At 38.0% G+C, this 527554-nt stretch overlaps 13 protein-coding genes across 24 annotated transcripts; 9 read left to right on the top strand and 4 right to left on the bottom strand.

The window, feature by feature from the left end:
* The first annotated feature begins 9568 nt into the window (after window positions 1–9568).
* LOC131681642 (uncharacterized) lies at window positions 9569–10821 on the top strand. Its single transcript, XM_058962561.1, has 2 exons — window positions 9569–10363; window positions 10424–10821. Exons 1-2 carry the CDS (start codon window positions 9655–9657, stop codon window positions 10774–10776), a joined length of 1062 nt encoding a protein of 353 aa, XP_058818544.1. The 5' UTR covers window positions 9569–9654; the 3' UTR covers window positions 10777–10821.
* Window positions 10822–34831: 24010 nt separating this feature from the next.
* LOC131684674 (Kv channel-interacting protein 1) lies at window positions 34832–127999 on the top strand. Its single transcript, XM_058967750.1, has 6 exons — window positions 34832–35917; window positions 101934–102416; window positions 108658–108727; window positions 108788–108858; window positions 116474–116668; window positions 117251–127999. Exons 2-6 carry the CDS (start codon window positions 102261–102263, stop codon window positions 117377–117379), a joined length of 621 nt encoding a protein of 206 aa, XP_058823733.1. The 5' UTR covers window positions 34832–35917; window positions 101934–102260; the 3' UTR covers window positions 117380–127999.
* Window positions 128000–144500: 16501 nt separating this feature from the next.
* LOC131684675 (protein neuralized) lies at window positions 144501–234832 on the bottom strand. Of its 2 annotated transcripts, none has more exons than XM_058967751.1 (3): window positions 150076–150732; window positions 146007–147628; window positions 144501–145916 (listed from the first exon to the last, which is right to left on the bottom strand). In XM_058967751.1, the coding sequence occupies exons 1-3, from the start codon at window positions 150215–150217 to the stop codon at window positions 145611–145613; spliced, it is 2070 nt and encodes a 689-aa protein (XP_058823734.1). In that variant the 5' UTR covers window positions 150218–150732; the 3' UTR covers window positions 144501–145610. The 2 variants fall into 2 exon arrangements, with proteins under 2 accessions (XP_058823734.1, XP_058823735.1); XM_058967752.1 differs by lacking the exon at window positions 150076–150732 and adding an exon at window positions 234446–234832 and having other exon boundaries at window positions 144502–145916.
* Window positions 234833–236196: 1364 nt separating this feature from the next.
* Window positions 236197–237037, top strand: LOC131681643 (small ribosomal subunit protein uS10m). The gene is made up of 3 exons (XM_058962562.1): window positions 236197–236332; window positions 236390–236631; window positions 236695–237037. The coding sequence occupies exons 1-3, from the start codon at window positions 236324–236326 to the stop codon at window positions 236942–236944; spliced, it is 501 nt and encodes a 166-aa protein (XP_058818545.1). The 5' UTR covers window positions 236197–236323; the 3' UTR covers window positions 236945–237037.
* Window positions 237038–242022: 4985 nt separating this feature from the next.
* LOC131684676 (interleukin enhancer-binding factor 2 homolog) lies at window positions 242023–243619 on the top strand. 2 transcript variants are annotated; one of them, XM_058967754.1, is made up of 2 exons: window positions 242023–242162; window positions 242261–243619. In XM_058967754.1, the coding sequence occupies exon 2, from the start codon at window positions 242279–242281 to the stop codon at window positions 243467–243469; it is 1191 nt and encodes a 396-aa protein (XP_058823737.1). In that variant the 5' UTR covers window positions 242023–242162; window positions 242261–242278; the 3' UTR covers window positions 243470–243619. The 2 variants fall into 2 exon arrangements, with proteins under 2 accessions (XP_058823737.1, XP_058823738.1); XM_058967755.1 differs by having other exon boundaries at window positions 242029–242162; window positions 242229–243619.
* A 302-nt stretch (window positions 243620–243921) lies between these two features.
* On the top strand, window positions 243922–245485 carry LOC131684677 (uncharacterized). The gene is made up of 3 exons (XM_058967756.1): window positions 243922–243962; window positions 244032–244323; window positions 244385–245485. The coding sequence occupies exons 1-3, from the start codon at window positions 243957–243959 to the stop codon at window positions 244954–244956; spliced, it is 870 nt and encodes a 289-aa protein (XP_058823739.1). The 5' UTR covers window positions 243922–243956; the 3' UTR covers window positions 244957–245485.
* An 86-nt stretch (window positions 245486–245571) lies between these two features.
* On the bottom strand, window positions 245572–246598 carry LOC131684678 (proteasome subunit alpha type-2). Its single transcript, XM_058967757.1, has 3 exons — window positions 246444–246598; window positions 246061–246393; window positions 245572–246002 (listed from the first exon to the last, which is right to left on the bottom strand). The coding sequence occupies exons 1-3, from the start codon at window positions 246482–246484 to the stop codon at window positions 245672–245674; spliced, it is 705 nt and encodes a 234-aa protein (XP_058823740.1). The 5' UTR covers window positions 246485–246598; the 3' UTR covers window positions 245572–245671.
* A 6135-nt stretch (window positions 246599–252733) lies between these two features.
* On the top strand, window positions 252734–379287 carry LOC131684679 (RNA-binding protein Musashi homolog Rbp6). Of its 4 annotated transcripts, none has more exons than XM_058967758.1 (8): window positions 252734–253217; window positions 264851–265165; window positions 311634–311654; window positions 346801–346920; window positions 347001–347280; window positions 355780–356432; window positions 356495–356809; window positions 359278–379287. In XM_058967758.1, the coding sequence occupies exons 2-8, from the start codon at window positions 265068–265070 to the stop codon at window positions 359300–359302; spliced, it is 1512 nt and encodes a 503-aa protein (XP_058823741.1). In that variant the 5' UTR covers window positions 252734–253217; window positions 264851–265067; the 3' UTR covers window positions 359303–379287. The 4 variants fall into 4 exon arrangements, with proteins under 4 accessions (XP_058823741.1, XP_058823744.1, XP_058823743.1 ...); XM_058967760.1 differs by lacking the exon at window positions 252734–253217 and adding an exon at window positions 264213–264346; XM_058967759.1 differs by lacking the exon at window positions 252734–253217 and adding an exon at window positions 264217–264350.
* LOC131684682 (uncharacterized) lies at window positions 321119–401749 on the bottom strand. The gene is made up of 6 exons (XM_058967763.1): window positions 401295–401749; window positions 386117–386232; window positions 385953–386036; window positions 346579–346667; window positions 346437–346497; window positions 321119–321614 (listed from the first exon to the last, which is right to left on the bottom strand). The coding sequence occupies exons 2-6, from the start codon at window positions 386177–386179 to the stop codon at window positions 321516–321518; spliced, it is 396 nt and encodes a 131-aa protein (XP_058823746.1). The 5' UTR covers window positions 386180–386232; window positions 401295–401749; the 3' UTR covers window positions 321119–321515.
* Window positions 377756–386081, top strand: LOC131684681 (glycine receptor subunit alpha-2-like). The gene is made up of 2 exons (XM_058967762.1): window positions 377756–381202; window positions 385412–386081. Exons 1-2 carry the CDS (start codon window positions 380929–380931, stop codon window positions 385777–385779), a joined length of 642 nt encoding a protein of 213 aa, XP_058823745.1. The 5' UTR covers window positions 377756–380928; the 3' UTR covers window positions 385780–386081.
* A 21559-nt stretch (window positions 401750–423308) lies between the features above and the next one.
* LOC131681644 (probable cytochrome P450 313a4) lies at window positions 423309–425311 on the top strand. Its single transcript, XM_058962563.1, has 5 exons — window positions 423309–423648; window positions 423716–423968; window positions 424138–424264; window positions 424321–424909; window positions 424969–425311. The coding sequence occupies exons 1-5, from the start codon at window positions 423471–423473 to the stop codon at window positions 425124–425126; spliced, it is 1305 nt and encodes a 434-aa protein (XP_058818546.1). The 5' UTR covers window positions 423309–423470; the 3' UTR covers window positions 425127–425311.
* Window positions 425312–433262: 7951 nt separating this feature from the next.
* Window positions 433263–520336, bottom strand: LOC131684685 (nuclear protein localization protein 4 homolog). Of its 2 annotated transcripts, XM_058967772.1 has the most exons (10): window positions 520076–520335; window positions 519439–519582; window positions 519274–519375; window positions 519019–519215; window positions 518237–518964; window positions 518013–518173; window positions 434273–434506; window positions 434026–434210; window positions 433830–433955; window positions 433263–433769 (listed from the first exon to the last, which is right to left on the bottom strand). In XM_058967772.1, exons 1-10 carry the CDS (start codon window positions 520094–520096, stop codon window positions 433763–433765), a joined length of 1905 nt encoding a protein of 634 aa, XP_058823755.1. In that variant the 5' UTR covers window positions 520097–520335; the 3' UTR covers window positions 433263–433762. The 2 variants fall into 2 exon arrangements, with proteins under 2 accessions (XP_058823755.1, XP_058823756.1); XM_058967773.1 differs by lacking the exon at window positions 433263–433769 and having other exon boundaries at window positions 433826–433955; window positions 520076–520336.
* On the top strand, window positions 457021–490351 carry LOC131684684 (uncharacterized). 6 transcript variants are annotated; one of them, XM_058967770.1, is made up of 2 exons: window positions 457021–458858; window positions 485506–490351. In XM_058967770.1, the coding sequence occupies exon 2, from the start codon at window positions 485509–485511 to the stop codon at window positions 487741–487743; it is 2235 nt and encodes a 744-aa protein (XP_058823753.1). In that variant the 5' UTR covers window positions 457021–458858; window positions 485506–485508; the 3' UTR covers window positions 487744–490351. The 6 variants fall into 6 exon arrangements, with proteins under 6 accessions (XP_058823753.1, XP_058823752.1, XP_058823749.1 ...); XM_058967769.1 differs by having other exon boundaries at window positions 457022–458851; XM_058967766.1 differs by lacking the exon at window positions 457021–458858 and adding an exon at window positions 470671–471459.
* Window positions 520337–527554: the final 7218 nt, after the last annotated feature.

A 527554-nucleotide genomic window follows, 5' to 3' on the forward strand; every position in this document is an offset into this window, starting at 1 on the left:
AAACACGAATCCGCAGGTCCCGTCCCAGGTTCCAGCGTCTGGGTCGTGAGATTGTGCAGGACTGCAAAGTCGAGCTACGCTTACAAAGCTCAGTCGTAATGATGCCCCGAGAAGCCAACGATGCCTACTTGGTCGGTTTGTTCGAGAATGCAAAATAGTGCTTTCTAGCTCACCGTGTCCGCGGGGAGTGCGTCTGAATTATGCTCCCGCAATAAAACAATAAACGGTTCTTTACAGGACCAATTAATTGTGTTCTAATAAGAGTTAAACTGAAATTTACATTTTATGGTGTATAACAAATAATTTTCAGAAAGCAATATAAGAAATACGATGTGTGGAAAGAAAGAAAGAGAATTTAAATTATCTTCTCTCGCTCGTTTTCGTGCACTGCTTTTCCATTCCTTTCTGCTGCTACTACCATCATAACTAAAACGAATGTGCGTGTTCCCCCACCATCTCATGGCCAGTGTTGCCACAATTGCATGTCGCTATAACAATTTGAATTATTTTATTGATCCTCTCTAGTATTGATAAAATATAGAACATGCAAAGTACACTAGTCGCATGCTTTTCTTCGAACTTTTTGGCAGCCTCCGTTGATTAACTGCATAAATCGATTTGTTTGTGCAGCTCCTTGCTAGTAGCAAACTAAATAGCCTTTATCAGCGCTAACAAATAAAACAAAAGAATTTAAATTTGTGAAAATCTTCTCTTTCCTTCTTTTCAAATCTGCAACATTCTTTGAAAATATTGTTGGAATGTTGTTATTGAAAAACTGAACATGCAAGTTTGCTAGCACTGGCCACTAGATTGAAGGCGATGCAAAGACAGAATATTCGTTTTGGTTATGCTAGTATTGGTAGCCGAACGGAAAGGAAAGGCACAGGAATGGCACGAAAACGAGCGGGAGAGCGATAGTAGTGCTTTCTTGTGTTTTCATATATGAATATTGGTCGGTCGGTTTTTCTCATCATTCGTGTTCGTTCAAGCACTGGCAAGCAGCCAGTCCACCGGAGGAAAGCAGTTGGCGATGATGACGGTCCGCAAAAGTGCCCCAGCTACTGGTGGCCCATCGCAACCAACTACCGATCAGGAACTGTCGCCATGCTAGTATTTCGCCCCAACTAAAGGGCAACGGAGCAACTAATCCGCTGGCTAACATTCCAGCGTCTGGTTCGTAAGGTTGTGTATTACTTCAAAGTCGAGCTACGCTTACAAAACTCAGCCGTAATGAAGCCACTGATGCCTACTTGGTCGGTTTGTGGGAGTGGGCGTAAATTACAATAAAAGCAACGGTTCTTTTCAGGACCAATCAATTGTGTTCTAGTGAGAGTTAAACTGAAACTTTTATTTTAAGGTGTGTAGCAAATTTTCAACAAGCAACATAATACGTTGGGTGGAAAGAAGTAGCTTGCACACGGAACAAAAATTTAAATTATCCTCTCGCTCGTTTCGTGCACTGCTTTTCCATTCCTTTCTACTGTTATTATCAGTATTACCAAAACGAATGTGTTGTTGCATGTGTTTAAGAGAAACGTTGAAGTCGCATGCTTCTATTCAAGCTTTTTGGCAGCCCCCGTGAACTAACTGCATTAAATGATTTTTTGTGCAGCTCCGTGCTAGTAGCAAACAAAATGGCCCTACCAGTGTCTGATTCGTGAGATTGTGCAGGATTTCAAAGTCGAGCTAAGCTTATAAAGTTCAGCCGTAATGGTACCCGAAGAAGCCAGTCTTGTCGTTTTGTTCGAGGCTACAAAACAGTTCGCCAGGCACGTAACTATCATGCCAAAAATATCCAACGATCCAGCGCATCACCATCAACACCAACGCCGATACCAAAGGTTCTTTTCAGAACCACCATTATTACCATAGAGAATTATTTGAAAATTTCCCATTCAAACGTGATTCTGTTGAATATTATTAGATTTAAATTAACGTCTCGAATTGAAATCACGACGCTCCGGTTATGTGACAGACATTACCCACCCATCTTTTTTTATTGTGACCACGACACCCCATTTCAATATTTCTGAATGAACAGAAGGTCGAGTTTGGAAAGTTTGTAACTTTCATTGTACTTAACCAAATTACACAATGTTCGCACTAATGATTCAGAAATATGATCAGGAATCTTCTGTTAGATTTGTAAGTATGTATAATTTACATGAATAAAGAAAAATTGATTTTCAGGAATCAATTATTATCTGTTCTTCCATTGGCCAGTACTACGCGACTTCCTCATGCTAACAATTAATTTCATCGTTAGCCATCTCCCTCACCAAGGCCAACAACGCCAACAAAACCGGTCCTTTTCAGGACCACCATCATTTTTGTAAAGAATAATTTGAAATATTCCTCGCCCAAATCACCTTTTGTCCGAAAATTCCAATGAGTATCAACATATTTGAAGAACGTGTTCCTTATGTATTCTACATCTCTCCGGTTATGTCGCAGACATTACCCACCCATCTTTTTTATTCTCCTTTAATAGTCTGTTTTTGTGTACAATGTTTCTTTGTTTAGTTATTTTGTTTTCTATTTCACAATTTGTATCTAGTATTTTTATAATGTTGTAGGGACCTATATAGAATGGGTCTAATTTTTTTCTATTTTCGTTTTTTAAATATACTATATCTCCTATGTTGATTATTAATGGGTTTGTTGGTATGTGTATAAATTCTTGTCTTGATTGTTTATCCTTTTCTAATCTTTGTTTCGCTATTGCGTTTGATTTTTCTAACTTGTATTTTAGTTCTGTGCTATATAAGTCTAAATTGTACATTGGTGTTATTGTTGTTGGGTAATTTTCTTGTGGTAATTTTGCTTTGTTGCCAAAAATTAGTTCATATGGAGTGAATTTATGTTCTGAGTGTGGGGTAGTGTTATATGTAAATGCGTAATATGGTATCCATTCGTCCCAATCGGAATGGTGTTCATTTACGTTTAAACATCTATGATTTCTCTCCAATGATCCGATTGTTTGGGGGTGGTATGCTGTAGCGAATGTTTGTTTTATTTGTAGGTATTTACAAATCTGTTCAAGTACTTCGTTTTTATATTCGGTTCCTTGATCTGATTTGAGTTCCAGAAATTTTCCGTATATTAATATGAATTTCTCTACTAGATTTTTTGCTATTATGTTTGCTTCTTTGGTTGGTGTGGGTATTACTACGATGTATTTAGTTAATTCACATTGTATCGTTATTGCGTAACGATTATTGTTGATTGTTTTTGGTAATGGACCTATCGTATCTATGGATACTATTTCGAATGGTTTTGATGGTGTATTGGTTATTATTTGTTTTTCTTTGGTATGTTTTATTATTTTGTTCTTTTTGCACGATTCACAGGCCTTTATGAATCGAGAAATAGATCCTTTCATGTCCTTCCAATTGTAATATTCTCTTATTTTCAGGTACAGTCGATGCTGTCCTATGTGTCCTCCTGTAGGGGTTTTATGGTGTTTTTTTAATATGTACTGTATCTTGCCAGGATCACTAATGAACTTGGGTGGTTGATACATTATTATCTGTATATTTTTAATTGTTTGTTTCGCTAGCGCTTTAAATGTTTCTATGGGTACCTCTTTAAATATTGTTTCGTTGTTTGCTATAGCGATTTTCTTTATTTGCATCTTATTCATTTCTTTTTCCAATGCTGAAAGTGTGAACTCTAGAGTTCTTCTTCCACTTATATATGTTGTGATTCTGTTTATCATTTTTTTTCATTTGCGCGTCTTTGTATATATTGAATATTAAATAGTTATTTTCTACCGTTATTCTTAGTTTAGGTAAGTTTCTTGTTTCGGTCGGGTTTTCAGTCGTATAGATAGTGAGGTGATCAGTCTCTCTACCTTTCGTCTTTTGTCCATTGTCGTTAAGTAATTTATAGTTGTTGTTCATATTATTATTGTTGTTAATATTATTCTTTACATTATCGTTAATATTATTATTATTATAGGTATTACTATTATTGTTGATGTTAATATTATCATTAATATTACTATTAATATTGGAATTATTATTATTGCTATTGCTATTATTTTTTTTTCATGGACCTAGTGTTGACAGTAAGTACGTTTAAGGCTTTCAATTCGTCTGAGGTTGCAACAATTCTGGATAAGGCATCCGCTGTAGCGTTGCTTTTACCAGGAATGTATTCTATATTAAAGTCGAATTCTTCTAAATCTAGTCTCATTCTAGTGAGTTTGGAAGTTGGGTTTTTCATATTAAATAAAAATACTAATGCTCTATGGTCTGTTCTGACCGTAAATTTTCTTCCGTATAGGTAAGTTTTGAAATAATTTATTCTATTATATTATGTTTGGATTTTAACTTGTATGTATTATTTATTTTTTTGTGTGAGTTTTTTTTTATAATATTATTATTATTGATATTATCAGTCGCGATTTTTTTTGTATTTGTGATTCCTCATTATATTTTTCTTTTTCGTACTGTCGTTAAATAAATTACTAAATAAATGTGCAATAAACATACACTTGGAATGCAATTTTTGATTCATTTTTAGACTGCGGTCGAACTTCGAACACTTTGTGTCCAAAGTGCATGTTAATTTTAACGTGTGTAGAGAAAATGATTCTCGGATATTGTATTTACCAGGATTACAAGTCCGAAGCTCATTGCAAATTTTGAGTTCAAAGCGTTACCATTCGATTATTTTAATCGTGCTCAATCAATTTGCAGATTGACAAACTGTGTGAACCAACTTCTGGTACATTGTTCCTACAAATTTTGAGAAATACTTAATAGCATTTAAAGTCAATGTTTCATGATTTTCACTGTGGTAATCATTTAATAAATTCAACGTTTATCAGAAACTTTGTGCGTTTTTTTTTTATTCATAATACATGGGGATATTCTGTAAGATGCAAAGCATCGAGAAAAAAAACAGACCACGAATCTTGCTACGATGCGCTGGCTCATTAGAGTATCGATCTACAATCGAAATATTTTCAGTTCAGGGTATCGATATTCTTAGTATAGATGTAGTATTCGGAAAAAGACCACGCTTGTCTTATCATAAATGGAAATTTACGCGCAATGATAAACCAAGTTATAACAGCTTATAAACCAAGTCACTTCCATGGTTATAAAAGCAAATCCAATATTACTTATAATCATACATTATTAACAAACCTACCCATGTCTTTTGGAAAAGGCTGCGTAACCTGGATTTCAATCAACATCAAACATCACAGGAACTAATTTCAGCGTTGATGAAATCAACTTATCATTTTAAACCAATTTTTTTTTAAACAACGCATAACTCTGACCCAATAAATTTTATATAGAACACTGACAGATTTCAATTTAAACCACTGTAGATTTTGAAATAGTCACTTCTATCTATAAAGTCACCTCAGTCGGGCTACCGCACTATTCACATCACGAGAACAGCGTCGTTCAAAGTTTGCGATAATATTAGTGCAATTATTGGTAGAGATGTTAAAATAGTGACGAACACATTTAGCTTCATTGAATCGTATTTAAGGTCCCAAAGCAAGCAGTTCGTTTTTTTTCAGCGCCTTTTTGTCGCTTTTGTTAAATTCAACTCCACATTGTATATTTTATTTTTATAGACAATTTTAGCCTAGATTTTAGCTAAAACCTGTTTACTGTTTGATTGTGTAGTGCATAAATTAGGTTTTGGTTAAGTAGATCATACTGTATGATACTGAGGCATAAATCTAGACAATCGATACTATATAGTAATCAAATAACAACAAAAAGTTTTGTTCTATTTTAATTTAAAGACAATTGGAACGGTACAAGACACTATTTGTGTCGATTCTTTTCACTATTGTACAAACTCTTCACTTTTTACTGCATGCGCATTCATCGAACTCTTACCTCCGGACTCTGCTGCTGTTGCTAGTATCACCGTCATTCTCCGTCAGTCATGCAAGCCGTCCGAGTAGGTTGAGATACTGCTACGACGTGTCGACTTAATTTGTAACAACTCGTGGGCCTGTGGCTAGTGTGGCGGCATCGGTACCAAACTGTTGCCGTACAACTGCTTAATTTGCAACAACTCGTGGGCCTGTGATGGGTGTGTTGGCATCGGTACCAAACTGTTGCCGTACAACTGCTTAATTTGCAACAACTTGTGGGCCTGTGGTGGGTGCGGTGGCATCGGTACCAAACTGTTGCCGTACAGCTGCTTTACTTCCTCATGGTGTTATTCGGGTGGATAGATAACTGTTATTTGAGTGAATTCTTCTGGATTTCTTTTCACTAATTTAATTTCGTTTTAACGATTACTAGTGGGTGTTAGATGTCCATTTTCACTTCATATTTCGAGTTCTTCAGTGGGGTGTTTTTTTTTTTTGACACCACCAGTGGATGTGGCACTTTTATAGGTAGCTTTGGTTGCACGCTGCTTACGCGGAGCCTTACCTCCAGTAGATTTACGAGCTGTCCGTTTAGTACGGGCTATTGTCTAAGAAATGTACCGGTGAATTGAAGAACATTTTGCAGGTTAGTAATCCAATAAATCGAGAGCGACGAAAATTCACTATCACTTGTGCTGCCTTCACTTTACTTTTCACGGTCGCCATTTTGGATATTTGATGATTTCAAAAAAAGGGTTTTTCCCTTGTTGATGGGTTTTTATAATCTGGTTTATTCCGTTTCAAAATCTTACGAGCTAACCTAGCTAACCTGACTTAAACTATTCTATGTACATCGAAATGGGAGGAGTCAGTTACAATTTCAAAGTACATAATTATGTACGGGTAGCGTAAAAAAAGGGAAAACAAATCAATGAATAAGTATGGGTGCTTTGGTAGCTATCGGTGCTTTTATTTGAATACACTGTTTATTTGTCGCCTCTGCATAATAATGACCTAGTGAGAATGTTGCTATAACAAGTGGTGCGACCCAGAATGGTTTAACTGGAATGCGCCCATATGGTTATGCAAGTTGGATTTGAAAACGATCGTTCAAGTAAATTACGATCTGTGGGAATAATTTGTGATGCTAGAAAGTAAGTCCGTTACATTAGGATTTTCAAGAAATGAACGAACGTTTAAAATTGTTTAATTTTCAATAAATTACTTTGAAAGGGCTACTTAAACTCATTAGCTGAAACATGTGAGGGCATCACTCAATGCAAAATTTTCTCACCTTTCGAATGGAACTAAAACATTTAAAATACAAAGTATACTTTTAAAGGTAGAGGTATTTTAAGACAAATAAGGTTTTTACACAAAAAGTTCAATAACTCTGTAACGGTTGAGATTTGATGGTATGTGTAGAACAATTTTTTTCTCCAAATATGGCAGTCTATCACCCCCCGAGAGATTCTTAACCATGAACCAAACACCCTGTATAATTCACGGGTAATGTGATGAGCACGGCTCATGCTAATCAATAAAACGTTGCAGTCTTCAGTTAAAATTCTTAAATTTGTGGATATATCGTTGATGTTTATATCAGCATGGAGTATCAATGACAGAATCGTCTAATGCAAGGCTTCGCTAGTGGCACGGCCCTGGTATTACCATGGCAAAAAGTGCACATTTTTATTATGTGTGAAACTATATAATAATTTCCAATAGGGTTTTACACAATTCTTATAGATGCTAGTAAGTAACATCCATGCCTTCATGGCAGTGGCGGATCCAGCGGGAGAGTTCTGCGGGTCCGGACGCCTCCCGAAAATTTTCAACTCGTTGAGAAATTTTATATTAGTTTGAATTTTATACAGTTATGATTCGCTAGTTGGGCCACAGCCTCTGTCCAACTAACGAATTTGATCCGCTAGTTGGACCGACTGACAAATGTCAAAAACTCTCCAAAGAAGACATTAGCCGAGGGGCAAGCACTAAATCTTTAATACCACGCAGTGCCAAAAGTCTTACGTAATTAGTTACTTTAAGTACCAATAAGCACCATAAAGTACATTAAGTACCGCAAAGATTAAAAAAAGTTCGCATCAAATTCATTGTACTTTAATTACTGAAACGATTTAAAGTACAGCGCCTTCGCACTTTAAGTACCCAAAATATTTTTATTACCATCAAGATGTTCTTTAAATACTTTAATTACGTACACATCGACATTAATTGCATTAAGCAGCTAATTAAGTACAAACGAGAGTATTTTTAAATAGTTTCATTACTTACTTTAATTATATTCAAAATACGTTGGTATTTTCAATACGACGCACTCAAACCTGCTAGTGCTTGCCCCTCGACATTAGCAGTGTAAAAGATTGTTAGGTAGATTGTCAAAGTAAATTTGACATGAGATTTTGGCGTTCAGATGCTTTTTAGTTGGACAATGGTCCAACTAACGGAGGTCCAACTAAAAAGCAGTCCAGTTAAAAAGTGCCCAACCAGCGAATCACGACTGTATTAGTTTTAAACTAAAAATATATTCAAACCAAATTTGACCACCAATAATGAATTTTCAACAAATGAGGTTTTTACGTATTACGTATTGTGCAATGTTTATTTTAGAATCAAAATTTCGAACACATCCCGATTTTTTTTTCTGTATCCGCTCCTGCATCATGGTATATAATATTTATGTAACCATCAATAATTGTTACCCACATGATATATGTGTTGTGGGTTATGAGCATTACGAATTTATACATGCAATTTATATTTCGGAAATATGATATTTATTTGTGACAAAATGACATTTATTTCGCATTCAAGTGGTGTTGTTTTCATTACTAATAATCGTTAATTATATACATTTTAATTTTATTCATTTACTGCCGATTTCTTTCTTAGGTTCACCAGTCCGTTTAAACCTGGCTTACGCGCTAAGCGAGAGTGAAGAAATCGGCCCTCAATTACTTGTATAGTATGTAGATAGGCAGATCACGAGGAATTTGTAGGAACAACATTATACCAGCAGTTTACCTGTGTCGATGAGAATCAGCTGCGAAGTCTTTTAAAACAGAAAGCTACCATTCCAAGCATACTTCAATTGTAACGATTCTGAAACCTACAGGGTCGGTACTATATTGGACAAATTCAGAAACAGGTGGACTTACCTTATTCTGTTTTATCCACTTACTGAGTAAACTTTTTTTCCCGTAGAGAAACTCACCAAATAATATTATAAAACTCATCGTTTATCTACTACTCTAACCATATTGATTTTTTGACACATTTACGAATAGCACATATAAACTATGTGTGAAACATTATGTATTTTTCCAATGTCCCGACTACATATGATAAATATATTGACAACTCTTAAAGTTTATGTATCACCCATCTTTTCAATTTCTTAAACACATCTTAAATGTGTGTAAACATCATAATTATCACCGAAGCACGTTATAATTATGTGTCACACATGATAATTATGTGTTTGCAAGCATATAGAATTCATGTATTGCCACCTACTCGTAGTAACAAGGATGAAACATATTTGTATTTGGTAGAGGCTATTTACACACATTTCGAATTAAGCTCAAACGTCTGTTATCTGTGGTAAACTGAATTTACTGTTTTTCTCTCCGCGTGTCTTTATATTTAAATATCGTCTTCGAATTAAATTTTATGAACGTGTTCCAGTGTGTTTACGATGCCTTGCGAGTATTTTATTCTAAAATTATAAACGAACTTTTCAAGTTTAATTATTGTATAGTAAAATAATTATAGTATAGAAGATGATACTATTGAAACCGGTGTTATTACCAACCGTTAAGTATCTACTCCAAGTGAGGCAGTTATCAGTAAGAAATAGTCTATTCAAACGAGCTGAAGAGATTATCAAGCAAGTGGACCCTTATTGCAAAATCCGAATCCGATGCAACTACAACTTGACCATTGCTCCATATGATTTACTAGACTGTCCTGATTCAAATATTTTAAAGATGACTCTCGGTAGTAAGGCGGACGATATTAACGTAGAATCCAACGACAATGAAGTAAATATAGTAGACAGCCGCTCAGGGTCTCCGATCAGCTGTTTATTAGAAATACCCATCAAAGCTGATTTGGAAATTGATAATTTAGGAGATACCAAGATTTCCGAACTATACAGTGATCAGATTCAAGTTCGGTCTGCCGGTAATATCGTGACGAAAAATTTGCGAAGTTCATTAATTGATTTGCGAAGTAGTCGCGGCAATATTTCCTGTGGAGGAATTACGTTGGCCCAAACCATCAAAGTTGTAACTGATGGCGAGGGCAACATATTGCTCAATAAGCTACAAGGCGGTGATGTCGACGCAGAAACCAAACTAGGCAACATTTCCGTCAGTTCGAGTTACTGCAATAGCTCCAGGTTTAAGACAGAAAACGGTAACCTATTTCTTAAAAATATTCACAAGCTCTGCCGGGTATCAACCAAAGGGAGTGGCCGGTTAGTTATGAGTAAAATGCCTATAAATTATTAGTATATGCAATAAAGTTAAAAATTCATTTTATTTATAGACGGATTCTATGGTACTCTGCTGGCAAACGTCGCCAGTCCGGAAGTAGATCTTCAACTATCGGAAATAATCGGACGATGCAGTGTAACTGCCGAATCGGCTGAAAAGCTAGTATTAGCTATTAACGATACAATTTGTGAAAATGCTGAAATCGCTATTACATCTAGGCAACTTGAGATTGATCCCAGCTTCGACAGCGATCAGCATGCTGAACAGAAGAAATCTGGTGAATTTATTTTCGGTAATACAACTACTCAAAATAAACTGCAAGTTGAAGGCGGAAAACTTGTGCAGCTGAGAAAGATGTCTTGGGCTGATACGTTAGGGCTTGATTTGAAAATGGACAAAACATAAAATGGAATGGCTCGAAAAAATGCTAGTGCTCAATAAATTGGTAGGTGTATGTCACAATCAAAATCTACATGATGCGTATTTATAACATACTGTCCGAATACACCATGATCTGATGATAGACGCTGGCCTCATAAGTCAATCGTATTCTTGACCCCTGATTAAAAGAGTGTAAATGACATACACATACTACACATAGACATTTTTCGATCTCAATGAAATGAATCGAATGGTACATATAATTAATATATAATGAATATATATTAATATAATATATGAATCTCGGCCCTCTGAACCTCGGATAAAAAGTTGATTTTTAGAATGATTGCATTGCCTTTCTTTATGCGAGAAAGGTAAAAGTGTCTATGTTAAGGAATTTATCTTATTCCATCCCCTCCCCTATTCTCTCTAAAACCATTGGTTTAGTCAAAAATATTTTTATCTTTCTTACTACTGTATTCGGATAACTGTGGTGTGCGTGTCGTGAAATGCTTCGTGCATGTAAATTTCTGAATAGCATATCTTCTATCCGACCTCACAACTCGTGATGTTTGTGCTGCCACAGTCAATATAACTGTTGCTAACATAAATAGGAAATACGTTTATTGTTCGCCTTATTTGCCGCATCACCTTCTGATGATTTTAACCCTCGAACGATTTTGTGGGGTACATTTGTACCCCAGAGCTATTGGCAATACCTGTTATTCCGTTAGGGTTTATTTTAATTGCAAGCAAACTTTCTCATAAATCAATTTCATTATTAAACTTCCATAAAAACGGGTGACCATTCGTCCTGGTTTCCCAGGACATGTCCTGGTTTTTAGCTGACTGTCATGGGATATCGAAAAAAATGCTTGATTTGTCCTATTTTTTTCCTCCGAGCGTAATTTGTTCAAGTCAGCCTGCGCTATATTCCAGGTCGCAGTGACAGACCCGTAGCCAGGATTTTGTTCCTGGAGGGGCTTAAAAATTATTGGATAAATGTACTAATTTTGATGATTTGAAATAGTCACTGAAGACTGAATGTTATTATGAAAAGTTCTTAGTGAAAACAGACACTAAAAATATGTTATTTGTTACAAGAATCGCAAGCTAGTCCCACGTAGATAGGGAATCCCATAGAACATGAGACTGACTTGCGATTATGGGCAGTATAGTGCATCGATGAATTGAATTTGATCATTTTTATTATTGTGCCTTGCAGGATAATCGCTCGATATGCGATTATATGAAAGCTCAATTGAGATAGGCGCGTGACAGCCGCCTATATAAATGTGTAGGCAGCTTTTTCCTTGAAGCTTTCGAAAAGCACACAGCTGGCAGAAAAATAAAGCTCCACTGGAATCTGCTTGCGGAGCAACTGCGGCTATATTTGATGCGCCTTTCAGACGCCCGCAATGTGAGATTTTATTATAAGCGCGACAATAATTTACAAGTTACAATTTTCTCTAGTTACAAAAATGAATATTAAAGAGTTCAAAGTATTTAGGGGTGCTTGAACATGCAACGTATTCTAGACTACACTACAGACGCTAAATTGGAATGAATAGAAAAATATTTAAAAATCCCGTATCGCGAAACTTCACACGCATTCGCTAATCAAATTAGATGTGTTCCAGTACCAGGAAAAACTGGAAGTACTCCGGAGCAAACAGGGAGCAAATCGTTCCAGTATTATCTTCTTTTCTTTTTCATCTTCTGGTAGCAAATCGGAGTGAAAAGGAGCAAAAATTGTTTGCTCCGGAGCAGCAGGGAGTGACTTCCGTGTACTGGAACAAACCTATTGTGTTCCGCTGATTGAGTTCTTGTCGGCCAGTCTCACGAACACCAATGCAGCTTACTGGTTGAAAACAATCCCATTTGCTTTTGCCGTCTTTGTTTATTATTTTCCACCAGTTAGTGAAGTAGTATTTGTGTCATGTGACGTGTACGTACATGAGCCGTAGAAAAGTCTATGGAAGACCAAACCAACGTCATGGTTATCTTCATGGATAGGAACATATCGACACAGATCTTTCATTAGGGTCTAAGTCGCAATGTACTCAAATGGAGAAAAATCAGTTTCAATATTCGGCGATGCTTTTCTAAATGTAGTTTTTATTGTAGGTATAAATTACTTTATGACCATATGTTTTTCCTGAAGCATCTTTGGTTAAACCTTATGACAACATAACAAAGAATTTAATTCCTATCTCGACAAACATATGATTACGGCCTAAAAGCCAACTGTCAAAATCCACTTTGAATGGAAATTTTAGACAAACCGTTACTAGTCGAACACAGTTCACAACAGTTTATGAAAGAGAAAACTTTTCTCTTTCGTTTATTACCAATATCTGTGATTGGCGTGTAACGGTTTGTCCGGAATTTCCATTCAAAGTGGATTTTGACAGTTGGCTTTTAGGCCGTAATCATATGTTTGTCGAGCTATGTGCTTTTAGTGGGTAGAAACTAAATGCTTAAACCCAACTTGCATTCCAGTCGTGATTTCGCCCGTCAGCAACCACCATTTGCGAAAGGGCTAAACCATGAACATAATTTTCAAAAGGGCGCGGAAAATCGGCTAAACTAAAGAGACTAGACAAACAACAAAGAGACGCCATGTTCCGTTTGGAATTCCAATTTTACTGTCAATGTCATTCCAAACGAACAAGAGAGTTGTCAATCGTAAATGTTTAGCATTATGTGGCATCGTTTTTAAGGAAGTATTGTTATGCAATTCATTAAAATTACTAAAGATTTTAAAGATAAAAATTATATCCTCAAACCAAATTTGTTACAATACCATCGTGTTTAGAAACGCTAAAGAGAAAAGGGCTTGGTTTTATGGGAGCACGAAATTCAGCATGAGGGTAACGAATACCAAATGATGCAAATAATAAATTTTGGCCTAATATTGTTTTGCTGCTGCACAATATGATTCCTGCGGATATAACTATGTTTTAGCTGGTCGAGGAACTCAGCAGACCAGAAGCCGCGTCGGATTTTTATATTGGTTAGAAGAAACAAACGGAATAACAACAAACAAGTTTGGTGAGGCTTGCACATTTGCAGTGTTGCCTGTGACCTGTAGCCTGGTTGCTAGTTGAATTATTTTCACTGAATTAAGATGACGTCTCTTTGTTATTCTAGTCTCTTTAGGCTAAGCGACTCTGTCTTGCTGGGTAGAACTGGGTAAATATGCGAGTTTGACAGTATACTTTTTAAAATGGGGCTCAGCAAATGGGCGTATAGAAACCCAATGTAAATGAAAAGTCGCGTGCATCTCTTCTTCAAATTTCATGAAAATATCTAAATATTCGAATGTTTATGTGCAACAACTATCGAGTAGACATGATCATAGTAGATATTGCTTATCATTTATATAATAGAACAGCCGTTTCAAGAATCATATTGTGAATAATAACCGTACGCTCCGGTTCTGTCTAAACATGTAAGTTTAGCCTTTATATTCCATATGAGAAGAAGGGCCTAATTCGAAATCTCGAAGAAAATGCATGTTTCGCCGTTTTGTTTTCTTTAATTATAAATCGAACTAAAAACCATTTTAAACTAATTTTCACATCAATCTTGTAGTATTTTTGTCGCGTAATGTCATAATAGCGAAAACGCAGTTTGTTTACATTTGCGATTTAAGCCCTAATGAAAGATTTATGTCGATATCAGTGTGAAATCCAAGTTTACCGTTGCAAAGAATGTCCGAATAAAGTGAATGTCAAAATTTGCTTTAAATTTTCTAATCAAGCAGGCGATTTGTAGATGCGTAAAATAGGTTCAACATCTATTTCCATGATCAGGCGTCTCGTTGCTATTACTAGTTCTGTGACTTCACCCGAAGTTTGCGTTAAGGGGGGAGTAAATGTTTCAGCGTAAAAAAATCAGTTTTTTGCCATTTTTTTTAGAAAGATGGGTGAAGCGAGTTGATGAAAACTTTTGTACATTGTACTACATCATTTCAATAACATCCTGTAATTTTTTCATGCAAATTTTTTTACAAGCGACTCGGTGACGAAGCTTTTTGTGGAACGTCCCTAGAAAAACACGATTTGCGGTGTTAACTACCATTCAAAAACTACTTGACCGATTCATTTCAAACTTTGCATACAAATTCTATGTTAAAATACCTAACCCCTACGTTGAGTTGTTGAAATAATTTGTCAATTAGGGATCATCCATAAATGACATATGGGGGAGGGGGGAGTTTTGTATTTTGTGATGATGTGTGTCGACAGGGGGGGTAGGGGGTCATGTCATGCTACTTAGCTTTTTTAAAGGGGAATAGAATAGAATTTTTAAAAAAGTTACGGGGAAAAGGGGGGGGGCAGAGTTACCGTCAAGCTACGTAATTACCAGGGGGGTATTTAGAGGTTTGTAACGAAATGCTACGATGGGAGAAGGGGTTGTTAAATCACTCAAAAAATGCTACGTCATTTATGGATCATCCCTTAATGGGTTTTTTTGCTAATAAAATGGCGAAATTGCTATTTTCAAGGGAAATTCCGCCGATTTATGAGTAGATAGCCCCCTTACTTGAAATATTATCTCGAAAACTCAACGTAGGGGTTAGGTATTTTTAACATAGAATGTGTATTTCACTACAAAGCAAGAACCTTAGCTTTATTGACTTTCAGCAATCTTAGAAAACCGTTGTGACTTGATAAGATTACCTAGAATAAGTATATATTATATGTGAATATTTGAAGGTTTTTTCCGAATTTATGGGTTTTTGGACAATGAAGTTATTACAAGCATTGTGGGTATCTTTTTGTCCTAATGTCCATCGATTTGTTGCAAAAGAGAATGAGGCTACTAATGAGGGAAGAATGGAACTTTGTTAACATCAAAATGACCTTCTTGGCACTACTGTGGCCTCCGAAGATAGTCAGTATGGCCTCGGAATAGATGACTCTGTGTAGGTCGAATATTACTCACACTAACATTGCACAATATTGACATGCAATTATCTCAAAATCGTATTTTTTCGAAAAAGTCTTCGCGGTGACAACGATTACTTGGCATATACTAAACTGATCGATTTGAAACCTTCTCCGTTTCATTTCTTATTAGAATGGCTTCTTCGTGAAAGAAGGAATTTTATTCTGAGTATGCATCTATTTTTAGGTAAAAAAAACTAACATTGTAAGTCATCTAAATTCAAATATTTCAAAAAAAGTGGTACCATTTTGCAAAAAATGAGAATCTTATAAAATCTTTCGTTCTTGAAGGGCGTCCAGGCATGTACCAAACAAAACGTATCAGTTTTTTCATTAGAGATAAACTATTCTTGATTTATTATTGTCACCGCGCATGCAGCTCAAAATAAGGTGATCCGTTGCAAACGCCATATTACTGTCAATTTGCAAGCTTTAGCTACATAAAAATTACTACGAATACCTTTAAACATGTACTACAACATATGTAAAACAGTATTACGAAAATCTATAACAATGATGAAATAAAAAATCGCGAATTTATCAAATATTTTTGAAAGCTGAGTAGATTAACCCCTTAACTAGTCCATCGATTCGGTGCCTTTCAAATTGATATCTGAGCTGTTCCAAATTTTGTGGTAGCCGATTATGAGTGGAAACCCATTTCTGCCACAGCATGAAAAACTTTTCTAACCCTGCAACGGTTTCGTAACTTTTTACGTAAACGGTTTTGTGGGGTACATTCGTACCCCAGAACTAAAACCGCTCAAATATGCCTAGTTTTTATTGAATTTATAAATAAATTGAATAGTTGTATCCAAAAATAAGCCAAGCGAAGCAACCTTTTCAAAAACATTCGTGTTTTGTAAATTTCATTTTGCAATATTTCATTTTTTATAGAACAAGTCTTTAAAATACGGCAAAATCCCCCTTTTTCCTTAATATTGCTATAACTTCGGAAGTTTCTAACAGATTTTGACCATCCATACGGTGTTGTAAAGATTTTTAAATTGCCTTTTGAACAAATAGAAAATAATTCAAAAACCTACCAGAATGTGTATTTATACCGATGCTTGTTTGAACACAAAACGCCAATACAAACAGGAAATATACAGCAATATGCAGTGACCAAGTTAAAACAAAAAGGCGTCGAAGGGACAGGCCAGTGCATTGTACGTCCCAGAGGCTGCTCTACAGAAGATGAGCAATTGAGTGGTGCATAGTATATATTATATACAAATTATGTTTGGTAGATCTTGCAGAATAGAACACGTTGCATGAAAGGGTTGTCTTCATTTCTAGAGACAAAAATATATGACGCGGAAAAACCGCCAACTTACTCCAGTAGACCGGCCACAATTTTGATTTTTTTTCGGAACACTGTTAATTCAAATGGTAATTGGATGCACAAATCATATGCAAAATATGAGCTTTGTCCGATAGCTCTAGTTTACCCACAAGAGGTTTCAAGTTTCTATAGTAATATGTATGAAAACTCGAAAAGTAAAACTTCAAATCCAATAAAAAAAAATCCATAATAACTCTGCATACCTCAAAACTTATGGTCGTGTAGCTTATTTTATAACGAACAGCTTTGTTGAAGATTGCGTAGTGATTGGAGGTTCCCCCACAAACTTATTTAACTTTGAAGACCAACCGATTTTTTTGAAATTTCCTATTCTAAGCATGTACGAGAAAGAGAGGCAACGCATAACTTTATATGAGAATATCTTTTTACCGCACAACCGGATCAATTGGCAATGTTTCGCAATGTTGATCCTTCTACCTTAATCTATATATCTGCAGATTTTGGGATGCACAAGATGATTCTCGCATTTTGTACTGAATTTATTGTTTCTATTGCCTATTTTTCATATATTTTCACATACAAATTTGAAAACTCTTGTGAGTGAGCTAGAGTTTTCGGAAAAAGCTCATATTTGACAAGTGGTATGTGAGGCTAATTACCTTTTGATCTAACAGTGTTCCGAAAAAGCCAAAATTGTTGCCGGTCTATTACCCCAGCCTCGGGGTAAGTTGGCGGTATGTATGGAGTAAATTGGCGGACTGCCAGAAAATAAGCAATCCAATGGAAATACAATTACATAAGTGGTCCATATGAAATGTACCGATTGTCTTTTCAATAAAACTGTATAGTATTCATTATATTTCAGTCTCAATACCCCGTCATTTTAAGTTCGACACGTCCTCCATATTCAAAAGCAAATTTTCGAAATTCTTCAGGCGATTGGTTGAAATAATTGCCCCCCGCATTGACGAGAGACACAAGAAAAAGTTTGTATTACTTTGGAGTGAATTCCAAAAATAAAAATATATGATGACTATTTTTGCACTATAAATAGTACCGCCAACTTGCCCCGTGTGCGTTACCGCCAACTTACCCTAACCGCATATTTTATAAAAAGGATTTAAAAAATTACTTTTGGGTTTGAATAGGTATTATATCTATACGGATGCTGAAAGCTCTTTTCACGCACTATCGCAAAATATAATCGTTCGGGGAATAGATTGAAAACAACCTTAAATAACACAAAATGTTTAAAATTAAGAAAATTTACAAAGTTCGCTCAAAAACACAACATCGCCCACAGCTTCTACAAAACATAATATTTTGTAACAAAAACACATTGGATAATGGGTTTCACATTACTTGAGGTACACAATGATAGACAGCGCTATATGTCTATTAGAAACGTAGAAATGGGGGTTCCGCCAACTTACCCCAACCGCCAACTAGCACCGGGCTCCCCTATATACTAAAATATATCAACAAAAAAAATTGTCTTGTAAACAGGATCATGCTCATAAGAAATGTTATATAGTACTGTATCTATTAAATTTTATATGACTTTGAATATTGAAAATCACCTCAGCACCCCTGGATTAGCTTAACATTTGATTTTCAACCAGAATAAGCAATAGTTTAGGTTCTGTTCGCCTTTTGTTCTATAAGACACGCCACTGTGCACCGTAAAATTTATTGCATTTGTTTGTCCGAGCGTAACCAGTTAGAACTACGGGTACAAAATTTGGTACATAACCAAAACAGCTTGAATTCACCAAAATTTCGGTAGACCTTTGGCATCGTAAAAATCTTCCACACACAGATCTGCACTACAGGCAAGCATTCCGCTTGCCTTGCACTCACAAACGTTGCAGCGATTGCGAAAAATTTGCCCTTCGAAACAATTTGGCCGCCACCGGTCATTGGCTGAAGTGCCGGCTGCTCTAACCGCTTGTTCGACAGCGGCCAGTAAAGCTTGGTCGTACGAGCAAAAGCGTTGCTTCGATTCTCCTATCACCAGGCAGCTTATGAAATCCGTGCTAGATCCAATCGTTCGCTTGGGTCGGTCGATATTTGCCCATTCCAATTGTGCTGGGACTATTTGAGGTGAGGAAGCGCTGCATAGATATGAATGTACTGAATGGATATAAATTTAAATTTAATTCAATCTACCCGATTCTGCAATTTTATTTTACCTGTAGCACCTGCTGCACATGAAATAAATACCGAAAGGCAGACGGATATCGCAAGTAATGCCATGTGACCCATTTTGTACAGAGGACTATTAATTTTTTGAAGTGGCAGATGAAGTTTCCCGTTCTGGTTCCTATCGGTTGCTATTCGAACTGTGAATTAATCAAAGAGTGAAATGCATCTGGCAGTTATACATCTCGGTTAGCCTTCGCGCTGCCGTTATAAATAAATGAATCAGAAGATAAGAATAGTTGATTGTCACTTAAACAGGTCAATTTCAACATAATGGTCAACATTACGTATAAATGCAGTATACTTTAGTTACGCTTTTAGTGAATCTGTATTTACAAACAAATTACGCATTTTACGGGAATCATTCATACTACTACTATACATAGCGTGACCTAACATGAACTACCGAGATAAAAACTAAAAAAAGAATTTGAAACGTACTAGTGGACTGGGGATAATAAAACCAACGACAATTTGCAATATGCTTGCATGGTAGGTATGTTGTAGATTATTTATTTTCTGCGCAATATTGTCTATTAATGGCCCCAAACAAACAATATCTCAAAACGAATATCATGTAACATCGATGACAGAGTAGTGGGACTAAGGTCAAGTTACTTCCGGGTCTTGTAAAACTGGTCAGGTCAATTTAGGCACAGACGTCCATCTTAAGCGTAAAAGTTGAGTAAAAAGCTGTTTGGAGTTGGAATTGTTATAGTTTAGGGAAAAAGTAAATCACTCTCGATGGCCGGCCATCCAGAGATTAAACACAAGAAAATCATAACTAAACATCTTTTTGCTCTGAGTATTTGTATACTTGGAGACTAACCGTCCCACCGCATCCTACACCTATAGCTGTGCTTCAATCCAACCCCGTGATACCTATGGAAGTGTCGCTGAGTCGGTGGCCTTCCCTAAGTAAGTATTACATCAACATTTCCTACCCTATCCTAGGTATCGGTGAAAAAGTAATGGCCGGCAATGAAGTTTCTCATGCCAGATTGGTTTACTGAATTCAAAAAAAAAAGTTCATTCCCGATCATTTATCTCACAAGAAAGATGAATTAAACTTTCTATAGGTAACAAACGCTATTTTTCGGATTTGAACGGCATTTAAATATTTTTTGAACGATATTCAATTAGCAAGAGATTGGAAAGTGAAGTATATTTTTCAATATTATGAGCCATAGTACTCAAGGGAGAGCAAGGAGTTGAAGGAAGAAAGTTTAGAAAAGCGTGGAAAAGGGTCATTAGCAAGCTTAGAGTTTACCGGCGACTTGACCCTTTGTTTGCTACCGCAGGAGTCAGGATCTTTTGGCATTAGAAATGCGAATCAGCTGAGTCTGCGGCATGTCGGGACGAGCGTAAAGTAACTTTGTACTTAATGCCGTCGAAACCGACAAAAAATTAAGTCAAGGTAAGCTTCCACACTAAGCTAAGAACGTTGATACTCATCGAATGAGCTAGTTTTTGTCCTCACTAATTGCCTGCCGAGGTGTTTTATTTGATCGTCATTTGTGTTTGCATCAACAGTTATGTCGTATGGTCACTGTATGCTGATTGAACTATGGCTCTTAATATTGAAAAATATACTTCACTTTCCAGTCCCTTGCTAATTGAATGTCGTTAAAAACATAAAAAAGGAAAATTGACTCAATCGTAGTCGTTAATAAGTCGTTTCTTGTTTTTGCAAGGCCCTTCTTTTCGTTTAAATAGAAGTTAGGGCGGTTCTAATTTTAGCAAGATCTCAATTCAACTTTTGGACGGTTCGAAATAAAATTTGACTGCTTCAATGAAACTATAGAACAAAATACTTTAGACATTCGCACAGTGACTCTCGAAGCTGGTAATCGTTTTTTCCACTTTTTTGAAGTTTAACCTTATTAAACAAAGCTTGCTAATCTGCTTTTAAGGTTATCTTGAGCGGTCCCCGCCTTGTGTGTGCACTAACACTGTTATTCGACCAGCAGAGCAGTGGTAGTCATTCGTTTCTTGTGAGCTGCCTGGATACCAGAAGATAAGTGCCACTATTATAATACTTACCGCAAGAGGCCCATGCACTTCCTCCTGATAATGATTCGCCTCAAACTATGATGAAGGTCGAAATAAACTCGACTCCCTGACGCAAGCTATATCCATGATCCTCAACCGGGTATTTAAATTTATTGAAGATTTCTCGAGATCTGACGGAGCGATATTTGGCCATGACAAAACTTCGAAAAATGACCCTGATAAGTTTCTGGTGGTGGCAAATACCTTACACAGGAAAATTATATTGCTGGCTGCGGGCCTTTCATGAAGGAACACCAACTAGAAGGGTTCAAATTGACGGGGTCGACTCCAATTCACTGTTGGCTGTTTTAAAGACCCCATGTTTCAGTTAGTGAAGGTCCAGAATCTTCACTATCGTTCAATCGTTTGCATTCAGTATCAGTCACTACTGATGGGACATATGTCTGCTGTACGTGACTACGTCCTCTTTAACAAGGTTCGTCTACCTGTTCTGGCTTTATGCTGCGGGTCATGAACTGTACTAATTGCAAACCACTGGAACACACAGCCTTCCATTGTTGCAGTAAGGTTTGTTATGGGAAATAAGGTTGGGATAAAATGGATGTTTTTTATGGGATCTTGAAACGTTCCTCTAGTGAGGAGAATCCACATGATCTTGCGAAATGTCCCGTGTGCGAATTGCACAAGGAGAAACTAAGCTACGCCACTGCGAATATCTATACTAACTTGTCTACTGACGACTGCGACTTTGATCAACCCTGAGAGGGAACATCTTCTACTGCGCCTGGAAGCAATAGAGAAAGGAGACAAAAATCACCTAAGCTTGGTTGTAAAGGCCAGAAGATATCCCTTCAACGTCCTCTAAAAACAACAGTTGTTGAGGTGGGCGCAGCGTAGTTGGTAAATCGATTGCCTTGTACGCAGCGCACCTGGGTTCGAGTCCCGACCCCGCACATAGGGTTAGAAATTTTTCATAAGAGATTTGTCTAACCCGAAGAGGCGAATGACCTTAAGGTTAAAATTTCTATAATCAAAATTAAAAAAACAACAACAACAGCTTGAGGAGGTACTGGTGTTAAACCGAAGATTTTGATTTCAGAAACCTGAGCTTAGAAAAGAAGCACTACCTAGGTCTTCAAAAACCCGAAGTTTTCCCATATCTCAGCCAGAGAAAGAAACCAGCGTTAATTTAATAAAGTTCTCGGATATTGTTGATCGTATTTTCACCTCCTTAAATATAGGGGAGACTGAGGAGACTTGATCTCCGGGGAGACTTGATCCCATCATTGTAACTCAAAGGCGGATCAGAATACATTAATCGAATATACTATAAAGTTACGTAGTTTTATCTAAACATAAATTTCATTTCCACAGGAAAAAAGAAATTGGACTTTTGGTTAACCGATTTTTTACCGATTTAAAAAAAAGTCTCAGAAGAACTGAAGAAGATTTATTTTTCAAATTTTTAAACTTTTATAAAATTGATAAAATCATCCACTACATACTCTACTTTTGCATACAGAATTACAGGAGAATGTCAATTATATGAATACGTTATGATTGAGCTGATTCTTTTGTTTAACTATATTTTTACTAAAGTTTGCTGAAATAGATGCTATGGGTTCACTTGATCCCTTCAAATTCGTGGAGATTTGATCCCCTTTGCCATACTTCATACACACCACTGAAAATAACCAAATTCACACCAGAACAATTGAAGTCATTGTTGTCATAAAAAAATGTCAAAAATGAACGCTTCATCGTAAAGAAACATAACTAATTGTTTACTACAGTATACGTAGCAACCATTCATCACACATTTGACGTTCCTCAACCATAATAAAGACAGCTTTCAAATAATTGCACGGAGATTTGGGGAATTCTTAAAAAAATCAGGTGAGAGATGCGTAATATGTAATAACAAAAATAACAATATCTAATCATAACGATTTGATCAATACTACAATCCATTTATAAAATTGAATGGGGTAATGTACCCGTTTTTGCCCTATTAAGAAGGGTACCACATTATTACTACAATAATTTTATTATTTCAGCTTCTTTGATTTGTTATTAAGGTCCATTTTATATTTCGATTATAGAGGTTTTAACGTTAAGGTCATTCGCCTCTTATTAAGAGCCAATATAATAACAAAATTGTCTTGAGAATGGTGAAAATCTTCTGTTTGAGCGCAGCAAAATCTCTAATCGAGTACCCCCATTATCGCAATACCATTTGAGTCAATGCGTTGAGCAAAAATGGCAGACGCTGCTCTAACCAAAGGCTTCAGATGGGTAGGATGATAGTAGAAACAGGGCAAAAATAGGCTTATTACCCTACATGCTCTTTTAAACACGTTTTTATAAAGGAATCAAGTGTCCCCAAATTAGGGATCGAGTCTCCACTAATCTAAGAATTTTCCATTTCTTTGTTGTTTTCCAGAAATGCTCATAGCTCATGTCCAGTATAATATTTCCATGTAATTTTTTTATGATTATTAATCATCCCTAGAAACAATATAAAACTACAAAAAATACATAGTTTTTTATCATTCCACGGAGTTGGACTGAAAAATAAAAAAGGGGATCAAGTCTCCTCAGTCTCCCCTATCTGACCCTTTATTGATGCAGTTGACGTCAAAATGTCCCCTCCTTTCAGCCATTGTACCTTTTACCTTTTGATAGCTAATTCATCGAACGAGGTCAGGAATTTGATCACGTGCTGCATTTTTCTAGTCCAACATCTCTTGGCACTCACCATCGAACCAATCGTTCCGTCGACTCCTCTGTACATATTCCAGGACGCTCTCCGCAGTGCTGCTTATGACTGCTTTAGTCCTGGTCCAGCAGTTCTTGGAGGTGTCGAAATCGATCAGTCTTAGGCCGCTCTCGTTCGTCTGCTGGTGGGCGCTGAACCTTCCGATTACCGGTCTGTATTCCACCTCCTGGCCAACCTGAGCATTAAGGTCGCCGATGACGATCTTGACATCATGTCTTGGGCAGCGATCGTATTCACGCTCCAGCTGCGCGTAGAATTCGTCCTTGTCGTCATCGCTACTTCCGAGGTGGGGACTATGCACTTTAATTATGCTGATGTTGAATAGCTGGCCCTTGATCCTCAACCTGCACATTCTGTCGCTGACCAGCCACCATCCGATCACACGCTTTTGCATCTCCCCCACCACCATAAACACTATTCCCAGCTCGTGTGTATTGCCGCAGCTCTAGTAGATGGTGTGGTTCCCGCGAAAGACCCGCACCGTAGACCCCTTCCAACACACCTTCTGCAGCGCCACAATGGTCTTTCACTATATCGGCAAGTATGCGAGGGCTCCCGATAAAGTTAGGCGACCTACAGTTCCATGTCCCAAGTTTCCTGTCTCTTGTCCGTTTCCGTTGCGTACGTCTGTGCCAATTTTGTCCATCCGAAATTCTGTTGTTGAACTTCCTGAGCGTGCTATTTTTATGGGCGACTAGCTAGGCCTGCGCCAACCTTGCAGTAACGCTGAAGGATCACGGGAGGAGAGAGATTTGGGCTAAGCGCTTATTTTAAGGCGGCGCTGGCTCGCCTTGTCAGGGCTGCTTTATGGCATGTGGTATTTAGGCCTAGAACGTGTAGGGCCCACTACCTCGTCCTACCACATCCGCTGTCAGCCCCCGCTACTGGTTCGGTTCGCGAATCACAACTAGTTGCTATCGCGACTAAGCAGTATCCACCACCTATGACCCGCCCGGTTGCTTGCAGCTCAGCTTCCCACATAGCGTTCCTCCACCACCACGGGCCCGGGAGGAGAATAATAGGAAATACTTTCCTTGATTTATAACATCTCGCGCTATCAGAATTCAATGTCTGTATAACATATTATCACTCGGTAGTTTTCAACCCAATAAATATGTTTAAATACTCTTGCAATAAATAGTGATCCGACCCATTACGCAGATAAGATTACCTTTTCCAGACAATACTCCCATAGTCGGCTGTGTGGAGTTCAAATTGCTTTTGTTTACGAAACAGGATACTCTCGGTAGCCGGCTACACAGAGTTTGAAAAGAACAAAAAACTAAACAAGATCTTTTCTTTTTCGAGTGATCGTGTACTCAAAGACTAATTAAACAATTACCCAATAAAACATACTTTACAGATCGCATCGCTTGCTTGGAGCGAATCCTACTTTTCTAAACATCCAACCACGCGACACCTATGGAAACGTTTGATGAATCATTGTCCTTCCGTTAAATAGGTGAAGCATCAATACACCCCGTCTATCTTATCCTTTATGCTTCCTCGTGAACGATGGAGATGGGGGCGGTCAGCTGTAATGGCTATCATGCTGCTGAGGTTTAAATATTGGTCGGGTTGGTATGAATTCCTACTTACCATTTCTTAAGGAATTCTTATTAGATAATCAGCAGTCAAACATGATGAAGTCAGTATGAGATCCGCCAAAATTATCGTCACAGCGCAACGCAAAGAATCTGGGAAGACAGGTTTAGTGAAAATAGTTTCCAAGCATGAGCGCATTTGACGAACAAAAACATTAAATATAAGTCTAAAAGTTCATTACTTTCCATCCCAATTAACTTATAGCTGTCATAACTGTAGGAAGTGATATTTTTTCTTCCGTGCTCGAACAGTTTTTAACGTCTACCTGTGCGGTCAAGTTGGTTAGCAGATGCTAATGCGACGAATCTATGATCTATGATTTCCTCAAGGTTATAATTATTGAAATTTCTCAACACCGACTTCTTTCATTTTGAAATTGAAATAAGGATAGTTCCTTCAATATGCCCAAATTTGAACCACCCTACTATACATGTTCCCATACATTGTTTTGCACGAGCTCTCACCTACCAAACGACTAGCGAGTGGTTGTGTGACAAAAATTACCATTTCAACTTTTCATACTACCTGTGGCTATACATTTTCGACTCGACACCCTTCGCTGACAAAAGTAAAACAAAGGAAGGAAGCGTACCTCATGCATTTTACAGCAAGGCAACTCTGCACAGATGGTGGAATTTCGACCAAGTATAGACACATGTATAAAACAATGTTAGAGAACTGCTTGGTACCACTTGTAGCAGTTAGTATGCAGTTCGTGTACACTATAACACTATACATATTACGTGTATAGAATGCTATTACAGTAAAACACGTTTCTCATACATAATACGATCTATATATCCTACGACCCTACGCTGGTATCGCGTGAATAGCGCAATATGTCAGTATGTTTTATTACAGAAACGATTAGACTGATTGGTCCCCCACCATCGCTAGACATCGCTTGCAATCTATCATTTCAGCACTCGTGCAGTGCTTTGAAGAGGCAAACACTTTCTAGCATTGTTCTCATACCATAGACTATTAACTACCATGTAACTTTGAGCAGTGGTATTAACTAGAATCGACGGATAAATGCTTTAGAAAGCTTAATCCCTCCCATTCTATAGCTCAAAATTCCAGCCTGATAAGGCGCTCATTTTAAATAATTTTAATTTTTTTTCAATGATTTTTTTTTTTTGGAATAACAATCAATATACCGATCTACATCATTTTTTAAACTATAATGGAGACGCACTGTTGTTTGTCTGATACTACCATATCGGTGACTGGGATCAAACGTGGGATTTTAATTGTGTATTCCAAATTTTAAAAAAAATGTATCTAAACTATATACTTATTGAAGTTCTTGTGCGTTATATTTGTTCTCGTCAGATCAATGTTTACGTAACAGTATTCAATACGTATGCTTATGCAGAAAATGGATTAAAGTTCAACACTTCGTTCTTAAAAATAGCAACAGCTTGCGGCCTCAACAATGTGACATTCCTATCACAGGTCAAATACTACGAAAGTACAAAGTAGAAAGAAAAACCAACGCAAGCAAGTGCAAACAACTGAAACTAGTATACCCAATGCTAGACATATGTACAGGAAACCATCAAACGGCGCAATTGACCGAGGCAACCGCAATGAATAGATTATTGAACACCACACGTACAGGTTCCGATTGAAGCAAAATTCAAATCGGGTAATAATATTATATAACTCAGTCGGCTTTTTGCATACCAACCCGATAAAACCAACTACTCAAACAAACCTTCCCCACAGCCAACGTTGGCTTGGAGCTGAAGTTGCTCCCGAATGGCCATTCTCAAATCTCTTACCCATTCAAGGAATTATTTGCAGTACGTATTGTTTGTTTTACGAATTGTGTACAGGTGCTGCTTGTCAGATTCTCTGCGCTCAAATTATCGCTGGTAAACAGAGCTCCAAAGCTTTTTTCTCAGAGAACATACGAAATCCTCTCAGAGAGTTAGCAGAGCGAAAACCGTTACTCTAAACCTCCTCCACGAATACAATTTAATCTAGCAAGGATACGTTTGTACACATAGTAGATGTCCAGTCCATACGGAAACTAGACATAGGAGGAGTTGAGGGTCCTCAGAGGAAGGCCAAAAATAACTGGAGCTTTTAGTAGCATCTCTTGCGAAAAAGATGAAATCAGGGAAAAATGTGCTTATTGCACGTTATGTTGTTGAAATATGGGTAAACTTAATTGAATGGAGTATTTGTGATCTGTATAACACGATAGTGCTTGCTACCTATAGTAGCATTTTAGAGAGGGTTTCAAATTAAGAGGGGCGTCTGGTGTATAATGCTCAAACCGAAGATTATTTTGTTTTACGATTTTGAAGGCAAGGTAACAATGGATCTTTTGTGGAATGTTAGGAGTTATTTGTACATTCATGATACACGAAAAACATTAATAATGGACTACCCGGTTGGGATGACACATTGGATTCAGGCAATTTGTAACATGTAGAGCAAATAGGAGCAGCCACAAAAGATAACCTGAATGGTGGTCGCAGTGGCAAAGTTTCCCCTAACAAAAAATGCACGAAGAAAGAAATATTTTCGGTCACCCAGAGCCACATACGAGCGTTCCAAGAGTAGACGTCCAACCAGTTCCACGTCGAGGAGCGCCGTGGCCAACACGATAACTCTTGATAAAATTGTCTCACAGGAAATCCAATACGATTTGTAAAGCTTAGACTTGTAGTTACTCGATGAACTAAAAAAATAGAACAGAGTTTGAGTTTCGGAAAATGGCTTCATGAAAACCAAAAAATCTCATATTGTACTGTAAAATTCGCTCACTTTTCTACAAAATAATGGGGAGAAAAAATTATTATTCAGTTTTATGTGGTTCATCGACAGATTACATATATTGCGCATTCTCTTAAAAAAATAAAGTCAATTCGTTGATTGGTGTTATCGTGTTCGCCAATTCTAAAAATGTGCTTTCGAGAAAAACGCTATTAAAAGGTATCCCACATCAAATTGAATCACAACCAAAACGCTGTAAAAAAAATCCCATCAGGTATTTTCTGTTGAAAATTTGAGTAGAAGTAATATCGTTTACAGTGTAATCGCTGTCAGTTTTTTTTTTCGAAAATTGTTGCCGATAGATTTAAATCTGCGTGTGTTACAGCAAATACGCGCGAGAATACATGGCTGTTTAAAACAAAAGAGGTTCATCGTGGCCACCGAGATTGCGGAAGACTGTTCTAGAGATTCAGTACTAACAATTAAGCGGATAAAAAAAAGTCGATTTTTTCCCACTACGCCAGACACTCCCCTTAACTTATTTATTATGGAAACAAATACGCTGTTACACCACTCTATAAACTGATATGTACTTTTACGTGGCCACATACTAATATTTAGTCATTTTTTGCTCTATTTGTTTCTAATAGTTTATTTGGCATCTTAAAGTTTTTAAAACAGTTAAAAATAAAAAAATACTAAGAATGTCTGTCTGTTAGATCTTGTTGACGCAGTTTGCTGCTGCGTGTTAAGATCCTTTTCCTTTGCGGTGAAGCATTAGTTGCGTTATACGTCGCAGCTTGCGGTTCATTCAGTCTGCCTTCTCTCGCGTTATCGTTCACGTCCATGTCATTATTGGTACTACTTTCTTGTTGCTCAACGTCAGAAGTTCTTATTTGTTTCTTGTTCTTACGGGTCGCTGTTGTAAATCCGTCTTCATTGGTATTAGCCTCTTTATTGGGAACGGTTGTCGTGATCGTTGTTCCGTCATTAGTGGTTAATTGGGTCATTGTTTTTGGTTTATTTGGAAGTGTCGGTGGCTGCTTGATAGAGTTATCTATAGTAGATAAGTTTTGGCTAGTTGCTTCGTCGCATGGTTTTCCGTAGTGGGCTGTCTGGTTACAGAATTGGCATGTTGGGGTTTGCCCGGGATATGTGATCAGCGCTGTTTGCCTACAGGTTACGCAATCCTTCGGTGATTTGCATTCGATAGTCATGTAAGAAGGTATTGGTTTTGTCACTCGCATCCTCACAATACGAACGTCTCTGGGAATATCGGTGTCATTCGTAATAGATTCCACTTCTTCGTATCGCGACATAATTCGTTTGATGTAAACTTAACGCGGTGTCAAATCATGGATACGAACATCCACCATCTATTTTTCCATATACCCGGGGATCTTGATTCTAGTGTTATTCAATTCGACCTCATGTTGCGTGTTGTTTTTTGCAATGAAGTTTTTCGTCTGTGCTAAGCTTCTAAACGCAATCAAAATACAGTTTTCGACGTTGTGTAGCTGAATGTACGTAGCTTCCGCGAGGTTACGCTCTATTTTAACTTTAACTAGTGTTCCATCTTCTGAACTATGGGTCAAACGCGAGTTTTATTAAAATCGATAGATGTTATCCCGCAGCACGGGTACTTTTATTTTTTGGCAGACTCATTTCACTGCGTAGCCGGAGGCAACGATACATTACTGTTTGTGTACTGAATATAGAACAAAGCGCTGGCATGCTTCTCTGGTACCTATAGTGTAGCGATTTTTTTGCTTTTGCATTGTGCGAGCTCAGAAGATAGAATGATTTTTTTATTGTTTTAGTGCAGCAAGTTTACGAAGTTTTGCAATGGTAAAACAAAAATAATATTACCATAATAATTTGGAACTTTTTTTGCGTAATACAGTGAAAACCAGGGCCGGCGGAAAGCGTGGGTAGTATGGGTAGTACTACCCATACCGAAAATAACCGAGTGGGTAATTACCCACTCGAAATTTTGAACTATTTCAAAAAATTTAGATGCGCAACGCATGTATCTCGCACTTCACACATTTGAAAACATCGATGTACCACAATTCCATTTGCATAAACGAACGTGATTTAATGTGAACGTAATGTAAGCGTGTGCATTGCGAAAAGTGAAAAATCGTTACTAATGGACCCCTCACCCTATGCTTTCTACCCACTCGAGCGAAAAGTTTTTCGCCGCCCCTGGTGAAGACCCGTTTTTATCAGCCCCTTGGTGACTTTTAGGCCGATAAAACGGGAACATTGATAAAATCGGGACATATATTTTCATGCTTTTTAAGAAACCGAAGCTCAGTTGCTTTGTTTTCATCACCGCTAGCAAGTTTGGTATGGACGGTCATCGATTTTTTTCGGTGAAAATTATTATTAGATGTGAAGCTGAAGAGCACCGTGCGTCCGAAGAAAGTACCCACGGAAATGAATGTACAAGACAAGACAGCAGTTGATATTGTGATTGTTCATTGTGTAGACGTTGTTAGCATGTAAGTGATGTTGTTTAAATTTGTGTTTAGTGTTAGATTTTAACAAATATTATATTTTAGTAAGCCGCTGAGGATGACTGAACATGTTGGTAGGTCGAAACGTCCGGTAAAATGCAGTTTGTTTTAATTTGCACCGAAAAAAATCGATGACCGTCCATACGAAACCGAAGCTCTTAAAGTATTCTTCTTTGTCCCTATATATAGCGTCATTTAGCTTAAACTTCCTTTAAAATAAATTTTTTTTTTTGCATATTTCGAATCTCTAAGATAAGAAACATATGCTCAGGAAAGGATTTACTCGAATTCAACTTGGTTCGTCTGCTATCGCCCATCAAACTACCAACTATCAATTTTCATATGAAGCTGATAAAATTGGGTCAAAAAGCTGATAAAATCGGAGCAGATAAAATCGGAGGCTGATAAAAACGGGTGCTGATAAAACCGGGTCATCTCTGTAATGGTTGGGTTTAGCTGAATAGTATGTGTGAAACAATTTTAATAAATTAAGAGTTCACTTTTGCAAGAAAAAATAGTTCAAGATTTCACCGCATAGAAGGCACGACCGTGGTCATTTTCTCAATGACTACTGGAGTCTCTCATCAATTGCCTGCGGTTTGTCTGTGTGAACGAAAGACCTAACGTAACAGCATAGAAACCGTCTTCAATAAACTGACGATTGCAATGGTTGCAGGAACTTCTCCGATTACTCATCACACTGAATAGGCAGTTTTGTTTGTTTACGTATCAATTTAAGTCAAAATTAGCTTCGCCTGCAAAATTTTTTTGATAGCACCGTTCGAAAAGTTTGCTTGGCCGAACAGTCATTTTTGATTCAAAATTCCAAAATATGAAGACGTTGTTCAAGTATATGTTTTTGGCACATTATTCCGAAGTTGAATTCCCAAATAGTTATCTTCTATTTCTTGAACAATTACGTCTCTCACACATTCTTCAACTTACCACTTATTTTACCAATTGCAAGTCACATAGTAATGGTAATGGTATAGAAAATTGAAAAAAGTAAAAAAAATGAATCATATGTCAAACCAGTCATGAAAAGAATCGCAATTGAATGCTTGAAAGTGTGATACCAAGAACTAATATGCAAAAGAACGGCACTATCATTAAAGATCTCGCGTGCTTCTTGGCTTCCGGGTGATTTAGACACCATTGGAGTCGATCGCAGAGCAGTGAAAGAGGCTTTTGTCCCTTTTAAGCTGTTCGCTTACGAGGCGACAGGACATACGCAACAAAAAATATTCACTATGGATTTTGTTCTACCTATACCAAAGCGGCCACAGCAACAGCGTTGGAATAGGTAGAACAAAATCTATAGTGAATATTTTTTGTGGCGTGTGTCCTGTTGCCGGGTGAGCGACCAGTTTTAAAAGAGAGGCTGACAATATCGGACTGAGTATCAACTCTGGGGAAATAAATTAAATTGTAGTTGATAGACAACCAGGTCACCAGCACGCTATTGATTCCGAGATAGAAATCTCGCCAAACATATGATTACGGCTTGAAAGCCAACTGTCAAAATTCTCTTGGAAACGAAATTCTGGACAAACCGTTACTGGCTAAACACAGTTCATAGCAGTTAATGAAAGAGAAAACTTTTTTCTTTTGTTTACTACCAATATCTGTGATTGGCGATTAACGGTTTGTCCGGAATTTCCTTTCAAAGAGAATTTTGACAGTTGGCTTTTAAGCCGTAATCATATGTTTGGCGAGAAATGGACACGGTAAGAGGTTGTCGGCGAATTCATAAATCTTAGAAGACTAGTGACATGTGATAAGGAAGACGTAAGTGAGATAAAGAGTTGTTTGCGGATTTAATGGCATCTTCTACGATTTGCGTTTTCAGCTGAAGTCCCGTAGCCTATGGACACGCACAAAACTTTCTCCATACATATCGCTACATATACTCCCTGTTGCTCTGTATGGGTATTAAGCGGTATATAAAAACATGCTGATATCGCAAGGCTTATGAAGCACAATATACTACTGTTGACCGGCCATGTAGCTAGTTTGCCGGAGAAGAAAACAGCTAAAGTTTGACTCAGTTGTGAACCTGGACGACGTTGGTGCTGATCCCGCACTCGAGAAATAGATGCGGGTGATTCTTGTTCGCTCCTCAAAATTGAAACAAAACCACAGGAAGAAATTGTCATGCCAACGAAACGATGATCGGATTTTTACGAACTAGTTCTTTTCGAACAAGCGAGGAAATTCGACGCGATAAACTTTAGACTTTGCAAGAAAGGTATGCCTGTGCTCCGTTTCTATGCAGAAAACTGTGCGTGACGTGTGGCCGGAGAACTACACAATTCACTAACATTTAACGATGAATTCCCAGGTGCACTAGTATCATGCAGAATGATTACTCTTGGGTGATAGAATCAAACTCAATTTTTTGAAGAATTAACCGGAAGCAGTGACGAGTCGATAATTAAATTTATACAAGCGGTTTTTGCACATTGAGCGTTTGTCCAGGGGGCTGAAGACAAGTAACATAGATTGTTATTCATAAACTAGGATGACCAGGACCACAATTCGTATCGGCCGATTGCATTTTGGTACGACTAGACAATTTGATGAAGGTGAACGGCTTGTTATCAAAATTCAATTTGCCTTTCGCAAAGGGAAGGATACGCATGATTTTCTTGCGTTGCTTTCAACGAAAATTCAACTAGGACACGCTCTAAAGAGGTAATGGCCTCTATAGTCTTGGCACAGACTAACAGATATAACACTTAAAAACAAAGCTTTAACGGTCATTTTAAATATATTTGTAGTTGGGACTGTGGCGACATTTGAAATTATGGCGCCACTGACATATAAACAAGCATATGGGGGATAGACCACTAGTGAAAAATTGTTCCCAAACCTGAGGGGTAACCCACCAGTAAATGAGTGTTTGGGACCGTGAATAAAAGGTGGAGATAGTGTTCTGGGTAAATTGTCGGATCGATGTTTTTGAGGGGATTCCCTCATAGTGTTATGTCTGTTAGTCTGTGGTCTTGGTCAATAAGAGAGCTTACAATCCTGCAGCAATTGTTATTTCGAATATGCTTCACCGTTCATTCTAAATAACTATTCGTATAATTTGTTTTTTTTTCACAAGGTTCTTATTTAAACCATTTTACAATTTCTAACTGAATGGCATTGATAAATATCTTGCCAACTCATGAACACCAAGATTTGCAAAAAACAATGCAAGGTATCTTTGAATATCACATTCTTTAAAAAGAAAATTAAGCTGGCTTTCAATAACGGGTGGTGCAGCTCAACTTCAGCTTGTAATAGTGGATAGATTGATCGCTGAAGTTTCACGTTTAACTTCCTGGAGGGTGACTTGACTCTACATGCATTTGTATAGGATACATCAGGTATCGATTCACTAAATACCAAAAAGGAGTTAATTTTAACACACGAATCGAGTGCCCCTATTGTCGCGCTACCATTTGACCCAATGCGTTGAATAAAGATGGCAGACACTGCTCTAACCAACGGCTTCAAATGGGTAACGTGATAATGGAAACATAGCGATAATGGGCTCAACTATCATTTATAGTGAACTATGCGTATGTGGCAAAGATTCCTCAAAAGTTCGAGCTAGACCACCTAATTTCCATATTCGTGATACCTGGCCAGCTAGGATTTCCATATTCGAAATTCTGATCTCAATATTAAATTAAATTAATTATATAATATTGCACAATATTAAATCAATGCAACCATACATAAACTCCATTTTAAATCATTTCATGTTGACAAAACTAAGATTCCACCGGAAAAGTTAGCAACTCTGCCGTCAGGTTCGGTGTGATAAAACTATGATAAGAAAAAAGAGCCAGACTGTAGCTCCAACCATGCACAAGCCTCGTGGGAGAGAAATAAAATTTCTCTTTCTCAAAATCTCTCCCCGATAGCACCACCTCACCATACAGTTGGTCAGCCAGCATTGGAGCTCATCAAGTGGCAGCAGGTCCTTGCTATTCGAGGTGGAAGAAAGGTTCAGTCCCACGGTCGCCTCCGAGAGACAATCCAGCACGAGTGGCAGCAAGACGCGAAATACACGGCAGTGGTCAAGGATAATGTCAACTTAAGTTTGGAGAAAAAGTTCAAAAGATTCCATCCTGGCTCTGTTGGCCAGGTTAGCTACTGGTTCGGGTGATCAAGGTGTCAGGAATATTTTTGAGGGATGTTGGTTTAACGTGTCAGCAGTCACTGAAGTGGTTTATCTAACTTTTCATGCTTGACGTTACTCGTGTGCAATGAAACGTAAAAGCTTGATGTTGAATGATAATCTACGCGTTTGGAAATCCTTAGAAGTGTGTTAGAAAAGCTATGCAAGAAGAAATGTTAATTGATATCACGTCTGGAAATCTGGAAAAATAGCACACGAGTGATGGGTGGGAATTTTCAGATGCTTTCCCAGCAGCATTTTAATACTCGAGAAGCCGTGTCCGTCTGTATTTGTGTGCGTGTGTCTGTCGGAGGACAGAAGGTATATGGCGGATAGAGCAGTTAGCCCATCCTGAATTAAGGTGTCGAAGGAAAATTGACTGAAAAGTGTACACCTAGTCCAAGTGATAAGATGAAACAGTTAGCTTAATTCGTCAAAATGATCGGGGCAACATGATGGAACAAGCTTACGGGATAATCTAGACACTAGTCGGGCTGACAGACAGCAGCACACACCATCGTAAATTCAAACTTGGGTGGAGGTGCTTCAATCGAGTGTGTGAGTTTGTGTGGGTGGAAAGCTCATTTTCCATTTCGTACACAGTCCTTCCGCAGACTCCTCTTTCTTTGTCTTGTTTCCCCCATGCAACAGTGGTGGCCTATGATTCCACGTGTTTGAATGGTATCTGTGCTGGCTCTGGCAGGCTGGCTGGTACGCCCATCTGATGGTTCAAACAATCATTGGAAGCCTTGATTTCATTCTCACGCACTCCGAATTGGTGTGCCCGTTTCGACGAACAGGAATAACGATGTCAACTTAGCCGAAAAGTGGATATTTACAGTGCTCTTGAGCTTCGGAACCACCAGACAGATAATCAATGTAAGTTATCATTCATCAATTCTGGTATCGTTTTCATCCTCATATGGCTGTTGGTATAGAGGGATCTGTGATTAGCGATGGTGGTGTTATAGGCAATGTGTTCGAGATTTCTTCTATGACGATATCCGATATTTGAGTAGTAAATATTAGTGATACAGAAGTGATGATACTATCGTCGAAATGGAATTTCAAATTTTACCAATGGTTTACCTGTAAAGGTTGACTAAATAGTAACTTCATTCAATACAGATGACAGTTTTCAACCCCCGCAAACGGGTTCTTAGGTATGATGACTAGCGGGTTTTGTGAGTTCTTGTACATGGAATTTCTTCAAAAATTGTATCTTATACAAAACAAGGATATCATGAAAATTACATGCATGGAGGGCTCCTAAAAAAATATTTTTTCCATGCACCAAGAGACAAGACAGATCAAACAAAATTACAAACATTGTAAGACGGAATAGCACTTCTTACATAATGCTTCATTCAGAAAGTTGAAATATATATCCGTTGAACAGACTTACTTACACGTGGGTAGTACCCACTCGAAATTTGCCGAGGGGGGAACTACCCACTCGAAAGTTTGGAACAAACCAAAACCTGAGATTAACCACGTATGCGTCGCGCGTACGAAATGCATGCGTCTTAAAATCTCAATGTACAACAATTTCATATCTTTATTCAGATAGAAATTTCTTTCCTTTACAATTTAAATTTCTTAAAAAATATGAGATAAAAATTAGGAAATTAATTTGAAATTATATTTTTTTATACTAATTATAATACATTTTGACACATCTACATCTTAAAACAGGGAGTTCAGATACAAAAAATACATACGTACATACATAAAATACATACAAAAGAGGGATCGATTCCAGCATCAATAGGAAGGACTGCATCAGGTTAGGAGAAAGCGGACGACAAAGGCAGGAAAGAAAGGAAATGAAACTTACAGCATTTTGGCAAACAGAAGATCGCTGTCAGTACATCATGAACGGGATCATCGGCTGGCATCCTTGGATACGCTGGGAACTCTTGGTATCAGATTTCCAGGTATCTGATAGCATGTCAACTAAAAGAAAAGAGACTGCTAGTTTGGATATCTATAGTGTGTAAAAATATGTATATGAGAGACAGGAGAGATCACTGATGACCAGCACCAGGTTGTTTGATAGGTAACCATAAGTTTTGTGGGGTGAATGTTTGCAGCACAACCTCTTTTATGATCACTCTAACTGCTATGCCATAATAATTAGCATAGAAGTTATGCATAGCTCTCATCATCTGACGAACGTTATGGTGATATGCGCACAACAATGCTTAGTGCGAGCATCTTTGCTGTCAGATGAACTTGTGTGTTTAAAACGTTTATCATTTGAATGTGGATCTGTTGTCGCCGAAAAAAAATTCTTGGTTCCGTGTATTCCGATCAAAGATTAAATCGAATAAATAACGTAGGGCCTAGCGACAAGCGAAATATTTCAGCTTTCATAATTTTTTTCATTTGCGTTTCTAACGTTGCGTATATTCGAAAAAATTCGGGCGATCCAAACCTATTCGCATACAATTCTGATCACTCTCTATCGTCCATGGTTGTTCGTGCCGGGTACTCGTTTCGTCTGACCTGTATTCGCAGCGTAGAGATTCAAGCCACTCGAAATGTTCGATTGTTTCGGATATAGCGGACGGATAGCTCTTTCAATGAATGGGCACACTAATTGGAGCGAGGTCGAGCACAACGATAACGCTAACGCGCTTGGCCGTGCTGGTGGAGTAGAGTCAACCCCATGGCATACCGTGGGAGTTGAAGTCTTTTAGAACCGACTGATGTGCGATACATATGGATGTCAATAAATATTTGCCTTCAATAAATATTTGCCTTCGATTCGACCTTCACAACCGACAACTTGAATACCTGGATCTGAGCAAAAGCTAATCCGATTGAAATAATAGCACATTTCGATCCCCAAAAACGCTCCTCCATCATGTTGAAAATTGGGGCGTTGGATGTCCCATGTGGACTTCTAACTTACTTCGGTTTTGTAACAGCACCCATCAAGGGACAATCTCCAGCCGAGGAAGCTTAGGAAAGAAAATGATTCTCTTTCCAAAAATTAATAGACGTTGCTTCAATGAGATTGTCAGAATCAAGCTCTTAATTGAACAAGGGAGCGTAGAAATTAGTCATAGCTGCTTTAGCATTTCTTCTCGAAGCGCTTCTCAAAGGAATGCTTCAGTTTTTCCCCGTATTATTTATATGCGGGATATGTCGACAGTTCATGCGGAGTCTCTCCACAGAAGAAAAACTTTTCATTATTCTCCCCTCATTTTACACACCGTGCCTTTTTTCTACAATGGACCTCATTATTTGCAACGACGGTAGTTCATGCCCCGCAGTACAAAAAGGCGAACAGGTAGACGAGTTCCGTTCAAAAGAACAAAGTTTGGAAGAACAGATCCGGCGAAAGGCTCGAAATGAGGCTAATGAAAATTAGGTCGTTTTCTCACTCCTCGATTTTTGCTGAACGCAACTACTTAGATAGCAGAATTTCTACTGGCTTAAGTGAAGGGTTCTGAATGTAGCCAACCCCGTGTTTTGCAAGTAAGGTCCCTCTCGAAGACTACACCATCAATCTCTACTTCCCGGGTGGGTATGTAGACAAAATACTTCTTCGTACACGCCCGAGTGTTGTTTAGTTTGATCACGTTTTAGATCGATGATGTTAAATGGCTTATCTTTGGTCCGGAAGTAGACACTCCAGAGGCTGGTTGTATTAGATGGATATGGTATTCAAAAGGAGACTTATCGACATTATTTTGCCTTTGGTATTCAAATCGTCTTCCATTAATCCTGATAGGATGTCGGTCGTCGGTGATACCTTCCTATTAGTCAACACTGTTATACCGGCTTCAGTACTCACCAAATCACCGTTCTATCGCAAGGAATGGAAAATTAATGCAACGAAATTTAAAAGAATGGGGTAAATTCGGTACTTAGCTGTATAAATGCTCCATGTAGTATTAGTAATCAACAAACACAATTTCGCCGTTGGTCATATACCCCATTATGATGATGAAATGATATAATTATTTTTTTACAATGGAATTATTTTTATACATGAAATCTTTATTGGAGAAACTCCTTAAGAAGCAAAAAATAGCACTCAAAAATTAATCTGGGTAGAAAGTCTGTCTATTGGCGCATCATGTATTTTATTTGCTGTAGTGTGTGCAATCGTGTACGTAAGCCGCTGAGCAGTGGTTGATGGAATAGGGGGTCCGAATAACCCCGTATGCCCATTTCGCACAAAAGTGGTAAGCGTCTTGAAAATATCTGTATTTTCATCCAAAACAAAAATCATTTCATAAAATAGAGGCCTCAAGCATTCACAAACATTTACCTTTTATTTTTTTCATTTTCATTTGTGACTTAAATCACGGTTTTACTATTATAATGATTTTTATTTTGAGGTTGGCGAAAAAATGAAACACGTTGTATCTCCTTTCTAAAAAAACTGTCAAAATTAATGTTTCAAAATTGCATTTCCACGAATGAATACGACAGTCAGAAAGTCTTATGAATCGAGGGGGTCTGAATTACCCCCACGATCTCAATAGCCCCGGGTCCCCCTAAATATTATCCTACATGGAAAAATATTTGTTCTCGAAAAAATCACTTGTCACACTGTACTCTGTAACCCGTCAGAGTAACAATTTAGCACTGGGTGGAAATATACCTGTTTTTGCGTACTCCCTCCGTAGAGTGTATTTGTTTACATAATTTTATGCTCACCTCTGTTCGATACCATTCACATTTAGTCGTAAATTTTCGGTCATTTTCGCTTTTGTGAACGGTTTTGTTTGTGCAGATAGGTGTAGTAATTTTTGTTTGACATTTATGTATAATCAGCACAGGGTTTAGCTTTAGCGCTCTCCACTTGCGAAAAGACATGTGCGCTGGTTATGCTGCTCATCGATGACAGCCATACGACGAGGCGGTTGGTGTTTTGTTTTGGTCGAGTGCAGAGGGCGGCCATCGTGAAAAGGACAGAAAGTGACGGACCACGGTTAAGAACAGACGTCTGGGCAATAGACTTTTTTCGGGAAAACTTCCCGCCACCATAACCGATCGTTAAGTGCGAGCGTGCGACAGTGAAATGTTCTGTTCGCTTCCCGGCCAATCGTTAAAGATCATGAGCATCCGCCCCTCTCGCGGTAGAGGATAAGCCGAACGAGCCTTGCACAACGGCTCCGCCTAGGAAGAACACTGTGGTGTCTTCCGGGATTCCTTGCGGGAGCAAGCGAATCCGACGATATTTCGTCACCGTCACTAGAGAGGTTCCAATAAAGGAGCAAAGCTCACCTCTCTAGCTAATTATTAAGGACTGCTGCCGGAGCAGACAACGAAAATCGGGAGAATTCGGCCGTTGCTGTCGCGGCCGGTCGGAAGAGACCACCCGACTTCCGCCATCATCAGCAGCAGTTTGGACTACAAAAGAAATTTATTTATTTATTTACAGTTAATATCAACAGACAAGGTAACAGTAGTTTCTTAATATATTTAAAAAACTAGGGGTGGGAAATATCCGGGACATAATCGTGATGTTGACGTAGGACTATTCGTTGGCGAATCATATTATTAAAATTCTGCTTGTATTTTTCCCAACAGCTAATTTTACTCATTATGTTTGATTCAACGGGTTCATTAAAATTTTCCTGGAAATTTGAATAGTATTCCGTCCATAATCAATTCAGTAGAGCAATTTTATTACCGAGTTCTCCTCTTAAAATATATAGTATAAACATCTGTCAATAGGAGTAAATAGTTTTCGGTCAATTTCTGCTGATAAAAGTTGAGGAATGCTGACCAGTTCAGTAATTCGAAAATTAAATTTGGCGAATGATTAGCAAAAATAGCATGCTTGGTCTGGATTTTTCGTTGTGCAGAAAACTTGTACACTAAATAATTATCCTACATCAATACCCCGGAAATGTCCTGGACTTCAGCTACCCGTAGTTTTTTGGAAAAAGTAAACAACAAATTTACGTTTACGAATGGATTGGATATTCATGAGTAAAGGTTAACTATGACCAATTCATCAGAAGTAAGAAAATGCCTAGGGTGAAGTGCCTATTTTCACCATACTAAGCAAGGTGCCTCACTAATTCATTAATTTCTCGCCCTACAATCAATGGAATACGTAAAAATGGACATCAACAGCTTTGTTAAGAACCAATATAATAACACAAATGCACTGAAAACAGTGAAATTCTCGTGTTTGAGCGCAACGAAAACTCGAATCGAGTGCCCCTATTGTTTCGCTACCTTTTGACTCAATGCCTTGAACAAAGATGGCAGACACTGCTCCAACCAACGGCTTCAAATGGGTAGGGTGGTAATAGAAACATGGCGCAAATGGGCTCATCACCCTATAATAATTTGGATCAGAAAAGGTACATTGCGAAGAAATGCTATCGTTTCTAAATGTTTACGAGCTAAAGTTTTCGAGTAGTTTTTCAACGACAATAATTTTCGCTGTACTGAACAGGATTAAAAGACTTTTGCGCGATCTGTTGAGAAATATTCTAAACAATTGTGCAGTAGATTCCATAGAGAAAAGCATTACCATAAATTAAGATATAAATGATTTTGTAAAAGCAGCAGGGCCGCCGAGAGGGGGGGGACCGGGGTGTTTCCCCCCGGGCCCGGAGTTTTGAAGGGGGCCCGGATTTTTAACAGAAACTAAAATTTTGACAAATACTTTTTCGACAAAAATTTATTTGAGAATACGATTAAAAATTCAACATATTGTGTATGAGGTAACTAGAATAACGAAAATTCTAAACTATTGCATATTTGCTATCAACTACATTTATACCAACCTAATTCTCGCATCGAAACAAGATCAGACTCGAGCGGGCATAGCGGAATTTGTACATTGAATGTCATGTACGCAGCTCATCTGGGTTCGAATCCCAATCCCGCACGCAGGAATAGAGATTTGTAATAGCAAAAACTCCTAACCTGAATGAAGAAGCGAATGACCTTAAGGTTAAAACGTCTATAATCGAAACAAAAATATCAGACTTGTAAGGGTTAAACAATTAAATGGTTTGATTAGAAGTCATGAGGTTGTCTTTAAATTTCGCCAATTTGAAATCGATTTTTTTTGATTTATTGAATTTCCAATCTTCGAAAGCGCTGGATTAGTATTGAAAGTAATTATTGAAAGAAAAACTACAAGGGGCAGCCCTATGGGGTTGCACGAACTGTAGACGTAGGACAATACTACTTAATGTAAAATATTTATTTTCTTAGTACTTAGTGTGTGGGAAAAACACCCGGACCGGTGAAGAAAAATCAAATTTTAGACAATATAATCACATCTCATGTATAGAACAAGCTTTCTAGTTGCTCTCAAACAGATCCTAAAAGTTCAAACACACATGGATAACCCCAAGTTTGTAGATGTATTTTGATGCCACAGGATTGGTTAATATTACGTCATGAAAATTCAATTCTCCCGCGACATTTTTTTTGCCTGCAAAATGCTCTGTGTGTATGCAAAGCTCATGATTTGTTGGGATATTAGCATTGATCGGAAAATGCTTTCCAACGCTGCGCATTGCATACATACAGAACATTTTGCAGGTCACCAGAAGTGGTTCATTTTACCACCGCCACATGTTCATTTTACCCACTCGCTATAAACATGTCTCATTTTTGGACATGTTTAGAAATCAAGAATCATGTTTGAAAAAAATGTGTTCATGACGAAGTATTTTTACCAGATATGTACAAAACATGTCTAACAAGAAACATAAGGTGATTGTAATATATGTAATATATCTCATTCACTTATTAGTTAGAAATTAATGACTTTGCTTAACGTGTTCATTTTACCGCCAGTTCCCCTACCTACCAACACATTCGCCCCAATCATTGAACCCAAAATTACAATGCAAAATGAGTCAACGCTGATTACGATGGGTAGAGCGAAAGAGACAACTAGTACCACCACGACACTATTAGCGCATTTTACCAAAATTCCACGCGGCCTTTCCCGATTGAAAGGAACGGCCGCGCTTAGCCCATCTGTCATAATATCGTGATTTTGCATAGCGAAGGGCTGAATGATTTTTTTCCAAAAAACAGCCCTGCGTTATGCAACACTTTGTGCAGGTTGATTATACCAGTTGCAAGTGGGGCCAAATTCACCAAGTTCTGTAAAATTCCTTTTAAATTACAGAATTGATAAAATTGCTTAGATGAGCTAAACTAATTAATCAAATCCTGTTTTAAAAACTGTCCTTGCGTTTAAACCAAAATGGGAAGCTTATTACTACCACTACATTACTTAATTTCAAGCGCAAATAGCAAATACATGCGCTAGTTAAACCAAAAATTTACTGGCAACATTACAGCGGCATTTAGGAAGCAGTTGGAGCGGTCGCCTGTTGGACGACACAGGGTAGCGTCCCTCCACAGCCAGTGTAACGGACTTCTAGCTCAGCTACACTGGCTGTAAAAAAAACACAGCGCAGCGATCTGCTTCGCCAGCCTTTCAACAGGGAACTGAGCGTGTCTGGCCAAGTCCGTTCTTTAAATAGTCGATGATGACGTCATTCACAGAAGCGTTGCGCGCTAGGTACACCAATTCGTCGTACAGGGCTTGGGAAGCGCTATCTTCTGTGTGTTAATAAGCGATATTTTGACAAGGTTGTATATTATTTAATTTTTTAATGCTATGATATCAAAAATCTTTGGGTTTATTTATTGGAATCTATTCTTAGAAGTATTTCGGGGCGATTTGTGCAAAAAATTTGAAAATTTATCGTGAGATGGCTGAATTATATGCGTTTAAAATTGGACCACTTTTCGTTACATACCATTTTTGTAGAATATGCAGAGTGCACCCCCATATCGAAAACAAAGACGTAGTCCTACGTCAAAAACCCTGCTTAGGGTTGCCACACCGGTTTTTGGAGGCGAGTTCCGGTAAATCCGAAGTTGCCCGGAAGAATCCATTGGATTATTTTGCAATATTGCGTTGTCCTTTTCTTTACCAGGAATCGCCCAGCACCCAGTCCTCATAAACATCACCCTCTGGTTGCTGGCCCCAATTGCTAAGGAGGGCCCCTCTTGGCGTTGAAAAATATTATTTTATGCCATTTGGGTTTACTTTAACCCATTGAACCTTCGCTTCAATGGTTTAATGTTCCTCACAAAGATTCTCGAAAGAAACTGAAGTGTGATTTTACACCCCGTATGTGTTTATTGAAGAGCAGAACAAAGCTCGCTCGGGTTATCCTTCACTGCGAGAGTGGTTGGTGCTTTTAAATTCTTTGTGAATATTCGAGAAAGCAAATCACTACATCCAACTAAATCAACAAATCTGTTAAAAAGTGCATAAACATACAGCTAAATGTGAACGGCACATTTAGAGTCCCGATCAGAAACACATAACAAGAATATTTCAAAACTATATCTCCCGTTGTTACTTGTTATAATTTTCAGTTATTTTAACTACTAACGAGACCAAATTAATAACACAATATGTTACGAAAATTGCATTCTGTTATAATCTTGTTATTTCATTCAGATCGGGCGTGCTTTACCAAAACATTACACTCTACGGTGAATGTGAAGAAAATAAGATATTTTTCCTCCTAGTGCTTAGCACTGAGCACTGAGCACTGAGCTCTTAGAGCTATATAAGAAATAAAACAGTGCATATTGATTTCAACCAGGGGGGTGTCACTCCTGTCATCAGCTATGGAGATATACAGACTTTGACAGTAGTCAACATATGATGGGCCTAGCCGCTTCTAGGCCTACGTCGCCAGTGCAATAGCATTAAGTTGTTTTGATTTTAACAAATGGGGATGTTGGCTAGGACAAAATGGCTGCCTAGCTGGAGGTTGTGTCTCTTGAAGTCTATCCCCTGCTCAGTAAAATTCTGCTGGTCAAAGTACCACTAGAGGTAGTAGCCCTACCTCTATTTGAGAGCTCAAATGGTCAAATGAGTCATCAATAACTCTTGATATACCACAAGAATTTGAAATTAATCCAAAAATTTAAATTTAAAATTTAATATATTTGGTTTGCCGTTCATTGATACAAAATCTATAAAAAATCATATTCAGATACGAGATAATACCGAAACATTTTTGTAAAGGGGTCAAACTCAAATGACGTAGCTTTTTTCGGCGATTTTAGACTACCAATTCGCCCTAGCAAAGAGGCCAGGCGACGCAAAAAATAAATAAATACGTTTTACAATTCCTTCAAATACGGCCTTTTATCAACATTTTCATTATAACAGCAAATTGCGTACACAACAAGCCGAGTATAGTGTTAATAATTTTGTTTAAAATTTTAGATGTCATGAAGCATGAAGAATCTCTCAGTTCACAATCCCTAGCTGCAGGGTTGCCACTTCTCCGGATTTGACCCGGAGACTCCGGTTTTCAGGAGCGATCTCCGGGTCTCCGGGTTTTACATCAATTTCTCCAGGTTTGGTGGGAAGAAGCATAGGCTCAATTTTTTTGGAATTAATTGATTCTTTACAAAATATTTAAAAAGTCTAAATTAACTATTACACTCTTTCAGATTTATTTTTCCCGACTAACCCTTCGTTTCAAGGTGGCGAAAGGTTCACCAAATATTGCTAATTTCTTTCATAAAGCAATGAAAATGAAAAACAAATAAAATTTACTACAAATTAACCTTCCGGAAGTCGCGCTAGTGAACTGAGTGCACGCTGCTCTGAAAATCTAGCGAAATCGTCTTAGGGGACCAGCGGCTGCTCGTTCGGTAAGCCATATGCGCGAATTCCGGAGGGTTAAGAAAGTAATATTTCGCTATGTGCTACAATTGAAACTAAGTTGCTCAAAATGGTGTAAAAAAGTTATTTTACTGCAATTTTACCAAATCATTTCACTCTTAGTGGTGCTTATCACCAGCTGCACTAAGGTCTGGCAGATTTGTTTTAATCCAACTGACTAGGTCAACATCAAACGAGTTCGTGCGGTGTTGTTGCTACTCCAGCAGCGATCCTTAACTGGGCTTGGGAGGTGAGTTTTGCCCCTTTGTTGCGAAATTAAAATTTGTTGGTGATGAATAACCGACACCACATAGTGTGATGTCACAACTCTGCCTCGTTTGCTCTCCTTCTGCTGTTAGTTGTGGAGGAGAGCAATGCTCGTTCGACCTCCACAGCGAGAGTAGCTGGTGCTTTTGTATTCTTGTCACTTAGTCGGGGAAGTGTAATACTACACCACATTAAACCGATAAAACCGTACTCAATCGTGAAAAATTTACAGTTTTACTTTAACGTGGTAATAAAAAGCGATTAAAGTGCTCTAAAATGCCTAGCAATCGCTTTGATTCCAATTTCTGTCTCGTTCCACTCAAAATCCACCACCCCCCAGATCAGTGAAAATCTCCGGGTCAAAGCCTCTCCAGAGGTGGCAACCTTGCCTGCAGCTGCCAATGATTCTAAGAAGCATTCGTTCAACCAAATTGCTAAATTGTGTTTGGTTGATTTCGAACAGAACATTTAACTCTGCTACCAAACAAAATCATCTAGTTAGCAAGATTAGATAACTAATGTAGCAAGTTAAATCCGCATACAAAATCTTTTCGTATTAGAGAAGTGAGCGTGAGATTTTGAACGTCGCTTCCTGAACGTAACGATTTTATTTCTATTTTTGAACTATTTTCTAGAAATCAGTTACAACATTCTTGTAAATTATTTTAAGGTGTGCTAACACACCAACACAAATAAAAGAGAATTCATATTTTTATAGGATTATGAATGTTTTCGAAACCAGCATAGCGTAAAATCCAACCAAAACCCTTATTTGAAATTTGATCCATGTTTCTCATTTTTACCATTTTTTTATTCTTACATGGATTTTTTTATTTTGTTAAAATTTCATTGATCTATTTTTTGAAGTTGTGGATTGTATTTGTATTTCTACAATTGTAAGATTCTGCCTTTTTTATTTGCATACCTTTATTTTATCCATCTTTTTACGATGCTTAATTGTGCTTTTTTTTCTATTGCTATCACTATCACTTACTTTAATTTATAGTTTTTTTTCTGTTATTTAATTTTATTCGCAATTTTTTGAGAACATTCTCCTTTTTTCTTATTGTTTCATATTTTAATACCCTGCTTTTTAATTTGTTTCTTTTGTCATTCCATCTAATTTTTAGAATTTGTCTATTTACTACATTTATTCTTGTCATAGACTTTTTCTATTTCCTTCCTTTTCTTTTTTTGCATTTCCAAAAGCAATTTTACTTATTCAAATTTATTCCAATTTGTCTTATTGTTTAATTTTTTACCTTTCTCCTATTTTCTTCCTTATTTTCTAGTTTTTAGCTTTTCGTTTATCGTAGTTTTATTTTTTCCCATTGTTTATTTAATTTAATTTTTTTTTAATTTTTTATACCTTTTTCTTAAGATTTAATTCGTTATTGTTATTTCTTCATGTTTTCGATTTATTTTCCTATACATTGATTTTTTTATTTTCCTAAAAAACATTTGATTTATCTTTTCTTGACACTAGGCCCACTTTTTCTTAATTTTACATTTAGTTCGTTGTTTGAATTTATTTTTGCTTTTTTAATTCTTTAAATAATATCCATTTTATTCATTTTTTCGTGTTAATATCTTCATTTTTGTGATTCTATAGTATACCATGTTGGCTTTTTTCTATTATTTTTTGTTTTCCATTTTGTCTGTTTGCTCCGTTTTTGTTCAATACTTCCAATTTTCTTCTTTTTCGTCTTTTCATCTTTTCAATTTTCCAGTTTTTCAAAATTTTCTGGATCGTCCTTTTTTAAATTTCTCTATGACTATTTTATTCTCGTCTTTTATATATACTCCTCTTGTTTAATGCTTTCTTAACGTTTTATTTATTTTTTTTTATTGCTTTAAATATGTCTTGTTTTTGATGTTTAATAAATTTTATTATTCTTGATTTATCGAGTTTTTCAGTTTTATGCATTTTTTATGGTAATGTTTGTATTCTTTTAAGTAGTATTTTTTTTACATTTTCATTGATTCTAAAAAAATTTCCTACTTTCCTATCGATTTTTCATTATTTTCACCATTTGTTCAATAATATTCGACTTTTTTAATCTTCGCAATATGTTTTTCTAGTTTCCTGTTTTCTTTTATCAATTTTTTATAGTTTTGTTTTGGTTTTTCTCGATTAAACATTTTTGACTATTGACATTAATTTGTTTATTTGGTTGATTTTGTAGTTTTTAGCTCTTTTGTACATTCTTTTAATATTTAGTTCTCCTATTGTTTTTTATCTTTTGACGTTGATCGCCGTTTAGATATTTTAGATTTTGTAATTACTACATTTATAATCTTGCCATTTCCTTACTTTTATAAATACTATTAACAAAAATGGCGCTTTTCAAAGTCACCAAAACTTCGAAAGAGGTATTAAATACTCCCAAAGTATAAAAAACTCTACATTTTTTTCCTTCATAGGCACTACAAACTACTAGAGCAAAAAATGGAACATAAACATAAAATTTCAGTGTACTATACATTATATCAGTGAACTCCAATGGATTTCAAACATTGATTTTTTTGTACTCAGGCAATACACAGTAGTGGGGGCCCGTACGTTGGACCCCCCCCCCCCCCCCCGGGCCCGTATTTTCTCTCTGCGGCCCTGAAAAGCAGCCATAGGTTATGTACTTGCTAGCACCGCCCATTTTACGATGAACCACATCTGAGACAGGTGAAACCAATTGTCTCTAGGAATAATTTCCCAGTTTGCGTTTCATCGTCGTAGAAGCCACAAACACGAGATAAGTTAAGAAACCGCCCTGTTACTGACAAGGAAACAACGAACTGTAAAAATATCTTGAATAAAAAATCGTTATTAGGACCACAAATCTATTCTCGAAAGATTTTGAATTAATCCTTTCATTTCGTATTATGGATAATAACCTTCCCTTTCATCGGGTATATCGTTTTCTATGACAATTTCCGAAAAAAGTGCGATAAAATGAACATACATTTTGGAAAAGAACTGCATGCATGAGTAAAGGTGACTGTCCTATTAAACAGAAATAAGAAAATATCTATAAACCTGGAAAAAGCTGATATAAACGGAATAACAAGTCTATCAACTTAACCTTCAGAATAGGTAAATTTGTTAACTAACACGGATCAAGGAAATGATTCGGCAACAGTATTCGCTACTAACTCGAATGAAATAAAAAACAAATTATTACGAGCAGCTTCTCAATGGGCGGCACTACTACCATGCTCGTGTGTTCTGCTCTTTGTCTCATACAGTCTGGCGTTGAGAAAAGCGGTGGCACATATATTTGTAACTTCTAGCTTTTTTGTCGATTCACATTAAAAGTAGATTTTGAAGTATTTAAATACTATTTAGCATGCAAGGTATCGGTAGCATGCATTGAACGATTTCCTTTTGATTTGTGCAACAAGATGAGCAATTCGTCTAGTATGAAGAATGTGATTACGGTTCAAAGTGTAAGTTACGCTTCAGTTTTGAAAATATTGGAATGACACCCGGTATAGTAGAGAAAATCGTCAATATCCCTAATAATTCTATGCCATTGAAATACGGGAGAAAAATCAAAGCACCGAGATGGCTGCCTTGTGGAATACCAGAAGAAGCGAAGAACTCTTCGGATTCATAAGCACCTATCTTGACAGCTAGACGACGATTACTGAGATACTATTGCATCCACATGAGAATACTAGTACCAAAACTAAGTCTATCCAATTTTACCACTGCAATACCGTGAACAATCTTGTCGACAGCAGCTGAAAGGTCCATATGGATTACGTCAGTTTGAATACCATCAGACATGACATCTGTCACATAGGTTATGAACGACAGAAGACTTGTAGATGTTGAGCACTTCAGCACAAATTCATGTTGATTCTCGAAAAAATTACTTTTTGCAGTGATTGAAAATGGGTTCCAACACAACTATTTCAAACAGCTTACGAACAGGGCTTAACGTTGCAATACCGCGGTAGTTGATAATTTCCTTTTTATCGACTTTTTTGTGAACTGGAAACATGAATGCAGATTTCCAGAGGTCGAAATGCACTGGTTGTTAGCGACAAATGAAACAGATGACAAAAAGGCTCTATTACATCGATTGAGCATTTGTTTTAAATAATATATAATCTGGGCCTGCCGAGCTTCAAGTCTTCATTTTACTAATCGTCAGTTGTACCATATTATCTTCAACATTGATATAATCCATATGATTGAGATGATTAAGATACGTTAAGTGGCGCACAGGAAACCTGGCTCGGTACCAGTTTCTTGTTGGTGAAAACTCTCCGAATTTTTCAGAAAGTAGTTGGCAAATCTCCTGTGAACTAGAGCTCATACGCCCTTCACAACCCATCGTTGTAAGCAGCCCGTACTCCTTTCTTTGTTCATTTACATGCTTCAGGATGTTTTGGGTTTGAACTTCGTTGCACGTTCCGCAAGTAATTGGCTTGGCACTGCTTAGCTGTCTTTTTATATACATGGCATGCACATAAAGTTGTCGCAGCACGTATCCCCCAAACTTAGACTAGAAAAGCTGAGCAGAAGACGCAACTTTTTTTTATCTAGACATCTTTGTGCTTTGATCGAAGGATATGTCTCTACGGTCAATTTATGGAGAACGTGATTGTTTGGCTGTTTCAAAAAAGGGGATAGATTGTGTACCATCTGGCAAATCCTGATAAAATTTGGAGAAAACGAAGTCAAACTTTCATAATTTTATGTATGCCAAAAAGGCTCTTCAAGGTCAATACTTTATTGACTGGCCAGCCAACGTGGAATTTAAGCGCATTCATTAATTCTAGCCTAGGTAATCAACAAAATGTTGTGACGTATCTACTAATTAAATGAATAAAGGCTTGTCTACTCTATGTCATTCATGCACGAATTTGGTTTAATCTAATTTGTTGCCATAGGGAGAAAAACCGAATATTTGATGATGTTTGACAGTTACGGTACAAAGCCAAAGGATATTAATCCCCCGAATGCACTGAAATTGAGAGAAATTGAAAAATACTGGACCAAGATCTTACGAGCAGTGCTGAGAGAAAGGTACGTGCATTGGGGTATAGCTATGAATCTGAATAAAACGAACATCGAAAAAGTTTTATAATATGTTTTATTTTATTCATCGAAAGTGTAAAAACGATCCGTTGAATGGGTGAATTTTGACGACTCTTTTCTTGCGATGTAATTTGATTCCGTACCAACTTTACATGCGAATCGTGAAGGAAATTTCCGGGCGTGGACATTCGTTGGTTGGTTCCCATTTTCATTGATGCATTTGCAAATTGATTAAATTTCATTTCTTTGGGCACCCATTGGATTATTCTTAACACATAAAAACCATTTGTATGTACACGATAAAAATGTCAAATATAGTGTGCTAACCAGACTATGTGCACTGGAAATAATTGAGCACGAGCATCTTGGAACATCCCTTTAGTAAAATAATGTTCCAGCAAGTTGCAAACAAAAACCATACCAATCCTAAATCCGATAACAAACACGTAGGGAAAAAAAACATTGTAAAGAGTGAAGAAGTCATTTTTCATTCCCACTACCCCTATGTTGCCGAGAAGAGTTGAAAAAACGATTAGCACTGTTAGCCTTATTCTAATCGAGCTAACAATGCTTGAGTACTTCCCTTCGCGATTTTTCAATAACAGTATGCTTCGACACTCAACATTGTGGCAAGCGACCATTCATAAATTACGTATCACTTTTAGGGGGAGGGGTTATGATATAATGTTTTATTTTGTGACATATGAGGGAGAAGCGGTAATCCAAATTGTGACGTAACATGAAGAAAATAAAATTTTTAAGTTTGTTTTGTTACGTACTAGGATAAAGAAATTTGACAATTTTCAACATACAGTCAGTTTTGGGAACTTTTGTGTTACATAGTTTATGAATGGTCCCCCAAGTGAAACAAGGCACAAGCATCATTTTTCATATTCTATATCACATAACTAACAACGCACCCACCGAAACCCGACGCGACTTGTGTTGCCTGTCCACAAATCCTATGTAAACTGAAGGAGTATAGGGTTCCTATACACAGCGAATCAATGTACACTCCCGATGAGGCAAAAGAGAAATGGTTCGTCAGCATATCTTCAAAGCCAAGATGGGGATGATACGAATCGCCTTCTTGTGAAAAAAATCGGATTAAGATCTCTCAAGCCAATACAAAGACATCGTCTCCAGGACAAAAACACTTATCTGTGTACGCTCTCTTCCTGTTTCGTCGCTTGGCTTGGCAGCTGCTGCATCACTGCCCTTTTGCCACCCACTTGACGTATTTCCTCCTCACTGAACTCTCAAGAGGGAAACAGACTACTAAAAATAACCAGACGTTATGACTACATACAGTGAAAAGACACTCGGTACGATTATTTCTATTGCATTTTTTGCATTCCGGAGTAGGACGTTGCAACAACTAGTGAGAATTTTGATAGTGTAACATATCTAGGTATCGTAAAATGATCATTCGACTCACCCTACGAGATGTTTAATGGGGCATTAAACGCAACAGTACACAGCTGATTGAGCAGTAAACGCAGTAACAAGTATTCCTACTCTGCAAACGATTCTCGAGGCAGCAAGTTATCTGCAGTCGATATCCTGTCCCTCTACAACCAACCAGCTGGTTCATCACGATGAGAAAAAATGCCACCTCGCAAACAGTTACCAGCGGATCAAGTATCACATTGTACCGTGCTTAGGCGGGGAGATTCGTATTGACGCACGTTTTGACTACATTCAAATCACGCAGGAATCTTCCGGACGTGAGCGGAGATTGCATACGGCCAATTTAATTTTCATTTCTGTTATTTTAGTTGGAACGGAATCAACTAACTAAGGAACGATTTCGGGTAATTGAAAACGAATTACGCTCTCATTCGAATGATACAGTTTATTCTAGCTACATATGCTTCTGAATTGATAGGTTTTAAATCGGATTAAGGAGAAGGCAAACAAACAAACTTCCTGAAATTCTAGGTATACTTGCATACATATTTGGAAAGCTCAAATAATTTATGAAGTGGAATTCATCCAACATTTCAATACAGAAGCTCCGTTTTAATGTTTTCAGCTGGAATAATTTTCCCACTTATGAGCGCTAATAACTGCCGTTGTGAAAATAACTTGATTTTTATGCTATCTGATCGTAAATACGCGCAACAGAATTGTATCCAATTCCGCAAAATAATCGACTACTATTAATAAGCAAATTCTTACCGAATCAATTTAACAGTTTGAGGCTCGATTTCTTCTCCCACGGAACGTTGAACTTAGTTTAATAGTTAAGCGAGGGTGAAGAAATCAATCTTAAGCTTGAAAAAATCTATACCAAGAGACCATTAATTACGTAATGCAAAAATCGATTTCCCTCTCCACTCATATAACAAATTATCAAAAATTTCAATAATCACATTTATTTTTCTGGCCATTCAAATCTTGTTGCGTGTGGACATCCTTTTATGCTGCGGGGAAACATTTGCTGCAGCTTGGTGATCTGCCGGTCTGTCAACTGTCTGTGACGGTTGCTGTCGCCCCTATTGTTATCCTGGTCACATCCTGCTACAATGATAGCAATTTTCATGTAAAATAATCCGGGGAATCGATTGAAGATAGTTAGAATGACCGCACGAAATGTGTATACCCTTTTTACCCTAATTCTTCATATAATGTATATGTGAAGGTAAACCTTACTCACCATTTCAGTAAGAGACTGAAAGCTGCTCACTAAAGTAGTTTTTCTTATGTAAAATTCAGGGAATCGATTGAACATACTTGGAATAACCGATACCTATTTACCCAATTTACTCCAATTCTTTCCCTTATACAAGTAGGAAATTATACTTACCCTACATTTCAGAAAGATGCTGAAAGCGGCTGATAAAAAATATGTTTTTCAATATTACTACAGGGAGTCAATTGAAGGTAGCTAGAATATCCACACGGAACATATGTAGCCATTTTACCCTAAGTTTCTCTCATAACTTAAGCGTGAAGTTATATCTGGCTGTACTTCTCGGAGAGAGGCTGAATGCAGCTGATGAAAAGTAGAAACTCTGATATACTAAAATACGCGTTCAGCCGCTTTCCGAAATGTAGTCAGGTTTAACTGAAAACACAAAATACGCGAAGAAGTAGGGTAAAACGAGTTCACACGTTTCGTACGGTCATTCTATCTGTAATAAATTTCTCATGTGTTCATAAATATGAAATATTACCATATGGAGTACTGGGAACTGGGGTAAAACGGGTACACGAGTATAACCGATTCCCCGGACTGTTTTATATAAGAATTATTACATTTCATCTGTCACATTCAGCCTCTTTCTGAAATGAAGGGCTAGATTTCACTTCACAATTGAGTTTCGTGCGGTCCTTCTAACTATTTTCAATTGATTCCCCGGACTTTTCTACATAATAATAACTACTTTGGATGAGCCGCATTCGACCTCTTCCCTAAATGTAAGACCTGTTTAACTTTAATCTTTAATTATAGGAAGAATGCGGGGTAGAACGGTTCCACATATTACATTAGGCCAATCTGACTATCTGCAATCGATTCCCAGGACATTTTCACACATAACAATATAGCTATTGATCAACTGAATGTAGACTCTTTCCGAAATATATTGCCATGTTAAATTTCCCTCTTGAATTTTGGAAAAAGGGAGGTTAAAGGGATTCACACCTTCCGTGCGGTCATTCTATCTATTTTTATTCGTTTTCTTGGTTTTTTTTTGCATATAAGAAACACTACTTTTGAACAACGGCAATAGGCCTGCTTCCGAAATGTTGAGTAAAGTAAAGCTAAAAATCCAATATTTGGTGAGAATTGGGGGAAAACGGACTAAAACGTCTCATACGGACAATCCTACTCTCTTCTATAGAATCTTTTGATTTTTTTTGCATAAGAAATACTAATTGTGGTTGCCCGCGCTCAAAATGTACAATGTTCATTTTAAAATTGAAATTTCAGACCACGCCCGAAATTTTTTTCTGTATTGTTCCTGATGACAACGGCCAACGATACGTGTACTCGCGCTAAGTATCTTATTTACCAGCAGTTCACGTGAAGATCACCTGACCAACGAACTGTAAAGCAAATGTTAATCGTTTAAACCAACGAAAGCTTAAAACGACATCAGAAACGTGAATACATACCGCAGAGCGAACAAAAGTTCGGATCGCTAACTGGTAGTGTCCTCCGTGCACTCAAAGCGGCTGATGGTGTTAACAGAGCAAGAATCTATCTGGATATGTGCGAAGACCATGACAGATACCCAGCACCGTATCAAGCCGAAGGTCAGGAGGAGATCGAACGTCGGAGGAACAATAAAGCCGATAGCGGCAATTAACCAGTATAAAACTGTGTTAAATCACAAAGAAAAGCCATTGGGTGATTTTGAAAATTTGTGAGAAGAAGATTCCATATGTTACCCCAGGTAACCAATAAGCATGCAAAATGCTATCGGTTTTAAATGCTTTTTTAATGTCGCTTCTGGAAAAACATACGGCTGCATAACTGCTGAGCCATAAAAATGCTTTTATGCTGCGGTTATGCATTCAGAATGCTGCTAACTCGCAAGAAGCTTTTAAGCAGTTTTACGAATGCTGATTCATGACAGTTATGCTTAAAGAATGCTAATATTCTGCAAGAAGCATCACAAATGCAAATTATATGCTATTTTACTGCGTACAATAATGCTTGTTGGTTAACATATCTTCTGTGAATCCAGATCATTGCTCCGCATAACACTAGGCTCCAGTTTGCATAGCTGTTTCCGCGAAACGGCGAAGGTCTGTACAGGAAGCCATCAATTGAAAACTAGTAGAAGAAAAAACAAATCCACTTTAGTAAAGTGCCGTTTTATTGCACTCCGTACAGTCGGTAAAATGCAACTCGGCAATCACATTGGGCGTAGTATTTGATTGAGATAAATGGAACATATAATACCGGCAAAGTCTAGATTTCTAATCCTTTATTTTCCAATTGTTTTACCCTTTGGTTCCATTCGCAATGCGGTGTAGGGTCAGATTCTCTCGAGGACGTTCAATCATGGCTGCAAGCGCTACGTGAGCTTTCTGCTTCCGCAGGGTTTTTCCGCAATCACAAAGTTGTATCTCAAACTGATGAATCCTTCTCTACTTCCATGTTCAGGCAAGGTTTTCGCTATATCTGTTTATGTGGTAGCGGTTAGATGATTTATCATTTGCCGACTATTTCGATATTGCACCCTGTACATTACGTTTTTCGAGTGGATTTCTAGACTCTATAGTTCATTTGCTACATCGTAGCTTTCCAACGGTCTCAGCGTTCGTGCTGTGGCGTGAATTGAGAAGCGCAGAGTATGTCGCACACTATTTCCACTTCAGCTATCGAGTGTGCTTGGTATGCTGATGCTGCAGTTCCATTAGGGACCGCTCGTTATTTACGGTACACAGATTGTAGGTCAAACGAGCAAACCACAAGGGTCTTCCTATATTGTTGTTTATCTCGTCATTGATTATTTCGACATACGCTTTAGTGTTCGAATGACGATGATTGTTGCAGCTTAGGTACTACATTTGTTATTTGTTGATTAACTTAGAAGGAGTTGATTTAGAATTTAGAATTAGTGATTCCTGCTCAAATGATAGCCTCAACATCATGGCAGACACCATTGCACTATGGGGCAGATCAGCAAATAATATATTTCGTTTCCTCTAAATTTACAACCTCAGCTGTCCATCACGCTCTATCGTATAATTCCTGCTGTATTTTGTATTGTTCCATACTCTCCGTCGCTGCTATAAATAACTTATCACCTGAAACTTCTTGAAAAAAATCCGGATATCAAATTTCTTGCCTAGAGCCGACAAACATGCATTTGCTAAAAACACCCCTTAACAACACATGCTATAACAACACACACATTCGTTATATCATAAAATGGCATATATGTAAGCTTAACACGAATGATTAGTATAGGGTGTCCCGAAATGACATTATGCCGAAAAGTCATCTGGCTCACCTCTCAAAGGACCACTTTCTTCTTCGGTGTGAGTTTACTAAAATAGATTTTTTGAAAAAAAAAGACCGATTTTGGATAAAATTTTAAATTCATGCCTGTTGAAGTGCTATTAAACTTATTTAGAATTTTTTAGCATTTTTTTTTATTTTCGTGGTTTCCAAATAAAGAAATTTGATCAGTTAATTCGTGCAATTTTATGATTACACGGTGCTATAGTGATTTTGTACTTTTTAAGTGACCTAATATATGTTATAGATCTCGCTAAATGCAACATAAGACAATGTTTGAAAAATTTGTAGAAATCTTGATTTATGGCAAAAAAAACTATTTTTTGGGACTTTCGGTATTAAAAAAATTTTCTACCCGGTCATTTTTCAACCGATTTTAAATTTTTTAGTGTTCTGGAAAGAAGAAGAAATTACCTTTACAATAGTATGCTATGTTGTTATTTTGTCAAAAATACTTTGCGGTTTTGGGTCAATAATATGAAAACAACCATATTTTGCGATTTTTCCATGAATGTTATAAAATTGCTCAACATTCTTCTAAAGAAGCGTCTTTGTTTTAATAAAACATTAGAGAGAGCATTCAATTTCGCATCCAACGACCTATTTATCATCAAAATCGGTTGAAGCGAGCAAGTTTCTAATTTGGGAAAAAATAATAACTCTATCATTTTTCATCTGATTTTGATCATAAATAGGTTGTTGGATGCGGAATTTCATGTTCTCCCTAAATTTATATTTTAACAAAGACGCTTTCTAATTAAAATTTAGAATTTTAATGATAAATCACAAAATAATGGTTACGTAAAATGGGGGAACATTGATCGCTTTTTCAAAAGTTTTTCGAATAATTATATTCAATTCAAGGAGTTACTGTTACTGTTACTGTTTGCATTTTTACAACAAGTACCTGTGCCCAAAGATCGAAATGAGAGATAACGCTCGAAATATCGTGTAAATTGCATATTTTATGGTCCGGCATTGTGTCGTCTCGTAGTAAGAAAACAAATTTACCTAGAAGGATACAGCCAACTTTTATCGATTTTTTTCAGAAATATAATCGAAGTTAAATAGTTACCAAAGAAAATCTCAGATTTTTTAAAATGAATTATTGTATAAAAATATTTACGGTTTCCAAAAAAATGATCAGTACGATACGGTTGAAATGTTGAAAAAATCGTTGCCGATAGATGCTGAACATATTTAGAATACGGATTGTTTTTTGTTTAGATGATTTTGTTAGAGGGCATCATCTTATCGTACGTTTCTGCGGTTTTTTCTCTTCAAAACCGTGTATCTCAGGATCCGCTCAAATTATATTGAGATTTTAAGTGTTTTTTGTGTAAAAATGTCTGAGGAACACGATGGCATTAGTATTTTCAAAATAAAAATATATGTATTGAGAGACAAATTAACTTTTAATATTTAACTGCAAAAATCGCATAGTTGGTAGCATTGCTGCCAAAAATTAATGTTTTTTCTAGACTCCTTGAACAATTTTCTTCAAAAGCCATCTTGCGATTTGATTCTAAAGTAAATAGAACCGGAGATATGATCAAAAGAAAATTACGGGTTTTGGCAAATTCGCCAAACCGGGGGGTGCTCCCATGACCCGAAGGGTGGTTCAATTGACACAAAAAATTGGGTATTTATATATTGGCCCCAGATGAACAAATTTGGTTCAAATCCGTGAAGGTCGATTACACGTGCCTTGATCACTTCGCGTGTTTTAGAAAAAGAAAAAAACAGTTTTTCCCTCGTGATTTTTTTAACCATCATAAATATATGTTCAGGTATGTTCCTCATTTAAGTAATATTCAAAATATTCCTGGGTACTCCTTCGTTGTACGAAATGGTTTCTAAAATAAACTGGTCAATTAGCCATTATAGCGCTTATAACAAAAGATCAGATATCAAATGGGATACAATTAAGATATGTGATTAGAAAAGTTATTCTTTTTAGTAAGATTTTTGAAGATATTTTTCGTATTTCATTAAATGAAATGCAACATTTAAAACCAAAAAACAGATACGAATATTCCGTATCGTACGCATCATCAGTTTCATTTAGCATTTCTCTGTTGGGTTCGTCCCACCGTGCCTCCATCGGATAGAACTGTTCGTTCGATTGTTTTTTTTTTGGTTGCTCGTGAGATTAATTTTTGGTTTTAATCGGAACAAAGAGATTTTTGCTCAGGGAGTTTTTTTGGTGATGGTAGGAAATTGAAATATTCAGGATAAATTTTCACAGTACAATCTGCACAGTGCTGTTTGTCCAATTGAACTTTTCCAATATAATCTGCTCCACATTTCCGCACACGTCCAGTAAACTGCACGACGGTCTGTATCAGCGGGTATACTTCATGTTGGCACTTATTTCCGGAAAGCTCAGTTTATATGCAATTTCATCAACAACTGCTGAGCTATCAGCTTTGGGTCAATTTTATCCACGACCGTATGAAATTAAAACGGCACATATATATGTACCGTCGTTGGAGTAAAAGAAACCCGATTTCGCCCAACCTACACGTGCAAGTGTTAATATATACAACTATGTGCAAATGTATAATAACAATGATCACACATAAATAAGTTGGACCAAGTCAATAAATGAATGACGAGTATACACAATTGAAACCGTTCTTGAAAAAGGATCAAATAAAAAAATCGAAGTGGATATTTGTAAACGGTGGTTGTATACACTATGCATATTTAATATTGCTGTCGTTGGCATATTATTGGTTGGATACAATACATATCGATATGGTTTCATCGATAATTTAATATTCATTTAATGCGATACAAACAATTTCATAGGAAATTACATTTTAATATCATGTTTAACATCAATTTCAATTGATGCTCCATTAAATGATTCACCTGGGATGCAATAAATCAGTAACAATGGACATCTTGCATGACATGTCTGGTGGAAAATTTACCCATCCGTTAAATTATTTCGAGTTTCATTTTTATTCATCATAAAGAAACATCCATCGTTACCGGTTTCTGCTTTCGCATCACTAAAGCAATTGCTCTTCAATCGACGATTTGGGATTTCCTACCGCAGTCTCCATGGTAATAAATTCTACGGGAAACGATGATTTGTTATCAACCCGACAAGAAAACATTTCACGTGTCTCGTATGGAGTACTAGCCCAGTATTTAAACCGTACACACTCAGCTCAGCCTTTTCTTGCTGTATTGAAGATGTTACCGATTATGTTTGGTCTGCGGTGTCAGCAGAAAAATACCGGATCTTGTAGGCAGTTAAACAGGAGACAGATTGTCTCGCAAAACGACCCCATTTATTATCACCAGTTTGGATTGTTCTTTCACGGTGAACGAATTTCATCAAATTATACTTATGTCAGATTATGAATGATTTATAGGATTGTTTTGACCTGTAGTACTTGTAGTTTGTGCGCACTATCAACCTCTCTCGAGATCATAGACATTATAAGCTGACCAACTCTGGTGAATTTTTGTGTCTCCTCGAGGACTGATTATTTGAGAGTGGTTTAGGTGGTTTATGATTGAACTTATCTGCCATACATGGTAGAGTTAGAGGATGGTTAGTGATAGTGGTAAGTTTACGGCACGCTTTTCCCTTCTCTTGTATTAGACATAGGGTGATTATAGTTACTATATTAATAGCACGGCGAAGACACAAGCCGGATAAAGACAGCTCTTATATCAGAAATGAAACACTGGCATCCTATGCAATTGATCGAGCTCAAGCTAAATGTTTTCATTGTCAACGTCGTGAGCAAGTTCTTAAATGCACGAATCCGAAGATATGCACTAAAGTGGCCAAAAAAAGTTTTTCATGTTATAATGTCCAAATTGGGTTTTGAAAATCTAGGCGAAAACTATACAAGCTATTAAAATATTTAACATTTACCTACTTATATTAAAGTACCTACCGGAACTCGCACAAGGCACATGAAAAAATATTTCCTTAACCTTCCGGAAGTCGCGCAAATGGCTCACTGAAGGAGCACCCGCTGGTGCCCTAAGACTGTCGCTAGATTTTCAGAGCAGCATGCACTCAGTGCACTAGCGCGACTGCCGGAAGGTTAAACACATTCAGAATAGTCATCTTCAGCAATTTTTGTTCAATTTATATTCTCACTGAATTCTAACATGAAATTACTCAATTAAAGTCCAATAAAAAGAAAATAGAAAATAGAAAAAACGGATTTTGTTAGTTAATAGGGAAAGGGGGATAATTTTTTTTTGACAATTTGTTGCAGGATCGCAGGGGCAGTTAATTTTGGGCAATTTTCGCGTTACGTAATTTATGAATAGTCCCTAACCATCCGATACCCTAAATGCATGGAATATTTATGTCTTCAACAATGTTGTTTGTAATAATATTCTCGAACAAATTTCTGAAAACATTAAATAATTATCCTTGAAGAAAAAAAATCTCACCAAAAATATTGATGTGAAAATTCCAAACCTTTAAATTTGACGGTCGCCATGTTTCATCATAATCGTTTGGAAAGTGTTATTCTCGTTATTAATCATATTGAGTTTTCCTCTCAACTCAGCAAATCTTGAAATTTATCCCATTTGTCGGTGAGTGCAATTCCACATCTATTTCAATTATAGCTAAGTTGTTTGCTTTTCATACATGAAGACTGGCTTAAACTGGTTTGCTTAATAGGGTGTACTATAGCATATAGCTTAGACAAGCTACCGGGATAGTCTCCACCGAGATCCTTATGTGTTGTCACCGAATCACGTCTCACTGTCGAGGATTTATTGACGTTAATGGTTAATGTAAAAAATTTTGGGGAAAAGTGAGCTAGGGTCATGACTTTATTAATAATTTATTTATTTGTTTATATATTTATTTATGTATTTTCGTCAAGCATATGTAGACTACATGGAATGATATTACAATATTTACTTGTACACTAAACATTATTTCTACGGTTAAGTTTAGATTTAATTTGTTTTCTAGGAATGGAAAGGTCAACTATTGCACAATTTTTATTATAATGACGCATCATTCTATTGACAGGGCTATTTTTAGCATAGTTTATCCTAAAAGATTTTTCTTGGAATAAATTACGAATTCTTAGTTGACGGCTAGGTACTTAAAATTTTATTTGCGAAAGTAATGATGTGGATTGTACACGTTGAGAAATAATGTTGTTGATAAAGCAAAGCATGGCAAATTTGCGGCTTTCTTTGAGTGTTACTATATTAATGAGTATGCACCGTGCTTTATACGATGGAAGAGGAAATGTCGTCCAGTTTAGTTAACGAAGTGCGTACAAAAGAAATTGTTTTTGGACTGATTCGATGCGTTCTTCGTACAGGACAGTGTATGGGTTCCATACTACGCTGCAATATTCCAAAATTGGCCTGACATATGTATTGTATAATGATTTTATTGCGTTATGGTTCTTCAAAATTGTAGCTGAAGCGTCTAATAAAGCCCAGCATACTATTTGCTTTATTGTATTGTATTACACCTAAATCTCGTACAATTTTGCATTTTCCTACATGTTGGATGCCTAAGTGTATGTCTATGGGAACATTTGAAGTTTTTCTGCTGAAGGTTATTGAGTTGCATTTCTTTACGTTAAATTGGATAGATTTCGTTTTGGAATATATCAGTGTCTTTGACATTTCTTATTTCCATGAAAAGTTTCATGTCGTCTGCATATATAAGCACTTTAAGATGTTTGAGTATAAAGGTACTGTCATTTACGTACAAAATAAAAAGAAGAGGACGTAAGTGAGAACCCTGGGGTACGTCAGAGGTGACAGGAATTGGTTCCGAGAGTATATTCTGAAAGCGAACTGTTTGTTCACGTTTCGGTAAATATGATTCGAGCCATTTCAAAAGTTTATTTTCAATGCCATATTTTTCCAGGTTGAAGAGTAATAAAGGTATGGCAATACGGTCGAATGCTTTACTAAAATCTGTGTAGAGAGTTTCCACATGGTTGCTATTGTTCATTGCATTTACAGTAAATGTTACAAATTCTAAAAGGTTTGAAGTTGTTGAGTAGCATTTATAAAAGCCATGCTGCTTGCTTGTTATTTTAATGTTATTTAATTTTGGAATACATGAGATAATGGAAGTCCCACGATGGTTTCGGATATCCGAATTGGAGCCTGTTTTAAAAATTGGCACTAAAAAGAATGAATTCCATATTTCTGGGAAGGTTCCATTTTTCAGTGACATATTGTTGAAAATATGTAGTTATGGTAGAGTAAATTCTTCTGCTAGATTTTTTAAAAATACTGGAGCTTTTCCATCAAATCCAGGTCCTTTTAATGCATCTAGGTTTTTTTAGTTTAGTGGTAATTTCGTCTTCAGATAGTTCATGGACGCAAATGTCATTTGAAAATTCAGGTATAAATGAAAAGTAGTCACGGTTTGTTTCGGAATGTATAAGCTTCTTGAAAGAATTTTCCAAATAAATTGCAAATTTCAGTACTGTTATTTCCTATATGTCCGTCAAAATGCATTTGTGATGGAAAGTTGCTACTTTTCAATTTCGTTTTCACGTAATTGAAGAAATTCTTTGGACAGATCTTTATTTAATTCTCGATTTTATGATTATATTCTTCATGTGCAGTGGGCCAGGAAAGTTTCAGTATGATTTTGCCGTTATGTTTATGTTTATGTGTGTTAATCTGACTGTCAAAATTCTGGCATTGGCGGCTTCAAATTATAAGATCTAGCATAAAAGCAACCGGACTTTGAAACTAAATAGCATTATTAAATCTAATACAAAGATGCATATACAAGCTGTTTTTCGTGCTTATTGGCTACCTCTCATTCTAAAAGAGCGTACGGAGGTACACAAGAAAGAACCTGTAGCATCGAAGAAAAGTAAAAATAAATCTTTTCCGTAAGAGACTCAAAATAACCAAACTACGTCAAAAGCTAAAAAATACTCGTACAAAGATGAAATCAGTGCCATCTGATTTTGAATATTTACAAACCAAACAGGGTGCCATATCTGAAAACAATAGCACGACTCACTCGGCAAATTTAAGACTAAGATAGGTGGTAAAACATGATCATGAGTTATTCTCTATCACTGACCATGCAATAGACTTTAGTGGAACGCTTAACTCCTACCAGCAGAAGGCAAAAGATACTTCATGTTACCTTACGATCATGTCCACGTGAGCCTGCCTAGTCCCAGTTTTCCGTTCATAGTTTATAACTGATTTTCTGTAGAATACCTATCTGTCTCCCAATTTCATAGCTTTCATTTCTCTTAATCTTAAATTTGCCGAACTTACTCACTTCTAGCATCTGACCGGACACTGAAAATTAAGTATCGTATCCCCGGTCCGCGCGATCATTCAAGAACACCTGCGAATATGCAAATGGCCACACGGTTACAAACACGTTAACATACAAACACTCGAGCCCTTCGCGATCGTGAAGTCCCTACGCCCGCACATCTGAACCGTACACTCAATATCACATTCAGAATCACGTCCGGCAATTGGCCTTAAGCAGCGTTTTAGTGGTTGTGACTTTCTGTCTGTTAGAGAACCCAGCTCTACAGCTCCAATTGCCTATCTTTTAAAAAATGAAAAAAAGTGACAGATCATTAAGAAAACCCCAAAAAAATTAAAAAAATATATAGCACTACATGTTCCAGTCTCATTCTACTGTTCCAAGCTATACTTTAAAGATGTTTTCGCGCAATATTGGCGATTAATGGAACAGATGTTTTTAAATCCAAAATATCGGGAAACGCGCCACAACAAGTGTCAACAACTATATTTTTAAATTAAAATCCTACGAAGATAAATCGTTTTACGATCCTTCTGCTAATTTCCAAGTATTTGTACCATTACGCTGGAAAACTGGCTTCATACAATGATGAGAGCCCTACACGTACCAAATGCCTGCAGACGATTCATACAATATGGCGTGAAAAGATGTAGCACGTTTGTCACAATTTTCCGACCATCCCCAATGGCAACATTCCTCGGAATCATAAATAGCCCATCCTTTGTGTAGACGGAAGAACAATTGAAGTCTTTCATGACAATGGATAAACCCGGAAAACTGTGGCAAACGGAACGTGACTTGAAGGGAGGGGATTCTATCAGGGTCATAGGAGGAGAAGACACTGTGTATGTGAGCCGACGAATGCTGCGAGCCCACTTACAAATAAAACACATTTAGTTTACATAACAAGCCCTTCCTAATCGCAGAAAAACAACGCTCCCGGTCTTTTACTCGGAAACAGGCTCCTTAGCAGTCACTAAAGGGGCTACGCAGTATGTAAGTGGAAAACTTACTTGCTAGCACACATATGTAGCAACGGCGCTACAATTTATTATTATAGAGTAACGATAATTTATGAGCCACGAGTTGCATTTGGAAGGAGCAACGTTACGATGTGATTCCAAATAAACGGCCAATTGTTGAATCTGCAGATTGGGTGCATGTATGTTGCTTATTGCATCGTATGCTTGTGCTCCGACCAGCAAAGATTCTTAGTGTAAATAGAATCGTACCACTATCTCTGCAATCGTCCTGTGAGCTGGAGATCGTCTGCAAAAGGTGTCGGACTTATCTTCAAAATTCAACAAAGAAAGTGCAGCATCAATACAACTTCAATTCCTAAGCATTATCTCGTTAAGATTTCAGCACAGCAAATATCACGAACAGATTCTTAATCTATACCAAATTCAGTTTTATAGAATGAAAGCAAAACAGGCCACGACAAGTACTATCAGAACGGCAATAAAATTTTAAATTTTATGTTTTACGGTCTCGGTTATGAACCGACAGCAACATGCCATTCACTGCTGGAATTAAATGGATCAAAACGCTCAGGGAAATCGTGATACTCAAAAGGGGGGTTCTTGATTGTTCTTTTACGACTTTTCGGCATTTCTTTCTGTGCCTTCCCAAACATTTCCGAAGTATCTGCGCTCACACCAGGAACACTAGCGAACTTTTGCGCCGCTACTAATTGAGAGTCCTGGCGAAGGGAATCTCTGTCGGTTCGTTCGGATCAGTAAAGCACATGATGCTATGGTAACAGAAAGTGCACCTCGTAAAAACAAACGCTTTCAATGGTGATTGTGTTGGGATTCTTTTACTGGATAGCACTCAGGGAATCAGCACAATTTCGCAAACGGTGTATTCTTTGTTGTGCATATAGAAATTTATAGTAAATTATGTTTAATCTAGCTGTGATGCACTATATCCCAGCAATGAATTATCAATCAATTCTGCCAATTGAAAGTTATTCAGATTTTTTCAGCATTGTGTTATTTATTATTATTTTTAGGTAAACCCTTTTTACCCCGAGGTACCCAAACGTGATTTCTTTAAAATCCGAAGTAGACGCACGGTAGTTTGTAATTCTACAGTATTTTCCATTGTGTTTGCATGTTATATAGTTTTACGTATGGAAGAGCAGGGCCGTCTTAAGTCCTCTCGGGCGCCTGGGCACTATTTGAACTAAGAGGCCCCTCCCGATCAGAATGGAAAAGCAAGATTATAACAGAATGCAATTTTCATAGTAAGCTATGTTATAGATCATGTATCGTCAGGGCCGTCGAGAGCCGCGCCGGGCCCCGGGGTTCGAAATACTGACGGGCCGCACCATATATGACTTCTTATTTCAACATCGATTAGAGGAACTATACAAATGCAACCGTTTCAATTAAATTATTTTTTATGAAAATTGTTTATTTGATACGATTCAATGCGTTAGCTTACCAGAGTCGTCAGTATTTTAAATAAGTAATAGATGAAAAAATAAAAATAATAAAGGAATATTTGTTTGTGGCTGGCCATTAGAATGACTTGCGTCCGATTTGCCATTGCAATTGGAAACCTTTTTTGCGACATTGCCATACAGTCCATATCGCCATCGTTCATGCTCCCTTGACGCACGTTAATGCTACCATCGTTAATGCTGCTCAGAATCCGAGCTTAGAAAAATTGACATCCCTTCGTGAGCTTGAAAGAGAAATAAAATTCTATTTATGCCCGCCGCGATGAATCGAAGGTTTGTTTGTTTTCCTCGTCCGTCCGCTCTGAGATCATCAAGCAAAAGTGCACCAGATATAGATTATGCAATTCAGTTATGCTCGAAAATGTAAAAGAACTTCTGCCTTCAAACTGTCCACATAATAACAAATGAATGCTTTGGTTTGTGAATGAATTTATATTTCCTCTGCACTCAACCATTCGATTCTGCATAAAATTTCAGTCAGTTTGGAAGTGAATGAATGAGGGAAGCATTGAAACTGAATATTGAATTCAGCAAATTCATCAGAAATAGGCAACTGAATGTAAAATTTCGCACCACCGATGCTGCCTTGTTTCTTATTGTTGGTACATGTTGATGATTTTGAGGCACTGGATGCAGCTATTGCAGTTGTCACTATGACCTGAACGAATTTTCTTTATTGGTTTCTGAACATGGTAAAATCGGTTTTGGAATCAGTTGTTACATTTGCGCCAACATTCAGAGAGAAAACATTCCGAATGCGATGAATGGGATCCAACAGCGAAGTCTGCTGTTAGAAAGACTGAGACAGAGAGTTGTGAGAGAAAGAGTTTCAACTTTTGGTGAATACTAATAGGTAGAATAAGTATCTAGTTCAATTCCCACTTTTTTCTGCATCAAATGTGTACACTGGAACCTTTATTTACGGACCAAGCCAAGGGTTCGTAAATTGAATTAGTTCGTTTTTTGGGATTTAGATCGTAAAAAATTCGCTTCACATTCTTATCAAAATTCGTTGGTTGAGCAACATTATCGATAACCCTAACAATATGGGTATTTCCGGAACGGGCTTGACAAGTACATGATGAACATGGATATTTGGCACCTTTTTGAAATCCAGAATGGAGACTTCTGATTGAACAATAATCTCGATAACCCTAACAATTTGGGAATTTTTGAAACGGGCTTAATGAGTAGATGATAGAAATGGTACCTTGGAGCTATTTCCAACAATATCTGTATAAACTATGAGGGTATTTTTAAGCGGGTTTGCCGAGTAGATGAGCGATGCCCTTTTGAAGGCCAATATAGCGTCTTCTGGTTCAGAGAAGGTTTCTATAATCATATCATCCGCATCACAAATCAATATACCTATATCTATTCTATGATTATCTTTTTTCGAAAATGTCAATATTTTAGGTTATAGAGATGTCTTAACTGGAATTCGCCATCTTGGTTTTCAAAGTGGCTTCATTCATTGATTTTCGTCATCTACTCGTCAATCCCATTCCGAAAATATCCAACTTTTATTAGTAACATTAGCTAAGTATATGATAAATTGTAAACAACTTCATACTGTACACTTTGACAAACACTTGCGATAAATGAAACCAGAATGGTTCTATTGCACTGTTAAATGAATCTAATTGGGTTACGTTCACGTACTTCAGAAAACCATTGGAACGATTGGAACGTAGTTATTTTTATTGAGAGGGAAAAACCCGCGGGAGTGGATTTTCAAAAGCTCCTTCTCCCGTAGGCACAAAACCTCTATCTTTTGGGTATCAACATTTAACAAACAAACCAAATGATACAATGACTAACACTAAACACTGCTTAAAATAAACACTTCTTAAACTCTATCTTACATAGGTAAAGTATTAACATTAACATAAAAAATTGGCTAACACTATCAGGTTTGGGAAAGGGTGCGCGAAAACAATTTTTTTTAAAGAAGTGCGAGACAAATTGAAGTCAAAGACATTGTAACATTGATTGAACACTCTACACATGCTACTGACGGGTTCATTTTTGCCATAATTAGTACGAGACACTGGAAGACGGACAAAAGAGTAGGAACGAAGGTTTCGGAGGCGAATATCAATGTTGAGAAGACGGAGTAAATCAGGGCAGTCAATGCGAGACAATAACAGATCAGAGACAAAAGACGCTTTGGTCACATTGCGGCGCAAAGACAGTGTTTCAAGACCAATGAGGTTGCAACGATCTTCGTATCTGGGCAGATTGTAGGGATCGCTCCAAGGCAGGTGGCGCAGCGCAAAACGCACAAATTTACGCTCAATACTCTCGATGCGTTGAATGCTGTTCTTCTAGAAAGGAGCCCAAACAACGGCGGCGTATTCCAGTGTGGAACGAACGAGCGAGCAGTACAACGTTTTTAAGCACTGTACGTTAGTGAAATGCTTAGTAACCCTAAAAATAACTCCTAGATTACGCGAAGCCTTAGACGAGATAAAAGCAATGTGATCCTTAAATGTAAGCTTTGAATCCACAAGAACCACTAAATCTTTCACTGTAGTTTCTCTTTTTAATTTGTTTTGCAAGATAGTGTAGTCGAATGTTACGATGGAGCGTTTTCGTGCAAACGTAATCACAGAACACTTCGAGGCATTCAAAACCATCCTGTTAGTCATGCACCAATTAGCGAAAATGTCTAACTGAGATTGCAAAAACAAAGCATCAGAGTAACTTTTAACTATATGGAATAACTTATAATCATCGGCATAAGACACCTTGAAGCACTTAATCAATGAATCCAGATCGTTTATGTATAGAAGGAAAATATAAGGACCGATATGGCTGCCTTGAGGTACGCCGGACGTTACGTCGAAGGATGAGGATAAATGATTCCCGATTTTAACAGACATTTTACGGCCTGACAAGTAAGATCGAAGCCATTGGTTGATTTTATTGAAGGCGGCCGACAGATCGGTGTATATTGCATCAGTCTGCAATCGATCCTGTAGCGAGCGAGCGATAAATGAGGTGTAGGCTACTAAATTAGTGCAAGTAGATCGCCTGGGAATGAAACCGTGTTGAGTTTCTGATATGTATCTAGAACAACAATGTGTCAAAAACTCGAGAACGATGAGCTCCAATAATTTCGATAGTGCACATAAAGATGCGATTCCTCGGTGATTGGGAACTTCGCTTTTGGATCCTTTTTTATAAACCGGAAAAACGTAAGATGATTTCCAGATGGTAGGAAACACTCCGGAACTTAACGATATATTGAAAACGACGGACAGAGGTAGGCAAAGCGACGACGAGCATTTTTTAATGATAGATGATGGGATTCCGTCAGGTCCAGGAGTGTTAGAACACTTGAGTTTTGTGCAAGCTTTTTGTACAATATCGGAAGATATCGTGAAATGAGGTCCAATACTAGTCCTACGGGGAATGTTGTCGGCTGCTGCGGAGACTTGTTGATTATTAAGAGTATCATTGGTAAAAACACAGCTGAATTGTTGGCGAAATAACTCACAGATGTCCGGCAATGAAGTCGCTTCTAAATCACCCAGCGACATAGAAGTGGGTAAACCTGACTCACGCCTCTGTTCATTAACGTAATTCCAAAGCTTTTTTGGATTGTTACGAAGGTGGCTCTGAATACGATGAAGGTAGGAATTGAAGAGAGACTTATTAAGTTTCTTGTAACAATGATTTAAGAAGATTCTGATTCTTTAGCATATCGGTTCGGTATTTCGAAAACTTTTTTAGAGCTGACCTTTTGGCCAACTTAAACTTTTTTAGTGTACGATTCGACCATGGAGGATATTCACAGCCATGATTGAGTTTTTTAGGAGTAAACTGGTCGATAGCATAAATCAGTACGTTCGAAACAATTTCAGCCGCTGCGTTTGAATCAGATTGTGGCAAGATTTCATTCCAATTGATACGAGACAAGAAAAGGTGCATTCCTCGAAAATCTGTCTTGCGATAGGCATATGTCAGTTTCTCAGTGGTATCTTCGAATGTACAAGGTACACATTTTCGGAGAAAACAATGAAGAGCTGGGTGGTGTTGGCATAGTTTAACGAGATGAGCTGGAGCACGACAAACGGCAAAGTGATCGGAGAGCTCCTGGCTTCCAAAGTAAAGATCCAAAATACAGTTGTTGTCATTAGTGACGTCACATAGTTGAACTAGCCCCGCGGTGCTGTAACCGTCGAGTAGCTGAGTGATACACGTGTTAGTTGATGAGTGTGATGAGTCTGGGTACAGAAATGATGTATTATTGCGAACCCAATTAATGCCGCTAAAGTTGAAGTAGTTGATTGTAATATATTTGCAGTGTCGACAGAAACAATAAACTTCATCAATTAAATTAAAATAAATTTAATTCAGTTAAAAATGCGGGCCCCAAAATAGACCCGGGCCCCAGGGTAGTTGCCCCCCCTGACCCCCCCTCTCGTCGGGCCTGTGTATCGTTACTCATTAGTAGTTAAAATAACAGAAAATTATAACAAGTAACAGCGCGAGATATAGTTTTGAAATGTTTTCTTGATGTGTTTCTGATCGAGCTATCATTGAACAGGTGTAAATAGATGTATAGTAGCATGGTTCTCACTCTAAGATTCTTTAGTTTTTATTACAAAATAAATGTGAATATATTCAAAGCTAAGTGAAAGAACCGTGTTTCTATTAATATAATATTCATGAATAGCCCCAAACTCTGGGCCTTATAAAGGGTTATAGAGTCCACTACCAGTGTCATTATGCACGCAAGATGATCTGAGTTTATCTGAAAATTTATTGGTGAGTGACTCTATCATACGCTGAATCCCCAAAAAAGTAGAACGTAGTTTCGAAAATCCTCTGGTCTCATCACATAATTTTGGGCACATTCCAACCGCTTTATGATATTTTTAGCAGAAATGCACGGCTTTTTACGCACGACACATCCTCGGTGTCCTTTGACACGGAGGGCATTACGTATTGTTTGGGGGTTTAATTTGAAGTTGCCGTACCGGAACAGACTATCCGCAAGCTTAGCAGCACTCTGTTTATGTGACGATCTGTAAGCTTCGGCTTGCGACCTCTTCCGGGAGCAGTCCCAATAGATTTTGTTTTTTTAAGCTCTGAAGAACGTACTGCTTCGAAAATTGTTGGCGATTCACATTTCCTGCTATTTCCGACAGGCTTTTATCATCCTTCTTCTCTCTTTTATTCATTCTTTCTTCTCTCTTACAACCAGCGAAATTTTACTGTGAGAATCGGCCATTATGCCAATAAAATGCTTACCTTATGCTCACTAGAGTGACAGGAAAAAAATGACCCCTATCGGCCCACCCCTGAGTCGATTCCTAGTCCCACAAGGAGTACTTGTTCCAAATTTGAAGCGAATCGGACTATTATTTACTACAACATACTATTGAGCTAAATCTAACGGTTATTTCACAAAAATGTTTAGCTCGTGGAAATCGAATACTGATACACAACCATGCACTGCTGGGCCCAATAGAAAACTGACTCAGACATCACTTCGTTAAAAGTTTAATAACTTCTTTTAACAAAGCCGGATTGACTAGCAGTTTTCGACAAAGTTGTAGACAATTAAATTATCTTTCTTATTTTCACTTACAGTGGTAATACGATGCATACAGTGCCATCTAGCGGCAAAAAAGGCGAGTTAGTGGGTTTCTCCATGTAAAAACGTCGAAAAATCCCATACAAACTTCAGGCACGTTGGTCCGGTAGCTAGACTTGTCCGATTTGCTTCAAATTTGGTGCAAGTACTCCTGGTGGGACTGGTAATCGAATCAGGGGTGGGCCGATTGAGTTTTCAAAAATTCATTATTTTTCTGGGTAGTCTAATGCTCACCAGTAAAATCACCAGAATGTTATTCTACAGGACACGACGCGGGTACTAGTTTGACACATACTTGTTTACGTCACAATGTTTTGAAACTATCGTAAGTGTACGGACAATATTTTGTTACGTTTTGTTACGTCAGTTTTGTTACTTTTTTGAAGCTCGCAAATATTTTAGCAAATGTATTGGTTTTCAGCATAATTTGACATTTGAACTATAACACGGACTTTATTCTGCATAGAATGGCCAAAACTAGAAATTGAGGAGATTTCCCTTAATAGATTTCTCTAATAATATATTATTGGACTAAATAATTTGCGGGCGATTTTTTGGTACAGTGTATGTGTTGACGGGACGATAGTTAGGAGCAAGATGGTGGAGTCACCAGGGCTTCGGAACACTTTTTTCCAGTGTTGGTAGTAAGATTCGGAATGATTTCTACCCATACTGACGAAAGTTCAGGCATGGTGTGTGTAAGGGAAAATGAAAATTTCCTAATAATCAGCAATTTGAAAACACCCTTTGTTAACGGTCTGTATGACCGACGGCTCAGCGAAAACGTGTTTGTTGATTACTGATACTGCATGGAACATTTGTACAGCTAGGTCCCTATTACTCCTTTCTTTTAAATTTCCATTCCCTGCGATAGAACCTTCTTTGGTGGGTACTGAAGCCCGCATGATAGTGTGGACCAGGCATTGTAATTCTCACTCACTCACGCGAGAAGAAGCTTATCCGATGCCCAACTATCCCGAGATAAGATGAGTCGCAAAATTCTCCCTCTCCACAAATAGCGTGAGAATAAGAATTCCCGATAAAATTTATCTAATTTTTTCCTTCTCGCCGGAGAAGTTGATATTATTTTATTTTCTTGGAAATCAATAAAAGTGTCAAAATATACACTTTATTTCTGAGAAAAGCGATAAAGAATTACGATAGACTTGTTTTTTAGTGGTAGCAAGGCTGAGAGCGCAAAAAGTATACCGCGATGAACTCATTTGCTCATTCTCCGGCGGATTTATTTCTCCGGAGAAATAATGCGTCGTATTTATCCGGAGAAGTTATGTGAGTGACAAGAACTTTTCGTATGAAAAGGTGAGTTTTTATTGTCGCAGTGGCAAATTATTCGGACTCATTTACTCATATGAGTGTTAAATGTGTCTGGTGTGGACTAATGGGAAGGCAGCTGAGTCGACCACCATCTTTCTAGACTTGATGGCAAAAAAATCCTTTTCAATACAAACCATACCCATTTAACACAGTCGGATGGATGGTCTACTTCCGGACCAAAAATAATCCATTTATCATTATCGATATATCGCGTGATTTACCAAAAAAAACACTCGGGCGTGTTCGAAGGAGTATTTGGTCTACGTGCCTGCCCGGGAAGTAGAGATTGATGGTGTAGTATCCGAGAGGAGCTTTAATTACGAAATATGGGGTTGGCTCTTTCCAGTCACTTTAGTCAGTCAGTATGCAAGGAATTGCGTTCAGCCTTTCGCCAGATCTGTTCTTCCGAACTTTGTTTTTTTTTTCAACGGAGCTGGTCTGTTCGCCTTTTTGCGCGTCGCGTCGTTGCTAACAATGGGGCCATAGAGTTACCCATTGTAGAAACAAGGCACGGTGTGGAACCTGCGGAGAGAATTATGAAAAGTTTTACTTCTGTGAAAAGACTCCTCATTAACTGTCGACATATCCCGAGAAGAAATGCTAAAAAGAGTTACGCCACCGGCCACGGCAAGATTCTGACAATACCATTGTAGGAACATCTTCTAATGTACCTATAAATATTCGAAAGAGGACAATCATTTCCTCTCCTAAGCTTCCTCATAAAGGCCTGAGAATGTCCCTTGATGGGTGTTCGCGCCTCTGTTCAGCGCTAATAACTGCCAAGTAAAATTATTCACACGATTCCATCACCATCGAGCAGAATCTCCAACCGGTAAGAACATTCCAGAATAAACTGTCAGATATTTGACTCGCATACAACAGTAGCAACAATAGCGACAGCAGCAGCCGCGGTAATGCATCATCGTCAGTGAGCGTGCGTTCTGCGCATCGCAGGAACCAGTTTTAATTCAACAAGTGAAGTGTAAAGTACTAATCAAAAGTTATAATACAAATAGAGTAAAGTGCAAAAAGTGTTTTTCCTTCCAATAAATCACATCCAGTTGCAAGTGGTTTTCCTAAATACAGTCCACATAAGTTGTTTGCGGTTTGTTTTGAGTGGTCCATCCAAGAGTTTTATTTGTCTGCGGACAAGTGTAAACATAGCCAGCCACCAACAGCAAGCTGCAAATTTTCTACACCAAGGGCCACCCCTAGGCCCAAACATTGGTCCTTCGAGCCGGATTGGAAATCCATTGTCCCTGTTGCCACCGTGACTTCTGGTGTGATTACTGAGTTATAAACAGCCAAAATGCCGCCCAAGAGAACCCCAGTGAAAAACGCTGATGTTAATAGTGATGAAGATGTCAGTGCGCTCATTCACTTCCGCGAAATGGCGCAAGCAAAAATGCTTCGGATTGAATCCATCTTGCAGAATGCCAGAGTGGAGCAAACCGAGCTCACTCTTCCACAAATAAAAACATTTGTGAAGAAGTTAGAAGTAGCCTACGCCGAGTTCACTAGCAATCATCAGCGAATCATTGAAAGTATTCCTGCAGTCAAAAGAAAGGAACACAGTCAGTGCTATCTGCAATTTGAGGATCTTCACGACAGTGTATCCATTTTGCTCGAAACATGGCTTGAGCAAATTTCCAAGACACCAGTAGTTCCGCCACCCTCACAGTCCATCGTCAATCAGCAGCCGGTGATTCTCCAACAGCCACTCCCACGTGCTATACCTACATTCGATGGAAAATATGAGCACTGGGAGAGATTCAAGATGATGTTCCGGGATGTCCACCACACCAATCCAACGAATCCAACCGCATCAAACTGTATCATCTTGAAAAAGCACTCCTCGGAGATGCTGCAGGTATAATAGACGCAAAAACTATCAGCGGTGGAAACTATGAACGGGCATGGCAGCTGCTCGAGGAACGCTTCGAAGATAAAAGACGCATAATTCATCTACACATTGGAGGTCTCATTAACACGAAGAAGTTGTCCAAGGGGAGCTACGATGAATTACGAACGCTCGTCGAGTCTTTTGTCAGCCATGTGGAGAACCTCAAATTTCTTGGCCAGGATTTCTTTGGAGTTTCAGAGCAGATTCTGATATACATACTGGCTAGAGCGCTGGATGGCGAAACTAAGATGCTTTGGGAGTCCACAATCAAGCGAGGAGATATGCCCAGCTACGACGGAACCATTGCTTTCCTGAAACACCGTGTCTACGTACTGGAGCGATGCCAAAACCAACCACAACGCAACGAATTTTCCATCAAGCCACAGCTTGTCAATCCCGTACTACAAACCACCAAGACATCATTCCATAGAGCCTACACAGCTACAACATAGCCAAAACAAGGACCTCGGTGTGACTTGTGTGAGTGCAATCATTTTAACTTCAAGTGTCCGTCATTCAGAAAGTTATCGATCATCCAGCGTTTCGCAATGGTGAGGAGGAAAAATATTTGTTTTAACTGCCTCCGAGTTGAACACCGATCGATACAATGCCACTCCACTAAGTCATGTTTCAAATGCCAAAAGAAACACCATATCATGTTGCAATATGAAACTCCGTTGCAGAATGTTGCGTCACAGGGAAGTTTTGTGAGTCAACCAACAAGCTCGTCGATAGCACTCGAATCAACCCGCAGTGAACGATTTGGTAATGAGCCATCTTCGCACAACCACTCCCAGTTACAGAAAACTCCTATGCTTCTTACGGCCGTCGTCAATATGCGAGATCGCAAAGGAGGCGTTATTTCTTGCCGCGCCTTGCTGGACAACGGTTCCACGGTAAATTTAATTTCTGAATCAATGGCGAACCGTTTAGGTCTGGAAAGAAAACCAGTATGCATCCCTATTACTGGCATAGGAGAATCAAAAACGTACGCTAAAGACATCATCCTCGCAGAAGTTCGATCCAGAATCAGCAATTTTAGCATGGAGATAGAATGCTTGGTCGTTCCCAAAGTAACTGGAGAGATTCCCTTAACGAAGATCGATATATCCAATTGGCCGATACCAGTAGGTTTTCAAATGGCGGATCCGGATCAACAAATCACATCCAGTTGCAAGTTGTTTTCCAAAATACAGTCCACATAAGTTGTTTGCAGATTGTCTTAGGTTGTCCATCCGAGGAGTTGTATTTGTCTGCGGACATTTATAAACATTGCCAGCCACCAACGGCAAACTGCAAATTTCCCACACCAAGGGCCACCCCTAGGCCCAAACAATGGGTGCTGTTACAAACCCGACGTCAGTGCGTCAGTCTTATTATTTTCCTAGGTTTTACATAATGCCGAAGTAGATCTTCTACAATTTTAACATAATTCGCCAGGGCCGAGAATACACTATGTAGGAGTGATCTGGATATCAAAGCGTGCTGTTATTTCAATCGGATTAGCCATTGTTCGGTACCAGACACTAAAGTTGTCGCTTTTCAAGTCCGAATCAAGGGCAAAACTTATTGATTTTGTTTCAATATACATCGCACCTCAGCTGGTTCTAAAAGACTTCAATTCCCACGATATACTACGCGTCCACTAAATCCGAAACAATCGAATCAAAACAAGAAATTCCTCCAGTGGAACTGTACTACGTTTTGACAGGCTTTATACTCCACATTAGACTGACAGGAACAAAATGACCCCTATCGGCCCACCCCTGATTCGATTCCTAGTCCCACCAGGAGTACTTGCACCAAATTTGAAGCAAATCGGACAAGTCTAGCTACCGGACCAACGTGCCTGAAGTTTGTATGGGCTTTTTCGACAATTTACATGGAGAAAACCCACTAACTCGCATTTTGCCGCTAGGTGGCACTCTATGTATCTCTTTATCACTGTAAGTGAAAATAAGAAAGATAATTTAACTGTCTACAACTTTGCCGAAGACTGCTAGTGAATTCGGCTTTGTTAAAAGAAGTTATTAAGCTTTTAGTGAAGTGATGTCTGAGTCAGTTTTGCATGGGGCCTAGCAGTGCATGGTTGTGTATCAGTACTCGATTTGCGCGAACGATATATTTTTGTGAAATAACCGTAAGATTTAGCTCTATGATATATTCAGAAGAATTGTAGTAAATAATACGAGCCATGTTTTGGTTACAACGTTTTAATTCCACATTTCACCACGTAGACGGCGCCAACATTAACATTTCAACGGAAAGAGATAGAAATTAGGTGTCTTCCACAAAGTTGTAGAACAGGAATTTTCCAATAATTCTTTCGAACATCTTGATAGTCTATCTCTCTTCTATGAAAAGTTAATGTTGGCGCCCTCTGTGCGGTCATAGTTGGAACTAAAATTTTCCAACCAAAATATAACTCGTATTATGTCTTATAATTCTTCTGAACATACTATTGAGCTAAACCTATCGATTATTTCACAAAAATGCATAGTTTGTGGGAATCGATTACAGATAAACAACCATGCACTGCTAGGCCCCATGCAAAACTGACTCAGACATCACTTCGTTAAAAGTTTAATAACTTCTTTTAACAAAGCCGGATTCACTAGCAGTCTTTGGCAAAGTTGTAGACAATTAAATTATCTTTATTATTTTCACTAACAGTGATAATACTATACATGCACTGCCACCTAGCGGCAAAAATGCGAGTCAGTGGGTTTTCTCCATGTAAATTGTCTAAAAATCCCATACAAACTTCAGGCACGTTGGTCCGATAGCTAGACTTGTCCGATTTGCTTCAAATTTGGTGCAAGTACTCCTGGTGGGACTAGGAATCGAATCAGGGGTGGGCCGATTGCGTTTTAAAAAATTCATTATTTTCCTGGGCAGTCTACTCCACATGCGATTAAAGGTCAAATGAAACGAGTATATTCGGCGCGAACAATCGTGGACGGTCTCCTACTCCGTGGTGGGCAGAGAGTGCACAGAATTGTAAGCGCAAAAGTCTTACAGGGACTTGCTGGACGTCGGATCGCCCGAATTAAGAAACGTAAGATACGCAAATAAAAAACTTTATGAAGCTGAAATACGCGATTATCGGCACCGATTCGTCGAAGGATTAACGAGAAAAACAATATTTCGTCTGGTGGCTAGGCCCTACGTTGTGTACACGATTTGACCTTTGATCGGTATACACGGAACCAAGAATCAGGATTTCTTGTCAGAGAACTTGGCAAATTTCGTAGGGAAATTTAGGAATCCCAAAGGTATTAACAAACCTTGGTTGAAAGGGGATGGATAAAGGTCGTAACTTCATTCGGGTAATATCTCGGGTCATGTCCAATCATTGTACGTTGAATTCACATCTCCGGCGTATTGGGGGTCGTGAAGTGTGAGTTCCGTGCATGTAGTGATGGTTATCGCAACATTAAACATGTTTTCTGGTCGTGCTCCTAGTGTTCAAGCTCCAGATCTCCGTTAAACGAATCTCTTCGGCCTCGTTCCAGTCAAGTGACTATTCTCGTTCGCTCCTATGGTTCTCTCATTTACATACATGTCAACACGTTAGATATCCAAATTTAATTATCTCTTCTCCTTTTATGAACATGCTAACAGACCCCTTGAAATATGATCCCAGCTGTTCCTAGTGGATCCAAGGACGCCAGTCGATGATCCTGTTCTTTATGTCCTGATAGTGATGTTCCGTTTGTCAAAAAGCTGCAAGTTTTATTTCTGTTTTCCCTGTCCACCATCTCTTCTCTTTCCCTGAAACGGTCTTTGCTGCTGATGTTGGAATCCCCCTTGTGTATGTCTTGTGTCTTTCTTATAAATAGCCTACAAGTGTTTCTCTTTGTTTCAATTTTTAATCAAATAAAAAATTTTAAAATGACAAATTCCATGTCTAGCCTTTAAAAATATTTCTTACAGCATGCTTTAGTCTGAATAAAATTGCATTAACCGCTATGTGCCCGACGCGGTACCCGTGTACCTTTCTAGGTTTCAAATTATGAAATTCCCGTGTTTTATCCATAGCTGGAAATTGAAACGTTGTGACATCTTAGAACATCACTAAGTCAAGCTTTTGGGATAATAATATTGTTGCTATAGTAAGGGAGCGGAGTGAGGAGGGGCTCCTGAATTTTTTTACTACGTAACAGGCCAACGTGGGTACCAGTAGGCCTGGCCGCTTTAATATTTGCGACATATGTAAATATGCTTCAAGTATTAATATTGACAAGAAAAATAATACAGAATTACTGTAGTGTTTTCCAGGATGCTTTTCAATACTGGCTGTGTAAGGGTTAGAATAGAATTAGAATAGAATAGAACGTAACAAGCCAACGTGCGTACCCCGAGTGCCCACAAAACTGAAATACCAATAACTAAGCTAATATTCAACCGATTTTGATACTTTTGGGTGTTTTGGATTCAGGAACTCATCCACTTTTAGACTTGGTAAAAATGAATCGGGTTACTTCATTCGGTTCCCGGGAATCCGGATTTCCGGAAGCAGGTTCCAGTGCTGGGATACTATTTGTGAATTTCAATGGAATACTAGCAATATGAGTATCAAAATTCTTGGAATTGCATCAGTAGGCTGTATCTCGTGGTTTTGGAACCATTTGGTGATTTGACCCCGGAACGGACATTCCGAAGCAGGTTCCTGTGGGGCAGTGATTGGCCATTCCATTCAAAATCTATTTTTCAAATTGCCATAACGTCCCGTAACAATAAATAAAAGACCTTCGAGACAATTTGAAGAGTTTTGATACTCATATTGCTAGGACATTATTAAAGTTTACAAATCATACCCTAGTACTGGAACATTACTCCGGAAAATCCGGATTACTAAGAACCAGATCCATTCATCTGGTTCAATTTAACGGAATTAAAAAGTGGACGAGTTCCTGAATCCAAAATATCAAAAAGTGTCTAAATCGGTTAAAGGAAGCCATAGTTATGAGCATTTCAATTTAAGGGTACCCTCGTTGGCCTGCTAAAGGGGTTTTTTGTTGGACACAATGGTTAATATTTTTGTATGTCGATCTGAACTACCTGTTTTAAGATGTTGATGTGTCAAAATGTATTCCCCTTAACATAAATATGACAAATAAATTCAAATTTCAAACAAATCCTTATTATTATCCCATATTTTTAAGAAATTAAAATTGTTAATAAAAGAAATTTGTATCTGAATAAAACAGGTGAAATTGTTTTACATCCAGAATTTCAGACGAATGCATTTTGTGTGCGAAACACATTCATGATTAATCTCAGGTTTTGGTTTGTTCCAAACTTTCGAGTGGGTAATTCCCCCCTTGGTAATTTTCGAGTGGGAGTACTACCCATACTACCCACGTGTTACGCCGACAGAGGCCGACGGAAAATACATGAATGAAAAAAATGACTGTAGGAAAAAAGGACTGTAAAACGAAAGTAATTAGTAACAAAATACTCCATTTTTAAGCACTTCTGTCAGAAAATAGAGCATTGACACTCTTTAAGCTCAGTTCAGAACTTATTTATATGGATTTCAAACCATCATAGTACGAGACCCTGGGGTCGAATCGCTTTTAAATTCTATCAATATGAGAGCAAGCCAGCTATACAATTTTTTATCTGATTCTGCGATAAAGTTAACTTTTTTTACTGACAGGGGTAGTGAGTAGCTCTGTAAGCTCCCTTGTGCCATTATGACTATCATGATAAATAAAAATATTATTGTATGGATCAATATATCAACAAAACCCGTGGCGAGCAGCCTGATTGACCATTATGAGCAAACTGACGGACGCGTGAACCAACAAAGGAAACAGTAAGAGGCAAGTGATTACACTCACCACACGATATCTGTACGAACGCCACGGCGATCACTAGCGAAAATAAACATGGTCTGTGTGAACCTATTCAACCCACTAATTAATTTATGATTGTGGTTGGATGGACCGAAACAGGCCACAGCGGAAAAGGCATTGAGCGGGCAATCGTCCGAAAAGAATTTGATCGTCAAATCTGCGATTCTGTTCGCTGCAAGAGCAGCACTCACTGAGTGATAGCAGATATAAGCGAGGGTCGGTCAACAATGTAATGGAGTGAGGTGTGGTCATTAGCCATTATGTCCATTCTACTCGCAATGTGGCGGAAATTGGTGATTGCGATAGTGACATGTGTACCGACTTCCGCTTCATCGGTAGTCAATTTACTAAATGACACATATTTCGTAAAACTTCCCTTTTGTGTTTGTTTGGTGTGTAGAGCCTAGGATTTATTAGAATGTGCATGGTTCCTTTTCAAATATACTTTTGTGCGTATTGCATGTGCCAAAATTTATGCCAATTTGCAACGCAATAAAACGGATAGAATTGCTTGCCGAATACCCCGCTAGAGTGCCGACATACCAAACAGCCTACAAATGGGTATGATGGCAAGCGAACCTAACCTAATTCAATAAGCCTTCTGATGTTTGCCTCTACACGTGGTCAAATCAAATACTGTCTGACGTTATTTGCCGTTCTGTAGTTTTCGGGGGAAAACCGGAAAAGGATATCGCTGTATATGTATTCAGCTATTATTCTATTGATTGCATGTGGTGTAGCTTAATGGATCTTCTTGGCTTTCTCATAAAAGCAAGCCAATGCAATCAGTCCAAAAGTTTTATACGATGGCCGAAGGGCATATAAGAACTATACGAAATTGAACGTGTGTGCTTGTGAGTTCACGTATCGTCACTGTAGTGCTATCTTATGACAAGTTCCATTTAGCACTTTCGGAAGGAAAATTTATTTCAAAGGCCCTAAAAATTGTAAAGGTTAGAAACGTTTCGGAGAAAAAAGTCCATTGTGTTTTCAGAAGTGATCCTGAAATTTACGCAAAGATCTGTTAAGTATGTCGAAAGATTTATTTTACTTAAACATTTAAAATAGACGGACAATGAATTACACTGTTCGAAAAAAGGCAATACCGCATCTTGTTTTTCAGAAAGTAGAAGACAAATGATTAAAAATTGTGTTTTCTGTTTGTTTCTAATGGATTGATTTTTTATTTTAAGATTTTATGTATATTCACTTATGAAAATAGCCCAGTAAGGTTGAAAATTTCTAAAATAGAAATAAAGTTAAGTGAAAGGTTGTTTATGGTGTGAATTTGAGTGCTGGGTTGAATGACATTATTATCATTATTAGATATTGTATTCACTCATTGTTAGATATCACAAAATGAATTTTTTACACGTGTTTGCTGATCAATACATCAAGAATTAATTATTTGAATCCTCAGGTGAGCTTCAGTTAAAGTTGTAATTGTAATTGTTATTTGGGTTTTAACCTGACGGTCATTCACCCTTTAGTAAAAGTTGTGGGAATCTATTGTCTTTTTTTAATTTAGATTAAATATACATTTTTCGAATGGGAAGTGAAATTTCAATAGGTTCATTGTCTAAACATTAAAAAAAGCTACTCAATAAACTTGCATGGATTTCAATATTGGCTATACAAACGAAAATAATATCTTCTAAGGGACGATCCATAAATGACGTAGCATTTTTTGAGTGATTTTTAACACCCCATCGTAGCATTTTGTCATAAATTCTCAACATTCCCCCCTGGTAATTACGTAGCTTGACGGTTATTCTCCCCCCCCCTTGACCCCGTAAAATAAAAAAAATAAAAACGATGTTAGTTATTCTCCTTTAATACAGCTACGTAGCATGACATGACCCCCTACCCCCCTGTCGTCACACATCATCACAAAATACAAAACTCCCCCCTCCCCCATATAATGCTACGTCATTTATGGATGATCCCTAAAATGATTCATTATTAGATTCATTTGATTCAACATTCGGAATAATCACGTGACGGCCTCCGAAAATTTAGTTCCAATCTACCTATCATTTCTGCCCGAGTCAGAGTTACAAGCGAGCAAAGTGTACCACACCTAGTAGTCTTGCGATCTAGTGTGTATTGTCTCTAAAACAATGAAACCATAGTCTTGCCATTATGAGTGGAGTAAGCGAAAAAGCACTGCTCCTTCACAATACCATGGTTGTCGGCTTCAATTATTGTAATATACGAGAGAGTCTTCGTGAAGTGAAGATTAAAAATTAATTGAAAAAGCTTAGGCTTACCGAAGCTGTCTTTATCCACTTCCATCATCCACGCCACTCCGTACTGATGTCATATCACACTTTAACCCAATCAGAATGTTTCGTGTTCCGGAACAACCGAAAACAAGTGGTTGAAAGTGATAGCGTTGAACTTAAAACCCCCGTGTATATAGAAGACTGCAAAATACAGGTACGACTACACGATCTGGCACCGCTTACTTGGCCAAGTTCATTGAAAAATGCGCATCGCAATACCAACAAATGGATCCGTTACAACTGATACTTATAACATCTCTTGAGTTCTCTCACGGAGTTTCTGTGATAAAGATGCGGATCGAAAGACATAATTCTTCCTACCTGATACAAGAATGCTTGCTCCAAAGGAATAATACATTACCAGCCTTGACTGTTGTAGATGAATGCATTTTTAATAAATTTTAAAGTATTACACAATATATTTGGTATCCCTGCTGACAGTACCATTCAAAATACAAGGATCCAAAAATACACAAAACACGATATGATCAAACCGAGAATAAATTCGCATGTACTAATACTGAAATCAGTTGAAAAAACCTTGCGCAGAAGATACTCAGGAGAATGCTTCACAATCGGTTGTTTATCATTTACGGCTATCAAACCGAAAATACAGTGTGCAATGTCATCATCTGATCCTCAAGCGGTTGCCAAACTTGTGGATGTTGTTCAGACCATAGTGACCATTGTCAACGTTGCGACCAGCATACCCATATCGACAATCAGCTCTATCACCGAGAAAGCTAATCCTGCTGATGGTTTGTTTACAATCGTGCTCAAATGATCACATTGGCATGAACGACAACAAGAGAGATGCTAAGTACCTCCAAGATGCAGTAGGCTAGCAAATAAATGTTTCCCCACCGTAAAAGAAAGTCTCCAAACGTAAACTGTAGTAATATTGGTTTTCGTTTTTCACAATTGAATTATTTGCCATTTTTTATATTATTGACAAAATACTACCGGATACTTTTAAATGACATAGGTTGATTGATTCATACATGACATATGTGAAATTCTGGATTCATGTCGGGAATACAACTTACTGTTTCTGGGCTCCAGGGCAGCGTACAATTCCTAAAAAGTTATCAAATAATAAAATGAACGAAATATTCAATATCATATTCATCGCATTCAATACTAATAAGAAAAATTGAATAAAAATAAAAATACCATTTATCGAGTGGTCACATACCAAAACAATTGATTTACCATACATTTTCAACAACTCAAACTCCCTACAATACACAAGTTATAGAGAAATGCTAATTTTGCCTATTCCGCAGTCAAGCAGCCAGCTCAAAAAAACCAATAATAACACCCCTTTTATAAATGGATTGCTATCCAAATCACTTTACCAGTAAGGATCCGCATTTCTTCCAAAATTAACCAAAGATACAGTTTCTCCACCGACTGTTTATGTACATAATGCAGCAAACATGGGGAATCGTACGTGAATAAACATAGGAAAAATAAGAAGGGTTTAGCGAAACCGTTTACACGCCCACGTGGGATGGGTCCATCCTTTTCAGTTCCTGATTGCTCCGCAATTTACGGTATGTAAAGGATATCCATTCTGGTAGGCAAACTGTGAATATGTTGGGATTGCTCTTATGAGATTTTAGTTTGTGGTTGGTAATTGACACAATTATTTACGAGGGGATTTTTCCACAATTTCAGATATCATCGCTTGTGATTTAAAAGGTTCAAGGTATGTAATTAAAATGGACTGAACGATTAACACATTTTCTGGCAATAATACACAATGTTATTAATGGGTTTAGTTTGGCTTGACTACGGAACACAACTTGTGTCTCAGTTTTGGAGCTAGCGCTAGCTTAGTACTGCTCTAAGTAAGGGTCGAATTCTGATGAGACGCAGTCTAAACGAACATTCCGTAACTAATTTAGTTGTAGATTTTTTGCTCTTCACATGCAAAAGAGGTTTAACAAAATTTCTATTTAGTGGAGAAAATTGGTATTCACCCAAAATTTTCTCCTCAAGGAGAAATATAGCATAGTATATACTGTTCTGTTGGTTTCCGATGGTATATCTATATTTATTGAGCTTTCAAATATTAATTTTCCATAAAATTCACCACAAATTCACACTGTACATGAGAGATATCTCCATCGCTGTTCGTTTAATGGACACAAATCGTTATTCATCGCCTGCTGTGCGGAGGGATCGTTTATTATCAAACAATGATAACTATCTATCATAGATAAGTAAATTCGAGACATTACCATCGGTCCCATAGTTGACACCTTTTTTTAAAACAGACACATAATTAACAATACACTTGTCTACAGTATATTCTGGAATACAATGCTGCAATAAACTTTTTTTATAGCCAGATCTACAGCTCCAGGTGCTCTCCATAAGAACATGCTTTCTGAAGTTAATTGCTGTCGCAAGTATATAGCATAATTCGGATCTCTCAAGTGAAAGCTATAAATCTCAAACCATCAGCTCCGTTTTTTTTTTAATTTGCCAGTCAAGTATTTTTGCTTCCTGGCAAAGGAGATTGCACTTATCTTTAAACACTCATCATCTTCATTCACCAGCCGACCAGTAGTGTTTGTGGCTGAAATGCTGTATAGACTTCGGAAGTATGATATGTATATCGTATTGCGACGTAATTCACAGGACTTATGGATCTGACGATGCAAATCGGCTTGGAACAAGTATGAAAGTCACACCAGATATTTTTAAACAACTTTCAACGTTTGGTGAATCATTGTGTTCAAATGTATATAAAACTAACAGTGCATAGTGGTATTCTGTAAATTTGACAGGATTTTTCTTTTGACATTAAAAATGTCTTACTCCCCTATCTGGGGCTAATGTCCTTCTACGATCAAAAATATTTCCTATGTAATAAAACTACTTAAGGTTGGCACGCTTATAACTTCGCTATTAGTCGATGGATTTTAATCATTTATACACCAATGGATTCAGAAACACCTGACTTCAATATTGGTAATAATTCTATATCTGTGACATAAAAGTAGTCTATTGCAAATTGGGAAATAAAAAGTTCACGAGAAAAGCAAAACGTTCCATCCATGAGGCTGCTATTTCGGACAGAGCCGTTAATAGGGAGCACCTAAGCGACTCAAACAGATACTGGAAGATTGGGTACCACGTGTTCATTTTGGATTATTCGTTGCTTGCATACTGAACGAGCAACATCTTGACTATAACGTCCGCACGGTAAGCGATTTTCGGCAGTGTTGGCGTTAACTCGCACACAGTTAAACCAAATATGACTTTTTGGGGTACAACTACCAGATGTACCCGTTTCCTTGCATGAAATTATAATACCATTCGACTCACTTCGTCTAGTTCGGCAAATGTCTGTGTGTACATATGTGTATGTGTATGTGTGAATGTATGTTACCAACAATCACACAACGGTTTGTCGGAGATGACCGAACCGATTTTCTCAAACTAAGTCTCAAATGAAAGGCACAGGTGCCTTTTGAATTTAATTTTGACCCAACATCCGGTTCCGAAGTAACTGCTGTCATACAGTGAATCCCCACATAAACTGGACCACCATGACATCTAGAAGATGCTAAACTTATTAAAATGGGTGTTGAAGTTTTCCATGCAAAAATTACGACAAGCGTCTCGGTGACGAAACTTTTTTTAGAACGTCTTTGGAAAATCACGATTTGCGGTGTTAACTCCATTCAAAAACTACTTAACTGATTTATTTCAAACTTTGCATACACATTTTATGTAAAAAATACCTAACCCCTACGTTGAGTTTTCGAGATAGTTTTTCAATTAAGGGTTTTTTACTCATTTCACGAAAAAATCTGCCAGTTTATAAGGGAGGAGATGGGCATAGCGTAGTTGGTAAATCGATTGCCTTGTATGCAGCTTACCTGGGTAACCCGCACATAGGGTTGGAGATTTTTCCAAAAGTGATTTCCGAAAAGAGGCGAATGTTCCTATAGTTAAAACATCTATACTAAAAATATAAAAAAAATAAAATAAAGAATATAGCGGGGCTATATTTGAACATTTACTGTTTTTAGGAAATGTTATTTATGTATGTAAGATCGCATGAAGTGAGGATACCGCGAAGAAGAACATAGAGTGGTTTTCCTCGGACTCGTAAGGAATCTACTAATTGGGACCTGGCTTCACGATATTCAGTGCAAGACCAAACCACATGGTCAATGTCTTGATACTATGATTATCCTGGGCGAGCCCAATACGACGAAGATGCACATCCAACATATTGGACATGAGGACATCACACGATTGAAGTCCCGACTTACATATAACACCTTTAAACCATGCCTTCGTTGATACTTTTGGGATAATTAATTGAAGCCACCATCCTATATCTCCATTGTTCCATGATGTTTGCCAACTAGTTGGCGTCCTTTACCGAGAAGCGCTATAAAATTTATTAAAATCAATGGGTCTTTCATACATGTCACCGCCTAGTGTCCCTGTTTTGGATAAATTATCCGCTCTCTCTTTACCCGTTATAGAGCAATGAGTGGGAATCAACTCTACGGTTAATAATGCTAATGATTGAGCGGACTTATTTTTCTCACTTCAAGAGCTAATGTATTTTAAAGAAGCGCGACTAGCATTTTCTCGAAGACTACATATTAAGAAGACTGATGTCTCTTTCCTTCCCCCATACAAACGAGAATCGACAGAGGTTACAGCGCCTCTATTGGAGGAAGGTAGGAAGCTTAATGTAAAAGTGTATATGTGTGCGTGCATCACTATGGGAAGTACCACCTTCACCCGAAAGTGGCGTGGCTGTTACTGTCTCCAGATTCTGGACAGAGTTGCCAGTCTTCTTGATACGCAGTCTTCGATTTTCTGCTGCCTGACGTCATTCACATAGCCCCTGATATTCCCAAGTAACCAATAAACATTATAACGTAGCCTAATATTAGCTTTAGATACCGTAAACCGGGGTAAAATTGATAATTTTGTGGTGTAATCATTACATATTTTTAGACGCAACACATTTTTTCCAAGTTTAATATTTTTAAACTATGCACTGATGTATGGAGAACAAGATTGGATGGTTTTACCTAAAATTCTCCACTTCCAGTTATTTTTCCAAAAATGATTTCAAATTGCAGTCCGTTTTCGTATTCCGGGGTGACTTTGATAACCTGCATGTTCACCCACATTAAGTTATTGATGTCAATGTTTTTCATTCAAATGTTTTTTTACACTAATTCTAGAAAGACACTCATTGTTAAATAGATGTTAATTGTTATTATACAGAGTATTTCAATATACTGTAAAATTCGAGTAAGCAAAATTCGTATAATTTGTGTCCAACTAGAATAAAAGATTCTGAAAACCTTTAAAAGTACTAAAATTGTTTAATTCTGTGCTTTATCAATGTACAAAAAGTTTCATCCATTTTAACACGTTGGACTATTGAACAATAAAAAAATATTGCGAATTTTAGCTTGAAATAATTTGAAATAATTGTCAACTAGTTTCACAAAAAATTGTATTTAAAATAAGCAAACTCTTAAAAATAAATTTGGCACATCCCACATTAAAGGAAAATAAAAACTCGCTTGTAATTTATTACTCTTGCTCAAATCTGAGATTTATTTGTTTTATAAAAAATAGACACTTTACGAAGCTTCATAAAAATAACGTAAAGTCAAATTTCGATTTTTTGTAGCTTTTGTACCCAAAAATCGAACAATTTACTCAAAAAGTATAAAAAATCAGTATTTTATAAGTTTAGAGTAAAAATCATTTCAAATTCAAATGATTCTGTAGACTATTCTGGTTTAATAAGCGATCTACGAAAAAAGTTTCAAGTGATCAAAGTCACCCCGATGATCAAAGTCACCCCGGTTTACGGTACACACAGGGCCGTGGAGCCCTAAATACTGATATAATGCTGGTATTAGGCCAGAAAAGGGGAAATATAGTGCTATGACTGAGATTGACAGAGATTGACAGCTCGCATTACTAATGCGTACAAATGTTAAATTTGAAAGCCTAATATTGGCACTACTAATGCTATTAGAAAGCTTCAGTTGGTTGTCATTGTCCGCCATAGTTTTAAAACCATTTCTTATGTTTCCTTTCGGCATGATGAGCAAAAAGGAAAAATTTTAAAATAAAATGTGCTGGTAAAAACCGTAATCTCTTCTAAAGCATTGTAATGTAATATCCTTAATGGGTTTTCGTTCTCACATGATATGAATATTTTACGAAAATTACCCTTAGTAAGTCTCGAACCGAGGTACCTTACCTCGTCCTTCACGGTAAGTGCGCTGCGTTTACTGTCTGCACTATATTTTATATGGTCGATTGAAATGTAATATGCCGAATATAATCTTCAAGGAGAGTTGCATAACGAATAAACCCACAGCATTACAATAGCATTATATAGGCTTTCTACTTGCTTTATAATGGCACTAAATGCACATATAAAGCTTTTATGCTTTAAAGATCCTTGAAGCATGTATGCGTTATATCAGCTTTATATACGCATATAGAGCAAGCGATAATGCTATATTTCAGCTGTGCATTTATGCATTATTGATGCTAATATAGAGCTTTATTGCATTGTGAATGCTGTAATGGAGTTTCAATGCAACACTAGTGCAAATTTATAGCCAATATATTGCAATGGCTTAATGCTTATAGTTATTTGGGTTACTTGATTGATAAAAATCGAAAAGTTCAAAATGCTTTATTTCACATTTACACTAACGCCACGTAGTACCAGCGTACCGAACTAAAATTATTGGCGTCCATGCCACCGTTTCCTTTGGAATAACTTTGCTGAATAAAACGACCTATGCAGGTCGTTAGGGAAATGAGATCAAACAAGTTCAAATGCACAGTAGCGCCATGTAGTGGCAAAATTCCCATCCAAACTGTTCACCTACCGAACCCCCTTGGCTTTTAGAACCACTTTACTGAAGAGTGTCGCTGTGCAGCTAAGCAGGATCTCGTTATACATATAACATCCTGAATTTACCCATTCAAGGTGAGCTAAACTTTGTGAGGTGTTGTAATATTCAGTACGGGTGTTGCAATACTTTTGATGGATAATGTAGATTCAACCATTTAAGAAGAGAAATATTTACGAACGAGGTTGAACAAATTAAGCCGCACTCTAAACACTTCTAGAAACACAAAGTGTGTTTTAGTTTTAAATGATTTGCGTCAAGTCGGCGCTAATCTATTCCGACAAAAAGTTAGTGTCGGTTTCTGATGAGGGGAAGCCGAAACGCAACCGTGTAACATTTTAAAGTTCTCAAAAAGTTTCAGAAATCGATTCTGGCTTGGAAAGAAGGCATGCGATCCTTCCAACAAATGGCAAAAACCTCAGATTGACGATAACCGCTGACACGGTATTTTACAGTGATTTATTTACTATGCTCCTCCTAAGGAAGATAACAATCTAGTTTTGAATTTTAAGACGATTCAGTGAAACGTAACAAACTGTGGCAGATTGAGGGGTTACATACCTTTTTGTGCGAAAAATGCAAAGAAAGTTTGAATTAACGTGAAACCATAAAGCAATGATTTTATTACATCAAACTTATAGTATTTTTGTAGTACATTTTCCAGTGAAATAAACAAGCATAAATTTAGAAAAATATTTTGATAATTGGCGGAGTTATGGCTTTTTCCCCGAAACCCTTTTTAATTAAGAAGTTTGTGGTGATCACAATTGAAGACCAATAGATCAACTAAAATCCCAAAACTCAAAAAATTCTATTAGTTTCTGAGTATTACTCGTACTTTAACGTTTAGTTGAATAAATAATAATTTTTTCCTGCATCCAAGAACGTTTTTCCTAAAATATCGCTGTTTTAAGCTCTAAAAATTTTATTAAAAAATCTCAGCTACGAACATTATGAACAAAAAAAGAATCGTTAAGGTACAGAAAAATTAATAATGATCAATTGAAAAAAAATGAAAAAAAATCGGTTGGGTGGTTTTTCGGCAATCGTGATCGCGAAAAAACCATTTTTGGAAAAATGACATTTCGAGAAAATCGAGTATAAAATTGCAAGTTTCTACTGCTCTTAGTGGACGAAGCGCGCTTGGAATCGCTGTTACTTTCGATCTAGTCATCGGATCTCTATATTCTCAAGGAGTACTTTCAGATAAAGTAATCAAAATAATTTCGATTTTTTGAAAAATAGAAAGGTACCGGTTGCCGTAAAATGGCCGGAGAGGTTCGATATAATGCTCGGCGGTGCGAGACGAAAATCAGGTGTGCACAGCAACGGAACTATATCATTACGCTATCCTGTTGTGACCGTTTGACCATCCATGGCACCATATTGTTCCTAAATAAAGTTTCTGAAATAATAACCTGTACAACAGTTTTATATTTACACCTTTATTTATTTTTTGTTGTCAAAAGTGTTGTCCACATTTTGTTCACAAATCTGATAACTAGCATATTCGCTGCTCCAACGAAGTCCAATCAGACTATTGGCAACTTCAGTTTCAAGGGTAGTTAATACTAATAACTTTAGTGTTCAAATGAAAGATAGTAATGAGTCACATCGGTTCTTCGGTGATGACTGAACCGATGTTTTCAAACCAAGTCTCAAATGAAAGGCAACATTTGCGGTTGAGTATTGTGTCGCCACTCAGCGCGAGGCCGGGGTAAATTGGCGGGTTTCCGCGTTACACATTTTTGTCTATAAAAACAAAGACAATGCAACAAACACTGTGATAAAATTCAGGGGTGTTGGCTACAGCCGCATGTTCTATTTTGCAAGATCTATCTACATCAAAGCGGTAAAAATGGAAACTGAAAACACCGCATACTAACCCCGGTCTCCCCCATACTTTTTTGTTTGAAGTGAGTCTGCGTCTACTTTCGTGGTAGTCGTGGGACACGTGCTAAGTGAAATGAGAATGTAATAGACATTTCCACAATTCTATTGAACAAAACCAGCTAATGATTCATAGTTTGGATAAATGAAAAAGGCGCAATTGCACCACTAGGTGGATTAAAACAGGTTTTTTATATACAACTTTGGAGTACTATTCATCTTCCTTCGGAGCCATTTGTTCATTTCATGCTAACATTATAACGAATGAAACGTGGCACCCTTTGGTTGCATGGTTACTCCAATCAACATTTCCGGCAATTGAAAAGCTCATTCAATGACACCGACCTTTTGCAGCACTGATTAAAATCATATAGAGCTTTCTGGTTTTATGTTGTGGGATTCGAAAAAAACAGTAATTACACTTAATCTTCATTCGTTGAACCGATTATCAGGTCATATCTCTCCCACCCTTCAATAGAGCACTAGCTCAATCAATATAAGATAAAAGGAATAAGCACCCGTATAGCTGCTTCACCGAGAGATAACGCCCCAGTGCAATTGATCATACACTGTTTGCTCGCGAGTTGATATAGAAACCAATAATGCAACAGTTTTATCGAAGACTGCATATCAAGAAGATTGCCATCTTTTTTATTTCCCCATAGATGTGTTTCAGCGCCTCTATCGTCTGAAGGTATAGAGCTCTGTCTACAGATTTATGACAGAGTTGTCAGTCGTCTTGATATGATGTCGTCGCATGCCGGTTCTATTTAGTAAACGTCGCTTGCTTGGAGGTTGGTCGTATAAATTCTTTAATAGTCAACATCGTACCAGGAAAAAAATCATTCTAATCTATTTCTTTGGTTCATATTTTTAAATATTGCCGATTATTAAAAATCATACAACATACTACAAACACCCTAAGATATAATATTAAAAAAAAAATCATTGTCTGTTAACCTGTTGGAGTAAGATCCATCTTCTGTGCGCCGCAACATCAACCCTGACAACACCACCCTGGTTGGGGCTACGAGTGATTCACTTTAGAAAGTCATTAGAGCTGTGCTTTTTCATTCATTTGACAGGGATGTTGATTGGGTAGATTGCGCCTTCGCCGGTGATGTTGAATGTAACGAGACCGGGAAAGTGCCTGAAATGGAGATCGACTGTTTTATGCTGCCACTACAGGCTTGGCAGCATAAAAGACGTCGTTTATTCAGAATGTAGATAACGCTGCTATCGGAGGCGTGAAGTAGAACATGCAAAAAAGGTGAAAAAATTGCAATGATAAAATGTGACAGCAACGATAGAAAATGTATAAAAGTAGCTTGTGAATCGTGCAACTTGGGCAATGTCCCAAAACGAGTAGGATGACTAAAAAATAAAAACGAAAGAATCCAGAAATGGCACGGTGGGAAAGGTTTAAGCGAAGAAGAACTTTTCAACTGATTCGCCGACTAAGACCAGCCAGTGTCAGTGATAGGATGTAAAGAATACATTAGCAGTGTAAAAATTCGCCATTGATGGTTGGTGGTAAATAGCTAGTCCGCGTCAAGAGAGCTTCGTCATAATATTATCTGAGCCGGGATTTTTCTTTTATTTCCGCTTCCGATGCAAATGCTCGATTCAAACATTAGTCGGGCAAGTTTCAAGATGGAGTTCTGTTCAAAAATAAAGTGTTAGATAACTTTTAATCTGGTATTCAATCTGTTTTGCTGATGATATGTTATGATGCCAGAGCGAGCACTCTAATTCACTTGGAATAGACAGAAAAAGATGTCACGGAACAACATGCTTACTAAATTAATAGGTTAGGATTATACGTGTACCGTTCTTTGCACCCTTAAATACCAAATTACTTACGTACACTTTGTAATTTTCCCCAAAAATCTAACGATAAAGATAATAATGTAAGAACCGCGTATGAAACCGATAATTTTTTGTTTTGTTTGTTTTAAAGTCATTATTATAACAGTATAAAAAATTAATTCACTCAGACTCAGATGTAAAAATCAAAAATGAAAACCAGAAAAGTAATAAACTGAAATCCCCATGTACGAAACTTTTTGTTATGTAATATTCAATTTAGGTAACTTTTTTAAATTATTTAAATAAAACTTAAAACTTCGTAAGTACGGTACAGTGTATAAAATTTACCATATTCTCAGCTAATGATTGCTTGTTGCTCTTAGCCCCAAAACGAACAAGTATTTTTCTCTAAAGTATAGGTTCAATCTTTAATATCTACAAGTGATATTTTGCCAACCAAATACTTAATTACACTGTTTATTTTGCTTTTTTTACAAGAACTTTATTTGTTTGAGCTGAATTTGTCAAGTAAATAATGTGTAAATTGCGGAAAAGTTTTTTTAATGGTATAAATTGTTGGGTGTTGTTACGACTGTGGTTGTTTCAGAGGAATGTATTCGGCTGTTCAGTCCTGTAAATTTTAGCGAACACTAATTTTGGTAATGTCCAAACGTTTCGACCGTTGGTTCCGGTCTTCTTCAGTGGAGATCTAAAATATATGGTTTATTTTCCAGATGTTTTACATATAATGTAATTGCAGTGTCAACTCACTCTCTGTAATGTTCTTGTTACTCGCTTTTTCAAGGCGATCTATTGTCATTATAACTGCCTTCCAATTATTTGGCTATGGGAAAAAATATTTAGGTTTTAATTTTAAATATTAATAACTTATTGTTCATTTTTCTGCTCTACCGCTAAAAATTGGTCGCGCTGTTTCATTTGATACTCGGAAATTTTTTTTTTTTGGGAAAAATCTTTTCTTGTCACCAGAGGAAACACCATTTTCGGGCACGGAGGTAAAACTGTCTATTGGGTTTGTTTCAGTGGCTGATGGTAGCGGGGAGATACGGTACGATGCGAGAATGATATAAAATAAGCGTTTTTCATAGAGAAGTCTTTCGATTGTGCTGAACCCCACATTTTACGATAAAATATATGACTATAAAACAATAAATTGCGGTAGAATTTTCTGAGCAATCTGAAAATAAGATAACTTACACATAAACTTGTTTTAATCTACCTAATGGTACACTTGTGCCTTGCTCATTTGTCGAAACTACGATTCCATGGCTGGTTATGTTCAATATAGTGGCGGAAATGTATATTACATATTCAGTACGATTTGCTCATGCATACAATGGATCGACAGCCACGAACTTGAGATGCTATCTGTCGACGCTGAAACACTTGAAACCAGTGGCGGATCCAGGAGTAGAATTCGAGGGGTCCGAACCCCGCCAAAAATACTCATCTTGTTAAGAAATTTTAAACTAGTTTCAATTTAGAAATAGTTTCAAACTCAAAATCATTTCAAACTAAAGTTCACGCTAGTTTTTATTAAATTCGGTTATTGCGTACCGTAAAACCTGGTATCTTTGATCACCGGGATAAGTTTGATCAAATGAGATTTTTTTCAGTAACGTGCGATAAGATGATTTCCTCTAACAAAATCATCGAAACAAAATTTAAATCATATTCTAAACATGTTCAGCATCTACCGGCAACGATTATTTTATCATTTAATGTACCTTTTATGACCATAACTTCAAATTGAAAATGATATAACTTTCACGCATCGTTTCAATCTGTTCAAACAATTCCTTGTATATTAATGAAATCAATCAATTTCAACTGAACTAATCATTTTTTTAGAAACCGTAAATATTTTTATCCAATAATTCCAAGAATTTAGCGTTTAATTTGTTCATGATGAATCAACAGTAGCGGTGTGTGTAGTGGATATTAATCGTGAGTCAAAAGATGTGTCAACTTTTGAGTCTAGATTTGTGGTTCTGTTTCTGCGAGTGTTGGTCGTTTTGAGAGTTCGTAAATCATGTTGAGTCCGTTTACGTCGATGCGATGGTTCACAGTATTAACTGTATTTGTGATGTGGCACATTCGTAGAATAGGAAGATCCATCGGTCGATAGGTTTTTTCGACGATTTTTACTCTCATGAGATCGAAAGCGTGATTGTGTTTGACAATGAGAGCAGTTTTCTCTATAGGACTGATCGTCCGCTCATCACTGTTTGTCGCACCATCTGATATTGGCTTTGTGACCATACAGCCGAGTTTTGAGTTGATTACGGGTTGTCATACCAATATAGCACATCAGGCAGCAGTCACACGGCAGACTGTAAATAATGTTCGAGTGCAGTAGAGTATCTATAGGATCTTTCATGTTTTATAGTAGCCCCGATATTGCATTGATTGGCTTAGGTGTTATTTTTACGTTCGGATAATCCATTTTTAGCATACGTTGGCTATTGAAGGCCTGAGAGATGGAATGTGTGGCAGTGATCGATAACTCTGAGTGATCTGTGCTGCAACTAGAAGTAGGGTCACTGTGTTCTAATTCATCTTAGCACCTCTATTCATCCTACCCATTTGAACACATTAGTTAGAGCAGTATCTGCTTTCTCTATTCAACGCATTGGCTCAAATGGTCGGACGAATTAGGGTGCGTTGTACTCGACTTTTCGCTTCGCTCAAACGGGAGTATTTTACATTTTCCAGGTGAGATTTTTTATTGTACTGCTTATTAGGAACGAAGCAAAGATGTTGATACCGATTTAAGAGCATTCCAATCACTGAAAGCCGAGTTATCCACGAAAGAGTGTGACATCTCGACTAATGAGATGAATAAGGGCTCGTCTACCCTATGTATTTTCGGAAAGTGATTGACGAGTACATGTCTTTCATGTACACTCAGGTTTTTTACGCGGTTTTTTTACGCGGATTTTGAAATTTACGCGGTTTTCATTTACGCGGATTTTGAAATTTACGCGGTTTTCATTTACGCGGCCTGTATCCCCCGCGTAAAAAAACCTGAGTGTACATGTACAACTTTCAGTTGAGCAAACTTAACTGCAAACACCAACAATATGGATATTTTCTGAAAGGGTTTAAACTACGTAGTAAATGGTGGTAATTGATATGTGACACCATTTTAAATTCGGGATGGTAGCAGCCGGTTGGGCACATTTCTCTACAACACAATAATATTACAGATGGGAAGTTTCGGAATGGAACTGTTGTATAGATAACGGTAGTCGATGATTGGCGCAAAGTTAAAATCCAGGGTTGTGACTTTCGGTTTAGCAATATTCTGTATATCCCCAAAAATACAGGTAAATACCTATATTGTTAGAGTAATATTTGGTATTTATGAGCAATTTTAAATTTTAAAGCAGCGTCATCCGTTATCTATTCACAATCCCATTGCAAAAATAGCGATATAGTTATGACGCCATGTTATCAGACTCATTTTTTCGTTCGTTCTTCTAAAAAACCAAAGTCTTAAAACATTCTTGCTTAGACCCTAGACATAATGTAATACCCATTTTTACACTTCTTACATTATTATTTTGCAACAGTTTTCCTTAGGGCCTTTAATAAGATTTTTCTTTATTTTTGCATAATTCGCATCTATGAGAAGAGAAAAATGTGTTCAAGAAAAGATTTAAACGAAATTAGCTTGGTTCGTATGCTAGAGATTATAGAACGTGCCGCGTATGCGAAGTATGAAACATATTTTCATGTGATTTGACGAACTTCCTCGCATTTTATAATTTTTTTCTATTTGAAGCTTAACACAAATTGCAACAAAATTCTTAATAACACTTATATTTTAATTTGTTGTAGTTATGGAATTTTCGTATCAACTTAGTCTCATCAAAATCCGCTAAGCTAGTGCCGGTTTGAAACCAGCTCCAAAGATGGACACATTTGTATTTTTGAGCAAACACCTAGCGTAATGTACCGCAAGATGTTTTATTTAAGCTACCGTTTGCACTTTTTGAATGAGGATGAAGTAGATCGGAAAATGTTTGGAAATTACAACTTATTTGTCATTATACGAAACACTCCTGTCAAAGATAAACAATTCTTATATATACCGCCATGACCTTTGAACAAACTTCGCAGTTGATACTCATAGCACACGGAAAATAAAAAGTTTTACTCAATTACCCCGAATGCCATTCCCTTAAAGTCACTTAGAATCGTTGAAACATTCAGATTTCTTCAAAAGACGGTTCACTGATCATTTTGACGAAAGTTTCAATCAATGTAACAAAAGTTTAAAAAAACTCAACATCGAACTCACTTGATCAAATGACGTGAAAAAAATTCCGTGTGTCGCTGCCATAATTCCTGTGACAAGAAGCGAAAAGACTCAGAACTGCTACGATACACAGAGAAGTAACTTGAACAAATTCCTGGTGACAGCCAAAAATACTTTTTCATCGATTTAGTTATATTTTATTTACATACCCAAAACCATACTGCATAATATGTCAAAATTTATTACGGATGGAAGCAAAAATGTGGTATTTTAAGGCGTTTTAATCATTTTTCACTCGATATTCAGCAATATTGTTTCCTAGTGATGAAGACTGAAATAAATAAGACACTATTATTACAAAACCAGGTGAACACAATAATTCGAATAACTTTAGCTTAAAACTAACTGAAAATAGGGGTGTTGATATGTATTACACCAACTTTCAAAATAATTTTTTTGACATTTTATTCCAAATTTTAATGATAAAAATGTTACGTTATACGGAAAGATCCGGCAAAGTTGCTGAAGCAGTGTTACAAACCAAGATGTCAGCTATCCAAATAATATTCAAACTCATCCGATCTTGCCCGATGCACAAATTCCAAGCGATTTTAAATTATGCAGTTTTGGCCAATTTCAGGCACACCGATATGCGGTAGGATCAAATGAGTGATCCCTTACTCTGCAAATATGACGGAATATATTTAAATAAATAAATAAATAAATAAATAAGTAAATAAATAAGTAAATAAATAAAAAAATAAAAAAATAAATTAATAAATAATTAAATAAATAACTAAATAAATATAATTATGTATGAACAAATGTATCACTATGAATAGGGGCACACACGTATCGTCCCTTCTCCCCTTTCCACTAATCACATGTCTGTGCCACTGGATAAACACAGATTACTTTTTTTTTTCTTTTTTTTCTGTTTGATTATATGGTTTTGTTTGCAATACATTTCTAATTTAGTATATTGAGTGTTCAGCCACAAGTGGTGACTTTTCATCCCTATTGTTTACATGATTCAGTTATTTATTATTAAGATATAATATGCTTTCGCAGTTAAGTATTTTTTCAGTAGGATGTTTTAAACCTACTTGTCCTGTGAATAAGGAGCTAAACAAATCTTATAAACTAACTTATAATCTATAAAGAGAGTTAATCCATTGAAGATTGCAACGATTTTTGTCGGAAGTTGCTTGTAATACTGTTCGTCATAATTTCAAATGTTTCTATGTTTGCGAGTCTGTACAACTCATTTGTGCTAAACCGGGGAGAACGCTTCAAAATCATTTTCAGAATTTTATTCTGGATCCTTTGAAGCGTTTTCTTCCTAGTAGCACAACAACTTGCCCAGATTGGCACTGCATATAGCATTGTCGGTCTAAATATTTGTTTATAAATTAATAGTTTGTTCTTTAGGCAGAGCCTAGAATTCCTATTTATAAGAGGGTATAAAATTTTTATATATTTGTTGCATTTTGTTTGGATTCCTTCAATGTGATCCTTAAAGGTGAGTTTTTTATCGTAAATCAAACCCAAGTATTTAACTTGATCTGACCACGTTAAATTAACACAGATTACCTCGAAATTACTAGCAATCGAAGGGATATAGAAAATCGACTTTTGCACTGGTAGGTGGATAGATGCCAAATTGTTCCAAAAACTAGTTGTCACGTTTGAAAGCGGTACTGTTTCATAATGTTCAGGAAATTATTACGCACACTGACGATATGATACAGAGTTATTGCGTCATAAAGTTCGGGATTATATGACGCATATAAACTGCGCCATAAGGTCATGTTTGTCATGAGGTCCCGCTCGTTTTGACGCTCCTATTGGAACCATACAACGCACGCATTGTTTTGGATTTTTTATATACATGTGCATAATAATTTCCCGAACCTCAGACGTTATGATACGGTGCTTATTTTGGCTTGTCTGGATTTGTAATCTGTCCGATGATGAGTCTGCAAATAGTATTCCTGAAGTATATCGACTATTTATAACTGTGAGTTTCGTTGTTTATCGTCCTTCTTCAAACCTGCTTTGGTATTCACCAGCATTCAGTCGACAAGCGCAGAGTGCTAAACAGAACATGGAAGAGAAGGAAGAATCTTCTTATAGAACGGACATATTAGGTAATCCATCTAATCCGAAAGCATTTCTTGAAAAACCAGTCGCACTTCGTCTAGCGCTTGTCCATCATTCTATGTGTGCTTATCTACTTGTTCGTCCATTTAATAATAACTCAATGTGATCCTTCCACATGGCAGCTACTCTACAGTACGATCTGCCAACAGATTCCCATACGTTGCTGTGATGCTTCTATTTTATCAAATTTGCGGAATCACGCAATCATACGGAAGTGGTCTTATAAATTTCTGAAAAGCAATAAAAGTGCCAATGCAATTAAACGAAAAAATATACATTCATAATGCATAGCCATGTGCAAAAATACCGAACATTTCCATCGTAAAGTCGCCCATCGTTTCTAACGCTGAAAGGGGACAGAATGAACTGAAGTTCTCGTTTTTAAATTCGCCAAGGCTTAAAACACAGCTTCCACTATTGTAGAATTCATTGCTTGTATAATAAGCAATCAGAACCGACTGGCAGAAGCACAAGCGAAAAATGCTTCATTTTTATTTTCCAAATCGTTATTGACATGAATGCTGATTGTGATGCTCGAAACGGAATGAGTACGTACACTAGAGCAAATCTAGAACACGGTATGAATTAGCAAACCGTTCCGGGCAGAGTCGGAAAATCATAGCTGACCTTACTCATTGTGCTGGGGAAAGGATACGCTCGCACTCCTGTATATAGCTTGCTAGACTTGTGCCGGTCCGTTTGGAGCCACAATTATGTCAGCTGACCCGAATAATGCTGCGGTCAGCGGTAGCATAATGTGATGGATGGACGGCGTAAAAACACGATGATTTGCCGGAAGAGTGAGGATATTTAGAGGCATTTGTTTTGAATTTGATGCTTTAATAGAAATACATATGTATTTTGTATGGCTTCAAATTGTTTTATGTTTTGAACTAGTGTTTCGAAAACATTACCTTTCACTTCTATTTCATATCGCGATTTAATTAAAATTAAGGTATATTACTAATTTATACATTGACGTACATACATTTCGCTCCATTGTTACTTTTCAAATAAATAAAAATAAAAATTTAAACATTACAATTATACTCTTTTTCCAGATTTTATGCAACAACAGCAATAAAGGCAACTATTTAACCACCGTTTAACCTGGTACAAAATAACCATCCTACAACGCATTAATTCACCATCGCCACCCACCAGCAGCGGTCCGATCGATGAATAACAACCAACGGTAATGGTATTAGAAGGAAACTTTTGAAACCCATTAGCCGAGCATCCTCAATTCGAAAGTTAACACACCAACGAGCCCATCATTGAGCCGGAAGCATAGCTGCAAAACGTTCGATCCATCCCGGAAAGTTATCTGAACTTGCTCGTTTTCGCAAGGCGCAAGGAAACGGAGAAAAAAGTGAATCAATGCGAGTATGGCAACCCCACCGGACAGTCCAATCGAGGAGGTTATATACGAGTTGGAGCCCACCCGAGCACCGAAACCTATTCCTGTGGCACTCGAGGACCTTTGCCAGCTCACAAAGTTCACCCGCCAAGAAATCCGAGTCATGTATCGGGGATTCAAAACGGTGAGTTTCGTATGGAATATTGGTATTCATAACTTTTAATGTGTTCCGTGAGGATATGCGTTACAGGGCTGTGACAGAGATAAATGTTATAGGAATTTTCAATAGTACTTGCACTTGTTAAAGTTTTACCCATTAGAGGTCTGTGCAATGGGTTTCGTAGACCAGAATCAGCGTATCAAAATAAGCTTTGAAACTTTTCGCAATTTCAAATCCAAGACTAATACCCAAGCGTCACTGAATAAAATTGTGCAGTGGAAATATAAGGTTGTGCTCTGTAGTAGCTACTACATCTATTCAAGATGGTTCAGATACAGATAACAGACGTTTGGGCTAGAACAAAATTTCTTCAAAAACCTGTGTAAACTTTCAAAGTGATAAACGTTGAAAATCCTTGTTTCACTATTGCCATCTGCGCAACTGTTTGCTACACGTGTTTGACAGCTGCACTCTAACTGCATTGTATTGATCACTGCGCCATCTGCAAACGTTTGCCAAACGTGTTTCAGACGTCTGATTTATTCTGAATTTCAGCAGCGGGTATTTACACACGATTCAAATCGAGCCTAAACGTATGTTATCTGTGGTTCAGTTTAAATAATTGATAGATAAGGCACGTCTGCATTAACTTAAAGACTTAGGTGCCATTTAAGTCTATATTAGCATCGAAAACACGATGTAAGGATATGATCCACAGAAATACACAATCATTTCACTTGTTATGACATGTGCGGCACATTGAGGCACACTTCGCTAAACCAGAAAACAGTCAACAAAGTGTAACTAAATGATCACAGCAACCCGTGTTTTTGTTTTGCTGCACACCATGGTACATCGTGGCACAGGCTATCAAAGAGGCGGATCCAGAAAAAAAATTCGGGAGGGGTCCGAAATTTTAATTTGAAAATGAGTATTGTGCAATTCGTAATACGAAATAATCTTATTTAATAAATATCAACTTTGTTGGTTCACTTTGGTTTGGAATGATTTTGAGTTTGAAGCTAATGTAAAATTTTTCAACAAGTAAAAAAAATAGGAGGGGGTCCGGACCCCCAGGACCCTCCCCCTGGATCCGCCACTGGGCTATCACATTGTTTATTTGCACGCACAACTCGATCTGTGCTAAGCGGCTAATCTCTTGAGTAAATTTGTTCCGAAACGCCATGTGGCAGACAGATAATCCACAATCAATAGCACACAAACACGCTCCATAGGGGCCGTTCATAAACCACGTAGACTCATAGGGGGGACGGGGGGGTCTGGCAAAAGTCTACGTTTGTCTACGAGGGGGGAGGGGGGTCTTTTAAAAAGTCTACGTAGACTTTTATTTTTTGTTATTTTCGTATTACTAATTATAAATGAGATTTAAAGAGAGTTGTATTCAATGTATCGGTCTATTCAGTTAGGATTAAGTGGATTATTTTTTTATTTATTGATATCGGTGGTTAAAGCAGTAATGTAATTAAAATTCTACAACAAAGAGTTTACTCGAGTTAATCAGTTTCTCTTGCAATCATTTACACTGATTTCAAAATAATTAAACACCCGTTACATTTTACGTCTTGACCCTACGCAACTCCGTGCAGACCGGCTCTACTATATTTATCTTCGAAAATATGCGGAGTTAAACTTTGATACTTTACGATAATATTCTCAGGTGATATGGCCATTTATTACATAAGAAATATAAATATATTTTTGGGAAGATTTAAATAGCTTCGTTCCCTTAATCACATAAGGCAATTTATATTGTCTTATTATCTTAGAAATATTGAAATTTGTTCACGAAAATTGAAATTTGTGTGCATGTTTAGTTTATTATTTTAGTCTAGATGATAGTACACACCTACAGTATTATTTTGTAATTGTTTCTCATAATTTAACAATTTTGAATGCACTAATAAGGCTCAAGAAGTGTTTATCAATTCTGCATTGTTGGTGTAGGTAGCAATTCGGTCAAAATTTGAACTAGTTATAGCAATATATCTTTTTACATATACTTGAGTTACTAATCTTGAAAAGAAGTATTCCGCTACACAAACGTTGGAAAGCACCTTGAATTGGGTATTAATTGATTTGATCAATCATAGACAAAAACCAATGTAAAAACCTTTCTTTAATATTTTAAAAGCTTGAAATAAATTTGAACACTAATTTTTAATCGAACATTATAATGTGCTTCTTGCTAATTTCACATTTCCCGCGAATAAAAAAAATAAAAGTCTACGTAGACTTTTGGCGTGGGGGGGGGGGGGGGGGGTTGCTAAAAGTCTACTAAGGTCTACTAGGGGGGAGGGGGGGTTAAAAATTCTCAAATTTCGGTCTACGTGGTTTATGAACGGTCCCATAGCATATGTCTACTACGTATAAATTTTTACCACAATCGATTAAGCTCCCAAACGGCTTACTACTATAGCCAAAACGGTTTAGGTAAGTTTGGGTCAATAGAATCTTAGGAGAATTTATTGGATTTAATATGTTCTTTCTTGTCGTGTTTTTACAGATTAATCCCCCTATAAGTGAGATACTGTCATTAATTTTCTTTTATATTCTTATATTGAGATGATGTCTTCAGCAAATTTATAGCTCTTTCTTTTGCTAACAATTTTGCTGAAGACTCCAAGTTTCTATCTGCACGTTTTAAAAGTTATAGAATTTTATTTATTGTTCAATATAGTAATGATCCGTTTTAATATAGCAGCCGAATTGTCTTTCGATAAAATGGAAAAGGATGATATCATGCCATATTTTGTATTTTTCTACCTACCACCGCTAAAAATAATCACCGAACAATTTCAAGTTGTCTGTATGTACCTTGATCACCTATCAGTGTGCAAACTTTTGTTTGTCTGAACCTTCTGACAGCTAGTTTTCTAACTTATGATTCCCAGATTAATCTGGATCATATCTCGGAAAACGAGTATTTAAATGGATGACTCCAAGTAAGTGGCAACAATGTCATTATAAACTCGTTCACAAGAAACTTCTTCGAATATTGTCTATTTGAGGATTATTTTTAAGGATATATTTTTTCTATTGCATCGAACTACACCAAATTTTTAGTAGTTTGTTAAAAGGTTAACTTAACGGTTTCTACGAATATATGAAGAACCTTCTCTGATTCGTTCGATTGTTTGAGTAGTTTATGTTAAAAAAGTGGCCTAAATTAATAGGTACAATCAAGGGAATGGACTGTCTTAGGAGAAAAAAAGAAACTAGTTTTAATGACTTTTTGGAAAGGGAAGGAAAAGTTCTAGCTTTGTATATATTGGTAGGTATATTTGTAAACACATTTGAAAAGCTAACAGAAAAATTTTCGTTGAAGGTCTTTGCAATCTGGCGAAATCAAGAACTATTTCGTTACTGGAATACCTAATTGGCTAGACAAGTGCAGTTCGTATTTCTGAAACAACAAAGATTTGATTTACCGAAACTTTCTTTTCGCGGTTTTACTAAAAGAATTACACCGAGAGTTCAGGAACATTGTTTTCAAATTCCTGAGCTAAATACCCAGTATTGTGGCAATGATCGCGGTTATTCAATTACAAAAATAAGATTTGAAATAAATTTTTTCATTGATGTTACCGTCTTTGTTGTGTGCAACGTAATTTAAGACTTTTATTTTCTATTATTTATTATTTGCTTCAAGAACCTTAAAACCTTTCGTTGGATTTTTATATTTTCAGTAATAATTTGGTTTTCAGTTCCCCCGAAGCAGAAGGCTGACTTGAGGTCTGGTACAAACCATGGCAATACCTGCGTGACCGAATTATTGTAGAAATCGAGCAAAAAAAATCACAAAAGATTATCAGAAATCGAGCACAGCCCCTTGTGGCACACTCCTGGCAGTATAATAGCTAAAAGCAAGCCGTACCGGTTAGAGTTCAGTGTATCTGAGGGTTTTTTTTGTCAAATTTATGGTAAAATGCGCGAAGAATGCCAACTAAAGTCTTTCAGAGCTAATTTAGCTTTGCTCAACGTTTTTCCAAGTGTCATGGCGTGGCAAATGCCAGATTATTCTAATACACCGATATATACCAAAACCTGGAGTTTGTCTTCATATCTCGCCCTGAGCAGAAGCAAAAAATTGTCCCGCGCAAGTGAAACAGTCAATTCTACCTAAAAATCAATCGGTGCCTATCGCACAAGCAGTCATATAACAATAGCCTATACCTACTGTGCGATTTAGTGATGAGTGACGGTGCCCAGCAAAAAGCAACACAGATGCGGCCGAACTGTGTTGCTGTTGATTTTTCGAAATGCCCCGTAAGACCAGCCATTCGGGAAGTGGAACAGTTATTAAAAGTGCAGATGAAACTCAATCTGGCGGAAGTGAAAACCCTACAAATGCATCATATCAAACATTGCGTGCTGATTTTGTTCAACAACATTAACCAAGCTGAGTCATTCGCCTCGCGAAACAACATGCAGCACACCGCCGAATGCGGCAATGTTAAATATAGCATTCCCGTATACATCGAGAACGGCGCCGTAAAAGTTCGGGTCCATGATTTGGCTACGCGTACCCCTGACGGCGCGATTAAAAAATGCTTGCAAAAATATGGAGAAGTACACCCAAAACGTACCCGGTAAGATTCGCTTACATTAATGCAATAAATACGAGCGAAAATTGCAAGCGTTCTGGTAATGTGCGAAAATTGCAAGAAGCTTCCTTGCATGCAATGCAAGAAACAGAAAAACCGAATTTTAGCTATGTATTAGCGATATATGTGTATTGGTGACCAATATGCGTTAGAAAAAAAGACTGTTGGCATTGAAAAATGAACCCCGCACCAACACATCGTTAAGCAATGCTTTATCCACCCAACCATACTACCAAACAGTAATAAGTGGATAAAAGTCATATATAAACACTTAGATGATTTCACGATTAATGAAAAAAGTAAAACACGCACAACCAGATTTGAACTCACGCCCTTGCGCATCATAGCGCTAACTATAAGCACTGATCTGTCCTTATACATAAGGACAGGACGTTAAAACTCGTACAATTGTCACATCCGCAATTTGATGCCGTCTCGTGTGTAATGAATAAACCACAAAACTGCGTTTGATGATGTTGGTGAGGAATGAATAAAAAGTAGACGGAAAATAAAAACTCGCCGTGCGTTGCTATACCAACCAGCATAGGCATGTGAATGTGGTGGTAATCCTTTGACAGTGTGTTGAAGAAACGTATGTACGTATAGCGAGAGATGAAGTGATTTTATATGCTTGCAACAATTGCAAGCGGCTTTAACTGCAAAATTGCAAGCGATGCTAACATTATTTGCAAGTGATTGTCGCTTGCAATCATTGCAAGAGATTTTTGTTTTGGGTGTAGACTCCGTAACACATGATACATTGAGGAATTTTTTCCCGGGCATCCCTAACGGTGTTCGTGTGGTGAGAATGCGTGTGACCAAGCCAATTCCCTCTTACTTAAGCTTCACAGTGTTAGGAAGGGACGATGCTCTCATTCAACAGACATCACTAGTCACGTACCCAGGGCAAATTCCTACGTGCCAGTTCTGCACGAAGAAGCTGCACCTCGGAAAACCTTGCGTAGAAACTGTTAAGGAAAACTCAAATCCAACTGAAATCAGCACACAACCATCTTACGCTAAACCACTAACAGCTGCAAAACCAGCTTCTCTGGATCAAGAAGCAACAAACATGAATTCTACAACGATCGCGTTTAATGTCTCTAAGCCAACAACCAGCAACAACAACAATGAAGCGAAATCAGAAGAGAACGGACACACAATAGCGACCCATACGATTACTAGAACAACCGATCGTGAACAGCATGCGAGTAGCACAGATGAGGATATGGACGAGTACGACAACGAAAAAGAAGGCAGACCAAATGACCCTCAAGATTCGGCGAACAACTTTTCACCGCCAAGGAAACGAATCTCAACACGCAGCAGCAAGCTGCGTCAACAAGATGGCACGATTAAAAAATAAATACTGTTTAATTCTTTATTTTTACATATTGTAAAATATTAAAAGATGTCCGGCTCAGTTATGCTAACGCGTTGAGCCGTGTCAAATAAACAGAGAAAAAAATATATACCAAAACCTGATTGTAATTATAATTTATTATTCGTATGGCAACCTGTTGGTTCTACCTTCCAGTACGTCAGGGATAGTAATGAACTGTTTTTTAGCTTAATTATTACGATTTGTATGCATATTTATTTAATTATAATTTAATATGTTAAACTTATTCTCCCACCAGGAATGCCCCGATGGAGTAGTACACGAAGATAGTTTTAAGGATATCTACGCGAAGTTTTTCCCCCACGGAAGTAAGTGTAATTAAATCTGCCTCTTAGCATAAATGTGATTCCATAATCTTTCTATTCCAGATTCCAGCCTTTATGCACACTATGTGTTCAAAGCATTCGATGTTAATTGTAACGGATCCATTAGCTTTCGGGTAAGCTTCATGGGTACACCCTCATTCATGTAGCTCATTTATGTTAACTCCCAAACCTCCTACTCCTGCGATGAACCGCACTAGTCTACCGCCAACCAGAATTTAATTAGTTTATTATAAGCGAGTGAAACAGCAGCCCAATTAGTCAGGTCACGCAATTTGATCGGGTGCTTCGTTCCGCAGACTAGACGCCGACTTCAGCTTCATTCACGACACGGCGACTGCGGTCGGTTACGCTGGCCGGATTTGGTGGAATACGGTTACCGGGGGGTAAAAGCATGAGTATGAAATTAGGTGTGCCGTTTTGTTAACTCTTCATTTCATTAGTACCTTCACTCTTGCTGGCTGGATAGATTTAGCGCTATCTGCATTAGTTCCCGTTTTGTCACGCGAATTTACATTCGGATTAATTTGAGCTACATACTATGTGTGGCTTTCTTCGGACTCGAGTGCCAACAATAATTATCAGATATTGTTGCTGAACGTCATCTGTGTACCTATTTACTACTTATAGCGTAACGAGTTTGTGAGCTCATTCCATGTTTATGCAATAGTAGTAGGTCACACTATTTTTACTCTGCCTAGAATGCATGAAATTGCATCTAAGCATAAGCAATCTTATTCAAAAAATCGATGTAAGTGGCTTTGCAATCTATTTTTAATCATTCGATGATGAAATGAAACTTTCTTTTGAGAATTTGTGCTAATCTGGCGAAGCTAATGCTTCTTGGCGCAGTGAGCAGAAGTCGACGATAAATTCAAAACCGCGTAAAAAATTAATCTTAAATATTATTCGTGGCTGTAGTCTACTAGAGGATTGGCGATTTACGGCAAAACTAAAATTAGTCTTCAGCTCATGAATTGGCAAAGTGATACAGTTTGTATTATTTCACTCGCAAGTGAGTCTTAGCTTCCAACAAAAACTTCATTTTCTTCTCGGAAAAAGCTTATCCGTGCCAAAATATGAATGAAACGGGTAAGAAGAATTTTGTTTTATTTGCAAATATTCTGAAATTACAGCCATTTGAAACTATTTGGCTCATACATTTATTCGAAATGTAATCGGGGTATTATGGTGGTTGTGTTAATGTTAAACTCCTTCATATTTTGGACTATGTAGGAGATTCTGTTAAGCCTATCAGAGAGAAGGATCAAGTTAGGCTGTGTATGATTCAAAGCCGACACTTTCCAATTAGCCGGATATATTCTTTCCTCGCGTGATCCAGAGAGTTTCATGAATTTACACCATCTCATGAAGCTTTAGCTTGACTTAGGAGAAACGGGAAATGATGTTGAGGCGACTACGGTGTCCGAAAAATTACATTTTGGAGCCGCACACATGTAACTCTGCGAATGATATTAGAAACCACTACGTTTTACACCCTTTTCGCAAGATGTTTACTCATCATCTTATAAAATGATAGTTTTCCTCCTTCGTAAGCAATTTGACATGCTTAAAAGATTTTTTTTACCAAAGTTTACAGAAAATATATGCACTATGACAGAACAAAATGAAATCAGCAAGTCTAAGTTAAGTCTTTCTCCAAACAAAACCAGCAAAGAGGCTGAGGAATTCAAGAACCGTGTTTCCAAAAAGAAAACTTCTATGTCGGAAAGTTATTATCACATTTGCCTGAGCAGAGTGTGCTCTAGTAAACCAGGATGGAGCTGCATAATATTGCATTCAACTAGTTTTTCTGGAGGAGTAAACTGGTTCAATAAAAAAAACTATGTCAACGTAGTAATCTTCGGCTAAACGCATTGTACTATTCACACGAAAGCCACAAGAAGCAAGTGCGAATAAAATAAAGTAATCAAAACTGCAGTTGGCGGCTTTAGATGGTAAATGGAGAAGCAATAATTTGCAATAAAAGCGTTCGATTTTATCATGAAAATTCCACCAACTTGAAAGTGGATGATTGATTAAGGCTTCGAAGTTGAATCTTGGTTGCGGTAGATTCTACTGAAAGATGGTATTAATCGTTTGTTGAATAATTTTTATCTATCTTATATCATTGATTTGTGATAAATAATTTCTGAAACCATTCCTAGGATAAAAACCTGTTTTAATCCCCCTAGTGGTGCAATTGTACCTTTCTCATTTATCCAATCTACACGGAAAAACATTGTTCCCAAAATCGTGAATAAAGTGCCATGAATCCTGGAATCCTGGAAACAGGACCATGAACAAAAATCATATGTTTTATAATTATGTTCAATTTCCGTTCAGTGACGCCCACAAGCGCATATTTTAGTGGAACGATTTGTTTTTGTTTTGTGTACTTCAGACGTGGTTTCCACCAAGTCATTCTAATGCGTTGATGATTTTCATGATGTAAGAGCTTTTGATCACAAAATTAAAATATTCTGGATATGTTCTCGTGAACTATTTCACGAAATTCAAAATTTTATTCATGAATCCATTCAATTATTGTGAACTAATTCATTGTCTCTAATGTATTAGGTACGATCCAATATCCGAGCTCGTGAAATAGTTTACAAAATCATCAAAAATTATTCATGTATTCATGAACTGGTTCATGATTCCTAATATATGTCAGGATCCAATGTCCGTGCTCGGGAAATAGTTCACGAAATCATGAAATACAATTCATGTATTCGTAAACTCATGATACCTAGTATGAGTCACAACTCACGTTCATTTTTGTGAAATAGTTCATGTAATCTTAAAATATTAGTCATGTATTCGTGTATTGGTTCATGATGCCTAGTACATGATTTACAATCTATTATGCGTGCTGGTGATATTTAGAAGATATCGCCAATCATTTACAATTTCATGCTACATGATAATGATATGTTCCCGGGAACTCTTTCACAAAATTTGGAGAATTATTCGTGGAATCATTTTTATTCTATGCACTGTTTTATGAAATGCCCAACTGCTAGCAACAATAGTAATAGACGCGATGAGAATCCAAATAGTGTGCGCGATATAATTCACAGAACAAGATATCGCGAACCAGTCACATTTTTATGATCCAGATCATACTGTCACGTTATTCCGAATAAAAATACCGATAGTAACCAAAAGGTAATCGATCACAATTAGGCAAAGAGAATTTACGAATACCATGGTAAAACTTTTAATATGATATCATATTAGTCATATTACTCTTCGTGTCAAATTTGGAAGTAAGTTCTAAAATAAAATATTACGATAACATGAACAGAAATTTCCGAAATCATGACGAAGATCCAGAAATTATGAACATGAATTACTCTATTTATGACTCAAATATTTCGATAACATGAACAGCAGTTACAAAAATTGTGAGTTAGATCCCGAATTATGGACACAAATCATACAACTCGCGACAAAAATACGAAAATCATGACTAAGGTCCTAAAATCATGAACATACTCATAACACGATAACGTGAATAGAAATTAGAAAATTCGCGACTAAGATCCTGAAATCATGAATTTTAATCCCGCTAGTCTGACAGAAAATGCGATAGTAAACTCATGAATATGATAGCACAATAACGTGACGAGAAATCATAAGAATAAACCTTTGACTGTCGGCTGTGTATTCCCAAATCATGAACTAGAATCACAACAAAAACTAAATATGGCCAGGGAACTACAACAGTAGCCAAACCAAGCATTCTAATGTAACACCATGTATATATTCGGGGCGAACTAGTTTTTAAAACACAAAATTTTTTCATGAATTCGAGGTTTATTATTCATAATTTCAGGAATTTGGTCATGGCTCTCGTAAACCGTTCAGTTCACGCAATCGTGACCTTTTGTCCCTTTTGTTCTCCATGTATGTTTCCATGGCTGGTTATGTGCAATATAATGGTGGAAATGTCCATTACATATTCTGTACGATTTGCACATACATACAATGGATTGACAGCCACGAACTTGAGAAACTGTGTATCGAAGCTGAAACACTTGAACACAGCAGTGAATCCTGGAGGAGGGTTCGGGGGTTCCGGACTCCGCCAAAAAATTTAATAGCATTCAATAGGGATGTTCTAGCTTTCATTCGAGACTAATTTTGTGAAAATCGAATCAGACATTTCTGAGAAGCAGATGTGAATTCAACTCAGGAACATAACTACTTTCTCGAGCTTCCGGTTCTGCCGAAGTTGTCCCATGTGGTCAACGTGGATTTGATTGGGCATCAGTGAGCTGAAACTATAAATCCAAACATTTTTGAACACATTTTATGAAGTTTGCATCTTTTAGATACCATGCTGATTCCGATTTATATGGGAATTTCATGTGTGACCCCACTCTTCAATCTGTAACTCTGGAACCGGAAGTCGGAATTAAATTAAACTCAATAGCAGCCTATGGGAACGTTGTACCTTTCATTTGAGACTAAGTTTGAAAAAATCAGTTCAGCCATCTCTGAGTAACCGATGTGCATATTTTGGTCACATACATACATACACACGCACACACACACAGAGACATCTGCCTAACTCGACGAACTGAGTCGAATGGTATATGAGACTCAGCCCTCCGCGCCTCGGTTTTCAAAATGATTGCATAACCTTTCTATAGGAGAAAGGCAAAAAGGAATATTTTTCCTCTCAGGGCAAAAGTGATATATCTTTTTAACCCATTTTTGCGCCAAAGTTTTTTATCCCACTTCTCCTCCGACTGGTACTTAAACCGATTTTGCTCTTAATAAAATGTATACCGTTTTTGGTCATAGTGAATTTTTAACCCACTCTTGCTCTCTCATATAGGCAGAGCCGTAGCGTGTGCTTGGTCGGGTGGGCCCCCGCCAAGGGCGCCAACCTTAGAGGGGCGCTGAAATCTGAATATGCTTTTTAAAAAAAGTGAGAGTCATGAAATTAGTAAGGATAGGAGCATCATTCCCAGGTGTACACAAAATTATTGTTTGAAAGTCGAACTGAAAAAGAAAGCCAAAGCAGACAGCAAAAAGGCACATAACTGAGACTCTACCAAAGGAGTCAGAAAACTACGCAACGGTCCTGTTAGTCCAGAATAAAAAATAAACACGACAAAGACTTCAAATTTCAACAAAAATAGCGAAAAATATTGCAAACTATTTCCACTCGTTCTCTCAGTTTCATTAGAACAAGGGGAACGGAAATGTGGTCATGGCCAGTAAAGCAGACCGCCTTTTTACAGCTGTAGTAAAGATCGTAGAGTAAGCTAGATCAATTATCATCGAGAAGATCACCCTATGCCGTACCATGAAAATTGAACTCTCATCGATGCCGGGGGGAGTTCCATAATATTACAAAGTTGTCGGTTCCCAACCTAGGTCTAACCAATCCTGCACTAACTTGAATCTGGTGGTGTTGGAAACTCTTTGTTTCTTCTGAATTGACCAGGTGATGTTTGCTGCGGATTTGTGGCGGAACTTTTTCGAAAACCGTGAAACAAAAGATATGTGCTTTCGCAATGCTACATGAAACACGAAGATATGTGCTATAAGCTGCTTAATTTTTACATTCCATTGCTCAATAAAATTCTCCTAGAAAGTTTACAATACTTCAATTGCTTGGAAAAGATAGTCGAAGACAGTCGAAATTGATAGTCTATATCAGTTTTCAATAATATTGCAAGACAACGAATTTATATCAAGACTTCCTTTCTCACTTTTAACTGAAACTATCCTTGGCAGCACTCCTTGAACGGAACCCAATGAATTCAATTGCAATAAATTCAGTTCTACTGGCAATTAGATCATCCAAGAGACGTTTCCGACCAGCTGATCATTTCTTGTTTATTTCTTCTGACATTACCACGGTCCGCGCGACGTCCCACAATCCGTTGATTCGATCCAACATCAGTATCAACATCAACATCAGAGTATAGCAAAAGAAACTTGTTGCCAAAACCCACCGCTGAATTGTCAAATAAATGTCTCATACATTGCCCAATACTAACAATAGGGATCTTTAATTTGGAAAAATTGTGCCAGTTTTTCATATATATTGATAGTGGGTGTTCTTACGAGTACACTCATATCATTCTTAAATCTTAATTATTCTTTTGAGATTTTTAAATTTAAAAAAAAAACAAATTAAATTCAACCAGCAAACTGACAGTTTTCCTACTAAATGACGTATATGCAAATATCTCGTTCGCCTCATTGTTAACCGGGACAGCACCCCACACAGCATGATCTGGTATTTTTTCAATCCGCTAGCAGCCTGCCATCCCAAGTTTCATCTGCAAACTATGGTAGATCTGATAAGGCAACCTATAGAGTCGTGCAAGTCGCATGGGTTTGGATGTGTTATTGTCCTAAAAGGAAACAAACTAAAAAATGTTTTTTTCAATAGTTTCGGGCCAAAAAATTGAAAAAGGACTAAGATATTAACTCACGGTACTAATCTTCATCAGAATATGCCTTAACCCGCACACTCCTAAAGATCCCTATTGTGAGTGCTCAAATGAAAGGTGTTACTTGACCCTAATGAGCTAAACTTTGCCGAATTTCCCTTTAGAGTGTATTGTTCACATCCGCATATACTCAAAAAATAACAAAATACAGTACACAAATCGAAAATGAATATAAATATATTTTTGAAAAGTTGAAAAAGAAAAATACTTTTACTTTATTATTACCACTCAAAATTAACCCTAGAACGTTGCACTGGGGTACAAATGTACCCCACGCCTTCTTTGGAGCCGTGCGAAAACGAGAATTCGGCAATTATCGACTTGGGACCATAACCATAATTAAATTTAGAGTAAGAGTAGGAAAAAATGGTATAGCCAGTTTGCTTATAGCCTTCGTGGTAGCAGGTGTCAAAGTTGGCGTGGGATACATTTGTACCCCAGTGTACGGTTGCCGTTAGCGTTTCGTCAGGTTTCGTGGTGTCAGCGGAAATATGACACGTGTCAATACCACTTTAAATACTGGTTGAAAGTAGAAAAAAATGTTCTCATTTTTGCTAATTTTTATGGTTTTATTGTTTATTTTTTATAGTTTTTCAGAACAATGGCTTGCGAGTATAATTTGCGCACAGAAACTGCTGTAACAGCATTGTTGCGTGTTACCAATGTTTTACTGGTCTGAACTATTTTTTTCATTTCAATTTTCACCTTATTTCGTATTATTTTCCAAAACCCGATTTTTAAACGTTCACTCTTCCAAATAATTAAACTTCTTCAAAAATATCGGAAATCCATTTTGTACCGTTTCTAGACCATTCGTTCAACTTTTAGAAATATTTAATTTTTTTAAAATCGGTTGACAATTCGCAAAGTATTACAAATTACTATATAATTTTGTGAAAAAAGTCAAAACCGCGACATTTCCATTTTTGTTCAAACCAATTTATGTATCATTGATTCATTAAATTCCGCATCTTCACTAACAGAGCTGTTTGCGCAATACAAAAACGAAAAAAATGCATTATACATTTCTTTTATTTGCATTTTTACCTGCGAAAATTGCGATCCAACGCGTGGGATACGTTTGTACCCCAGTGCAACGTTCTAGGGTAGAAAACGCAAGTGCAACGTTCTAGGGTTAATTGTGATTGTTATTATATTTTTGAACTGTTGTTTCCACCTCCTTCGTATAATAACTATCAAACCATAAGTACAATAATTCCTATATCGATTCAATCTACCAAATTTGCAGGACTTACTAGTGACTCTATCAACGCTGCTGCGAGGTTCCGTTTACGAGCGATTACGATGGACATTCCGATTATATGACATCAATGGAGACGGCTGTATCAGCCGAGGCGAACTAGGTGAAATAGTGACTGCAGTGCATGAGCTTATGGGTAGGAGGCCAAACCAACCGGATGACGACCAGAAAGCTAGAGAACAGGTATTGTCGCGCTTATAATGAAATCTCACATTGCGGGCGTCTGAAAGGCGCATCAAATATAGCCGCAGTTGCTCCGCAAGCAGATTTCAGTGGAGCTTTATTTTTCTGCCAGCTGTGTGCTTTTCGAAAGCTTCGAGGAAAAAGCTGCCTATAAATTTATATGGGCGGCTGTCACGCGCCTATCTCAATTGAGCTTTCATATAATCGCATATCGAGCGATTATCCTGCAAGGCACAATAGTGAATAACATGCGCCTAGACGAACCTATGAATGATTGGGGAATACTGATTTTATATCTAATCGAACATTTTCTGGCTATATTAATAATCTCAAACCGGTTTTAATTTCAACTGAGTAGAGTTAAATAAATTAAAACGAATTGTTCCGATTTCTCTGAGGTTTCGATGCAAAATTTGCATCATCCTCAGGAGATGATAATGCAAACCCAGCTCGAAATGTCAATGTTATGGGAATTCGAAAGATAATTAACATGTTTTAATTCATGTAGTCCTATTTGAGAACGTTACAGTACAGAACTCTTCAACCAGGTATTACTGACAGCACATTCCTTCATTCCCACAGGTGGATCGAGTATTCCGAAAGCTGGACCTCAATCAGGATGGCATCATCACGATCGAAGAGTTCCTGGAAGCCTGTCTCAAGGATGACGTCGTTACCAAGTCATTGCAAATGTTCGACACTTGCCTTTGATGACCGTCGTCCGAATGTGTTGCTGATGGTCAATTGAAGACAGCGGATCTGGAACGTTTTGCGCTGATACATTTGTAGAATAAATCTGGTGGCGGGAAGGACTGTTATTATGATTTAACCGGTATTAGTTAGGCTAAATTTCGCTAGAATTATTACTGTACTTTGAAATGAACTGTTTTGCTAGTATCAAATCAGTATAGTGCATTGGTGTACTAGTTTACATTCCAGAAGGCTGGAGACTCCTATGGGACTTCTTTTCTGCTGAGTATAGGAATAGTCTGTAAACTCGGTGTCCCAACCAGTTGCTCACGGTATGGTTTTGTGGGAATAATGCTGAATGACAATTTATTTCTTGAAAATAATTGGAACAAATTGTTCATCGATATATCGACGAAAATTATTTTCTGTTGATACCGCTCGTCATCCGGCGCACACCTTCTTCAACCACGGTCTAACTGATTCACCCAGTGGCGTAGCCAGGGCCCCAAACCAAAATTAATTGGATTGAAAAAAAAATTGATACTGACGAATTTAATTTAATATTCCACAAAATATTTTTGGAAAAATATTCTCTGATCACTACATTGAGAACTGTGTTTAAAGCGTCACTTTTAAACTTTTGGAAAATTGTGGGAAGCGGATCTTGTAACTTATTTCTTAGCCAAAATCCCATAGTTGTCAAATTACTTCAATGTAAAATAAAATAACTGTCTGAATTATTATGAGCTCATTTTTGGAAAGATGCTTCAAAATATAGATTAGAGACAATTTTTCGAATGGGAATCTAAATTTGAATAGGTTGATTGCATATAAAACATAAGCTTATTTACCGAAAACTTGCATACATTTCAACATTTGCTGAAAATGTATTTTTTTTAGATTGTGTAGAGTTTAGACAACAATTCAATATGGTTAACAACAAGAATAACATTTCAGAAACTAGTTGAAAGCTGATGTAATTTTGTCTCTAGCAGGTCAGGATCGGTTTTATGAGCATTGGATTTTTGTTGTATTATCAACTATATGAATAGCCTCTTAGCAGGATACAATGAATGGCGTACTAAAATTTTGTGTGCTACGTACTGCAAGTTGTGAGGTTGACTAATGAAGAAAAGTAAAATTATTGCTCTATAAATTTTTAACGGTCACGATCACATTCATTCGAAACTGCCAAATTTCGATGTTAAGTAACATTGAAGAATTTCAAAACGTAAAACTGTTCATCTGCTGATAGAATAATTTTGACGGTTAATCCTCCTAGAAGTAATTATAGAGAAGAATTACTCTTCAAGCAAATTTGGGTCTAGACTTAATGTCTCCAGCAAAGTTTTCGAAAGTGCTATTTCAAACAACTTTGTCAAAGACATTAATATCCCACATATTCAGAGTATCGAATTATAGTAGTAGAAAACCTTTACAACAAGCTATTCTGAAATTACTGTATTTGATAAATCTCTTCTGCGGTAATTAAATAATAAATTCACATTGCGTTCAAGGTGCCTTTGAACTTACAAAAAAAAATAAGGGAACTGGATTTAAAACAAATAATTCCCAGATATTAAAAGGACTCAAAAACACAAAGAGTGATTCCATTTTCAGGAGCTAGCATCAATTCGGCGCTAGCTTAGTCCGCCCACCAAGTTAGTGTCGGATTCTGATGAGATGAAGTCGAAACGCAAGTTTCAGTTCCATCCATCCATAATTTAGTTATAGGTTTTGTGTTCTCAACTCGCAATGATTGTTTCAAACAATTTTATCCGTAGCGCAGAAAAAAAAGTTTTCACCTAAATTTTTCTTCACTAAGGAGAAATATAGCATGCACAGTCCATTTAAATCCCTATATGTTGAATTCATGTAGCCTTCATATTTTCAACAAAATTGTTTGAAATGACATTATCAAAAACTTTGCTGAAGGCACCATCTCTCTTAATATTTTTGAAAAATTAATTCACCATAATTACCTCTATGAGAATTAATCACTAAAATTTCTATATCAAAGCAGGCGCTGTTTTATGTTGATAACTTCCCGAAGTTGCCAAACCTTCAAAGTCTAGGATTATTATATTAGGTAATCTTGAACGTTGAAAAATTATCCCACTTTAAAAGATCGCAATTTTTGACTTCATTGACATATTATACAAGAAAATAATCTATAGAGGTTTGAAAACTGTTCCATGTTGATCCTTCTTGTTTGTAGACTGGAATGACGTCTGTTAGACTACTTATGTTTTTGAGTTTTCAATAATTTATCAAACTCATATTAAATTTTAAGATTTTTTCAAAAAATTTGCGATTTTCATCAAAACCCCCTCCAAACCAAATTTCTGGCTACGCCACTGGATTCACCCAAATCTTCATCCGACCCATTTCTCTGATGTCTGCTTTCTCTATCTTCAATATTCGCTTACAGCACACCATTGCTGTAATGACTGCTGGCTAAATTTGGCCAAAATGTAAATGGACTTCCGAATACTTCCGAATTCAAAGTCTCGTCACAAAAACATTGGTTTTCTTGTCACTATTTTTTTGCTAATTAAAGGATATCGCATCATGTGACAAAGACGAGTTTGAGAAACAAAAGTTTACTACGTTGAAAAAGCGTTGAAAAGTAACTCCGTTTCAGAATTAGACATTATAATTCGACAGACTTTTCAGCTGGTTGGGACTTGAATACGTGATGGCTAATTCTTTGCATATATAGTCTTATTTATTACTGTCCGGGAAAAAAAACTAATTCTTTTAAAATTATCGATAGTTCGGAAATGGCTGCTTGTCAAATTACGAATTCATAAAGTATATGTTTGAGAATTTCATATCATAGTCCACAAAATTAAAGCAATATTATGTTATGATAAAGTAATATAATATTGTAACAGACTAGGATAAAATTATGTTATCATATACTTAATTCTTGTTTTGATAATTAATTTTAACATTTAGAAATGAACAATTTTCAAGAAGCCATAATAGTACATATATAGAGAGTTCAAAGGGATAATAAAAACATAGTAAACCGTGAATAAATTAGAAACTGTGAAATCATCTCTGAGATGAGTGTATATGAGTTACACTAGTTTAGGCCACAACAGAATTGAGAAAACGCGTGTAGTTTAGAAGTAACGATATCGACTGGAACAGTATTTTAAATTGCGACATAACCTTAGTGATAGTCAAGAGTAAAGCAAAAACTTTAGCAAAAAGCGAAAATTTATTTCTAAAAAAAGATTCAAAGAGGTAGATTAACTTAAAGACACAGGCGTTCGTTGACAATAGACAATCGTTTTGACACAGAAGAGTAGCTTCAAAAGAGCTGCTAAAAATTATTCATGCTGTGTAGATAAAATTAGAAAAAAAACATCAACAAAGTTAAATTACATGCAAATGACTTGAGGAAAAATAAATAACTAGGCAGGAACATAATGCTAAAACCTCACAAGAGAAATCATAAACAACTATAATTAGAAGAAGTACCTTGAATTGTTTTTTTTTTTTCGTTATCTGTAACATAGTAACGCAATTTTTTACAATAATTCTTGATTTTGCATGGTCAGAAATGGTTGTAAACAATATCAAAATAGTTTCTAAGCATTCAAGGCGGAAACATTAAAACACCAATAATGTAAGTATTAGTGGCAACATAACCAAATCCAGCTATATAATTTAACTCTGAAAGACTGTTCAGCTACTATCGAACACATGTGAAAACACAGTATTAAATAGGAATATGTGTTTGTGCTTTCTCCTCTGTGCGTTTCATCACTACAAGAATTCAAAAAGTTATCGATGTGTATAAACTAGTTTAATCACGAATATTAGCACAAAACTACCATTCAAACAATTTTGATCTTCATGTTTAGAGCAACATTTGAAGCAAACTGTGCACGCATGTCTGCCAAGCAATTATACCATACATAGTTCAGAGTTTACCAATGGGGAAGTCATCGAGATTTTGGAACATTGTACAGTTAGTGGCTTTGCATATAAAGCCATATTTTTACAAACAGTTTGCAAAAAGGTTAAACAAGTAAAGCTGAAACCGCAATACAGGAAATATTTTAAAAGAACAGAATGAGCAGATACTTTTGATCATTTTTATAGTGCAATTATGTACACTTTAACGAGTTGATGACGAGCAACAGAAACGAAGGTGTAAAGATAAGCGAAATGATAAGTTGAAACAAAGTGTAACTATGATGACTTCGGACTTGAGCCTCACGGCATTTATTTACAGACATCATCCTAACACGAAATCATTTGTTTTTTCTGTGCGTTTCCGCGCAAATTGTAAACATGTAAAATGCTGAAACGACTTCCAGCGAGAACCATAACGGAATATACACAAGCTTTCAAAATAATTACCGTAGATTGAACGAAAAACCATGTTCAATGATTCAATAAACCACCAAAAAAACGGGTATGCTGTTAGGTTAAAATGAGTACCTGATCATTAGTTTTCTTCAGTCTCCTATTTGACTTCGCCAATCACCATATTAACTTGTCAGTCAGTCGTGACAGTAACGCAATCCGGAAACCATATTTTTACTTAAACTTATTTTGGCGTTGAAGCGTTATTTTAAAGGGTGTTTTAATTGTTTTTTTTTTCAAGAGAGATTTTCTGACGATTGATATTATTTTAATTTTTTTCAGTTTTCTTTAAAATTTTATCACGAAACATGAACAACGTTTCATAATTTCGGAATTTTGAATCAAAATAACCGTTCGATCAAGTGAACTTTTCACCGGTTACTGCGAAAGAATTATCTTTTCAAGCGTGACTCATGTTTGATAAAATGGGTATATAAACAAACAAAACTGCCTAGTCGGTGTGACGAGCATCCAGAGCAGATCCTAGATATTCCATTACCCATTCGAATGGTAATGGTATCTGGTGGTCAGTTTTCTTCACAAATTATGCTAGAGCCAACGTCAACATCACTTGCGAACAACCCTAGTAACAATTGTGGTTTTATGATAGTTTTATAGCTATAAAACTCATAAAACTTAGATGGCACTTGTAGCGTGCTATAAAACTTCAATTGTTACTTGGGAATGGTTGGACATCGTCAATAGCTGTTTGCTATCAGAGACGGATCCAGGTGGAGGGTCCTGGGGGTCCGGACCCCTTCCAAAATTTTCAACTGTGTGTAGTCTGAATTTCATATTAGTTTCAAACTTAAAATATTTTCAAACCTAATCAATACTGATTTTCAGTCTTCCCAAATGAACATCGAACACCATGTTCGCTCTAGCCCTGTGCTCATCCTACACCATCATTTCGTGTGCAAACTCGAACGCGCTAATGCGTACCAAAACACAAGCACATGTTCGTCTGCACAACCGAACCCCATGTACGTACGCGGTGTTTGTACACACAGATTCTTGATACTAGCTTTCTCTTTCTCTCACCCATCATCACTAGCATTGACTCATTCTGTTTTGGGTGTGCCTTTCTTATGTACGCACACGGCGCACGTACATGATGTTTAAACTTGAATTTGCACATCGTTCGCTTGGGTTCGGTGTTCGATGCGAACCAGTACACAAAGGCAAAGCATGTTTGAGGTTGAACGCGTGCACGAAATTTTGTACACGGGTGCAAACTTGTCGATGTTCGTGGGACGACTGCTGATCATTAAGTGAGGTTTTTACGCAAAACATATTGTACAATGTTTATTTTAAAATCGAAATTTCGAGCCCTTCCGATTTTTTTCTGGATCAACCGCTGGTTGCTATCAAATATTGTTACACAAGATTTGGAAGACCTTCTGTTAAAACAAGGTGGGTTGTAAGTTATACGGGTGTTACAGTCATCGATTTATTGAATACGATTTTCGATAGACAAATCCTACGAAAAACGATAACGTCGGTTGGCTGCTTCGTTCTTGCGGTTTGGCGTTTATAGAATTTTTGTGCTATGTCAAGCTTCTTGTCTACACTGACAAACAGTAAATAACTGATGAGCTAGGGGTCAGCATCGAATGCGTTACTCGTGAAATTTCATCAGTCGTTCTCGAAAAAATGACCAAAATTCAACCGACAGATTTGGATATGCAAGACGTAGTTGTGGTTGATATTGGTCAAAAGTTGTCTCAAAACATTAACCCTTTGCGACGCAGTGGTACGTATACGTCCCACCTACTTCTCCTAAATTTTTATTGGATTTCTAGCACTAGTTTACAAATTTTGGGTTAATTGCATGAAGTTAAGAAAAAATATGTTTTCTAAGTCAATTTTGGGTCGCTGAACACGAAAATCATATCCATTTTCTTTTTCAAAGAACCGTTTTTGTGATTTTTTAAAAAAAAGGTGCTTTTGAGCACTTTTTGCAGTTTTTGACCAATATCTCGGGAACAAATCTTCTCATTAACAAAAAACGACTCACCATTCGAAAGATATTGATGTGCTCATTCCAAAAATGTATAACATGTTGGATAAAATATCAACAATTTGGGTTATGAGCAACCAAAGTCAAAAAAGTAGTGTTTGATAAAATTACTAATTTTTGGTTGATTTTTCATAAAAAAATAAATCAGTAAAAAATCTTTTAAAATTTCATGTGACAGGCAAACTTCTCACGTGAATTTTAAGCCTAATACCACGAAAATCCGACAAAAACTGGTGATGTTATTAGGCACCGAGTGAAAATTGCTCTGTTTTTCACATATCTCTTAAATACGATTGCACTAGTTTACAAGAAAAATGAAGTTACGAGAAAAAGTGATTTCTAGATTAACCCTTTCATGCCCAACTTTTTTCTAGTGCATGTAGGGTTTCAAAACTATTTTTCCTTGAAAACGGTGGGGTCAAGAAACTCGAAAAACCTTTTTTCAGAAAGGTAGGTGCTTTCCTTGCAGTGCTAGAAGCTGCTCAATTTTTACCTTCCAATGCTCAGTACAATTCTCCTAGAGTATTTACAATAGTCCAACTGCGTGAAAAACGTAGCCAAAAATAGTCTAAATTGATAAGTTTTATCAGTTTTCACTAATATTGCAACATAACGAAGTTATATGAAAAATTCATTTTTCGTCGTAAACGTAAACGGTCCCTGGCGGCACTGCTCCATTGGAGTTCAATCAGACTAATTGCAATAACTTAAGTTCTAGAGCTGATCCTTATAACTGTTAATACTCAAATGAAAGCTAATAGTCACATTTGTTAGCCTTACTTGTTTTTGTGAGCAAATCTTGCCTCAATCAAAAGTTATAGGTGTTTAAAAACGTTGTTGTCCACAAACAACATGGGCCTGAATGGGTTAATTTCGGGTCGCTGAATACGAAAATAATACTCTATTTCTCTTTCAAAGAAGTGCGAGTTTAAAAAAAACGTTTTTCTTTTGCTTCCGCTTTTTTCAAAGGTTTTCTTTTTTTATGTCTTCAACTTGACTTTATGACAAGTTGGGGTCAATTGAAATTTTTTACACTTTCTAAGAAAAGCAACATCTTTATGTAATCCCGCCAACTCAGGAATTTCCTTTCAAAGAGAATTTTGACAGTTGGCTTTTAAGCCGTAATCGTATGTTTGTCGAGAAATGTACATTTATTATGATTACAATCGACCAAAGTAAAAATAATTCTAATGTTCGGCCTTTTTTAAAAAAAATGCATATTTCTAGTAATTTTTTTTATAATAAATCAAGGACAGAAGAAAATTCTTTTAGAATCTAATGAGACAAACAATCTTTTTGCATAAATTTTAATCCAATAGTCACAAAAGTCGGATGAAAAATGTAGATGGTATGAAGCACTGAGTGAAAATTGTAACTTTTTATTTTTCGCGCAATCATAATTTCGGCTTAAATAATCTTCTATACTTGATAGTTATTGTTTGTGTTGGGTACTGTCTTCTCGAGCTTGCATCCATCCATCCTGCGGCATTTGAATGGTTTTGGATATTTCATTGTACAACTAAGTCCTCTTTTTAAAATGTGGAAATTTCGTTGGAAAAGTTTTGTTTTGTCTGTGGTGAGTAAATATTTTACGAATTAAAGGAATTTTAGCCTTCTGCTTCAACAGGCTTCACAGCAGATTCTCAGTTCACAGAATATTACATGGCTAGTGCTACGATCCCACTGAGACTCCTTCCCGATAGGGACTCGAATATTTGACGACTGGCTTATGAGACCAGTGCTACACCCTCTAAACCGCCGCACCAGGGCAGGGTCCACTAACATCATAAAATTTCCATTTCGCTCAATGTGCCATAGCATCAACATTTTCCATCCGATGTTAGTGATATTAGGCTTAAAATTAACGTAAACATATTATTCGTCATCTTAGATTCTAAAAGGTCCGAAAAAAAATTGTTTTTCGGTAAAAAAAATCATTTAAAAATTAGTTACTTTTAAAAACGGTCAAAAATGCACTTTTTTAAACTTTGGTCGCTTGCAGCACTAAAAATTCTACATATGGATGACACATATTATATGTTTTTGGAAAGGGCATCTCGGTATCTTTCAACCTGCATATTGACTAAATTAATTGAATGATTTTGACAAGAAATATTGATTAAAAACTACAAAAAGTGCTCAAAAACGAGTTTGTTGAGAAAATCACAAAATCGCTTCTTTGAACAAAAAAATGAATATTGATTTCGTATTCAGCGACCCAAAATTAGTCTAAAAAATACTTTTTCTTGAAGCTTCATTTTTCTTGTAAACTAGTGTAGTTAGCGTTGACATATAAATACGATTTTTTTCTTTTAATCAACTCTTAAGGATGTAAGGAGTACAACTAGCACAAAAAATTATGTGAATTTGTTAATTCCTTAAACAATTAAAACTCGAAAATCTCGTTCTTTTACAATAACTTCGGCTGTGTCTGAACTAAAAGTCCTAGAGATCTAAAAATATTTTTGCAAGTATCTTAAACATTGAACTAAATAATAGATTTTTTGTAGAAATTTTCATAGGTTTTTTCGAAAAAAAATGATCAAAACATGCATGGAGTTTATTATTATGTTGGTCTATAAAAGTAAGAATTTATTATTATGTTGGTCTGGTCTATAAAAAATTCTGAGCGACAGGGATGACTTCTCAGTTAGCATAAATATAGAATATGTAGTTTTTGAGGTCGCTGATTACGGGTCTGATAACAGAATTTGTAAATTCAAAATGTCGGCTACACAATGGCAGCCATTTTTATGAAATTTGCGAATTTTGTTACAATGAGCATAAAACAGTCGCAATATTGTATCCGCCATTATGAATTTTAAGTTTTCGACATTAGAATCAAAATCAGCGTCCCCGAAAACCTATATAAAGCTAAAAATAACAATATTAACTATGAAAAAAAAATCGTGTCGCAAAGAGTTAAGTAACTTTTCACGTTTATGAGTTTCAGAGAATCATTTTAAATCATTCTTTCGAGGATATCAATTATCTGCGATGAATATGTTCTGTAACATATAGATTCGAATTGTTGATATTGGTGATACATTTGCGGTGTTGGCAGAAAAAAAATTTCATTCAAAATTGCATTCAATTTGATCATTTTATCGCAAAATCGTAATAACATGTTCAAAAAAATCCTAGTAAGTTACTGTTTTCGGAAAATTTGTAAACCATTTTGAACTATCACACTTCTATCTTGTTGGGGTGGGATGGTGTCTTTTTTTGTATTTGAGTGAAATAGTGTCTTTTCCCCTATAAACTTCAAACGTGATGCGCAAAGCCTCCAAAATTTACAGTCATTTGAGCCCCAAAAAGGGATTGAAAAGTACCGTGCTCGCTCATTCAATGTATGTTTTTGTTTAAAGTATATTTTTCATACGGACAGAACAAAACTCACAATTTATTTCATTCCCAAATTAAATTATCACATTCTGTCAATTATTATTAATTGAATTCTTGACATTTGTTCAAGAAAGATTTCAACATGTCCGTACATACTTGTTCATTCATTTCACTACTATACATTACACACCGAATTAGCCAAAACTACCACATAGAGAAGATCAAAACTTATTGCTAACAGCATGAATATGAATATATAAAGCACGTTAAATAGGGAAAAAGCCAGCTAGCCGTAAATAGAACTATCTAACAAACAAACAAAAACGAACACGAGTTAAACATTTTAGCAAAACAAATTATAAAACCACTATTGTAATAGATTCAAAATAAGCTGTTTTTAATGTACCTGTGTATGAAAAGCTTGTAAATTAACAAGAAACCAACTTTAGTCGTAAGCAAGAAACCGCAACAGAACCGAAAACTCTCTCCCACCAATGTTTGACTCTAGTGTAGCGAACAGACAAGAAAAATGCCATAGTTTTAGAAATCGAAGTTATCGCAGAAAATAAATCCACCAGCAACATGTTTGGCCGAGCGCTAGACAAAAAAAGAAAAAAAAAACATGAAGAATTCCAGAATTTATTTTGAGCGTGAAAAAAAGAATGGACTCTTTCGGAAAATGATTTTAGAAGGAATATCTACTATTATTGTATTATAGTACTAAATTGATTTCAGTCTAATGTTCAGTTCTAGAAAACGAAGCGAGATAATGGAGAAAGTAAAAAACAGACAAATGTTATTTAATATTCAGAGATAATATTAGAGCGGATAAGGAGATGCAATTGTTCCAATAAAATGCAAAGCAGAAAATATATGTTTATGAAAAAATATTTTTTCTTTCTACAATAATCTTATTCAAAAACATCAGTAAATTACTTTTTCAAATATTTACCAAATTTCCTTCCCGGACAAAACTAGGAGGTTTATATGTGCCGTGGATATTGAAAATAACATATTTTCTAGCATACTAATCCTGCACTGTTATTTCCACCAACAATTCATACTTTGTGGGGCTAAAACACGGAACATTGTATGATGACATTAGAGACAAAAACTGAACTGTCAGTGAGCTTGTTTACTGTTAGAAATTAAAAGCGAACCGAACCCAGCTTCACGTACAGTGGGGGAATCAAAAAGCGCGATGTCCATGTAAATAAGCTCTCGATTTGTCTAAAAAGCGAGATTGTTCATTTTCATGCAGTGCTCCATATTTTTGGTTCACTGCATTGCACGGAGAACTTTATTTAGCCATTGACAGCATATTTTTCTTTCTAAAGATGGGTTATGAAACCGTAACAGTTCCAGCGAATATCAGGAATTAGAAATCAGACTATGTATATTAACTCAAATGGCATGTTCCCTGTATGTAGGGTAAACCGGTCTAATACGCCCCCCATAAGCAAAAATAGCTATATTTCAACGTTGGACACTTTGTTCTGCGCACCAACTATTCTAATTTATTGCTATATTAGTTAGTAATTTGGTCCTGCTTCATTTTTTATTAAAAACATCTTACTACAAGTATTATAGCATTTTTTTTTTCAAATATGCTAAAATTCTAGTTTCATCTTTCACCCAAGGCAAAACGCCCCTGTTTACAGTGTAATATGCCCCACAACATAAGGATGGTATGCCTCACAGTAATCAGTGAGTATGGCCCACAAAAATGTTATATACCCCAATCGAATTATTGAAATTTGTATCATGCTGAAAATAGGTAACACAATTTACTTTTAAATAAATCAGTTTTAATGTTATTTAAAACACAAAATTCCCTGAATAGTTACTTTGCTGTTGTGTTAATAATGCCATCCGGAACTTAGTGGAGCGTTTTGTCCGGTAATGGGGTGTTGTGAAGACATGAATAATTCTACATGCACAAATAGTTTCACGCCTTTCTAAAAAATAAGAAAGGAATAAAAATATTCTAATAAGCTACTCAAAATAGTTTTATCAAATTCTTGGATGAAATGTTTATAGAAAAATAGTGGGAAAAACATCGAAACAACTCTTTTGATTTTTTTGTATATAATGTTGGTTTGCAGCATATTAAACATAACAAACTTTAGGGGAACAAGGGGAGACTTGACCAGGTTTTCAGCTAAAACTGCATAAATCTCTAAAAAGGCCTTCAATCCCTCAAAAGTCATTGAGAAATAATGTGCAAAGTTATTGTGCATCTTCATGATTTTTTGCAGAATTTTTAATTTAATTTTCGAAAAGTTACAAAAGTTTTTCTGAGATCATTTTTTTTGGTCAAGTCTCCCCACTGCGGGGAGACTTGACCAAGACGTGGCGAGACTTGACCAAGAGAGTTTTGAAAAATCATAACAAAAAATAATGACATAAAACATACTGTGATTATTTTTTTCATATTGTCAAGATCTTTGGGCAACAGTAAAAAATATAAAAGGGTTTCATTCGATAAATTTCGATTTTTTAATGCATTTGTTTTTAAGGATTAACTGTACTGCTTGCATTGCATGTTCACACATCACGAAATCAGTCCTACTATAGCTAACTTTGTTTACTAATACTAAAATATAAAGACTTAAGTTTGAGGTGGGATGTTTTTATGGCGTGATTAACATTAACAGTAGATACCAAAGCATAATAAATATAAGGAATGTTGTATCTTTCTTCAGCTAACTGCCACTTGGTCAAGTCTCCCCATAGAATTTTGGTCAAGTCTCCCCAACATTAGTTATTACGTTCAATGTCATTCAAATTCTAGTAATAACTATTCCAATGTTCCAATTTATGTAAATTCATTTCACTGCTTCACAAAGATTATGATGGTATATTAGTACATTAATAGTAATTAGTAGTCGAGTAGATATGTCCATACAAAGTTTGATAAAAAATTACATCATTTAATGCAAATTTATTAATCAGGCAATATTTTCTGTAAGGAAAGGATTTTTCATTCCAAACTTTTAAAATTACCTTAAGGGATCGAAACAAGTATAAAAATATTTTTGAAAAAAATTTAAGAATCGAATAGAAGACACCATAGCCAAAAATAGAATTTGGCGCTTGGTCGAGTCTCCCCATGTTCCCCTACTTAGTACGTTGACTTCATGAAATGATACTGTTAGCAATCATTTTTACTTTTCAGATAATTCAGGTGTCCTGGGAATAGAAGTGGGGCATTTTGCCCCGGTGGGGCGTATTACACCCTCTTACCCTAATGAAGGATTTGTGCAGGGACGCCATTCTGGTCATCTGACATAGCGAAGACTTCATATCAAGAAGACTGGCAACTCTGTCCAGAATCTGGAGACAGTAACAGCAACGCCACTTGCGGGTAAAGGTGGTACTACCCCTAGTGATGCACACACACATATACACTTTTACATTAAGCTTCCTACCTTCATGCGATAGAGGTGCTGCAACCTCTGTCGCCTCTTGTTTGTATGGGGGAGGGAAAGAGATATCAGTCTTCTTAATATGTAGTCTTCGGACATAGTCAGAGTTTTTTGCAGCACTCAGACAAAAATACATTTTCCCAAATTTACTAAACACCGATTGATGCACGTTCTATGAAGACTAAAATTTATGTATACACTAGACATGGGCAAACCGATTCAGTTTGGAAAGCGAATCGTGCCCGATTCACTCACTAAACTGAATCGGCTCTTTCACAGAAAAAAATATTTAGTAATTTTAAGTTTATTTTCATGCACATATTTGGAGCATTAATATAAATGTAAAATTAAGTTCCATCACAAATACACACGACTTGTCGTGCTTTCTTCAACGAATTTTGTTATAATTTTACACGTGGGTTGAAAATTACAGTTTCTTTAAACGGAAAACAAATGCACTTTAATGTATTTTTACTCGTATATTGCTGTAAAATGCGTGACATGTAATATTACACGAATGAAAGTGTAAAATTGTATGCTTTTTGATGCTCCAATTGAGTGCATTGATTTTAACGTAATTTTCAATCAAATTTTTGATCCAATCTTTGTATGTTTACATTCTTATTGATTTACATGTCGTTTAAATTTCAGTATTTTTCGGTGTGTTTGATCGATTCAGTGATTCATTTCAGTACTTTGAAAAATTTTTGAGAAAAAAAGGGAAAAAATATATTTATTTGGCGTTAAGACGAGATCAGTACGGGGCTGCGTTTTTCAGCGTGAAAAAAAACACTTTTCGCGATTTTTTTAGAAATTTGGGTGAAGCGAATGGATCCAAACTTTGGTACATTATATTACATCATTTCAATAACATAAATATCGACAAGCGGCTCAGCGACGAAACTTTTTGTAGAATGTCTCAGGAAAAACACGATTTGCTGTATTACTGTCATTCAAAAAGTACTTAACCGATTTATTTCAAACTTTGCATACACATTCTTTGTATAAGATACCTTATTCCTACGTTGAATTTTTGAGATAATTTTTCAATTTAGACAGTTTTGTACTGATTTGAAAAAAAATGTTGGTTTCTCCCTTGAAATTACAACTATTATTAAATTTAAATTAGTTATGAGTTTATATTTTATTCCGTGTACGACAAACAAAGCTCATGTGTTCATCGTGTTCGTTTATTTTAGAGTGATTCATAATCATGGCAAACTCAATCGGTTCTTTTTGGTTCTCGTTGAGTTTATAATAAATTGTCACTCCTTCAGTGAATCGCAGTTCTTTAAAAAAGAATCGCGGTTCATTAATTTTTTTTTTGTTTTGAAGAGTGGATTCTTTTGATCGATTCGCGATTCACTCGCCCATCTCTACACTGAAAAAAATCCAAACGTTTATTCTATTTGCTTCAAACCACTTAAAATCCATATGAAGAAGAAATGCTAGTGTTATCACGCGCACACATACTTTCTATGTGTCAACTGTATAAACTATGTATGCACACACATAAGTTATATGTGCATATTGTTATAGAATGGGATTTTCAACAATCTTTTATTTTTCGTCAAGCATATGTAGACTACATAGGACGGTTTTACAATATTTACTTATATACTATACATTATTTCTACGGTTTAGTTCAGATTTAATTTGTTTTCTAGACATGGAAAGGTCAATTACTACACAGTTTTCATTATAATGACGCATCATTCTATTGATGGGCTATTTTTAGCATAGTTTGTCCTAAAAAAATGTTCTTGGAATACATTACGAGTTCTTAGTTGTCGGCTAGGTACATAAAATTTTATTTGCGAAAGTAATGATACGGATTGTACACGTTGAGAAATAATGTCGTTGATAAAGCAAAGCATGGCAAATTCGCAGCGTTCTTTAAGTGTTTGTATATTAATGAGCATGCAACGTGATTTATACGATGGAAGAGGAAATGACGTCCAGTTTAGTTTACGAAGTGCGTACAAAATAAATTGTTTTTGGACTGATTCGATGCGTTCTTCGTACAGGACAGTGTATGGGTTCCATACTATGCTGCAATATTCCAAAATTGGCCTGACATATGTATTGTATAATGATTTTATTGTGTAAGGGTCTTCAAAATTGTAGGTGAAACGTTTAAAACGTTTAATAATATTTTCTTTATTTATTATTGTATTATAATATTCCACAAATGTGAGCTTGGAGTCTAAGATTACGCCTAAATCTCGTACAATTTTGCATTTTTCTACAAGTTGGTTGCCTAAGTGTATGTCTATGGGCACATTTGAATTTTTTCTGCTGAAGGCTATTGAGTTGCATTTCTTTACGTTAAGTTGGAGTAGACTTTTGCTACACCACGTGTAGAATAGATTGATTTCGCTTTGGAATATTTCAGTGCCTTTGACATTTCTTATTTCCATGAAAAGTTTCATGTCATCTGCATATATAAGCACTTTTAGATATTTGAGTATAAAGGTAATGTCATCTACGTACAAAATAAAAAGAAGAGGGCCTAAGTGGGAACCCTGGGGTATGCTAGAGGTCACAGATATTAGTTCCGAGAGTATATTTTGAAAGCGAACTGTTTGTTCACGTTTCGTTAAATATGATTCGAACCATTTCAATAGTTTATTTTCCATGCCACATTTTTGCAGTTTGAAGAGTAATAAAGGTATGTCAATACGGTCGAATGCTTTACTAAAGTCTGTGTAGAGTGTTTCCACATGGTTGCCATTTATGTGCCTTATAGTTATGAAATGTGAATTTAAGATAAATATTTCTAATAAATACGCACATTAGCTTTATGTGCTAGCAAATAGTGTCTATCTGCATACGCTAATTGCAAAAATCTATGTGTAAAATCAATGGGCATAACGTTTACATTTTTTTGAGTGTAGTATACACTACTAGTCAAAAGTTTAACCCTTAAATGCGCAATGTTGTTTTAAAACAACATTGCGAAAACCATCTTAAAATTATCAGAGTAACGTATTAATGCTGAGAGACAATTTTCAGAAAATTTGAAAAAAATTGCTTTGCGCCTTTAAGGGTTAAGTTCATTTGCTTTTTTTTTGAATTTTTCATAATTGAGTGGGTTTTTCAATATACTTTGTCAAGCATGTGCGTCTTCACCAAATTCGAAGATTATCATCTCATTATTGAAAGTGAAAAAGAACTACATATTTTATGTGTCTCAATGAGAACTGGGTCAAAAAATAATTAGAAATAATAATATATAATAACAATAAATGAAGAAAACTATAGCTTTTTTAATATTACCCTAACATTGTAAAGTGAGCTTAAACTTTTGATTTGTAGTGTAATTTGTGACTTTGAGTTCGCAGTCAGGAGACAGATTTTGTCAAATGTTTAGTTGATCTTGCAAATTTTCTTTAAAAAATAGTGGCAACCCTGTTTGTGCCTTGCCATGTCTTCATTTGGTAATTTTAAATATATCTTCTGAAGATACCAACTTTGAAGGTCCTTCAGGTTTTGAAATATGACGCATTTTTGAAAACATAATCTGTAAGTAAATGTTTTAACTAACATCTTCTCTATCTCGAAACATACAGGTTACATACAAAGTTTGCATCATCAGAAGATATTGTTTGTGGCACTAAAAACTGGATTCTAACCGCACTGCGCACTTACCACTCTTTCATTAAATTCTTCTCATAGACTGGTTAGTTCGACTGGTCTGTCTATGAAAGTACCATCTGTATCACTGGAAATACATGTGTTGTGACAGCTCGCAGTTTTCAGATCACTCGCACTTTGAAAGTGCGGAGTCCAGGTTGGTGGGAAGTGCGCAATATATTTAAAATTATAGGACCTACAACTTTCTCGAAGACCATCATTTCTATCTAGCTTTATTAAAAAGTTGGTAAAACGCTAAGTGCCATTCAACAACTCGTCCGAAGACACCATAACTCTATAACGAAAGATAATAATTGATTTCACTTTTTTTTAAATTTCCTACCACAATGTACGGTTTTTCTCTTAATTTCTTATTGCTCGGTGAACTTTCAATGTAGAGACATGATACCTAGGGCACAGAGAACATACATCCATGATCGAATAAAAATATTTAAAAAACGTTTGTAAACATTTGAATTAATATACGATAAACACTAGCGCCGCCAAACCAACCTATCCCAGCTATCCGTCAAATCCTTTCTGGAACAGATTCGAAATCCTGAAAGGATTCAGTATGGAATCTTGCTCAAAGAAAACAACCGATTCCGACTCTATCGGTTCATGCATTTGAGCTAGAATTCATGCTGGAAGTCCGAACCGGCTCCGGACTAGTTTGACTGGGGAGAGGAATAACCGCTGTCAATTCTGTCGAACTCAGCCACAAAAAACATGACGACAGTAGCGCACCTGGTTTGAATATCCCAACTACCTTCGAAACCGTTAGAGATTTTACACAAGTTGAATGCTGAAGAGGGACGTCTGTTCTCTGTGCCTAGTGGAAGATCACTCTAGGAATGTATAACAAATTTGCATCAACTTAGAAAAAATGCATTTAATTTCCATTTTTGCATCAACTTTGCACTCCCTCGCAGAAAAGATTACTTAACAATCGTCCTACGCTGATCCACTTTGTTCTATATATATATATATATATATATATATATATATATATATATATATATATATATATATATATATATATATATATATATATATATATATATATATATATATATATATATATATATATATATATATATATATATATATATATATATATATATATATATATATATATATATATATATATATATATATATATATATATATATATATATATATATATATATATATATATATATATATATATATATATATATATATATATATATATATATATATATATATATATATATATATATTAGGGTGGGGCATTTTTATATGGAAAAACGCTTTTAATCCACCTAACAGTGTGATGAGACATTTCTTATAACTTTCATCACTCTCTTCGGATATTATATCGTTTGAGAACATTTAGAACTTGATGCTTTGCGATGTTTTTGAATACACATACTACATGGGATAGTGGCAGGACTCAGAGAATCGCTCAAATCAGCATAGGACAACATCAGTGCTAGAAATCTCAAACCAAATCAATGGGAAAGAGAAAAAATGACCCATAAAATAGACATACAAACGAATTATTGTTACTGCTCTGTTAATAAAATATCTAAATTGTGGTGGGAAAACTGAATTTTCCTAAAGGGGTTATATATTGTACTGAGCCAAAAAAATCGAAATTTTTTTTGAATCGATTTGAAGCTTATACTTTACTCAAATTTCCAACGCGACTGAGAACTAAGAAATCAACGCTTTTTCTTGAAAAGGGCGATACTAGCAGTAATACCATTCAAAGAAAATCAACAGTGAATATTTCCAGACTTGGTTTTATTTCCTATTTAAGAACTATTGTGTTTTTTGCATCCTAGATTGCATGATTCAGTGATCGAAACCCAAAACTTCATAAAGTATTTGAAATTATTAAATTAAAATTTATTTTTGCTATATAAATCGACAAAATGATAGTATCGCCCCTTTGGCCCACCTATCAACATTGAAGTATCGCCCTTACGTTTTTTACAATAGCTACCGTCTTACACCACCGATTTCGTCCGGGTTTTTTCAATAGCGATCATTGTTACTATTTACAGCTGGTATCAGCTTGATAATCTTAAAACAATACGAAGAAAAAAAAACAGTTTCGTCCTGTTTGTTTGCATGGAGCGTGGAGGGTAAAACTTTAAATAAACAAACAAAAATACAGTTTCGCCCGTTGTATTTTTTGCTGTAGTTTAAGAAAGCAATATCGTAGAATCCAAATTTTTAAGTTAATTTGTTGCGTTTCAAAACCCTCATTCGCATGTATGAAAAAGCCTTATGTTTACATTTGTACGTATCGCCCTTTTCACATAAAAGCGTTGAAATGAAATTGCAGCTCCTGATATCACGCCAACTCTGAAGTGCATGCGTGCATAGTTCCAAATTTTACTTCGACATCGACTTTTTCTAAAGGTGACTTCCCAGTAGTATCCTTGATTTGAATTATTATCACTAATCCTAATGCCAAAGAACAAATGAAAACCTCTCGAAAACGAATTGTTTGGGAAAATCATTACTGAATTTTTCATTTTCACGAATCTTTTCGATAACCTTTCGTCACTTGCGTTAATGCACTGGGTGCACAGTGCTCTGAAAATCTAGCGAAATCGTCTTAGGGCACCAGCGGGTCTAATTCAAAGCTATCTGCGCGGCGAGTTAAATCTGTAAAGAATACTAAAAATTAATTTCTATTCCATAATTTTCAGTTCAGCAATTTGAGAGATCGTGCTCACCGCAAGCCATGAAAAATAGACTACGTTGTGAAGCGATGGTCACTATTTATTAAAAAAATCACGGTTAAATAAAAAATTAAACTATTAAAAAAAATTCAAATAGTTTATAATTTTCACAAACTTATTAGGAAAAATTGTTTAATAAGCTTTCGTAATATTGTGTAGGAAAAAGCTGAAAATTTCAGTATTTTCTCTATCTGCAACATATAAACCCTTAAGTATACCAATTAATTTGTATACGAATTGGAATAGGTTCGCCAAATTTTGGAAGAAGTTTAAAAAATAACCCCTTGAAAACTACCTAAAAATTGTTGTAGTTCGATGCAATAAAAAAATCTCCAAAAATGAAATGTACCTATTAATGTGAAACACAGTGAATTATACATACAATAAAGATCCATTTTTATCAGTCTCATGGCGGATTTTAGGCTGACAAAATGGGGACATTGACTAAATCGGGCAATTTTTTTTTCTTTTTAATAAACTGAAGCTGTTAAAATATTCTTCCTGTCCCTTGATGTAGTCTGATAACTATTTCTGATTATGATGAACTTTTTATTTTTGCATATTTCCATCTTCATGATAAGGAAAACAAGAAAGGATTTACTCGAATTCAGTCTTGTTTGTCTGCCCATCAAACATATGTTCATATTTGGCTGATAAAATCGGGGTTTCAATGTATTATAATAGATATTCAGCATTGGAAAAAGTTTCTTGTGAACGAGTGTAGAACGACTTTGTTTCTACTTACTTGAAATCAGCGGCGTAGCCAGAAATTCGGTTTGGTGGGGGTTTGGTGAAAATCGATCTTACTGTCCAAACGGCATAATTCCGAAATCGTAATTTTTGAAGTTTTAAAATTATGCAGAATTATTTTTTCAGAAAATAGTAACAGATTTCGTGTCTTTAGCGAATTTGTTGAGACTTTATTGTAGTCATGAATATTAACCTGAGAAAATTCACCATAAATACTTCTTGGACGATATACCGTCAAAATTATTTTATCAAACGATGCGTGCAATGTTCAATACAATGGTGGAAATGAATATTACATGTTCAGTACGATTTGCACATACATACAATGGATCGACAGCCACGATCTTGAAATACTATGTGATACTGAAACATCACTTGAAACCAGCGGCGGATCATGGAAAAAGATCCGGGAGGTCCAGGTCCTGCTGAAAATTTTGAACTTGTTAAGAAATTTTAAACTAGTTTTAATTTTAAAGTAGCAACCCCTCACTGCATACTCCCTCCGGGCCGGTATGATTGACGATTTTTGGAGTGATTGCATAACCTTTCTATATGAGAAAGGCAGAAATGTACCAAAGTCCAAAGAAGTCAATTTTTGTCAAACATCTTAATGTTTCATGCATTTTAAAGTCATTTGGCATCAAAAATACAAATTTGACTTTGAAAATTTTTCATTTCAGTTTATATGGGAATTTGCTGTGTGATTGCACTCTTCAACTCGTAACTCCGGAACCGGAAGTCCAATCAATAAAAAATTCAATAGCAGCCGATGGGAAGGTTGTACCTTTCATTTGAGACTAGCTTTGTGCAAATCGGTCTAGCTATCTCTGAGAAACAGAGGTCACATTTTTTTCCACATACACACATACATACACACACAGATATTTCCCGATCTCGACGAACTCAGTCGATCATATGACACTCGGCTCTCCGGGTCAGGATTAGATTGACGAATTTTAGAGTGGATGAGAAAGGCAAAAACATTTTTAGCAAATGTTGAAAGTTATGCATTTTTTTGGTGAGCAGTTCTATGTTTCATAGACATTAAATCAATTTTAACTTCGCTTCCTATTAAATAAAGACCCTTATTACAGTACATTTCTACAAAAACGAGCTCAATTTGAAAATAAATCTGAGGATTATGATTGATTACAGAACTCTGGAATTTTCTATTGGAATGTTTTCAGGCAGGAATCTGATATTGATGCTATTAGACAACTGTGAAATCACGACCAATAGATCAGTTACATTTCATGACCCTATTCCGACAATTTATCAAAAGTCCTCATGACGTTTACAACAACAGGTTATTAATCTACGGATCAGATAGTTGTTATTGTAGTATTGAATTAAATCAGTCTGCATCAATAAATTTTCAACTTCAATCCAATAATTTTTTTTTTGTGTGGTGGGGGGGGGGGGGGTTGTATGGTGTTAAACCCCAAAACCTTCTCTTGGCTACGCCGTTGCTTGGAGTTATTTATATCGCTTTTCATTTTCCTATATGTTTCAGATCGATCCGATGGTTATAAGTTAGAAAAATTGCAGTCAGAAGGTTCGCACAAATGAACATTTTTGTACTGATAAGTTATCAAGTTCCTTCCAGACAACTTGGAAGTGTTCGGTGATTATTTCTAGCGGTTGTAGATAGTAAAATGAAATACAAAATTCGTTTTATCGAAATAATGTTTAGCTTATTTCAATGGATTATTACTATATTGAACAACATATAGGCGACAAAGAGTAATCAACAAACAACAAGCCATAACTTTTAAAGTATTCAAAATAGATATTTGAAATCTTCAGTAAAGTTATTCGCAAAAGTAAGAGCTACAAATTTGCTGAAGGCATCATTTCGATATAATCACTTCCAAGAAAATTTGTGAAAATATCTCACTCATAGGGGGATTAATCAGCAAAAGCATAATACCAAAAGAAAGGGCATATTACCTCCAGTAAATTCTCCGAAGATACTATTGACCTAAAATAAGCCGTTTTGGCGTTAATAATAGATTACATGTTTTTGGTCATATTTCTGGCAATGGGAAATGATAAAAATCTTTCGTCCGCATTTAATGTTAAATATCTCTTTTGATAATAGTCCAATTTCAACAATCTATAGCTTGTTCGAAAGGTATTCGTTAAAGCTGTCTAAAAACATATAAATTGTTAATCTGTATAGTCAATTTCGGCAGATAATTTAAAAAAAACTGCAAAAAACGCCATTTTTACGCATTCAAATATTCATATCTTGAAAACTAAACATCAGAATTAAAAACAAATTAATAGCATTCATACTGTTTTTTAGTTCTTTCATTTAAAATAGGTTTGGATAAGATCGGTTCAGCCATTACTGAGAAACACGAATGAGAATTTGAGACACACAGACACACACACACACACACAGACATTGTCCCAAATCGTCGAGCTGAGTCGATTGGTATATAAGACTCGGCCCTCCGGGCCTCGGGAAAAATCTTGAAAGTTTGAGCGAATTCTATACATTTCTTTTATAAGAAATGTAAAACGTAATCATAACCTAATCAACCGGGCACAGAACTTTTTTGGTTCCATTTGGGGTCCCAAACAACTGTGCAAAATTTGGGGTCGACATATAGAAATTCTTATTGAAATAACTGAAATCTTGTCGTGTTGAAATATTCAGATGAATTATTTTAAAACATTTGCACAATGTCCTATGCATAATAGTAATGATGAAACGAAACATACTGTATCCCTCTGCATTGACTTCATATCAATGAAAGTAAAGTTGCAGACTGAATCAACTGATGTCGAGTTGATATGTCAGAGGAATGCATTGATTCTATTTTAGTTTAATACGCACTATGATTTGATTGGATGCTCTTTTCGATGTTGTTCGATCACCTGAAGTAAAAATTGCTGTTGAACTGGGGCTCTTGAGGATTGTGTAAATGTTGTAAAATAATTTATCTGAACATTCCAACTCAATAAGATTTCAGTTATTTCAGTTCAAATTTCCATATTTAAAAGTCTCCCCCTCCCTCTCCCCTCACTACACCCTATTGCGAAACTACCTATGCTCATGAAATTGAGCTAAGGCTTTTGAATAATTCATCCAAGCATACCAATGTGGTAAATCTAAAGTATATGATGTTATTTTGGTATGCTATATGAAATATCATTGGTACACCCGCAGTGTTGGCAAAAAAAATGATTTTTGGCAATTAATTCGATCTATCAAACTTTGAACGGCTATAACTAGTTGTAGAGACATTCTAGCACCATGCATCCTTCGGCAAAGTTGTTCAGCATATCCTGGGCTACACTTTTATGTAATTATTGGTATACTGCAGGAAGAATTGTAGTCTGTAAAATCGAAAATGCAAAAAAGAAGGTTTTCACATACTAATTTCCATACAAATTTCAAACGCAATGCGCTACGCCGGGTCAAATCCAATCGACCTCAAATTTCGCACAGTTGTTTGGGACCCCAAATGGAACCAAAAAAGTGCTATGCTGAAAAAACGATCATTTTGCCCCACCCTAATATATATATATATATATATATATATATATATATATATATATATATATATATATATATATATATATATATATATATATATATATATATATATATATATATATATATATATATATATATATATATATATATATATATATATATATATATATATATATATATATATATATATATATATATATATATATATATATATGTATATATATATATATATATATATATATATATATATATATATATATATATATATATATATATATATATATATATATATATATATATATATATATATATATATATATATATATATACGCACGAAAGTTTTATAAACAACATGAGCTAGAAAACAAGAAATAGAGAAAGCACAAAAAGAGGAGAAGGAGTTGAAGATTATGGACAAGCTCCATCCAAGCTGAACGCAGCTATTCGACAGCTGAAAACGGTAAGGAAAACGTTACGAGGGACGCAATCCTGGCCAAACTTCTGAACGTAAAAAGTGAACGACTGCACAAAGCAAAGCCGGAAATATCCTTAGACAGGTTAGAGGCCTCATATACCCTATGTAACTCTCAAATAGTTCGGGTGTGTTTTTATTCCTGTACGGTGTGCGATTCGACGCTTTGTGTCGGTGTTGCTTTGTGTAGGGTGGTCAAAAATGAATAAAATTTATTGTACAATGCGGGATACCACGCTGTAAACAATCAACTTTATATTTTACACAGTTCTTTGGGACCGTTGCAGAGATCACGTGATCACCTTCCATACAAAAGTCAGACAAAACCCTAAAAGTCGCCCGAATTTGATGAAAACTTCACATTGGGTTAATTTTGTGACGCCGAATTCATATTTGATTTTTTTTTTATTTTTTGTTCACCTCAAAATTTTGGCACTTAGGGTGGTTCGAAAATTCAACATTTACGAATATAAAGTGCGCTACATCTAAAAATTAATTAAAAAAATTTGATGTAGAAAATTTTTAGCAGACTACACATTTTTTCAATTGTTGATAATGCTGAGAGACATTTATAAATTTTATTACGAATCCTGGGTAATCAAACATTACCATGCGTCTCCTTCAGACATATCATGAAAAATCACCATTTTTCATGCCTCGGGGCAGAAAGGGGCAAAACAAGACATTAATTTTAGAAAAGTACACTAATTTTAAAGTGTCATTAACTACAAGCAATCTTTCCGAACTGTTTCAAAAAAAGTACAGCCACTTTGAACATAAAAATTTTAATTTAATGCATGATTTATTGTCCTACATGTCTGAGCGAGAAGAAAGGGCTTGTATCGACTAAATCGAATGGCAAGTATAGTATCCAGCGAATAACCTTTTAAATGAAACCAGTTCGACCCTAATCGGAATCTTAACTAAAAAGATATATGTATGATGATGTATGTATTGATTTGAATAACACTGGTTTGAATGCAGTTTTTTATAGAATTGATCGAATCAAAACTCGTCGAATGTATACAAAGTTCATTCTATAGTATTCAACTGGCGCCCAGGTGGCGAAAACGTTGGAGTTCAACGGGGAAATGGAGCGTTGCCAGAAAATTATTTCCCAGATAATGTTTTAACGAAACGGTTCAAACCGAATGAGGATCTACCGAGGTGACCGTTGACCCGCTTTAGGAAGCGGTGGTATTTTGCAAGCAAATCTGTAATCCACGTCCAAAAAGCGATGTGGCGAAGCCATAGTAGGTTATGGATTTAAAATAAAATTGGCAACGTTGGCAAAATGGAAACAAGCATGAGCACCCCAGATGAACATTTTGTCTACTGTCATTTGGATGAGTTTTGATTCGAGCCAATAATAGGGAGCTGATTCAAGATGTCCTTAATTCGCTCTCAGCCCATTTGGTAACCCTAGCTTTTGTATTCTTCTCAAGGCGTCATTAAACAATACCGCTCTAAGGTTGCCAGAAAGTTTTTGGTGTAATTAGTACTCGTATTTGCTATTTGCGGTAGTAATAAGCCTACCATTTTGGTTTAAACTTTTTGCTAACCTTAAAGCGGCCTTCAGTAAGCAGTTAGTGCGGCGTGTATGTTTCGGTGCATGTCTCAATATATAGCATTTTTATTCAATTGCATACCCGTATGTATTGAAAATTGATCCCCCATGTACGTTGAACTGTATTCCTAGTTTAAAGTAGTCTAAAATTCTCACTCATCTTAGGATAGTCTAAAAATTGCTCTTTAGTTTTTAAATGTAGTTTTAAAAATCCCTTATTGTATACCCCTAATTTTAAGAAATTGCCTTGTACGCAGCTCGCCTGGGTTCGATTCCCAACCTCGCACATAAAGAAATTTTTCTAACCCGAAAACAGGCGAATGACCATAAGGTTAAAACCTCTATAATCAAAATAAAAAAAAATTAAAATGTAGAATGCAAAAATTTGGCATCTTCAAGCTGTAATGGTACCCCGTGCCTTCCCAAATACACAAACTGAATAAATAACTGATATTTTCGATTGATTAACACCGGTGTAGGGGAGTCCACTGGAACTGCACCATTTTTGCACTTTCTAGCGGATGTGCAGAATATTGGGTATGTTGCATTGACACTTCTGCTAGAAAGTGAAAAACCAGTGGACTCCACTACACCGGTGCACATCAATCGAAAACCCCTAGTCGAGTTTAATAACTGTACCCATTACCTGAATTCATCTTGATAAATACCAAATCGGATTTCGAGATGAAGGGTCAACGACGAACGTTGCGACAAATCCTGGACGAATCTCTGGAATACAACTTGCGAGCGCATATCCTGTTTGTAGACTTGGTAACTAGTAATGATTTTAGCAGTCCGAACGATGTTTATTCCGATGTAGATCCAATACCAACCAAGGTAGTTAAAATGTTGGGGGTGGAGATAGCGTGGTTGGTAAATCGATTGCCTTGTACGCAGCTTACCTGGGTTCAAGTCCCAACCCCGCGCATAGGGTTAGAAATTTTTCTAAAGAGATTTCTGAAACCCGACAAAGAGTTTGATGACCCTAAGGTTAAAACCTCTATAATCAAAATTAAAAAAACAGTTAAGATGTTCTGAGACAAAAAAATCTGTGGTCAAATCTTTCTGCGGAAGGGAAGTAAAGCAGTTGGTTCCAGTTTCATGCGTTGATGGGCCGATATTTTAGGACCCTGGCGTTGGTGAAAGGCTGCAACTCAGTTAGTTGCTGGGCCCTATTCTCACAGTCACGTCACTTAGTGACTGTGAGAATAGGGCTCATTGTTTTATTTTTGAAGGATATGTAATATGTTACACTTTGAAATCATGAATCAAAATTCAATTTTAGCACAATAAGTTTATATTTTTGTTTTCTTCTTTTAATTCAGCTAACTTTAAAAATACGATGTTTGATGTTTTTTTTTCTAATTTTAAAAGCTTAGATAACAATAAATTAATAAAGTGTCAACTATCTTCTCTTTCATATAATAAGTAGTAATCTTCGGATCTTTTACTCTTTTATAATGCTTTAATCATGTCTCTTCGTTCGAGACGGATAGTAGTCTATTCGCTACAAATGCCATTCGTTCCAGCTACTGACCGGCTAAGTGCAGGGATGTAATGTATGTTATTGTGAAGGTGTCTAAGTAATAATACTCTACGTCATAGGAAATAATTATTAGGAAAAATAGGACGCAATAGAATAAATAAGTAGCCCTGGTGGGACGTTATGTCACCTGAGCAAAAGGATCGTGCTTAATCTAAGTTTTACTTTGGGGCTCTCGCTCGTTTCAATACATTTTTCTTTTTGACTAGATTTTTATTTTTAAATCAAGTAGTTCCATCGATGAACACCTCTTTAGAATTATTTGAAAAAAAGCGATGCCAAGAACCGAAGATGAAAATAAATATTGTTGGTGCTTTATCTGTCCCGCTTTTTCGCCACATGTTAATTATTTGGAAGTGATGTGTTTTATTTGGCAATTTCCTCACTGTCATACTAGACTATGCAAATTTGAGTTTTTTTGGTTTCATCATCAGCAAATTTGTCCTACAAACTTACGTACTAGATAATGTATTCATCAACGACTTCGAGAAAAAACGAAACTAAAAATAACCATATAAACTGGCCACATGACTGTCTGCTATCGCATGGCGAAAATTCAAACAACTTTGTGAACTGCTCCAAACTTCCAACATGATCTCCCCTATCACCCTCCGCATTTTTGAAATTTTGACTACTTTATAGTTTACTCGCATAAAATATAAGTGTATAATTTTGACCAGAATGTTTCCGAAACTTTACCTCCCTTTCTTAACGAATTCAAGTCTCGCTTTTTCTTGTTTTTTGCTCTTTTTGGAATAAAAATCACATTTCTATTTGCTTCCATTTGGTATCGCGACCAGACGATGCTAGGCCCTGCCGTCGCTACTGCCGAATGGCAGCGGCACACCCGAGGGATCGTTTAGGATTTGTACGTGCGAATCACGTCCCTTATAACGGCCCGACACAGTGGACAGTGACCGCCGCCAATACCGCGCCACTGCTTGATAGCACAATCGTAGCACATGCACATATGGCCGCACATGTACAGAACCGAGTCGATTGGTTTTTCGAAACAGATTGTGCAATCGACGCCGGTGGAGCTGTAGATCGGGGCACCGTTTCCGCTGGTTAGGCTGTTGATTGCGTTACTGCTGCAGCTACTGCTTCCGCCGGCGGCTGCAGCCAGCGTGTTGTAGTTGGATGCGTTGTTGTATGCGGGAAGGGGCTGCAATAGTGGGAAAAAATTGTTAATAGATCATGTTTACAGGGAGTGTGTAATAGTTTGAGAGAAAGATTTAAATTGTGTGATGCTTACCTCATTGTAGTTATAAGCGGGAACGATTTCGCTAGTTCCGGTTGAACCGGTATGCGAGGATAGTGAGAGCGTCGACAGTGGAACAGAAAGGGTTGAAGCTGAATTCGGTAGACCACCACGGGATAGTATTGTAGCCTGAGCTTGCTGTACTGATGGTTGCGAGGATGCAGGTGAGATGACATCCGTTGGAGGTAGGTTCACTACCAGAACTGTACCGCCAGGGTTAATCTGGATCATATCCGATCGAACTGCTGCGTTTGGTTGGGGTTGGGGTTGCGCGACTGGTTGCATCTGCAGACTGCGTTGGCTTGCAGAAGCTGGGATAGGTCGTGGTTCATACAGAGCCGAGCACGATGCTGCAGTCATCGGGGCAGGAATTGCATGACTGAACAGGCGAACACTTTGAGTTGATCCGTAGACATCTAGGAAAGCCCACAGCTGCAGACTCTGATCGATGTGCATAATCACAGATTGTGGTCCACCATTTTTGCTGATGGAAACTTCACCGTTGATGGAAATCGAGAAGCAAAGCTCATCGCCACGGACTAGTGTAGACGCAACGTCTTTACTGACCACCCAATACTCAGGACGATCGAGAAGTAGGTCGGAATCGTCCGGCAGGTCCGCCAGTTGCAGAGTGGTTGGATCACAGGATGTCAGTCCAAGGGCTAGGGATCCAACAAACATGGTGTCGGTTTTAAGAATTTGAATGATTAGCCGTTCGCCAATCTTGATTGGACGGGGAGTGAAAACATATCCTTGACAGAACTCTGATTCGACACGGGTAGCGACGGATCGATCAGCCGAGAATTTGACATTACGACCGCGCACTGGATGGAATGGTAGAGGTAGCAGTCCTGGTGCAGGACTGTTGTACCGCACGCTCGCAGCTGGACTGATCGCCGTGGTCGGGTTCGGACGCTCATCCAGCAACTGCTGATTGTGCTGGTTGATAGTGAGTGATTCCATGTGAGGTACGATTTCCTGATCAGCAGAGCGACGTCCGCAAGTTTGGCTTTGCGCGGGTGGGTGATGATGGTGGTGATGGTGATGATGTTGTTGTGTTTGCTGGTGCTGCTGTTGTTGTTGCTGCTGCTGGAACATATAGATCCGCGAATCTAGGAACTCAATTGCTGTCGAATTTCCATACACGTCAATCACAGCCCATAGCGGACCGCGAGCATCAACGTCCGTGATGAAAACTCCCTTTTCTTCGCCGTTGATGCCGAAGTGGACATCCCCGGAGGGTGTGACGTAGTAAAACAGAACATTATTACGATAACAGTACCGTTCGTTTAGAGCCTTTGCCCAGAAACCGGGCTTATTTGTAAGGTCTGGGCAGGCATATTTTGGCAGGTTACCACGTAATGTGGCTGGGTCATTGCAGGTAAAACCGAACCGGATCACGCCGCTCCAATTGTTGGAGATATCGAGGAACTTGACGCAAACACGCTCATTGACACGAACTGGCCGTGCGCTAAAAGCTATTCCCTTGCAGAATGATTCGTACCGTCTAGCAACGGTTCCATCGCGCGAGATTCGTATATTGTCCCCGTGCACACTGTGGAACAATAGCGGGGGTAAATTGTTTGGCCCGGGACAGGACGACGTAGTGCGTGGAGCTGTTGAAAAAATAAGAGGAGAAAAGAAGGAATCATTAGTCTCGTAAGTAGAGCAGGTGATCATTTTCTTAACATTAAAAAGAATCTGGGGGTGTTCTGAGCGACGGAGGATAACCGTACAAAAGAAAAAACGATGAAAGATCGGAAATGCTATTTCCGACTTCCTTTCGATACAGGCACCACAGCACACACATGACGTTCGGGTTCGCTTCCCTTCATACTCAATTTTTTTTTTTTTGGCATCCGGTCGATCCCCGACTGTCGCCGCCGAACACGACCGACCATTAAACACGTACGTTTCTCGAGTGCACTATGCTTAAAAATTCCCCTCCCCTTTCTTTCATTATATTGTTCAATTCTTGTTGCGGTATGTACGGACATTACACACGTGCTTAACGCGAGAAACCGTTGCCTTCCGTTCGCTTTCGGCTTTCGGCGCACAATCAATTAGCCTTAAACGACATCCGTTTGAAGATCTGTTTCTCCAGCACGGTTGATAAAATGCTTCAACTTGGAAGGTACGTGGAGGCAAAATGACGCACATCGCGTGTCTTAATTGAATTTTGTCGTTCAAAATATGAAACCATCGCCCCTACCGTCATGTCATAATTCAGCAGAAATCCGAAAGCCATCAGAAAGGATTTCAAATCCGAACCGCTCCCCAGGGGCATTTTCCGATGCGACTCTTAATTACACACATCTGTATTGCTAAGGCAACGACAGAGGAGGGCGTCCTACGGTATGAATATCCTTCCAAGACACAACAATTCTACATGCACCACCCTCGCAATTACGTTGCGCAAAAAATATCCCTCCAGAGAGCGGTTTTTCTCTGCCGTCCGAGAACAGAGACAGATGTTGATTGAAAATGTAAATAACCGAAACGGAGTAGCTAATGCTTCCTTCGAATAGGGACGACAGAAGTAAGTGCGATGAAAGACGATTCCAGTGGATTTTCGTTTTGCTATTTCTCTTTGCCTATAGGACGGATCCGATGCAGGGAACATCGATGGACAGCTGGCTTTTACTTACTCTAGGGGTTGAAGATTTCGGAAGAAGCTTGAAAATAAACTAGGTATACACACGCGCAAAAGAAAAACGAAACATCTGCTTTAGCAATTGGACCTCCAAAACCAATTTCCTACGGCGTTGATGGAGAAAGTTGATCGAAATGAAAATCGTGATTAGGGAAAACTGCACTTCCAATTTCCTTTCAAACGATCGGTGGCACACAGGAAGGAAAGTTAATAAGTTGAAAAAAAAAAATGAATTCCGTTTTTTAGGTTACATATGCGCGTTACGCTTATGCTCGCGACATCCTCGACGCCAGTCGAAGATGTCGCCGTCACTCACCAGCGGCGGCGTTGCGTATAATAAATACATGTGGGACATTTTGCCGACGACGACGGTCAGGGATGCACTTTGTACATTCCCATGGAAACCAGTACCGCTGCGGCGGAGTCGGAATAGCAATCAGATGTGACAAGAAACGATTCCCATCGTTAGCGCACACACCAGGTCGATAGTGTCTTGTGAAGGAAAGAGGGGGGCTTTGGGGATCTCCAGTTTGAAGAAATGCAATAAAAATTTGATGTGAAACGGAGACGCGCAGATACCGGGAAAAGCTTGAGGAGACTCTCACTCAGCACGAGTTGAAAGAGGTAAAAAAAATAAATTGAAGACAGTTTTATATCATCGCATGAAAGAATTAATTATTTGTTATTATTATTATTCAACAGTCAGTGGCGGCGGCATTGAATGACGGCGGCGGCTGGACGTCGGGACTTGAATGAACGGCCGGAATTACGCTTGAGAAACTGCGCATGTAAGTCGTCTGCGTCGACCAGTGGCACCACATTGCTGTTTGTTATCTTTGCGCGTGGAAGCATGACACATTTCAATGTCCGAATGGCCCGGGCAGGATAGCTCCAATGGGGTAGCCTAACACCTACGGCAAACGATGGTTCAAAAATCTGGAGCGCACGTTCATTGAATATAAAATAGGCAGACAGAGTTGGTATTAGCTTCGAGTGCTCATTTACTGTTTCACTTTAACGTTCAAAATCATCCGCACACCCATAACCCTCTGGTGAATGTAACCGATTCCAACGGGAAAAAAGTGCTCATGCAATAGTGTTACAAACGAGCGAGCACCCATCAGAGGGGAACTACTCGCTTCGGTAAGTATGAATGAAAGGTACATGAAAAGCATTTTCCTCGTTTAAATTCTTACCCCTCTCGTCCACAAACTTTCCGCAGCCAGCCAGACAGCTAACGAACTAGAACGCACATTTTCAGGGGCGAAAAAAGTTCGTTACATTGCCAGAAGCCATCGAAAAAAGGGGGAAAATTGCAGCTGCCACTAGAGGATTACTGCGTCGAAATCCCTGGTATTATCCATCTTACCCGAGTAGCGCTACTAATCCATAATAAATAATGATACTAACCTAGTCCCATTCGCTTTTTGATCTTCTTTAAGACCTTCATCTTATTCTTGATGGGTGAGAAGATATTATCGTTCTTCTTGCAACTCGGCTGGCACTCGACTGCTGCACCGGCACCGGAACCTATCACGTTCAGTACACCCATATAGATATCGGACGAGCTTAACCGAAAATTCCAAAAAGTCAGCTCAAGTGGACATACGTTCGAAAACTTGCGACTGAATTAATCACACATAACAGTTTCTTTTCCTCCTTTCCCACTGTACGATTGTCCGGATTGTGTTTTGTTTTTCAACGACTTTCTTTTAACTCTTCCTTTACACTTTTACACCGCGCTGGTCGCTGGTGTACTTATGACGAGAAATCGTTTCTCAGCTATTGATTCCACACTTGGTTCCCACACCTTGAAAACCGGTCATTACTTCCACACCGGACGACACAACTGCAAACACTGATAACAGCAACTTCCGGACTAGTGTATGCCAAATTTAATCACCAAATCACTTCCTCTTTCTTGATCAATCCGATCTCCGTATAGATCAACACCCAAAGCAATGTATTAAAGTCCCTTCGAGGATAAAAATTCCCTTAAACCTAACAATGAGACGAGAAGAGAACACGTCTGTACCGCTGAACGGCTTGTTCAGAACTGATGATCGAAACGAACCTCTCCTGCGTATTTCGCCTCACGACGACCCACCGAGAAACAGCATTATGTTGCCGATCGGTTCCTCTCGCTCACACCACACGCTATGCTGTTATGTACACATCGCACAGGCCGCCGGCTGCGTGCATATGCTCTCAATGCTTCCATCTGCTCTTCTTCCCTCCGGTCACCCTCCTATCATCCTATCCGCTATACCTTGTCATTCCGCCGTCACCTTTGCTCACCGGGGACAAGAGGAACGCAAAAAAAACTGAAGCGCATCCCACAAAGTATTAGAGGAAAAAAAAACCACGAGCTGTGAGAGCTTGAGGATCGTACTACCATGCTGGCGGGGAGAGACCCCCATAAAAAACCCCCAAACAGTGATATAACGATGAGAAAAGTGTGCCTACGGTCTTCCAGAATGGGAGAAAAGAAATGCACAAGTTCAAAAAGTCGTGTGAACATTCGGAGGATCATGTAAGTTCGAGCTCCCCTTGTTAGCCCTTCTCTGTTCGTTCAGGTAGACATCCCGAAATGGGGACCATGGGAGCAACCCGACAGAAACAACTTTTTCTTCCGCGGTAGGATGCCCACCAGCAACACACACAACACCAGATCCGTACGGATCATAGATCGTGTTCAATTTCTTATTCATAGAAATGGTTTTAGTTTTACCAGATACTCCGGTGCAGATAGCGAAATGATATTTAGCGTTTGCTGAATAATGCACTGCGCGCAAAGGCCGAAGGTCATGGGATCTTCTTCGGTGCTGTGGCGATTGTTGTGCGATGTTTTGAATTCCTCTGATCACAACGACGCGAGAGAAATTGAATGGTGATAGAAGCCACGGAAATGGGTTGTGGAAAAAAACAATTTACCTCAACTACAGTTAGGCAGAGGCATTCTCACGATTTTCCTAGCAATGAATTAAACTAATCACCCGTTGCCTTTGGGCTTGCAATGTTTCCACGTTTTTAATGCAACGAAGGGTGCCGGCGCGGGCGGTGGGATGGATGAAAGATACATTCAATGCACCGTTGTATGCCAAATTTGTTTTGAAGAGAGGCCGACAATAAGAGGTGATTTCGAGCGGTCGGTAGGTTCGACTTAACCTAATCGACGAATCCGTTTTTGGAACAACTTTGTTCGAACTGAAGCGTGTTATATAAATCCACCTCGGTTGTTGGTGGATAGTACACAACGCCAAAATAATCGTGATACCGAAAATTATAGAAACACATTTATGATCACTAACAAAAAGTGTCAGACTTCCAACCGATTCAGGAAAACAGCCCTAACACTAACAATCTTTACTAGTCGACATCGTCTTTTTATGAATGGGTACACTAAGGTAGAGTCAAGACTGTTGAGGGCACTTAAAAGCGATGTGGGTTTAATGATCATAAAATTGGTTAGAATGTAAAACTAGTTGTCTAAATCGGTGGCAGCAGGCCTTTTGGTGATAAAAAACTACTTATTAGCTTATGAAGAATTCCATGAGAAACCGGTCGACCGCAAAATATGACCATCGTCGATTCGAACGAAACTTTGAAGTTGTGTTCGGTTTATCTCCATGATTTTCTCTACCAATTGCAATATTTTGACAGCAAGCAATTTTTCAAAAGGGCGTAGAATTTTGGTCGATTACTCTATTTTATATATAGCAAAACTATTTGAGAACGAGTTACAGGGAATTAATACTTCTATGCGAAAAAATATATCGCCTTGATATCAAAGGGAAAGTTGCAGAAAATGTTATTGGCATTTTGAAAAACCTATTGCTGTTGAGATGGAGAAAGACGAATTACTTATGAAAAGGTCAACACAAAACAAAATAATAGTGTTGTTAAAACAAAATTTAAAATATTTCGAGAGCTACCACATTTTAGAAAAATTTTGTTATGAGTATTATGATTTGAAATGGCGTTAAGAATCATTAAGGATAAGGTAGACGGGAAGTGTTGATGCTCCACCTACTTAACGGAAGGTAGACGACTCATCAGACTCTTCCATAGGAGTCGCGGAGCTGGTGGTTTGCAAGGGTATAAAGTCTAGGATTCGCTCCAAGCAAGCGATGCGACCTGTAAAGCATGGTTTATTAGGTAATAGTTTAGTTGGTTTTCAAGTACACGATCATTTGAAAAAGGAATGATCTTGTTTCGTTTTTGGTTCTTTTTAAACTCTGGGTAGTCGGCTAACGAGAGTATCCTATTTTCTAAACAAATGCAATTTGAACTCCACACAGCCGACCGTGAGAGTATTGCCTAGAAAAGCTAATAAATTTCGCTATTCCTTCTCTACGATATATTTATTGGGTTGAAAACTACCGAGTGATAACACGTTGCACAGACAAAGAGTTATGATAGCTCGAGATGTTATAAATCAAAGAAAATATTTCGTATCTTCCACATTGGATTGTTTGTAAAATACACGTACAAGAACGATTATATCGAACATTGAAATGGAATACAAAGGATCGTTAATCTGATGCACGGGCTTGTTAGCAGTAACGGAACTTGAAATTAGTATCACAAAAACAGACGTGGCGACTTTTCAGTACGTAGTGACCCGTGATCATCGATGGTAGTCAGATTAAAGTCTTATTGGGACTGATTTCCCAACAACTATTAAATGAGAAAAAAAATATTAACCGAGTGTTGTATACAAACAAATTTTGAGCTGCCCAAAGTAACCATTAACTGTACCGAAAGATTCACTCTGCAAGACGGATACACTAGCAGTTTTACGCGCGCGTCTTTTGTCCCCTTGTGTTGTCAGCATACGACCACAGATCCTAGCCGATCTTCACTAATGCCACTCCCACTTGAAACGAAACTGAGACAGGCTCCAATCCGTCAACCTGTCACAGAGAACGAACTGACAGTGGTTGGCGATAGAACCCGACCCAGTATTGAGTTTAAGCAAAAGCGGCAAAAGGTGGCCTATACCCTGGTTGGCACCGCGTGGAGGTAAGGGATGGGAGTTCTGTATCAGAGGTGAATGGCAACGTAGATTGGCCTCATGTTGCACGATAACAGAGCTCTGACAACCGATTCATGGTAAAACATACTTCAGACATAAACTAAATTAACAAGAATCCATTTTCGTTAATGAAAGTAGCAATACTATTCGGAAGATTTCGGCAGGGGTAAAATGCACGGAGAACGTTGAAGGAAAAATAAGAAGCCGATTGTCACGTCTAGGGCATACGAAAAACTAAACAACATCGAGTTCTTTTGACTCAATCTCGGAGTATCGTGGAATAAGGTAAATTGTCAGCAATCAAAAATAAATTAGGTAAACCGTGTTGAAGGTAGTTTTCCCACCGACGAACCGACGCACAGAGGAGTAACTGGGGTCGAATCCTGGCCAAAACTATTTATTGCGGCTATTGCTGTTATTATGCCTTAATATGAACTAAAAATAGTAAATAACTAGTTTTTGGGACAATTTGGCATATATCCACCTACCAGTGCAGAGGTCATTTTTCCAGATCCTCCCGAATACTAGTATTTTCGAGGTCATCTTTGTGAATACATTTGTTTTTCCCGATGCATGAACAGTTGGTCAGTGGAAAAAGGAGAAAAAAGGGATACCTGTGCACATCTTCATAGATATATATTTTGCTAAACATAGTATTTGGCCCTACAGCATTTTGGTGTACCTCAAATTAGTGGAAATATCAATATTTTCAAATCGCTTGGAATTTGTGGATCGGAAAAGATCGGAAGTGATTGACTGTTTTTCGGATAGCCGAAATCTTGTTTTGTAATGCTGTTTCAGCAACTTTGCCGTATAATGTAACTTTTTTATCATTCAAATTTGGAATAAAAAGTTTAAAAATGGTGTTTCTAAAGCTGGTCCAATTCACAGAAACACTACTATTTTCGGTTATTTTTAAGCTGAGATTACACAAATAGTTGTGTTCAATTACGTTTGTTATAATATTGTCTTATTTAATACAGTCATCATCATTAGAAAGCGATTTTGCTGAATATATAATAAAAATGATTAAAAACCCCTTAAAATATCACCATTTTGCATCCATGCAAAAAATCTTTAGCAATTTTTGGCAAACTCTTTATTTTGCCACAATATGCAGTATGCTTTTAGGTATCTAAAAAAATATAACTAAATAAAAAATCGAAAAAAAATTTTTTTTTGGTTATTGGCCAAGAATTTGTTCTAGTTACTCCTCTGTGCGACGTTCCACATGGAAGAAAGACCTGGTGTCCTAATTGTTGAAACTTAAAACACTTTGTTACACTAGCGGCATCTGTATTATAGTTCGCGTGGTAGTGTACGTTGGTAAAACAACAGTACGCTAAATCTAAAGTATAGAGACGTTTTATCAGGTATGCTAGAACAAACACACTTTCTTTTATTCATGTTAAAAATCGTTTTTCTAGCTTTTGTATTAACTTAGGTATGCTGGTATGCACTATTTCACAAAACTGTCCGATAAAAGAAAAAAGTAACAGAATACATGCATTTTCAATGAATTCAAAAAGGTTCTTCATGATCTTAATACTCCGAAAAAGTTTCTTTTACGTCTTTAAAACGATAAACATTAGTTTGTTTACATTTTATTATGGGTAAATGCGAATAACTTTGAAAAAGGGCATAATAACACGAATTAATTCTTTTGTTAGAGCAAAATTCCAAATACATATCTCGAAAACTATCACATTATGGAGGATTTTTCAAAATGACTTTTGATTCATATGATACCTAGAATTATATTCTGTGATAAAATTAGAGTTTAGTGTGTCAATTAGTATGAATTTTAAAAACGTGTATAAAATTATTGTTAGAAAAACTTAAAACTTTTTTACCGATAAGTTCTCCATCTCCATCCATTCCAAATATTTCTTTTCTCTTTAGGTTTTTGTTGACAAAATATAAAAAAATGGTTCTTGCAATTTAAATTATTAAGATAAAGTTTGTTTTTGTGAAAAATAACACAACATTTTTTCAGTGTATATTTTTTCATGAAGAAGTGTACATTCCCTGTAACTCGTTCTCAGATAGTTTTGCAATATAAAATAGAGTAATCGAACAAAAAAATTAAATTTAATGCACGTAAAAACGTCTACGCCATTTTAAAAAATTGCTGTTGAGTCAAAACAATCTTATTGACTGTAAAGATTCATCGAAATCGAAGATGGTCGGTCACGATTTTAGAGATGTTCGGATGGATCTTCGCGGAATTCCTCTTATAATACCAGAATACACTTAAGTTTTTTAATGTTTTTATGTAACCAACCAACCAACAGATTTTCCAAGCTATGCGGTTTTTATTCGGATTTTCACACTTATGTGTTTTTTTATGTGAATTTTCCAATTTGTGCGTTTTTTATGCGGATTTCACAAAGTATGCGGGTTTTGAATTTTTGCATACAAAAATAATGCAATCGCTTGAAGTTGAGTCGAGCTTTTAACCAAGGGCCGGACGGCCGAGTCTCATGTACCTTCTGAGTATTCGTATGCTTGGAGACTAACCATCCTACCGCATAAAACATTAATTTCGTGGTCGCATTGCATGCTTGTGGTGAATCCTAGACCTATACCTGACCCTCAATCCAACTCCGTAATACCTATGGAAGCGTCGCTGAGTCGGTGGTTTTTCTTAAGTAGGTATTACATCAACATTCTCTACCCTATCCGGTGAAGATGGCCGTGGCTGGCAATGACGATTCTCATGCTATTGTTGTAAAGCTCATTCCCGATAATTTATCTCACAAGCAAGATGAATTGAACTACCAATAGGCAACATGATAATCGTTAGTATGCAATCTACGAAGCACCGTACTGCGCAACGCAACGCACGGGCCGGACGACCGAGTCTCACGTACCGCTCGACTAAGTTCGTCATCGTGCTATATGTGTTTGTGACTGTATGCAAGTGTGTAACTGACAATCTCATATCGATTACTCTGAGATGACTGAGCTGATTTTCTCAAACTTACGAGTTGATAAGCACGGTCACATAAAAATCTCAATACAAACCGTATCACTAAAAATCTTATACAAAATATGGATGACAGATTTCTTTGATTTGCGGGTTTCGATCATTCAAAACCAATCATATCTCCTTCTGGTTCATTGATCACCTTTGATAATTCACAACACCCAGGTGAAAATGCCAAAATTCTAAATCAAGGTTTTTTTTTAATTGTCGCATTTAAATCTAGTAAGCATGATTTTAGGATACAAGGGTTCAACATTTAATTTACATGGAATTTGCGAAGAAGAAAGTTATCGAAGTATTCGCTTTCAGCAACCAACAACTAACACGCTGCTACAAAAAAAATTAAACGTTGAATGAACTTTTTAAAAGACGTAGTATAGGGTGCAGGTGTAATCAAATGCATCATAAAACCACGTTTGGACAGTTTTATATGCCCACAAAATCTTGGTTCATGGCAAAAAACATTTTTTGCACAAAAATATTGGCTGCTCTGTTATTTTCCAGCAGATTTACGATTGTTTAACAGTTCTGGAAAGAAGAAAAATAGACTTTGTAGTTTGTTAATAGTTTCGTCAAAAATAATATGTGATTTTGGATAATAATATGAAAATTGCCGGATTTTATGTGGATTTTCAAAATTATGCGGTTTTAATGTCGTGCGTAGCTTCCGCATGAAAGAGTCCAGTGTAATTAAAATTTTCTCCAATACGCAATGAAAAAATCACGAAAAGAATTTGATTGAACCAATTTATGTATCAACGCACAGCACCTAACTTAAATAAAAGTTGTGTTTCGAATTCATGTCGTCAGTAACTACAGTGAACAGACTGTTAAGCTTCTGATGAGATGAAGTCGAAATACAACATTCGAGTTTTTTCTAATAACGCGGTCTTTCGTTATACCGATACAATTCATCAGAACACTACAATTCCCTTCTGTGTAACAGTACATTTCAAATAATACTGGAATAAGAAAAATAACTTTGGGCGGCGTAGCGTAGTTGGTACGTCGATTGCCTTCTATGCAGCTTACTTGGGTTCGATTCCCAACCCTCCCACATAGGGTTAGAAAATGTTCTAATCCGAAAAAGAGGCAAATGACCCCAAACTTAAAACCACTATAAAAATCTGTTTTAATCCGCCTAACAGTGCAATTGTGACTTTCTCTTTTCTTCAAACCATGATTCCATGGTTAATTATGATCAATCTAATTGTGAAAATGTCTATTACATTCATAGTATACCTATATACAATAGCTCGCCATCTACGAACTTGATGACCTGTCTACGCTGAAACACACGCGGCGACGTACATTCAAAAAGAGTGCTTTGAAAAAGCTAGGACTGTCACTTTTAGATTACTTCAATAGGGCGCAGGTAAAAACGTGATACTATGCTGAACACATTGACTAACACATGTTTCCTAAAGCACAAGAAGTATTGTTTTACTAGTTTCGATCTAGTACGGTAATATAGATGTAGGTGCAAGAATATATTCCATTGAGATAGATGTTTAACCTTCCGACAGTCGTGCAGAAACTCTAGCGAAGCTGTTATTTAGCATCAACGGTTGCTCGTTTAGGGATCCATTAACCCTTTCATTCTCAACTTTTTTCTTGTGCATATAGGAGTCTAAAACTAAAAATGGGGTTAAGAAACACGAAAAACCTTTTTTCATAAAGATAAGTGCTTCAACTAACAGCCCAGTGCTAGAAGCTGGTCAAGTTCTACCTTCCAATGCTTAATACAAATTTTATAGAATTTTTATAATAGTCCAATTACGTGGAAAATGTAGTCGAAAACAGTCTAAATTGTTAAGTTTATCAGTTTTAAATATAGTATTGCAAAATAACGAAGATATATCAATATTTCAGTTTTAGTCGTTAACGCAAACTGTCCCTGGCAGCACTGCTCCATCAGAGTTCCAGAGCTAATACTTGTAGCTGTTAGTGCTCAAATGAAAGGTAATAGTAACAATTAGTAGCCTTACTTGTTTTGGGGAGCCATTATTGCTTAAACCAAAAGTTGTTTAAAAACGTTGGTGTTTACATGGGCATGAAGGGGTTAACACGGCTTCCGGGCGGTTAACCATCAAAATTTCAAAACAAGACATCACACATATATCAAAATATGTATCGGACGTATTTTCACATTTGGTAGGACAAATATGGCAGTCTAAGAAACGTTGATTATGGTTGGCTAAAACTTTTTGAGAAAACTGAATTTTAAAATCATAAATTTTTTCAAAATTTTTGCTGAAGATTTACTTAAAACCGTGAAACTCTAAACTAATTCACATCATAAAAATAAGGCGCTGATAAAACCAAGATACTTATCTGAACACAGCAACTAAAAACAAGGCACTCCCAGAGGTTTTGTCTTGCTAATTTTTGTTCCTGCCCCACTATGCATTGATAAAGCACCGCTTCTAAAGCGACAACGCTGTAAAACGTCAAAATATGTGTATAATCACAGACCTACTTATAGCCCATTATTCCGCCAAGTATCACTTGAAAAGGCCTACTTTAAGACGACATGCTGTAACTAGACAAACTCGCGATCCCGCAACATATTCTCTGCCATTAAGCAGCACCAATTCTTCATTAGCGCTACTTCGGAAGACATAAGTCAGAATTACCAAACAATTGCGATACGATCATAATAATATAGTTAATGGATTTGAAGCAACACAGCCCTTACCCAGCAACATCGGAACAAAAAGAACTTGTTTCGCCAATGCTGACACACCATTCCCACGAAGACAGAAAAGCATACCTGTGCTGACTACCTAATTTCCAAGAAATTATACACATCGCTGCTAGGTTCCCCAAATCTCCACATTCCGTTCCTAATTCACACCGCCGCCGACAAGCAGCTGGAATGCTCGAACCAGTAAGGTATGTCGTCTCGAAAGCAATTATTTCCAATAGCACCATCCACGGCAGAAGCCATTGCCATATGCATATTAGGTACGTTTATTTTGTAAGTATGTAGAAGGTGTAGAAATAATTTCTCTTTCCAAAACCATCTCAACCATCGCCGAAGCATACAGCCGTAACCCATAACCGTACCTATCGGCAAAGCACATGCTAATTTCACAACACGTCTTACACCCCACAATTCGTCGGACACATGTGTAGAAACCAAAGCAGAAGCACGAAGAGAAGCAAGCCCCAACGTCCCAAAAAACCACGAGCAACCATGAATGAGGAAGATGATTCATTTTTAAACGATTGCTAATGATCTATCACTAAAATTACTTCTCCAATGGATAAAGGGTGATGTGGTACGGTACTTTTTCTCTCAAGAGATTCCTCCTCCCCCCGATCGGAACACTCTTCAGATCTAACCAGAATCGGTATTAGGTGCCTCAACGAACGATTACAAACAAGCAAACAAAGAGATGCATTTATGTTTCACCAATAAAAAAATAAATAAAGAAAAGACATAATATTACCCAGATGGAGGCCAAGAGAAGGCTCCCCGGACACCTTCATAAATATCCACAAAAACTCTCTGCAATAACTTCAGCTGAGATTTTATACTCTTTCTCCGTTTGATCTCTCTACAATCACGAAAAAGAGGTTCGTCGTCTGCGCTGGACGAAGAGCATCTCTCGAAATTGCGACTGACTGGGGATATTCCCAGCAACAGCGACTGGCTCCTTTCAACCACAACCCCCAACCTTGCGCATCCATGTTGCACGGTTCGCTGATGATGCGATCGTGATTTGCGCCATCACCTTTCCACCAACATCGCTGCCGTCGCCGCCGCAGGCACCTTCTTTTCTGCCAGGGTGATCGCTGAACCGTACAACCGACCCGCTCGCTGCAATCGGTGTGCGGCGATCGCGTGGAACGATTTCACAGAGAGAAAGAGCGCTGCTGTAGGAAGCCCTGAAGACAATTTTGCGACCGGGAAGGAAAGGTTCGGGGGGGGGGGGTGCACTGTGACAGGATGGGTTGTGGGAAACAGTGATTTGGTGAGTGGGGGTGCTACGAATTTTGTAAATCTGGCAGCGATTATTGTAATCTGATTTTGTTCTAATTACAACACGCGATGTTTCATTATTAGAAAAGAGTGGGTAGGGAGTTATCTGCTGCGCGAGATTGTTTATAAATCTGCCCATTTTTATTTATTTTAACCTTCCCAAAATTATTGAGTAAATGTTCATAAATACTCAAAGGATATTTTGTTCCTCTTGATTTTTCATCTTCAAAAGTCCGACTCAATTCACCTAGCAACGAGGTGAGACATTTCTTACAGATATCACTGTTTAATTATTCATTAGTTTGAAGAACTCATGCGCACTAATCGCCCAACTAGAGGTGTGATGAATACCAATTTTAGTCATACAAGAACAAAACCACAAATAAAACAAATAAATTATAGAAAATCAACAAAACGAATAAAACTTGAAACAATAATAAAGCAACAAAAATGGAAAAAAGTTATCAAATTTATAAAATGAGTACAATGATTAATTTTAATAATGTTGATAAAATAAATAAATCAAATTAGTCGAGCTCATTAAATGAAAAATAAAAAAAGTTCAAAAAAGTTACAATTAATATAATAGATTAAATTGAGTCAAGTTCACATATTGGACGAAATAAATAAAAGAAATGACTGAACAGAATTGTTAATGCTAATAAAATGGAGAAACAGAACTAAATAGATTAATTGCAATAATAATAAATTGAATATAGTGAATGAAATGAATAAAATAAATAAATTGAATAAAATGAATAAAATTCATTAAATTAACTCATTAATTACACGATTTAAATTAATTAATATTAATTAATTAAATTAATGAATTAATGAAATAAAATAAAATGAATGAATTTAACTATTTATATTAATTAAATAATTTAAGTGAATTATATGAATGAAATGAATATATGGAACTGGGCCAATTCGGACCTAGTAAGGGTTTATGACCAATAGAAATGGAACGTGTCAACCTATCCACAAATAAATATTTTTTCCTAAAAGCCTGATCAATTGCGCACGTTTTTTTCCAAGGCGACTGTTTTCCGATCTTTTACCGTATTGTGTATAAACGGTTCTGCGCAAAAGTACATGAACACACACCGATTGAACGAAAAAAGTTAATAGTTTCGCCCAAAACAAGATATTAAATGAAAGATATTATCCGAAAGATCCAACATCACGATAGTGCACTTAATTCAATTAACTGGTGTTGCCAACAAAAATCTTGTTTTTCGGCTTACGCATTTTTCAAAAAGAGCACTCCGAAACAATATTCGCCCCTAGCGCACGCATACGAAAACTGAGATCCGCAAAATTTTGTGAGATAGAACCAAGGATACAAAATGTTTACATTTTCTACGGCTGTAATTTTTTTGCCTACATTCTCCTTTCGCATACGACGCTGATGTCGTTCGCTAGTGCAGGACGCCCAACGATGTACGGCAGCCTGTAAGCAAAGCAGTAATATTACAAAAAAATACTGCCCCCAGTACAGTCACCAGATGCGAGCGGAACAGCTTCTCTTTTTTTATTTTACACTTTTTAATATTTTAAATCTACTTAATATTTTTAATCACAGACTACGACAATGAATGCGGTTCATTTACGCCACGACCGGCATCAACGCTTTCGTATGCTCCCTATGACTATGCAGAGCAAAGTGTACAATGCGAGAGAACAAACTTTACTACGCCACACTCTCACCGAGTAGTCGGAGTACAGCAGTAAAAAAATGTATTTTACTACTGTACGGATAAGTGTACTCGGTTTGGCTATCGTTCTGGAAAGAGCAGTAGTGATGCGTTGCTGTAGCGGACTGTACGGCTTGTGCAAATGTAAATGTACCGGAAAAAATGTAGTTTACCAGTACCGTTCGCATCCCTGGATATCACAGAGCTACATGACAGCCATGAAAATAATATATACGCTTAATAGAATATTACCATAGCTGAGAAACCGCTGGGGTTCGGTTAAAATTCATCAAATGAATATAATAAATTAAATAAATAAAACTAAGAAAAAAAATTCATGAAAATAATATAATAAATTAAATGGATTACATGGATGAACTGAATAAAATAAAGAAAACAAGTAATTAAACGAAATGAATGAAATGAATAATATGAATTAAACAAAGTAAATGATCAAAATGAATGGCATAAATAAGATTAATAAAATGAATAATATTAAACAAATGGATAATACAATAAATATAAATAATACGAATAAATAAAGTACGTAAAACGAATAAGATCAATGAAATGGAAGAAATTAATAAATTAAACAAATTTAAAAAAAAAATAGCCGAAATGAATAATATCAATAAAATGAATAGAATGCATTTAATAAAAAATGAATAGAATTGATAAAAGGAATAAAAAGAAGAAAAAATAAAAAAGAAAAAAGTATAAAATGAAAAAAACAACAAGCTATAAGATTGATAAAATAAATAAAACTGGATTTGGATGAAATGAATAAAATGGATGAATGAAAACATAGCAAGAATATTACTATGAAGAAACTAAATAAAATGCATGAACTAATATGTATGAATTGCATAAAATGAAAACGTTGAGTAAGTTAAAATAAGTTGAATGCACGAAATTAATAAATTGATCAGCATGCACCCAAAGATTGAAGCGAATAAAATAGATAAAATGAATAAAATTAACTCAAATTAAAAAGAATACTGAAAGAAATAAATGATTAAAATGAATGATAATTTCATTTCAAACATTTATTTATTTATTCTTTATTTATTTATTTATGATTTAATGAATAAAATTCCAAGTTTCGTGAAATAGTTCACGAGAAAGTATGCAGAATGTTTTGATTTTGTGAACTAATTCCTAAATGTATGAATAACATCATGAATAATGTTCACAAATTTGTGAACTATCTCACGCAGAGAAAATTGATCTGGCGAAGACTTGGCGGGAACTGTGACTGAAGATCACCAAACAAAAACAAATATTTCCACTAACAAAAGCATTATGAGAGCGTTACTGAAGCAAAATTTAGCAGAATTATAAAACACATGATTTTTGTTCATGGTCCTGTTTTCGTAACGTAAAAACAATGCTCAGAGTTTGGTAGTAACGTTTAATCACATGACTCACCATTGACTGCACGATTTCGAGATGTTTGCCGATGTCCTGACGAGAGAGTTAAGGATCTTTCAGGTGCTTGCAAAAAAAAAAATTAATTCATGACGTTGCTTTTCGGGTGACGCTATTTTTCCAATTTTCGAAAAACTGACATCGATAAAAAAATGCAGTGTAAACATTACACTCTAAACTATTTCTAGCTAAATTTTCAAGAGAAAATATCCAATGGGTTATTTTCCACAGCGTTTTTCCGTGATGCAATTTAATGTGGGACATTCTTTATGGCAAATATGGTCTTCTATTTAAAAAAAAACACGCTGCAACTCTTAGATAACTCAGGGCTCTTTAATATACATGCAAAACATTGCTAAACTAAATAAGAAAATAATTTTAAAGAAAAACAAAGTTTAAGTGATTTCAAATGCCACATAAAGTAGAAGTGGTCGGAGTTACGTGGTTTAAGATACACACCAAAAAAATCTGAATTTTATCGTTGACGTAATTGCAAACATGACACAATTCAACAAACCGTAATTTACGAAATGACTTAACATTACCGTGTTCCGTTTAATTTTACATGCTACATATACATTACATGCGCAATGACATAAAATTACACTTCCTACCATTCAGAACAAACGCTGTATGTGGAGTAATTTTACATGATTTACGAAATTAAACCTCATGTAAAATTAAAATCAAACGTAAAACTGAGTCATTTTTGATGCTCGTATATGTCATGGTCAGGAGACGTAAATTTACACTATTAGGTGTGTATGACATTTTCTACAATGTTGACGATGACACAATGATAAATTTTGAGTAAATTTTTTGTCACGCTTTTTGCTGACTTTTTTATGCGATTATCAATTATTGCGATCTACTCGAATACTGAATTGTATTGAAGAGTGGGTCGATAATAATCGCGACAACAGTAGTGTAACTTTTTTCTTACGTGACCCAAATCTTCTCTTGTTAACATCCGTTTAATTTTGAAACTGTCAGTGAGATTCCGGTCGACATTTCAGAAAATCAGCGAACCGTTCGAAAAAGAATTTGGATCATCCACATGCAAGATCAGCTTGAGTTTCCACATTCCGCCTTGAGAAAACTGATGAATATACATCGTTCGTCCGTCTCAAGGGTTCTCCAAAGGTTCCAGTAACGGATGGCAGTTGACCATGAGCCAGGAGCTAGACGAAAACTGCGAACAACCGGGAGAGAGAGAGAGAGAGAGAGAGAGAGAGAGAGAGAGAGAGAGTTGATTGCCCATTTTAAGAAGAATTCAAGCATTTCGACACGAGAGTTAGCCGCATGATGTTCTATAATAATTTGCCAAGAGGGCCAAAAAACTGATCCTGATTGAAAACTTTCCAAATCGGAACGAACACGAGCAGGGTAAAACGCCTCCGACAACTCTACACGAGGCTGTCAACAAAATACCGACCTTAATCAAATCAAAGTTTGCTGTGGATGATCGTTTCAAAAGGAAGAAGCAGTTGAAATTTCCTCCGAATTACCTGGTTTGGCAGGCCATATGCACTTGTGGCAAACGTAGTGAACCATTCGTGGCCAAAGGCACTATGAACGGTGAGATTTCCAAAGCTGTTCGACTTTTATCGTTTTTTGAGAGAGCACGATCAAAAACCGTCGTTATAGCCCGATATGTGCGCCATGCTACTATTCCAAAACCGTACAGGAGTGATATGTGGCTAATTCGGTAGTTTTTGTGCCGAAAGATATGAACCCATCAAACTGTTCTGAACTCGGTTCGATTAAAACGTATTGGGTCATGATGAAGCTAGAACTTCGGAAGACCAAAGGAGTGGCGAAGGACGAAAAGAAAATGACGAGAGTGTGCAAAAAAGCTGAGAAAAACGTAGCGAAACGAATGCATCGACTCTGATGAAGGGCATGAATCGTAAATGTGCAGCATTTTATTCACTCATTCTAAAGTTGAACCGACGAATGTAAGCTCAAATATAATGAACAACTGTAAAACCTTGATTTTAAATCGAGCATTACAATAATTAATGATTCACCCTTTATATTCAGGTTAAAATTTAAAAACCAGTTTCGAAAAACCAAATTTCCACTGTTTCTTTCCTAACCCATAAAATTCTTATTTATAATACTACATATAGTAAAACTTGCCAACAAAAACCATGAGCATCCCCAGAGGAAACCCGACCGAAATTGGTACACGAAAGAAGAGATCAACCAGACCGTGGAGTATGAAGAGATACCTACTACACCATGAGAGAAAGAAACGTAGTCACAAAATTGACTGTGTGCCGTCACCCGATTGGAACGGGACAAACGAGCGGGGACCGTTCGTCCAGCAGAATATATGCATGGGAAAATATTTTAATGAGCGACTTAGAGGTGCAATTCGTGGTGATTGATTTTTTTTTTTCTTGCTTTACTCTAGCACACCACTACTATGGTGCCTGCGAGTAGCCTAGAGGCATTTTCATAATCTTGTGCAACGGTGTCATCCAGTTCCTTGGCTATGATGCCATGAGAAATTGTACAATTTCACTTATTAAGTCGTTTAGTTCGATCTGTTCCCATGGCTGAGTTTATTTAGCAGCCCTCGGGAAGTATACTATTTGCCAATCATGTCAGCTAGGAACGATCAATTCGCGGTATCTTGAAAATCTACCCTTCAGCTTGATGACTCAAGATGATGCTATTTCCAGTGGCTGCCGTTTGAACTCGTAGTTTAAATTGTTGCTCGCTGAGTTTCTATCAAACTGAACCTATAATGCAGGCGCAAGATGATGATATACAGGGACTTAGTGCACAGGTCCCACGAGCGACTACCTCGCTCTCCGACCAATGATTATGTAAGATGATTAGTTTGTGTACATGCGCGAAGAGCTTGGTTCCCACGCGCTCGAATCGAACCCGGAGTGAGTCAATCTTGACGGTGCGGCATCATCGGTTAGCTGCCGCGGTGGTATTTAGGTACCTACTGCGAAGTTGTTTTTATTTATTCCACACCGTACCCGCTCCCCAGCTCTCGCCTGTATGTATGTACGTGCTACTATGTAGTGGTTACCTCTGCTACTTTATCTAGCTGGTGTTATTTTCGCCCTCTCACCCGTTTTTATTGGTAAAATTGATTTTCATTACCTGTCAATTAAGCGAAAGTCGTGCTGAAGGTCTTTGTTTAAGTTTAACGCGCACACGATGGATTGACGTGCCAAGTTACCCCAGCTGACCATGAAACGAAGCGAGATTTACAAATTTATGCTGATTGATTTTAATTCGAAAATTTATAGGAGAATGGATAGAAAATCGAAATCGAAAAAAAGCAGTTTTTCCACACTATTTCCTAGATCTTAATGAAGATCAATCAGCAGTACTGTGACAATATTCTATATAAGCTGATTGATTGTTGGAAAGATCTAGCACACGGTTTGGAAACAAGCTACTGTTTCAAATTTGCGTAGCATTCTCCAATCAACTGGTACACTAACAAAAGCAAGATTTTTATGTGAGTGATTTGATTGCTTTCCCCTTTTCCGCTTATAATGGTACGTCTTGTGATGGATCAAGTTTTATTGCTTAATTACTTGTCTTTCCATACAATCTGAATTCACTTTGCTGTATCAAGATATCGACTTCATTGTGTTGGTTAGTATTCTGATGACATGCACTACCCCCCGAAACTGCCCAGTTTTTGTTGTGCGACTGATAGGTAGATCTCTAAGAATATGTTGCAATTCAAGACTCATACGTTATAACCACGTTTGGACTTCCGTTCGCAGCACCTTCCGTTAAAAATATGCATATGGAAGGAGTGAAAAAAAATTGTTCTCTGTCGGGATAGTACAGAGTTTGTCGTCTTAGAAGATCTAATCTAATGAATTAACTGCTTATGCCCAAGTACTCGAACTCATCACCATCGCACCTATTAATTTTGTTTTTTGGATTATGACCACAGTAAGCTGAATTAGTTATGAATTTTACGGTTCGACTGCGTCTCATCAGAATCCGCCGCTAACTTAGTGACAGGACTAAGCTAGCACCAGATCGACGCTAGCTCCAAAAACGAAAACATGATTTGTGCTTCTGAGCAAGTCCCTTGTTCTACGTGATGTCCCTCAAGAAAAGGAGTCTGATTAAGCCGATGAAAATTATTGAATCCGAAACTTGATTTGGTCTAGCAAGCCAATATGCTATATTTCGCCTTAGTGGTGAAAAATTTAGGTACCTCCACTATGATGAGACGAAACTGAAACGCAAATTCCATAACTAATTTAGTTATTGGTTTTGTAACCAACGATGTAAAAAATCGATCAAATGAAAATCAATCGACTCTCACAACCGATATGTTTTCCGAGTTAATTTTTTTCTCCAAATCATAGAATGTGATAGAAAATCTATTACTAGGATCCGTTTCGTTGCCTAGAAAATTTGATTATATTCAATCCCTTTGATATTGGTTGCTTTTAAAACTGCACAGAAATCAAACGCTATTTAGATTTACCTGCTAGGGTTATTAACCTAGTTTCGCCGTTGATTCGAGCCACGTCTGCCATTTTTGTTCAACGTAAACATTAATGCTAAACACGAGTATTAATTTGGTTTTTCGATAAATTTGTTATTGAAAAAATACAGACATCAACATCAAACACACGCTTGGAGGCACGATAGGTCGGCCGTTTTGGGGAACTATACTGCCCATGATCGCATATCAGTCCTATAAAGATAGGAAATCCTATAGAAAACGGGACAACTATGCGATCATGGGTAGTATAGGTCATAGTTATAATGTGGATTTGAATTATTTTGACAGTTAAATTGTGCGTAATTTCGTGCAAAAAACGCAATTGCATCTGTTCAGTTTGGTGCCAGTTCGATTAGCCCCTAAACAGTTCAAGGTTCCATTCGAAACATTACGTGCTCGTGTGAAAGGAAAGTGCTTGTCACCAATGAAAGCGCGTCGGATATCCCGCGTGAGTTAACAGTATAATAATTTAAGGTGTTGTTGAAGTAGATAATCGAAAAAATGAGTTCGAAAAAGAGAAGGAAAAGAAATCCATCAAAAAATGCTCCAAAGCGCAAACATGATCATAATGCACAACTTCAATTTCACACTCTGGCGACGACGAGGACACCGAAGAAGTCATCCATATGTGTAAATCCAGACGGAATTAATGAAAAAAAATGTTTTTTTTTCAACATTTCCTTTCACGGTTTCATGATTTTTCACATCATTTGCCCCTTCCTCATGTTCTTACCTGCATGACATCAATGGATTGCATGTATTATTTGTGTTATTTTTAAATAATTTGCAGTATTCATACTCTTCAAATAAAAGGTGAACCGCTGATTTATTATGCGTGTACATTGTTTATTTAACCTCGAATATAGTGACCTGTCGTACCCTCAGATTTTAAAACTCCGAAAAAAGTACCTTCGTCCTATTGGATTTAGTTTAAAATTTTTTTAGCTTGGCATAGAATCGTTATTGTCAAAGCGTTGCTAGATGTATAAACTTTCCAACGAGTGCTTGTCACAATAAGTTCAAAAATACCATCGCACGAGCTCGCAAAAGAAATCTGACCTATTTTACCCCACTCTACTCTACTCAAAATGTGCTTGTGGACATTCATACACCCAAAACGTACCCGGTAAGATTCGCTTACATTATTGCAATAAATGCGTGCGAAAATTGCAAGCGTTCTGGTAATGTGCAAAAATTGCAAGAAGCTTCCTTGCATGTAATGCAAGAAACAGAAAAAACGAGTTTTGCCTATGTATTAGCGATGTATGTGTATTGGTGACCAATATGCGTTAGATAAAAAAGACAGCTGGTATTGAAAAACAAACCCTGCACGAACAGACCACTAATCAATACTTTATCCATCCAACCATGCTATCAGATAATTATAAGTGGATAAAGGTCATATATAAACATTTGGATGAATTCACGATTAATGAAAAAAGTAAAGCACGCAGCCAGATTGGAACTCATGCCATTGAGTATCGTAGCACGGACTATAGGCACTGATCTATTCTTACACATAAAAGTCAAGCGTTAAAACTCGTATAATCAGCACATCCGGAATTCGATGCTGCCTCGTGTGTAATGAACAAGCCACAATATTGCGTTTAAAGATGTTGGTGAGAAATGAATAAAAAGCAGACGGTAAATAAGAACTCGGCGTGCGTTGCCATACAAACCGGCATAGGCACGTGAATGTGGTGGCAATCCTGTGACATTGTGTTGAAGAAACGTATGTAGATATAGCAAGAGATGAAGTGTTTTATATGCTTGCAAACATTGCAAGCGGCTTTAACTGCAAAGTTGCAAGCGATGCGAACATTATTTGCAAGTGATTGTCGCTTACAATTATTGCAAGAGGTTTTTGTTTTGGGTGTATGTATATGTGGCAGACGTAGACGTAGACCAAGCATCAGGAATCAGTAGCGACTGGCTCAACTGGCACGTTCCCTACGTTGACCGGAGATTTGTGCCTTACCGTGATTTGTCTTTTCATAATTTTCTGATGGGAAGGATTGGGAAAGTGGTAAGGTTCGGCATAAGGGAAATAATGATACAGAGAACATAGACAATACGGAAGTATTTTTCATTCCCAAGGGAATAAAAGACACTTATCGATGAATATCAACATCCCCGAGGAGTTATTGAGATAACACGACGACTATACCCTCGTCATTCAAATACGTCTTAAGCCATAGCTCTTTACCACACTGGGTTAGGAACAACAGCATATCCTTGAGTTTGAGCTCTCTGTACATAGGTTCATCTAGAGAACAAAAAATCCGGATACGCAATTGCATTACTGCAGGGAAGTTACATATTAAATGATATGAAGTTCCGTAATCGGATTCACACGAATTATACTCGGCACGCTGAATAGTAGCCATGTGATAATTAAGTTTGCAATGTGCCCTGACTAGAAATCTGCAGTTGTGCTTGGAAAAATACAACAAATTCTATGAAATTTTCGGACTCACATCCGGCGGAACAGTTTTTATTTGAACGCAGGTTTGTAAGCTACGCCAATGGTTGTCATGTTCGGATGCAGCCCAAGAGCGAATCATGTGCTTTGCCCACCTTATCGACAGTGGTAGAACTGGTTCTGGACCAACGATGTCAGTCGCAGCGCCAGGTACCGGAATTACCAGGTACCCATATTAGATAGGAAGTAGTTCTTCGACTTGAGTTCGACCTTGGATTCATTTTTCGAGTTACTAAAAACTTCAGCGATATACATTGCTTGAAAGCACTTTATTGTGCTCTGGTTCGCTCTACTCTCGAATATGCAGCAGTGGTTTGGTCACCTCATTACCAAATCGATGTCCAGCGCATTGAAGCTATTCAGCGAAAGTTTGTTCACTTTGCTCTTCGTAAGCTACCATGGAGGGACCCGCTAAACCTACCGTGTTACCAAGACCGTTGTCAACTTATCGACCTCGATTTGCTGTCTGTTCGTCGAGACGTTGCTAAGGCAGTTTTGATTGCTGATCTGCTTCAATCAAGAATCGATTGTTCTGATCTTCTGCAACTTGTGGATTTTGACATTCATCGTCGTATTCTTAGATTTTATTCATTTTTAAGAATCCCTCGAGCTAGAACTAATTGCGGCTATAATCAGCCATTCATTAGCATGTGCCGTCTATTCAATCGTTGCTCCAATGTTTTCGATTTTCACCTGTCACGTAGTGCTGTAAAACAATTATTTCTAAACTCCCTGTCTCGATAGTCATAGCTCTAGTACTAGTCCTTAGATATAAATGAGGTTCTGTTAATGTTAATTGTATAGTATTAGTCAATGAAATGTATCATTTGGAAATGTGTAATCTGTTGATACAAAAGATGAGGAGGTTTTATGCCGCCTGGAGAGCGAGATTGGAAGGTTGCAAGAATTTCAGCTCCAGGAGGCTTTTCCCTACTCCAAATAAATAAACAAAATAAAATAAACAAAATAAAATAGACATGCGATTACTAATTTCGATTATATATCTGTCGAAAGTACTTTCAGGGCAGCCTGACTGTCAGAGCAGAAATAGATTCTTTTACCGCAAATTCCCTGTTAAGCTATTCGCTCACGAGGCGACAAGACACACGCCACAAAAAATATGCACTATGGATTTTGTTCTGCCCATTCCAACGCTGTTGCTGTTGCAGCGTTGGTGTAGGTAGAACATAATCCATAGTGAATAATGTTTGTGGTATGTGTCCTGTCGCCTCGTAAGCGAACAGCTTTAAAGTGCCGATTATATTCCACACAGAATCGCAAAGATTTCTGCTTGGAATACGATTCAGTATCTATCAACAACAATTTCAAAGAACCGTCAGTATAACAAACTACGCATTCTTCTAGTTGTCGCTCCATCCAGCCAGACAGCCATTCCTCGCGAGGAGGAATTCTCACATTGAAAGTTTTAAAAGGAAAACTACATGTAAGTGTAAGATTACTGGGAGGTCACTCATCCCAAGTAACCATTTGGGGGCACAGTCTTGAGTGGCTAATTGCACGATCTATTGGGTTACTGTTTCAGATCCTAGTAACCTTAAGATGGTATGCACAAGAAAATGCTTCTTGTTTCAGAAACATATATAGTGGTTTTATGCCTCTGTCATCACTAACAAGACCATCCATTGAAGATGGTTGAACTTTGATTGGATTGTCATGACATCTCCCTTCTGCCACCGAAAAAGGGACGCGTATGCCAGTATTAGTCTAACAAATGATGTGTAGATCCACTGAATGTACTTGGGCTTGAGTCCCCAAAGTTTGCCGAAAGCCCGCTTAAAATCGATGAGAGCTGTCCTATTTATTTTGTAGTCAAGAATTACCCCAACGTACTTAACTTGATCTGCGACAATAATTCCAGAGTCAAAGAACTACAATGGACAAGCTCCGATTGTAATCCTTCGTTGTGCGAAAAGCACCATTGATCTTTTATTCGGATTAACTGATAGTCCAACATGAATACACCATTGCTCAACAACACATACGGCTAGTTGCATCACATCAAAAAGTGCGTTAGTGCTAATACCGGTGATCACCATATGATAGTCATCGGCGAAATCATATGTTGGAAACCAAAGCTCATTAAGTTTCCTCAACAAGCCATCGATGACAAGGTTCCATAGCAGTGGTGACAGCACACCACCTTGAGGACATTCGCAGACACTCAGTTTCCTAATCTCTACTTGTCTTAACGATGAGCACAGATGTCGGTTGCTAAGCATAGCGAGTATCCAGTCCGTGATATATGAAGATATTCCATGACCTTGTACTGCTTCCAAAATGGATTCGAAAGACACGATGTCAAAAGCACCATCAGTATCAAGAAAAACTCCTAAAGTTGGTTGCTTTCGCGAAAAAGGTTTTTCAAAGTTGTAGACAACATTGTGTAACATGACTTCCCTCGCTGATATGCATGTTGCATTGCATATAGTGGGTGCTCACCCAAGCTAACATCCCGAATGTAGTGATCGTTCCACTGTTTTGAGAAGGAAGGAGGTCAGACTGATCGGTCTAAAGCTCTTTGCCTCCTCACAGGTGACGTAGCCACCTTTGGAAATGAATTTTACAGTTATTTCCCGCCACGCTAATGGAATGTATCCTGTTGCGAGAAGTAAGAACATTTTTCAAAATATGCTTGGTGTTCATAAACTCTTTGTAATATAACTGGAATGATTTCATCCTTTCTCGGATATTTATACGAAGCAAAACTTTCAATCGGTTGTCACAATTCTACGAGCAGATGCCCAAGAATCAGAACTACCTGAAAAAAGCTCAAGGAAAGCCTGGAAAGTGTGTGCCAAAAAACAGTTGAGTACTACATCTTCATCAGACGAGTATTCACTATTACCAGTTCTAATTTAACTGACATGAAAGTCTTTCGATTTCGAAAGTAACTTATTTAATGTTGCGACTTGAGACATTTGTGTAGAGGCTTTTCGAGCCACTTCGCTCAGTGAATCGAAGAGCATTTCTGTATGCTTAGCAAGCCTACTTAAATGCCTCCGACCCGTCCCTGCGTCTGCTATTTCAAGTTCTTCTACATAACTTTTTGAGTCTAACAAGTTCGGTATCGAGGTGTTGCTCTGGCAGCACACATAACTCGAAGCGAACAAGTCTGTTGGGATGCTGCTACTGTGAGTGACTTTGTTTATCCACGACCTCATCCAAGTCACTTGGAGATTCAATGCTCGGAAAATATCCATGAAATCTAGTCGACAAGCCCAAGAGGTCCCAGTTCGTAGATTTTGAATTACGATATCTAGCGAGACGTTTAAATGATCAAAGACAATGTACTTATGATCAGATAACGACGGTTCGGGCTCTTTTGGTACGAGGCAGTTTGACAACTCATGCGTAATACCGTCAGAGCAAAGAGTTACATCTAACATGTACATATTTATGCTTCTTAAGTATTCTATCAATTCGGTGCCTCTCAAATTGATATCTGAGCAGCCCCTGTAATGGACATTTTCATCACTGCCGAGTATGAGGGGAAACCCATATCTGCCACAGTATGATACAACCCTTTGGAAATCATTATAATATTCAAGATGCGGCAACTATACCGAACAATAGACGTATTTCTTGTTTATATTCTGTTATGTGGTACCCGCTCCTACCCAATCAAAAAGGGCAAGTTGCTGGCTAACGGGCGGCTATTTTCCAACTCAGATGCGCTAATTGCCCTTCAATTTGCAAATTGATGGCAATTAGGGGGTTATTTCAAATGCAACATTTGGGCGATTTGCCGCCGTCATTTTTAGCCGCTCTATCCGCCCTTAAATCGCCCCAAATCGCCCAGGGAACGCGCCATTTAATCGCCCTTAATTGCCTAAATTAAAATTAAAAATATTACCTATTTTCGGATTCATTATCTACTCACATAAACTTATCACTACACTAGGTAATCACCACCAAACTATAGGAAGAATCAATGGTGAAATTGGCATTGCACACCAAAACTTACCACAATCTGACTTTTATTAAGAGTTTAGGTCAGATATCTTGTTCCACTATATTTACACACGACTCCACAATTTCCCACATTCGTTGGCTAAATGAAGCACTAGACAAACAAAATACAAGCGAGAACACGCCAATCGTTTAAAAAAACTATTTTAAGCTTAAGCCAAACATGAACCGCCATGTTTCAAAAACGCAAAAACAACCAAATCCTTTTCAGCCGCCAGAAAATTTGTCTAAGTGTTGAAATTGCCTTTAAATCGCATTCGCAAATTGCATTTGTTCCTAGGGGCAATTAGCACAGGCGAGTTGAGTTAAACGTCATACTGTTTAAATCGCCTGGCCATGTTCGTCCGCATTTTTTTTTTTGACCGGGTAGACGCAAATTAAAAGTAAAGTTTACAAATCGCATAATTCGTCAGTCAGAATATCACGAACAGTTTCTTCGGAAACTGAGCAGCCACTTTTCAAAATATGGATTTAAGACACACTTGAATCCACCTGATGGCATTGATCGTTTTAACTTCGAAAAAGTTCAAATTTTGAGAATACTGGATTGATTAAATATTCTACAGACTATAAAATTTCAGGAAACGCAGTTTTACATTACCTGGAATTGAGCAAACAATTCATAAAATCTTATTTCTACATTCACGCATACAGAATTTCAGGTTATAGAATGTCTTTAACAGACTGAACGTGAATAATGCATTTGTGTTCCTTTACAAATAAAAATTCACTCTTATTTGAAATTTCTGTCACGAACTCTGTTTGTGCATTTTTCTTTTCTTACATAACTTTCTATAGAGTGCATGGTAAAAAAAATGTGCTATTCCTATTCGCCCCACTTTGCACCGATGTCAGAGGGTATTTAAATCTTAAAAAATCAATCCATTTTATCTCTTCTTCGCACTGAGCTTTAAAAATGCAATTGTTTACATTGAATGCTGTTCGAAGCACGGTAGTGAAGTTTGTTTTGCGCACCTTCGCTCGGTTGAGATTTTTAGTCTCCTTCGCCTTCCATCACCGTCTCCCATAAAAAGTAGTTTGCTTTCAATTTCATCTATACATATTATTTTTAGATTTCTTCCATCATCGTACGCACAGCATCCATTACCGGTGACAAAAGCCAAAACCTGGACGTTTCTAGATTGCTGCGAGAATGGCGGGAGGAAAACTCCCTTCGGTCGAGATAATTTATAGATATGTAGTTACCTGAGTTTAAAAAAAATGTTTCTCTTTTCTCTTTTCATCTTCATCCACAGTTTTATGATAAAATTTTCCCACAGTTCAGTAGATAGCGAATGATGTTCCAGCTGGCGCTTTTACTTCCAAGAATTTTTTTTTCCTAACTCCACGGAACAGTTCGATGTTTTACGAAGGTTATTTAGAATGGAACTACCCAACGGAGTCATCACCTTCCTGTAATTGCTTAACTGACTTAAGGAAGTATCGATTGGATAATGAGAGGAAATGCAAATTCCCCTGCCGCTCGGTAACTCATGCAGCTGTAGGTTAACCTTCAAACAGCATGTTTTGCTACATCAAGGACTAACATCCGAAGTCTTACCGGGTTATGCTAATTTTCGCCGGGGTGTGCAATAAAAAGCCATACTTTCTGCCAAGCGCCTATCGGTGTACATTCTCGGGGTTTCACCGGAGCTATTCTGTTTCTAATTACCTTTCCGGCAAAAGTCTTAACGCCAGATGTGTTTGCATCTCATTACCACGCCACTCCCATAGGCATCCAACTGCAGCAGAATAGTTGTTTGCTGTCGGAGAAATGCTCACCTTTGATATATGTATAGCATTAGCATCTTCTATCTTCTCGGTATCTTCCCTTCTGTAAGCCAACTATGTGTTAAATTCCCCAGGATCATCATCTCTGCAGGCTTAGAACAAGGAAATTCCCCCATGCACATTCTGCAGGAAATGCAAGCGACAGCGTCCAGATGTTTTCATTTCAGCGCTATAATTTCCGCAGTAAATAGTTTCGGATGGGTGAAACACATTTTACTTCGCAGAAGCTGTAAAGTGAGGAAAAATGTGCACACGGTACAGCAATAGTAGGTATTTAGTGCGCAAACATCGCAGTTCAATGGCAGAAGGTCAATAAACGCGAGGGTCTAAATTTGGTTTGTTCGCTACCATACAGACGATGTATGTATTATGTTGGTACTGGCAGGCAGGACCTTAAAGAAAATTACAATCGGAAGACGACGGAAGGAAGAAGGATGTTAATTTTGTGGAAGTAGCGACGGTGGCGAGGGCGGAACGAAAGGAAATACTTCCGATTTTTTAGTTTCCCTACAGGATGCAGTTTTAACGAAGGAAGGAGGAGGATCGAAAGTCGAACAGGGAAAGATGATAAATGCGATAGAAAAGGTTTTTTTTTGATCTTTATTTAGAATTAGGACTTTCAGTTCAGAAGATTTCTTTGAGTTTTTGGATATGAGTTAGGGGAGATGTGAGAGCATCTGGCAGTACCACATAGTAATTAGGCTGGGTTTTACGTGGGAATAAGTCTTAAAAATTCTCGCTCTGTCGAGAGCTAGGATTTGTTGACTTTTATCGCTGCTATATATTATACAGGACAGCTTGTGACACAGTTCCATTTTTATATTTTTCTTAATCGACTCACAAGTAGTCATTGCGCGGGCTTTCGAGTGGAATTGCATAGTTATAGAAAGGGTAGCAGACATAACACTCTGAAGCTGGAAGTGCTCAGTGCGGAATTCAGTGCATGATTGGCAAAACGAGTGGCTAAAGAGGCCTCAATGATATTTTCAGCCGTTCTGTTCTTGAAGGACAAATCGATTACTCTAAATTAGTTCAAAAGTTATTTTTTATTATCTCTCCGATGCTCTTTACTCTATAATCAATCAGCGATGCTTTTCCAAGAAAATTGTTCAAGAAATTCAGTAAAATACTAGTTTCCAGCGGCTGTTCTATTAAATATGCCATTTTCCAGTTAAAAATTAAACGTGGTTTTTTTGGGATGCAAATATGAAACTAATGAAATACCAAATGACTAAAATAATGAAATGGATTAAACGAACAAAATGAATAAAATGATTGCAATGCATAAAATCAAAATCAAATAAAGCGAGAACAGTTAATGAAATGATTTGAATGAATGAAATGAATAGTCATTGATAAAATGAATAATACCATTAAAAAATAATTACATTTGCAAAATTATTTAAATAAAATAAAGCAATTAATTAAAATAATTAAAAAAGCGACATAAACAAAAGGAATAATTAAGAATAAATTTAATGAACATAATTTAAGAATTAAAAATGAAGTACGTTAATCAATAAAACGAATCAGATTATTTTGAAAGCCATTGTTTCTGAAAGTCCTGAAACGTTTGTGCAAAACCTTATTATTTTAAGATTTGAAAAACTGAACTAATGAAATTAAAATTAACTTTCCAGTATTTCTATTCTATTACTTTTCACCCTTTTTAATTTCATTTTCCTTTTTTTAACGCGTCGACAAAGTTTTTCTGACGTCCTAACTGCATTGAAGGACCTCAATAAAATATCAGTTAACAGGAACATGCACACATGTTTCTTAGAAAGGGTCCACAGCTGGAAATCCCTTTCCCGTAGTTTTTGACCTAAACCCAAAAACCTCCTTCAATTCCTATAATAATTGCCATCGACGCACGTAAATTTTTTTCGAGCGCTGAAAATTTTATCTAAATCGACATTGTTCACAAAAAAAGTGTACGGCGCAGGAGAAATATGTTTTAAATGTACTATGAAACTTCAAAACGATCAAAAATTATGTGTTCAAATTACGTTTTCGGGGAGCTCAACAAAAAAAGTTTGAAGAAAAACGCAGACTAAATTTTTAGTGCGCTCGTGGTATACATAAGATGCTTAGTAGCAGAATGGAAAATTTGAATATTTTACCAATATTTTGCTTCTATACATTTAAATCATAAATACTGCAACTGGTAATCTTTGTGCTAGAAATTTTCCAAGAGAAATCAACTGTTATAACCTAAAAGATTTGGACGAAAAAACCAAATTAACATCAGAAGTTTGGAATTCATTATGCCATGAGTATAATATTACGAATTTAATAGGAAAGCTATTCCATCACTGCTAGATGGATTGCATGGTGATCTGTATATTCATATACAATCAAAAATCCAACTTACGGTTTAACATAACGCCCAAGACAAGGGACAAATACCTTAATAGTCCAGTTTGTACCTCCATTCAATCCAGTTATAACACTTTATAGCTAAATTAGTGATGGAATTTGCGTTTTGACTTCGTCTCATCAGAATCAGACACTAACTTAATGAGATGACCAAACTAGCGCCGAATTGACTCTAGCTCCAAAAAACGAAAACACTATTTGTGTTTCTAAGCAAACCCCTAGTCCTGCATGATGTCCCACAAGAAAAGTAGTGTATGTATGTATGAATGTGTAATCTCACTTATTTTCCTCAGAGAAGGCTAGACCGAATTGAACAAACTTAGTTTCAAATGAAAGGTACAACCTATCGGCCACCATTGATTTACTTATTGATCGGACTTCCTGATCCGGAGTTACGGGTTGAAGAGTACGATAACACAGTAAATTCCCATATAAACTAGTACCACCATGATGTCCAAATGATGCAATACATATGGCCAAGGCTCCAAAAATGGCAACCACAAGCGAAATTTTTTTTATCAATTTTTGCGTCAAACTGTTTGTTTTCCGTATGTATATAACCCCTAATATTAAAATATATGAATGGTGAGCCCAGAAAAAAATTCCATGCCTGTTATTTATAAGTTTGCTGATGCTACTTGCATGACCTGAAAATGACTAAAAGACCGTAAGGAGTTAAAAATGTACACAAAATGCATATTTTCAACTTTTTGCCTGGAACCACATTTTTCCATCGTAATCTAATTTAAATTTGATGATATTGTTTGAAAAATTGAGATGAATATGGATAAATGCTTATTTTCAATTGTGAAGTAATGGAAACCATATAATTCGAAAAAGTTTTGTGGACCACGCTAAAAGCATGCATACAATGTCTAACCTATATTTTTTCTTACTACTTTGAGTCTACTTTTTGAAATTGTATTGTGAAAACCTTAAAGTTTTATTCATTTTTGAGAAAACACAGTTGATCTTATGTAACCTGACAGATGATTTCTGCTGTGAAGCAATTCCATCAAGTTTGATTCAATTACGTCAAAAATGGTGACCATCTTCGATTCTAATGAAACCTTTTACGTTTCATCTTTATGGGAGACTAAGTATTTTGCATTATTAAACAAACAATTTTTATTCAAGAGTAATATTTAAAAAGGGCGTATCAGACCTTGAATGCACTACTTTCAAACAGTATTCCCATGAACATCGAGAAGTTTGCACCCGTGTACAAAATTTCGTGCACGCGTTCAACCTCAAACATGCTTTGTGTAAAGGTTCGCATCGAACACCGAACCCAAGCGAACGATGTGCAAACTTAGGTTTGTAGGATGAGCACAGAACTAGAGCGAGCATGGTGTTCGATGTTCATTTGGGAAGACTGCTTTCAAAATATATTGTTCGAAAATCGCCATCGGTGTAGCAAAACTATATGATAGCGAGTTCTAGGGAATCAATTCTTCTGTGTGAATATTTTTTGGTCAAATTTTTCAATAAGAGAACAAAAAAACGTTAAAAAATACAATTACAAAAAAACAATGATTTTTTTGTTAGCGAAAACCTTAAATTAAAGAAACTGTAATTACATTATTAGGAAGTTGTTAGTAAGGAAGCATTTTTAACTTCAAGTATGCTTCTAAATTTCTTAGTATTTGCCAGTCATAAATATAATTTTCTTATACAACACTAATACTAAATATAATTTCGAAGCAAAATGCTCTTAAGAAAAATTTTCCGAAATATTTCGATTTTTTTCTTCATCAGAAATATCTAGTAGTAAAAATATACCCTTTAATTAAATAACTCACAGATACCAAACGCAAAAATATAACGCGTTTAAAATTTAATTGCGAATAAAAAATGTTTAAAATATAATTGAATTGTGGAGAAAATAACAATAAAGGGATTTAACATATTTCAAATATTCTTTTAATTTTTAATTTAAATTTTAATTTTTTTATTTTAATTTAATTTTTTTCTTTAAATAATTTAGTTATAGAATGTATTTCAAAATGGTTTATCAATTCAAAATTCTCATGAAACATTGTGCTTCAAAATGCAGATGTTATTTTAGATTTTTTTCGACATAATATATTACTTCGTGAAATTACGACCTTTTCATTAGTTATTCACGTTTGTTCATCAAAACCAATATGTTTTTCAAAATAAACATAAAATTTCCCGTCAATACTCAGTTCCCAGGCCAAGGATGATTTGTGCACGACTGTCTCGATATGCTTGCTTCAATAAAAATATAGAACTGTAACGTGACAGATTCTGGTTGTAACGTGACAGATCAAATCGAAAACAAAGTTTTTCTCCAAGAAAACTATATTTCAAACTCTTCCTTTTTTTCCAAGCTTCAACTTAAAACTGTGTTCATGCAAATTTGGGGGCCAACGGAACAGACATTTTTAAATTTAGTCGGGCAACCTCCAAACTCACTGCGAAAATTGTGTAACGTGACAGACGTATTAAAGTGACAATAACACGAAAACCATTCATGATAGAAAAGAACTTTCTGTAGAAAAAATATGCGGTTTAATGACCTTAATAATGTGCAGTTGGGATAGAAAATTTTATCGTTTTTGCTGACATGTATTATGAAATATGCGTAAAATTGTAACGTGACAGACAGAAGCCTCGACCATATCAACATTACTTGTATTTGCGATTCTAGATCAAGATTCTAGATAATGACCCATTGAAGTCGATTTGACCACATCGGTCACCTATTACGGTTCTTGATGCCCCGGGTAACCTTGCCAAGTCCCTAAGTTAATGTCATATCTATTTCTAGGCGAACTATTTACCTTTTTTCCAAAGTTGGTCGCGAATGAAAAGTACAACCTTTCCATCGGCTTTTGAATTTCTAATTGATCCGACTTCCGTTTCCGGAATTACAGGGTGATGATTATGAACACGTAGCAAATCCCGATTTCAACGTACACTGCGGTGAATGTAACACCTGTTTTAATACATCTAGTGGTGCAATTGTGCCTTTCTCATTTCTCCAAACTATGATTCCAAGGCTGGTTATGTTCGTTTCAATTGTAGAAATATCTAGAACATTTTTAGTACACTTTGCACCTACACACAATGGCTCGCCAGCCACGAACTTGAGATGCTATGTATCGAAGCTGAAACAAAAGAATATCATACTTCATTAGCCTAATCAGCATTAGTTCAATGTTGTCTTCCTGCTTCCTGTATTCCTGTGAGTCGAACCACTGCGACCAGTATTTAGAGGATATTTGTTAGTAAGTATAGGGGTGAAATTCTTCACCAGATAGGTCCACTAGGTCCACTATCTGGACTAGATATCGACCCATCAACTCATGGACCAGGGACCAACAGATTTAGATTTACCACTGCGACCAGTATTTAGAGGATATTTGTTAGTAAGTATAGGGGTGCAATTCTTCACCAGATAGGTCCACTAGGTCCACTATCTGGACTAGATATCGACTCATCAACTCATGGACCGGGGACCAACAGATTTACTTCCCTTCCGAAGGAAGACTTGACCACAGATTTTTTTATCTCAGAAAAATCTGAACGAACGGCTGCGATTGAACCCAGACCAATTGAGATGGATGGCGGTCACGTTTACCACCCAACCACCGATGCCGTCGGATGCAATACACATTCAAATAAATTCAACATTGCTTGGATTTGCGGGTCTAGATCACTAATGACCAATCAAAGTAAGTTTTACCACATTGGCCACCTATTACGGTTCTTATTGCGCCTGGGGAACTCGCTAAGATCCTAATGTCACATCTATGTTCTAACAAACTCTTAACCGATTACAACTTGATTTCAAATAAATGGTATAGTACCACTCTACTTTTGCTTTCCGTCCCCATTTATTACGTCACCACTCAACTCCTGTTTCAGTGGGTGATTCAGCTCCCAGCCTTATCGCAGCGGTTAACTCACCCTACTTCGAATGGCGGCGAAATTTCTCCTATTGTTGTAACGATATAGTCGGATAATCCACAGCGGTGAATCTACCCTACTGCACATTCCGCGGCGGTAGATTTGTTCTTATACCGATGTTCGTTTCCGTGGGCCTTTTAGCTCCCCGCTTCGTCCCAAACTACTCGATCTAGTCCCCGGCGGTGGACCTTGCCTATTAAACGGGGTAGCCAGTATGTGCCGAGTCTGCCCAGCGGTTCCGAGTGGAGCGTAGCTTCCGGTTCCCTGGTGCACCAACGACCCGCTACTGGTTGTTTAACGCAACTAGTTACCGGTTGTGAATCTAGCCTACTGTCGAGCTACTACTCTGGTCCACAGGGGCGCATTTTTTCCCGAACCCGATTTTTTGTTTCATGGTGACTTTCTAATCGGCGGCGCTGCTTTGTTGGTCCCCTCGCCCCTTCCTCTGCAGCTTGTAGAGTATACTCGTCACTACTCGTGCCACATCTCTACGACGATATTGTCGACTGTCACACCGGGCATACCCCTTCCAACTTCCGCGAATCTAGGACATTCGAGGACCACGTGCTCCGGCGTTTCTTGCATGTTCACACACTCCGAGAAAAGGGGCGACGAAACATATCCAACCCGATGTAGGTACTTCCGGAAGCATCCGTGTCCAGACAAAAACTGCGTCGAATGGAAGTTCACCTCTCCATACTTCCTAGACACGCACGCCGACACATTTGGAATGAGGCGTCCACCTGTTTTTTTATAGTAAGGTTTAAAAAGCTTCAAAAGCCTGGCCTGTAGTGTATTGGCATTATGTGGGACTCACGACTCACGTGTCAACCAGTAAAAACACGCCTTACTTTTTTCACCCTTCTTCTACACTAAACTACATCAAGGTGTCCACCTGTGTGTATGTATGTGTGTATGTAACAAAAAATGTCACCTCAGTTTCACAGAGATGGCTGAACGACGATTTTCATAAACTTAGTCTCAAACAGATAGCACAACCTTCCCATCAGCTGCTATTGATTTTTTGTAGATCGGAGTGCCGGTTTCGGAATTACGAGTTGAATAGTGCGGCCACACAGCTATTTCCCAAATTAACTGGTACTACCATGATATCAAAATGTTAAAATTTAAATTAATTTTGATGCTGAATCTTTAAAATGCATGAAACGTGGAGAATTGATGTAATCTCGAGAAAAAAAAATTCGAATAGTGTTATTTTGACTTAGTCAATTGGCACAGTTTTGCTATTTTCATGTAGAATGGTTATACCATCACTCTGAAAATCGTCAACCTAATCGAGGCCAAAATTGTTGACTATAATAGGTTTTCTGGACTTTAACAGGGGGTAGAGTTACCCCCTCCCCTCCACACAAACTTTTCAATCTCCTCCCCACCAACAAACTCCCGTCAGACTATCGCCCTATCCCACCTCCCACAGACTCACCTCTCTCATTCCCATCGCCTACCAGGCATACCACCTTCTAGCTTGGTGGTTTGATAATGGTTTTTCACCCCCATTGAACTAATGCTGATTAAGCTTATTAAGTGTGATATTTCTGTGTTTCAGATGTTGTTGCATCAACATCATCCATTGAATTGTTTAAGGAGTCTATAAAAAATAAAATTGTTCAAGGAGTCTATAAAAAATATTATTTTTTGCCGACAGTGTTGCCAACTATGCAATTTTTTCAGTTAAATATTAAAAGTTAATTTTTCTCTCAATACGTATATTTTAATTTTGAAAATTTTAATGCCATCGCGTTCCTCAGACATTTTTACATAAAAAACACTTATCGTCCCAATATAATATGAGCGCATCCTGAGATATACCGTTTTGAAGGGAAAAACTCCGATTTTCTCATATAAAAATCCATTTTTTATTGGCCAAAATTGAGAAAATCTTCAAGCTGTCATAAAAATCGACCCTGATCTGCTAGAAGCAAACCAAATACGTAGTTTTTCATCATTTCTCGTCTACTTCACGAAAAATTATGTTTGAACTCAGAATACCGTAAACCGGGGTGACTTTGGTCATCGGGGTGACTTTGATCACTCGAAACTTTTTTCGTAGATCGCTCATTAAACCAGAATAGTCGACCGAATCATTTTAATTTAGAATGATTTTTACTCTAAACTTATAAAATACTGATTTGTTATACTTTTTGAGTATATTGTTCGGTTTTTGGGTACAAAAACTACAAAAAACCGAAATTTGACTTTACCTTATTTTTACGAAGCTTCGTGAAGTGTCTATTTTCACAATCGTCTGAACTCTCGATCGAAGCAGATCGTTTTCTTGTGCTGTGCATAGAGTAGATCAATATAAATATATACATTGTGAAGGCCAGTCATTGTTTGCGGCAGGCTTTGTTCGCCGGTGCCTAGGTTGGTGAAGTGAATAGTTCAATAACCGGACAAGCCGCTATATAAGCTAAGTATCTTTTTTTTTTCTAATTTCCCTTTCCCCCGATCTGTCGCTACTTCTTAGATCCCTTTCCCCTGAATATAAGTTTCATCTCTCGTTTACACCACGTGCTATCCTCGTGCCTAAATGGCCGAGGGCGAAGTAACATTGGATGGGAATGATATTCCCATGGATATACCGGATAAACCCGAAATTACTCCCTCCCCTGATTCCCCCAGTCCTCCTCGTATTAAAACATACCCACCCAGTTCAACTGGGCCCTGGGTGGTCTATTTCCGGCCCATTACGAAATCGCTTAATATTTTAGAGATCTCACGGGAGCTGACTGCTAACTACCCGGCCGTAGCTCAGATAACACGTGTTAGAGCTAATAAGATACGCATATTAGTGAATGACCTCGACCAGGCAAACCAGATTGCTCGCAGCGAGCGCTTTACAAAGCAATTTAAGGTGTATATACCTTGTTTGGCAGTGGAGATCGACGGGGTCGTTGCCGAACCGGGTTTGAAGTGCGAAGACGTGTTGAAGTATGGAGTTGGTTGCTTTAAGGACCCCTCACTTGAACATGTGAAGATTCTGGAATGCAAGCAATTGTATTCAGCAAAAACTGAGAATAATAAGACAACTTATTCATTGTCAGACTCGATTCGGGTGACTTTCTCCGGGTCTTCCCTCCCCAACTATGTCCTCCTGGATAGGGTTCGTCTACCGGTTCGCCTGTTTGTACCGCGGGTAATGAACTGCAGCAATTGCAAGCAGCTGGGCCACACAGCCACCTATTGTGGCAATAAGAAAAGGTGCGGCAAATGCGAGGGAGAACATGAGGATGACTCTTGCAGTGGAGAAACTGAGAAGTGTATTTACTGCGGGGGCCTTCCGCATGATCTTAAATCATGCCCCGCGTACAAACAGCGCGGGGATAAAATTAAGCGCTCCCTTAAGGAACGCTCAAAGCGCTCTTATGCAGAAATTCTTAAGAATGCTTCGCCATCTGTCCCTTCCGAAAATTCCTTTGCTCTTTTGGCTGGCGTTGAGCAAGAATCTGACGACCCACAAGAGGGAACATCTTTGGTTAACCCAGGGGAGTCCAGGAAGAGGAAAAATCAAGCTTCCCCTAGATTGCCTCGTAAGGGTGCCAAGGTGTCGTCCACTCAGAGTGCGCCAACTACAATCAATAAATCCAACGGAAGTGATGCACTAAAGCCGAAGCAATTTGCTCCAGGACTTGGAAATTTTAATTCTAACAAGGAGTATCCACCACTTCCAGGGACACCAAAAACCCCAAGTGTTCCCTTTTTTCAAACAAATACTCAGTCCAGTAGCGGACTAATGAAATTTTCTGACATAGTGGACTTAATTTTCACAGCTTTCAATGTTACTGATCCTCTTAAAAGCATTCTGATACATTTTCTCCCTATGGTGCAAACATTTTTGAAACAGTTGACTGCTAAATGGCCCCTCCTTGCAGCGATCGTATCTTTCGATGGCTAAGTCATCAAACGAGGTCACTGATTCGATCACTGTCCTACAGTGGAATTGCAGAAGTATCCTCCCGAAAATCGATTCCTTCAAATTCTTACTAAACAGTTTAAAATGTGATGTTTTCGCATTATGTGAAACTTGGTTAACTTCCGATATAAATCTCAACTTCCACGACTTTAATATAATCCGTCTGGATCGAGAAAACCCCTATGGAGGAGTACTTTTGGGGATCAAAAAGTGCTATTCTTTCAACCGAATTAACCTCCCTTCGACACCAGGCATTGAAATTGTCGCTTGTCAAGTTCTAATCAAAGGTAAAGACCTTTGCATTGCTTCCATCTACATTCCTCCTAGAGCCTCGGTAGGGCACCGAACGCTTTGTAATATCACGGAATCCTTACCGGCACCGCGGCTAGTTCTGGGAGACTTTAACTCGCACGGTATGGTATGGGGCTGTCTTCATGATGATAATAGATCAACATTAATCCAAGATCTTTGCGATAATTTCAACATGACCATCTTAAACACGGGAGAAATGACGCGGATTCCTACACCACCAGCACGCGCAAGCGCGTTGGATTTGTCGCTTTGCTCGACATCGCTACAGTTAGATTGCATGTGGAAGGTGATCCCTGATCCCCACGGTAGCGATCATTTGCCTATCGTGATTTCAATTGCTAACGGTTCAAGACCATCGGAAACAATCAATGTCTCGTATGACCTCACACGGAACATTGATTGGAAGAGTTACGCGACCGCGATATCCGTTAAAATCGAATCCACTCAAGAACTTCCTCCGGAGGAAGAGTACAGGTTTTTGGCTGGCTTGATTCTCGACAGTGCGAATCAAGCTCAGACTAAACCAGTACCCAGCGCGAATACCCATGGACGGTCTCCCACCCTGTGGTGGGATAAAGAGTGCTCAGAGCTGTACGCGGAAAAGTCCACTGCATATAAGGCCTTCCGGGAAGACGGGTTACCCGCTAGCTATCTACAGTACGCGTCGTTAGAAAGGCGAATGAAGAGTCTAATGAAAGCCAAAAAACGCAGTTATTGGCGCCGGTTCGTCGACGGGTTAACGAGAGAAACAGCGATGAGCACTCTTTGGGGTACGGCTCGACGTATGCGTAACCGTAATAGTACCAACGAGAACGTGGAATATTCAAACCGTTGGATATTCGCTTTCGCCAAGAAGATCTGTCCGGACTCTGTCCCGGTACAGAAAACGTGCCGCGCCGCGTCTTCTCCCGATACCGCAAACGAAACACCGTTTTCGATGGTGGAGTTCTCACTTGCTCTCTTATCGTGCAACAATAACGCCCCAGGGTTAGACAGAATTAAATTCAACTTGCTGAAGAATCTGCCTGACACTGCAAAAAGGCGCTTGTTGAATTTATTTAACAAGTTTCTTGAGGGTAACATTGTCCCTTATGAATGGAGGCAAGTGAAGGTCATCGCCATCCAAAAACCAGGAAAACCAGCCTCCGACCACAACTCGTATCGGCCGATTGCAATGCTGTCCTGTATTCGGAAGTTATTCGAGAAAATGATCTTGTTTCGCCTCGACAATTGGGTTGAAGCAAATGGCTTACTGTCAGATACACAATTTGGCTTCCGCAAAGGCAAAGGGACGAACGATTGCCTTGCGTTACTTTCTACAGAAATCCAAATGGCCTATGCTAACAAAGAGCAGATGGCATCAGTCTTCTTGGATATTAAGGGGGCTTTTGACTCAGTTTCTATCAACATTCTGTCAGAGAAGCTGCACCAGCATGGTCTTTCGCCAATTTTAAATAACTTTTTGCTAAACCTGTTGTCTGAAAAGCACATGCACTTTTCGCATGGCGATTTAACAACATTGCGATTTAGCTACATGGGTCTTCCCCAGGGCTCATGTCTAAGTCCCCTGCTCTACAATTTCTACGTGAATGACATTGACGATTGTCTTGCCAATTCATGCACGCTAAGGCAACTTGCAGACGACGGCGTGGTCTCTGTCACAGGGCCCAAAGCTGCCGACTTGCAAGGACCATTACAAACTACCTTGGACAATTTGTCTGCTTGGGCTCTTCAGCTGGGTATTGAGTTCTCCACGGAGAAAACTGAGTTGGTTGTTTTTTCTAGGAAGCGTGAGCCGGCGCAACTCCAGCTTCTATTAATGGGTGTAACGATCAATCAGGTTTTCACATTTAAATATCTCGGGGTATGGTTCGACTCTAAAGGTACCTGGGGATGTCACATTAGGTATCTGAAACAGAAATGCCAACAAAGGATCAATTTTCTCCGAACTATAACTGGAACATGGTGGGGTGCTCACCCAGGAGACCTCATCAGGTTGTACCAAACAACGATATTGTCGGTGATGGAGTACGGGTGTTTCTGTTTCCGCTCCGCTGCGAACATACACTTCATCAAACTGGAGAGAATCCAGTATCGTTGCTTGCGCATTGCCTTGGGTTGCATGCACTCGACCCATACGATGAGTCTCGAAGTGCTGGCGGGCGTTCTTCCGCTAAAAAATCGATTTTGGGAACTCTCATATCGATTGCTCATCCGATGCGACATTCTGAACCCGTTGGTGATTGAAAACTTCGAGAGGCTCGTCGAGCTTAATTCTCAAACCCGATTTATGGCCTTGTACTTCGACTACATGGCACAGAGCATTAACCCTTCTTCATATACTCCCAACCGTGTTCGTTTCCTAGATACTTCTGATTCTACTGTATTCTTCGACACATCCATGAAGGAAGAGATTCGTGGAATCCCGGACCATATACGCCCTCAAGTGATCCCCAATATATTTTATAATAAATTTCGAGAAGTCGACTGTGACAAAATGTTCTACACTGACGGATCAAATCTCGATGGGTCCACTGGCTTCGGTATCTTCAACAATACTATCACCGCTTCATTCAAGCTCAATGATCCCGCTTCAGTTTACGTCGCAGAGTTAGCTGCAATTCAGTACACCCTTGGGATCATCGACACTCTGCCCACAGATCACTACTTCATCATTTCGGACAGCCTCAGCTCCATCGAGGCTCTTCGTGCGATGAAGCCCAAAAAGCAATTCCCATATTTCCTGGGGAAGATACGGGAGTCCTTGTGTACGTTATCTGAAAAATCTTATCAAATTACCTTTGTTTGGGTCCCCTCTCATTGCTCTATTCCGGGCAATGAAAAGGCCGACTCATTAGCAAAGGTGGGCGCATTAAATGGTGACATATATGAAAGACCAATCTGCTTCAACGAATTTTTTAGTATTTGTCGTCAGAGGACACTCAGCAGTTGGCAAGCCTCGTGGAGCAATGGTGAACTTGGACGATGGCTACATTCCATTATCCCAAAGGTATCAACGAAGCCTTGGTTCAGGGGGATGGATGTGGGTCGGGATTTTATTCGTGTAATGTCCCGACTTATGTCCAACCACTGCACCTTGGATGCGCATTTGCGGCGTATTGGGCTTGCGGAGAGTAGTCTGTGCGCTTGTGACGAGGGCTATCACGACATCGAGCACGTTGTCTGGGTATGCGCCGGGTATTTGGATGCCAGGTCTCAGTTAAAGGATTCCCTTCGGGCCCGAGGTAGACCACCCAATGTCCCAGTCCGAGATATGCTGGCAAATCGTGATTTTCCCTATATGTTCCTTATTTATACTTTCATAAAAACGGTAAATATCCCAATTTAGCCCCTCTCTTTTTATTTCTCGTTTTAGAAGTTTTCTCCTGCCTTTTGGGACCGATCAGCTCCAGACTGCAACTATGTAACCGCCGTCGCACTTACCACTACGGAAACTGAAGCGAGAGCGACTCGAGGTCCGATGACTTTTGAAGGATTCCCCGCGGGTCCGAAGAATACCATCCGCCAATCCGACCTACCAGACTGAGGCGCTAATTTGTTTCGCTGATCTCCCGTTTGCCCGAAAGTTGCAAGTTTTGCTCTTCTCTCCCGGTCACCATCTACGCTTTCTCTCCCCTGTCCTTGATACAACTGCTTCTACAGCCCCCTCTGAATATCTTGACCAAGCATAAGTCTCCGCTAAAAAAGTTCAAATTTGTATTCTGTATTCCTAGTTTTAAGATAGTTGTAATTTTACCTCTTTGTTAAAACTATTGTCCCCCATCTTGTAAATAGAATTGTATCCCTAGTTTTAAAACACCGGTGAATTTTCTCATAAATATTTGTTCCCCCTTTTGTGTACCAAACTATATTGTTAGTTTTAAGATAACTGTAAATATTTCCTAAAAAACTATTACTATTGAATTCCTTGTTTTAAAATTTTTCATAAAAAAAAATCTTTTGCTCCTTCTCTTGTATATAGAATCTTATTTCTAGTCTTAATATAGCTGTAAAATTTTTCTTTTTAAAAAAATAATATTTCGCCATTGTAACCTCCTAGTTTTAAAATATCCAAAATGTAAAAACAAAAGAATTTGGCACCGCCAAGCTAACGCATTTGTGCCTATCAAATAAACGAAATGAATAAAAAAAAAAAAAAAGTGTCTATTTTTTATAAAACAAATAAATCTCAGATTTGAGCAAAAGTAATAAATTACAAGCAAGTTTTTATTTTCTTTTAGATTGAGATATGCCAAATTTAGTTTTAATAGTTTGTTTATTTTAAATACATTTTTTGTAAAACTAGTTGGCAATTATTTCAAATTATTTTAAGCTAAAATTCTTAATATTTTTTTATTGTTCAATATTCTAATGTGTTAAAATGAATGAAACTTTTTGTACATTGATAAAGCACTGAAATAAAACAATTTTAGCAGTTTTAAAGGTTTTCAGAATCTTTTATTCTATTTGAACACAAATTATACGAATATTGGCTACGCGAATTTTAAGTACATTTAAATACTTTGCATAATACCAATTAACATCTATTTAACAATGAGTATCTTTCCAGAATTAGTTTAAACAAACATTTGAATGAAAAACATTGACATCAATAACTTAATGTGGGTGAACGTGTAGGTTATCAAAGTCACCCCGGAACACGAAAACGGACTTCAACTTGAAATCATTTTTTAAAAAATAGCTGTGAGCGGACAATTTTAGGTAAAACCATCCAATCTTGTTCTCCATACATCAGTACATGGTTTAAAAATATTAAACTTGAAAAAAATGTGTTGTGTCTAAAAATATGTAATGATTACTTCGAAAAGTGATCAATGTCACCCCGGTTTACGGTACTCAAGTTGGTTTTTAAGTGTTGTGCGCTTGCGATTTTATATGGGAAATTGCGGTTTTTTCTCTTCAAAACGGTGTATCTCAGGATGCGCTCATATTATATTGGGATGATAAGTGTTTTTTATGTAAAAATGTCTGAGGAACGCGATGGCATTAAAATTTTCAAAATTAAAATATACGTATTGAGAGAAAAATTAACTTTTAATATTTAACTGAAAAAAATGCATAGTTGGCAACACTGTCGGCAAAAATAATATTTTTATAGACTCCTTGAACAATTTTCTTCAAAAGCCATCTTGATTTGATTCTAGAGTAAATAGAACCGGAGATATGATCAAAAGAAAATCAAGGGTTTTGGCAATTTGCCAAAACGGGGGGTGCTCCCATGACCCGAGGGGTGGTTCAATTGTCACAAAAATTTGGGTTTTTATATATTGGCCCTAGATGAACAATTCCTCTAAATTTTGTTCAAATCCGTGGAGGTTGATTACACGTGCCTTGATCACTTCGCATGGAATGACCCACATATTTTGAAACTTGAATAAGTGCTAGAAATAAGTCAATCTACTCTGAAATTGTAACAAAAAGTTTATGATTTTAAAAAGAATGTAGGATCGAAATTTGTTTGTGTCGAGACGAAATATGGGGTGTAAAGCTCCTTATTTCAAAATCGATTTGACCGATTATTTTTATACTCAGCAAAGAAGTTGAAAATAAATAACAATGGTCATATCATAGACACAACAATTAGAGCTCAACTAGAACTTACTTGACATCATGGTCTCTCTTGATTACATACACACACTAATTTTACTCCATATTTATTGTCTACTGCGGCACGCACGGCACATCGCTCGCTGATTTTTTTACAACTAGACGATTGCAACGAAATGGGTAGGTTCCTTACACAGTAGCGAATTTGGGCTTTCATGAAAACGGTGGAGAAAAAAATAATGTTATGTCTGTTTGTCTGAGGCCGTACCACGGAATGGGCTTGGTGCGCACGAAATGTTTTCGGTTTACCTTCACTTGCAAATCTGAAAAATATTTATCAGCTAATGTACTGTTCGGGTGAATAAACTAGACAGCTGAACGTGAAAAAGCCACAGTCGTTGAAATACAGCAGGCTCGAAGCTTCATTGATCATTAATATCTATAGCTCTGCGATATAGGTGTAGCAACATTAGCTTCCTGTAAAAGGGTTGAATAGATCAAATAACAATATAGAATCAATTCGATTTGGCGAAAAACCGTATAGAATTTCATTGCAGACTTCGAGTCGTCATTGTAAATTTTACGAATAAACATATGTATGAATCTGAACAAATGTTTACTCTAACATTCGTACAGAACCCCAGTTTAAGCTTCAAAAACTCACCAAAACTAACAACCAACAACTCTGGCAAATCCATTTAGTTTTTATCAATTTTTCCAGCCCTTTCTATTTCAGGCAATTCTCTTTCCACGAGCAACCCCCATGTCAAGCGATTTCGTTTCTCTCACCAAAACAGCTGTTCGAAGGATCAAATAAAAGATAAACAACATATGTATCTGCGCCTCTTCTTTTCGTCGATCATTCCAACCCAAGAAAACATGGATGGGCCACGGTTCGTTGTATATAGCAACTCTCGCCTAGCGATCGATTCCTCACAAAAGGAATGAACCGTGCATCTGGCGTGCGACCTGGCGTGCGAACCTTGAATTCCCTTATGACTACATATACCAAAACCTCCCTGTGTATGTACGTAGGGGTTCAGCGAGCATTCTGCTACGCGAAGGGAAAACTACACAACTACTCAACCTGAAAAGGTTGAAGATTTCAGATTACTACAGACGGTGGAAAACACATCGCAGGACGCTTAGCGACAAAAAAGAAGATGCGTTTTTGCTTTCCTTTCACGGAGGGATGCACACTGCCATTAGCCTGGGCGAATTTGGTAAATATGGTAAAAAATCGCACTCCAGAATTGCACGTGATAATTCGATCATGCTACTAACTGTTTCGGAAAAGTTATCCGTAATAAACTAAAAAAATAAAAATTTATTTCTAGGTTGTCAGATGTTGATATATTCGTCTGTATGCGAGGAACTTCTTACTAGGTACTAACCATGGTTGTTACGAAGAAATTCAATCTGAAAACGGGACAAATCAGTCATATCTGTATCTAACAATCCGGACGGTGGTTGGAACCACATACATTATTACATATGACAATACTTGTTTTATTGATCGTGCACCGAGTAAAAAACTGTGTTTAAAAAAATAGGGGATCGTGATCTAAAGGTTTACAACTAAAGACGGTAGGTGTGCCGAGTTGAGATACTGAAACCTTCAGCAATTTATGAACTTTTTCCGAACTGTTCTCAAAACCTGTAATTTTTTTTAAGACTTGCACAAAAAATAATCAGAAAGCAAACTAAAGTTTTTGCTTTCTGGTTATTTTTTGAGCGATCTGAAAAATTCCAGCATGAAGTATAGTGTCATTCTAAAAAATAACTTATTCTGAAAATACTTGGCAGCAAAGAAATCGATCTAAGGGAAACATAATCTAGATATCCTAGGACCTGTTTGATGTCCATACACAGAAAAAAATATTTTGCGATCTTAAATTTATTTTCATGTACATATTTGGAGCATAAATATAAATGTAAAATTAAGTTCCACCTCAAATACACTTGTCGTGCTTTCTTCAACGATTTTCATTATAATTTTACACGTTGACTGAAGATTACAGTTTCATAAAACGGGATACTAATGCAATTTAATGTATTTTTAATCCAATAATGCAGTAAAATAAATAACATGTAATATTACACGAGCGAAAATGTAAAATCACATGCTTTTTGATGCTCCTATTGAGTGCATCGAATTCAACTCAATTTTCAATCAAATTTTTGATTCAAGCTATGATGACACTCCGATTGATTTACATGTCGTTTAAATTTCTTTATTTTTTGGTGTGTAGATCATCGAAGAGCTTTGTGGATGAATCAAACTTTAAGACGAAATGTGCCGTAACAGAAACTCAAAGAGGATACTTTTAACTGCTACAAATATTAGACCAAATAACTGCTTATGGTAACCTTAGTTTAGTATAACCAAAATTATATTATAATTTGTCAATTATACTAATAACTATATTTAAATTTTACAAAATTTCATCTCAAACGTATCTCATTTAAAACTTTGAAGCAGTTTTGAAATTCTACATTCGACCAAAGCTTACTTTGTAATCAACAATATTATTCTTATAGATTTTCTTTTAACGTTCCACACGATCGTGTTATTTCTACTGGCCTAGAGTGCATTGTAGACACGCATCAATCCCACATGAATGAAGCAGCAAGAGAAACAAGGATAGGCATGGAAACGAGCGAAAGGAAGAAGAGCGAGCCGGGCGAGTGAGGATCACCGAGAGGATCGCCGAGACGTAGCAGCCGGCTGCAGGTCACAATTCGAAACAATTATGCTGGCATCGTCCGCAGCCACGCGACTTGGACCAATCAGAGAGCCGGATTTTACGAGCAGTCGCGCGCCTGCTGCTACGTTCCTCGGAACCAATGATTGAAGCAAGAAGAAGAAGAATCCGAAATCATCAAAACCCGAAGCGAACACGGACAAGAATAAAACCGTACAGATGTTTTACATGAAAAAACAACGCTTGGCGTCGGACTGCAGAGTGATACGGCGACTTTAGAAGAGCGCGCTATCAGCTTCGTTCATTTTATCCGTGCAAAATAAAGGAAAACTGACACCAGTGCGTAGTGGCCAGGTAATCAAAAAGCACCTTGCGCTTCTCGATCGCCAGCGTAATTACCAGCGCGGCAGGCAGTTGAAACCCGAATTGATAATTTATTTATTAACGGTCCCAAGCCAGTACCTAGTAGTGGTGGACTAGTTTCCGCAAACTCGTTGTTTACTTCGTGTATTTCGCTGAATTGATGCCTGGCTGGCACATGCCGGTGCAAAAAAATGAAATTTTTGACGCGTGGGTCAACAAATGATGGGGGAACAGCTGCCTCGTATGGTTGTAAATATTTGAGCGCGATAAAAATAAGCAAGTTGCTCATCGGTCGTATATTTTTGTGAATGTGTTTCATTGTGTACTATGTTTCATTGAGACGAGCAAATTGCAATTGTGATACGCTATCAGACGTGGGTCGCGCATGCCAGCAAGTAAACAGGGGAACTCAAATAAGAGTACGGTTAGACAAATATGTAGAAATTTGGGTATTGTCTAAATATTGTAGGGGAGAACGAGGAGGGTTGAAACAGTTTTTTGTTTTTATTGAATAAATCAATACAAACTGCCATTCGATGAGTTCTTATAGATATAGCCTCATAACCCTTTCTGGTTATTTAGCTTAAATTTCCCTTAACCCTCCGGAAGTCGCGCAAATGGCCCACTGAACGAGCAGCCGCTGGTGCGCTAAGACGATTTCGCTAAATTTTCAGAGCAGCGTACACTCAGTGCACTAGCGTAGTGTTTTTCAACCGGAGGTGAATTCACCCTCAGGGGTACGTCAGATTATGAATTATTCCGGGTAAATTTCAACTTATTATCCGAATATTTCCATCGAATTAATGTCAATGTATTATAGAGTCAATAATTCGATGGAAATATTAGGATAACAGGTTTAAATTTACACGAAATAATTCATAATCTGACTCCCGGTTGAAAAACATTGCACTAGCGCGACTTCCGAAAGGTTAAGGGGGTCTGACAGTGCAAAATTAAAAAAAAGATATTTTTGCACATTTGGGATCTCTAAGATAAGAAAAAAGTGCTCAAAAAATGATTTACTCGAAATCAACTTGGTTAGTCTGCTAGAAGCCCATCAAACTACCAACAATCAATTTTCATATAAGGCTGCCAAAATGGGGTCAAAAAGCTGATAAAATCGGGGGTTGACAAAATCGCGGGCTGATTAAATTCTGATAAACTCTGATAAAATCGGGTCTTCTGTATTACTACTATTATCAAATACCCAATCCATCATTAAATTGAGCAAAACATTTTTTTTTCGAAAGCATAATAATGCATATAATATTTCGACAGCAGAAAACAAGGTTCAGTTTCAGGATGTCCCGTCAGCAAACAGAACTTCTTTAGTTACGGGACATCGTAAGATTGAAGTCGTTTATTGTATTCACAAGCAGTGTTTTCAATTTTGGACTAGAGCCAGTTAAGTGCCTTAGTCATGGCACATTCTGAAGAGACGAAGTTGAAACGCAAAATTCCTGACTTGCAATAACCTAACTTGATTAAAACCTGAAAAATATTTCTAGTTTAATATGTTGTGTGGGTTATTTAGCACATGCATAGTGAATTAAAAAACAAAACACTGTAGTTAATCGCTCAGAATTTAGAAACTTTTAGTTTAATTTTGGTTTCATGTTGTATCGAACGGACACATTACAGTAGAGAATAATATTATATTTTATACGAATACAAAGCAGAATGCCATCGAATCGCGTAACCATGGACTTTTTCTTATTATCACAACACTGTGATATACAGTAATAAAACTATATTGATTGGTCAATATGCGTCTCTTTCTCTACTGTCCATCTTAAACAACGCCACATGTCCATCCTTTCCTCCGGAAAGTTAGGGGGTTGTTGTCAGGCCCTGCGAGCCAGCCGTAAAAAAACCAATTGCAGCGAAAAGTCAAAAAGATAAGAATGCGAACCGATACCAATGGCGACGACCACTGCGACGAAAAGGGACTAGCGATTGGAAGCTCGAAACGTGGAACTGCAGATCACTCCACTCCATCGGGAGCAACCGCGTACTCGCCGCGACCGCGGGTTCGGAATCGTAGCGCTGCAGAAGGTGTGTTGGACAGGATCCATGGTGCGAACGTTTAGAGGTAATCATACCATCTACCAGAGCTGTGGCAACACACATGAGCTAGGGACAGCTTTTATTGTGATGGGCGATATGCAAAGGCGCGTGATCGGTTGGTGGCCGATCGGCGAAAGAATGTGCAGGCTGAGGATCAAGGGCCGTTTCTTCAACATCAGCATAATAAACGTGCGACCGCAGCCCAAGCCACGACGTCAAGATCATCATTGGGGACTTAAACGCTCAGGTAGGCCAGGAGGAGGAATTCAGACTGACGATTGGAAAGTTCAGCGCTCACCAGCTGACAAATGAGAACGGCCTTCGACTCATTGATTTCGCCGCCTCCAAGAACATGGCCATTCGTAGCACCTTCTTCCAGCACAGCCTTCCTTATCGTTACACCTGGAGATCACCGCTACAGACGGAATCGCAAATCGACCACGTCCTGATCGATGGACGGCACTTCTCCGACATTATCGACGTCAGGACCTATCGTGGCGCTAACATCGACTCTGACCACTACCTGGTGATGGTTAAATTGCGCCCAAAACAATCCGTCATTAAGCATGCATGGTACCGACGGCCGCCTCGGTACGATCTGGAGCGACTGAAGCAACCAGATGTCGCCACTGCATACGCGCAGCACCTCGAGGCAGCGTTGCCGGACGAGGGAGAGCTCGACGTGCTCCTTCTAGAGGACTGCTGGAGAACAGTAAAAGCAGCCATCAACAACGTAGCTGAGGACATTATCGGATACGAGGAACGGAGACGACGGAACGATTGGTTCGACGAGGAGTGCAGAGCGGTTTTGGAGGAGAAGAATGCAGCGCGAGCGGCCATGCTGCAGAATGGAACCCGACAGAATGTGGAACGATACAAACACAAGCGGAGGCAGCAGACACGCCTCTTCCGGAAAAAAAAACGCCGCCTGGAAGAAGCGGAGTGCGAGGAAATGGAACTGCTGTGCTGTTCTCAAGATACACGGAAGTTCTACCAGAAGCTCAACGCATCCCGCAAAGGCTTCGTGCCGCAAGCCGAAATATGTAGGGATACGGACGGGAGCCTGCTGACGGACAACCGTGAGGTGATCGAAAGGTGGAAGCAGCACTTCGACGAGCACCTGAACGGCGAGGAGGATGTAGGTACAGATGACCAAGGCAACGGAGGATTTGACTACGTCAGTGCAGTTGAGGACGGGAATGAACCAACTCCCACGTTGAGGGAAGTTAAGGACGCCATCCAACAGCTCAAGAACAACAAAGCAGCTGGCAAAGATGGTATCGCGGCAGAACTCATCAAGTCGGGCCAGGAAAAGTTGGCAACTTGTCTGCACCGGTTAGTAGTCAGGATCTGGGAAACCGAACAGCTACCGGAGGAGTGGAAAGAAGGGGTGATCTGCCCCATTCACAATAAAGGCGACCATTTGGAGTATGAGAACTTCCGAGCGATGACCATTTTGAATGCCGCCTACAAAGTGCTATCCCAGATCATCTTCCGTCGTCTATCACCTAAAGTAAATAAGTTCGTGGGAAGTTATCAAGCCGGCTTCATCGATGACCGGTCGACAACGGACCAGATCTTCGCCATACGGCAAATCCTCCAGAAGTGCTGTGAATACCAGGTCCTAACGCATCACCTGTTCATCGACTTCAAGCCGGCATACGACAGTATCGACCGCGTAGAGCTATGTAAAATCATGAACGAAAACAGCTTTCCCGGGAAGCTGACTCGACTGATAAAAGCAACGATGCACGGTGTACAAAACAGCGTAAGGATTTCGGGTGAACTTTCCAGTCCGTTCAAATCTCGACGGGGACTGAGACAAGGTGATGGACTCTCGTGCCTATTATTCAACATCGCTCTGGAAGGTGTGATGCGACGAGCCGGGCTCAACAGCCGGGCACGCTCTTCACGAAATCCGGCCAATTTGTATGCTTCGCGGACGACATGGACATTATCGCCCTAACCTTTGGAACGGTGGCAGACCTGTACACCCGCCTGAAACGCGAAGCAGTGAACTGGTGGTAAATGCGTCCAAAACATGCTCGAGGAGGACCTGCAAGCGCTAGGAGTTTTCGAGCGACGGGTGCTAAGGACGATCTTCGGTGGTGTGCAGGAGAAACGACGACATCCAATTCGTCTACCAGCTTTTACTCTATTCTATTAATACACAGCCAACTTTTTCGATGAGTAATTATATTTTCGAAACAGGCTCAAAGTTCACTCAGTTTTCGTCATCCTAACCCACGTTTGGATAAACTTTCCCAAAATCCACTGAATACTGTAGATAATAATATGTGCTTCTAAAAACGAAAAGTACGAGATATGAAATTGAATATCAAGAAGATAATAACAACAGTCTACCTTTCAGATGTAATTGTTCTGAAAAAAAATCCATCGAAAAACGACCCCGAAAAATGTAAACAACATACAAAAGAACACATTCTGCTTTAGCGATCAAGTTTTAGAAATAAAATACGAAATGCAAAAAAAACTACATCATCGACTTCAATGGATTGCAGAAAAGAATCAATCACCTTGGTCACACGAAAGGCAGCACGCATCATGCTGCCGCCGCCCGTCCCACCGTCCGATGGAAATATATGTATTTATTTCCTTTACCTTGCAATAGGATCAATCAATAATGTGTTGCGGTTTTAGGCTTTGACCTGCTTCTTTATGCCTCTTTCGTTCGTATTCGTTCTAGTCTGGACCAAGGTACACCGATAGAAATGCACATTGCAGCTATCGTAGAATGGCGTGCCATTGAACGGTCAAATGATTTTGATTTGATCGAGAATGAATACTATTATACAAAAAATCCATTATGCAATTATTAAATCAAATTAATAACTATAACTGACATCAACTTGCTGCCAGTTAGACGATATAGTTAAGACCCGTTTTTATCAACCTCTTGGCGAATTTTAGGCTGATAAAACAGGGACATTGATAAAATCGGACATATATTTTTGTCTTTTTAATAAAACGAAGTTCTTAAAATATTCTTCTTTGGTCCTTAGATATAGCCTCACAACCCTTTTCTGATTATTTGCTTTAAGTTCCCCTTAAGGGGGTCTGACAGTGCAAAATTTAAAACAAAAATATTTTTATTTTTGCATTTTTCGGATCTCTAAGATAATAAATATGGTGATGAGCCTATTTGCGCCATGTTTCTATTATCACCCTACCCATTTGAAGCCGTTGGTTAGAGCAGTATCTGCCATCTTTGTTCAACGCATTGAGTCAAATGGTAGCGCAACAATAGGGGCACTCGATTCGAGTTTTCATTGTGCTCAAATACGAGAATTTTACTGTCTTCAACGCATTTGTGTTATTATATTGGTTCTTAACAAAGAAGCAAAGCGGTTGATGTCAATTTTTACGCATTCCATTGATTGTAAAGCAAGAAATTAGCGAATTAGTGAGGCACCTTGCTTAGTATAGTGAAAATAGGCTCATCACCCTATATGCCCAAGAAAGGATTTACTCGAATTCAACTTGGTTCGCCTGCTAGAGCCCATCAAACTACCAACTATCAATTTTCATATGAAGCTGATAAAATCGGGTCAAAAAGCTGATAAAATCGGGGGCAGGTAAAATCGGGGGCTAATAAAAACGGGTGCTGATAAAATCGGGTCTCCACTGTATATGCAAACTAACAACAGATTAGCGCCAGTTAGACTCTAAATCCAAACAGTTCACACAACATGTGCGAATGCCAAAAGGAACTAGCTGATGCCGAGTGATGTCCCGGTTAGCCAGTAGCGAGTATTTACATTAATTCAAATTTGTATTAGATCAAGCTTTGTCACTATTTATTACGTTACTTCACATATTACATTGCAATTATTTTTAATTTTTACAGCGTTAAATATAAATTTATTAGGGTTTCCAAAATTAAACAAATATAATTTTCGGCCAATTTTTAATATTTCGACTTTGCTAAAAAATGTTAAAGCTTACTTTTACTTTTTTAACGTAGCATAAAATTACACTTTGCTGAAAATTATAGTATACTATCACAGTGTAAATTATGGTTTTGTTATTGTACATTTATACTCGGGAAGACACGTTTGCGTAAACTTGGCGGTAAATTATGTTTTACATTTTAAAAATCTTAAAACTAGAAGATTCCAATTTGGACTTTTTATAATAAAAATCGAGTTACGTTAGGGTGACTAAATAAACCCCGTCTTACGGTTTTATGTTTCCCATGAGCGAAAATGGTTTAAACGGAAGAGTGTAAAAACGTTCCCATGAAGATCAGAGGATGTAAAGATGACGTTCACCCTTCGGAATCGATTCGATGTTGGCACAAATCTTGGTTTCTCGGACGTGTGTATACTTCTCTGTTTAAATTTAGCTAAATGAAATGTTCCAATAATGCGCGCATGATTCTCGAATCATTTGCAGCATATTGTAAGGTTCTTTTCAGGTTCGCGGCCACTTATCAACGTTATGTCAGTTATGTGGTTAATTTGTATCAGACAACGCTAAATCTCATTCTTAAAACAACAACATATATGTTTGTTCGATCGAGCGCTTTTTTGTGTTTCTATTATAAAATTTTTAAGCTTAGGGTCATTCGGCTCGGATTAGGAGAATCTTTAACTCTATGTGCGGGGTTGGGAATCGAACTCAGGTAAACTACGTGCAAGGCAATCGATTTACCAACTGGGCTATGGCTACTCCCTGATCGTGCGTTGAACTCGTGCTACAACATCACTTCATTATAACGTTTCCACGTACCATAGAAGGGAACTTGACTTTCTTAACTTAATCTTTAACTCTATGTGCGGGGCTGGGAATCGAACTCAGGTGAACTACGTGCAAGGCAATCGATTTACCAACTGGGCTATGGCTACTCCCTGATCGTGCGTTGAACATCGTGCTACATCACTTCATTATAACGTTTCCACGTACCATAGAAGGGAACTTAACTTTCGACAGCTAACCAATATCCGAAATGTGAGTTGAATTTATTTAGTTACAGTTATTTTCAAATCATACATATACGCAAACATGTGCCATGACCATTGCAATCCGGTGTATCCATATCAACATCATCTGCTGTTGCTACCGCTGCTGCACCCAGGTATCAAGTTTTCACCAAGTGTTCGTCCTTTTCGCCTTCCTTCTTGTTCTCTGTTGTTGTCCTACTTGTACTCACGAGAGTGATATCCTCCGCATCCCTGTGTCATGCGATATCATCAGCTACAGGCAGATATGCATATGCCAAAAAGACACCATACGTGGATCTGCACCCGATCCTGCGATATAATGATGAAAACCGTTTCCAATTCCTCTGCCGCTCATCTCATCTCATTGAATGGCTGGGGCGAGGTAACAGCATGAAAAACGAGTTCGACGAGCATACGGCAAAGACGAACGGGAATGAAGAGAAACGCCGACTTCCGTTTCGTACGCGTGCCATCCGTTTACTTACGATCGCGTTTTGGGCTATATTCTTGTTGTCATATACATTATACGTTATACATACACAGTTGCACACGGCTACCGCTTTCCTACCGATGGCTACGCCGAACCATATGCGGCTCCTTTCAGACCCCGCAGAGAAATAATGGAGGCAGACAAAAACAACCAGCAACATATTGGGCCGCCACAACAGAAGCGTGCCTGATGTCAGTTTCGTAACTTGGGATGATCGCTTTGGTACCGTACCGCCAATTTCAGCCCCTCCTGGTTAGAGTAGACAACAGTTTCTTCCTCTTGCCACAGCGCCCCACAGAACCACCAGAAGCATGTCACAACGCAATCAAGATTTTATGCGGTAAAGCATAGAACGTCACGGTGGTGACCGAATACGCGATCCACCGGAAATACAGAGCTGATTGCATCGATATGCATCACTGGCAGTGCGTGACAAAGAGACGCATCATGATGTACACACGTAGGGGATGTTTTGGGGTCCGACAAACTGCGGTAGGCAAGAAGATTGGCAATGAACACGTTTTGCTTGGTAATTAATCATTTCAGTTGGGTACTTCACAGAATTATCGTTCTATTATTTTCCAAAGAAACACATTTAATATATTTGTACATATTGTGAATTCTACACATAAATAGACGCACCATCAAATCATTTTATCGAACGAAAATATACTCACACCGCATTTGTCATAGGAGCATCCACACTCTCGGATTGTGCAACAAACTTTTAACATTTTACACCCGATATCATATGTATAATTGTGTGAGTAGCAACTCAAAACTGTTTCATTGATATATACACTTAGATACTTTCATGTTCTTATTATTTTCATGCATTACATTAAATTTAATAATCTAATAATCGTGTAATCAGCGCTACTGCAATAACCCTGAAATTAAGCAACAATTGAACTTGAGCATACAATGTTGTTGTAACATTCTCATGAATAAAACTTGCATAATTGTTTGTAATTGTAGTAATAAGAAAATCCATATAAAAGGGTGCAATGGTCATTATCGTGATAATCTAAATCAACCGATATAATCTTGCGCCGTTCTTTGTTCAATCTTAGTTAAACAACATCCCCGTTAACTTTTGATGCAAGTATCACACAGCTGCAGTCATGTACTCCCCTCTTTATTTATAACAAAAGTTAATCGACCAACGTGAATCTGCTGCAGCTGCTGACACTTATTTGAACTTTTTTTGCATACTCAGGATCGGGTTCGTCAGTTTAACTAATTCCGACACAAAGAAAGTGTCACAGAAAAACGTTTCGCTTCGAAGATGAAACAGTGAACCCCGCAGAGTTTCGCGCGTATTTGTCCAAAGTAGCAAAAAATAACCAGCAGACAAATACCATGCCACGCGTGTGATCCGTCTCAAGAATCGATTTTTTTTATTCTGGCTATTATACCACACGTTGCATGGCGGCGATCTTGATGCGAAGAATTTCAGTAAAGGAATGTTTCAAGTTGTTTCATTTAATGAAACGCGCCAGGCGTCAACGAACCATTTCAAAAAAGTCATGAATAGTTAATTATTTAACGCGAAGTGCGTTTGTTCGCCGGATGTTCCTCCACACGGTTATATCGTTTAAAAAGAGGGTTTGGGTAGAACGCCGAATCCGTAAACTATGGGCCAAGCATTGAAATTGAAATAACGAATGCCGCTTGGTTGCCTTAGCGGATCAGCTCTTTCTATACTCCTATACTCGAATTAAAATGAGCAGTAATTGAAATAAGTGTTCAAAAAATTTCACTGTTATTCATTTTTATTATAGGTCGATCCAATATTATCAGCTGTAGTATAGTAATGCTTATAAAAAAGTATTTTATTGTTAGTTATGCACAGAATTTTTTACAATGATTTCAGAAATCTAGCCCCCTTTTTTGTAGTAATAATTAATCCATTTACGTCCAGCGTCTTGGAAAAATTGGCGCAATTTTGCTTGCCAAACAATTACATTTTTAACGAATTTTCCAGTAAAAGCATCTTTCTGTTTTGTCAACAAATCCTCCCTATGGTTGTCTTCATGGCGCAAGCTAAGCTATACAGAAGTCATTTTTACACTGACATTCGATTCTTTTCAGACTTTGCTATTACCAACTTTTTGAATACTTAACCCTTTATAAGGCGGTGGCAACTACATTGCCACCTTTTAGTTTCGTTCATAACGCAGGAATATAAAGTGAGAAGTGTTCCAATCTTATGAAATTAGGAGTTAGGAGTCTGGTAACTCTTCTTATTACTTGTTATAGAGATACAGTGAAAAGTGTCAGATTGGTGAAGAGTTTTTTTGAAAAAAAAATATGACGATTACCATTTGGGCAATAAAGTTGGCTCGATTTTGAAAAAAACTTTAGACCCTATAAGTTGGTGACGCAAATTTTTAAAAACAACTATTTTTAATCCCAAAATTTGGTTTATGAGTGGTGAATATTGCAAAGAAAAAAAAATGAATAAATGAACGTCTGTGATCTGTGGTCTACTTTTTCAACTTATCTCAGAATCCATTTACTGTTAATCAGGTAATCTGGTGATAACCAGTAACCCACCTTAATTTCCTTATGAATTTCTGATCTAGCTCTGTTTGTTTTTATATTTCCACCAATCTCGTTGGAAATACATCAAATATTACGAAGACTGAAGTTTTCTAACGGGCGGTAGCAAGTATATTTTCAAAACAGTTTTTATTACGAAATAAATGTAAATATATTCTAAACTAAATGAAAGAACCGTGTTTCTATTAATATAACATTCATATATATTATATTTCCAAGTTCGTGGTTCATCCTTCACCTTCACACGCCATCCTTCTGCACACCACCGAAGATCGTTCTCAGCACCCTTCTTTCGAAGATTTCGAGTGCTTGCAGATCTTCCTCGAGCATTGTCCACGTTTCGTGCCCGTAGAGAACCACCGGTCTAATCAGTGTGTTGTATATGGCGCATTTCGTGCGGTGGTGAAGCTTCCTGGATCTCAAAGTTTTGAGGAGCCCATAGTAAGCACGACTTCCAGAGATAATACGCCATCTGATCTCCCGGCTGGTGTTATTGTCCGCAGTCACCAATGAGCCTAGATAGATGAACTCGTCAACCACCTCGAAATCGTCGCCGTCGATCGTAGTACTACTGCCCAAGCGTTCCCCCGCCAGCATGTACTTCGTCTTAGACACATTTATCTTCAGTCCTACTCGTGCTGCTTCGCACTGCAGTCGGGTATACAGATCTGCTACCGTCTCCTTGTATAACATTCATTAGTAGCCCCAAACTCTGGGCCTTATAAAGGGGTAACGGATTGAGATTATTTTTCGTTCTTTACCTCCAATTTGAAGAAGATTCTCAAAAATAAAGCTTCTACCCATATTGCGAAATCGCATTTTTTTAATTTGTTAAAATCTTCAAAGACGCTCTTGGAAAAGATAACCATTTGCTCATAATGACATGAAGATTTTCAGCTGAAATCGAATTTCTCAAAACATCAGCGCTTTTGATAATTCAGTTATATTTTTACTCTCTGCGTCATCCCATAGTAATATCAAATATTCGTCACGGTGCTCCGAACATTAAAATTATTAATCATCTCCATGTGTGGCAATGAACTTCAAATTGTTGTCACTCATTTGTTTTGATATTTAGGATGGCATTTCACCATCTGACCCACAGCGCTTTGTGGTGGACGGATCCGGACACGTGCTGTGCGTCGTTACGCAGCGGCGCGGTTCTTGCCCCACGGTTTCATTTCAATGAATTCTGTAATGCTTTACGGCACGAGCTGATGCTTGATGGTTCCGGTGATTGTTCATTCTGATGTTAGCTATTAGTTTCTTTTATTGACTTCTATTGTCTACTGATGGATACCTTTTTAAACGAAATTTTATCGAATCGTTTTTAAAATTTATTTCATATTAATGTGGGCATTACGGAAGTAATGTAGAAGCTAATGTCGTAAGCTATATTTGTATGGATTTTTTTTGGATCGGGATTGGAATAAAGGGTGCTAAGATCAAACATTGATCGAACAAGAATTGTGAAAAAAAAGTCAAATGAACGCCAGTTTGCGTTATACTGCATCTCGCCAACAGCTGTCGTTCGTGTCTTCTTGAGGTTCCGTTTGACGACTGCCCAATATTTTTCTATTTGGCGGAGTTCTAGTGTGGTGAAAGGACTCATGTCTTTGGAAACCAGCTTAACGTTGTTTGCGACATACCACTCCATGGTCTATTTTCCGTAATGATGAAATTCCGAATCCGAGCAAAAAAAGTACGAAACAATTGTGTGACTTGAGGAAAAGCAACAAAGGTTTTCCAGGGACTTCTGCACATAAATTCCATGGTTAAGTCTCGGTTGCCATTGAAAAATTGATCTTCAAACCACACCACTCGATGATTTTGAAAATCTCTGCCACCTTTCCTCTTCTAGTCGATGTTCAGTATTTCTGTCCAGGAAGTCTGCTTTGACGTAGGTTTAGTCATTGTGTACCACGCAATCAAACTTCTGCATTTCCATGTACAGATTCCTCGATCATTCTCTGGCCAACTTGTTTTGCTTATCGATTTGAAGTCACCACCATCTTGTAAGTCGACAGTCCGGTTCGTTTTCATGGTTCGATGCACAGTTGTAGACGACACTCCCAACTTACTTACGAAATCTCAAACGGATGGAAGGAAGTATGGGAAGATTGCGCACGTCACGGCCTAACGTAGTTGTCGGCCGTTTGGCTACGGATTGTCCAGAGGAGGTGACCCGAAGATGCGATATGGTACCCGGATCAGCGTACAGGTAATATATGGTGGGATGCATCCTGTTTGTTTTGTTTTTCTGTCTGAATAGCTATGTTTATGCATTTCGTCACATCCATCTCAAAAAAATCCATAGTAATATCAATAATAACCAATCTGGTAAGATCTACCCAAGATAACATTGGAGCTAATGTTATTGTTTTTTTAACGAAGTATTAGTAGTAGTAAAATTAATTCATATATCTTCCAATTATCACATCATATATATTTTTTGTTATCTCCGTCATCTATGGAAACTGTTTCGGTTCCGAGCGTTTTCATTAAATAGATGATAGGACTATTATAAAATAAAAACGCTTGTAAGGATGTAGCCAGGTGTGTGGAGGTGAGCGGGTCTACGTCATTGCGGATCGAGGCTAAATCTGATATGACAATGGATGTTCTCATTTCTGCTACTCCACCTACGATTTGTGCAGGTGTTCGTGCTATGCTATGCTATCTTGAGAAAACCCCAAGAACCATCTTAGATCTTGACCAAGAGGATTCGCATTTTTCGGTTCACTCCGATGTGTCGTTTTGTTATATTACAAGTTTATTGCCGGCATTGTGCTCGGATTAGTACATACCCGTAGTGACAAATTTACAGACTATGCCTGTATGCAAATTACCGAAAAGTAGCTGATTGATGCGTCCTTTGTTAACGGACTTTTCAATCCTTTCGCACAGGTTCTAGAACCAGCGACAGTGTATTTGCTGACTGCTGTTGCCACAAGCACCTCACAAACTATTACCCCTTTCTCTTCTTTTATGTTGTTTCATTTACATCCTGGTGGCTCTGATTAACTCTCCTTTCAAGGGTTTCCGCACGATTTTGTAGGTCGGTAGGAGACATATTCCACGCCCAACAATTCGTTAGATTCAATGGAAATCGAGTCAATCCCTTCCCCAAGTGATCAGCGTGATGACAAATCTAAGGCTGACTAACCCAATGTCATTCAGTACAAAACATGCCAACTTAGTTTGACCGGTCTTTTCGTGGTCTTTTTCCGGATCAAACCAATTGATGTAGGACTGGTGGTATGGGACGGAGTCTCAAAGGTTGCGGGTTCGAGTCTCGCCTCTGGGTGGTGAATTTTTTTCACATGATTGCTTAGCTTCACTCACCATTTCCGATCGTTTTTCCCCGTTGGATACCACCAGTCCTAAATAAGGTATTGGCACTTAAGCCAAAAGACCAAAAAAATTGAATTATTAGTTTAATTCGAACGGGCGGGTTCGCTCCTGTCATACCTCTGTTCACTGGGCAAGGGACCAGAAATCGACAGTCTTCATTAGCTCTGTCACCCACCGAAGTACGATGGGTAATGAACTAAAAATTAGACATCAGACGATTATAAAAACCCGGGCCTTGGTATCTAGCGGGGAAATTAAATAGATCAAAGGTGTTGGGGTGTTCAGCTGCCGTTGTGTGTGATTCCTCGCTTTGCAGGCAGGGTACGATCACCGTCGCCAGTGGGATAATCATATGTTCTTTCTGGGATGTCACCATACCCAGGGATAGCATAAGGGTTAGTGCATTGGGCCGGAGTCTCAAAGGTTGCGGGTTCGAGTCTCACCTCTGGGGTGGTGAATTTTTTTTTCACATGATTGCTTAGCTTCACTCACCATTTCCGATCGTTTTTCCCCGTTGGATACCACCAGTCCTAAATAAGGTATTGGCACTTAAGCCAAAAGACCAAAAAAATTGAATTATTAGTTCAATTGATGTAATAAAGCTATCACGAGATTTAACAAAGTAATACTTCGCAGGAGTATCGTGTCTACCAGCCCGCACGGGTAGTTGAAATCTATGGCGTGGTCTTGTTCTCCATTAGCCTCATTTCAGGTGGGTTTCGCCGAATCAGATCTGCCAAACCATGTCCTTTCAGACCGGCTTCGTCTACCATTTCGCCTTTTTGGGCAGCAGGTTATGGACGGCCTTCGTTGGAGCAAACCGGCCATACAGCTGTAGCATTAAGACACGGTGTGGCAAATGTAGAGAGAATCAAAAGGACGATTTTTGCAGTAGGAATGCTAAAAAGTATTTCGACATGCCCCGCGCACAAATTGCATGAACGAAACCAGTATTGTTCAATGAAGTTTTTTACAAAAAAGGTTATAATTCCTTGTTCACTAGTAAGTGCGAATTTGACAACCTTATTAAGGGAACATATTCCACTGTGTCGAGCTGATTTCTAAAGAGGAACGCAATTTCTTCTCCTAAGCTTCTTCGTAAAGACCCGAGAGGTGCCTTTGATTGGTACCACCAAGTCTCCTGGTCTCGAAAAGCTTAGAAACGAACAGGTCCATCGAACACCTCCAGCATCCCGGACTGAGGAAATTTACTGATATAGTGGATTTGGCTTCCAAGATTTATGAATTTCTTTAAAAAAAATCTGTTAGGATTTTCTCGTAGTGTGAAAACATTTTCGAATCAGTTGACTGCTGCTTGGCTCCTCCTTGCTGAGATTGTATCTATCGATGTCACGGTGTGCCTAAAACCGTTATTAACAGATAAAAATGACCATCAATTAGCATACGGCATTCGAAAGAAACAGTATCCAAGCATCTTCTCAGCGAATTTCGAAACGATCCATCGAGAGATTTCTAGAGATATGACGATTTGAAGTTTTATGACACGTTTCATAATGCTACCAACATACACTTAAAGGTTCGGTCTTATCTTTTTGAACAAAAACTACAAGGGGCAGCCTATGGGGTTGCACGAGCTGTAGACGTAGGACTATACTACTTAATGTAAAATATTTATTTTCTTAGTACATTTATAGTAATAATAAATCAAACATATTTCTTACATTTCATTTGTAGTAGGTGATCGAATCCGATTAAACTTATTTAAGAAGATCTGAAGAAAGAAGACAGAAAACTGTGATTGAACTAATATCTGGAACTAAATCTTTATAGAATAAGATTAGCTTGTAAAACCTTTTCGATTGTGTGTGGTAAAAACCCCGGACCAGTGAAGAAAAATCAAATTTTAGACAATATAATCACATTTCATGTATAGACCAAGCATTCTAGTTATATTTTGCCATTATTATAACTTTCCTAAATGACGCATACAAATATAGCGAATGCAGTGGCCTTAACCATACATCGAAACTATAAATATATAAGAATCGAAAACAATTTTATATATACACAAGATGCGTTTTTGCAACGGTTTTTCAAGTGGCAGTGTATTCATTCATAAATAGGCTTTGTAGTATGTACCTATTATTAGAATCAAAGTACTATAGGCTGAGTGGAAATGAATCAAGTGATGGGGAAATGAATTGATCGAACGTAAATAATAAACTTTCGTTGTGCAATTTAGTAAAAAATTAGATCTATCTACCTACACATTCGCCTCAAACATTAAACCCAAGCGCACAAAGCAAAATGAATCAACGCTGATGATGATGGGTAGAGCGAAAGAGACAACTAATACCACGACACTATGTTAACCGTGTTTGCAAATGGAGCTCGCATGTACAAACTATTTTGTGTACGAATAATTATACATAAAAGTGTGCTGGAAACGAGCACAACACAAAAGATAGCATACGGACAAGCTCATTCGCATTCATTGGGTAGCGTACCTCCATAGGCAGTGTAACGGACTTCTAACTCAGCTACACTGGCTGTAAAAACAAACAGCGCAGTGATCTGCTTCGCCTGCCGCTCAACAGGCGACTGAGTTGCTTCGGCGAAATCTGTCCGTTTAAATAGTCGATGATGACGTCATTCATAGAAGCGTAGCGCGCTAGGTACAAAAATCTGTCGTGCTGGACTAGGGAAACGCTATCTTCTGTGTGTAAATGCGCGATATTTTGACTAGGTTGTTCATTATTTCAATTTTTAATGCCATGATATCAAAAATCTTTGGGTTTATCTATTGGAATCTATTCTTAGAAGTATTTCGGGGCGACTTGCGCAATAAATTTGAAAATTTATCGTGAGATGGTTGAATTATATGCGTTTAAAATTGCCCCACTTTTCGTTACATACCATTTTTGTAGAATTTGCAACGTGCACCCCTATATCGAAAACAAAGACGGAGCTACGTCAAAAAATATTTGTCTTCTTACTTAGAACTTGGCATTCGAAAGATATAGTATTCAAGTATATTCCCTGCGAAAAATATTTCATTGACGGAATCGGAAGTTATAGCGATTTAAATTTGTATGCGGTCATCGATGGGTTTTCTACCAGACATCAAGCGTAAATCCAGGTTTATCCATTGAATGTTTGGACCGTTTATACGTGTCGCGGTTTTAAGCAAAAACCTTTCCATTCAATTACATACATATAATGAGCAAAGGATGTTATTTATATTCTGCACTGTCTGGATTCAGGAGTCCTACGGTGGAGTACTGTTAGGGATCAAACAGTCAACCATCGAATCTACCATCCCTCGACGTCAGGAATTAAACCTGTCGCTTGCCAATTCAATATAGAAGGTCCTTTGCTTTGCTTCCATTTACATTCCCGCAAACCTCGGTTGGGTGCCGATCGATGGTTTTGTTATTTTACAAGATGTAATATTACAAAATACCGCCCCCGAACTTCAACTCCTACGATAGGGTACGATGAACATCTTGAATACGGATGAAATCACAACGATTCTTGAACCACCAGCGCTTAAGTGCGTTAGATTTATCTCTGAGATCGTCATCGCTACAATCAGATTGCACGTGGAAGGTAATCTCTGATCCCAAATATCTGAAGCGAATATCTGCAGTTCGTAATTTTGAACGTCAATGGTTCCATGTCGTCGGAAATAATCAACATTTCGTATGGTGTTACATGAAAGATTGATTGGAAGAGCTAGGCGTCCCTTATATTCGAAATCATCGAACCAACCAGGAGATTCCTGAGGAAAAAGAGTATAAGTTTCTGGCTGACGCAATTCTTGATCTCGCGGTTGAAACTCATACCAAACGAGAACGCAATGGCAATATCCACGGACGGTCTGGCAAAGAAGTGTACGCGAAAAAGATCTCCGAGTACAACGACTTTATGAATGTCGAATTGCCCAAAAATTTTGGAAATGCGCGACGTTAAAAATGCAAATGAAAATTTTGATGAAGGCTAAAAGAACGCGGTTGCTCCCGCCGGTTAATAAGAGAAACGTCGGTGAACACTATTTGGGGAACGACTCGACGTATGCGCAACCGAAGCAGTACTATAATGAAAGCGTAGAATATTCAAACACATAGGAACCCTATCGAATCGCATCTTCTCACTATGTCAGGAATAAATCACAGTTTTCGATGATGAAGATCTCACTGGCTCTCGTGCCATGCAATAATAAAAGCCGGGGCCAGACATAATCAAATTCAACTTGTTGAAGAATTTTTCCGCCCCCGCAAAAGGTGTTGACCATCGCAATTGGAGGCAAGTGAAATTACAGAATTACAAAACTTGATCCTGATTCGTCTTGACAATTGGATCGAAGAAATTGACTTACAATTTGACTTCCACAAAGGCAAAAGGATGCTTTTAACAGAAATTCAAATAGCCTTTACTAACTATGTCATCAGTTTTCGGGGATATAAAGGGACTCAGTTTCTATCAATGTTTTTTCAGAGAAGCTGCGGCAACTTAGTTTTTCACAGACTTTAAAAGGTTATATATCTTTTAGACGGCAAAATTGTAGAAATTTTTGTTTTAATACTATGTAGTTATGACTTCATTATATCAAAAAAATATTATTTCATGATAGTACAATTTTCTCTAAAACAGTATTATTTTTAAACATATATTTATAATTGGTGGAGTTATAACCCTCTCCCAGAAACTTTTTATTTTTGATGAAGCTGCGATGATCACGATAGAAATCCAACATGTCAACGAAAATGCCAAGTCCACCGAGATTTCATTAGTATATTCAAGATTATATTGTGTATACATGAAAGTTATATGAATATTTTTTGCTGGAACGTCCCATAAATCAGTTTTGAGCTTTGAAAATTCCATTGAAAGCATCTTATTTGTTTCATTTTGAACACGACTCCCGATATACAGGGCGCTGTACCTTTCGATCTATGGTTCAGATCTCCATGAAAATTTAGAAAAACGTTTTTTACTTCGAGATACATTTTTTTTCAAATTTTTGAAAACAAAAAGGCACCTTTAACAACTTGTTGCCTGAAAAGCACATGTATTTTCCGAATGGAACTCGACAATTGCGATTCATCTGAAAGGGTCTTCTCATAACTGCAAATTTAGGATCTTGTGAAGTTTTCCTTTTTGTGTCCTAACAATGGTGATACCAAATATATTAGAATATAATAAATGATTGGACAGTGAAAATATCAAAGTCGAGTAAACCCGAGTCTTTCGCTGTACCAAGTCCAAAACATAAAACAAAAGCAGTAAATAAAGCAAGGACTCAAATGTACACTGCTTGTGCCCAACACTCCGATGACATCTGTTCCCGATGGACTCGCTGCTGCTGCTGGAAACGTTAATTATTTTTGTTTTCCACTAACTTTCTACTGAGCAAAGCTACCTGTGCCTGCATAGGAAAGTGCATACACCAGAGAACGCAAAGCAGTGAAGCAGCTTGCGCTTGCTGGGTCCTTTGTAGCAAAGTGTAAAATGTTTCAGCTGTTGTCTGCCGATAATGGCCCTGACTCGGCGCAGAGGGACCCAAACCCAAGCAGGGTGATGCAGCAGCATGGTGCACGATCTCGACTGATCGTCTTTCGGGGACAGGCTTTACATATGCTCATTCGAGTTTGATGGTCAACTGGGCTATTGATGTGGTCAAGATGCACATGGCCTGCCTTCCTGCTGGTTGAATGGCGATAAAGTTAGCTGATAAACTTTATCAGCTACAGCGTAATGAAAAGCAAAAACTGCACAATTGCTGGGTGTTGGATGGTGCACATGTTCTCATGTGACAAAAACGGAAAACGGAAGAAGGAAAAATATGTTTTGAATAATTTTAATCACAAGAGAGTGTTGTTCATATTTACAGGCAAGTCGCTTATGTTCGCTTATATTTCCAACGATTTTTACTTTGCTTGTTGTTCAGCTGCTGAGCGAATTGTGATACGACACCCATCTTAAAAACAATTCCAAGAAAAAAACACCAAAGCAAAAAAAAACGCTAAGTCCATGTTTTTACAACCACAGCTTAAATATAGAAAGGCATTTTAGTTGATATAAGATCCTTTAAAAATTCATTTTTTACTTCAAACTCTTGAAATGGGAGTGATTTTTCCCGACTTTTACAGAAAAGGCAAAATTGTACAAAATTTGTTCGAAGTTTATACTAGATTAAGGGACGTTCATAAACCACGTAAACTCGTGAGACGACAGGCAATGTCTACGAAAAAATCTGCGTTTACCTAAGAAGAGAGGGGGAAATCCAAAACTTTGTCTTTCTTTCTCATACTAATAACTTGAAATGACAAGATCTGACATAGGTCCAATACCTATATATGTTAATCGATTTCGCTTGATGAACTAAGCAAATATTAATTGTGTTGACCATCGCGTTTACACTGACGGTCCACAATGAAGCGTCTGCTACGTGGAATCGAAGTGGAAAAATCTCGCCGCTTTGTATTTAGAACAACATCTTTACGAACTTTAGTAAAATCTTCTTTGAGCATCATCGAATGCTCATTTGGGGAACCATTCGTGCGACTACCGGTGGGTTAAACAAACAATCGTTGTTGTAATGAACGCACAACCAATTATGCCAGACTAAACAATGTGGTAAAAGTATCTCAACTACCTTTTTTCCAACTTCTTTGACGTGAAACAAATTTTCGTAAGCTAGGTAGTAAACGTTATTTGGAAACAAAACACTTGCATAGTTTTTATTTTGCATAGTTTTTTCTAGTTCGCTATAAAAGTCTCATTTCACCGCACACGTCAGATATATGTATGGATAAACAATTTTGTGTGAATCAAGTTCACGTTCACCGAGGGTGCCTTAAGCTTGTGTACAAATTTGCTCACTCATGCGTACATGCCTTCATTCAGGCTGCTTGCTACATGCATGCAAATTTTAAAGATTAAACTATTTTTTTTAGTTTAGTTATGGCTAAATAAAACTGTGAAATGAAACGGTTTGTTCGTTCTGCGAATCGCAATTCGATGTGTGAAGAACAGTGTTATAGTACAACCTTATGTTTGACTGGGAAAATCCAAGAAAGCAGCTTTATTAGTAAATTAGTTGTCGAGGTACAAGCGTCCAGCATAGAATCCAAAATCTATCCACAAAGTCCGGGCACCCGACGAGGTGGAGAATGCTTGAGTACGACATGTGGCCGCTAGTGTGAGATCTGTTTGGTACAAGCTACGGTCCTAGATTGGAACATGGCTATCGGAGGGGATGTTTAAAATTTTTGCGTAGATCGATTTTTTTATATTATGTCTAAAAAGACCCAAAAATAATCCAAATAACCCTTGGATACGGTGTTTTTTTTCTGCTAAAGAAATGTATTAGGTGAACTATTTTTCAGATACAATACCAAAGTAGGAATCGTAGGAATAAGCCTTTAAGACTTATGCAAATATTTCAAAATCGAGTGCCAAAGTACAATATATACATTTTCCAAAGATTTTCTATAATTAACTTAAGTTTATTTGCGAGAAATACTATTATTTCTTGCATCCGAATTGATTTGCTTACTCTTCGAGTTAATTAATCAACTTCTGACGTTTATGTAAAGCAAAAAGACGGACGAGTAATGTAGAATTACTAAATTGGCTGAGAGCAAATTAGGAGGTATTTTTGGTTCAAGAATATCGTTCACAAAAAAAATGACGATACAGAAAGTGATCAGTAATTTCCATGCAATAAATCAACATTTGAACATTTTCTAAAATTTTCATTGCAAAATCTTGAAAATTGGGTGAGTGATAGTGAATCTTCAGGAGGCATCTCGAAAAACTATGGTATACTAAAGCATAACTAAAAATCTCCTGGACAGTTTGCACAGTTCATCTTCATATCATTGCCCCGGTAACTACGAGAGCTTTTCACAAAATTACTATGTATTATTATTTTTACAGTAACATGTTGACGGATTTTTTTTTAGCGAAAATCGGGTTTTTGGCCCCAAAGTGCTAAGAAAAATTCAAAAATCGAAAAGAAAATAAAAAGCTTCCGTCATGACCTGAGCAATTTTGTGAAGAAGATCTGTGTAAAATTTCAAAACAATTGGTCTAGTAGATTTTGAGTTATGATGTACACCGCAAAACAAGTTTTCGAAGAGGTGCCTCCGGAGATTCACTGACACTCATTCAACTTTCAGAATTTAGAAATGAAATATTTTGAAAATATTGCTCAATCGTGGCATTATTATATATTGATTGGATATTGGATGAGTATATCATCACGATTTTTTTTTAAATATATTTTTTTACCGATAATAGTTTGTGGTTATTGTGTAAATATGTTATGATCGAGATGGCTGTCGTTGAATATTAGCATTTACGTAAAATATACATTTAGATCGTGTGAAACAGGATTTTTCTGTACCGAAAAGTGGCAGTTTTGTCTAATATACCACTAAAAAATATTTCACGGTAATATTAGATGAGACTACTACGTTTGAACTGTGCTCCTATCTGGTTATTTTTGAGAATTTTGGATTGGAGTGGTAGTTTCATCGGTTGGGGGAGAGCTTTTTCCCTCAACTCTCCCGTTTAATTCCACTAAAATAATAACAATAACGAAAAAACAGTTACTTTTCAACATTAACCAGACTAACCTATTACTTATAATCTTCTTCAGTGTTCATATCAATCAGTCAGTCTTGGCATCTTTTTATCATTGTTTGGAATGTTATTTCTCCTTTTATTACTATATATAAAACTAGATTGATACTATCGTTCACTAACACAATCAATTGCATATTCTCGTACAAACACTCAAAATCTCGCTCAAAAAGTACAAGCGCTCGTGGGTTTCGCTATAACACAAACCTGGTCACAAATGAGAACATTCAATTGCAATCATCCACACATACTTGCGCTCGCGATCTCATCAACATTAAAACATCCCGGTAATTAAGTGATCGTTGTAGTACCTATAAATTCACAAACGAGGTTTTAAGAATTAACCCACCGCTCGCGCGAATCTGAATCGGTCACGTCCGGAAGTCCCTACACTCGGCCCCAGTAGCATAGGTCCATGGCTTCAGTTGAGCCAATCAAAAAATAACGTTCTATCTACTAAGCAACACGTCCCATGGCGACATGGCCGGGACCGCTAGTGATATGGAGAATCTCACTCTCTTCTAGCATTCGGCATGATTACATACAAACGCTTAAGACTTTCGCAATCATCCACGCCAGGCATGCACAAGAACGGTGCTGCTCCGTGTCCTATTACTGTGCACTGACTCATAATGTGTCAGAGCTAAATTCATTGAGCTAGTGCTTGCGCTGGTTTCCAAAGAGCTAGAGTTAGCAAGTAGCACGAGCGCCGATGAGCGAGAGCTCTCGCTAGCACGGTGATAGCTAGCACGCTGCACGGAGCTATAGCTCAGCTACAGCAAAGCAGAATAAAAAAAAACAACGCCTTAGTGTGAGTAATGATGCCTGCATCGTTTTTTCAGCAACCTGTCGAACATTCACCAACGCATATTTCTTGCTTTGTCCTATTCTTTCGTTCCATAGCTTACACTACTGCACCGTTCTAGCTCCTCGGACAATCTTACCATGCCAGCTCATTGAGTTAACTCGTGCTAGCTCATCGAGCTTGCTCGTGCCAGCTTACCGAGCTAGCTCATGGTGCTAGCTTATCGTGCTAACTCGTTGTGCTAGCTCTTCGGATCCTACAGCTCGAGCACGAAGGTTACCTAGCACGAGCGGTGTCAGTGCTTATTTATTGCTTTTGGTTCGTTCAAAGCGGCCGCTCAGCTCGTGTTAGGCGCTCGTGCTGTGCTTCATGCATCCCTGATCCACGCACACCAAAGTTCGCGGTCTCGCAAACATGAAAACACCCGGATGATTACGTGAATGTTATAGACCTAATAAATTTATAAACGCGGTCTCAAACGAGAACCTACAAACGCCCATGTTCGCGCGATAATGCATCGGTCACATGCCTTCAGTTGAACCAAAAAAATGACACTCTTATTCACTAGACGACACGGCAATATTGGGAAATTTACTCTCTTCTAACATCTGAAACATACACTAAAAATTAAGTATCAAATTCACGGCTAGCGCGCGACCATTCAAGAACACACGCGAATATGCGAATGGCCACACGGTTATAAAATATAATTAATGCACGCAAAGTTATATACACGCTAGCATACGCGACATACAAACGCCCCCACGCGATCGAACACGTTCGAGCTCTTCGCGATGATACAAGCGATCGTGAAGTCCCACGCCCGTACATATCTGAACCGTACAATGAATATTCAGAATCACAGCTCGCTTGAATTGGCCTTAAGCAGCGTTTTGGTGAGTGACATTTCCCGTCTCGTCTGCAATTGTAGTAAGTGATTCTGACGAGGAGCCCTTCTGAGACTGTAGTTCTTCTGCTCCAGTACAATAACTCTCGAAAAACCATCAATTTTATTAACAATAGCTTGCGCATCAGAACGAAACCAAAAATTAAATGAACTTAGGGGTTTCAGTTAAACCGTCATGAAGAACTTTTTGAAAAAATATTGAAACCCCAAATTTCGAGTAACTTTTGGGTTTGTTCTGATGCGCAAGTTATTAGAAAAATTTGATGGGTACAAAAAAGGTTTAAAGTTGCAAGGAAGAACTTTTTTTCCAAAATTTCACCCAAACTTAGGTTTTAAACTGTGAAGCTACATGCCACTTTTTTAAAAAATATCTTCACGGCGGATAAGTTGGAACCCCAAATTTCGGGTAATTTTGGTTTTTTTTCTGATGCGCAAGTTGCTAGGGAAATTTGATGAGTACAAAAATGTTAAAAAGTTCCAAGAAAGAACTTGTTTGTCAAAACTTTCAAGCAAACTTTGGTTGTAAACTGTTGCCTTTTTTATGAAAATGCATAGCTTGCATGGATCGGTTTTTAGAAGAAATACACATTTTGCATTAAGTTGTTTATAAAATTCGATGGTTGCGTCTTAAAGTCTCCTTGAGGCATGCATTTAAAAAAATCAATTACTCGGGACGATTTTTTTGGTTTGACAGTAGAGATTTCGGCAGAAAATTTTCCCTGATCAAAATCCGACGCAAATCCCGGGTGAAATCCCGTGCCTCATTTTCTGAACTGTAAACTAGCCTTAACCAACGACTTACCACCTGGTACTGATTGCTGTCATATGTTTGATATTCGTACATATTGCATACCCCATATGCAACGCGAATTAAAAAAAAATAATTTGTTTTGATTGGTGTTGATCTTTTACTTTGTGTTGATTTACTTCAATTATCAAAATTATGTAAATATAGGCCGCTAGAAATTCATTCACTCCTCAGGATTTTTTCCCAAATGACTACCATGAATTTACGAACTAATGAGAACCATACATGCTATCAAGACCCTTGAAACATCATTCACACAGGACATATGTCTGCGCTCGTTTATGTTATTCCCTTTCCCTCATCTCATCTGACCATTCGTGATGTTCAAGACATTTGTAAAATCGATTTATCTACGCAATCTGTTAAACGTATTCCCGCACACAAAACTACTCTTATTTTCCTCCTCTTCAATTTCGTCATTATAGCCGCTCCGGAGTACGACTGTCAGGACAGCTGGCACATACAAAGCCAACAACTCCAACTATGTAGTTTGTTTCTCCCTTCAGCACTAACCGTAGGATGGTAGAAAAGGATCGAGCCGGGCTGAAGCGTGCCAAATAATGCGCAAAATCGATTCCACTCTGCTTCGTTTGGACCCGTACGGCACATTAAAAACTGCCGTAGGCACAAGGAACCGCCAAAGGATCCTTGCTGAGATTATCGAGTCTGTCTAATGATGTCACCATACAGAAATCGTCACGGTGCATAGTGCTGCGGGCTTGCGAATGAGCAGTCCATGGGAAAAAAATCCCAAAAATCTTGCCATATAGCGAACAAGGTGAGGTGGTAGCATGTGTTTAACTAAACAATAAACCCCCTATCTAGCGGTGTCTATTGTTGCGTTAGCTTGAGATCCTGCTAGGTGGAAAAACTTTTTTACATTCCTATAAGGCGGGTTGACCACGTGAGGCCACAGGTGAGTGGGCCCGGTTCTAATGAGTTGGAAATGGAAGAAAAACACGTTCCAGATGGACATTTGGTAGAAGCTTGGAAATGGTAATATTTTGTAAGTCTAAGGGAGTTTTTATTCATAGCATTCACAAAAACGATTTCGTCACATATTGAATAGATTGGAGGTGTACATTTGTCATCTATGTTTCAGAAGTATTGTTCACCAAATTCAAATGCAAATTTTATTATCTAGAAACATTTCACACCTACAAAAGCAAAGATTTACATGTTATTTAATATTGCTCGTACAAATACACTTCGAAACATTTGCTTTATTTGAGGATGAAGTACTTTAAAAGTTCATATATGTGACATCATACTGAAAATGAAATCGCACTTTTCGATCCATCATTCGAAATACATTACTGCTTGAGTTTTTCTCTTTTCATATTTTATTTAGACTTGCCAATTAATAATGCAAGAAAACTTTCTGCGTGATTTGCAAAGCATGAAAACTGATTGTACTCCATTCCTTGCCGTTTGCAATATAAAAGTTTTCTCTCTAGCCTCTACATTCACAGCAACCAAGTCATTTGCTGTTTTTGACGATTTCAGGAGAAAATTAGTTTAGTTGCCCCCACAGGCTCAAACCAATACTATTTACTTTCTGTTTTTTTCTCATGATGAGTCATTTTGTATGTCTCTAAATCATCTAAAGCTTGTCGTTCACTGTACAATAGATTAGGCACTGGTTTTCGATGATGCTTCGTAACTATCCATTGGTATGTGTTTATCCATGCACTTTTGTTGCCTTTATTTTCGACGAAGGTAGTGAAAATAATCACATGACGATGCTCGCGGTTCAATTCCATTTTTCCGAAATTATTTTTTTAAGTCAATGTCTATTAAACTAATAGCATTGGTATATTAAACGTTCGGAGTACGTTTATGGCAAAAATGTCCAGCTTCATGATAAAAATGTCAAACTTGACGTTACGGTATCAGGGATCTTTATTCCGGAAATATGTATGCCCCGATGCGAAATTTGATCTTCTGTTTCAACGGCCGATTCTTTGTGTACAGGATAATTTAAGGCCTAGTGATTGATGCTTGATTGATTTGGACCCATCCAGCGTTATACGAATCAGCTTAATCAAGTTTGTCGGAAAGCCTCAAACTCAAACAATATCTCCCACATTTCAGCCACCGGGCGCGGTGTGCCAAACGAAACACGCGAGGGTTTATAGATGGCATTGAGGATCGTTGCAAATCGAAGACATCCAACCAACTGACTGGTCAAAACAGGGTATACGGATTTTTCCGTCGATATACGGATTTCTGTACGGATTGACTTGTGTAATCTACGGATTTTTCAAAAGTCCTTCGATTCTACAGTAATTTAGTAAATATAGCACGCATTCGATTTTTAATCGTTGCACTCCAAGTTGGTTGTTCTTAAACTCTGACATCAAATAGACAATCATGCATACTTTGCTCGGTAGGTTTTCGAAACCAAACGAACCGGAATCGGTTGATGCATATATGAACAGGAATAAGCAAGAATTCCGAATGATATTCCAACCCGATTTGACTGGTATTCGTTCTATAACATTTAAATTAAGTAGTTCCAAAAGATACTTTTTCATTTGGAGTATAGATCAACACGAACTTATACTATGCTCACACTAAGAGTTAAAACATGTTTCAGCGCTATCTTGATGACATTTTTGTAAATGGGATCTTCTACAGATTGTGAATTCAGCTACAGTCCCGTAGCCTACGAACGCGCACAAAAGTTTCTCCTCGCATATCGCAAATACGCTATGTTGCTCTGTACGGACACGAGGCGTGGTCGTTGAAGAAGATAGACAATTGACTGGTTGGTGTTTACAAACATGCTGATATCTTATAAAGCATGTAGACTACGGTTAGCTGGACATGTAGCTAGTATGCCGAAAGAGAGAACAACTAATGTTATGCTCAGCTATAAACCTGGATGAGGTTGTTGGCGTTGCTTAAAACGCCAACAACAAAACCTTGACCAGAAATCGTCAAACGAAACGATAATTGCAATTTTTCGAACAAACGAGGAATATGCGATGCGATAAATTTTGGACATTGCAAGAAAGGTATGTGCGTGGTCCGTTTCTATGCAAAAAATTTGACGCCGCGTGTTGCCGGTAAACTACACAATTTACTCACATATATCTATGAATTCCCAGGTACACTAGTGTGCAAAAAATTGCTCCCTTCTCAACTCGCACAGAGCAGAAGCACAAAAAATCGTTCCGCTAAAGGCATCAGTGAAGCCAACAAATAATTTTCCTATTGCTTGTTCTTTATTCAGTGCAAAAACACGTTGCCTCTATCTACCGTGTAAAATAATGATGAGTATCGACACACAGCAAAACCAAGCCCACCTGCGAACTGTGTTGCTATTAACTTTTCAAAATGTCCCGTAAGACCAGCTATTCGGAAAGTAGAACAACTATTAAAAATGCAGAAGCAGCTCAATCTAGCAAAAGTTAACGCCATTCAACTGAATCATATTTCACATCATGAACTAATTATGTTCAAGGACATTACCAAAGCAATCGTCCATTTCGCGAAACAATATGCAGCACACCACTGAGCTGGGCAACTTTAGAATCAGCATCCCCATATATATTGACAATGACTCTATAGAAGTTCGCTTACATAACCTATCCCGCGCGCCCCTGACATCGTGATTAAAAAATACATGTCAAGATACGGAGAAATGGTTTCCGTCACAACTGATTCTCAGAGGAACGTTTTTCGGGGTGTTTCAAATTGTGTTCGTCTGGTGAGAATGCGTTCGATCAAAGCAATCCCTTCATACGCGACCTTTACATGCAGATCAACCGAAAACGGGACCTTTTATCAGAGAACGCAGGTCGCGCATCCAGGGCATATTCCCACGTATCAATTCTGTAATGAAACGCTACACAATGGAAAACCTTGCACAGAAGAAGCTAAGGAAAGTTCGTCTATTGCAATCACAAACAGCACGCAACTATCTTAAGCTAAACAACAAACTACTACGAAGCTAATATCTACGGATCAGACAAGAACAATTATTCACTCAACAACTATGCCCAATGTCTCCAAGCCAACAACCAGTACCACCAACAAAGAAGCGAGCGCCGTAGAGGACAGGTTCACAATAGCTATCAATAAGAACAAGAAACAAACAAGAACAATCGACTGTGAACATCAAGAGCGCAGTACCGATGACGAAATGGATGTGAACAATAACGCGAGAGAAGGCAGACTAACTGATCCACACCGAACAACGCATCTTCACCACCAAGAAAGAAGGTATCCACACGCAGCAGTAAACTGCGTCAATAAAACCCAACGACAGTAGTAAGATGTAAATTTTCTTCCTTCAGTTTATTTTCATTTTGTAAAAACATAAGATCCACGGCTCAGTTATGCTAACGCATTGAGCCGTTTCAAATAGAAATTAAAAAAAAATAATGCTCTTGGGTTAGACAGAATCAATCTCAATTTCTTGAAAAATCTGTCCAATCCAGCAAAGGGTCGATATGTGAATGTATTTATACAAGAAGTTTCTGCAGCAGCGAATTGGTCCACGGGACTGGACTGAAGTAACAGTGATTATTTTTCATAAACCGGGATAATCAGCTTCCGATCATAATTCGTGTCGGCCAATTGCAATGCTATTAAACTACACCTAGACAATCTGGTTAAGGCAAACGACATGTTATCAAAACTGAGTTTGCCTTTTGCAAAGGGCAGAGAACGAACGATTATCATCACAAATTCAACTAGCATACGCTCTACAGAGCAAATAGCTTCTGTATTCATGGCTAATAAGAGAGCTAACAATTCTGTAAAAGCTGTTATCTCTGATAAACTTCACTGTTAACTATAAACAGCTATTCGTACACTTTGTTGTCAAAACAGGCCAAGACATTTTCTCATAGTGATACGGCAACTTCTTGAAGCAGCTACATTGGTTTGCACAGAAGGCTCTTGTTTAAGCCCCCTTCTTTACATTTTCTACTTGAATGGCATCGATAAATATTTTGCCAACTCATGAACGCCAATACAAATGGCAAATGATCACGTGCTTTCTGTGACAGAGCCAAAACCATTGCAATCTTTAAATATTTTGGTTGTGTGGTCAAGTTCACCTTTAGCTTCTAGTAATGCATAGAATTATCACTAGACTGCTCAGAAAGATAATAAATTTGTGAAAACTCGATCAGCCACTAGGGTTGTGGTACCGGTAATACCGGTACCGAAAATTCCGGGAATACCGACCCATTTTTGGTGCCGTAATACCGGTACTGAACAAAAGCCAGTACCGGTATTTTCGGTACTATACAATTTTTATGACAAATATGTTAACTCTGCAGGGGGATCTGTTTCAAAATATCGGTCTGCAAGATAGCGTTTAATTATATTAATTTTCCTTCTAGATAAATCGTTGAGATAACAACTTTGTGTGGGAATGAGGTGGGGCCATCATCATAATAATTCTAGAAATTAAAGTTTTATTAGCGACATTCTGATTGGTTTCCATTATTCACTGGATGGCGCGTAATAAGACTATAATCTAAGTCGTGTCTGTATTTGGTTTGCTCTTAAACCTTTATAAAAGAACAAACAGCGATTTAGTAGCTAACACTTTTAGACTTGGTGAACTGCTTCAAATGGGGCGATTTGTAATTATTGGTGATCGGAAAATTCAGCAAAACTCCATAGTTTACAGGAAAGTAAGAAGCCTAGATATGCATTAGAGAATAGTAGGCAAACGACCTTAAGTGTCGGAACCAATTTTCAGAAATGCAAGAGTGGAAATGCGATTAACCTGCTCGGATTTACTGCCATTCTCGTTTTGATTTACTGTTATTAATAGGGTTTCATACATGTACCATCTGTTCAAATCGACCGAAAGTCGCACCACTTAGCAGTTATTGATTTCAAAGTGGCCTAGATTTCGAAACAAAAGAAGGTGCCCTAAACGAAAAATATCTTCTGTGAAATAAGTCTTGCCATTTCGAAGCAATTAAAAACAATAAACATGTTTTTGATCAGCACAAATCAATCATCTGAGAATAAGACCATTAGTTTGAGCATTCAATTTCAGTTTGAAGCTTTTTTCGATCTTTTTAAAAAAATATTCGAGTACCGGTACTTTACCGGTACTACCGGTACTGAGGGCTTCAGTACCGTAGTACCGGTTCTCGCCAAAAAGGGTCGGTACTGCGAACCCTATCAGCCACCCCTGTATCGATTCCTAGTTCCACAAGGAATGCTTGCTTCAAACTTAAATGAAACAGAGGGTTTGTTTACCAATAGTATATTTATAATTAAACTTGTCGCAAACCAAAACGAATTTGTGTTATTGACGTAACCGAATACTTAAAAAATATTGACCTATTCCAGGCAAACGAGTGGATCGCAGGTTTACTTGCAAGAGGCCGCCGCATCTGACGGCGGGTAAGCGTAACCTCGCCCGACAGATCCTCAGCGTCTTTGCACCGGTCTTGGTTATGCAGCAAAATCTCATTACACTTGCTTCACTTCAATAATTAGAGTAGTGTTGAAAATGATCAGTCACTAGGTATAATTTCGTCAAGTTTTTTGCCAAATTCGACGGAACCCAGTAATATTAAGACTGTATTATTACCGTTTGGGTCAAAGGGTACCGCAATTGTACCGATACCGATACAAATAATTATGCCAAATGATCCGCAGTGTAGTCACTTCTCAAAATTATGCCAAATATCCGTTATGCTAAACATTCAGTATGCCAAATGAGCTTATGTCAAATGACTTTATGATGAATTGCCCACTCCCCTGCCCGGGTTATCATCTTATCCTGTCGTTCTACGCCACCTCACATTTTTCGTTTGCTATCTGTTGTTAACCCTTTATAAGGCCCAGTGCTTGGGGCTTTTAATGAATATCATATTATTATAAACACGGTTCTTTCACTTAGTTTAGAATATATTTACATCTATTTCGCAATAAAAACTGTTTTGAAAATATACTTGCTAACGCCCTTGATAAAACGTCAGGCTTCGTCATGTTCGATGTATTTCCAACGAAGTTGGTGCAAACATAAAGACAAATCGAGCTGGATCAGAAATACAGAAAGAAATTATAGTGGGTCACTGGTTATTACCTGATTAACAGCAAATAACCCTTGGATTCTGTTGATAAGTTGAAAATGAGACCACAGATTACAGACGTTCATTTATTCATTTTATTTTGTCTTTGTAATTTTTACCACTCAGAAACCAAATTTTCGGATTAAAAATAGTTGTTTTTACAAAGCTGCATCACCAACTTTTACGGTCTAGAGCATTTTTTTCAAAATCGAGCTAATTTTATTGTCAAAATGGAAATCGACGCATTTTTTTCAAAAAACTCTTCTGACACTTTTCACTGTATCTCAATAACAAGTAATTAGAAGAGTTACCAGACTCCTAACAAGTAGATCTCAAAAGATTGGAACACTTCCCGCTTCATATTCCTGCGTTATGAACGAAACGAAAAGGTAGCATAGTTGCCACCGCCTTATAAAGGGTTAAACTATGTAATTGCTCCTATGTCTGAGTAAACTAGACAACTGAACTAATTACAGGTTTGTTTGGATTCCGAAATGTGTATTTTAAAACTTATGATACAAAAATATATAAGACCCAAAAAAGTAAACAAATGCAGTTCAAATATCTTTTTCAGTAGAGGCTATCTCAGAATAATTCGTAATTCAATTAAAAACCACAAGATTTCAAATAAAATCCCGATCAGTACCAGAGTACAGTAAGAGTCCGTTTTTGGCATGATTCCATTTTTGGCAACAAAAATGTTCCGTTTTTAGCAACAAATGGGTTCCGGTTTTGGCAACATTAATTTTGTTCATAGTATATCTTTTGAAAAATGCTCAATAATCATTTTGTTGTAATAATGGATATCGCTTTCGACTTTATTTCCAAGCATAGGAGTCATATTCACTATATTTTATGGAGGCGGGCATAGCGAATAAAGTTAAATTTGTTGATTTTTTCTATTATTTCATTCCATTTCACATATTTTTATATAATAAATGTTCTTGTGACATTTGTGATGTCACAAATTGAAAATAAAAGCTTTTAAGGTAAGGTTCCATTTTTGGCACGGTTCCAGTTTTGGGAACTGAAAAAAAAATTGTTGCCAAAAACGGAATCCTACTGTACCACTATGCGACCACCATCGCCCTTACCACTACGCCTGTATAGAAGAAAATTGAAACGTGAGCGACCCGATGGTCTGATGACTTGAAGGATTCCCCGCAGATCCAAAGATTACCATCCTTCCACCCGGTACTCCACGACCTACTAGACTGAGCCGCTAATTTGTGTTGCAGATCTCCCGGTTGTCCGGAAGTTGCAAATTTTGCTCTTCTTTGCCTGTCATCATTGCTACACCGATGTTGGAAATAAGCCCCCCTCTGAATATTTCACGCCAAGCATACGCCTTCGTAAAAAATCAAATTTGTTATGTATTCCTAGTTTTAATAGCAGATAGCAGTAATTTTTATTTTTCATTAAAACTATTGTTTCCCACCTTGTAATTCGATTTATATCCCTTGTTTTAAGATAACTGTGAAATTTCTCATCAAAACAGACGGCGCCGGTGGTTGAATGATATGAATGAGTGACCGCCATTCATTCCAATTGGTCTGGGTCAATTTCCAGCCGAGCTCGTGTTGAGATTTCTGAAGTGAAAAAATCTTGTAGTGTCATGTCTTCCTTCGTTAGCCCGTTAGTCCCCGGTCCCCCTATGAGTAGATGATGGATCGATATCTAATCCAGAGTCACCTCTCTGTCGTCGGTAAAGAAGAAGAAGTTGAATCCAACTTCCTATATAAACAAATATATATCCTCCTTCCGTGATACATGTGGAGTGCGCAGTAGTTATACGGCCAAGTATCGGACTAACCATTCCTTCCCTTTCCTTCCGCGATCTACGTTCTCGGGTCTGGCCGGCACCGGTATTGATCAATAAACACTTTAGGATTACCAGCAGTAGTTAGTTGCACATTGAAAAATTTTTCGCTACTCCCAAGCATAATTATCTACTGATTCCCTATGCAACTTTCAGCTAGTCCAGATCGATAACGGAGTAGCAGCCCAGGAGTGGGTCGCATAAGCTCAATTGTGAAATTTCTAATCAAAACTTGTTCTTGCTGTATATTAAACTGAATTTTTAGATTGTTGGCAAATATTTCGTGAAAAACTATTGCTCCCTCATTGTATTTCAAGCTAGACTTCTTGTTTAAAAATTGTTCATGAAAAAATCTATATATAAAAAAATATCATTCTAACCTCCTAGTTTCATGTTATGTAAAATGTAAAAACCAAAGAATCTGGGACTGCCAAGCTAACACATTTGTGTCTACCAAATGAACGATTTCAAATATGTACTACCCCAGGTTTAAAAAACAAACAATGTATCTCTTTAATTTGAATTTATCAAAATTCCAACAAAATTTCCAATCAACTGGTTATTGTCAAAAGAAGGCAAAATCTAGAAAATAGTGGTTATAATATTTAATATCTATGTAGTTGCAATTATATTAAATATTTTTGATTCCATTTTAATACATTAAAAATCCAAAAATAATTAAAAGTAACTGTTCATTATCAAAAAAGGCAACACTTCGAAAAACACGAAATTTTATTTTATATTTTTGGAGAACATGCTACGTAAGTCGCAACAAAAGCGATATCTCTTCTATTCATTGAATTCATGGAATCACAATGATCAGCAAAATCAGAACTTCATAAGTTCAGTTATTTACAAAATATTTCAAAAAATAATAACTCTTTTCTATATTTCTCCCTAGTGGAGAAAAATGTAGGTAAAAACTATTGTCCTCCACTAAGGAGAAAATTGTTTTAAACCACATAAGTGCGTTAAGGGCACAAGTTTCTAGCGTTTTGGAGTAATTTTGATGAGTACCATTTTTGAACCGAAAAGAGAAATATTGCGATTTCGCAATTTATCTTTACGTGGTTCAGAAGGAAAAACAAGTGCAGTGGGAAGATATAAATGACTTTTATCGATCCTTCTGAGGAAAATAGTCGAAATTACCCATCAAACAACAAACACTATTGATTTTTTGCGACTTCATTGACACAAATAATTGATGTTACGACAAAATTTATTGATCAGTTTGATTAAAGAGGAATATTTACATCTATATATGTACACGGGGATTATTTCAATTAATCCAAAATATGCAGATAAATTCCACCATGTTCAATTGCAAAATATCTTTGAAAATTTCTATTTATAACATCAAACGGTCAATGCATGGTCTACCAATCGAGCAAAAATCAGTATTCTATTCTTGCTCTTATATGAAGCAAACCAAACTCTCTCCTATTTTCTTCGGTTTGCAACATTTGGTAATTTTTAACCACTCAAGAAATAACTACCGAATGATTTTGCTTTGTAATTGACACTCATTACCGAACGTTCAGCTTTCGAAAGTTCGACAAAAAATACTCAGAACAGAATGTATCAAACTCTTGTATCATTGAATAAAAATTTGCGTCCTAATCTAATTTTACGAAACAAAATTACCTAGACAAGCTCGGTCATCTCGAAGTTGTAAGCAACAATATATGTTTCAAGATGCATTAACCAAATCAGCTGAGCAACATAAAACGCAAGGTGTAAAGCAATCTGCTGCCGTTACTCCGTTTCTCTTATCCCAACGGACAAGACAGAATGAAAGATGCACTTGTTTCAACGATGATTTTGTTTTTCATCATCCTTTCCAGTTTCGCTTTTCACATTGATCTTTTCGACTTTCGTGCCCATTGCGACAGGTGGAAAGCAGATTGTGTAGGAAAAAAAGTTGGGGGCAGCAGGCGCATCCTGACTGTCGGAGCATCGACGGGATCCATAAAAATCGATTAGAGGCAGAGCTGATATTCGACTAGCATTCGACAGGCAACTTCCGGTTCGTTAGTAATATGCTCGGAAAACTCGTGTCGTGATAAAAAACACGATGTAATATTAATTTTGAACTTTTCAAGTAGCCTAGCATAGAATGTACGTCTCGTAAAATGCAACACAATGCAGTGTTTGAAAAATGTTGTACATTCCCAAAATTGATTGAAACCATTTTCAGGGTGATTCGGAACAAAAAATGTCATTTTTCAGCCGATTTTCGATTTTTCAACAGTTTTATACAAAGAAAAAAATAGATATGATAAGTATATTATAATATTTTGTACGAAACATTGGGCGAACGAAAATGTAAACGCATCTTTCTTTGACACTACTTTTGTCGACAATTATTTTGTAAAAATTATTTATTTGGATCACACTTTCTATACAACCTTGACCCCTATCCTTTTGCTTGATTGACTGTCCAGATGCTAACTGATCTGGCTGAACCCCTATTGTAATAAGACCGATAGTGTCGAACAAGGGAATTTTAAGCTATTTTACATTTTTGTAAACCATTGAAAAAATCTTTTTAAAATGTTTAAGGTTATAACACATTTCGAATGTTCAGTTCTATCGATGTATTTAATTAAAGGGGAATTTTATTCTTCATTCAATGATCCGAATACGAATCTAAAATTGATTTTGTGTTTTAAGGAACGTTTTATCACATTGATAGGTGCTATAAACGCCGAACTCTGCAGAAAAAGCAGGTCAAAATCGTCCAATGCAGTTCCTTTGTAGGCCAAACATCGGGCGACGTCCAATAGATCGTTGTACAGTAGGGTGGGGCAAAATGATCGTTTTTTCAGCACAGCACTTTTTTGGTTCCTTTTGGGGTCCCAAACAACTGTGCAAAATTTGGGGTCGATTGGTGTTGACCCGGCGTGGCGCATTGCGTTTGAAATTTGTATGGAGATTAGTATGGGAAAACCTACATTTTTGCATTTTTAATTCTACAGACTAAAATTCTAAACAAATAGATAAAAGTATAGTCCAGAATATGCTGAACAACTTTGCCGAAGGATGTATGGTATTAGAATGTTTCTAAGCCAAGTTATAGCTGTTCAAAGTTCGATACATCGAATTAAATGCCAAAAATCATTTTTATTGCCAACACTGCGGGTGTACCAATGGTATTTCATATAGCATTCCGAAATAAAATTATTTATTTTAGATTTACCACATTGGTATGTTTGAATGAATTATTCAAAAGCCTTAGCTCAATTTCATGAGGTAGTTGAGCAATAGGGCGTAATGAGGGGTGATGGGGGGGGACTTTAATATGTAGAAATTCGAACTGAAGTGTTGTCTAGTTGGATTGTTCAGATGAATTATTTCAAAACATTTACACATTGTCCTACGCATAATAGTAACGATGAAATAAAACATACTATATCCATTTGCCTTGACTTTTATCAATAGAAGTTATGTTACAGACTGAATCAAAATTGAAATTTTAATGTCGAGTTGATATGTCAGAGGATTATATTTCGGTATAATACGCATGATTTGATAGCATGCTCATTTCTATGCTGTTCGATCACGAGGAGTGAAGCTAATTTCTGGATTTCAACATAAAATCTACCAGATCCCTACATCAATTTTTGCTTCAGGTGATCGAGCAGCATCGAAATGAGCATCCCATCAAATCATAGTGCGTATTAAACTGAAATATAATCAATGCAATCCTCTGACATATCAACTCGACATCAATTGATTCAGTCTGTAACGTAACTTCTATTGATATAAGTCAAGGCAAAAGGATGCAGTATGTTTTATTTCAACGTTACTATTATGCGTAGGACAATGTGTAAATGTTTTGAAATAATTCGTCTGAACATTTCAACTCGACAACATTTCAGTTCGAATTTCTACATATTAAAGTCCCCCCCCCACTCACCCCTCACTACGCCCTATTGCTCAACTACCTACGCTCATGAAATTGAGCTAAGGCTTTTGAATAATTCATCCAAACATACCAATGTGGTAAATCTAAAATATATAATGTTATTTTGGAATGCTATATGAAATACCATTGGTACACCCGCAGTGTTGGCAATAAAAATGATTTTTGGCATTTAATTTGATGTATCGAACTTTGAACAGCTATAACTTGGCTTAGAGACATTCTAACACCATACATCCTTCGGCAAAGTTGTTCAGCATATCCTGGACTATACTTTTATCTATTTGTTGGCATACTACAAGAAGAATTGTAGTCTGTAAAATTAAAAATGCAAAATTATAGGTTTTCCCATACTAATCTCCATACAAATTTCAAACGCAATGCGCCACGCCGGGTCAACACAAATCGACCCCAAATTTTGCAGTTGTTTGGGACCCCAAAAAGTACCAAAAAAGTGTTGTGCTCGGTTGATGCGGCTATGATTACGTTTTTCCATATAACAATGCCCCACCCTATTGTACAGGTGTCCATTACAGGACCTGTGTTAGGGGTGTTGGGCGATTTTGAAGTATTTGGTGGGCTTTTCCGTGGGATCATTTTGGGACGAACTCGTCTTGTCCTGCTAATAAGTTTTCAGATCAGAGTAGTTCACTCGATACTGCTACAAATGATCTTAGAAACGTTGCCGTGTTCATTGATTTCAGGTTCCAGACGATTAAAAGTCCCGAAAAGTATCCCACATGTTTCATTAGGGTCTTTAAGGGTATGTTTAAGGGATAAGGGTTACTGAATTTTATCATTGAGTGAATAGTTTAACTTCCTTGACCTGATTCAAAGTATGTACTAAGAAGTTATCGTGTTCAATAAAACGACAAAATTACAAATTATAAACATTATTTAAGTTTTCATTTTTTTATTCTTCTTCTAATAATATAACTTTAAAATAAAATTTCTGTAAGTTTTGCAGCCTTACAAAACATATATTAGAAAATGCACATTTTTACTAAATATTTGAGATCGTGTCTCGCATTTGTTCAGAAAATATCTACACGAATCAATGCTGACCTGAATCAATGTTAATATAACAACAGGTTACCGTGTACAATAGTTGACAATAAATTAAATAAATCTAAATCATTTCGCATTACGCCCTAATCTTCAGAAGATCGAATCAGAATACGGAAATAAATCTTACACCACGGGATGCTGCATTATGTAAGGTCCAAATATAGCAATCAGCTGTTCCAGAAGCTTTCCAGTTATGTATATTCAAAAGAACTAAACAATTCCGCACTTACCAGAGTTACTGATAGTTTGTCCCATGGTGATCTCATCAGAATCTCTCTTAGTCCTGGGAGCGGGCAGGTGTAGACACCTTATAAGAAAATTCCTTTACTCCTTCCTCAGGCAAAACTGCATTCCATACGGCACATTCCAGTTAGAACAATTCGCAATGATTGCACAAGCACTGCAGCGTTCGTTAAAAATCCCGCTCAGCACTTCATCATAATGCATAACATGAAATAAAATGCGAAACTTCCGACAATTATTTACTAATACGTATTTTCTATAATAAATTGAGGATATTAGCGTCACAGAAGTTTAACTAAAAATTCACTTGGTTCTAAATTCTAGCGGTTGTCAAAGAATCAGCAAGCACAAAAAGTAAAAAAAGCGTGCATGCTGTCATCGCAGCTGGAATAAAACACAAGAGATAGCAAGACAGGGTAACACAAAACAGAAACATAATTTTCGATGTTTTATGTAGGATTCTTATTTTTTGCCACTGTCGAATTGGATAAACGCACGGTTAAATAAAACAACCTGCAGAATAAGTTGTTTTAACTTACTTTTGTGTTGTGCATCGCTTTCGCACTTATTAGTGTTGTCAAAAACAAAAAGAGAGATTCGACTCAGTCGAGGTCTTCCGTGGAGGAAGGTACTTTTGAGTTGTTTGGGTTGAACTCAAAATTAGGTAAATTCAACTTAAATTTGAGTATAAAAAACCTATCAATGAGTTGTAATTTTTGCCGTGGTTTATTGGAAACTACCTTCAACACGGTTTACCTAATTTTAAGTTCCCCCACGATACCACGAGATTGAGTCAAAGGAACTCAATTTTAGGTAGTTTTTCGTTTCCGTGCGGTCCTCATATCCAGATCCAATATATTGGCGAATTAATGGAAAACCCATAAATATCTCAATCCTATTTGAATGCTCATCCTCGATCCAACTTTTTTTCATTGCTCCATCAATACATTGTGTTCAATAAAATTACAATTACATTATTGTCCATACTATCTAGGGCCGTAACAGAACAGCTCAGTAATTTTATAAAACAACCTACAATAAGTCCAGATGATTGGCTACAATACTATATTTTATTTTTTGTGTATTCAATACACAAAAATAAAGTGCATGTTTTGCAGCAAATTTCAATATAAAGTCGACTTTTACAGTAAAAAAGAGAGGGAACACAAAAATATGTCAATGTTGTCAATACATTAGTTTCTCAGAAACAGTAATATCCTATGTGAATTTACCGTATCATTTTTGTGGTACAGGGGTAGTGCACTTGTGATGCATTTTTAAAAATCATCTAAATTAGTTACATTTTCTTTACAGCAAAATAGAAATTGCGTTGCGTGTAAGATGTCAAAATTCTGCAAGAAAATAACTCTACATCCAACAAAATATCGGGGAGGGAGTCCAAAAGGGATACGAAAATAGAAACGAAATTGTTTTTTGTAAATAAATGCAATGCAATTTTAAATACAACAAAGCTAAGTCTAACAACAGCAACCAAGCACAATAACCATGATAACTTTTTTTCTATATAAATGTTTGTTCAATAAATTTCAGTCCGGGTTAGAAGTACCTCGTTGTACTGGGAAAGTATTGTAATGTTCTAATATTGCCCGAAAAGAGAATTCATACAGATCTGAAAAGAATTTAACAACAATATGCTAAAGCTGAGGTGACATTATCACAAAAAAATCTATTAGTTATTCCTATCGCTATATCTGGCAACGCTGGTGGGAAATGGAAATATTTAAAAACATCGCACGAAACGTCAAAGTTCTCCTTTCATGTTTTGCTCGATCGTTCTGCAGTTTCCATATTGTTTACATCACTCATAATTTATAAAAATTTCCCGTTTATTAACGCATATCGGCATGTTGCAGGTAAAATATAAATCTTAAGTTCTAGAAAATGTTTTAAAATATACTATCACCATATAGGCATTTAATTTACACCGTTTAAGAACGGTGACGTCCACCTGGTTCACCGCTGCAAAGTTTTGTTCGACAGAAACTACCGCAGTTGAAACCGGCGCAAGCCATGTGGCATCAAAACCCGTGCCCGATAAGCTGTACAGTCGGGTTGAACTGGAGATGAAAGGTATCGACCCGGAAGTGATGAAAAGTTATGCATATTTTGCCCAAACTGCTGCCGGACATTTGGATATTGAAGTTGGGAAACAGTATGTTGAACTCAGCGTTGTATGTAGGTATCTAGTCATCCAACTTATTTGAACTATTTTTAGGTGGGCTCTGCGGAAAGCAGTCAAGGATCGTTTGACGCTGCTGAAGTCGGTTCACATCTACAAGAAGCACCGGGTGCAATATGAGATTCGAAACTATTATCGGTTTATGCATTTCCACAAGCTGACTGGATCTACATTGGATACCTTTTTGGAGTATATAGAACGAAATCTACCCGAAGGTGTAGCTCTTAAGGTTACCAAAGTGGAACTACAAGAAATGCCAGAACACTTGAGATCGGAGAAGTTATGAACGATTGGTTGTCAATTTAAGCAATTCAAATTCAGATATCCGCTAAGAAGTAGTACGTAAACCTAAAATAAATCGTATGGTAGAAAACAAAAACGTGTGCTTATGCAGATAGTAATAGCCGATTATGTCGGTAAGTTCGGTGATTATTCTAGAATATCAATAGGGGAACACGGGTTATTAAGATCGTGAGGGTAATTCGGACCCCTCGATTTCTCTGAAAATCGTAAGACTTTCTGACTGTCGTACATATTCGTGGAACTGCTATTCCAAAACAAATTTTGAAAGCTGAATCTAATTCTTTGTTTTTTTAGAAAGGAGATACCTACGTGTTTCATTTTTTTCCATCCTCAAAACAAAAATCATGGGCCCTATTCTCACAGTCACGTCACCTAGTGACTAGAGGAAAATTTCCTTCTAGTCACCAAGTGACGTGACTGTGAGAATAGGGCCCCATTATTATAGTAAAACCGTGATTAAATCAATAAATGAAAGTGAAAAAAATAATAGGTAAGTGTTTTGGAAAGCTTGAGGCTCTTATTTTGTGGAATGATTTTTGTTTGGATGAAAACTCATATATTCAAAACGCTCACTACTTGGATGAAATGAACGTACGGGGCTATTCGGACCCCCTATTGCATCAAGATCAACCCAAATTCAGCGGCTTGCGGCTACGCGCACGCTACAGCAAAGAAAATGCACGATGCGCCAAACGACAGATTAAATCTTATAACGCAATAATTTTTTTTGCTTGAGGGGGAGGTAAGGATTTAAGCCTAAAAAAAAAAATTTTTGCGATTTGTTTTTACAAATTTGGGTGAAGCAAATTCACCAAAACTTTTGTGCATTATAATGTATCATTTCAACAACATTCTGTAATTTTTAAATGCAAAAATATTGGTAAACGACTCGGTGATTAAGCTTTTTGTAGAACGTCTCTGAAAAATACATGATTTTCGGTGTTATCCATTCAAAAACTACTTAACCGATTTATTTCAAATTTGCACTTTCATGGCACCAAAATGTAGAGGTTTCAGACTACTCTACCCACCTAAAAAGACGATTAGCTTAGGTAGGTCCGAATAGCCCGGGTTCCCCTATTAATTTGGTATGATGGTTGACATTAGTCCGTATTTTCACCAATAATCCACATATTATATATTAATGGATGAGTGATTAACATTGAGTTTATTATGTACGCCAAACAAACAAGGTTGGATAATGAATCCAAGATAATCTTAGATAATATATAGGGGAAAGTAAGGCAATATCGCCATGTGGGTCGAGTTGAGCACTTTCATTTTCTAAGAACAATTTATTTTTTTTTGTTTACACGAATGGTCTGCAAATCATCTGTGGGTGAATGGAGAACAGTGATTCTAGTTATGTAAGGTATGAAAACTAGGCTGGATGGAACTATCCGTGTCAGTCTTGGATATCACATACATTTGGAGCAGCATCAGATGTTGCTTCAAGCTGTTCTCAACTCCTATTCGGCAGTTTTCACGCCGTTACCCGCGTTACGGTTTGGTAAGGCCAAACTGGTGCTGAAGGGGGTCAATTGAGGTTGTCTGACGTATTTTTGATGGTCACATCATTAGCCTTTCTGCGCTATAATCGACAGACAGCCTTAGTTGATTATAAGATGAGGGATTTATATTTAATGTGGTAAAAAATTTCTCTTTTTCTTAGAGATCCTTTCTATGAGACGGTCGACCGACGGCGTCGATATGCCGGAAAAGATGTGCAGCGGTAAGAAATTTTAAACATGAGAGAATGAAACTACCATTGAAATGAAATCTGTAAGTAGATTTAACAAAATTCTTAATTTCAGGAACTGTACGAGATGGCGCTGGGCCTTTGGCCTTCGACTGGCATGGTCCATTTTCATTGATTCGGAAGTCTTCTTGGCTGGTTGGTAGATATATGCTCCTACTTGCAAGTTGATCAATTCGCTTGGGTGGGAGACATGTGGATCCTACTAGTTTTCGACTCTTTTGATCATGGATATGAGGCTAGTTCAGGAAAGGAGTGCAGGAATGGCACCTAAGAGATAGTTAATTGTTCTTATGATTATTAAACTCGACCAAGCACACCGGTTCTCAGAAATGATAAGCAACCCTTTCGGGTCGGTGTGGTCTATTCGAGTCAAACCTGGTGGACATTCGGTTCGAGCAAACTTTATGGGGAATAGTGGATAAATATTTCTTATGGCTTTATGGGCAGAGATTCTTTGCGAAATCCTAAAATATCTTCACTGGTATAGCTACTTAGGATAATAATAATAGAAAAATTGAGGGTTTGCCTGGTCCATAATGTAATGAATACGTATATTGACTAGAACAGAGATAAGTGCAACGGTGAGACGGTAGGTGTACAGTTAATGCACATAGGTTGCAGAAATAGGTTGTTGAGACAGCCCGATTGCACACTGATAAATAACAATAACGAATGGTCTGCAAATCGTCATTAGATAATGCATTATTTCAACTACTAAATAAAACAAATCTTAATCCCCACAAAATACAAAAATCTGACGGGATGTCAAAAACTTGAAAATGTTGTAAGAATCCAGCTATATAAAATAAGCATTCGCTTGACGTATGCATACGGTAGCTAAAAAAATTATGACGCAAAATGAGCACCACGCAAATATCTATAAATTTATGCATTAAATTTCATAAAGTTATCTTTATGTGAACGTTTTGTACATGAGACTACTACGAACGAAGAAAAGTAATATTTTCTCGCGAAAAGTACTCAATGAATTTCATAAGAACAAAATAAGAATTAATGTAAAAAAATAAATGATAAATAAGATTTTTAGTGTTAATAAGCGACATAAGTTTTAAATTTTTTTTATAAAATGTGACTTTGGCTCTTAAGATTGCTCATATTGCCACACAAGGTAAAATAGCAAACCAAAAGTCGGTATTACACACAATGATTATTTTCAAATATTTTGAAAAATTTTCAGCGCGTTTGATATTTGAATGGGAAGAATATATTTCATTCTACCAATAGGGAGAGCTTTGGGATTATTCGCTTATACTGCTACAAATATATTAGCCTTCAACCTCATATTGCCTCACTTTCCCCTATCTAGCGCGTCATCCGATGTTGTTTCATCAAGCTGTTGTTAACCCTTAGGTACCCAACAGCGTAGCGACGAGAAGTTGAGCTAGGGTGGTACCAACGTTAGTCGTTGGTGGTACTAAGGAACATGATTGTTTTAGGTACAGTTCTAGGTCTACTTTTAAATTCGTATATGAAATATAACGCTGGGGAATAAACTCTTAGGTTAAGGTGATCAGTTATATTATTCATTGTAGAACTCATTTTTACAAAATTGCATATAGCCTAGGGGCAGATCACTCTAGGAATGTATAACAAATTTGCATCAACTTTGAAAAAATGCATTTAATTTCCATTTTTGCATCACTCCCTCGCAGAAAAGATTACTTATGGCGATTTCGCTTGAACCTGAAACTGAGTCAGGTTCTAACCCCAACCGCTGTCACTTCATACATTTTGACAGCAGTTGGGGTTAGGAACTGACTCAGTTTCGCCTCAAACGAAAACCACATTAACAATCGTCCTACGCAATCCACTTTGTTCGATGTTTTGTTGAATGTAGGGCTGTTTTTTGTAGGGTTTTGACGTCTTACACGCAACGCAACATATATTGCACGCAACGCAAAATGCATTACGAATTTCTATTTTGATGGAAAAAATGCATTTAATTTCACTGATTTTTAAAAATGCATCACAAGTGGTCTGCCCCTAGCATATAGCAGTATTATGCTGTAATGGGCAGTGCATTCCTCGGCCATTCCAAACCTGCGACGGGACGAGCGGGTACGAGAACATCTAACCTCAAATGCAGCCAGGCGGAAATGTCAAATGCAGCCAGTCCATTTATTTTTTTTTAATTTTTGATTATAGAGGTTTTATCCTTAGGGTCCATTCACTTCCTTTTGGGTTAGAGAAATCTCTTTTAGAAACATCTTTAACGCTATGTGCGGGGTTGGGAATCGAACCCAGGTTAGCTGCGTACAAGACAATCGATTTACCAACTACGCTATGCCCGTCCCCCTCCAAATAAAATGTATTATGCAGAAAAAGAGGCTAAGCGAGACGAACGATAAAATGTACAGAAAAAAGAAAAGATCCATTCGATATCTGTCCAAACCATTCTCAATGCTTGTTGGAAATGGAGAGGAGCGCCAATTCCCTCGGCTTTTTTCAAATGTTTACACTAGAAAAACTAGAGTTCTAGAGTTTTTCTAGTTTACACGAGTATTATAAACTTATTTGTTCGAACATGGATTCACTATTTTGAAATGGATTTTTTCATATCTGTAAATCGTACCATCGATTCACTATTTTGGAATGGATTTGTCCATATCTGTAAATCATACCATCGTTGAGATACAATGCATCAGATTGACAATCGATTATTTGTGCACAATAAATTGTATGCGTTTTGAACATAACTTCCAATGAATATACAGAATATGAATGTGATTGTCATCAGAGTTGAGTTATATGTTTCCAATATTTTTATGAGATTTCTCATTTCGTTTGGCATATTTGGCAAATATGTGACACCGTGTAGATCGAGGGGCAAGCACTAAATCTTCAATACGACGCAGTGCCAAAAGTCTTACATAATTAGTTACTTTAAATACCATTAAGTACCATAAAGTACATTGAGTACCGCAAAGATTCCAAAAAGTACGTGTAAAATTCATTGTACTTGAATTACTGAAACGATTTTAAGTACAGCACCTTCGTACTTTAAATAGGCAAAATATTTTAATTACCATCAATATGTACTTTAAATACTTTAAGTATGTACACATCGATATTAATTACATTAAGTACCTTATTAAGTACAACAGCAGAATACTTTCATTATTTACTTTAATTATATTCAAAATACGCTGGTATTTTCAATACGACGCGCTCAAACCAGCTAGTGCTTGCCCCTCGGTGTAGATATCATTCTAGTGCTTCTCGCCAGAAGGCGCACAGTACTCACTTTGCGATGTCGATGCCTGAGTTCAACTCTGTATTCACCGGCATTCGTTCATTCGGCCATATTTATGTCAAATTTTTCTTATCCATTCTGTTGCAGTCTGTGCTGAGATCTACAAAAATTGTAGTTTAATTGCTGCAATAAAAGAATATTAGTATAAAAATAGTTGTATCGGATTCGGTAAGTTATATTTGCCATAATAAAACTACATTTTCTAAGAAATTTTAAATGTTTGAGTCTTAACAGTGTCCCAACATTATTGATTATTTTGCCGACAGATTAGCAGCCATATCGTCATGGTTCGCACAGGAATGATTCGTGGCCGCGGCATGGGAATGGGTATGCGCGGTATGAGAGGTGCCCCGTATCTGAATAAGAAGAGCTTTTTACCACGACATCCGTTTGATTTAACTCTAGCCGAAATGGCTTTCGAAAGGGTTACGCCTGCCCCCGAAGATACTGTTTTGACGAATGCGTTGCTCAAGCGCAGCCAGGATCTGACCCCAACTCCACAGGAGCAGACGGCAATTTCCAACCTGGTCACAAAGGTGCAGGCTGTACTGGACAACTTGGTGGTTGCGCCGGGCGATTTCAATAAATGCCAGTTGGATGAGGTTCGTCAGGTGGGCTCCTTCAAAAAGGGAACAATGATGGCCGGTCACAATGTGGCGGATATTGTTATTATTCTTAAGACTCTTCCCACCAAGGACGTTGCCGAAGTGCTCGGTAAGAAGGTTGACGAAGACATACAGAAGTCGATGAAAACAGAGGTGGTTCCAAAGGCAGAAGCGATATCGTTGGAATATAACGAGAAAAGTTTTGAAATATCTAATGCATTGGCTAAGGTGCGTTGTTTGATTGCTACCTTGCCGCAGAACATTCGTAAATTGGACGCGGAAAAGCATCTTGACTTTAAGGTGGTTCAGAGTCACCTGGCTTCCATCAGACATGCTCGTTGGTTCGAGGAGAATGCTCATCATTCCAGTATTAAAGTTTTGATCCGCATACTGAAAGATCTTGCAACCCGTTTCGATGGTTTTGCTCCACTGAATCCTTGGATCTGTGATCTGCTGGCCCATTCCGCCATCATGAACAATCCCAGTCGCCAAGCACTGTCCGTTAACTTGGCCTTCCGGCGGATATTCCAGCTACTCGCGTCTGGTCTGTTTGTTCCGGGATCAGCGGGTATCACCGACCCGTGTGAAGTTGGTCACATCCGTGTGCATACTTCCATGAGCTTGGTTCAGCAGGACGAGTGCTGCATGACTGCGCAAACACTGGTGCGGGTTTTGGCACATGGCGGATACAAGCATATTCTCGGGTTTGTTGAAAACACTACGGTGGCGAAAGAAATGTCAGTGTGGGATGGGGTTGTGGTGTCTCCAATGGAACCTGCTTACGAGAAGCCAACGGAGAAGAAGGAAGGCGAAGAGGAGGACATGGAGTGCGTCGAAGAGTCCACAATGGAGGACGATAATGGTGAGTAGAGATGTTGGGTAGGATTCGGAGATTCTGATAATTATTTGAAATGTGAACCGAATTGTGGAACGCACCTGGTCCATCGCACACAAAACGGCAATTTGAACTCTCATTAAGATACTCCAGCATTTTAAATAATAAACTATGTGTGAACTATATAGTCATTGTAGTTCTGACTGGAAAGAAATTCTATCGTACATATAAGTACTCTGTCTTCTATTTTTTTTATCGGACTGCATATCTTACTGATGCAACAATAATTGTATTATAAATGTCAATTTCTCGTAGAAATTATAGCGCTTGCAATCTTATAAAATGTAATAATTTTGCTTGGATCTTCAATAATAACGGTCCTTCGCACTTCTCACAGTTTTGCGCTACAGTGAGAAAAATTAACCTTTCCGCGAAAAAGTGAGAAAATTGCAGCTCACCGATGACATTTCTGTCTCGTAATCGTTGATGACAGTAGAAAATCAATATCACCAGACTCGGAAAATGGGGGTAAGTCGCCTGGGAAATTATGTCTTAATTTTGCGATACCTATATTAAGGATGTTCGTTCCTGTTGCAGAAAACGCACCTTGTGGACAGCAAATATGACCTGGCCAAGTGTCAGATGTACAACGAAAAGAATTCGTTTGCATTTTGGATCGTGATTATCCTACTGTTTTCACTGGCTTTGGGAAATCTATGTCTTACCTTGACTATTACGGGAATACTAAAAATTTACAAGGGTATGGAGAACATTGAGGTGGTTCAGAGCGATGAAGCAGTTAAATTTTTCGGAAATGTCGATTTTGACCGCATATACAAGCGTGATGGAAAGCTCGAAGGTTTCCATGAGGAACCGATGGAGATAACAGGTAGGACAATATTAAATGAGGTGTGGATGAACTGGTTTAAAAACAAATTTCTTCAATGCAGGCGAGGATGGGTCCGTATCCATCAATCTGGTTAATCGGAATGGCCATTCACACAACAAGATTCATCTGTCCAAAAATGGAAGCACCTTGAAGGGAATCAACCACTTTGAGGTAAAGGACGCTGCATCAGGGCGACCGGTCTTTTCGACGTCGCGACCGACTTATAACATGCCGCTGGGGGCCATTATGTTGCACACGAATCAGGTGAACGCAGGCAGAATTGCCTCGCCAATCAATGATACGCTCAAGTTCCAGACGCGAAATAAATTCACTCTAAAAGGAACCGAAGGAACGCGAATTGAGGCTAAGGAAATGATCTGGACGGCCGATCAAAATATCTACCTCAAGTCGGATAACGGAAGTGTGGTCATTGTAGGAGGAAATGGGATATTTATCAACGTCAACAGTTTACCGATCGTTCAAAGTGAGCATGGACTGCGAACCGGATACAATCAGTTTAAACTGTGCGTGTGCTATCCAACGGGGAAACTATTTCGTGTTCCGATACCAAAGACGCACAGCATGAGAGTTAGCTGCGCTCATTTCAACAGTTGGAATGATCCGTGTGCTTAAAGTGGCCAGGCGAATGGAGAAAGTGGTCGAATTTCTTTTTGAATTCTAAATGTGTAACAAGTAAAAAAATTACATTATAGAAAACTTGCATTCAGTTACTACCAATTAGGATATCAGTAGAATTGTTATACACTAGCCAAGTAATGTTTGTGTATTTTTATTTAACAGCATTGAAGGGACCAATGCTGTACGATTCAACTACGAGTGATTTCTAAACAAAAAGTAGGAAGTCCGTATTGAGATTGTAATATTTAAGCTTTGTTTTGTAGTTTACTTATATTTTGTTTCCTTAAAGCTCAAGTCTAATGTGTGCTAGTCAATTGCCGAGAATAGCTCTCACAATAAGAAACTTTATTAGCGAATAATTTACCTAATTCACAATATCCATTCATCTACACCGACTGCTGATTAAATTGCAGCGAGATTTAAAGCAACATAAATTTCTTTTTGAAAATGATACCTGCAACTTTCTAAGTAAATTAGTAAGTGTACGATCTAGTTTTTATATATACCCAACTATTACGATTTATGAAACCTTAGGATAGAATAAATAGTAATCAAAAAACTTGTTTTAATTTTGGAGATTGTGATATTGAATACCGTTTACGCAGATACTTAAACCTGACAAATTTTATTCAATACCAAAAATGTTACCATCTCGAATCTATTCAATGCAAACAGTCTTCGGAAAAAAATTAGGAAAACCTCCACCTGCTTACGGAATATTAGCCAGATAATCCTTAACATCAGCCGGGTCCAACCGTCGGAACCCATTGGCATCACAGATGCCAACCTCAATATTATCCGCATTCATTTGTCCCTCGAAACCCTCCTTCAGCGTAAGGATAGCCGTATGAACGGCATCGTCCAGTTCCAGATCTTCACTGTAGCGCTTCTCCAGGAATGTTTTCCCATTGATTGCATTCTTACCCATAGCGGTAGCTTTCCAGGCAAAGTACGCCCCGGACGGATCACACTGGAACAGATAGGGACGATCAGCGTCCCAACCGCAGATTAGCAGGGACACCCCAAATGGACGGACGCCTCTAAACAAAGAAGAGACATGTACATCCCGAACAAAACACAATGTTATATTTTTCTTACCCCGATTGGGTGTACTCCTGCATCACGGTGGCTATCTTCTGCACCAGTTGCGACGTCGGAATGGGCTCCCGGTAGGTTAGATAGTAATTTTGAGCAAGCTTCCGAGCCTGCTTAACCAACAGTCGATAGTCCGGTCCCATTCCAGAGTAGATCATACCGATATGGTTGGTTACCATTTCAACTTTATGAACGCTGTGCTCATCGTACAGGATCGACTTCTGCTTGTTCTCCGTAGCAATCACCACGCCGTTGGATGCCTTGATTCCCACTGAAGGTGCTCCGGCTGATACAGCTGCCAGAGCATACTCGATCTGGACCAACTTACCGGATGGACTGTCGAAAAAAACGTTACTTTTTATTCTATTTTATAAGTTGCATCTTACCTAAAAGTGGTCAGCGAGAAACTGTAGCGTTCAGAGGCCATTCCGGACGCTTTGAATGTAGATAATAGCGTGTAAATAGGTTAAAATTCTAAACAGCCGCACGATTCCACAAGAAAACAGCTTATTCACGAAGAATGACAATTATGACAGCGTGAAGTGCAACATCAAAGGGGCCCATATTATTGGCTCGAATCAAAACTCGTCGAAATGTCAATTGACGATAGGTTCATCCGGAGTGTTCATTTGTGTTTACCTTTTGCTAGCGTTGCCAATTTTATTTTGTGTCCAGCACCCAATGTGGCTACGCCACATCGCTTTTGCGCGTGCTGTCCGACTTCGCTACCGCTCAGTCGGACTTAAACTAGGGATAGCCCCTATGTTTGAGTAAGCCGGGCAAACGAGTGGATCACAGGTTCGCTTGCTTCCGACGGCGGGTCGGTGGCCACCTCGCCCGGGCCTCTGTTATGCGGCTAAGCCGCATCGAAATGGTACTCCTTAAACATTCTAACTTGAATCGGTTGTGTCACCGGAGCCGGAATACGAATTAGATCCAGCCAGCATTCCGGCTGAGTTAAACTGGGAAGTTTAGTAAAATTTAATCTGGAAATAAAATTTTTTTGGCAACGCTCCAGCACCCCGTTGATTTCACCACCTGGGCGCCAGGTTGACGATATGAAATGAACTTTGTTTACTTTCGACAAGTTTTGATTCGAGCCAACAACATCCAGCCCATCAAAGTGAGAACATGAAAAACTGCATCAGGTGCAGCGTTGTCAGATTGTTTTATTTGATATCAGTATTGGCGAATCTACGTTGAAAACGTTCACAGATAGCGCTAGAAGTATAGTCGTGATTCGCTGGTTGCCCAGGCAGAACTGAACATCGGAATTAATACTAGGGGCTAGGAACTAGGGGCAGATGACTTGTGATGCATTTAGGAAAATCAGCTAAATTAAATGCATTTCTTTCCATCAAAATAGAAATTCAAAATGTATTTTGCCTTGCGTGCAATGTATTTTGCGTTGCGTGTAAGACGTCAAAACCCTACAAAAACTAGCCCTATATTCAACACAACGTCGAACAAAGAGCATCAGCGTAGGACGATTGTTAAACAAACTTTTGTGCGAGGGAGTGCAAAGTTGATGCAAAAATGGAAATTAAGTGCATTTTGTCTAATTTGATGCAAATTTGTTAAACATTCCTAGAGTGATCTGCCCCTAGATCTGCTCATATCTCTAATTATTATTTTTTTATTGTTAGTGTGATTGTCAATTGTCACGAGACACTCAGATGCTTTTTAGTTAGACAATGGTCCAACTAGCGGAGGTCCAACTAAAAAGCGCTCCAGTTAAAAAGCGACTACACAATAGAAATGTATAGTGGAATTACGATTATTGTTTCGTCACAATGAAAAATGGTGTTAAAAATTTGATATTTTGGAATATTTGAGAATGAAAATACAATCAATTTTGTTGTTTTTACACTAAATTTCATTATAAAACCGATTTTTACATCGAAAAAGGGGGGTGGTTAGGGGGGGCCCTATTCTCACAGTCACGTCACCTAGTGACTAGAAGAAAATTTCCTTCTAGTCACTAAGTGACGTGACGGTGAGAATAGGGCCTTACGTCAAAGATAAACTCAAGATTACTAGGTCCCATACAAGCCTTTGGAAAACTATGGTTCAGCAACCGTGAACCGGTGAACTCAATAATAGTATGCTTTGGGTATCCTTTCGTTAATAGACGTCGGTAGCGCAGACAAAACGCCATGAATACACATTAACAACATCATGTTGTAAACATGTAGGCAAATTGGGTCATTAATCTATATATAGTTTTCCGCTCCATTCGATAAATTTTTGGTCCAATATTCATAATATAACATTATTTAAAAAAAATTTCGTTGTGTACGTAAAAATGATTTTTGTTTTGTTTTTTAAAATAAATCTTATGTAAACATAGACAACCATACATAGGAAAACTGCGGTTGTTTACATCTGGCCTATCAAGACAACACCCAAAATGAAAAAAAAAACTATATGCATTGGATGGTGTTTATGTCAAATAAACATAACCCAGCGGAAAAACCGGGAAAACATGTATTCATTTTTTTAAATTTAACTTTTATTTTCACGTTTCCTGAGTTCCAGAAAACATTATTGTAAGCACGAAAATCAGCTTTATTGATGGACACGCAGAAAAATAATTTTTATGTCAAATAATATGATGGTTGAAATAATAAATTTACCAAGTTGTTCTGTGTTCAATAAAAAATACATGTTTATATAAATAAAATAATTGTTGAAATAATTCTGAAGAATTTATTGGATCAAACATGGAAAATAGTTGGACCAACAAAATTTTTTATTGATTTTATCATAACAACAATCGAAACAACAAACAACTTTGTTGAATCAATGAGCTCGTTTTGTTGAATAAAACTAATAAAATATTTGGATCAATGCCTGTTAAATGTTCAATACAAAAAACATTTTTGTTAAATCAAATAATATCTTTTATTGTTTCAAACATAACAAATATTTGAATCAATGCATAGCAAATATTGAAGCAAAACTAATTTTATTGTATATAAAATATGCCTGTTCTTTAATAGGAACCAAAGGCCAACTGTCATGGTGACAAATTTAGAACAAACCATTACTCGCTGACAACAGATAACATCAGTACAAATGAACCTCACAAAGTAAATACTTGCCATTGACTTATTGGCCTTTCTCTAAAAACAAGCTACAAACGCATTAATTTTACGCAGTCAAATCATTCTGGAACCGCTTCGGAATCCTGAATAAATGCAGTATGGCCCAGTCAAACCCATTCCGGGATCGGTAAGGAATTCTGAATGGATTCATTATGAGTTCCAGCTTAAAGGGAACAACCGATTTCGACTCAATCGTTTGTTGCATTTGAGCGAGAATCCATAAAAGATTCCAAACCTGTTCCGGAGTAGGTTTGCTTGGAATGAAATGAAATTTTATTACATGCAGCGCATACGATTCCAATCACCGTCCCTTTATGTAGTACCTTTGGCCGTGCGCGTGGTTTATTCCAGATATGTGCTATAATGTAGTGCTTCAGAGTCTCGGCTTTTCCAAAAAGATTGCAGAAGGCGCTCGAATACGCTGTGTCTTCCTGTTGGACCAGAGATGGTGAAGTACAGGAAACTGCCCACTCGAACGGGTATTATTTATCTCTGGTGCGGTGACGTGTTTTCAGTTCTGCGATTGTCGTTTTTAAGCCACACAGGGTGTTTTGATTGAGTCCTGGAATAGAAGGAGGCACCATACAACGCACCGTGTGCATTCGACTTAATTTATTCACTAACTTTCATGACATCATGATTATTTTCAAGCTGCACTTGCGCCCTTCGAGTCCGGAAAATCTGAGTACTATAAGAATTTACCGAAATCTGAATTCCCTGATTTAAAAATAGCGAATTTCTCCAGCATTGACGCACGTGGAAAAAGTTTTCTTCTTTGTAGCAATTTTTATTTTTTATTTGTTTCAATTCAACAAGGACTGTTGATATAATGCATTCAGTCCTTTTGAATCAATTAGCTGCATGCTTTTGTTAGAATCACTGATTTGTTTGGAACAAACAATAATTTTGTCGATCTTCGAAAAGCACAGATAACAAAACTTGTAAGATTGATTCAAAAGATATTTTGGTTGATCTAACCAAAAAAATTAAGTTTGGTTTAATCAGAGGGGGAACAACTTGACAGCTCCTATACAAATCGTTGAAACCACTTTTTTTGGGTCTGTGGGTCTAAAATGGCGGTATCAATCTTTATTCAAGAGCAATTTCTAAAAAAAGCGTAAATTTGTTCACAGTGAAAATTTTCTTGTTCATATTTTTTTACTTCCGATAATTCATTTTTGAAGACTTTTGGGTTTGGTGTTGTTTTATTATAAAAATAATGCATCTTTATTCCGATGCATTATTTTTAAATGATTCATGATTTTTTGGAATCATCAGCGTACAAACAAGCGGCGCTTATGCTAGTTAGTGAGCATCTTCATTTAGTTTTAAGATATTAGGTAGTAATATTTGCATTGCAATTTAAACAACGCACACAATGATACTGGACTGTTTTTCTCCCTCTCCGATAGAAAATGAGCTGTCATCACTTCTGAATTTTGTGGAAACCTCTGCACCGTAAATGTCGCATGCTGTCAGAAATAAACAATCGAAGTCAATCCCGCCTTTGTTAAATACGAAGTGAAAAAAGATAATCACAAAACTAAATGTATTTTAGATTAACGACAAACTTTCGAGAATTGTCATATGCGAAAGATATTTCAAGGGCGACGGGAGAAGAAAAAGTTCACACTAAAAGCGCACTCAAATCAAATCATGCATTTTACATTTTACATTCGGTACAATTTGTAATCCTTTTATGAAACTCCAAAATGACGAATTAACTTGTTTGTATTTATATTAAACTATTATGCTGTTTTGAAATGATCATCTTGATTACCGCTTCCGAATGTAAATAAAGAAAACAAGTTCGTAAAAGACGTCACGGAATTATTTTCTCGGATAGAAATTTACAGTATCGCAATTTGTGGACGGCGTTCTATGGTGGCGACATCATTCGAAACACGGTGGTTTCATGCAACTTAGGCTAAACGTCAAGTTGCGGGAGGGTTGGGTTTAATAAATTCCTTGGTTCACAATAAAGAATTTTTATCGATTAAAAATGAAGAAATAATTTATAGAATCAAACATGCACAATTCTTTTGCGTGAATGTATTTTTTTTCTCATTTAATGACCAAATTGACATCGTTTTTGGCGGACCCTTCCAGCAGCCGTTTTCATTTACTATGGAAATTTCTTCTATAAATCAGTGTCACTTTTTGAGCTTAAAAATAAAAAAAATATTGCGCCTGGAAATGTATAAATTACTTAAAAGTATTCAATTTAAATTCCTGTCTAATGCTCGAATTTATAGTTGACGATACTTCAAACTTATAAATGGGCATCAATTATCAAAAATTGTTCTCTTCGTTGAATACAGACAAACACATATTTTTTATAACGAGAAAACAGATTTTCAAAAAAAATCATCTGACAACTTTGGTTGTAACTAATAGAGGAGAATGGAATGATTTACCATGATACATAATAGTCAAATTGAACATTCTGATGTATGAATGATCATTAGAAGTGAAATGCTTGATATAACAATAAAAAGTCATCCTGACCAAGGTCTGTTTGTAATAACTGAAATATCGAGATTTAAGCATTTTTTTCTAGCTTTATAACAAGGGATTTCATTGTTATTTGGAAACAACGCGGACGAATAAATTAGATGGATGGTAAGGGTGGATACACTGGTTATATTCAATATGTTTACCATGCTCATATTTACATTTTTACGTTAATTTTAATAGTGATTCAGACTTTGAATGATAAATATTGCTGGAATAAGCATATTCAAATTGTCATAAATAGTTACAGCATAGCTAAGCGGTAATCGATTTTTGTAGTATATTTTATGATACAGAATTATGAATTAAGCCAGTTGGATTGTCCCTTTTTTATTTACGTGACTTTAAGGTTGCACAGAGAATGGGCAAAAATCGAAAACGAAAAAAGCAGTTTTTCACCTCACCGTGGGTTAGATCTTCATAAAAATCAATCGTCTTATGTACAATGTTGTCACAGTACTGCTGATTCATTTTTATGAAGATCTAACACACGGTGTGGAAAAAACTCCTTTTTTTGTTTTCGATTTTTGCCCCTTCTCTGCTCAACCTTAAAGTTTTTCATTCCTGGCGTATTTGTCCCTTTACAGTACAAAGTGTTAATATTAGTTTCTGAGAGACCCCTCGATAAAACATCGTCTAGACATGCCTTTTACTACTACTACAATACTTCCTCATTACACACATACTAAACAACTTTTGGGTATAAAATGAACAAGAATAAAACAATGTGATAGAGAGAAGAGAGAAAAGAATTTTTTAACCATTCCGTGTCAAGAAAACCAGGCAATGGTAATGCAAGTTGAATCGAATCCATTGTATATAAATGTATATAAAATTTATTTAATAATGAAATAGATGCAGGTAATTGCAAATTTGAATTCCATTTTGCTGGAACATCGATTCTGAATATAACTAGAAAATGGGTTTTTACCATCCCTTCTTCATTTTACCGCTACCTCCGAAATCTATGATATTGAATCCGTGTCTGCTTTATGTTTATGCTGTGTGTGCGATGCTTTTCCGCTGTTGCGGTGTGTGCTTTGGCTTTTCCGTCTCGCTAGATCAGAACGTCGCGTCCACTCGAGAAGATCGAATGTGTTTTTTCCGTTGTTCGTTGTCGCCGTCGTCGTCCGCCGTCACAGTTTCTTCTACATTATTCTTTCATTATTGTATTGTGTGCATATCTGCTGTACACAAGAGTATGTTTTTCCCTTTTATACTTTGTTGTTAGAACATACACCGCGGCGTTAACATTTGAATACAAAAGAACTGGGAAGTGAAATTGTGGAGAGCATTGGGAAAAAGTGCGAAGGAGTTTTCAAGATCCCTTGTGTTTCCGTATCCTGTTTGAATTTGGTTTGTGTAAAAAGAACAGAAACTAGTGTTATTACGCTTATTTGTGCAGTAAGGGATTTTCCACGGAGATTTATATTTCTCTGTTGCCTGGTAGTGGAAGCAGAAAGAACGCCAAACGTTATAAGGAAGCTCAAGAACAAAACTGCAGAAAAACGCTGTGGATTAATTATCTCGCTGGAATTGGTTCGTTATTTTTAATTTTCAAGTTTAGTCATGTGTAACAACATGGTCTTTAGAATAGGTATTTTAGAAGTCCAGACATTGCAAAGAGAGCTATGCAAACGAGAGTAGCCATAGACTAGGAATCACGATTCCTGCATCAAAACGTTTGTGGAATTGATTTTTTCCATTTTTCCTGTCGCAATCAGAATTTACTGTCGTTTCTATGATACCTAACTGGTTGGTAGTTTTTCCTGTTTCTCGCATTTTTCCCCCAAACGGTGGTTGTCGCCTACTATTCTCCCTATTCTCTTGCTTGCAGTCTCAATGTTGTAACTGCCACATAACAGTGCTGCCGACATAAGTACTTAAAGATATGCGTTCCTTTTTTTCTAATCTTTCTATAGTAATTATAAAAATAGCCGCCTCGACTCGGTCGGTTACACGAGTAGCTATTTATCACACTACTTATTCTCTTTAAGTAGGCAGCCTGCCAACTTTGCCCGTCTCAAGAAATTGCGAAAATTTGATGAAAAACTAGTATCATCGCAGCTACAAGCATCACGATAAATAGACTGCCAAGAGAACTGTTCATGCAGTATAGGATAGGTTTTCGCACTAAAATACACGCACTTGTTTAATATTAACCAGATCTTCGCGTGAAAATTAAGTTCGATGTCGGCAAAAGTGACACCCTCGATGCATTTTGCTAAGTTGTTTCATCTAGAATTTCTAGTTCGGAGTGCAGTACAGCACGTCACAGGAAAGTCAAAATTGGTTACATATCGTTTCTTTGGAGACGTCCATGTTTTGACTTACGAAACATTCGAATGTGCATATGGGAAAAAGTTTTAACTTATCTATAGACAGGACGAGGGGTAGGCAATATGTTCTGTTAACGGAAGCTGATTCGTGCAAAATTTAGTTAAATGCTATAATCCCGCGTTCTAGTCAACTATGGACTTCATTATGTTTATCGTCATCTCAGTTTTATACAATGGAGTAAAGCAAAACGGGTAGACATTATCGATAGCTAAATATGTAATGCGGTAGTAAAGGGAATAAAAAACAAAGACATCTATTAAAATTAATAGTTTTGTTTCCACAAGTTGTTGAATATTGGAACTAAATTTGGTGAGCTTTTTCTGTTCGACATCTTATAGTAGCTTCCCGATTCTCTACATATGCTAGCCTAAATTACTATTTGTTGATTAGTGGTGGAATTTCTAAATTGCGCCGTAATACTCGTAATTTTTTGCTTAATTAGAAAAATGTGGTATTAGTGTATTCATATATTTGAAATAATTCAATATTCGTTCTTCAAAAGGAGATTCTTAAAAACAGCATTGTTTGTGTTAGCAACTGCGAAAGTTTTTTGCACTTAAATTATGCTATATAAGGAGAATCAGAAAAACGAAAGTTTGTTCGCAGATTCTACAGGCTCTTTTAAAAAGTAATTTTAAGGCACTGTTATTAAATAAAAAATATATTTTTTTTACAGAATTCATCACCAGAGCACAACTTTCTAGATGTAACAATATATATTCCAACCAATATATTTCCTCTCCATGGCGAGTGCGTTGGATAAGGGTAGCAGTTGTTTTTTAATAAATATTTAGATTTTTAAAAACAAAATAAACTTGTCAGATCTCCCCAATGGAGTGTTATTTTGTATAATTTGTATTTTAATCTGATTGAATTATAAAATCTGCTACCGCCTACGATGGAAGAAAAAGGTGCTAAAAGCTGCCGTAGAGATCTACGTATTTTATAATATTCTTTTGCTGTTCGGCTGAATAATATGATAAAACATCGAACAACATTCTTAAATTAATCCGGCAACACTGTCATTCGCAGACGGTCGAAAGTGCGGTGTGCGGTAGCTATTCGCCATAGAACACTAACACAGGCAAACGTCAGCTGGAGGGAGCGGATTAATCTTATGTTGGCGCTCATAAAGCCAGATGTGCGACATATTCCGTCGAGGAAAAAAAATGTGCACATATACACGCAAACGTGCGTCTGTTTTTTTTCATCGCAAAAGACGCGAATCCCGCGGCGATGGGATAGTGCGGCTCCATATAAATGAGAGTGCGAGCAAAACATGGTGAGAGATAGAGAAAAGGAGAGTGGAAATGAATGGAAATGTTTGTTTTTGTTCCAAGTTAAGGCGGTTCTCGTTGCGGAATAAATTCTAGAGAAAATTTACAATAGGACGTAAGTAACAATAAGAGATTCTCTTTGGGGTCTTTCTCTTCTGCTCATTACTCGGCCATTTCAGCATTTACTACTCTACTCTTTGCATAATATTCTAGTAAAAACCGTCGGCTTTCGATATGTTCTGGAAAATTAGTGCAAAGTGTTGTAGTAACGTCGTAATAAACGAAAGAGAAAGTAAACAAAGAGAGGCTCTCAATGTTACTTACGTCCTATTGAAAATTTTCTCTAGAATTCCTCGGGGTTTGACTTGCATAACGACACCTACTAAACAAATTTTGAACAAAGCTTCCGCAGCATAAATGAAGTTACGTGGTTCTTATCAGCAGTTTTATTGTTACATTCAGATTGCGAGAACTGTTCTGTTTCGAGGTAGATTTGTTTCTAATGAGTTAGTGAGTTAAAAATTTGTCTAATTGCGAAATTGAGATGTAACACTTATTTTAACATTTTTGGCAAATTTTAGGCATTTAATTTGCATCTACCTTTCTTAGCGCCAGTTTGATCGTATCGGTTTGATGTAACATTGTGTAAGTTTTAATTAAACTAGTGAAATTTAAATATTTTTTAATCCTGTAATCATCGTAGTCTTTGAGTTTATTATTCATTTAAAATGTTTTGCGCCAAGGCATATTTCATTTTTTAGAGTTTTAGTGTTAGTTTAAGATATATAGTTTACGTTGAAAAACAGTTTTTGAGTTAGTAGAAAAAAATCATTTCCGATGAAATACAGAGAAAGAATAAAAAAATCGTTTTCATGAGAATAAAATTATTTTCCCCTATAACGCGTGTACGTTTAAAAACCGATTGGATCAATTGAAAATTTCTTCACAAAGCAGATTCAACCAAACGAATTTATCATTTTAATCAGATATTTCAAATGGTATGATTTAGTCCAGTGGTTCTCTACTTGTTTCATACAACGGACCACTTCACGCTGGTTTGTTGTGCAGCTCCACGGTTTAACATCGATTTTGTAGTCTATCAACATATAATTCTCTTCTAGAATAACAGATAGAAGGTTCAATATTCTTCCAGAAAATATATTCCGCTTCGGGGACTCCAACAACTACTTCACGGTCCACTGGGGGTCCGGGGTCCTCAGATGTTTATCCTGCGACCAATTCTGTATACATTTCGCGAATACGATTTGTGGAATCACCATTTGTTTACTGATTTTAAGGCAGCGCTCGAATCAGTAAAACAAAACGAACTGACAGATAGTGATACAACATGGCTCGTTTATTACGTTAGACGGATTGATGCAGGGCGACGCGCTCTTTAATCTACTATTGAATATAGAGGAATTCCACGAAGATCCGTCCGAAAATCTCTAAGATCGTGACCGATAAAACTTTACAGGTTTGACCGGCATGGAAGACTAAACATTTTCCACAGTCAATAAGATTATCTTGACTCAAGCGCAATTTTTTAAAAGGGCGTAGACATTTCTACGTGCAATTATTTCATTTTTTTTTGTTCGATTGCACTATTTTTTACAGTAAAACTCTCTGAGAACGAGTTACAGGGAATGAATACTTTTGCACGAAAAAAATATACAAAATTTTGTGTCATTTTTCACAAACACAAAAATTCATGATAAAACTTCAAATTGCAAAAAAACCATTTTTTTCTATTTTTTTATATTTTGTCAACAAAAACCTAAAGAGAAAAGAAACATTTTGATGGTGATTTTATGATGGAAAAATTATCGCCAAAAAAGTTTTTCTAGCAATAACTTTATACATGTTTTTAAATTTCATACTAATTGACATACAAAACTGTAATTTTATTACAGTTACAGTAAATATCATTTTAAATCAAAATGCATTTAACAAATATCTTGCAAAATGCGATAGTTTTCGAGATATTTGGAATTTTGTTCCTACGAGAACAATTCATGTAATTATGTCGTTTTTAAAAGTTATTCGCGTTACCCCATCATAAATTGTCAAAGGTCTTATGTTTATCGTTTTACAGACATAAAAGAAAGCTTTTTCAGTGTATTTGAATCATGGAGAAGCTTTAAATAAAAAAGTTTTCCTAACAACAACTTTTGACAAATTTTCATAATTCATACTATTTGCAGTCAAAAGTAGAATTTTATTTTTGAATATGATTCCAAACGCCATTTTAAACCAAATTCTTATAACAAAAAATTTCTGAAATGTTGTAGTTCTCGAGATATTTTAAATTTTGTTTAGACAACCCAATTATTTTGTTTTATTACGACCTTTTCAGAAGTTATTCGCGTTTCTCCATCAACAGCAATTAGTTTTTCGTAAGGCCCATAACATTTCCTGTAACTTTCCCATTGACATCAAGGCGATATTGTAAACCATTTGAGAGCTATATAAGTACAATCAAAGTATTATTCAACCATAAGATCTGTCAATTGTCTTAACGCCAATTGGCGGAATGTCACTTGACCGAAAATTATTGATTATTTCCGATGCTCTATACGACAACACTGATATTAGTTTGCGTAGTGCTTCCGATTTTTGATAACAGAAGGATGTCGGGTTTATCCACACTGTCGGCTTTTCCCCACCTTATGCAAAGATAAATATATCGCATTCGTTACTTATTTATTTGTATTTATGAATTTTTCTATTGCAGTTTTTCAGTCAAGTAGAATGGGCCGACTTAGTAACATAGTCGGCCAAATAGCCTTTTGACTTATTCTGTTAAATAGCATTCAGCCGCACAGCATTCGACTAAACGGCATTCTATACCGAATTGTGCTTATGATTAATTGTTATGGCAGATTTTAATGCTTTGAAACAACATATGTCAAATAAAGTTATACAACAAGTAGCGACATTTCGCTATATATACTACAATTACAGATTCGGAAAGATAAATGATATAATTACAATCATCGAATTTTCTGTTTGTTCACGATTGAGCTATCTTTCGTGTCTTCTCCACTGGGTTACTTCACATATCCCATCAGTCGTAACAGTTTCATACTATGTTGCGTTTCGGCTTCGCCTCTTCAGAAACCGACACTAACGTATTGTCGGAATAGATTAGCGCCGGCTTGACGCAAATCCCTTAAAACTAAAACACACTATGTGTTTCAATCAAACGACTGATCAAACGTGATGTCCCGTTCGAACAGAAGTTCTGTTTATGCCGATGAGACACAAGTGAAGCCGAAACTTGTCTTGGCTTAGCAGGCCTATGCGAAAGCACTATGCTATATTTCACCCTAAGGAGGAAAATTTGGTAAAAACCAAAATTTCTCACTAGGGTGAAAATTTGTTGGTAAAAACCAGTCTTTGTACAGGAGGGCACAAATCCTTATTTCATACTATGTTGCGTTTCGGCTTCGCCTCTGAAGAGGCCTTTCTGAAGAGGCGAAGCCGAAACGCAACATAGTATGAAATAAGGATTTGTGCCCTCCTGTACAAAGACTGGTTTTTACCAACAAATTTTCACCCTAGTGAGAAATTTTGGTTTTTACCAAATTTTCCTCCTTAGGGTGAAATATAGCATAGTAACAGTTTGTTTATTATAGAACGCTCTTTTGTGAACGTGTTTTTTGAAGTAGAATACTTCTAACGTTTCAATATGGGGGTCCCGTTTCAAAGTTTCAGCTGAGATATTTTCCCAGTCTTCAAATGCGAATAACTTCCTTTGTACTGATCGAAATCGCTTTATTTCTGCACACTGATCGAAAATATGTGCACGTATATTTTCAATAAAATGTACGATTACCATAAATAACGAAAATGATCTATTTGTGAAAGTGGAAATTATCTGCGCTGATTGGTCCGTGCAATTCAATCAAGCAGCGAACGTTGCTAAGACAGCCCCTTTGCCATCCAATGAACTGCGACACACATATAAATGCGGCACACAAGAAAAAATCGTCAGTTTGCTTTCTGAGCTCGTAGTAGTTGCTACGTTTCGTCAGCTCGAAGCAATAAATTCCATGACTGCCACCAGGCGTCATTTCAATGATTATGCACAGTAGCGACATCTATAGTGGTTTTGGTGAAGTATTAGCTCACCCATGTACCGACATAATTTCAGGTGTTTCGGTGGTGTCGTTTGCACAGGAACACTTTTGTTCTTTTTCCGACGCTGGTGATTAGTCTTCCGTTTCTGTAAAATAATATGTGTAACGCGAATCAATTTACATCCGATTTACTATATCTAAGTACCGCTGGAAAGGGTATTCAAATCCCAACAGATTGGTACAACGGTTACCAGTGTAACCTTATATTTGTTTGTATAAATCGTGATTTTCTCGAAAATATGCATTGGGGTAGGCCGAGTTTTGTGCGGGGCTGATTGGCCGAGTTGTAAATTTAGCGTAGAGCAATGTGCTCTTTGATATTTGTGAAGTACCAACCTTTTTCAGAGCGAAATTTGATATTATTATTTGATAATATTATGCTAATATTGATGATTATAAGGAAAAAGAGAAATGTTTAAGAAAAATAATTTAAAATTATTACCAAATAGAAATAAGAGATTAAAGTCATTAAAAGTGCGAAATTGCTTATAAAAAAGTTGATTCCAATATTTAACAATATTCGAGCTGGCTTCAAAGTCTCTGGTAAACAATATTCGAGCTGGTTTCAAAGCTCAGTTCTGAATTTTTTTCCTCCTGAGGAGTTTATGGCAGGATTTGTCACAGATCGACCCAACCCCGAACAAAACTCGTCCATCAGCATAGAATTAGCTGCAGATATAAGCCTCCCTGAAGGGGTCAGACCTCTCCCCAAGGCGCGTAAACGATCTGATTCGAAGAAGCGGCAAGGTCGTAAGCGTCGATCGACTCAAATTTTGACCGATTCCCCAATAAAAGCAGCATTGGAGAAGGAGAAAAATGAAATCAAACGTAAGCGTACGCTAGCGGAGGAAAAAGCAGCGTAAAAAGTAAAAAGTTCACTGAAGCTGCTGAAAGTTCAAAAAGGTTAAAGACTAAAAAGTGAAGAGTGGATTTTATTTTCTTTACCTACAAAATGATATTTTTTTTAAAATTTATTGGGTTTCAACTGATACATTTGATGTATTTCACTGATTTTACCAAACTCGGCCAACCTACCCCAACCCTGGGGTTGGTTAGCCGATTTTTCTTTCTGTATTTGTTTGCTAATAACTTTTTCCTAGATTATTTCTTTCATGGATGAAAAAATTACATATGTTCTCAAGAGTTGCATCTTCATGTTTTTCAAAAAGTCTAACCAGAATGAGTGCGGAAATTCCGAAAAAAAAGTTGACAAACCAGCCCCGGTCTCCTCTACAGGCGCGCCAGTTTCATGCATAGAATGCATACATACCTCAGAAAGAAAAGAACGCTCTTTCTTTCGGAGCTAAATAAACAAATTTTGGCGAGATGGATCTTAGCCTGTCGAAAGACAAAAAAAAATAAACAGATTTCAAGTGTTCGCTGGCGATGGGGTTGTTGGGTACGAGAGACCCCGCTCTCTTGCTCTTTCAATTATGTGTGGCGTTCTCAAATAAATTCACCACGGCGCGCTCCTGAGTGCACTGCGGTGGGTGTAAATACTGGAGTGTACATTGGAGTGTGCTCTTTGATTAGTTTTCTTCTGCAAGCGATAGTGCGGGAACGATTGACGATTTGATTAGTACTATGTACAAAATTTCGTGCACGCGTTCAGCCTCAAATATGCTTCATCTCGATGTACAGGTTCGCCTCGAACATCAAACCCATGCGAACGATGTGCAAACGAGTTCAAACATCCATGTACGTACACCGGGTGCGTACACCAGAACGATTCGCACAAAGCAAAAAGAGTAAACGCTAGTGATAATGAATGTGAGAAAGAGAAAACTGGTTCCGCGAATCTATGTGTTCGCACACCGTGTACGTGCACGGGGTTCGGTTGTGCAGGCGAACATGTGCATATAGCGTGTTTCAGTTTGTACACGAAGTGTAGGTTTAATATGAGCACAGAACCTGAGCGAACGTTGTGTTCGATGTTCATTTGGGAAGACTGTACGTGACAATTGCAGGGTTATTGCGAAGAAACCTCGTTGGTTAAGGTTTGAACATATTATAATTTATTTTATTTGCGCATGCCACATTTTAAAGTGGCCCATTGTATATATGTATATATAAATCCCAGAAATTTCTGATAGCTGATTTTTATATATTTAGTTTTATGGTGGTTGGAAAACGACGTCTTAAGGAGGAGCTCAGGAGTCTTTTAGAACTTCTCATAAGATCAATTATTCTTATGAAATATGATGTTTTATGGATGTTTCTTCAAGTGTTCTTGAAGCACTCTAAACCCAATCATATGAAACTACATATTCTTGTTCAAAGCAATGATAAAATCTCAGTCATGCTTTGATAAAACTGCAATAAAACCTATACAAAACAAATTCCAATTTGGATTGTCACTTGGGTAATAGACCACAAACAAGTTTATTGTTGCTTATCGAACTATAAAAAGTGGTTTTGTTGTCTAAAAGAATTACAAAAACAAAATATTTGTAAACTTGTGAAATACTTGACAATTCATTAATAAAACAAATTTGCAACAACAAGAAGGCGGTAACGATTATTTCTTATTTGTTATTCGAATCAGTCATAACGTGAAGGTGGCAAATTTCCTTGATGCTTTGCTGTGCCTTATTCGAATTGCATATTGTTAGGCTCAATAAAAATTTGCGTCATTTGAAATAAATTTCAAACTACGGTCACATTGTTCTGCAAAATACATAGCACGTTCTATGTTCTCGTAACATATTATAAATAGACTGCGTTTGGGCTTTTTTGGCGATCAAGCAGTTGAGAAAACATTCATCGTAGTTTAATTATTATGCGTGATTTGGTTTTATTGTGAGCTGTAAATATTATTTCACAATATAGTATGTTACTTGGAAAAGAAGGTCACTAATTTGAAGCAACGCTGTTTTTTGATAATTATAGCGAGAATGTATCATAGAATCACAAACAGTGTAAAATTATACGATCGATCGTATACTATTCAAATCAACCACCGGAATTTGCAGGTCTGCCAAGCTAACCAATTAGAAGAAGTGTGTTATAAGTCTCGGGCAGCGAGGCAATCTTGTGCCTGTGCGGGTTGTAATAAATTACGCCCTTGTGACTTAGTGATACTAGCACCTCTTTGATGATTGTTTTATTTCATTTTCCGTCTTTGCTTACGAAATTTTAATATATTTGATGATCATTCGAATTAAATGGAACGAAACTCCAGTTATTATGAGAATACTATAAGTGGCGCTAGTAGAATTTTCCTCAACCTTCCGGCAGTCGCGCTAGTGCACTGAGTGCACGCTGCTTTGAAAATTTAATGAAATCGTCTTAGGGCACCAGCGGGTGCTTGTTCAGTGTGCCATTTGCGCGACTGCCGGAGGGTTAAACCAAACTAGGTCCATTTAAATAAATTGAACGCCTATGCATTGGGTTTGGCTACTCACGTCAAATATTTAATTTAACTCATTCATGCCCATGTTGTTTGTTGACAACAACGTTTTCAAACAGGTATAACTTTTGATTGAGTCAATGTTTGCTCACAAAAACAAGTAAGGCTAATAAATGTGACCTTTCATATGAGTATTAACAGTTACAAGGATCCGCTCTGGAACTGTAGTTATTGCAATTAGACGAATTGCATTCCGATGGAGCAGTGCTGCCAGGGACAGTGTATGCTGATGACGAAAAATGAATTTTTCAGATATCTTCGCTATGTTATAATATTATTAAAAACTTATCAAACTGTCTTTGACTACGTTTTCCACGCAAGTGGACTTTTGTAAATATTCTAGAAGAATTGTATTGAGCATTGGAAGGTAAAAATTTAGCAGCTTCTAGCACTGCGAGGGAAGCACCTATCTTTATGAAAAAAGGTTTTTCATGTTTCTTGACCCCATCGTTTTCAAGGAAAAATAGTTTTGAATCCCTGCCTACACTAGAAAAAAGTTGGGCATGAAAGGGTTAAATTGAAAAACAAGAATCATATTTCAAGCATCAATAAGTAAATACATTAAAATTTTCATTCTTCTACATAACCCCAACCTTACTGCGAAAACAACAGCATCATGTCAGTAACAGAACTCAACAGTTACCATTTGTGATTGTACATTCAATATCTAAAATTCGCATGTATGCTAAATATAAATCAAACATATAGAAAAAGTCGATATAGGTATCTACTGTTTCGCTTTAGCGCCATGCTTCCATGTTCAACATTGGAGCTGCCCAGCTCAGTCGAATCACTGTGTCTCCTTTGCTCCAGTTCGTAAGGGTTGATTGGGTGGGACGGTTGGTTAGATTGTGGTTTTTCGGTGTACAATTTCATAACCACCTAGGAGAAAAGAGACGTTAATTAATGGGTATCTGGTGCTGGTTTAGCCGCTATCGAAGTTACGAGCTCCCCACACCATCAGCTGTCCGCTATACGATTAACCTCTACAGCGCTATGAAAAATAAAAAAAAAGCTAGAGCACCCCAGATATATGCCCGTTCGATCAGTTTTAATCTGAAAAGTAAATTAGCGAGAAACAGCGTTGCTGATGAAACAAGAACCACTACCATACATATACTCTTCAAAGACGAATCATTAATGTATTAATTCAAAACAGTGGGAAGAAAATCTCAATACGCCTTTTGTTTTCGTCGTATTTTTTCCGTCTCTGTTCAGCTTCGTGCACAACAACGATCGACTGTTCCTAGCAAGCCAGGTCAGATTACATGAGCTGTTCCTTATATTGCTGCTTAGCCACTTGTACAGTACACATTCTAGCTTGAGCACGCATACTGCCGAGAACACTTACTGGAAAATTGTTACCGTGATTTGCTGTGGAGAGCGGAACGTATGTGTGTTTCGACGACTGAGGAAGGACTGGTATTCAATTCCGAATCGGTTTAAGCCAGAGAAAATCGTCATCGTTGTGTTGTGGGACGTGGGGGAGGTTAGCACTTTGTACGTACGTATTTTATTTTTGTTTCGTAATTTTTGTTTATGTTAATTTTTCTTAATTTCATTAGTTTCGTTTTCACTGTATCAAATTTTATTATTTTTTTAGGGTATTGTTGATCAATTACTTAATTGCTTTTTTTCAGAACCAGTAATCCTTACTGTTATTTGTTATTATTTAGTAGAATTGTAAAAAATTTGATAATGTGTCCGGCTACCAAGTGAATATCACCCTCAGTTGAAATCTGATTGCTATGTAATTTTCCTGTTAAACCCGTTGTCTAATGACTACTTCGTTTTGATACTCTCTAGCAATGTTTATATCTCCCGAATTTAGTGTGTATGCTTTAGTGTTAGTATGTTCATAATGATAAGTAATCCGTCTCTTTCAGAATTACTAATAACTATCCTCGATAGCAAAAAAAAAACTGCATCTATAAAATCAATATTAATCATAGAGGTTGTTTTCTAGTTATGTTTTTGTTTTTCTTTCTTTCTACTACCATCTAGAATACCGATACAGCAGAACCTAACTAGCGAGTATACATATACTACCAGAGATCGTTTAGTGTTTTTGTAGTGTTTGCAAACCGCGAGTAGTGTGAAAACCAATAGTAGTGGAATATCTGGCAACCAGTACTTATATACTACACCAATCAGAACAGAAAAAAAAATCATCAAAATTCCTTAGAAAAAAATAACTCCACAGTAGCTAAATAAAGAAAAAATGCTGTTTGAAAGTCCTGTCGCTGCTGCAAAAATGTTTCCATACAGTGTGCCTCCGCCGATACAGGGTTCAGCTGCAGTTCCGGTGCAAAATTTAAGGTTTGTGCAACATTAAAAATTACCATTTTGTTTCCGTTTTCCTATTTTTGTTTGCCTAAATTCATTCGCATCAATTCTAACATTCGTTTGCTTTCACACCGAATCCGTTGGAAACCAGCATGGGAAATTTTCCTCCTCCTAACAAACTGCCATCACTCATACCGCTCTCAGATTAACTAACCAAAAGGTGAATGGAAAAAGTGTAAGAAATCGAGAAAAGCTTGGTTATGGGAAGAGATGCATGCTATTCTACCTGCATATATTTATTGCTATATTTGTCTATACTTTAGGGTTGTTCTTGCTCGGATCTTAGAGAGGCTAATGTAGTTTTCTTTGGGATTATCTAGAATTTTTGCCTTGTTTTTGGCACACCTACGAAAAATCATATTCAAACAGTACAAGATTTGGTTTCCTTTGTCTTCTCTAGTTTCAACGAACAATACTTTGTTCCGCTTCGGTATACCGAAACCATTTTCTCTTAACCTCCTCATGCTCTCTGTTTCGATCTGCCCAAGGGTGGATCGTCGTTGAACATATTTTAGTCGTCTCGTCTGCGGTGTGTCCTTATTTTAAGTTGCTCATTCGAAAACGACCTTCAGCGACGTTAGTCGCAGCAGGTGGGTTTGATTTTTGGTTAGATTTGCTGCTGCTAACTATTCCCTTGCTAATTAGTTTTTGTGTAATGGGTAAGGCAGACGTCGTCGCCGTAACAAGAACACAGCTTTCAAACATAGCGGACTAGAAGCAGTAGTAACAAGTAATCGCTGGCTGTAGTTTAAGCAGCATTGATCTCACAAATCTCGCTGTGTGCATTTTTACTACCATGCAAACCAATGCTGCTCGGTTGGAACTGTACCGCGCAACACCATGCCGCTGTGAGTGAAGGTATATTCATTAAACTTGGTGAATTGGCTGTTCGGATCACCTTTCTCACTTCGTTTCAACTGGCTAGCATGACAGTCAATATTTAGTGGTAGCACAATTGAAATGTTCGTTTATTACGTTTCGAATTTGGCTGATCAGCTTTTATCACCGTAAACTTTGAATCTACATTTATATCGTGGTGGACATTCCCTTGCGTTTTTGTTGGTTTCATAAACTAGATGTTCGTAGAAAAATATCGAGAAGACACTTTGTTTCGCAACGATATTGTACTTGTCGCATTCAAGTACTCTCCTCTTGCTGTGTTATTGATAGTGATCACATTTCTATTTTGATTACAGTATTCAGTTTTTCTGCGCTCCACTGTACTTGTCTATAAAACGCGGAAGTATTCAATACCTCTGCTCTGTGCGAGACAAAATCGGAATAAAATATTTCTGAGGAAGCGAGTGGAATCTCTGACATATCGAATGGAACTGGTTTCATCCACCGCACAATTCCATGTACCACAAATTGGCTCATCACACGACTTCGTTTCGTCTTATTTTTTAAATTTTTATTGGTTGCTATATTATTCATATTATCGAGGTGATAGGGCTAGTTTTTAGGAACTTCTTTGGGGAACGGAATTTAGAGAGTTAGGCCGATGACAAGCTGAAGCGGAAAGCGAAGCGTTTGCGGACGCGTTCATAGTGTTTTGCCGCGTTCGCCCCGCTTTTACTATGACAGTATTACGCGTTCTACATGCACACGCCAAAGAGATAGGTCAAACGCATTCGCTTCGCTTACCGCTACCGCATCGCAAATCGCGTAAGCATGTCATCGACCTTAGCATATCATTGCGCGCGAAGATTAAATGCATAAAAATCGGCATTTTCTACGCGGAGAAATAAAACTTTACATAACTAATACACAAAAGATATTGCGAAGACTTCAATTAAATAATTAAAAAGTTATTTCGACAGAAGTTTCGAGATAGTAAGGATAGTCGCTTCAAGTTATACTGTATTATTATTGGATTTTCGTATAAATAAATAAACAGGTCATAACAAAACCGTTCACGATCCGAAAAAATATTGATTCGACTAAACGTAATTAACACTTCCGACGGTCGGCCGTCTGGAGTTTGTTACCCATTTCTTTTTTTACAAGCTGAGTTTGCCGATTAACTCAATAAGCGATAAATCTACCATAACTTCTCGGCAGCTGGCTGCCCAGAACAATAAACAAATGATAATATTTCAGAAAGCTGCATGGATCGTATCACTTATCAAGGTGAATCCAGATGTACGTAAGTTTTTGCCCCATCCTACTAACAGAAACTTCTTCCCGTGGCAAACGTGGAGATGCAGAAGTGTACACGGTTATAGAGACCGTTTGCTACACTAAAATTCCTTACCTTCCCCGATGACTGTAAGGAAGTGGTCGGCGCCATTATTGGCATCTCAAAGTATAAAACTCGAAACGTGCACATTGAGGATGGATATCTACTCCCTGGTTCCATCTGGTGGCTTTCAGTGCAATATCGTTTTTTGTCAGTCATGGAGTAGCAACTACGAATTGTATGGTCATCATGCTCATGCTCAATTCTTTGCGAAACCGATACTCAGCATCAGTGCCAAGGTTTACCGGAAAATATTCCAATGACTACTAAAGAATCTTTAGAAATTGTTTATCATTTAGTATGTATCAGCCATGACTCCATTATCTCCGGGCAGTATACACGAAAATGGAAGTCGCGTGGAAAAAATATTTAGGCTAATATTGGGTCGCAAAAAACAAAAAAACGCCCTTCTTGTCCAGACTACAACTTGCCGCTCAATATAGGGGCCACTTTTCAAAATTCCGAAAGAAACAGGAGGTTGAAAGAAACATTGTTTGCACTAATCAGTCGGAAAAAATGTACATAAATTGCCTAGAACGAATAAACGAATATTTGAAAATTCTGTCGGCCCCCCATGTGTCGATTTCGGTCGGATGGAGTTCAGAACCGTTTGGTGGGTTCATGTCTTTCGATACAAAATCAACAGAATTAGCCGCATACCAATCCTGCACGGTTTTGGAATAGTGACACGCCATTGTTTTGGCTACATCAGGCCAAAACAACGGTTTTTGGTCGCGTTGCCTTAAAAACGCCAAAAACCTTTTTTGAAGGCATCCAGTTCCGCAAATCACGCTATTTATGGTGGTTCACTATGTTTGCCATATGTGCATATGCCGTGCCAAATCAGGCATTTCGAAGCAAATTGCGACAGCTTTTTCCGTTTGAAACGGTCATCCACAGCAAATCTGCCCTTATCCGTGAAATATGCCTGTCTAGGCGACTGCTTCTAATTCACTTCGATGTAGTCCTGATGTCGGAATCTCAAGACAACCACCCAACTGAACGAATGTGAACAATACACTCTAAACAGAAACTGGGCAAAATTTGTTTAATTTCAAACAAGCATGAAAAAGTTACGCAAGTGTGAAAGTGTCGTAATAATCGGCTTCCCTGATCATGCAGCAGAACACCCTCAATCTGAATATGTGTACCAAAACAGAAGGTAATTGCAAAAAAAATCTTGCAAGTTTCCCAATTCGGAGTACTTGAAACAGCCAACCCCGTGCTTCAGTAGATTCACCCATGACAAATTCGCAACGGTGACCACACCATCGTTCTCAACTTTGTAGGCGGGAATGCAGACGTAGTAGTCCTTCATGAAATTATTATCACTAGTAATGTCGATTGCTTTCTTTACACGGGGTATAACCGCTCTGAGCTTATTGCTTTTGAGCTGTCTGTCACGACTGAATATTTCAGCATCATTTCTTCTTTCTTTAACTTCAAATAAATTTACTTTTGATGTATATATGTAACATGTGGGTTTGTTCGTCTTTCCCTAGGTCAGTCAGTCGAAGTTTTACATCAAAAGCAGGCATTGTAATTCTCTCTCACTCACGCGAGAAGAGGCTTATCCGATGTCCAACTTTTCCGAGATAAGATGAGTCGCAAAATTTTCCGTCTCCACAAATAGAGTGAGAATAATTTTCCGGATTAAATTTATTTGTTTTATTCCTTCTCACCGGAGAAGATGATAATATTTTAATTTCGTGGAAATCAATTAAAGCGTCAAAATATAGACTTAATTTCAAAGAAAAGCGGCAAAGAAGTACGACAGACTTGTTTTTTCGTGTTTTGGAATAGCGACAGCAAGGCAGTGAGCGCAAAAAGGATACCGTGATAAACTCATTCGCTCATTCTCCGGTGGTTTTATTTATCCGGAGAAATAACATTTTGTATTTATCCGGAGATGTTGTGTGAGTGCCAATAACTTTTCGTGTGAAAATGTGAGTTTTTATTGTCGCAGTAGCAAATTGTCCGGACGCATTTACTCATATGACCGATTAATTCAATGCCTGATCAAAAGGGTTACAATATTCAATTTTACGTGTTATTTATATAATATTATAATATATATTATAACATCCCACAGGCAGTAAAATACGTCATTAAGTTGTTTACGTCAAATCTCATTTTAATTTTGTCTAGGTGTGCACCATGAAATTTTTGACTTTGATGCAGTTCTTCAGAGAAATACGCCACTGTGCGATGTAGTAGATGTAGTATTTGAACGAGGTACCCGCAGTGGGGTTTACTGCGCGAAATTATCGTTCTCATGTGAAGGCTGCACCTTCGCTTGCCAGAGCAACCGAGCAAATAAAGCGATATCGCAGTTTTCAACAGGGTTTTGACGTTCTAAGTACCGAGTATTCAATCAGTTTCCGTTAATCATTGTCATGTCCTTTATTGTTCTATCACGTATCCTTTATTACATTTTTTGTGCAAACAAGTTTATTCGCTATGTGAGTTTACCAGGGCTGCGACACATGGCCTCGTGAAGCTCTGAGAACTCCCCGCTCGTTCTCTAATTTCTGAGACCGGATGCTGTATATTTCAGTTTGGTGTCGGTGTTTAGCGTTTACAACGAATCCCATCTGCCATCTGAGCGTCTTCTACGAGAACACTTCAGATTGTCCGGGCGCTGTTTGCTCGCGGGACATAGTGCTAGATCAGCCGCGCTTTCACATTTTAATTGCTACAATGGTCCATTTGCTTGTATTTATTGCAATGCATGACGCGAGGTATAAATTGTGGAAACGAGTTTGAAGGGACATACAATTTTGTCCCGTCCTGTGCGATCACCATTCAAAATCTGCGCTAACTGAACCAAGGAGTCTTTTTAACAGCCAGCCTCGTGCTTCAGTAGATTCACCCATGACAAACTCGAATTTGCGACCACACCATCGATCTTACATTTGTGGGCGGGAATGTAGACGCAGTAGTCCTTCATGAAATTATCGGCAGTAGTGGCATTCGCTTTCTTTGGACAAGATATCACAATTGTGAGCTTATCTGGGCAAACGTTCGTGATATCCAGGCTTGTTTTTTGCTCACACAATGTGCACAAAGACCGAAGTATACCGATAAAAAATAAAGCAGCTTAAAAACACTGCGATGTGCAGATTACCCGCACAAAGAGAAAACGAAACGAAACGAAAAAGAGAAAGTTCTGTGCACTAAGAGATGCATATTTTCGCACGAAGAATCAGCTTGAAGAGCCACTTTTTTGTGACTCCCCTCACAGGTAAACAGGAAGGAGGGCGAACAATTCAGATAAAGTTAAAACGGAAGAACGTTTTAAATGTTTTTTGGTTGACTTCTCTGCTTTCGTGTGCCTGGAACCAAGATGCATACTACAGAGTCTCTTTATTTCAAATTCTTTGATGTGTGCAGCCTTGGAGTAGAATGCACACATGGGAGCAACACCCATCGGTGTGAAGAAGTTTATTGTAAAGGAGAAGAGCGATGGTTCGCATGAAAAGTGCAAAGAGCGTTTTTATTCTTCTCTTTATTTGCTCTGAGGTGCATTCCATCCCTGGTGATATCTTTCACGACAGAATATTTCTGCGTCAGTTTTTTCGAAATCTTTAGTACTTATCGGTTCATCAGAGATCTGAGCCTTTGATGACGAATCTTGTTCGATATACATTTTACCATCAGTTAGGCGAAAACTAAAAATAATAATAAGAAATTGAAAAAAGGAGGAGGGGATGGTAAAGCAAAAGTGTGGTAACCTATCTTTACTCGATGTGTGGATACTACCGATTTGCTTAGCAAATAGCAATAAGAACGTGTAAAACCTTAGCACCTTCGACGCTAATGCATTACTCTATGCTACATTTCACCTCTGGATACAGCACCGGCAATAAGCATGAGTAGTGTGGTTATTGAGATGACCAATTCAAATGTCTGCCTCCAAGTGACAATCTTTTGCAGGCAGTCCTCGTCATCCTCCCACTCAAAGGTCTTCGATCTATTTCTACTTGTGGCACACAATGGGTGTACAAGAAATGCCTGAGCTGTGCTGTAGGATAGAATAATGCGATGTTGTCGGAGTCATTAAGCATGTAGTGATTCTTACCAAAAAAATATTTGACGCAAAAGTTTTCACGAATTTTCTCGATGTAATTTTACAAACCAACGATAACCATAACTGTGACAAGTCTGGCAGCATGATGAAAAGTTGAGCTTGAACTTTAGCCATCACCCCGGTTGATACTCCGATATTGATCGGGACTAGCTAAAATAGGGCCAAAATAGTTTGGAAGCCATAGTTCAGTTTATAATCCTTTTTCGCCTGAAATTACAGAGATCGATATTTTCTCTGTAGTCGACTCGGTTCTCAGAAATTTCCAGCAAACAGCTCGCAAACAAGAATCATGTGAATCTAGCCTCATCAAACATCAGAAATCTTGAAACATTCCTTGGGATTTCACGGAATGTAATGAAATATCTTATTGTGATGAAGACTATAAGCGGTTCGACAGAAAAGGGAAATCCCCTGCTTTCCCACTTATCTCCTCCAGTTTCTATTTCAACCAGGTACACATTTGTTCGTTATCCGGAGAGCACCAAACCATATCATACCTTAAACCAAACCCACTGTAACTGGGGATAAAAGAGTTAGGAGTGATTGAAAAGGGACACCCGTGAAGATCATTCTTCAGCGCATTCGAAAAATGATCTATCTCCGAGCTTGCTTGCACTTGATAAATATTTAGTCTGGAAGCCGCCGGGAGCCGAAGCATTGTTCAAAAGAGCACCTGCTTTTTTCTTTGATTTTTATAAAAAAAAATTACCCATTTTTTAAAGGAAGGAAAAAGGAGTGGAAATGATCTGCATGCATCAACGGTTTGATTAAAAAGCGTGGAAATTTATATTCCAGCAAAGTCAACACAATTAAATTCTATCCTTAATTGTTTACTACAATTTATTCAAGATTGAATTATTATATAGTATAACCACAAGAGCTTGTTACATCTAAACGTTTAAATGATTAAAGGCGATGTACTTATGATCAGGTAACGACGGTTCGATATCGTTAGGTACGAGCCAGTTTGCCAATTCATGCGTAATTTCGTCAGAGCAGAGAGTTATATCTAACACTTCTTTTCTGTCAGATCGTGCAAATGTTCAGCGATTTCCTATATTAAGTATATGTAGATTTGTACTACTTAAGTATCCCATCAATTCGGTGCCTCTCAAATTGATATCCGAGCTGCCCTTAATTATTAGGTGGGCTTTTGAATAACTGTTGATCATGAGTGCAAGCCCATTTCTGTCACAGTATGATACAACCCTTTTTAAATCATCAGAAGGTGATGATTTCAGTATCAAATTTTAACAAACCACATTCAAACTAATGTTCTTTATGAAAATTACAAGTATTGCCTTTTTCAGTATAATTCGTAAGAACAGAAAAGGGCCATCCGTAAATGACGTAGCATATTTTGAGTGATTTTTAACAACCCACCCCCTCCCCATCGTAGCATTTCGTCGCAAACCTCTAAATACCTTCCTGGTAATTACGTAGCTGGACGGTAACCCTCCCGTCCCCTTGTCATCTTAAAAAAAGAGCGATGTAGCTTAGATGATTGTCATGACATCAGGTAAACCCCCCATTCTCCTTTAAAAAAGCTACGTAGCTACTACCCCCCCTGTCGTCACACATCATCACAAAATACACAACGCCCCCTTCCCCATATAATGCTCCGTCATTTATGGATGGTCCCGAAGAGGTTTTTAGATCACTTTGCTTTAATAACTTTGTATCTTGAAATCAGTAGGCTGTAGAATTTTGATGCCTCCAGCAATTATATTTCTTATTTTTAGATAGAGAACTATGCTGAAGACCATAATAAATCACTAGTTAGATTCGAGTGCCATTTATGCGGCTAACCTAGATGCTTATTTTTTTTTATCTCAAACGAAGGCTTAGATATTTCTAGCAAAGTTTGTCAAATACCTCAATTCGTTCTAGGGTGTATACTAGAGTGACAGAAAAAAATGACCCCTATCGGCCAACCCCTGAACTCAGGGGTGGGCCGATTAAGTTTTCAAAAATTCATTATTTTTCTGGGCAGTCTAGTGTATACTCAAGAAACTATAAATTTTGTCTTACTAGGTTGCTTTTCTGGTCCAGTGTGCATTTCTGTGTGGGTGCATATGTACACAATAAGGCAAGAGATCGAAAGGGAAAAATGCGTCTAATTGATCGGGCTTCCAGCAAAATATTCTGGTTGCAGTTGAAAATATTGTACTTGCGCCTTTCGTTTCTTTCTTCTATTTCCAGCGCGCACAAACCTAATACATCTTGTATACATTGTAGCGTATCATCTTACGAATAATGCACACTAGTTGCGCACACAGCAAAAAGTAGATTATAGGAATTAAACCCTACTAGGCAGAAGTCGCACTACATCGTCGATTACTCAGTCTACACTCAATCGATGGAATGCACTAAAATGGTATAATATCGCATGCATTGTTTTTGTGCAATAATTCTCAGCGCAAAATCTCACATGAATGCTTGATCTACATTACCATTCACATCAATCTACCTCCACGAAGAGGAACTTTCAACCACGTATTTGGAACGTGCACTGCCACATGCTCGCATCAAAGAGTCACTAACGTTCGTTTTTGGCAGTGTTCTTCGTTGTGTGCGTTTTGCCCGGCAGCAGCAGCAGGCAAAGTGCTACCTCGAATGGAGTAGCAGCTGCAGAATCGGCATCGGATGCCTATTGTTGTTGTCTCTTGAATACCTTGTCTGAAGCTCTCGACAGGACACCAACAATGGAATGGTATACATATAGTTATTGCAGTGAAGGCTGTAGATAAGTTGCTAACTTGGGCTGCTTGCCACTGTCCCCCGAGCGCAGTGTTTGGTATCGAGTCGAAAACATGATGTTGTGACGTGGTAGATGATGATTATTCAGGTTGTTCTAAAAAAAATAATGCAAAATTCGAGAGTAAAAGAACATGTCATAGAACTAAAACTAATAGGAGAAATATTAGTTGAGAAATTAGAGATATCAGTCATATGTTCATATTTCATTCTGATAACAAAACAAGTATTCGTAATAGTGTAATAGTTGATGATGGTTTTAATAAAACAAGTGTTCAATTTTATATTTTTGCCACGAAAATAAATAAAAAATAAAAAATCTATGGCACGCAAAGTATGTAAACACAGCAACATTAGAAAAATTTGATAACTTATTTGACAATCATCCGATATTCTACCAAATTTTCATCGAATAAAACAAGGATAATGGTACATACCAGCTTAGTTTGGTTTCCGATCGAGTTCGTCCTCCATTAGCGATGCAACGAACGACAACAGCAGGCAAACAGGACGAAGGCGTTTCTTTGAAACCCTAAGTAAGGGACAAAATGTACAACATCTGCACGTGAGGTTTTGCTCCCCTCCCCCCTCTCAAACGACAAATGACAAACAGGCTTTTCAGTTTTGAATGGCTTGCGTCGCATGAGGCCGTCACTCGAATAAACCCACCGGCTGCGATGTGGGGCTTCTATCCGTCCGTGTGTGCGAGCACCATCATCATCGTTCTGAAAGCTGTTCGTACGTATGTATAACAGCCGCGTGTGCTTCACTTCACCCCTAAGTTGTTCGTTGAACCTCTCAACGATAAAGTAAGGTGACTTGACGTTTTAAAATTATTTCCACCACGAGAAGCAACGCGACTGACGTTCCGCTTGCTTGTACCGGTGAGGGGGAAGCCCTAATGAATAGAGACGGTTTGATGAGTTGCCAAAATTCGCCCCGGTCGTGTTCTATCCCGCGCCTACACCAACGCCGCGCCGAATCAGAGGAAGCCGTGTCAGCCGAAGAATTAGCGAATATAGAAAATAGCTAAACGTCAGATTGTTTTTAATATCGTTAAAAAATAGTTAACATCTCTTACATGTCGTCGGTTTTATACAATAGGGACACCACTTAAAATTTATCATGTTTAAGATTTTTATTGCAAATGACGGCAGGTGGTGCATCCACAAAAATTTGTTCTGAGTCTTTGAGACACATATATTATATTTGCTTTTATAACCTTTGATAAAATTGTCTAAAAGCACAAACTAAAGGGATCATGGAAATGTTTAGACTGCTTTGGGAGCAAAATTTATAATCGTTTATTTTATACATTTACATACAGATTTTAAGTTATACCCCTATTGCCCGGGCCCGGCCATGTGTACAACCTATTTCAATCATTGTGCGACTGCCTGCGTTGACGGGTAGCGACCACTTTTTATGATGTTAGTGAAGGCAACTATACGTCCCGTTGTTAGGGTATAAATAGAGTATTCCACTTCTAGTTATTTTTTGTCTACACCCAAACCAGAAATCGAACTAGTATCTACCTGCTTAGTATCAGGTATGTCGTCTCACATCATATGATTCTGCGCTGGAATTATGCGCATTCACTTATTCCAGAGCGTTGCAGGCGCACCAGAGTAGCACTAGAGCAGCACGTACGTACTGTTTTGAATGAATTTCAATAGCAAATAACTGAGTTGTTGTTTCTCAGTTAGTAACGCTAGAAAAGCTACGAATCTCAATCTAAGATTTATCTGTGTAGTATATGGTTTCGGTATATAGCACCTGCAATGTACCATATCAGGATCGTTGGGATATTAATTACAGCTTTTGTGCAGAACACGTTTGGTGGAGGTGGATAAAGTACGTTTCAAGCAGCACACCCGCCTCAGCAAATGTCACTGATCCGGCAAGAATAGTTGAATGCGCTTTCAACGATGCATACCTTCAAAGGAAGGCTCTGTACGTCAAATCTGTCCGCAAAACGCGGCGGAAGACAGACAGTGTAAATGGTACTTAATTCAGCATGAGCGCGGCATTGCTCGAGATTTTATTACTTAGATATGGCCGCAGCCACAGGTTGCGGTTGTGATACATCGCAGAACAGAAATTTGCCGTGAAGATCTTGTCAAGTAAGTACGATTACAAAGCCATCGGAATCCGATAGTGTTCGGTTGTCGTGTGTAGTAGTATGTAATCTTCAAATCTTCTCTACATAGAAACCGCCCTGCTCAATGCTTAGCACAGGCAATAAGAACATTAAAACTGCTCTATCGCCACCCCTAGAGTTCATGGCTATATGTTGATTTTTATTATTATTATTCGCCACAGTACCTGTTGTCCGTTTGAACCAGTTTCTTGAATTTAATTCTTACCAACGGGCACTATTATGCTGATAGTTTGAACGCACTGTGTACAGATTTATGCAGAGCTGTGTATTTTTCTGCGATACAGTTCCACTCACACTGTTACCAATATTTCTATAGCGACAGGGCAATTTTACCCCCTTTTCAAAGGAAAAGTAAGAAATCGTACAGCAACGATCTCAATGCGGCAATTATTTTGGTTCAAAAGCTACAACTGTACCGGTGCCAGTACGGAGAACCATTGGCTGGACCATTGCAACTATAAATATCATCATACCTTGCTTGCTTCTGGTCTCACCACCCTACTAGAGAGCGTTGATGTTGCGATTGATCTTTTAGGCTCCTCGTGGTTGTGTTGTGAACTGCGAAGGAGAAGGAGGAAATTCACGTTTTCTTACCTGGCCTTCTCCCGGGTCTGCGCTGGGCTTTGCTCCTTTGCAGACCAGTTTATAATAATGTTTGCACCATACCATCATCACCACAACCCCGAAAAGTTTCTTTCCTATTTCTCCCCAGCGAACGTTTTTGCTCAGCTGCTGGCTCGAAGCCATTCGGGTGAAGCATTGGGTGGTTGTACTGTAGGTATACCTGCATGAGCACACCATCTGAGCTCTGGTGGTGGCGAGAAAAAAGGCTACGAACTTTAAGGGGTCACGTTATTGCCCGGTGATTCTTGTTGCGAGCAGTAAGTAGCAAAAAAAAGAGGATCTTGCTCTGCCGCCGGGGCCCAACGAGAATGTTTTCAATTGATTCTTCAGGCGGACTTTGTGACGACGATAGGTTCTCGAGTAAGTGGAAGAGACGAGGAAACTGGTTTGCTTGTCTATAAAACTCTTGTAGAGCGATGAAGTTCTGTGTATGTGTATGCGTTGTTCGTCGTAAGGTCAATCACGTTTGCCTGTGGTACGTGCGATGTTCTAAGCGTGAGCCCTCCAGAGAGAGAAACGGAGACTTTATTTTTGCTATTTACTTGTCAAGGATTCCTCTGGTTGATGTTTGCATGTTCCTTGAGCAGGTATGACTGCGTATTTCGTTGATTGAACCAGGTAATCGAAACAAAGTCGGACACCGAATAAACATCGTATCTAGCCATGTCAAATGCCTTGATATAAGGGAAATTTGCATTGAAGCTGCTCATCGTGATAATTAAAGCGCGATATATAGTAAGAACGGAGAATTACGAAAATTGAACCGAAGGTTTGGATGAGTCAAGAATGATGAAATAGTGAAGGCATTCGTATCGTTACCCATCATCGGAGATGTTTCTCAAGCTCAGGTATACAAATCAAATACAAATCAAAATAGTTTCTGATTCATAGGCTTGGTTGTTATTTATCATCCTTTTTTCTGGTAAGGAGTTTATTTTAGTGTATGGGCACACGTGTATTTGGAACTGAAATTAGTTGGATTTTTCTGAATATTGTTGGACATGCCTGAGTTTCGCAGATATTGTTTGAATTTCGTAGGATTTTTCAAAAGTTCGTAGGTTTTCTTTGATTTTTTTAGCATTTCTAGGAGTCTTTAGCAATAACTTCAAAACTCTCTTGAAGTTTGTAGAACGTTCTATCAAATCCTGTAGGCATTATCCCAATTTTATTAGGTTTTTCTGCTCTTAGGTGTTCAATAGCGTCTGGATCAAATAGCACGTTCCCCATGTTGATCGGAGATTTGTGCCTTGCCAAGAATCGTCTTTTCATCATTTCCCTGATGGGAATGATTCGGGAAGTGGTAAGGTTAGGGGTAAAGAAAATAACGACACAGAACAATTAAAACCGAGCATTCTGCACCCCTGGAAGGATGCTGAACGATCTGCATGTGCTACAATATCAGGAATTAAACTGCAACCCTTGGAGGGATTTAGAACCGTCAAATAAACTACGTATTCTTCATGTTGTCGCTCCAGCCAGCTAGATAACCATTCCCCGTGAAGAGGAATTCTCACATTGAAAGTTCTAAAAGGAAAACTACATATGAGTGTAAGGTAACCGGGAGCAAGTGTATACTCATCCCAAGTAACCATTTGGGGCCACAGTCTTGTGTGGCTAGTTGCACTATCTATTGGGTTACTGTTCCAGAGTCCAGTAACCTTAAGACGGCATGCACAGGAAAGTGCTTCTTGCTTCAGAAACACATGTAGTGGTTTTATGTTCAAGAGTGCCTCTAGAGCAGCAGTAGGTGTTGTCGAGCATGCACCAGTCATCGCTATCAAGACGATCCTCTGAAGAAGGTTTAACTTCAACCCTTCTGCCACCAAACAAGGCACCCGTATTCCAGTATTGGTCTAACAATTGTTGTGTTGAATGTACTTGGGTTTGAGTCCCCAAGATTTGCCGAAAGCCCGTCTACATTGACCGAAGGCCATGCAAGCTTTCTTGATCCTGAAATCGATGTGAACTGTCCAATCATGTTTTGAGTCAAGAAATACACCAACGCACTTAACTTGATCTGCGATAATAATTTCAGAGTCAAAAAACTGCAATAGATGAGCTCCGGTTGTAATCCTTCGTTGTGTGATAAGCACCATTGAGGTTTTATTTGGATTAACTGGTAGTCAAACATGAAGACACCACTGCTCAACAACGCATAAGGCTTGTTGCATCAAACCAAAAAGTGTGTTATTGCAAATACGGGTGATCATGATATGATAATTATCGGCGAAACCATATGTCGGAAACCCAAGCTCATGAAGTTTTCCCAACAAGCCATCGGCGACAAGGTTCCGTAGAGATGGTGACAGCACACCACCTTGAGGACATCCGTAAACACTCAGCTTCCTTATCTCTACTTGTCTTGACGATTAGCACAGATGTCGGTTGCTAAGCATTGCGTGTATCCAGTTCTAGATATATGAAGGTATTCCATGACCTCGTGCTGCTTCCAAAGTGGATTCGAAAGACACGTTGTCAAAGGCACCCGCAATATCGAGAAAAACTCCTAAACTTGATTGCTTTTGTGAAAAAGCTTTTTCAATGTTTTAACCAACATTGTGTAACAGGGTGGCAGTAGACTTCCCCCACTGATATGCGTGTTGCATTGCATGCAGCGAGTGCTCGCCCAAGCTAACATCCCGAATGTAGTGGTCGATTAAACGTTCCACTGATTTGAGAAGGAAGGTCTGACTGATCGGTCTAAAGCTCTATGCCTCTTCATAAGTGACGCGGCCATCTTTGGGAATGGATTTTACAGTTATTTCCCGCCACGCTAATGGAATGTACCCCGTTTCAAGACTACAAGTAAGAAACTTTTTCAAAATATGCTTGAAGTGTTCATATCCTTTTTGTAGTAGAACTAAAATGATTCCATTCTTTCCCGGAGACTTATACGGTGCAAAACTTTTAATCGCCCATTTGATCGATTCGGTTGTCACAATTCTACGAGCAAATGCCCAAGAATCAGAACTACCTGAAAAGAACTCAGGGGCAGTCGTCAGTGATGGCTCCGTACAGTCTGGAAATTGTGTGTCAAAAAGACAGTTGAGTACTACATCTTCATCAGACGAGTATTCACCATCAGCAGTTCTAATTGAACTGACATGAAAGTCTTTCGATTTCGAAAGTAACTTGTTTATTTACTAGTCTCGTTGAGACTTGAGACATTTGTGCAGAGCTTTCTCCAATCACTTCACTCAGATGATCGAAGGGCATTTCTGTATGCTTTGCGAGCTAACTTAAATGCATCTGACCCGTCCCTGCGTCTGCGATTCCAAGCTCTTTTACATAACTTTTTGAGTCGACCAAGTTCGGTATTCCACCAAGATGTTCCTCTTAAAGTACGCATAACAAAGCGGACAAGCTTCTTGGTATGCTGCTACTATAAGTGCGTTTGCTTTATGTATGACCTCATCCAAAACACGTGGAGACTCAATCTTCGGAAGATACCCATAAAACCAGCCCTCCCATAAGGTCGCCAAGCCCTCTTCGTAGAGGTCCCAGTTTGTACATTTGGGATTATAATTTGTGACGATATCTAGCGAGATGTTTATGTGATCAATGACGATGTACTTATGATCAGATAAGGACAGTTCAAGCTCGTTTGGTAACCAACTCATGTGTAATACCGTCAGAGCAGAGGGTTACATCTAAAACCTCTTTTATACAAGCTCGTGTTGCATCATCAGCATCTATTGTTCAGCAACTAGAAGAATCAAACAAGTTGGCTTATAATAGTCTATAGCGAACCCCGAAATGGTTATTGGAAACATGACCATCATTCGAATCCCACAATTTGCGAAGAAACAAACGTCCACTGTGTCAAAGATTCGCGTAAGACAGCAAGGGTACGAACCATGACACTCCATTCGCGACTGACATAACTTAGCCCTGCCAGCCATTCAGTCCTCGATATGGAGAAACACCTTGACTTGAGGACTTTTCAGTCGCCTTTTACGACATGGGGGCAGGATCCCAGTGGATTAATTCTTGGTTGAGATACTTGAATCGGCCGGATGCCACATGGCCTCTACACAGGTTATGTCCGTAGAAAGATTATTACTATTACTGTGATCAATCTCCGAGCACACCACAGCCTCGGGTTCTTAGAATGACGAAAGGTCATTACAGCACATTTTAGGATGCTGACTAGCTTACGTCTACGCCATCAGCTTAAAGGTGTTACGTTGATGTCCTGCCGGGTTTTTATGGAACGTCATTTATGTTTTCGTCCCTTCGTAGAGCGTGGAGATCAACGTGTGGAACTCTAAATTCGAAATCCAATTGTGAGGTCACCGGGCAAACATCATCCTCGTAGGTCTTTTACTGTTCAGGATAACTTTACACATGACTTTGATAGTTCTCAGTTATATGATGCCTCCTCACTTGTTGCGCACAACCAGAGCTGACTTCCTGGAGACCTTCACTAAGGCTAAAATAAAGTTGGATTTCTGTGTTTCGAATTATTCTCGTCAGTAATTAGCATCAACTTGAGGCTAATTAGACGATAAATTCAAGCTAACTCAAAATTGACACCAGTTGGACACTAAATCCAAACGGTCACACCACCTGTGTGAATGTTTAAAGTAAGTGATGTGATGTGATGCGAGTGATGTCTCGGGAAGCTTGCAAAGCAGCTCTGTTTTGCTGATGAGAAAGCGAATATGAACTTTTGTTTTTTGCTTTGTTACCAAATGAATGGCATTAATCTAAATTCTTTACGCAAAGTCCTCCAGATATTATATAATAGTTAATGTAGCTTATGTGCAGACAGCATGAGGTTAGCTTTTAGCATATCTACTGATATGTGATCGACTCCCGGAATCTTGTTGAATTTTCCACTACTTCAATATCTTGCAGTGGTGGGGCCTCGAAACTGACACGAACAATGCATCTGTCGCGCCATTGAAAAAACTGTTTGAAGTTCCCGAATAAGTATTCGGATCCACCCTTGCTCCACTCGTGAAAATTATAAAATAATGAACATAGCTGTTTGATTTATGAAGCAGAAATTGAGAAGAAAATACTTCCTCGTTAAGAATTTACGGCTTAGCACCATAAACCGATATATTATCTCATCTTATGGTTTAAGTGCTTTTTGTCTCGTCCAGAGTCGATAAGTTATATTTTGTACTTGATTCAAGTATTGGCGAATGCAACAAAAGATCAAACGACACCAACATTACTCGGAACACAACTTTTAAGCAGCAACAACAAGAGTATTACAAATATGTAATACCATTGATAATCGCTGCTGTATACAGAGTAACATCAAGAGCACCTACTTGCGGCTGGCCATCACGTCTTGAAAGATTTTTGTTTGTCCTCGGTCCCCCCCAACAGACTTCTGCTGATCACTGAACTATGGTGCACTAAAAGATTTCTTGAGGAAAACCAACCCAGAGGGACAGATGAAACGAATGGCAAATGATTGAAGTAGATAAGAAGGAGGAAGCAGAAAGCTCCCTCCCTCATGATGTAGTATGAGCGCGGTAGGTATGTGTGCTGCCTTTGCTAGATCCCCAGCAGCAGAGCCGGAGAAACAAAGCTAAAGCCGAAGCCCAAGCATCCCAGTCTATTCGTTAGTGTTGTTTTGCCACTGCAATCGGTTGTCCATGGTAGTAGCTTGGAGATACACGAACTAAGCTTGCTGACGGAGGAGTGGTAGCTCAAGTACGGAGGATAATGGCGGAAAGTTATACATAACAGGGCTGTAGTTGGGTTTTTTTGCTTCAAGTTTATCCTAGGATAGCTCTTTCCAACATGAGGTAGAACATAATAACACAGAAAGAATTATTCAAATGAGGTATGAACGTGAAAGTTTGTGTAATTGGTGTGAAAAAAGGGGTAAACCCCCAGTTTCATCTATGAACAGCAGCTGGCTTGCTTTTATGTTCACATTTTATACACTCGAGAATCACTGCACAACGAGAAAATGTTTGCTAAGAACTTCTATAAGCACATACAATTTTAGTATGCGAGAAACTTTACATATTCATTCCCCGCTCTTCTATTTCAAATATTACAGTTAAAAGCCTGTGCTTTGATCTGGCTTAGGTCAAAAACCCATTTGTTAAAAAATTTCAATTTTTTACATGCGAATACAACATTTCCCAAACGCATTTTTCACAAACTCTTCGAATTATGCCGCCTCCATCCGCACCCACTGTGCTTGGGTAGAGCGAATTTATGGTAATAACAAAAATTCAAAACACATTCTCTCCCATCGATACACAAAGTGCTCTTTTGCTCTCCATTCTTGCATTCATTGCTCTGTGCTGTCATCTCCTTTATATACGGGTGGCGGTGGTGGTCGTCGTGTGTGACGTAAATGTACGTCGACAGAGAATACCCGCTCAGTCACGCGGTTCTACGGGTTCGTTCGAAAGGGGCAGCAGCCCTGTAAGGGAAGGAGGGATGGCTCTCCATTACCGATCGTTACGATGTGCGTCTCCAACATCCAACATCGTATGGTCTTCGAAATCGGATGGATGGTATAGTTGTTTCTTGTGTGTTTGCTAGCAGAACTTTGTCTGTCGGTTGGACGCAGCAGACAAAAGAAGCCAAGAGAACAGCACAAAGAGATCGAAAGTAAACGAAGAACTATAAAGTGCAGAATGGAATGGGAATTTACGAATATTCAATGAATGATGGGTGCGGCGCTGGGCAGACGGGAAGACAGACAGGAAGCTGTTGAGGAACCGCGAAACCAAAACGAAAGAGAAAAGCGAGGCATAATCAGAGCGAAAACGGCAAAGAAATTATTAAGGTAAAACTGGATTCTGAGACACACAGTGATCGGCAACATGCTGAAGAATGTATGGTTTCGAGGGGTGGCTGAATGGATGAAGCTATGAAAGTGGTTATTTGGGTTGATTCTTAGATAATAAGGTCAATTATATGCGGTGTGACCTTGATGAAGTTGTTTATGCTCAAGAATTTTTTTTTAAATCTTGAATTTAAATAGTAGAGGTTTTAACCTTAGGGTCATTTCGCCTTCATTAATTTTAAATGTTACTTACAATTTTAGAAGAATTTATTTTATTATTATTTTTTAAATACTTCGAAAACATTTTTGGAATATTTTTGATTGTGATAAAGCTTAAAGGGCCAGAAATTTTCGCTTCTTTTATACATATGTAGTAAATTGCCTTTAACTTTCAATTATATTCATTATTTTTCTTCTTTTGAACTTAGGCAGCAATCAAAAGTAAGGTGACAGGGTGGCCAGCGAACCGGGAAAAACGGGAAAAGCGGGAAAACGGCGGGAATTTCAACCCACCGGGAAAAAAACGGGAAAAGCGGGATAATCATAAAAACACCGGGAAATTTTAGAAAGTGAGGATCTGAGTTTTTTTTCGGTGTATTCTACCATTCAACTCTTTGTATTCTAAAATGCAGCAAAATACAATAAATTGTATTTGGTCTTATTTGTTCTATATTCGCCTAATATATAGCACCAATTTTTTTCTGGGCCCATCACCATCACTTATAAAACCTTCTTTGCTAGTATTATACTCTGAACTCGCGACTATGCCATTTTAAAATCATATGCAAGCTCAACAGGATGAACTAATACTATTCACAGGGTAAAATTATATCAAGAATAGTGAGAAAACAGATTTTTGCAATGTTATTCACAACACTTTTGTTAGATTCATCTTACGAATACTAGAGTGCCGTCATTTCACCGGTTGTATAGTATATTATATCACATTATTTTGCAACCAATATCAAACAACTGACGTAATGCCCTCGCTTCAAGACTTAGAGCACGTTTTGAATAAAACCCATAATGATTGAGAATAATTATGCTCATAAACGACAATGCGGCTAGACGGGTTCCAATAGATGCTGATGAGCGGTAGGCTAATGAAACTTTGTTCTAGGCTACCCGCCGTAACTTGCCGTTTACTGTAAAAGTAGTGTGGGATGTAAAAGTAGTGTGGGATCTACGAAAAAAGTTTCGTGTGATCAATGTCACCCCAATGATCAAAGTCACCCCGGTTTACGGTACCAAGAGAACTTCTCTCCATACATTAGCACATACTCTCGCGATATCCGTGTGTCTCTATAGAGAATGCCTCTTTTTAGCTAAAATGAGTGCCAAGGCGAGTTGCAACGTTGCTCGTTCAATTGATGGTTTTCAATCCAAGTCATGGCAACCATATGTATTCGTACGCTGGTTGATACAACGATGAGAGCCAAGAGAGCACTTTCTCCGCTTCGCATTTATTTTCTCCTCTGCAACTCTTACCGTTAATGTCGCTACCATCTTTCCAGGGTGGTCAGATGGTATTTTGTAGTACCATTTTGTAATCTAATAACAAATTACTTGGAATTACAAACTTTGATTCGTTCCCTAAAAGAAACTCTTGAGGTTTTAGACTAAACTTAACAGATATTAATGGATGTTTTCCAAATTCCCAAAAATAGTTATATTTTGGTGGAATTTACCCTCGTCATCTGCGAATCGGTATAACAACGGATAAATCGGTAGGTCTGGTAACTCTCATTATTGTCGGCGTATTTACGTTAGCGGCGGCCAAACTAGTGTGGGTAGTCGTGAATCGTTTGTATGCGTTCTTCCTTTATACCGAATATACCGATGCAGAAGCTAGAGATCCAATATCTCATTGATGTGTGAAACGCCATTCAAAAATCATTCATATTGGTTCGCATTAAAAATGACGAAGTTTGCGTTACGTTACAAAGAACAGTTTTCGTGGTGCGCCCCGGATCCTAAAGATTCTGGATCTGCTCGTTGTATTTTATGTAACAAGTCGTTTAAAATTGATACTATGGGAAAAGTTGCGTTTACGAGCCACGAAAAAGGAAAATTGCATCAGCAATTAAAGAAAGCGAAGCACAGTACATTAGCGGTTCCCGAATTCGTGGAACATTTTGAAAAAGCTGGTAAGTAGGTCATATTATTTTATTATTGTTTTACTATTCCTGTTTTGTTTTAGGACCATCAACACAGGTCAGTACAATGGCGAATGAAAAACCAACAGATACTCAACAGGATTCAAATATCCAGTTATTTGCTACCGAAAGCCATGAGAAGAGCAAGATAAAAAAATTCTTACTGAATGACAATGTTGCAAAGGCTGAAGTGTTCTGGATATTGCAAACAGTGATCACCCATCGGTCTTTGCGTTGTGCCGGTTCGGATGTGTTGTTATTTAAAGATATGTTCCCGGATAGCGAGATAGCTGCTAAAGTGGAACTGGGCCGCACAAAAATCGGCTATATGATTTCATACGGGTTGGCTCCATATTATACACGGCAGTTGTTCGATGCTTTGAGTGGTTGTACTGAGCTTGTTATAGGGTTTGATGAAACACTGAACAAAGTGTCTCAACGGCAACAAATGGACGTCTGCGTCAAATATTTCGATGAAAGCAAAAAGGAAGTGCGATCATCATACATAGGCTCTGCCTTTTTATCGTCTACACGTGCTGTTGATTTATTAGATGGGCTGAAAAGTTGTCTCAAACCAAACCCTTCTTTATTAAGTCGTGTTATTCAAGTGTCAATGGATGGACCAAATGTAAATTTGAAGCTGGTCAAAGATCTTGCAAAAGAATTGCGTGAACAACGAGGAGACACATATGAATTATTGAATATAGGAAGTTGTGGCTTACACGTTGTCCACAATTCGTTTAAATACGGAATGAAGGAAACAAACTGGCACATTGATGATTTCTTGCAATCGTTGTACTATTTGTTTCGCGATGTTCCCCTGCGCCGAGCAGAGTATTCAGCGGTGACTGGGTCGTCTTTATTTCCGTTGAAATTTTGTTCAGTTAGGTGGGTTGAAAACCACCGTGTAGCTGAAAGAGCTAATGAAATGCTACCTAAATTGAAAATGTATGTCAACGCTATCAACAAACAGACTGAAAAGAAATGGAAGGAAAGTCATCCGGATTACAAAAGAAGTTTTCCAGGGCTCGTCGGTACGAAAAACTTCAAGATCGTTGCTGAGGCTGTCGGTGACAAACTGTTCAAAGCCAAGTTGTCTTTCTTCATGTCTTCAGCTGCATCGGTCGAACCGTTTCTAAAAAAATTTCAAGGTGAGGAACCTATGTCGCCTTTTTTGTATGATGATCTCACTGGAATAGTTTTGCTGGTAATGGAAAAAGTCGTCAAACCAGAAATTCTTAAAACTAAACCAAAATCACTAGCTAATTTACAGCTAGTGGAAGATAATTTGCTTGCTGTCTCGAATGTTGATATCGGGTTTACCGCAAAGGTGGTGCTCAACGAATTGAAGGTTGACCAATCAGAAAAGCATGTTTTACTATTCCGATCCAGTTGTAAAGCATATTTCGTCGGGTTTCTTAAGAAGATGTTCGAACGTTCTCCTTTAGCTTACCCGTTCACTCGATTTATTTCGTGCCTGAATCCGGAATTACTTGTTCAGTATTCCGATATTGCAAAGAAAAGGCTTGAATTTTGTTTGCAAACGGTAGTAGAGAAAGAACATATGACTGGAACATCGGCCGATAGAGTTAAAGATGAGTATGCGCACCTAATTTCATTACCGTCGTTCAAGCACAGTTTGTCAACGTACCAAAGGACCAAACAACGTGTGGACTATTTCTGGATGACAGCTATATCTGATTCAGGGAAATCATTAGAGTTGTTGAGCTGCTTCGTAAAGAAAATATTGATACTTTCCCATGGTAATGCTTCATCGGAACGTGGTTTCTCAATAAATAAAGATTGCCTAGTGGTTAACCAGCTCGAGGAAAGCTTAGTAGCCCAGCGTATTGTATATGATGCGGTGCATAATGCCGGTGGACTAACAAAGGTTTACATCTGCAAAAGTTTGTTGCAATATTCCAGAAGCGCGTATTCCAGGTATAAGGAAGCATTAGACGCCAGGAAAAAAAAGGACAACGAAAAATTAAAGCAAGCTGAGCAGAAACGTGTGGCGTCCAGATCAATCAGTGAACTGGAGGTGAAAAAAGCTAAAATTCTGGCAGACGCTCAAAAGGAAGTCAATATTCTTGATGAAAAAATGAAACTAATCAAAAACTAAATATCTGATATTTTTATGTGTGTCACGTAAAATAAAGACGTGATAGCAATAATTTATGTTTTATTCTGTCGATTTCCTAGACCGGGAAAAACATTTAAATATTGTCGGGAAAACCGGGAAAAAAGCGGGAAATCGAAAATCTATTTTCACTGGCCACCCTGAAGGTGTCAAAAGAACAAACATTTGGAAATCAAAATACTATATATCACGAATTAAATTTCATAATGTATAAATAGTAGTTTGGTTAAAAAATCGCAATCCAAATATTCGTAAATGGAATAGTTAATACAAACAGAAAAAAATTTATTTTCGCTGATTTCCTCCAAGTTTGGTGACCTGATCTGTAGTTAGAAACTAGCAGGTTATCATATTATTAGCGGATTACAATCACAGTTTTTTTGTTGCATGCATGACACAAATATGTTACCAGTCTAGTTATAAATACAAATGTTCTCAATGCACAAATTCCATGCTTACTTTAGTTTTTTTATGAAATCCATCTGATACTGAAGTATTTTTCCTTTCACTGAAGTTGATTCCTTTTTTCAAACATGAGCACTTCTTGGAATCGTACTTAAAAATTTGAACGAGTATTTTCATACTTAATGCCAAAATGGCTCTTATGCCTAACGAATTTTATGCCAAACGACCCTAAAGCATTCAATATCCTGTAAATTTTATGCCAAATGGCTATTATGTTAAATGACCTATTGTCAAATTAATTCTTATGCCGAACGGGTATTATTGCGTACGATGTTATGCCGGATGACTTTATGCCAAACAGTTTAGCCCCATTGGAATAATGAAACAGTATCTACGAAAACTTGAACTAGTGCTGGGGAGATTTGATCAGTCATCTAGATAAATAAAAGGAATCGAAAAATAAGACAATAAAACTTTTTTTTACACAATCATCTTTAAAAAAGTTGATGCAGTTGTTAATGTATCCCCAAGTGTTTCCAAGACACCCTTTAGTAGGGAGACCAGACCAGGCAAAATAATGACTTCGTCTATTAGTCAATTCGTTCATGTTTTGTAACAAATATTTTTATCAATTTATGTTAGGGTTAACTGAAAATATGGCAATGACTCCTTATATTATTGAAATTACATATTTGTGTTGTAAAATATACTACAGAGCACAAAGAATAGTTTCGCGAATGTTAAGTGAAAATATTTGTTTGTAATCTTTTTATCGATCTTTATATCGATCTATCGAAATATACTGTTTTTGTCTTCACCATTCCTTTTCCAAATATGCTCCGTAACCTTCTGGCAATGTTTGCCATTTGGGTAGGAAAGTATATCAGGTTTTAGTTTGTACTAGTGAAATTCTCCTCTGCTTATCTTTGTTTGAAATAGTAATATTGATTTTACCAGAGTACTTGAAGGGAATATTCATTGACTTATTTTTAAAATACTCTTTTGAACTGACCAGAACTCCTCCGTTATCTTTAGCTCCGTAGTAATGACCAAATGTCACTATTTGGGATCCACATTGCCGACCTAAATATTAATTTAATGTATTGTCGGATTTGAGACCTAACATCTCTACACAAACAATATCGTATTGGTACTTCCGGCTGCTCAGCGAAAGAAGCCAGCCCTCGGAAATGAAAGTGTCCTTACTAAACTCTCGTTAGATGTACAGTCCAGAAGATGGAAAAACTGGCAACAGAGAAAATTTATCTTAATCTTAAGGAGGTTGCCTACCTACAGTTACACTACCCATAAAGGCATAAGAGTCCCATATGGAATTTTGTCGAAAATGAGTTATCTGTTGGGTTGTATTCTTTATCCCCACTGAATCACGATCCACAAATAAGATTACAAGGTTTGATAAGAAATTATCGAAAACACTCCGAAATATTGTTGTCCCATCCATAAGGGTAAATGAAAATGTAAATCTTGATAAGCGTTTTTCTCGGCTTGCTGTTTTCAATATGGGACTCTTGCGCTTCAATGGGCAGCAGTGATGTCCCTATCCTCTGTGCAGTAAAGAGAAATTGAAATTACTCCCCACACTCTGGCAAGCAAAACGAGAGCGCTTCTCTTTCGTTCATATACACCACCGTATTTGATATGTGTAAGCGCACGTTGATGGCAGAGGTAAATTTTCATACACCCAACACTGGAACGATCTAGAGTGTGGAGAAGAGCTCTTGAAATTCTCTGTGGCGCGCTCAGATAAATTCGCCACCGCGCGCGCCCCAGAGTCGCTGTGGTGTATTCACTGGCGTGGTTTCACTGGCGTGTGATCTTTGGTTTGTTTTCGTCTTATAAGGGGCATTGCGGGTGAGATTGATTTAAGGTTGCACAGAGAATGCGCAAAATTCGCAAACGAAAAAAGCAGTTTTTTTCCACACCGTATGTCAGATCTTCATAAAAATCAATCAGCAGTACTGTAACAACATTCTACACACGCTGATTGATTTTCATGAAGATCTGACATACGGTGTGGAAAAAAACTGCTTTTTTCGTTCGCGAATTTTGCGCATTCTCCGTGCAACCTTAATTTGCACAGGTTATTGCGTTGTGTTGTGTGGATGGCGGTGGCTTATTTCAAGCTTATATATTTTCTACTGAAGATTTCATAGTTGCTTGGTAAAACTTGCGAGTTTATAGAGTGTTGTTACACTACCGTGGGAAGCCTGAAGTATTCGAGCCTAGGGGCAAACAAGGAAAACGTTTTACGTATCAATGTATCGGCTGGTATAAACAAAGTTTTATAATGATCTGTAGTATCAGATTAATCGTATAACAGATGTAAGACGGGATTTGTACATCCACATTAGGAACGGCTTATTTTTGTTCGACTGAATAACTCAATGGTAATTTAACTTATTTTGATTGCGAATTTGGCGACGCCAAAAAGTAAAGTGATCCATTACAAGTAATGTCCTGGTATTACACACGTTTTCGATTATTATCATACGCAGGCATTGTAATTCTCTCTCACTCACGCGAGAAGAGGCTTATCCGATGTCCAACTTTTCCGAGATAAAGTCCACATAAAACAAGATAACGTTCACGAGAATTCACATTGTTACTTGTTTTTTTTCTGTAGCGCGGTATTAAAAATAATGACGTGCCAATTTAGAAGCGCTTCCATTTGACCGGTACAGTGCTTTCAAGGGGTTACAACACTGTAGATTTTTTAAAACATTTAATTTTTATTTATTGGTTGAATTTTGATTACTGGTGCTTTAGGATGCTGAAAATGATATTCCAAAAAATGAATCGCGAAAACAATAAAGAAATATTCAATTTTTTTTCGCAACGCCTCTTCTGTATACCTCGAGTATACTGAAAACGTTAACCGTGTTTTTCTCGAAATAATTTTTTTTTGATCTGGCCGGAAATGTAACTCGAACAAATGATTTTTGATGAGCCTAAAATTTTTACAGCATGTTCAAGATTATTTTTTATTTTTATTTTTTTATTTTTTTTTATTTCGATTAAAAAGAGTTTTAACCTTAAGGTCATTCGCCTCTTTAGGTTAGAAAAATCTCCTATGAAAAATTTCTAACCCTATGTGCGGGGTCGGGACTCGAACCCAGGTGTGCTGCGTACAAGGCAATTAATTTACCAACTACGCTACGCCCACCCCATGTTCAAGATTACTTTATCCAGCGATGTACGTGGGATTTAATTTTTTCATTGCATAATTTTTTAATAAGCAAATTTTGTGTCGATTTTTAACACATTTTCAGCGTTTTTCGACTAAAAAGTGTGCCATTTCGCGAAAAATCAAGACATAGAAAAAATCTTACGTATGCTGCTTGCTGTCGTTCTAAGAAGTTTAAAAAGCTTTGGTTTTTGGCTCTGGATCAAAAATTACGGGACATAGAGTTTCGACTGTGGACCGCTTCCAAAAAAAAACTCCCCGTCGGGAAAGTGCTGCACAGCCGCCATCTTGTGACGAAATTACTCGAATAAATCATTTTTTTGCAATAAAGTAAAGTTATATATCTCATTAACCCTCTGGAAGTCGCGCTTATGGCCCACTGAACGAGCAGCCGCTGATGCTTTGAGACAGGTTCGCTAGATTTTCAGAGCAGCGTGCACTGCCGGAAAGTTAAACAAGATCTCGATTCATCTCATTATTGCGTCAAGATAAATTCCCGAAATATGCCTATTTTTCGTGCTCTATAGTGGTGTAACCTCTCAATAATTAGTTCTGGAATCTTTTGACGGCATTTTTCTTCTGTGCCATCATTTACATAAATTAGCTGGTTTTCTCTCGAATTTCCATGCGATGGAATAATAAGAGAGAATTAAAATTAAAACCTAACATGTTCGGGTACGAGTATAGCAAAGAAGTTCAAAATGGCAAATCCACCGTCTTTGCAGTACAAACTAAATTGTTCCAAAGAACGTTTATCTGTTTACCGTGATTTTATAATTTGTAAAACTTATAATATTAAGTTTATGTATCAGAGGATGTTTATGACCTCACCGAATAAAAATCTTCTTGTGTAAACCTTGAACCTATAGTTAATTTCGTGACGTGAGGATGTGCTTTTGTTTTCATTTCGATCCGAAAAAGGAATACGATCTACGTTTATCCCAAAAATTAACGTAAACTATTCTATACATATATTAATCAATTCACCTGTATGTATTGATGCATACACTTCGAATAGAGTACACTTCCGTGATTTTTATTCTTAGTCCAATTAGGTGATTCAAATTTTCTGATAAACAGAAATATAGGATTTGATTCCTGATGAAATAAGTTTTTATGGATATTTAGTAATATTATATCAGACAATACTAATTATCCTCAACATATTCCATTTTCTTCTCAAAATTTATCAATTTCGAATGCTCTAGTAATGCTAACAAAGTAAATACATAATAGTTTAATAGTTCCGCACTTAAGGTGTGAGTCGCATTTTAGTCATGCTTGGGTCAGTAAAAGCCAAATATTTTACGCTTTTTTGGCTATTCTCGAGCGACGTAGCGATACAAAAAAATATTTCGTTCTAATTCTAATATAATTTTTTTGAAAATCTACACTTACACTGCATTACAACGATAGCATTAGTTAGACTAATAATATAGTGCAATAAAAGCAGAATGTTGAAAGTTGTTCTACGTGTCTTATGAACTGCCCTAGAATTTTAATTGCAAATATGGGAAATCATTCAACGTATCTTTGGTATGTGTGCAAAGAACTAGAATATTTGAGAGAAAATTCTGCTAAAAATCGATGAAAAGTTCTATGGGCGATGTCAATATATTAAACGAAAGCATTTAATCCCAAAAATGATAAAAAATGTTAAGATTGTTTATTAACCAATTTATGTATGTGAAACTTCTTGTACTACCATGTATCATTAATATAGCCATTGCTAATTACGGCTCCTATGGGACATGCAACTATAGATACATTAGCTCAACTATATATAACTTTCATACTCGGTCATACAAACAACGGGTTGTTAAGAACCGGCACCATACCAGAATTTGCTTTTTTCCATATATATATATTGACAACATACCATTCAAGCACCATTTTAATTCTTTCCCATTTTAATTCTGTCGATTGATGAATTTTTTTTTACACGATGGCTTCGGAAGAAAGCTTCGTTGACACTGAAGTAGCCTGACGCTTTATCCTATTGAGCTATCGCCGTAATATTATAGAACGTAGTTTTTTATATCATGTTAATCTACAGGTTTTTGGAATCTTTGAAAATCCCTCGGAAATCCCCTGTTCGAAGATCGTGCAAGATGTTTTCATAAGGCGAACTTTTTTCTATATTTTCGTTGATATAAAAGTTCGTAAGCGATCTTTTCTTCTTCCGATATTTGCTTGAACCGAATAATGTTCCCAAACATCGGCACTCTTGAAGTTCACTGACGATTTTTTCCGTAGCGATACTTTTTATTAGAAAATCGGCGATGAAAAGATTCTGTTGTGAACATTGATATTTTGATATTTTCCCAACACTACCTTTTTGATAAAACACCTCATTCAAGAAAGTTATAATGAGGAATAATTTATCACACGAAAATCGCTTGTTTAAACTTGAGGAAACACCTTACTTGTTACTTGAAAATACGAAAATTTCATAGAGATTGACAGAGATTCCGACAGATACTACCAGATACTTAATACTTTGTTTTGCTGTTGATATTACGTGCAATGAATCCGTGCATTATAATTACGGTCTAAAATACTAACTGACGCAAAAATCTAGAATACCTATAATAAACATTGTTGCTGCTGACCCATTTATAACATCCTTTTATGGAACACAAGATTCATTGTTCATTTAAAATAAGCGTGAACACTAGTGGCCTTTTTTCTTGACCCCGAAACTGAGCCAATTTATTTCGCTCATTGACGCGCAGAATCCCGGTCCTAGCTCCCATGCTCTTGAAACATTCGCTTTCGCCTGCTGTTTAAACGATTTCCACGCAAATAATAGACAAATAAACAAATGAATAACGGGTGTACGCTCAATTGTGATGTTGTATGTAAATTAATTATCGTCACAAGCGTATACCTAATTTTACTGAATATGTCAAGCCTGTCGACGAAATCTAAGATTTCGTTTTAAACTTGTAGGATTCAGTTATAATAAAACTATTAATACTTATAACATGAGTTTGCATATCAGGTGCCTCTGGTCATTATAAAACTCTCTATACGATGATACGTAAAAAGTTTTCCCAATTTGCTCCGAGGACCGAGTACTTTTAGTTTTGCAGGTAGTGTAACAATACTTTTTAAACTCGTTTGCTTTACCAAGCAACTTGTATGAAATCTTCAGTAGAAAATAATATAAGCTTGAAATAAGCTACCACCATCCACACAACACAACGCAACAACCTGTGCAAATCAAATCAATCTCACTCGCAATGCCGCTTGTAAGACGAAAACAAACCAAAGATCACACGCCAGTGAATACACGCCAGTGAAACCACGCCAGTGAATACACCACAGCGACTCTGGGGCGCGCGCGGTGGTGACTTTATCTGAGCGCACCACAGAGAATTTAAAGAGCAAGAGAGCACGGTTATCTCGCACCCAACTACCTCAACACCAGCGCACACTTGAAATCGGTCTATACAGCTCCGAAAGAAAGAGCGTTCTGCTTTTTTCTGTGGTGTGTGATCATTGTATCCTCTGTGTAGGCATCACACTTACGCGCCAGTGCATCACTAGGGTGAAATGCCATCACTGATGGGCAGTACACCATATAAACAACTGTGTTTTGATTTAGAAGACTAGCCCAGGCAGAGAACTTTATCGCGAAGAACAACATGTAATACGACATCAAATACAATGACATTAGAACCAAAATCCCAATGTATAGGGAGGACGTTTGTTTATACGAGCTAGCGTCGTGCAATAATAATGCAGATTTTATCTGACGAATTATGTTGAAATACGGATAAGTGGAATCTGTTACAAATGACACTTGGAGAAACTTTTCAACCGGCATGCCTAACGGCGTTCATGTAAGTTGTCAAACGGTGAGATAACATGGTTCTCACAAGACTCCTATCTCATGCCTCCACGTGAGTCTAAGTCTATTGATGACATTTGGTCCTGGGTGACTGAGTGCTATCAGCCTTCTACGGATAGTAGCAAAATGCGAAGGTGCGAACGGGTCGAGGCGTGAAATCGCTACCGTAAAAATGAATAGTTGATCTAAGGTCCATTCCCATGGGACTTTAAATTGATTAGTATCGATGACCACGAGTCAATTGGTACTGAAGATTCGCCGCGTCTGCATTTTTGAATCTGATTTCAAGTTCCGATACTGCTAATAAGCCCATTCATTGGGCTACCAATTCCTTGTATTTCCCTTCGAGAGTCGTTACTACGGCTCGTATTCGCGTATTCTGCAAATAATCTAATATGAAAAATAAAAAATACTTTCCTTGATCTACAATACTGCACGCTATCATGACTAGTTGCCCACATTACGGGTAATGGGGTAATGAAAAATTTAACTCTACATTTCTAACAAATATACACATTCTTAAATCAATAAAATTAAAAATGGTAACAGAACTTCCGATGGTCGGGCTGACGGAATTTACTCTCGATAATCGTTTATCCAGAGTATAAGTGAATTACATACTTAACACTATTTATTTTCGAATCAGTAAACTATTCAGACATGAGTAAATATAATGCAAAATTTTGTGCTCCGCTTGCTTAAAGTGAATCTTGACTAAATAGCTACTGACTACACAATCCGTGGTACTTATGGGAGTGTTACTGAGTCGGGGCCTTTCATTAGGTATGTACCAAATCAACAGTTCTTTTCTAATATCTCGGGATTCGGCAAAGGTGGTCATCTGTGTGAGGATGAGAGCCATCAGTCTGCAAGCTACGAAGTATATCATGCTTAAGCAATGCAACATTGTTTCAAATGACGACATGAACGTGGACGATAGCACAAGGGAAGGTAGACGGATCAGCTGTAGACGTAGTCAAGTTACACTTGACATCGTATCTAATGCTTCACCGTCGAGAAAAAATGTCTTATCACACAGCAGCTAACTGCACCAACAAGATCTGACGGAGAAGCAGTAACTAATGTTATTTTTTTGTTTCTGTAAAAACAAAAAAGAAACTTGGCGAGGGAGGTAATGGCCAGCTTCCTGGAACAATATGAATATCTTGTGCCGGGAAGTTAACTAATATGTTCTTTTGTTGTCCATAATAAGCAATCATCCTTAGTACTTAGTACTTCGTTAGCATGACTACGACGGTCACTGTATTTTTGGACGACATTCCGATACTTTCAAAACTATTTCCATTAAAATTTTCAGTTACAGTTTCAGTTACATAAAATGATTTACGGTGTTACGACATTAACTAGTGTTTGAAGCTATCGATTGTATAAGAGTATTACAAGATACTATGAATGGCTAGAGTGTATGCTAGATTCATCCCCAAATCCGATATCTTGGAGACAAAAAGAAGAATCAAACAATAATTGAGAAAATTAATTATAACCTAAGGGTCACTCCCAAAGTCGAATATCGGCCAGAAGATGGAAAAACTGAACAATTATCTAGATTTGAACTGGTGCTCCTGATCTGAAATGTGTTTAAGAATACCTTCAAATTCACATTGACAAGTAAGAGCATCAATGTGTAGAATCAATTCCTTGGATATGGGAAACAATGCAACACTGTAGCTAATATTTACAAACTTCGGAGAAGATATTTTTTGGCACTGTCCGACGTTCAGGCGATCACAAGTGCAAATTTAAAAGATATTTCGGACTAGCACTCGTCTGGTGGCTGTGAAGCTGATACATCGTAGATGTGGATCGTCATGGCGGGCAGGCTGTCTGACCCGCACACCCGTAATAAATTCAAAGTTGCAGTGAGTTTCGAGTGAAATTCGTTCGTCTCATCTAGGGACTAGCTTTATCCAGAAATCGACCATTTCACGTTAATGATGCTATACTTGGAGTAATAGCCTTTTACCGAACACCTCTCGCTGATCGTCTGCCTTTTGAATTTTTTTGTTAAGCTATCAAATTAAAAAAGACGGATTTTGTGTTTATATTTAATGTCATCAGTAGAATACCAGACCATATTGGTCGTTAACTAGACATTAAATCCATAAAATCACGTGTCGTGTGTGAAAGTATTAAAAACTGATGTCGCGAGAAGAGCAGAAGTGCTGTGTTGCTGTTCAGACAGCGTAATTGAAAACTTGTTTTCGACTAGCGATCCGATACGAATCCTAACATACCTAATATAAAGCCGGATTTTGTGGTACGACTTCGTCTCATCAGTAACATAGGCGACTTTTAACCATGTTTTCAAAGATTTAATTTTTTTCTCGATAATTTCCTGGTAAATTAAGATCAATTGAAACTAGTAGTAAACTTACTGGGATATTATTCCGGCGTCTACGAAATAGAACAACATCTAATAAAAAAATTATACCAATCTGTGTAAGTTCTCGCAGCAACCAAATCCCTGCAGTGCTAAATTATACTTCAACACGATTAAATTTCTCAATTACCTACCCCTCGTTTTCCCAAGCCTATAATAAATATGACCCAACCGAGCCGTCTCAAGGTGGTGGTCGTTCGTTCGTTCGTTGTCGAGCTTGTGAGCGGAAACTGCTGCTGCTGCTGCAGCAATGGCTGCGGGTGAGAAGGGGCACGTGCAGCGCTCAAAGAACCTCCACCGGACGAGACAGATGGAATACAAGAAGTTTTTTCCCTGCTCTGCTTTTTTCCCTCGCCAATGTTGAAGAAAGAAAAAATGAATGTTGTTCGAAGCCGGGGAGCAGCACTAAACAGCCAGAGTTTATTGGCCGTTCAGTTTTACTCTGTACGACTCGTTCCGGCCTATGCAGTCTACGGTGGAGAAAAGTCATTTCGTTGTTGACTACTCTTTTACTTCACAGCGCAACGTTCATTGGGGCCGACGTGTTAAGTCTTCACATAAGAATACTATGTATATACAGATAGAACCTCGTTGTTATAATCATTGTTAGCGAGGGCGTTCATGGCATCTATCGATTTGAAACCTCAAGGTAAAATTCCAAACGCCTCCTCCACCCATGTAGGGCCAACAGAAATTTTACACCGTCCATTCGGTAGCAGGTACCGATCTGTTTTGGGTGCTAAAGTTTTTCCGTCGACCGTTCATTTACATAAAATGCGAATTTGTCTACACAATTTGCTTCGAAATGCCCAAGCTCGAATACTAGCTAGCAGCGTATACCCGATATTTTTTGAAGTTGTAGCTGAATGTGTTGTTGACTTACTTCTATCCAAAACATGGTAGAAACATCACATTTCCTGACACCAATACCGCTTTCAGAATGGTAGAATAATGCAGTTGAAGTATTCATGCGCTGTGCAGGATTTTGTGCATTCCGAGCAGGGCGAAAAAAAACTTTTAATGAGTGCTAGCTCAAATGATGGAGGCACTAATCACGAAATTCAAATTCACTCAGCTTGAAAATGAATGCAAATGGAAGTTTTTTCTTCCGAGGCTACCCGTGAATTCAAAACCACTTATTCTCGATAATCTCTACCGGCTGGCCGCTGGAGATCCTTGGGTTTGAGTTTTATTTTCCATTGCTCCTTTACTTCTCTCTTTTGTTCTGCGGTCCATGAACGAAATCATGATGATGGTGATTGGTGGTACGGCCCTGAATCTGGCGAAAACACAACGAGCAACAGCAACAATTTTCCGCTTTGCGGATGTGCGTTTGTCGGTTTGGGTCTGATGTTTGTGGAAGCACAAACATTCACGTTTTCGATCCACTAAAATGTTTTCCATGTTGAAATTGATTGTTTCTTTTAATGTTTGTGCTTCCTCGTTCTCAAATAGAATCTGCTCCATGCAAATCCGCGTAGTTTTTTTACATTTTGTTACTAATTTCGTTAGAAGCTATAAAATTAAGTTGGATTTTTGTTTTTCGAGATCATCTTGTCAGTAACAAGTACCAACTTGGGACCAAATAAGACGGTGTTTTCCCAGGTTGGTACTAATTACTGATGAGACGAATTAGAAACACAAAAATCCAACTTAATTTTAAGTTAGATCTTGCATCCTCAAAGACACAAATTGGTTCAAATCAATTTTTCCTTTTTGGGAATGAATATTGCGCAGGCCCACGCGTTTAGTCTCTAGATAAAAAACTGTCATTCGATTTCGCTTTCCCGGACATCACCCGGGACTTGCCAGTTGATTTAGACGTTATATATGTCGTGTGATTGTTTGGATATAGTGTCTAACTAGGGCTAATTTCAGTGCATGTTTAGAAACATAGTCTGACTTGGCATCAAGTTGGTGCTAGTTACTGGCGGGGTGAATTCGAAACACAAAAATCGAAACGAATCTCAAATCTTTGATAGCATTATTTATCTAGCCGACGCTAGTAACATTTGCAAGTTATATAAAATACACTAGACCAGTGCACAGCAATTGTAATTGTTTACTGACCAAACTATATTGTATTATTGACCATTACTACCGACTTCAGATACTTGCAGATCGAAATATTTTCTGCTGAATTCATTTTGAAGAACATAAATCTTTTCTAAAAAGATTGAGTGTTTTTCAATTCTCTCAAGATATATTAGTAAAGTGTAGTGAAAAACAAAATAATGAACCTTCATTCCAGTGGCAATATGCGTTAACAAATGCAATTAATAAGCGAGAAAAAAAATTGAGAGAAACGAAACTCAAGTCCAATATGTGAATCACTATTGGTGGAAAATATTATACAGTAACAGTTGAATTTAAGTGCTGCAAGGTTCGTCATTCCATTCATGAAGTGCTTATTGATTCAGCATAGTAACGTGGTCCTACGTCAACTTTTTCCAGTTTCGTAATTTAAGGAAAGTGGTACTAATCTCATACATAGTTACCGCGAATACGAAAACAAGATCTCTGTTGGTGTAACCGCCAAAAACAAGCAAAGTAAGACTACACGAACTGTCTCTTCTTAATACCATAGTTAGATTCAATTGCAAAATCCAGGTCACTGTACGGAAAAGCACGCTGCAAATAAAATTTAGATATTATTCATTTCCTGTATACTGACAAACAACATTGTTCACGTCCTATGCCCTATCCCTAGTAACAATTGAGGTTTTATGATAGTTTTATAGCCACTCATAAAACTTAGATTTCACTTGTAGCGTGCTATAAAACTTAAATTGTTACTTGGGATGTTCAGTACATGTTCTGTAAAGAAGCTCGACTAACCCACAAATTACTGTCGACTTAGTAACGAGTGTTCAAACAGCAACGAATATTCTACAAATATGGACTGTACTCAGTACGTCTAACTATCAATAACCACTCTACCTTCTCATATCACAAAGAACAGAAACTAAAATTCGCTCTGCTTCAGTTGAAGTGTGAGTCGTTAATTATTGCGACACTTTAGATTAATTGATAAACCAACTACAATTATCGAAATGAAATCAAAATTTTACAGCAGTTCAGTATATGTATTTATTTCAGTTTACATATACGTCGATTACATTTTAGGATGAGTTTGAGTAAAATGCTCGACATTTTTTATTGACGATCTCCATTAAAGATTGTACAGTTGTTTCCGGTACATTTTCTCTGTTTTTGTTTACTTTCTAATCATATTTTTTAGTCCTTCGCCGCTCTTTTAGTCTTCCGAAGGTCGTGCTTTATCGTCGTTCAGTAGGTTTCGATCGGACGAAGTTCGAAATATTTTAGTGGGCTCATGTCTCGGCACAAAACCAACAACATTAGCCTGCATGGTTTTTAAAAAGGGGCATGACGAAAAACCAGGCCAGAACAACGGTTTTTATTCGTGCTTTCTCAAATATGCCAAAAGCCGTTTTCAGAGGTACTCAGTTTTCTAAATCTCACCATTCACCGTGCCTTGGATCACGAAGGGTTCACTACGTTTATCACAAGTGCATATGGCCTGCCAAATCAGGTATAATATTTCGAAGCGAATATCGACAGCTTCTTCAGTTTGAAACGGTCACCCACAGCAAATTTGTCTTTACCCTGGAAACCTTTGGAGGATTTTTGAGATGGTCGAATGATGTACATTCATCAGTTTTCCAAAGGCGCGATGCAGCAACCCAGAATTTTGCAAGTGGGTGCACAAAGTCTTCCCGAACGGTTTCCTGTTTTTCTTTTATCTCAACCAGAATCTCACTGACAACTGCACAACTTAGCGGATGTAAACAATACACTCTAAACATAAACTGAACAGAATTTGGTTCATTTCAATTAAAATATAATTATATCAGTAAAACAAGCAATTTATTTTATTATCGCATTGTTAATTGTTAATTAACCACATCCCAAAATTTGTATAGATTATTTCAATGTGACTTCAGTACATATTTTAAAATTAATTGCATTTCCCAGTGAATTTTCCCTGGGTTTTGACGATGACTGTGACTCTTTAAACTTGAAGTGTTTCAAATCAGGGCTTTCAAAGATCACAATAGACCAGACGATCTTTGGCAGCCTAACAGCGCGTGTCCCGGGTTTGCGGATTGTATCTAATAAAAATAATCACTTGTGCTGCGCGCCATTACAGCAAGCTCATGCACTAGACAACTAATTACAAAGCCCTGTATCCGAGGGCTAGCGACTGACTCTCTTGTAAGATGTGAACCGAACACACAAAAGTAAACATCAGAATAACGGTCTGTGCGAATATGCAATGGGTCACACAGTTATACAAACGAATAGAAACGCGCGAAGTTGCATACGCGAAAGCACAAGCGATATATAAACGTCCACGCGATAAATCATGTTAACATACAAACGTTTAGGCCTTTCGCGATAATACAAACTCGGTCGCAAACACGAAAATGCGGCCATCCTCGCATACTTTCGGCCGCGATCTCGCTAACGTAAAATCATCTCGGTAAAGTCATTGTTTTAGTTTTTACGAAGTTACAAAGGCAGTTTAAAACGCAAACTTACAAACGCCCGTTCCCACGAGATCGCGAATCATGTATTCTCCGAAGCTTCACATTTGAACTGTACACTCAATTTTAAACATTACCGGACCTTTTCAAACACATGCTCCAAAGCGATTATATGCGAAATACATGTAATTTTTTTGTGCACTCGTTGTTAGGAGCATGATACTGTGGACTAGATAAAATAGAGGAAATGACGTTACACACATCGAGACAATCAGGCGCAAAATTTAGTACTCCTCCCGAGGACCTGTGTTTACTTGGCAGACGGTGGCCACTTCGTCCGTTTTTGCAAATGTTTGTCTCGCGGGACGGACCGAGATCCCCTAAGCTATAAGCTACAGTCCTATCAGCCCGCTTAAAAAAATATATGTAATTTTTTTGTGTTCGATGACTTGATGAAAGAAAATGTAAAATGGCATATTTTTTTCTGTGAATACTTTGTTTTCTTGATTATTCGTGTCACTGTATAACCTTTCTTTTAATTCTTTGATAATGGCGTGAAACTCCGTTTTTAATACAGTATCTCGGCAAACGACCGTGTATCATTAAGATTTCCAATAGCCGCAGCCGGCAAGTCGATACAATCCTTTCCCCGTAACCTTTTGGAAGAAATCCATTAAAGTACCATAAATTACACCCAACGGAACCCATCTCATCGTAATAACAGTAATCCTATCCTACCAAAGGATCCCACGCTTATATGTCAATGACCATCCGCATAAACACCCACCACCCGCAGTATACGATACGATATCTCCACGTATTTGCCTTCCTGTTCTGCGGAAAAAGAGGAAATCTGTGAGCGTATCGCATGACAGAAATAATCTCCTTCCTTTGAGTTGTCCGTTCTCCTTCCACCACCACGACGGCGCGCTCACCTTCTGAAAACTCGCACACGGCATACCAAATAATAATAATAAGGAAGTAATTTTTGGTCAAGCAAACCAATTAGTACAGCTACTAGAAGCCGACTAGTCCCCCCCCCCCAAGCCAACAACGAGTCGAGCAGCTGTTTAACATGGATGTAGTGTGCGGCTTCGTTTCACTGCAAAAGTGGCTGACACAGTGCCGACACGATTGGCATCGTTCGTTCGGGATGTTTGAACAGACACCAACTGGACACACACACACACCGCATGATAGTTTTTGTACCGGCCTGGGCACTTTTCCAACGTGACGAAGTAAGTATAGGAAAAGTAGGGCCGTCCTGACATGACATAAGAAAAAGATTAGTTGTAATCCATTATTTGCCCCAGGGATACTTCGTTTCAATTAGGGTGCTTTGTTTTTACTATAAACTCTAGTGCAGGCAAGGAGAGAGATTAGCAATCGATCATGTAGCGCTGATGATACTAATTGGATTTAATTGATGGTAGCGCACAAGGGGCGCTCAGACAGCGCACCTGGGACTAGGTAACTGTAAAATATGGGTTATTTTTCGATCAATATCATTATGTAGGTAGTATACGAAACTCATCCATGGGAAAAATGAAAAGTTTTACAAATATGAATGGTATTGCAATACAAGAATTATTCATTTTGAACTAGTTCAAATAAACCATTTTCACACAGTAGTATTTCTTTCATGCTTATATTAGATCATTCTATATTAGCGCCTGTGCAAATATATTTTTGAAGGGGGCATATACATTCAAGAACCGAGAAATAGAGATCATTTTTAAGTTTTTTTTAAAGAATTGAGAATTTTTTAAAACATCGAGTTAAGGAGTTAGGACACGCATGTTATTCTGTCCTAAGAAGAATCGTGCTTCGGCTTACTTATTAAACGTTATCAGAAGTGAACTGCGTTAGTGCTGGAATTGTTTGTTGGAGCTTTCTGTAAGCAATCTCCATGTTCATCTTTAGTAGTTGTTCCACCTAGCGAATCGTAGATCTAACACAAGTTTGTTCAACGTCAATTCCGCCCCTATGGCCTCTTCTTTTGCAATCCAATCATTTCCACTTCACCTTCCATCGTGTCATCGAATTCAGTCAAGATTTAAAATGATTCGATCGTTACGAAAAAAGTTGTGATATTTTCAAATAAAACATACGAAAAAATTGCATGTACTTGAACCTCTTTGGAGCACGTGTTAATATGACGAGATTGCGCTTAAATTTTGCATATTTTTATAACTTGATTGATTTTCAGACCGGCAATGGACAAAATTTCAATATGGAACAAATAACTGAATTAGTGGAAAATTCGTACTCTGCTGTTCTTAGTAATTGATACGCACCTAGTTACGTTTCAGCGAATTGAAATGAGTTATGTAACCTTTTTACTTCCGAAATAATTGAAATTTTGCGAAGTTGTTTACGTGAATCAAATTCTCTAATTGACAATCAAAGGAAGCCAGTCTCATTAAATCTTACTCGTGGCCCAGGTACAAATAAAGAAATACTATACTATTTATGCAGTGGATGAGTAACAAAGCGATGGATAGAATTGATCATTTGCTTTACTTTTAGCTATAGCTTTTTTAGCTTCTGTTCTGGGTAAGATGAGAAGATAGTCTGAAGTAAAGTATTTGAATGTTTGTGTTTTTTATCAAACTTCCATTAATTTCTCAAAAAACTGATTAATAAACTATTATTTTAATTACTTTGATTAATTATACGTATGAAAGAGCTGCAAAATTATTGCCGCTTACTTTCGTGCTTCCAAATATTCTTTCGTATTCAACAAATGCTTCAGATAGCCATGTTTCTGTCTGCGACGAGATTGATCAACTTTCAGTCGTAGTCCTTGATGATTGAGTGGAAACTCTCGCTTTCAATAACTGGACGAAACAATTCTTTTCCCCTGACCTGTGTGTTTGTGTCCCCGATAATAATTGGATTCGACATTTGAAGGCACGCGAACAATGATCGTGCTATTTGAAGGATTGGTCTTTTATTATCAACACGCAGATACGATCACTCACCGGCCTCCATCTAATGACCTGCCACTGCTACATATTAAGCAGTAAGAATTCCATGCCATGCTTTGGCTTTTCATCGCAACTATAGTAAATATGATACCTGAACGAAATACCCGCAGTTGTGTTTACTGCCCGATATTATCGTTCTCCTGTACCACCCAATTGAACTTCCTGAAGGGATTCAATCTGTACTTTCACTTGTTGCAACTCCCGAGCACGTCGGTCGGCCTTGACAAGTTCTAACAGGGCTCTGACGTTCTAGGTACAAAGTTTCCAATCTGCTTCCGTACAAGGTCTATGACTGTTGCATCCTGTAACTGTTATTTACATTTTTCGGGGTTGTTTGGTTGATTATTCGGCATGCCACCTTACTGTGGTAGCAGCACTTAGTTGGTCGTTCCGGGACAGATGCTGTTTTGAGCTGCTCCTAACATAAAAAAAACCCTTAGGTTTTTTCCTTCCCTATCAGCGATTACACCGGAATTGGTCGCCCAGTCTGTACTAAAATTGCATGTAACAAAGCGGCAGGTTAATTTGATCGTTTGCTTTAATGATAGCTGAACTAAAATACAGCGGAAAGGTAAGGAGTTCTGCTTAAGAAGTTTGTCCTCGTTACTTTACCAAACAACGCGCACTACGAGCTGTATTATTGGTATAAACCCCCTGACATCGGCATGCTAGCAAAACTACAATAGGCATGTAGTGATGTCAAAAGTGAGACCAACTAAGTTTGTGTTCAGCAATGAGCGTAATAGAGGCCGTTTATTTCGATGCAGATTGCGCCCTCGCTCGCTGTTTGCAATCTAGGAAGATACGTAGATACAAGGATGCTGGAGAATAGCGAACCAAGATCGAAAAATCTGGACGTATGACATACATGACGTGGTCATGATTCGGAATACCTGGATTATTCGGACCCGATTATGGCGATCTTCACCTTTCAAGAGATTCTGATCGATGAACCAAAGACGTTGTATATTATATGCTCCTATGGATGCGGAGTTATGTCTTCTACAATACTTTGAATTGCATTATGAAATTTGAGTGATGGATTTTTTGAAAATTTGCGTAGAGAAATAATTGTTACCTTCAAACTTTTTCCAATTAACGACAGAGCACATATTCATCCTGTAGCAAAATCAGAATAAATTTCGGAACAAATACTTAGGGACTCACTATCTGTTTGTCGATTTCAATACGTTGTACGATTCAGTGGAACGAAACGCACGATCAAAGTCAAGCTTTAAACTTGACGGAGAAACATAAAATTCGACATAATTCTGAATAAATTTCGGAATAACTTGTGGACTCACCATTTGATTGTGGATTTGAATACGTCGTATGACTCAGTGGAATAAAACGATTGGTCAAAATCAAGCTTCAAACTTGACGGAGAAAATCAGACTCATTTGTTATGTTACATAGATTGTAGCATTGCGATGCATTCTCTAATCTATTGTTCAACATGTCACTCGAAGGTGCGTTACGAAGATTTGATGTGAAAAGGAACGGAACCATCATCACGAAATCATGACAGATCCTGGCTTCGCGGACGACCTCAAGGTCATTGGGATTTTTTAAAAAGATGCTGCAAGAATTGGAGCATTTATAAGCTCCGTTAAGACAAAGTACATGGTAGTTGGAATAATACTATCGAGTACTCGGTGTGTTTGGAAAAGAATTCTGCGTTCAATACTCGTCGGTACAGTAGACACATGTACCAAATATACAAACGTTTTGCTATTGAACGGCTGATAAAACACGGAAAACTTCAGTGGGCTGGACATGTAGCTTGAATGCCGAAAAAGATACAGCTAAAGTGACTGTGCTCAACAAAGAACCTAGAAGATGCCGTCGACTTCGGGACAGACGCCGGACTCGATGGCTGTGAGCAATCGATAAAGCAGCGCGGACTGTAGGTGCTCAAGGAAAAAGGAAAATTACTTCCTTTAATCATGGTCGAGTAATATTTTCGGAAATCTTCCCCATATCTATCGGGAACTTGACTTCCTTGAAATTTGTAGGACTTTCCCAAAAATTGTTTTATATCTTCTTTTTTTGTTTATTACTTTCCTAGGTATTTATTTCTATTGGTTTAGGGATATCGTGGAATATTGTTTGTCCGGCATTTGTTTTTTTATCTGGCTGTGTGTGACGTATCAGAAGGTGGCGAATAGGGTTCCTAGTTAGTTACTGCCTAATACGCTAATTACCAATCGCGCTATTCGAAACGATTCATGTGCCTGCCAAATCCACAATGACTACCCTAATAAAAATGAACTATACACATACTATAACCCATATGGTAAAACCATTCCGTATATAGTTTGGATGATACCCTGAACACGTCGTTAGGCTATCTAACCATAAGATTTTTATTAGGGTAGGTACTAAATCGGTGTTCGTTCTTCTATAGATAAAGATTAAACAGTAAACCGAATACAGATCTGACTTGGGTGGCAAAACTAATTATGTCGGAACTTTGCGAATAAGGGGAACTAATTCGTACTTCGCTTATGAAATATTCCCAAAAAATCATGCCAGTTATTTTTCGCGTGTAATTATTCCAAAATTTAATACAAGATCATTGTAATTATGTTCGACCACATTGTTAAAATGTTCCTTTCAGTACAACGGGAGTTGTTAATATCGAACTTATAATGCTACCTTGCTGGTCGATATTGTAAAACGGGCCCCTATATTAAAAGGTTTTATCAGAAGTTCCACGAGGTGACAGGATATACGCCACAAAAATATTCATTATGGATTTTGTTCTACCTATTACAACGCGGTAACAGCAAACGCGTTGGACTAGGAAGAACAAAATCCATAATGAGTATTTTTTGTGGCGTGTGTCCTGTCGCCCCGTGTGCAAAACACGTACATCGTTGAGAATGTCAGGGAAAAAGTTTCCAAATGTTATTTGTGGCGGATTCCACTTCTCCATACTTGAACATGAATTTTTTAATATAATGCATACTAGCGCTGTGCGCGGTGCCAAATCGTGTAGGCGACTTTCTGTAATATCATTGTCCATATGCACGGGGATCTTGGTTTCGACGTTTTAGTATTCGACGTCGTGTTGTATGTTGTTCTTCGCTACGAAGCTTTCTGCCTCCAATAAGGAGTTAAACGTTATTAGTACTACACATCTCGTATGATGTAACTGAATGTGTGACACTTCGGTAAGCACAAGTTTAATTTTCACCTCGATCAACTGTTCCAGCTCGCGTGCTGTAGGTCTACGACGGGTCTGCGTGAACTCAATCGCGATTGTGTTCTCCCGTAACGGGTGAAGTTTATTTTGTGATTCGCTCTTTTCACTCGCAGTTGGGGGCAACGGGACTTTGCTGTGTTTAAAAGTTACACGTACACGCTAGAGCGGCGCGGTTAGTAATTTTTTGTTTGTATGCTGTTCGCAAGCGGTGCGCTTTTTGTGCTCTGATCTTAGCGAGATGAGAAAGCAAACTGTGTACTGGTAATGTAACCAATAACACGTCGCGTTTCTGTAAATATTATTTTTATAGGAAGAAGGGTAATATAGTTTTATGTATTTTAAACTGTGCTCTCGTCCAGGAATAATCATTACATTTATTACGTGCTACAGTCCTTCCAATATCGATTTTTAGACATCTGAATGAGTGCAGAATTTTTCACTTAAACACACAAAGCACAGGAAGTATCAGCTTTTTGCTCAGAGCAAGCTTTGTAGACTACGGGATTCTGAAGACATTTCTCGTTCCTCGTAGATCATCCCGATCACGTGGTGGATTATTTTGTATAGCCGGTCGCTTCCGACCTTTACGAGTTTGAAATGGATTTCGTCCTACCCACAGTGGCTTAACTTTTTTCAACTCGAATAACCTTTCACACTTCGTGTAGCATGGCATCGTTCTCCTATTATCTATGTTTTGCTTGTGTCTATTCGATTATCCATTCAAAAACAACTCCAAAGTGTTCCTTCCATCTGGCCGCCACTCCTGTACGACGACGGGCAAACAGATTTCTGTCTCGAACGTCGATCATGCCCGGTGGTGGTGGTGGTGGGGCACTTTTCTTTTTCATCACGTTGATCGGTTTGCAAATTTATGTTTCACGCGTGAGCTATTTGCACCACGAGACCGACCTGTCTTTCTAGAATTGATATGTAAATGCAAATCGATGTTCGTCTGCCGTCGCTCACCGTTTTCTCACGCTTGTTGAGATTTAGTACTTCACTGATGAAACCGTACTGCGCTAAGCAAATGTTTTGACAAAAGGTCGGAGGCCTGCGGCTGGAGATAAATGTTTGCTCAGCTTCGGTTTTGTCGTTGTCGCTGTACTTTGTTCATTTAAATTTGTTAATGCGGGGCTGGGTATGTTGGCATAAATAAGTAAACAGATTTGGATTGTGACGATTGAATCCAATTTTTAAAGGGGTTTTTTTAAACTGTATTGTTATTGAATTTGCTTAATCTATAATTTTGTTACGCTAGCAATTGAAAATTATTTGAAATTGTGTGTTATCACAGAAAACAGTAAAGGATAATTTGGTTTTATTTAAGATCTAGAATTAATCTTCTCGTTTCAAGTTGGGATTTCGTTTGCATCAATAACTAAATATACCAGACCAATACATTTTTGGAGTTCTGATTGAATTTCTGTTTCAACACCGTTAAAATCCCTCATAAATAATGTATTAGTTTTCACCAACCGGAGATGCTATTCGCATCCTTTTTTGGTGAATCCCCAAATCGTACTACTGTGACCCAAAACGATTGAAGATATATTAAATAGTCTGGTATATTTCATATAGGGTAAAGAACCTGTTTTGTTGACATTTAGCGGCTATTCCGTGAAGTGTGCTTCAAATTGTATTCCATAATTTTTTGAATAATATGTGAACCATACGCATCTTAAATAAACAATTTCGCAATTTAGATGTTCCGTTTTATTCAATACAAAATGGTAACGAATGCAGTGCATAAATGCCCGTCACCCTGCTATTTTTTTCTGTATAAACCACGAAGCACATTCAATTCCACGTGGCTTACTGACACTGTTCCAGGTGTATTTATTCCTTTCGCTTGGATGCAGAAAACTACTTCTAAGCAAAAAGAGAAAGCCTGTTATTAGTGTACCCTCATAAACAGGGTCTGTATAGGGTAGAGATAATCCTGGCGATTTTTACTGCAGCCAGCATTGAGAGATGTATGCTCCGTAGACAGCAGGTGGAATTAGATATGATTACGAAAGGGACCAAGATCATGAATACGATGATGTAACATCTGTAAAATGATTCGATTGATGGCAACATTGTTTTTTTATCATTTTTAGTCAGTTTGTTTAACAAGTTTGTGTGTAGAGATTTTTTTTGTAAAATATTAAAAGAATTTAGACCCATCCCAGTGAGGTGTATCCATTTCCATTGAAATACATACAGCTTTAAGTGTTTTACGTTCATTTTTCATCACTACTCGTAGACCAGTGCTAGGCTTCCGACGGTGGATTTAAATCCCGTTCGTTTTTTAACTGCGAAATTTTCTCGATTACCGTCCACTTGTAACTTTTGATTTAGCCTAGTTATCTGATAGTAATGGAATTATCGTGGAAATTATGTTAATAATTCTGCGCTGAGAGATTTGCTAAGCTCCCATCGGAATCAAACGGTAAGCAGGAGAAAAAGATGCAAGGATTGCTCCATGCCGCGGCGTTTAATCACTACCAGCACAATTAACACATTTCTACTTTTTCTCTGGTTGAAGGCTGCTTCAAACATTGTTTGCTTCTGAGTACGTAGCATCTCAAGAACAGATGTACATTTCCGAAGCAGGCGTGAGATTTCACGTGGGTAACGAGTTAGTATATTCTTGCGTTGTAGAACCGGCAAAACCTGTAATGCAATATCACCTTGTCATGTGGTTTGCCTGTTTGTTGGTGGAACACATGGTAGAAAATTTTGCACCGATAACTTCTATTATTTTGACATGGTTGTCGTTGATTACATTTTAAGTGACAATTCACCTTTCCTCAGAATCCTGCTTGCACTACTACTCACTAACAAAACGCATTCTATATGTAGCCTAACCGAAAAACCACACTCCGTACAAGCAGCAGACACAATTATAAAACTTTGTCCTCTCTTTTTTCTCTGTTTGTCATCGATACAGATTGCATGGGACGACATTTAGGTAAGTAACACGTACGGTGAAATGGCGGAGCCTAGTCAGGGCCGTGTAATAGAACTGTTAGCTAAGGTTTGTGTTGCTACATAGTCGGAAGACGGGACTTTTAGAAATATTATTTGATTTGAATTCAGCATTAGGGGCAAGTATATTTATATTTTTTAGTTTCCGGACCTTCTTTCTCCATTATATATTGCCGATTCTAAACCTGGTCAGTGTCATTTAAAGGCAGAACCACACACAAGTAACAATTTAAGAAATTTCGACTTTTCACCTTGATTGACTTTACCGCCGACAGTTCGTATAAAGGACAATCACAGGGCAGTGTAACAATATTACCGATTTGTACCTTCCAATACACAAAATGTTCAATTCGCTTAGCCCATTTATAATAGCGGAAAAGGCAGTTGAAGAGAGCCTAATATGATGTTTAATTATATTTAAAGACATTAAAGTTCTATCAAAATTCACTGAATGAATAAAATTGTGATTGGCAGCACGACTCCTGCAAAGTCCAGCCAAACTAATTGCAATAACTCCTGTTCTACGCATAGTAGAATGAACTGTTAGTAGCTGACATGAAGGGTAATGTTCCAAATTATGAGCTTTACTAGTTTTTGTGAGAAAAAATTACCAAACAACATGGACATGAAACAATTAAGCTAAGGATTCTCGGAACGCTATTCATTATTCGGGCACTCTTTTAAATAAAATAGACCTACACTTTGAAACATGTACGGTTTGCTGATTCATATAGCATTGACTGCTTGCCATTAACTGATTTAAGCCACAACTTTGCGTACACCATCATGCCTTTTAATTAAATGCTATATCCCTTAAGGGCTCTAAAGAGAATACAGGTCGGACTCGATTATCCGGGGATTTGAAAAAAATCTCACCCCGGATAATCGAATCACCCGGATAATCGAATCAAACTTTTTTTTGCGTTATTTCATGAATTTAAGCTTCATTCGTGGAGAAATTGGAAATAAAATGACCAGGGCAAATTTTCCTATTATGTTAAATGTAAATGTACCTATTTTGGCCCTAGTCGATTTTTCAGACTTTCAGGGTGTGATTTGTATTTTCAATTGGTTTTCATTTATTATTCATATTGGTAACGAGTTAACGATATGTATCAGTTGTTTATAGCTATTTGTATAAGAATTTTAAGATAAACTTTTTAATAAGGTGTGTCTTTTGCAATACAAGTCAAACTCGATTACCCAGGGCTTAGATTTTCCGAGCTAACTGATTCGATTACTCGAATACCAGAAAAAATAAAGTTTGTAAGTAAACTGGGGGTCGTCTGTTTCCTGGCTCTAGTTTAATTTACGTGGAGTGTCACATATCACAGCTAACATGTCTAGTCATTCTAATTAGAAGAGGGCGTGTTGCGCACCCACAAAGAGATCCTTGTTCTTGTCCTCGTAGCATTATTTAGTTGACCAATACTGTATTGTCAGGTAATAACTACGCGTGTAGTCTTCGCAAACTGTCCCACTCATACTTGACAGGTTCCCGGGCGCCTCAGCGAGAAGTACTGCTGGCGCCTTCTTTATATAGCCTATCATTCATCTTTGCTTGAGCTACCCAAGAATTGAAATCACCTCCAGTGGCGGCCGGGTCTCTTTTCAGAATCTCGTTAACCATTTCTTGACCAACTATTTTCTATCGCGTATAGGGTCCCAAAACTATTTTTCCTTAAAACTGTTGGCATCAAGAAACACGAAAAACCTGGTTTAAGAAAGATAAGTGCTTCTTTTGCAGCTGCTCAATATTTACCTTCCGATCTAGCCCAATTGCATAAAAAAGGTGGCAATCTAAATTAGAAAGATTTAGCAGCTTTCAATAATATTCCCAGGCTAAGAAAATATTCCAAAATTTCATTTTCGCCATTAACAGAAACTATCCCTGGCAGCACTGCTTCAGCGGAACCCAAGTAGATTAATTGTAATGAATTCTGTTCTAATGCTAATATTTATAACTTTTAGTGCTCAAATGAAAGATCTTAATCGCAGTTATTAGCCTTACTTGACGTTGTGTAAACCAAAAGTTATAGTCATATAGAAACATGGTTGTTCATCAACCAGAAGGGCACGAACGGGTTAAAGATGCTATTGGAATTCTGAGCAGGAATCACTTATTGAAGGGGATAAGGGGAGAAGAGCAATATTGTTTGTGTCAAAGTCCACTGGAACTCAAAGCAGGTTATTCATCAGGACCATGATTCTATCAGTATCTGGCAAAAGCATAATCGTCAGCGGAATTCTATCTTGAGAAAGATTCCACTAGACATTTAAGAAGCTTTTCTCTAGAATCCTGCATCAAAATTCAGAGAAAAAACCGTAGAAATATGGATAAATATTGAATCGCAGTTCTGAAATAGATTCCATTGGGATGCTAAGAAAACTTCGATCAGAATCTTGAAAAGTGTTCAAACAGAATCCTGAGAAGCATGTTATCATTATCCCAAGAGATAGCCAGAAACCGAACGAGCAATGTAGGTATAATGACAAACTTTTCATTTTTTTGGAATCCCTAAACAAATATATCTCGCTGATTGATTCTAGTGCAAACAGTACCAGAGATATAATCCGAAGAAAAAAAATTTTTTAAGCAATTTGTTAAAATTAACCGTTATGTGTCCAACAAAAAACACCTATAACACCTATTTAGATGTTATAGATTCAGGAACTCGACAACTTTTGGATTCTGTAACATTGAACCGGATGAATGGATCTGGTTCTTGGTAATCCGGATTTTCCGGATTACAGTACTAGGGTATGATTTGTAAATTTAAATAATGCCCTAGCAAAATGAATATCAAAACTCTTCAAATTGTCTCGGAAGTCTGTTATTTATTGTTACGGGACCCTATGGTAGTTTAAAAAATGGAATTGGAATGGAATGGCCATTCACGGCCCTACAGGAACCTGCTCCGAAATGTCCGTTCCGGGGTGAAATCACCAAATGGTTTCAATACCACGAAATACAGCCTATTGATGCTATGCCAAGAATTTTGATACCAATATTGCTAGTATTCCATTGAAATTCACAAATAGTATCCAAACACTGGAACATACTTCCGGAAATCCGGATTCCCGGGAACCGGTTGAAATAACCCGATTCATTTTTACCAAGTCTAAAAGTAGATGAGTTCTTGAATCCAAAACACCCAAAAGCATCAAAATCGGTTGGAAATTACCTTAGTTATTGGCATTTCAGTTTTGAGGGTATCTGGGTATTCACGTCGGCCTGGGACGTAGTAAAAAATTCAGGAGCCCCTCCTCACTCTCTTCTTACTATATCAAAAACATTATTATCCCAAAAGCTTGACTTAGTGAAGTTCTAACATGTCACAAAGTTTCAATTTCCAGCTACGGATAAAACATCGGAATTTCATTATTTGTAATCTAAAAAGGTATCCGGGTACCGCGTCGGACACATAACGGTTAAGAATGTTCCCATGGACTGAGGGGCTGTTTAAACGACACAACAATTTAGGTTATTATATATTGGCTCTAAATGAACAATTTCTTCAAAACTGGTTCCAATCCATGAAGGTCGATTCCAAGTTTTGTTTTTTAGGTCACTTTGCGCGGAATAACCCATATATAAGCTATTTTTGAGGTAGGTTAAAATTTGAGAGGAGGTTAACCCTAGACCCCCCAATTGCCCGAAAAAATGTTCTATTGACTGCAATGATCGAATTAGCACTATAATAAGACATTATAGTTGAAATTTCATTTTTTTCAAAACACCCGGATAATCGAATCATTTTTCCCGGATAATCGAATCACGGATAATCGAATCCCCGGATAATCGAGTCCGACCTGTACTACGAAAAATCGATATCGAAAATAAGCTTTTTTTTCAAATGATGTGAATCAAAAATTCTTGAAAATCATTCAGCAATCTTGTCTACAGGGACCCTCAAATCTCAACCGAGTTATTGAACTTTTTCTGTAAATAAGTTCATTACAAATCTTTTTTTAAAAATTATGTCGCCCCCCTCTCTCTTCAAAATCGCTTAAAAAATCAGGTCTATAAATAATTTTTTTCTAATAACCACAATTTAAAAAAATGACACGTTTTACATTTTTTACGAAAGATATGTATATGACTCGCTCAAACTTCGAAAAAAAGTTCCGAAGCCCGGAGGGCCAAGTCTCATATGCCAATAGACTCAGTTCGACAAATTGGGACAATGTCTGTATGTAAGTGTGTGTATGTATGTATGTACATTAATGTAATGTAATTATCTCAGCATTGTAATGAAACTAGTAACGCGACAGTTTGACACGTTTATTTTTGTTTTTCGTTATGCATTTCTGAGATATGGGTGATTTTGTCAAAACCAAACATGTTTTAATCGAATAACTTTCGAACAAAGCGACCACGTTGCGCAGAATAGAAAAAAATACCTTTCTAACAAGCTATAGATTGTCAAAATCCGTTCACGAGTGGCGGAGATATCAAACATTTTGTATTTTTATTCCTCGCCTACTAATTTCCACTAACTAAAAATGAGACAGTTACATACAGAGTATTACTTTACTGGTGATATAGGGGCTATGCCAAACTGCCCATGGTACCAAATCAGTCCCATCAAGAAAGAAAATCCCATAGAAAACGGGACAAATATGCGATCATCGGCAGTAAATCGAACTTAAAGGAACTCGATTAGGAAAACATTTTTGCGAATTGCTTCAAATATATCCCTTCTAAGCGTTGCGCTATGGGTAGGCAGGTGACCAAAAATCGAAAACTACATAAACTCCAATTTAATTCAGTTCTGTTCAGAGCTTTGATGCACTATAAATTCACGGCTATCTCAGAAATATATTTAACATTACTGGATACTATGGATGTTTGAAGATGAAAATTTTGAAAAGAGACATTCCACGTGCTTTATTTAAACTATGCGTATCTCTATTGAATGTATATATTCATTGCTATGTATTCGTTATTGTTATTAAATATATATATATATATATATATATATATATATATATATATATATATATATATATATATATATATATATATATATATATATATATATATATATATATATATATATATATATATATATATATATATATATATATATATATATATATATATATATATATATATATATATATATATATATATATATATATATATATATATATATATATATATATATATATATATATATATATATATATATATATATATATATATATATATATATATATATATATATATATATATATATATATATATATATATATATATATATTCATTGCTATGTATTCGGTTTGTTGATTTTCCTCGGTGAAATTAAAAACGATACCTTTTTTCTTCGTCGTTATATAACGTTTCGGCCTACTATGCTTCAGTCATCGTCGGACGCATGAAACAAACCGCTAACACACTCCATTCATACACATTTATATTCATTGTATTGGTACGAAGGAACTATTATGAAGAATATCGGATCAAAGCCCAAAAATATCCATGAATTAGATCCGGGAAAATAAGTTTCCCAAAAACCCCACTCTCAATGGGGGATGCAAGTACAATGTTTCTTCTAACTTATCGTCCATTTTTGCTCTATACTGAGTATAATTCCGTACACGCTTCGTTTGAGTTCAGCGTATTGTATAAGTAAATTAGCGAGGATTACAATCAGAGTTTATGAATTGGACAGATAGTTTATTTAACTACATTTTTGCTATACCCATTACTGTGTATAACAAATGAACCCGAAGATACCGTTTTCATGATTAACGTGACTAGAAACATATGTATTCGCAGAAAATTCAAGCATATCCATCCATCAAATGCAGTTTTTTATGTCCAGTGACACTTTCAATGACAACTTGCGTTTCCAACAATTTAAATACTCATCTTGATAGTTTGAAACATTTCTTTTTGATAGTATTGGTTTCTTTAGGACTCATTTATCCATATTTCCTGAACGAGATTTCCGAACTAAACAATATGCAAGCTATAAGTATGATTGGAAAGAGACTGTATTACAGTCAACTTGACGGCTTTTATGCTATCGACAAAAACATAATCACCAACATAGACTAGACATTTCACACTATTTACCTCAATGCTACTGAAAGCTTTGAAATATCTACCTGTCTTATTCATGAATCGCATTCTCTCTCTGTCGTTGTCCGTTTAAGGGGATTGAAAGCACATGTGACCTTGTCTCACTTAACTATTTCGAAATGCGCGTATCTACGTATTCTGTACAAAAATCTTTTTCTCGGGAATATGTGACCAAAAAGACAACTTTGAATTTCAAAACAAATTGAACGTTCCAGGTTCCTTATGACTAATTAAGGTCCTTCAATAAAGTAGCAACACCAGATAATCTTAAACGACGCCGTCAAGAAAACAAAAAAAAAGAATGGAAGCCCTAGAAAGTCCATTGTATTGGTTATTTTTCAGATAATGGGATTATCAAGAACAATTCATAATTTTCTGATACAATAGTTCTCAAATTCATACAATCCGGTTTATTCATTTACTTTATTCAAAAATGATTTTTAATTTCATTCTAAATAGAGAATTTTTCAGTTTTTTTATTTCATGGTTTTCCTTCATCTTGTTTATTTTATTCATTTTGGATATTTGACTAATTTTAAGTACCTGATCATTGCATTTGAATTATTTATTTCATTCAGCATTTTGTGCATTTTGGTTTCGTTTTATCTATTTTATTCGTTTCATTTTTTGGATTCACTCTGATCAGTTTATTTTTTCGTGCATTTTATTTATATCGTTCATTTAACTAATTTTATTCTCTGTTTCCATCCTATGCATTCTATTCGTTTTTTCCAGTTCATGCTTGTTATTCAGTTTCTTCATTATAATCTGACTGTTTTTTCAGTTTTATTCATTTCATCCAAATTATTTATTTGACAAATTTTTTTTTTTCTATTAATTTATAACTTTTTACCATCGCTTAATTTTTCATTTCAATGATCAATTCATTTTGTTCTGCTCATTTTCTTCTTTTTATTCATTTTATGAATCTTATTCGTTTGTTGTATTTATTCATTTTATTCAATTTATTTATTTTTTATTTCATTAATTTCATTCGTTTCATTCATTCCAATCATTTTATTCATTTCACTCATTTGATTAATTGTGTTCACTAAATTCATTTCTCTAATGTTATTTATTGCATGATTCGTCATTCCACTTATTTATTTTGTTCAATTTGTTAGTTTAAGTCAATTTAATCTATTATAATTTTATAACTATTTTTAAATATTGTCTAATTTTCCATTCAATGAGGTAATTTAGTTTGATTTATGTACTTTATTAATTAGATTTATATTAATCATTATATTGTGCAATAAATTCCCAAAAGGGAATTGCGCGTTAAGGGCACAATACCTAACTTCAATTAAGTTTTGTATTTTTGTGTTTCGAATTCATCTCGTCAGTAACTAGCACCATCTGGGTGTCTAGTTAGACGATGTATCTAAACTAGTACCCAAATTAGCACTAGTTAGACACAAAAAATTCAAACAGTTCACACGACACATGTGAACGCCTAAAGCCACATGTCCCGGGTGATGTCCCGGGAAGCAAATATAGCTCTGGGTTGCTGAATTCCCAAAAGAGAAAATTGGACTAAACCGTATTGCGCGTTAAGGACAGAAGACCTAATTTAAATTAAGTTTTGTATTTTTGTGTTTCGAATTCATCTCGTCAGTAACTAGCACCATCTGGGTGTCCAGTTAGACGATGTATCTAAACTAGTGCTAATTTGGGTACTAGTTTAGATACATTGTCTAACTAGACACCCAGATGGTGCTAGTTACTGACGAGATGAATTCGAAACACAAAAATACAAAACTTCTATTCATTTTATGAAACTGAAAACCTTTTTTTTCATTTTTCGCTTTATTATTTTATTTTGTTCGTTTTATTATATCTTTTTCATCGACTGGGAGTGTTTTATGTTTGAGTATTGGTTTTCATAGTCTTGTTTAAATATCAAACCACTTATGTTTTGGTTGTCCGACGTTTCGACCGTTTTTGGTGGGAAAAAATATCCATGACAATAGCGACAGACAGATAATTTTCCTTGAAAAAGGATACCAAAAACGGCCGAAACGTCGGACAATCAAAAAATGTCGTTTGTTGTTTATATCTTCTGAAGATGCAAACTTTGTAGATATGTTTCGAGATAGAGCATGTTTTGGTTAAAATTTTTACTTAGAGATTATGTTTTTAATAATTCGCCATATTTCTAAACTTGTTGGACCTAGAAACTTAGTATTTTCCGAAGATATGTTTATAATTACCTTACATACAACTTTGTCGTAGACACCATCTTTCTATCTCGTTCCGTTAAAAAGTTGATATCAGCATCGCCCTATTGACTGAATTCCGCACTAATATGAAATGATTAAATACAGCACTACATGCCAGGCAACAACCTGGCTAAAGACACCATAACTCTAAAACGAAAGATAAGGAAAGGACGTGTGAATTGTGGGTTACCCCCTTTTGGACGCTAGGTACCCCCGGGGTTACCCTTCAAATTACGAAAATGCTGGTGAATTGAAAGGTAGTTCATGTAATGATCATGAACTACTAATAAAATCATGTATTTTTACAATAAAAACAATGTACATTTGAAAATGCGGAAGTTTTTTCCATTTCCTGTAAAAAAATGTTAAATGTGGGTTAGCCCTTTTCGGACGCCAGTCAATTTATTATTATAATTTCAATTTTTTAAGCTCATCAATGTGAACGAACCCATTAAGGCTAAAAAAGTATTCGCTAGTTTAATAATCTTGCACTATAAAACTCTTGTCGATCGGTGTTACAGGTGTCCGTCGATTTGAGGCTTCCTTTTCCAATGACTTACATCCCTTTAAGTGTATTTACATTCCCAGCCATTAGCTGCACGTCATCTTATAGACACGCGCTCTAGGTCTTGTCTAGTCGCTTAGAGGAATGTAAACTTTTACATCATTGTCCGTCGTAGTTTGGAATATTGGTGGCAATACACAGGTAACTGGAGAATTTACTCTTCACCCTCAAACCACAAATACGGTGACTATATAAACAGATTGTTACAAGTATCAATAACTTCCGAGTAACATAAAGCCCTTGTTGAACCATTCATTCACCTCGCGCAGCAATCCTATTAACCTTTTCCGGTAAATCATTAGGGGCTTCTTTCTTGCTGCATGATATCATAAAGTATGATATCGATCTCTAGAAATTGGATTAGGACACGAAACGGAGCAAATTATCTAACCAGCCGAACCGTTATGTCAGAAGGAAGTCATCAAATGGGTAAAACGCAGTTTGAACCGTGCAATATACACTAAGCCCCCACAGCAGCACTTGTAGGACTTGCGGGGTAAGGTTACTTGACTAATCTTCCTTATTCAGGTCACGACTAACTCGGGATCGACGTGTTTTACTGTATAATATGTATTTATTGATTAAACGACTAGTCGCCTACTATAAGCGATAGTTTTAAGTAACGATAAACTCTGTGGCGTGCACTATTACTAAGACATATTTGTGTTGGCTTTAAGCTCCATAGTGTCGAGGATTATCTTCATGTCCAGAGGTAGTAGAGAAATACTGACCAAAGCGGACGTTCTCGTGCTAATCAACTACGTTAAGTTAATACATTAATACTTGAAATGCAACGCTTCTACAATTAAACTAGCTGGTAGGAGCAACATTCAAAAGGTCCTGTCCAGTTGACTTTTATGGGTGTATACTTAAGCGATTAAATGCAGGATTGTTCTATGCTTAATAGAAGGGAGTGCTGGATTGAGTGACTAAGCCCACACCCGTCCGTGATTCTGGGCTGTTCTTCTAATGATCTGCAGTTTCCTGTTTCTTGTATTCCTCACGGTACGCCAAAGCTTCGTTCAATTCTGGCATTGGTTGAACCTGCTGGTTGAAGGCGAAGATCTGTAAAGAAATTCAGAATGATTTAGTAAGCGAGATTTATGGAATACGATGAACTACAACTAAAAACTTAGCTAGTCTATCACTTAATCTTACGATTTCAGCACCCTCTTATTTATTTGTTGAGGGTTGTATCACCAGATCAAATCGTTCTTTCGAACTACCCTCCCCGCTAAAAGCTAAGTAGAAGGATAACGTTCTACGTTGCCAACAAATGCATAATCGGCTTTCGTGCACACATTCGGCCGTGCGTTTATTTACTGACTGAAAACAAATAAATATTCGAAGTTTTTTTTGTCGGTCGTTGGCTCCAAATAGCTTTTAGTTGCACTACCAGCTAGGATAGTTCGCATCTTCGTGAGCAGCAGTGATGCCATTACCAGCGAACGAGACAGCACTTAGTGTCATATCAAAGTTTTATTACACTGTTTTGATTTTTACTGCACACTCGGTTCTGTCTGCCTCTTTTCTTTTTTTATTATTCGAGCGCTAGCTTTTCCGCTCGGAAAAGGATACATATATATGAGCCTCCGGGGTAGCATTAGTGCACAATGAAAGCGAGAAATCGTACAAGGTAGGAACGGGTCGGTTATGTCGGTCGGGAAGCTATACAAGTGTGTATCTACACGACACCTACGTCTATCGATTAGGTAACGGGCCTCATCCAGCAACGAGCTCGTTGGATCTATATCGCTGTGGAGGTCTTGGTGGACTTTAAATTGGATTGTTGGCCTCCTTCGCCACGGTGGCGGTGGCGATTCCGACAACGTGACTACATATTTCAAAGGTGAGGAACGGATTTAAAGTCGGTTAGGGCCCCGCTGTGTTGTACCAGACGAACGAAGTTTTCCGTCCATTGCCATATTATCCATAGTTGTAGAGGGGCAAAAATTTAATTACCAGTGCATTTATTGCTAACTGGTTCCTTTGCTTCCAATCAACCATAGCACTTGACGTGGAATATGGAGACTCGAGGCGGAAAGAAGCTTTCCTACGGCTTTGTTTTCCACCGGTCTAAAAATAAAACCTTACACTGCAATACAATACTTTGAAATGTCCCAGTAGCGACGGGACAGGTGCTTTATGCATCGTAGGAGCGAAAGTGTATCGCATTAATATTACCCACACATTGTGACGACAGGATTTGTCAGTCATGCCCCCCGTACAGTGCGGAAGTTTTCCTCCGAATGTGGTGGGTTATGAAAATCACTGGTGTAATATTACAATACACCACCATCATCTAATCAGGCTCTTCGATGTAAACTTTACAGATAGCTAAAGAAGGATGTCAATATACATACATATCCGCCCGGAAACTGAACAGGAAACACGATGTCATTATTTCCCCGTTCAGTGCGGTTACGGTATTATGTTACGCAAGGGATACTGACTACGACGACTAGGTTGATTTTACCAGGTTCCATTAATACGGCTTCGATATCTTATAAATCAATTTAATACGTTTATTGCCATAACGTGCCAGTGGGCCTTCAGCGGATCGGGGGTCGCATTGTTTTTGGAGCTGCCCGCCCAGGCAGTTCACAAGCGTCACGAAACGAAACGAACGAAAGTGCGTAGGGACCCCTTCGCCGTCAATGGATTCAATTAACAAAATTAATGATCGATTGAATCGTAAATGAATGAAAGCATTTGTTTTTTGTCATACTTCTTGTCACTCGATGACCGACGGCGTGGCATAACAATTGATGAGATTAAATATAATGCGGAGAATATTACGGATAAGATCGGGAGTAGTGCGTGCTCACAAGCATGGAAATTGTTTCATTTGAAGAAAAAATGTAACATATTATAAGCTGGCAGTGGCAATATTTCATGCAACATACGGATCACGGGTACTTAGTGGCCGGTTTGCTACCGATAAATAGATCGTTTGTTGGCTGAGATGATGGTGACCGTGTACTACTTGCGTTGCGGCGATTGATCGACCGTGCTGGCGCCGTGGAATGATTTTCTTAATACAGCAGCATACAAATTTGTTATTCTTGATGGCATTTCGTTATTGTGTGGGGGTACTGTATAAACGGATTGCATTAGTTTTACGCACTCATCAGAAATTGCTTAACCCTACGGAAGTCGCGTAAATGGTTTACTGAGCTAGCAGCAGCCGCTGGTGCCCCAAGACGATTTGCTAGATTTTCAGAGCGGCGCACAGAGGAGTAACCAGAACAAATTCCTGGCCAATAACCAATATATTTTTTTTGATTTTCTATTTCGTTATATTTTTTTTGCATACCTGCTGAATAACGTGGCAAAAGTAGGAGTATGTCAAACATTGTTAAAGATTTTTTGCATGGATGTAAAATGGTGATATTTTAAGGGTTTTTTTTAATCATTTTAATTATATATCCAGCAATATCGCTTTCTAGTAATGATGACTGTATTAAGTAAGACAATATTATTGCAAACGTAGTTGAACACAACCATTTGTATAACTTCAGCCTAAAACTAACTGAAAGTATTAGTGTTGTTGTGCATTGCACTAAATTTAAAAAAAATAGGTTTTTTAAACATTTTATTCCAAACTTGTATCATAAAAAAGTTACATTATACGGCGAGATCCGGCAAAGTTGCTGAAGCAGTATTACAAAACCAGATTCCAGCTATCCGAAAAACATAAGAACTCTTCCGATCTTGTCCGATCCACAAATTCCAAGCGATTTGAAAATATTGAAATTTTTAGTAATCTGAGGTACACCGAAATGCTGTAGGGCCAAATACTATGTTTTTAAAAATGTATCTCTATGAAAATATGCTCAAGCGTCTTTTTTATTCCCCCTTTTCCACTGATCAACTGTTTGTGCAACTGGAAAAAAACGAATGTATTCACAAAGATCACCTCGAAATTACTAGTATTCAAAAGGATATAAAAAATTGACCTCTGCACTGGTAGATGGATAGATGTCAAATTACTCCAAAAACGTGTTATGGTCTATTTTTGTTCATATTAAGGCATAATAAAAGCAATAGCAACAACAAATAATTTTGGCCAGGATTTGACCCCAGTTACTCCTCTGTGCGGCGTGCATTCAGGGTACTAGAGCGACGGAAGGTTAACATTCTAGAGCTACTTATCGTTCAATTCACGATGTTGTATTATCGATTGAATTATAACCAGTATTTACAGATAAAAAAAAATTAAAGGGTTGTGTACAGGACACGACCACATTGGCATTAAAAATGTAGATTTTTTCAAGATCGTGCGATATAATTTGCAAATGAATTTTTAATCTATCAAAACTGTCGATTTATTTTAGGATTGTCTGTATAGTCTTCAGTGAAAACATGCTACGTCATGTTCTAGCTTACTCTCCTACGCCCATATTTACAATTTGCTATTGACTTCCTGTTGAAACATAATTTATTAACAGTTCCTTAACAGTAACCTTAATACAACATCATATTCTCTGCTCCATTTTTAAACTAATCGATTACAATTAACGGCTACATGAAAAATAATCTATTTACTATTAATTGTATGTATGTACACGACTCGCACCTATCGCATTTCTGTACTCGAGTATGTATGCGAAGTTTCAAATCGCACAGCAGACCAGGCATGCCAGGTCATATTTCTTAAAATCTTTGCGCAGCCTATTTAAAGAAAACTGTGGAAATCTGTGTATTAAAGCAGAAAACTGTGGACATCTGTGCAATCCTAAAAATCTGTGCAGAAAACTGAAAATCCGTGAAACACAGATTAGTCTGTGTTTCTGGCATTACTGCAGCAGACTTAGCAATACACGATAAACTTTGCATCTGTACAATTTGTACACTGCTTAACTGTGTGTGGGTTAAGGGGTTATATCTACTTGAATGCTTAAAAACTTGCTACAAAATTTCAAAAGCATCCGACTAGTAGAACTGAACATACAGCACCAAGGAGCTGAAGGTGTTCTGCGACCTAAGTGACTCTTCACTTTTTACGTGTTCAGGGTTTTCCTCAAAAGACCAAATGCGCATATATTTAAATGCGGGTCGAATGCTTGTTGATTCAGGAAGTTACAATTATCTCAAAATCGCCGCGGAGACAAAGATTACTCGGCATATACTAAACCGATCGATTTGAAACCCTCTTCGTTTCATTTCTTATTACAATGGCTTCTTCGCGAACGAATGAGTTTTTATTTTTAGTATGATTCTATTTTCTAGATAAAAAACTAAAATTCTAAGTCATCTAAATTTAAATATTTCAGAAAAATTGGTACCATTTTGCAACAAATGAGAATACTGTAAAATCCTTCGTCCATGATGGGCAAAACATATTAGTTTTTCCATTACAGATAAGTCGTTCTTGATTTATCATTGTCACCGCGCATGCGGTTCAAAATAAGGTGATCCGTTGCAAACGCTATATTACGGTCAATTTGTAAGCTTTTGCTACATAAAAATTACTACGAATACATTTCAACGTGTACTACAACCTATATAAAACAGTATTACAAAAAAACTATAACAATGAAACCCAAGTAGATATAACCCGCAATCCCTGTCGAAAATCCATAACGTCCACCGCCCATTATACCGTCCGGACGTTAAAGTCGTGATGTAGCTCGTTTGGCCTGTGACCAACAAATGATTCTCTCGTCAAATGCAGCACAAAACAATGTTTGAAAAATGTAGACCACCGAAATATTAATTTATGGCAAAAACCATTTTCTGGGACTTTTGTCACAAAAAATTAACTAAGTTGTCATTTTTGAGCTGATTTTGGATTTTTTAACAGTTTTTGGAAAGATGAAAACCCTTTCCAAGATTATGCTACATCATGCTGTTTTGTACGAAATATGAAAAATATTGCATGAAAAATATGCAACACCTTTTTCGAGGGCACATACTAGTTTTTATGATAACATTTGATTTGATTCCGCGTCCAATAACATTTTGATCATCAAAATCAATCGAAAAATAGCAGTTATTCAATTTTTCCCAAAATTTGCGCATGGACTCTTACGTCGAAAAAGATAGGGATTGGAAATTGCGTTGTAGCTAGCGCGCGACTTAAGATTTTAGGAGCCTCTGGGCACCTGATCACCAGGAGGTTCACTAGGTGCATTTTAGGAATATCGTAATGGCAAATTCGCTCAATTCAAATATTATGTTGATGGAAGATAAACTAGCAAAAAAGCAACAAAAAAATTCGAATAGAAAAAAAATAAGAGTGAAAAACAAACTTGCGAATAGATAAGTAGAATGATCAGAGCTAATTTACTATTTTTTTACAAAAACTAGCAGATTAATGAACATGACATAAAACATTTGTTTTTCGTGCTGATATGACTGAAGGAAATTGGTAACTGTTTTCGATCTTTCTCGCGAATTGTCAATTCTCAAACCTCATACATGAGTGATGTCATCATTCCACTCAGACAAGACCATGCGTTTTACCTATGCACATTTAATGCCCTGTGGATTAGTTCCCTAGTTGGTCAAATTAACACTAAACAAACATTGAAATTACTTTGCTCAGTCCAAAAAAATGTCAGCTCGATTGGCATCACCAAGCGGATACGTGTTCCCTTAAAATGCCATCAAATGAACGAACATTCAAAATTACGTACGACAAAATATGTGGCATTTTGAAACTATGAAATGAAGGCTATTGCTTATTTGCAATAAAATAGAACGGAAAATATTGCTGCATAACCAAGGTGGCTCGTTTTCAAAGGTAGCACTGTTGATGAATCACCTTATAAAACTAGGTTAAAAGGGGACGTGGAAAAAAACAGCTGACCGCCTTCCCAAACGAAATTACCCAGGTAACCAATAAGAACGAAAAACAGCCCGTAATCAGCTGTATTTGCGTATTTTTGACAGCCTTTGTAATGTTACTTTGCATTAAAGTCATCCCTAATGCTATTTAAAAACTACTTTTGCCAAAATATGCGGCAATGTTTTACTGTTATGTCCTACAGTTTGACGCCATCAATGCCGGAAATTTGATACACATTTGTACTAAATGATAGGGTTGAAACAGCATTTGAAATGCTGATTAAATGCATTAAAATTGCGGATTTGCGCAAAAATTAAAAACGAAAAATACTTCTGTCGTGCGTTTTTTTTAGATTCTATGTTGACTAGACTATTTGGTTTGTATTTAATTGTTCACTCGTATTGTGCATTGTTTATTTCTGAATGAAACAAGATTTGAACTTGGTTAGGGTAAAGTGTCTATTTTCCTCCTATTAAAAAAAATAATTATTCGGTCTACAATCAAAGGAATGTAAATAAATGGGCATCAACAGCTTTGCTTCGCTATTAAGAACAAATCTAATAACACAAATGCCCTGTAAATGTTGAAATTCTCGTGTTTTAGCGCAATGAAAATTGAATCAAATGCCCTAACATTCGCTATGCCATTTGAGCTAATGCGTTGAACAAAGATGGTACACGCTGCTCTAGCCAACGACTTTAAATGAGTAGGCTGATAAAGGAAATGTAACCACAATAGGCTCATTACCCTATATTGATAGGAGCTGGCATTGCCTTTATCCGATGACATGTGGATGACATGAAGAATCGAGGGAATTTCAGTCACGTTTTTGTTTATTTCATGCTGAATACAAACCTAGAAATCGGTGTCAATACTGTTCACCTTGCATTTGAACAGTTTTGGCAGATCCCCAAAAGCGTTTCAAGTAGATGTCGTCGGTCAACAAGTAGGGGAAACCAAGAAGAGTTGAAACAGAGAAGAGTCCAAACAATGCCCCTTGCTAGCGAAACCATGCCAATGGAGATCAGGTCAAAATACTTTTGATTTACATCTTTCGTATATGTTTAACAAAAGTATTGTTATAAAATCCCTGACAGTATGGTTTTGCTAGGAATGGGGATTCTTTGAACTCTGCTCTGTTTCAACTCACCTCGGTTTCCTCTAGTAAGTGATTATGTTGCGACAAATGCGGTAAAAGAATTTCCACCTTGTTATTTACGTCATCTTCATTTGATCCATAGTCAGGACTATATTTACAATATTCTGACCCGGATCTATAATAATCTTCGTTAGTATTTCTTTCGTCTTCATTGGTTTTCAAAAGAGGCAATATAGTGGAAGCATGATATGACCTTGTTGAAGGTAGATGAATAATTAGTATCCATCATTTGAACATTTAGCACGATTTGGATGGATAATTTCTGTATATCGCTGCAAATCCTAATTATTTGATCCATCTTTAACAATATTTTCCCTTTTTTTGAGTGAGTCATTTTAACTTTCTTGATTCGAAGCATGCTTCAAGCATTAAAATAGTTTTAGTCGAGTATTTTGAGTGCATCAATCCAAAAATGTTTGAAGTATTGCCAACGCTTATTTGCGACTATTGTGCATTCGAAATGGTGATTATTGACAATAAGCAAGTTTTATGGTTTCTATATGCCTATTTGCAACAGGTATACAGTTACAATGCTACTATATTGCAAGAAACATCTGAAATACCAATAATATGCTGCTTTACTGCATGTATTAATGTTGCGTCATCTTTCGTTATGGTTTCGTAATTAGAATAACTCGAATATAAGAGCGGGTCCCTTGTTTGTGTACATCTCATTAAATTTCGATTTCAGTTGCATCAACTTTTGCGCAATAAAAATATTATAAAATAAGGTAAATTATATTGGTTATCAGTGTACGATACATTGGATTTGAATCATATTTCGGGTTAAAAATGATTAAACATTCCACGTTTGTGTACCTAGTTTCTAACCGACCTATTATTCTCTTTATAGCAACGAATAAAGGTCACCGCATAAGCATAACCTAAATGAAGCATGTCAATCGTAAGCAAACCTGTATCTGTTTGCGTTATGCAAATATCTTCGGAATCTAACCTATTTCTAAAAAAAGAGCCACCAAGACGTTATATAGCAAGCAATTGATCAATAACAATGACATACATATCATACCTGAAACAGAAATGCACCAACATTCTACTTATTTTTACATAGTTTATAACCGTTTATTGGTTTCAAATGCGGCCACCGCCTATCTCTCGGACTCATTGCCAATTATATGTCCATAAATTGTGCTCCTCTTCACTTGCGGGCTGATATTCGCTTCCTGTCCGTCTTTATCGCTAGTTGTTGCCATAGTTGAGTCAGTTACCTATTCTGTTTCACATAATTGCAATATTGCTGTATTTTTTATTCATACTAAATGTACCCTGACCGCGGACGTCCCCCGTGCTGTCTACCGTTAGTCCTTGTCAAAGTTGCCTTCAGCACGTGTTCTACCCGATGGTTTCGGCGAACACTTTGTGCTGGCTGCACCTTCCTTCGCCTGGACTCAAATTTGTTTCGAACTTTTTCGTTTTTAGTTTGATGTTGTTATTTAATAGGGCTCCGTTATGTGGGCAGGCTCTTTATTTAAAAACAATCTTCGATGTGTACATAATGTTGCGGAAAGATATTGTTCCGGTAGCAACAGATATGAATCGATCAAACTTTATTGATTTTTGTGAGCCCCTTCCCTCTACCCTCGAACTGAACGGCATTCGTCATTGGTTGTAGGCATTTTAAAATCACGAGGCCTTGCTGTTTGTTGATAGCTCATTGTTTCTGTTGGCGTGGTGGGCGATTCATAATCACAGCGAAATTGAAATTTTGCTACATCGTTCTTGAGACTTTCTTTTCCATTAAGTAAAGGAATTTGAAATACGTAGACGCAATTCCCCGAGGAATTGTAGCGAGGGCTGTCGATTGCGCAAAGGTTTGACGTCATGATTGTACAATAGAATGCCCTAATCACCTGATCGATAGCTGGGAGACCGGAAGAAAATAAGGATAACGAGGTGGATAGCTTGCCAAAAAATAAAATCGATTCAACTCCAGCTCCTTTTACCAGTGCTGGATTGTTGCGTCCTTTCTAGAGTGTCTACCTTCAGGAACGTGTCTGCTTACTCAAACAACTGAACGAAAGAATTCTGATGATTTATGGGGTACAGAGCGCTTGGTTTGCTCGATTTTTGGTCTCCTCTTAGGGCGAATCATACTGCGAAACACAATCTTAGGGGTCGTTAAAAAAGACGTACCCATTTTTCCAATATCTTTTAATTTTCTTCTATTTTGGTGGGCTACAAACATAGTATATTAATTGAAACAAATCATTAATGGCATAAGCCCCTTTTCTTTGAAACAGTGTACGTATTTTTCGGACGGTCCTTTAACAAAATAAATAACATAGTGGTTACCACAGTCGCCCGCTTGGCTATTGGCGATGCACGCGGAAAACGTGGGTCGTTCCGATAATAAAAACAAACCAACCGGAACGTCGTCGTCTGCAAGGATACGCCACATCTTCCACCTTTATTTGCTGGCATTCCGGTGCGGGTTCTGGAAGGTCTTCTTTTTGCTACTTTTTGCGGGTGCCTAACTTCCGGACTCTGCGAATTATAGCATTGCGAGATTTGTTTGATTTTTTTGCGTTTTCAGGTTGCCAAATGTGGCATACCTCCCCCTCCACATTACGCATTCGGGAACGAACGGGCATAGTGGTTGGCATAAACACGCCACTTGGCTCAAAGTCTCATGCGATCGATAAAACGGCACCGTCTTGGCACGTGAAGAATACACTCTCACCGATAAATTGATGTTGCTTTGGAAAAAAAGTATTTCTGAGTAAACCAAGTGGAAAATTAGTTTCCTTCAGGGATCTTATGCCGTTTAAACAAATTTTGCGTTTTCTGTAACGGACGTGTTAATTTTGCGGATTATGCTTTCATTGCGGAATTGGTGCGTTATTCATAATCACACTGACTGATTACCTTCGACGGTTCCGAAAGCCCTGAGATAATTGGTTCAAATTTAGTACATCCATGTTTTTGGGATTGTCTCTGCAGGTAAAGGGTGGGGACGATTGACATGTTTTGAAGCACTTTATACGGTTCCGGAAAATGAAGCAAAAATTTAGCGTGAGCCAAACTCAACAAATCTGCCAATGACATTCTAGGACATGCAAATCTTGATGTTTGTTTATTTTATTACCGTTTACATGATTAAATATGAGAAAGCATAAACAGTACCATCTTTACGCATGGGTGCACTGGGCATGGCTCCGGGATTTTGTAGCCTCGGATGAATATAAAATCATTCTAAATTCCACAAAAGAGGTGCATTCAATTACTTATAACACTTTAATGTGTGGGTAACAATCGATCGGTAGCAGCTCAGAATCGCACGTTATACCGTATCCCATGTGAACAATACGTTTAAAGAGCATCAGACAACTAAGCGGAGTGGTGGTAGCCACGTCCAGGATGGTATTGAACCAATTCAAACATTAATCCCACGTTTCGATTTTTTTTGAGTAAAAACAATGAAACGTTTTGTTCAGCACGTATATAAAGTTTGAAAGGCACTGAACAAGAGATGTTACCAGAATACGGTGTAAGAACACAAGCTGTACAGGAAGTAGAAATGGAATATGTTGAAATTTGCTACAAAATCCTTGTCTGGCAAGCGATCCGTAGATGTGGCAAATATTCAGTTGTTCATCACGTCTGGGACAGTTAATGGAAAAATCTATGATATTTTCGTAAAATCCCAAAAAAGTTTCAAAATCCTCTTGCGAGAATGTGATTAAAAGTGTACAAAATCGATCCTACATTTACTTCAAATCGCCTTAAGGCAAATGTGCGTATCTTTAACCCTTCCATGCACAACGTTTTCTAGTACACACATATATATATATATATATATATATATATATATATATATATATATATATATATATATATATATATATATATATATATATATATATATATATATATATATATATATATATATATATATATATATATATATATATATATATATATATATATATATATATATATATATATATATATATATATATATATATATATATACAAAAACTAATTTTCCTTGAAAGCGGTGGGATCAAGAAACGCCCAAAAAAGCTTTTTCATAAAGTTAGGTGCTTTTCTCGTAGTGCTAGAAACGACTCAATTTTTACCTTCCAATGTTCAATACAATTCGGCTAGAATATTTACAATAGTCCAATTGTGTGAAAAACATAGTCGAAGAAAGTCTTAATCAGGCTTTATCAATTTTCAATAATATTGCAAAATAATAAAGATATATGAAAATTTCCTTTTTTTTACGTCAACGTAAACTGCTCCATCGGAATCAGGGAATCAGAGTAATTGCAATAACAACCTTATCATCAATTCATGTAAATATAGACAATATCACAATATGGTAATATCGAAAATAAACAAATCTCAAAGCAACTCGCGCGCTTAGATTCAAATAAGATTGATTAATTTCAAGGGCTGTAATATTCGGCCGTATATTAACGACGTATAATAATGATTTGAGCACTATGCCATTAAGGAGACATTTTTTTAAAACCATCTTTGCGTGTGAAGAGCACAAAACCTATAACTAGATTAGTTATAATATTTGCGTTTCGTCTTCGTTTCATTAGAATCCGACACTAACTCAGTGGCAGCACTAAGCTAGCGCCTAGCTAGCTCCAAAAAACGGAGACACAATTTGTGTTCCTGAGTAAACTCCTAGTCCTGCGTGATGTCAAGCAAGAAATTGAGTTAGGAGTGATTAAGCTGATGAGAACTAATGAAATACTAGCCTCAACCTAGTGCTAGCTTAGTACTGTCACTAAGTTAGCGTCGGATTCTGATGAGACAAAGATGAAACGCAAATATTATAACTAATTGATTAGAACAAAAAACGTAGCCTTTTCCAAAGTTGAAAATCGAGTTTGTTCAATTTCATCATATCAGAAACATCAAGAAGTTGAGAAGAATACTTAACGGAACAATGTAAGGGAGCTCGGGGTTATCAAGACTCCTCGATTTCTCAGAAAATCGTACGACTTACTGACTGTTACATATTCGTGAAAGCGCCATTCTGAAACATTAATTTTGACAGATGAATCTCATAATGCAGTTTTTTTTTATGGAAGGAGACAAAACGTGTTTGATTTTTTTCGCAATCCTCAAAACAAAATTCATTGTAATGGCCAAACCGTGATTAAAGTAACAAATAAAAGTGGGAAAATACCACTATTTCCTATATACTCCTGTTTGATTGAATGATTTTTGATTGGGTCAAAACACAGTTATTTTCAAGACGCTCACCACTTTTGTGCTAAATGATCGGACGGGAATATTCGGACCCCCTATCCCATCAATCACCATTCAGCGGCTTGTGGCTGTAAAGAAAATACATGCTGCGCCAATCGACAGCTGTGACTAACCAGATTAATTTTTTACACATTTTTTGCACCTTAAGGAGTTTCTTCAATAAAAATTTCATTGATAAACATAATTATGCTCGTGAAGTGCTCAGACTATCACTTTTATAACAAAATTCACATTGAAAAATTGTACGAAAAAACTGCTTTTCTGAGAGACACTAAGTTATGTAATGTTATGGAAATCACTAAAATAAAAACGACTTGAGATACAAATTATTAAGAGTTGTTTGCTCTAGAAAATTGTAAAAGAAAGTATGGTTCTTTCTCAACTACTCAATTTTGAAATAATTTTTGTAACTTCAACATTTTTAGGACCACCCCAAAACTGCTTCAGCCGAAAGAAGCAGTTTGCCACGCATAGTACATGTTTCTAAGACGTCGAATCCAAAAATAAAAGCATGAACAATTTGTTCCCGCTAACTTCGCTTCCTGGACCACTGTACGTTGGGACATGACTCGGACAAAAGAAAAATATTTGTGCACATACTCGCCAACCTTCTACAATGTTAGATTCTAACTATTTGATTTTTAGTACGACCCGATCCCGTTCAATTATTCCCGTTTTCATGCATTATTCCTGGCAAAGAGAAAAAACGTCTCTAATTCCAAGCTGCCACACTTTAGCAGTTGAAAACTCTATCCCTCTTTCAACCGAGCAGCCGATGGTTTGATTTTTATGACAGCATCCACAGAACATTTCGACTCTATGATACCCTTGCTTTCCATGTGAAATGAACTGCAGCAGCAACATTGTTAGCAAATTTCAAATGAAAGGTATGGGGCTAGCAACACCTGAAAGCAGCGCATCTTCTCGGCTGGGAATTGGAAGGAGACTTTTTTTTATTGTCATATACTTTAGATTATCACCGGTAGTAAGTGTGTACCACACTCCCGGTGCCAAATCCAATTTGAAATGGAATGTAAGTTGATTCACTTTATTAAAAATTCTACAGTTTTAACAGTCGTTGCTTGCTGCAAGATTTAAAGGTTTATGTGCGTTCCCTCTTTCTTCATTCCTTTTTTTAGAAACTTTTTCCCCAATTTGTTAGGATGCCAGGCACCTTTTTCTTTCTTTACGCATCAATTTTTCTTTGTTTTAATGTCACTCGTAATGTTCTAGACCAGGTATTTAAGTTTCCTTCCCGGAAACATGGAAACTTTTCTTCTTTCCCTTCCTTTCTTAGAAAAAGCAGGCTTTATACAAGTTACGCCTCACACGACGTTGGATGGCAAATTGTCTAAATTAAATTGCATATTTTTTTGGTACCTATCTTCAATTCAACTTTTCGGAAAATTGATAGCACTCCGGGAAAGTCCACTCGTATATCAACGCTATCGCACGGAACAGTATTTGCTGCAGGCACAATTATGTCGTTTCCTAATTAACTTATCATTAATCTGATTAGGGTTCAAGTAGTAGCAATTATCCTACTATACTTCCGTGCATTATTTTTTGTTGCTGGTACTGGTGGTGCGTCTGCACGCCACATGTATTACAGAAAGTCCATGGCAAGAGCCAAGCGAAACCCCCTTCCCCCTAAGATTTCTTCACATATGCGGCAGATTGCCGTTTAGGTACGAAACTGTGCTTGGCGGTTACAAATTGCTCTTGAACTGTACAGCAACAATAGCAACAAAAACAACTGCAACACAGAGCGTTTCAATGCTCAATCTCGTGGGCTGTGAAGTCGCGACGAAAACATCTGTTTTCGTGACCGACCAACCACGGACACGGTTGCGCGCCCCTCGTCCTGCCAAGTGGGAGGTTATTGTTTTGTAGTGTTTGCATGCGTTTTTACACCCGGTTGCAAGAATCCTAATTCGGTATGCTGATTACCTTCTGGCATCGACGCGGAAAAGTGAAAGTTTCGACCGTAAGTGCCGGAACGAAGGCAGGTGAACTTGTTGAGCCGTGCAGCTGAGACTGGAATCGTGTTAGTCTGGAGCATCAGAGGGAGGAGATGTTCGGTTTCACTGGAACGTTTGCGGGGATTTTGTTTTTGGTTTGGCAATCAAATCGCAGTGCACTTAAATGATCAGAATAAAGGCTGCGTCAGAAAGTTGGGTTCTTGAAGTTATGCAGATGAATATCTCGCACGATTTCTTTATGGAACTTTATTGATCCTTTAAATGTTCTTTAAATTGTTCAAATACGCAGAAGCCAGTAGAATTCGTTTATGATCATAATGGGAAAGATAATTTAGATGCTCCGAAATTCTGGAGTGTGCATAATTTATTACAATCCTAAACGGCATATAATGAACACAAACCATGTTAAAAACGCGTGTCATTTTCATGTCCTTTTGGTGAAGTCAAATTTCAAAACAAGCAACAAATTGTCGTTTAAACTTTTGCAAAACCCATTCAGAAGCATCCGATAATGTTAACTTTATTGTTGAAAAATTTACACGCTGGGGTAATGTAGTTGGTATTAATCCAAAACTTTTAATCCTAATCGCAGAATATTCGGAATGTGAATAAAGGAAGTCTCATACCACTTCGTTTCATTTTCAAAATGTTTCCGAATTGGAGTGAGAGATAATAAAGAAAGTAATGCACCGATTCCAAGAAATCAACGATTGTTTTCGTCAGAATTTAATTTTCATCTATATTCGATTCGATAAGATAAAGTAAATTCGTAAATTAGGAGAATTAGTAAAAGTATCAGTACAATGTACTCCTGTTTGATTATTTTTAGAAGTTTTGGTTACAAATCATTTTAAAAACGCGCCTCACAAGCCCCTAGGCTTATTATTTCCTCACACAATATACACAGAAATACACTGATGGAAAATTAAACAGAATTATCACATTATTTAGAAAAATTTAAATAGAGTTTTATTCTATTTCGAAGTGTAAACTAATAATCATTTTATAAACCGTGACAGATATCTCGGAAGTTTGCTAAAAAAAAACTCATTTTGATTTCCTGTCTAAAGCAAGCAAACGACATTACTGCCGAATTTTCTATTTTATGTAGGACTATCGCGTCTACATGCCCGCTCACAAAGTTTAGATCGACGGTGTGGTCATTGATTGAAAGATTTCATGTGTAGATCTATAGAAGCAAGGTTTTGACTATTTCAAGGACCCCTTGCTACAGTGAACTTGACAAGGTAGTTTTGGTTAAAAACCATATTTAAAACGCGCCTCGCAAGCCCACCGGCTTATTATTTCCCTACACAATATTGACAGAAATACACTGATGGAAAATTAAACATAATTAACACATTAGTCAGAATAATTTTAATAAAGTTTTATTCTATTTTAAAGTGTAAAATAATAATCATTATATAAACCGCGACAGATATCTCGGAAGTTTGCTAAAAAAAAACTCATTTTGATTTCCTGTCTAAAGCAAGCAAACGACATTACTGCCGAATTTTCTATTTTATGTAGGACTATCGCGTCTACATGCCCGCTCACAAAGTTTAGATCGACGGTGTGGTCATTGATTGAAAGATTTCATGTGTAGATCTATAGAAGCAAGGTTTTGACTATTTCAAGGACCCCTTGCTACAGTGAACTTGACAAGGTAGTTTTGGTTAAAAACCATATTTAAAACGCGCCTCGCAAGCCCACCGGCTTATTATTTCCCTACACAATATTGACAGAAATACACTGATGGAAAATTAAACATAATTAACACATTAGTCAGAATAATTTTAATAAAGTTTTATTCTATTTTAAAGTGTAAAATAATAATCATTATATAAACCGCGACAGATATCTCGGAAGTTTACCCCGAAAAACTCATAATTTTGATTTCCTGTCTAAAGCAAGCAAACGACGTTATTGGCGATTTTTCTATTTTATGCAGGACTACCGCGTCTATATGCCCGCTAACAATGGTTAGATCGACGGTGTGGTCATTGATTCGAATTTTTCATGTGCAGATCTACAGCAACACGGTGTTGGCCATTTCAAGGACCCCTTGCTACAGTGAGCTAGACAAGGTAGTTTTGGTTAAAAAAACCCTTTAAAAAAGTTTAGATATCTCGGAGGTTTGCCAAGAAATAGTCAGTATTTTGACTTCCTGTCTGCTGGCGACATTTATATTTTATGCATGACTACCACGTCTACATGTCCGCTCATAAAGTTTAGATCGACGGTATGGTCACTGATTATACTTTTTCATGTGTGGATCTACAGAAGCACTGTGTTGGTTATTTCAAGGACCCCATACTACAGTGCATAGAGAATAATTAGAGTACTTTTGCATGAAAATGCATTATGTTCTCTCGGGTCAGAAATAATGCGAGTAAATTACGAAAACAATTGAACGGAAAATCAAATCATGTTTCGTGTGCAAGTTCAACTCCAAAACAAAACACTTACTTAAGCTTCCGTTTTGGTGAATGCGAATTGCTGGGCCTTTCGGCCTCGTTGACAACTGTCTTTCGCGTCTTCTTGAGGTTTTGCTGGACGATTGGCCAATATTTTTCTTTCGGGTGAATCTCTGGCGTTGGGGAGGGTTCATGTCCTTGGACACCAACTGGACGTTGTTCGCGTCATACTACTCCATTCTTTTGTAATGGCAAGATGCCAAATCCTGCCAAAACAGAACGGAAAAATCGATTTGCTTGAAGAAAGGCAACAGACGTTTTCACAACCACTCCTGCACATAAATTTTCTGGTTAATGATCCCGTTTGCGATGTAAATATCGCTCTTCAAGTTACAGGAACAGATAACCTGCCACACGAAACATTTCTTTGTGAACTTCGACTGCTTAATGGGCTTGAGAATCTCTGCCACCTTTCCCCTTTCTGTCGCCGTATAATATTCCTATCCAGGAAGCTGTTTAAAATCTGCCTTGACGTAGGTTTTGTCATCCTGTACCACACTATCAATCTTCGTCAGCATCTTCCTGTACAGCTTCCACAATCGTTCTCTGGTCGACTTGTGTTGCTTAATGTCACTATTCGGACTTACTCCCTTCTTGTAATTTGACAGTCCGGCCCATTTCTAGCTAGATGCACAGGTTTAGACGTCAGTCCCAGCTTATTTGTGACATCTCGGACGGAGAGGTTGGGGTTCCGCTTGAAACAGCTAACTACTCTTTTCGTCGTTTTCGCGGACTCTGACTGTCGATTTCCCTTCGATCCAGTCTTCCTAGCTGTCGACAAATGTTTTCCGAACATATTTATAACGTTGATGATAGTTGTTTTGTACACATTTAACAACTTCGTTAACTTGGCGCGCGAGTAGTTTGGATTTTCGCGAAGCGCGAGCAAAATTTAGCTCCGTTGCTCCTCTTGCTTCGATGCAATTTTCACAACTGAAGCACAAATGTCAACATCAAACAGCAGGCATGATTGATCTTAGCAATCTTTTTTATTTTATAATGCAGATTCTGATTTCGGATTTTATAGTGCAGATTCGGATTTCAGCGCCCCCCTTAGGTTGGCTTGACGCCCTTGGCGGGGGCTAATCCGGCCAACTACACGCTACGGGCCTGAATATGTGTAGGTCACATATAAATTTTCAGAGTTACAAGGACCTAGTCGAAATAAAAAAATGTTTTTAAAAATAGTCGAAAGTTATGCAATGGTGATCCGATTTTATCAGCCCCCGATTTTATCTACCCCCTATTTTATCAGCTTTTTGAACCGATTTTATCAGCTTCATATGAAAATTGATATGTCCTGATTTTGTCAATGTCCCCGTTTTATCAGCCTAAAATTAACCAAGGGCTGATAAAAACGGGTCTTCACTGTATTTTGAAATCATTTGTCGCTCGAAACCTTAATAAATTTGTATTTGATCTACGCATATTACACATTTTTGGAAAGGACGGATCATTATCTTCCGAACCGTAAATCTATTACGTCGATTGGATTTTTACGAAATATTGACGAATAACAGCAAAGAGCACCCAAAATATGTTTTCCAAAAGAAATTTCTTTAAAAAAATTTTTTAAGCAGGGTGGATATTTTTTTGTGTTTAGCGGCTCTAAATAGATTTAAAAAACACCTTTTCTCTTAGCTTAACGCGATTGCCCAAAAAATTGTAAGCTAGTGTAATCATATACTCAATGCAGAAAATATCCCAACATTTACATAATTTAGCAGGGAAGAGGTGTTAGATGTAGCTCTATGCTCTGACGCTATTATGCATGAGTTGGTACCGGTACGTATCCAACGACCTCGAACCGTAAATAGCATCATCGTTTTCGATCATTTAAACGTCTTACTAGATATTGGGAACTGGGACTACGAAGAGGGATTGCCGATTCGGTTCCATGGGTATTATCCAACGATTGAATGTCCAGGTAACTTGGATGAGGTTACAGATAAAACATATGCAGTCATAGTAGCAGCTTGTCCGCTTTTAGTTATGTGTGCTTGTAGAGGAACTTTTTGGTGAAATACCGAGCCTTTCAGACTCAAGAAGTTATGTTGGATAGTTCGGAATCGCAGACGCAGAGACGGATAGGAGTCGATTCGCAGAACTTTCAGAAATGCCTGCGATCCTCGAAGTGAAGTAGAAAAACCTCTGCACAAATATTAGAAATTAGAACTGCTAATGGTCTGATACTCGTCTGCGAAGATAAAGTACTCAGCTGTCATTTTGACACACACAAACTTTACTTTACAGGTTGTACGGGGTGGGGTCATCATCGACAACTGTCCCTGAGTTCTTGTCAGTTATTTCTGATTCTTGGGCACTTTCTAGTAGAATTGCGACAGTCGAATCGATGAAATGGCCGATTGAAATATTTGCTCCGTATAAGACTCCGGGAAAAGATGAAATCATTCCAATTCTACTTCAAAGAGGTTATGATTTCTTATAAAAAAATGTTTTCTTATTTTTCTTGACTTTATCTCGATATTTAGGCTGATAAGCTTCATCGATTATTGAAATTCAGCGCAATAGTCAAAAAGTGCCAAAAATGGCCATTTTGAGCTATTTTGGGGCCTCTTGCCAAAAAACATTATTTTGAACAAGAATATGAATGAAGATCCACGGCACCGTTAAGCTACCGCTATGAGCCGTGTCAAATAAACTAAATAAAAAAAGAATATGAATTAAATATCAATATTTATCAATGTGCGGTATCATTAAGGTTCATTTTGGACAGAAGTCTTGCTCAAAAAATGGCCATTTTCTGTGCTATTTTTTCATAAAGTTGAACAAAACATTTTCACTGATGGGCATTTTTTAACATAATTTAAAGGGAAAACAAGAAATCAACTCGATTCAAAGTCAAATAAAAACAAAATAGGAAAATTCTCCATAAGAAAGGCATAGCTTCAGTATGGCGACCATATTGAGCAACCGAAATTTGCAAAGGTGCAAATAAACAAACTCTTTGTTTGGCTTTCGATTGATTAATTTAATTTTTTTTCACTAAGTTATGTTTATAAATGCCTAACATTAAGAATATGAAGAACAAAAGGAAATAAGTTGTAAATAAAAGAGTACCACTGAATATGATTTTTTGGTGTTTTAAGAATCCATTATTGAGCATGTCTGACTTCCAAAATGAACATTTTTGATCCATAACGATAGCTATTGATGCAAAATTTTTGTTTATGTTCCAAATAATGGGTGTTTTTAGATTGGAAAAAAATATTGGTTAAACCCAAAAAATAGCTAAAATGCCATTTCTAGAACAAATAGTGCAATAAACAAATATTACTACGTTTTTCGATATATTTTATCGAACTCAAATATTTTTAATTCACCGAAACTGCGAAAATTATTATATTTTCAAGTGTTTTGTAATCCCTGTTGAAATTTTGATGAAAGAAAAAGCTTGAATATGTTGCTTATATGGTCTGGTCCAAATCCGATTGGGGCCGTACCGCACGAAAAACTTTTGACTTTTCTCCATGCATATGCGAACATATGTACAGCGAGCTAAAACTCAAGGATACATTATTGTTCCTAACCCAGTATGGTGAAGAGCTATACACTTTATCAGTAGGTAAAAATATTCTTTTGAAAGTGAAGCATCCAGGCTGTTTACTGTTATATGTCCGTGGGATCGTAGTGTTAGCCCTGTAATTTCTTACATATTACGGAACGGGAGGGAAGTCTGTCGAAAAGGATTGTTATGTTTCGCTACGGAATGTCGTAAATAGGGTTGTCGAATGCATTAATGGAGAGAGTCGCGTATTTAATACCGCTAGTACTAGAACCTCTCTGGAACGTTAGAATGTGCCATCAAATTACAGAATATATACTAGTTATATTCTTGCCTGTGAGTTCATGACTTGAATGCCATGACTCCGTGGGAAAACGCTTCGAGCATCCGAATATGTATGACTGTTTATTATTTATTCATAACCCACTTGTCACAAAACCGATTCAACAGATCGAAAGTCCTCACAGTACGAACTCGTAGACATGCACAAACATTCGGGCGCGTGGTTTTGTCCAAATTCGTCAACTTCAAACGATGATGTTGTGCTTATGTATCGACCAAACCGTGTGCGATATAAACAAATCATTACGGTCGACATTTATTTCATAAGACACGTCAGAGAGCACAAACTGGAAGGATCCAATACAGTCCTCTAATATTTTATTTGATAAAAACAAATAATTTATTTGAAATGCACGCCATTTCAATAACTTTCAAAGGGTGACTTAACTAAAATCGTGTTGAATGATAGTCTTAAAAGACCTTGTTCAATGTGCAACATGCCAAGCGGTCCATCTTACATTGTGAATTTTATGGCCATACCCTGCCGATAATGTGCTTCCCTTCTGTCACTGCAATGATTTTTCCTGATCATTATACCCCCAGCCCGCCCCCCTTCTCCACGAAGGTAAACGAACACACAATCACGTGCGTTCAAGCCCATTATCGAGTTGGGGTGAAAAACAGGGAGTTCAACCTACCCACCGGATCTCACCGAGTGGCCGTGTCAGTCAGTTCTGCTAGTGGTCGTTTGGTGGCGTCAGCGGAAACTTTTCCCTGGACTTGGGTCAAACAGAAGCTTTCTTATCTACGTGCAGAGGCTCCTACCGGAAAGTGTCTATAGCTGGGGCGAGGGAAGTCAAACAGGAAAAGCTCTTGTGTGTGACGGGGGCGCGCATGCGTGGCTATTTTCTCAGAGCTCATCGTGAGGGTCCCAGCGAAGAAAAAAAAATGGCAGAAAGATCACGTGAGTGATAGAACCGGGGATTTTCATACAACGACCAGGAACGATTACACGCGAGGCGCATGTTCGCCAAGCGACAGACCGCCGGCTGTCTGGGAGTAGCACGGGATGTATCCTTGGGACGGAGGGTTCCGTCCCTTTTCATAACCATTTTATATCCTACCTATTGTGTTTAATCTATAAATAAGAACAGTCGCGCAGTACGGGTGTGTGGGGTCACAGAGACGGAATGCAAACGGGTTTCCAGAGTCGTTACCGTTTAGCGGGTACACTAACACAAGCGCGTGCCGAATCGCAAGGACATGCATTCAGTTGAATGACGTAAACGAGTAGGTACATACTAGCATCCAACACTGAATTTTTCCGTCGCAAGGGAAGGGTAAATTTTGATGGCTCTTTAACAAATTATATGCAACGAGGGCTGGAGACATGCACGACACACTCTGCAATTATGCCGCATTCTTAGACATTGTGAGCAGATGTGTGCCTGTGTGTGTGTGAGTAACTCAATTTAAATTTAATTTAACAAAAATAAAATCTCTTTTTGGAAGGGAGGTAGGTAGGTGAGGTGATATGAAACCACCCCTTAGCTATGTTCAGATCGATAATTGGTTTGTAATGTAGCTCGCGATTCGGTGAAAGGTTTTCACTTTTTAATTTGTTTGAAATGTCGAAGGAAGCTAATTTTCGAGTATTCCAAGAATATTTGGTTGTTTAGAAATTTAATTTCGGATGCAACCTTTTGACCTATATATGTTCATTTCACATTAAGACTCGAAGTTTAATTGACTGCTTTCTAATGATTGTGATACGGGTACCGGGGTGCCTACAAAATGGCGTGCTCCGATGGCGATTTCTAGGCTCAGTAAAAATCGATAACCAGTGAGCCACTGCTAGGTCAAGTTTGCTCATACGAGATCATTTGCTGTAAGTGGTGTATATATAGTAACTCGTCGAATCTATCAGTAACATGTAAATTTTGACAGCCATTAGCCGGCTGGGGTGCCGCTATTCTTCCTAGAAGCAACCGACAGGGTGCGTAGAATTTTCTTAGTACCGGTCGCCATCTTGAATCAATCACCGCTAGTTGACTTTGAGATACGACTCTGCTGGGAAATTATTTCCACTATTCACATGACCTTTTTTTCTTTTATCGACGCTTCATCTGTAATCCGCTACAATGGTAATCCATAATCTGTTGGCTAAAACGGCTGAAAAGTGTTTAGTATAATTTATCCACATTTTCTTGACAAGCGATTCGCTGGATGATTTTCTGTTGTTACGGCTAGAATCAATGTAAATGTCCCGAAACAACAGTAAACTAAGAAAAGTACTGCTGTGACAGGACAATATAATCGCATTCTAGCAAAAGATCAATCCCGACGGTACTGGTCGGGTCCAGTAGGTCCGCGGGATACTACAGAGCCGTTTCAAGTTCCGCACACTTTCCTCTCGATGAGGAAATGACACTTTTGGCATCTAGGGCGTGACTAGAATCGATTTTATGATTCCTCTATTACTTTATTTAGCACGAGATCACTAGTATGCTTTCATTAGAGAGTTCAAATAGCTGTTCAGACAGATATTTTATGATGGAATTCTTCTAATGCAGTTAAATGTTTTAGACTGTGGGAGTCTGGTCTGGTGATTCAGTGAGGCTGAAGCCAGAGCAATTTTAGGCCGAGAGTGAGGTGCGAACGTATGAACACTTCAAGTCTACTGAAACGACTAGGGATGGTTCCCTTTATCCGGCTGATTTCCCGGTGGTGTCATGACAACACGTACAAAAGTATATCCGAGACGTACGCATACAGCGAAACGGCACTCCAAGGAGCATGCGCCATATAAAGGCACAGGATCGCTTCGGCCAGGACGGTGTCCTGTTTTTAAGATTGTACCCTCCGATATGCGTGCGTATAAAAGTTCTCGAGCTAGGGTTACCAGTGAGTAACTGGGCGGACGACGTCAGTTGCTTCGGCACAACTAACCACCCTATTACGTAAATCATTAAATCGATGAGTTTCCTCATTCATTCCTTTTGTCGGAAAGTAAACTTGCTCTCACGAGAATACACCCCTATAGCGAATTAATACGGGATAGTGAGTAGCAAAGAACAGAGTTACACCTTCGTGTAGGGTATATAGCAGGACGAGCCTGAAAATCGATACTCAACAGGATCGAAAGCGCACACTCGACCGGAGTGTCTGGCTGTAGTGGTTACACTCGCTTCGGCGCGTAGACAATGGGAAAATTCCCCGGCCCGTTAAAACACATCAGAAACATCCTGTCGTCGTTATTCAATGAGTCTACTTGTAGTGCACTTACACGCGCAGATTCACCAAAGGATTTTTTTGGGGAACAACATGGGTTGAACGTCAAAGTTGCTTTTTCCCTTTGGGTGGGTGTGTGATTACTGAATTCGCCACCGATCCGGATCTAGGGTTAGTCATAGAAAAAGTCCGTTAATCTTACGCCCACCTTTATGCTCCCCGCTACAACAGAAAATCGCGGGTATCGATTTTGAATGCTCCTTGCGTCTACACACCAGCAAAGTTCGATGTCCTGTGCCGTGTGTGTGCGTATTCTGGTAAGAAGGGCCTTGGCTTGTTGTTTGCCCCAAATCGAAAAATACTACATTTTGCAACAGTTTGCCCATGCCTAGTAAAAGCAAAACTTTTCCCCACACCTACTCAAATCAATTATCCTTTCACCCAATTTGACGACAAGGTTCAAAAGTTACACGAGAGCTTCGAAGCTTATGGCCACGACTGATGGCTCGGTGGGCGGTGACCTTTGCTTGTTGCTTAGTCAAGCAACAGTGTGTCCCCAAATCGCCCAGAATGAGCTGGACACACAGTGGCTTTAATTTATGGTACCCGCTTGGCATGCGACGTTTTATTTCACGGATTTCCCTTTTCACGAATAATATCATGGTTCCTCTGGGTGGACTGACGCTGCTATCTACTCAGTAGGGTATGAGAGGAAGCATTAAAAATTTGTTGACAATTGTGGAAAGGTGGAGGCAACTATGGTAAATTTATAGTTTCGTTTGAATATCGAACGATTTTAAAAATACTTGGGTTCGAATGGCCGAATCGTTCTATATTTATAAAAAAGTAAATGTCGAAAACTCTCTTCAATTTTTATTTGCTAAATTAATTTTTTTTTCAAATCAGGATGAAAATTTTAATCCTTAGAGAATCTGTAAAGTAAAATTATATTGATGTCAGAGTGACCTGTTCGTAATGCCACACTCACAATTTGCGTTGTTAACTTTATTCGATTAATTAAATTATAAATGCAGTCGACAATACTAAGGAAATGTCCGTTCCCCTTTTCATTTATTACAGTCATTCCAAGATAATTATTACCGGAGTTATGTACAGACTAATCATACATTTTTTATTATCGGTCTATTCTAATTCTACGTTTCTAATTGTAACACTGCTCTTACCTTGAGCTGCTTTGGTTTCATGACGTCCATGGTGTCCCACTCGTAAACTTTCCTGTTGAAGCTGTAAGTAAACAACAAGAAAGAGAGAGAAACATTTCAATGCCTTAGGCTATTTGAAAACTACCACGCAATCAACACCCACCTAACATCTGGGCGCGTATAGAATGAGTAGACGATGAATCCACAGACACCTGACACGGCAAGCCCTATTATTGCGACCAGTGGGATAACCTGAAAGGGAAACATTGCATTAGAAAACCAGGGCCATCACACTGAATCTGAAGCTCATGCGGGGTGCTTCTCCGCTGTTCTGTTTGTATCTAATTTTCACTTTCTTTCTCGTCTCGTCTCTATTCATTTGCAGTGCTGGAACCTTGGACGCGAGCGGTTTACTTGAGCATGACCTACACAACGCACTGGTGCCAATCAAAACTGCAAACCTTCTCACACCGCAGGCAGCGGATTTCGTTGCACACCAAAACAGGTAACTGCCAATTTTAATTTATCCTCGTCCAATTAACCATCATTATTTGATATCTTTTTTTATATAAAAAATCATAACAGAGATCAACAGCAACAACAATTGGACCAGAAAGTTCTGCCAAATCAGCATGCTCTCGTTAGCAATGCCGCCACCAATACCTGCGCCAGCATGACCAAGGCCAACTCCACCAACGGCAGCTCGTCGGGACGGTCAACACCGAACAGTAGTAGCGATCCGGCACCGGGTAAATTGTTTGTCGGCGGTCTCAGCTGGCAGACATCGTCCGAAAAGCTAAGCGAATATTTTGGCATGTTCGGGAAGGTTACCGACGTACTGATCATGAAGGATCCCATCACACAGGTAAGTGTTTAAGCTCGCAAAGTGGCTCGCTAATTTTCCACGCTCAATCGCTTGATGGGTGTGTGTTTACATTCGTTTGTTCAATGGCGTAGGGTAGTTGATCTCTAATTCATCTCAGCCCCTATATTTATCCCAACATTCCGAGCTCACTAAATGAACTATTCAAATTATAGTAAAAGTATAACCAAGATGGGGCGAACTTTTGTTTAGTCGATATAAACACGTCACACTGCGTTTTATGGAGTAGTTTATTTGCTATTTCGGCCCATCACATCATGTAGTAGTTATATGATGTGACACCTAAATTAATTACTTGACACATATTTTTGATAGTATTGTCTGCTCTATACTGCCCCTAAAAGCATAAGAGTCACATGTGGATTCTTGTCGCAAAAGAGTTATCCGTTGGATTGTATTCCGTATCACCACTGCATCACAGTGCACAAATAAGATTACCAGATTTGTTCAGAAAATATAAAAAATTCCAAAACATGTTAGGCTCAATGAAAATGTGAATCTTGAATAGCGTTTTTTTTTCATTTTTCATTATAGGACTCTTGCTTTAAAGCACAGTTATACTGCGGCTCTACGCATAATTGTCCCATGAGTATAGGGAATCCCATAGCACAAGGGACAGTTATGCTTATAGCAGCAGTATAGCTGTTATCAAACAATATTCCGTAACGAAGATTATATGACATCGACGATAGAGCAGTGAGTGTATACAGTCAAGTTACTTCTGATGGTGCTAAACTGCTAAGCTACTGAACGAACTATTTTTTGCTTTGTTTGTTTGGTTTTGATGTAAAAAATATAGAACTGATACCTGGGCACAGTGGGACGAGCCTGGACTTTAGTCCGTATATGAGGGTTACGCGATATTATTGCTAGTATTTTTTCACGTATTAGCTGAGATCATTTTTTGCGAGATTTTAGGTGATTTTGACGTAAAATGACAGCTTTTTTAAGAGCGTAACTCAAGTGTTTTTTTTGCAAAATTTGATAACAGGAACTACATTCAGTTATTTTCTTTTTTCGACGAAACGCTTGATTTTATGCAATACAATACTTCAACAAAATGGCCCATTTGATAAAATTACATCGAAAAATCACCAAAAGTAAGTAGTTGATGTAATTATTGTTTAGATAACTGTTTGTCATGAACTTTTATTGAATTCGATACTCTAATGTGATAACAACAAAGGTGCCCACGAATGCCCGCAATCACACTATACTCATTCGAAAACTTTTCATTTTCTCTTTTTAAATGAATTTATGCTAGCTTTGCAAAAAAACAGTCAATGGAGAGGAACGGTTATTACTGATACTGAATTTGAGTGATCACTTTATAACTAGAATAATGACTCGAACACGCGAAGAACTTTAAAATGCCAAAGGGGGCATAATTTACGAGTTTTTCACTAGTGAACAAGAGAGACGAGCTGCGTGGAAAGAGTAGTTTCTCAGGTGGTGAAGGTATTCAGAGGTCACATTATGCAACCAAGTCGAAACGATTTCTTCATACAAACTTGTATGCAAAAAACCTGTCGTTTCGAGATGCGAAATGTCACCGCAGCTTATTTTAATTTTAATTAATACTTTCAATTTATTGAAATATGTCATGAAATGTTTCTGGAACTATTTCTTAACAACTGACGCAGTAACTGTCAAATTTAGTGAATATACCTGAATTCTAGTCATTTGGTAAAATTGTTTTGATGAGAATTTCTTTTTCTTATCAACTAAGCGCCCTAAGTTACGTTAAAACACACCATTCGAAGCATTGCGCAAAAAATGTTTGTTAACCACCTTGTTGATTAGTGCATACAACTAAACAATCTACCAAGTCGCCCAAAAAGTTTTGTTTTAAAAATTGAAGTAATTGTGTTTTTGTATATCTAGAGATCCAAAAATAAATTCTACGATCCAAAATTATTCGAACACATCTTATTGAACTAAATAATCATTTTTGAAGCACCACAAGGAGATGCAAATCAATTCATTTGACATTGAAAAAAACTTCAGCATACCATAATTACTATTGAAAAAATCATTTGACTCGTGTGTGTGTGTGTGTGTGTTAACCATCCTAACTCCCACTAACTGGTAGTGATTTACAGAAAAAAGATTTTTGCATGTATTTTAACATATCCATGCAAATAACTTGGTTCAAGGATTTAGGTAGGTGTTAGCTCAATTGACTTTCCGATGACCCATTTCGTGTACAGCGCCAGACATGTTCCGAGGTCATCGTTCCATCAACCAGCCCCGCCTTACTGTAATGTTTGTATCAAATGGATTATAACATTACAATAAGACTTTCGATTCCTTACATGAGGTAAGAAATCGACGCGTATTTAGTGTATTTATTTGATTTTTGTACATATAAATTAGAATGTCTGTAGAAAAATATACCAGTTTTTCTATTTCCTTCCTCATTTCCTACTTACGCGAGTGACTGATACTTGCTAATCCATTTTTCGTCCCATTCCAAACCTTCTCCAGATATCCTCAAAATCTCCAGCTTCTTTCTCACGCATCAAACAGCCCGAGCAATCCTTTCTCTTGCTCACGTTTGCAAGTACAGCGCAATTTATCAACAACAGTATGCATGCAGCAGATACAGAAGACTCCACTGGCCACGCACGTGGTCCTGACCCGTAAAAGGTTTGGAAAATGTCGGAAGAAAAAGGAAAACTGACCGGCAGGTTTCCGAATGTGGAACTAAGAAATTGGTGCGACACCTATCGGGCGATAGCTACGGGTGACGCGGTGATAATATGGAATCGCCACTTTTTTCAACAAGTGACGCCGAAAAATTTTCACTTTTTGGGAAAGATTTATCACTGGGAAAAACACTTTTTTGTGAGTTTTTGATCTCCACTATTATTATTTACGTTGTTAAAACACTTTTTTCTTCCCCGCATCGGGAATAGACGGCCCGTATTGCGGGGGAGCACTTTTGACACTAATGCTGTGTGGATTTGAATCACTTTACGCCGGGATAAAAAATCACTGAATTTCACTTCCGATTTACGAAAACTGTTCACCGAGTCGTTCTTCGTATTTAAAAACACTTTTGTTTGATAATCCGTACCGAAAAACTACGATTTTGGACCGACTAGCGAGGAGCTCCAAAACAGTCGACCGATCGCGGCTATGGTACACACTCTGCTCTATTGAAAAAATCATTTGACTCGTAGAGACAAAGTACCTATTTTGGAGCCACCCTAATAAGCAGTAATATCTAATATATTTTAAAACCATAAAAAGAAGTCAGTGTACAATAGTTTCTTTTAAAACTTATGAAACTTCGCTACGAAATCATTATTATTATTGAGATACCCTAATGAATAATAAAGGTTTTCATTACTAACAAGTGTTAATATCAAAAAATCCATGCACAAATTCTAAGAGCAGTTTCAACAAAATAAATATTTTTGAGCCACCCTAACGAATAGTAATTTTTTTGTTAATATATGTTGCAATCAAAAGAGAGATTTTTGAGCCACCCTAATTGACAGTAAAGTTAATTTCTATTATAATATATTTTACAGCCAAACAGGTAAATCGGCGTGCACAAGTTTCTTTAAGGAAATTTTGAACAAAGTAACCAACCTAATTTGAGCCCCTACATATTTTTGATCCTGTTAATGTATTTGCCTCCTGCACTGCCAGGTTTCCCCGCATTTGATTGGTTTGATGCAACAATTACTTTCCTTGGGTTGTGGGTTGGGTTGTTTCAATATCATTAGTTCATCTCTAATTGGTTAAAATTAAACAGAATCCACAATTTTAAAAAATACCACCGAAAACGTTTCATATTTCAACGATAGCCAAGATATTTTCAAATTGGGTTGAAATATACAATTGTAATATTTTTTTTATTGATTCAATTAGTTTGTCTGATTTGGTATTATACATGTTTCAAACAAAGGTTTCTTTGTAATTTTTTATCTAAATTTTTGTGGAAGGGTCCGAAATGTGAAAAATTCATGCTGGAAAGAACTGTCATTTTCGAGTTTATGTCAATGTATAAAACATCCATTGATAGTTTTTCCTTTCACAGTAATTTTGGAGCAGACTAGTGTATGTCTTGCATTAAAAAACATAGGCATGCAAATATTAATGACGTTAACGTAATTTCGCTTCCTCTAGAAGTCCAAAATTGGTTGGTAACTCTATTCACGACAAAATAATTATGTTTGGGCCACCCTAATGGGTAATAACGATTTTTTTTTTTCTAACGTGTGTTAATATCAAAATTGATTCAGCGCTCAAAAAATATTATACAGATTCTAAGAATAGATTTGAAAGCAGATATTTTTAAACCACCCTAATGAACAGTAAATGTTTATTGGTAATGTATCTTAATAACAAAAATGAATTCAGCGTGCCAAAATTACACAAAACCATCTTATTTGAATTCCGTATTCAATATGTAGGGAAAATACGCATTGTTTTGTCTGAGTAGGACGATGACATTTCACGTTATCAACCAATGGCTGAGCTTTAAGTAAGACCTTCAAAGAGCTGAGGATAGGCATATATGCCTTGCATCGATATATACATTTGTCAGACTGCCCAGAAACAAAAAAAATATTTTTGAAATCTCAATCCCCCTGAGCTAAACAGTTTTATCAAGCACTGTTGTCTGTGGCAAATTTGAAGTCGGATAAATGCAGCTACCGGACCAAATTATTTGATATTTTGTATGGACTTTTTTGATAATTTAAATGGATTAATCCCGCTATCTTGAACTTTCATCGCTATGCGGCACTATAAGAAGAATAATAAACCGTGATTATATCTACACGGTGATTAAAAAAAGACAAAGTTGTATAATTAGTTTCTTTTTATTAATGTGATTTTTATGTATGCGCAGTGCCATCCAGTGGTGAAAATGCAAGCTGGATTTTAGATGGCCTTCGAGTCGGTTCGGATGTCTTCATGTTGGATTCATCCGTGGATGTACATTTAGACTTAAAAGTGAATTCATCAATTAGATTGGAGAGATAGATTTCTGAAAGATGTGCTCGATTGGTGTTCGAGAGAACAGTGAGTCATTGGCGTAAACTAATTTGGCGTAGTCATTTGGCATTATTTTGCAAAATGATCACACTGAAGGTCATTTGGCATAACAGACATTTTACATAACTATTTTATGTTCACGGAAGTCATACTGCCCGCGCCTGTCATACGCAAACGTGTCACTCTTCCTGATCAAGAAAACTACTACCTTATGAAATTTCTACACATGTCTGGACCTTTCTGCCAGCTGCCTTTTCAAGACAATATTTGAAGTTATTTGCATATTATCCTTCTGTACATCATGAGCTGTTTCTTGAATTAGATGTAATGTAAAAAATTCTATCCAGCCAGCCCAATTACGATACCCTTTTAGCAAGTCTATAATTAGCAGTTTTATCATTTCTGGACATAGCCAAGTATTTATTTATTGAATTTGACGCATAACCGAGGCCAATGCGGCGCAAAATTGTTGAGGCAAAACGCTGAGCCACCGTCGGAAGCGATGGCCACTCGCAAGCAAATTTGTAATCGATTCGTTTGCCCGGATTAATCAAACATAGGGATTATGAATTAGTACGCAACTTGTAGTGATGTGCCGTAGTCGCAATTGTTGTCAATATAATGTATATATTTCATTACGTCAGTAGCAAAACTTCGTAACAACTGAATAATTTTGGATTCTGGCAAGTTTAATTATAAATACATGCTATTGGTAAACAACCTCTGGTTCAGCCTCTGAGAATCCGCTGGTCGAGATGAATTTTTGAAAAATCATTCGGCCAATCCCTGAAGGATCTCCCAGTCCCCTCAGGAGTGTCTGCTCTAAACTTGAAACAAATCGGACAACTTTAGCTACCGGATCGAAGTGTTTAAAGTTTGTATGGAGTTTCTCGACAATTTACAAGGAGAAAACCGACCATCTTGCATTTTCACTGCTAGGTGGCACTGTATGCATCAGTTTATTACCATGTAAATGAAAATAAAAAGGATAATTTTATTGCCTACAACTTTGTCAAAGACTGGAAATCAGTCCAAATTTCTTAGGAGAAGTAATCAAACTTTTAATAAAGTCATGTCTGAATCAACTTTGCATGGGGTCTAACAGCACAATAATGAATAAAACGCCCACTACTGGTGAAATGTTGAACCAAATTTTCAGTCAAAAAATGACAAATTCTTCCAAACTGAATAGCTGAATAGTATAGCTAAACCCAACCATTATTTCGCAAAAGGGTAAAGTTCGCGGAAATCGACTACTAGTTCATCTCCATGTACTGTTACGCCCCATGCAAAACTGACTCAGACATGATTTCATTAAAAGTTTATTAAGTTCCCCTATAGAAGTTGGACTGACTTGAACTCTTCAATAAAGTTGTAGGCAATTAAAGCATCTTGTCGTTATGCATCAGCTCCTGGTGAACATTAATGTTAACACAAAATTATACCACCAAAATGCAAACTGTTTATCCAAAGAAACGCCTTAGTAACTAATAACTTTGTCAATAAATATACCCATGCGAAACGATCATTATACTAAATAATTGTTTTTGTTGACATAAAAATAGTTATACTGAAAGACAATCAGCAGTGGTGCCGCCACCCAAAATTATACCAAAAATGCTCACTGCTTGCAGAGCTTTAAATTATGTATATTTCCCTGAAGAAAAGAAAATTATGTCAAATGACCTTCATGGCGATCACTTTTCAAAATTATACCAAGTGTCCGTTATGTCCGATGGCCCTTACTCTACGCACAGTTAGTAATTATGCCAAACGATCGTTACGCCAAAATAATTTAGAAAATGTTCGTTATGCCAAATGATCTTCAGTGTGATGAATTCCCAAAATTAGGCCAAATGACCATTATGCCAAATAATCGTTGTGCCACATGTCCGTTATGCTAAATACGTTTATGCCAATTGACCCAAACCTATCTGAGAACTTGTTATTTTTCTCTTCCTGATTCTTGTAAACGGTCGCTTCAAGTTGGTGTTTGGTTCGAACGGATTATGGATTCACCGCTCTAGTAACTCGGTCGATACAAGCAGATTGATGACGGGGTTCTAAAAAACTTTCGGGACCAAACGTCTATAAATCTAAATTTCCTGTATTTTACCAACAACGAATCTATTTTCAGCATGATACATTTAATAACAGTTAATTGATAAATAATAGAGATAAACTCTTGATCAAAATTTGATATGAATGAGAAAAAGTTGTAGAACCCCAAATCACCAATAAGCTGTGGAGAATCGCGCTAGTGCATTGAGTGCACCTCGCTCTGAAAATCCAGCGAAATAGTCTTTAAGCGCTAGCGGATGTTAGTTCAGTGAACAATTTACGCGACCTCCGGAGGGTTAAGGACTGCACCATACCGTGCTACATCCGGCATCCCCCAAGGAAGCCATCTCGGTCCAGCGCTATTTCTCCTCTATGTTAATGAAGTCAATATTAAATTAAAAAGACCCCGCCTTTCTTTTGCCGACGACATGAAATTTTTTCGACAATTACGGGATGAAACCGATGGTGAGTTTCTTTAGAGTGATTGGAGAGCTTTAGTACGTTGAGTGATCTGATCTAAACAGAGTGGTTTTAAATAACGAGCAAATGCTCAATTGTCACATCACGTTCACGCAGAATCGCCATCGGATTCAGTTTAACTACCATTTGTTCGTCTCGAGCATTCCAAGGCATTTACACGTTAAGGATCTCGTCGTCATCATGGATTCGGCACTAACGTTCAAACCACATAATACATACATCGTGGATCAAGACAACTGGGATTCATCTTCCAAATAGCGTAAAACTTTAGGGACGCATACTGTCTAAAATCGCTCTACTGCGCATTGGTTCGCTCAACACTACAATATTGTTCTGTTTGGAATCCGTATAGCCAGAACGTTGTAGACATAATCGAGGCTGTCCAACACCGGTTCATAACCTTTGCACTCCGATAGATTCCTTGGCGATTTAAGCTGCCGAGCTACGGAAAGCGTTGTCAGTTAATGCAGTTCGACACTCCAGGTATCCGGAGGGACTGCACTCGAGCCCTGTTCGTCTCTGGCATACTGTCTGCCAGGGTGACTTACTCAACAATTCTCGGACACCTGGATCTTCACACTCGCATTTGAGCTTTACGAAATAACTCTCCTGCGATTACCGTTCAGAAGAACCAACTACCGCACTTTAGCGTATTTTGAACGTATGTTGCATAAAACTGCAAGAAATATACGATATGCTGCATTAAGCAGTAATGTTTTTAAAAATAGGAGATTTTGGAAGCAACATATCTCAAAAACCCAACTTCCCGTATTTTCCATAGCGTCGATTCATTTCTAAAACAAAATGAATGTCATTCAAGAATCAATGACAAATGCGAAGAATAACGGATCAATTACCCTAATATGTACTTACAATTGCCTTACTCAGAAAATTTCAATAACAACCTTCTTTTCAACAAACTTTCAGCGAAGCCGAGGATTCGGGTTCATCACGTTTCAGGAACCAAACAGCGTAGATAAAGTTCTCCAAGTGCCAATCCACACACTGGATGGGAAGAAAATCGATCCGAAGCATGCGACCCCCAAGAACCGACCGAAGACTCAATCGAACAAGACGAAGAAAATTTTCGTGGGAGGCGTATCGCAGGAAACCTCCGCGGATGAAGTGAAGCAATATTTCAGTCAGTTCGGCAAGGTCGAGGAAACCGTAATGCTCATGGATCAGCAAACCAAGCGCCACCGCGGATTTGGATTCGTTACGTTCGAGAGTGAGGACGTGGTGGACCGGGTATGTGAGATTCACTTCCACACGATTAAGAACAAGAAGGTCGAATGTAAGAAGGCTCAACCGAAGGAAGCTGTAACACCCACTGCCCAGCAGCTGCTGCAGAAGCGAATCATTTTGGGTAATTTGGGACTGCCGATGGCAAGTCCGGCAGCAGCTCGTCTGGTTGGGGCCGCACAAGCTTCGGGTCCGCTGGTAAGTCAGCTAGCTAATCCTTTGATGGTACAAGCACAAGCGCAGGCTGCCCAGGCCGCTGCAGCGGCTGCCGCCATGCAAGTGCAGAACGGATTCGGGAAGGTCTTTACTACATATCCACCTACGCTGCATAGCTTCAGGTATGTCGCAAAGATAATTTTTATTTTGCAAACAAATTTTCAATCTATTTGTACACACACAGATACGCGCCATATCCAATTCCTTCGGCTGCTCAGCACGCAGCGGCCGCTGCCTCGGCAGCAAATCAGCTCTCTAATGCACAAGTAGCCAGCCACCAAGCTCATCATCAGCATGCATCGTCGATTACCGGAGCTGCTGGACAACAAGCACCCACACCAGCCGCAGCTGCGCCCCAGCAAGCGCAAGCTGCTACTCATCAGCTTGTTCCGGCGGGTATGGCTGCGAGTGGCAATCCCTACCAGGGTTACAGCCTGGCCAACGTCGATATGTCCAGCTTCCAGAACGTGGACTGGGGTTCGATGTACGGCATGGGAATGTATGTATAATTTTCTACTTCCCTATTTTAGTATGTTCTTAGTGCTTTCTCACCGAGCAACTTAAAAGCAACTAGTAAACAATAATGGTTCATTGTTTTTTTAAATCGTGTGGGACAAACATAACACTTTGCAAAAGTGAGACAAGTTTCAGTATCAGAAAAGTTCATCCCGTCACGCGTCGGCTATCAGTCTACTTACTCATGGCGCGTGATGTGTGTAACAGTAACTTAATTTATAACCACTTTCTGTTTCATTTTAACGCTTAGTCTAACGTTTGTTTGTAAAGAGTAGAATTGTGTTGTATCGGGAATGTCGGAGAGTTTGTATGAAACTGTTTAATAAAATACTCCAAACACTAAGCTTCCGAATCAGCAGTAAAACACTATTTAAGAACTAGGTTTCGTATCGTAGCAATAACGGTTCCTCCCCAGATTGTATGTTTATACGCAAAAGCTCTTGTCCATTCCAAAATATTACTTACTTAATGAAACAACCCTTTATCATTGATTAGCATTGCATACCACTAGTACGTTATCCACTATCCGATTCTATTTGTGAGTTGTTTCAAGTACCGCTCAGTAGAACAATGGTAAAACATCGAAATATTGCGAGGCGGGAATACACTGCGAATGGATGTAACGCGACAATTGCGGCAGTGTATTTACTAGTAAAAAAATCACTATCACTAGCGTAGTGCATCGAAAAAGCGAAACAGCATATTTTTTGTTATGATTTGTTCGATGCTATATTTTAGGTATGGAGGTTTATGTATTTTAAACTCAAAAATACTTTGTAAATTCAGTAGTTGTTTCGTTAAGTTATAGATCTCGTTCAAACGCGTATTTCTATAATACCCCTTCCTCTATTTTTATGTAGCGTACATCCATTTGTTCGATTTCGTTCGATGTTTCAGTTTATAATTACTAATTTTTATTGAATGTCGATATTTTAGTCTCATTTTCCGAATAATTAGTCAATTAACTTGAATAGATTCCTCTCGGTATACCCAAAAAGCTTTGCGTTTCCTAAAACGATTGTGCAGACGAGCATCTAATTATCGCAGTATTTCGAATAAAATAGTAGTATAACATGGTACAATTAGTACAAAACAAAAGGATCAATTATATTTAGTTTAGCTTTTATATATGTATATGTGATGGATGGTGTATTTATGTACTTTTTGTTTTTACGCGTAAATTATTCACTACTCTGCATTTTCATCGACACGATTTTCCACGTCATTTCCGTTTAGGTTGGTCTTATACTAGGTAGATACAATTTAATTTGTACAATATCAACTCGACTTTTACAGTGCATTTCAATGACCATGTCATTATTGGCTTTTCACCGTAGTATCATGTATTATTTGAATGAATTGTGTATAATAAGCAAATTGATATATTAATTACTTAATCTGAAGTTTAGCAAAACAACGCTTTTATCTAATTTATGTTTAGTGTTAGTGTACTCACATTTTATGTTTTACTCAAGCATCTCAATCTTTCTATTCTATGAATAAAATAAGCAGAAAATCCACTTTCTTTGTGTTTATTATTTTTTTTCGGGTATCTAAACTAACGTTTCGCTGCGATAATTGCTAAACTAACTGAACGGACGGTGATGTACTATACACTATTACCTTGCTCGCATTGCGACGATGCTAATGCGCTCCGATACCAACAACCCATCAGCTGCTTTAATCACTCATCACGCGAACACACGTTTTTCGCACATCATTAGCGAGTCTTTATGCAACAGAACCGTGCATCATGTTCTACCCAAAAGCCGTGAGTGACACTGATCCAATTTCGTCATTACAAATCCTTCATTTTTCCCCGTTTTCCCACACGCTCGATATTCTCCGCGCACGTTGTGTTGTACGAGGATGACATTTACATCATTCATAAGCTAGAAGAATTATTCTTAGCTGACCGGTAGGTTCCGGCGGCGCTGGTATTTGGCTATACTGAGCCGTTTCTCACTTTGGGAAATCGGTTATTAATAGACGAGCGTCGGTTTGTCTCTTTTGGCAGCTGGGTTCATATTTTGGTATTTATAAATTAGTTTTTCCCTCGATCGCCCTTGCAGCTTGGTATCGTGAGCTTTTAAATTTCGACCTGTTGTCCATGAATGAGTATTATGAATGTTAACAGCTGATCGCTTCTCGTGTCTGAAATGGTAGAGCACAGATGCGTAATTTGATTTGACCTTCAATGCCGTTCCTCGGAAGCTAAGTTTTTTCTGTTGTATAAAATGATTAATCCTCCAACATGGACTCTCTAATCCACAGTAGTTGCTTTGCTACTATACCTTAAATGTACAGCTGCTGTTGAGTGAACTTTTAACCGTATTAGCTGCTACTAACCCAAAACCAATTTCCAGGGCTCGCATATATTCAAGCTTGTCAAAGGTTCACAATTTATCGCTACTTTACACGATTTGTTTTCTTCCATCTCCGCCCTTGCAGATTATTTTCCGAAGCACACTGTTGAGCGCAACAATCGATGCTTACGGGAGAACAAAACTCCCTAGCAGTCCTAAAGGGGTTCGACGCAATCGACACAAGCGTGTTTGTGTGTATCTTGGTCATTCAATTCCCACTTTTATGATTGGTACGATTGTGATGCGTAACGCGTGATGTGTTTCCCACCGCTTAGGTCTATCAGCGGAAACAGCTAGTGTGATAGTGCATATAGTTGCGTTAGTGTGATACACTGTACTCCCGGAGTGTCCGATCGTGATTCGACGCGCCGAGGGGTTACTAGAATATGGATACTATTATTATAGTATTCAGAGCAGAGTGAATGACGGAAAGGGTCTTCATTGGCATCCTGAGACCTCGTACAAGACTGCCTTATTTTTTGACGTATAGATTGATGCATTCTACGGAATGTTGTAGCAGTAGGTAGTTTAGTAAGCTTGGGGTTAGATCATAAGCAGCGTATGGCGAATATTTTTTTTCGCATCGTTATAGCGCGGCGACCGACAGTATTCGATAGGTTTTACTTTAGTTAGATTTTTTTATTCATTGATTTACGTCGATCTTAATTTACCCATAAGTTTCCCTGAGGTAGAAACATAAGCGTCGAAAAGACGAGAGTGTGATTTTGGAAGTTGTTTAGTGATTGCTTTAATTGATAAGTGTTGCCATCCGTTCAAATGTTCTATCCGTCATAAAAGAATTTTAATTTTAGAGGATATCTAGAGAAAATTTTCAATAGGACGTAAGGAACAATGAGAGATTCTCTTTGAGGTCTTTCTCTTCTGTTCATTACTCGGCCATTTCAACATTTACTACTCTACTCTTTGCATAATATTGTAGTAAAAACCGTCGGCTTTCGATATGTACTGGAAAATTAGTACAAAGTGTTGTAATGACGTCGTAATAAACGAAAGAGAAAGTAAACAAAGAGAGGCTCTCAATGTTACTTACGTCCTATTGAAAATTTTCTCTAGATTATACATTTTTCTTTAACTTCCTCTTTGTTTGCGTGTAACATCTATGTTGATTCGAATCGTTTGCCCTATTTATGAACACACTTCGGAAATGCATTAAAATGTTTCTGCCCAACCGCCACCATACAACACCACACCTGTTTATTTGCGCAACTCGAAGGTTAAAAAAAGAACTGACAAAATAATTAGACGCTCGTAAATATCCATTTTTCGTTTCCAAGTTTCTGCACGTTTTTGTTTCAATTCATCTACTGGTATTTTAGTAATTTGATAGCTGCCATATTTTCCGTTCTCATCTGTGTATTATTATGTAAAGTAAGTCCGTACGATCGATCGCCAGCTTTCAGCATTGCATCGTGCAACCCATCCATTAGGAGCAAACTCGGTCAGAGTAGGCCGTCTTGGTTTGTGTAGACATTCCCGAAAGGAAGCGCAGGTGCCATTTGTTTCCTGTCTGTCATGGTATCGATTGCTTTTACGTTTAGTATTTTTGCTCAACCGTACGCCTCGCTCGGTTGCTGGTGACCAATGTCACATGCAACCAGCCGGTGGTTGGTAGTTAGTCCCAGAACACAACTGTGCTATTTTTTTTAAAAGTCGAAATTTTAGTTTTTACTTTTCCATTGGAATATAAGTTTGTGCGGGATTGCATTTTCGAGAAAAAAAACACTTGGAATAAAATACGTTAAAAATAGTAATATTTTGATTGTAGGTTTGAGTAGCGCATTTCTTTTTATTCGTATCTCTGTTTTGTAATAAATCAAATTAGTAACAGTAGTTTTTCGTCTCCCATTAAAACAGTTTCAATCAGTATCGGCTAAGAAGCATGATTTCTACTTTCCACAGATACATCTTTTGACGTTTAAACAATTTGTTGATGTACATTTTTAAAAGTTTTGAACAAATATAGTAGTTAGTGTATTTTAACTTGAAGTATTGATTGACTAATGCCCTCTGTATTATGACAATATCCACCGTTTTACTTTATGTTTTAACTATAGTAAATGTTCACAACTTAACCTAATATTGTTACTAGGAAGACAACGTGTGAAGCTAAATTGAACATATCCCATTAACTAAGCATATAAAAAAACTAATCTAACAAAAAATACAAATAATTGAAAAAGAGTTATATATTCTGAATTACTGAGATGAATAAAACCAACGTTCTTCCATAGGCAAGTAAAGTTCTTAAGTGATGTCAAAAATCAAATTAAAGTAAATCTATTGAAATTGTTAGTAAGAAACATACCAAGGAATTTGATCTAGTATCTTTTCTACACGCAAAAGGAGACGCAAAAGCGCGTGCTCGCTCAGTACGCGATGTGATTTTAAATTACACTTTAGCCAGTAAATATCAGGATACAAAACACACTAACTGCTAGTCGCAAGCCAAAGCCGGTAAAAAGTTTGATTAACAATGGACGCAGAAGTGCTGAGACGCGATAAAACACACCACAAAAGGCGCGTGCAAACTTATATTCTGTTTACATATTTAAACAAAAATAACAACAGCACAGTATCTACAAATTGTGAGTGAGAAATTTGGTGGGTTTTTAGGAGTGCACTCCGAATGCCAAATGCAATATTTTCCTCTCTTTCTAGTCTTTAAATGACGAAACGTGTGGTTGTGTTGTTATGGTGAATTGATTTCAGATTCTCCACAGACGTGTGATAAGGGGAACTGTTGTTACTGCTTGTTGATGTAGTAGAATTGCAATTATTCATACACACACAGGCTCAAGAAAAAAAAAGACAGTTGCGTGGACCAAACCAAATAAAAAACGCATAAGCAAGCGATACGAGACAGAACAATCCAAAGTAGCTGATTACTCAAGTCTTCTAAACAGAATTTAAAAAGGTACGACAACAAAACAAATACAAAACCAAACAAGAGCTTTTGTGGCAAGGGCAAATGTAGTACAGCCGATCATCACATTGTTTATAAAGAACAAATTATAATAGAAAGAGAAACTAAGGAAATTATCCCATCGAATTTTGAATTTTGCGGTTTTGATCAATTTTAAAGAGTAGTAAATACAATATCTGCTGATTGAGAGATAACACGTGTAAGTATAAAATAAAAAGAATTAAAGTTATATGTCAAATAAAACCAAGCTTAAAATAAATCTAATCTGTTAGATCTGTGGGCGCCATTCTCAATAGTAAAGCGACACAGGATTGAAACGAAAACAAATCTATTGAATGATGTGGTGAACAGTTAAAACCTAAAAACAACATTTTATCGCTTAGCCAATATATTGAACGGTGCAAATTTCTTCACCCTTCTATCACAAATGACACGATCAAATTTAGAGGCGAGGATGGGTGATAGGAGTAAAAGCGCTAAACCAAAGTGGATTCACAATTGGCAGCTTTTCTACTTACTTTATTTTAATCTTCACGAAGATAGGTAGAGACATAACATCAAACAATATTTCACTTTGCAAAGCACTACAATCTACAAACACAGAATGCAAACCACGATAGACTAACACATTCTGAACGAAAGATGGTAGACATATTGGGGAAGAAAAACTATATTTTAGCAAGTATGCGGCAACATAAATTGATAATAAAAAAAACGGTAACGTTCACATAAGCAATCATTTGTGACGAATGGTCGAAAAGCTTTTTACACTAATGTGAAACTATTCTAATGAAATTGCATAGACGATATTATTATATTTGCGAAGCAATACTTAAACTATTATTACGTTTAGTTCAAACTGACCCGCAAGAACACGAGTAAACGTTCTTCCCGCAATGGAATTTGTTCGACTGTCCTATGCGCAGCTATTGATGAAACAAATTGCTCAAATTTCATAATCGCGTGTAGCCAAACAATAACCTACTGGAGTACTACAGTCCCATTTTTGAGCATTTTGGAGGAGATGATAGTTTTCAGCTTGCGTGAGAATGCCTGTAGGGTTACACATCCTCCTTATTAAACAACATCTAATTTCAGTTACCCTTCATCCCATTTCCATTACTCGAATGCCATTATTCTGAAAACTATTTTTTGCATTTTGTAAGTTATAAGTTTTTTATATTATCTACTGAGCGGCAGGAAGTAAAAATCAGAAGAAAATGCTTCGTACAATCTCTTCAATTGTATTGTAGTGTTCAGGTCTGCTAATAACTTCAAGCGTAGAACTTGATCTCGAAGTTCTTCGGGCCCAAGAATTGTCAGAAAAAATCTCGCTCCGTACATCGGCTCGGTAGGTAAAATCGGTTGAAAGTAATTATAGAACACTACATATTGACTTCATCAAACTAAAAAAATGACAGTTCAGCGAGCTTGTTCATAGAGATTCGAACGAACTTAAAAGGGACTCGAAACCAGTCTTTTGTACTGTGTTTGGGGTTTACCAACCGTCCTAGTTTTAAAGGACATGTCCTTAATTTCGATAATGTTGGGAAGCGTCCTTAATTTTACTTCGAATGTCCTTAATTTTAGCCTCACTCCATGGTATATTTAAATTCTATTAAATCAAGATCGTTTAAGCGAATGAAACATTTCATTCGCCTTTTTAGTTGGTCACTTCCTTTCAGTTCTTTTGATTGGTTATGTTCAAATTAATGATTCAAAAGGATTGATTATTTTATTTGCCGAGTAAAGTTTCAAACTAAAATATGTTTCAACCACTGAACATTTTACTCAAAAATGAGTAAAATTTTATTATGCAATGTGGGATGCCACGCTCTAACCAATCGATTTTATATCTTTCACAGTTCTGTAGGACCCCCGGATTACAGAAAAAGCGCTGATCTGAATAAAAATATTGCAAATCTTTTCTAAAATCACTCAACCACTTTTTACTCAAAAATGTGTAATATTTATTAGTCTCGGTCAAGATTGAAGAGGCTGGATATTCGGGGCTCGAATCTAAGACAAGACTCGACAATTGACCATTGTATGAAATGCCTTAACCTCACAAATATGACAAGTGTTGGTCCTGTTGTTTACAGTTTGGACTTAACAAATTTGGATTTCATTAAAATAAGCTTAGTGCTAATAATTAATTCCCAACAAATTGTACCGCAAAACTACTTACCGATTCGAAGAACAGTAGAACTAATTGATAAACAAATAATTAGCTCACTTATTAGATCTTTCATATACTTTTTCCCACAGTAGAGAAAGGCACAATTTAATTGTAAGGCGTTCTAGAAAACATTTATACTTCTGAAAACATTATTCCCAATATATTATATATGCTTCCCAATGTAGATCTATGCCGCTGAAGGCGACAGTCTCTTGCAAGCAAACCAGTGATCCACGCGTAAAAAGCGATATAGCATAGCCAGATTTGGTGGCGGAATTGAAATAAAATTGGCAACGCTGGCAAAATGGAAACCAGAACAAACACCCCAGATGAACATTTTGTCAACTGTCATTTAGACGAGTTTTGATTTGAGCTAATAATAGGGGGCTGATTCAAGATGTCCTTAATTCGCTCTCCAGCCTATTTTGTAACCTGTGGTAGAAGAAAAAACTTTCTACGTCCATGTAAACAAGCTCTCCGAACTGTTAAAAATGTTGGGTTAAAAATTTTCATGCAATGTTGTATGGAAATGCTATACGGGTCTTGCGTGCAAACTTGGATACAATTAGAATTCACGTATACAAACCTTTATGCGATGGTGATTTTCAACGTCTTTTTATTTAAATGTTTACACATGTTTTTCGAGAATGTCGTTTTAGTTTTAATGTCTGTTCTCTGTGCTTCTACCTCAATCATTTTACTTCAAATTATCACAGTCCGAGGTTTAAGACGATAATTACGCATTAATAGAATTGACGGGTTTTACCACTGAGAACTGACATACAAGTCAAGTTTTGAACTTGTGTAAGAAATAAAACTGTCGCTTTGAAATGACAACAGCAATTAGCAACTTGCCACTGGTCGGCGCTTCGATCGGCCAGCAAACGCGATACGAGACTTGTGTGCAAACTTGGATACAATAGTGATTCACGCATGCGAACCTGTATACGATGGTAATTTTCAACGTATTTTCATATAAATGTTTACACAGGTTTTTCGGGAACGTTTGTTCTAGCTTATATGTCTGTTCTCTGTGGTTTTACGAAGCAGAATTGGTCTTTTCAACCTTAACTTTCCATAATTTTGCAAGTTTGCTCCCTCTAACGGCTAAAATCTTTATTTATTCGAGCGTCGCATGTTACCGGTCATTTGAAGGGCTAGATCCTCGCTTTGAGTAGCTAATCCCAGCTTTTAGTAAAGTGCCATTTACACGACGGATCGTCACCGGAACACATCAACGAAACGTCAAAATTTGTTACATGCAGCTTCTTCCCAAGTACAATGTAAGAATCGCTAGCAAAAGAGTGTTAACAAAGTGCAAAAATGCAAGAAGCTACTTCCTTGCATGTAGTGCAAGAAACAAAAAACGAATTTTACCTATGTATTAGGAATATAGAGCTTGTTTCGTTTTTGAGGTTGCTTATAAAATAATGTCATAGAAACATTCAAACAGATTTGTGGTGTAACTTCCTACTCAGCTCAACAAATCGGTTCTATGTCTGGTATGGAAAAGTAATCTTCAACAGACACCTCTTCTTGCTAGCTCGTGATAGTGTCGGGTTCTTACTGCAGTGGTTTCCCGCATAAATGTGTACCATATGCCAACCATTGCATCAATCGTTTCAAAACCATTTTCAATATGGTTGGTTCAACAATAGATTAACCATTGTCTGGTATAATATCGAACATAACCAGTGTCGTTTTTCCATACTCGACCATACAAACAACGGGTTGTTAAGAACAGTCACCATACCAAAATGTGCTGTTTTCCATATACATTTGGACAGCATACCATTCAAGAACCATACAGATTATGGTGGCATGCATATTTTAGATCTAGCGATGCATAAAAATATTAGGTGTAGAAAAATATGCCTTCCCTTTCACATTTCAATTCTATCGATTGATGCAATTTTATTTTGTTACACGCCATCTTCTGATGAGAAACTTCGTTGGCACTAAGTGGACTGTCGCTTTATCCAACTGAGCTATCGCCGTTATATTGCAAGACGAGGATTTTTAATCATGTTAAGCTCCAGGTTTTTGGAGAAGCGTAAACAGATATTCGTATAACAAAGCCCACCAGAGCAATATTAACCTCCTACGTAAAAGTACAATGTAGTATACAAATCTCTAATATAGGATACACGGAAGGTATTGGAAATGGTAACTAAAATAGTATGGTAAAATAATAGTTGAATTATAATGGTGGAATATATCAGTAGTATTCCCAATATGGTGTGTATTATATGAAAGGTTTGGAAATGGTTCCAAAGATATCTGGAATGGTATTTATTTATACGGGTTGTAGTAAGCCAACCTGCTAAACATAAACTTCCCAAAGCGCTCGCTTCATTCTTGCTATTTCTTGCTTGCAGTCCAACCTTTGTGGGACATATAACTGACCTGCTCAGGTCTGCTGTAAATATCGTCACCTGCCGAGACACAAACCGATCCATTGGTACTGACCATAATGACTTACATCTCTTTACAACTACCTTCGCAGAGTTTCTAATCCTTCTTGGCGATATATGTTTCTATTTAGCTACTAGCTGGTGCTGAGAGCTCCTCTGCGGCGGAATTTCTCCCGATACCGATGCCCATTTAGCTCTCAACCACTCGGACGGCAATGACATTTTTCTAGACAACGTTATTCCGATTGTCTCCGGCTTCGTGTTGTTCGTTCATTGTTCAATTCTTCTTACGCTGCTGTGTATAATATGATGTGTAACTAATCTCCTCACAATTGTTGCCAATATTGAAATTTGTCGAGACGTGAACCGATTCGGAGATGCCGACCAACTTGACTTGCTTCCCTTTACAACGACCCGCGCCAGATTTTTTGAACGACTTGTTTCTAGAGTCACCGAACTAAAACGACATTTTATGTGTCAAAACAGTTCCCAGTACAATTTTTTTCCCCTTTTTTGTTAACGATTAAGAGTGAGTCAATTTTCCTTTTTTTATGTTTTTAACGACATTCAATCAGCAAGGGACTGGAAAATGAAGTACATTTTTCAATATTAAAAGCCATAGTACTCAAGGGAGAGCAAGGGGTTGAAGGAAGAAAGTTTTAGAAAAGCGTGGAAAGGGTCATATGAACAAGCTTAGAGTTTACCGGCGACTTAACCCTTTGTCTGCTACCGCAGGAGTCAGGATCTTTTGGCAGTGGAAATGCGAATCATCTGAGTCTACGGCATGTCCGGACGAGCGTAAAGTAACTTGTTACTTCATGCTGTCGGTTCCGACAGCAGCGGTTCGTTAAGGTACTGCCTGATGGTTTGTATGAAAAGAGCACGTCAATCGTAAATACTAGACCGGCTCAAAAATTGACATTATTTCGGAACACCGCAAAATCGAATGGTGATTGGCTTCAGAAGCCTCAAGCCCAATATGAGCATTTTTGGTTGCTTCTGGTTTACTCACAAGAATTTAAAATTTGTGTTGGAAAATATTTGTAAAATCGGCAATGGAAAAAATACATTCTGTAAAAAATGCTAGCGTCATGTTGTGCATCTCAAAATTTTCAGATACATAGTTTAAGGTTTAAGGATCAACATTAACAAAGACTGTAAATTGATTCGACTTGTTGTAAAGAGGTATTCTAATATGTTGCCTATCTTTCTCGCACATGATAAGAATAGAATATTTAAAAAAATTCTATTGACCTACAAAGTAAAATAACTTTGTTCGTTAACCTCCAATCAATATGCACCCTTCAACAACGCTGTTCGTAATTGAACAAGCTACTCGATCAAAAGTTTTGAGGTACGCGAAGAAACTGGGATTTTTTCTTAGAATTTTGAGCTTTTATTTTCGATTTTTCATGTATATTACCATAGAAGCTTGAAAACTCTTATGAGTGAACTAGAGTATAGGAAAAATCTCATATTTAGCATATAGTTTGTGGAGCTAATTACCATTTGACAGCTAATAAATGTCCAGAACGTTAGAGGTTTTGATTGTTGATAGCAGTACTTAAGTAGTTATAAGCATTGCCTTTGCATAATATTGGCTATATATTAGCACTAACGTTGCAAGCAACGTAGTGTCAGGAACAGCCGAAATGTAGCATTATTGCCAGCTCTATATAGCTATATAAGTTGACATACCGCCTACTGGCTTGAAGGCTGTTTAAAGCATCTATGCTTTATATATGCATGTGGTGCAATTATAGAGCAAATATAAAGCCGTTATAAGCTTTGGTCGTTCTGTATCTCCTCCTTGCATTGGAATGCAATGTAAACCATTCGTATCGCTTGAGAACCAAATTTCGTTAAAGTTAAAAACAATATTTTATTTTTTCTGGTATTATATCAGAATATAGTGGCTTAACGGCTTTTTAAGGCTGCCCTATATGCATATCTAAAGCAGATATTAGGCTACGTTATAATGATTATTGGTATCTTGGTTTTCCTGTTCCACTATGCGTTTGTTTATTCGAATATTTTTTTCCATTTGCTATTGTAATTGCCGCTCTACTAAATATCCTTCTATTATTTCTCTCGGGATCTTTAGATAATATGTTTTTGGACGAAATATGAATGTTTCAACGTTTGACTATCAGGTAATGGCATTTGGGATAATTGAGTGAAATTCTTTTTTTCTCTGAACTACTGCACTGAACTGCGAAGCCTGGTTAAATAGGAGGTTAAATACATTGCTACAACTATGAAAGGGTTTACCATTGACAGGAGTTATGTCGTATAACATTTATATGACAAATAATTTGCATTTTCATTTCCTTCTACAATACTTATTCAAACAGTGCAAACGGAAGCCAGTCTGTGTTCTTTTTCGTTCGATTAATACGGTTATCTTTTTAATAATTTCGCACATTATATCAAGAATCATTAGCATATTATGCAGAGTTAGAGTCGTTTAAGGCAGTGAAAAAATAACAAGAGGCTCTTATTAATAATTAACCTGATAAGAACATTATATAAAGTTTTCTTAGTTTTTCAGTAGTTTTTGTTGAAGCGAGAAATTTTATTTCTGCAGGGTTTGCCTTGTCTGCAAAGATTATCGCGGAACAAATATAATTTGTTTCTTAACACTAGTCGAAAAGAATCTACGTATACGAACTACGGAGATATTATCAACATTAGACTAAAATTTGGTGAAAAATCTTAAAAGATTTCGTTTTATTCCTTCTAATTTTTGACGTCCTTGTACAATGTACGCGATTGTGGGGCTACCCACTTCTTCAAGTGAAATGAGCAAATTTCACCAAAAATCAAATTTCAGGAAAGATCAGTTTCCCTGCCAGATTTGAACACACAGCATGGGACTCTATCTGATCGATCCGAGGGAAGAGACGACTCGTGTTTGAAACACAACCCACATTTTGATCTCTGTTGTCATAACCTATTCTGGATAATGTTCGGAGGGACCTTTCAAAAACAGAAAGAAAAACTTATTGACAATACTTTATTTCTAGATTCGAATGAAATCACAAAAAAAAACTTTTTGACAAAGAAAAACTAACTATAGTTCTGACACTAAACCAGAGGACCCAAACAGTCTCGATCGCTGAAAGCATATTTACCAACTGGATCTATGTATAAACTTACATATAAATACACACGTACACCTGAAACATACTACATACACTTTGTCAGAATAAAAATGAATTTCAAATATTCGAGGTGGAATAAAAAGCGCACGCAAGGCGCAATAAAAACTGATAAGCAATAAACTTAGTTTTTATATCAAAAGACAAAACAATGTGACTAACGCAAAGGGTATGCATAATGACCACTACAAATGACAAACAAATAAAAACTTATAATTATACACTTAATTATACATTTAAGACTTAAAGAACGGAATAGAGCGTGTTATTGTCATTATTATGAGCGAACAAATAAACTGCAAAATGCTAATGAAAATATAAGAAAACACAAATAAAAAAAAGTATGGTACTTAGTCTGTTAAAACTTCCCGTCGGAAAGAAACAAAACGAGCAAAAGTGTTGTGGGCGTCTAGATTCGCTACCATTCCAATCTTACGCTAGGCTAAGCTTTGTATGGTGGGGCTGTACACGGTATGTCTAGGACATTGTTGGTCTGGTTCGAGCTCGCACCTGTGCGAATGGACAGATCCAGCTAGCTTGCGATGTATGACACGAGGCTATAAATAGTGCAAGCTTTCCGACTAGTATTCTTTACCACCATCATCATCTGACCCGAACATCAGCCAACTGTTACAGCCAAAAAAGACACTGAAGGGTTAAGGGTTGATTTGATGTGCGAATGTGTAGAAATGTGAACTGTGTAACAAAAAAGTTTGTGATGATTTATCAACCATACATATTACGGTACGGGTGTAGTGTGATCGAAATGCATTGATAGCTCCAGTCATATTTTACTGTTTAAATCTCTTTCCCGATCGGTAGTGGCTGCTCTTATGTATCTTTGGCTGGTCCAAGATAGTTAGCCATTGCTAGTTTTTACAGTTCGATCAATCAATAAATAAAAAGTAGAGCTCAAAACACGCACCCATTGGCTTCGATTGATCTATGCTCCCAAATATCCTACATTCTGTCAGTATTCGATTGGTTCCTTCAATAATACAGAAACAGGCGGCCGAACCGAAGTGATCCATGAGGTAATATGATAAGTTTTTTTCTTTTACGTACATCCTTTTGAGCGAGTGAACAGCAAAATCAAAACGCAACTTAGCAACCACATGATCTACTTTCCTGAATCACACTCTCCTATGATCTATTAGTCGTAGTGTTTTGAGGCAGTAGAATGCAGTAAGTAAAAGAATATACTATGCTACTTAAACGTTCTCAATTTGACGAACAATAGAATTCGTAGAAGTATAGCTAGACTGTTTCACGTATATACTGAAAAAAGTAATAAATACAAAACATATTGATAGAACCACACAAAAGTATTACTGACTATTTATATACATATACCTTAGAAACATAGCTATTATTATTAGTGCATCTGTTTGATTGCATATATATAAAAGCCACTTAGTATTGTAATTATTGCCGAATAATTTGGCAGCAAATAACAAATAAACCGAACAAAATGTGTTAAATAAAGATACATACTCGTATGTATGTAGTAGTGATAGAGCACACCACTATTTATTATGTAATGTAATACAGTAGTAGCAGTATGTATTTCTAACACCATTTCTCTATTGCTACCAAACTATTTGGATCTACCAGTTTGAGATGATCATACACATACCCGCACTCACACAAAAAACTGAATGCCGCCAGACATTTACACAAAAAACACTGAATCTTCACTTCACGCAACCCCCCTCCCTACTCACAAAAACCTCACAGACACATAGCTTGTGCGGCATCAGTTTGAAACGACCGAACTATTTTATACAAACATACTGCATATAAATAGTCAAACATTGTTCAAAGTCTCAATGTGCTGTAATTTGGCAGTAGAACCTAGTTAGATTAGTGTGTTGAACCATCACAGTTGACAGCAGTATCGTAGAATATACCAGTGAGTGTATTGTTACACGTCGTTTGAAATATCGTGTGTTGAATGAAAACCGCAACAGAAATATATATATATACATACGAAATAATGATTGCAAATAAAGACACAGTAGTAATAAACAAATACTGAAAACGTTGCAATAATTTCATTTCTCAATAGCTTCGATTTTAGTAGGTTGTATTTGTGTGAAACTATCCTGCTGCGATTTTTTGGATCTCTATATTTAGATTTGATTTTACTTAGTAGTTAGTAGTCACCACTTCAACTTAATATAGTTTAGCTAAGCTAGTGCACTTTTAGTCTAACAAGTATTTAACGATTAATTATCTGTGTGAGTGCTTTCTTTCCGACGATCCAGCAGAGTATTCTATTGCAAATCGTAATAATTCTGTGAAGATATTTTTGTTTTTTTTTGTTTTTAATAGAACGATCTGTTTGTCGATTCTTGGTAATCCTAGTCTGCTTTGAATAGTTTCGTTAGTTTACTGTTTAACGGATGAAAATTTGTTAAATCTACGGTTGATACTTGAAGTAACTAGAATATTAAAAAATCTTTTTTTTTATTTCAGAGTATTGCTTTTACTAAAGTTATAGACTACTCTGTATAAAAGATTTTTTAACCGTTACGACATCGTTGGGACAGCATTGTAATCGGAGAGATTTCTAGAGATTTTTTGTGAATTTTGTATTTTTCGAAGATTTTTAGTGATTGTTGTATATTTTTACCGTCACAGTTGATAAGATGAAAAACAAGTTTCAGTGAGGTGACTCAGATTTGGACAGTGACGTTATAGCAAACATGCGATTTTCACAGTCACCTAGAAATAATTAAAGGGGAACATTCGTAATATCTTCTGCTTTTCAAATGATAATAAGGGTTTTAACTATTGTACGGCAACCAAAACTTATTACTTTGGATTTACAAATAACAAATTTCTGTCAACTACATATCACCTTTCTTATTTTCATTATAGAGGTTTTAACCTTAGGATTGTTCGCCTCTCTTCGGGTTAGAGAAATCTCCTTTGGAAAAATATCTAACACTATGTGCGGCGTTGGGAATCGACCCCGGTGAGCTGCGTACAAGGCAATCGATTTACCAACTACGCTATGCCCGTCCCCCTACATAGCACCTAATTTCAAATACATCCATATTAATGAGCGAATCTGTAGTTTGGTAGAAACCGAAACCCATCACGTTAGAGTTCAGTTTGCTCACTACCTCCTTACAAAGAACATGAGTCTTGATTATTGTTTCAAGTGTTTTGTGGTTTTTAAAAGACGTAATTTTAGATTTCATAACGGCATCAATCATCAAATTTCGTCATCTACTTGAGATCCCCTTTACAATATTACCCATATTGATGATGATTTGCTGTACTTGGTGGTAAATGTAGCCGCCATCTTGGGCTTCCAAATTGTCAATCATAAAATTAATTTACGTTATTTACTGGCCGCTCTCTTTTAAATGACTGTATAACTTGCTCAGGCTCAAGCCACACAATAGACACCTAACACATTAAAACGCCTACTAGTCCCAATATTAAGATTTCTGACAGCTCATGTACAACCACAGATGCAAAGTCAAACCAAAGGAGTTTGGTTTGTTTGCCTCACGAAATACCTAACCTCAACCGGTTTTTGCAGTGCAATTTTTTTGTTTTCCTCGCGAAATAATTCGGCATCATTTCTTTTTTTAACAGGAGTAGATAGGTCAATAGATTTTCCAAGCTGCTAGATTCGTCTTATGTGCGAGTTGCAGATATAAGGAAACTAAAAGGACAGCGTTGTTCATTTGATAGGGTTCACATTGATGTCCAGAAAGAAAACTATACTAAGCGTCACACATACATTGCAATTGATAGTGGGTTTCAGTGTTATACGGTTACCAGAAGCCACCAGAAACCACGACTGCAGAATGGCGTCAATCATACACACTCAATTCAGCTCGGCAATTTCCCAACAGCTGTGCAATCAGCAAATTTTGAAACTGATATCTCATTAAAGATTTGTTAGCTGATTTTCTGTGAAATATTTGCCAAGTATCAGCTATGAAACGTCACTTTTACTGAGATCTCAGCCAAAAAATTGTTTACTGAGATCTCAGCTGTTGAGATTTCGGCAAAAGATGCGATAAAATCTGAGATTCGACAGATTCAGAATCAATGCACTTCCGTTTGATATGACACCTTTTACCTTGACTATGACCTTGCGACGGTCAAAACACGAATCGCAAGCTGCTCGAATGTGACTTGCTGGTATGTTGGCGTTGGCCTACATTTTTTGCGTTCACTCTTGGCAAAATTCTTTAGTGCTCTTCTCGACAAACTTATGATTAGTCCGTAAAAGCCAACTATCAAAATTCACTTCGAGTTGAAATTCCGGACAAACCGTTACTCACCAATCACAGATGTTGGTAATAAACAAAGGAGAAAAGTTTTCTTTTTCATTAACTGCTGTGAACTGTGGCCAGTAACGGTTTGTATGGAGTTTCCTTTCAAAGTAAATTTGACAGTTAGCTTTTAAGCCGTAATCATATATTTGGTGAGACTTGTAAACAATACTCTGAACTGCCATTCAGCCAATTTATATACAGCTGATACGAGTTTGAAACCTGCGCGAACGGTCTTAAGTTAGTTACTCTTCGAGTGGCGCACCATGTTGTTTCAAATGATACCCATTATAATAATGATTTTCAGCGTTTTGTAATAACCGGAGGCTGCCGTTTTGGATTTCAAAAAGGCGTCAATCTTAAATTTCCGTCCTCAGCTGATCACCCTATTTTAAATAACATATATATTGGTGAAAGTTTGCTGTATTTATTTTATGATAATAATCTTTGGATTTGACGTTGACGTTTGGCGTCAATCATCGATATCCGTTATCTACTGACCTTACAATTGACACCCATATTGATGAAGTTGTTCAATATTTTGTGGTAACCGGAATCCACAATTTGAATTTAAAAATAGCGTCACTCATCAATATCCGTCTGCCAAACGAAAACCATGTTTGAACGTTTCTATTGTTTCGTGGTTCCTGGAAATCACTATCTTGTGGATTGAACTGGGGTCAATTATCAATGTGTTTCATCTACTGATCGCATCCTTTCAAATGATACCCATTTTGACGAAGGTTTTCACTGTTTTGTGGAAGCCGGAAGCTTTGAATTTCAAAATGGTCTGAAACAACAATTTCGTAATTTATTTACCACTCCCGCTCAATTGACATTCATATCCATTAATGATTTACGATCTGAGTACACCGAAAATTGCTATATAAATGCTCAACCTTCTAAGCTGAAGAACGATTTTCAATTCATGTTCTACAAAAATGTGAACAAGCCACATACTTTTACATTACATTTTATCTTAAATGTCAGAGGATGTAAAATTTTATTATGCGATAACCGAAAGTATTTTACGTCAAATGTAATTTCCATATTATCTAAGTGTCTAGAAAACATAGTAGTACATACCTCTTCCCACCAATGATTTTAGTGATCGTCTAGGTGCCGATCATGCATCAGTTGCAAAATAATCCGAATCCTTCCAATATGTTTACACAGACGATTTTAATGACACCAGCTCGATGAATGATTACACTCTAAGGTTATGAATCGTTGGTCGAATAATTAAATGGTATCCAAAAGCATTTATATTTGGTTATGACAAGTTCTACAATGTTTATGTGCATAAAAAGCGATAATTTTTTTTGAAGATATTTATCACAGTAGGCTATAGAAATTCTAACTTTTAAACGAAAAGAAATAGCGTAGGAGTATCTGTGAGAAAGTTGTAAAGGATTTTGTAAAATATTTCCATAAATTCTGCTGAAGACATCTTTTATCTGTCGTTTAGTTATCGATTTATGGGACGTTTTCTATGATGAACTCCCTTTAAGTCTAACATTTTTGTTTCTGATATTTCGCAATTCAATATCAATTCTTCAAAAGGGCTAATGAGATTTTTATAAACGAACTTATTTCGCTCATTACTCCGCTGTCGAGTCGAATTTCATGAAAGATACACATGAATCAACATCTTCACCCTTGGTAGAATATATTTCAAATGTCTTCTGGGTTGAAAATATAACAAATTAAGAGCAAAACAAAAGTTTGTTTACAAATCTTATTAGCCCTATTCTAATGTTGATATAGAATTACAATATTCAGAAACATTTTTTATTTTGACAAAATACACAACTTTGCCGAAAAGACTAAATCGATGTGGCTTGCTTGAAAAGAGTTCTGGCAGGTTTATTGTTTATTTTATTCAGTTTTTGGACCTGTGTACCTTTATTATGGGGAAAAACTATAAAATATCATATTATTCTGAAAGTGCTGGATACCCTGAGACTAAAATTTACACAATAAACCTGGTCGAGATGGTACACCATCTGTTAGAAAATCATTCAATATTAGTATAAACCATACGGCAGACGCGCTAGTACACTGAGTGCGCGCCACTCAGAAAATCAAGCGAAAGCGTCTTTGAACACCAATGTCTACTCGTTCACTGAGCTTATCACGTGACTTCAGGAAGGTTAGACGCAGAGCTTTCAAATTCTGAACGGGTGCTTACGGACAAACGTATTTATCAATGCCATTTTGATAATTTTGACAGCTGCCGAAATCCTGACGAATTCCTGCTGGCTGCCTGATTTTCTTCCATGCGGGAATGGTTAAATTTAACTATAAGAGTATTTCATTTCAAATGTTGACAAAATTATTGTTATTGGGAGTTGACAGCTGAGCATATCATGTAGTAGTTGAGATGTAAGGATTTGTTAAAATATTAATAATAATATTTCGTTTGCTATATTAATTATGGCATTCGAGCCCCGTGAAACGTAAACATTCACATTATCAAAGAGCACAAACAAAGGTTGGCACATCGTGTTTCGATTTCCTTTTCCTACCCTCATTTTCTATTGAAAAATTATGACAACCTTCCTCAAGCACAGAGAAAATGTTTCCACCTTTCTGCATCGTATATCAATTCAGCTATCGAATTGTCAAATTCAACTATCGAATCGTCAATTTATTCATGCTTCAGAGAAGTAGTTCGACATAGATCTTTCATTAGTGGCTAAATCGTAAATGTAAACAAACTGAGTTTTTACTATTATGACATTATGCGACTAAAATATTAGAAGCAGAGCTGCAATTTTTCAACAGGTTGTTTTGAACTTGAAGGAAGAATAAATCTCAAATCATACGCTACTATGTTCAATCTGCAGTTTTTCGTTTAGGCCCTTCTTTTCAAATGGAATAACTTCCATTTTTAGACAGAACAGGGGCGAATGTTTATTTTCCTCCAAATTATTTTGTAAATAGCTGTTCTATTATATAAATTATAAATACTATCTACTATGATCCTGTCTACTCGGTGGTACACAAACATTCGAATATTTCGCCCATTTGCTGAGCCCTATTAGAAATATCCTGTCAAGCTCGCCCATTTACCCAGCCCAACCTAGCAAGATAGAGTCAGTTTAGCCCATTTACCGCGCCCTTCTGAAAATCGTGTTCACGGTCCTTCCGCAAACCGCGATATCTGAAGGGCGAAATAACGAGTTTCTACCAAATAAAAAAATATTGAAAGCAAATTCTTTGTTATATTGTTAAAAGTTTTAACCATAGATGCTTTAGGAAAAACACCATAAAATAATTTTTACCTACAATAAAAGCTACATTTAGAAAAGCATCGTCGAATATTCAAACTGGGTTTTCTCCTTTTCGAGTACATTGCGACTTAGGTCCAAATGAAAGATCTGTGTCGAGTTATACTTATAAGCCTTTCTATTCCCGTTAAAAAAGAAATGGTGCTGAATTACTTCGTGTGCGAAATAAGACATTTCAATATCAATTCTTCAAAAGGGCTAATGAGATTTTTGTAAACAAACTTATTTCGCTCATTATTCCGCTGTCGAGTTGAATTTCATGAAAGATACACATGAATCAACATCTTTACCCTTTGTAGAATCGATTTCAAATGTCTTTTGTGTTGAAATTATAACAAATTAAGATAAATCAGCAAAACAAATGTTTGTTTACAAATCTTATTAGCCCTATTCAAATGTTGATATGGATTTGTTTACTTCAAAAACCTTTTCAGGTGATGAAAACAAACACTTTTGGTTTGACTTTGCATCTGTGGTTGCAAATGAGCTGTCAGACATCTTACTACAGAGAGATATGTATTACTGGGAAATGTTATTTTGAAAAAAAAACAAACTTTTGAGCTGTCACATTTTAATCAAAAGATGGAAAATACTCTAAATGGTTTACAGCCTAAGTACTAGCCCAAAACTAGGCCGTAATACCTTAAAGGTAATATGAAAAAAAAAATCTCTAATAGCAACATTGTTAATACTAAAACGGTCCCAACAAAAATTCCTTTAACGGCAACAACAGCACATTCAAATCCTCTCTGCGTCGCACTTATGTATCATCAATTTGTATGCAATAAGTATTACGCGTCGGATTTTCATAAAGTGTGTAGCAATTCTCTTGTCATCGTATTGAATATCGAGCAAAGCGACTGCATAAAACCTGAACAGTCCATCTCGTCATGTACGGAAAGCAAGATTTACGGTTTAGATCCACGTATTCGAACCGAGGGTCTGGATCTAAGCACCAAGTCTGGACCTGGTTCAAGTTCGGACCTGGTAAAGGGAAAAGGGGATAGGTTAAATCCGAGAACTGGTTGGGATGCGGGAACCGCTCCGGATCCACGAACTTGCACTGATCTAGACTGAGATCCGCTATTCCGACCGGTTTCTCCCACTATTAGAGCAGTAATCCGCCAGGTTGGTTTGACTCGATAGTAGTACTATCATAGAAATCGACCGAATTATCCGACATATGAACAGAGCCGAGATTGTCACGTACTGGAAAACTGTTTGGTTGCGTGATACCGAAATTCTTCATGCCACCGTTTATTACTCTTGCGGTAATAAATGTTTAGTACCGCAAAGCGCATATAATAGAAACGTACCCGTCGGATTTTGGGTGTAGTTTGCATATAATGGATGTTCCAAAAAGTTATATTTTTATTATAATCTACAACAAAATTTACCATTTTTGATAATACTACAGTATTTTTCATTTCAAAGCTTCGAAAATATCACTGAAACTCTTTCAATCTTAATCGAATCGCACAAAAAATCCGAAATCGCTTTTTGTATTTCCCACAAGTTTTCTATTTTTAACGATAAATGCCTCTGATAGTAAAATGTAGTGGTAGTGTTCGCTACGTTTTAATACAAGCATAAAAAACATGTAAAATGTTTTATACCCATTAGATAGAATGTCATTCTATTACTGTTATTACCTCCCTTTGACTTTTCCAATTATTAAATTGCGTATCAACCGGAATCAATATCATGAATCCGATACAGACCAATAACAAAATCCTGTTTACCTGGTCGTTTTAATGAATTCATCAAATATTAAATAGGATTTGCAAAAATCGACAGACAGATCACTCCCTGCAAGCATACGATGTAGGCCATGCGAGCCAGATTACGACAATACTACAACCACATCTAACACCACATAAACTTATCCCCTCTCGACTAATCCACCTAGATGACGACGTTGGCATATCACGAATAAATCATATAAGCAAACTTTTACGTCCCTTGCCCTAACAGTATGTACTTTTATGTATCTGTAATGCCAACTAACAGTACCAAACTGGAAACTTGCGCGCATGACTTAATACGATTCGATACAATAACATAATGATATTCAACATGAAACGAAATTATCGAAGTACAACTACCATACCGCTAGGGATATATGCAGTTGTACTTCAGCAAAGTGACTCAACTGTTCAGCAAACACATGTAAGCTTAGATTTTAATGTGTAAACAAGTAGTATTATTATGTCTTTATGATCGACACGAAATACAGCCGTTTTGTAGAAGTAGATGCAAATGTGATGTAACCTGTAGTGTTGCTACTATGAAAGTAATAACAGAATTTTCAAAATAAACAGTAGACATGTACTATTATCGGTTTAGTAATAATCCAAAAAAAAAAAAAAACTATGAATAGCTCTCTCTCATTACGTGTAAGCAATTTTATCGAATAATTATTTTAATATGTAATGATCACCTTGAGATTATTTTTAACCATATATTTCTTTACACCGTAGATTTGCTTCCAGTAATTGTCAGTAGACTGTATTTTATTTTCCACGTTTTCGAAACACAACGTTTCGTCCATTATCTAACAAATATTTCTTGTCGCCCGTCGTAGCTAGCTCCCAGATACCAGACAGTATTGATTGTAACTGGATGTAACAAGTTTCTCAATCCCACGTAATGTAAACAATGTAGGAAGCCTGTGTAGATTTTGCGTTATTGCTAATATTTACGTAAAATATCGCAAATAAATAGTTCGAAATATGAATACTCGAGAAACAAAACAACAACAACAAAAAAACAATAATTACAGGAACTCAATATTCACATAAAATGTTTGAAGTTGAAATAAAGTATTGGTAGATAACAAAAAACAAAATAAGTAGTTAGTTATTTCCTCCCGCTTATCGTACACTCTCGTGCATACATTCATGTACATTCTATCTAGAACATCTTTCGCGTCCATCTTGTTTTTGAGTATTGTTTTAAGCATCACTCGCACTGTTTGTGTTTTACATTTTATTTGTAACTATTCATCTACCTGTAGCTTGCAACGTTCTGTAATGTACCATGTTATCATGTAAGTATAAGAGTTTTATACTACTGTAGATCTTAGTCCTAATTCTTAAAGAACTGACAATTTCCTTTATTGTTTCGATGTATTTTTTTTTAGAAAAAACAGATACTAACATTTTTGTACATTTCTGTTATTGTAGATAACGAAACGCACATTGCTGATTGAAGCGGATGCATGTTTAGCATTTCTAGAATCACCGTATACGAATCAAATATGGCAACCAACGACAACTGTTTTTTTCTGTTATTCTATCTAACCTCTTATGCATTCATAGCTAATCGAAACAATTGGAAAATCTTAACTGACAACTGTTTTACTTTTTTTGTTTGTATCTCAAATTTCGCGACACAATTTCGGCAGTATCTCACACAGTGCAGGATCTTGTATTCATCTGGAACATGACCGATCCGCTAGTGGTGAATCCGGAGATTGAACTGCCCCAGCTGGACGTTAGCAACAACTATACCACGGACTGTACGATCGAGTACTCGACGGGGAATTTCACCTGCCTGGCAGTGGTGTTTAATCTGCGGCGCCGACTGGGTTACCATCTGTTCCACACGTACATCCCGTCTGCGCTGATCGTGGTCATGTCGTGGATATCGTTTTGGATCAAACCGGAGGCTATTCCGGCACGGGTTACACTCGGTGTAACTTCACTGCTGACACTGGGTAAGCATTACTTTCGGTTCAAACAGTTGTCTGTACGCGTTGTTCTATTTTCCTATGCTGGTTCTTAAGAAGCTTACGAATTTGACAAAACATTGTACAGAAACATTCGTATCACGTTGCATTTGGCGGTTTGCATCGGATTCCAAAAATAGGAGGGTTATGCCAGGAATATAACCAAAGTGAAGTGGAGTACATGAGGGCGTTATCTTTTTGTTTCGTTTACTGAATGCGGCCGTAGGCCTGTTAAATATTATACAATTGATAAAAAGTAAAAACAGTAATCGAGTATCCGTCTTATCTTGTGCGCGTTATATGCTGTTGCGCGAGGTGTTCCTTTTTCACAATTTGTAAATATCTACTGCGTCACCTACACCTGCAGATTAGGGGTCAATCAGTCTATCTTTTCTCACATTGTCGTACACACTCGAAACGTCATTGCTACTGTTGCTTTGGTACATACAATCGGATGTTTTTGCCTGCATTTTATCGTTGTGAATCACGATTGTGTATCCATTTTCTTTAGTATTTGACATTTCTTTGGATTCCACTTTTTTAATACCCAACATATACCAACGCTGTTGGAGAAGGCTGCTGGACCCATTCATAATTTATTGAGTATTGTTTAGTTTTTTAGCTAGGTAGTTTTCCATATTTTATCGTATTAATACAGCACTGGCACTTCGTGATCTGAACTGCGTACGTTCATAATATGGTCTGATTGTGGATCATGCCATCAAGTGTGTCTCGAACGGTCAGGTAGGAAGGAATAGATTGTATCAACCGCGTTCAGATACCGCGAACTTCTTTATGGACGGGCGAATGAGCTTTAAGGTTGAAGCCCTAAATAAATAAACTGATTTAGGAATACATGGAAAGAAGTTTTTCCACGTACAATTCGTATCGCATTTAACCACGCCAAATTTTTTTCGGAATATGAGCTAAGTACAGAAGTCCGCGGAGCCAGATCATGCGATCACGCTACGATTTTGGCTTCATCAATATTTACGAGGATTGACTCTAACAACATTCGACGACGTGTTGTATGTTGTATTGCAGAGTAAAGCCCTCTGTCTCGGTTAAACTGTTGAAAATTATCGGTACTGGATTGCGTGGATGGTGGAACTGTATATAGGAGATTTCCGTTAGCATCAGCTTAATCATGCTGTTACAGTTCACCTCACGAACTGTAGGTCGAATGTGACTTTGTTCAAAGTCAATCACAATGCTAATTACCCATAATAAAGTAACATTCTTCATCTGTAGAATCCTTATTTCCACTTCACAGAATGAGTAACAATACTTTACTGTTTGTCGTTTTGTGCAGTGAATACACAACACAGCGGTTTCTAAGCCGTTAGTCACAATGGAGTTTTTACTTTGAATGTGACGTTTGATCTATTGAACTTGTTTGTTTTTGTCTATTTTTGTCTTATGCTAACTTAAACTTTCAAAATTTTACACTTATTTTAGAAACCTGAGAAAATTTCCCACAGAACAAGTCCTAATATGTTTCAGCGAATGGAATTCAGTATTCTTTTCATAAATTCGGAATCAGAATATATTGACTCAAATGACACGTTCCCCCTATGTAGTCGGGGATTTGTGCCTTGCTGTGTCTTCTCATAATTTACTGAGCGGTAGAAAAAGGAGAAGGAAGAGGGAGGAAGTAGAATTAGAGGGGTGGGACAAATATCAGCACAAAAACAAACAGCAGCTAAGTTAACCTCACAGCAGCTCAAATCTCCTGCGAGAAAGCCTAAAGCTCTTTACCGAATTGTGGATAAAGTACTTTAGAATATCTCTGAGTTGTAATGGTCCAGACAAAATGTCTATGTAAGGACAGACGAAAACTCGCAATTCCACTATTACTGGGCAGTTGCATATCAGATGATACAAGGTTTCGTAATCTGATTCACAAAGATCCCATGAAAATGACTCAGCACGCTGAATAGTTGCCATGTGATAATTGAGTTTGTAGTGGCCGGTTCAAGCCTTGGTCAGCATATCGCAGTAGAGTTTCGAAAAATGCTGGAGATGTTTCGAAATCACTGGGCACAGTTGTTCTAGAAACGCCTTTGTTTGGGGACACGTTCGTAGATTTCTCCAAGAATTGTGGTGCCCAGGACCGTATTTTTCTCTTCTCAAACTTGTCGAAATTGGCAGGGAGGGCTCAGGACCAACACAGTCAATCGCTGCACCTGAATGTCCGGGCACCCATACAAGGTAGATAGTATTGTTAATGCTTTGGGCTCGGCATGCGATTACTAGCTTGGTCCGTGATTTGTCTGATCTAAGGGCCTTGATTGCAGCCTGGATATCGGAGCAGAAATTTATAAATTTGCCAGACAAGATCTGTGGAAGGCCCGATTACACTTCTTACATAATCGCGAAGATTTCTGCTTGGAATAGAGTACAGCGTCTACCTAACGAGTGAGACTGTTCCAATCTAATTTCACGATAGTAGATACTAGCACCAGCACGTCCTTGATCAGAGAACCATCAGTGTAACAGGCCACGTACGTTTGTTGTTGTCTCCTTGTCTCTTTAATCTGCATACAGTAGCTCAGAAACAAAGAACGAACTGCAAGAGACGAACCCCGGTTGTTATTTGCTTCTTCGTGAATAGAATCATTGACGTTTTGTTTGGATCAACTGATAATTTAACTTGTCGACACCACCGATCGACACCTCTTAATGCTTGTTGCATTGAGTCAAAGATCGTTCCGATGCAAAGTCCCGTAATTAGTATTTGGTAATCGTCAGAAAACCAGTAGGTTGGAAATTCAAACTCACTAAGTTTCCTCAGTGACCAGGTGGCAGATCGCCACCCTGATGACAGTCGCAAATGCTCAACTTCCTTCAAAGAATGCGGTTGCTAAGCATTGCGTTTATCCAATCCAAGATACATACAGATACTCCATGACCACGCGTCGCTTCCAGAATCCAGAATAGACTGGAGAGACTTTTTCACAAGCACCCTCAATATCTAGGAATAAACTCAAACTAAATTGCTGGAGCGAGGAGGCCTTTTTAATGTTGTAAACAACATCGTTAAGCAAAGTGATCGTGAATTTCCCACACTGATATGCAGGTTGCATTTTGTGCAATGGATATTAAACTAAACTGACGTTCCTGATGTGATGATAGATTATCCGTTCCAAAACTTTTAGAAGAAAAGAACATTCTTGTCTTCTTTATAGCTTGAGCGGTCCTCTTTGGAAATAAATATAACAATTATTTCTCGCCATGCTTTCGAGATATACCCGGTGGCAAGACTGGAAAGCATAATCTTTCCAAGTCATGTTTGAAAATAGATCCAACATCAATGGAAAGATTTTTTTTCTAGGCGATTCGGAGGGGGGGGGGTTAATATTGGATCTCGTGCACGTGACTTTCTATTGCGTGCAGACCTTCTTTCGCGGCACGGAAAAATTTGTTTGATCGCCTATCACTCTGGGGGTCCCTTACTTTTCAGGTCTTTCACGTCAAGGTCTTTATCATTAAAGTTTTTGGCAACCATTTGTAGTTCAGGTATTGGTATAGGAAACTTTGCTTTGGATTGGTTTGTCGTAGATGAGTAAGCAATCGGCTGAGATGCATTCTCCTCTCTATCTTACGTGCAAGGTTGTTCATGGAGTGGTCTCTGATTATTGCGTAGCGTGGTTAAATTATAGTTCCGTGAGTTTTGAGTAGTATAGTTGTAGTTGTCGGAACCGACAGCATAGAGTACAAAATTACTTTACGCTCGTCCAGGATATGCCGCAGACTCAGGTGATTCGCATTTCAAAATGCCAAAATATCCTTACTCCTGCGGTAGCAGACAAAAGGTTAAAGTCGCCGGGAAACTCTAAGATTGCTCATATGACCCTACTTCACGCTTTTCTAAACTTTCTTCCTTCAACTCCTTGCTCTCCCTTGAGTACTATGGCCTAATATTGAAAAATATTTCACACCTTCCAATCCCTTGCTAATTAAATGTTGTTAAAATATAAAAAGGAAAATTGACACAGTCTTAGTCGGTAATAAACAAGGGAAAACAATTTGCTTCAATGCTTTGAATAAATTTACAGAATTATTTCATTCAAACTGTTGATCATATTCAGTGTCAAGCTTTGGAAGTAAGTCAAATGCTTGAATCAAATGTAATAATTACTATTATCTATGTCTAAATACTATTCTTTAACTGTCTTTTCACTCTCTTCCCGGCAGCTACCCAAAACACACAATCCCAGCAATCGCTTCCGCCCGTTTCGTACGTGAAGGCTATCGACGTCTGGATGTCATCCTGTTCGGTTTTCGTGTTTCTTTCCCTGATGGAATTTGCCGTAGTCAACAACTATATGGGACCGGTGGCAACCAAGGTGATGAAGGGCTACTCGGACGAGGACCTGACGGAAGCGATCGACTTCAACAACAAGAACGGTTTCAACAAAGCGCATCGAACGTCCGATCTGCCACAGTACGATACGTTCTGTCACGGTCGGGAGACGGCACTGTGCATCGATAAATTTTCCCGTTTTTTCTTCCCGTTTTCATTCTTTATACTGAACGTCACCTATTGGACGACCTTTCTGTAGAGACCACGAGGGAGATCCGTCGCTTTGCTATTACTAGGATAAACAGTTTAGGTCTAAGAAGCCCCAGTGCATGTTACTGTAATGCTTTAGCTCTCGTATGTTGAATCTTATTTTGCGACCGAAATAAAGCACTCATAGAATAATATAATTTGAAAGTAAGGTGAAAAACTTACGGCTGGATTTTTCTTCATACTGGTAAAAGTGAAACCACGCGGGTCTGAATAGGGTGAGCGAGCCATGCCCCGCGTTGGTGCCATCTAAAACAAACATTTAAAGTGATAATAAAGATGATCTGTTCAGGACATTTCATTCTAGTTATTGTATTGTGAATGCCTACCTTTGCACCGTTGGAGAGCAATAAACGACTGACATATGATGACGATAGAAGACGGAGTGACATCGTAGGGTTTTTTTACGGCTTAGTGCGTAGCGATATTTGGAGATTAATAGTATCTGCAATGATAACAATAATATTAGAATATTAGGGGGTTTTTGATTTTTTATATTTATTAATACTTTTGACAATATCCAAATTTGTTCTTTGTTTAAGTATCTACTATCATTAGTGTTTTACTATTCCTTATTCTTTAATAATAAACAATTTCAGTTGTTACCTTCGGCCCTATTCTCATAGTCACGTCACCGGGTGACTAGAAGGGAATTTTCTTCTGGTGACTAGGTGCCGTGACTGTGAGAATAGGGCCTCTTATGTTTCAATACTTGCAAATAGAAACAGGGAACAGACATCCATATTCGAGCAAATAAGTTTATAAAACTTGTGTGAACATTTTAACGAATATCTCAACTAGTGGTATAACTATTTCCACATATCCCAACTAGTGGTATAACTATTTTGAAATATTTGTGCAACTGGATGTCGATTCAGTCAAACTCATTCGAAAAATGGTTAAGGAATCCTGAATGAATTCTGTATGAATTTCAGCTCAAAGGTAACAACCGATTCCGACTCAATCGGTTCCCTTAATCCATTAATGGCCAACCTACTATGCATAGTAAGAATAACTCCTATTATTCAAGTAATAACGAAAAACATGCATTGTCCATAAGTTAGTATTGAAGATATATGTGGACGAGTTGAACCGGTGTTTATGTTTTTATTTGTTTCAATTTTCCCTTTTTTTGTCAGGGTCAGCAAAATCGAAGTTTTTTAAATTAGATTTTCTAAAAGTACATACGTCGAAGAAAATTCTCTCAAAATTTCTTTAAGGTTGGACAGAGAATTGGCAAAATCGAAAACGAAAAAAGCAGTTTTTTCCACACCATGTGTTGTCTTCATAAAAATCAGTCAGCTTATGTATAATGTTGTTACAGTACTGCTGATTGATTTTTATGAAGACAACACACGGTGTGGAAAAAACTGCTTTTTTCGTTTTCGATTTTTACCCATTCTCTGTTCAACCTTAAAGAAATTTTAAGAGAATTTTCCTCAACATATGTACTTTTAGAAAATCTAATTTAAAAAATTTTAATAAGGGAAAATTGAATCAAATAAAAACATAAACACCAGTTTAGCTTGTCCACTCGATCGGAGCACTTTAGCTATCCATAGACCACTACCTGTTGACCACTCGAAGGCGGCGCAAAGTGTTCGATACAATTGTTTTGTGTGCTATGAATCAGCTGCGATGTTTACTGCAAAAGAAGGCGAAAATTCCCCAAAGGGGTTGTACTGCCATAGCTTTTGTTTTGACATTCCAGCGATGAAATGAAAACAATCGCCAGCCAGTAGATTACGTTATCCGATTTGCGAATGTGATAACCGAAATTAATAAAGAATATAAAGATAAGATTATAAATAGTCCACTTATCGCTTGAATACGTGATGTGCTGCTAAAGAGATACGCGGCATTTAAGTATGCGTTTACTGAGATCTCTCTTATTTACTCTTCTGCTTTCTTTACCTACCCTAGAAGTTATGTTTCCCCAGGGAAATTTTTTTAAAGGCACCGTGTCACCAAAGGGGCCTGTCTTTGTTTATTTTCACTTTCAATTATTGGAGCACCGTTGTAAAGCTTTCCGATAATTTTCCACTACATAACTAAAGACGCTGGTTTTGTCTATGCATTATGCTTATTAATTTTGAATCCTGCGGGTTGTCTGAATTATTCCTAAGGCGTCGAGATGATACTGATGTGTCTATTTTGCACCCACGTGTCTTCTGGCGATTCCTCTTATATTTCTGCGGATATTTGTTGAACGATGCTGTGAAGCTTTAAAATTTGGATATAAATCGTGATTTGCGTGTGTGTGGTTAGAAAGTATTGATTACACCAAAAGCTGGATAAGTTGTATTTGTTGATACAAGGAGAGCTTGTAAAAATGGTATGTCCAAGCATGCAGTTAAGTATTCCGTATTTACCGCTTATTGACGAACTTTTTTTATTTTAATTATAGAGGAATTCCACGAAGATCCATCCGAAAATCTCCAAAATCGTGACCGACCATTTTATTATCCAATGAAACTTTACAGGTTTCATCGGCATGGAAGACTAAAATTTTCCACGGACAATAAGATTATTTTGTCTCAAGGGCAATTTTTTAAAAGGGCTTAGACGTTTCTATGTGAATTAATTTGAATTTTTTTTGTCCTGTTACCCTATTTTATACAGCAAAACTTCCTGAGGACGAGTTATAGGGAATGAATACTTTTTCACGAAAAAAATATGCGCTGAAAAAAATATTGTGCCATTTTTTACAAAAACAAAAATTTATATTAAAAATTTAAATTGCAAAAAAAAACTCATTTTTCTAAATTTTTTATATTTTGTCAACAAAAACCTAAAGAGAAAAAGAGATTTTTGTAATTTTTTTTACAGAATATGATTCTAAGTATCATTTTAAATCAAAATGCATCTAACAAAAATCTTCTAAAATGCAATATTTGTCGAGATATTTGGAATTTTGCTCCAACGAAAACCAATAATTCGTGTAATTATGCCCTTTTTAAAAGTTATTTGCGTTACCCCATCATAATATGTCAAAAATCTAATGTTTATCATTTTAAAGACTTAAAAGAAACTTTCAGTGTATTTGGATCATGGAGAAACTTTCAATGAAAAAGTTTTCCTAACAATAACTTTGACATATTTTTATAATTCATGCTATTTTCAGTCAAAAATACAATTTTATTTCTGAATATGATTCTAAACGCCATGTTAAGCATCCTAGTTTCCCGGTTTTCGACGAAGGAGTGCAGCTAATGAACAAGACGGTCGCTATTACTGATGAGATGAAATCGAAAAACAAAACCCTAATTTATTTATTTACGTTAGGTAATTTGTGCATCAATGGGATGATTTTAAATTTTCTTCTTTGGGCCAAACATAGTTGCTGTTGTTTTTTCCAAGCGATTGCAGCATTTATTACACACATTGAAAACAACTTTACTTCAATGTTAACTATGGTGGTACGGCAGTAGGTATCATCATTTCCGCTCTTTTCACTATACCTCAATTATCTTAAGAGAGTTACTAATTTATTTAGAGTAATTCGGATGAGGTAACGTTTTGTTTTGCCAATTATGTAAAATCTATTTATTAGCGAACGGGATTATTTATGTAATGCTTAAGACCCTTTTGACAGTAGATATTGACAAAATATGGAGGCGTATCAGTACCTTGTAAAATTCATATGCCGTCATCATTTTTTTCTACGTCGCAACTCAAGTTTTACAACCACCCGTGCCTCATCATTCTAAGATGTAAGATAGCACCATAAACATATTAAGACATTATCCAGTAACATCGCTTTTTTATTGATTCGTTGATCTTGGACCTGTACCGTGGCTATTCGTTGCCTAAGTCGTGGAATTCAGTACAGTGTTTATTTGGGACGCATTTACCGCAGACTTGAAAGTGACTCAATTTGGTGCTTAATTGATGCGTCTTTCGGAGTGTTTAGTTATGCTACACATATGCCGCTAGTGAGCTTAGCATTATTGATGAAAAATAAGCTTGAGGTTGTCCTAAAATATAGACTCACGCTCCAGCCGTTTTTTTTTCTAGTTAAAAAGCTTGGTGCGTTGAACATATAGAGTAGACGCTCCCTTATTCATCTAATTAGCAGCGCGTTTGCGGTAAAGTACATATGGCTATATTTACATATACATACACGTCCCATATAGATAATCGACCTGCAATGCTCAAATACTACTGGCGATTTCGCTTGAACCCGAAACTGAGTCAGGTTCTAACCCCAACCGCTATCAGTTCATACATTTTGACAGTAGTTGGGGTTAGAAACTGACTCAGTTTCGCTTCAAGCAAAAACCACATAAAACTTCGGTATTTAAGGAGGCGTCTGGTCTAGCGGGTAAAAAAATCTGTTTGTTTTTAATTCGCTTAATAGTTAGTATTAAACCTCTGAAGTAGTCTCCGGTAATCTCGGTGGCCACGCTGAACCTCTTTTGTTTTAAACAGCTATGTATTCCTAGAGGCGTATTTGCTGCAACACACGCAGATTTCAATCTATCGGCAACTTTAATAGCGTTTTTCTCGAAACCGGATTTCACAAATTGACGGACTCGATAACTCAAAAAACTATTCAACGGATTGACTTGATTTTTTATGAGTGCATAATATGTGTAGCCAGTCATTGAACCACGAAAAACTGAATATAAAAATGTTTCTCTATATTATTGTGAAGAAAAGTTAGTTAATTTAACACTAAAACCTGAGATTTTTCGGTTTTTATAAAGCCATTTTCCGAAATTCAAACTTTTTTTCTATTTCTTTTTTGGTTCATCAAGGAAATACATGTCTAAACTTTATAAATCTTGCTGAATTTCCCGTTTCAGACAATTTAATCAAGAGTTATCATGTCCGTCGTGGCTATCATTGGCGTGGAAATGGTTGACTGCGTGACTGAAAAATACTTTTTTCGTATAATGAATGTATAAATAAATCTTTACATTACACATGAGGTTTATTAGGTTTGTTCCAGTAGACGGAAGTTGCTCCGGAGCAAACAGGGGAAAAAATTTGCTCCTTTTTACTCCGGTTTGCTACCCGAAGAAGAAAAAAGAGGAGAAGAGTGTACAGAAACAAATCTATTTGTATTTTGCTCCTGAGAATTTGCTATGTCCACCAAGGTACATTTAAAAAATTGATTGATGAATAATAGAGGTATATGCACAGGACAATAATGAAATTTCATATGAATGACAAACTGCCCTACACCCAAAACGTACCCGGTAAGATTCGCTTACATTAATGCAATAAATACGAGCGAAAATTGCTAGCGTTCTGGTAATGTGCGAAAATTGCAAGAAGCTTTCTTGCATGCAATACAAGAAACAGAAAATGCGAATTTTGCCTATGTATTAACGATGTATGTGTATTGGTGACCAATATGAGTTAGAAAAAAGACTGTTGGCATTGAAAAATGTACCCCGCACAAACAGATCGCTAAGCAATTCTTTATCCACCCAACCATACTATCAGATAGTAATAAGTGGATAAAAATCATATATAAACTATTGGATGATTTCACGATTAATGAAAAACGTAAAACACGCATCCAGATTTGAACTCACGTCCTTGCGCATCATAGCGCTAACTATATGCATTGATATATCCTTACACATGAGAACAGCACGTTAAAACTCGTACAATCGTCACATCCGCAATTTGATGCTGTCTCGTGTGTAATGAATAAACCACAAAACTGCCTTTGATGATGTTAGTGAGGAATGAATAAAAAGTAGACAGAAAATAAAAACTCGCCGTGCGTTGCTATACCAACCAGCATAGGCACGTGAATGTGGTGGTAATCCTTTAACATGGTGTTGAAGAAACGTATGTACTTATAGAGAGAGATGAAGTGATTTTATATGCTTGCAACAATTGCAAGCGGCTTTAACTGCAAAATTGCAAGCGATGCTAACATTATTTGCAAGTGATTGTCGCTTGCAATTATTGCAAGAGATTTTTGTTTTGAGTGTAGAACCCCAACTTTTCGTACTCTGACGATAGTCGCAAAGGTTTCGTTCGATGCCTGAGTTTTTTCACATAAAACTGCATAATAACTATAATTTGCACCATAGAGCAGAATGGTTATTGGAAATAGGGGTTTTTTGGACATAATGTTCTAAAACTCCAACTTCCCGAGTAACGGAAATATTCTCATTGAAATGCTAAGAATGTTTCCTATAAAAAAATATAAACTGCAATTTTTTGAGTGCTACTTCGAAAGTTATAGCATTTATTATACAGGGTGCGCCAGCTGGATGTACCCTTTTTCAACATTGAACAACTCCACCATTTTTCAGCCGATTTTCACAAGTAAACAAGTTTTTTAGGATACTTTATGCCATTTATTATCAACCAGGCTTAGAATACAACGTCGATTATTTTTTTTATTTCGTTTATTTGACACGGCTCATAGCGGTAGCTTAACGGAGCCGTGAATCTTTTATGTGTTTACAATATGTAAAAAATAAAAATAAAACAAAATTATTGATTGTCCGTTGGATCTCGTGCGCGCAACTTTTTATTGCGAGTGGAGACCTTCTTTCGCGGCTCGCCTACTGCATCATGGGGACCATTTAATTCTCTCCTGTCCTCCACATCAAGGTCATCATCGTTAAAAGCGCCTTGGGGCTCGCGTCCAGATGTTCTTTCCTGCTTCTTGCACTTTCGGGTGACCGGGTGTAAATCCGTCGTCATTGCTATTATCTTCATCACCCATGTTGCTTACAGTGGTTTCTGGGGTGCTTGAAGCTGCTTTGGCAGTTGTCAATATGGACTGAACAGCTGCCACAGATTTGGCAACCGTTTGTGGTTCAGGTATTGGTATTGAAAACTCTTTTTTGGGTTGGTTTACCGTGGATTCATTGGCAATCGGTAGAGATGCATTCTCCTCTGTATCTTCCGCGCAAGGTTGTCCGTGGTGTGCTGTTTGATTACAATACTTGCACGTGGATGTTTGCCCCTCATGGGTGCATAACGTAGTGTGATTAATAGTAGCTTCGTGGGTTTTGAGTTTTATAGTCAAGTGGGAGGGGATAGGTCTTTCGATCCGCGTCCTCACCACAAGAACACCGTTAGGTGTACCCGGGAACAAATTTCTCCACGTATCACATGTAACTGATTCTACTTCGCCGTATTGCGTCATGTATTTTGCGATACGATTAGGAGGGGTACGTAGTGATAGGTCATGTAACTTTACATCTACATAGTCCTTTTCTATATACACAGGAATCTCAATTCCAACTTCATCACTTTGAGCCACGTGCTTTAAGTTGTTCTGCAAAACGAAACGTTCGGCTTGTGCTAACGTGTTGAATGATATGAGTACGACATTACGAAGATGATGATACTGTAGATACATAACCTCCTTGAGCTTAAGCTGCACCTTCACCTTCAGCAGGTATTCCACTTCACGAAAACTCAATCTTATTGAACAGAATTTAAAGTCAACGACCGCTGCGTTGTGTCGAAGCAGAGATTTTTCGTCAACTTTACTCATGATGGCAAGAATAAATTAAAAGTTTCCTTTGTTCTCGAGACAATGCACACTAGATCGAGAGGTTGCTAGTTTTTGTTCACTTGGTTCGATTGTACGTCTGACTTGGGCAGAAGTAGAAAGTAGACTGAACGTCGATTAATTGACCACCCCCATTTGATACACCAAAAGCAGCTCTTTTGCGGGCATTTTGCATAAGGGATCATCCATAAATGACGTAGCATGATATGGGGGAGGGGGGAGTTTTGTATTTTGTGATGATGCTTGACGACAGGGGGGGGGGGGGTAGGGGGTCATGTCATGCTACGTAGCTTTTTTAAAGGGGAATAGAATAGAATTTAAAAAAAAATACGGGAAAAAGGGGGGGCAGAGTTACCGTCAAGCTACGTAATTACCAGGGGGGTATTTAGAGGTTTGTGACGAAATGCTACGATGGGGGAGGGGGGTGTTAAAAATCACTCAAAAAATGCTACGTCATTTATGGATCATCCCTAACATTGGACAGCATTTCGGGCTTAATCGCGGCAATTTCAGCTCGTATACTAACTTTGAGTTCGTCAAGGTTCTTAGGTTTGCTAGAAGACACTTTATTCTTCAAGTAACCCCACAGAAAAAATCTGGTACCGTTAAATCCGGAGAACGAGAAGGCCAATCCAAATCACCATTTTTTGAGACAACGCTTCCTGGGAATTTTCATTTCACGTCTTGTTGAAAATAGAATCTGGGGAGTTGCTATAGACCCGTACTCAAAGAAACTCTTCGCCAAATTACGGATTGTCTTGTTTGTATACACAGAAAAAAATATTTGTAGAAGTAAGAGTGTTCCGCTCGTAGCAAAAAACAACCAACGCCTACTACCAGGCTGAAAGTAAAACTTTTAAATTAATCAAGAAAAAAAGCAAAATAATAGTTTTCATTTTAAGCTATTGAAGAATAGTAATTAAAATAAAAGTTTTATTTTCAAACTAAGATCACAGACTAACAGACATAACATTATGAGGGAATTCCCTCAAAAAACATCGTTCAGGCAATTTTCCCAGAACACTAGCTCTACCTTTCATTCACAGTCCCAAACACTCATTTGCTGGTGGGTTTTCCCTCTGGTTTGGGAACAATTTTTCACTCATATGTCCGTGGCGCCTTAATTGCAATTGTGGCCACAGTCCCAACTATAATTATATTCAAAATGATTGTTAAAGCGGGCGATGTATTTTTTTTCAAGTGTTATGTCTGTTAATCTGTGCTAAGAGTATGCGTTGATTGTTTTTTTTTTGCAGAGTGAGAAACTCTTATTTTTACCAACTTTTTTTTTTCTGTGTGTAGGCGCCGAATGCCTGCCATATTTTTTTTACAATAAGCACGCACAGTTTTCACTATTGAACGATAATTTTCAATGTAAAGCGCCACGATTGCGGCTCGTTTTTTTTGGTGTAAATCGGCTCATGGCTCAAATAGTACTCAATGATGTTTGAGAATTGTGTTTATCTGTTAAAATCGACTGAAAAATAGCGGAGTTGTTCAATGTTGAAATAGGATACATCCAGATGGCGCACTCTGTATTTCTTCCTTATATTTCCCATAGTACCAACGTTAAAAACATCATGCCAAGTTAGTGGGGTCTAAAATTGTCCAAATGATGTGAAACTTGGCATTTGAACTTACTTTGACATTTGTCCCAATATAAAGCGGGGGTGGGGTACTTTGAGATGCACAAAATTTTTTTTTTGCGATGCTCTAATACTAACACATTACAAAAGGTTTAAGGAATTTATTTCACTACATCAATGATATATTATGTGAAGCAATGTTGGGCTACATCCATAAATGACGTACCATTTTTGAGTGATTTTTAATACGCCCCTCCCCCATCGTAGCATTTCGTCACAAACCTCTGAATACCCCGTAACTTGACGGTAACCCATCCCCCTCTAAAGTTGAGTATGCATTATTCCAGAATTATTTTTTTTTAACTTCGTTTTTAACTGCGCACATGTTTTAGAATTTTCCATTGTAATTAGAAAAACTTTAAAGTTTAAATAAATAAAAAACGAAGCATAAACCAGTACAGAAACCAAATAATTTACACACACTTTGATTTTGGAATCATGGGCCCTATTCTCACAGTCACGTCATCTAGTGACTAGAAGGAAATTTCTTTCTAAGACACCAAGTTACGTGACTGAGAATAGGGCCCTATATGTAAGGAAACGCATACGAATTGAAAATTTACTTGCAAGTAATCAAAGACTGCATATCAAGAAGACTGGACAACTCTGTCCAGAATCTGGAGATAGTAACAGCCACGCCACTTGCGGGTAAACGTGGTACTTCCCATAGTGATGCACCCACATACACATTTTTACATTAAGCTTCCTACCTTCCTCCAATAGAGGAGCTGTAATCTCTGTCGCTTCTCGTTTGTATGGGAGAAGGAAAGAGATGCCAGTCTTCTTAATATGTAATCTTCGAAGTAATGCATTAACAGATAGTTATTAGTAGTTAGATGAAACGGCTAAGATTGTCGTGACATCAGGTCAACTCCTATTCCCCTTAATGAAGCTGCGTAGCATGACCCCCTACCCCCTGTCGTCAAACATCATCACAAAATACAAACCTCCTCCCTACCACATATAATGCTACGTCATTTATGGATGGACCCTTGTTGTATTTTTAGTTTAAAGTTGAGTTTACATAAAATGTGATGAATAGGGGAACTGGGATGAACTGAGGCTCGTCTGCCATACTCCCAATCTGCTCATAATCGCAAGTCAGTCCCATGTTCTATGGGATTCCCTATCTACATGGGACTGACTTGCGATTATAGGCAGCAATGGAAGCGTTTAAAAAGGACAGATCAACAGATGTGCCTATTTTCACCATACTGTCACATTTTTCCCTTAATCACTCGGTCTGTAATTATTGATATGCATATAAACAATATAATTCTAAAGAGGCGCACTCGTTACGAAACAAAAATTCGAAATCGATCGCTCCAATTTTTGCTGTCATTTGAGCTAATGCGTTGAACAAAATCAACAAAAGCTGCTCTAATTAATGGCCTCAAAATGTTACGGTTGGTAAGAGGAACAGGTGGGAGAATGGGAGAAACGCCCTTTGTGACAATTTTTCTACCATTTAGATTTAGAAACAAGTTAGATTTGATGTACGTTTCAGCTAAAATTGTACCCACAAACGTAGTTCAAGGGATCAAACAAAAATTATTGATAGTATTTGAATCGTTCTATTGTATTTCTAGGCAAACATATCAAATAGTCATAAGTACAAATGAGAGCGTCTATTTGTTTACCTTCTCTTTCGAATATTACGGCATCATCCTGAACCTTTGCAAACATTTTACAGTAGGGGAGAGAGGGTAACGGTGGATCAGCAGGAACTATGAAACAATCGCAATAAAATCATAATACATGAACATAATCGTCTCATTCCCTCATATTTCATGGTTTCTAATTCTTTACACGTGTTACTATATTTTGGAAGATTTCTGATAACTCTATCTCTTTTAATGGATATTTGTTTGTTTTATAACAGTCAGAGTAAATTTGCCATAAAAATCATTATTTCATTTTTATGAGTTACCGTTCGCCAGAAAAATGTTTATTCTACTGTTATTTGTAGCAAATTTTATGCTCAACATTTGCCGCGAACAAAGTTTTTTGGTAACTTGTCATGGTTCTGTGCAATTTGACAATCTTCATAAATAGACCCATTGGGTAGCTGTGAAACGATGATATATGGGGAACAGTGAAAATTTCTTGTCTTTGTGATCTATATTAAAATGTGAATGGGTTCCGATTTTCCACGATAAATACATTTCATTAAATGGAAAGTTTGTCAATTTGGGCAAGTTTTGTAGAAATTATCGCCTCTTTCAGGATTGCATCTTATATGCATATATGGTGGTCCGATATTACGCGATGATATAGTGATATCTTGCGGAAACAAATTTGCGTCTCAAAATAACTTTAATAGGAAGCTTTAGGATCTTTATTCGTCAAAACAAAAGAATGAAATTCGCAAGTAGAATATTTCACTGTAGACGACGCACAGTGGCGGGTCTTCCAACAAAAGTCGGACAAAACCTCAAATGTTACCTAATTTGGCTGAAAATCACAATTTAAGCTAATTTTGAGGTGCTGAGCTCATTTTTGATGTCAAAACTCGTAAAATATTAAATGCATTTTTTCATACAGTGTCATTGAACCTTTCTTATAACTATGATCCCGTTTTCATGATAGATTTTCCGTTACTGTTCACCAATGTCAGCAATATCATAAAAAATGAAGAACGAGACTTTAAATCCATTGTATAACGTGTTGGTTTACTGTAGATTATCTAACTATTTTACACAAAACACCGTGCGACCCCATATCAGCAACAAAGCTTCAAAATCTCCTTAACCTTTTTGCGCACCTAGGCGCAGAACGAGACCATGATATTCGAAAAGTAGAGGTAATTGCCCATAGAATGTATATTATGTGACCGTTCCGAAATGATTCCGAAATTTGTACAGAATACATTAGTTAAAAAAGTATTTTTGATCAGAACACCTCAAACATATTTAAACTAAAAAGTCATGGTTCCAAGAAAATTTACCAAATGTATTTTGTTCACTAACCAAGTTCTTTCGTTCCTCTACACAATAAAACTAGTTGTGCTAAAATCATATCAAATTCAAAAGAGCAACATGCATTTGAAGTGAACAGAGCAATGGTGGTTTCGGAAATGAAAATCATTAAAAAGTCCGGACTTTGCTACTTTTAAACTCATGTTAAAAATCGTGTTCATATCCAATGATCATAAAATTTTGAATATACATCATTCAATACATGAAAAATTAAGGAAAAATATAAAATAATAATATTTCGAAAATAAATTTTTGAGGTTTTGGCCAGCCTCCAGCCACTGTGCGACGTCGTGTTTCATAGTTCCTACCCATGGGGCTCACTGGTACATTTTACCACCGACTGTTGATTACCCAAAAAAAGTTATTTCCCGTGAATTTTACCAGCTGGAAAATATATATGCATTAGTTAACAACAGAGTGAAACTATGTATCACTTTTAGCTACACAAATAAGGGACCATTCATAAATTACGTAACGCAAAAATTGCCCAAAATTGACTCCCCCTCCCCCTATGTAACAAATTGTCACAAATTTTTCCATCCCCCCTCCCCTGTTACGTAACAAATTCCAAGAAAAAAAATTTTTTCTTCGATGAAAACATGTTACGTAACGATCTAGTTAACACCCCCTCCCCCCTATGTCACAACTTGTCACAACTTGTCGTACCCCCTCCCCCCCTAAATGCGTTACGTAATTTATGAATGGTCCCTAACATGTATTATCATCAAAATGAAATCGTATAAAAAATGTGTTTCATTGTTACCCCCTCTCCCCTATTTGTCGAAAGAATATGATTTCTACCGCATATTATGCAAAGTTAACGAGCCAGCGTCAAAACTATTCTCATTTACATTTAGGAACATTTGATATGTTCGTCTTGATTTATATGAATCAGTAACGGTGAATGAATTAAAAAAGTGTTATTTAAATGTCTGCTCGCTAGTATTTACATGTATGTTAACTTGTGTTGTCCAGTAGGCTACATAGCTGGATCTCAAAGAAATGACAATAAAGCTGTTTTTAATCTATTACGCGTGGGTGAAGTAATCGGCCCTTTGGCCCAAAATAGAACCAGTCGTATGCTAAGAAAACACCTGAAACTGTATGATTCTGTCTGCATAAGTTCGTATGATGATGTAAATCGTGGGGGCGGGGTATCATACTTTTTCGTTGTTCACTCGAATACAATCGTTCAATTCCCCATCTGTTGGTTACGTTTAGAGATGGGCCATTCGTTCGCGAACGGTTCAAGTGAACTGGTTCTTCGAAGAGAATGAGCGAACGGAAGTTCTTTTTAAAAGAACGGTAGTTCTCAATTCTCTTCAAAGCGAATGAACTGAACCTGACCCAAAGCCGTTTGACGAATTTCTCGGACCGATTTTTAGGCGAACGAATGAAAATGAACCGACTTGCCGTCCCACAAACCGCTCTCTGTGCTCTCCCAGAATGGAACCGGCGAAGAACGACTCACAAGCGAACGACTCATCACATTCTCTATTTCTCTAGTTATGCACCATGAAGAAATCGCTACCCTTGATGAACTTGTTAAGCATACAGGGGTATAATAGTTTGGGCAGCATCTGTTTGGTTCCTCTCCAAGAATCGAATGTTTTGAGAGACATTCGCTAGATACAAGTAAAATATCAGCTGAACGGAAGAACGGTTCATCTGAACTAGTTCTTTTTACAGAACTGTTCAGTCGGGAATGGTTCTTCGAAGTGAACTGTTTCGCCCATCTCTAGTTACGTTAGGCTTACTATCGTACTAGGTAGCTTCCTGCTCCCGTCGTAATCCGGATAAGGAATGACACAATGTTCGTCGTTGACGTGTTTATATTTATATCATTATTAGCACATGTGCTAATCATAATAAATTTCTTTTCTAAACCGACGACGTAAAGTTCGATCATCTTCAATTGCAGCAAAACTTTGCGATTGCGTTCGATTTTTGCATCTTTATACTTTCCAAAGGGTCCCAGCCTATTTCGACTTAAGGCTATTTTTTAAGAAGGCGTATGTATTGAAGAATGAAGCAGAGAACATTGAAAACAAATATTCACTGAAGAATATTTTTCGATAAATTAAAATTTTTGTGTGGTAGGCGCATAGCAAGCCAGTGCGCTAAAAATTCTCAAAGGGGAAAGGGAGTTTGATTTTTTACGTTTCTGACGAAGAAAAGGTATGGAAACCCTCAAACTTTGAAGGTTGTTTCCGAAGCCTGGAGAACCGAGTCTCTTGTATCAATCGAATAAACTCAACAAATTTAACTAACTTGTTGAGTTTATTCGATTGAGGAAAATCTTCAACAACCACCACTCCTGTTAACTCGTTGTAATGTCGAATTTTTACTGCAGAGGTTTGTAATATGCCTTCCGATTAAATCTAAACCTCTTGTTTCAGCCAGTTCTTATTATTACGGGTTTACCGTTAGGTTTTTCCTTTGCTGCTATTTCTTGCTTGCTGTTCCACTTTCGTGATATAACTGACCTGCTCAGGTCTGCTGCAAATGCCGTTACCTGCTAAGATGCGAACGGATTCAGAGGTGCCGGCCATAATAACTTCCATCTTTTTACAACTCTTATCCTTCTTGACACTACACGTTACTATTTATCTGCTGTTACTGAGAGTTCTATGGCGGCGGAATTTCTCTCGATACTTATGTTCGTTTTTGTGAGCCATTTAGCTCTCAGTCACTTCGACGGAGAAATCATCTACGATGAAATTTCTCGAGAATCCTATCGTTGTCTATCCCCTTATAAATATAATTTTTCCACAAAGAGACTATCAGCAAAACCATTCTCTATATTTCGCTAAGGTATCGAGCCATGTTAAAAGAATTCTCAAATACTCAGTATATATAAATTTTGGGATGATTATCATAGGAGCGATTCTGTTAGAGATAACTAGAAACAACATTTTTCAGGTTAGCGGCCATGTGATTGACATTTTTATAAAGTAATTATTTTTTAAATTCAAATTTAAAATTCTTTAGCAATCGGAATTGATTTGTAGTTTTGTGAAAATTTGTTCTCAAGTTACATCCCATCTCTAAATATAAGTGTAGATAAATACTACGAACTTCTCCAAATTCATCACAAATGCACGTGTTTATATACACAAATCCCACCGTAAAATTTTAATTGCACAAACACTTTTTTGCATCTGTTTTAAATCGTTGATGATCACATTGAATATTTATAAGAACTTCTCTGTAGTGCGCAATATCATGTAATCACTTTTCGTTAAATATCGATAATCGATTTTGGCAAACTGATTAAACCACTTGAAAACAAACCTTACGCTTTTTATCGTTTCTACCAAAGTTTTCACCAACTCTTTAAGTGAACATTTCCCCGAAGTGAAACTCTTTTTCAGCACTCACTCACCTCTGATTGTTAGTCCTGGGGCGGCAGTGAAAAGCTCTCCGTTCGATACGACCTTTCGGCTTGGTGTCGAGCTAGCAAACTAACTAGCCGGTTTTTGCCGCAATAGCAAAAATTCTACAGAAATCCGTTGAAGTACGTAGATAACAAGCTTGCAAAACTCACGTAGACACTTTTCGGGTTCAACACAGCGAGGTGTTAGCTTAAAATATCACTTCCAAATGCCGGGTTTGCTTAATAGCTCAATGTTTATCGACATTCGCGGTTACCGTAAGCAGCTCGGGGATTTTATCGGTCCCTGGCGAATCACAACACAACCGTGTGAATGTAGAGAAGGTGGTGAAGGGTGAGCAAATTCACACTTATTCCCTTTTCGACAGAGTATGTATACTATTCTATCAACAAATGCCGATGAGAAGCTTACTTACGCGTCCGTCTGTTTTATCGTTTCCCCAACGAATGACGACGCCGGGTGGATTGTTGATTTTTTGGGTATTTTTTTCCCTGTTTGCGGCCCGTTCGATGGGTGGCTTCCATGCAGGGATGGGGTGACCGCCTGACGAAGGGACCTATCGCTGAGGGGATACGGAGAAAGTGAAATTACTTCAGGCGGTCGAGTATACATTTATTATTGTATTAACTCATTAGGTCAGCAACAATAAATAAATAAACAAACAACTTCTACAGCTTGTAAATAAATAACAGTCATCATATCTGATATATATGATAGGTGAGAGTGTGGTCCCTCGTTCCTTGGTGATATATTCCAATCACTAGTTTCGGAAAGTTTTATGACTTGTTTGAAAAAAAAATAGCTAAACCGTTCGTATGCACCTTCTCAAGCGCTGCTAAAGTAAACATTTGAAAGAAATTTTTTTCGAACAATAAATGGCAAAAAATGTTCTTTCGAGTGATAATAAAGATTTTACGATTTAATTTTTTTTTTTCATTTTATTGCTAGTGCCCTGTATAACTGTACTTTCGTACAGGGGAGAAACCGGTTACTATATTGAAACTTTCTCGGGACTTGATTACTCAGCTCTCGGCGGTAGCTCAGATCACACGTGTTCGGACAAACAAGATACGAGTTTTAGTGAATGATCTCGGTCAGGCAAACGAGATTGCTCGCTGTGAGCGCTTTACGCGGGAATTTAAACACTACGTGGCTTGTGTGGCGGTAGAAATCGATGGGGTTATGTCAGAACCGGGCCTGAAGTGCGAAGAACTGTTGGAGCACGGGGTTGGCTGCTTTAAGGACCCCTCACTTCAACAGATTAGGATCCTAGAATGCAAACAATTGTATACCGCAAACACCGAGGGAGGTAAGACTACTTGCTCTCTATCATGCTCACTTCAGGTGACCTTCGCCGGATCCTTCTCTTCCCAACTACATCGTTCTAGACAAAGTTCGCCTGTTTGTACCGCGAAGAATGAGCTGCAGCAATTGCAAGCAGTTGGACACCACAGCCACCTATTGTGGAAATAAAAAAACGGCGCGGCAAATGCGAGGGAGAGCATCAGGATGACTCTTGCGACAGAGAAACTGAAAAGTTTATTCACTGCGGGGGCTCTTCACATGCTCTTAAATCATGCCCTGCGTACAAGCAACGCGAGGATAAAATTAAGCGCTCGCTTAAAGAACGCTCGGAGTTCTCTTATGCAGAAATGCTTAAGAATGCCTTGCCATCTGTCCTGCCCGAAAAACCCTTTGCTTGTTTGGCTCGCGTTAGGCAAGAATCTGAGGATCCTCAAGAGGAAACATCTCTAGTTAACCCTGGGGGAGTCCAGGAAGAGGAGAAATTTTGCCTCCCCTAGACTACCTCGTAAGGGTCCCAGGATGTCCTCCTCTGAGAGTGCGTCAACAACATCTAATAAATCCAATAAGTGCTGCCCTAAACCCGAAGCAAGTTGCTCCAGGACTTGGAAACTTTCATTCTAACAAGGTGTACCCACCGCTTCCAGGGACACCAGAAACCCGAAATGTCCCCTTTTTCAAACAGACACTCAGTCCAGTAGTGAACTAATGAAATTCTCTGACATCGACAGCTTAATTTTCACAGCTTTCAGTGTTACTGATCCTCTTAAAAGCCTTCTGATACGTTTTCTCCCTATAGTGTAAACATGTTTCAACCAGTTTACTACTAAATGGCTCCTCCTCTAAGCGATCGTATCCTTCGATGGCTAAGTCATCGAATGAGGTCACCGATTCGATCACTGTTCTACAGTGGAACAGTAGAAGTATCCTCCCAAAAATCGATACCTTCAAATTTTTACTAAACAGTTTAAAATGTGATGCTTTCGCATTATGTGAAACTTGGTTAACTTCCGATATAAATCTCCACGACTTTAATATAATTCGTCTCGATCGAGAAAACCCCTATGTAGTACTACTTTTAGGGATTAAAAAGTGCTATTCTTTCAACCGTATTAACCTTCCTTCGACACCAGGCATTGAATTTGTCGCTTGTTAAGTTCAAATCAAAGGCAAAGATCTTTGTATTGCTTCCATCTACATTGCTCCTAGAACGTCGGTAGGGCACCGAACGCTTTGTAAGATCATGGAATTCTTACTGGCCCTGCGGCTAGTTCTAGGAGACTTTAACTCGCACGGTACGGTATGGGGTTGTCTTCACGATAATAATACATCAACATTAATCCAAGATCTTTGCGACAATTTCAACATCACCATCTTAAACACGGGAGAAATGACGCGGATTCCTACACGACCAGCACGCGCAAGCGCGTTGAATTTATCGCTAAGCTCGACATCGCTACAGTTAGATTGAATGTGGAAGGTGATCTCTGATCCTCACGGTAGCGATCATTTGCCTATCGTGATTTCAATTGATAGCGGCTTAAGACCATCAGAAACAATCAATGTCTCGTATGACCTCACACGGAACATTGATTGGAAGAGTCCATTAAAATCAAATCCACTCAAGAGCTTCCTTCGGAGGAAGAGTACATGTTTTTGGCTGGTTTCTCGACAGCGCGTATCAAGCTCAGACTAAACCAGTACCCGGCGCGAATACCCATGGACAATTTCCCACCCCGTGGTGGGACAAAGAGTGCTCAGAGCTTCACTGCATATAAGGTCTTCCGGGACGACGGGTTTCCCACTTGCTATCAACAGTACGCGTCGTTAGAATGAAGAGTCTAATGAAGGCCAAAATACGCAGTTATTGGCGCCGGTTCGTCGACGGGTTAACGAGAGAAATAGCGATGAGGCTTGTTGAGTTTATTAAACAAATTTCTCGAGGGTAACATTGTCCCTTATGACTGGAGGCAAGTGAAAGTCATTGCCATTTCAAAACCACGAAAAACAGCCTCCGACCATAACTCGTACCGGCCAATTGCAATGTTTTTCTGTATCCGGAAGGTGTTCGAGAAAATGATCCTATCCCGCCTCGACAATTGGGTTGAAACAAATGGCTTACTGTCAGATACACAATTTGGCTTCCGCAAAGGCAAAGGGACGAACGATTGCCTTGCGTTGCTCTCTACAGAAATCCATATAGCCTATGCTAGAAAAGAACAGATGGCATCAGCCTTCTTGGATATTAAGGGGGATTTTGACTCAGTTTCTATCAATATTCTGTGAGAGAAGCTGCACCAGCATGATCTTTCACCGATTTTAAATAACTTTTTGCTAAACCTTATGTCTGAAAAGCACATGCACATTTCGCATTGCGATTTAGCTACATGGGTCTTCCTCAGGGCTCATGTCTTGCCAATCCATGCACGCCAAGGCAACTTGCAGACGACGAGGTGGTCTCTGTTACAGGGCCCAAAGCTTGCAAGTACCATTGCAGTATGCTTTGGACAATTTGTCTGCTTGGGCTCTTCAGCTGAGTATCGAGTTCTCCACGGAGAAAACTGAGTTGGTTGTCTTTTCAAGGAAGCGTGACCCGGCGCAACTCCAGCTTCTATTAATGGGTATAACGATCAATCAGGTTTTCACATTTAAATAACTCGGGGTCTGCTTCGACTCTAAAGGTACCTGGGGATGTCACATTAGGTATCTGAAACAGAAATGCCAACAAAGGATCAATTTTCTCCGAACAATAACTAGAACATGGTGGGGTGCCCACCCAGGAGACCTGATCAGGTTATACCAAACAACGATATTGTTGGTGCTGGAATACGGGTGTTTCTGTTTCCGCTCCGCTGCGAACACATATTTCATCAAACTGAAGAGAATCCAGTATCGTTGCTTGTGCATGGCCTTGGGTTGCATGCGCTCGACCCATACGACGTACTGGTGGGCGTTCTCCCACTAAACAGTCGATTTTGGGAACTCTCATATCGATTGCTCATCCGATGTGACATCTTGAACCCGTTGGTGATTGAAAACTTCGAGAGGCTCGTCGAGCTTAATTGTCAAACCCGATTTATGTTTTTGTACTTCGACTACATGGCATAAACCATCAATCCTTCTTCGTATAATCCCAACCGTGTCCGTTTCCTAGAAACTTCTGATTCTACTGTGTTTTTCGACACATCCATGAAGGAATAAATTTGTGGAATCCAGGATTATATACGCCCGCAAGTGATCCCCAATATATTTTATAATAAATTCCGAGAAGTTGACTGTGACAAAATGTTCTACACTGACGGATCAAATCTCGATGGACCGACTGGATTCGGTATCTTCAATAATACTATCACCGCTTCCTTCAAGCTCAACGATCCCGCTTTAGTTTACGTCGCAGAATTAGCTGCTATTCATAACACCCTTGGGATCATCGACACTCTGCCCACAGATCACTACTTCATCATTTCGGACAGCCTCAGCTCTATCGAGGCTCTTCGTGCGGTGAAGCCTAAAAAGTAATTCCCATATTTTCTGAGGAAGATATGGGAGTCTCTGCGCAAGTTACAGACTCTTTGGCAAAGGTGGGTGCTTTAGAAGGTGACATCTACGAAAGACCAATTTGTTTCAATGAATTTTTAAGTATTTGTCATTAGAGGATACTTGACAGTTGGCAAAACTCGTGAAGCAATGGGGAACTTGGACGATGGCTACATTCTATTATCCCGAATGTATTAACGAAGCCTTTGTTCAGGGGATGTTCCGGCTTATGTCCAACCACTACACATTTGTGGCGTATTGGGCTTGCAGAGAGTAGTCTGTGTGCTTGTGACTAGGGCTATCACGACATTGATCACGTTGTCTGGGTGTGCGTTGTGTATTTTGACGCCAGGTCTCAGTTGAAGAATTCTCTTTGGGCCCGAGGTAAACCGCCCAATGTCCCAGTTCCCAGAGTGCAACTATGTGACTGCCGTTGCCCTTACCACGCCTGCGTAAAAGGAATTTAAAGCGAGAGCGTGTCGATGGTCTGATCACTATTGAAGGATTCCCCGCTTGTCCGAAGAATTCCACCCGTCAACCCGTTCCTTGACATATTTGTAGCCTGAGGCTCTAGCTCATGCCGCTGATCTCCCGTTTGCGCGGAAGTTGCAAGTTTTGTTCTTCTCCTTGTTATCGTGTCCGCCTACTCTCCTCTGTCCCTGATACAACTGCTACTGCTGTAACAAAAATCAAATTTATATTATATTCCTAGTTTTAAGATAGCTTTAAACTTTTTCATAAACAACTAATCTTCCTCATCTTGTATACCTAATTGTATTCCTAGTTTTAAGATATATCGAATCGTATTTCTAGTTTTAGGATAGTTCCTCTCAATATTAAAAAACATTTGTACATTATAACCTCTTAGTTTTAAGATATTCAAAATGTAAAAAAGAGGCATTTGGCACCGCAAAGTTAACGCATTTGTGCCTATTAAATAAACGAACTGAATAAAAAAAAATACTATTTTCATTGTAAACACAAAAACAAAGTTGGAAGTAAATGACAAGCGCTTATGTCAATGATGCACATTTACTTTACCTATTTATGTATTAAAACCTTGATTTAAAAGTGTCCACGTGAATATTTGTCATGTTCCTCAATCCCCATTGACTAGCGTGGAGTTTTTCAAACCCTTTCCCCTTAAAATTGTCCACGTGCTATATGGACTTATTTCCGTTTTGTAAATTTTCTAAATAGAAAAAGTTGGTCGTCGACTTTTACAACCACTTTGACCGATCTCTGAACATTTCAAACTGTGTGATTGGAGAAGTTTTAACTATTTCAATTAGTTTGTTGCTATCCGAACCATCGGCTACATCCCTGACATGATGCGTAACTGTAACAACCAAAAACACATGCTCTCTTACGCTAGTCTATTAGTAAATAAAAGACCGAATTCAAGCGCAGTAATGCGCCCAAACCGTGAAAATTCATACATGGAGACGTTTTTCACATAGCAGCACAGTAACAGTGAAACTTCTTCCCCCAAACCGTTATAGTCCAATCCGGGAAAAAATCTACTACCGAAAATCGGCCCCAAACGCGTAATCAGCTGACATTGAAATTGCAGTAGGGCGTTCCATATTTTCGCGTTAAAAAGGACATTCCAATGTCATATGCGAGTGCGCGGGTGCGGGACGAACGAAACAGGATCTTGGAATGACGTGGGTCCTATGTATGTATACCAACTGGCAGGCAGTAACTTTTCACCCTTGCCACTGTGTCAAGCGGCTACGCAGTTTGTGAATGGCGGCGCTATAGCTCCCGCTGAGCCAATCTGCTAAATTGGGAAAAGACCAGAATTAGACAACAGTCAACACCGGGACCATGTGTGACTAATATTTATGTCTTCTTTGATGAAGGTCAAGATTGATGTTTTATTTTGGGGCTGGCGATGGGGACAGCTGGTTGTTTGAAAGCGGTATGCTCATAGTCACGTATTTGGGGCTTGTCACATGAAAGTTGAATCGATGATGTTTTCCTAGTTCTATTTTTAAATCAATCGAATAACGCAGGGGAACGATTAGTCGTCACATTTATTAAAAAATGTTTAATTTTGGGAGTATTTACGCATCGAAAAACCAAATCATGCAATTTCCTATGAAACGCATGTTTGAAACCGCTTTGCAACGGTTATATGGTTTAATCGATCTATGGAACCCACGGGGTTTTCTTTGTCCTATCGGATCAGCTTCAAGAACCATTTTCTCTGGGTTGTCCTTCATTTTTTCGAAGATAAGCACCCGACCTACCGCAGCTGATCAATTTTTGCTGTGCGGTTCTCTAAGCTACTGCATGCAATTCGTGGTTCATATGTCATTTTCATGTTCTGTCTTGCACCCGCAATTTCCGTTGGAAAGCACTAATGGCGCTGGTCCATCTACAGCTTAATTCAGGTCACGTGGCCGTCGTTGACAACCGTTCTAATGAGCATTTTGTAGATAGTTAACATCGTGCGGCGGCGTATTAATTCGACCGAAGAGTTTGACTCGTGGGATGTACATATGTAAAACACTTACTGAGTCGTGTTCTTTTTTTTGTTAATTGATCTCATGGTGGCCATTAACCTTACCCAGTAACCTCAACAGTTGAATCAGAAAACGTGAACGTTTCTTCGCGGCATATTAAATGGAAGATTTAGGTTCTTGTTTGTATTTTGTTAAATTCAGGTAAGCAGACGTTAAAAGGTCTTATGAGCCATTCATCATATGTTCGAGCACCAAACATGTAATTGTCCTGTAAGTAGGACACCTGCCACAAAGTCTATTAAAAAGATGCTCTAACATTCGTAAGGTATTGTAATAGTATAGACTATGCTTCTCCTTTTTCGTGTGTTTTGCACTGTCATTCTTACCATAAATGTTCACAGTATATAGGGAATCTACATGAATTCGATACGAAGCATTATTTAGACGGTCTTCGCTAATGCTCCGCGAAGATGTGAACTGAACTAATTATCTAGACAATGTAAGCTGAATAATAAATCTATCAATTAATCGATATAAATCAGTTCATTACTAATCAAGTAATGCTAGGCGCCTACACTCAACAAATGTTTACATCAGTGTTATGTGACAACATATGTAATTTTCTCAAGCCTACTTTTCGTCTAATACATAGGGGAGATATCAGGTAGATTAACTTAATTCGGTCATAGTTCAAAGATATATATTGATCTAATGAATCTTATGTTACATTGTAACGCCTTTCATATGATTTTACTGTAATATTCATGAAGCAAGATTGGGACCATATAGACAAATCCATGATTCGCCTCCTGTATAGATGTTATACACCAACTTCAAAGAACTACATTTGAGTTTCTTGAGTTTTTTCTTACACCAATTGACATAAGCGCTATTCAAGTGATCGTATAATTATATGACATCTAACGCGAGTAACGCGTGCAGGTATATAGATTAAAGTGCTGATTTTCACCATACTAAGCAGGGTGCCTCACTAATTCATTAATTATGAATCTCGGCCTACAATCAATGGAATGCCTAAAAATTGATATCAGCAACTTTGCTTCGTTGTTAAGAACCAATATAATTTTTTTTCTGTTAGGGGAAACTTTGCCCCTGCGGCACTATTCAGGTTATCTTTTGTGGCTGCCCCTGTTTGCTCTACATGTTACAAATTGCCCGAATCCAATGTAGTTGGAAGCGAGTTGTTTGTTTGTCCACATGTGTGGTCCCAACCGGGTAGTACATTATTAATGTAGCTGAGGATCCGTGTGGGACAGGTATGCCATATCTCGTGAGGCGTCATAAGATGCCTTCCGAAGTATCGCTCTCTTCGAAGAAATAGTGCTGCACACTGGCAGAGAATATGTTTCGAGCTCTCGGGCTCGTAGTTACAAAATCGACAAATGTCATCTTGACTTTTGCCAATTTTTTTCAGATGATACTTAGCAGGACAATGTTCCGTAAATAAACCTGTGATTATACGTAAGTCTTTACGTTTTAGATCCATTAGTTTTTTGGCTCTCGTTGTATCTGGATGTTTGAATTTCTTAGCTTGTCGAGCGTCTTCTACATTACGCCAGTCGTTTAGTAGTTGGTCTCTTGTCCAAGCCGAAAGTTCTAGTTTAATGGCACAGGTAGATATACCCAGAAATGGTTCTGGTCCAACAAACGTGTTTAATGAACCACGCCTGGCTAATTCGTCAGCCACTTCGTTATAAGATGTGATGCACTCCCAAACCAGTTTGGACTCACATTTCGACGACCTTAATGCCAACAGTGTTGCTTGGCTGTCCCTGAAGATTGCGATTTTTGCATGTCTGTAGTTTCGTTTCCTACAGACCTCCGAGCAGGTGTATATTGCATATACCTCTGCCTGGAAAACTGTAGCCCACTTTCCCATTGATATCGCTTCTTTAATTCTTGGTCCGTAGACTCCCGAGCCAGTCAGCTCACCCATTTTAGAATCATCCGTATAGAATGGTATTGTACCTTGAGACAGTATAGGACCCCCTACATCCCACACCTGACGATCCACTACGTGGACCTCATATGATATGTCGAAGTTCGGTTTAGCCTCCATTTTATCTTGAACTGTTGTCAAGACAGGGTTTAGTTTGAGTTCCTTTATTATACTCAGGTGACCATTTATATCCCCATCAAATAGTGATTTACCCTTTAGCACTTTCAGACAGCTAAGTCTCGCCTCCCTCATAAGATGTTTGTGCAATGAAGATAGATGAAGCATGGCTTTCACAGCTGTAGTGGGTGTTGATTTCATAGCGCTTGTGATAGAGAGGGAGACTAGCCTCTGAACTTTAGTTAGTTTAGCTTGGGCGGTCTTTTGCTTAGCTTTGGGCCACCACACAATGGAGGAATAAGTTAAGCGTGGTCTGGCGATGGTCGTGTAGGACCAGTAAGCCAATCTCGGTTTGCGACCCCAAGTTTTCCCGAAGAGTTTACTGCACGCCCCCAGTGCAGTTGTTGCTTTATTAACGGCGTATGTCAGGTGCGAGTTCCAATTCAGTTTTTTGTCTAGGATAACACCTAGGTGTTTCGCTTCATCTGCGTAGTTCCACTGAGAGTTGGGGGAACCAACTTCAGTTTTTTTTTCTATTGGTAAATGGTGCAATGACCGTTTTTGCAGGGTTCACGTTGGGTCCCTCCTAACCAATATAATAACACAAATGCGCTGAAAACAGTGAAATTCTCGTGTTTAAGCGCAACAAAAACTCGAATCGAAAACCCCTATTGTTGCGCTACCATTTGACTCAATGGGTTGAACAAAGATAGCAGACACTGCTCTAGCCAACGGCTTCAAATGGGTAGGTGACAATAGAAACATAGCAAAAATGGGCTCATCACCCTAATTCAGCGCATCTAAGGCATAAGTGGTCGGTGTTAGGTCAGACCGGACTGACTGAAAATGTATGGATTTCGAGAAAAACGTGTTTAAAGTTTGAATTGCAGCATCCTTTACATTATATTTGGATAATAATTTATGCCATAATTATCTTCTGTTTCATATTTCAATTCTGGTAAAGGTGGAATGTAACTGGAGAAATTTTTTATCCACCTCTATCATTAACTAATTGTTGAGGTTTTGTGACTTGGTCCGGTCTGACTTAACACCGACCAAGTGAATAATAAACTGGTCAATAACGACGCCGGCCACGACCATGGCTGTTCTACCGAGGAAGGGATGGAATGTTAGTTCGACACTCGCTTTGGCCAGAGACCGTGACTACCTCTGCATCTCTATGAGAATCATGGCAAAGGAATTATAGGCAGTGGCGACTCCTGGGTCCTGGGGGTCCGAACCCCCCCCCGGAAATTTTCAACTTGTTGAGAAATTTTAAATTAGTTTCAATTTTCTATTAGTTTAAAACTCAAAAGCATTTCAAATCAAATTTGACCACCAAAACTAATTTTCATTAAATGAGGCTTTAACGTATAACGTATTGTATAATGTTCATTACAAAATCAAAATATCGGACCCCCTCGAAATTTTTTTCTGGATTCGCCCCTGATTGTAGGTAAGGAAAAGATCAGGATATGCTTTGGTAGACAATACGACTTGGGCCCTACAACACTGTTCAACACACGATCGGGAGAGCAGAACAAAAAAAATTACGAAAGTTTGGAGTCCCAGGAAACCCCTAGTGAAACTCTTAAAAAACTGGAACAGGGTTTCATAGTTTAAACCCAAAGTTGGTATGGAGAACCAAGATATCAATGAAAATGGTCATCTTAAATTTTCGCATAAAGTTTTACATAAAACGCCTATTACATCAGAATCTATGCAATTCACTAGCTCATTCGGATATCATTAAAGGGGTGCGGTGTTTGAATATTGATTTCACAATATTCGAAAAAATCCAAAGGGGGAGTACTTAAAACGTTGAAAATAGCTTTTTTGGACGAGATATGTCTAAAACAGCATGATATATCAGCATCTAGTGTCAGAACAAAGGAAAACCGCAGAAAAAAATTAATTTTTTTTTAGTTCCAAAGACTTCGAAATTTTTGCAAAAAAGGAATTCGAAAATCAAATATTTTTTTATAATGCCTTATAATTTCAAAAAAAAATTCCATCGAACTGCACTTGGGAGCAGAACAAATCAAAAGATGGCAGCAATTCAGGGCTCCAACTACATCGATGTGAAAAGATTTAAAAAAAAAGATTGATACGTATACCACAATTTAAAACCAAAGTTTTATGAAAGTTTAAAAAATTACATATTTTAGGTAAAAATGGGTATGTTGGATCGAATTGGCTGGTTCCGAATTGGCTGAACCAGAATAAAAGCAGTGCGCGTGTGTGGTTTGTGTACTGCTACACAACCCAACTATTCTTTTGTGAGCGCTGCAGATCCGAACATACCAATGAAAACGAATGGACTCCTCCAACACAACTCAAATCATTCACACGACACGAACACGCTATCGACCTTCCATGCTCTCTTCGAGTCACCCTGCCCCCTCTCATCACTTCACATAGAACACTGCACAATAAAGGAACATCCAAGAACAGAAAACGAATACCAGTTCAGCAAACTTATCCTCAAAGTCCGCCTGAAACCGACTCGGAACCGGTCTCTCGTACTGCACTAGTCAAAACAAAAACAACCCTCCAGCCCATGCACGAGAAAACTTGGGCAGGACTGGGCCTTCCACCCGTATAAAAGAGCTGAGCTCTCGCAGCTCTTTTGCTCGGGTGGAAGGTCCACCTCTACGTCACCCAGTGTCACTCATGAGTGCGTCCACGTGTGTGCACGCTAATCCCCGGCAGCCACTACATTTTACTCTGATGAAGAAAGAGGAAGAAAAAGCGTGCTGAGAGATTGCTGCCAGGCTTACCAAAACACAAAACATCGTTCGTGTCATGCAAACACAATTCAAAACAACTTTGCCCTTCTGGATTATCGCACTTTCCTGTACTCCCCCCTTTCGCACCGGTACTAGTCCTATGCAGGTTGAGGCAGACATAGTGCCGATGGACAAGTTCGGCAATGCAGAGTGAATGTGTCTGTTGTAGAAATACTAACAAACGCAGGGAGAAACTCTCTGAAATGAAGAGAAAAGAGAACTGTTTCTTTTTTCTCTTCATTCCAGATACACCACCACTAATGTGTCTGGACAACCCTACACGCGCACGCTCCAATACTAAGAGGGATGGGCTTTCCACCTCACACTTGTTCGAACAAAAGATGGCTGCCGACTTGAGCTCTGGACACTGCACGATCTACACTCTTATGGTTTAATCACTTTAATGTCATTAAATCTAGAAACTCCACTCTATTTAAACAACGAACACTCCATCCAGTTAGGCGAACACTCCATTGCTCACGATCTTCCGGCCAGAACTAGTATTTATAAAAAAAATTATGCAGCGTAAATTTTACTTCCTCGTATTTTGGCAATTTGCCAATCCTCTAGTCTAAAAGTGCTGTGGCGCAAGTAAAATTTAAAAAAATACTTCTAAGGTGTTGTTAAAGTAGATAATCGAAAAACGTGATCGAAAAAGAAAAGGAAAAGGAATCCAAAAAAATGGTCCGAAGCGCAAACGTGATCGCCGTACCATGTGAGCCGGAATGCACAACTTCAATTCCACACTCTGGCGACGACGAGGACACCGAAGAAGTCATTCGCAAGTACAAAGCCAGAGGCACCTGCTGGAAAAACGTTTTTTCGACATTTCCTTCCGCAGTTTCATGATTTTTCACATAATTTGCCACTTCTTCATTTTCTTACCTGAGCGACGCGTATTATTTGTGTTACCATTTTTAAAGTATTCATACTCTTCAAATAAAAGTTGAACCTCTGATTTTCTAGACGTGTACATTGCCTTATTTAAGCTGGAATATAGTGACCTATCGTACCCCCAGATTTTGAAAGCATCGAAGAAAGTACCTCCTCCTTATTGGATTCAGATTGAAATTATTTAGCGAGGCGTAAAATCATTATTGCCAAAATGTTGCCAGATGTATAACCCAAAGGCCTTAGTACAAAGGTACGCAAAGAGTGTGCAGATTCCAGCTTTGCTGCACAGGTATCGGAGACGGATTCCAATTGTGCTCGATAGGTAGACTTTTTTAGACTTCACTTTTTGTGCAACTGTTCTCTATCAACTGTGGTATAACCAAGAGGGTGAATGTTTTGACGTTTCTTTGAAAAATGAGTGAAGCCAACATAAGCTGGCTTCCTGGCTCGGCTAGTTGCCAAAAATGACAGCGAACGCGCTTTAAGCAACGTTCACATCACTAGGAGCCAATGTTGTTAACTCGACCTGAAACTTATCGAATACAAACAAACTTCATTTTGATGTGCTTAACTGGTACTGAGGTGATAAGGTGCGTTCGGATTTTGTGGAGAAGCAGCGATGAAAGAGAAAGCGTGATTTCTCATATATTGTTATTAATTACTTGTTTTGAGTCCAACTTTTAAACAGTTTTGTACAGTTCATGTGAACAGACCTTGAAAATTTTAAGCGTAGCTAGCGCTACTGGCTCTTGGTGGCAGCTTCAGACAACAAACAGTTTTCACGGGGCTGGGTATAACCTTTCCAACGAATGCTTGTCAAAATCAGTGCAAAAATGCTATCGCACGAGCTCGCCAAAGAAATACTGACCTACTTGACCCCACTCATGGAAGATGAATTGCAGAAGCATTATTCCGAAATTTGATACTTTTGAAATTTTACTCAATAACTTGAAATACGATGCTTTTGCATTATGCGAAATATGGCTTATATCAGAAATAAATCTTAACTGTCTGTGCTATTCTTTCATTCCATTCAACCTCCCCTCGATACCAGACATTGAAGTTGTCGCTTGCCAAACTAGACCTTAGTACCGCGTCCACCTACATCCCACCTAGAGCCTCAGTTGGCCACCGACGGTTGTGCGATATTGCGGAACTCCTCCCCGCACCGAGGCTTGTTTTGTTTGATTTTAACTCCCATGGTACGGCATGGAATTGCCTTCATGACGATAAGCGATCTACATCACTCCATTAGCTTTGTGACAGCTTCAATATGGCCATTTTGAACACGGGTTGAAATGATACAGATTCCTGCTTCCCCAGCACGTCCGAGCGCCTTAGACTTGTTCTTCTGCTCGATATCACTGCGGTTAGATTGCATGGGAAAGCGTACAAGACCTTCCGGGACGACGAGCTACCCGCTAGCTATCTACACTAACGCGAATGAAAAGTTTGATGAAAGTCAAGAAACCTAGTGACTGGCGCCGGTTCGTTGACGAACTAACGACAGCACTCTTTGAGACACGGTCCGACGCTAAAGAAACCGAAACCGTTGGATATTCGATTTCACCAAAAAGGTTTGTCCGGATTTCGCCCCAGAACAGAAGATCTACTGCGCTACAACCCCCCACGATAACGCGAACGAAACATCTTTTTCGATGGCAGAGTTCTCACTTTCTTATCATTTAACAATATAGCCCGAAATCCAGAGAAAATCCAATTCAACTTGCTGAAGAATCTACCAGATTCTGCCAAGAGACGCTTGTTGATTTATTCAACAAGGCTCTTGAAGGTAACATATTTGCCCTTACGACTGGAAGCAAGTGAAGGTCATCTCTGTCCTTAAAATCATTCTTGTTAAACTTTTTGTCGAAAAAGCACATAATTTTTCGCATAGTGTTTTACTGACATCACGATTTAGCTGCATGGATCTTCCCCAGGGCTCATGTCTAAGTCCCCTACTCTACAACTTTTACGTGAATGACATTGACTCTATTACAGGTACCGAAGTTGTCGATTTGTAAGGACAATTGCAAGATACTTTGGACAATTTGTCCACTTGGGCACTCCAGCTAGGTATCAAATACTGAACATTGAGCTGGTCGTATTTTCAAGAAAGCTTAAACCAGCGCAACTGCAGCTTCAATCAATGGGTATAACTATTACTCAGGTTTAAACTTTCAAATATCTCGGGGTATGGTTCGACTCAAAAGGAACCTGGGGACGTCACATTAGGTATCTAAAACAGAAGTGCCAACAAAGGTTCAACTTTCTCCTTACAATAACCAGAACATGGTGGATTGCTCATCCAGGAGACCTGATCAGACTGTACCAAACAACAATATTGTCGGTGATGGAGTACGAGAGTTTCTGTTTTCGCTCTGCTGCATCCCTACACTTCATCAAACTGGAGCGAATTCAGTATTGTTGTTTGCGTATTGTATTGGGTGTATGCACCCGACCCATACAATGAATCTGGAAGTGCTGGAGGCCGTCCTTTATCTGAAAAATCGATTGGGGATCTCTTATATCGTTCACACATCCGATGGGATATCTTGAACCCGTTAGTAATCGCGAGGCTTGTCGAGCTTAATTCTCATACCTGGTTTATGTCCGTGTATTTCAATTACATTGTTATTGTTATTGTTATTTATCGCCTTGAGGTCAACGTCATATTGGCAAATTTCGCATTGAATCCGCTTCTGTCTCTTCCTTATCTCCTTTTTGTCTCCTAGGTCCGAAGCGGATCAATCGACTATTAATTGAAACGGTAAACATACTATCAGTAGTATTACTCCTTACTCGCGAATACTTTTCCTACAACTGTGCTGCTTCTTCTCTATCTTATAACATAACTCGATTATCCCTGTTCTAGTCAATATACATATTCATTACATTATGGACCAGGCAAACCCTTACTTTTTCTATTATTATTATCCTGAGTAGCTATACCAGTGAAGGTATTTTAGGATTTCGTTAAAAAGAATCTCTGCCAATAAAGGCGTAAGCAATATTTATCCACATAAAGTTTCCTCGAAACGAATGTCCGCCTGGTTCGATTCGAACAGACCACACCAACCCGAAAGGGTTGCTTATCATTTCTGAGAGCCGGTGTGCTTGATCGAGTCTAATAATCATAAGAACAAGTTCTGAATAATTAACTATCTCTTAGGTGCCAGTCCTGCACTCCTTTCCTGAACTAGCCTCATACTCACGATCAAAAGAGTCGACAACTAGTAGGATCCACATGTCCCCCACCCAAGCGAATTGATCAACTTGCAAGTAGGAGCACATATCTACCAACCAGCCAAGAAGACTTCCGAATCAATGAGAATGGACCATGCCAGTCGAAGGCCACAGGCCCAGCGCCATTTCGTACAGTGTCATTGTCATTTCTCAGCCCACCCTCTGGCAGACGTTCATCCGCCCATCTAGACTATGTCAAGATGAAAACCTACAAAGCCTAACTGTTCGTATGTGCTAGTCCGTATAGATTTTGGTTTGCTGAAACGAAACAAGAAAAGCAAAATAATTGTGATTAGTATCGTAGTTATAATAAATAGGTAAACGATTTCTTCTCTGTTGTCCGTTCCCTTGTTCGCTTGTTCGTAGTCCTCCCTCCTGTTCCTGGTCTGTTTGGGCTACTGGCTTTCCGTTTCCTTGGCCGTCACGCTCGATCGATTTAGACATCATAGCAGGATAAACAAATGAAAAGACAAAACAAAACAAAATGAAAATAAATGGACGTCTGCTATCTGTGCCTAAATTGATGTTGCTTCTCAGTTTTGCACGACCCAGGGGGAACTTGGCCTTGATCCCAATGCTCTGTCACCGATGTTACGTGATATTCGTTATGGAATATTCTTTGTGTGGGGGCCATTCATAAGCAATGTTGTTCGTTTTTTTATCCCTGATCCGCTGATACGTCTAAAATTCATTTTTAGTTTTTATCTCGTTACGTGACGCTCTTCCCCTATGGTCAATATCCAACATCATTTATGAATGGTCCCCTGGTGATATATTTAGAGCAGACAATCCAATGAAAAATAGGATTGACAGGATTTTAGTGCGCTGTTGGCGCCTTGTGTCACATCTTCATGTTTGTTATTCATACTAACAATACCAAAGCATGCGATGTGATGACCGGAAGATTAGAGAAGCAACTCATCCCCTTCCCCCCCATGTCCGTGTATTTCAATTACATGGCACAAAATATTAATTCTTTTTTGTATTAACCCAACCGTGTTAATCTCTCTCATGCTTCTTATTCACATCCACGAAAGATGAGATTCGTGGAATCCCGGATCACATACGTCCACAAGTCCGACGGGTCAAGTTCCGATGGCTCCACTGGCTTCGGTATTTTCAATCAAATCATCATCGCCTTATTCAAACTCAATGATTCTGCTTCAGGCTCATGTCCAATCACTACACGTTAGACGCTTATCTCAGACGAATTGGACTCGCGAAGAGCGGTATCTGCGCTTGTGGCGACGGTTATCACAATATCGAATATATTGTCGGGGCATGTGCCGAGTATTGTTCTGCCAGATCTGCCACTATTGGATGGCTTTCGGGCCTGAGAATGATCACCCTGCGACTTTCGTGATATGACCCTCATGTACACTTTCTAAAAACCATCTATATACAGATTTAACTGCCTCTTTTAGTTTATTCATCATTCTCAGAGGTTCTTTCTTCCGTCAGTACTGTGCACCAACGATGATTTAATGCAACTTCAAAGTAACATGAAACATCTCTGTCGAATGAGTCAACAAACACAGTACATACAGCACAAATATCACACGCACAACTCGGTGTGTTGCTGATCCGCATCTGAGTCGTACTACGAAATTGTTTGGAGGAACCCCTGCCGGCTCGAGGAGATTCACCCGGCGTCCTAGTACATGATGTTTCCTGATGAAGGCCTGTACGAGCCTGTAATTCATACAGTTGATCTCCTGATGCCGGAAATTGAAACATAATATTTTTCTTCCTCCTGTCCTCTTTGTCCACCTGGCTCGCAAAGCATACAGAAGTGCCCTTCTATCCTCTGAGAGAAGTGGTTGGAAAAGCCTCTGCACAAATGCGTCAAGTCTCAAGAGAGTAGTAGATTAAATAAGTTACTTTCGAAATCGAAAGACTTTCATGTCAGTTCGATTAGAACTGCTAATGGTGAATACTCGTCTGACAAAGATGTAGCACTCTACTGTCTTTTTGACTGACACTTTCCAAGCAGTACGAAGCAATCACAGACAACGGCACCTGAGTTCTTTTCAGGTAATTTTGATTCTTGGGCATTTGATCGTAGAATTCTGACAACCGAATTGATTAAATGGGTCATTGAAAGTTTTGCTCCGGGAAAAGATGGAATCGTTCCAGTTCTACTTCAAAGAGGATATGAACAATTCAAACATATTTTGAAAAAAGTTCTTACTTGTGGTTTTGCAACACGAAACATTCATTGGTGTGGCGGGAAATAACTGTAAAATTCATTTCCAAAGTTGGTCGCGTAACTTATGATCTCTGCTTATGAGGAATCAAAGAGCTTAAGACCCATCAGTCTGACCTCCTTCCTTCTTGAATCAGTGGAACGTTTTATCGACCACTACATTCGGGATGTTAGCTTGGGCGAGCACCCTCTGCATGCAATACAACATGAATATCAGCGGGGAAATCTACCAGCACCTTGTTACATAATGCTGTCTACAACATTAAAAAAGCTCTTTCGCAAAAGCATGCAAGTTTAGGAGCTTTCTTGATATTGAAGGTGCAATGCTAAGCAAACGACATATGTGCTCATAGTTAAGGCAAGTAGAGATAAAAAATTAAGTTTCTGTGGATGTCCTCCAGGTGGTGTGCTGTCACGGCATCTAAGGAACCTTGTCGCCGATGGCTTGTTAAAGATTGTTAAGATTCCGAAATATGGTTTCTCCGATGATTATCATATAATGATCGCCGGTATTTGTATTAACGCACCTTTTGATTTGATGCAACAAGCATTATGTGTTGTTGAGCAATGCACAGTGGTCGGAAACGCCAAAAACGTGAACTTAATTCATTAGAGACCAAACCATCGAATATATTCACAGAGTGTCTTTGGAGGAATTGTTCGTATGAATGTTCCCCACAATCTTATAACAATTGAAATTAGGCATGACCAATAATGACATTGGTGTCTTCGACAAAGTTTTAGAAATGCTCATGGTGAAAATTTTTGTTGAAGAACTTGAGCTTGTAGGATTAAAGGTTATCGATTTATAAGGCGTTTTCTATGGCAACTCCCTTAAATCTAGTTTTTATAATATAACCTTTTTCATTGTAACTTTTCGTGCAAATTATGTTCAAGACAAATGTGTAGGTAACAAAACTACATAATATTGTCAAAGACTGTATCTAAAAATACTCATTGGATTCAATGTTATTGAGGATTTTTACATTTTTTTACACCTACTTCAACTACGTATAAGAAAGTAAGGTGCAAACCAAATTGCACGAACAGGCACTTTTTTAACTGTCTAAATCATGCACAATAAAGCTAAGAAGGTTTGGTGCTCTCTAGAACCCTATGAATAGGGTAAGCTTACTTTATCGTGTTTTTTACTTTTTCCATACAAAAATCAGCAAAAAATTTGTTTTTGATTTTTTTCGTAAAATTTAGTAATTAATGGTATGAGATCCATTTGTAAGCATTAAATTCATTATGACATGTCTATTTGAGTATATAGTAGTTTGGGATCTCCAATGATATTAAAAACTTCACATTTTTGCTCCCACGTTCATAAAATCTGAAATATTCAGGTATAAGTGAAAATAATACTTGTAATTTAATATCAAACCAAGAATTTCAAAAATCGGGGGAAAAACTTTTAAACATTTTTTTTGCTGATTTTTGTATGAAAAAAGACAAAAAACATGATAAAGTAAGCTTACCCTATTCATAGGGTTCTAGAGAGCACCAAACCTTCTTAGCTTTATTGTGCATGATTTAGACAGTTAAAAAAGTGCCTGTTCGTGCAATTTGGTTTGCACCTTACTTTCTTATACGTAGTTGAAGTTGAATGAGTATTTTTATATACAGTCTTCGACAATATTATGTAGTTTTAATACCTGCACGTTTGTCTTGAACATAGTTTGCACGAGAAGTCACAATGAAAAAAGTTATATTAAAAAAAACTAGATTTAAGGGGGTTGCCATAGAAAACGCCTTATAAATCGATAACCTTTAATCCTACAAGCTCAAGTTCTTCAACAAAATTCTTCACTATGAGCATTTCTAAAACTTTGTCGAAGACACCGACTTTCTACCTCGACATTATAAAAAGTTAATTTTTTTAGTTCGATCATAGTAAGCCATACCTAACTTTAATTATTATCAGATTGTGGGGGACAATTTCTCCAAAGACACCCTGTGAATATATTCGATGATTTGGCATCTAGTGAATTAAGTTCATGTTTTTGGCGTTTCCGATACCACTGTGCAATGGTGTCTTCATGTTGGACTATAGGTTAATCCAAATAATATATCAATGATGCTGTTCACGTAACGCAGGATTACAACCGGAGCTCGTCCGTTACAGTTCTTTGATTCGGAAATTATTGTCGTAGATCAATTTAAGTACGATGGGGTAATTTTTTACTTAATTGGACGGCTCACATCGATTTCAGAATCAAGACAGTTTGTATAGCCTTCGGCCAATGTAGGCGGGCTTTCGGCAAATCTTGGTGACTCAAACCGGTGGATCTACACAGCGATTGTTAGACCAATACTGGCATACGGATGGGTTTGATGCAAGAAGGGATTAGTCATGACAGTCCAATCAAAGTTAAACCAACCATATTCAGAGGATGGTCTTGATGGCGATGACTGGTGCGTTCTCGACAACACCTACTGCTACTCTAGAGGCACACTTGAACATAAAACCACTACATGTGTTTCTGAAACAAGAAGCACTTTCTTGTGCATACCGTCTTCAGTTTACTGGGCTCTGAACCAGTAACCCAATAGATCGTGCAACTAGCCACACAAGACTGTGGCCCCAAAATGGTTACTTGGGATGAGTTTATACCTTACACTCACATGTAGTTTTCCTATTAAAAGTTTCAATGTGAGAATTCCTCCTAACGAGGAATGGCTGCCTGGCTGGATGGTGCCACAACTTGAAGAATACTTAGTTCGTTATACATGACGGTTACTTTTTGAAGGGCCGAGTCGGTGCTGGTGTCTATTGACGTGAAATGAGATTAAACCAATCTCAGCTTGGTGGATTCCAAGCAGAAATCTCCGTGACTCTGTGCGGCGTACAATCGGCACTTCAACAGGGAATTTGCGGTAAAAGAATATATATTTTGCTCTGACAGACAGGCTGCCCTGAAAGCACTTAGTTCGGCAGATTCGAGATCGAAAATCGCATGTCAAGCTCAAATTGAAGAACTTAGCATTTCAAATACTATCTACTTTCTATGGGTACCTGGTCATTCCGGTACTACTGTGCGGACGAATTGGCTAGAGCTGCGAATGATTTTGTTGGTCCAGAATCAGTTCTACAACTGACGATAGGTTGGATAAAGCACAAGATCTGCTCTTGGGCTGCATCCGAGCATACCAACCATCGACGTAGCTTGCAAACTTGGTCGAAACAAAGACTTTTTTGTCGGCGATTTAGCTTAGTACAAGTTGACAATTGGATAAAACCCAACCGAATAATGATGATTGTCGTTGGATTGTTAAAACATGTTGGCTGTTTTTTTCGGTACCTACTAGCGATGATACATATCAGTGAGGTAGTAAAAACGTCATCCCATACGCAATTAACTTCGTTGGTAAGTAAATAAGTTAATAAACCTTTTAACAGTAAAATTCTTGCTCTAGACTTCAGTTGTTGCTCAAGGTAGTACCGAACAAGTAATCGAGAACTCAGCAAAATGTGGATCGTTCTGTTAGGCCTTTTGGTTGTGTGGAGTGTTGTTCAATACTTAAGCTTCAGGAAGAAATACGATTTTGCTAAAACAGTTTCCTGCGTAAAACCAAGCTATCCGTTAATCGGTTCTGCTTTACTGTTCATTGGTAAAAGTGACGTTCAGCGATTTCAAAATATGAAGAAAATTTTCAACCAGGAGGAAAATTTATTTCGATTCTGGTTGGGTCCCAGAATGTTCTTTGCCACGAGCCATCCCGATATTGCACAGCTAATCCTATCGAGTCCGGATTGGTTGGATAAACCCTTTCTATATGAGTTTTTCGAGTTGAACTACGGCCTGTTCGGGGCAAAATGTGAATACATTTGTTTGAAAAAAATATGAAAGTATGTTATTTTATTAAGCTCACCTTTTTTATTCAGTACATGTTTGGAAAAGTCAACGGAAGGCGTTAAACTCCACGTTCAATCTGAAGATACTTCAAAGTTTTATCCCGATATTCAACCAATGTTCTAAGAAGTTGGTGGATAGACTTTGTAGATTTCCTGAAGGGGCAACTGTTAACATAATGGAGCATGTCGCCAGATTCACGATGGAGACGGTTCTTGAGACGACTCTTGGACTTGACATTAGTATCGTTGAGGAAGCTGACCTAATCGTTTCAAAAGTAGAAAGGTAATTTTTTGGTATGTTTCAGTAATGCAGCACTCGCCTAAGTCCCTTATCCAGATAGCGTCAAAAGTTTTTTTTGGGGGGTTCATCAATATTATTCAATTTCATGATGCCCAGAAGACTGTCGGATTATTTTTTATGAGAAATCGACGTTGCATTTATCCTGTTTCAGATATTTCTACCTAACTTCGCGTAGGCTACTGAACGTACACCATTATCCCGATGTCATTTATCGCTGGTCCGAGGCTTACCAAGAAAAGTGTTCGTTGCGAAATTATCTAGACCGCGTGGTGATGAAAGTAAATAAGCTAACAATATAGTTACTAGAAATTATAATTTGTATTACACATTACAGATTGTTGACGATATCGCCCTTCGTCATGCAAATCTACTGCGCGATTCAACGGAGACAGATGAAGAGTTCAAGAAGCCACAGATATTCGTGGATGAGATGTTCACTAACAAATTGAAAAAGTTCGAAGATAGGGAAATAATCGAAAACGTGTACACCATGATCGGCGCAGGAACTGACACTTCTGCCACTGCGGTGTCCTACACCTGTCTAATGCTGGCATTCTATCCGGACGTACAGCAGAAACTTTACGAAGAAGTCATGCAGCTATATCCGACTAATGAGACCGAATTTACGCTGGATTCGTTGAAGCAGCTACAGTACACGGAAATGGTTCTCAAAGAAACAATGAGGCTATATCCGGTAGCACCGTATGTTATGCGCCAAAGTGTTGCAGGTACGCAGATCGGTGATGTTAAGATTCCTGTGGGCAGTCTACTATTGATTAGTATCTACTCTTTGCATCGCCGTGTGGATGTTTGGGGAGCCGATGCCGCAAAGTTTGACCCTGAACGTTTCTCCGCCGAACGAACGAAAGATAGGCACCCGTTCGCTTTTCTGGCATTCAGCGGTGGTTCTAGGAATTGCCTAGGTCAGTCAGGTGTATTTGTAGGAAATGACCTAAATGAAACGTACTTTTTCTGTTTCTAGGTTTACGGTACGCTTTGATGAGTATGAAGATAATGATGGTGCACTTAGTGAAGAACTTTCGTTTTACGACTAATCTTCGGCAGGAAGATTTACGATTCAAATTTGATGCTTTATTGCGACTCGAGGGTGAACATTTGGTGCAGCTAGTAAGGCGTTAGATGCCAAAATGTGCCACCAATGAACTAAATTGAAAATAGTTAACTCAAAGTTACACCAAATAACAAAGAAACTGAAAAACTGTTGATGAAGTCGTAGATTGTGCAAAAAAGGTTGATGCGATTGATTATTACTGGAACCGGACCTTTAGCTGCCTGATTAGTCACATTCACAATCTAATGCATATGGGAGCCACAAAAGATTCGGACTTAACACGTGACGAGTTAATAAGCTATGGAATATAAACATGTCAACTGAATTGAAAAAAACTTATTTTTCATGACAGCCTGATTAATTGCAATAATTTTTTTTCTTAGTGAGATTTACGTGATCTAAAGGGTGTTACGATCATAAATTGATCCCACAAGAATGTGTAAATCGGGCAAAATTTTCATTAAAATCCAAATCATGTTACTTCAATTCAAACAGAATAAAAAAATATTCAATCAAGCTTCAAGGATCAGGCATCAGTACCGACTGGTTCAAATGGCACTTTTCCCATGATGATCGGAGATTTGTGTCTTGCCGTGATTTGTCTTTTCATCATTTCCTTATGGGAAGGATTGGGGAAGTGGTGAGGTTAGGGGTAAGGAAAATATGGACACAGAGAACATAGACAATATGGAAGAATTCTTCACTCCCAAGGAAATAAAAGACACTTCTCGGTGAGCGGATATATCAACACCCCCGTGGGAATATTGAGATAACGGAACGACTACATCCCCGAAGAGGCATTGTCATTCAAATACGGCTTAAACTATAGCTCTTTACCACACTGGGTTAGGAACAATAGCATATCCTTGTGTTTCAGGTCTCTGTACATAGGTTCATCTATGCATGGAGAACCAAAATTCCGGATACACAATTGCATTACTGCAATTGTGTTATATATCAAATGATATGATGCACCGCAATCGGATTCACAAAGATCACACGAATAATGCTCAGCACGCTGAATAGTAGCCATGTGATAATTGAGTTTGGAATGTTCAGCCAGGGCACTGCAATTGTGCTTGAAAAAATGCAGCAAACTCTTACAGTTTTGAACTCACATTTGGCAGAAAAGTTTTTGTTTGAACGCAAATTTGCAAACTACATCAATGCTTGATATGTTCGGATGCAGCCCAAGAGCTAATATTGTGCTTTATCCAACTTATCGACAGTGGTAGAACTGGTACGAGACTCTCGAAATCAGTCTGCGTTGTCCCGCTCTTGCTGCCACTTAGTTAATAAGTCCGCTCTGAGTCTCCTTGCACTCCGCCGGTAGCATTCCACGTTCTTATCCGGAGTGATGCAGATGGGAATCGTCCCGGCAATGACGCATACCGCCTCCGACGATATCGTTCTACACGCGCTCGCTAAACGAACAATCATTAGGCGAAACGTACTTGTCAACTTCGTCCGCTTCTGATTTGAGTTCAGTGCAGCAGCCCAGTCTCGTGCTGCATCTTGCTCCTCCGATATTAGGTATGATTCTTGCTAATACGCTTGCTGTTTTCGTAGCCTTCTCGCATACATAGTCGACCTAGGTGCTTCAGCGCACGTATCTCAGAAATTAAGTGTACGCCGACGCTGATCGCGACACGCACAACATCCGACCTTTGATGTACCAGCTATAACTTCACATCAACCATCCAGGTTTCACGAAGACTATTATATCTGCCGTCAACATCTCCAGTTCCTCGAGGGTCTTGCCGGATTTTAGTAGTACGTTATTTGCAAAGCTGACGATCTCGACTCCCCTGAGCAGCTGCAGTGCGAACACTCCCTTGTACAAAAAAGAATAAGGAAGAGCATTGGAGCCCTGAGATACTCCCGCCATGATCCTAATCGAGCTCTGCCCCATGTTTGTCTCGTAGCCCAGTATTCGGTTCTGAAAGGAACTTTATTGCACAAATTGTCCGGGACCCGCATGTGCATGCGATAGCCATCCAGCTAGCACTGTTGAAGGCGCTCAGCACATCGACCGTTACCATGGTCCAGCTGCAGTTACCCCTTCTCCTTTGTTTCGACGCTCTCTCCGCGACTGGGATGACTGTGCGAATGGCGTCCACCGTTGAGGTCTGGAATCCGTACTGAATCTGCGATAGTCCGCTCTCACCTTCAGCGTAGTTCGTCATCCTTTACCAGGAGTATCCAGCAGACTTATAGGCTGATACGATGCTGAATCTCCTGGTGGCTTCCCTAGTTTTGGCAACAGCATCAATTTCTGAATCTTTGATCTATCTGGGAAACAGCTAGGAAACATGATACGATGCTAAATCTTCTGGTGGCTTCCCTGGTTTTGGCAACAGCACCAGTTTCTGAATCTTTCATCTATCTGGGAAACAGCCATAAAACATGTCCGGAAACGCCAGGATCGCGGTCTTCAGTGCCACGTTGGGGATACCGTCCGGACCGGAATCTTTCTTCGCTTCTATTTCTTTTGCCACTACAAAAAGCGCGTCGTTGGAGACTCGATTCTCACCAGCATTTTCATCCTCCACGATAATCTTCAATTTGTCAGCGCATATATCAGCTGGTGTCGTTGGACCCTTGATCTTGACCATCACGACACGGTAAGCGTTGCCCCAGGGGTTAGCGTCTACCTCTTTGTACAGCTCCTTATAGCAAGTAGACCTACTAAGCACTAATTATCGTTTAAAAGCGGCCCTGGCCGCCCGGAAAATCACCTTACACTCTCCTCTGTCTGCCTCAGATCTTGCTCTCTGAGTGCGTCTTCTGTATTTAAGGCAGGCAGCTCACTAATTCGCTAATTCATATTATCAATCACCGACGGACTACAGAATGTTACGTCGATGATGGATTCCCGGCTGTCTATATGGAATATGCTAGCGGAACCTACGTTGTTCAGTCTTACATCCAGCTTCGCCAAGGCATCCAACAAGCTGCAACTTCTTGCGTTGATCGGCCTGTTCCCCCACTTTACGGTCCAAGTGTTAAAGTCTCCTCCTATAACAACCGGCGTTCGTCTGACTAACGAGTCGGTTAGTTCATCCAGTATCGGATGGTACTGCTCTGGTGTCCATAGCAGCTACACACGAATACGCCGTTGATCTTGGCAATCACGAAACCATCGTGTGTGTGTTCTACCACCTCTTGAATAAGGAAACCGCCTATTACTTGGATTACCGCCATCTCTGCACTATCCACCATCCAGTTACATTTATCGGGGAGAACACGTTTGGGCCTGTATCAACCTGATTGACATCTTCTCTTTCTCCAGGCTATATTACTCTGGCTGTTCCAGATAAATCTGACATAATGGTGTTTCCGTTAAGGTATGTCGTAGAATACAGAATATCTGGAATAATCTGGAAAAATTTTAAAAATCTGGCAAAATGTCTGGCTTGAACAAATGTCTGTTCAGTTGGGAAAAATCTGGAAGATTCCAGATAAATCTGGAACATTGGCAACGCTTCTTCTCCTCACACTGCTTCTACTTTTTACTTTTTTTTTATTTACGTGAATTTAAATTTTTTTCATTCGTCACGCTCACCCCTTTTTGATAGGTCGAGCTCTTGATCAATGGATCTTTCTTCAGCTCAAACAACATCTCACTTTTCTGAGTTCCCCTGGTTCTTACTACTTCATGCCGTTGTTTGCTTTCACGACTAGAGCATCTACCTTATACCTCTCCGGGAGCAGTCGAAGGTAGGGGAGACCTTGGCTGGTTGGCCGAGTTTTGCTTTCGGAATTTCTGTACTCATTCTGGTTAGACTTTTTGAAAACCGGTTTGCGCTGAGACTCTGAAACCTGCTGGGCATTTAATTCATAAAATATCGGAATCAACTTTTTTATAAACAATTTCCGACTTAATAATTCTAATCTCTTATTTCTATTTGGTAATAATTTTCAATTATTTTTATTACTTATTTCTAGTGTATATTTTTCCTTATTAGCATAATATCAAATTTTGCTTTGAAAAAGTTTGGCATTTCACAAATATTAAAGTGCACATTACTCTACACTAAATTTACAACTCGGCCAACCAGCCCCGCACAGAACTCGGCCAACCTACCACCATGTATATTTTCGAGAACAATCACGTTTTACACAAACAAATATAAGGTTACACTGGTAACCGTTATACCATTTTGTTGGGTTTTGAATACTTTTTCCAGCAGTACAAAGTTATTGGAAATCGGATGTAAATTGATACGCGTTACACATTATTTTGCAGGAACATAAATTTACTCACCAGTGCAGAAAAAAGAACAGACGTGCTCCTGTACAAACGACACCACCAAAACACCTGAAATTACGTCGGTACATTGGTGACCTAATACCCCACCAAAATCACTATAGATATCGCTACAACTGCTCCTTCGGCCAACCAACCCCGGTCACCCCTACTCTTTATTCTTTTAATCCTTTTCTTTCTGTTTTTTCCTTTCTTCTACTGTTACTACGGTTCGCCATCCACTTTCCGTTTGTCGGTTGTTCCGCTGTCCTTCACCGACCTTCTCGGGCGTTTTCGCTTTCTCCTTCTCTGCTGGTGCTTCCATTACTCCTTTCACGGAACGGGAATACCGCTCACCCTTCGGCGTCTCATAGGCTTCTGCTTTCGCTTCCTCCTTTTGTGCTTTTTCGGCGTTTTCAGCTCTCTCCAGTAGCGCCATCTGCTCGCAGATTTGATGCTGATCACTAGATCCTTGATCTCTCCGTGCGCGTTGCCCTTGCTTTTCATTAACACGTAGAGCTTTCCATTTCTTGCCTCAGCTCCACTACGTTTGGCAACCCAGACCGCGGGTCTTCTTGTGTTATGCTTGATTTCAGCATGCACACCTGAAACCCTAGCTTTCCTTGGTGTCCTATTGGTTTGTCGCGGCTCATGCTCTGTATGGACTCCCTGGACTGCTCTCGCTGCTCCAGATGCTGCAGCTGTATCTGCTGTTGCATTTGTTCGTTTCTCTGGATCTGCGACCTCGGTGGCCCACTTTTGGCGAATGGATTCATCACACTTGCTTCGTTATCATTTTTAATATTTTTGTCCTCTTTCATGCTTCTTAGGTCTCAACTTCAAACCGCTATTTACGCCCGAAGCAAGAAAATGATTTGGGCGCGTCACGGATTCGCCGTAATCCCAGTCAGTCGGGACGATTTAGGGCTAAGGAATTGGATATTTCCTAAACGACATTTAGGACCATCGTCAATAAAGAATGGGGACTCAACGTGTACAAAAACAGTGAGTTAACGACTAAACGGAAAACAGATGCAGGACGTTGATAGTGAAATCTGGTTTTCCGATGGAAAAATGTTCTTGTTGCAAGATTCTCATAATCAACCGAATGACCGTGTGTATGGGGCAAAGCTTCCCAAGGAGAAGTTGGTTATTTAACGGTTTCAAAATGTGTCGAGAGTGATAGTTTGGAGTGGAATTTTGAGGAATGTCAAGTTACTACTGCTTTTCATCTAATCTAGGTTAAAAATGAACACCATACGTCCAAGTTCATCCCCGATGGTAATTGCTACGTTCAATAATATTCTGCCGTTTCTCTTCAACCGAAAGTAACATAGGAGTGTTGCCATAAGAATTTACCCCGTTTTGTCCTATTAAAAAAATGATCTCCCCTGTCGCCGGATATCAATCCATTGGATTACTATGCATGGAGGTGCTTATATGGGCAGTGCATGTTCAGTAAAATCATAAGTGCGAAGTGTCACAAAATTTGGAATCATTGGTCCGAAGCGGATCAATCGACTATTAATGGATACGGTAAACATACTAGCAGTGTCTATTGACTAGAACAGGGATAATCAAATTCTGTTATAAGATAAAGGTGAAACAGCACAGTTGAGGAAAAAGTATTCGCCATTGACGACAATGGCGAATACTTTTTCCTCAACTGTGCTGTTTCACCTTTATCTTATAACAGAATTTGATTATCCCTGTTCTAGTCAATATTCGTATTCATTACGATATGGAATAGGCAAATCCTCGTTTTTTTCTATTATCATTATGCTGAGTAGCTAGACGGGTGAAGGCATTTTAGGGTTTTACAAAAAGAATAAAGAAAAAGAAATAGTTATACACGATTATCCATAAAGTTTGCTCGAACCAAATGTCCATCTGGTTTCACTCGAATAGACCACACCGACTCGAAAGGGCTGCTTATTATTTCTAATAACCGGTGTGCTCGGTCGAGTTAAATAATAGTAAAAACAAGTCCTGAATAATTAACTATCTCTCACGTGACCTGCACTCCTTGACCGAGCTAACCCATACGCAAGGTCAAAAGAGTCGACAACTAGTAAGACCTACATGTCCCCCAACCAAGCGAATTGATATATCCACTTGTAAGTAGAAGCACACGTTCACCCACCTATCCTAATACAGTGTTTCCAAATATGTTATATTTACAGTTTAAAACTTAAACTGCATTTTTCTCACAATTCGTGTATTTAGTTTTACACATAAAACACATTATGCATCAAGATAACTTGGGACAATCCCCAGGCACAGTCATTTGAAGCAAAAAATTAAAAAATCCTCAGCACGTTTCTCGCTATATCTCAGTAACCAAGCAGAATGTCAAAATTCTGAAAACGCCACTTTGTAGAGATTTTTTAGACAATGTGATGTGGCATATCTAACTCAATTTATCCCAAAATGGCGATTGTCATAAGATAGCACAACAGCGACGATATGTTTAATGCTACTTACATATTTCATTTCAGTGGTATTAAGTGTCTCATACTCTCTTTTAAAACTGCATACCTACGACATTACAGCTTATCGCTGATCATCTCTTCTGGCATTTCGACACCGTTAGTCTGTCATCTCATAGAATCGAAATCTCTGTAATCAAATCCGCCTTTTCCTTCGGAGGTCTGCGGGTACGAGTACCAACTATCAGAAGCGAAACAGACATTATATATCACTTTATACATATTCGTTAATCTAATAATCTACAAAGGCTGTGTGCCGATTTTTGTGCAGAAACGCTAATGATGTAACCATCAAGAATACGTCAGACAACCTTAATTGACCCCCGTCGACACCAGTTTTGCCTTACCATGGCGTATCGCGGGTGGCGTCGTAAAAGCAGCCGACTAGGGGGTGAGAACAGTTTGAAGCAACGTCTGATGTTGCTTCAAATGTATGTGACCCAAGACTGACTGGGATAGTTCCATCGAGCCTAGTTTGTATACCTACATAACTAGGCTCACTGTTCTTCATTCATCCACTTTTACCGACAAACAATTATACATATATTAAATAAATGAATACTCAAAGGTCTCGTTTCAGTGGTATTGGGTGTCTTTTGCACCCTTTGAAAACTTACGATCTGTATCAGTACCTTTTTACGCTTACTTCGGGTTGCAGTAATTCGTCGGATTGTTAGTGCGCAGACCGTCAACTTTCGGCAATTGCCTGCAGGAAAATCTTAAATTCCACGACAATTATAATCAAACAGTCAAATTTCCTTCTGTGTCTTCAAGCAATAATTTTCCGATCGCCTCGCATTTGCCATCGAACTCAGCATTCTCTTCGGAGCTGGTCACAAACCAAACATTTTTACGGAAAATAATATCAATTCTTGTTCATCTGTGCCGTGCTCTGGGAAGCTGAAAGGAAACGAAATATTATTATTATTGTGATATTTCCACTAGCTCACTACTGATTCTCAACCTATTTGATATACCTACATAATAAACACGTTAGAGAGCTTTGCACGACCCTTCTTAACAAAGGTGGTGATATGAAAACCGAATAGGAGTTGACAACAGCTTGAAGCAACATCTGATGCTATTCTAGATGTACATGATTCAAGATTATTTTGAATTCCCCATTTAGCCTTGCCTAAATTGTCTACTGTACCTAACTAACTCACTGTCGTCCACAAACCCACAACTATTTACATTAATTTTCCATTTTTCATCTGATCATGATCTTTTACTAACGATTAATTTTCGATTTTTGAACAAAACATATGGGCTATTTTCACAATATATTAAGTATGCAAGTCGACAAAATACATACAAAATATATAATCGGAGGTTACGGGTTAGTAGTAAAATGTGATTCAGCAAATTGTACTAGAAATGTGAATCGTACCACGTAGTTTTTCGGGTTTTTTTTATAAACGCCCTGGAGAAGAAGCGATCTGCTCATGGAAGGTTGAAAAACACTCTTTGTTTCAATCTGATTTTATTACCATTTAAAAATAAATATTGGCTTAAATGTTAGAATTCAATCGAGTTTACGCTCGTTATCTTCATCCATATCCACTTCGAATTTGATAACTTTGAATCACAAAAGTATTTTCATATTTTTGAACTACCAACGGATTATTTAATTAGCACAAAGGTTTGTTTTGGTTGCAATTGCCTTGAACCAGCTCAAATTGAATTGACCTTACTAAAATATGAAAATATTTTGTTTCCCATCAATATTCAGTTGAAACGAAAAAAGGTTTTAATAGAATAATTTCACCCATGCTACATCTATTTCTCGCACATTCCTATGTGGCTTTCAATGAGCGACTCTACCATTTCCTTTTGTGAAGATTACTCACAAATTTAAAACGTTTCAGTACATATTGGCAATATACAAATCTGAGATAGCCAAATTGATTATGCTGTTTACTAGATTTCATACGGCAGCCTTTAGTACGTGTCTATTATTAGTAGCTTAGACCCTGAAATGAAACAAAAAAAAAATGAATCCAATGGCGGTTCTTCGCTAGCGATAGTCTTACCTGGGAAGATTACAAATTTCACACGTCGGCAGTTCCCGACTGTTGATGAACGTACAATGAGAGCAAGTCCAGTTCTGTTCTGCTTCCCCGGCGGACACGAATTCAACGTCGTTGCTCATGCTGGAGCTAAAACAGAGAGATTAAATAAACATCAAGCTATGAAGGTACTTTTTAACTATCGAAATGCTAGACTCACTCGTCATGGTGTGAAGTGGCCGAGATCAATTGCTCCAACGTTCGCCACACTTCCTGATTTCTCCATTCGTTGGCTGCCGATTTATCTTTGTCACGAACCGCTTCCAATAGTGGACCCATCTGCGACTTCATTGGTAGCATGTCCATGCGGTACAGATACAGCAGCAGGTGGAAGTCCGACATTGTCTATATAATAAGAAAAAATAAAATTCACTGCTTTCGTAAATGTCAATTCGAATGACCCTTACTTCCAAAAAGTCCATTGACCGCGACCTGCCTAGGTAATCGCTCAGGGCTGCAAAGTCCTGAATGTGACCATCGATGAGCCGATTTTCAACCGGGAAGTACTGACTGACGTCCTTTCGCTCGTGAAATGTGTACAATGGGACCACGGGCGTCGAAGCGGGCACATCAACCAGTAGGTACTCCACCGGCAGTGGTCGTCCCAAGCGCTGAACTTCGTTGCCGTAGACATCTTTTTCCTGTTCGGTGAGTATAAGAGAGAGAGAGAGAGAGAGAGAGAGAGAGAGAGAGAGAGATCATAAAACATGAATAAGCATGTAACTAAAACGATAGTACAATATATAACAACGAAAACTTCAGGCATCACGTGTCTGTGCTTCACCGTGTTCTCTGATGGAATATGCCACCGGCATTTGCATATTCACATGCTTACGGATATCATCACAGTTCGCCAGGGAGCTAGACAAAACGCTCAGGTCTCACGATTAAACATTCATTAGAGTCTTAGTTCACTGGATGAATCAAACAGACCAGTCGCGTGACGATTGAAAGCATGCGCACCGTGTTGGAATCCGCATCAACTCTCGCGACTGATGATTGTTTATGTCCGATTCCCCGGCAAATTTTTGCTCTCAAAATTCATCCGGTGCTTTGGATGGATTTCAGAAAAAAAAAATATTGCGATGAGCATGAGCATGATGACAATAAGTGGTGCGGTGTCACAACTACAGCAAATCAATGTCAATGTTTGTACCATTTCAAGGTGATCTTTGCGTGAACAGGCGTATTCAGCAATTGATTCACTTGAATAAGCTATCATCTCGAACAAACACAATTAGACATCTGTGTGTGTGATGTTATTTTATTTCGCCTAAAAAATTAGGAATTAAGCGATCTTACGTTACCGAGTGGTTTGTTCTGCAACTCAGAGGGATTCGGCTTATATCGTATAAACTTACAGTTTTGGGATGCTTAAAGAGATGACAGACGATAGTTGAGAAAGAATAATCCGAAATTCTAAGAGCAGGCGATCCATAAATTCAAGATAGTTTGTTCGACTTTTGAGGGATGCCAGTATTGATATGTATTCATACGTTCATTGGGTGTATTATTAGGATTACTGCTGTGGTCCAATGGGTAGGATGAATAGAGGGAGTAAGATGAATTAAAGGATAGTTACCTTATCATTGCATACACTTGGGCAAAACTTATACTGCTTATAATCGTAAGTCAGTCCCATGTAGATAAGGAATCCCAGTGAACATGGGACTGACTTGCGATTATGGGCAGTAGAGTGTAGTGAAATTTATAAGAATTATTTTATGATAGAAAAGTGATAAAACTAAGTTATAAGATTATTATGTTAACATATGACGTGTATTATTCGCTTATCATATTATTAGGTATTGTATATGTCACTCGAAATTCACATAAAAGTAAGATAAATTATTTATATATGTATCAACAGGGCATTTCTTGCTGAACAACAAATGAATAAATTTAGCTGCTACTACCTGCTACTAACTAATTTTAAGGGGCTACAAACCGTAAAGTTAGCCCAAAACAACAAAAAACAGGCATACATCCTAAAAACGAAGAGATAGCAAGTTGGTCTATTCTGCAACAAGGTGTGTTTTGAAAGCATCTACAACTTTCTAGAACACAAAAACCTGTTTTAATCCACCTAGCGGTGCAATTGTGCCTTTCTCAATCATGAATACGAGAATTTTTTAGTTGCTTATATTTATTAAAAGCTATAAAAAAATGTATACATTACAATTTTATTATACATGACTTGACAACTATATACAAGAAAAGAAATCATTATTCGAGTTCTAAAATTTTGCAAAAGAAAACCTGTTTTAATCCACCTAGAGGTGCAATTGTGCCTTTCTCATTTCTCCAAACTATGATTTAATAGCTGGTTCGTACAATATAACATTATGGAAATGTCTTTCATTCTTATTACACTTGGTAAGTATATATAAGAGCACCTTTTTGCATTCATCGAGGTATCGGTTTGAATCGGAGTTTTCTATGTGATCGCACTCCACAACCCGTAACTCCGGAGCCGGAAGTCGGATGGAGACGAAATTTAATATCAGTTTCCGGGGACGCAACACCTTTCATTAGAGACTGTTGATCAAATCGATCTAGCCATTTTCGAGAACCCAATATAACCGTTATTCTGAATTTGGATGTTTCCGGATCCGTCGATGGTGGCCAGTGTGGCCAAAGAGACTTTGCATGATTGTTGGTGACCTAGATCTACAAATTCAACAGTTGTGTTTACATTTTGGAAAAAAATTCACCTTTTTACATTCATCGCAGAATTCGTTAGAATTGGGATTCGCTGCGTGATCGTACGTATCACCCTGTAATTTAGGAACCAGAACTCGGATCCACACAAAATTCAACAGCAGCTGATGGACCATTCATTTAAAATCAAGTTTGTCAAAATCGGTTCAGAAAATTCCGAGAAACCGATGTAGACAAATCAACAAATTTTGTTTTGTAGCCATACTCCTCAACTCGTAATCCGGAACAAGATGTCGGTTGAAAATGAAATTCAATAGCAACCTATGGGAATATGATACCTTTCATTTGAATCTTAGTTTGTAAAAATCGGTTCAGCCATCTCCGAGAAACCGATGTGGACATTTTGTTAACAAATCCGCACATCCACACACATACATACATACATACATACATACACACATGCATACACACATATATTTTGCGATCTCGGCGAACTGAGTCGAATGTTATATGAGAATATAAAATATATGAAAGTCGGTTTTTGGAGCAATTGCATAACCTTTCTATATGAGAAAGGTAGAAGAATAATATTTAATTAGCTTAATCAGCATGAGTTCAATGTTATCTTCATGTGAATATATTTTGAAATGTTGGTGGAATGGGTTTGAAAGTGGATGGAATGGGGGGTTAGTAAAGTGGGAGTGGAGGATGCGTCAGAAATCCTTCATCTTATTTCGGTATACGGGGTGGATGAAGGAAATGCGGGCGTGAGGGTGGTCCAAGGGGAGGGAGTGATGAAGGAGGGAGGTGTAAGGGCAAGGCAAGGGGGGGGGGGGTACGGCGACGCAATACTCAACTGCATATTTTGCCTTCCATTTGAGACTTGGTTTGAGAAAATCGGTTCAGTCATCACCGAAGAACCGATGTGACTTTAATTGTGGAATATGCCCGGAATTCCGGCCTTCCGGAAACGTTCATAGTGGACAATATAATCAAAGAATGTTTGATTGGCAATCAGTGATCTAGATCTGCGATTAGAAGTAATTTTGTGACCATTTCAATAGTTTTTAGCCTCTGAGGTATTACGATTGTACCGATTTATATGGGAAATTCAAGTGTATCCTTACTAACACCCCTGTAACTCCGAAAGCAAGAGTTAGAACCGAATTAAATTCAGCAGCAGTCAATGGTATTACTGTATCTTTCATTTGAAATCAAGTTTGTAAAAATCGGTAGAGAATTCGTTGGGGAATGGGTGTGACATTAGCTTAGGAACTTGGCGGGTTCCCCGGGGGCGTCATGAACCGTCATAGGTGGCCAATGTGGTCAAAGCTGCTTTGATTGATCATTAGTGATCCAGACCCGCAAACTAGAGTAATGTTACATCATATTTAATAGGTTTTACATCATTTGAACATCATGGTGGTACCAGTTTATATGGGAGTTTGCTGTGTGACCGCACTCTTCAACCCGTAACTCCGGAACCAGAAGTTATATCAACTAAAAATTCAATAGCAGCTTATGGGAGCGTTATACCTTTCAGATGAAACTAAGTTTGCGAAAATCGGTTCAGCCATCCCTGAGAAAATTGTGTGAGTTTAAATGACACACACACACATACACACACACATACATACACACACAGACATTTGCCGATCTCGACGAACTGAATCGAATGGTGTATGACACTCGGCCCTCCGGGCCTCGGTTAAAAAGTCGATTTCTACAGTGATTGCATAGCCTTTCTTTATATGAGAAAGGCAAAAATCAAGGAGTATATGAAAACAACTTATTTTCCATCAGCCTCATTTCGAGCCTTTCGCCGAATCTGCTCTTTCAAACGGACGGGGCTAGTCTACCTGTTCGCCTTTTTGTGCTTCGAGGCATGAACTGCCATCGTTGCAAATAACTGGGCCTACAGCGACTTATTGTAGAAACAAGGCACGCTGTGGAAAATGCGGAAAGAATCATGGAAGGTTTTCCTACTGTGGAGAGACTCCGCATGATCTCTCGACATATCCCGCATATAAATTATGTGGGAACAAAATGAAACATTCCTTTAAGGAACGCTCCGATAAGAAGTGCAAAAGAACGCAACGCCACAAACAACTAATTTCTACGTTTCCTTGTACACTAAAGAGCGAGAGTCTGACCATCCCATTGTGGATCTTCTAATGTGCCTATAAATTCCCGAAGGAAAATCAGTTTTCTCTTCTAAGCTTCCTCGTAAAGGCCTGACAGTGTCCCTTGAAGGGTGCTGTTACAAAGCTGAAGTAAGTGGTTTCTGGCCTCGGTAATTTTAAAAACTAGCAGGAATCTCCACATGGGACATCAAATACCCCAAATGTCCCTATTTGTCAGTCCCTACATTTTCCCCCAGGTTTTACACAATGCATTTGCTCTACGATTAAAGGTCAGACGAAACGAGTATCCGACGCGAACAACCGTGAACAGTCCCCTACTTCGTGGTGGGCAGAGATTGCTTAGAATTGTACGCGAAAGGGAGTTTTGCACGTCGCGAACAATTCTAAGTGCAAATGAAAAACTTTATGAAAGCTGCAATCCGCTATTATTGGCACTAGTCCGTCGACGGATTAATGGACGGATCATCAAAGAAACAATGTTTCGGCTGGAGGCTAGGGCCTACGTTGTGTATTCGATTCATCCTGTGATTGGAATACATGGAACGTTCGTCATATGATGACAGCTATGCATCGCTTTTATGCTAATTATTATGATAGTAGTGGTAAAAAGAGGCTGTGCAGCCAACATTCTTCCCACAAAATTGATGGTTTTATATTTACCTATCAACGACCATGTCCACATCGATACAGTTACAGGAGGCTCTCCGCTTGATGGAGCATGGAAATTTCGTGGAGCGATTGAAGTTTATGAATCCCAAACGTATCTTGGTCCAAGAGAATGGATGAGCGTCATGACTTCATTCGGGTGATATCTCGGGTCGGGCTCTGCGCTTGTGGTGGCGGTTATCGCGATATTAAACATGTTGTCTGGTCGTGCGCTAAGTATTCTAGTACCAGATCTCCGTTAAACGAATACTTTCCGCCTCGTACCAGTCCAGTCCGAGATGCTATACCACATTCGTTACTGATACTTTTTGCAACTAGCAGTTTTGGAAATTGAATTCTGAGATTATTATGACTTTCATTGGTTCAGTTTTCGATAAAAATACACTGAACAAAAAATTTAGTTTTGTCAATGAAAAGTTTTTTTCAAATAACTTTTTTTCCTTAAAAGTGCCTAACTTGAATTTTTGACGGTAGGTAGGGAACATAATTACCTATTTTGGAACAAAATTTTATCTAAATCAAAGGGGGTTTTTTGTGAATCGGCTTTACATTTTTAAAATCGATTTTTTTCAGTGTAGGTGTCGATGAAGAATTTTTTCAATATTTTTATACAAAAATTTGACTAATTTTGTAAAAATCAGTCCTACAACATTGTTTTGTAGGATTTGTCATTTTTAGACTATAGCCATTTGCAAAAAAATAGGTTTGACCCTTATCAAAAGACAGTCTGGATCATTTTTGGAAAAACAAAGTATGCAAAGTGGCTTTTTGTGACAAAGTTCTCATGTACAGAAAGTTTAATTAAAATCTGAGAAGGTACCGCCAACACTTAATCGAGTTGGCGCGAAATTCGTCTTTTCAAAGTCAAATTGTGAGGAAAATGCAGTTTAAGTTTTAAATTGGAAATATAGCATATTTGACAACACTGTAACCAAAAATTACTGTTTTGTCTAGATTCTCTGACTCATTTTCTTCAAAATGCATCGAACCGACTGTTTATAGACCAAATGAAGACAAAGAAATGAATAAAAATTAATAATTGATAATTTTTTTCTATGGAAAATTTTCCATGCACGATTATGACACGCCATACGAATTTTGTCATCAATACACACCTATGACACGTGTGAGTGCGACTTTTGTTTACATTTTCAGTAAAAACTCCCAATATAGTCAACCGATCTTCGTAATATTTGAGAGATTAATACATAATAGATAGAAACATCCATTGTCTTCTCTCAATTGTTTATACCATTTATAAGTTTTAATATATTCGATCTTAAACTTTAAAATTCGTTTTTTTCGATATGTGCTAAATGGCGCTTTTCATAAGATAGCACAACAGCGACGATATGTGGTTTGTTAAACGCTGGGGCGTGTCTAGTTTCATAATACGGTGGTGCTAATTGTCGTCATGTTGTCTCAGATGCACTATCACAACCATAAATTGCAAAATTTATTGAAAAGTAAATTTTAGGAATAAATCACTGATTTTCTCAGTTATTGATCTGAGGAGCTCTTCTTCTAGTAGCTGATGAAGTCCTCTCATGTGTGATGTTTATGTTTGTTTCGATCGAGAGACGAAAGTAGAATGATTCGTTTTACAAATGATGTTGGATATAGTTAGACGTTTTTCGGCGCAGCGGAATATATATTATTATTACGTTTACGTTTCAAGGATATTTTTTTCAATGAGATGAGACTTGGCCGCGAAAATTGCGGCGAGAATAGAAGCCCAGAGTAGAACGTTTATTTTCAGCTATGTAGAAAATTGAATGATATCTGCTAGATAAGTATTATGTAGATGGTGGAGAAATATCCCAATGATACTATATTTTGTAAATGACTATAGATAATATAGCTTCATTTAAAAGTTGCTTAAAAAGTAGTGCGAAATACACCCAGTGGCTAAAACAGCTCATTACCTTATTACCCCCTATAGTTGTGTATCGCGTCCGCTGTTAGCAACAGGAGGAGGCACAGGGGCACGTGCCTTCTTTATTCAACCGTAAAGTGCTCCAGTAGAAAAGCGTGTGTATACAATGCATGTTTGTCACTCTCCAAGAATGTCAAGAAATGTTTTTGCAAAATTCGACATTCCATTTTTCAAATGATCCAATATTTGATATATTTTGCCAAGAAGGCGTGCTCCCCCCTGTACGATCCGGTTGAAGCTGCCTATGATCACGTCTCACTGCGCGACTGAGCGATATTTGTATATATGTGGTTTATTTTTACAAATAAAGAAGCACGAATTAAACAAGTTTTTATTTGATTACGTTTGGTACCTTCGATACAACTTAGTTGCATCGAAGGTACCAACGCGGACGTAATCAAGCAGAGTTGCTACAATAAACCAACTAACAAAATTAGTTTCAATTACAATAATATCAATAAACTAAAATGTTCGCTTCAATTCGTTTGGAAATCAATTTTTGGTAGAAAAAAGGCCCGTCACGCGTCGAGAGACATCATCAGCAGTGTAGAAAAATGTTACGACAATGTCATGGGTAATTGCTAGTTTCACCTGCTCGTTTGTGCACTGCGTGCGTCTACTGTAGATGTACATGCATACGTATACGTACGTACATGCGGATGAAACGGTACAATGGGAAGGCCTTGCGCGGATGGACAGAACAGCGCAAAAAAGCTCACATTCATGGTGATTTGATATTTAATGGGATTCAGCCGAAAAAAAATGGATAAGCAGAAGAAGAAAAAGTTTACATGTACGAATAGGCAAACAAAAAATTGTTCTGACCTGTCGTCAATTAATTGTAGGTTGTGGCATCGAAAATCATTTGCTTATACCGGTGCTTACTTTTCGAGCAATGGGCATCTTCAATCTTCTTTTTCGACCGCAGAGATAAATTAATGAGTTGTATGCAAACAGATCACGGCACGCATTTTTCGCAGAGCTAACTATTTGGTGTTATTAAAAATCGAGCTATTCGTTAATTTCTCCTATAAAACACAATGAAACGAAAATTTTTCAAAGGAGCTGTACAGTTTGATTCTCGGAAGGACTCCCTATCGCAATCACTCAGTGTAATTGGCGACGAGGAAGGAAATATCACACAAACGAACCTAATACCGCAATACCGTGCCCTGCTCTAAATCCGGGCAGTGTTTTTGTCTTTCTAATATAAAGAAAGGCTTTGAATCACTCTAAAAATCGACTTTTCATTCGAGGTTCGGAGGGCCGACTGTTATATACTATTCGATTTAATTCGTCGAGATCGGAAAATATCTGTGTGTATGTGTATGTCATTCAAACTTATAAAATTTTCTCAGAGATAGACGAACCAATTTACACAAACTTAGTTTCAAATGAAAGGTAAAACGCTCCCATAAGTTGCTATTGAATTTTAAGTTGCTCCGACTTCCTAATCCGATGTTACGGGTTGAAGAGTGCAGTCATACAGCGAATTCACATATAAATTGGTACTATCATGATGTCCAAATGATGTAATACATTACTTTGATTTGAAGGTCTAGATCACTAATGAACAATCAAAGTAATTTTAACCACATTGGCCACCTAAGTCGATTCATGATACTCCCGGGGAACTCGCCAAGTTCCTAAGCTGATAACACATCAATTCCCCAGTGAATTCTTGACCGATTTTTACAAACTTGATTTCAAATGAAAGATACAGTAATCCCACTGACTACTGATGAATTTCAATTTTTGGTTACGGAGTTACAGGTTGGTTAGTAAGGTCACACTGGAATTTCTCATATAAACCATTACAATCGTAATACCTCGGAGGCTAAAAACCAAATTATTTCGAATCGCAGGTCTAGATCACTGCCAATCAAACTTTTCTTGAATATATTGTCCAATATCGAAAATTCAGGAACTCCCGGATTCTGGGCATATTCCACAATTAACGTCCCATCGGTACTTTGGTGATGACTGAATTGATTTTCTCAAACCATATAGAAGATGTAATAGACAGTTATGTGTTGCATCGCCCCTCCCACTTACCATTACACCTCCCCCTTGAACCATCACCACACCCGCATACCGAAATAAGATAAAGGATTTCTGACACATCCTCCACTCTCATTCACTCACTGAATAAAGTGCCATGAATTCTGGAACAATCACGTTTTTACGTTATGAACACATGACCATGAAAAACTCTCATGCGTGTTATATCCATGTTCAATTTCCCATCAGTAACGATGATATAACGCTTTTATTAGTGGAGACATTTGTTTTTGTTTTGTGAACTTCAGTCACAATAGTTCACAACCAAGAGTTGATTCCTGATTTTACAAACCAAGAGTTGATTCCTGATTTTATTCATAGATTTAGGAACATTATCCAGAATCTGACTATGCGACGTGAACTGATTCATGGTTTATTACATCATGAACAAGATCTGGTTTTCGTGGTTGTAAATTAGTTGACAAAATCAAAACGTGTTCTCGTGAAGCATTTTACGAAACTCGGAATATTATTTATATTTCCTAATATATTAGTCACGATTCAACATTATTGCTCGTGAAATAGTTCACAGAATTGATATTTTCATGTATTCGTGAACTAATTCATCATTCTTAGTACAATAGTAACGCATGATCATTCGGGCTCGTGAAATAGTTCACCGACTAATGATTTTTTCATGTATTCGTGAACTAGTTCATGATTTTTAATGACTAACGATTCGGAATTCTAAAATAGCTCACAAAATCATAAAATCTTATTCGTGTATTCGAGAACTGGTTCATGATTCCTAGCATATTAGTCACCACTCACCATTCGTGCTCGTGAAATATATCACGAGCTCATGCACCATGTGAACCGGTTCATGATCTGTAGTACATGATTCACGATCTATCATGTGTGTTTGTGATAATCATTTTTAATATCATGCAATTCTTCACAAGGTCATGGAATTTTCATGTGAACTACTTCTTAAAATTTGGGTTTTTCATGAAATATCGTATAGTATGTATAGCTGCTAGTGATTAGTAGTACTATTAGCAGATAAAAGAAGAACAATTAGAACCTCGAACATTTGACAAGGTTCAATGTGATATATGGACACAAAACGAAAACTGCACAGAGCACCAAAATACATTAGAGTGCCACAAATCGTGTTCGTGATATACTGCCGTTATAAGCATATTTGTCCCATGTTCTATGGGATTCCCTATATACATGGGACAATTATGCGTAGAACGGCAGTATAGTTCACAAAAAAGATACGGCGAATTAGTCTTTTTTTCGAGAGTTGTCCTACCTGAGCTGTAGAGCTAGGTTCTCGGAAGGGCTCCCCGTCAGAATCACATACTACAATTTGCAGACGAGACAGGCAATGTCGCCCACTAAAACACTGCATTAGGCCAATTGTAGCGGGCCGTGGTTCTGAATGTGATATTCATTGTACGGTTCAGGTATGATCGGGCGTAGGGACTCGCGATCGCGCGTATCATCGCGAAGAGCTCGAGCATTTGTACGTTAACGTGTTCGATCGCGTGTGCGTTTGTATGTCGCGTGTGCTAACGTATATGTAACTTCGCGTGTATGAATTCCATTCTATAACCGTGTGCCTTTCGCATATTCGCGTGTGTTCTTGGATAATCGCGCGCGGACCGTGAATCTAATACTTTATTTTTTGGTGTACTGCTAAGATGCTAAAAGAGTGCTAACGTGTTTGTCACGTGTGCTCGCGTTCATGTGAATTTGCGTGTACAAGACTGGATTTTGTAACCGTGTGGCATTTCCTAAATACGCGTGCGTTCTTGAATGGTCACGCGGACCTTCATTCTGATAATTAGTTTTTGGTATACAATTCACATTCTGACAGGGAGTAAGTTACCCCATATCACTAGAGTCCTCGGTCATGTCGCCATGTAACGTGGTGTCCAGTGGATATGAGAGCTTTCTTTTTTTAAATTGATCTAATTGAAGGCATGCACCTAGTCTGCTGATATCAAGGATAGAAACATCCGGAAGTGACCGATTTATGATCGTGCGAGTACGGGAGTTTTTAGGTTCACGCTTGAGACCGCGTTTTAAAATTTATAGGAGCTGAGACATTCACTTTATCACCGGGATGTTATCATGTTTACGAGACCGCGGATGTAGGTGACGGGGATGGTCGCGAAGGGCTCAAGCATTTGTATATTAACGTGTTTGTCACGTGTATGTGACTTCGCGTGTATAATTTTGATTTTATAACGATGTAGCGTGTATTCTTGATTGATCGCGCGCGGACCGTGAATCTGATGCTTAATTTTTAGTGTATGGTACAGATGGTAGTCCGTTTCCTTATGGGTAAACTTGAGTTCCTGGTCATGTCACCATGGAACATGTTGTTTAGTGAATATGAGCGTCACTTTTTTGATTGGTTCAACTGAAGGCATTAGTCCAGACTGGTAAAACTTTCGGACGTGACCGTTTCATGATCGCGCGAGTGGTGGGTTAATGTTTGAGACCGTGTTTGGAAGTTTAAAGATGCTACGTTTACTTAACTACCGGGGTGTTTTCATGTAGGCGAAATCGCGGGCGCAAGTATATGTGGATTACTGCAACTGCATGGTCGCGCCCGTGGCCAGGCCTGTGTTATCGCGAAGGCCACGAACGTTTGTACCTGCATGAGTATAGATAGCGTATAGTAGAGATATCATATACGTCAGTTCTGCATCCATTCCCTGACACAACTGTCACAAATACTCAGACGAATACATACATAGATACACATACGACTAGCACATAACAGTTGTACACTAGTACGAAAAACTACGATTATCACAAAGCTACGCTTAATAGGTTTCTACTTATTCTACTTTATTAAATTAATTTAATTATTAAATTAATTTAATTAGTATATGCACGATGACGAAGTCGACCGATAAATGGACACACAATGACTCCCTCCGTGAGCCCCGTCCACGAATACCACCAATAGAACAATATTTGTAAACATGGCACACAGCAAAAGTCAATCTACGTCGATCCGCCAGTCGGCCACCCCACCGCGCATAGACCAGTGGTTTAGCGTTGGTATGCGCAGGTACAGAGTATGAAAAGACATATAACATAAAAAAGGCGCATAAGCCCTCTCGGTCTCCTCGATGCACCACTATCGAGGCGTAATGCAATACCTATCTTAAAGCAATTGATGCTTGATGATGTTTGCAATACCGTCAAACACCTAAACCTTGGGGAGGGTAAAAAAAGATACCGCGAATCAGTCACACTTTTATGATCCAGTTCATATTGTCATGTTACTCCAGACAAAATATTTGATGGCAATTAAAAATATCATATCACGATAAAACGAAGAGAAATTACGAATAACTGCTGATATCATGAACATTATTATTCCACGTGTCGATAATCGTGACAAAGATCTTGAAATCGTTAAATATCGTTTAAATGTCGGTGATTTAATTGATATCGTTTACACAAACCAGTGTATCCCCAGATTATGACCAAGAAGCATAACGAGCACCAAGCATGTCCAGGGAACAAACATAGTAACTCAGCCAAACATTGGAATGTAATGCCAGGTATATTTTTGGTGCGCATTAGTTGTTTGAAAAAATAAATAGTTTTAAAAAAGAGATTTATTGACCATAATTTCAGGAACGTTTGGTCACGATTTTCGTAAATTGTTTAGTTAACGAAATCTTGATTTCGAAAATCAAACCATTTCTTAAAGAAATTATAATAAAGAACGCTAACTAACGTTTAACACGGATGGCCCTGCCTTTTGTATGGTTTCTAATTATATACTTGTTATGTACTTAAGTATTATACTCATACAATTTAAGGGGTTACACCACTGTAGAGAACGAAAAAATAGGCATATGGCGGGAATTTTTCTTGACGCAATAAGGAGGTGAAAGGAGATCTTGTTAAGTGCGCTTTAAAACATAAGTAACACGGCTGTGCAGCTTTTTTCCCCATGCGCGCTTTATTGGAAGGGATCCACAGTCGGAAATATATCTCTAGTAATTTTTGACCTAGAGCAAATAACTTAAGTTTATTGATTCCTTATGTCAATATCAAGCGACGTAGGTAGAATCTTTTTTTCGATATTTTGAGTCAAAAAACGTCGAAAATGTCATAAAAATCGACACAAAATTGTTAATTAAAAAAAAATATTAAGCAATAAAAAATAAAATCCTACGTACGTCGCTGGATAAATCAATTTCGAATATACTGTGAAAATTTCAAAGCGATCAAAAATCATTTGTTCGAGTCCGTTTCCGGCTAACTCAAAAAAGTGATTTTTTAAGTTTTTCAAGAGTTGTCCAACTGGAGTTGTAGAGCTATGTTCTCGGAAGGGCTCTCCGTCAGAATCACACACTACAATTGCAGACGAGACTGGCAATAGTGCCCACTAAAACACTGCTTTAGGCCAATTGCAGCGGGCCGTGATTCTGAATGTGATATTTATTGTACACTAAGGCAAAATGCATAGCGAAATTCATAAGATTCATCTTATGATGACTAGAAAAGTAACAAAACTATGTTTTCATAAGATTAATATGAAAAACATACGACTTGTATGATTGCCTTAACATTTTACAAGTTATTGCATATGCCAGTCGTTCGAGTTTCATACAAGCATCTTATGATTCTCATAAACATAAGAGAAATGTATAATATTGTCTTATGATAATTCAAAGATGTCTTATGGAACATGCAATCATAGCAAACCGATTTGACCAAATAAATGCCGTTTCATAAGATAATCTTATGATTTACATACGTGCTACTTGTGGTTAAAAATTATACGATATTCCTATGAAATTCGCTGTATTTTTTGCCTGAGTGTACGGTTCAGGTATGTGCGGGCGTAGGGACTTCGCGATCGCGTGATAGTGCGAAGGGCTCGAGCATTTGTACGTTAACGTGTTCGATCGCGTGTTCGTTTGTATGTCGCGTGTGCTAACGTGTATGTAAGTTTGCGTGTATACATTATTTATTTAAACCGTTTGCCTTTCGCATCTTCGCGTGTGTTCTAGAATGATCGCGCGCGGATCGTGAATCTGATACTTAATTTTTCGTGTACGGTTCAGATTCTAGAACAAAGTGGATTCTTTCATATCACTAGAGTTCCCAGTCATGTCGCCATGGAACTTGTTGTCTAGTGGATATAAAGTTTATTTTTTGTTTGGTATAACTGAATGTATGGACCTAAGTTGCTAGAATGAAGGGTAAAGATTTCCGGACGTGACCGATTCATGACCGCGCGCGTTTGCAGGTTCGCGTTTGAGACCGCGTTTGTAACTTCGTAAGCACTAAAACGTTCACATTGTTACCGGAGTGTTATAAAGTTTGCGCGATCGCGAACGTAGTTGTGCGTAGGTGATCGCGAAGAGCTTAAGCCTTCATATGTTGACGTGTTTGTCGCGTGTATGTAACTTCGCGTGAATAAATTTAATTTTGTAACCCTGTGGTTATTCACATATTCGCGTGTATTTTTGAATGGCCACGCGGACCGTTATTCTGATATTTAGTTTTCGGTGTACGGATCACATTCTGATAGGGAGTGAGTTACTCCATAGCACTAAGGTTCCAGGTCTTGTCGCTATGGAACGTGTTGTCCAGTGCATATGAGAGCTTTCTTTTTTTAATTGGTCCAATTGAAGGCATGGACCTAGACTTCTGGAATCGAGGATAGACTTCCGGACGTAACCTATTCATGATCGCGTGAGTGCGGGGGACTGTAGGTTCACGCTTGAGACCGCGTTTGAATGTTTATAAGTGCAGAGACGTTCATATTATTACTGGGATGTTATCATGTCTGCGAGAGTGCGGGAGAAGGTTGCGTGGATGATCGCGAAGGGCTCAAGAATTTGTATGTGTGTATAAATTCGATTTTTATGTCGCCATGGAACGTGTAGTTTAGTGGACATGAGCATCACCTTTTTGATTGGTTCACCTGAAGGCATTGGACTTATGCTGCTAGGGCCGAGAATAGGGGTTACCGGACGAAACCGATTCATGATCGCGCGAACACAGGCATTGGGAGGTTCACTCTTGAGACCGCGTTTATGAATTTATAAATGCTAAACCATTCACTTAGTCACCGGGGTGTTATTCTGTTTGCGGGATCGTGCGTGCGGTTGATCGCGAAGGACTCGACCGATTGCATGTTGACGTTTTTGTCGCGTGTGCTAGTGTGTAACTTAACGTGGACACATTATTTTTTATAAGCGTGTGGTCATTCGCATGTTCTTCAATGATCGCGTGTGGAAGTCTTGTCTAGTTTTTTTTTTGTTCAACTGAATGCATGAGTTTGGGCTGCTAGGATCAAAGGCAGAGACTTCCGGACGTGACCGATTAGTGATTGCGCGAACTGTGGGTTGATGCTTGAGACCGCGTTAGAAATTTTTAGGTACAAACGTTCACTTAATTACCGGAGTATTTGAATCTTGGCGAGATCGCGGGCGTTCGCATTTGTGACCAGGTTTGTGTTATCGCGAAGTAATAAAACTAATAAATAAAAAATCGATTTTTTTTAAATTCTACAGTAGTGTAACCCCTTAAAAAGAAAGAATTAAAATTGTGCCACAATCAATTGTGGCAGCTTTTCTTTCTATTTCGTTCTATTTGTTGAGCTAGTTTCTCGGAAGGGCTCCCTGTCAGAATTACTCACTACAATTGCAGACGAGACGGGAAATCCCACCCACTGAAACACTGCTTAAGGCCAATTGCAGCGGGCCATGATTCTGAATGTGATATTCATTGTACGGTTTAGATATGTGCGGGTGTAGAGACTTTGCGATCGCGTGTATCATCGCGAAGGCTTCAGCGTTTGTACGTTAACGTGTTCGATCGCGTGTGCTAACGTGTATGTAACTTCGCGTGTATAAATTCAATTTTATAACCGTGTGCCCTTTCGCATATTCGCCTGTGTTGATGGATGATCACGAGCGGACCGTGAATCTGGTGCTTAATTTTCAATGTGCGGTTCAGGTACTAAAAGAGAGTTCTCCCACATCACCAATGTTCTGATTTTGTGCTTGGCTTTATATTTTACAAGCTAGATATATTAAGGCGAAGGGTACTTTTTCCGACGTCTGGGGGCATGATAGGTCACTTTATTCGAGGTTAAGCAAAACGATGTGCAAGCCTAGAAAATCAGCAGTTCTACTTTTATTTGAAGAGGATAAATACTGCAGATATTCAAAAAAAATAGATTCGGCTGTTGTTTGCTTTTTTTTGAGCTGAAGCTGCTTGCTCAGTTCGTAAAGACTCCAGCATCACTCAATCAGTGAGAAGTGCAGCTTTGCGTCGCTCTCGGCCTCGATTCGATGGTTTGCGCAGTGGGTAATGGCTAAAAGTCTTCAATTGACATTAATTCCTTTAGACTTTACATTAATAGTAGTGATTTATAGTGCCCCCAAGCAGCTGACCTATTGTGCCCCAAGCGTAGGTTTCATGTTGATGCCCGTATTTTTTTTCAAAGCAAAAAATATCGAAAAACCAACACGGTACTCGTGTTCAGTACGCCGTTCTGAAAATCTAGCGAAATCGTCTTAGCGCACAGTGGTCCAGAATGCAAATTTAGCAGGAATTTTGAGATTTTACTAAAACTAAACAACTTAGCCTTATTAGGTCTTTGGAGAAGTTTTCGTAGTTTCTGAGTCCCCTCTTTTTGTTAAAACAACAGTTAGGGTGGTTCTAATTTTACCAAGATCAAAAAATTTAATTTTTAATCATTCTAGCTAGAGCCAAACGACCTTCAGCGAAGTTGTAGAACGACAAATTTTGGAAAAATTTGCTGAAGACATGTAAGCTCTATCTGTCATACTTTTTATTTTGCAATAAATTTAAAGTCAGAGCGGTCGTCAAACGGTGGGATAACAAAATTCTCACAAGTTTCCTATCTCATTCCTCCACGCGAGTCTAAGTCTATTGATGACATTTGGTCCTTAGACCGGCGACGACTGGGTGCTATCAGCCTTCTGCCGATAGTAGCAGAATGAGAGGGTGCGAACAGATCTAGTCGAGAAAACATTGCCGTAAAAATGAATAGTTGATCGGAAATTATCCCCAATACGACTAATCTGACTAGTATCTATGATCACGGGTCAATACGTATTGAAAATTCGCCGCGTCTGTTTTTATGAACCTAATTTCAAGCTCCGTTATTGCTAACAAGCCCGTGCATCAGGTTAACAGTCCTTTATATTTCCCTTCAGTGTTCGTTATTATCGCTCGTATACTTGTATTCCACAAACAATCCGATATGGAAAATAAGCAATACTTTCCTTGATTTATAACATCTCGCGCTATATTTGCCCATACAATGTGTTATCACTCGGTAGTTTTCAAGCCAATAAATATATCGTAGAGAAGAAGTAGCGAATTCTGTCTAAATACTGTTGCAATACATAGTGATCCGGCCCATTACGCAGATAAGATTAGCTTTTCTAGGCAATACTCCCACGGTCGGCTGTGTTGAGTTCAAATTGCTTTTGTTAGGGAACATAGTATACTCTCGGTAGCCGGCTGTCCAGAGTTTAAAAAGAACCAAAAACTAAACAAGATCTTCTCTTTTTCGAGTGATCGTGCACTCGAAGACTAACTAAACAACTACCTAATAAAATATGGTTTACAGGTCGCATCGCTTGCTTGGAGCGAATCCTAGACCTGATACCCTTCCAAACTACCAACTCCGCGACACCTATGGAAGAGTCTGATGAATCGTCGTCCTTACGTTAAGTAGGTGGAGCATCAACACTTCCTGTCTACCTTATCCTTTATCCTTCGCCGTGAACGATGGAGATGGGGGCGGCCGGCAATGATGGCTATCATGCTGTTGAGGTTTTAATATGGGTCGGATTGGTATGAATTCCTTCTTACCATTTCCTATGCAACTCTTATTAGATAATCAGCAGTCAAACATGATGAAGTCAGTGTGAAATCCGCCAAAATCATCGTTACAACGCAACGCAACAATAAATTTAAAGTCAGAGCTTAGGATGTTTCTTCGAAATACAGTTTTATTCCAATAACTTTTGCTGTATTCATTAAAAACTGAAGTAGTCTTCAGACAACTTTAAGATTGTTTCAAGGCGAATAATTGGTTTCATGGCTATATATATCTAGCTATTTGCGTTGAAAAGTTATGAGCAGTTTTTCGCCAAAAATGGGGTTGTTTTGAATAACAATATCACTCATTTGGGGCAAATAAAATATAATTCTTTTTGAACTATAAGTAAGGTCATGATTAGAGTTATAATTGAGCAAAAAATGGAGAACACGATATTTTTTAAAATTTCATAAAATTGATTTAAAAAAATCTATTTTTGAAATATTAAGTGCTTATATCTTCTGAACAATAAAAGCTAGAGTTTTGATGTATTAGAAGAAAATGTTCGTCTTCAAAAACTCTGAAAAAACATCTGAAGGATAGGTTGTAAAAAATGAAAACTGAAAAAGTTATATTAAAAATTTGGTTTTTCATGAATTGACTCTTTGTAATATGTTTAAATTAGTTTCACGGTGATATTGTTCACCGTGAAAGTAATTTAAACATATTAATGTAGTATCGTTTTCATGATAAAATATTGCACTTTACAATACTTTTCTATTATTTTAAATAGTGGGTAGGGTGGTTCTAAATTTTTTAAAATCATAAAATAACTTTTTAATGGTTCGAGATAGAGTTTCGCTGTTTTCCACAAAATTGAAGATAATGAAATTTTGAAAAACTTTGTCGAAGACTTATTTTTAAAGTTTGAATTTTCAATTTACTACTTTAAAAATGTTTCAAGGATTTTTAATCATGTGTGAAATAAAATAAGATGAAAGAAAAAAATAAGAAAAATCAATTTTAATCATATGTTTATCAAATTCAGTCTTCGCACAGTGATCACCTTCCATACAAAGTCGGTCAAAACCTCAAATGGGATCCGAATTTGATGAAAACTTCACATTTTACGTCGCTGAATTCATATTTGGTGTTAATTTTTTATTTCTTTCTCCTCAAAATTTTGGCACCTAGGGTGGTTTGAAAATTCAACATTTACGAATATAAGTGCACTATATCTGAAAATTCATTTTCAAAAAACTTCGTTTAGTGAATTTTCAGCAGAATACACATTTTTTCACTTGTTGATAATGTTAAGAGACATTTATAAATTATATTGCGAACCCTGAGTAATCAAACACTACCGAGCGTTTCCTTCAGACATATCATGAAAAATCACCTTTTTTCATATCTCGGGGCAGAAAGACATTTATTTACTTTCGAAAGGTACGCTAATTTTCGACATAGTATTTTGAGAAGATTCTATTCAATCTGTTTACAAACAGAAAAAATATTAAATCATGACAAATCCAAAATAAAATTTTATGGTTTTGTACGGCTAGGCGACACTGTGCGTCGTCTAGCAGAATTCTCACAATCTTCGCGGACTTCCCGAGTACAATGCCCCTCATATGTAACATATAATTTAATTCGAATCGCTTTTCTTCGGCCTACTGGACGTCAAAACTCAAACAATTCACTGCATGGTAGTGTTGATTTCGCTCCTGGGGCTGTTATCTCTTCTTTCTGAAAATTAATGAACAATTTTATTTAAAAAAACACAGCTCTTTTTAAAAATAAATAAATTTATTAATTCTCCATACCTAACCAATCGTTGATTTTTCAAATTGAATTGATAGATTGAAAATCGAATTGCAATGCTTGAAGGTGCCATTTTTGTTGTCAAAATCACTTGCAACTGTCCAAACAAAAGGGATTGAAACATCAGAGCTACGGTAAAAATGTGCTCCAATGAAAGTTCCAAAAATTTCGAGAACAATGCGTTTGCGAAAAATCAACACATCAAAAGAGAATATAAGCAACCCGATTTTTCAAAAGCCACCCTACCTCAAATCTTTTAAAAAAATCGTAACAAATTAACCAATATAGATAGTCTTGTTTATTCAGCAAACTTGCTTCAATTTATTTGTGTTATATTGTAGGGCATTGCGCATGTAAACTTCACACATCTAAACAGTCGATACTTTGAACACCCTAACCACAAGGACTACCATAATTCCAATCATTTGAAAAAAATCGCAAAAAAAAACTAACAAATTTGCCAGACATCATAAAGCTAAAACAAACTATTCGGGAGCTATCAGTTTTGTATTCCATATGTGCTGCAAATTTAGTGCCAAGTTTTGTAGTGATGTCGTAATAATCGAAAGAGAAAGTGGCTCGCAATGTTACTAAGGTTCTATTGGAAATTTTCTCCATACCTAGTCTTATTATATAGTAAGCGCATTCCTCTGTACTTGACTCTGTAAGTGCACAGTAGACCTCTCCACATTTTGAAAAAGTTTTGAAATATACATGGGTCAGCTCAAATTTTTGTTCTAGGTGTGAATTTAAGAACTTTTGCCAAAAATGGCTTAATTTGGACATGATTTAGAGGTGTCTCCAATCAAAAATCGTGTTTTTGCTATGTTTCCATAGGAAGATCACTTACACTCTGATTTAATAGGCCCTACATCCCCACATATCATCAAAGGTTGTTACTTACACATATCTTAACATGTTTTAACAGGTGAACATAGCTCTAATCGCAATAGAAAATTTGTTAACTGGATTTTTATATAGAAAAGTATATCAAAACCAAGGAAAATTAGTAGTATTTTTTCTTGGTTTTGGTATTCTTTTCTATATAAAAATCCAGTTAACAAATTTTTTATTGCGATTAGAGCTATGTTCACCTGTTAAAACATCTTCAGATATGTGTAAGGAACAACCTTTGATAATATGTGGGCATGTAGGGCCTATCAAATCAGAGTGTAAGTGATCTTCCCATGGAAACATAGCAAAAACAAGATTTTTGATTGGAGACACCTCTAAATCATGTCCAAATTAAGCCATTTTTGGCGAAAGTTCTTAAATTCACACCTAGAACAAAAATTTGAGCTGACCCATGTATATTTCAAAACTTTTTCAAAATGTGGAGAGGTCTAGTGCACAGGCTCTGGGTCTTACTATAAAAGTTGATTCCGTCTGACACTAGTTACACTGCTACCAGTTATGTTATACATACATAATATATTTCTATACTTATTGTAATCATTAAATACGACACATATAGTGTAAAATATAGTTAACCCTTAAATGCATGACGCTGTTTTAAAACAATGTTGCGATAAACATCTCAAAATTATCACAGTAATGTACTAACTTTAAGATAATTTTAACAAAATTTGAAAAAAATGATTTGTGCCTTTGAGGGTTAATATGACTCCCATGTTTGGAAATAAAGTCAAATGTGATGTAAATTGATACAAAAAATATCTATTGCACATTTTTAAAAGATTTATTATGGACAACAAGAATGTTGCCAAAAACGGAACCCATTTGTTGCCAAAATCGGAGTGTGCCAAAATGGGAGCATGCCAAAAGCGGAACGTGCCAAAAACGGAATCTTACTGTATTACTAAAATTAGAACTACCCTAGCTTCTGTTTAAACCAAAAGAAGGGCCTCGCAAAGAACTACAACTTTCCTGAACATGTTGTAAGGCCAAGTCATTTACTTTAATAAAAAGTTGAAATTCCTGCTAAATTTACATTCTGGACCACTGTGCATTGTAGAAGCCGATTTGCTACTGTTTCATATTCAGCGTAAATTAGCAGACGACAGATCTTGTTTTAAACTTGAAATCACAAACATGTGAGCTAAACTAAAGAATTTCGACTCCGAACTCGATTCGCGCGAATATTTGCAAAAATCGCGCCGATGGCGTATCCGTCAAAGCTGCGATTTAGTGGATTATCGTTAATTAATAGTGAAATTGTGACGACTGAACGACATTCCATCCACGGCAACACGGATGTTGTACATCATCGTTGAGTCTAGTTTTGATGACCGACAGGCTCGTTTCAGCGAACAATTTCCCGATTCGAAGTATGAGACCCAATCATATAGACAAAAAAAAATCAGCAATTATATGCAGCTGGCTGTTATCGCGTAGGAGCCACGGCGCTTATCAGCTTTTATCGTTGAACCCATCAATCACACTCCTAGTGGCCCATGGCTGTATTTCACGGAGATGTACAATATACGCCGAATGGCATCTCCAAGCAAAAAAAAAACGACACTGTTGGTGGTTGGTGTCAACATCGGAGGTTCACAAGCTCTACGCCGTCGCCGAGTTTTTCCAGCCCGCTTCGGAAAGCATTGACGTCAAAGCCAGCGAAGTGAGAGAAAATGGGTGATCGTACAAAAAAGCGTGTAAAAAACCAGGCGCTCTCCATCGCACCATGGAAAGAGAGATACACACACAGAGGGAAAGGGCAACAGAGAGAACGGAATGTGTTAGTGTATTTAGTGTTTTGTATGCCTTTGGATCGTTGAGTTTTTAAGGGGACGAAAGATCGGTGCTGCGCGAAGTGCGAGGTGGTTGTTTTTGTTTATAATTTTTATGGTGAACTACTAGCGGCGGCGGCGGCCGCTCCACAAACGGATGAACACACAGACGCGCGGCAACAGATTGCTGGTTTTGCGTCCTCCCTCTGCGCTGAAATGAAGAGCAAGGTGAAGGTGAGAGAACGAAGCGGCTCAGCTGATGACGAGAGACCTTCTCCAGCTGTCCCCGGTTCTGTACCGGGGAACCGGCGAGGTGGTTTTGAGTGGGTAGATTGGGACACCGTGGGGGTGATTCCAAGAGCGCGAAACAACACACACGCGATATGGGGTGCGAGAGTGAATCTGCTAGGACTCGGTGCAGGTGTTGGTGAGGTCTGGTACAGAAATTATTGAAGCATCGGGTGGCCGCTGTCGAGAGAATCGCCAACAGATACAGAGAATCGTGTGAGCCGTGTGGAAGTAACTGCGGAAAAATTTAAGCGAAAATCTCACTTTTTTGTTATTATTATATCATCGTTACAAATCAAACAGCGTAATAAGGCGGAGAAAACATATTGTGCGGGTGCAAGTGCTTCGACTAGTTCCAAGGCATTCAACGATGCAGCTCTGGCAAGGAAAAAGGCGGAACATCATGCAAACTTTGTCCCAGCAGCAAGAATGACGGCTTGAGTTTGCGACAATGGTGAACATTAGCGGGAGTAATGACGCGATAAATAGATGTAATCAGACACGAAAATATAGTGTATACATACAAGAGAGATAATCGGCAAGGTGTTTCACACGGAGAAACAGCAGCAGAAGCTGCCGGGAAAAAAATGTCGACTAAAATGGCCGTCGATCAAAGTTCGGCACGAGAGTAGAGTATCTTATGGAGAAGAGCTCGTGTAAACAGTGACAGCGTGAAAAAATAAGCTGTTTATCCAGGACATTCTCCACCATCATAAGGAAAGTCACAATCGAATTTTCGTTGATGCGTAGATTGCGGAAACACACAGACAAATATATACACACACACAAACACATACGTGAAAAACAACAAACAACCACAACGGGGCGAAACAGTCAAGTAATCGATAATCAATAAGCGGAGACTCCGTAGTCGAAAAAACTTACGCGAGAGCAACCAAAATACGCACTTAGAATAATCTCACACCCCAGGCGGTTCGATGGCTCTGTCATACCGAAGGGGTTCGTCGACATCTGCGCTACTGTAGTCAGAAGCGATGCTGTCGAATGTTTACAACCAACAGCGTCAATCGTGTCTCGAACCGTTCCGATACAGTCGACCCGTCAATTGTACAGCAGTTAGAAAACCAGAACGTCCCGGCAGCAGTCATTCAATTCTACTAGTAACGTAGTGTGCTGTGGTGAATACGTTGCACGAAATCGACATCACACACCGGTCCTTATCAGTACGTCTCGTCGCAAAGGGGTGACTTTTGGTGTCAGAAAGCAAATCCACAAGCACCCCTCGTAGGTCGTCCAGCGGAATTACGTGTAGTGAAAATAGCGACCGTTTCCGTCGTCTGCAGCACTGAAACGGCCGAAAAATTGTTCACCGAATGAGCAGAATCTGTTATCTCGAAGTATTGTGCAAACTCACCCGTTGATTGCTGTGTCGAAAAAAAAAGTTTCAATCTGTTACATACGCAGGCAGGTTTAATCATATCGATTGTTTTGCTTCGTAACAGGGTAGAAATATATATATATGTACACATTCGATTAAAAGATAAGCACGGGAAAATCGAAACAAGCTAAAACAGCCGGAAAGAAAGTAAAAGTTACGACGGAAAAAAGTGTGTTAATAACTGTGATATTACGTAAAGTTACAAAAAAAAAGCGAAAGACGTCGGCCCCGCATAGAAAAAAGTAGGAATATTTTTCGTGTGTCCTCGCGTCCAAACGACACGGCAAGGTGTGTGACAGCTGGAAGAAAGTGGCACCCGAAGGCGAACGAAAACGTCGTTAGCACGCAGCACAACATCCATTTTCGTCCCAAGGCCATTGAACCGTCATAACCGTTGCCCTGGTGGCGGTGGTGGTGGGTCTAGGCAAGTGCCAAGAAGTGACAGCGAAGAAGAAGAAGCGCCTTCCGTTACAGGACCTGCGAACTGCGTCGAGGACAAATCGCCACGAACGGGGCGTAGATGGTAATTGGTAGTTACTTTGTGTTGTTTCATTTCTCCATTTTTTTGGTTTGTTTGTTAGTGGTGCTACTTGAAAACGGCGACGCAAAAGCGTGTAACGAGCACCGTGCGTTTCCATCTCGTGGACGGGTGTGGGAATAGGAGAATCTCTGGAAAAGTGCTGTGATTTTGGGCGAGCATTATGTTTGCAGGTTTTCAGGTCAATCGCCAAGCGCACCGAGAAGATGCCGGTTTATGGGGGCGTTCGTTGAATGGTTGCCTGGTAGTATGGATTCTAATCCGCTGAACGTAGTATGGTACAAACAACCGAGCGACTGCATCGCAGGAAAAAAGTCCTTGTTTCAAGTTGATATTGAGCAATCAGGTCCATTAGTATTCCTTCCTTTAATAATGAGTTGCGTAGCTGAGCAGCAATTGTTGCTTGTTAGTGGACGTTTATGTTACACGGAATATCTATTTCATAACGGAAAATCATTTAGTTTGACCTTGACCTACTTTCATCCTTCTTGAGAAAACACGCGTTGTTTTTCTTTTGGGTAAACAGAAAACGCACAACTGTAATTTGACTGTTACATTGTACAACCGAAAGTCGATGTGTATTTTTATTTTTTGCATTGGTCTTATCCTGAACGACGTAATTCTCCTACTAGATAAAGCTCTCATATTAGTCAGTCGACAGAAAGAGGGTGCGGGGGGGTGTATGATTGATTAATATCATATAATAATGCAACATTTGAACAATATTTCCTAAAATTTGCATTGCAAAATATTAAAAAATAAGAGTGTGAAAAGTGACAGTAAATCTCTGAAGGCGCCTTGAAAAAAGTACTAGTCGACGTTGTTCTCCCTCAAGCACAGTGGTTTTTATCGCCAAAAAACGTGCGAAAAATTATTCACAAGAAAACGGTATGGTGTACAGCTATAATGTCTTCAAGGATGTTTTGTGATAATCTAAAATCTTCATTTTGGGGATATAGTTATAGTGATTAATCCCCCTTAAAGAAAGATATTTGCTACAATTTTTTTCCGAATATGAAAAACAAGATGAAGTCTTTAGAAATTTTTACTGAGAAACCAAAAATTTGTATTTACAGTGCACTCGAAGTTATTGACCGTTGTTTGTGAATGACCCCTTAAAACTTGCTTTCAACTTAACTTCTTAAATATCGTAGAGAAAGCTTCAGTATGTTTCAGAAATTTGTTCGTCTTATCAAGATACACAAGAAGAAGAGATCGTCGGTCTATCTCTTGCGGCTAGAAGTGATAGTGTATTTTTTGGTAAAATTATCAAAGGTTATAAAAGTAATAACTTTAGAACAGGAAAAAACAGGCAGCTTTAGTAGCAATTAGAATTGCTACATCAACACTGCAAAACAAAAAAAGTTCAGTTGTCTATCGTTGTCTCCAGTAGCGTTATAGATGATTTGAAAAAATGGTGTTTTTCGAAAAAAAGTCCAATATCTTCGAAAATTCTCGAAATAAGAAAAAATGCGTTAATAAAAATTGTGTATTTAGACGATTTAAATAACTTCGTAGAATATATGAAACCCGTAGGAAGGATAATTGAAAAGATATTTAAAAATATATTTTTGGGGGTCATCCAAATATAACGAACTATAACTTCTTAAGCATTTAATGAAGAGATTTCGTGTATTCAGCAAAGATATTCGAGAAAACAATCTTCACAACTTTTCGAAAGACGTTAGCTTATTTCTTCTACCAAAAACATAATTGGTTGAAAAATCTCACTTACAGGAGAATTAATCATTAAAATCATAGCGACAAATGATAAACATTTTTCAATATATTTCAAAAATTTCCGAAGTACTTTAAAAATACACGAAATCAGGCAATGTTGTAACGCAGAAAATTGTCCAATTTGATTATTCACATTTTTTCTACGAAACATATACCAGCAGTAATTCTAAAGATATCCAAGATAAAGACTTTGTGTCTTCAGCAAAGTTGATGGCAAAAAAAAGCTCTACAACTATGCCGAAGACATAATTTTAATATATGCTTTCACAAGAAAGAAGGTAAATATATCTCACTTTTAGTGATATTAATCATTAAAATAACAACACCATACGAAAGGGCTTATAATGTCCACAAATTGCTCCGAAGACATTGACCCAAATGTGATGATTTAGGCGTAATTAATAGATCGCACGATTTTTTTTCCAAGATAACCACTGTGCCAAGTAGCGATTGAAGTTTAATAGCACGATACAAGTGCAATCTAAGTTCTATGAGTGGCTATTAAACTACTATAAAACATGAATTGTTACTGGAGCTGGTAACGACGGAAAATTTTGTCTTTTTTCGATATTTGAATTTTCGTAGCATTGTGAGGCCAAAAATCCGATTTTCGCTTAAACAATCATTAACTTGTTAATATTAATAATAATGATTTAAAAAAGAGCTCTCGTAGTTACTAGAGGAATATGTGAAGATTTGCTTAACTGCACAAGAACTGTGTGAAATTTGAAGACAGTTGGTTCAGTAGATTTTGAGTTATACCAATTTTTTCCAAGGTGCCTCCGGAAATTCATTGTCAGTCGCACAATTTTTAATATTTTGCAAAGCAAATTTAGAAAAATATTGTTGCATTATTGTACGGGAATTGAATGAATAGACTAACACTTTCTATATTGTTTCAAAAAATGTATTAAGAGGATACATCCCTTTTTATTTATTTTTTTTATTACGTTATCTGAAACTACAACTTCTTGAGAATATTATACGAAATTTTCATCGAGATTAGAGAAATAGATCGAAAGTTACAGTACTTCGAAGAGCGTTTCGCCTACCAAGAGTAGAGATAACTTGAAATTTTGAACTCGAATTTCTCGAAATGTATTTTTTTACAAATATACCTTTTCCGAGATAACGACTGCCAAAAAACCACTCTACCGATTTCCTTCATTTTTTCAAAGGATCGTAAAAATTTTTTGCTGGTCCCAAACGATTCCTTTTTTATGTATGAATTTTTGTTTTATAGATAAGAATTTTTTTATATATTTTTTTGAACTTGAAACATTTTACTTTTTAGGAAAAACGTTTCCGAATGCAGGAAAAAAATATTATTTATTCAACTAATCGTTAAAGTACGAGGATTACTCTTACACTAATGGAATTTTATGCGTTTCAGGATTTTAGTTGTTCTATTGGTCTTCAATTGTGATCACCGCAAGCCTCTTATATAAAAAAGGGTTTTGGGGAAAATGCCATAATTCCGCCAATTATCAATATATTTTTACAATCTAATGCTTGTTTTTTCATTGAAAAATGGACTATCAAGATACTATAACTTTGGTGTAATAAAATTACTGCTTTATGCCTCTACGTAAAATCAAACTTTTATCAAATTTTCCTCGCAAAAAGGTGTGTAACCCCTTAAAACGGATTTTTTTTTCTGAAAATACCATTACCCCCCTTTAGGGGACTTTCTCCTGTAAATGGGCTAATTTATTTTTTTTCATGATTTGATATTATTTCGGCCCTGATGTGCCGCACCATTTTATGAAGGGGTTAGATATGATCAGTTAAAAAGTGCCTGAACCAGTAGTGTCGGCGCAAATACTAATTTCTTTCTCTATCTCAATATTGCACAAACCCGTGTCATCATCGTGATTGCTGCCTTGATGTTTACGATGTTCTTCTTTGCTTCTCGTCTTTACGGGTCACTAGTGCAAATTGGGTCTTCGTCCTGGGAAGTAGCTTCCTAATTGAAGGTACGGGCTGTTGATTTTGAGATGCTTGATGCAGTTTTTCTTTTCCGTTGGGTACAACATTAGTTGCTTTAAATTTTGTGTTTGATTATATCGTTTAGTTTACATTGATTTTCTTTTTTTTATGATAGGACTGCAACAACTGTCTGCCAAGTAAACACCGGTTCTCGGGAGGAAGACTAAATTTTGCGCCTGTTTGTCTCGAAGTGTGTAACGTCAAGTCCTCTATTTTGTCTAGTCCAATGTATTAAGCTCCTAACAATGCGTGTTTAATCGTCAGTGATGCAATTAAAACTTCGCATTGATTCTGCTTCTGTCGTGTTCCTGATCTCCTCTTGGCTCCCCTAGGTCTGAAGCGGATCAATCAGCATAATGTCAACGAATACTAATTTCCCTGTAACTATGCATTCTGCCAGTTAATATTCTTGTTTTAGTGTGTATTAATGTTTGATTTGCTCGATAATCAGAAATAATTTAAGATTTTAATTGTTACAACTAAGTCACAGAGAACCGATATCCAGTTTCGAACAAACACATTTAAAATAATTGTTTTGTCATTTGAACAAATATTTGCTAGACCATTAAGACCACCAAGCTGGCGTATCCCATAATTATAAGGATCGCTTGGATATCAATTCAGTAAAACTCACTCCCTAAACGGAATGACGACAGAACCACCTCTGGTGGTAACATCTCAATTACCTTTGGATGTGGCTTTTACTCAACTTTTACGCTTGAAATGGAAGTCTGTTCTCTGTGTCGAAATTGGTATTGCTTCTCAGTTTTGCACGACCCAGCGGGAACTTAGCCTTAATCCCATAGCTCTGTCATGGATGTTACGTGATATTCGTTATGGAATATTGTTTGTTTGGGGTCCATTCATAAACAATGCCTCGCAGAAAAAAGTCTAAAAATTGTTGGTTTTATAAACCTCGCTCTAATAGTGCGTTTCAATTTTTTCGTTTTTCTCTCGGTAATTCAAGACTTTTCCCAGCTGTTAATACGCGACATCATTTATCAACGGCCATTGGTAATCACCCTTATTCTCGTTTACGACGAATGCAAGATTCGTTCGAAAGTGGTTTGTATTCCCTTTTACGACAGCTAAATCAAACGGACTTTCTATTCGTTCGAATCAATAATCCAAAATTACAAAAAATGAAGGGCATCGGGTAAAGTTGGAAACTGCGGAACCGGAAGTCGGATCGAGATGAAAATTAATAGGGGTGGGACAATGTAGCACTTTTCAATTGAGACGAAGTTTGGTCCAAACCATTCAACCATCTCCAACAAAACGAAATGGCATTAATTCGGAACACGGATAATTTTGCAGGGGCTTTCGAGCTTGTCAATGTGATACCTAATTGACAACAATTGGGTGCAAAGTGGCACAGCAGTAGCGATTTTTGGCATGTCCCACTTTACCCCGACAACACATTTCGAAAAAAAATATCAGCGTCATTTTTCCAATGTATAAATGACACGAAAAAGTAGATGTGCCAACCTGGGAGAAAGAAATTGTAAAATCACTTGAAAACTTTGACAACTGTCAGAGCACAAAACATTTCTGCACGCGTCAATATACTATAAACTTTCAATTACGGTCGTAACTAACAGATGTCAGTAGCGCATGACAGCTGTACTTTGATAGTTGTAGAGTTGAATTCACGGAAAAACTTTCTATCTGAATCACTCAATACAATTGGTCGGTGTTAATTCAGACCGGATTAAATCGGAAATCATAAAAAAAATGAGATAATGATAAGGATTTCCTCAGCTACATTCGACTTTTTTTTAAACAAGAATTATGGCAAAAATTAATTTTCAATTATAATGTGAAGGATGCTACGATTCAAACTTTAAACTCGTTTTTCTCGAAATCAAAATTTTGTCACTTAGTCCGGTCTGACTTAACACCGACCAATTATAGATGAGACGGCAAATGTCTCCCACTAAAACACTGCTAAAAGTCAATTGCAGCGGTCCGGGATTCTGATTGTGATCTTGAAATCTACAGATGCAAGCACGTGGAGATTTCATAATCGCGTGGAAACGAGCGTTTATATGTTCGCGCTTGAGATCACATAAATAAATTTCTAAAACGCTCATTTAATCACTGGGGCGTTTTAATGTCTTAAAAATCCCCGGCGTAGGTGTGCGTAGATGATCGCGAAGGAATCGAGCATTTGTATGTTATCGTGTTTGATATCGTGGGCGTTTGTATGTCGCGTGTGCTAGCTTATACGAAACCTCGCGTGTATAAATGCGATTGTATAACCTTGTGCCCATTTGAATATTCAAGTAGGTTCTTGAATGTCTGCGCGGACCTCGAGCCTGATGTTTAATTTAGAATGTAAGGTTCATGTGCTAGAAGAGAGTAAGTTTCCCATATCACTAGAGTTCCCGGCATATGTTGCCCTGAGACTGAGAGTTGTTTAGTGTACGTTAGCTTATTTTATTTAAAAAATGGTCTAACTATAGGTATGGACCCAGGCTGCTAGGACTGAGGTAGAGAGCTTCAGAAAGTCAACAGCGACATTTTATGTTTGTGAGATCGCGGGTGTAGGTTTGCATGAATGATCGCAATTGAATGTTCGCGATTGTGATCGCGGTTGTATTATCGCGCAGAGCTCGAGCGGTTACATATTAACGAGTTTGATCGCGAGGGCGTGCGTGTTACTTGAATGCAACTTCGCCTGTATATATTCGTTTGTATAACCGTGTAACCGCTTGCATATTCGTGTGGGCTTTTGCATATTCGCCAATGGTTCAGATCCGGAAGGGAGTGAGTTTCCCCATATCACTAGAGTACCCGACCTGACTCCTTATGCATATTTGAGACTGCCAGTGCCAACGCATATAATTTTAATTTTGTAGACGTAGATGGTTGGCATGGATTTAGGCTACTAGGACCAAAGATTGAGGCTTCCGTACGTGGTCGATTCAAAATAGTGCGGGAACGGTCGTTAGTATAATCGCACCTGAGACCGCGTATATACATTCGTAAAGGATGTCCCCTATCAGATTGCACCACGGAAAAAACGCTGTAGAAAATTACCTAGTGGTCCGATTCTTTTCCAACAATTTCTTTTCAAACCAGCTTTTGGCATATGTATTTCATTCAATTTCATTACGGTAACCGAACGCTCGCACTTTACGCTTAACTCCAGCCATTAGAGACCACTCATAAATTACGTAACGCAAAAATTGCCTGAAATTAACTCCCCCCTCTTCGTGTAACAAATTGTCACAAATTATGGGAGGTATGACGTAACAAATCCTTCCGAAAAAACTTTTTCTTCGGTGAAAACATGTTAAGATGCGTTGGGAGAGTTCATGTCCTTGGGTACAAAAGTAACCCCGTTGGCTTCGTACCACTCCAGGGCAACATTTGAATAGTGGCACGAAGCTAGATCTGGCCAGAAGATCGTAGGGCACTCGTGCTGCTTTAACAGTGGAAGCAGATGCTTCTGTAGTCAGTCCTTGAGGTAGATCGCCTCGTTTACAGTCCCGGTAGTCACGAACGGCACACTCCGTTTTCCACATGAGCAGATCGCTTGCCAAATCATGTATTTATTGGCAAACTTTGAAAGTTTCTGATTCCCTACTTCCTCCATAACATCAAACTTGTACTGGGTGGAGAAAAACAGTTGCTCCGAAAGCTGCCGGAAGTCCGCCTTGACGTAAGTCTAGGTCATCCATGATGAGACAATGAGGCTTCGTCAGCATTTGGGTGAACAGTTTCCGAGCCTGCGACTTTCCTAACATATTTTGCCGTTCGTCACGATTTGGAGTCTTCTGCACTTTGTACGTATGCAGTCTCTCCCGGCCCTTGGCTTTCTGAACGAAAGACTTGAACAGGTTAAACTCTTTTTGGCCACATCCCCGACCGAAGCATTGGATCTTGACCACTAATAGAACATCAATTCTAATAACATGTCTCCATCCGTTCGATGCTAAGAGTTTGGTAGTAACGTTTAGTCACACGACTCGCCGTTGACTGCACGATTCTGATGTCTCGATGAAATATGTGAGGAATTTCGTGGTGCTTGCGCAAAATCAGTTCGCGACGTTGCTTTTCAGGTGACTCCTTATGCATATTTGAGACTGCCAGTGCCAATGCATATAATTTTAATTTTGTAGACGTAGATGGTTGGAATGGATCTAGGCTACTAGGACCAAAGATTGAGGCTTTCGTACGTGGTCGATTCAAAATAGTGCGGGAACGGTCGTTGGTATAATCGCACCTGAGACCGCGTATATATATTCGTAAAGGATGTCTCCTATCAAATTGCACCACGGAAAAAACGCTGTAGAAAATTACCTAGTGGTCCGGTTCTTTTCCAACAATTTCTTTTCAAACCAGCTTTTGGCATATGTATTTCATTCAATTTCATTACGGTAACCGAACGCTCGCAATTTACGCTTAACTCCAGCCATTAGAGACCATTCATAAATTACGCAAAAATTGCCTAAAATTCATTCCCCCCTCTCTTCATGTAACAAATTGTCACAAATTATGGGAGGTATGACGTAACAAATCCTTCCAAAAAAAACTTTTTCTTTGGTGAAAACATGTTACGGTGCGTTGGGAGAGTTCATGTGCTTGGGTACGAAAGTAACCCCGTTGGCTTCGTACCACTCCAGGGCAACATTTGAATAGTGGCACGAAGCTAGATCTGGGCCTTCGTGCTGCTTCAACAGAGGAAGCAGATGCTTCTGTAGACACTCCTTGAAGTAGATCTCCCCGTTTGCAGTCCCGGTAGTCACGAACGGCACACTCCGTTTTCCACATGAGCAGATCGCTTGCCAAATCATGTATTTATTGGCAAACTTTGAAAGTTTCTGATTCCTTACTTCCTCCGGAACATCAAACTTGTACTGGGTGGTGAAAACCAGTAGCTCCGAAAGCTGCCGGAAGTCCGTCTTGACGTAAGTCTAGGTCATCCATGATGAGACAATGAGGCTTCGTCAGCATTTGGGTGAACAGTTTCCGGGCCTGCGACTTTCCTAACATATTTTGCCGTTCGCCACGATTTGGAGCCTTCTGCACTTTGTACATATGCAGTCTCTCCCGGCCCTTGGCTTTCTGAACGAAAGACTTGAACAGGTTAAACTCTTTTTGGCCACATCCCTGACCGAAGCATTGGGATTCTGCTTAAACGCTTTTACTACACGCTTATGATCCTGACCACTAATAGAATATCCATTCTAACCACATTTCTCCACCCGTTCGATGCTCAGAGTTTGGCAGTAACGTTTAATCACACGACTCACCGTTGACTGCACGATTCCGATGTCCCGATGAGAGAGTTGAGGATTTTCCAGGTGCTTGTGCAAAATTAATTCGCGATTTTGTTTTTCAGGTGACGACATTTATTCTAATTTTCGAAAAACTGATAGCGATAAAAATACAGTGTAAACAATACACTACCAAAATTTCAAGAGAAAAAATCCAGTGGGTTATTTTCTACAGAGTTTTTTCCGTGATTAAATTTGATTTGGGACACCCTTTATTTATGGTTAGCTTTAATTTTTAATGTTGGACACATCTCAAAAGTTTTATATTCTCGAGAAAAAGCACCTTAGCTAAATTTAAAGGTGTCACGCAAAACAATAAAATTTCAAATAAAAATTCTCCTTGAGCAACACTAATGGGGGACCTTTAGAAATTTAAAAAATCAAATTCGTATGTCTTAGAATGTTTGGTGTAATATAGAAAAAAAATCCAAGAATTGGTTTTCTAGAATTTGAGTTGATTTTGAATTGAGGTGGGACTTGTGTTTGTAAATGCACATGTTATCGAAAGGGCCGGGTAATTGCTCACAATAGTTTTTAAACTGAATCATGACTTTCATTTGGTCGGTGTTAAGTCAGACCGAAATAAGTCGCCAAGCATCAAAAAATGAGACAATGATAACACTGGATTAATAATTTCTATAGCTACATTCGACTATTGCCAGATTAGTAATAAGTAACAAGAAGCAAGAATTATGGCAAAAATTAATATCCAATTATAACGAAGAGGATGCTGCGATTCAAACTTTAAACTCATTTTTCTCGAAATCAATACATTGTCACCTTAGTCCGGTCTGACTTAACACCGACCATTTTGTGTATGACATTTCATCGGGGTGGCGCATTCATTTTTTATTAGGGTGATATGATCGGTCGAAAATAAAACAAGAGCCGTTCTATTTTGTTCGAATAATTTGAAACCACGGAATACATTCGGTATGCAATACTTCGTTAGGGTGGTTCATTATTTTAGTATAAGGGTGGCCCTTTAACTATTTTTGGATGCTAATCTCAGGAAGGAAATTTCTTTTAACAATTTTACACTAGATAGAGTGTAACCTGGATCTCAATTCTTAATAACATTCTAAAATATTTGGCATCAAAAAAGCGAACTCGATTTTTCAAATTTCAAATTGTCCTCCCGCAGGTGAACATTTTTGAACTTTGACGTGACCCCTTAATCATGTCCGATTGAGCTCAAATTTTGCATAGTTTTTTTCGGGATGTAGCTTTAGAAGGGGTGTCTAGTTATCCCTCACCCTGCGTAAGGTAGTCATCTGGACTCAGACCCGTGCGCAAGGAGAGAGTTTTGTGGGTTCAAGCCCCTCACATGAGAGTTTTGCATTACTTTTGAGAATTTATTAACTTCCTGATCAAGAACAAACATTTTATAATGTGAGTTGTTTTGCAACAAAATGGTCATTCTAGAAACACGTTTTTGAGGAAACTCATCTTGACAATTTTTGGTATTAACAGCACGTGTAAGCAGATCAGTTGCACAACAAATGTTGGTCAGCGAGCTAGCAACAGTAGCTAAGGAGGAAAAATATCGAACGAACAACACGAACTCGGAAAAATTGGGATATCATCGTTTAGAGAAATTACATCGCCAGAGTTGCTGAGAACTAAATGGCTCACGAAATCGGTATCGGGAGAAATTCCGTCGCTGGGAAACTCTCAGTACCATCTAGTAGATAATTAGGAAGAAGTATAGCCAAGAAAAATTATGAACTCTGCGAAGATGGTTGTAAACAAATGTAAGTCGTTATGTTCAGCATCTCTGAATCGGTTCACGTTTCGGCAAGTGATGATATTCGTAGCTGACCTGCTCAGGTCAGCTATACCACGAAGGTTGAATAGCAAGTAAGAAACAGCATAAATGAAAAAACGACGAACGATTAACAGAAAATAAAAAGAGCAAGAGCATAATCCTTTTTGAAGTAAAACCTAACGGTTGTCCCAGAAGGATGAGGATTGGGGGGAACTAGAGGTTTAGGTTTAGTGGATAGGCTTACTACAAATCACCACAGTAAGAATCCGCCACTACCATGAGCCAACAGGCGTTGGTGTCCAAGCCATTCTTCTCTCAGAGCTCTTTGTTCAATTCCTAGACCTCCTACCAAACCGATCTTCCCTCAGAAAACCTTGTTCAGGTTAATAAAGACTCAAGAAATTACCTTCAGGCATGCTCATGAAGAGTTGAAGGCCCATAGACATATTCTATTCGACTGTGTAGCAGTATTAAAAGTGAAGGTAAAGGATTTTTGCACGTCGAAGAGACCAAAAAATCTCTTCACGCTAGCTAATAAGGTTCTTTAGGAGGAACGGATAGATCATCAACGTCTCAATCACCAAACAGCAACAGTCACTTTACTAAGGTAGTCGGAAACACCTGAGCAGGCGAAGAAGACCTTCAGAGACGTACTTGCTAGACAAGTTTTGTTTGAAACCTTAATAATACATTTCGGAAACTCTTACAATGATCTTATTATTACTATTTTATTATTTTGTTCGCTAGAAACGGCTCGCCGATAACGACATCAGCATCAATTCAAAGCAATCTTTTTTTCTTGACAGAAGAGAACATACAATTGCAAATAATCCAACAGACACCTGCATGTTAGCTGAGAGATCCATTGATAGGTAAATAATTGCACGAATTTTAATTTGCTTCTCCTGTGGAGGCACCCCTTCAGTACCGGATGTCGTGCACGTTAAAACCTTTCAAATAACACTCACTCGCCGCCGTAGCTTTGCTTCCAGCACACGTGTAGTTGCTGTTGGTGAGCGTGAAACCGACCGAGAATATCATGCTAGTTAATCTCACGCTGCATTCTCACTTCTCAGCGTTCACTTCCAGCGTGCGGCCGTTCCGTGAGAAGTCGGAGACTTTTACTCTCATCGGCTTGATGTAGTGCGATTCAGCACACAAGGTCACGGCCATTTGGTGCCCTGTCGGGCAGATTCAGCGCATTTTCGTACAAGTTAGTAACCAACTACTGCGACACACAGGGTCATCATGAATACGGCTCAATTTCGGGAGTTCGGTAGAGCGTTATTGCGTCATCGTGCTGTGAGAAGTTGCCTACCAGAGGATAGACGCAATTCCATAGTCTCCAAATGAATTGAGATTGAACTAGATGACGGAGTTTGAGTGCACAGTACGATAATGTGATGTGTTATTTGTCCAAGTGATATTTTTAACAGTGAGTCGCTTTCCGAATACGTATTGGCATCGCGCCTCGTTCTGGTGTGAAATTGAAAGCTAGGATACAAAACAAAAGAACTGTTGCATAAACGCGATTTTATCAGTCCTCCCCCACCCAGGCATCTGACTGCTAGTCAACTTTCTCTCTCGATGAGCCTGACGAGAAAATAAAAACATCGTTTGCACACATACTAACTGGAACGGGTGGTGATGCGATGGTTCATCCTATATGGTCGACAGAGTGTGGAAGTGGGTGGCGTCGTACGCATTAACCCGGACGGGTGGAAGGGAATTTTCCTCGAATGCAAAAGCGGAAGATCAACAGATTATGTGCGTCAATAGCAGCAGCACTCCCTCGGGCGGAGAGTTCCTCGGTTAGTGGTACATATTACTGTTTTGTATTTTTCGCAGCCAGTGGAACAGTTCGAGCAGTTCTACCGCAAAAGTGAGCATAGCATTTTGCCTTCCGAAACAAGATGAAAATCAATAGAGTTGTGTCGTGTATTGTGGTCAAATAGTGGGAAAATGTGCGAGTTAGTCAGCTTCCCTGTCGGGTTTTAGGTTTTGGTGGCAATGGAATCGTATAGGACCCTCGCCATTGATGTCGAACAAAACAGATTTGTTTATTTTTTTTTGGTCCAAAATGGCAAAACAAGTATGTACTAACAGTAAACCGCATAGAGACGAACTGTGGTGGATAGGAAGAAGCGGAGAACGCACCAGTTCATGAAAATGAGATTTCAGTTTCGATTTCGACGTTCGCTTTGACCTTCACCCGGAGCGCTCTTTCCGAACACAGCAGTAGAGTGCGAAGAAAGTTTTTTTTCTCCCTGGAGTGCCTTGCTAGATAAATCGTACCAACAACTTGTTTTCGATGTGGCTTTTTCCAGCCTTCGCTTCGGCTGCGTTACTCCCCCGAGCGCTGACCCAGTCTGAATAATTGATAATGTATAATGAAAAATTGATTTAATTTGTGCCCTATATTACGAACATTTGCTTGGAATGTGATGTGCAAGAAGAGTGGGGGCGTGTTTACTTGTTGAATTTATCATGGACAGCTGTCATTTAATCATGTTTTTTCATCTTTCTTTGTAACACTATCGGAGTATGCTTTACTAAATAGTAACCGGCAGATAACTGAGATTGATGAAAAAGGAGAAACTAACGTGTAATCACATCTTTGCAAACAGAACACATTATTGAACTTTCAATTTCGGGGTATCTTTGTGGAATGCTCAATATGCAAGGGATCCAACAACAATCATTTTACTGTACATACCATACAGGATAAAAGTCAATATAAGTTAGTTTCGGCAGGCCACAATTGCCCTTTTATCTTTCGTTCGATTTGTGATGATATGATCTTCGGGTATACCGGATGGGAAACGGCCAATGCGAGGCGGTACTGTTTTAACAATTCGTAAATGAGCGGAAGTCCAAACTAAAATGTGCGAACAGTCCACGAGCAGAATTGATGATGTTGTAGATGATGATTAATCAGGTTGCTCTCCTTTTGATGGTGTTTACGGTTGTAAATATCAAACTGAAAACTACTTCCTTTATCAATCAGAGCGAATTTAAAACTCTTTCAGATTTTGAAGTTGAGAACAAAACAAGTACTCAATTTAATGGTTTGTCAAAATATAAAAACTAAAAGAAATGTACAATTCAAGCACAGTGCAATGAACACATAATTTTATATCCAGAATAAAATTTCCCAGCGGGTCTGAAATTTGTATTTTGAAATGAATACATTACGTAATACACAATAACCTTATTTAATAAAAACCGGTGAAAAATTTGATTTCAAATGGTTTTGAATTTGAAACTACTTTAAAATTGAAACTTTTAGGCGGGGTCTGGACCCTGCGGACTACCCTCTTGGATCAGCCGCTGGTTTCAAGTGTTTCAGCGTCGACACATAGCATCTCAAGTTCGTGGCTGTCGATTCATTGCATGTATGTGTAAGTCGTAAAGATTATGTAATAGACATTTACACAGTCTTCCCGTAAACATCGACAAGTTTGCACCCGTGTACAAAATTTCGTGCACGCGTTTAACCTCAAACATGCTTTGCCTTTGTGTACAGGTTTGCATCGAAGACCGAACCCAAGCGAACGATATGCAAACTTAGGGTTGAACACCGTGTACGTACACCGTGTGCGTACACAAGAAAGGCATGCACAAACCAGAATGCGTCAACGCTAGTGATGATGAGTGAGAGAAAGAGAAAACTAGTGTCAAGATCCTGTCAAGATGTGCAGACGAACACGTGCACGTGTTTTGGTACGCATTAGCGCGTTCGAGAGTGCACACGAAATGTGGGTATAAGATGAGCACAGAACTAGAGCGTTCATTTGGGAAGACTGCATTTACACCATTATATTGAAGCTAACCTGCCAGTAGTTTGGACAAATGAGAAAAGCACAACTGCACCACTAGGTGGTTTAAAACAGGATTTACATCTTGTGAAAACACGAATGATCCACGACTCAGTTGTGCTAAAGCATTGAGCCGTGTCAAATAAGTTAGAAGAAAATAAACAGAGATCTAGACTTTATGGCAATTCGGCGTTGAGCGTTGGGGTTTACACTGAAACTGGAACAATGAAACATTCTAGAATCTAGTGCAAATCGAGTGCAGACTTGCAAGTGTGCATGTAGTTATGGGAGCTGTCCTTTAACAGCTGATGTTTGTTTATTTGTACAATTGAATGGATTGAATCAGCACATTTTTGTAAACGTACATACATTAAAAACTGGGTTATTTGAGAAAGAGAGAGAGATGTGTTTTACACCCGTTCGCAAATAATATCTAGAAAGAAATATACCGTCAGCGATATTTGACGCATGGGCTACATCCATAAATGACGCAGCTAATGTTATAGCTAAGTTATAACAATAGCTCTTAGTAGTTGGATTCTAATAGGTAGGCCTGTTCTGACATCAAAGCAATGGAAATATTTACTTCCATAGATTTTGAGCACAAAATTTTTAGTATCCCGATCACTGCAACATCCTGCCTGATATTCAGTGGTATTCCGCAATTTGGCTCAAATCGTAACCCTGTAGATTTTCTTGATTACAAAATGTTTACCTTACGGGTATGGACTCATTTTAATTTGTTCTGGTGGAGAGTCTGATTCAATTAGTTGCTTATTTGACGCTGAGTTAGTTCGTGATCGTGTGTTCTTGTTTGTTTATTGTTCTTATGAGTATAAAAATATATCTGTCTTCATCGACGTTTTCTTCTTAATTGGTGTTGCTAGTTGATTTGGAGATACTGCACGCAATCGTTGATAGTACTCATTTTCTTCAAGTATTGCTCGTAATGGGTGCCATTCTTCTGAATTTTTAAATGGGGTTTGATGATGGAAACGGCGCCGGTGGTTGAATGGTAAGTGTGACCACCACTCATTCCAATTGCTCTGGGTTCAATCCCATCCGAGGTCATTCACAGTTTTTGTGATGTGAGAAAATCTGTGGTCACGTCTTCCTTCGGAAGGGAAGTAAAGCCGTAGTCCATGAGTTGATGGAGTATCTAGTCCAGATAGTGGAGTCACCTCTCTGGCGTCGGTAATGAAGAAATAGAATACAACTTCTACACTTCAGTAACAAATATCCTACTCCCGTGATACTTGTGGAGTGCGCAGTAGTATATACGGACTCTAGCAAAAGCAGACATCGGACTAACATTCCTTCCCTTTCCTTCCGCGATCTACATTCGGGCCTGGCCGGCGACGGTATTGATGAATAAAACAGTTTAGGATTACCAGGAGTTGTACATTGAAAAATGTTTCGCTACTCTCAAGCATAATTATCTACTGATTCCCTGTGCAACTTCAGGTTTAGGGACAGCCAGGGGTGGTCGCACAAACTCAAGCTCTTGAAATGGGGTCTGATGAATCTTTAAATGTGGTCTGATTTGGTGCGCGGTGCTAGGATGAGAACGTACTTTGATTTTATCGTCATCGTTGTATACAGGGATCTTGATTTTAACGTTGTCATGTTCGAAGTATTGTTACATATTCTTCACTACTGACTTGGTGTAGCTCTATCCTTGAGATTACACTCCATTTTAATTTTTGTAACTCTTCTACACCGTGGACTTCAGGTTTAATATGAGGAAATTGAAGTTGTGTCTCCTCGTAGTACCGGCAATGTTTTGTGTGTGACTCGCTTATTTGACTGCTCAGGCGTTGGTAATGATAGTGTATTGTTTGTACAGTGGATAAGCAACAACATGGTAGATAAAATTGTGTACTATACTGATAGCTTTTGTTTTTGTACTGTGCAAGATATGAAGGTAGAACGATTTTCACAGTTATTTGCCGACCCTTGGATATCCCTACCGGAAGCAAGGCTACCGTACATTACTGCTCCACAAATAGTGATTTGTGTCATATCAGTTAAACATCAGACAGTGAGAAAATAAGTGATTGCAAATGCCTCAAGGTTTTAATATATATCAACCCATTCCTCGTGAGCGACAAACGGAAAAAGTATATTTTTCAACAGCTTATTCTATGCTCTGTTCATTACGTACAAGAACCAGTTTGGATAAGGCTTGTTCGCGACAAAATCTGGACATCTAAAACACATAGATCTCTTAAAATGTACAACCAAAACATACAATATTTCTCACAGTTATGGACATATGTTTGTTCCATCTAGGAATATGTAATATATTCATTATTATATTTTTTACATATTTTTTTATATTTTTTACATAATGCTTGAAAAATAGCGTCGAAAGAAGTGTGTGCTAGAAAAGTCATTTCTGCACTCCGAACGAGAATCATACATAATTTATCTGCTTTGTTCCATAATTTTTGGTATTTTTCATTGGTTGTTACCTGCTGTTGGCATTTAGACTGCTCTCTCATCAAGGGAGTCCGATTTCGTATGATAGGACGTAGATTGGACACTGAACTGATTTGGCTCTTTCGCTGCAATGTAGACATTATTTGCTTCTAAATTTGCAAAACATCACACACGTAGTGAGAAGATGCCAAATCTGACCAGGACAGAAAGAGTGCCTTATGACTGTACTAAAATTGTTTCTGTAAATCTGGAGAAAATTTAGAATAGGACGTAAGTAACATTGAGAGCCTCTCTTTGTTTACTTTCTCTTCGATTATTACAGCGGCACTATAATACTTTCACCAATTTCGCAGTACATATCGAAAACCGGTGTTTTTTACTAGAATATCGTGTAAACAGTTGATTTCTAAATGCTGAAACGACAGAGTAATGAACAGAAGAGAAAGATCTCAAAGAGAATCTCTCATTGATACTCACGTCCTATTCTAAATTTTCGCTAGAAATAATCTTCCTGGTAGATTTTCTGGGGTACCTTCCTGTTGGTATGAAGTTTTTACTGGTTCATCCATTGTTGCAGATGACCTGCCAAACCAAATATTTGTTGTGAAACTTAGACTTCTCTATCGTTCAGAATTACTTTGTTACCTCATTCCGTAAAATTGCACAAGTCATGCCTGATGATGCAATAAGGCATCACACGCGGGGAATAGATTAAGGGGGCATAGGAGTTTTTTTATAATGTTATATGAGTAATTTTCATTTTTTTTGAGACAATAAGACAAAATACATTGATGTTGTTTGCAAATTGTAAATCCCACTTTTGTTTTTAAAAAAACAATTGAAGCAAAAAATGAATTTTCGCCTCAAAAAGTCGTCTATTCCGTAGTATTAGAAAATTTGTTCACATGTTGTTAACGAATTTGATTATGGATGGCATAGGGTGATGAGCCCATTATCGCTATGTTTCTATTATCACGCTACCCATTTGAAGCCGTTGGTTAGAGCAGTGTCTGCCATCTTTGTTTAACGCATTGAATCCAATGGTAGCGCAACAATAGGGGCACTCGGTTCGTGTTTTCGTTGCGCTCAAACACGAGATTTTCACTGTTTTCAGCGCATGTATGTTATTATCTTGGTACTTAACAACGAAGCAAAGCTGTTGATGCCAATTTGTACGCATTCCATTGTTTGTAGGCCGAGTAATTAATGAATCAGTGCGGCGCCTTCCTTAGTATGGTGAAAATAGGCACTTCACCCTAAATGATATTTTCGAAAAATGAATTTTGATAAAATCTAGTTTTCAGATTTTTTCAAATATGATTTGATTACAGCTAATTTGTTGACGTTATTTGATGAGCCACATAGCTGAATTTTTCAGAAGTATATTCCGGATTATGTAGCTTGAGTCCAGATCGTCCGAAAGTTTTCGGACATGATCGAATGACGTCCTATATGAATGCACACAAGACATACAAAAAATTGGAGTTTAAAGTAATTCCCAAGTTCTCTATTAAATTTTATTGTTTCATATAGTATATAATTGAGATACACATTAAAACTTTCCATTATGTTATATGGGATAGTTTTCATAAGCTGTTTAGCGCACTGTTTTTCCCCGTCCATTTGTCTTTGCACAGTGCTTTTTCCGGTTTTCTTCGAAGTACTGAGGAACTTCTTAAGGTTTTCTTTCACCCGACCAGTATGTTTCGATCGGGAATTGATTAGGGCAGTTATGTGAATTACAATCGTTATGAACATGAATAATTTGATTCTGTTCATACCAAGCAATCGTGTCCTTAACATAACTGCAGCCAACTAAATCTGACTAGAATGTTATAGTGGCATGATTTTCAGAAAAGGTAATAATTGTTTTTGAGACTCTTCTGCCCACACATTTTACCGTTTATGGTACCTGCGATTATGAATGTCTGAGATTTTAAACCACAAGAACATATTGCTTGCCATACAGGATAATTTTTAGGAAATTTTGGTTTCATTTGCGTTTTTTTGTCCAGGAGCATCTCTTCGATTAGTCGAAGGTTCAGGTCCAAAAAGGTACTTGATTTCTTTTGAAGCAATATATTGCATCGCAAAATTGTGATTTTCTAAATATTTGCACAAAACTCATACGACCCTGTCTTAAAAACTAAAAGCTCTTGTCAAAACATTATTTACGATTTCCGTTTGTACATGTACTAGTCAAGAACAAAACATCGTGATTAGCGGTAGTTTGGCTGAGTAACAATCCTAAACTGTCCGGATTTTAGTGGATACGGCCTTTGAACTTTTCGACGATTCTTACAATGAAGCCGAGCTTTCTATTTACCTGTACTATAAAGTGAGAATAATGACTTCTGAGTATCAGTAACGAATCCAGGAATACGTCAATATCTCCGATAACCGAAAATGGTGTAGTTCCCGGAGAATTGTTTTTTCTGTGTGTAAAAGAAATTATAGAGCACTTTGACACGCCAACAGTCAGCAAGCGTCTATTACATCGAGGTCTAACATAGCAAAAGGCATTGAAGAACAAAGAAAAAAGAATGGGTCGAGGTTGCTCCCTTAAGGAATACCCAATAAATTGGACTCATAAGCTTGATAGAAGGCTAAGTGTGGATAATGAAAATACGTACTCGTAAAAATGTCTGGAGAATCGATTGCAGGTATTTAAAGCGGCCGTAGAGTACGCTATCATGCTCGTTTTGCCCCGATTCCCTTTTTTATTAGCGTTACTTTGAATTATTGGCTATACAAATTGGAAGAAAGCTTAATGTGGGCTACCGTAGTTAGCGATTCTTATACAAAAAAGTCCAAAAGATTCTATAGAACTTAGTAGGATTGTCAGCATAAAATAAGTGAAGACCCGATTTAATCAGCCCCCGATTTTATCAGCTTTTTGGCCAGATTTTGTCAGCCTCATATGAAAATTGATAGTTAGAAGTTTGATAGGCTCTAGCAGACCAACCAAGTTGAATTCGAGTGTATTTTTCTTATCTTAGAGATCCAAAATATGCAAAAATAAAATTCTTAATCTTTTTTTAAATTTTGCAATGACAGACCGCCTTAAGAGAAATTTAAGCTAAATAATCAGAAAGGGTTATGAGATTATATCTAGGGACTAAAGAAGAATATTGTAAGAGCTTCGGTTTATTGACAAGAAAGAAAAATATATGTCCCGTTTTTGTCAATGTCCCCGTTTTATCAGCCTAAAATTCACCAAGGGGCTGATAAAAACGGATCTCCGCTGTATTTTAATCTGTTTTAGCACAATTCTCTCCAAATGTTTAACTTTACTCAACATCTCAGAAATAGGTTTTATGCGGTTGATCAAAAGTAGTGTTTCTTATGCAAAAGGTCCAAAAAATCTATTGTAAATAGAAAGAATGAGCGCACGAAAGTGTAAACCCGGAAATAAAATATGGCAACACATTTCAGAAAAAGTCTGAATGCGGTTGATCAATAATTCTATTTCTTGTGTTCAAAGGGTTAGAGAATCGATTGCAAATAGTTAGAATGTCCGCACGAAATGTGTGCACTCGTTTTACTCTTATTCTTCCCATAATTCAAGTTTGAAGTTAAATCAGGATTTACATTTTGGGAAGAGGCTAAACACTAAATGCTAAATAGTCCGAAAAATCAATAGTTGGAATGACCGCACGAAACGGGTACACAATTTTACCCCAATTCTTCACATAATTCAAATTTGAAGTTAATTCTGGCTCTGCATTTCAAAAAAGGTTGAGTACGGTAGATTATAAGTAGTGTTTTATGTTGAAAAGTCCAGGAAATCGATTGAATACAGTTGGAATGACCGCATTATACCCCAATTCATCTCATAACACAAGTGTGAAGTTAAATATGGTTGGTTCTACCTTTCAGAATGAGGTTGAATGCGACTGATCAAATGTATTGATTCTTATATAAAAAAGTTTGGGAATCGATTAAAGATAGCTGCTTTGATCGCACGATACGTGTACTACCGTTTTACCCTAGTTCCCATTAGGAATGAAGTTAATTCTACTCTACATGTCGGAAAAAACGCGGCATAGCAAAAGTGGTATTTGTTAATTATGAAAAGCGGAGAAATAGATAGTAGGTAGATAACGAAACGTGTGAATCCGTTTTACCTAAATTTTTCCCATGTTTAATTTTTTAGTTAAACCTGACTTTACATTTCGGAAGCAGGCTGAGCGCGGTTTTCAAAAAATGTGCGCTTTACGTTAGAAAGTTCAGAGATTCGATTGCAGGTACCTACAATGATAGTGCGAAATGCGAAATCGTTTTGCGCTCAGTCTTCCAAGAACTGAAGTTTGCAAAGTAGTATATATTATGTACAAAAGTGCAAGGAATAAATTATCGATAGTTACAACCTCATGAAATAAGCTTTCTCATTTAACCTCAAATCCAAGCCTGCTTCAGAACCGAACGCCATTTGAAGTGGTAGCTTGTGTAATGGAAAGAATAAGGTAAAAATACATTCACACGATTCGTGCGATCAAACTGATTTTCTGCAAGCGATTCTCTACAGTTTTTTAGACATGAAATATTATTTCTGCTGCATTCAGCCTCTTTCCGAGCAATACAGCCAGGTTTAACTTCAAACTTGAGTTGGGGTTAAACAGGTTAACACGTTTTGTGTGGTTATTCTAGCAATCTTCAAACGATTTCCGGAAGTTTTTTTATAAGAATTATTACTTTTGATCAGCCGGATTCAGCCTGTTTCTGAAATGTTGATTAGTTTCTATCTTTTTCTGAAATATGGAGCTAGGTATATCTTTACATTTATATTATGGGAAGATTTGGGGTAAAATGGGTATACACGTTTCGTGCGATCACTCTGTCTTCAATCGATTCTCCAGACTTACGTGAGAATTACTACTTTTAATTAGCCGCATTCAGCCTCTTTCTAAAAGGGTGTACCAGGTTTAACTGCACAGTTGAGTTTTAGAGGAAATTGGGGTAAAACGGGAACACACGTTTCGTGCGGTCATTCTAACTATCTTCAATTGATTCCCTGGATTTTTATGCATAAGAATTACTGTTTTTGATTAGCCGTATTCAGCCTTCAGTCTGAAATACGAAGCCATGTTCAACTTTATACTTGAGTTACTGGAGGAATTGGGGTAAAACGGGTACACATGTTCTGTGCGGTCATTCTAACTATATTCAAACGATAACCTAAGCTTTGCTGCATAAAATATTATCACTTTTAATTAACCGCATTTAGCCTTTACCGAAATATAAAACCGGGATTAACTTTGCATATAAGTTGTGCGAAGAATTGGTGTAAAATAGGTAGGGGAGGTTTCCCGGTTGGGGTTAGTTGGCAGTGTTTTCAGTTTTCAATTTTTATCGCTTTGATGTAGGTAGATCTTGCAAAATAGAACACGCGGCATGAAAGAGCAGACTGTTGGCAACATCTCTGATTTTTTTTTAAGTGTTTGATGCATTGTCTCCATTTTTAAAGACAAAAATATGTGACGAGGAAAACCCGCCAACTTACCCCGGCCCCGGGGTAAGTTGGCGGTATGTGAGTATACGCCAAAAACTAAGCAATCAAATGGAGATTCACTTACTTCAAGGGTCCTTTTGGAACGTGTCTTTTCGAGAAAACTGTATATTAATCGACATTTGCTATTATATTTCAGTTTCAATACCCCGGTATTTTGACTTTGACGCGTACTCCCTATTCAAAAGCAAATTTTCGAAATTCTTCATGCAATTTGCCGGAATAAATGTCTTCTACATTGGCGAGATACACAAGAAAAAGATTTTCTTACTTTGGAGTGAATTCCAGAAATAAAAATTTTTGATCACTTTTTTTCGCACTGTAAATAGTACCGCCAACTTGCCCCGCATGCAGCACCGCCAACTTACCCGACCCCATATTTTATTAAAAACTATTTTTAAAATAACTTTTGTTTGTGGATAGATGTAATATCTATGCGGATACTGAAAGCTCTTTTCACGCGCTATCGCAAAATATAATCATTCGGGAAATAGATTGAAAATCACCCTAAATAACGCAAAGTATTTAAAATTTAGAAAATTTGCTTGGTATGCTCGAAAACACAATATTACCCACAACTTCCATCAAACAAATCGTTTTGTAACAAAACCACATTGGATAACGGGTTTCACATAACTTGAGGTACACAAGAAGAAACAGCGCTATACATCTAATAGAAACAGAGAAAAAGGGATTCCGCCAATTTACCCCCAACCGCCAACTTGTCCCGGGCTCCCCTATACACGTTTCGTGAGATTATTATAACTATCTTCATTCGAAGATAGTCCTAATAAGCCTAGTCAAAAAAGCGGCGCTTTGGATACATTTCTTCCCACTGTGCGCTGGGTTTGGGCTAGAGGGTCCCGCGTTTTTTTGGGGACCCGGATTTTAGGGTAAATCATATTAGCTACCTGCGCATGCAGTGTAAGGTCAAATACACAATCAGAATGAAGTAGAACACACTTTATGCTGCTAATTGGTGTGCAGTTTTTTACGTACCTCTGACAGGTAATAAACCGATAAAATGCAAGTCTATAATCCAAGGTAGTTGTTGACAATGAAAAATGTACACAAATATTCTTTAGAATTTGTTTTGTTAGCCATAAAAAAGATCTCTTAGGACGCTGTGATATTGGACACCTGGAAATTTCATGGTACCAGTTACAGCTGCATCAGAGCGTATCGTATGACAGTTTTTTTGAACACAACAAATCGGGCGGAATTATTGTGGTTTATATCGGGTGCGCGACTTTAGGCATAAGTACGTTAGGCATAAATACGTTAGGCATAAGTACGTTAGGCATACATACGTTAGGCATGCATACGATAGGCATAATGGACGTTAGGCGCAATGGTCGATTGGCATAATATACGTTAAGCATAATGGACGATTGGCATAATGTACGTTAGGCATAATGGACGATAGGCATAATTCACAAAAATATAAAAATAATCGCAAGGTTTTTGTTTTTATAGAGATTTCGCTTGTTTTTTCAGATAAAACCTTGCATGTGTATTTTTTTTCTATTTTTTTTGTAGAGGAGATGAAGAAAATATCCCTTTATTTCAGTGAACAGTTTTGGTACTAGCACATTTCAAGCCTCTTAGATTTATTACTAATACAGTTGCATCCAAATATTTAAAAAAAAACAAAATAATGAACAGACATTAACTTTTGGATCCTATGGAAACTGGAAATGTCATGTACAGGATCAACATTAGGCTACGGATTCTACATTTGTGATGATACCTTTTTCGTTTCGGTAACTCGTCACAGTACAGGATTAAACTTTCTCTCATATCAAATAGATTCCGTAGTTCTATTTGGGATGGCCTCGAGAATACAATCATTGTGCTTAAGAATATGGGAGACAATCAATATAGAACCAGCAATATTCGTATATTCGTTGATTGAATAATAAAATGCATCATTCTTTCTTTCGTAAGCTGTTCTTCAAGGTTATGTATTTTTTCTTGGGGAATTTCATCTTGCATGCATGAAAAACTAATCTAAGTTAACCCTTACATGCCCAACTTTTTGTAGTGTTCATAGAGTTCAAGAAACACGAAAAACCCGCTTTGAAAGATGCTTCTTTCGCAGTGCTGGAAGTTGCTCAATATTTACCTTCCGGTGCACAACACAATTCTTCTAGAAAATTTTCAATATTCTATATGCTAGGAAAAGATAGTCGAAGCCGGTCTAAATTCATGCGTGTTATCAGTTTTCAACAATAATGGAAAATAATGAAGATATATCAAAATTTTATTTATCAACACTAACTGTAAATATCTCTGGTAGTACGGCTCCAGCAGAGTTATATCGGACTTATAGAAACAACTTCAGTTCTAAGTTCTAACAGTACCAGTTACTGGTCTTAAAAAATTTAATGATAACTGAAATAACCAACAAGAAAGGCATGGCTTACGTCCAAAGGGGTCTAACCAGCCTTTTTTCCAAACTGGCTTTTTTGTATTTTTCAATTGTTCAAATTAATCTACATGCAGTTTCATTTAAAACATTTTAATTGTTATGGCCAAATACTAGTCAACGAAACAGGATCGTTTCGATTGGAAGTCCCGGCGCTAGTTTCGATCTCCTAAGCAACTTAAATTGTTTAAAAATTAAAGCAAATTTCGGATATACCAAACTATTTCAACAACAATAATAATATAACAATGAGTATTGCCAACACATGATCAACGAGATGAAAAAATCCAAATTAATGCACGTTAACCATGCATTCGTAGCACATACAGTAAGGGTTTGCATAGCACGAACATCAAGCAAATCAAGCAAGTAAAACAATTCACGTTTCGTGTGAGATGACACGCTATGTGAGTTCGCACTGTAGTACTAGATGTTACATATATTCTGTTTCTCTATAATTACACTCACACTCGGTTTTCGCTCTTGTAAATTTGGAGCGGTGAGTGAATCCAAGTGTACGCAAGAGAATACCTGGAGCTGGAAAAGAACAAGTGAAATTAATTAATTCCACAAAACACTTTCCTAGCGAAAGCCGGGGCTAAGGATCTTTACTAATTTAATTAAACACAAAGGAACTAGTTGAAGCAAACATGAGATCCCAGCTTGGAAAGGGGGCGCCGCCGTCAATGTGTAATCCAATCCCTAGCAACAACAAAAAAACGAAAATTTTGGTGTCACACCGCTATCCAATTTTCAGTCAAGTACATACTCGAGAGTACATAGGTTTGCAGTTTCCTCCCCGGTGGAACATCCTCTATTTCGCTAGGTTTACAAGCAAATTTACAAGCGTGTTTTTTACTGCTAGCAAAGATAACACTGGAGTGTTTTTTTTCTTTCTGTGCAGGTTTGTCCTCCAAGGTGAAATGAGGGGTGTGCTTCGAGCTAAATTTAGAATGTATATTAAATTCGGTTCAAATTAGCAGATTCCGTGATGCGTGTCTGGGGCGAGCAGGGCACATAGACAAATCGTGACCAGCTGGAGCTGGAGCTGGAAAGCTAATCGAAAAACGAAAACGTGCTGGTCTAGGGCACACAGAACTGAACACGACCAATTTGTTTTTGGGAGGTTTATAAAAATGCAGCCTGTATGCGGGCGAAGAGCTCTGACCTCTGGTTTCATAAGCCAGTTGTCATATGTTTGTGCCCCGGACAGGTAGGATTCCTATAGTCAATGTAAACTAATAATCGGTTGTCGAAACAGAAGGTCAAGTTTCTGAATGGAACGTAGTACCAAGGCTTTGCGTCTATATTTTAGAATTGCAAAGTGAAAATAGTGAAAGATAGAGAGGGGCACGTTAATTACCTACCGGAAGCAATGGCAATTTCAAATCTCCGGAGATGTTTGAGCGATTTTGGTTGTCCGAAGAACGAAAGGACTGGGAGCTTCGCTCGCCTTGGTCATTTGACTGTATGATTAAAGTTGCGAATGAACACTTTGCTCGGGGGAAAGTTAGGAATGCAAAACGTGTCAGCGTCATTAAAATTTCAGGTTGGTTGTAAAATCAGATTATAAATACAAACCGTTCTTCATTATACATACATTAAATTGTAGCACGGTATCAGTGCGATTTAACGAACCATTATTTTCCTTCTTCCACAGACAATGGACTTCACACCGCTGCCAACAGAGCTGGAGGAGCTGATACAGTGTAGCTGCTGTCATCTGCCGTTCAACGATACGGACGCCATCCCGAAGTTGTTTTCCTGTAGGCACTATTTCTGCCTGAAATGCGTCAGCCAGGTGCTTATGAAGGGCACTGAACTGTACTGCGTGCATTGCTGGAAACGGACGGAGCTCAGCGGATCGGATATGAAGCCGGAGAATTTGCCGACACACAGTGCAATACTTTATCTGTCGCAAAATTTGAGTATGATTTCAAGTGGTAGTGGCAATAGTTCGGGAACGGGCAGTGCAACCGGCCCGGGTGTGTGTGGAACTAGCGGCAGTTGCAATAAAAAGCCTCCCGACAAGAGTGGCACGAACGGGACTAGCGGGATAGTGTCCGCAGGAACGGTCGGGTTGGGCAATGGGAACGGAAGCTGTAGTGGAAGCGGAACGAATGGAAGTTCAAGTACAAACGGTAGCCTCGGAATAGGTAGTAATAGTGCGAATACGGGTGGCGCAATCGGTTCCGGAAAGTATAGAAATAAGGGCGAAAACTGTATGACACATGCGATGCCGAATGCGCTTTGGTGTCTGAAGTGCAACATAATTTTGTGCCGGGCATGTGCCAGCACGGAGGAACATAGGAATCACACCGTCAAGACGCAAGCCGAAGCTCGCGACCAGATTCGATCGGATATCGCCTCGGATCTGCTGTTGATGCAAAAGTCTCTCTCGGAGCTGCAGCATTTCGTATTTAAGCAGCGCGACTTTTTGCTCAAAATCCTAGAAGCCTGTACGGCGCTGAAGACTCAGGTCGAAACGGAACTGATCAACCATCTGCCCACGTTCGAAGTGGCAGAAATTCGAAGTAACCTTACGAAAGCGAAACTATTCCTTAGCATGCTCGATCAGCAATCGCCGGCGGAAGCGTACAAACTGTACGCAAATTTGAATATCGAAAAACAACGTTTACAGTCGAAATACCAGGAGATGTACCTGCAGTGTAAGCTAGACGATTTGATACAACACTACGGAATACTGTTTGACTTCGAACTGATCAAGCAGGCTCTCTCGAATTTAAACACGATCGATCCGATCTCCTTCGGGAACGGAGCCATCGGCGGCCTCGGAGTGTCCGCCGGAGGCACTACAATCAACGGACATCACAACTCGATACTGTTGCTTGCCAACTATTGCATTTCGCAGCTGTACTCACGCCACATTCTTACCTCAAAACATCATCACCAGCAGCAACAGTCGCAGCATATCGACCCTAGCCTGAACTATGCAATATCATCGCCCTCGCAGGCTACCTCGGCGGTTCCTCATTCACCGAATCACAGTGGGTTGCTTGGAGAACCGCCCGGTATGTCGTCACAGTCGCAGCACTCGGGAAGCTACGCGAGTCAATTGAACGATATGGCCATCATAATTGCTCCGCCTTTGCATCAACAGGGGAGCAGAACCGGTGCCGATGGCAATAGTTCGACGCGAACTTCCGGATCCGGGTCGACATATCTGAGCGAAATTCTGAATGGCAGCGCTTTGCAGCACTTGCATCAACATTCCGGTTCTTCCCAACATCAGCCGTTGACCCCACCCGGGCATCCGCTGTCATCGTCCTCTTCCAGCGTGGTATCACTAGTTCCTTCTTCCGCCCAGCAGCAGGTCCAGAAGCAAGTGCAAGCGGCCGCTGTAGGTTCCTCGCTCATCTGTAACCCATCCGTACATGTCTATCCGATCTTCTACTTCAACATCGAAATCAACGGTCAACCGTTCGGGCGGATCCTGATCGAAGTTCGAAGCGACGTGGCACCGAAAATGGCGAAAAATTTCGGCGCCCTGTGCAGCGGCGATCTCGGCTTTGGCTACAAAGGTTGCAGCATTTTCCAGTGCTGGGAGAACGAAAGCATCATCACCGGTGATTTTGAGCTCAACAACGGTCGGGGCGGTCGGTCGGTGTTCGAGGAAGGTTTCTTCATGCCGGACGACACCAAGATACTGGCGATCCGCGGTTCGGTCGGTATGAGACGGAGTCAGAAGCGTCACGACAATATGGGTCTGGTCGGTTCGCAGTTCCGAATCATCCTGCGGGAGATGCGCGGTTTCACCGGGATTTTCGCGTTCGTTGTCGAGGGTTTGGAACTGGTGGAGAAGATCAGCCAGGCAGGGGATTCGGCCGGTAAGCCGCAGAGTAACGTGATGATCGTCAATTGCGGTAAGTGGCAGTGAGGGTGGGTGGGAATCGGTTAGGGCACTTGCCGTCGTCTGGTTTCCTCCTGCCAGAGCGGCAAAGGTGTTTTCTTTATTTTTTGTTTCTAATTTTATTTGTTGAAGGCATACATGTAGGTAGAGACAGGCTGTTGTTAGTTTTGTATACACTTGTTTCGGTATTAGAGCTTTAGTTGTTAGGGCGTTATGTTTTCTAGTACTAAATAGTAGCCGAATAGAGTAAGAAGGGCAAGGTGCGCGTTGGGCTGCTCGGTGAGGTGGACGGTGCCGGATTGGAATGTTTTAGATTTCATTTAACTTTTTGTAAGAAATGTTTCTATCGAGAAAACGGAACTTTTTAAGTAATAAAAATTGTTTCTGGGCAACATTTTTGGATTTTAAAAATCAACATCTTTGTATCATTTGATAATGGTGGACATCAAAAATCATTGCTCCGGAAGACTTCTCAGTGACTACCACTGTCTAAATCCAAAATGTTCTACAATGATCTTCTTGCAAAGAGCCAGGGAGATTGGGGTAATTTTCAGTTTTGTGTAACTATTAAGAAAAAAAATGTAGTAAATCAATAAAATAAATATTGGTGTAATCAAAAGGTGTGTTCGTGGCAAAAAAAGAGATTTGGTCAGTTTTGAAAAATAGTACCAATAAGCCCAATAAGTTAGAGTAAGTTAGAATGTTTGTAAGATGTACAATACAAAATTTCGAAAAACTAAACCGCTTGAACTTGGGTGTATTTAATATTTCTTTCCTTTTTTATACCCATTCCAGCCAGCGTTGGATCAAGATTAATTCTTTTCAAGAGGCAATTGTTAGGTTTTCAAATACATTCAAAATTTGAAAACCAAAGAATTCCAAAGTTTTATAAGACTTTGTGCTTCTGGATGTCGCCCTTTTTTCACAAACTCACATGCTAAAAAAATCTTGAAAAAATAGTCAACGACCACATGTTTAGCGCGCAGTGCACTTAGCTTTCTGAAATTCAGACGAAATCGTTTTAGAACTGGACAGCTGGTCGCCTAAATTTAGATAATGGTGCGCCTGCCGAAGGGTTAGAGAAATTTCTCCGAGAGCTCCATTAAAATCAGTATGATTTCATTCTATAAACTAAAAAATTAAGTTGTACCAAAATAGCACTGCTACCAGAAGTACGCTACACACACTAGACCGCCAGCAATTTTTTTGGAACACTGTTAAATCAAACGGTAATTGGCTTTAAATACCATTTGTGAAATATAAGCTTTTTTCCTAAAACTCTAGTTCACTAACAAGAGTTTTCATGTTTGTAAGTGAAAATATATAAAAAATTGGCAATAGAAACAATAAATTCAGTAAAAAAATGCCAGTATTATTTTGTGCATCCCAGAATCTGCAGATATATAGCTTAAGGTGTAAGGATCAACATTGCCGAGGACTGCAAATTGATGCGATTTTTCAGTAAAAAGATATTCTAATATAAAGTTATGTGTTGCTTCTCTTTCTCGCACATGCTTAGAATAGGCAATTCCAAAAAATCGGTTGGTTTTCAAAGTTAAATTACTTTGTCGGGGAACTTCCAATCAACATGCATTCTAAAACAAATATATTTGTTATAAAATAAGCTACGCGACCATAAGTTTTGATGTATGTAGGGTTGCTGTGGAATTTTTAATTGGATTTTAAGTTTTTATTTCCGAGTTTCCATATATATTCCTATAGAATCTTGAAACCTCATGTGGGTGAACTAGAGCTATCAGATAAAGCTCATATTTTGCATATGATTTGTACATCCAATTACCGTTTGAATTAGCAGTGTTCCGCAAAAAGTCAAAATTGTTGCCGGTCTAATACACACATAAGAAAATATATATAGTGGTAAGCCTTAGAAATTATTTTGTAATAGCACTATTTAGCCAAAAATACAAAATAATAGTTGCCCAAACTAAAGAATCGATCACTTCTTGATTTTAGTTACTTCATACTTTGAGTCTCCGAGTTCAAGACATTTGATAGTACTTCTGGAAACTCTCCAGGGTAGCAACTCGCGACTTCTGTTCTTCTAAGTGTTTTTCAAGCACACGCATTGAGATTGTAGTTGCACGTATCAATTAAGTGAGTGACGCTAGCTTCAAAATCAGTAACATAAGTTCCAAAATCAGTATCAGAAAGTTACTGATATTAAAATGAAAAAATGATTTCGTAAAATAGACTGATTACGAACATTTTAACCAAGCTCCTGGAATCATGAATAATAAACCTTGTATTAATGTTTTTCCACAAAACTAGTTTATACCAAAAAATACATGGTGTTACACTCAAATGTTTGGTAGGGTTTCTGGGGTTGTGTAGTGAATATTATTAGTTTTTTATTCTTTTTATGACTTCCAATAGAGGAATTCCACGAAGATCCGTCCGAAAATCTTTAAAATCGTGACCGACCATCTTAGATTCCAATGAAACTTTACACGTTTCACCGTCATGCAAGACTAAATATTTTCCACAGGTAATAAGATTATTTTGACTCAAGAGCAACTTTTCAAAAGGGCGTAAACGTTTCTACGTGTATGAATTTCAATTTTTTTTTGTTCGATCACTGTATTTTATACAGCAAAACTATCTGAGAACGAGTTACAGGGAATGAATACTTCTGTCTGAAAAAAATGTACACTGAAAAAAATGGTGTGCAATTTTTCAACAAAAAAAACAAAAATTTATGATAAAAATTTAAATTGCGAAAAAACCCATTTTTTTAAATTTTTTTTATTTTGTTACCAAAAACCTAAAGAGAAAAGAAACATTTTGAATGTGATTGCATGATGGAGAAAAAATCGGTAAAAAAGTTTTCCTAACAATAACTTCGTACATGTTTTTAAATGTCATGCTAATAGACATACAAAATTGTAATTCTATTACAGAATATAAATCTAAGCACCATTTAAATTCAAAATGCATTTAACAAAAATCTTCCAAAATGCGATAGTTTTCGAGATATTTGAAATTTTGCTCCTTCAAAAACAATTAATTCGTGTAATTATGCTCTTTTTAAAAGTTATTCACGTTACCCCATCAAAAAATGTCAAAAATTTAATGTTTATCGTTTTAAAGACGTAAAAGCAACTTTTTAGTGTATTTGGATCCTGGAGAAGCTTTCAATAAAAAAGTTTTCCTAACAACAACTTTTGACATTTTTTATTAATTCTTACTATTTGCAGTCAAAAATACAATTTTCTTTTTGAATATGATTCTAAACGCCATTTTAAATCGAAATGCTCTTAACAAAAAATTTCTAAAATGTAGTAGTTCTCGAGATATTTTAACTTTTGTTTTAACAATACCATTATTTTGTTTTATTACGACCTTTTCATAAGTTAGTCGCGTTTTTCCATCAACAATAATAAGTTTTTCAAAAGGCCCGTAAACTTTCCTGCAACTTTCTCTTTGACATCAAGGCGATATTGTGAAACATTTTAAAGTTACATGAAAACAACCAACATATGATTCAGCTATATAGTTTAATCAACAGACCCTCCCGCATAAATGTGTACCATATACCAACCATTGCATCAATCGTCTCAAAACCATTTTCAATATGGTTCGTTCAACAATATATTAACCATTGCCTAGTATAATATCGAACATAACCAGTGTCGTTTTTCCATACTCGACCGTACAAACAACGGGTTGTTAAGAACAGTCACCATACCAAAATGTGCTGTTTTCCATATACATTTTGACAACATACGATTCAAGAACCATACAGCTTATGGTGGCATGCATGTTTTAGGTTTAGCGATGGATAAAATATTAGCTGGAGAAAAAATCTTTTCCCCTTCACGTTTCAATTCTATCGATTGATGAAATATTATTTTGCTCTCGCCATCTTCTGAAGAATGCTTCGTTGACACTAAGTGGACTGACACTTTATCCAATTGAGCTATCTCCGTAATATTGTTAGACGAGGATTTTTGACCGTCTTAAACTACAGATTTTTGGAGCAGGGTAAACAGATATATGAATAACAAAGCCCACCAGAGCAATATTAACCTCTGGCGCCAAAGGACAATGTAGTATACAAATCTCCAATATAGGATACACGGAAGGTATTGGAAATGGTAACTAAAATGGGTATGGTAGTATAACAGTTCAATTATAATGGTGAAATATATCAGTAGTATTCCCAATATGGTGAGCATTATACGAATAGTTTGGAAATGGTTCCGAAGATTTCTGGAATGGTATTTATTTATACGGGCTATGCTGCCGTTCTACGCCCAATTGTCCCATGTTGCAAAACTGGCAACTGAGAAAAACGCGATTGAAGATGAAAATTGTATTAGCAATCTGGAGGGAAACGGCGTAACAAATAAAGTTTTATTGTCTAGAATTACGTTCATAGCTATCGTTTTCAATATAATCAGTCCAGTTTTTCATTATAGAGATCCAATTAACGTTAGTTTTTACGAAAAATATTAAGTGGGACTGTTATGCCGAGAAATCGAACGGAAACCGGAAAATTCTACGCATATCAGTCCCATAACGATCTATGAAAACGATGCTCATAAATCATTTTTTTTACAAAAGTGTATGTCGTGAGTTTTTCTGTTACTCGCGAGGTTTTTTGCTTCATCAAAATTGGAAATAGGGTAAAGTACCTATTTTTGCTCTATTTAGAAGTATACCTCACAAAATCATTAATTACTCTGACTACACTCGATAGAGTGCATATAATTTGGCATCCACAACCTTGCTTCGTTCTTAAAAACCAATCTAATAACATAAATGGCCTAAAACGTTGAAACGCTAGTGTTTGATCGCAACAAAAGCTCCAATCGAGTGTCCCAATTGTCGCCCTACCATTTGACCCAATGTGTTGAACAAAGATAGCAAACGCTGCACTAACCAACGGCTTCAAATGGGTTGCATGATAATTGAAACATTTCGAAAATAGGCTCATTATCCTAGATGCGTTCGCCATGTTATGCAAGCGACGATAGTGATGAAGAGCATTACAGGATTGTTCTCACTATTGCCACTACCATCTCTTTTTTAATGAACTTGTATTTTTCCATCATTTTTTTCAGTGTTCGACATCTAGCGTAATGTACTTCTTAACTAAACGCTACGTAATTATTTTTTATTGGGCGCTTTTTTTGGGATTTTTGTTAATGGGACAATTATGCGTAGAATATCAACAATGGGACAAACAGACTTGGTATTTTTTCACGAAGTCTTCGAACAAACTGTATGATTTGGATGTTTTTTCTGAAAATATACATCAAAAAGGACTGTTTGATGAAAAAAGTGAAAAAGACCAAAAAACAACATGGGACAATTATGCGTAGAACGGCAGTATGGTTGAAATATATTTTGGTTGCTTTCATGTAACTTTCAAATGGTTTACAATATTGCCTTGATGTCAAAGAGAAAGTTGCACGAAAGTTTACGGGCCTTTTGAAAAACCTATTATTGTTGATGGAGAAACGCGACTAACTTATGAAAAGGTCGTAATAAAACAAAATAATTGTGTTGTTAAAACAAAAGTTAAAATAGCTCGAGAACTACTACATTTTAGAAAATTTTTGTTAAGAGCATTTCGATTTAAAATGGCGTTTAGAATCATATTCAAAAAGAAAATTGTATTTTTGACTGCAAATAGTAAGAATTATAAAAAACGTCAAAAGTTGTTGTTAGGAAAACTTTTTTATTGAAAGCTTCTCCATGATCCAAATACACTACGTCGTTTTACGTCGGGGTAACGCGAATAACTTTTAAAAAGAGCATAATTACACGAATTAATTGTTTTTGAAGTAGCAAAATTTCAAATATCTCGAAAACTATCGCATTTTAGAAGATTTTTGTTAAATGCATTTTGATTTTAAATGGTGCTTAGAATAAAATTCTGTAATAAAATTACAATTTTGTATGTCTATTAGTATGAAATTTAAAAACATGTACAAAGTTATTGTTAGAAACACTTTTTTACCGATTTTTTCTCCATCATGCAATCACAATCAAAATGTTTCTTTTTTCTTTAGGTTTTTGGTAACAAAATATAAAAGATTTAAAAAATGGGGTTTTTCGCAATTTAAATTTTTATCATAAATTTTTGTTTTTTTGAAAAATGACACAACATTTTTTTCAGTGTATATTTTTTTTCGGACAGAAGTATTCATTCCCTGTAACTTGTTCTCAGATAGTTTTGCTGTATAAAATACAGTCGAACAAAAAAAATTGAAATTCATACACGTAGAAACGTTTACGCCCTTTTGAAAAATTACTCTTGTAGCAAAATATTCCAATTGCCAGAGAATATCATGGAGATTCATACAGCGAACACACCTGCAAAGTTTCGTTCGAATCGACGATGGTCATATTTTGCGGTCGGCCGGTTTCTCATGGAATCCCCCAATAGAGAGGTTTTAATCTTAACGTCATTCGCCCCTTTTTTCGGTTTAGAAAAATCTTTAACACTGACTGATTTTTATGAAGATTTTGCCAAAGGTTTTTAAAAAAAATTACTTTTTTCATTTTCAATGATGGTCACTTTTCAAGGCTCCTTCAATTGAATATTAACCATATCGACTAAAAGAAACGAGAATTGAACGATGTTCATGAGCTCAGCAAGTTACGTTATCGTGATAGTTGTTCGTGAGTTTACCATAGGAATTTTAGGGCAGAGTAATGTGATTCATGTTCATGATTTCAGGGCCTTAGTCGCGATTATCGGTAACAAATGAATAGTTTGAAGTCTTAATAGTTGTCTTAATCTACTGATCGTACCTTTGACTGTTTGCTAGCTGCTAGATACAAATACGTTCTATATGAATCTATGAATGATATCCCAAAATTTGTGAATTTTGTTCACATGGAAGTTTCAAGAACATGTGCAGAGTTACATGAAAATTAAAATGATAAACGATATCTTCTAAATTTTATAAGAAAACAATATCAATCGTGAATAATATAACTTACTATAAGTCCAGAACCAGATCACGAATTTAAGAATATTTTATGTTTTTTATTATTTCACGAACACAAATGACTGATATGCTAGGAATCATGAATCAGTTAACAAATACGTGAATAACTCAGCAACTCAGAATGTTCTGTAAAATTGTTTACGTAAAAATATTGATATGATGAGCAAAATTGCATATTTTACGATTTAGATTATGGAAGTGGAAGAGTATGATAGTTCATGATGGCGCGTGTATATCGCAGAATTTTAGAGAACTCACAATTACTTGATTATTTGATTATTTGATTCGTTTTTGGCACTATTTAACGAGAATTAATGTTTGGCAGGTAGATCTCGTGCGTGCTATTGGCCATTGCGCGTCGAGGCCATTTTGCGCCTTGGGTATTCCTTGCCAACTGCGTTTTGGGAGTAGTTTATTTCTTTCTCTCTCTCTTTCTCTCTCTCTCTCTCTCTCTTTCTCGATATTATACACGTTTGTGTCATCACCGTGGTCACTAACCTAATATTCGGAATCAGATGTTATTCCTTGCTTCTTGCCCTTACGGATGACTAGTGTGAGCCCTCCGTTCTTGGTACTGGTCGTTGATTATGAGGTACCGTAAACCGGGGTAACTTTGATCATTGGGGTGACTTTGATCACTCTAAACTTTTTTCGTAGATTGCTTATTTGACCCGAATAGTCTACCGAATCCTTAAAATTTGAATTGAGTTTTTCTTTGAAACTTATAAAATATTGATTTGTTATATTTTTTGAGTATATTGTTCGGTTTTTGAGTAAAAAAACCATAAAAACCCGAAATTCTAATTTACCTTATTTTACGAAGCTTCGTATAGTGTCTATTTTTTATAAAACAAATAAATTTTAGAGCTCAACAAGAGTAATAAATTCTACGTGAGTTTCAATTTTTCTTTAGAGTGGGGTGCGCTAAATTTATTTTAAATAGTTCGCTTATTTTAAAAACAATTTTCTGTAAAACTAGTTGGCAATAATTTCAGATTATTTCCAGCTAAAATCCGCAATATTTTTTATATTCAATACTCCAACGCGTTAAAATGGATGAAACTCGTTGTACATTGATAAACTACTGAAATAAAACAAGTGTAGCAGTTAAAAATGCTTTTAGATTCTTTTATTCTAGTTAGGCTCGAATTATACGAATTCTGGTCACTCGAATTTTACAGTAGATTGAAATACCTTGTACAATATCAATTAACATCTATTTTCAATATTTAATAATTGAATATCTTTTCAGAATTAGTCTAAACAAACATTTGAATGAAAAATATTGACATCAAGGATTGAATGTGGGTGAACAGGCAGGTTATCAAAGTCACCCCGGAATATGAAAGCGGACTTGAAATTGAAATCATTTTTGGGCAAATAGTTATAAGCGAGCAATTTCAGGTAAGGGGCCATACACTAATTACGTAAGGGAATATGGGGGAAGGGGGAGTTTCAAAATATCTTACGAATTCTTATCTAAGGGGGAGGGAGGGTTTGAACTTTCTTACGTAATATCATAAAACAAGCATGAAAAATGAAATCAATAAGAAAAATATTATTTTCATAAGAAACAGAGGGCACTATTTCTGCCATGAACATGTATATTACACAAAACGAGCATATATTGTACATCATGGTCAAGGAAAGGCGGTATTTTCCGACAGGATATGATTCCTAAATTAGTTATGGAATTTTATTGATTATTGGCAGCGTGAGGAGTGACTTAATTGTCGATGGTGTTGGAGCAGTTAAAACAATTTCTTGGCTCTTGATGGTACATTGTTCTGTTCAGGAACTGGAGTCAAAATATGCCTTACAAGTTAGGAAATGTTGATACCGTTTTATTAGGCCAACATCCTTTTTCAAATTTTCGCTTCCGCAAGGTAGCCGGAAAATGTTCTGTCATGCGATTGACAAAGATCTTGTAGACCGAATATTTCCAGAGTGTGAACTGTTTTTGACTTCAAGAAAATTCGTAGATGACTATGTCGGAGCTACGCGTACGATAAGCGTCACAGTTGGAACTCAGAATTAATTCCCACCAGAAAAGGTTTTACATTACAAGGAACTATTTCCGAACATAGCGAAGCAGACTATAAGGACCAAATCGGAGTTTCTGAATATCTCCCAGCAGTTATTCTGAAATTTCTACTGGGCAAAATTAAGATGCTAATAAAATTACTGCTGATTATTACAGTTGAATTAGGTCATAAATTTTCTTGTAATAATTCTTTAAGTTTCGTTTTCGCTATCTTACTATTTAATGAATTAACAATATGATTTTTTAATTACGAAAATCATGATAAGATCTTACGTAGGGGGGAGGGGGAGTTCACCAAAATCTCAGGGAGGGAGGGGGAGGTTGAAAAGTTATAAAAAAGCCTTACGTAATTAGTGCATGGCCCCTAAAACCATCCAATTTTCTTCACCATAGATCAGTACATGGTTTAAAAATGTTAAATTTGAAAAAAATGTTCTGCGTCGAAAAATATGTAATGATTATTTCAAGAAGTGATCAATGTCACCCCGGTTTACGGTATCAAACACAGTTTTTCCGGTATGGCCTGAACACTAGCGAAATTTTCAGTGGTTTGGCATTGGATAATATAGGTTTTTCTCGATGGCTACAGAGAAGGGTTGTTCACAGAACTGGCACGTATTAATTGGACCGTGATATTTTTTGTACTGTACGGTCAGAGAGGAGGAAATGTGTCGCCTCACCCGTATTCTCACCCCAAAATACCCTTTGAAGTATCTAGGAAGTATTTTCTCCATTTGTCCTTCGTAATAAGTCCACTTCTCCGAAATAGGACGTGATTCTTTTAAAAACCACTATATAAGTAAGAGGTGCCAGATTATGTAGCCATACCTTGATTTTCCCATCGTCCATAAATTTGGGCATCTGGATTTTAGCGTTGTTCAACACAACCACGTATTTAAGGTTGTCGAGTAAATTTAATATTTTCGTCTGACTCAATTTGATGATCGTTATCAGAACCAATTACCTGACATGGTCGAACTGAATAGAAGCGACTTCCGGAAACCCAATCTTCATGTTTACCGTTGGTCTCACGCGAAATGATTGAAAGTAAATGATTCAAAGCTAGTGTTTGGCCAAAGTATCATTTCTTGCTTATGTGACTCACTCATCGTCTCATCGAATAGATCGTCACGATAGTAATAACAATACCGGTTTTCTTTGTTCTTCAGATAAAGTCCACTAGGTAGAGGTAACCGTTTTTGTCATTCGCTTTGCGCTGGCAGAAGATACATTGAGTATCGTTGTCTTTGGTGGAGGGAATGGACAGTGATTTCTATTCTTCGAACTTCCTGAATAAATTCAAAGAGTGGCAAAACTGCTCACAAAAATATTCTACACCTAAACTCAATAAGTTCATCAAATTTTTTGAACTCAATAGTCCAATAGTTCTCATAAAAGAACTAATAGCAAAAAATCCGTTGAACCGTATGTAATTCTCGAAACGTCAAATTTCGTCAGTTCGTTTTCAAAACTCATCAAGAATTTGGTTGTTCAAGAATCAAAATTGTTTCTACATAAAGTTACGAGCAGTGTTCGCGAAATGCATGACAGAATGGCGAAAGAAAATCTATTGGCATATTGGTTGCTTTTTGTTTACTGAAATATGGAAACATTTTTGAGATGGATTTTTTAAAATGTGTATCCAGGAAGCGAATTTTCATACTCAACAAAGCATAACTTGGAAACTATTTCTACAATAAAAATGAAAGAAGTTACGTTCCGAAATTTGGTATTGGTGCGAGCTCACACTAATAGGTTTAGACATTTCTATAAAAAAAAATTAAAATGGATGTGTCACAAGGATAAAACCTCCATAATCAAAATAAAACGAAAATGCCTATTGCTTCTTTAGTAAATATAAATTGGATAACAGAATACGTCTCCACATCCTTGCAAATGGTCCCGAATGGACTAAAACGTAAGACAAAACAGAGTTTAAATAAAAAAAAATGTAGCTTCGGGTGGTAATTAATATACGGAGTTTCGTGCTAGTTATTATAAACCAACACAGGAAGATACGTATGCGAAAATAAAAGAAATTTGAAGAAAGTTTCTTTATTGATAAACCAGACACTGGAAAGAAAATCGTTTGCAAGCTTTTCCAATAGTGTAAACTGGTTCACAAGAACGTAACATGCGGTAGTCTCGAGTGGAACGCTCGACTCCTACCAGCAGAAGGTAAAAGATTCTTCACATTTCCTTTCGATCATTCCCATATGAGTCTGCCTAACATTAGTTTTCTGTTTAACTAATTCGTTAATATCTATCCGTCTCTAAATTTTCATATCTTTCTTACTCTTAATCAATGCAGTAAAATTTCAGTTTATTCAATCGAAACTAAATGAACGCAGCCACTCAATCGACCATAACCAAATTCATATTCACCGTCACTTTCAAATGAGCTGCAGTTGATATTTAATCTCCTTCGATTGATTCTGTCAAACCAAGAAACAAACTTGTCCAAAGTCTGAGGCCATTTTGAAACAGCCAGATAACAGCAATATGGATATCATTCGAAAGGGGCTGGTCAGTAGGAAACGAAAATTGATGATTGAGGCCATTTTGAAACCTATGAAACCAACAATATAATTTGAAAAGTACCGGTCAGGAAATGATGGGAATCGACGATTGAAGCCATTTGGAACCCAAGTTGGCGGATTCCAGTTACAACAAAACAGTGAAAACAACCATCAATATGGGTGTCAGATACCGCAAGCTTATTATTGAGGCTAGTTTAAAGTCTCCAAAAATTGAAAATCACCATCAAAATGGGAGTAATTTGAAAGGGGCTTGTCAGTAGATTATGGAAATTCAAGATTGATGGAATTTTGAAATCCAAGATGGCGGTTTCCGGTTTCTACAAAAAGGTGCAAAACCTCCATCAATATGGGTGTTATTTAAAAGGTGGTAGTCAGGAGATGACGGAAATTGACGCTTGAAGCAATTTTGAAATCCAAATTGGCGGCTTTCGGTTACAACAAAACAGTGAAAACAACTGTCAATATGCGTATCATGAAACGAGATCGTCAACAGATGCTGGAAACTGATGATTGAGGCTATTTTTAACTCCAAGATGGCAACTTCCGGTAGCTACAAAAAAGTGAAAACCATCATCAATATGGGTGCCATTTGAAAGGGTCAGTAGAACCCGATTGAGATTGATGATTGAGATCATTTTGAAATCCAGGATGGCGTTTTCCGGTTACCACAAAAAGTGAAAACCATTATCAATATGCGTGTGATTTGAAAGGGGCTGGTCAGTAGAAAACGGAAATTCATGATTGAGGCCATTTTGCAAATGGCGGCTTCCGGTTACCACAAAACGATGGAAACCACAAACATAATCAGCAGATGATCGAAATTGATGATTGAGACCATTTTAAAATTCAAGATGGGGGATTCCAGTTATCACAAAACAGTGAAAGCCTCTATCAATACAGATGTCAGTTGAAAAGTGGTGATCAGAAGATGACAGAAATTGATGATAGAAATCATTTTGAAATACAAGATGGCTGTTTCCGATTATAACAAAGCAGTAAAAACAAAAAGCAAAGTTTCTGTTTGCTTCCGAGAGTACTTTATCGTCGTACCCACGTTTATTACGCCGATTATGTTTTTTCTTTGTTGCCCCTTAGCTCAGCATATCGTTCTCTGTTTTGACGTGTAGCCGCTGTAAACATTCGGCTTCTAGTTTGGTTTTTTAACGGCAGTCGTTCTTTGGCTCTCAATGTTGAGTCTGCTGCTGCTGATTTCAACATGTGCTGATTTCAACATGTGGTACCCAACGAACACCTCTGTGGTTGTTGGACAAATCGCCGCATGGATCTGTTAACATGCTGTGCTCAGATCGTTCCGAATTGATCGTTCTTTGATTCGTTCGTTGAGCTTCCGGGCATATTTCTAGACAGCGCCCTTAGCTGACAGTTGCTGTATGTATAGTCGAATGGCTAGACTAGGAGCGTTAAAATCACCGTTTATAAAGAATTTCGGCCGATTTCTTGTATGTTTTTGTAAGTCTTCTTTCAATTTGCTCGCAGCAAATACCAAGATCGGTTTCAACCTCGATACTCGAACTCTCTATCACCTTGGTGTCAAAAGACGGCAAGACGCGATGTTCGATTCTGCGATTAACCGCCATTATGATTCCTTCGCCGATTTCAGCAATTCGATCAAATCGATGAATGACAAAATTAGAGTTACTCTTCAATTTAACATTTAGTTTTAAAAAGGTTTCGGTCTCAACGGCTATATGCACCTTCAAAATATTCGTCACTTTAATCAAAATACAGATGAGACATTTAATTGAATTCTACTCCAACTAAACATCATCCAACCGCACGAACGGCACTATCCACCTACTCAGCAAGTCTACAAATAATTGCCCTTTTAAAAAAATAAAAATAAAAAAATAAAACAATCGCATTTCTCGCTGAATAAATATAAAATCGTAGTCGTTGAAGTTTTAAACCAATATTTTCTAGTGCATAGTAAATATCGATATGGGGTTCAAATACCAAATAGACAAGGAACGCAAATCGCTTCTAGCGCATGTACGGTGAAAATATATTAAAAATATATATGTAACAAACGACGATGAACTGAAAAGTACGCAAATAAATAGCCGAGTCAGCAACAGTTCCGAACTGAACGAAACTCCATCGCAGCGACCATTGTTTTTCTTAAACTGCGTACATTTTTATAAAACTAAGCAAAAACTACATCTTATAGAACGAAAAGGGATACAAACTACAGGGTGATACTGTTTATTTTTTTGTTTATTTTACCAAGTTACCATTTGTATGCAAAGCAAAACGATGGATCTTTTAAGCTAGAACATATTAAGCAGCAGGTGAAAGTTTGTACTGAAAATGTGAAACACAGATCGATGCCACCGACAGAAACAAGAACAAAAACTATTTCGTTGATGTTTACACCGCAATGCAATGAACGAAAAAAAATACAACAAAATGAACGTCATTTTAAATAATTACGGTACGCATAGATTCGATTGGTATAAAGATCTCTGTATCTGAATCGAAACCTCAAGTCAACAGTTGCGATTGGAACGCAATATATTCTTTAATCAACGGATTTGAATCAACCCATACTATGAATATAAAGTTAAATCAGAAAGAAAAGAAAGTACAATAACTAGCGGGAAAACGTAATTCACGCGGAATGATGACATGAAACGGGATAGGTTTAATGTGTAGCTTAAGCATATTTAATAAACAGTGAATGTACACACAACTCTATTTTACTGAACAGTAGAGGGCAGACAGAAAATTATAAAAACGACAAAAAAACAATGATGTGTTAGTGTTGCTAAAATCTATTTATATGAGCATCGCTGATAAAAATGAATACAAAAAAAAACGACTAAATCAACCCTTTATACGCGCAGAAAGATACCTATCATACAGAACACTTCAATCGTAATGTCAGTTATTACCTTCCTAACCAAGAACTCGTACAGAATCAAACAAAAACGACTTTTTGTAAACGAAACCATGAATAGTTAAACACACAGTGAAACACGCAGAAACTGAAGTATATCGCTAGGAATAGTTCTTGAAAGTGAAAGAAGAGACTGAATGTTTTAGAAAACGAATAAAAAAAACGAAGCTAAAAGTATCGTCGATAACCAAACCCGCAGGCTAACAATAGAAAAAATCCCAACAAAACGTAAAGTCTTAAATCGAGCACGGCTGCGCCGAAAGTCCACCAGTGGCCACGCGTATCCTTTGCACACACTCATACAAACATCTACCTACATTTGTTTATCTGGCGCCCTCGTGGTGTGCGTCTAATCGCATCGCGTAACGTCCGCCAACACATTTTAAAAAACAGAAAACCCTAGATTGAATTCGCAAACGTGCGACGAAACGTTTGTGAAATATTATTCCCTAACCGTACTAACCCAGTGTCAAAACGTTGTCATTTTACGAGCGTAATTACTCCGAACGATACAACCAACCGTATACTAGCACGACCCAATCGGATCATCACATAGGTAAGCAAACGTGTGCGCCAGGAATGACGTGGACCATCCCGAAAAATGGTCGGCGCCCGCCTGAATGGTTTACATTGATTAATCGAATACCTTTTGTTACCTTTTTTCTATTCTGTTCGAGCAACCACGAAACTAAATCTTGCATTCTGGCAACACTGATAGAACAACAAAAAAACTCAGAATTTCGTACTATGACGTCGTGATGGGAAAGAAACGCAAGGCCTTCCAAAATGGTACAAGATGGAGATAATCAAGCGGAACGATTTCGGTAGCGTAACGAACTTTCAATAAAACAAAAAAAACATATATTAATCGATATAATTGTTCAATGAAATTAAAATCTCAATTAAAAAAATAAAAACAATGTCGTTAGAATGATCGTCGTCAAAATTATGTTATCACAACAATCTGGCAACAACATGTATGAGGTTCAATTGAAAATAAAAAAACAAAAATACCAACAATATATCTAACACACTAGAGATCAGTAAACAGAAATATAGAGCAAACAATATACTATAGAACATGCTTAAAATTGATGTTGTATCGTATTATCGTATATCCTGCGAACATATATGTAAGCGTAGTGAAAATCTCGGAAAATCCGAATCAACAGTAGATACAGACTTGAAAAATCTTACAACCGATCAGAACATCAAATAATCACATAAGGTAACGTTGTAGGTTTAATCTTCTACGAAAAAAAACTGCAATTCTCACAAAAATACATAACCAATACACAACCACACGGCATAGCAAGAACAAAACAAAAAATGAACAAAATAAAGGAACGCAAACTGTACCTGGTGTTAGAGGAAGAAAAACAGCACATAATGTTTAACAAAATCTAGTGCATGGCAACAACTCGCAAGTTGTATGCGGAAGCAACTCGAAAGAAACTTATATATTTTTGTCGTCTTCTTCGAAACATAGAACATAAAGCAACAAATAAGCACGAGATGCGAAACCGAAAAAAGGATCTTTCATTAAACAGTAACAACAACCAAATAGTAACCCAAAGTTAATTAAAACATTCACCATTCGACAGTTTTACTCTGACGTAAGAAAATATAAGCTACATAATAACAGACCACTGACATATAGCAGAGCGCGAACAGAAGTCGCACGTCGATTTAGTCCCCCCTACACTTCGTGTATCGAAACGTAAATAAAGAAGAAAAAAAACAGAAAGAAAAGAATTGTAAGCGAACTTCAACTTCAACCAAAAATAGAACAAAAATAGACGAAACTCGAAAAAACCGCAAGAAAGAACGTTATTACAGATGTAATTAACAGGCATACAATCTATAAATATATTCTACCACGGAGAGTACAGAATGTATGTTAGTATGCATATTCCACGGCATGGAAGCGGATTGTTTAGCGAAAAATGAAGTCTCTCGATAACATAAAGATGCAATAAACAGCAGAAAAGGAGCCGGGTGATGTGTTTTACTAGAGTCCTTTTGGGTGGGAAGAAAGTTGTCAATGAATGTGGAGACATATTTCAATAGAAAGACGATCAAATTAAAAACTATATTTGTTCAAATCTAACTTTTATTGATTAAAAAAATTGAGCGCCCGTTACAATTATTTAAAAAAAATATTCCCCCCCCCCTCAAAACGATGAAAAAATGTGGGAACAAATAATATTCATTCTACTAACCAAAATAGAAAAACTCGGTCTATTAACTATTAACCAAGCAGACCAATTTGCTACGCAGAACAACATGAAACATGTTGTCGAATTTGATGACATTTTATACAGCATACCAACATACATAGACAATGACACTATTGAAGTTAAGCTACATGGTCTAGCACCGCGTACTAACCTCGCTTGGAGGAACTTCTTCCCAGGTCTCCGCAACGGAGTTCGTGTGGTGAGAATACGTCCGACAAAACTTATCCCCTCATGTCTGACCATCCAATGCGAATCACAAGGTGTTACATTTAATCAGTGAACATTTGTCACGTACCTTGGGCAGATTCCTACGTATCAGTTCTGTGATCAACTGCTACACCACCGATAAACCTGCTCGGAGGTTGCTAAAGAAATCCCATCTGTTACGACCAAGACCGATTCACAGTCGTCGTACGCTAAACCACAACAGCCGTTACGAACAGCGAAGTTACAATGATTGCACCAAATGCTTCAAAACCAAAAACCAACACCACCCAAAAAGAATCAGATGCCGATGAAGACCGATCTACAACATCCGACCATGAGCAACATGAACATAGGCGTGCACAGGCTATTCCATTAGGGGGGGGTCTAACGGCTTAAAAACATTTAGTTATGTTAAGCCTTCACAGTGGCGTAGCCAGAAATTTGGGGGGGGGGGGTTGATGAAAATCGTAAATATTTCGAAAAATTCCAAAATTTATTATGAGTTTGATAAATTATCGAAAATTTGGAAACATAGGCAGTCTAACAGATGTCTTTCCAGTCTACACACGAGAAGAATCAACATGGAACTGTTTTCAAACCTCTATAGATTATTTTCTTGTATAAAATGTCAATGAAGTCAAAGATTGCGATCTTTTAAAGTGGGATAAACGTTCGAAAAACTTTTCAACGTTCAGGATCACCTAATTTAATAATCCTTGACTTTGAAGGTTTGACGACTTCGAGAAGTTTTCCAACATAAAACAGCGCATATAAACATTTTGGTGATTAATTCTCATAGAGGTAATTATGGAGAATTAACTCTTCAAAAATAGCAAAAGACTTAGTGCCTTCCGCAAAGTTGTTAAACAATTTTGTTGAAAATATGAAGGCTACATGAATGCAGCATTTCGACTTAAATAAACATACTATATTTCTCCTTAGCGAAGAAAAAATTAGGTAAAACTATTTTTTCTGCACTAAGGAGAAAATTATTTAACCCTCAAGAAGGCAAGGCCCGGCTAGTTACAGTTCTCTAGTTTTATTTAACTTATAATTTGAAATTCAGATGATCGAGCGTTTTCGGGCCCTCGATTCTCTCACTGATAAAACGACAAAAAGAGGCTTACGATTTCATTGAGTCTTAGGAGCGATGCTTCTTTAAGTCACAATTTTGGCTTGCCTTTTTGAGGGTTAAAACAAAACATTGCGAACTGGGAACACAAAACCTATAACTAAATTAGTTAAGTAATTTGCGTTTCGATTTTATCTCATCAGAATCCGACAGTACAGTGACAGGACTAAGCTACCGACGAATTCATGCTAGCTCCAAAAAACGGAAACACTCTTTTTGTGTTTCTGGGCAAACCCATTTAAATATTTGGGAACTTTTTTTTTATTTCGATTATAGAGGTTTTAACCTTAAGGTCATTCGCCTCTTCGGGTTAGAGAAATCTTTTATGAAAAATTTCTAACCCTATGTGCGGGGTCGAGACTCGAACCCAGGTGCGCTGCGTACAAGGCAATCGAATTACCAATACGCTACGCCCACCCCATTTTGGGAACTTTTTTTTATAGCCAGTTCTCTTAAATGTATTTTTTTGTAAGATTCACCAAGACCTTGAATGCAATGTAAATTTATTGTTTATTAACCGCAGAAAACATTTTTCAAATACAGTATTATAAGAATAACTTGTTGTTGTTGTTTTTTACTACTATATTTCGATACTCTGAATATGTAGGATATTCATGTCTTCGAAAAAGTTGTTTGAAATAGCATTTTCGAAAACTTTGCTGGAGATATTAAGTCCCGACCCAAATTTGCGCGAAGAGTAAATTCTCTATAATTGTTTAGAGGAGGATTAACCGCCAAAATTATTTTATCAGAAGATGAGCATTTCACGTTTTGAAATTCTTCAATGTTACTTAACATCGAAATTTGACAGTTACGAATGAATGTGATCGTGACTGTTAAAAATGTATCGAGCATTGATTTTACTTTTCTTCATTATTCAAGCTCACAATTTGGCAACAAGTCCTAGTACCTAGTACACGAAATTTTAGTACGCAATTAACTTCAGCGCTCAAATATACATTATTAATAGCCATTAACTTGAAGTATATTGAAATATTTATTAATTCCAAACCTGCTTAGAGGCTATTCATATAGTTTATAATACAACAAAAATCAAATGCTCATAAAAACTGATCCTGACCTGCTAGAGAAAAACTAAACGTTATTTATCATCAACTTGTAACTAGTTTCCGAAATGTCATTCTTGTTATTAACCATATTAAATTTTTGTCTAAATTCTACGCAATCTAAAAAAATACATTTTCAGCGAATTTTGAAATGTATGCAAGTTTTCGGTGAGCAAGTATATAGACAATATACCTATTCAAACTTGGCTTCCTATTCGAAAAATTAACTCTAATCCACATTTTCGAGCATCTTTCCTAAAATTAGCTCATAATAATTCAGACAGTTATTTTATTTTACATTAAGTAATTTGACAACTATGGCTAAGAGATAAGTTACAAGATCCCCTTCCCACAATTTTCCAAAAGTCGTCATAACGCTTTAAACACGGTTCTCAATGTAATGATCAGAAAATATTTTTCCAAAAATATTTTATAGAATATTTTATTAAATTCGTTAGTATCAAATAATTTTTTTCAATCCAATTAATTTGGGGGGGGGGGGTTTGGGGTTCAACCCCCAAATTTACTCTGGCTACGCCACTGAGCCTTCATTATCAGTTGAATTTCTGGTAATGGTTCGATTGTAAAACAGTTATTATATATTGTTATTGAAATTTACGTTGTTTCATTTATTTCTTAAATGTAGAAACTGGGTTCTCCAAAAAGGTAACCAAAGTATTTCTGTACCTTATTATCATCCCATTTTAAGTAGACTTAAAAATTAACATTAAACATTGTCAACTTCTTCGAAACAAATTTCTCGTGGTCTTTGACGCAAAATAATAAATTATTAAAATTGATCATTTTTCAGTTCCACATAACTCGTAAACTATTGATGCATGGGATTTTTATTACGAATAATTAAAGCTGTGATTTCGTATGAGTTAACTGGAATTTTTTTTAAATATTTTTTTAACATTTGCCTTATGTATCCTGCAATAAGCAAAGCTAATTTGACGCTTTCAATTAAAAGTATGCTTTGGCATAAAACGTTATTAGAAGAAAATGATGCGTATTTATTGTACTTTAAAGATACATTGCACAGTGATCCCCCATAGTCCAATAATAAAAAAAATCGGCGAAAGCGTGTTTTTATCTCGCGTTTATATCGATCGGATCATTACAACTTGAGTTATATTAATTTATTGGACGCTACTTTTTGAAACACATGTCGGTACGGAATATTCGAGGTACGGCTCACTCCACTTCGTACCACAACGATGTTCTCGGATTTTTCGAGAAAGCTCGTTGCGATTCATACCATATCCGTAGTTCCATTTCACAAATAAATTTGAAGTCGTGAACTGTTGCTCTGTTTTAAAATTGCCATAATAAGGGTATTTTTATTTATGCGAAAAGCTTTATTTTAACGGTGGCTAAAACACTTTGTATTCTTAAATTTTTTTAGGGAAACATTCACAATTTTGTCGTGAGCTTGCTATTATAATCACGAACAACATTCCAAAATTGAAGATTGGGCTGTGATTTGATTCACGAGATATCATGCTCACTAGAAACGATATCAAAATATTGGCGTTCAAACACAAAAGCTGCAGCTTCGAGAATTTTCAATAAAAAATCATGTTTTTTGTAAGTACATCAGAATATGTACTATTTGATACTCGAAAAAATGTTAGGGCGAAAAATAATGATAATTTAATATGAATGATTAGTGAAATAAGAATGGCCAAAATTTTCAAAAGAAATATAGTTTAGTATCGATATTTGCATTGCATATATTTATGACCGCCTGTTTTGAGAAATGGAACCACCGTGTATTGTGGGTTTTTACGGTTTTTATTCGTCTCGAATGAAAATTTGAACTTTGGGCTTGATACCTGCCTTTAATTTCTGCACAAGCTGTTGGTCAACACCTCTGGCTGCTTTTATCCAGCCATCCCTGCTGCCTAACTCAACGTTAACCAGCTGTTTACTGGGTTGCATCGCAGGGTTAAATTATTTTAACTTGCTATCATGTAAAAAATGCTGTACTATTCTGTACTTTTGTTACAAAAATCTGTAATCTGTGCCGTGCAGAATCTGTACCAAAAATGCTTCAAAAATCTGTACCTTTCCAGATAAATCTGTACTTTTGGCATCACTGGATTCCGGAGAACACGGATATGTTCAGAACTACGCAGAAGAAATGCATCGATGAAGATAGCTACCCCGATAACTGAAAGTGATAAATGCTGGTGTTACTGCCAAAACAAAACTTCCCGGATAGTTCAGCGTATAGGCCAATAAGGGACCATTCATAAATTATGTAACGCAAAAATTGCCCAAAATTGACTCCCCCCTCCCCCCATGTAACAAATTTCTTTATCCCCCCTCCCCTATTACGTAACAAATTCCCTGAAATTTTTTTTTCTTCGGTGAAAACATGTTACGTAACGATCTAGCTTACTCCCCCTCACCCATATGTCACAATATGTAACAACTTGTCGACCTCCCTCCTCCCTAAAAGAGTTACGTAATTTATGAATGGTCCCTAAGGCTTTTGGATTCGGTAGGAAAACTGTTAGAAAGAGTAATCCTGAAGACGCTTACGAAGTACACGGAGAGTGAGAACAGCCTGTCACACATGTAGTTCGGCTTCCGTCAATGCTGGTCTACACTGCATGATGTAGGAACAGTTCTGGAAGTTGCAGGAGCAGCACAGAAAAAATAGAAGCGGATATCCTTACCTTAGACGTGAATGATACTTTCAACAGTGCTAGCTGAGAAGCAATCGCCCCATCATATCGTTGGAGGCGATCTGCGTTATTTCCAGAATGATTCCCGTTGTATTGCTACTGGAGGAGAATCAGGAGTGCTGTAGGAATAGACATCAGAGGAGTCCGACGAAGAACGCGGTTTGACACAATGAGGAGGTGGTAAGGGGATGTGACAACGCGGCAAATGGCAGATGAACACACCGACTGATCCCGAACGTGTCCATGTGGATGAACAGGAAGCACGGAGAGGTTCACTTCTTCCATCTCATGTCATTTCTGTCGGGCCATGGATGCTACAGAAATTACCTGCACAGATTCGGGCATGCGGAGGCCCCCTATCTGTCCGGAGTGCACAGAGGTGAAAGAGACACCGGAACAGGTTGTTTTTGACTGCCCACGGTTTGACTCAAGACAAAGCGCAATGTTTGCTATCAGCGGGGCAGACATTAGCTCATCTTCCACAGAATGGTCTGCGACTAGAATACCTGGAATGTCATTAACGGAGCCATTGTGCAAATCATGTCGGCTCTACAGCGAAAATCCCGGGATGATCAAACGAGTGGTTGAATGGGTATTGCCTCGCGCTTCCACCGCCGGGGACTAGCTCTTGTTGTTCGCGTTGATGCACCGGAAGCGGGTCGTCGAGACGTGCACTCTACCCGAATCGCAGGATCGACATTGGCACCCTACCATGAAGCTGAGTGAGTCGCGTGAAGCGCCAGCTAACCGGAAACTACTAGTTGATCCGTTGAGTAGGATAAGTTCAGCGCTTTCAACTATCCTAATAGATCGCGACAAAAGTGGGAGCAAAATAACTCACGCAACGGGTATCGGGAGAAATTCCGCTGCCGAAGAACTCTCAATTGGGGTAGAGTAGATTCACCGCCGAGGATTATCCGAGTAGATCGTGACAAAGTTAAGAGCTAAATGGTTCGGGGAAACGTGAGCCACATGACCCCCATCCTCAGTTCAGAAAAACAAAATATTGGGGCATCTCTTTTAAAAAAATAGCATGCGCTTCGCAATGGTTCACTATAAAGTTCTGAACATTATTTGAACGAACTGAATGAATTAAAAACCATACTTCATTTTATGTAAGTTAATATTGCTGCGCCAATAGGATCCAATGGTAAGCTTAATATTATATTTGAACCCTCTTCACCAACGCGATTTTATGTTGTCACCTCTATGGAAACTGGAACCAATATTTTATTACACCAACAAAGGGTATTCTTGTATATGTAGATGTGAGTTAACTGGAAAATTCATTTATTAGCGCCTTCAAGACTTTGCAGTCCCAAATTTAGGAGCCTCTAGTTTTCTAAATTTTCAACCGAATCCAACCAAACCAATTGCAAATGATGGTAGAAATGTTTAATCATCGTTAACTATACATGACTTGACAAATGGACAAATAATCGGCTCCTGATTTACAATTAAAACAAATAGGCCTGTATGTAGCCATTTGGGATCATACTGGCTAGTTTTAAGCGTACTGAAACCGCTTCCGGGAGATCTTGTAGACGACATGCAACCATGCTGAACTGTAGATCAAACTACAGTGATCTCAATCTATTTCCAACAATTATCGTAAACGACCGAGGTATCTTGAATCTAATTCCGGAGGTTATTATTAGGGGAAATGCACCCAATAGCGCAAGCAGCGTGAAATATTTAATCCTGAATATAGTTGTAATCTAGCATATCAAATTACATAACCTCTACGAACCGTTCCATAGCTTCTGATATCAGAATAAATTGACATGTTCCCCGCAATATTCTAAAATTTGTGGCATTTCATAATTTTCCGAATGGGAATGATCCACACCAGGTAGATGAAGTTATCTACAAGAACAACGGGTAACATTTTGTTGGTCGTGGTAACATTAAGGTTAAGATCCAACGTATAGGGAAGATGGGGCTGTCAAGGTGCGATTACAGGACCTGCCTTTGGGTACACCTGATAGCGTAATACAGAATTTTGTCGCAATACGGTGGAGTAGATGTTTTTTAATGGAGTTTCTTCCCTATCATTCGATCTATTCGTGACATAGTGTAACATACGACTCCCTATGAACAGATCACGCTGTGCAGCTACGTCCAATAAATGGCAAGTTCTGCGAACAATCTGCACACTATGGAAAAACGTGCGCGCAAACGTCTAAAAAACATAAAATACAACAAAACCAAACATCTAGAATTCAACACCAAAAGTTAAATCACAGACAATTGTTCAACAAGCAACGACGGTTAAGCCATTAACGAATATTGAATCCACCGTGATATTTGACGAAAAACAACACACGGCGTTTTTCAAGACAACAGCAGCTGATAGTATGGACAAAAGCTACGATCAAAGAAGCATACCGCCTAGGAAAAGAATCTTTGCTCGCACCGGTTAATTGCATGCTTTTTGCATTGCATGTACAATGTTACACATTGTACTTTTTATTATGTATTTTTGCAAGCATATAAAAAGTCTACGATTTCTTTAAGCTCACATATCGACCCGTTTCAAAGAAATGATCTGGAAAAGGAAATGTTTTACTACAAATACCAGTTTTAATTATGCGATAATTAATCCACAGCGAAAATGTATGTCGGAAATCCAAGCTCATTAAGTTTGTTCAATAAGCCACCGGCGACAACATTCCGCCACCTTGAAAACATCTGCATACACTCAATCACATAATCTCTATTTGGATTAACGATGAGCACAGCTGTCGATTGTTAAGCATTGCGTGTACTTAGTTCGTGATATATGACGTTGCCAAAAGCACCTTCAAGATCCAGAAAAAAATTCAAGATTGACTACATCTGCGTAAAAGCTTTTTTAATGCTATAGACAACATTGTGCAACAGCGGGTAGTAGACTTTCACAGCTGATATGCAAGTTGCATTGCATGAGGCGGGTGCTCGCCTAAGTTAATATTCCGAATGTAGTGGTCGACATTCCACTGATTTAGGAAGCAAAGAGATCAGACTGATCGTTCTAAAGCTCTTTACCTCTTTATAGGTAACCCGGCTAGCTTTTGGAACAAATTTCACAACTATTTGCCGCCACGCCAATAAATGTATCCTGTTGCAAGGCTACAAGTAATTCAAAAGAAAATTGCTCGTCTTCTTTTTGAAGTATAACTGGAATAACGCTTCCTTTTCCCGGAGACTTGTACGGAAACAAATTCAAGTACTCTTTTGATCGATTTGGTTGTCACGATTCCACAAGAAAAACTTTAAGGATCAGGGCTAAATACCTGAAAAGAATTTAAGGGAATTCGTCTGTGTGTGACAGTTAAGCACTTCATCTTCACCAGACGAGTATTCACCATTAGTTGTTTGAGTTTAACTGATATGAAAGTCTTTCGATCTCGATAGTAATGTATGTAATCTGCCAGCCTCTATGAGACATTTGCGGAGACTTTCCAACCACGTCGTTTGGAGGATCAAAAGAGCAGTTCGCAACTCCTCTCGGCGTCTGCGATTCCAAGCAGGAATGCCACAGCTGTTTGAGGTGATCTTTGAGGTGAATCTTTTTACAATCTATGAAGCCTAAAACATCTGTGAATATAGAAAACTCTGTGATTGTGGCAACCCTGATTCCAAGCTCTTCTATGTAACGCTGTAGAGCCTAGCATGTATCGCTTGCGACCAAGGGGTTTCACAAGTTTTCTCTTCCCAATCACTTGAAGATTCAACCATTGGAAAATATCTATGAAACCCTGATACGAATAGCAAAAAATCGAACGTCAAATGCAGCCAGAGGGTATTGTCAAATGCAGCCAGTCCATTTAAAATATGTGATGCAGGAAGAGTGGCTATGCAAGACGAAAGACAAAACGAACAGAGGTCCGCCTGGATCTTCAAGCCAGCTTTCGAGCTCTACCAAATAACTCTCTCCTGTGATTACCATTCAGGAGAAACAACTATGGTCGCTAGAGCACAGTTACAGGATTTCAGCGCATTTTTAACCCCTTCATGCCCATGTTGTTTATAAACTACATCGTTTTAAACTGCTATTAGTTTTGGTTTAGGCAAAATTTGCTCACAAAAACAAGCAACGCGAATAAATGTGATTATTACCTTCCATTTGAGCACTAATAGTTACAGGTATTAGCTCTGTAGCGGAAGCTACTGCAGTTAGTTTGATTGGATTTCGATGGATCAGTGCTGCCAGGGACAGCTTACGTTGACGACGGAAAATGAAATTTTGGTATATCTTTGCTGTTTTGCAATATTATTGAAAACTGACAAAAACCAATCAACTTCGAATATCTTTGACTACGTTTTACACGCAATTCGACTATTGTGAAAATTCTAAGAAAATTGAATTAAGCATTGGAATGTAAAAATTGAGCGGTTTCTAGCACTGCGAGGCAAGCACCAAACTTTTCGATAAAAAGTTTTTCTTGTTTCTTGACCCTACCAATTTCGAGAAAAAGTAGTTTTGGAACCCTAAATGAACGGGAAAAAAATTGGGCACGAAAGGGTTAACAGTGTGACGACTTTCAATTGACGAGGAATACCATTAAAGTTAAGTTTGTATTTCTCCTTATAAGTGTACCTAGTCTAATGCTGATTCCGTTTAAATCACTCTAGGTCACTCTAGGTTCGCTCAAAACAGTCACTTGTATATGGACTGCGAAAACACTGGAGCGACCCTAGAGCGACTCGAATACAAAACCGAAATAAATATAAGAAAATATCATTGGAGTCAAGTGGCCTGTTGGTATATACGTCAAATTTGCATGGTACTATCTGTGGCTTTCGTCAAAATCAGCCCCCTGTCAAGGACGACGTGTCTGTACCGCCAGCATCACTGCCATGAAAGGCAAAACATTGATTTTGAACCGAATGATTAGAAGCTGTATTTAGTTACAAAATGTCGATTTTCTAAATGATATGATATTAAATCATCCCACAAGATGCAAAACGTCGTGTGGAATGCTCGAATATCGAGCATAGTGCCGAACATAATTCTAGAGAAAATTTTCAATAGGACGTAAGTAACAATGAGAGATTCTCTTTGAGGTCTTTCTCTTCTGTTCATTACTCGGCCATTTCAACATTTACTACTCTACTCTTTACATTATATTGTAGTAAAAACCGTCGGCTTTCGATATGTACTGGAAAATTAGTACAAAGTGTTGTAATGACGTCGTAATAAACGAAAGAGAAAGTAAACAAAGAGAGGCTCTCAATGTTACTTACGTCCTATTGAAAATTTTCTCTAGAATTCTTTGTTTGGGGCTTTATAGCTATAACGCCCCATATATGTAGGACGCTGTCAAACTCCATATGATGGTATAGGGTTGCCAGGGGGCTGGTCAAAATTAACCAAAATAACCAAGCTAGAAAAAACTAGGCATTCAAGAACAACTTTGCTGGTTTACGTTACACATTCTCGATGAAAGGCAATTCCAAATCAGCAATAAGAAATGTCTATCAACACCATTCCTCGCTATATCCGATATCTCGTAAGCGAGCCATCCTAACCCAGTAACATTTCAGCTCTATGTTGATGATGTCAATATCAAATTACCAGGACCTCGTTTTCTTTCGCCAAAGACATGAATATTTTTCGACGTATACGGGATACTCCTGATGTCGAATCTTTTCAGAATGAACTGGACAGCTTTAATACGTGGTGCGATCTAAACAGAATGGTTTTATATTGGAGAAAATGACCAATTGTCACGATCGCGCGAAAACATTATCCGATCCAGTTCAACTAGCATTTGTTCGACTCGAGCATTCCAATACGCTCGCACGTCAAGGGTCTCAGATTCATCATTGATTCGGCATTATTTTTTTAAACCACATACTTCATATAGCTAAGGCATTAAAACAGCTGCGGTTCATCCGTATGCGTTTGATCAATAATCTAGAAAAAGAACCGGACAAAATGTCTCTAGATGTTTGTTGATGAAACGCTGGCCTGAACGTATTTGTGGTATTGACTGAATTTCTTCTTTCGGAATTGCCGATTAACAGTATTTTTTTAGATTATAGAGGTTTTAACCTTAAGGTCATTCGCCTCTTCGGGTTAGAAAAATTTCTTATGAAAAATTGCTAACCCTATGTGCGGGGTTGGGACTCGAACCCAGGTGCGCTGCGTACAAGGCAATCGATTTACCAACTACGTTACGCCCACCCCCGATTAACAGTATGTATCAAGCCCTTGTATTAAATGGAAATTTGCCGGTGACACAACTGAAGGAGCTTTTCTCAAATAAACCCAGCATCTGTTCACCGACAGCTATTCCGAATGAACAGCTCCAATAGTAGATGTGCGGAAAGTACTCTTTGCCAACATATGACGAAATTTTCACTTTTTTGGCAGGAGAAAAAGTCTACAGTATTTTCAATATGCGTAATGGGTAATTGCTTTTAAATGTTGCTGAGGAATCAAGAAAATTTAAACCATTAATACGCATAAAGAATTATATCAATTCAACCGACTTTCACCTGGAATCAGTTCGGCGCTGGAGGCATTTCAACGGGCAATCGACACCATACTGGTTGAAGTACCTGGAGTAAAGGCTTATTTAGAAGATATCGTAGTCAGTGGAAAAATCTCAGACGAACATGACCGTAACTTAGAAGTAGTCTTGCAGCTGGACTTCGTCTAATTAAAAAAATGTCGCTTCTAAACTCATTCCGCAAAGTACCTAAGACACATTGTAGAACATACCGGAACTCGAAGATCTATTCGAGTGCTGTTTGTCTGAGGGACAAGACAAAAGCTATCGCCGAAATGCCTGCACCAAACGATTTTGCGTCTTTATGATAATTTCTGGGCACAATCAACAAGTGCATTCCTCATATGAGAAATCTTCGTTACCTTCTCGACAATCTACTGAGAGCGTCCCATTCTAAAATTTACCTGGACAGATGAATGCCAATGCAGCTTGGAATCGTTCAAAAAGATTCTACTACTTTAAATATCAGAATGATGGACGCTGGAACTGATATTGATATGGTATTGCATTAATCAAAACCTTCATTCAGTGTGGAATGTCATTATGAAAAGTCAGGATTAACAAGGAAATCCAGTCGTTCTTTGCAATTAGAGAGTCACTATCAATCGTACAAGGATGTGTTCCTTGCGGTAATCGTGTCGTCGTACCATTCTAAGTTATCATTCTAAGGTTCTGAAACAGCAACTGCCCATTCGGGTATCGAACGCATGAAAACTCTAGGAAGATGTGTGTATTAGCCAAAAATGGATGCGGATATTAGCAGTCCAAAGCGCCTGCTCGTGCCGCTCCCCAGCCCTGGTCAGCTCCTAGTAAACTATTTCAACAAATGTACGTAGATTATACTGGACCGTACCACGATCAAGAATTTTTGGTCGTAATCAATTCTTATACAAAATGGTTGGAAGTTTTCCCTACCGAGTCTAGCACAAAAACTGCGACCATTTCTATTGTGCGAAATATTTTCGGTCGATTTGGAATGCCAAGACCACTAGTTACAGACTATGACCGCCAATTCACTGTGAAGACATCCATGTCCATCTGTACCTGTAACGGAATTCAGCGTTTTGGAATATCACCGTATTATTCCCAATCAGGTGGGCTGGTGGAAAGATTCGTTGACACGTGTAAAAGAACCCTCTTGAAAATTCACGATAAGGGAAGAGATCTACATGCAGATTTGAATTCGTTTTTGGTAAACTATCGAATTATGCCAAACAAAAGCGCTCACGAAGGTATGTTACCCTCAGCTGCCGCTCCCGATAGTTAAGATGCGAGGATTTAAAATCGGTGATCTAGTGTACGCCAAAGAATACATTGATTTGAAAACGATGGCTATTAAGAAGTAATCTCCTGATACCCATTTCTTCTCGGGAGTGTTACTTACAAAGTAGAAGAGTAAGCTTGCTATAGTATCACATTTGAATCACATGCGACGAAAATTCTCGGATATTTTTCCTTTACTCGATCAGCCCCAACAATCTAGGAATTCGGTTATTTTTCGGCCTCGTGAACATGTGCAAGCGATTTTTTGCATATGCAACAGACATGAAAACGACTCGGCGAGGTTTCATAGTGAGAAACAAGAATAGCAGCGTACGCTTCGAAGGGACCGAAGAAGCGCCATTTACACACGGTGCAAATAAGTCATACCTCTAGCCCTGGCGATAGACGTTTCAAAATTAATCCGTGTGTGCCATATTGCAACCGACATAAATGAACCCTGGCAACCTCTAGAGCTAGCCGCAAAATTAATTTTAGCTGCTCAGTGTAATTACTCCATATTTCAAAGGAAAATTATTGCTGAAAGTCGGCAACAATAGTTCATTCCCAGGAAACGAAAATGCGACTGGACTGGTTAAAATAAATGCATGTCACTTGTTTTATCGACGAAAATTTTGCGTAGGTGTTGATATGGTCTGCCCTGAGTAGCGCAACCCATCAGCCGTACTGTAAGAAAACTCACCACTTACCTTGTAATATACATCCGGGACGTACTGCTTATCTGTAGACTCACGTATATATCCCAGCTCGGATGCGTCTTTAGTAGGAATGAGACAATTGTCCCGAACCAGTGCCATGCATTGTGCCGAAACTGCGTAGCCTTCCATGTGCACTTGCTTTTTGTCATCACCTAAAAAGGAGCAATGTTATATTTTCCAGTCTACTCAACTACCTTCCGTTGACCGTAACCTACCAGTTACACAAACAGTGGTAAACTTCGATCCAAAGTACCCATTGGACGCATATTTGCAGCGATTGGGATATTTGTTCTGCAAGTGACCAGCTAGTATGCACTCATGAGCGGTCAAAAAGTGTGTCTTAATGTTACGCACATGCTTTACCGTGCCAGCAGCAGCATTCTCCGCCAGTAGGTCAGTAAAAATCCACCCGACACGACGCAGTCCTAGCTGTCGGGCCAGTTCATCCACTTCGACCTCGTGTTCATCATCCAACAGTCGAATCGAGTCGCGATTGCTTTCCTGTGGCGGCTCATATATTGCTGCAACGCGTGCCCTGATACCCAGCGGAACATCCGGATGAATTTCATAGGTACCAAAAATCATGCCAATACGTTGGTGACCTGTGGTGCGCCAATAGTTCAAAAATCGCTCCACAATGCCCGTATTTTCAAACATCACATTATCAACGTGCCGATACGTTTGTCGATTCAGCGTAATTGCCGAAGGCTGGCACTTGGAGCAAACACCTTTGGGCCACGGCGGATGATCGCGGCAGCCGGTTTTAATCTTACAATTGAGATCTTCCAGAGCTACAAACTTACCGCGGTCGACGCCGGAAGTGAGCTTCTTCAAGTACGTGTGAAAGGAGTAGTGTTTAATTTTCTGCTCCTTGAGGTAGGACTCGTCCCATGGCTCCAGTGGGGAGCAATGAACGCAGCAACCATTAGAGTTATGGCGGCATCTGTAAGAGAAGCATTTGCAATAACATACGAGTTATTTACTTGCAGATACCTACAGCTTTTCGTCTCGCTTTCTTTGAATACGTCCATCTAGCTTGTATAATTCAATATCAACGGAATCTTCGCTATTCGAAGGTACTGTGGTAGCGGAACCTGCGCTAGTACCGGGAGTGGCTTCGCGACTTGAACTAGCCGTCCCACCCATCGTGAAACTGCTCGTTGATGCGACAGAAGATGTAGAAGCACTTCTTTCCTGAAATATGATTTTTGTCGTTAAGAAAAAACATTTAATTCAAGCAAGAGTATCTTACATGTCCCTTTGAGGTTGAAGGTCCTGAGATGTTTTTTAGGTAAACCATATCACCATGCTTTAGACCAATTTCTTTCAATGTTTGAGAACGACTGGATATGAGCTGCAAGCAATGATCGCGGTTAGATTTTAATCTACATATTGATTTGAATACTATGATAAATACCTCTTTGCTACAATTTCTTTCCTTGTACAAAGCAAACCCATCGTTAGCACAGCTGGTGTGAACAAGATCGTACAGTTCCCGCAAGGTTCCATTTTGATTAATTTCCACTCGTTTGGTACCTTCAGCGGACTGAATCCGAAGTACCTACAGGTAAAAATGGTTGCTTGATATGTCAAACTTGACTGGTAAATACATCCTTCCTAAGACGAATGTTGTTCTATTAAGTGGTTGTAGCCGACCGAAAATAATTAATAATTTCATAACACAATATTATAAAGATTATGAAAAATTATAATCAAATTTTTATTTAGAAAGTCAACTATGGCAACACTGAAAGCAACAGAAAACAAAACAGCCATCGAGGATGACGTTTAGTGCATCGTATTTTGATAGAGGTTAGCTCTGGCCGTCCGGAACTAAAGTAACCAAACCGATACCGGTTTCGTAAACCTTTCCAAGATTGAAGTATGACTTCAATGACTTAGAAACGATTCCTTTGGAAATATATTTCGTCATATTCGACCGTACAGCATCTTCGTCGTCAAAATGACAATATCATCCGGTACGTCATTACCCCTTCTCTTTTTGTGATAAAGGACAAGGAAAAACAATATTCTGAGCGGAGGCCTATACTCACAATTTTACTTGCTTTGGACATCTTTGTTCTTCTTGCTGGTCACACAATCCGGTCCAATCTGGCCCACCTGCCTCAATCTAGAAATCCGGCGGGCTTATATAAGCAACGTTAGGTGCACCCGGTTGTGTACGGTAATCTACTATGGTCAACGGAGACTCGGTGAAGAAATACACTCGCGTAAACCCGAATTCACGATAACTCTACCGCACTACACAATATTCAACTGCTGCTGCTGTGAGGTTGCGAAAAAATTACCAACAAAAGCAAATGTGACTGACGTACGTATTCGATTAATGTGCAGCTGTCAAAATTCAGCGACTTTCGCGGAATCAATAGCGGAGGGGTGTGTGGATGGAAACAGGGCCAACTTTCCAAAATGTAGTTTCGTTTCTAAACCGCATTGAAAACAAAAAAGATTTTTTTTTCTATCATCATGATATAACTCGATTTAAAAATTTACAAACTAAATAAGGTAAACCGGAAAATGATTGAGTTTTAAGCATAAAATCTTACTTTTTCTAAGAGAGTTTCATACATATTTCCATCAGAGTACATCCGAGTCAAAAAGGATTTGCTTCTTAACGGGTTTAACTGTGATGCGCTAATTCCTTTTCTATTTGCTGGCAAATAGAAGGTTATCTGAAATCTAGGGGCAGCCCTAATAAAAAAAATTATACACGAAATTTAACCCATATAGTCCAACGATTCCACATATTGTTTGGATTATACCCTGAACAGGTCGTTAGGCTCTTGAATCATAAGATGTTTATTAGGGAGATTACTCGAGGAATAAATAAATTTGCATCAAATTAGAAAAAATCTCGACAAACATTTAGACAAGAGGTGACAATCGGCTTTTTATTTTTTCTTCGTTGTTCTTCTTTTCGCGCATTTTTGTGGCAGCAGAAATGCAGCAACCGTTTCTGGTATAAAATTTCGCCTTGCGGTTATAAACGGTTATAACATTCCTCTGTCACGCCACGATGTATCAATAGCGATAGGTACCAGCAATCTACGCTACGCTACGACCCTCCCATCTCGGCATGGGCAGACCAAATACAAATTATTGAAGATTGAAGAAGGTTGCTACCAGCAACCACAGGGCGGAACTGACCAGCGCTGATAGGCAACCCAACGTCAGCTCAACCTCGGTGCCTCTGTTCATTTCACGTCGAAAATGCAAACGAATAACAGCCCGAATAGAAATGAACAGTAACAAAACCATGATTTTCACTGTGACAGTACAGTAATTTTACAATAATTTACAGTAAGTTTTAGTGTCATGCTACAATACAAAAACAATAAACTTTAACGTTTTTACAGTAAATTTCAATGTAAAATAGACTGTTACAGTAAAAATGGGGGGTGGTTATGTATCTTAACATTAAAAGAATTGATTTTTCTCAATGCATTATTTTATCGAAAACAGTAATATTTAATGTGAATTTACTATATCAGTTTTTTGCTGAACAGTAAAATTTATTGTTACATGAAATTTTATCGTAAATCTATTGCGAGAACTCTGCATCGAACAATGTTGAAACAGTAATAACTATAATATTTATTGTTTTATGATTGTTTGTAGGGTAAATGCTATTGTAAAATTCTATCCGGGAGCGCGACAAATTAGTCATGCTTGTCGTCTGTTGCTCGGCGCGCCATATTCTCTGCAACCTGCAGGCAATCTGAGTGGTTGCAGTCGAGACTGCGTTCCACTTCTCCACCGCTTGGCACATCCTCTGTATAAGGGTATCAGGGGTTGTGTCCCAGCCGCAGACGTCTAGCATAGCTCCTCTTTTGACGTCGAAATGGGGACATACGAATAGTATGTGTTCCGCAGTTTCGTCAACATCTGGGTAGTCTGGGCAGACTCGGGCCTCCGCGTGCCCAAACCTGTGGAGATACTGTCGGAAACAGTCATGGCCTGACAGTAAACTTCCCCATGGGATCTACCCACCCAGCTGGACATGTTAGGTATCAGACGGTGGGTCCGCCTACCTCTCGAGTAGTTATCCCATTCGCGCTGCCATCTGGCGACCGAGGTCACCTTGGTGCGCTCGCGGATTCCCCTATTGCCACGCAATTCAAAAACTAACTCTTTGTCTTCCCGGATGACCAGCCCGACTGGCATCATGCTTGCTATCACAGATATCACTCTGAGACACATCAAGCGGTAGGTGCTCTCCAGTTTTTCAAGGTAATTGGTTACTTCCAGTGCTCTCGCCCAGGAAGGTCCCCCGTACCTAAGGATAGATACGGCAACACCTGCCAGTAACCTACGTCTACTGGCGCACACCTTAGAGCTGTTGGACATCATCTTCGATAATGCCACAACAGCCGTCGAAGCCTTCTTGCACGCATAGTCGACAGGTCAGCTTGTCGTCTATGATGACCCCATGAATCTTCAGACTCCGCTTTGAAGTTATCGCGATTTCTCCCGCTAGGATAACTGCTTGTTGTACCGACTTACTCCGTCTTATGCTGGGCGAGTTCTAGGCCTCTCGCACTCATCCATTCCGCCACCGTGTCAATTGCGTGTGCCACTGTTAGTTCTACCTCAGGGATTGACTCCCCGTAGACCGCCAGGGTTACATCATCGGCGAAGCCGACGATCCTCACACCAGGAGGGAATTTTAGTCTCAGAGCCCCGTCATACATAAGGTTCCATAGTACCGGGCCCGGGATCGAACCTTGCGGGACTCCTGCGGTAATAGGAACACTTCTCTGACCGGCATCGGTCTCGTATAATAGTACACGGTTCTGGAAGTAGCTTTCCAAGATCTGGTACAGGCCCACCGGCGGACTAAGCTGGTGTAACGAGAGCGGAATGACATCCCAGTTTGCGCTAGTGAATGCATATTTTATTCCATATAAACTTTGAAATTTTTGGAGGGTCCGTAGACACAACCGATCGGTACCAAAATTTGCACAATTACTAAGGGTCATAAAAGGAATCAGTAGAGCCTGGTGGAGCTAAAAGTCAAAAATTGAACCAGTCTAATGCACACATCACATCAAGTGTCACTCATGCACAATATCGAATACCTCGCCTTTTTCGATGGATCGCTATCTCGGCGGTCCTCACCACTGAGTTAATAGTGTAGACTTGCCCTTTCGAAAACCAAACTGATTACTTTACAGGCCATCCGTACCTTCTGCGTACGGAGTTAACCTGTTGAGGGTAATCCTCTCAAGCAATTTTCCCGTCGATTCAATCAGATAGATTGGTCTGTACGCCGATGGGTCACCCGGCGGTTTCCCGGCCTTCGGTAACAGTACTAACTTCTGCCTTTTCCATATATCTGGAAAACGGCACTCGTCAAGGCATCTCTGCATAGCTAGCCTGAACATGTTCGAGTTCGCTATGATTGCTGCCTTGAGAGCGCTGTTTGGAACTCCATTAGGCCCTGGAGCTTTGTTCGTTGCTAGAGAAATAGCCACTGCAAGTAGCTCTTCATTCGTCACCGGGGCCACCATGTCGGCCGTACCCACCGTGCCTTGCGGTGCAGCGAGCCAGGGACTTGTGGCTCGAGACGGGAAGAGTACTTCGATAATCCTCGCCAACCGATCCGGCGACCGTTCGGGGGGTGAGGAGCCCCATTTGGTCTTTGCCATCACGATCCTGTAGGCATCGCCCCACGGATTCGCGTTGACACCCTTGCACAAATTGTCAAAACACGCTCTCTTGCTGCTCTTAATGGTCATGTTAAGGGCCGATTTCGCAGCTCGAAACACTTCACGGCGGTCCACCCTTACATCCTCGGTGCGGACTTGTTGCATCCTACGTCTAGCTTGGAGGCAAGCTGTTCGTAGGGCTGCAATCTCTGCACTCCACCAATATACCGGACGTCTGCCATTTCTTGGCAGGGTTTTCTTTGGCATAGTGGCGTCGCATGCGCGTGATAGGACAGCTACCAGCGCATCCCCGCTTAGACTGTCGGTGTTGCCCTCCAGTCCCAGGACCGCGGTGAAAACTTCGCTGTCGAAGTGATTGGTCTTCCACCCGCGTACCTGACAGAGATTACCCGCCCTCGGATGCTGCACACCATAGTTGATCCTAAAGCGTATTGCTAGGTGATCACTATGAGTGTAGCCCTCGTCTACCCTCCAGTCCATGTCTAGAACCAAACCCGGACTGACAAACGTTACGTCGATCCACGACTCGACCCCATTCCTACGGAATGTGCTAGCGGAACCATCATTGACTAGCACTGCGTCGAGTTTCGCAAGCTCCTCCAGTAGCGTTTGGCCCCTACTATTTGTACAGCTTGCCGCCATCCTAGACCCGTCCGCCATCCAGTTGCCGTTATCGGCAGGGATGTTGTACGGGTCGGATAGGAGGGCGACATCTGTCCTCGACTCAGAGACCGACTGGCATAGCAGCTGCTAAGCAGATGCGCAGTGGTTAAGATTTAGTTGTGTGACATTCACGGCTTCTTCTTACCGGCCTCCCCGAAGGAACACACAGGTCCGCCCATAACATGGTTGCGGCCTTGCTTCTTGCTGGCGCAGATAAGGCATTTTGGTGCCCTCTCGCATTTCTGCGCCTTGTGTCCCTCCTCGCCGCAACGACGACACAACTTGCTCCTGTCTGGGCCCTTACAGTCGTATGACTTGTGGCCTGGCTCCAGACACCAAAAACACCGGTCCACTGAAGGCGGCTTGGCTATGCTTACTGGGCATACTGACCGGTCGATCTTCAGCTTTCCTGGTTCGGTCACCTTTTTGGCTTCAGCAACCGGTAGCTTGAAATAGGCTACCTGCGTGCCAAGCATTCGCTCCCTTAGACGAACAGAGGTCCGATCGATCTCTACGCCGCACTGCTCCTTTACGGCCGACACGACGTCCTCTGCGTTTGTAACCTCATCCAGTTGCTCACACTGGAGGGTCACTTCCGCACCTCACCTGAGCGCCGTCTCCCAAGACCTCTTGGGCCAACGTCCAATATGTCACACCGCTGGATTGTGCACCACGTTTCAGCACCAAGATCATTTCGCCATTCTTGGTGCGTCTAACGCTTCGCACATCCTGTCCTAATTTCGAGAGGCTTTCGGCCGCCCGCATCGATTTAAGGACCTCTGCATAACTACCCTCGTCGGTTTTCACCAACAGGGCCTCTCCTCTGTCTTTCGCCTTCTTCGCGGGTCGAGGTGCGTTCGACTTCCGCTTTCTACTAACCAGCTGTCATTCGCCATCTTCTGCCGATGGCGCCGGCTGGCTGGTACCTTGTGGCTCAACGCTTTGCACCCGGTTGGTGACATTCGCCTTTTTAGGCTGATAAGTCGCCTTCTTGGATCGCCGCCCTGCCCTCTATCGGCATTCTCTCTTCCCTCCACCCTCTTCATATAGGCTTCCTGTTCTTGTCTTGCGACTCGAACAGCCTGGCGGAGCACCAGCCGGTTCTGTTTTAGCTCCTTACTGATGTTTTGCTTTCCGCTCGTAAACTTGATAATATTATCGAGTTGCTTGATTACCGCCCGCATTGCGAGAAGTGGTCCACCAAGTGTGCTGGTAGTGTTATCTCCTACCACACCTAATGATCCCTCGGTGCTGTTGTTTACAGCTCCCGTCGCTCCGCTGTCAACCCCTGTCGGGGGAGACCTCACCAAACCCCCTTTGGCGAAGAGGTTCAACACCGTAGGCATTTCCTCCTCTCCTACTTTGCTCCCATTTTTGTTATTTTTAATTTCATTACTCATAATAGTTCCTACGAGTTGCGCGAGAAAATAGGTCCGCCATGTCAGAGCTCCGCATTAACGTGGTAAGGGACGCTTACTGTGGGGGGGGTGCCCAGGTACCACACAGGCTCCGTTAACGATCGGGCATCTTTTTCGACTCCCTCCCCCGATCATTCATCCCTCGGCACGGGTCGCTTCACGCCTTGGAATTGGGGTTATCCCGTTTGGTGGGCTCATACCACCAGAACGGGAGATTCGTAGCGCTATTGTATGCTGGCCACTACACGGCCCCCCTTCTCTGTCAGCATACGACCATAATCCCAACGAATTGGTTACCCGATTTGTCCTATGGTTACTCGTACCCCAGCTGGCACCGCGGGGAGGTAGGGATAGGAGTTCCTGAACAACAGGCTAAGGACCACTGTGGCGAACCACCGGGTCTATATTTCCCATGGCCCAGTCATTTGCCAGCCAAGGTATGGCTGGCAAAACCGATTTGTAACCGTTTCAATTTCTCTTGATCTTATTTTTGTTTTTTTTAGTAACAAAATAATGAACAAAAAAATGGACAATATTTATTTTTTTATTTACCTATTATTTATATTTACAATCTCATCAGATATCTCGGGTGTATAAGTGTTCTGAGTTGTAAACGGTGCCTCGACTGTTTATTGCGAATGTGATTTCACGTCCTAAAATTGTAGTATCGATCATAACTGTATGAAAGAAAAATGTAGCTTCAGAAATAATGCATCAAAATATCATTACTTACCGTATTTAAACCAAAATATCTCTGACCACGTTGACTGTCCAATTTCTGAACCTCCATCTTTAAAATTTGGCATCTTAAATGTAAACATGGACAATTTCAAACAAGAAAAAACAATGGCGAACCGGTGCGGCGAATCTACCTACCATAGGTAGCAGAAGTATAACCACAGATAACAGACGTTTAGGCTCGATTTGAATCGTGTGTAAATACCCGCTACTGAAATACCGAATAAATTAGACGTTCGAAACACGTTTGGCAAACGTTTGCAGATGGCGCAGTGATCGATACAATGCAATGAAACACGGATTTCCAACGTTTATTAATTTGAAAGTTTACACAGGTTTTTGAAGAAATTTTGTTCTAGCCTAAACGTCGGTTATCTGTGGTATAACTGAATTCCGGCAGCGCCATTTTGAAAATATCGACAACAGCCGGAGGCCTGACGGATTTTTACAGGCTGCCAGATTTTTTTCCAAGTGTGTGGAAGAACAAAACAAAACACGCTTCGTAAAAACAAAACAGTTGTGTACAAAATCGACTGGATACTTACTATATTAAGATGACCAAAACAAAACTAAAAATACAAATCTCGACAAACATACGATCACGGCTTAAAAATCAACTATCAAAATTCTCTTCGAAAGGAAATTTCAGCAATTTCTCGCAGCAATTTCTCTTTTGTTTTCTATCAACATCTGTGGTTGGCGAGTCTGTCCGGAAATTCCACTCAAAGTGAATTTTGACAGCTGGCCTCCACGCCCTAATCATATGTTTGTCGGAAAATATTCGGACACAGATCAAACTTGAAAAAATTTCACTAACTGAGAAAAACTGGATACACAAACGTTGTAGAAGCTGGTCTTTTTCATACATATTAATAATGGATATGGAAGAAGCCAGCACTAATCGATCACGCTGCAAACTTGGAACTTCCAGCTAGATCACGTAATAGTTCCTTGACCGGATTCAAAGTCTGTATTAACAGGTTGTCGTGCTCAATAAAAATACAAATTACAAATATTCATAGAC

The sequence above is a fragment of the Topomyia yanbarensis genome, chromosome 2 (genome assembly GCF_030247195.1).
Source record: "Topomyia yanbarensis strain Yona2022 chromosome 2, ASM3024719v1, whole genome shotgun sequence".
In the NCBI taxonomy this organism is placed as follows: domain Eukaryota; kingdom Metazoa; phylum Arthropoda; class Insecta; order Diptera; family Culicidae; genus Topomyia; species Topomyia yanbarensis.

What these genes read in the sequence shown, in the direction of transcription:
- LOC131684677 (XM_058967756.1), top strand. An exon ending in GGAACCGATGGAGATAACAG is followed by an intron (nt 244,324 to 244,384) that starts GTAGGACAATAT and finishes TCTTCAATGCAG; the next exon opens with GCGAGGATGGGTCCGTATCC.
- LOC131681642 (XM_058962561.1), top strand. Translation starts at nt 9,655, where the DNA reads ATGATACTATTGAAACCGGTGTTATTACCAACCGTTAAGTATCTACTC. An exon ending in GAGTGGCCGGTTAGTTATGA is followed by an intron (nt 10,364 to 10,423) that starts GTAAAATGCCTA and finishes TTTTATTTATAG; the next exon opens with ACGGATTCTATGGTACTCTG.
- LOC131684682 (XM_058967763.1), bottom strand. Translation starts at nt 386,179, where the DNA reads ATGTCACTCCGTCTTCTATCGTCATCATATGTCAGTCGTTTATTGCTC. An exon ending in TATACGCGCCCAGATGTTAG is followed by an intron (nt 346,498 to 346,578) that starts GTGGGTGTTGAT and finishes GTTTACTTACAG; the next exon opens with CTTCAACAGGAAAGTTTACG. An exon ending in TGAAACCAAAGCAGCTCAAG is followed by an intron (nt 321,615 to 346,436) that starts GTAAGAGCAGTG and finishes ATTTCTTTACAG; the next exon opens with ATCTTCGCCTTCAACCAGCA.
- LOC131684675 (XM_058967751.1), bottom strand. Translation starts at nt 150,217, where the DNA reads ATGGGTGTACTGAACGTGATAGGTTCCGGTGCCGGTGCAGCAGTCGAG. An exon ending in CAAAAAGCGAATGGGACTAG is followed by an intron (nt 147,629 to 150,075) that starts GTTAGTATCATT and finishes TTTTTTCAACAG; the next exon opens with CTCCACGCACTACGTCGTCC. An exon ending in CCGCTTATAACTACAATGAG is followed by an intron (nt 145,917 to 146,006) that starts GTAAGCATCACA and finishes CCACTATTGCAG; the next exon opens with CCCCTTCCCGCATACAACAA.
- LOC131684681 (XM_058967762.1), top strand. Translation starts at nt 380,929, where the DNA reads ATGACCGATCCGCTAGTGGTGAATCCGGAGATTGAACTGCCCCAGCTG. An exon ending in AACTTCACTGCTGACACTGG is followed by an intron (nt 381,203 to 385,411) that starts GTAAGCATTACT and finishes TCTTCCCGGCAG; the next exon opens with CTACCCAAAACACACAATCC.
- LOC131684678 (XM_058967757.1), bottom strand. Translation starts at nt 246,484, where the DNA reads ATGGCCTCTGAACGCTACAGTTTCTCGCTGACCACTTTTAG. An exon ending in TTCTCGCTGACCACTTTTAG is followed by an intron (nt 246,394 to 246,443) that starts GTAAGATGCAAC and finishes TTTTTTCGACAG; the next exon opens with TCCATCCGGTAAGTTGGTCC. An exon ending in CAGGAGTACACCCAATCGGG is followed by an intron (nt 246,003 to 246,060) that starts GTAAGAAAAATA and finishes TTCTTTGTTTAG; the next exon opens with AGGCGTCCGTCCATTTGGGG.
- LOC131684676 (XM_058967754.1), top strand. Translation starts at nt 242,279, where the DNA reads ATGGTTCGCACAGGAATGATTCGTGGCCGCGGCATGGGAATGGGTATG.
- LOC131684679 (XM_058967758.1), top strand. Translation starts at nt 265,068, where the DNA reads ATGCTGTTTGAAAGTCCTGTCGCTGCTGCAAAAATGTTTCCATACAGT. An exon ending in GTTCCGGTGCAAAATTTAAG is followed by an intron (nt 265,166 to 311,633) that starts GTTTGTGCAACA and finishes TCATCGATACAG; the next exon opens with ATTGCATGGGACGACATTTA. An exon ending in CCTACGCTGCATAGCTTCAG is followed by an intron (nt 356,433 to 356,494) that starts GTATGTCGCAAA and finishes GTACACACACAG; the next exon opens with ATACGCGCCATATCCAATTC.
- LOC131681643 (XM_058962562.1), top strand. An exon ending in GATATTGAAGTTGGGAAACA is followed by an intron (nt 236,632 to 236,694) that starts GTATGTTGAACT and finishes AACTATTTTTAG; the next exon opens with GTGGGCTCTGCGGAAAGCAG.
- LOC131684685 (XM_058967772.1), bottom strand. Translation starts at nt 520,096, where the DNA reads ATGTCCAAAGCAAGTAAAATT. An exon ending in TACCACTGTTTGTGTAACTG is followed by an intron (nt 518,174 to 518,236) that starts GTAGGTTACGGT and finishes GCTCCTTTTTAG; the next exon opens with GTGATGACAAAAAGCAAGTG. An exon ending in GCCACTTCACACCATGACGA is followed by an intron (nt 433,956 to 434,025) that starts GTGAGTCTAGCA and finishes TCTCTGTTTTAG; the next exon opens with CTCCAGCATGAGCAACGACG.
- LOC131684674 (XM_058967750.1), top strand. Translation starts at nt 102,261, where the DNA reads ATGGCAACCCCACCGGACAGTCCAATCGAGGAGGTTATATACGAGTTG. An exon ending in TGTATCGGGGATTCAAAACG is followed by an intron (nt 102,417 to 108,657) that starts GTGAGTTTCGTA and finishes TTCTCCCACCAG; the next exon opens with GAATGCCCCGATGGAGTAGT. An exon ending in ACGGATCCATTAGCTTTCGG is followed by an intron (nt 108,859 to 116,473) that starts GTAAGCTTCATG and finishes CCAAATTTGCAG; the next exon opens with GACTTACTAGTGACTCTATC.
- LOC131681644 (XM_058962563.1), top strand. Translation starts at nt 423,471, where the DNA reads ATGAAGAAAATTTTCAACCAGGAGGAAAATTTATTTCGATTCTGGTTG. An exon ending in CGGCCTGTTCGGGGCAAAAT is followed by an intron (nt 423,649 to 423,715) that starts GTGAATACATTT and finishes TTTTTTATTCAG; the next exon opens with TACATGTTTGGAAAAGTCAA. An exon ending in TGGTTCTAGGAATTGCCTAG is followed by an intron (nt 424,910 to 424,968) that starts GTCAGTCAGGTG and finishes TTCTGTTTCTAG; the next exon opens with GTTTACGGTACGCTTTGATG.
- LOC131684684 (XM_058967766.1), top strand. Translation starts at nt 471,388, where the DNA reads ATGCAAAAGCGGAAGATCAACAGATTATGTGCGTCAATAGCAGCAGCA. An exon ending in CTCGGGCGGAGAGTTCCTCG is followed by an intron (nt 471,460 to 485,505) that starts GTTAGTGGTACA and finishes CTTCTTCCACAG; the next exon opens with ACAATGGACTTCACACCGCT.